Here is a 526826-nt window from a genome sequence, read left to right as displayed (position 1 = left end):
ATGTGGATTTACCTATATATATCAACAATTTCACGTTCGCATGCAGAGGGATATGGGTTTGTTGGTGTAAATCGTCCAATTGTAAAAATCGTCGTTTCTGGCGGTAAAAACACGATTTTGCTATAAACGTTAATAAAATCTCTATATTCCAACCGATTGTGCTAATTCTTTCACAGAGTGTTTAGTATACATGATTGAACTATATTATATCACTGGTTTCGATTTTCCCCACTAAAAAAAATCCTTCAAAATATTTTGTTTTGCGAGATTTTTAACTATATAAATATCTATTAAATCAACAAGTTCCGTGGGATTTGTCTGATTTCTTAAAAAAATGTTAAATTCATGTGGTTTCACCTATATATAACAACAATTTCACGTTCGCATGCAGAGGAATATGGGTTTGTTGGTGTAAATCGTCCAATTGTAAAAATCGTCGTTTCTTGCGGTAAAAACACGATTTTGCTATAAACGTTAATAAAATCTCTATATTCCAACCGATTGTGCTAATTCTTTCACAGAAAGTTTAATATACATAAAAAATCTTTCAAAATATTTCGTTTTTGCGAAATTTTCATCTATATAAATATGAATAAAATCTACAAATTCCGTGGGATTTGTCTAATTTCTTAAAAAAATGTTAAATTCATGTGTATTCACCTATATATAACAACAATTTCACGTTCGCATGCAGAGGAATATGGGTTTGTTTGTGTAAATGGTCCAATTGTAAAAATCGTCGTTTCTTGCGGTAAAAACACGATTTTGCTATAAACGTTAATAAAACCTCCATATTCCAACCGATTGTGCTAATTCTTTCACAGAGTGTTTAATATGTATGATTGAACAGTATTATATCACTGGTTTCGATTTTCCCCACAAACCAAAATCTTTCAAAAATGTTGTTTTTGCGAGATTTTTATCTATATAAATATCAATAAAATCTACAAATTCCGTGGGATTTGTCTAATTTCTTAAAAATATGTAAAATTTATATGGAGTTACCTATATATAACAACAATTTCACGTTCGCATGCAGAGGAATATGGGTTTGTTTGTGTAAATCGTCCAATTGTAAAAATCGTCGTTTCTGGCGGTAAAAACACGATTTTGCTATAAACGTTAATAAAATCTCTATATTCCAACCGATTGTGCTAATTCTTTGACAGAGTGTTTAGTATACATGATTGAAATGTATTATATCACTGGTTTCGATTTTCCCCAAGAAAAAAAATCCTTAAAAAAATTTCGTTTTTGCGAGATTTTTAACTATATAAATATCAATAAAATCTACAAATTCCGTGGGATTTGTCTAATTTCTTAAAAAATATGTTAAATTCATGTGGAGTTACCTATATATAACAACAATTTCACGTTCGCATGCAGAGGAATATGGGTTTGTTTGTGTAAATCGTCCAATTGTAAAAATCGTCGTTTCTTGCGGTAAAAACACGATTTTGCTGTAAACGTTAATAAAATTTCTATATTCCACACGATTGTGCTAATTCTTTGACAGAGTGTGTAGTATACTAGATTGAACTGTATTATATCACTGGTTTCGATTTTCCCACAAAAAAAATCCTTCAAAAAATTTCGTTCTTGCGAGATTTTTAACTAGATAAATATCTATAAAATCAACAAGTTCCGTGGGATTTGTCTAATTTCTTAAAAGATTGTTAAATTCATCTGGATTCACCTATATATAACAACAATTTCACGTTCGCATGCAGAGGAATATGGGTTTGTTTATGTAAATCGTCCAATTGTAAAAATTTTCGTTTCTTGCTGTAAAAACACGATTTTGCTATAAACGTTAATAAAACCTCTATATTTCAACCGATTGTGCTAATTCTTTCACAGTGTGTTTCATATACATGATACAACTGTATTATATCACTGGTTTCGATTTTCCCCTGAAACCAAAATCTTTCAAAAAATTTCGTTTTTGCGAAATTTTCATCTATATAAATATGAATAAAATCTACAAATTCCGTGGGATTTGTCTAATTTCTTAAAAAATTTTAAATTCATGTGTATTCACCTATATATAACAACAATTTCACGTTCGCATGCAGAGGAATATGGGTTTGTTTGTGTAAATGGTCCAATTGTAAAAATCGTCGTTTCTTGCGGTAAAAACACGATTTTGCTATGAACGTTAATAAAACCTACATATTCCAACCGATTGTGCTAATTCTTTCACAGAGTGTTTAATATGTATGATTGAACAGTATTATATCACTGGTTTCGATTTTCCCCACAAACCAAAATCTTTCAAAAAATGTTGTTTTTGCGAGATTTTTATCTATATAAATATCAATAAAATCTACAAATTCCGTGGGATTTGTCTAATTTCTTAAAAATATGTTAAATTCATGTGGATTCACCTATATATAACAACAATTTCACGTTCGCATGCAGAGGAATATGGGTTTGTTTGTGTAAATCGTCCAATTGTAAAAATCGTCGTTTCTGGCGGTAAAAACACGATTTTGCTATAAACGTTAATAAAATCTCTATATTCCAACAGATTGTGCTAATTCTTTCACAGAGTGTTTCATATATATGATAGAACTGTATTATATCACTGGTTTCGATTTTCCCCTGAAAGCAAAATCTTTCAAAAAATTTCGTTTTTGCGAAATTTTCATCTATATAAATATGAATAAAATCTACAAATTCCGTGGCATTTGTCTAATTTCTAAAAAAAATATTACATTCCTGTGGATTCACCTATATATAACAACAATTTCACGTTCGCATGCAGATGAATATGGGTTTGTTTGTGTAAATCGTCCAATTATAAAAATCGTCGTTTCTTGCGGTAAAAACACGATTTTGCTATAAACGATAATAAAACCTCTATATTTCAACCGATTGTGCTAATTCTGTCACAGAGTGTTTAATATATATTATTGAACAGTATTATATCACTGGTTTCGATTTTCCCCACAAACCAAAATCCTTCAAAAAATGTTGTTTTTGCGAGATTATTAACTATATAAATATGAATAAAATCTACAAATTACGTGGGATTTGTCTAATTTCTTAAACAAATGTTAAATTCATGTGCATTCACCTATATATAACAACAATTTCACGTTCGCATGCAGAGGAATATGGGTTTGTTTGTATAAATCGTCCAATTGTAAAAATCGTCGTTTCTTGCGGTAAAAACACGATTTTGTTATAAACGTTAATAGAACCTCTATATTCCAACCGATTGTGCTAATTCTTTCACAGAGTGTTTAATATACATGATTGAACAGTATTATATCACTGTTTTCGACTTTCCCCACAAACCAAAATGTTTCAAAACATGTAGTTTTTGCGAGATTATTAACTAAATAAATATTAATAAAATCTACAAATTCCGTGGGATTTGTCTAATTTCTTAAAAGATTGTTAAATTCATGTGGATTCACCTATATATAACAACAATTTCACGTTCGCATGCAGAGGAATATGGGTTTGTTTATGTAAATCGTCCAATTGTAAAAATTTTCGTTTCTTGCTGTAAAAACACGATTTTGCTATAAACGTTAATAAAACCTCTATATTTCAACCGATTGTGCTAATTCTTTCACAGTGTGTTTCATATACATGATAGAACTGTATTATATCACTGGTTTCGATTTTCCCCTGAAACCAAAATCTTTCAAAAAATTTCGATTTTGCGAAATTTTCATCTATATGAATATGAATAAAATCTACAAATTCCGTGGGATTTGTCTAATTTCTTAGAAAAATGTTAAAATCATGTGTATTCACCTATATATAACAACAATTTCACGTTCGCATGCTGAGGAATATGGGTTTGTTTGTGTAAATGGTCCAATTGTAAAAATCGTCGTTTCTTGCGGTAAAAACACGATTTTGATATAAACGTAAATAAAACCTCCATATTCCAACCGATTGTGCTAATTCTTTCACAGAGTTTTTAATATGTATGTTTGAACAGTATTATATCACTGGTTTCGATTTTCCCCACAAACCAAAATCTTTCAAAAAATGTTGTTTTTGCGATAATTTTAACTATATAAATATGAATAAAATCTACAAATTCCGTGGCATTTGTCTAATTTCTAAAAAAAATATTACATTCATGTGGATTCACCTATATATAACAACAATTTCACGTTCGCATGCAGATGAATATGGGTTTGTTTGGGTAAATCGTCCAATTGTAAAAATCGTCGTTTCTTGCGGTAAAAACACGATTTTGCTATAAACGATAATAAAACCTTTATATTCCAACCGATTGTGCTAATTCTGTCACAGAGTGTTTAATATATATTATTGAACAGTATTATATCACTGGTTTCGATTTTCCCCACAAACCAAAATTTTTCAAAACATGTTCTTTTTGCGAGATTTTTAACTATATAAATATGAATAAAATTTACAAATTCCGTGGGATTTGTCTAATTTCTTAAACAAATGTTAAATTCATGTGCATTCACCTATATATATAAACAATTTCACGTTCGCATGCACAGGAATATGGGTTTGTTTGTATAAATCGTCCAATTGTAAAAATCGTCGTTTCTTGCGGTAAAAACTCGATTTTGCTATAAACGTTAATAGAACCTCTATATTCCGACCGATTGTGCTAATTTATTTCACAGAGTGTTTAATATACATGATTGAACAGTATTATATCACTGTTTTCGACTTTCCCCACTAACCAAAATGTTTCAAAAAATGTTGTTTTTGCGAGATTTTTAACTATATAAATATCAATAAAATCTACAAATTCCGTGGGATTTGTCTAATTTCTTAAAAGAATGTTAAATTCATGTGGTTTCAAATATATATAACAACAATTTCACGTTCGTATGCAGAGGAATATGGGTTTGTTTGTGTAAATGATCCAATTGTAAAAATCGTCGTTTCTTGCGGTAAAGACACGATTTTGCTATAAACGATAATAAAACCTCTATATTCCAACCGATTGTGCTAATTCTTTCACAGAGTGTTTCATATATATGATAGAACTGTATTATATCACTGGTTTCGATTTTCCCCTGAAAGCAAAATCTTTCAAAAAATTTCGTTTTTGCGAAATTTTCATCTATATAAATATGAATAAAATCTACAAATACCGTGGGATTTGTCTAATTTCTTAAAAAAATGTTAAATTCATGTGGATTAACCTATATATAACAACAATTTCACGTTCGCATGCAGAGGAATATGGGTTTGTTTGTGTAAATCGTCCAATTGTAAAAATCGTCGTTTCTTGCGGTAAAAACACGATTTTGCTATAAACGTTTATAAAACCTCTAAATTCCAACCGATTGTGCTAATTCTTTCACAGAGTGTTTAATATACATGATTGAGCAGTATTATATCACTGGTTTCGATTTTCCCCACAAACCAAAATGTTTCAAAAAATGTTGTTTTTGAGAGATTTTTAACTATATAAATATCAATAAAATCTACAAATTCCGTGCGATTTGTCTAATTTCTTAAAAAAATGTTAAATTCATGTGGATTCACCTATATATAACAACAATTTCACGTTCGCATGCAGATGAATATGGGTTTGTTTGTATAAATCGTCCAATTGTAAAAATCGTCGTTTCTTGCGGTAAAAACACGATTTTGCTATAAACGTTAATAGAACCTCTATATTCCAACCGATTGTGCTAATTCTTTCACAGAGTGTTTAATATATATGATTGAACAGTATTATCTCACTGGTTTTGATTTCCCCCACAAACCAAAATCTTTCAAAACATGTTGTTTTTTTGAGATTTTAACTATATAAATATCAATAAAATCTACAAATTCCGTGGGATCTGTCTAATTTCTTAAAAGATTGTTAAATTCATGTAGATTCACCTATATATTACAACAATTTCACGTTCGCATGCAGAGGAATATGGGTTTGTTTGTGTTAATCGTCCAATTGTAAAAATCGTCGTTTCTTGCGGTAAAAACACGATTTTGCTATAAACGTTAATAAAACCTCTATATTCCAACCGATTGTGCTAATTCTTTCACAGAGTGTTTAATATACATCAATGAATTGTAATATATCACTGGTTTCGATTTTCCCCTGAAACCAAAATCTTTCAAAAAATTCGATTTTGCGAAATTTTCATCTATATAAATATGAATAAAATCTACAAATTCCGTGGGATTTGTCTAATTTCTTTAAAAAATTTTAAATTCCTGTGGATTCACCTATATATAACAACAATTTCACTTTCGCATGCAGATGAATATGGGTTTGTTTGTGTAAATCGTCCAATTCTAAAAATCGTCGTTTCTTGCGATAAAAACACGATTTTGCTATAAACGTTAATAATAGCTCTATATTCCAACCGATTGTGCTAATTCTTTCACAGAGTGTTTAATATACATAATTGAACAGTATTATATCACTGTTTTCGATTTTCCTATCAAACCAAAATGTTTCAAAAATGTTGTTTTGCGAGATTTTTAACTATATAAATATCAATAAAATCTACAAATTCCGTGGGATTTGTCTAATTTCTTAAAAGAATGTTAAATTCATGAGGATTCACCTATATATAACAACAATTATACGTTCGCATGCAGAGGAATATGGGTTTGTTTGTGTAAATCGTCCAATTGTAAAAATCGTCGTTTCTTGCGGTAAAAACACGATTTTGTTATAAACGTTAATAGAACTTCTATATTCCAACCGATTGTGCTAATTCTTTCACAGAGTGTTTAATATACATGGTTGAACAGTATTATCTCACTGGTTTTGATTTCCCCCACAAACCAAAATCTTTCAAAACATGTTGTTTTTTTGAGATTTTAACTATATAAATATCAATACAATCTACAAATTCCGTGGGATTTGTCTAATTCCTTAAAAGATTGTTAAATTCATGTAGATTCACCTATATATTACAACAATTTCACGTTCGCATGCAGAGAAATATGGGTTTGTTTGTGTTAATCGTCCAATTGTAAAAATCGTCGTTTCTTGCGGTAAAAACACGATTTTGCTATAAACGTTCATAAAACCTCTATATTCCAACCGATTCTGCTAATTCTTTCACAGAGTGTTTAATATACATCAATGAATTGTAATATATCACTGGTTTCGATTTTCCCCTTAAAACCAAAATCTTTCAAAAAATTTCGATTATGCGAAATTTTCATCTATATAAATATGAATAAAATCTACAAATACCGTGGGATTTGTCTAATTTCTTTAAAAATGTTAAATTCATGTGGATTCACCTATATATAACAACAATTCCTCTTTCGCATGCAGAGGAATATGGGTTTGTTTGTGTAAATCGTCCAATTGTAAAAATCGTCGTTTCTTGCGGTAAAAACACGATTTTGCTATAAACGTTAATAATACCTATATGTTCCAACCGATTGTGCTAATTCTTTCACAGAGTGTTTAATATACATAATTGAACAGTATTATATCACTGTTTTCGATTTTGCCCTCAAACCAAAATGTTTCAAAAAATGTTGTTTTGCGAGATTTTTAACTATATAAATATCAATAAAATCTACAAATTCCGTGGGATTTGTCTAATTTCTTAAAGAATGTTAAATTCATGTGGATTCACCTATATATAACAACAATTTCACGTTCGCATGCAGAGGAATGTGGGTTTGTTTGTGTAAATCGTCCAATTGTAAAAATCGTCGTTTCTTGCGGTAAAAACACGATTTTGCTATAAACGATAATAAAACCTCTATATTCCAACCGATTTTGCTTATTCTTTCACAGAGTGTTTCATATACATGATAGAACTGTATTATATCACTGGTTTCGATTTTCCCCTGTAAGCAAAATCTTTCAAAAAATTTCGTTTTTGCGAAATTTTCATCTATGTAAATATGAATAAAATCTACAAATTCCGTGGGATTTGTCTAATTTCTTAAAAAAATGTTAAATTCATGTGGATTCACCTATATATAACAACAATTTCACGTTCGCATGCAGAGGAATATGGGTTTGTTTGTGTAAATCGTTCAATTGTAAAAATCGTCGTTTCTTGCGGTAAAAACACGATTTTGCTATAAACGTTAATAAAACCTCTATATTCCAACCGATTGTGCTAATTCTTTCACAGAGTGTTTAATATACATGATTGAGCAGTATTATATCACTGGTTTCGATTTTCCCCACAAACCAAAATGTTTCAAAAAATGTTGTTTTTGCGAGATTTTTAACTATATAAATATCAATAAAATCTACAAATTCCGTGGGATTTGTCTAATTTCTTAAAAAAATGTTAAATTCATGTGGATTCACGTATATATAACAACAATTTCACGTTCGCGTGCTGATGAATATGGGTTTGTTTGTATAAATCGTCCAATTGTAAAAATCGTCGTTTCTTGCGGTAAAAACACGATTTTGCTATAAACGTTAATAGAACCTCTATGTTCCAACCGATTGTGCTAATTCTTTCACAGAGTGTTTAATATAGATGATTCCACAGAATTATCTCACTGGTTTTGATTTCCCCCACAAACCAAAATCTTTCAAAACATGTTGTTTTTTTGAGATTTTAACTATATAAATATCAATAAAATCTACAAATTCAGTGGGATTTGTCTAATTTCTTAAAAGATTGTTAAATTCATGTAGATTCACCTATATATTACAACAATTTCACGTTCGCATGCAGAGGAATATGGGTTTGTTTGTGTAAATCGTCCAATTGTAAAAATCGTCGTTTCTTGCGGTAAAAACACGATTTTGCTATAAACGTTAATAAAACCTCTATATGCCAACCGATTGTGCTAATTCTTTCACAGAGTGTTTAATATAGATGATTCCACAGAATTATCTCACTGGTTTTGATTTCCCCCACAAACCAAAATCTTTCAAAACATGTTGTTTTTTTGAGATTTTAACTATATAAATATCAATAAAATCTACAAATTCAGTGGGATTTGTCTAATTTCTTAAAAGATTGTTAAATTCATGTAGATTCACCTATATATTACAACAATTTCACGTTCGCATGCAGAGGAATATGGGTTTGTTTGTGTAAATCGTCCAATTGTAAAAATCGTCGTTTCTTGCGGTAAAAACACGATTTTGCTATAAACGATAATAAAACCTCTATATTCCAACCGATTTTGCTTATTCTTTCACAGAGTGTTTCATATACATGATAGAACTGTATTATATCACTGGTTTCGATTTTCCCCTGTAAGCAAAATCTTTCAAAAAATTTCGTTTTTGCGAAATTTTCATCTATGTAAATATGAATAAAATCTACAAATTCCGTGGGATTTGTCTAATTTCTTAAAAAAATGTTAAATTCATGTGGATTCACCTATATATAACAACAATTTCACGTTCGCATGCAGAGGAATATGGGTTTGTTTGTGTATATCGTCCAATTGTAAAAATCGTCGTTTCTTGCGGTAAAAACACGATTTTGCTATAAACGTTAATAAAACCTCTATATTCCAACCGATTGTGCTAATTCTTTCACAGAGTGTTTAATATACATGATTGAGCAGTATTATATCACTGGTTTCGATTTTCCCCACAAACCAAAATGTTTCAAAAAATGTTGTTTTTGCGAGATTTTTAACTATATAAATATCAATAAAATCTACAAATTCCGTGGGATTTGTCTAATTTCTTAAAAAAATGTTAAATTCATGTGGATTCACGTATATATAACAACAATTTCACGTTCGCGTGCAGATGAATATGGGTTTGTTTGTATAAATCGTCCAATTGTAAAAATCGTCGTTTCTTGCGGTAAAAACACGATTTTGCTATAAACGTTAATAGAACCTCTATATTCCAACCGATTGTGCTAATTCTTTCACAGAGTGTTTAATATAGATGATTCCACAGAATTATCTCACTGGTTTTGATTTCCCCCACAAACCAAAATCTTTCAAAACATGTTGTTTTTTTGAGATTTTAACTATATAAATATCAATAAAATCTACAAATTCAGAGGGATTTGTCTAATTTCTTAAAAGATTGTTAAATTCATGTAGATTCACCTATATATTACAACAATTTCACGTTCGCATGCAGAGGAATATGGGTTTGTTTGTGTAAATCGTCCAATTGTAAAAATCGTCGTTTCTTGCGGTAAAAACACGATTTTGCTATAAACGTTAATAAAACCTCTATATTCCAACCGATTGTGCTAATTCTTTCACAGAGTGTTTAACATACATCAATGAATTGTAATATATCACTGGTTTCGATTTTCCCCTCAAACCAAAATCTTTCAAAATATTTCGTTTATACGAGATTTTCAACTATATAAATATGAATAAAATCTACAAATTCCGTGGGATTTGTCTAATTTCTTTAAAAAATTTTAAATTCCTGTGGATTCACCTATATATAACAACAATTTCACTTTCGCATGCAGAGGAATATGGGTTTGTTTGTGTAAATCGTCCAATTGTAAAAATCGTCGTTTCTTGCGGTAAAAACACGATTTTGCTATAAACGTTAATAATAGCTCTATATTCCAACCGATTGTGCTAATTCTTTCACAGAGTGTTTAATATACATAATTGAACAGTATTATATCACTGTTTTCGATTTTCCCATCAAACCAAAATGTTTCAAAAAATGTTGTTTTCCGAGATTTTTAACTATAAAAATATCAATAAAAACTACAAATTCCGTGGGATTTTTTCTAATTTCTTAAAAGAATGTTAAATTCATGTGGATTCACCTATATATAACAACAATTTCACGTTCGCATGCAGAGGAATATGGGTTTGTTTGTGTAAATCGTCCAATTGTAAAAATCGTCGTTTCTTGCGGTAAAAACACGATTTTGCTATAAACGTTAATAGAACCTCTATATTCCAACCGATTGTGCTAATTCTTTCACAGAGTGTTTAATATACATGGTTGAACAGTATTTCTCACTGGTTTTGATTTCCCCCACAAACCAAAATCTTTCAAAACATGTTGTTTTTTTGAGATTTTAACTATATAAATATCAATAAAATCTACAAATTCCGTGGGATTTGTCTAATTCCTTAAAAGATTGTTAAATTCATGTAGATTCACTTATATATTACAACAATTTCAAGTTATAATGCAGAGGAATATGGGTTTGTTTGTGTAAATCGTCCAATTGTAAAAATCGTCGTTTCTTGCGGTAAAAAAACGATTTTGCTATAAACGTTAATAAAAACCTCTATAATCCAACCGATTGTGCTAATTCTTTCACAGAGTGTTTAATATACATGATTGAACAGTATTATATCACTGGTTTCGATTTTCCCCACAAAGCAAAATGTTTCAAAAAATGTTGTTTTTGCGAGATTTTTAACTATATCAATATCAATAAAATCTACAAATTCCGTGGGATTTGTCTAATTTCTAAAAAAAAATTTACATTCATGTGGATTTACCTATATATAACAACAATTTCACATTCGCATGCAGATGAATATGGGTTTGTTTGTGTAAATCGTCCAATTGTAAAAATCGTCGTTTCTTGCGGTAAAAACACGATTTTGCTATAAACGATAATAAAACCTCTATATTCCAACCGATTGTGCTAATTCTTTCACAGAGTGTTTAATATATATGATTGAACAGTATTATCTCACTGGTTTCGATTTTCCCCACAAACCAAGATCTTTAAAAAAATGTTGTTTTTGCGAGATTTTTAATTATATAAATATGAATAAAATCTACAAATACCGTGGGATTTGTCTAATGTTCTTTAAAAAATGTTAAATTCATGTGGATTCACCTATATATAAAACAACAATTTCACGTTCGCATGCAGATGAATATGGGTTTGTTTGTATAAATCGTCCAATTGTAAAAATCGTCGTTTCTTGCGGTAAAAACGCGATTTTGCTATAAACGTTAATAGAACCTCTATATTCCAACCGATTGTGCTAATTCTTTCAATGAGTGTTTAATATACATGATTGAACAGTATTATCTCACTGGTTTCGATTTTCCCCACAAACCTAAATCTTTCAAAAAATGTTGTTTTTTCGAGATTTTCAACTATATAAATATGAATAATATCTACAAATTCCGTGGGATTTGTCTAATTTCTTAAAAAAATCTTATGTTCATGTGGATTCACCTATATATAACAATTTCACGTTCGCATGCAGAGGAATATGGGTTTGTTTGTGTAAATGGTCCAATTGTAAAAATCGTCGTTTCTTGCGGTAAAAACACGATTTTGCTATAAACGATAATAAAACCTCTATATTCCAACCGATTTTTCTTATTCTTTCACAGAGTGTTTCATATACATGATAGAACTGTATTATATCACTGGTTTCGATTTTCCCCTGAAAGCAAATTCTTTCAAAAAATTTCGTTTTTGCGAAATTTTCATCTATATAAATATGAATAAAATCTACAAATTCCGTGGGATTTGTCTAATTTCTTAAAAAAATGTTAAATTCATGTGGATTCACCTATATATAACAACATTTTCACGTTCGCATGAGAGGAATATGGGTTTGTTTGTGTAAATCGTCCAATTGTAAAAATCGTCGTTTCTTGCGGTAAAAACACGATTTTGCTATAAACGTTAATAAAACCTCTATATTCCAACCGATTGTGCTAATTCTTTCACAGAGTGTTTAATATACATGATTGAGCAGTATTATATCACTGGTTTCGATTTTCCCACAAACCAAAATGTTTCAAAAAATGTTGTTTTTGCGAGATTTTTAACTATATAAATATCAATAAAATCTACAAATTCCGTGGGATTTGTCTAATTTCTTAACAAAATGTTAAATTCATGTGGATTCACGTATATATAACAACAATTTCACGTTCGCGTGCAGATGAATATGGGTTTGTTTGTATAAATCGTCCAATTGTAAAAATCGTCGTTTCTTGCGGTAAAAACACGATTTTGCTATAAACGTTAATAGAACCTCTATATTCCAACCGATTGTGCTGATTCTTTCACAGACTGTTTAATATACATGATTCCACAGTATTATCTCACTGGTTTTGATTTCCCCCACAAACCAAAATCTTTCAAAACATGTTGTTTTTTTAGATTTTAACTATATAAATATCAATAAAACCTACAAATTCAGTGGGATTTGTCTAATTTCTTAAAAGATTGTTAAATTCATGTAGATTCTCCTATATATTACAACAATATCACGTTCGCATGCAGAGGAATATGGGTTTGTTTGTGTAAATCGTCCAATTGTAAAAATCGCCGTTTCTTGCGGTAAAAACATGATTTTGCTATAAACGTTAATAAAACCTCTATATTCCAACCGATTGTGCTAATTCTTTCACAGAGTGTTTAACATACATCAATGAATTGTAATATATCACTGGTTTTGATTTTCCCCTCTAACCAAAATCTTTTCAAAAAATTTCGTTTTTGCGAGATTTTCAACTATATAAATATGAATAAAATCTACAAATTCCGTGGGATTTGTCTAATTTCTTTAAAAAATTTTAAATTCATGTGGATTCACCTATATATAACAACAATTTCACTTTCGCATGCAGAGGAATATGGGTTTGTTTGTGTAAATCGTCCAATTGTAAAAATCGTCGTTTCTTGCGGTAAAAACACGATTTTGCTATAAACGTTAATAATAGCTCTATATTCCAACCGATTGTGCTAATTCTTTCACAGAGTGTTTAATATACATAATTGAACAGTATTATATCACTGTTTTCGATTTTCCCAACAAACCAAAATGTTTCAAAAAATGTTGTTTTGCGAGATTTTTAACTATATAAATATCAATAAAATCTACAAATTCCGTGGGATTTGTCTAATTTCTTAAAAGAATGTTAAATTCATGTGGATTCACTTATATATATATAACAACAATTTCACGTTCGCATGCAGAGGAATATGGGTTTGTTTGTGTAAATCGTCCAATTGTAAAAAATCGTCGTTTCTTGCGGTAAAAACACGATTTTGCTATAAACGTTAATAAAAACCTCTATATTCCAACCGATTGTGCTAATTCTTTCACAGAGTGTTTAATATACATGATTGAACAGTATTATATCACTGGTTTCGATTTTCCCCACAAACCAAAATGTTTCAAAAAATGTTGTTTTTGCGAGATTTTTAACTATATAAATATCAATAAAATCTACAAATTCCGTGGGATTTGTCTAATTTCTAAAAAAAATTTTACATTCATGTGGATTCACCTATATATAACAACAATTTCACATTCGCATGCAGATGAATATGGGTTTGTTTGTGTAAATCGTCCAATTGTAAAAATCGTCGTTTCTTGCGGTAAAAACACGATTTTTCTATAAACGATAATAAAACCTCTATATTCCAACCGATTGTGCTAATTCTTTCACAGAGTGTTTAATATATATGATTGAACAGTATTATCTCACTGGTTTCGATATTCCCCACAAACCAAAATCTTAAAAAAAAATGTGTTTTTTTCGAGATCTTAACTATATAAATATCAATAAAATCTACAAATTCAGTGGGATTTGTCTAATTTCTTAAAAGATTGTTAAATTCATGTGGATTCAGCTATATATAACAACAATTTCACGTTCGCATGCAGAGCAATGTGGGTTTGTTTATGTAAATCGTCCAATTGTAAAAATCGTCGTTTCTTGCGGTAAAAACACGATTTTGCTATAAACGTTAATAAAACCTCTATATTCCAACCGATTGTGCTAATTCTTTCACAGAGTGTTTCATATACATGATAGAACTGTATTATATCTCTGGTTTCGATTTTCCCCTGAAACCAAAATCTTTCAAAAAATTTCGTTTTTGCGAAATTTTCATCTATATAAATATGAATAAAATCTACAAATTCCGTGGGATTTGTCTAATTTCTTAAAAAAATGTTAAATTCATGTGGATTCACCTATATATAGCAACAATTTCACGTTCGCATGCAGAGGAATATGGGTTTGTTTGTGTAAATCGTCCAATTGTAAAAAATCGTCGTTTCTTGCGGTAGAAACACGATTTTGCTATAAACTTTAATAATACCTCTATATTCCAACCGATTGTGCTAATTCTTTCACAGAGTGTTTAATATACATGATTGAACAGTATTATATCACTGTTTTCGACTTTCCCCACAAAACAAAATGTTTCAAAAAATGTTGGTTTTGCGAGATTTTTAACTATATAAATATGAATAAAATCTACAAATTCCGTGGGATTTGTCTAATTTCTTAAAAATATGTTAAATTCATGTGGATTCACCTATATATAACAACAATTTCAAGTTCCAATGCAGAGGAATATGGGTTTGTTTGTGTAAATCGTCCAATTGTAAAAAATCGTCGTTTCTTGCGGTAAAAACACGATTTTGCTATAAACGTTAATAAAAACCTCTATATTCCAACCGATTGTGCTAATTCTTTCACAGAGTGTTTAATATACATGATTGAACAGTATTATATCACTGGTTTCGATTTTCCCCACAAACCAAAATGTTTCAAAAAATGTTGTTTTTGCGAGATTTTTAACTATATAAATATCAATAAAATCTACAAATTCCGTGGGATTTGTCTAATTTCTAAAAAAAATTTTACATTCATGTGGATTCACCTATATATAACAACAATTTCACATTCGCATGCAGATGAATATGGGTTTGTTTGTGTAAATCGTCCAATTGTAAAAATCGTCGTTTCTTGCGGTAAAATCACGATTTTTCTATAAACGATAATAAAACCTCTATATTCCAACCGATTGTGCTAATTCTTTCACAGAGTGTTTAATATATATGATTGAACAGTATTATCTCACTGGTTTCGATTTTCCCCACAAACCAAGATCTTTAAAAAAATGTTGTTTTTGCGAGATTTTTAACTATATAAATATGAATAAAATCTACAAATTCCGTGGAATTTGTCTAATTTCTTAAAAGAATGTAAATTCATGTGGATTCACTTATATATATATATAACAACAATTTCACGTTCGCATGCAGAGGAATATGGGTTTGTTTGTGTAAATCGTCCAATTGTAAAAATCGTCGTTTCTTGCGGTAAAAACACGATTTTGCTATAAACGATAATAAAACCTCCATAATCCAACCGATTGTGCTAATTCTTTCACAGAGTGTTTAATATATATGATTGAACAGTATTATATCACTGGTTTCGATTTTCCCCACAAACCAAAATCTTTCAAAAAATGTTGTTTTTGCGAGATTTTTAACTATATAAATATGAATAAAATCTACAAATTCCGTGGGATTTGTCTAATTTCTTAAAAATATGTTAAATTCATGTGGATTCACCTATATATAACAACAATTTCAAGTTCCAATGCAGAGGAATATGGGTTTGTTTGTGTAAATCGTCCAATTGTAAAAATCGTCGTTTCTTGCGGTAAAAACACGATTTTGCTATAAACGATAATAAAACCTCTATATTCCAACCGATTGTGCTAATTCTTTCACAGAGTGTTTAATACATATGGTTGAACAGTATTATCTCACAGGTTTCGATTTTCCCCACAAACCAAGATCTTTAAAAAAATGTTGTTTTTGCGAGATTTTTAACTATATAAATATGAATAAAATCTACAAATTCCGTGGTATTTGTCTAATTTCTTAAAAAAATGTTAATTTCATGTGGATTCACCTATATATAACAACAATTTCACGTTCGCATGCTGAGGAATATGGGTTTGTTTGTATAAATCGTCCAATTCTAAAAATCGTCGTTTCTTGCGGTAAAAACGCGATTTTGCTATAAACGTTAATAGAACCTCTATATTCCAACCGATTGTGCTAATTCTTTCACAGAGTGTTTAATATACATGATTGAACAGTATTATCTCACTGGTTTCGATTTTCCCCACAAACCTAAATCTTTCAAAAAATGTTGTTTTTTCGAGATTTTAACTATATAAATATCAATAAAATCTACAAATTTTTTGGGATTTGTCTAATTTCTTAAAAGATTGTTAAATTCATGTGGATTCTCCTGTATATAACAATTTCACGTTCGCATGCAGAGGAATATGGGTTTGCTTGTGTAAATCGTCCAATTGTAAAAATCGTCGTTTCTTGCGGTAAAAACACGATTTTGCTATAAACGTTAATAAAACCTCTATATTCCAACCGATTGTGCTAATTCTTTCACAGAGTGTTTAATATACATGATTGAACAGTATTATCTCACTGGTTTCGATATTCCCCACAAACCAAAATCTTTAAAAAAAAATGTGTTTTTTTCGAGATTTTAACTATATAAATATCAATAAAATCTACAAATTTTTTGGGATTTGTCTAATTTCTTAAAAAAATGTTAATTTCATGTGGATTCACCTATATATAACAACAATTTCACGTTCGCATGCTGAGGAATATGGGTTTGTTTGTATAAATCGTCCAATTCTAAAAATCGTCGTTTCTTGCGGTAAAAACGCGATTTTGCTATAAACGTTAATAGAACCTCTATATTCCAACCGATTGTGCTAATTCTTTCACAGAGTGTTTCATATACATGATAGAACTGTATTATATCTCTGGTTTCTATTTTCCCCTGAAACCAAAATCTTTCAAAAAATTTCGTTTTTGCGAAATTTTCATCTATATAAATATGAATAAAATCTACAAATTCCGTGGGATTTGTCTAATTTCTTAAAAAAATGTTAAATTCATGTGGATTCACCTATATATAACAACAATTTCACGTTCGCATGCAGAGGAATATGGGTTTGTTTGTGTAAATCGTCCAATTGTAAAAATCGTCGTTTCTTGCGGTAAAAACACGATTTTGCTATAAACGTTAATAATACCTCTATATTCCAACCGATTGTGCTAATTGTTTCACAGAGTGTTTAATATGCATGATTGAACAGTATTATATCACTGTTTTCGACTCTCCCCACAAACCAAAATGTTTCAAAAAATGTTGTTTTTGCGAGATTTTTAACTATATAAATATCAATAAAATCTACAAATTCCTTGGGATTTGTCTAATTTCTTAAAAGAATGTTAAATTCATGTGGATTCAGCTATATATAACAACAATTTCACGTTCGCATGCAGAGGAATATGGGTTTGTTTGTGTAAATGGTCCAATTGTAAAAATCGTCGTTTCTTGCGGTAAAAACACGATTTTGCTATAAACGATAATAAAACCTCTATATTCCAACCGATTGTGCTAATTCTTTGACAGAGTGTTTCATATACATGATAGAACTGTATTATATCACTGTTTTCGATTTTCCCCTGAAAGCAAAATCTTTCAAAAAATTTCGTTTTTGCGAAATTTTCATCTATATAAATATGAATAAAATCTACAAATTCCGTAGGATTTGTCTAATTTCTTAAAAAAATGTTAAATTCATGTGGATTCACCTATATATAGCAACAATTTCACGTTCGCATGCAGAGGAATATGGGTTTGTTTGTGTAAATCGTCCAATTGTAAAAAATCGTCGTTTCTTGCGGTAGAAACACGATTTTGCTATAAACTTTAATAATACCTCTATATTCCAACCGATTGTGCTAATTCTTTCACAGAGTGTTTAATATACATGATTGAACAGTATTATATCACTGTTTTCGATTTTCCCCACAAACCAAAATGTTTCAAAAAATGTTGTTTTTGCGAGATTTTTAACTATATAAATATCAATAAAATCTACAAATTCCGTGGGATTTGTCTAATTTCTAAAAAAAATTTTACATTCATGTGGATTCACCTATATATAACAACAATTTCACATTCGCATGCAGATGAATATGGGTTTGTTTGTGTAAATCGTCCAATTGTAAAAATCGTCGTTTCTTGCGGTAAAATCACGATTTTTCTATAAACGATAATAAAACCTCTATATTCCAACCGATTGTGCTAATTCTTTCACAGAGTGTTTAATATATATGATTGAACAGTATTATCTCACTGGTTTCGATTTTCCCCACAAACCAAGATCTTTAAAAAAATGTTGTTTTTGCGAGATTTTTAACTATATAAATATGAATAAAATCTACAAATTCCGTGGGATTTGTCTAATTTCTTAAAAGAATGTAAATTCATGTGGATTCACTTATATATATATATAACAACAATTTCACGTTCGCATGCAGAGGAATATGGGTTTGTTTGTGTAAATCGTCCAATTGTAAAAATCGTCGTTTCTTGCGGTAAAAACACGATTTTGCTATAAACGATAATAAAACCTCCATAATCCAACCGATTGTGCTAATTCTTTCACAGAGTGTTTAATATATATGATTGAACAGTATTATATCACTGGTTTCGATTTTCCCCACAAACCAAAATCTTTCAAAAAATGTTGTTTTTGCGAGATTTTTAACTATATAAATATGAATAAAATCTACAAATTCCGTGGGATTTGTCTAATTTCTTAAAAATATGTTAAATTCATGTGGATTCACCTATATATAACAACAATTTCAAGTTCCAATGCAGAGGAATATGGGTTTGTTTGTGTAAATCGTCCAATTGTAAAAATCGTCGTTTCTTGCGGTAAAAACACGATTTTGCTATAAACGATAATAAAACCTCTATATTCCAACCGATTGTGCTAATTCTTTCACAGAGTGTTTAATACATATGGTTGAACAGTATTATCTCACAGGTTTCGATTTTCCCCACAAACCAAGATCTTTAAAAAAATGTTGTTTTTGCGAGATTTTTAACTATATAAATATGAATAAAATCTACAAATTCCGTGGTATTTGTCTAATTTCTTAAAAAAATGTTAATTTCATGTGGATTCACCTATATATAACAACAATTTCACGTTCGCATGCTGAGGAATATGGGTTTGTTTGTATAAATCGTCCAATTCTAAAAATCGTCGTTTCTTGCGGTAAAAACGCGATTTTGCTATAAACGTTAATAGAACCTCTATATTCCAACCGATTGTGCTAATTCTTTCACAGAGTGTTTAATATACATGATTGAACAGTATTATCTCACTGGTTTCGATTTTCCCCACAAACCTAAATCTTTCAAAAAATGTTGTTTTTTCGATATTTTAACTATATAAATATCAATAAAATCTACAAATTTTTTGGGATTTGTCTAATTTCTTAAAAGATTGTTAAATTCATGTGGATTCTCCTGTATATAACAATTTCACGTTCGCATGCAGAGGAATATGGGTTTGCTTGTGTAAATCGTCCAATTGTAAAAATCGTCGTTTCTTGCGGTAAAAACACGATTTTGCTATAAACGTTAATAAAACCTCTATATTCCAACCGATTGTGCTAATTCTTTCACAGAGTGTTTAATATACATGATTGAACAGTATTATCTCACTGGTTTCGATATTCCCCACAAACCAAAATCTTTAAAAAAAAATGTGTTTTTTTCGAGATTTTAACTATATAAATATCAATAAAATCTACAAATTTTTTGGGATTTGTCTAATTTCTTAAAAAAATGTTAATTTCATGTGGATTCACCTATATATAACAACAATTTCACGTTCGCATGCTGAGGAATATGGGTTTGTTTGTATAAATCGTCCAATTCTAAAAATCGTCGTTTCTTGCGGTAAAAACGCGATTTTGCTATAAACGTTAATAGAACCTCTATATTCCAACCGATTGTGCTAATTCTTTCACAGAGTGTTTCATATACATGATAGAACTGTATTATATCTCTGGTTTCTATTTTCCCCTGAAACCAAAATCTTTCAAAAAATTTCGTTTTTGCGAAATTTTCATCTATATAAATATGAATAAAATCTACAAATTCCGTGGGATTTGTCTAATTTCTTAAAAAAATGTTAAATTCATGTGGATTCACCTATATATAACAACAATTTCACGTTCGCATGCAGAGGAATATGGGTTTGTTTGTGTAAATCGTCCAATTGTAAAAATCGTCGTTTCTTGCGGTAAAAACACGATTTTGCTATAAACGTTAATAATACCTCTATATTCCAACCGATTGTGCTAATTGTTTCACAGAGTGTTTAATATGCATGATTGAACAGTATTATATCACTGTTTTCGACTCTCCCCACAAACCAAAATGTTTCAAAAAATGTTGTTTTTGCGAGATTTTTAACTATATAAATATCAATAAAATCTACAAATTCCTTGGGATTTGTCTAATTTCTTAAAAGAATGTTAAATTCATGTGGATTCAGCTATATATAACAACAATTTCACGTTCGCATGCAGAGGAATATGGGTTTGTTTGTGTAAATGGTCCAATTGTAAAAATCGTCGTTTCTTGCGGTAAAAACACGATTTTGCTATAAACGATAATAAAACCTCTATATTCCAACCGATTGTGCTAATTCTTTGACAGAGTGTTTCATATACATGATAGAACTGTATTATATCACTGTTTTCGATTTTCCCCTGAAAGCAAAATCTTTCAAAAAATTTCGTTTTTGCGAAATTTTCATCTATATAAATATGAATAAAATCTACAAATTCCGTGGGATTTGTCTAATTTCTTAAAAAAATGTTAAATTCATGTGGATTCACCTATATATAGCAACAATTTCACGTTCGCATGCAGAGGAATATGGGTTTGTTTGTGTAAATCGTCCAATTGTAAAAAATCGTCGTTTCTTGCGGTAGAAACACGATTTTGCTATAAACTTTAATAATACCTCTATATTCCAACCGATTGTGCTAATTCTTTCACAGAGTGTTTAATATACATGATTGAACAGTATTATATCACTGTTTTCGACTTTCCCCACAAACCAAAATGTTTCAAAAAATGTTGTTTTTGCGAGATGTTTAACTATATAAATATCAATAAAATCTACAAATTCCTTGGGATTTGTCTAATTTCTTAAAAGAATGTTAAATTCATGTGGATTCACCTATATATAACAACAATTTCACGTTCGCATGCTGAGGAATATGGGTTTGTTTGTGTAAATGGTCCAAATGTAAAAATCGTCGTTTCTTGCGGTAAAAACACGATTTTGCTATAAACGATAATAAAACCTCTATATTCCAACCGATTGTGCTAATTCTTTCACAGAGTGTTTCATATACATGATATAACTGTATTATATCACTGTTTTCGATTTTCCCCTGAAAGCAAAATCTTTCAAAAATTTCGTTTTTGCGAAATTTTCATCTATATAAATATGAATAAAATCTACAAATTCCGTGGGATTTGACTAATTTCTTAAAAAAATATTAAATTCATGTGGATTCACCTATATATAACAACAATTTCACGTTCGTATGCAGAGGATTATGGGTTTGTTTGTGTAAATCGTCCAATTGTAAAAATCGTCGTTTCTTGCGGTAAAAACACGATTTTGCTATAAACTTTAATAAAAACCTCTATATTCCAACCGATTGTGCTAATTCTTTCACAGAGTGTTTAATATACATGATTGAACAGTATTATATCACTGGTTTCGATTTTGCCCACAACCCAAAATGTTTCAAAAAATGTTGTTTTTGCGAGATTTTTAACTATATAAATATCAATAAAATCTACAAATTCCGTGGGATTTGTCTAATTTCTAAAAAAAATTTTACATTCATGTGGATTCATCTATATATAACAACAATTTCACATTCGCATGCAGATGAATATGGGTTTGTTTGTGTAAATCGTCCAATTGTAAAAATCGTCGTTTCTTGCGGTAAAAAAAAAATTTTGCTATAAACGATAATAAAACCTCTATATTCCAACCGATTGTGCTAATTCTTTCACAGAGTGTTTAATATATATGATTGAACAGTATTATCTCACTGGTTTCGATTTTCCCCACAAACCAAGATCTTTAAAAAAATGTTGTTTTTGCGAGATTTTTAACTATATAAATATGAATAAAATCTACAAATTCCGTGGTATTTGTCTAATTTCTTAAAAAAATATTAAATTCATGTGGATTCACCTATATATAACAACAATTTCACGTTCGCATGCAGAGAAATATGGGTTTGTTTGTATAAATCGTCCAATTGTAAAAATCGTCGTTTCTTGCGGTAAAAACGCGATTTTGCTATAAACGTTAATAGAACCTCTAAATTCCAACCGATTGTGCTAATTCTTTCACAGAGTGTTTAATATACATGATTGAACAGTATTATCTCACTGGTTTCGATTTTCCCCACAAACCTAAATCTTTCAAAAAATGTTGTTTTTTCGAGATTTTAACTATATAAATATCAATAAAATCTACAAATTCCTTGGGATTTGTCTAATTTCTTAAAAGATTGTTAAATTCATGTGGATTCTCCTGTATATAACAATTTCACGTTCGCATGCAGAGGAATATGGGTTTGTTTGTGTAAATCGTCCAATTGTAAAAATCGTCGTTTCTTGCGTTAAAGACACGATTTTGCTATAAACGTTAATAAAACCTCTATATTCCAACTGATTGTGCTAATTCTCTCACAGAGTGTTGAATATACATCAATGAACTGTATTATATCACTAGTTTCGATTTTCCCCTCAAACCAAAATCTTTCAAAAAATTTCGTTTTTGCGAGATTTTCAACTATATAAATATGAATAATATCTACAAATTCCGTGGGATTTGTCTAATTTCTTAAAACAATCTTAAATTCATGTGGATTCACCTATATATAACAATTTCACGTTCGCATGCAGAGGAATATGAGTTTGTTTGTGGAAGTCGTCCAATTGTAAAAATCGTCGTTTCTTGCGGTAAAAACACGATTTTGCTATAAACGTTAATAGAACCTCTATATTCCAACCGATTGTGCTAATTCTTTCACAGAGTGTTTAATATACATGATTGAACAGTATTATCTCACTGGTTTCGATATTCCCCACAAACCAAAATCTTTAAAAAAAAATGTGTTTTTTTCGAGATTTTAACTATATAAATATCAATAAAATCTACAAATTCAGTGGGATTTGTCTAATTTCTTAAAAGATTCTTAAATTCATGTGGATTCAGCTATATATAACAACAATTTCACGTTCGCATGCAGAGGAATGTGGGTTTGTTTATGTAAATCGTCCAATTGTAAAAATCTTCGTTTCTTGCGGTAAAAACACGATTTTGCTATAAACGTTAATAAAACCTCTATATTCCAACCGATTGTGCTAATTCTTTCACAGAGTGTTTCATATACATGATAGAACTGTATTATATCTCTGGTTTCTATTTTCCCCTGAAACCAAAATCTTTCAAAAAATTTCGTTTTTGCGAAATTTTCATCTATATAAATATGAATAAAATCTACAAATTCCGTGGGATTTGTCTAATTTCTTAAAAAAATGTTAAATTCATGTGGATTCACCTATATATAACAACAATTTCACGTTCGCATGCAGAGGAATATGGGTTTGTTTGTGTAAATCGTCCAATTGTAAAAATCGTCGTTTCTTGCGGTAAAAACACGATTTTGCTATAAACGTTAATAATACCTCTATATTCCAACCGATTGTGCTAATTGTTTCACAGAGTGTTTAATATGCATGATTGAACAGTATTATATCACTGTTTTCGACTCTCCCCACAAACCAAAATGTTTCAAAAAATGTTGTTTTTGCGAGATTTTTAACTATATAAATATCAATAAAATCTACAAATTCCTTGGGATTTGTCTAATTTCTTAAAAGAATGTTAAATTCATGTGGATTCAGCTATATATAACAACAATTTCACGTTCGCATGCAGAGGAATATGGGTTTGTTTGTGTAAATGGTCCAATTGTAAAAATCGTCGTTTCTTGCGGTAAAAACACGATTTTGCTATAAACGATAATAAAACCTCTATATTCCAACCGATTGTGCTAATTCTTTGACAGAGTGTTTCATATACATGATAGAACTGTATTATATCACTGTTTTCGATTTTCCCCTGAAAGCAAAATCTTTCAAAAAATTTCGTTTTTGCGAAATTTTCATCTATATAAATATGAATAAAATCTACAAATTCCGTGGGATTTGTCTAATTTCTTAAAAAAATGTTAAATTCATGTGGATTCACCTATATGTAACAACAATTTCACGTTCGTATGCAGAGGAATATGGGTTTGTTTGTGTAAATCGTCCAATTGTAAAAATCGTCGTTTCTTGCGGTAAAAACACGATTTTGCTATAAACGTTAATAAAACCTCTATTTTCCAACCGATTGTGCTAATTCTTTCACAGAGTATTTAATATACATGATTGAGCAGTATTATATCACTGGTTTCGATTTTCCCCACAAACCAAAATGTTTCAAAAAATGTTGTTTTTGCGAGATTTTTAACTATATAATTATCAATAAAATCTACAAATTCCGTGGGATTTGTCTAATTTCTTAAAAGAATGTTAAATTCATGTGGATTCACCTATATATAACAACAATTTCACGTTCGCATGCAGAGGAATATGGGTTTGTTTTTTGTAAATGGTCCAATTGTAAAAATCGTCGTTTCTTGCGTTAAAAACACGATTTTGCTATAAACGATAATAAAACCTCCATATTCCAACCGATTGTGCTAATTCTTTCACAGAGTGTTTAATATATATGATTGAACAGTATTATATCACTGGTTTCGATTTTCCCCACAAACCAAAATCTTTCAAAAAATGTCGTTTTTGCGAGATTTTTAACTATATAAATATGAATAAAATCTACAAATTCCGTGACATTTGTCTAATTTCTAAAAAAAATGTTACATTCATGTGGATTCACCTATATATAACAACAATTTCACGTTCGCATGCAGATGAATTTGGGTTTGTTTGTGTAAATCGTCCAATTGTAAAAATCGTCGTTTCTTGCGGTAAAAACACGATTTTGATATAAACGATAATAAAACCTCTATATTCCAACCGATTGTGCTAATTCTGTCACAGAGTGTTTAATATATATGATTGAACAGTATTATATCACTGGTTTCGATTTTCCCCTCAAACCAAAATCTTTCAAAAAATTTCGTTTTTGCGAGATTTTTAACTATATAGGCCTACGCAGAGCTCTGTGTTTACAAAATGCATGTGTGCACATTCGACTGCTTGTACAGTCCGCTCCGTATGAATGAACTCTTAATAGAATTTACATTTGCAGGATTACTTGTGTTTCAAATTGATTAACTTGGAACAAATATCAAATGTACATAAAAGCATAATTATTATCAATTAAGTTAAACTCATTTTCCCATGTCCTGAATTTAGTCGTTTTATTATCGTTCTTTCTTGGATTTTTGTTTCTGCGTTCTGATACAACCTGACGTCACTTAAGCAGGTCTATTATTGAGAAGTACCATCATTTCCCATAATTATGCTCCAAGGACCCAACTATGATCCAAAAAGCATTATGTACTACTTAGTCCCCCAAGTGTTCGGTGTTTGCCATTTCAGGCGCCACTGTGATGGAATTATGTTCCCCATAGATGTGTCCATCTACCATTACACGTGGCAATGATATGGATGTTAACAAGATCAGTGTGCATCGTTCTATTGAATGTGTGAAGACGCAAAATCATTCAGTTTGTGTTTGTCTGTTTTTATTAATCTCTCCTCTGTAAAATTGGTAAGTTATAGATGTATGATTGTTGTACAATTAAACTTGGCTACATAGTGTTTACTTTCACGTAATAATTAGACTGGCAGAGGATAAGCACTCTGCGTGAAAAATGTTTAACCTCAAGGCTAGAAGTCAGTCCTCAACTATGTACCACAATTTTTCGTGGACCATAGTTGTATTTTATTTTGAAATATTTGTGTTAATAATATGTGATCAATGTGATTATTTACTTCTGCAAATACGGTATCTCAGTATATTCTAAAACACCATTTAACATTATAGTCCAGTAAATAAAGAAACAGGCATCAATAGTACTAGCACGGATGATGGTCCGATAAAACGAAAACTTCAGGGTAGAAGGAAAACAACCGTCCCTGTAAGTGACTATGAGAGCGATGAAATGAATTGGATACATATTATGATGTGTGTTCTTTCCCATATTTACAGACAGTGAGTCAGATGTGGAAAAGAAGACGAAATCTGTTAAATTAATGCTAAAGGCACATAGTTATATGGTAGTTACTTATGAGGAGGAATTGTGGCCAGGGAAAGTTTTGGAAGCGACGAACAATAGAGCTGTTGTTTCATGTATAGTAAGAAGCGGCAATTACTGATGTGACGAGAAATGAAAGACATTTTATTCTATAGGAAGGAAAACATAATAAGACAAATTGAAGACCCCAAATGCGTCTAGAAAAAGAGACATCTGTTTTCAATTTCAGAATTACAAGAGAAGTGGAGATTCAAAGGATCGAAATAAGCCTACTGAATGTAGTTCTCAGTATAGTATATAAACAATATCAGTGAATTTATTTGCATAATATTTTGCGAAGAATTTGTTAGTTTATTTTGATACCGTACTTTTGTTCTTTAATATACACTCACCGGCAAAAAAAAAAAAAAAAAAAAAAACGGGTCAACTACATTTTCTTTAAAATTTTTGAAACTTGTAGGATTTCTTTAATAATTGTAGGTGTGCTGAGGTTCATTTAGTTATTCATTTATTTTGTGATACGTAACAATGTAATACTGAATAAGTAATAGCCAAGAATGATCCGAAAAGAAGAACAAGTCACACATAGTTTGTGTGCACTCGATGTGGGTCTCTGGCGCTTCGGCAGCCCACGCGAGTTGTGTGGATATAAAGGGAAAAGTTGAGACGGTGTCGGGTGGAGTTCCCGGGTAGCTCAGTTGGCAGAGCGCTGGTACGTTCAACCAGAGGTCCCAGGATCGATACCCGGCCCCGGAACAATTTTTCCCTTGAAATTATACAAATCTGCTTTACAGGAAGCCTAGATTTGCATAATATATGCGTCACTGTGTACGTTAACAGAAAACCACAATTCCAAGTCACACAGAGTTTGTGTGCACTCGATGTGGGTCTCTGGCACTTCGTCAGCCCACGCGAGTCGTGTGGATATAAAGGGAAAAGTTGAGACGGTGTCGGATGGAGTTCCCGAATAGCTCAGTTGGCAGAGGTCCCGGGATCGATACCCGGCCCCGGAACAATTTTTCCCTTGAAATTATTCAAATATGCTTTACAGGGAGCCTTACCTGAAAGATTAGATTTGCATAATACATTTCTCGCTTTGAGGTTAGGGCATCACTTTTCCCTTTTGGATGTTGGACGTGATGTCCCGTATCTTGGAGCAGAGATTCCAGCGAAACGGGACTCGAAACGACTTCAGAATACCGCGTAAGTAGTGTCGCTATTGCATTATTAAATTATTTATTTTTGGTGTAGGAAACTTCTTTATTAAGTGAGAGTATTTATTAAATACAGTCTTCGTAGGCCTATATAAATACTTACGCGGTATTCTGAAGTATAGCACGGGACTCATTCGAAACCTTTCATTAAAATTATACCATGATACGAACGTGTTATTAATTCTTGCCCGGAGAATTTTACGTATACGTCTTCGTTTGATTAGGCCTAAATTCATATCTTCGTCTGAGTCATTAGAACTCCTTAATAACATCAAAACTACTTTAGTTTAATTCTTAATATTATCCAGTTACTCAAAAAATAATTTAATAAGTATTTCTTTATTGTACTTATTCATAATTGTTGCAATATCAAACTTTACAAATCTCAGAGATATTGTAGAAAATGTGCTGATTTTACAAGTAAAATTTACACGTTTGTAAAATTACTCTTTATTGTGAAACAGAATACTTCTAAAGTGAGCAAAATTTAATTTTTAAAGATTTGATTTCCTTTGTAAAGTTCAACATTACAAACAAAGATTGTCAAACAGAAGTTTACAATTTACAAGCAAAGTTTACAATTTACGAAGATTGTAAACATTGTGAAACAGGTCCCAGAAGATCCTTCCAAAAAATAAGACAAGTTAAGGTGAGTGAGAGAACTGTAAGAAGACGTATGGGTGATTGTGGGCTGATTTCCAGAAGACCAACTAAAGGCCCAGAATTGCTCCAGCAACATCATGTTGAACGATTATGTTTTGCTCACAATCATGCTAATTGGAACCTGGGGGAGTGGCGACGAGTGCTCTTCACAGATGAATCGAGATTTAGTTTACAGATGGACATGAAGGAGTATGGAGAAGAGAAGGAGAACCTTTTTCTTCATGTAGCTTCAGTTCGCGTGTCAGTTTCCAAGGTGGGTCAGTAATGGTATGGGATGGCATTTCCTATGAAGCTCACACAGAACTTGTTTTCATTAATGGAGGTGCTTTGACTGCTCCAAGATACATCGAAGAAGGTCTAATTTAACATGTGGTACCATATGCCCACTTATTGGTGAAAAGTTCCTGTTAATGCATGACAATGCTCGCCCTCATGCTACAAGAATCGTGTATGAGTTCCTTCACAACGTTGGATTGAATAGGATGGCATGGCCAGCAAGAAGTCCTGATATAAACCCTATTGAACATGTGTGGGTGATGTTAGGGAAGCGAGTTAGAAGTCGTCTAACTCCTCACAGGAACTTACAGCAGCTCAGAAATGTTCTAAGTAAAGAATGGAATAGAATCGACCAGACTGACATCCACAATCTGATCGAAGGGATGAATCGGCGAATAGTAACAGTCATACAGTCACGGGGAGGCAATATCCACTATTAGCAACATCTTGGTGGCCACAAAATCAGTTGAACATTTGGAAGAAAGTTGATACAATTTGTAAGTTTTTACACTTTTTAATTATATCAATTGCTTGGCATTGAAAATAATAGCGCAAGAGATAATAAAAAGATTTTTTTTTCTGGAAAGCAATGTTTTCTTCATTTCATAATGCGTTTTCTGATTCTCACCTCATAAAAGAATTGAGAAACTTTAGGTGGCCCGGTTCTTTTGCCGGTGAGTGTAGTTGTTCATTGTTGCAGGAAAATGACTTTCAGATTTCCCTTGTTTATTGTGTGTTTATGCAATGTGTATCAATAAAAGGAATCCATGAACTTTGCATTTATTTTTAATATTTCTGTGCTAGCTTATGTTTCTACCCTTAAATTAGAAACTCAATGTATTGATTTACGAATAATTACAGCTTCAGCTATAGTCCTCTCATGCTTTCAAGCTTTATACCATGATATATTTTCCTCCTAAGCTGAAAAATAATCATATCCGGACTGTTTTACAAACATAGACAAAGTTATAGATTTCATTTTCGACATTTTAATGTAAACTAACTTCACAAAATTTACCTTCATTAGACCACAACTGAACTCCTGACGAAAAGTTTACTTTGGAAACAGAAAATAGGCGTGCTGTATCGAAATAACCTATTAGAATTCAGTAAACAATACAAAATCCGCACCCATTGAACTCCGAATGAACACAGCTCCCTTCACGTGACATCTTTCATTTTGCATATGAACCCGAAGGTACATCAGTAAAATAAACAGCTAACATCATCCTATATCCTATGTTCCTTCAGGTTGCGGATCTGTGAAAATTCTAAATTCTACATTTTTTTCACCAATTAGTTTACGTGTAATAAATTTTTGTTGTTTTTTTAATATTGAATTATAATTGTCCCAATTTTCAAAGTTTGCATAAATTTTCTTTAAATTTACATTCAATTTATTCCTGATAGATGTATGCAAAATGTGACACATGCTTTTCATAATCAACTTACTTTATCAAAAAGAAATATTTACACTTTTAGTTGTTAAATTTTCTTTTTTTTTTTTTTATAACTTATCACATCCTCAAGACACAGTGATTTTAATACTTTACACAGTAGGAGAAAACAATGTGGAAGTTTACTTCACGTGCTTTTGTGCCAAATTTCACTGAGATTGGAGAATAACTGCATTCATTAGAGCATTTCGAATGTTACAAAATGTTGAAGTTGGAAAATCGAGAAAACTAGTATCAAAGTACATACATAATGCATATTATATGTTATACTATCGATATTCTTCATTGCTATACAGGTCTACCACACGCATTTTCTTCCCACATAACAGCGCGAAATATTACCTGAATTAAAAGTAAAATTAGCTACAATAAAGAACAAAGCCTGTTAGAATGACAGGCGAGTGACAGTTTAAAGGGTTGGAGCTTCATGCACGCGATCTCTTTAAATTCGTCCTGAGGGGCTTTAAATTGTCATAGGGCCAAATAAGCACAGATTTAAAACCGAAACATTATTATTTTTAGAGTTTAAAAATTTCCATCATTTAATGTTTTTTTACCATTTTCATCGATCCATAGCCTTAAACCTGTAGCCGCCACTAAATAATGTTTTGGTTTTTAAACTTCGTTCCCTTTTATCATGCCATTCGTCTGAGAAACTGGACCTGGCTCCTGGCTAGGCAAGATGGACCACCTTTCAGAATCAAGTTCATGAATGCCACCCAAGTCACGGACTTGGACAATCATCGTCTACATATAGCGCGCAATGGCCAATACATAACTAACTAAGCATAAGAAACCCGTCCCTCGAAATGTCAAGACTTAGCAAGACTGTATTGTAGTCGTCATAACCAGAGGAGCTATTGTATCTCTCACGATGAAGCAGACAATAACCAGGTTGATGTGCAGTGTGTGACTCGAATTTTAAGAGGCCTTTCGCCTGCAGGCAATGCTGCAGCACAAAGGACAAGATGTAACGGGTATGTAGAATGAGGGACCCTGGAACCTAGATATGGACCACACCACATTCAACTGCGAAGGCGGGGAGACTGTCGTTATAGTCGCCACAGTGACGGGTACGAGCGAAATTTAAAGTTGTAATTATATAAAAACTGAATACAGTATTATTTTGTTCTTGTCTAAATTAATACATTTTTTCTACCCAATCTTCTAACATTTTAAAATATCCTCTTTTATATTTTTAGTTACTATTAAATTACCATGCAAAATTATTATTTGCATTAAATATTCAACACTGTACAATTACTATGAAAAGACTACTTACATGAACATCTTAACTAGTACACCTAAGATATTGCTTTCATAAAATATGTCAGTGCTTACATTCACATCTGGCACCAGTTTAAAGCAGGTGAGTATCGGGTAAGTAAGTAGAACGGATAGTACCATGTGATTGTTTCCTCGTCCGACTTACTGTGCAGCGGGGCATCCTACACCATACAGAGATCAGATCGCACTGAATACTGACACACACGCACACACATTTCACGTTCATGTATTAGATGTTATAGGGCTAAGTAGATAGTCTAAGTTATACAGTGAAAACACACAATTTTCACATTTCACTAAGATACTTATTTGCTTTAGTATTGAATTGTTATGATCCCTAGCTCCTCCGCGTAAACCGAGCCCTAACTACGAACTGATAACTGGACTAGGATACTACAAACTTCACACAGAGGCAAAACCTTGGCACGATGCTCGTCAAATCTGCGCACAGGAGGGTGCCCACCTCGCCATCATCAATTCTGAAGAAGAGGCGGAAGAGCTAAAGGCGATTCTCGCTAGATATCCAAAAATCCTCTCCGATTGGAGGAACGAGTACGCGTACATCGGCATAAGCGACATTCGCAGAGAGGGAGACTGGATCACCATCTTCGGTGAGATTGGAGTATTATTCGAGGGACTAGATTGCATGCATATTGATTTTTATGTCGTGGTTACTGTGCTTATTTGTTTGCAATACCTATCTACCAGTTATTATATTCATTTTATCAATGGAACAGTTCATATATTAAACTAATGTATGAATTCGTAGTCTTTTTGCCATTAAACCCAAAAGTATTGATTTCATATAAACAAATATTATATAAGCTAATCAATATATTCTCCTGCATTGTTCATGATTGGCTCCGGAAGTCCTGATAATTTTTCGTTTCCATATCTGAAGAAATCCGGTTATTTGAAGTTGAAATAGTTCCTTATTAAAGGATATTCCCCCCATATTGTTGTATGGTGGAAGAGATGAATATCTGATGAAGCAAGTTCAGGAGAATGAACTTGATGCGGAATAACTTCCTAACAGACCTCTTTATAACAGATTTTGTAATGTTAGCAGTAATCGGAAGAGAATTATTATGCTGCAAAATATTTTTATGAAGTCGTCGCTGTCGTTTTTCTTAAATTGCGGCCTCAGAGCGACTAAGCTGTTGACAATAAGTCTCAGCAGTAATGGTTACATTTCTCGGAAGTCATTCATAATAAATTACGAGTTTTTAGCCTTAACACATGCACAACATTAGTTTTCTTGTTAGGGTTCAGCCACTTAGTAGTCTGCGAAAAAGCACGCTAGCACAGAGCTATCGGCATGCTTGCAATGAACTGTCATAATTGGGGTTGTACCACAGTCTACTATATACAGTCACGAAGTTCAATACGTAGGGAATATGCATCCATAGATAGTTGCTAACCACTAGGATCGCTACTATCGCCTCATCACAGACAATGCGAAACATTATCGGCACAGTCTATTGTTCCAAGTACCCTCAACAACTCAAGCTTTCTGACCGTATATACGAGACTGTGGTTGTACTGTCTCTTATTTCTTTAGGCATTAATTTGATCTGATTTTCTGATTAATTTCTTGTTCTTATATTAGTTGTGAAATGCCTTCTTGTAATACCATTAAAAAATACTGGGCTGAAAACTCCTATTAAATCGTTGTGATGTAAATCGTGCTCTGCAAAGAGCTTCAAAAGTCGGGCCTTTTTTATTTTTATACTGTTCTGTTTTAAAATATGTTCAAAATATTCCCTACTTCACATCCTATAATGTTTGTATAAATAGTTTCTTCATAAAATAAAAAAAAAAAAAATAGAAAAGCTACAGTTCTCTTTCAAACTTCTACTCATCTTGTAGAATGGAAAATAAATCCAAACTAAACTAAAAACATATACATACACATATACACGTTCATTCATTCAAAGTGATCTGCTTAAAGGCAGCATTCTGTAGTCTTACCTATTTTCTGCCTTCCTATTAGTCTCCGAATATGATCAATATATCTTCATCTCATCTATCTCATTCTTCTCCCCTTCACCATTCATTCACGTGCAACTTCAGTAGACAGATTCTTCTGAGCCAGTGACCCGCCAATAGCTTTTACTCTTTCTGATCAGTTTCAGCATCATTCTATTAAAAGCGCCCCAAGTATCTGAAGTTGTCCACTTGATTTACTACCTCATTTACAACTCGAAAGTTTACCATCATTTCTTTTCTTCCTATGTGCATGGTCTTCGTCTAGTTTGCATTTACCTTCATCCTATACTATTCACAGCCGTCATTTAGCTCAAGTAGCATATCCCTTAGTATCATCTCCTCTTCTGCTACAACGGCATATTATCAGTAAATCTTATGCATATTATTCTTCTTCCTCCTACTATCACTCCTCTCATGTTCTGAAAATAGTTAAATAAATCCTGCAAGTAGTAGTTGTATAGTGTATGTAAAAAAGACATTCTTGACGTACTCCTTTCCCTATTTCACTTCCTTCTGACTCTTCTCCTATTCTCACTTGGATTCGTTTCATATGAAGATTACTGAACAGTCTTCTCTCTTTCCGATCCACATCAATTTTCTTTAGTATTCTCATCAGTTTTTCCAATATATATACACACACACGCGCACGAACGCACACACACATTATATGTATACATATTAAATGTACATCTTAGTCACAAAATATTCAAAATTGCGAATTACATATAGAATACAGATACAGATATTAATTCATATTCGACATCGTAGCTTTAAAATATCAGAATGACAATGAGAAATATAGGCCTATCTCATGTGAGAGCAGAAGAGTCATTCAATTCTCATTTAATTCAATATAATATTGTATAAACTATCAAGTAATTATGACTTTGCATAATAATTGTAAAGTGTTCCGAGTGTATGAATGTAATAAATATTTTATTTGTCACTTATAGGTCAGCCTCTGAACACTACAAGGTACATGAAGTGGGTCCCGAACCAACCTAATAACGGCAGGGAGGGTAACTGTGGCGTTATAGAGCGCACTGGAAGTCTACACGATGTACCTTGTGCGCTTGCATTTCCTACCTTTTGTGAAAGAGAGTTGTAAATATGGCGGTAATTTTTGTTTTTAACTTTGATTATTCACTTTCTAAAGCACCGCCTTCACTCACGACGTGAAAAACGTTATCCTTGCCAATGGAACCCCTTAGCTCTCCACGGTTGTCACACAACCATACTCTTCGAACGTCGACCCTAGACTGCACCGCGTCAGGCGTCCCTCTCAGGAGAAACGACGCTAATTAATAATTAATGTGAATAGGGTCAATGAAAATCTAAAGCCCATGTCACGTGATAACTTAAATTCGCTCCTTATACGTGAGAAGTAAGGGACCATGAATGGCGGAAAGAAAACAAGCTATCTATAAAGGAAGAAAGAGACGTAAAATGGCGGAATAGAAAGCCATCTATGAGAAGTAAGGGTAACTAACAACAAGAAAAATGACATAAATAAGAAAGAAAAAAGAAAGGAAAGAAAGAAACACAAAGTGCCGAAACTAAAACTGCACAATTTTACTAGCAATCTCAAATTAATTATAATTGATTGGATTAAATTAGCTCATAAATTAAGTTGTTACTTTATCTTATAGGTTTATCTAAATTTAAATAAAGGTACTAGTCGTTAAAACTTAACTGAAGAATATTGCTGGAGAATCTTTTAAGTGTAGTGTAAATATTCGTAATTTAAATATGTATTGTATTCTTTAAGGCTGGTTCAGTGGAAGAGAAGGCCTTACGGCCTTAACTCTGCCAGCGAAAATAAAACATTCATTCATTCATTCATTCATTCATTCATTCATTCATTCATTCATTCAGTCATATGTCATAAGCTCACGTCCCCACGATTTTGCATTGTTTCGAAAGCGTATGTTTATATTGATTAAAAGCGCCTTTTTAGAGACCGATTTTAATTCCACATATTGGCATAGCAACACACATTTTTAACAGCTTCCAAATGTTACCATTTCAATTCAGCCACAACTGGCACAGGAAATTTTCTAAATTGGGGTAGGCCTATCTCGTTTATGAAAAAAAATTTTTCCGACAGTATATTGATGAAGCAATGTTTTGGACTTCACTTCTTGAATCGTGCCGCAGTTGGAAACTCATTTAATGAATTAATGCCAGACGCCCCGCATAACCACTTAATAATGAATTTTCTGATTATATTCTAAATAACTATTTAGAAAAAGATACTGTATTTCCGCCGGTATTGTGGATAGGCACATCATATACATCATATCTCGTAGGTACTACTGACGGCGTCGAAAGTTTCCATCGTTGTTTGAAACAAATTTCTACGTATCAAAACTATACATTCATTTTATAATTAGTCCTCTTCCAAGTTAAGCAGGAAAAGGTACGTACAAGGGCAATCAATAAGTTTCCGAACTGCCCTAAATGCAGGCAACACACAGGACATAGGAAACGTACAAGTTAATTAGAAGTAGGGAAACGCCTGGAATCTATACTAAATGCATCACTTGAGGGACAGAGAAGAAGACTAACCGTAAGGCGTATATGGAGAGTATTCTGGAAAAATCGCAATAGGGCCTTGACATGTTTGAACAAAATCACATGTAGAACCTAATTTTTAAGAACAATTTGACACTCAACAGGTATGGAAGCAATGATCTTCAGTGACACGCGCATATACTGTATGTAGGCTACAACAAATAGAAGTGCAGTTCGGAAATATATTGATTGCACCTTATATTACGTTGCATGTATTTTACAGGTGACTATGTCCGTAGTAGCCGAACAACGGACGTTCTGCCGTACAAGAAAAGGAATTCCTAGCAGTTGAACCAGATATCTTTCATTTCTACATTGACGTCATAAAAGAAAAAATAACATTCGTTTCGCAGACAATGATTGTTAATAATTCAATTATAATACGGCTGATGTAGGCACAGATATTAATTTACATTGCTGTTTATTTACTTCGGATCAATATTATTTTATTCATGGAAAATGAATATGCCTTTACAAAAGAATTTCCCTAAGAATCCATCTTGAGATACCAATAACATAATATTTAAATATGTAAGTATTCTGTTTGGAAAATTCTGTCCATTGGTCTGCCTAGAAAGTGCGCTCCGTAGTGTATTTTAAACGATGTGCGCACGTTGAAATCTGAGCGTCAAGTGACCTATCAATGTGGCAACTGTGTTTTGCCTCTACATTCCTCTACATTCCATCCCGACATCCCCACTCGCAGACTTGACTTAGGCAAGCTGTAGACTGTGGTTAAAGTTTACAAGGTAATTTCCTAGTACCCGGTACTCGTTACATAGGTCGTTTCTATGTTTAACATAATAGTATAACTTGTTGCTTGTGAGCCATCCCAAACCCCGACCTCCACACTAAGAGCGCAAGTCCTTATATACCCGTCAGTCAAGGCCTTCTGACAAATACAAGCAATTGACAATAGATATCTCAGTCGTGACAACTTCATAAAATATCCTATCAATTGAATAATCGATCTTGCTACGTACAACATAATTATATTATTGCCCATTTCAGCGAGTACTGACGACCACTGCAAAATGCGACAATTTAGTCCAGGGAGCATTCTCTTTTGGCACAAGGGTGATTTATGTAACATGTTTCTAATTTAGCCTTTTAAATACCGGTACATTCTTTAATAAATCACTGAAAAAGAAATGTGAATATAGGAAATGGAGTGAGTACGAAAATATTATTATTTTTTGGCGCATTATTTTTACGTAAATAACGAAAAATAAAAAGGGATTATTAGCAAGTACGTACACTGCGTTTGTCAAATGCGCATCACCATGCTTTCCAAAAGGTACTTTTCAGTGCCCGACACCCCGACTTATATTTTATGATGTGTTCTTTCTTGCTTTAGGGGGCTCCGCCCCCTAAAACCCCTCTTGGGGACTTGGCCCCCAAACCTTCATGCAATTAATTTATAGTAATTAACCGGTCCATCACATTTGAGTTGAAGGTAGGAGTTACATTTTATAATGTGTTCTTCCTTGTTTTAGGGGGCTCCGCCCCCTAAAAACCCCTGTTGGGGACTTAGTCCCCAAACCCTCATAATTTATAGTAGCCTAATAAACCGGTCCATCACCTTTGGGTTGAAGATACGAGTTATATTTTATGATGTGTTCTTTCTTGCTTTAAGGGGCTCCGCCCCCTAAAACCCCTCTTGGGGACTTGGCCACCGAACCTTGTGCAATTTATTTATAGTATTTAACCGTTCCATCACCTTTGGGTTGAAGGTACGAGTGACATTTTATAATGTGTTCTTTCTTGTTTTAGGGAGCTCCGCCCCCTAAAACCCCTGTTGGGGACTTAGTCCCTAAACCTTCGTACAATTAATTTATAGTAATTAACCGGTCCTTCACCTTTGGGTTGAAGGTACGACTTATATTTTATAATGTGTTCTTTCTTGCTTTAGGGGGCTCCGCCCCCTAAAAACCCCTATTGGGGACTTAGTCCCCAAATCTTCGTGCAATTAGTTTATAGTAATTCACCGGTCCATCACCTTTGGGTTGAAGGTACGACTTATATTTTATGAAGTGTTCTTTCTTGCTTTGCTCCTCTTGGGGACTTGGTCTCCAAACCTTCATGCAAGTAATTTATAATAATAATTAACCTGTCCATCACACTTGAGTTGAAGGTACCTGTACATTCTTTAATAAATCACTGGAAAACAAATGTGAATATAGAGAATGTGGAGTGTGTACGAAATTATTATTATTTTTGGCGCATCATTTTTACGTAAATAACGACAAATAAAAACTAGCATGCCACATAACATTATTTTAAGAAATACAGGAAACAAGCATGAATAATATTCACCATTCTTAATGATCGTGGGATAGAAAAAAAGTATGGAATAGAAATTACATACAAATGTGCGTGTAATAAACAGTAAGCAAACCATCTTCGATTAATCATTTCAAAACAACGTGAATATAGCATGGATTGTGTAGGAAAATAATTTCTTATATGTTGCTCCCAATGTGCATCATTGTTAACTTATGAAAACAAATTAAATTTAACATGGCATATAGGCCTAAACACTATGAAGAAAGATAGGAGATATTAAGGAGTTGCACAGGGGGCTCCACTCTCACCAATTCTATTCAATGTTGCCATTGACTTCGTGATGAAGGAATTAAGCGAAAGTAATATCTCTGGAGAATATGGATACAATATATCACCTCAATTAAATAATCTTTCCATTCTTGCATTTGCGGATGATCTAGTATTATTGTGTAAAAATAAATCTGCCGCTCAATATTCAACATCGCTGACTATGAATTCCTTAGCTAGAATTGGTCTTGAAGTAAACCCGCATAAAAGTAATGTTATACACCTACGTAAAGGATGTCTCTGCTCTGATTCCCTCACCTTGATCGATGGACAAGAAATATCTTGCATCAAATCGGATGAAGTTATAAGATATCTTGGCATTACTTTTAATGATGAAATAAAATTTAATGCGGCGCAACTAATTGAAAAACTGACAAAAAATCTTAATCAGCTGGTCACTTCACCCTTACTCATGCCTGACCAAAAGAAAAATATATTAAATCAATATATCTGGCATCAGTTGGTTTACCTCTTCCAATGTGCTCCTTTAAAAGATCTTAAAGTGAAATTTCTATCTGATATTGACAAATTAATTAACAGCGCTGTTAAGGAAATAATTAACATTCCTACTGACGCCCCGGATGCTATGTTGTATGCACCAAGAAGATTGCGAGGTTTAGGAGTATTTAAAGCCCAGTGGGAAGCTTACATTCAGCACTTAAATATTTGTCAAAGACTTTTACACGTTGACAACCCTCATGTAGCAGCCACTCGAAATCCTCCAAACGAAATTGAACATTGCATCAAACAATTACCAATTACCTTCGATTGCTCTGAACGTATTTCTTCTCAAAAACTAAGAAAAGCATTGCGTGAAGATTCTTTTCATCAATGGAGCAAATTGAAAAGTAAAGGTTTGGGAGTTGTTTTCTATTCTCACTGGAAGAAAGGTAATTCGTGGATCTCAACCAAAAAGGGACTTTCGAGCAGTCAGTGGACGCAAGCCATTAAGATGAACTGTAATACAATACCTGTACGTACTCTCCCTGGTAGAACTCTTGACTCAAGCCGTTGCAGAAGATGCGACGAGCAAGAAACGCTTCCTCACGTCTTGGGTTTCTGCCGTCATGGAGAATTGCTCCGAATCAACAGACATAATACGGTTCGTTCTCTCATCGCAGCTTCAATCCGTCAGAATGCTTCCTATGAGATTTATGAGGAGGTTGGTTGCGTCTCTTCTGATGGCTCTACTAGACGGGCTGATATCATCATAATTGATCGGCAGAAGGATAAGGGTGTCATTCTTGATCCCACAATCCGTTTTGAGATGCATGAGCAACAGCCACAAGAGGTGTGTCGTGAAAAACAAGTCATATATGAGCCTTGTTGTCAGCATCTTGGAGCACAATACCACATTACACATTGGACAGTTTTTGGGATCATGTTCGGTGCCCGTGGCACGATCCCACGTGAAACTTTAAATCAACTTAAACAATATAAAATTTCTGATGCAACGATTGATGCCATAGGATCTCAGGTGTTAAAATCATCCTTAGCTATAATTAGTAATCATTTGTACCCAACAAAATTTTTATTGTAAATGATTTCCTACGTTTTCTTATCTTAATGTTTTTTTCTTTTTCTTTCCAAATGTCACAAAATTATTTTGTTTACTTATTATTCGTTATGAATTGATTAGTAGGCCGATCTATCGAACCCTTATTTAGGCGGCTTTTGTTTAAACTAATTATCATCGTTCTTAATGATCTTCGGATGGAAAATAACAATGAAATATGTATAAAATAGAAATTACATACAGGCGAGCATATAAAAAAGAGTAAGTAGAATCATTTATTTGATTAATATGCTTAAATTACTCCATGTTTAGTGTAAGAGTGGTCTATGTGACGAGTACCGGGTACTACGAAAATATAAAAAAGAGTAAGTTTAGCGGTCCCTGCTTAGGTCGTTCTTGCACGCATGAAAATAACAATGGAATTTACACTCTTTGGACAGGAAGTACTATGTGACTCAAAAGGATGACGGAAATAACAGAAGGCTAACGGTTTCATTTATGGAATTATGGACGTAGTTTACGAAGGCTACACCAGAGTCGCATTCGCGGTATATGTCTGCAGTTTGAACCCAGTGAGGGCAATATTTGCTCGATCCCCACATGAAATTATTATTTTAGGGTACAGCAGAGTCGCATTCGCATTGAAAATAATACATATTTGATAATATACACAACATTCGCGGAGTATGTCTGCAGTTTGAACCCAGTGAGGACAATATTTTCTCGATCCCCGACATGAAATTATTATTTTTGGGTACAGCAGAGTCGCATTCGCATTGAAAATAATACATACCGTATTTGATAATATACACAATTAGAACTAAAAACGAGATATGATAGTATATTACCAAAAATTATACCGTATATTTTCATTACTGTTACAGTACCTAATATTGTAATTAAATGAAATGAAGCATGCTTCATTACGAAATTCTTGCACATTCATTTATGCATGAATCAATAATTTTCAGTTGCATCGTACGTATATTTTGATGTTTTAAAATTATAGGTTATGTTTACTCTATCACTACTTTATTTCTACATTCACAATTATGCAATTATAATTAAGCATAACGTTACAAAGGCAATTTGTCTACACATCAATTGCATTTATTCGTTTCATACAGTACTTTAATCTGAAGTCTGATTAGTTAAATATGTTACTGGGACTAAACTAGCGCACATATTCTTTGCATATACGAATTAGTTTGGTTAATTTAGACTTTTATTATGCCTTGTTTATATGATCAAATGCATTTCCACAAAAATAAATTGAACGGTTTTCACTTCCGAAATCACAAGAACTACCTCAGCGCTAGTAGTCAGTGACGTATGCAGTGGAAGGGAACAGGAACTGGCCACCCTACCCCCATTATTTCTTGGCTTAGTTGCTTTATGAGTGATGCTTTATTGGTCTTCGGACACTTGACTATATGACAGCTGTATTGCAATAAGGCAACCTCAAAGCAACCAGATTTACAAAGTTATGTTGTCATGTCGAATGTGAATGTGATAGCAAAATTATTCAAATTACAGACCACTGTATTAATATATGTATAAATATATTGCTGAATATTTTTTTACAGCGAAAGAAAGCATTTGTGTTGAGAAATCTTCACATATAGGCTACTAGTTATGGACACTGATAAAGCATTTCCGGAAAATATCAGGAATGCTTAATGTACTCAGTTCAAATTAAGAACCAGTTATATAATATAACCATTTCTGTCTAATTTTGATGTTATTCAATGCCCCGTCATTCCATAACTACGTTATGATACCATATACGAATTATAGGTTATGTTTACTGTATTTACCTCATATTTCTATATCCGCAATTATACATCATAATTAAGCATAATGTCACGTATGATACTCCGCACTTTCAATTGTATTTTAATTAACTTATTTATTATGATACTGAGTTGTATTGAATTGTATTTATCGACTATCTACGAAGGGAAATAATATATGTAGGATACATTTCACAGGAGAGACTGTGGTGAATTTTCTACCTACAAATAAGGATGGTAATCGTGTTCTGAAGTCTACCCTAAATATATTCTTCTTTATTAAATCTCAAAATAGCCTTCATTCTCAACTTAAAATGTTAATGCAAACAGGTTATTTTATTTTATTGGGTTATTTTACGACGCTGTATCAACATCTAGGTTATTTAGCGTCTGAATGAAATGAAGGTGATAATGCTGGTGAAATGAGTCCGGGGTCCAGCACCGAAAGTTACCCAGCATTTGCTCGTATTGGGTTGAGGGAAAACCCCGAAAAAAACCTCAACCAGGTAACTTGCCCCCACCGGGATTCGAACCCGGGCCACCTGGTTTCGCGGTCAGACGCGCTGACCGTTACTCCACAGGTGTGGACCAAACAGGTTATGTTAACATGCAGATTTCTCTTCACATTAAAATTAACACAGTTTTATAATTATACCTGCAACATATTATGCAACAAATAAATGGAACTTATGCACACTTTACACTAAATAAACATTTTAATTTTATTATTTATTAATTTCTTACTATACTGGGTTGTATTGAATTATATTTATCTACTAGCTACCAGAGAACGTAAACTAATATCATAGAAGGGACTGTGGTGAATTTTCTACCTACAATTAAAGAAGGTAAATGTACTAAATTAAAATAAACTCTCACTTTGAGAAAGGAACATAGGTTAAGCGTGTTTGAGAATAAGGTTCTTAGGAAAATATTTGGGGCCAAGAGGGATGAAGTTACAGGAGAATGGAGAAAGTTACACAACGCAGAACTGCATGCATTGTATTCTTCACCTCACATAATTAGAGACATTAAATCCAGACGTTTGAGATGGGCAGGGCATGTAGCACGTATGGGCGAATCCAGAAATGCATATAGAGTGTAAGTTGGGAGACCGGAGGGGAAACAACTTTTGGGGAGGCCGAGATGTAGATGGGAGGATAATATTAAAATGCTTTTGAGGGAGGTAGGATATGATGATAGAAACTGGATTAATCTTGCACAGGATAGGGACCAATGGCGGGCTTATGTGTGGCAGCAATGAACCTGCGGGTTCCTTAAGAGTAATTTGTATTGTTATTTGAGGTTATAAGGCTAAGTTGTTCCTGTTTTGGTTTTGATTTCTCTTTTCGGCTGAAATGCCATCAATTTAAAGTAAATCAACTATAGTGAATATGATTAATGAATCAAAGGATATTTTATTCGGTGCTTTTTAAAGCATATTAGCAAAAATGGTAAAGTAAACCAATGAACAAAAATGTTTGTAATGTTTGAGGCTATGGAACTGATACCTCAGAACAAAGATTATGCATACGTTAAGAAAGCATCTTTGACAAGTACAAATTCAAGTTCACAGTTAGTATAATAATATGAACATATTATGTAGCCAGTGGGTCTACTGCCAACATGAATGCCACTTAATATGACTTGATGAAAAATTCGCTATTTTTTTTTTCAGCTTTACATTTGATCTATTCATAAACTAGTGTAGCTTTATATTTAATTTGTAGGCTAAAGTTGACAGTGTCAGAAGAAGTTGCAGTGGAGGAGGGAAGCCAGCAAAAATTACTGCAGTTGATGAATTGGTATTAGATTATTAAGAAAAAATTCTGCAAGTGTTGCTGGTCTAGGACAGAAAGACCTGATGGCATTGGAAAATATGCCAAATAATCAACATTTCAATTTGTAGAGCAACTTGTATTTGAAGCTTTCCTCATAATGCATTACTTCTATTTGCTTGTCTTGTTATGGCAGGTCCCACTATATTTAACAACTCTTCAAGTTTTTCAGCACTTTACCTAATCTGTTCATTATATTTAAACAGTGCTCCCATAACGGAATAATTGTTCTTTCTGGATATAGTTTTAGCTCTTCTCACAACAACTTCATCACTTGAATCGCAACCAGTAAACCACATATTAAAAAAATAACTACAATATTTTCTTTTGATTATCTGAGAAAGGTTGTCACTGGTAACTGATAATATAGAAATCATCCAATCTTTAGAGTCTTGTAGCAATATTCCTGTTGAATATTAGTATAATCAACTAAATCAGCATTTTAAGAAACAGAATCACTTATGAACTGGTGAAATCGAACAATATTACTAGTCTGTGAACTGGTAACTACTACTTTACCCTTGTAGTTTCTAGAAACACAGACCTTGTAAAAATTTTATTTAATAAATTAATATTACTACTGTGCAGACTAATATTATTACGGTAGTCCATGAGTTTCGAGAAACAGGCCCCTGGTCTGGATCGAGAAGGCATTGATATCAGTCTTCAGTTTGAACCCAGTCAGGGCTATATTTGCCAAGTTCGATCTCCGACATTTAATTATTATTTTTGGCTACACCAGAGTCACATTCGCTTCCATCGAATATCAGTCTTCAGTTTGAACCCAGTCAGGGCTATATTTCCCTAGTTCGATCCCCGACATTTAATTATTATTTGAAGGGCTCACAACCAGAGTTGACCAAGTCCACCCGTGATCAGTTTGTGGAGTAATACAATCTCGGATGAGGAAAACTTAGATTTATCCATTGCTATAACAAACAAAGACCATAACTCATTTGTTACTCCACAGATGACAGCATTTCCTAAAGAAGGTGAATGAAGACTCAATATCTCAGAACTATTCGAGATGAACTTGGTCCACTCTGGTTGTGAACCCCTATGTAGGTATAATGAAATCGCTGGAAAAATCTAAAAACATGTATAGAAAATGAACCTCTCACTTTATATGTCAGTCCACAGTTGGAACTCACTGACGGCTATATTTCCTCAGTTCGAGTCCCGAAATTTAATTATCCTTTATTCTAGGTATAATACAATTGCTTGAAAAATAAGTATGCACAATTACCCTCTCACTTTAAACGTGTCCACAGTTTGAACCCAGTGACGGCTGTATTTCTTTGAGTTCGAGCACCGAAAATTAATTATTGTTTTATTATAGATATAATACAATTGCTGGAAAAGCCTAAAGAAAAAGTATACAAAATTACTCTCTCACTTTAGACATCAGTCTACAGTTTCTACCGAGGGCGGTTATATATTCTCAGTTCGAGACCCGAAATTTAATTAAATTTATTACATTACTAATTTTGACAACAGCTTTGCTTATTAATTTAAAATGGCTGTGTTATTACATTATTGTGTATTATTCATTGTGTATACAAGTTTTTAGATTTTTACAGCAATTGAATTATACCCCCAATAAAAGTAATTAATTTTCGGTGCCCGAACTCAGAAAATATAGCCGTCACTTGGTTCAAACTGTAAACTGAGATTTAAAGGGAGAAGTTCATTCTGTATACACTTTATTTAGATTTTTAGAGTAATTGTATTATATCTATAATAAAGAATAATTTAATTTCGGGGTTCGAACCGTCGACTGACATTTAAAAGAGAGGTTAAAGTGACAGACGTTCATTGTGTAAATATATTCATAGACAACATAATTGCGCTTTTTATATACCTATAATAAAGAATAATTTAATTTCGGGGTTCGAACCGTCGACTGACATTTAAAAGAGAGGTTAAACCGTCGACTGACATTTAAAAGAGAGGTTAAAGTGACAGACGTTCATTGTGTAAATATATTCATAGACAATTAATATAATTGCGATTTTTATGTACCTATAATAAAGAATAATTTAATTTCGGGGTTCGAACCGTCGACTGACATTTAAAAGAGAGGTTAAAGTGACAGACGTTCATTGTGTAAATATATTCATAGACAATTAATATAATTGCGCTTTTTATATACCTATAATAAAGAATAATTTCATTTCGGGGTTCGAACCGTCGACTGACATTTAAAGGAGAGGTTAAAGTGACATACGTTCATTATGTAAATATAATCATAGACAAATTAATATAATTGCGCTTTTTACGCCACTCTAGTGTCGGCTTCGTAAACTACGCCGTCAATTGCATACATAAAACCGTCAGACTTATTTTATTATGGCAGTGCTTTTGAATCCCGTTGTACTTGCATGCGTGCAATAACGACCTATGCAGGGACCGCTAAACTTTACCATTACCGTAGAATAATTTATTTGATTAATAAGCATAAATTACTCCATGTTTAGTGTAAGATTGGTCTATGTAACGAGTACCGGGTACTACGAAAATCATCATCATCATCCTTCATGCATTAGGAAATTGATTCCTGTAGCAGCTACTGAAATTGGTCCATCCATCTTTTCGCTGGTCTTCCAATATCTCTTCTTCCCCGAGGTTTATATTTCCAAAACTTATATGGTATCCTGTCCTCCTGCATCCTTGAAATGTGAGACATCCATGAATTTCTATATTCTTCTATTTTGTTGTTTAATTCATATATCTCAAGTTCTTCTCTTATTTCTTCGTTTCTTTTATGTTTACAATTACAAACGGATAATTTCAGAATTATATGTGGGTATTTTAGAGCAAAGTCGGGTAATTTCAGGATTATATGTGGGTAATTTCATTAACAAGCATTGGCATCACTGTCAGCGGGTCAAATAATACAGTTGAGCCGAGGTTATTTTGCTTTCAGTGTAATAATGAGTGAAATTACTAGGCATAATTTTGAAGAAAAATACAATGAAGTAGTTGAACATTTGAAAAATGCGACGGTGATTGCAGTGGACACAGAATTTACTGGTTTACTTTCTGATCCAGAGTATAAGCCGAGGTATGTAATGTCGACGTTTCTCAATCCCTTCCTCCTACAATAATATGAGAATTGCGTACTTGTACGAGAAGGATGTCACTGTTCACTAGCCTATTCGGGAACGCGAAATTATACCAAATGTGAGGAATGTTACTACAGGTGTGTAGTAAGCCTATTATGTGACAGGTTAGGTTCGATTAGGTGTGTATTGTGTGACAGGTTAGGTTAGGTTTGGTTACATGGGTAGTATTATGATGTTAGATTAGGTGTGTTGTATTATTACTATGTTGGCGAAACTGAAATCACTGTTACATTAAGGTTACTTATGTCCCGCTCACTATAGAGACATAGGCCAATTTTACAAATATTTAGTATAACTTGTTGCTTCTTTGACAGGTTAGGTTAGTTTAAGTTTTTGTTATAGCCTACCTTACATATACGATTATAGCGCAACATTGGCAGTTATAAAAGTGAAATATTCGTTCAGTGGGCGTTGGATACTCTACATTCACCAAGAATTGAAATGTGTTGTGGTTGTGATAAGTATTGAAAGTTGGTTTATAACGCCACATTGGCAATGATAAAAGTGTGCAGTATTCTTTCAGTGGCTGGTGGATACTCTATATTGACCGTTCTGCCCATGGCTTGTACCTTCACTTATTGTATGAAGTCTAACAAAGAAAGCGCTGTATTTTGATGCTGATGTCATTTTTGTAAATCTTTACAATAGTGCTACCGAAGGATTGCGGATAGCAAGGACCTCCCAAATAAACTACGGGACATCGTGGAAGAGAGGGGTTTGAATGGGGTACTGACATTCTTAGGCAATAATGAATATATGCGAGGCATACCAAAATGCTAAACTAACCTAACCTATCACTGATTCGACCTTACGAAAACTTACATTTTGTCTGTGATTAGTAAGAAAACGCACGGATATGAGCTGTATGTGCTGCCCCTGCCTGCCACCTACCTCTTCTACCTCGACGGAGTGATCTTGCCTGCCCGCATCTCTCTGCCAGACACCACTTTCTTCCCAACTTTTCACCCTTATTTCGGCGCGAAATTGGTGTCTTCACTCAATTTGTCTTTTGTTTAAGATACATTTGAGTCGACTAGAAGCCAAGTACGTTATGTAAATACATTTGTATTTTAACTTAGTAACACAACTAGAAGCCAAGTACAGTACGTAATAGTAATATGCGTTACAAGAGCGGTATGTTGACGTTTTCATGTTCGAGGAAAAGATTGAAAAAGCGAAACGTAGTTGAGCTTTTTTAATTTCCGAGAACATGAAAACAAACATACCGCTCGTGTATCGTACATTATTTTGTGCGAACATCGTTTATTACATACCTGAAAGAGGAATTTCTAATTAGTTGCAATGAAATCTCCATCTTGGTTTCTGTTCAATGACGGCAACTTTGGAAAACAAATATATCTATCTTCAACATGGTTCCTATAAAATGTTTTCTGTGTTTACTATACTCCAGCAGGCCGTGATATACGTCTGTCCTTTTTTTCCCCCCAGTCTATAAATGCGAACTTGAAACAAACGGTAAGTTATGTAATGATTTATTTTTCATTTTAATATTTTAACAATATTATTTATATAACATATTGCAGTAATAACATTGGCATCTGGAATCTTGTTGATTTTTTCACGGCTTCCTTAATGTTACTTGCATTACAAATGCAGTAACTTTTGTGGTGTTGTAGAGTTTACTTAATTTTTGCAAATATTTAAAAACAATAATTAACAGTGCAATTTAGGTGAGTGGTAAGTTTCCAATTTATAATTAATTATTACATTACTATGTTAAACGTCTCTAAAAATAATATGTTAAAAGCCTAAAGCAGTAAAATGAATATGGCGCTTAAGCGGTAAGAAGAGGGAAATTGTTATGTGTGTTTGGTTGGGAATACTGAATGTGGTATTTCACACTTACCGCGTATTGGTTTTGTGCGGAAAACAAGCAAATACGCACAATCTCGCACAAATACATTTGTCGGGTCATTCGATAGTAAGGGTTATGTTAGTCACAAGACATTCAGAATATTATGTATCTAAAACTAATAAAATATTCATGTCCAGTTTGTTTAGTTTTATAGATCTCGAAACCTGCTACTAATTTCACATTAATTCAATGGAATATTATTATTTTTAACAAAATAAAACTTTATTGAGTCTGTATTGTACTGTATTACAATATTATTATTTTTGTAATTATGAACAATATATAATAAGTAGGTACCAGTAGTTTATTGTATAAGAACCTCCTGAATTTACAGGTTGCCGAAAAAGACAAGGTAAACAAAAATATATACACTTACTTACTTACTTACTTACTTTTAAGGAACCCAGAGGTTCATTGCCGCCCTCACATAAGCCCGCCATTGGTCCCTATCCTGAGCAAGATCAATCCAGTCTCTACCATCATATCCCACCTCCCTCAAATCCATTTTAATATTATCTTCCCATCTACGTCTCGGCCTCCCTAAAGGTCTTTTCTCCTCTGGCCTCCCAACTAACACTCTATATGTGCATTTCTGGATTCGCCCATATGTCCTTCATGCCCTGCCCATCTCAAACGTCTGGATTTAATGTTCCTAATTATGTCAGGTGAAGGATGCAATGCGTGCAGCTCTGCGTTGTGTAACTTTCTCCATTCTCCTGTAACTTCATCCCTCTTAGCCCGAAATATTTTCCTAAGAACCTTATTCTCAAACACCCTCAATCTCTGTTCCTATCTCAAAGTGAGAGTCCAAGTTTCACAGTAACAAAAAATATATATATATATATGCGCGCACGCACACACACACACACACACACACACACGTACGTCTATGGGTAGGTATTTCACTGCAAACCCAGCATTCTCCAATCTTTCCTATTTTCTGCCTTCCTATTAGTCTCTGCATATAATCCACATATCTTAATGTCGTCTATTAGCTTTTCTTGGGAAGGATAATTGTGGTAGCTTCTGCTTTGCTGTCTGCATACCACTCTCTCTTCCGCATCTCAAAAGATCTCAGAGGGGCCCAGCATGGAGGTGAGGAGAGTGGATTTGATTAATGAGCCCTCCGGACTTCATCGAAATTCACTGCAAAGGTTAAATGTCAGTTCTATGAGGGCTTTTGACCTGATCAGTGATTGGGAAATCCCAATTAGCCTTTGCCGCATCCCCCTCCCCCCCCAAAAATACTTTCCTATTAATTGAGCCTAAATGTCATACAAGTGCAGCACTTAATTATGATGCTAGTTTCGGCCAAAGACTTTATAAAAAAATTGCAAACCATTTTCCAAATTTGAAATAGGCTATTTTAAAATTGAACCTTTTAAAAAAGATATGTATAAAATTATTCATGATATATAATATTAACAAATGTGTGTTTTTTTACCTTTTTATTCCTACATAAAGATTAATGGCAGTTGACTTAATATAAAAATGTCAACATACATGCCGAACTTGAAGTCAAGCCACAAAGGGAAAAACACTGGAGGAGAGGGATTCGATCCGGTGCTGTGGATTGAAGTTCGGCGTAGCTCAATGGTTAGAACATTTGGTGTAGAATCAAGGACCTGGGTTCGATTCCCGGTGCTGGAGCGAATTTTTCTCCTCTAATATCAATTGTTACTATTTATTTCTGTCGACTATATTCATGTTTTTATTGAATGTCACTGCTTCTGTCTGGTTGTCAATTTATATTAAATGTGTTTTTTCTTTCTTTTTCTCTTTGTTCTTTTCTTTTGCTCTTGTGTGTTATCAGTTTGAATTAAGTTAGTGTATTTAATAAACTGTCCTTGTAAATTTTATGTTGTATTATTGGCTAAGACCACACTGTACATGATTCTGGATCTTACGGTAGTGGCTAGAAACATTTTTGTTGTATAATTTAAATTTGTACCACTTTGTCTACCAGTTAAATAAATAAATTAAAAAAAAGTATGCATACAATAAATGTTAAACAAATACTAAATTAAGCCTAACATGAAATTTGAGATCAATATAACATTTCAGTGTTACCTCTAAAAATTATTATATAAATGATTTTTTAAATATGTTTCCACTGAGTTAGCTCTATGGTAACACGTCTGCCTCCAGACTAGCCGACCCGGGTTCGATTCCTGTTGGGGTCCGAAATTTTCATGTGAAATTTCTACCTTGGGACTAGGAGAGATGGTGGTACACAACTTCTAATCACTAAATTGTGCATCAATATGTCTGAGTTAAATCCCAAATCTCTCTGCAGTACATATGAAGAGAAGGCATATCTATGTCACTGTTGATAGTGATATATGTCAGATGGCGACCCCTTTGGTGGTATTTGACAGGATTAAGCTATGTGCCAGCACCGGGTTTCTCCTTCTACTTTCCTCACCTTCATCATCATTATCCTCACCCATTTCCTACACGAACACTTACACATACACTCACCCAAGCGCTTTCTAGTACACGACATAACTCTTCTCAGATACACCTCATGCATAACGGGCCCGCCAAAGTGGTGTGCAACTTGAAAATGGGTCACAGTCATGCCATCTATCCACAGTATGCAGAACCCAAATTACACAAGTAAAGTGGGTAGGCATTAGACACCACTATCACCAACACCACCACCACTGATTTTTTAATATACTTATGCAAGGACTCTCTAATTACAATGATAACAGTGCTTTTAATTTTGTTAATGGATAGTCCGAGACTTTCCAAATTTCCGCAAAATAGCATGGTATAATGCTGTGTCCTTCCACTATCAATCCGAAAACCTGTTCTCAGCTTATGTTTGACTGTATAGTAGGCCTAATCCAACGTAAGCTCATAAATGCTTCTCTTCTCGTTGTTCACTTCCTGAGGCTGACCTTTGTGATGTTCAAATCTGACGGTAGGATCGAGGATTTATCCTTTAGAACACTGGGATTTTTTTTTTTTTTTTCAATATTAAACTTGGCTCTGATTGACTGGATGGTGTGACTTTTGGTGTTCCAAATATGTACTTTAGTACGCGATTTTGGGCATCTCTCAATGCAGTCCCTACCCAGAGATCCGATTGAGGGACTATTTTACCTCCGGAAAATTTTACACTCAGGCACTCCATGAATCATAAGCAGTGAAAAATATAGTGGGACTGCGTTGGTGTTAATGCAGCTTCTGTGGGTACCTCTTTGTTACTTGTTAGCATAAACAACAAGTTTAAACCCCTCACCACGACAAGGTGAGTGCCCATGAGAGGGTAGAACACTGGGATAAATACACAGAAAACAAAATATAGTATTCTATATTCTTTTATTAAGACAAGAATAAAACAACTTCATTGCCCAGTCATGCATAATTTTCTTTACTTTGGGATTTTTGGAATCATGTTTCTGTCCTCTCAGTTCGTTTTATTACAACAAATAACACTTTATCAACACATTGATGAATTTATCTGGAACATTGTCTGTTTTAATGCTGCTGTCATTAACACTGTCTACTTTCTTCCTTTTACATGGACTAGCTCTGCTTGTTGGTGCTGATTGTGAGGTGTAATTAGGCTATTACTTGGCAGAATCTGGGAATGGAACTGCTAGGTTTTTAGTCTAAAAATGCCAGAAGTAATGAAGTCATATTTGGGTCATTCCATTGTAACGGGTGTTACATCCACAAAGCTAAAAACTGAACACTTTGAATGCAGCCTTAATAGAATCAAAATTTATTTATTAAAACTATTTCCCCTATATTTTCTGAACATTTTGATATAATATATAATCCTAAGTTTATTTTAACGAAGTTGAATAACAAGTAAAAAACACGGTGTAACGGGTGTTACAGAATTTAGCCATGCAGCCTTAATAGAATCAAAATTTATTTATTAAAACTATTTCCCCTATATTTTCTGAACATTTTGATATAATATATAATCCTAAGTTTATTTTAACGAAGTTGAATAACAAGTAAAAAACACGGTGTAACGGGTGTTACAGAATTTAGACATGAACTTTTGCATAGTTATTGAAAGATGTAAAATTCTGTGAGTTTAATGCACACAAATTAACATCCTTTTATATGGATATATATTAAACATTGACAAAATCAAATATGTTCTCAGTTTTCCTTTCTGCTTAAAAGATTTAATTTTTTTCAAGAAAAGCTTCTGTAACGGGTGTTACATGACTTGTAACGGGTGTTACACTGTGCAAATATTTCTACTTTACTTAAATGATTAATGACACTCTTTCTGTTTCATTAAAACAACGCTATTAAAATTTAATATAACGAAATTTCTGTGTAATAACAATTTCATTTTATGTAAATAATTAAATTATCTTTTTAAAAATTCTCAGAGCACAGTCTATTTATTAAATAGCCTGGAATGGAACAAATAGATTAATTGAGGAACATTCAAATTATGGTTGTTTTACAGATATTTTGGTGCATGTGTAATTAATTTTAAACATCTTTTTTCATCTACACTGTCACTGAATTCATAATACAGTCTGTTTCCTTGAGACTTGACATCAGGTGTTGGTAACTTCCTGACCAGTTGACTAAATTTTACAAAATAAATATCATTTTCATCAGATTTGAAGATTTTTTTGCTCTGCCCAGAAACTTTCAGGAACATAATTTTAATGTCCTCTTCATTATCAGCTTGGTTCTGGCATATTCCAATGTATCGGAACTTTTTTTCACCCTTTGATGACCCGGGTTTCTTGTTTTCACTTAAAAACTCTACCAAAACAAACATGCCAGACTTAACTTCAGATCTATCAATGCTGTACACTGGCATGGGAATCACTTGTGTTTCACTTGTCAGTATCCCATGTTCAGAATCCCAAAACCTGTGGAATCATCATCTTATGGTGCTAAAGGAAGTCCAGACTGCATACTTGTTCTGTGATAAATCACTACTTATTATGGCATAGGATTTCACTGTATCATTAGAACCCAAATGCAACATGTTTTTTTCATCCGATTGTTTACAGGAGCCATTTCTTGAAATAAGCACATTCAAGTGCATTAGATCGTGGTAGAGCAAACACATATTTTATACAGAATGGACTCTTTGCAGCTTTAACTACTTAAGAGATAGTTACAAGCTATTTTTTTATTGTAATAGGTTACAGCAGGCAAGTACAACATTTTGTAACTGGTATTACATCAATACTGTAACACCCGTTACTTAAAGAGTTGTAACACCCGTTACACCTTTTCTGGGTAAAATAAATTAAATATTAATTAAAAAATGTTATGATCTCAACAAGCAACCTTATAATCTCACTTTCACTGCAGGATATTGTGAACAAATATTTCATAAGATCATAATTAAAACTTATTGCATATTTTGTGTAACGGGTGTTACATGCTACAGCAATTTTTAATATGCTGTAATTAATTACTGAATTTGATCTTACCTTGAATTGTAATATATGCTTGAACTTGGAAAGCTTCATACATTTCCCTCCAAAAGTGCGAGATCAACAACATGGTGTTTTATGACAACAGCAGGATCTTAAACTTAAGCATGCGAAATAACATATTTACTATTCAAAGAACCTACCAACAAACATAAACAAAACTGCAAAAATATTACATACAAGCCAAGTTTTCTTTAAGGGTAGTGTAATTCATACTTTTAACAGTTGATATATCATAGTACCATACACTTTATTAATAAATGAAAAAATCACTCAGAGGCTCAGTTGGCATGGAATGACCCATTATAATAATTATTATAATATGACTTCATTATAATTTTCCTTACAGAACAATTTATAAGCTGCCATAAAAATTACGTAGCCTGCTAGACTCTTAAACTTATAATTTTTCTTCATTATAATAAAACCACAATTCTGGAAGCAAATGCAATACTTACAGTTTTTATCTCTCGGGAAAAAAGAAAAAAAAGTATCACGAGTTATTTTCAGTCTCATAATTTCTGCACCTAAAAATTGCACAAACTTTTCCAGACATGTCTGTTCAATTAATCTGGAGTCATAGAGAGTCTGAAGTGAAAAAGTAATTGCGAATACTCTGGAGTTAGAAGTAGAAAATACTGTACTTACAATATTAGGCCGGGAATACACGGACGCGCTGCGGCAGTAATTGGCATTACATGTAATGTGCGGACTAAATTGTGCACTCTCGAACAAGTGGTGCGCACGATACAAATCATCTGAGCAGTGCGCAAGCCTTGAACACCTTTTTAGTTCCATTCTATCTCGCACGATGCACGACCATGGAAAACGAGGAAGCTTTGCTAACAGCTATTTGTTCTTTCGTAGTAGTAGGATACAGTTTCAACAGAAAGAGACGTAGACCTATGGAGTTGTACAAGAAACGGCTAGGGAGTAGTTTTTTAAGTGCTATAAACTTTCAAGACATCAGCAGCCAGTATAAAAACCTTAGGACTACTAGCCAGCGCCATCTTTCGAGTGCATCCCAAAGATCATATCGAGACAAACGTTAGGTTGGTAACAGTGCTCAGTTTCCAAAGTCCATAGCCTGAGAAGACAAATCGACTCCACGATTCGACAGTACAAAGAACACAAAAGGTCAATCATGCCTGGACCTACCGATGCTAGTGGCACCCACACTGGTAGAAAAAAACAACTAGACGAAAACAGGAAGTACAAATGCAACAAATGCAAAGAAACACTAGAAAATGAGAAGGCAGTTGCAATGGCTGGTTTCATGCTAAGTGCACTGGAATGACACAAGGCGACATGAAAGCTATAGAAAAACCTTCAACATGTCTTATGTGGATCTGCGAACTATGTCGCAATGAGAAAGGGATACTAGAAGAACTCGTAAGATCTGTAAAGACACTTACAATCCAATTTGAAAATCTCAGGGGAGAAATAAGAGAGACGGTATCAGAAGGAGTTAAAGAGGCTCTAAATCATGTAACAGAGAGCACAATACGAGGCAGGGAGGGAAACCTAAAGGAAATTATCAAAATGACGGTGGCCGAAGAAATAAGAAAGACGGATCCCAGAATAGGAAGAGAAAGTTCGACGGGCATCTCCCAAATGGAGCGTAACCGAGAGGACCAAAAAGAGTCAGCTCCAACATCGGAGCCATCGGCAACATATCACAACACCAAGCATAACCAGGAGATCACAACCACAAGAAATGAGGAAACCCCAATGCCCCAAAACGAAATACTACCCATGTCAAACAACGACACAACTACCGAAAACTCCACAGATACGACAGATCAACACACCGTAAACATATGTAATGCATACACAGAGGCGGTGAAAAGAAATGGAGTAAACAATTTAAAAATAAAGACCCCAACTATCGTAGGCACAAAACAGAGCAACACTTAAAAAAGGAGCGGAGAAAACCGAAAACAAACTACAAGGCAGGACTCATGGAGCGTGGCTATATATCGGAAGACTACACCAGACTACAACACAAGAGAAAATCAAGAGACACCTGACCAAGCTGAATATAACGAACATAGTGGAATACGAGGAGCTACAAATAAAAGGAACGCTTAAAGCCTACAAGGTAGGCATACCCCTCAACGACTTATCAAAAATCGACGCCCCAGAGTGTTGGCCAGAGGGAGTTATAGTTAGACGATACCGATTCTTTTGCCTCCAAAGAACCGGCGCAAGACACGAAAATTAACTTCCTCCTATGGAACGTAGAAGGGCTGAAGAGCATTCTAGAGCTAGCCCCTAACGAGCTTCTAGCTAAACAAGACGTACTTATTCTAACCGAGACTTTTATGACTGACAACATAGACATCCCTGGATTCTACGCAACGCACGTCAACGCAACACAAGGACCGAGAGGAAGACCTATACGGGGAATCTCCTGTTACTACAAACCGTCAATCGGGAAAATACTAAACACTTACTAAGACGAGGACACGATAGTAATCAATTCTGAAAACCTAACCCTGATTGGTCACTATTTCGAACCCCGAACTCCAATAGAAGACATCATATCGACAATCATGGCGGCATTGGCTCAAGCAAACCCAGGTCGCAACATAATAGTCGCAGGAGACATGAACTGCAGGATAGACCTCGCTGACCACAGAAGCGACGAATTACTAAATCTGATGAAAGAGGAAGGATTCAAGCTCCTCAACAAAAGAGACAACAAAACATACTTCGCGCACAATGGCAGCAGTACCATAGACCTCATCTTCTACAAAGGCCCTGAACTCAACCTTACAGAACACAGGGTGTGTTACAACACAGCAGGAACACCGCTAAAAAAGCACTGCCCAATAATAGCAAGCTTCTCTATTCACGGTCAGACAAAGCCCACAAACCATCCCATTCCGGAGACACCCTCTTCAAGGAAACTAGACGAGAACGCGCTTAATAGAAACACGGATAAACTGGACGAAATTAACAAACTGATAAAAGAACACAACCTAGACACTGCCGCAATAACCCTAGAAGAGCTCATCAAAGATGCCACCGTGCCCAGGTCAAAAAGAAGAGCCCAAAAATGGTTCGACGGTGAATGCTACCATGAGAGGAGAAAAGTTTTAGAGAAGTTGCACATCGCAAAAACCACAGATAACCAAGTGAACCTAAGAAACTACTGCAAATCCAGAAGAAAATACAAAACCCTACAGAAACAGAAATGGAAGGACTTTATCGAATCCGAAGCAGTTAGGATGGTGGAGGAAGCCAAGAGAGACCCCCACGTGGCTTTGAAGCCCAGAAAATCTCAAACCATAGGACAACTAGACATGACCACCTGGGAGGAGCACTTCGCTAACATACTTAATCAAGGGAAGAATGCAGCTGCATACACACCGAAGACTATAGACAGAGACCATATTAACACACACCCTTTTACAACAGACGAAGTACAGGACACTATAAGGAACCTAAAGAACAACAAGGCGGTCGGCCCGGACGGGATTTTCAACGAGCACATCAAAACATCAGCCAGTCTACTTCTCCAAGCCATCACAGATCTTTTAAACCTCTGCCTAAGAATGAGCAACATACCAACTGGATGGAGATCGTCGACCTTGAAGGTGCTACACAAAGGAAAAGGCGATCCAGGCGACCCGAACCAATACAGAGGAATAGCCTTGGAAAACAACATCTTCAAAATCCTGACCAACCTAATAACAAAACGTCTCACAAGAGAAACAGACCACAAAATTCCTGACGAACAATTCGGTTTCAGAGCAGGACGAAACACACTACAAGCAGTTCGAAATCTGATCGGAGACATAGAAGATGCTCTACGATTTCCCCGTGGCAAATTCCACACAGTCTTTATTGACTATACCAAAGCCTTTGACACACTCAATAGGAACGTCATCTCATCAAAACTCGAGGCAATGACAGGAGAGAATAAAGAACTAATAACACTGAGTCAGAATATACTAAGGAATAACACGGTCCGAGTCTCTGACAACATCAGCATATCAGAAGAAATTACCCAGACCAACGGAGTGTTGCAGGGAGATCCACTCAGTCCCCTGTTGTTCAACATTGCCACATATGATTCAGTCAGCAGAATACGACAGGAAGCGGAGGAAGTGAAAATATACATCTATGCCGACGACATGGTCATTGGATCACGTGACGCAAACGAACTGCAAAAAGCAACTAAGGCACTGGAGAAATGGGCTGAGGAAAACGAACTACAGATCAACCTAGAGAAAACCATGCAGATGACTTTCCGAAAAGGCGGACGAATATCAACTAATGACAGAATACTGCTGAAGAACGAACCAATACACATGACAAATTCATTCAACTACCTCGGCATGACCCTGCAGACAACAATGACGTCTTTCAGAATACACGTCAAATCTAGAGCGGCAGCAGCTACAAAGGCTATATTCGATATCAGATCACTGAGCAGACTCTCCCTAAGTTCAGCTATGGCACTCTTCAGGACGAAAATAGTCCCCATCTTCGCCTACGGGATCGAGATAATATGAGAAAAACTGAATAAGACCAACCTTCGTACCTTAGAAGCAGTGAAAGCACGATTCCTGAAAGCCGCACTAGGCGTGTCTAAATACACACACTCCAGACTAGTCTACAAGCTCGCAAAAGAGACGTTTCTGATAGAAGACCTGCGTCTAAAGTTCTCCCTGCCTGCCACAAACTGTTGGACAAAATTATTGGAAGAAAGGGAAGAGAAACGAAATGAGATATGGCTTGAGTTTTACTCAACGGAAGCAATAGTAAACCGATCATGGATGGACACGGATCAAGAACTTCGCCACTTTGTAACCTCCATGGCAGTACATGGCTACCACCACAAGCTCTGCAAATCAAACATTTACCACGACCCCAATCCAGAGTGTATATGTGAACTGTGCGACCTAACCTGCGATCGATACCACATCACCCAGTGCAAGAAGCTTGACAAACCAATAATCGAATACGGCAAGAACTAAAGTGGAATCCACTAACACACTCCTGCACAGTTTGTGCGCATTTCATATTTCAAAAATCAATAATACTTCGAAGTCGCATTGTAATAAAGAAACACGTACAATAAAACTACAAACATTTTCTTTTTCGAGTAATCAAAGTTTGATTGCTAAATGATATTTTTAATTTAAGTGTACAGTCAAAACAAGTATTTTAAATCAACCAAAGAAAATTATTTTAAAATAAAACATAGGAATGCAAAATATATACAACATATACTACAAAAATTGTTATTCAATTAATTAAAAATAATAAGAAGAAAAAAAACAGAAGATATTAAACGTGCTTTGCCTATCGGAGTGGCCTATGTGATGAACATTCTGGGGACGGAGTTTTTGTTGGATGATGTTGAAGAGTGCCAAGAGAGTTTGATTCAAATCCGGAAGTGACAGAGTGTAGTGTAGTGTAGCATAGTGTAGTGTAGTGTAGTGTAGTGTAGTAAGTCATTCAAAGGTCGGCTTGAGAAGACTCTTGAGTAGGAGGACGTTGTGGTAGTTTGGGAGTTGAACCATAAGGAAGTTGAGGGAGTAATTGGTTGAGTAGGTTGTCTAAGATAACCCCATTTGAGAAGAAGAAATCAAATGAAGGTGCAGATGAATGAAAACGTTGTTGTCCACAGTAAATTGGCATTTCAAAGAAGTTTCGTTTTGCTTTCACCTGAATGTCATAAATAGCTTATTGAATCCCTTTCCTAGTAGTCGCACGATATGCTATCATTTTCGATGGAAGGAAAGCACAAAATGATTTGACTTCTCATTGTTCAACAGTGATGTTTAACCTCCCAAAAGCCATTGGCGTAGTTCAGGCAGTAGCGCGTTTGCCTGCTGATCCAGAATTGCGCTCAAGCATAGGTTCGATTCCCACTTGGGCTGATTACCTGATTGTGTTTTTCCGAGATTTTCCTCAACCGTAAGACGAATGTCAGGTTAATCTATGGCGAATCCTCGGCTTCATCTTGTCAATTGCTAACTCGCTATCACAAATTCCATCGACACTAAATAAACTAGTAGTTGATAGAGCGTCGTAAAAATAACCAATTAAAAAAATTAACGTCCCAGCAGTGGCTTGCCTAATTCCAATGGTGGTTGCCAGTAATTCTGTACCTATCATCCTGCTTTTTCGCTCGTTTTGGAGCCCTCTCTCATCTTGCATGTTAACTGGCAGGTTCCGTTGTTTTTATTATAATAGTCAATATCACCAGGATTCCACAAGTTTGGACATAATTTATGAGGTCCAATCTACTTCAGACCACTCCATGCTTGAGGTGTGCGCACTTCACGAGACAAACGGCAACGAAACTGTCCACACTGCGGCAATGAATCCCTTTGTGTTCGCGAGAAAAACCGACAAGGAATATATCGCTGCAGGGCATTTGAGGTGTGCGCACTCTTGCCGCAGCACGTGCTTGAAATCGCATACAAACGAGCGAACAAAGCCTCGAATACTGTTCGACCCTTGTTGCATTACTGCCGGCGGTGCATCCGTGTATTCCCGGCCTTACAATATACATGTGCTTAGTTGTTATATTCTCCACACCAGGTTGAACCACCATGTGCATTCTAGTTATCCTGCAATATATCAAAGAGATTGCTGTGTTCTCCTTAAACGTCTTTAATATTTGTTACAGGACATATTTGTCCACCAATGTAAATGAAGCCATTCAAATGATCTGTATACGTTTATTTATTAAATGAAAATGACAACATAGGGCTAATTATTTAATTTGTCACATCCAGTTAAACATTCAGATTTATAGTGGCCATAGTTATCTTGGATGGGGACAGGTACTTTCTTAATAACTGTGTCTACATCAACCACAACACTGTCTTCATACTCTGGAAGACAGAATATTTGTTTAGTATTTGGTCTGTCACTCTGTAGCAAATAACTTCAAGTTACCCCTCTTGTATCACATTTTTGTGATTTGGCCAAGATATACCTTTATGCCCCATTGTACTAAAACAAAACCCCCTATTGCATAAGTTCCCTTGCATTCTGATTCATTTGCAAGGTGGTGGTCTGCTTCCATATTACCTGTCACCATTAACCCTCCAGTATTCGCACAGCATACATTTGTAATCCATTGCTGTTTATTATGCCATCACATCTCCTCTTTCAATACTGATGCGTGAAATTTTCAGTACCTTCCTGTTACAATTTAGGCCTGTTGTCATGAGTGTTTTCTGTGTAGTAATGTAGGCCTATATGTTTTTAGAGTGGATTACAATTGGAATCTGCGCAAGTGCTAACGCTAGTGTTTTTAACAGGAGAGAATAGAAGAGCATATTTTCGACTTCCTTATTTGTAGGCTAATTTGATTTAGCCTATTCCTATAAGTCGTTCATAAGCATTTTTACACATTTTCTATTGTTGCAGTGGTTATTTTATCCTGTAATAAAATGATTACATGGACATATTTTATAATACAGAACAATAATTTCTCATATGAAACAAACATGAAACCAATATATTGTTTGGATCCTAATAACGCTCATATTTTATTGATATCGGTGTGAATTTAACATTGTGGTTTAATTTAATTGAGTCTTATTGTTATTCTATTTGGAGGATTTGGTGAAGAATGGTTTCCAGAACATGGGAGGAGTAAAAGTATGAGGAAGAAGAACAAAATGCATAAGTTTTGGTGATATGGCGTTAGCAGAAGAGGAGATGATACTAAGGGATATGTTATTGGAGCTGTGAGCAGTATGGGATGAAGATAAATGCAAACAAGACGAAGACCATGGTTGTCGCAAGAAAAATAAAGAAGGTAAACTTGCGAATTCTGAGACAGTAGAGCAAGTGAACAGCTTCAAATAGATACTTGGGATTTACTATAAGCAATAACATGAGCTCCAGCCAGAAAGTCAAAAGGAGGATAGCAGTGGCAAAGGAAGCTTTTAATAGAAAAAGGAGCATCTTCTGCAGGCCTCTGGAAAAGAGCTAAGGAAGAGACTAGTGAATTGCTTTGTGTGGAGTGTGACATTGTATGGGGCAGAAACATAGACATTACGAAGAATTGAAGAGAAACAAATACAAGCATTTGAAATGTGGATATGAAAAAGAATGGAGCGTGTGAAGTGGACAAACAGAATAAGAAAAGAAGTTGTGTTGGAAAGAGTGGGTGAAGAAAGAATGATGTTGAAACTGATCAGAAAGAGAAAAAGGAATTGGTTGGATCACTGGCTGAGAAGAAACTGTCTACTGAAGGATGCACTGGAAGGAATGGTGAATGGGAGAAGAATTCAGGGCAGAAGAAGATATCAGATGATAGATGGCATTAAGATATGTGGATCATATATAGAGACTAAGAAGAAGGCAAAAAATGGGAAAGATTGGAGAAAGCTGGATTTGCAGTGAATGACCTGCCCATGGGCAGAAAACTTGTATGTGTGTGTGTGTGTGTGTGTGCGCGCGCGTGCGTGCGTGTTTTTTTATTCTAGAAATCATGAATCATTAGTTAGTTAGAAGAGGAATCAAACAATGATCAGCACTCTATATCAGCTCCAATTTCTGACTTAGATGGAGATACTGAATACAGCAAACATGATACAGCTTGGTAGCAGTCAGATGAAAGTGATACTGACATGTTGAAAGAGAATGTTGGAGCTGAAAGGCGAAGAACAGTAAATGCCATTTATAGTGGCACTAGTTGTATTAAGCCTATGTTTTGTTTATTGGATGATAATGATGTTTTATAAATAACAATTTTGAGTGCAGAGTTATGATACTTGTTTATTTGTATATTCAATAAAATGAAAAATATTAATAATATAACACAATTAAAAGAAAAAAGAAGTAATACATTATAAATTTTATGATTTATAAAAAAAATTGTCAGGTGTTAGATTCCATCTAACAATGCGAGTGATCGTGTTACACAACAAAGCGCAAGTAATGGCGGGTTAATTGCGAAAATTCACAATTTTTTTTTTTTTTTTTTTTTCCATTTTGCCACACCTTCAAATACCATGAAACGTCTATGGAAAAATCATGAACTCATAAGGTTCTAACAGGAGAAAAATTGTTTTGGAGAAACAATGAGTAGTATTGGAATAACTTGTTTTCAGTAGAAGGAAAAATGTTAGTTGCTATCATCATAGTTTCTTGTCAGTTATCATTCATTCTCTTTAGGTAAATGTGAAGATCATTTAAGCAGTTGGCAGGACAGCCACTTTCGCTCTGATATTTGTATACAAGCCAAGCAGTTGGCAGGATTACCAATTTATCTCTCATATTGTTTAGAAGCCAAGATATCAGATGTTGGGTGTAAATACAGTATATGAAGTGAAAATTTAATGTAACACATTGTAAATATATATTATATCTCTATAAACCTATGTTTTACAACATATAACAATACATGGTTATTCTGTCAGTAAAAAGAGAATCACAACTCAATTGAACAGATTACAGATTTGTTTGTTTATTCACTTGTAGGTAAATAACATGGAAGGTAGCAGTTGCCCTTGCACTCTGGGAAGCTTTCTTGGGGAAGAATGTAATGTTGGTTTGAAGGTATTGAATACATTGACACACGAAGAACAGGAACTAATACTCTAGTGATATCCAGTCCATACCTCTAAATGACTCTGCTATTTGTTCAAAACACATAGACAGATATCTATGCCAGTTCGCAATCCATCAGAGGTTATGCTGTGACATTTTCAACATTTACAAGTGTCCAATTAGATCAACCTACGTGAAATAATGTTGGAAGAAGCAAAGGAATTAAGAGACAGTGAACTAACTGTGACTCCTAGGGAGAAGCGCTGTCCAACGTGTAGGAAATGCATGTGTGAAGTTCATAGCACACAACTCAAAACACATCGTCTTCTTCTGGTGAAGAAGTTACTGAGTCTACAGTTTTGAATCAAGAATCACCAAGTAGACTGAACATCAGTTTACTTCAATTAGACATATTCCCTATACAAGTGCACTCAGTTCCTAGGCATAGTTGATTGGTTGTAGCTAAGCAAAAGTTTTAATCAGCAGCACAAGCACTTCAAATTAAAATAAATAAAATTTATGATACTGAATTAGCAACTGAACCAGAACTTGAGACAACAGAAGAGAACGTGCAGAGAAAGCACAACATTTTGATAAGTTAATGGGGAAAATTAAAGATGAAATTAAACATGTCAACATCTGTGAAGGAATCCAACTACTTACACTGATACCACTGTCGTGGCCTAGAAATAAAGTTAGTGAAATGTTTGACATTCCTGAGTAGGCATGTGATATACCAGACACGTGCACTTGTGACTGAGAAAGGTATTCTAGCATTGCCCGAACCAAGGAAAGGGAAGAAGCTATCAGAAGAGACAACCAAGAAAGTGATTGATTTTTACTTGGATGATGACAGTTCAAGAATAATGCCCAGAATAAAAGACAAAGTAAGCATAAGTACGTTAAACGTGTTTATAAATAAAAACGGTTTGTTTTAAGCAGTCTGTCAGAGCTGCATTCTTTGTTCAAGGAAACATTCACTCACAACAAGATAGGTTTATCTAAATTTGCAATCCTCATACCTGAAGAGTGTGTGCTTGCAGAATCCTCAGATACACATGCTGCCTGTGTGTGTACAATCCACCAGAATGTTCAGTTGCTTCTGGAAAGTATTCGTATGAAAGGAACTTAACCATGATCTGATTAAACTAATAATTTGTGACATACATAACAGAACTTGCATGTTACGTCTTTGTGAAAAGTGCCCTAGCAATCTTGTCCTAAAAACATATCCAACAACAATTCCCAGGTAATTAATCCTGATGAACCATTCCAGTACAGATAATGAGTAGCAACATAGAGGTAACTATGATTGTTGAAGTAAGCACTTCCTCTGAATTTTGTGATTTACTAACACAGAAAAGTGAGAAACTCATTCCACATTCATTTATAGCAAAAGCACAGTCTTCTTACTTGAAAATGTTAAAAGAGAACCTGAATAATGAAGCAGCTATCATTTTTATTGGATTTCAGTGAAAACAACAGGTTTGTAATTCATGATGAGGCCCAACTATACACTTCATGCTGCAGTGGTATATTACAAGAAAGGTGAAAGACTTTATTCAAAGTGCTTGTGCCTAATTTCTGATGACATGAATCATGTTGTATCTTTCGTTTACCAAACTCAAAAGATCATAATCAATTTCTTGAAAACAGAGCTCTCTCTTTCACTGTAGAATACGTCTCAGATGGTTGTGTTGCTCAGCACAAGAACTGCAAGACTGTCATTAATATATGTAATCATGAAACAGACTTTGGTATGAAATGTAAATGGTCAATTTTTGCTACTAGCCATGCAAAATCTCCTTGTGATGGAATTGGGGATACTTTGAAAAGTATGGTTACCAAAGCCAGTTTACAAAGGCCATTTAGGCCTAATGAACAAATAACCACTGCATCACAAGTGTTCAACTTTTGTAAAGAGAATCTTAAGAAGATTACAGTGTTTTTGTAACAAAAGAGGGAATAGTTCAAGTCTGAAATGATCTCACTGAACGGTTTGAAAAAGCAAAAACTATTCCTGGGACATGCTGCTTGCATCAATTTGTGCCTTTGCCTACATATAAAATTGGAGCAAAGTGATTAAGTTCTGATATGGACTGCAGTGTGTTATTTGACGCATTTAAAGCTGCTGTGAATCCAAATTTCAAGACAAATCCTTATGTTGCTTTTGTGTATGAATCTTTGTGGTATGTGGGTTTTGTTGAAAAAGTTGATTATGAAGAAGGTGATGCTACAATAAAATTCATACATCCACATGGGCCCTTTCCATCATTTTATTGGCCTGACAACTGTGAAGTTCCATTTTCAAACATCTTGTGTGAAATTGATGTCAGCACAGCCACAGGAAGGATCTATACTTTAAACCAAGATTCTTACGAGAGAATTGAAGCCAAACTGTCTCAGTTGTAAAAAATTACATTTTGAGAAATGTTGTGCCTTACACTTCTATATTGCTCTGCCAAAAAGTAAATTGTTATCATTTCCCCATTATAATTTTTTGTCTACAGATATATCACTGTGTTCTCATTACTATACATAATTTTCAGCATTTTCTAAGGTGCGGCACTTTGGAAAACAATTAATTTCAAATGCAAAAAAAAAAAAAAATCCTAAAAATGGTAAGTGTCATAGTAATTCAAATGTATCTATATATATATATAATTTGAACTGGTAATGGAAATGACGGCAAAACGGCTGAACGGATTTTAATAAATGACCCCTCATTTTGAAGCTTGGAACCCAAAGTTTTTCAGAAAAATAGTAGTTTTCAGTGAAATGTCAATTTTCCTACATCATTTTCGTATTTTCCAAAATCCATCTGTCATCAGTTTTAAGAAATACATAATGGGTTTTCGTAATAAAACAAAACACAAACACACTAAAATAAACAATATCACACAAAGGCTACGACCTGCAGGATTACTGACATATTTAAAGTTCAGATGGCTCAGATTCTCTGACATCATAATTCCAATATGTCGAGCTTCATTTGAGTAACTTTTTCAGAACGTTTCTGTAATATTGGTTATTAAATACTTCATGAATTTACAGGTCAGATTCTCTAGTGTGTAATTTTTTCAGTACAGCTATCTGTGTATTGGATATTGAAAACTACAAAACTTAAGAATGTTTGATATTATTACCATTAAAAATAAAATATTATTATAGTGAATGCCATGATGTATTTGCCACTAATCACCCAGATTAATGCTTTATTGATGACATGAAAGTGAAACCTTTTGGGTTTATATACGTAGGCATAGAGAATATTTTAAATTAGACCTTCATTTCTATAATATTAACTGAGTGACGGTCATACAATAGTAGGCCTAAGATAACAATATTGTTATTAAAAATGAAATATTTTTATAGTTATGAATCAAGTGGTATGGGTCTTTTCGATATGATATTTAATGGTGGTGTAGTGTAGATATTTAAAGCTGAAAGTTAGAGTTTATAAAACCGTTATGCTACTGGTTGTTCTTTATGGTTGTGAAACTTGGACTCTCACTTTGAGAGAGGAAGAGAGATTAAGGGTGTTGGAAAAAGGATTCTTAGGAAAATATTTGGGGCTAAGAGGAATGAAGTTATAGGAGAACGGAGAAAGTTACACAATGCAGAACTACACACATTGTATTCTTCACCTAACATAATTAGGAACATTAAATTCAGATGTTTGAGATGGCAGCGCATATAGTATGTATGGGTTAATCTAGAAATGCATATAGAGTGTTGGTTGGAAGACCTGAAGGGAAAAGACCTTAAGGGAGGCAGACGTAAATGGGAGGATAATATTAAAATGGATTTGAGGGAGGTGGGATATGATGGTAGAGACTGGATTAATCTTGCTAGGATAGGGACCGATATTGGGCTTATATGAGGGCGTCAATGAACCTCTGAGTTTCTTAAAAGCCATTTGTAACTCAGTGATATAGATATTTATATATGTGATTCTCTTCAGTATTGTCTGGAGGAAGCGCCTAAGGGAAGACCAAAAGGTATTACTTACTGATAAAATAAGAGGCCTACAAAATGTTGTAGTGTCCCGATTACTTTAGCAGGATCTCTTAGCAGGATAAAATGATTCTACCCTCTAATTTGAAGATAGTTCACGAAACATGCAGCAGCTATACCAAGATGCTTTGTCTATTGTTGGAAATCATGGCAAATGTGATATTTTTATAACTCTAACCCAAAATCCGCAATGACCTGAAGTAGCTTTTCCTTCACTCCCACATGTTTGTAGAACCGACTGATCGTCCTGACATAGTTACTTGCGTTTTCGCATCGAAACTCAAGAACTGAAGATGTATAAGTTCAATAAAAAGTATTTAGGATGAAGAAAACCATTCAGAGGAGTATGTTTCATTATTATGGAAGCAAATATCTTCCAAAATGTCTGGTATTCTTCATTGGAAGTAAATTTGAAAAATTTTAATTTGAACTTCTAATGAACTTAGCAGCATTTGCTGCACAAGCCACTAGTAATTATTATAATCTCCTATATAAATTTCAGTTACAAAGGAAGTTTAATAAAAATCCAATGATTACATTGGAAACTGTGACATTATTTGTAATTTTTTTAACTGCTGACATGCGACTACATTCATAACAATATTACTATTTTCTGCTTCAACGACTTCACGGATTTCAATACAATTTTAATATGCAAAGTATCAGCAAAATTTAAAACACTACTAAGTGACATGGTCTGGATGAATTGACATGGAATGACCCAGATGTGAGATGGAACTCACTTGTGAACTGTCTCACTACATACATTAAAAAATTGGCATATATTCATGAAAATTTGTGAAGAGAACAAAGATAAAATTCACAGCTCGATTTCGGAAAAGTGAGTGAGTTTCAAATTAAGCATAATGCAGAAGATTTGTTAAATATGTTGAAACCTGTATCAGTAGCACACGATATTTGTCAGAAAAATTATTGCACAATTGACCAAGCTGTCAAACAATGGAAAGTTCTGAAAGATAACTTGGAAAGATTAAATATAATACATGAAGACCAAAAACATCTCACAACAGAGATATTTTAAAAGTGCTACAATCAAGCACTTACACCATCACATTTTTTGGCTCTTTTTTTTGTTGATGCTAAGCTTCAACATTGCTCCAAATATAAACTAACTGTAGAAGAACGTGAATCTGCACTTCAGTTTGCTCAAACTAACTATAGTGGATCCTCATTCTTACCTACAATAGTGAAATATGAAACAAAATCTTGCCCATTTAAAAAAATTACTGTATGTACACAGATGAGTTTAAAGGAGGTGTGTCTGCACTACACTGGTGGAAATCACAAGAATCTATCATTTAGTAATGGCAAAAACGTTATGAATGTAATTAGCTGCAAACTGCAAGGGCATCGTCTGCTGGTGTAGAACGTGTTTTCCCTACATTTTATATTGTGCATTTTAAGTTAAGCAACAGCCTTGGTACAGACAGAGCATCAAAACTTGTGTTCCTATAAAAACTTTTGAATAAGCAGACACCATTAAACACAATCCAAGATGAAGAAACTATTTGAAAATAATTTGCTGAGTTTTCATCTATTTGTGGTTGTGGTGTGTTGTCTTTTAACATATGTTCTAAAATTTTTATTGCTTCACGTATGGGTATGTTAGTGAGTGTATAGATTGGTGATGTCAAACGATGTCCTTGATGTGGTTGACTAGGTCTGTGTTCTTGACTGCAGTGTGATTGGTGAATTGCAGTGATGGTGCACCCATAAGGGCTGCTGGGCTGCAGCTCTACAGCCATTATTGAAAGATATGTCTATGTATTGAACATATCTTGTCTTCGGCTTCAGCAAAATGCCAGTAGATACTTTTGTTCAAGGTATATGTAGTGCACTGCTGACAAATACTTTTGTCGAGCTATAAGTAGTAGCTTGGGCTGTGCCACATATGCGCTTGTAGGCTGACTACTGTTTGAAAGCTATGGATTGGAGGTATTGGTGTTGTGAATATGAACAGCTTCAGACTGCAGCCAATGCAGGTAGCGATTTCACATTTTTTCGTGGTGTGTTTTATTTTTTTTATTGTGCCAAAATCCTTACTTTTCAGTGAATGTGCTGTTATATTATTACATTTTTAAGACTGTGCATTGTGCTTATTTAAACTGTTTCATTTTTAAGACGAACATGAATAAGAACATTGTTAAATATCTGCAAAATATTAGTTTTTCATCACTGTCGTTTGTAGATCATGGCACTCCTCACTTAGTTATTTGTCAGTTATTAAGCGGAAATCAGACTTACTCTAGAAAATTTAATTCTTCTATATTTAGTATAAGCATAAATGGTTGTGTGGCTGTCCTAAAAATGCGCAAATTTGCTTTCCATGTTTGTTGTTTGAAGGTGATGCGACTTGGACAAAAACAGGGGTAAACATTAGACTGAGAAAGCTAAAAAACACGAAAATTCTGTAAAACATATTGAGTATGTCATTGATTTGGCTATGTTAGGAAAAGTAAACATCACAGATCAACTAAGTGACACTAACAGACAGCAAACAAACAAACATAATAAGAAAGTGAGACAAAATCGAGAAATTCTCCCGTAAATTATAGTCTGTGTATAGTTTTGCGGGAAATTTGAACTTACATTACGTGGCCATGACAAAACCTTACAGTCATCGAATTCTGGTGTATTTCGAGGATTATTGAAGTTTGCTGGAAAGTTAGATGAGTCTCTCAAAAACCTTTTTTTGAACTCAGAGGTGTTTACAGTAACTTCCAAGACAATCCAGAATGAACTTGTTAACTCTATTCTGGAGGTGAAATGTCTGCTTAAATACAACAATCTAAATTTTTATCAGTCATGTCAGATGATACAACTGATGTATCAGGACATATGCAACAGGTTATTTTTTCCTGTTATGAATTGGGCAGTGCTGTACATGAAAGATTGTGGAGGTTGTTTAACCCAAAATCCCAAAATGCTGAAGTATTAGCGGAATGCATTTTAAGCAGTTGAATACAGTTCTGAATTGTGACTGTGACAAACTTGTCTCCCAGAGCTATGACGGAGTAGCCATAATGAGTGGAGACACGGCAGATGTACAAACAGCCCTCTAAATATGCACATTTTGTGCATTGCTAAGCACATCAGCTGAATCTAATCATAGAAAAGACTGCATCACAGAATTAACAAGCTCGTATTTTTTTCAATAGTCTCGCCGCTATACCTGCATTTTTTCTGAGTCACCCTCATGATTAGCTGTGCTGGATAGTGTTTCTAGACGAATACCTGAAGGGTCAAACACACGATGGAATTTTCATAGCCACTTGGTTAATATTGTTTTTGAAAATAAGGAGAATTTAATAAAAAAATGCTTTGAGAAACTTGAAATTGAAAGAAATCATTCTACTGTATAAGGAGCTTCAGGGATTCTTTGTATGTTGAATGATCAGGACTTCAACTTTTGGCTAGAATTTTTTCATCATATCATACCTCATGTTGGATATTTTGTATAACCAGCTGCAGCATTGTAATGCGCACTCCACCAGTATCTACAGTGCAGTAAATTCATTTCTTGAGGCAATCATGAAACAAAGAAACAAACTTCCTTCTGTTACTCATCAACAAGAAGAAACTCCTCCCATGAAAGGAAGGAAAAATAAGTCACAAACTCTTATCTCTGCAAAATAGAAGTGTAATATCATTTCTTGTCAGGTAAAAGAGAGATTTGCTTTCAGTAAGCATTTGTTGGCAGCAAAATTGTTAAATTTCTCTCTTTTCAAAGAGAATTTAAATTACATACAATTTTCTTCAGCTGAACTTGATGAAATCATTGACGCTTATCTTTTCTTATATAAAGAATGTCTGAAAACTGAACTACGTGTTTTGTGGGAGAGGCAAGAATTCCGTAATATTTCTGGACGAAATCATGCTGGATACAGGAATCGGTGATTCCTGCACAGAAATGTTAACTCATCTCAAAATAATTCTTATACTCCCATGACTACTACTCAGCCTGAGAGGTGTTTTTCTATGCTGAAAAGAGTGAAGATTTTTCTAAGAAGTAAAATGATAAAGACTGTCTTGCTGCTTTGGCAATGTTAAGCATAGTAAAAGTGATGATTGAAAATATTTTTAATTTCAGTGATAAAGTAATTAATAAATTTTCTAGCCACAAAGAAATAAGGCTAGATTTCGTGTGCAAATAAAATTGTGAATCAAACAGTAAAATGTTATCTTCAATAAAATTAATAACACAAACCAATACATTATTTTTAAATTAAATTTCATATTATATAGTGTTTCAAAACTTTAAACTTTAATTATAAACAAACATAAATATCAATGACAAGAGCAAACCAAAGAACTGGATCAGTCAATACAGGTAAAATTTATTAATAGTAATAATTAAAATTTTTGCTGTGGTACATACGACATAATGCTGTAGCCTATTTTGAAAATTTTAATGCAGCCCTACCAAGCTAAAATCTCGCTAGCCACCACTGGTGAATTGTATGTTCTTTCTCGTGATATTTTCCATGTGTTTAGCTAGCTTGTGTTCCGCGCCGTGGTGTCAGGGTCTAAGGCATCCTGCCTAGGAACCATGTTAAGGAATGTGCACTGGTTCGAGTCCTCATGAGAGAAGAAATTTTTTCATGAAATTTCGGCCAGTGTATGGGACTGGTGCCCACCCAGCATCGTGATGCACTTGGGGAGCTACAATTGGTAGCGAAAATCCAGTTTCACAAACCAGCTATAACAGCTGGGAGGATACCTCCATTCTGGTTGGATAATCGTCCATCTCTGCTTCGGCTGTAGCACCATGGATTTACTTTACTTTTAGCTAGCTTGTATGCTGGTGCAGAAATTTAATGAACTAGGGATCTGATTCTTATAGTAGGCTTGTGTATTTTAGATTGAGCTTCTGGTTTTATTTGTTTCAAGTATGTTTTTTTTAACTTAAAACTGGAAAAAGTGTAACTCCTGTTTGGTCATTGGTGTGATTTGTTATTAACAATATCTTGTTAACATCAGTCAATCCAATCAACTTAAAGAAATACATTTAAAATATTAAAAAAAATCACTGATTTTGATTTCAATAAAAAAATCATGATTTGTTTCCACCTGTTATTAAGTCATACAACTTGAAAAGACATGAAACAAAACAAAAACTTCCACAGTAAAAGGCCTTCTATGCCCAAGGTGCGGGTTCGATCCCGGGCCAGGTCGATGGCATTTAAGTGTGCTTAAATGTGACAGGCTCATGTCAGTAGATTTACTGGCTTGTAAAATAACTCCTGCGGGACAAAATTCTGGCACAACTGGCGACACTGATATAACCTCTGCAGTTGCGAGCGTCGTTAAATAAAACATAACTTTAACTTTTCCACAGTAAATTTCCACCTGGGACTTCATTAAAGCCAAGTAAAATTAACAATATGCAATTACAGGCTTCCCACAGACCTTGAAAATCAGTGAAAGTCAGTGAGGGAAATTAAAATTTTTGAGGGAAAGTCAGGAAATTTGTTTTTATAATGTCTTGAGTCAGTGAATTTTTGTCATTTCTCTAAGAGTCAGTAAAAAATATAAATATTGGATGATCGTCCCAATAAAGGTTAACTGAGAGATAATACTTTCCTTTTTTAAAACACAGTTAGCCTAATCTGAATGTGAGCCTTGCTTGAGGAAATATCAAACCTCAAATCCAGTTGCTCCTTATTTATTCTCAGACTTACAAAATCTGATCAAGAATGTAATGGAACGATTTGTAAAACCAAATGCAATCTCTACCATAGTTGAGAAGCACCTTCATCTTGATTTAAATGATGTAGAAAATCTGTGTGCATTAAAAAATGTTGATATTGGATTTCAAACTAAGAAACTTCTTAGAGAGGTGGTTGCATCTGAAGCTGAAATCCTTCAATTCAAAATGAAGTGTCAGCAGATATTAAGAAGAATGACAGGAAAGATACTTGAGCAATGCTCCTTAAAATATAAACCTGTTCAGTCGACCTGGTTGGCAAGTTGGTATAGCGCTGGCCTTCTATGCCCAAGGTTGCGGGTTCGATCCCGGGCCAGGTCGATGGCATTTAAGTGTGCTTAAATGCGACAGGCTCATGTCAGTAGATTTACTGGCATGTAAAAGAACTCCTGCGGGACAAAATTCCAGCACATCCGGCGACGCTGATATAACCTCTGCAGTTGCGAGCGTCGTTAAATAAAAAACATAACATAAACCTGTTCAAGGGTTGTTCTCCTTGGACCCAATTATTATTTACATACATCCAGATCAGGGAAAAGTAAGATTTAACCTTTTATTAGTATTCTCTATGTTAAAAACAGAGTTACGGAAGATGTTGCACAGAAAACAAAGGCTCATTATTCTTTCATGTGTAACTGAAGTATATTGTGTTTTAGAAGAAAAGTTCAAAGATTTCTTGGAAAAGTTTCCAGACATATCTCAACGACCTGATGATTTTTTGTTTCTTCAATTCTTGGTAGTCAAAAATATCAAGAGCTGTGGCACATCGTGAATTGTGTCTGATATTTTCACATGGTAATGCAACAGTTGAGAATGGTTTCTCATTTAATAAAAGTCTTCTTGTTGAAAATCTATATAAGGAAGTACAGTGGAAGTTCTTAAGTTCGACATCCTATAGTTCAACTGCTTATGTAGGAGAATTAGACATGCCTCTATATGGGCACTAAGAAACGGGTTTGCCATTTGAATGGGAATTTGTTCTGTGTCTTGTACTGATACTTTTGTTGAAGGAAAACAGAATATTTTATTGAATAGGACATCCATATTTATAGTCGCGACGCTGTTATTTCTAGTATGACTCCACCTCTTTGCTTACATCTTAGGAAGTGAAGGCTCTATAAAGTCTAGGTAGGTAGTATCGTTCGCCATTTTTGTTCTTTCGCTCCCGAGCTACCATACGAGGAATCTATTTGCCACACCGTTAAACATTATCATGTTGTAGTTCCTATGATAATAAATCAAACGCACTGTAATTCAGCAAATAATTGAGCGGCAAATAACGTCTTCATGTGCTTTCTGTGAACGCCAACGAAAGAGCCAAAATGGCGGGCGATTATATTAAGTATTTATCGAGTCTCAAGAAATGAATAACGTCTTCGTAAGCGAATCACAAGACGCACACGTTTAAATGTAGCCGAACTGCAACGCGATTGGCTGCTGGAAATTAGAGTGACGGGACCATAATTACTGGTTTTAAATTAATGAACTCTTCTTTTTCTATTTGAGAATTGTGCCATTTGTGAAACGGAACTGTCGTAACCCACTGTGTGAAGCACATACACAAGTCTCGGGGCGGGCAGGAAATCCAAATACAGTACTGTATTCGTTGATGGATAACCAATAAGAATTTGTATTCATTTCACCTGCCACACCCACTACCCTTACTGGACTGAACTTTCAATTCTGTTCAGTCGAACTTAGGAGAGTTCACTGTATTGTTTGACAGAGGAAAGTATATGATAGATACTATGGATCTATGCAGAAGGTCTACATAACACAGAGTTGACCTATGTAAGGAATTCTCGAATACGCTATGAAGAGTATCTTCAAAGAACTAGACAAAATCAGCTTGAAGAAGATAAATAAGAGCTCAAAAACGAAGTACAACAAGAACTAAAGATATTGGAGGAGAAAAGGAAAATTATCAGATTTGAGAAGTAGTAGGAAGAAGAAGCTATTGCACCTCATATTAATTTAGTGCAGAGGAAAACAAGAGACTAGAAAGTGAACAAAGCTAATGCTAATATTAGTTATAAAATATATGGCTTATGTAATTATATATTATTATTATTATTTTTTTTTAATTTATTGTCATTAGTCATTACTCATGTTTTTCGAAGTATCTTACTGGTTATAGCTTGTATAGTTTCATAGTTTTTCTTAATTTAATTTATTACACTAGTCAACAACCTTTTTTGTGCTGTCAAACAGAATGCTGATTATTACCAAGTCCGATGCGCTGATTACGAATATGTAATCAGCAGGGAAAGGATTTATATGTAAATACATATTTACTTATAAAGCTAATATAATTTATATTTTGCATTATCTTTATGTTTCACAATGTGTAGGGTTGAAAAATCCTACTTTTATTTTCCATATTTTTCCATATTTTAGAGTTTAGTACATATTTTCGTTAATTTCCATATATTTTCCATATTTCATATAAAACAGTCCATATTATATTAGGTTTAACAATAAAACAAAACAAAATTCCATTAACTTTTAAAAATACATTTCAACAATAGAGATTTAAACACATGTTCAGTAATCCCTTTAACATCAGAGTTATTTGAAAATTAGCAGTCCTATCAACAATGGGAAAGTAAGTTACAAAACTGTATTAATTTAATTTAAAATTTTTAACAGACTTCAGTTGTGCAGCTCAACAGTTAAATGCCAGTCAGAGTACACATAGGTTCAGTTTTGTAAATCATACTATAAAGACGGTAAATATGCCAAAAGTACGTCATTCAGTCAATTTAAAATCAAAACTAACAAGTTACATTTCAGAATTTAAAGAAGATGGTTTATCAACTGACAATAAAATATTATTTTGTAATTTGTGTCAGTGTGCAGTATCATCTACACAAAAGTTCCTGGTGCAACAACACATTACAACTAGTAAACATCAGGCCAACAAACAACTAAATTCCAAGCAGAGACAATTGTTTTTAACACAACCAACAACATCGAATGTAAGATCTGAGTTTAACATCGACCTGTGCCGTTCTCTCATCTCTGCTGATATTCCTCTCTACAAACTAAAGAATAAGGTCTTCAGGGAATTCCTTGAAAAATATACTCAACATACAATCCCGGATGAGTCAACACTTAGGAAGACGTATGCTCCATCCATCTACGATGAGACAATACAGAAGATAAGAGATGAAATTAAAGATAGTTCAATTTGGGTTTCCATTGATGAGACTCCCGACAAAGAAGGTAGACTTGTTGGTAATGTAGTTATCGGTTTGTTAAGTGAACAATATTCTGAACGAATTCTTTTACATTGTGATGTTCTAGAAAAGTGCAATAACAAAACTATAGTTAAACTGTTCAACGAAGCTATGGGTATCCTGTGGCCAAAGGGTATTATGTACGATAATGTGTTATTCTTTATTAGCGATGCTGCCCCTTATATGGTCAAAGCTGGACAAGCATTATCTGTTGTATATCCTAAATTGACTCATTTTACTTGTGTGGCGCATGCATTTCATCGTGTGGCAGAAGTGGTCAGAGACAATTTCCCTAAAGTAGATTTGTTGATTTCATCAGTGAAAAAAGTATTTCTCAAAGCTCCCAGTAGAGTTAACGTGTTGAAAGAAATGTACCCTGAAATTCCATTGCCACCAAAGCCAATTTTAACTAGATGGGGTACATGGCTAGAAGCAGTTGAATATTATGCCGAACATATAGACTCTATTAACAATGTTCTCCTTGCATTGGACTCTGAAGATGCAGTCTCAATTGATACTGCGAAAACAGTTACCTGTGACATAAGTGTGAAGAATGACTTAGCTCACATTCAGCATACATTTTCATGCATCATAAAAACGCTCAAAAGTCTCCAAAATAGGCACCTTTCACTATCTGAAAGTTTTGAAATTATAAATAGTACTGTGGAACAACTGAATCGTGGTAGAGGTAAAGTTGCAGATGCAGTAAGAGCTAAGGTGGACACTGTACTTTCAAAAAACCCTGGATATGAAGAACTACAAAAGGTTGTTGCTGTGATGAGTGGTGAATCAACAGTGAAGATTAACTTGGACTTATCCCCAGCAGACATTGTGAAATTGAATTATGTACCAGTTACTTCTTGTGACGTCGAACGCTCTTTTAGTCAGTATAAATCTATCCTCAGAGACAATAGAAGAAGATTCACTTTTCAGCACTTGAAAGAAATGTTTGTAACCTATTGTTATGGTAACAGACAATAAAAATTGTGTTTTGTTGAAACTACATTGGAAGATAAGGTACGTCCATTATATTTTTTGTTTAGTTTGATTAAAATGTACCAATATTTAACGTACATAGTCATTTTTTTATAATTTTAAGTCCATATTTAATTCCATATTTTGGTAAAAATCCATATTTAATTCCATATTTTGGTAAAAATAACTACATATATATTTACATATTTCATATATTTTTAGTCCATATAAATCCGTTCCCTGGTAATCAGATTTTTTTCTATCACGTCAGGTTTCTGAGCACTGCAACAATGTTATATTTTATGAATAGTCATAAATACAGTGCGGGCGGGAAGTTACTAGGTATTATTAATTGGCTGTAGAATTTTTAATATCAATGGAACCATAATGAAAATTGTGTCTACATATATATCATTAATTAGAGTTTGAACTTTTGCGCGTCCATTGTATAGATGATGACCATGAGGGGCAGTTCGTGCAACAATAACAGAGATGGTCAATCACCTGTTTATTCGCGAGCGAATACAGATTGTTGCACGCTGTGAAGTGTGGAATTCTGTTGTTCTCGTTCAGAGATGGTGGCATACGGAGAAAGGAAGGAATGCTACAATCCGTCCAGAGACAATGAAGAATTGGAAGGACGGATTCGGGGGCATTATCACCAATGCCCCATGCCACTTCCTCCCAGAATACTTTGGATTCCATTACCGGCAGCTTGAGGAAATTGGTGGAAGCTACAGGTGCCTACATTTAATTTTGATGTATGCATACATATTCTCATTTAACAAGATACTCATGAAATAAATTTCAATAATTTAGCATTATAAATATAGAATTTATACACATTTTTCAATACCTAGTACTGTATACATGTTGGTTTCTATCCATTATATCAAGCCTCTCTTCACTTGACACATCTGAATCATGGTTTGTTGATACTTGAAAGATAAGATAGACTTACAGGGTGCCTTGTAATGAAAACAGAGACAACCAATCTGTACTTTGTTTAGTTCGGTTGTAGAGGTTTTGTTAGTAGTGTGAGCTTTTCTGTGTGAAATGAAATTAAGAAACAAAGGTGTAGTTTTAAAAAAATGTCCGAACCAATGGCATGGCGTGAACAAAAAAAACCATGAAGATGACTGTTATTTCTACTTAATCAATAGATGTTTTTAAAAAAATAAGAGACTCATTCAGTATCCTAATCTCACATCAGCTATAAGACCAATATCTTATGGAGAAAATTTACCTGTTCCCATTCCACCTTCTATAAGGCAAGAAGAATCGGAATCTAACATAACGTCATCTGATGTTGTTCAGTCCTCTACATCAAGGGATGATGTCTACATTCCAGCTGAAGAGAGAGAAGAAAAGTCACATTTAATAACATAGGTGGAACTCAACGATTTGGTATGTGATTTGAACTTAACTAAACAGCTTACTGAGCTTCTAGAATCTCGTCTTCAGGAATGGAAGGTGCTGGATAAAGATACTAATTTTCAGTATTTAGAAACATAAATAAGGATCTATTACCATTTTTCATAGTTACAGATTCTGGAATTTGTGCATACAGCAATGTAAATGGACTGATTAAAACTATACTTATTACACATAATGCTGAAGAGTGGCGCTTATTTATAGATGCTTCTAAAATTAGTCTGAAAGCCGTTTTGTTACACAATGGCAATACATTTCCTATATAGCCTATCTGTAGCATACAGTGCAACAGTGAAAGAAACACACGAAAACATGTGTCGTATTCTTTAAGCCATTAAAATATGAAAACCAGTGTTGGCATATTTGCGGGATCTTAAAGTCTTCTACTTGGAATGCAGAGTGGATTTACTAAATATCCTTTTTCTGTGCCTTTGGGTCAGCTGAGATACTCAGCATCACTATATAGTCGAGGAATGGCCAAGAAAAGAAGATTTCACTCCTGGGAAACAATGTAAAATTTAAACCTTTATTTGACCCACAAAAAATATATCTCCCTCCTTTACACATTAAATTAGGGCTCATGAAGAACTTTGTGAAAGATATGGACACAACAGGCAAAGGTTTCAAATATCTACGAAGAATGTTCCCTGGCTTGAGTGATGCAAATTTAAAAGAAGGAATATTCATTGGATATCAGATTAAAAAAGTGATGGGTGACCAATTTCTTTTTAGAAAAATTAACTCCAAACGAACTTGCAGCATGGAAGTCATTTAAAATTGTTGTGAATAGGTTCCTCGGCAACAAGAAGGAAGAAAATAATGACGAAACTAGTTCAGAGGCTCCTTCAAAATTATAAGAATTTAGGATGCAGGATGTCTCTCAAAATTCACTTCCTGCATTCTCATTTAGATTTTTCCTAAAACCTTGGGTGCAGTGAGTGACGAACAAGGGGAATGCTTTTACCAAGACATTTTATAGATGGAACAGCATTATAAAGGGAGATGGGTTCCATCTAAGATGAATGATTACTGCTGGTTCATACAAAAAGAGAATACAACACACACACAAAAAAAGTGTTTTGAAGCGACACCTGCCTTCCATTACGTAAATGTAAGCAGTCATTTACATTATTATAACATGAAGGATACTTTATTTTTAGTACTAACACCACTATAATAATGGAAGATTATGTTTATACATTCTGCATTAGATATTAAAAATGTGGAACCGCTTAGTTAGTGTCGAACTTTTCAGAAGTGTAATAAGGGGTAATAACTGAAAATTTGAGGGTGCTGCTGAAAAATAGGTTCTATTTTTGGGTTCAGCATGGCAAATATGTAGATAGTAACAATGTTTCATTTCGGCACAATTTTCAAAGTTAATATTTGTTGACTAGTGTTATCATTAACAATGTATGTTTTCAGTGTAGCTTACTGATGATAAAATTACATCAACATTAATTACATTAACTTTTCCCGTAAGTAGAAAAATTTTTATTCCATGTTTTGTATTTAAAAGTAAATAAAAACTACAAAAAAGTAAAGTCAAAGATAAGAATAAAGAAGAGAGCTAGATGGCTGTGGGGAAGGTGGAGGCTGTTTAATTTCTTTTAGTAGGACAAAGTTGTAAAGATGTAAATTTATGTGCAGTGGTCAGGGAAATGTTGGAAAATAATTAGTCTTGAAAAAAGTGAGGGAAATTAATTTCCTTATTTCTGTGGGAACTCTGAATTAGTGTATACCCAAGCAAGTTCAATGATGTGTGGAGGGGCACAGTTCAAGAAAAAGCTATAGAAGCCTCTTTTAGAGTTTCTTGAATTGTATGCCAGAAGATGATACCTTGTACTCGTATTGATATCACCAAAGACTTCATTATTGAAACAGTGGAAGGTGAAGAAGTGGCAAACAAATACAAGATAATTCTACTTTCTAATGACACCGTTGCACTTCGATGTCAAGAACTTTGCAATAACGTCAGTAATGAACTTGTCCCTGAACTTTCACAGGGTCGTTGTTTTTCTTTAGATGGTAATGTGTCCACTGATATAACAGATATGGCACAATTGCTAGTATTCGTTAAAATTTTTTATGGAGAGGTTTATGGACTTGTACATCTTCAAGGAAGAACAATAGGGGAAATCATGTTTAATAAGGTTTCAGAAGTTCCTAAGTCGGAAGGTCTTAGCATTCCTTGGAGGACTAATTGTATGAGCTATGTAAGTTGCTGAAGTACACCATATCTGTGAATGATTTTAGAGATTTGGTTGGTGAGACAATGGTTCTTGGAAGAGATTCTCAAATTTCGAAATCAATAAAAGCCAATAGCAGGCCGAAACATGGTAACAGGTAATAAAATTTAACACGTGAAAGACACATTTTATGTTTTCCGAAGTGATATAATATTAAAGATGTATAAAAAGTGGCAAGAAAAATACGGTAATGAAAATTGGAGACTGTGAGTTTTACAAAGCAGACAGAAGATTCTCTTTAAAGAATGACATTGGAACAGAAAATACATTGTCTGCTTGTTAAAAACATTTTGCATCTCTTAAATTCATGATTATGAAGCTTATTAGGAATGCAATATGATACCTTTTATAAAGTCTTGGTTATCATACAGCTACTTATGTGTTCGTGTCAAGAAAAAGGGGAGTACAGAGTATTCACAATACACCATGGTGTTGGTATATACACCAAGTGAATGTGAATGGTGTTGTGAATACACCAAGAATTCGGTAATAGTATGTTACGTTGCAATTTTCCTTTGTTTGTAGCCGCTTTTCATTACCTTACTATATTAATATTTTTGACATTAAAATTATGAAATTTGATGTTATTAATGGAGAGAACTGGTTGTTAAAAGTTAGAACGACACCAGAGTAGTAATCACTAGAGGACAGTTGCCAGACTTTCTTATGTCATTGTCATGTGCCAGTCTCCGTTGACGTCCCTCTTGTCATGTCGTCAGGCAGGAGAGAGAGGAAATGGGAGTGATGGGACAAAAGGGCCGAAGCTTAAAGGGGGTAGTGTGTTATTATAGTGAAAAAATGAAAGATTGTCTAAGAATATTTGTTTATTAAGAAAAAAAATTAGTTGTTTTTCCCAGATTCTGGGGTAGGGGAAACAGGATAGTCGCAGTAGAAATTTGTCCTGAGATGTCGATGTGTGAAGAGTTACAATAATGTGGTAGAATTTGTATGTAAGGGAGTGCCTTAGTAGGAGAGTGTTAGGCTTGCCCAGAGGTATGGGGGTAGGAGAACAAGAGAGAGATGGAACTGGGTTGAGATTAGTTCTCACAATCGAGGGATTGAGCTAGCCTAGCTGAGCAACTTTGCGACAGTGAGAACAAGCTCCATGGGCATTGATGGATTGAATGAGCCTAGCTTCACGACTTTTCGACACCAGAAGCAGGGAAACAGGTGACACTCTACTCTCGAGAGATTGTCCGTGTCTTGTTTCATGACTTTTCGACAACAGAGAGGGTTCAAAGGAGGAACTGGGGTCAAGCAAGTGGGCTGAACATGGGTGAGGGGAGGAGGGAAACAAAGTCAGGATTTCTACAACAAAGGTGGAAGGTAGAGAGTAAAGGCTAACATTGGAAGGAGATGTGAGCCCTTCCAGATTGTGGAACACACTGACACACAGTCAGGAGCTATATTTATAATCCTGGGCCCCCCTCCCCCCACATGACTAATGATGTCACGTCAGGCAGTGAAGTGGAAGAAAGCTTAAGCACTCCCTTACGTGTTAAAGCGGGAACAACTGACTCAGTATGAGGATGACACTGCAAGGTGATATGATTTGACAGGGAAATTGTAGCCAGATGCGATTTGACAGGAAAAGTGTAGCCAGTCATTGCAAAACTTGATGACAAGGGCTGCATAGCCACATTCTCAAGTATAGAGGGCAGAGAATGGGATACTATTGGCCACTCTACACTTGAACCAAATAAAGTTTACAAAATTCGAAGTAGATTCCACAAGGAGCACAAATGGAAGAAACATAACATCAAATAATGTTATATGTTAATCTTATATTTAATTTGTAAGAACACCATCGTTTTATTGAAAACAGCAAAGGGAAAAATCATTTGTTATAACTTTCTCTTTCTTTCACCATCTCTAGCAACCTAAACAATGACTTTATTCACAGCAGTGAATTAAAATATTTTCCATGACAACCAATAGCAACAGTAACATCCATACTGTCATTCCTTTCTAATCTCTTCACAAACAACACATTACAAAGAAAGACGTACAATATATTTACTTACTTACAATTGGCTTTTAAGGAACCCGAAGGTTCATTGCCGCCCTCACATAAGCCCTCCATCGGTCCCTATCCTGTACAAGATTAATCCAGTCTCTATCATCATATCCCACCTCCCTCAAGTCCATTTTTAATATTATCCTCCCATCTACGTCTCGGCCTCCCCAAAGGTCTTTTTCCTTCCGGTCTCCCAACTAACACACTATATGCATTTCTGGATTCGCCCATACGTGCTACATGCCCTGCCCATCTCAAACATCTGGATTTAATGTTCCTAATTATGTCAGGTGAAGAATACAATACTTGCAGTTCTGCGTTGTGTAACTTTCTCCATTCTCCTGTAACTTCATCCCGCTTAGCCCCAAATATTTTCCTAAGCACCTTATTCTCAAACACCCTTAACCTATGTTCCTCTCTCATAGTGAGAGTCCAAGTTTCACAACCATACAGAACAACCGGTAATATAATTGTTTTATAAATTCTAACTTTCATATTTTTTGACAGCAGACTGGATGATAAAAGCTTCTCAACGGAATAATAACACACATTTCCCATATTTATTCTGCGTTTAATTTCCTCTCGAATGTCATTTATATTTGTTACTGTTGCTCCAAGATGAATTTTTCAACCTCTTCGAAGGATAAATCTCCAATTTTTATATTTCCATTTCATACAATATTCTGGTCACGAGATATAATCATATACTTTGTCTTTTCGGAATTTACTTCCAAACCGATTGCTTTACTTGCTTCAAGTAAAATTTCCGTGTTTTCCATGATCGTTTGTGGATTTTCTCCTAACATATTCACGTCATCTGCATAGACAAGAAGCTGATGTAACCCATTCAATTCCAAACCCTGCCTGTTATCCTGAACTTTCCTAATGGCATATTCTAAAGCAAAGTTAAAAAGTAAAGGTGATAGTGCATCTCCCTGCTTTAGCCCGCAGTGAATTGGAAAAGCACCAAATAGAAACTGACCTATATGGACTCTGCTGTATGTTTCACTGAGACACATTTTAATTAATCCAACTAGTTTCTTGGGAATACCAAATTCAATAAGAATATCATATAATACTTCCCTCTTAACAATATATTTATAATTAAATTTAGATACCAGTTATGGATAAAATAATAGCACATGAGAGTAAACAGATTTCATATGCTCGTGAAAATTATCACCCTCGGCTTCACCTCGAACACTAAACTTTCCACTTGAGCATAAAATGTATTCTGAGAAAAGTATTTAAAATCAGCATTGTCATTTCCAACATTTCAGAACTACATACAAGTTCCGTCATTAGGGCAAAATGTTAGACCAGGGAGGTCGCACTCTTTGTTGGGCTCCTTACACCAGGCTAATCCGGATGACTGAGACAAGTTCCACGACACAGTGGAATACCCAAAAGTCTAATTCTGATTATATTCACTATGGAAACCTAAAAACTCGCATACACTTGAGCAATATTGTTAAATTCCATTTGGTTCCTACTGAAGGTATGATAAGATATTTTGTCAATGAATGACTTGAATTGGTTCACAGAACTGACACAGAAGCCTCACAATTGACACACATGATAATCAGCTGATTATTACCCCCCAAAAGTTATTCGCCAATGTATTATTAGTCTGATGAAATAGTATTTTCATGTTGTTATCTGTATGTAGTAAGGAACTATGCATTTGTTTGAACCATAAAAAAGTAAAACAGTTTATTTAGATGAAAACAATAATTTATACAATGAAAATATTTTATATTTTCTAACTGAAGATTTTACTCAACTAATACCACTCCTGTAACAACAGCAATTAATTCATTTATGTTTCAGCAGTGTTATGGTTCCGACACCTTAATTGAGGTTAATATTTTATTCGTGTTCAGAGCTTTAAATGAACCACTAATTTTATAGTTTGTAGATTAAAGATTATTTCAAAGGAGAGAGTAGCTACATTTTGTGAAAGATTGAAGAATAATTAAGTAAAACATGAAGAATGTACCTTGAAAAAAAAGAGGGAAAGAAACAGAAAGAGGGTCAAAGAACAAAGGAAACAAAGATCTTTAAAGAAAATTAAAGTTCTGATAAAAATTGTTCATAATTCTCCATATAGAGCAGGATATAAAAAGCCTCAATCATTAGGAAAAGCTACGAAGAAGTCAAAAAGAGCAATTCCATAGAGTCCACATAAACGAAGGAGAGTGATGAAATTGATTTATTAAGAATTTCCTGGTGAGGCAAAACAAATACTTTCGAAAAGAAAGAAATGAAGAAAAGCAACATAAGAGAAATAGAAAATAAAATGGAAACAATGACTGTTTTTAATGTTGAATATCCTTCAATCAAAATAAAGACATGAAAGATTTTCTCATTAAAGCCTGTTTCTAACATGCGGCATAATGCTTATATTAAATGAAGGATACACGGGAAAAACGAACAATGTCACATTTCCATTAAGAGTGAGATAATGATCTATTTCAGTATATTACTGCAAATGAAGGAAATGATGAGTGTATCCGTGGTTTTAATTCTTCTTTACCATTTTTGGTAAAATATCACTAAAGTTTGTAGTAATACAGTGAATTAGATAATGACACCACCCTTAAAGGAATTGTGACATTGTTCGTTTTTTCCGTGTACCCTTCTTTGTCAGTATGATGCCAATATGAGCTTCTGTCTTTAAGGAGTTTGTAGGTTTTTTCCCATTAGAAATGACTTGCCCAAAAGTGGAAGTGAACTTCCACAAGCTCTAACTTGTGAAAATAGTAACTGTATGCATAAGGTAAGTGAAAACTGCAGTGAGATGAAAACAGAGAAACATTTCTAGCCTATTTCAGAGAAGAGGAGTTGATTAAGCCTACTATATTAAGACAGTGAGAAAATTGTGATGCTTTTTTGTATGTCTGTGAAAGAACTGTGACAGTGAAGGAACTGGTTTCGAAACTTAATGATAATTTTAAGAGACATGTATGTGTAAAGCATGTTCACCCATCTTATTTTGAAAAGTGGAAAATGAAGCTGTAGGCTATTGCCAATAGACTTCGTTAGAAGCTACTCAATCACTTCAAAAGATAAAATTCAGCAGCCCATTTGGACCATGGGCAAATAACATTGTTCACAGCTGTTGCTTGGCTCCATAATGCGAATAGATCATTTGTGATAGTGCAATGTGGATCATAGCAAGTTTGCTGTGTGGATGTTCCTCCAAGCATTACAGTAATAACAAAATTCAGAAGACTGAAGTAGCCTATTTTCTTATGGTTCAACGAACTGTAGATGTTCAGTAGAATTTTTCAACATCAAGTCATGGGAAAAAATCAGTGAATGGTATTGGAGGGAAGGCAAAGCACAGTGTTTAGATAGCTGTGAAGAGACGACATTACTCCATAAATCATCCTGAGCAATTTTATGAATGTGCCAAAATGTTAATGTCAGTAGTGAGGGTAATTTAAGTGACTTCATGTGAAATAGAAACAAGTTACAACTGCTGAGAGAAGATGGTCTGGCATTCTTCCTATCCTAAACCAGCAAAATTTCTATCATTTTACACCAGATAGAAATAAGGGATTACTCTTTCAGACCAGTATTTCGCCACAACTCATTCTTTGTGAAAAGAAACTGCATGCCTTCAAATTAAGGTTGGCAATTTTGTTCTTGTCAAGCTGAAAAGTTTAAAGACATCACCACTAGAAAAGATATGTTATGCTGATGTACTTGATATTATCAAAGACGAGTATAGATTCAACTACAAGTCTATGCTTCCCAGTGGTAGTTCTATCTGGATTTGGCCACAATAAAGAACATTTCTTTAGGGGAAACTTCAGTAATTTTTTGTATAGTTAAAGTGCTACTGTGACCAATAATCGTGGACAATTTGTTTTTAATTAAATGTTACTTGATATTCGTATACAATGTTTATATTATACTCTTCATATGTGGCAATTTATCAATTTTATAAATCATGTATTTTTAAGTTTCTCGGTTTGTTTTGTGAGTATTCATAGTTCATTAATTTTGTAAACTATTTGTTGCATAATAATTGTAGTTTCTCAATTTTTAAAGTAGGTATTAGAAGCTTGTTAATGATATTAACTTGGGTAAATCACACAGTGTCTGAACCATAACAGCAAATGTCTGGACTGTAACAAATTTTGTAAATTCACTGTGGGTTAATTATTGAAAATTTAAGAGTGAGCATTGTTGTCAAGTTATCCTTTAACATTTATGCACAAGGAAAAAAAAAAAAAAAAAGATACATTGTAAAATAGTGACAACTCGCCGAGTTTTGCATGGTTTCAAAGTGAAATATATAGCCTTTTGTGTGAGTCTGAACCATAATAGGATAATTTGTCTTTATTTCTTGTATGCTGAATGTTGACATGAGATTTAAAATATATAAAAGACCAGTACTGTTTAAAGATTATCAGTACACATAACTTAACACTTTCAAAAATGTTTCTTAACAATAAATTTGGGGACTCTTAAAGTGTGTAAATGTTTGAACTGTAACAATGGAATGGCTGCACAACAAAGACAACAAACAAAAGGATCACAACAAAGAAAAAAAGTGGACCACGACAAGAACCATGATAAGAATCATAATGAGGCCCACGACATGGACCACGATAGTGACCAAAAGCACCAAAGCAATGATAAGGACCATGACATATGACAAGAACAGTGATAAGGACTATGACAAAGACAAGGATAATGATAAGGATCATGATAAAGACAAAAAGGAGCACTATATGAACAGAGACAAAGACAAGGACCACGAGGAGGATCACAAGATGGTCCATGATATGGTCATGGCAGAGACCACAAAAGGACCATGATAGGGATCTATACCATGATAAGAACAGTGACAGAGGTAACAAATACCACAATGAGGACTATGACAATTGCAACCAGAAGATCGATAAGGGCCATGACAAAGAGACTAAGGACCACTTTTAAGACAAAGACAAGGATCACGATAAGGACTATAATATGGATCATGATAGGCATCTCAGTAAGGAGCACTATAAGGACTGCCACAGATAGAAAGATCAATGATAAGGACCACAACAAATAACGAAACAAAATCATAGACCAAGGTGAGGATCACGACATTGGCCTAGACAAGCAACACTGTAATGATCACGACAAGAATTACGACAATGACTACAATTAGGACCACGATTAAATTCACGACAAGCATCAAGGCCACGATAAGGACCATGACAAAGTTAAGGACCACAATAAATGACCACAGCAAAGACAACAAGAATTACAATAATAACAAAAATATGTAGGACCACAAAAAGGACCATGACAATGATCACGATAACGACATGTACTATTTTAGGGACCAAGATCACGATAAGGACAATGACAAGGACAACAGTACCACTATAAAGACCATGACAAAAACAAGAAAAATTATATGTACCATTACAGTAACAAGGACTGGGACAAAGACAACGATCACGATAAAGAACATGACATAGACAACGAGGATTCCAATAAGGATCTCCATAAAGACAAGAAGGATCACAACAAAGAAAATGACAATAACAAGAAGGACCACTATGAGGACAATCGCTGTAGACAAAGACAGATGATGAGGACCATGAAAAGATCACAATAAGGATCACATTAAGGACCATGAGGAGGACCGCAACAAATGACAAAACAAAAACAAGGACCACAATAAGAAACACGACAAAGATAACGACCATTATGATGACGATGAAAGATGACAAGAACCACCATTAGGATTACCTATGACATATAATAACGATGTGGATCACTATAAGAATAGCTACAAACAGCAAGGTCATAATGATCATGAGAGATAACAACGACCGTGATAAGAACTATGACATAAACAAGGATCACAATAAAGAGGATGACAAAAACGACAAGACTACTCTAAGGATCGGGACAAAGACAAGGGTCACATCAAGCAATAGGATGTCTATCACAAGGAGATCCATCTCATGGACTATGATAAGGATCACGACTAGGACTACGAAATGACCACAATAAGAATATTGATAAGGACCATGTTAAGGACAAGAAGGCGAGGACAAAAAAAGGATCACAAGGAACATGACAAAGAGACAATTAGGACCATGGCAAAGACAACAAAGAAAACAATAAAGGATCATGTAAGAGAGAAGGACAACTGTCATGACCACGGCCTGGACAAAGACCAGGACCACGACATTGACCACGATAAGCTTTATGACAAGGATCACAATGAGGACCACGACATGAGACACAAAAAGACCACGATAATGACCATGATAAGAACCACGACAAAGACTAAAAAGGGCAATGATAAGGACCACAACAAATGCCGATAAGGATCACGACATGGAGCACAGCAAGCACCCCATAAAAATTCACGATAGAAATGACATACATCATGATAAGGGTCAAGACAAGGATCACAATGACTATGAAAGACCGTGATAAGCGTAGAAATCACGATAAGGGCAGTGGCAGAGAAAACATTACTGCTATAAGGACTGGGAGAAACTTGGATCAGGACAAAAACAAGAGTCACGATAAAGAACATGACAAAGACAAAAAGCATCACAACAAGGACACTATAAGGACCATGACTAGGACAAAGACCACAAGGATCACAACATGTACAATGATTAAGATCACAGTAAGGAGCGCGAAAGAACCATGAGAAAGAGTGCACCAAATGACAAATGAAAGACAAGGAAAACAATGAGGACCAAGATAAAGATTAAGACATGGGCCACCTATGAAAATGACAGCAAAGACCACGAGAAAGATAAAACAACCATAATGAGGATTACGACAAAGATGACAGGGACCACAATTAGAATCACCACTTAGACCACAAGAATGAGTATGAGGATGGCAATTACAATCGCAACAAGCACGAGGGCTACAATAAGGACCATGACAAAGACCACGAGGACTGTGGTAAGTAGGGAGCGGATTTTTATGAGCTAAAAAATTTAAATATATTTATTTTTTATGTGCTAAAAAGTACAAAAATATTTGCTAAAAATAAAAAAAATATATATATATATATATATATATATATATATATATATTTAAATATGACAAAAATACCTTACTTAGCTTGGAAAAAAAAAATGTTACTAGGTACTCACCAACCACACTTGAGTGCTAGTAATTGGCCGAGAATTGCAGTGAACAACAAAGGTCGACTCCAAATTCTCCATCACAAATGCATGCCGATTATCTCTGAGCAACAATTTATACTGTGAAAACAATCTTTCCACATCAGAGGACGTCAGACATGCATATTTAAAGAGAGGAATGTCACAAACACAAACACCGTCAATTTCACCTACAGGCACATCCTCCAATACTTGAGCAACTTTACACATTTTTTTATATCCACTGTTTTTCCCAAACACATTCTGGAATTTGTCCCTTAGTACTTGTACTTCTGAACCTGGTAGCGAGTCTAGTTTAATTTTCACGGCACACACCTCCCACAACAGATTTTTGGATGTTTCTTGTTTTTTTTATGGAGTCACGCAAAAAGCTTAGATTTGCTAATAGGAAAGTCAAATCGTTTTTTAAACAACCATCTTTCAGTATATCTTGAAAAATATTGATTGATGAAGCCCGATAACAGGGACTCACAACAAGACGTATTGCCTTACTTGATGGACATGAGCGAGAGCGAGAGATTTGTTTAAATTAAATAATGTTCATACCCGAGCTCTTATCTGTTGTGTTTCACAAACAAAGCATGGAATGAAATCATCTTCAGCAACAATAAACATTCCTAATTATGTGTTGCAAAATCTCTCCTCCTTGTCCATGTTAATTTATTCTCTAATAATAACACTGATATGCTGTCTAGCAGTTCTCAGACCTTGAGGCGATACTGTTACAAAAATGGATCACGGATACACCACACAGTGCTTAGAAACACGAAGCAACCAAGAATTCTTAAAAAGATAACATGCTTCTGAGTGACATAATTGATTTAGTTTTTAAGGGCCGTATTCATAGATATTTTTAGCGCGGGCTTTCGGTGGATTATCAGTGTTTTTCGTATTCATAAACCAGTGTTAGTGATAGGATATGATTTGAATTCTGTACTAGTAACCAGTGGATAGCCGGGGCTAGCTTAGTACGCTCGCAGCGCGTGCTGCGAAATGTCTATGAATACCACCCAAAATGTTTAGACGTTCTTGTAAAAATTATTTAAGTAGAAAAACTCCAAGATTTATGTTTATAATAGATTTCCTGAAAATATGTATTTACATAATTTTTTGTGAAAATATGTGTTTTTATGTGAAATAAAATTCGGGTTTTAAACTTGAAACTTCATGTTCGGAATTTTTAACTTTGTTAATTGTGTTTTATCACACGCAAAAATAATATTTAATTACGTAGGAATCTGCTCCTTAGTGATAAGGACGACTACAAAGACAAGGAACACGATAAGGAGGATGACAAAGAAAAGGATCACTAATAGAATCAGGACAAGGACCAAGATAAGGAAAGGGCGCAAATAACAGAATAGCCGACGTGCCCTTTTTAAACCTCACTAATTAACTAACCAAGATAAGGATCATGACTAGGACCACGAAAGGACCAGGAAAAGGATAATGATAAATACTACAATACGGACCATGATGAAGACAACAAGGATAACGATAAGGATCATTACAATGACAACAAGGACCAGGGCAAAGACAGCAAGGATCACAAGGAACATGACAGAGACAGCAAGGACAATGATAAGAACCACGACAAAGAAAGCAATCATGATAAGAACCACGATGAAGATAACGATCACCATAAGAGCCTTGAAGAAGACAAGGACGACTGTAACGACTATCGTCCTGAGTCCTGAGACATTTGTTGTTTTATTTTTAAAGTTCAGAGTACTTCTGCACTTCAAAAGAAAGTCACTGACATGAGGAAAAATGCTGAAAAAATTCTGCAGAATACAGTTAGGGCATATGAAGGTAGGCTATATTATACTATAGTACTTCGGGTCCCTTTACATCTTACATCATAATCATGTATGAAGTATGGTGTAATATACTATATTCTCAGGACTTACGAGGCTGTGAGAAGAACAAAGACAAGGACCACGCCCTGGACAAAACAAGGACTACAATATGGACCAGGTAAGCATCACGACAAGGACCATGACATGGACTACAATAATGACCACGACTAAAAACACAATAAGGGCCATGACAAAGACAGAGACAAGGAAAATGACAATGACCATGATAAGGCTATGATGAGGATCATGATAAGGACCACGACAAAGATAACAGTGATCGCGATAAGGACCATGACAGGCACAGACCACAAGAGACACAAGGATCATGACAAAGACAACAAGGACCAGAGCAATGTCAAGTCCAATGACAGCATCATGATAAGGACCAAGCCATGAACCATGACAAGCACTATTGTTCTTGTACTCCTTGTTATGGGATTTTCGTGGTCCTTGTCATGATCCCTGTTTTGGTCCTTATGACCCTTATCATGATCCCTATCTTGATCCTTATGATCATTATTGTGGTCCTTGTTGTTTTGTCTAGGTTCTTATCGTGGTCCTTGCTTACTTTATCAAATATCTTAATATGGTAATTGTGGATATTGCCTTTGTTGTGATACTTATTCTGTTCCTTTTTGTAGTCCTGATTGTGATCCTAGTTGTATTTGCTGTTACTTATGATTCTTTTGCCTTTGTCATGGTCCCTATTGTAGCCGTGGTCTTTGTCGTGATCCTTATCATGATCCTACTCGTGATACATGTTATGGTCCTTATCTATATCCATGTTGTGATTCTTATTGTCCATGTTGTCACTCTTATCATGGTCATTGTTGTCATCATGGTCATTGTATTTGCTATGGTACCTGTGGTCCTTGTTGCCTTTGTCATTGTTCTTACCGTGGCTGTGATCCTTAGCATGGTCCTTGTCACTGTCCTTGTCCTTGTCCTAGTTATAGTTATCATGGTCATTTTTGTTGTGGTTCGTATTGTCTTTGTCATTACAAAATACGGGGTGTACACAAAAGAATATTGGAATTCCAAGTTCTTTGTGTGGATATGTAAGCAACAATAGACATTTGTATCCCACATTTGTAATGAAAGAGCAGCTGTGAAATTTTTTAATTCTATGTGCAAAAAGTTGTTACCCTACCCTATCTCATGGCTTTACAACTGTTAAAGATCACGATTACTTTTGAGCTGCAGGATGCATTACAGAACATCACTTGACTGCAAGATGGTGCACCCCCTCGTTTTCTTAATGCAGTGCGGGAATGGCTGAAGGAAGTTTTTACCCACCGCTGGATTGGTCATCTTGATCAGAACATGGCTCTACTCAGGTGGCCTTCAAAGTCCTCCAATTTAACCTCATGTGGCTTCTGTCTCTGGGGGTGTCAGAGATCACATTATGTGCACCACTTTCTGTCGCACTACCTGGTTTGGGATGCAGGATTGTTCCAGTTGCTGCAGCTATTGCAACAGACATACTGATCAGAGTGTAGGAAGAACTCGATACTGGTTGGATGTGTGCTGTGTAACAAGGGATGCCACATTGAGAATTTATAGTGTGTGTTGTGAAATCTCACCCTATGGATGGTTTATTATTTTATAACACAGAAGAAAGAAATTATACAACTGTAAAACTCTGATATTCATTTATGTACACCCAGTATTATTGTGGCTTGTGTTTTTATGTGAAATAAAATTTAAAATATATACCCAGGTGACCTTTTTCAAAACTGAAACACAATTACAAGTTTCTATTACAATGCAAATAAAATATTTTATTACCTAAGAATTCGACCTCTAATAATGATAAATAGGGAGCGGATTTTTATGTGCTAAATAATTTAAATATGTTTATTTTTATGTGCTAAAAAGTACGAAAATATTTGCTAAAAATAAAAAAAATAAATATTTTTTTAAATATGACAAAAATTCCTTACTTAGCTTGGAAAAAAAAAATGTTACTAGGTACTCACCAACCACACTTGAGTGCTAGTAATTGGCCGAGAATTGCAGTGAACAACAAAGGTCGACTCCAAATTCTCCATCACAAATGCATGCCGATTATCTGTGAAAATGATCTTTCCACATCACAGGACCTCAGATGTGCCTATTTAAAGAGAGGAATGTCACAAACACAAACACCGTCAATTTCACCTACAGGCACATCCTCCAATACATGAGCAACTTTACACATTTTTTATATCCACTGTTTTTCCCAAACACATTCTGGAATTTGTTCCTTAGCACTTGTACTTCTGAACCTGGTAGCGAGTCTAGTTTAATTTTCACGGCACACACCTCCCACAAAAGTTTTTGGATGTTTCTTGTTTTTTTTATGGAGTCACGCAAAAAGCTTAGATTTGCTAATAGGAAAGTCAAATCGTTTTTTAAACAACCATCTTTCACTATATCTTGAAGGATATCGATTGACGAAGCCCGATAACAGGGACTCACAACAAGACGTATTGCCTTACTTGATGGACATGAGCGAGAGTGAGAGATTTGTTTAAATTAAATAATGTTCATACCCGAGCTCTTATCTGTTGTGTTTCACAAACAAAGCATGAAATGAAATCATCTTCAGCAACAGTAAACATTCCTAATTATGTGTTGCAAAATCTCTCCTCCTTGTCCATGTTAATTTATTCTCTAATAATAACACTGATATGCTGCCTAGCAGTTCTCAGACCTTGAGGCAATACTATTACAAAAATGAATCACGGATACACCACACAGCGCTTAGAAACACGAAGCAACCAAGAATTCTTAAAAAGATAACATGCTTCTGAGTGACATAATTGATTTAGTTTTTAAGGGCTGTATTCATAGACATTTTTAGCGCGGGCTTTCTGTGGATTATCAGCGTTTTTCGTATTCATAAACCAGTGTTAGTGATAGGATATGATTTGAATTCTGTACTAGTAACCAGTGGATAGCCTGGGCTAGCTTAGTACGCTCGTAGCGTGTGCTGCGAAATGTATATGAATACCACCCAAAATGTTTAAAAATTCTTGTAAAAAATTTTTTAAGTAGAAAAACTCCAAGATTAATGTGTTTATAATAGATTTCCTGAAAATATGTATTTACATAATTTTTTGTGAAAATATGTGTTTTTATGTGAAATAAAATTCGGGTTTTAAACTTGAAACTTCATGTTCGGAATTTTTAACTTTGTTAATTGTGTTTTATCACACGCAAAAATAATATTTAATTACGTAGGAATCCGCTCCTTAATGATAAAGTATGTGGCAAGTTCATGAAACCAATTTTTCTATATTCATCATAATAATATCAAAATATTATAATCTTTCTGCATTTTAAAAACAATGCAGGTTTTTCATCATCAACACACCTAATTTTGTAACATAATGGTACATACTAGTGTCCTGCAATGTTCGAATATGAGAGAGGCAACCAGGGCATGACAAACTTCGTCTTATATTTCATATGAAAAATTAATCGCAAGATCCGTCCTGAAATCCTTAAGTGTTTAAAACATGAAGGGGTGGGAATGGAGGACAGTGAATATTTTTATAACAAGGTGGATAAAGCACAATAGACCTTCTTATGCAGAGTAAACATCGGTGAATATCAAACTTCACCATACTTGACGAACCTGAACCGAACTTAACACCTGTAATGCATGACGCTAGTACATAATTTACTATATTATTCAAGTTTCATATAATTCAGGTAAACAAAATTAGTACTGATATAAAGGAAAACTCACAGATTTTTTTCAAATACATTACAAATGTTCAATATTTGCTTCACACATAATCAATGTTATTGCAAGCAGTGGTACAAAAACATAATTCTTGATGAAATCTCACAAGAAGAAATCATATGGGGTGAAATCTGGGAAACATGATAGCCAACACATCAGTTCCTGATCCCCTGCAGCTGCAGGGCCAGTCCATTTTTGTGGCAATCGATCATTGAAATGAAGGAGGGTACAGTCCTGTTAAAAGATGAAATCAGCACTGTTTTCTTCCAGCTCAGAAAGAAACAATTATTGTAGCATATCTCGTTATGCAGCTTCTGTCATAATGATTTCACTGGAGAAGAAAGGCCTGTAAATCTTTCGATAAGAAATTGCACAGAAGACTATGAGCTTTGGGAATCATGTTCATGTTCCAAGAATGCATGTGGTCTATCAGTATCCGAAATATATATGCCATGTCTGTTCATTTTTCCTGAAATGTGGAATTTTCCTTCATTATTAAAAACAGACTTTTCAGGGAAACTATCTTTCATTAGCCCAAGAAGATTGGCACAGAAAGATGCTTGTAGGTGGAAGTCAGTGTTCTTTATAACGTGAAGCAACTGCAGATGTTAGGATCTCATTTGCAAATGTTTTTGCAGAACTCGCCATGCAGTTTTCTGTGGGATTCCGAATTCTTGACGTTTCAAGTAAGTAGAATTTTGAGAACTCCTTACAGAACTTGTATGGACACTCTCCACTGCTTCTTCCCCTTTCAACTGTCATCCAGTCGAGTTTTATCTTGCAAATGTAGTCTGTGTCTTGAAATTGTACATACAACTTCTGAGGGTGGATCTATCCCAAATTGTCCGAAAATGCTGCTGAACACAGTTTTGTTTATATAAAATCAGGGACACAGAACACTGTCCATTCATTACTATTTTCCTTAGTTGTCCTGTCTTGATGGATGACAATGAAATTTATGTGGGGAAATTAAACTTTGAGAGTTCATCTTGCAAAGGATACATCTCAACAATATATAATGAGTAGAATTTGAATACAAAGTTAATGAAATCGGGAACATTATTTTGACTTGCTCTGTATTTGCTCGTTGAATGTAATTATCATTTCATTGAAAGTTGAATTAATAGATTGATTGAAAGTCAGAAATGATAAATTCATTACCATCTATATTGTATAAGAATAGAAATTTAATAACTATTATACTATAACTAGTTTTCATCTGAAAAAGAAAATAGGAAAGCATAATCTTTGAATGTAGGCTTTCACAGCCGGCGTCATTGGGATCGGTGTTATCCGGGCTAAAGGGCTATGGTCTTGTTACTATATGTTTCGTCTATACTCTGGCAGACAACATCAGTGGTGTAGCACAAAGATCTCCTTAGGGTGCTGGGAATGACTGGGACTGGGACTGGTTGCATTACAGTATTTAAAGTCTGGATGGATCATGGCTTGGTGTTGTTGCCGCAGTCCGCACTGGTGGTTGAAATGTTTTGATTGGCTACTGTCATGTTCAGCTGTTGGATGCATGTATTTCTCAGGGCCAGATACCATACTTGGTTGACTTTAAGGCTTTCTTCCTTTCGATTGAAGTTGGTCTTCTGCTTATAGATTTCAATGGCCTCATGATGTAATCTGGTGTAGTGGTATGCCTTCTATGCCAGATTACATCGTGAGGCCACTGAAATCTATAAGCACAAGAACAACTTCAATCGAAAGGAAGAAGGCCTTAAAGTCAACCAAGCATGGTACTTGGCCCTGAGAAATACACACATCCAACAGCTGAACATGATGGTAGCCAATCAAAACACTTCGATCACCGGTGCAGACTGCAGCGACAACGCCAAGGCACGATCCATCCAGACCTTAAATACCTAATGCAACCAGTCATTCCCAGCACTCTAAGGAGATCTTTGCGCTGCTGTGTGCCACACCACTGATGTCTGCCAGAGTAGTAAACGAAACATATGGTAACAAGAATTCCAACAGACCACAGCCCTTTATCCCGGATAACACCAATGCCAATAGGAAAAGTAGTTGAAGTTTTGTAAGATCATAGCTTTGTAACCAATTCTGGAAGTTGTGTAGATTTTAGTCTAAGGGTGGGTGGCTAGAGAAAAAGTGTGTATAAAAATATAAGTCAAAGATTGTACAGAAATGGATAAAATAAGAATTAATCATACAAAAGAGTTTGCAAATATTTCCCTTAAAAATAAAAAAGAAGAAGTGGTTAAAGCACCTGAATAAAATGAGCAATGTAAAACTACCGAAACAAGTTATCTTATATATTAATAAGAATGAGATATGTTAGTTTTCATGTCAGAGATGATGAGTTGATGTTACAGTAGATTCTCCTAACCTTTGAAATAGTTACTATAGTGGTTTTATGATAATAGTTACTATAGTGTTTCTGATTACAACAGTGATAACATTTGTTAAAATTAACATTATGTCTCTAAGACACTTCAACAATGAAAGTACACTTGCATAATTATGTAAAATTCATCTCATCATATGTAAATAATAGTGAACAAATATACATTATGTCTCTATTGTAACTTAAATTTCGATGTTTCATCTTTCAAGAAATTGTGTTACAGTGAAATTTGAAGTTATTCTGTAAAATGACTGTTTCATCAGATGGTCGCTTAATTGATGTTAAGGTGTTCAGTGAATCAGCATGAAAATTCTGAATTTGAATGACATTTTAGTACTCTATGAGTACAACAATCTTGCATAGTAATCGATTCTATATTGATAAGACCAAATATGCTTACAACTATAGTACAATATTACATTCACTCATTTTGCAATTCACATTGTGAAGTTCGTTTTATGGACATTGTATGATAGAGAAGTCTTTAAATGTTAACTGTTTTAGATTTTTATATTTTCTTTTCACTGCACAGTTCTCTGAAGTGTCCAACAATTCACTCCATGATTCCATTTCATTCATTTTAAAGTCAATTGTTTCACACTGAGATTTTATGTTTTGGAGAGCATGAATGCCCTAATTAAGACCAAATCTTTTGTGTCATCAGCTTTTTTTTTTTTTGGTATCGCTTCCATCTTCCATCTTTCTTAGGTATAGGGATGCCTACGAAAGATTGTGAGGAATTCTATCTGTATAATATTTGTCTCCTTCCACATTTTAATATTTCTGCAATTTTTGTCAAAGATGTTCCTGTCTCATTTTTTTTAATCACTTTTTGTCTCATCTCTAAATTTATCACCACTGTAGATTTATTATTAAACATGATTACTCTCTCAAACTAACTTCACAGTTCCTCTGAATGTACTGAATGAAGGGAAGAAAAATTTCGTAAAACATTGGTCCAGACGAAGAAAGATAGAAAGAGGAGGGGAAAAAATCAACACAGTACAGTAGAATGGTTAATTCACCTAAAATGTACTGTAACATTTTCGATAGAAAAAGTCGGTATTTCATTTCTTTGAAAACTACAGTATAACCCTGTTAATGTGCTCGTCATGGGACTGTGGCCTTCCAAGTGTAATGAATGGGATGGTGATATAGACAGGAAATGATTTATGAAATTAGGAAAACAACTTAGACACCACTTCATAGGAAACATACAGTATTTTATTATGCATTAATTACATTGCAAAATGCAAATCGGAACTCATTTAATATGAAAAAATCTTTGATTGTTGTTTACCATGTGTTTGTAATGAATGATAACATTTTCTATGCAGTTCAAGGAACTACAAATAACTTCGCTTGATACACCGCTACGATTAGAAGCAACACTAATGTATTTCTGAAGCACATTTACTGCTCCAAGGGCTTCGTTTGGTGTAGGACATTTTCCTCTGCAGATTCAATTTTCTCATCATTATCATTTTGGATGGTAGTGGCAGCATGATCCACAATCATATTGATAACACCGCAGATTTCTGAGGTTACTAGGTTATTGTCAACTGACAATCCTCCATGTTATCTTCCCGCAACTTCTGTATAGGAGCCTAATCCTCATCGTCATCCATTTCACAGGTTGTTATGACATTACACTTTACAGAATTCAAAGAATGACTAAATTTTACAGAAATGACAGGCATGTATTGAAAGGGAGACTTTGAGTGTTAAAATCCTTTTGTACAAATGAAAGTACCAGTAAGTGCAACTTCTGACAGTGCCCACCGGAGAGTTTTTTCTGGTAGAAGGTGAAATTTCTTTCTTGCACTTGTGTGCAATGACCCCTCAGTACAGTCACAGCAACATATTTTTTCACAGTGCTTTTAAAACATTATATACAGTATGTCTCAATTTATACGGAATTTTTTGCTCATTTCTGATTCAACAAAAGCAGTACAAGCGGGATTTGGAAGTGTTACAAGAGGGTAAAATTGTTGTTGTTTTCTAATGCCAGGTGTTTGACAATAAAGTCATTTGACCTCTTGCACTCCAATATTTTTCAAAGATATTATCATGACCATCCACTGAAGCACAGATTTTGAGGTGTTCCGAATCCATTTCTTGGTTTCAGTTGCACAATGGGCAGTTAGGGGACTGATATATTCCAATTCTATGCAGGTGTTTGGCCAAACAATCATGGTCTGTTGCCAATCTAAATGTAGCTACAGACGATTTTCGTGGTAAATCGGGAATTAACTGTGGATTTTGATGCAGAGAGTTCCATTTTTTCCCTTGAGATTGTGTTATCAAATTTTGTTTGTTGAAGTCTAAGTATGTAGATTTAATAAATCTTTTCACAGAGTAATACGTAGATTTAGTAACAGGTCTGTAAGTAGCAGTGCTGCCCTTCTTTGCTAAAGCATCCACATTCTCGTTTCCCAAGATTCCACAATGGGATGGTATCCATATGAATACAATTCTTTTATTGAGTGATATTAATTGAGAGAGCATTTTAGTTATTTCTGCTGTTTGAGATGAAGGTGTGTGTTTAGAGACTATTGATAGAATAGCTGCTTTGGAGTCTGACAATATAACTGCATTTTTAAATTTATTGTTGTGGCATAGAAGTTTCCTGAGACTTTCACTTATTGCAATGATTTCTCCATCAAAATTGTACAAGACTAATGTCCAGGGACCATATAAAAAGAGTGAATGTATGGAATAGTGTTATGAGTGGGAACCTATTAATTAAGTTTTACTGTAGTAAGAATTTACATTTGCACAAGGTCAGAGTGGAAAGTGACAAAAAAGGCCATAAACAATACCAACTAGTCTGAACAAATGGAGGGTGTAAGTTAGCTATTGTCTTTGTGATATTGCATCCTACAGTATTCTCTAACCATCGAAAAAATAGGTCATACAGTATCAATGAAAAGATTTTATGTTTGACAGTGACCATTAGAATCAGGTTCCAATCCAAATAGAATGTGGTCACTTGCCAGTACATGAGGTAGTCACTAAATAAAGAGAAAATTTGGATTATGCTTATGGAAAATTCAGTTGATTCCAGAGAAAATTGACCTTTCAGCCAGGTGGCTATTTAACTGAAGTGACCACAAAGTCATGTTTCATTGTATTTACCTTCCTGTTGCATATACGTAAAGAAACTTGTTTTAATTATTGTCTTATTCTTTTTAGCCTGTTTGACACTGGAAATGAACGGTATAAAAAGTTACGCTTAAGTATAGAGCAGTTTCTTGTTATGGAAGTTGGCATAACCACTTTCAGATGTATTGAAGATGAATACAAGTTTGAAGCCAACAGATACACTTTCTATATATTTCCAAGATCATTTGCATCTGTGGATAATAAATTTATGTGCCAAGCATCTTCCTTGGAATTTCTGTGTCAAAATAATTTTGACTTTAACAAGGTAAAAGATTTTTTAATTTTTTTTAATTTGAAGTACGAGGGTTGTTTGAAAAGTTCATAGCCTGACAGAAATTAAACTAGGATTATTCTAAAACAACCTTTATTTCAATTCATCCTGAGATTTATGCACTTCATCCACCAATGCTGCAATGCTACTATGCTCTTATTGTACGAGATCTGCAAAAAAGCCATCTGCTGGAATAACCTCTTCATTTGACGAAACTTTCTTCCCAGCTAAGTGAATTTTGAGCTTTGAGGAAAGAAAGAAGTCTGAGGATACAAGATCTGATGAGTACGAGGGGTGTGGCAACAATTCAAACTGTAGTTTTTGTAGTTTAGTAACTGTGATTGCAGACTGTGAGCAGGTGCATTGTCGTGATGAAATTGGCCATACCTGGCCTCTTCTCGCGAATTTTCTCTTTCACTTGCTGCAGAAGATTTAAATAATATTCTACGATTATTGTTCTTCCCTTTGCTAAATAGTCAATCATGATAATCCCCTTAGAATTCCAGAACATGGATGCCATGACTTTCTCAGCCAATTGAATAGCTTTTGCTTTCTCCAGAAGTGGAGAAACACTGTGCTTCTATTGTTTCGATTGCTGTTTTGTCTCTGGTATGTAGTAGTGGGTCCAGGCTTCATCAATGGTCACAAACCACCTAAAAAAATCAGGTGTATTTTATCCATATTTTCCAATGTGTTCAGCACACTAATTTCAAAATTAAATTACACAAAATGTATTTAACATAAAGTTATGATTTTTCGTGTTTGAACTAATATAAAATGGTCGCAAACAGTGACAGCATTGTTGACACGTTTTCAATGCCATCTGTATGTCAGGTCACGAACTTTTCAGACACACCTCATAGATATATTAAATGTAGACTAGCCAGAAGTGGTGGATGGACAGTGGGAAGTAGTTCTACATTTGTGCCTCTCTCTCTTTTTTCATCTTATCACCAATGAAATCTATATCTCACCTGACCATTAGCATATGTTGTTGCCATAAAGGAATTTCTCAACAGACAGCCACATGGACAGGGTCATTTACATTACTTTCTGAAGCAGAAGTGTGCTCTGTAATTCTCTGATGTAGCAACAAATGACCAAATCACGATGATGCCTAGAACACAATCCATATATAGCCTTATTAGTTTGTGTGGGAATCAGAGGCATGGGAAGAGATCCCTTCGTCTGCCACTTTTGTGTAGCCCTGCAATAAATGTGGATATTGTTATTGTTTACCAAACATATACTATGTAAGGCTATATGGGTCATTATAAGAAAATACATGAATGTGGTAACAGAAAGGAAAAATGTATGACATGTATGGAAAATGCAATTTTAATATTCTAAATTAAAGCTACATACATATAAATGGCAGGAAGAATAATGGTCACGCTGATTTAAAAAAAGAAAATCTAAGTTATTTTTCAATTACAAAACAAATGTGCATGTTGCGTCAATGATATTGTCTGTTGCACCAATGTTACTCCCTGTTGCACCAGTGACTGATGTTGAATTAATTACTTTCAATGTTATTGACGAAAATAATAATACTTTACCAGATGACTTATGTACAGTATATCTCATCATCATCATCATAATTATATTGGTATATGCACATGGCTTAAATTATAGGAACATGAAAGAAAGAAACAGTTTTCTTAGAGATGGATTCATGGGCTATCAGCCGAGTTAAAGTTGTAGCTTTCGGCTACTGACTCTGTAGCCATCTTCAGGGAACTGATGATGCTGTTTTCATAGAATCCTCCTTCACAGTGTTTTACCGAAATTCCAGAGTAAAACAAAAATATTTTGTCCAGAACTAGATGAGAAAAATACAGAAAAATATTGAAAGTATTTAGAGTATTTAAAAGTTACATTACTGTGAAGCAATAGCCAGCAAAGACTGAGGAATCTCTGTATGAGCAGATTGGAGTCTGTTTGGTTCTGGCATTAAGGAAACCACATCACTAGGATCACATCAGATCAACTTTTTTTTGGTCAAAAGAATTTGTTCTCGTTCAAGTAGCCTCGAGAATCATGCATGCAGTTAACTACAATGTGCAGTTCATCAATATCTTGTACCTTTCCAGGGTAATAATTGTCCACTTGTCAATGAGTGCATTAATTAAACCTTCAATTGATTCGAGGAGTCCACTTTCTACCTGCTCAGAACTGTGAGGTATTTTAGTATGACAAGCAAATACAACATCTTTCAAAATACAACATCTTTCATTTGAAAATAAGAATATGTTTGCTGACATCTATAACAATTAAGTTCTTTATATTGAATAGCAAATTTCTGGACACTGACAATTCGATAAATCTTCATTGTTTGTGGAATTGATGCAAGACTTGGAACATCAGCAAAAGCACTGTTGATGGTCTGGTCAGGTATGAAAAAAAGTTTGATGCTTGTACGTTTACTTAGTTCTTTATACAATGTTTTAGCTGTCGTAATATCTGTGTATCAACTGCTCTTTTTATTGTGCTACCAATACCATCAGGAGCTCCAGTCATACCCTGCCTCTCAGAAATTCCGGAAAACTTTGTTAAACCCTTTGTATTGTATTGTATTGTATTTATTAACATTCCATGGTATTCATACATTGCTTTACAGCTAGAATATGGAACAAGTAAAAAAACTTAATACTATTATAAAGTCTTAATTTATAGTCACAGTCTAGATGAAATATATATACAGACGAGATTTACAATATAGTCTACTAGTACAACACATAGTTTTAGTATCAATTTCATGAAGTGTTATTGAATGTCATGAATTCACCTACAGAATAGAAGGCGTGAGAAATTAGGTACTTCTTTAATTTGGCCCTAAATAATCCTGTGTTTTGAGTTTCATTTTTTATATTGATAGGGAGGCTATTAAAAATTTTTACTGCCATATAATGCACTCCTTTTTGATACCACGATAGACTTGCCGATGGAGTATGAAAGTCATTTTTTTGACGTGTATTTATGCTATGAACTGTTGAATTAGTTACAACGTTTCCACGATTACATACGAGGAAGACTATTAATGAAAAGATATATTGACAAGCCATGGGCATTATGTGTAGTTTTTTTTAAATAGTCCTACAAGATTCCCTAGATTTGGCACCTACTATTATTCTAATTACTCTTTTTTGTAATAGAAATATACTGTTACTATCTGTGGAATTTCCCCAGAATATTATTCCAAAACTCATTACCGAGTGGAAGTATGCAAAGTATATTGTTTTTAAGGTATTGATATTTACATCTTTTGCATAGATCTAATAGCAAAACAAGCTGAATTTAGTTTGGAGGGTAATTTCTTTAATATGATTTTTCCAATTTAACACATTATCGATTTTTAAGCCAAGAAATTTGGTTATTGTTGTTTCTAATAGGGATCTGTTGTTAATTATTGTGCTAGAAATTTGCGAGGTTGAATTTGCACAGGATTTAAATTGAATTATGTTAGTTTTGTTACAATTTAATACCAATTTATTGACTGAGAACCAGTCACATATTTTGAAGAGAATTTCCTCTGTTGAAGATTGGAATGTGTTGGAGTTATTGGCTCTAATTACTATACTTGTGTCACCTGCAAATAATATGGGATGACCTACATCTTTTATTAGGGGAGCAAGATCATTTATAAATACTAGAAAAAGTAGGGGACCTAATATTGATCCTTGAGGAATTCCATTATTAATAGTTCCCCATGTCGATGCAGATTTCATAGTTGTATTGATTTCAACTTTCTGTTTCCTGTCTGTGAGATATGAGTGAAACCATTGGTGTGCAAAACCTTTAATTCCATAATAATCTAATTTATCTAGCAGCATTTTATGATTTATACAGTCAAATGCTTTGGATAAATCACAGAAAATTCCTCCAACTTGTAATTTTTTATTAACTGCCTCCAGAATTTTGTCAGTTAAACTAAATGTTGCATTTTCTGTGCCTTTATTTTTCCTAAATCCAAATTGTTCTGGGACTAAAATGTTGTATCTTTCTAGATGATGATATAATCTTTTATACATTACTTTTTCAAAGATTTTGGAGATGACTGATAGAAGTGATATGGGTCTGTAATTTTCTTGTCGTATGGGTGCAGTAGTTCTGATTGATGGAGCAGGATTGCTGGAAATGGAGCTGCCTGAAGCAGCTGACTGAGATACCTGTGCTCCATCACGATTTTTGTCTTTGCCTGTATGTTGCACTATTTTCTCTCCACAGCCATTGTTGGTGCCTTTTGTCCCTCTCAGAACGTTCAGGTATTGGCTTCTTTTTCTTTTTATACATTTCGCGCTGTCTTTGCAGATTATTCCTCTCTCTTCACAGGATCAACATCTCTCCACTGTCTACTGAGGTGTGACCTCTCAGTCCTGTTCAACCCTTTGTCCTTTTTTGGCGGCATCGTTCTTGTAAATTCAAAGATACTGAAATTTTGTTATTATGTAACTAATTTTGCCAAGTTGTTATCAAACATGACATCATTAAAATCTCAGTCAATCATTGGTGCAGCAGCGGTGTTAGATAGGAATAATTGTTGCACCAATTACTTTCCTGTGATTAGTTTCCATTTTTAAAGCCATACAGCACATGGTCTTGCTGGCTATGTACTTTGTTTCTCTAGTTCTAAGTGGGGAATTGTATACTGGAATGTCTGGATTTGTAAGTCAAACCTGTCTCTATTCCCAGCCTGTTGCACCAATGATATGAATTTTGCTACTCACCATCTGTCAGACAGAATACACATCACTTTCACTTTACATACAGACACATTAGATCAGCTGTTTAGCCATTTTGGAAGCTCTTTACATCATGACGAAACTGATGGTGACTATGGGTATTACATAACAAGTGTGGGACTTTTGAATGCTATGAACATTGTTGCACCAATGACACATATATGTGTGGGACACTTTTCATTTAATTTTTTACAATGCTAAATGTAATGTTTTTATAGTAACAGTATATATTGGACTTACAGAGCACTCTTTTATTCACAATTTGGTGTGTGTGTGTGTATGTATATATATATATATATATATATGTATATATATATATATATATATATATATATAGCTGGCTACGGACTGGAAGGTCCGGGGTTCGATCCCGAGTGGTGACGGGATTTTCTCGTTGCCAAACTTCCAGAACAGCCCCGAGGTTCACTCAGCCTCCTATAAAATTGAGTACCGGGTCTTTCTCAGGGATAAAAGGTGGTCAGTGCGTGGTGCCGACCACACTAGTGCCAAGGTCATGGAAAGCATGGGGCTCTACCTCCATGCCCCCCAGGTGCCTTCATGGCATGTGACGGGCATACCTTCACCTTTATATATATAAAAAACATAAAAACCAGAATAAAATATCTGTTATGACAATACACATACCTAAAGGTCTAATCTGGGACATGAGAAGTTTCTTACTGTTTGCCGGTATCTCACTTTTGTACTTTTATAAAAATGTTAGTTTTTGTATTTAATTTACATGTATACTATTCTTGAGCATAAGTATACCAATCTTGAATCATTTTTAGTTAAACACAAGACCCCAAATTTGTACCCAAGGCGATGGACACTGTTGTCCCAGTTTTTCTTAGAATGAGCCATATATGTTTTTTTTTTTTTTTTTTTTTTTTTTTTTTCCTAGTTTGTGTATGATGGTATCCCATACCTGAACAAGCAACAAGAAGTACACATACGCAAAGAACTGAATGAGGGATCGTTGTTTCGCAATGTGGAACGTACTTTTTCGATGGAGGATGAGAAGTGCGTGCAGGCTTTGTGCTCTCGGGTGGCTGAGTGGTGTGCCAGTGCTGTGCTCGGTGATGTTTTGCACCCAGAGGATGTGGTCCTCTGTCAAGGAGATGAAAGGCTAAGTTATGTCATGCATAAAGAACTTCGACAGAGATTCCCAAATATTTGGACTTACCCAGAGAAAGGACGAGTAAGTAACACATTTGAAAGAAAAAGAACTTATCATCTAGTTGTTTATTAATGGTTTGAGTAGTTAACCTACGTTATTTTTCTTATTTCAGAAGAATACAGTTGAGTAGTTTCTTTATTCCTTTTCATATTTGACATAGTCGAGATTTTTTTGCAAGTCAGGTGATAATAGTCTCCTTACAATGTCTCACATATGATAAATTTATGCAGATATTCAGCCAGATAACCCTTGTCTGTTATTATTCTGAACATTGAACTCTGTCATCTTTTTTTTTTTTATAAATGTATACCATTATGTGATTTGTTTCCAGTGCCTTCAAATATTATCAGCTGATACTTTTCTAGTATGTTGCTATTCTGCCAGAATTGAATTCCATTTCAGAAGTGGGTAATATACATAACTAAGAGATTTTTATATCTTTACTACTTGTACAGTCTTAGAAAAAAGTTTTGTCCCACAAATACTAAATAAGTCTCAGAAAGGAGGCAGTATGCATGATCACTGATCAGACATACAACGAAACAAAACTAATTTTATTACCTCAACTAGTCCTTCTCTTGTGAACCAGATCGCATGTCCTTTGATCATTTGCACTGCTTCTGTGCGACAAAACCTTTTTCTAAGACTGTACATAGCAGAGTGCATAATCAGGATAGGAAGGTTGATGAGGTAAGAGCTGTTGAGGATTTCTTATAACATTAACATATGAATAGTCATAGGCTCCTTAGAAAATATGTATATATGTTACAAAGTTAGTATCATGTAGGAATCCCAGCTTCCCCCCCCCCCCTGTTATTTTTTTCCCTCAGAAGAAGCAATCGGTGTAGCTCAATTGGCAGAGGCTCTTGCCTGCTGATCCAGAGCTGTCCCACTTGGACTTATTACTTGGTTAGGTTATTTCCCGAGGTTTTCTCCATCCATAAGATGAATGTGAGGTAATCTATGGCGAATCCTAAGCCTCATTGGCCGAAAACCATCTTGCTCTCACTAATTTCATTGGCACTAAATGACCTAGTATTTGATTCAGCACCTTAAAAAATTCTTAGAAGAAACAATATTGTTTTGTCCAAAAAATGCATTGCCTTCGTCTGGATTTGAAACCCACAACACGTCTTGCCCAGACACAGTCAGTAGTAGACTAATGAGGAGGACACTTTGTGTTAGTTTTTGTAGTTTTCTTTTTTTTTTTTTGTTTTCATTCCTTTTCGCTCTTAATTTTTTCTAAAATTCTTTGTTTGCAGTGCTTTGACCTTTTTAAAATCTGTTTTATGTAACCTTGAATTTGCTTTGATCTATTAGCTTTTATTGTAAATTCCTGTGTCTTGTTCTTGGTTTCAATACCTATTATAAACCAGTCAGGAATCTAGTTCAAACTTGATTAGTTTTGGCTTCAACATAGCTATTCAAAAGCCTCTTTTCATCGTCTCCTTTTTGATTGAATTAGTATCTAGTTCGGAAAAGATATTCTGTGTATTTTTGCGCTTATGATAAATCGTAATTTGCTATTGTTTATGCGACTTGTTTGTTAATGTATTTATTCACACTGCAAATGGGTAAATACTCTGTGGCAGTGGTACTAATTACACTCAATAATGACAATTGATAATAAATACAATTAATAATAATGCTAATAATAATAATAATAATAATAATAATAATAATTAATGCTAATAAATATTAATAATTAATAATAATAATAATAATAATAATAATAATAATAATAATAATGATTGTATTCTTCACCTGACATGATTAGGAACATTAAATCCAGATGTTTGAAATGGGCAGGGCATGTAGCACGTATGGGCGAATCCAGAAATACATATAGAGTGTTAGTTGGGAGGCCAGAGGGAAAAAGACCTTTGGGGAGGCCGAGACATAGATGGGAAGATAATATTAAAATGGATTTGAGGGAGGTGGGGTATGATGATAGAGACTGGATTAATCTTGCACAGGATAGGAACTAATGGAGGGGTTATGTGAGGGTGGCAATGAACCCATTTGTAAGTAATAATAATAATAATAATAATAATAATAATAATAGTAATAATAATAATAATAATAACAAGGAGCATGATCACTTAAAATAACATTTAAAGTAACTAATTTGTGTCTTAACCTTAACTTCGAACTAAAGCCCATGAGTGTGATATGTTCATATATGCACAAGTACTGTTAAGCACTACACTCATTTCTCTGTCAACTCACTCACTGCACTGGAACTACGACATATTTCACTGATACTATCCTCATTTCACTAACACTTCAAAAACATTTCATGTTCAAATACTTTGCACTTACTTCCAAATGGCTTTTAAGGAACTCACAGGTTCATTGCCGCCCTTACATAAGCCCGCCATCGGTCCCTATCCTGTGCGAGATTAATCCAGTCTCTATCATCATATCCCACCTCCCTCAAATCCATTTTAATATTATCCTCCCATCTACGTCTCGGCCTCTTCAAAGGTCTTTTTTCCTTCCGGCCTTCCAACTAACACTCTATATGCATTTCTGGATTCGCCCATACGTGCTACATGCCCTGCACATCTCAAACGTCTGGATTTAATGTTCCTATTTATGTCAGTTGAATACATTGCGTGCAGTTCTGCATTGTGTAACTTTCTCCATTCTCCTGTAATTTCATCCCTCTTAGCCCCAAATATTTTTCTAAGAACGTAATTCTCAAACATCCTTAATCTCTGTTCCTCTCTCAAAGTGAGAACGACCAGTAATATAACTGTTTTATAAATTCTAACTTTCAGATTTTTTTTGACAGCAGACTGGATGATAAAAGCTTCTCAACTGAACATTAACAGGCATTTCCCATATTTATTCTGTGTTTAATTTCCTCCCGAGTATCATTTATATTTGTTACTGTTGCTCCCAGGTATTTGAATTTCTCCACTTCTTCGAAGGATAAATCTCCAATTTTTATATTTCCATTTTGTACAGCATTCTGGTCACGAGACATTATCATATACTTCGTCTTTTCGGAGTTTACTTCCAAACCTATTGCTTTACTTGCTTCAAGTAAAATTTCCGTGTTTTTTCTAATTGTTTCTTGGTTTTCTCTTAACATATTCACGTCATCTGCATAGACAAGAAGCTGATGTAACCCGTTCAATTCCAAACACCCTCTGTTACCTTGAACTTTCCTAATGGCATATCCTAGAGTGAAATTAAAAAGTAAAGGTGACAGTGCATCTCATTGCTTTAGTCCACAGTGAATTGGAAAAGCATCAGACAGAAGCTGGCCTATATGGTCTCTGCTGTAAGTTTCATTGAGACACATTTTAATTAATCGAACTAGTTTCTTGGGAATACCAAATTCAATAAGAATATCATATAAAACTTCTCTCTTAACCGAGTCATATGCCATTTTGAAATCTATGAATAACTGATGTACTGTACCTTATACTCCCATTTTGTCAATGCCTGTCGAATACAAAAAATCTGATCAATAGTCGATCTATTACGCCTAAAACTACACTGATGATCTGGCAAAGAAATGTTTATCATTCACAAGTGATAACTGCAACACGATGATTGGAGAGATACGATAGGATTCAGAAGGAAGAAATATTTTTGCGAAGTTGAAGAAAGAGTTACTGCTACACAACAAAACTTTAATTGGTGTGGGATATCCAGCACACATTTTGAATAACTGTGTTAATCAAGCAGCAGACACTCTGGATTTGATGTTGAAAGTTTTATTTTGAAGATACACCGGTACTTTCACATCTATACAGTGCGAACGGAGCAGTTAAAACAATATTGCTAATTTGTAGACATTGATTACTAAAACCTGATATCTCATCGCAAGATAAGGTGGTTATCATTATTTCCAGGCATCTCTCGACTCATTCACATGTTTTCAGCTCTCAGGGCATTGTTTCTGTCACTCAACAAGCCACCAACTGTTTTAAAAAAGTACTTTGAAGACGAATTATATGTATATGTATATGTATATCATTTGGAGTCTCTTGTGAGTATGTTTCACTCGTATATTTCAGAACTTGAAAGGGAAAATAATTCAGTTGTGGAGATTCTGAAAATTCTCATTCGGGTTCAGGACATGCTCACAACTTTATGTCTCTCAAAGTTAAGAGTCTTCTAGAGGAAAAGCGTAAGGAACGTCTTGGTGCCAATTGTCACAAATTCTGTGCTGAAATAGGTGACATATATGACTGTTGTATAGAATATCTTGAAAATTGGTTGGAGCCCATGAAAGAGATGTCGTACTTCATTTGGATGTCTCTTAATGAATCACTTGCTGGGACAAGGTACAATCTCCCATCAGATTTCTTCTGGACAGGGATGTCTCCATAGATGATGTGAAGTGCTTTGATCAATTCTGAAACCTCAAGAAATTTGTGAATCAACGCAAAGATGAGTTCGTTAATCTTCAGGCACATCAGAAGTGGACCAAGTATTTTGAGTCCTCTAACATTGTGTGCCACTCAAAAGTTTTGAAGATTGCACAGTTTGTTTCCGCTATTGCATCACATAATGCAAATGTGGAATGCATTTTATCTTTCATGCAAAGTCAGTGAAGCAAAGAAAGAGGAAACTTATCTGTGGAATCAGTGCGAAGTATATTGCTAGTTCATTATAATTGTAAGCATGTTACTTGCAAAGAATTTCAGAACTATCTTTTAAGTAATAAACAATTATTGAACAAAATCAGATCTACAGAGAAATATGCTTGGGCCAGTCAGTGTGAGAAAGATGGACAAAGTGCATCTCAAAGTGACAGATCATAAGGTAACTTTTTGTAGCAATATAGGATACCGAAGTATTGAAATTGTGTATTATTTTTTTTATTTATTTATTTTTTTCTTGTGATTTATAATAATTAGACTCATGGTTATAAAGATTAAATTATAACCAATTCACTAGTTTGTATTATTATTTTGTTATTTAAGGTTAAGAAAATTACTGCTAGCAATATTTCTCAGCGTCACTAGTCTACATACTATACATATATTAATAATGTATAGGATATATGATAGCCATCTGTTCAGATGTAAGTGTCGATAAAGTGTCCTCTTTTTTGTTTTTCAAAATATGGCAACTCTATATTAAAGCCAAAATTGTTTTACAGAATTATTTAAGGTGTAAAGAAAATTCACTTTGTTTTGAACAAGAAATCATCACTTACATTCAAACAGAAAATTAGGAAAGCCCTAGTGATCAGTTAATATTGTTGAGTAGTAGGCCTATAGGATGTAATGTAAACAGGAGGACATTTGAAGTAAAAGAAAAAAAAATGGTAACTAAGTATGCACTGTAATGTCTATTTCAGTATAACTTTCAAGGCCTAACAAAAATAGCTATAAATACAACAAAAAAACACGGTCGTGCAAAAAAGTAATTTCCATAACATTACATATTTCTTGGCTGGCCTAAGTGAACAATAATTTCATCATGGATTCTGGTGATCATAATAACGTCATCTGTAAACAAACATCCGAAAAATAAGTGAAATTACAATAAATGGTAATGAAAGAGATCCATTTAGTTAAATGTAGCTTGTGTAGAATAATTGTAATATTTCGTTATCTCTTAGCTATAAACACATATAGGTACGTTATAACTTTTCCTCAGTTTAGACTACAGAATAAATATGACATATATTAAAACTCCGATGAATGTGGATTAAGTATATTTACAAACTATGTGCTTCATTTTCTGGGCGAGAGTGATTTGTTTGTCTCTGTTTCAGAATAATCATTTTAGAAAATATGAGACACATTATTTTCTTCTGGCTGTAATTATCTATAGTAAAGATAATGTATCTTGATGGGATGTCATTTTTGGCACAAACCACTTATCTGAATAAATTGTACTTTAGGGAAGATGAGATCCAAGTGTACTTGTAATCATAACATATTGGTTACAGATGTACTGTTTGGTGGTCTGCTTGAAACTATACACATTGATAATTGTTTGTTTCTTTTTGACTGTACATATGTTTGTATCTATTTTCGTCTTTGTCTGTTTTATTTAGGTAAGAATTGAGAAGGTTTCTGAAAATCAGCGAAAGATTCTTGAAGAAAATATGAACAGTGATAAAAGTTTAGAAGAGGATATAATGGATTCGCTTCTGGGTTTCTCGCGTTTATTTAAACTGCTGACAGAACTTAAAAAACCGATTGTTGGACATAACTTACTTGTAGACCTCATGATAATGTATAATCAGTTCCATGAACATCTACCCAGTAAGTATTGGTAGTTCTACTTTTGGAATTTACTTTCTGCAACAATGACATAATAAGTAAAATGTTAATTGAAATAGAAAAATCATATTCCTCAAAAGATTTTGCTTCTTGTTCATTATACATAATGACCATATTTTTTTTTATAATAGCCATATGTGCTAAATTTTTCACAAATTTCTCGCGTTTATTTAAACTGCTGACAGAACTTAAAAAACCGATTGTTGGACATAACTTACTTGAAGACCTCATGATAATGTATAATCAGTTCCATGAACATCTACCCAGTAAGTATTGGTAGTTCTACTTTTGGAATTTACTTTCTGCAACAATGACATAATAAGTAAAATGTTAATTGAAATAGAAAAATCATATTCCTCAAAAGATTTTGCTTCTTGTTCATTATACATAATGACCATATTTTTTTTTTATAATAGCCATATGTGCTAAATTTTTCACAAATTACTCGCGTTTATTTAAACTGCTGACAGAACTTAAAAAACCGATTGTTGGACATAACTTACTTGAAGACCTCATGATAATGTATAATCAGTTCCATGAACATCTACCCAGTAAGTATTGGTAGTTCTACTTTTGGAATTTACTTTCTGCAACAATGACATAATAAGTAAAATGTTAATTGAAATAGAAAAATCATATTCCTCAAAAGATTTTGCTTCTTGTTCGTTATACATAATGACCATATTTTTTTTATAATAGCCATATGTGCGAAGTTTTTCACAAATTACTTTCTTAGTTACATTTACCTTTCTAGGTTACCTAAAATATCATAATTAAGCAAAACAAATACGAGAAATAACGTCAAATTTCGATCATTGCGCGAAATATGTGAATAAACACGAAATGTAGTCTTTCTATCTAAAAAAAAAAAGCTATTAAATATGCACCAAAATATTACTCAATATTGTTAAAAAAACGTGTTTGTGACTTTTATTTTACTCAATTTGTCAATCGCTTTTTAATGCCAATATACCTTTCTTTTCTCATGGATATTGTGCATACCTGCTTTTACTGTCTATGGCAGTGGCTGGCAGATGCTGCAGTTGTGACGTAAGAGCCAGTCAGACCGCAAGAGCTTAGGAGAGTGAGCAGTTGAGTCGTATTAATGTTAGCACACACCAGCGCAGAGGCATCAGTGCAGCAGTAGAACAGGACTATTAAGTTGAGCCGTGATAGTATATTGAAGTGCGTGTAGTAATGAAAGACTATCAACTCCCACAGCTTTCATATCGCTATGGGAAAACTTGTTCTTATTTATGGAGTATGGGGGAATGGCGAAGTGTTTGATTTGTGGCAAGCTGCTTCAGCATGTAAAGATGTTCAATATGATATGATATGATATGATATATTTCGTCACAGCACTTCTTTACATGTATTGGTGTACCTCACATTTCTGTATCCGGTGCCACCATTAACATATTATTACAATAACACATTATTTGCAGTACACGTCTACTCCCAATTACACTATGTACCTTTTTTGTTACTTGGTCAATCTCCCCCTCATTATTTCTCCTACATTTCATTTGCTATTCTCTATTTGTTCATCAATACTACTATATATAATATTATATACTCTTTCAAACCCCCTTTTTCCTCTAACTACTATTCACTAAAATCTCAGTTTCAATTTTTCTCTATAAATTATCATATTGAATTATTTGTCCTATTTGTTCTTTGATCTTTTCTCCTATATTTCTCTTATATTCGTTTACTGTTCCAACGTTCAAATGTTAGTACTAATTTTATGCTGTCACTTGTTCACTACTCTTAACCCTTTCTCACTATTTTCACTCATTCCTATTTGCACTCACTTTCACTTTCTCACTATTCTGCTTACACCTAATCCTTTGTCACTATTCTCACTTCCTATAAATACTTATATTTTATTCTACACATCTGCTTATACACTTCCTCTCTCCCCTATACTTCTCGATCCTTTCCAGTTTCACTTTACTCGCACTTTTTGATCACATCCCCACATTTTTTAATCATAATATCTAATACCTCTGCTATATCCTCAGCTGTCGCAGGTTCTAGATGTTCAATATACAACGCCATTATTCTGTATACCACGCAAAGGATTATGGCAAATATGGGGGAGAAGATCGACAAGTGCTAGTGCAGCAATTGAAAGATAAATTAAGTGAAGCTGGGGAGCACACTGTCAGTGAATCAGTGCTAAGCTTAAGCTATAGGATTTCACTCGCAATTGCAAATAACATGCGTCCCTTTAATGATGGGGAATTTGCCAAGAATGTTGCCATCATGACAGCAGAGGAGTTATTCCCTAGCAAAGTACAGGAATGTGAATCCATCAGTTTATCTCCAAGAACTGTATAATAATAATAATAATAATAATAATAATAATAATAATAATAATAATAATAATACTCTTTCTGCGCTACAACAGAGAAACTGGACAATCCATTTTGGCTGGGTTAAGGCCCATGCTGGCACAGACATCTTGAGCACGACGACACACTTCTTCCCCCGTCTACATAGAGAAGCGATAGAAATCTATAAACATGACAACTTTAATCGCAAGGAAGAAGGCGTAAAGCTAAACAAGTGTTGGTACCCGGTCCTAAACAGAACAGATAAGAAGCCACTACACCAAAAGGACGGAACCCACAACAGGAGCAGCGAACAAAGCGGCACAGACTGCAGCGACAACAGGCCTCGGCCCGCTAGTTGCATTATAAATACACCCGCACAACCAGCCACAGGATCAGTTGCCTCAGGTACGCCGAGAAGAGCTTTGCGACCTTGGATACTACTCCACTGAAGATGTCTGCCACAGTTGCAGACGAAACGTCTGGTAGAAAACCAACCAACAGACCACGGCCTCTCAGCCCGGAAAATGAATCTAGATCAATAATATACATTGACAATAATATTGTAAGCTGCAGCAAATAATACTGTGAAATGAAAACTATAGCATGTAGTATTGCACTCTAAAGCAATGGAGCACACACACACATACAGAATGACACTCTTATGGATCCTGAGGAAGGAGCTGGAACAGGTGTTACTTGTGAATCCTTTTCCTTCTATAAGAATGTGGGGAAAAATACCACAAATTTTGATGGAGAAGTTGAAGTTATTTATACATCCATTCAAAATTTATTTCTCTGGATTCTTCATTACAAGAATATAGTCATATTAAGTGATTGTAGAGCCACAATACAATCAATATTATCAGCAAATCAATAAAAAATGTAAAACTATTGCCTTTTAGCTGAATTTATGTGAAGACCTATGCTCAATTATTAATTACCGAGGTATCATTAGGAAGTTTACGTTACTCCTACTTATTCCAAGTTTAGATACCAGCAAATACTTGGCTAGGTGAAATCAGAAGAAAAAAGAAAGGTTTCTGTTATAATAGACTAAAGCAGTTGCTGTTTGCTTTCGTTCATAGAAAAGACAAAGGAATTAAAGAAGAAATTCCTATAAGAAAAAAATTTTTATACCCCCTAATGACATGTACAGTCATAACAATATCATTATAGGCTTACTCATATATCCCCGTCTAGTAGTAATTGCTGAAGCCATAGAGTAGTTCACTATCTTACACATAGACCCCATACATGATGAGAGGAAGTACCTTCAATGCATGAAGAATAGGGATGCTGCTGCTGATGGTTATTGTTATCATTATTATTATTGTTATTATTATTATTATTATTATTATTATTATTATATTAATGATAATAATGAAGTGATAATGGAATAAAGAAATAAAACAGTAACCTGGAAAATGTATTGCATCAGTAGCCATTTTTAATAGGTGAGTACAGTAGAATTTTATTCCTCGTATCCGGAAACTGTGGGGCAAAGCCAGTTTAGGGTAACTGATTTTGCTGGGTAATTGGAAAATACGTTTATAGGCTATGTAAAGACACACTGTACTGTGCAAACATTTTTTTCCATGTTGAAATTTAGTAATTTTCATGTAGATATTTAAAAATAAAGTTTTGAAATACGTACAATGTTTATTTTTAGTACTTAATATGGTAATGGTAATGTACATTGATCGGCTCATAATTATTTTAATACAGTACTACATAATGACGTAAAAAATACTAAAAGTTTTCGTAACCTTATGACAATTGTAAATGGTGGTCATTTGAGTCATGTGACGTGAAGAGCAGTAACGCAGAATGATTTGAGCATAAGAATATTTTGCTTGCGTTTCATGCAATCCATTGTGCTTAGCGGTAATAGCCATGATACTACCTATCACTCGAACGAAATTTTTGCGCGTTGTAAGAACAGAGAATTTTACACTTTCCTATTTAGACTTATCCAATACCCCATCGAATCAGGCGAATTCAAGTGGTAAATTTAAAGATATCATATCTGCACATTGTTTGCAAGGTCCAAGTGACAGCTTACCGATGCTACCCCATCTACTCCAGGGACATAACGGGTTTTTTTGTCTGTGTTTTCATGCTTGAACAATGTGAAGAGTAAACATAATATTCGGTATGTACGATTCATGAAAACCACTCACGTCTTCGTCCGACTCATCCCTTTCGCATGAAAAACAAAAGTCTAAACTAACCTAACCTAACCCAACCTGTAGTAACAGATTCGTATATGCATAGCATAGTGTGAGTGTACACTAGCATGAAACTTTCATCATGTCACCGAAGTTACATTGGTATGACCAAGGAGAGAGCTCTAAACACTTAAATGTGTATAAACGAAGTACAAGGAAGTAATTCGGCACTAGTTTAACTGAGTTTTATAATCATTTAGCTCCAGTAATATTTCTAGAATTTTTAAAAGACATTTCTCGTGTCTATTCATGTCCTGGAAAAATGGAGATTAAACCATTTGGGGAAGATTAAAAATTACCTACATTACTTACATACAACAGATATCATAAACATACAGTATCATAGTACGTAATTAAATTATGTTCTGCATTGTCTTAAGTAAAGTAGATAATGTAATAATATCAAAGTATGTAAATAAATAATTTCCTTGTTTTATTTATAGTAATAGGACTGTTTTTCCATAAAGATCGCGAATAGAATAAAAGTGCTGCCATGACTGATACAAAACAAAAGATGTAATCAATTGATAGTAAAATGTACGAGTAAAGCATGTAATATAAACATATTAAAGTCTGTATTGTAATTAAGTAACTTTCTTGTTTTATTTGTGGTAAACCTTTTCTTTTCGGGAGCTGTCACCCCCAATATGTCCACTTTTTCATGCATCTCAAATAGAATAAAAAAGTGCAGCCATGATTTATACAAAACAACGATAGTAAAATGTACGAGTAAATGAGTGCAAGGAGGACATAAGTAACGATTACCAGGTGCCCGTAAACTACCCTTTTTTTCCTTGTAATACTAATTTATTCTTAAATTGTGGCCAAACTCTTTGCCTCCTATATATGACACTTATATTTCTGGATCACCGAAGAGCAGTGTACTTGTATTTTCAATTCTCTAGTGGGGAGCCATAAGTTGATATGTGCATATTTGCAATTTTACATGAAAAGATTTTAAAAGTTCGGCCAACTACCAAAAATCAGTTAATGCTCATAGTAATTTGAAAATTTATTTTGTGTTTGTAAAACTGTTTTTAAACAAAACACAAGTAATATTACATTATTATTATCATTAATATATTTTGTTTTGGAAAATAGTAATGTATCAAGTTTTGACTAGCATTGTATTTTGAAACATATAGTTAAACCTCCCTCGTCCATCAGGCTGAACATTGCATTGTTACTAGCTATCTTTTTCGCAATTATGTTAACTTTACCCCTTGTGAATCCAAATCTGAGCAGCTTTGTTTATTGATAGAGTTACAGTAGATGTAAGTTGTGTTACTGGTTTTGATTTACTAGCAAGAGTCTGGCATGTTTTCTTGCTTTTGTGTCTCTTTGGAGGTGTTTCATTTTCATTGCTGCTTGTTACATGTTCTGAGCTGTCTTATATTCCAGCAAGCCAGTTCATTGTTGGATAGGTATATTATGAGGAACATTCTCTCCATCTAGGAAGTTATTAAATGCCTGTTTTCCAAATTAGAAATTGACATAATTACTTACTTACTTACTGGCTTTTAAGAAACCCAGAGATTCATTGCCACCCTCACATAACCCCACCATTGGTCCCTATCCTGAGCAAGATTAATCCAGTCTCTATCATCATACCCCACCTCCCTCAAATCCATTTTAATATTATCTTCCCATCTACATCTCGGCCTCCCCAAAGGTCTTTTTCTCTCCAGCCTCCCAACTAACACTCTATATGCATTTCTGGATTCGCCCATACGTGCTACATGCCCTGCACATCTCAAACGTCTGGATTTAATGTTCCTAATCATGTTGTTGTTGTCTAGTGCCTTGCATTTGGCAATGAAGCCATTAGCATTCGTGCTTTCCAATACTTTTGAACTGTAGTTTCTTCTGATCTTAATGCTTCACAGGTCTTCAAGTGGTCTTCATTCATTTCTGCTGGATTGTTACACAGGACACATATGGGTGAAGCTGAGATACCTATTCTGTAGAGATGACTTGCTAGACATTCATGATTTGTCAGTAGTCTGAAGGCTGCAGCTGCTGTTTTCCTTGGTCTCTGGGGGGATTATATCTGGGTTGGAAAATAGTGTAATCCATTTTTTGTCTTTAGCATTTGATTCTATTTCTTATAGGTATGAATGAGAAAATTTTGTAGTGAACAAGCGTTTTATTGAGGAATATGAGAAATTAAATTTAGATTTTTGTTTTATTGTTGTGCCTTTCTTGGCAAGTGTATCTGCGGTTTCATTCCCCATAACTCCACAGTGTGCTGGAATCCATTGGAGACGGACAATCTTATTAACTTTTTGGAGTTGTGTTAACATTTTGTAGCATTCTCTTGTTTTTGTTGACTTCTTTGTGGCATTTGAACATATTCCCTGAATTGCAGATTTAGAATCTGAAAGAATTACTGTCTTGTTATATTTATTTAAGGGAAGATTTAATAATTGTCAGAGAGCAATGTGTATAGCCTCTATTTCACCATCATAATTTGTTGTGTCTCTGCCAACAGAATGATAAAAGGAAAAATGTGTACATGTAACTCCAGCTCCAGTAAGGTTTTCTGTGGTTGATCCATCAGTATATATGTGTAGCCATTCTTCTGTAGGGTATCTAGTATTGATCGTTTCCAGTGCTAGAAGTTTTTGTATTTCTTTTGGTGTGTTTGATTTACTTATTTCCTCTGTTAATTCCAAACTGAAGGTAGGTTGCAATAATTCCAGTGGATTTTCTCCTATAAGTAAATTTTCTCTTGTGTTAGGAATGCTCAATTTGGATTTAATCTGTGTTACCTTTTCTAGGAAACTACTATGAGTTTTAAGGATTGAAGAAGGGAGGTTCTTTTCTGTCCATTTAGAGTTTGGCAGTCGTAACATTTTCTCATGTTGGAGCAGTGCTTGTTCTTCTATTTTTGTTGTTATTGATGGGATCCGTGTTAAGGCAAGCATGGCATCAACAGGTGTGGATTTAACTACTCCAGTGATTAGACGAAGAGCCTGATTTTGTATTTGTTCAAGTTTATTGATGTTTAGCGTTTGCTGCTGTTATTAAAGCTTCAGAACAGTACAAGAGGTTTGGTTTAATATACATTTTGTATGTTGTATTAAGGACTCTCCTTGAGCAGCCCCATTTACCACCAGCTAACCTTTTCAGGATTTGCAGTTTCTTTTCAACCTTTTCTGAGATGTTTGTTATATGTTTTTTCCAACTAAGTTTTCTGTCGAAAGTGATGCCCAAGTATTTGGCATCGTCAACTGCTTTGAGTGGTTTATCATTATAATTTATGTTAATATTCACTGATTTATATTTTAGTGTAAATAATTCATAAGTTGTTTTTTTCTACATTAATACTCATGAGGTTTTTGGAGCTCTATTCATATACTTTGTTTAGGGCTGTTTCTATTCTGTCTTTAATTAATTTAGGTTTTTTTGGAGAGCCTGGAGTCCAAATGACTACGTCGTCAGCAAATAAAGCAATTTTGGTTTCTGAAGTTTGTATTATTGATGGAAGGTCGTTTATATAAATATTAAAGAGTGTTGTACTCAGAACAGCACCTTGTGGAAGTCCTCAGTGTGTTTGTTTATATTTGGAAATGTATGTATTATAATTTCGAGGGAAAAATTGTTCCGGAGCCGGGTATCGAACCCGGGACCTTTGGTTTAACGTACCAACGCTCTACCACTGAGCTACCCGGGAACTCTAACCGACACCGATCCAATTTTTCCCTCTATATCCACAGATCTCAAAGTGGGCTGACAACCATCAAGCAACCAACTTCGAGTGCACACTAACTCCGTGTGACTTAAATTGTGGTTTTCTGTTAACGAACAGTGACGTGTATTATGCAAATCAAGATTTCAGGTATAACTCCCTGTAAAGTTGATTTGAATAATTTCGAGGGAAAAATTGTTCCGGAGCCGGGTATCGAACCCGGGACCTTTGGTTTAACGTACCAACGCTCTACCACTGAGCTACCCGAGAACTCTAACCGACACCGATCCAATTTTTCCCTCTATATCCACAGATCTCAAAGTGGGCTGACAACCGTCAAGCAACCAACTTCGAGTGCACACCCGGAGCCGGGTTCGATACCCGGCTCCGGAACAATTTTTGTTCTGTAATTGTTCTATTGCTAGATCCAGTTCTGTGTCGTTAAAATCTTGATTGAAAATATCATTTTGTATATCTTTTGGCTTGTTAGTTTCTCTGATAGTTTTTTGGATAGTTTTATCTTCTTTCTTGTGTGCTTGGGGTATTCTTTGAGACTGAGCATAAAATTTGTTAAGGGATTCTGCTATTTCCCTATCTGTAGTTAAGCTTTTGTTATTATATTGTAATGGTTCTGTTGTATTTTTTGATAATTTTGTTTTATTAAGAAATTTGTAGATTTTCCTATAGTCCATATGTTCTACAAAATTTGTGAAACTAGTCTTCTTTGCTGTAATTAATTCTTTCTTAAAAGCGGCTGCTTTTCTTCTCCAGTTTTGTACATCTTCTGGACACTTGGTTCTTTCGGCTTTGACTCTTGCTATATTTCTTTCGTGTTTTAACTTAGATAGAGATGGAGACCAAAAGTAGCTATATTTCTTTAACTTTCCTTTGGGAATATGTTTTTTGGCTGCTGTCAATAATATTTCACAAATTTTTTTATTCATTTCATCTGTTGACTTGAACTCTGATTCTAGCAGTATATTACACCTCCCTTCTATCTCATTTTGGAAATTGAATCAATCTGCTTTTTTAAAATTCCAAGAAGTTTTTATTTTTGGTTTATTACTTTTATTTATTAGACCTGTTATGGAGTTTATGGTGATTCTGTGGCCTGAACCTGGGTCTTCTGTTATTTCTCTTTTTGTATTGTCAACTATATCAAATGACACCATCAGAAGATCAGGATTTGTACCAGAACCATTATAATGAAGGTAAGTGGGTGGATCATTTGGATTAAATATTAATTCCATTGTTTATGAGTTTATTAGATCTTCTATGATTCTTCCTGCTGAATTTATATCTCTGTAGCCCCATCTAGGGGAGTGTGCATTAAAATCACCTATTAAAATACTTTTGGGTTCTATGGGGATAGAATTTAGGTATAGTTTATTGTCTGGAGGATTGTAGATACTGTAAATTCTGTACTGGTAGTTGCTTTTCCATACTTCAATTTTAACTATTTCTGACTTATATCTTGTTCTTCCATTGTTTTTTTGATTTGGATAATAGCTTTTATATTTCTTTTAATTCCTGTAAGAATACCACTTGCTATTTGACGAGCCTTTGGAAGTATGTGTGTAGTGTACTGATCCATTTCAAAGTATATTTCCTGTTCTGATAGATTGGCTTCTTGTACTGTGAAGACATCTATATCCTGATCTTCTAATATTTTCATTAGCTCTTGCTTTTTAGACTGTGACATTCCTCCTGCATTCCACTGTAGAATTCTTAAAGTATTGGAATTGGTATGGTGAGATTTGCCTAAAGATGTCCCCACCCGGAGATCCGATTGGGGGACAGTTTTAACTCCGGAATATTTATCTTTAGGACTCATACTCATGTATGTTGTGGCTTTCATGTAACTGTTTTCTTAACGGGCACCAGTTTTTACAATGTGGCAGTTACCCGACATAAACCCCCATTATGCAAGGGGGACCGCATCTGTCATTGGTCAACGGGTCCTTCGGACCTAGCCAGGAGGACTAAATAGATGTTCTTTAGATCCACCGACCTTTCCCTCATGTGCTGCTGAGGGACGCTGTTGTGCTGTGATAGGCCAGCACATATGTAAATGGCATTTCCTCCATTTTAGTTGAAACAGTTATACCGCTGTGACTCGGTCCCCAGATCCTCATCTGTTAAAAGCAGGATGTACCACAGGCAGGTTGAGGTTGGGAATTGGGTAGGAGAGGCTATAGGAGGCACATCACTACCCCTTACACCCCTTCCTAATTATGTCAAGTGAAGAATACAATGCGTGCAGTTCTGTGTTGTGTAACTTTCTCCATTCTCATGTAACTTCATCCCTCTTAGCCCCAAATATTTTCCTAAGCACTTTATTCTCAAACACCCTTAATCTATGTTCCTCTCTCAAAGTGAGAATCCAAGTTTTACAACCATAAAGAACATTCGGTAATATAACTCATCATCATCACCATACAAGGATTAAGCCATAGGCTCGTTCCGGTTTCATGAAAGCTAGAATTGTTAAAATTGTTCAGACCATCTTCTGTGTGGGCGTCCAATATTTCTCTTTCCATAAGGTCTATAATTTAACAACAGTTTTGGAAATCTTTCTTCTGGCATTCTATCAATATGTTGTTTCCAGGTATTCCTATAATTAACTATTCAATCAGTGAGTTTGAAAATATTTAATTCTTTTCTTATATATATATATATATATATATATATTTACTTACAAATGGCTTTTAAGGAACCCGAAGGTTCATTGCCGCCCTCACATAAGCCCGCCAGCGGTCCCTATCCTGTGCAAGATTAATCCAGTCTCTATCATCATACCCCACCTCCCTCAAATCCATTTTAATATTATCCTCCCATCTACGTTTCGGCCTCCCTAAAGGTCTTTTTCCCTCCAGTCTCCCAACTAACACTATATGCATTTCTGGATTCGACCATACGTACTACATGCCCTGCCCATCTCAAACGTCTGGATTTAATGTTCCTAATTATGTCAGGTGAAGAATACAATGCGTGCAGTTCTGTGTTGTGTAACTTTCTCCATTCTCCTGCAACTTCATCCCGCTTAGCCCCAAATATTATATATATATTTATTAGGGTGGCCCTTATTTTTCAACTTTCTAAAAGTTTAGCTCCCACCCCTCTATCTTGTTCCAATCAACAAAAAAACGATCTGTGCAAATTTTCAGCTCAATTGGACAACTCCAAGGTAACCCTCATCGACTATGAAGTTTTGAAATTATTTTAGCCCAGAAAATATTTTCTTCTAATATTATTAGATCTGGAAACCATTACTGCATCATTAGTAAGTGAAGTAGAACAAATGTCAAAGGAAGATGTCATAGTGATCTGGGGTGGAACTAATGACATTAGCAAGAACAGTATTGATTATGGACAAAGACACCTACAAGCCTTTGTAGAAAATAACAAACAAACCAATATCATCATAATGTCTGCCCCCCACAGGTATGATCTCAACGAAGCTTCATGTGTAAATAACGAAGTGACAAATTTCAACAGGAAACTTAAAAAGAGGATGAAAATGTATGGTCATGTTAACATTATACAGCCGGATTTAATTAGAGATCATTTTACAAGACATGGTTTACATATGAACAACAATGGGAAAGAAGCTGCAGCAAAGGAAATAGCAATGGTCATTAAGGAGAAACTGAGTCAACGAAGAAATTGCATCACACTCCCTTGGAAATGCAGTGAATCTCCACAAGAAAAGGACCATAAGCAGAGACAACCAAGTGATGCGTCATCAGAGAGAACTTCACGAGTGATTAAGGCACCAAGTCATCTCCAAGATTTTTTATGCATCAGCGACACCTGGAGAAGAAAGCACAGGAACCTATCAGGGTAAGTAACTCTAGAACAACTACATCCAATATGCATAGGATCCATAGTAAAGCAAATAAAGTTAATTCACTGTCAATAATGCATCAGAATTTTCAATGTCTTAGAAATAAAATTTTTAAACTAGGAATATTACTTGTTGAATTGCTGGAATTGGACATTTTGGCCTGCACAGAACATTGGTTAAGTCAAGAAGAAATAAATTCCCATCATATCCAAAATTTTAATCTTTCAGCTCATTTCTGTCGCACAAACTATAAAAACGGAGGTACAGCAATATTTGTAAAGAATCACTTACTACATGAAGAAAAAACTCAGACATACTATCTCAACCAAGAAAAACATTTCGAACATGTTGTATCTGTAATAAAAGGTAAAAATTTTAGCTTTGCAGTAGTTTGTATAGTAGATGGTTGCCTGAAAACATTCTTTGAAAACCTTGAAATTCTTCTAAACACCTTGAAAAATAAAAAGAAACCAATAATTGTGTGCAGTGATTTCAATGTAAACTTTTTAGCTAATGACAAAACAGTATCTGAATTTAAATCACTAATAAACTCGTATGATTTAATTGAGACTATAGATACACCAACTCGCATAACTCCTACATCCAAAACTTGTCTGGATCAAATAATTATTAACAGAGACCGCTTTCCATACACAGCAGAGAACTTAAACATAGGGATCTCAGACCACAATGCTGTTTTACTTCATATGCAAGTAGACGTAAATCCGGAATTTAAAAGTAATAAAACGGTAAGCTATAAAAGGACATTTAATGAGGAGAATATAGAATATTTTAAACAAATGCTCGAGAAGGAAAACTGGTTTGATGTAATCAATAAATCGCATATTGACATGAAATCTGTAGAATTCATATCCACCATAACACATTATTTCAACATAGCATTTCCAGTCAAAAAAATTTCCACTGTATACAATAAACCCAAACAATGGATAACAAAAGGAATCATTACATCTTGCAAAAGGAAAAGGGAACTGTATAGACTTTGTCAAACTTCAAGCAATGATAACATAAAGCAATACTACAAATCATACACCAATATACTAAAGAAAGTTATCTATGAAGCAAAGTTAAAATTCAATAGGGACTCTATTGCAAATGCCCAAAACAAAGGTAAAGCTATATGGGAAGTGGTAAAAAGAGAGACAGGAAGAAACTTAGACAACAAAAACAATCAAATTACATTACTACACAATGATCAGACAATTAAAAATCCCTACAATGTTGCTGAATTATTCAACACATATTTTGCGAACTTAGCAAAAACAGAAACATCACAAAGACATAGTCACAATCGACAATCACCACCAAACAATTTAAGAAACAATGATACTATCTTTCTAACTCCAGTATCTCAGGAAGAAATACTCAAAATAATGAAGAGTCTGAAAAATAGTCTGGCTTGTGGAATTGATGAATTACCAGATGTTATAAAAAGTTGTGCCTCTCTCTTGATAACTCCATTGGTTGATATATGTAACTCATCATTGACATCAGGTAAATTCCCTGAAAATTTTGAAGTAGCGAAAGTCTGCCCAGTCTTCAAAAAGGGTAAAAAAAACAATCCATTGAAAACTACAGACCTATTGCTCTGTTATCGGTGTTTTCCAAAATCCTTGAAAAAGTGATGTACAACAGACTAGTACTCTTTCTGGAACGTAGTAACTTATTTTGTTCCTCACAATTTGGCTTCCGCAAAGGTAAAGGAATTAATAATGCCATTCAGAACTTTACAGAATCCATTCTGAATGCTAGAGACAACAAAGAGCAAGTAGTAGGGCTTTTCTTGGATCTTAGTAAAGTGTTTGATATAGTTAATCATAAAATACTAATTAGGAAACTACGGAATTTTGGTGTAAGAGGATTGGCAGGGGAATGGTTTACATCATACCTAAATAACAAGAAGCAAATTGTAGAAATCGAATCAGTCAAATCAGGCATTACTTCAGTAGAACATGGTGTACCTCAAGGATCTATTCTTGGTCCAGTATTATTTCTTCTGTACATAAACGACCTTCCATTAACCATACACCCAGCCAAAACAGTATTATTTGCAGATGACACAAACATTGTACTACATGACTACAGGAATACTGACTTGCAACAAAAAATTAACGAAACTTCCAAAACACTTGAGCAATGGTTAACAGATAATAAGCTCAAATTAAATGCAAATAAAACAGTATTTATGAATTTCAATCAACAATGGTTGCAAGACCCTGTACAGATTACACTTAATGGCACCAAAATTAAGGAAGTTAAAAACACAACATTTCTAGGTATCTGGGTTGATACAGACCTGACATGGGAAAGCCACATTCAGTTCTTAACAGAAAAAACATCTCGACTATGCTATGTATTCCGAGTCCTTTCAAAAATATCACCCATTGAGCTACTATTGTCAGTTTATTTTGGCTATGTACATTCAGTCATATCATATGGTATCATATTCTGGGGATCATCATCAAAATCTTCTCTTATACTTAAACTACAAAAACGAATAGTTAAAATTATGAAGCAAGTATCCATCCGCACAGAAAGTAAAGGACTTTTCAAGGAACTTAAAATTTTACCGGTACCCTGTGTTTATATCCTAGAAACGGTATGCTTTATTCATAAAAATTTAAATTCTTTTAAAACAAATTCAGAATACCACGAGCACAATACTAGGACATTTGAATTATCAGAGACTTGCCAAAACTCTCAATACCCCTACACATACTGGCAGTAATTTATATAATAAACTTCCCCCACATGTCAAGGCACATAACAATAGTATGTTTAAGAAATCTGTTAAAAATATATTACTGACACACATGCCAATGTGCACAAAGGAATATTTAAATATAAAGTTTTAAATCTTAACCATTTATTCTTGTGAGTACTGCCCTTCTGTTTTCTCTTGTTTCATGTGCCTGGAGACCCTACTGGAAGAGAGGCAGCATCAAGACTCAGAAGAAAGAAAATCTAGTGAGCTAGTGTGTGATTACAAAATAATTAATTATGTATCTCTTAAAATAAATTCAACATCTTATTTACAAGTAACTATTCTAGTGTGTTATGCATTACTGACTGAATTAGTAGTATTAGTAGTACGTTATTTGCTTAGTAATTAAATACATTATATTCTAAGTAACTAGTATTCTATTAAATAAGCACGTGACATGTTACCATAGATTAAGATGACTGTAATATTTATTGTATCAATGTTAGATTAATGTACATTGACAATGCCATGAATAATTGTATTCCAACGGTTAATAAAATATCTATCTATCTATCTATCTATCTATCTATCTATCTATCTATCTATCTATCTATCTATCTATCTATCTATCTATCTATCTATCTACCTACCTACCTATCTACCTACCTACCTACCTACCTACCTAATCTGTCTGTCTGTCAGTCATTATTGTGTTGTTGTTGTTGTTTGCTTTATTCACTTATTTTGTAACCAAACATGATCTTGTCTTTAATGAATAATTTTTCACTTACTGATTCAGAACTGTCTGTGCTGACCTGCTGACTGCTCGTGTAAAGTGACTTTCAAGACTTTTTTTTTCCTAGAGTTGTAAAATGGCATCAACCTCTTCAGGTAGTTCGTCACACAAGTTAAGACAATACTTTCATGTCTCTCGTGTTGGCTATATCTTCAATCAAATCACTGGAGCCAAACTACCTTGAAACCGGCAAGTTTTAAGCATTTTCTTCTACAATGTACAAGTTGTAAATCTTACAACAAAGGAAATTGTAGCATTGGTGATTCAAGAAGTTTTCATTTTTTGGCAGAAAGCACGAATCCCTAATAGAAGAAGTGACCACTGTGTTCATAAGTTATTCAAACTCTATGATAAATTAAAGGGTTCATAGAAATATTTGAGTAGAACTGCAGGCAAGGAAAAAAAAAAAAGAGATATTTTTGTGGAAATTATGAACGATCTCTCTGACATAGCTCATTCGGATGCTTTGGTACAGATGAAAAATGAAGAGGATACGAATTTTTAACGATTATTTTTCTTGGCAGCATTCCAAAGAACGGGATATCGTTTCATATACTAAGAGCTGGAAGTCATGCTAGGTGAATGACAAAAGCAATTTTTGCATTCAATATATACTTGTTTCAAGATCAATTTCAGTTACCTCATAAGGAGAAGAACTCTTTAAGAAGAATATGTATTTTTCTTGCGAGTGTAGGCTATGTCAAATAAGTCAAAGGGCTGCCTGAGATTAGAGAATAAGTCAATCCATATTTCACTTTAATAATAAACTTCCTTCACGAAGAAACCATGCTTGCTTCTAATGTCGGTAACAAATAAGATTAAAACAACATGAAGAGTATATCGGATATAGTAGTTAAAAAAAAACAAACAAACAAAACAAAAAAAAAAAACAGAAGCAATGCAGGTAGACTTTTTCAGAGTTCTATTAGTGGCATATTCTATTTTGTAATCACAAGTGACAATTTTAAGGTTATTGTTTTGTAATAATTTTTTCGCTCTCAGGCTATAACATCACTTAGTTATTATGATTACATTTATAAGAGTCACATTTGTAATATTTATTTTATATAGGAGTTTCATTTTAAAAGACGGGAAGCAAATCATACACTTAGTAATAAAGAGGGAGATTACTTGAAGGAAAAACTGAATGAGGTAGAAACAAATAGTAAAAATAAAAACATTAGAGATTTATATAAGGGCATAAAGGAATTCAAGAATGGATATCAGGCAAAGGTAAACGTGATCAAGGATGAGAATGGTGACTTGCTTGCAGACGCTCATTCAATCCTGAACAGATGAAAAAACTATTTTGGACAACTACTAAATATACATAGGCCAAATAGAAATGTGACACTGTTGACTAAACAACAGCATTAAGTGAAAATTCTTGGTGTCTTTTCCTGCCATGTATTTATGTGAGAAAGAATTTAGCTGTTTCGACAACCAAAACAAATTATTACAGGAGTGAGTTACAAGTTTATTCTGCAATAAGCCTGGAAAAAAATATTGCATCCACAAATTGAGAAGATCACTGTGAAGGAGCAACAGCTGACTTGATGTTGATCTATCAGTCATCATAAAATGTGTGTGTGTACACGCGTGTGATTTAACAATGAAGTTATCTTCCTTCTTGCTTCCCAATATTTCGATGTGAAGTTTACAAGTCTCAAGAGATTCGCAATTTACCAGGCTCCATATCCTCTTCCTTCATGCATAATAAGCAATAATGAGAAGTCAATAAGCTGATTAAATGAAGATGTTTACTGAGGCAATTGTGACCAGTAACAGTCTGTACATAGCTACAATGGATTTTTAAGTAGATGAGGAATTAAGTTTAAATCTTTTACTGAATTTTTCCATCTTGAATTTTGGTGTTTCACTACTGAATTGTTCTGATTGTGAGAATTAACTCATCTTTTATAATCCTTTTAACAGATTCAGATTAAAACAACTGTTGTTCCATTTTCACTAAGGTCCAGTGGTCTTCAATCTCCTCAATCTTCCTTTAGGCTCAAAATTCATCATTCAGATTGTTCTTCTCAAAATTGTGAATGTCCCATATTAACCTAATCCTCAGAAGTTAAGGCATTACAATCGACCAACACTTATGATGGAACAAACATATTACATATTTATGCAATAAATTACGTAAAACAATTTATATCTTTGTTATACTTCGGTCATATTTACCAATTAATATTTTACGTCTCATTTATTTAGCTTTATTTCAATCCATTCTCCAGTATGGAATTTTAGGGTGGGGAAATGCTTGTAATTCTAACCTCACTCCACTAATACTTATTCGGAAAAGAATTATTAAAATATGCCTTAATAAACCAATTGATTACTCATCTGAGCTTTTGTTTACTGATTTTAATGTTTTGAAAATTAAACAGATTTATTATATTGCCTTATTAATCTTCTTACATAAAAACCGTAATAAATTCAAATTGTATCATCATAAATATGGAACTAAAAGATCCGATTTTATACGACTAGAGGAACTAAAGTGTTTCACAAGCACAGCTCTGAGCCATGATACCTACTTTGGTCCAAGGTTATACAATAAAATAATTGATAAATACCCAAATTTAGAAAATTTTAGTATCAGGAATTTCAAAAATAGCGTTAGGAATTTAATTTTTAAAGAATATATATTGATTTAATATGTATATGTATTTGTATGACTTAAATTGTTAAAATTGAAATTGTATTTTTAAATTTAATTTATTCCTGTAATTTTTTTTTTCTTGGCCCAGTTTGTGTCAAAAAATTATCTTTGTGTTTAGATATCTCCCTGAGCACGAGTTTTTTCAGGGAAGAACTAAGATTGTATTTTTGTCAATGTTATTTTATTAACAATAAACAACAATATGGAAATTTGTAGCTTGTTTTTCTGTTGATTTTAGTTACTTTCTTGGCTAACATATCAGCTTTCTCATTACCGTATAGCTCACAGTGGGCAGGAATCCATTGGAAAACCACATTGTTATTTAAATTTTGAATTTGTTTTACCATGCAATGGATTTCTTTAATTTTTTCGCTTTTAGGGGATGTAGTTGAACTGAAGGCCTAGATTACAGCTTTAGGATTGGATAGGAAAGTTATGTTTTTTTGCATTTGTGTAACCAAAAAAATATATTTTGGAGTGATGTGTAAATGGCTATAACTTCGCCATCAAAATTTGTTGTATATCTGCCAACATTATACAGGCAAGTAGCTCCTGCCCCAGCTCCATCTTGATCCATGAGAGAGCCATCTGTATAAATGTGCAGCCGATCTTTATGTGTATAATTTCTGTTAATTGTTTCTAGAGCAATAGCTTTTGCTTCTTCAGGATTTTTATCTTTTTTGTTCAAGATTTCATGAAGATCAAGGCAACAGTTCACTTTGAAATTAATAATCGGATTATATAGAGGAATCAAGTTTTCTGTTTCAATTGGTATTTTTTATATTTTTTCTAAGCTTTACTACCACTTGTATGAATCCTTTGTGTGTCTTTAGTGTAACTGTAGTGTCTTCGAGTCTACACCGTTTATCGGAATTTGAAAACAGTTTTCCGTAAGTCAGAAGGGCTTGTGTTTCAAGATTATCATAATTGGCCTATTGGAAGTGATTACTTGCATGGCTTCAATCAGAGTAGTTTTGATTGCACCAGTGATGAGATGTAAAGCTTGGTTTTGTGTACGTTCCAGTATCTGCTTGTTAGTAGTTGATGAAGTTATTAGTATTTGATCACAATATTTTAAAATAGGCTTTATGTACTTATTGTAGGTTATGTTTAGTGTACTCTTTGATCTGCCCCATTTTGTTTCTACAAGTCTTTTTAATAGTTTAAATCTATTGGTTGCTTTTACACTAACATGTTCAGTGTGTTTTCTCCTTGTAAGCTTAGTATTAAAATGTACAGCCAGATATCGTGCATTCTTCGTTCTTTGTATCTTAGCATCTTCATAGTTTAGCTTTTACGATTTCTTTCGTAATGAGAAAAATTGGAAATAAGTCTTCTGTGTATTTACTAACATATTATTTGAACACCAAGTTTTAAGTGCTGTTATTGATGACTGGATAATAGCTTGCATTTTTGCAGCTGTGGTTGATTTTTGTGAAGTTCAAGTAACCAAGTCATCAGCAAAAAGTGCTTTTAGCGTCAAATTATTCCAGCTGCTGTAGTAAATCATTGATATATATGAAATAATGTCGTGTTTAATATGGCACCTTAAGGTAAACCTAAATGGGTTTGTTTATATTTAGAGAATGCTCTGAATGAACTCAGATATCCATCTTAACATACTGACTTTAATGTATAATTGCTGTAGTGTCTTGATGAGATTACACCTCCAAACATTATCATATGCTGATTTAAGATCAATAAACACAGCCAATCTGTCTCCCTTTTTATTAAATGCATCCTTAATGCCTTGATTTAATAAGATCACCTGTTCATTTGTTAAATGGTCTGTCCTAAATTCAGCTTGCCATGGTAATAGAACCTGTTTAGCTTGTCTATACCATTCTTTTCATAATTTTTGCCAAATACCTGGTTAATGGTGTAAAATGCTAACCAATTAAATACAGAAAAAAATCGTGGCATTTTTTATCCATGCTTTCTGGTCTGCAGAATATTTTCATAACTTTTGCTAGTACTGACAGCATAAGAAAGTTGAGAATCAGACAGAACTATATCTTTTCCTTTGTCATTAATCGTAAGTCAAGAACAAAATCACCTGAATTGATTTGAAATACCATATCATTTGTGTGGACTTAGTCGTATATGGAATATAAATAAAATGCGAAGATAGTTTATGAGAAGTCACACTACACCAAGGGACAAATAGTCATCATATCAGAAACCACTTTTTATTTATCAGAAATTCTAAGTCTGGAAATCAATTTGTGGTAGCATTACATTTTCTCCTTACAGATCATGTAATGGTAGAGAAACTAAAAAGCTTTACTCATTTTATGGAGTAATAGCAAACTTAGAAACAAAAATTGATGATATGTTTATTGTACTGTATATTTCACAACATAATCTCCTCCACTTTAGCCATTTACATGGCTGATGTACAGTTTCCCTGGAAAAGGATGAGACGATTGAATATTCCTAAGTCTCAGATGTAAGACACTGCGCATGATCGGAGACCAGAGCACTGATACACAAGATAACGAATATTGAGTTACTTAAATGCAGGCTATTTGGTTTGTTACTACCATCGTTCCGAAATTCACTTCAAATACTGCAAAAAATATGATAATCAGGGAACGGATTTATATGGACTAAAAATATATGAAATATGTAAATATATATGTAGTTATTTTTACCAAAATATGGAATTAAATATGGATTTTTACCAAAATATGGAATTAAATATGGACTTAAAATTATAAAAAAATGACTATGTACGTTAAATATTGGTACATTTTAATCAAACTAAACAAAAAATATAATGGACGTACCTTATCTTCCAATGTAGTTTCAACAAAACACAATTTTTATTGTCTGTTACCATAACAATAGGTTACAAACATTTCTTTCAAGTGCTGAAAAGTGAATCTTCTTCTATTGTCTCTGAGGATAGATTTATACTGACTAAAAGAGCGTTCGACGTCACAAGAAGTAACTGGTACATAATTCAATTTCACAATGTCTGCTGGGGATAAGTCCAAGTTAATCTTCACTGTTGATTCACCACTCATCACAGCAACAACCTTTTGTAGTTCTTCATATCCAGGGTTTTTTGAAAGTACAGTGTCCACCTTAGCTCTTACTGCATCTGCAACTTTACCTCTACCACGATTCAGTTGTTCCACAGTACTATTTATAATTTCAAAACTTTCAGATAGTGAAAGGTGCCTATTTTGGAGACTTTTGAGCGTTTTTATGATGCATGAAAATGTATGCTGAATGTGAGCTAAGTCATTCTTCACACTTATGTCACAGGTAACTGTTTTCGCAGTATCAATTGAGACTGCATCTTCAGAGTCCAATGCAAGGAGAACATTGTTAATAGAGTCTATATGTTCGGCATAATATTCAACTGCTTCTAGCCATGTACCCCATCTAGTTAAAATTGGCTTTGGTGGCAATGGAATTTCAGGGTACATTTCTTTCAACACGTTAACTCTACTGGGAGCTTTGAGAAATACTTTTTTCACTGATGAAATCAACAAATCTACTTTAGGGAAATTGTCTCTGACCACTTCTGCCACACGATGAAATGCATGCGCCACACAAGTAAAATGAGTCAATTTAGGATATACAACAGATAATGCTTGTCCAGCTTTGACCATATAAGGGGCAGCATCGCTAATAAAGAATAACACATTATCGTACATAATACCCTTTGGCCACAGGATACCCATAGCTTCGTTGAACAGTTTAACTATAGTTTTGTTATTGCACTTTTCTAGAACATCACAATGTAAAAGAATTCGTTCAGAATATTGTTCACTTAACAAACCGATAACTACATTACCAACAAGTCTACCTTCTTTGTCGGGAGTCTCATCAATGGAAACCCAAATTGAACTATCTTTAATTTCATCTCTTATCTTCTGTATTGTCTCATCGTAGATGGATGGAGCATACGTCTTCCTAAGTGTTGACTCATCCGGGATTGTATGTTGAGTATATTTTTCAAGGAATTCCCTGAAGACCTTATTCTTTAGTTTGTAGAGAGGAATATCAGCAGAGATGAGAGAATGGCACAGGTCGATGTTAAACTCAGATCTTACATTCGATGTTGTTGGTTGTGTTAAAAACAATTGTCTCTGCTTGGAATTTAGTTGTTTGTTGGCCTGATGTTTACTAGTTGTAATGTGTTGTTGCACCAGGAACTTTTGTGTAGATGATACTGCACACTGACACAAATTACAAAATAATATTTTATTGTCAGTTGATAAACCATCTTCTTTAAATTCTGAAATGTAACTTGTTAGTTTTGATTTTAAATTGACTGAATGACGTACTTTTGGCATATTTACCGTCTTTATAGTATGATTTACAAAACTGAACCTATGTGTACTCTGACTGGCATTTAACTGTTGAGCTGCACAACTGAAGTCTGTTAAAAATTTTAAATTAAATTAATACAGTTTTGTAACTTACTTTCCCATTGTTGATAGGACTGCTAATTTTCAAATAACTCTGATGTTAAAGGGATTACTGAACATGTGTTTAAATCTCTATTGTTGAAATGTATTTTTAAAAGTTAATGGAATTTTGTTTTGTTTTATTGTTAAACCTAATATAATATGGACTGTTTTATATGAAATATGGAAAATATATGGAAATTAACGAAAATATGTACTAAACTCTAAAATATGGAAAAATATGGAAAATAAAAGTAGGATTTTTCAACCCTACACATTGTGAAACATAAAGATAATGCAAAATATAAATTATATTAGCTTTATAAGTAAATATGTATTTACATATAAATCCTTTCCCTGATGATAATATTACTTAAATAAAATATAAATATATACGTAAATCGTGTAGTTAACTCGACAATGGACCTTCATGACTAGATTGACACTCTGCACAGAAAGGAAAGCTTTCGTGTCGTTTCAATAGCTCAGACGCTAAGACTTCTGCCTGTTGTGTAGAAGAGAGCGAGTTCGATTCTTAGTCTATATCAACGATTTTTTTTGTCTAAATGTTGAAATAGGTAAGTAACGTTGAAATAAAGTTTTACAAAGTCCTGAGATTAAGACGTGTTAATGATCACAGACAACACAAAATTACAAGTTATAATATTATAAATGTTAATCTAGTGAATGCATTTATACACACACACACACACACACACACACACACATATATACAATGTAAATGCATATATATTAAAAACTAACAATTAAAATGAAATTAAAAAATATTCCTAAGCCACACAGACAATCTTTTACAAAGGTTTGGAGTCCTTAGGCTATGTCATTTGCTAACTAATTATTACAATATTTTATTAGTAGCTTTCCCATATGTGTAAGAAATGCACTCGCACAAAACAATTTTTGTTAAAAGTGCGGCTTTGGATTATTTCATTCTCAACCCTTCAGCTGATTTTAACTATTTTATCTACGTGTTTCCAATAGTGTTTAATTTAATGTGCATTCAATTTTATTCATGTTATGATTGAATGAAAAAGCAATGTTGCAGTTATTGATTAATTACATATATTAATACTAATTATTAAATGCAACTGTTAAGTAACCAATTGCAGTATCTTTTGCAAAATCTTTAATGTTTAAGTTGTCAATAATATTTCTGTACCATATACTATAAGACGTTAAAAGAATTTGCAAGAGATTTGGGATCCTCTACTTTATAATCACTTGTTTTAGTGGAAAAATATTTTCTTTCTTAGAATATCTACAAGTTTAACTTTAATAATATTCCGAATAGCTTTAATTGCATTATCTTAATTTTGTACTTTTCTATTCAAATGTATTCTATTTCCCTCTTTCGTAATTTTTTATAAATTACACTGTACTTCTTGTAGTATTTAAGAGCATGAGGATCATTACATTGCAGCTCATTACATAGAGATTCTTCATTTTAATACATGAGGTTTTTAGGTCCCTGCGTTATCTACATTTTTTTACTTTTGAATTTTTTCACAAAATTGAATGGAGAACATCCACTGAAGTGATTCTGAAATTAAGTGAAGATACAATACATTTACTCTTAATATCTTTCATTTTTTTCAGTAGTTTATTTTACGATGCTTTATCAACAGCTTAGGTTATTTAGCATCTGAATGAGATGAAGGTGATAATGCCAGTGAAATGAGTCCGGGGTCCAGCACCGAAAGTTACCCAGCATTTGCTCATATTGGGTTGAGGGAAAACCCCGGAAAAAACCTCAACCAGGTGACTTGCCCCGACCAGGAATCGAACCTGGGCCACCTGGTTTCGCGGCCAGAAGTGCTAACCGTTACTCCACAGGTGTGGACCTCTTAATATCAGTAGTACCAGTATCATATACGTTTTTCCAAGATTCATTTTGTAGACATAAATGTAAATAATCACTAGATACAGCATTTACGACCCTTTTTTAGTTTTTAAATTAATATTTTGAAATTGTTCAGTGACATTGGAAACACTTAGGATATGTTTATCATGTTCAGACAAGCCATTGATTATAGATTCTGTCGAATAGAAATTCAGTCTAATTCTGTGTACAAAACTTTTATCAATGGACGTGCTACTTCAGCTTGTATGTTGGTGGGAAAATTACGCTACGACTAAGGTTGTCAGTTTCAAGGAGTGAATTTAATTTACTTTTACGGAAAAGTTCCGAGAGATAATCTATGTTTATGTCACTACAGAATAGCCACCTATGCCCACCGACGCCCTCAAAATCGAGACGAATTGTGGAATCAAGTTGTTGACACCTGGGAAGATCTCGCTGGGGATCAGAACCTATTCCACAATCTCGTGACATCCATGCCGGATTGACTTAGAGCTGTAATAGAAGCTGATGGCATGTGGACAAGATTATAATTTAACAGGTCTCTTTTTGTTTCTTATGATTATTGTTTGATGAAGAATACTTTTAACTTCCAAGTAAGATTTTTTTGACGAGGTTCAGCCCACTTGTTAGACCCAGAAATTGGGCATAAATTATTCCATATTTTTCGAAAAATTAGACAGTCGAGGAACTCTGAAAAAATTAATTACACCTCGATAAAAAAAGTTTTACCTGGGATCGAACACAAGACGTTTCGGTTATAGAGTGGAACCGACACGCTACTATATGAGCTACCGAGACAAGACAGTGACAGCAGCAGTCCAGAATGTAGATCCCATAGCAGGCATTTGCCATTCGGTACAGAGAAGCAATGATATTTTGTGACTCGAGCTATGTTGTGAAATCGTGGTCTTAAATGTCTATCTTCTTCGTGATTCTTATTCTGGTCCTTGTAACAATTCTTGTTGTATATGTCATGCTAATTGTTGTTACGTCGATATCGAGTGAACCGAGCTGTAGAACTTTAACTTCCGACGACCAAGAGTCGTCTCATTCCTTAAGGGTAACTGTACATGATCAGACACATCTTGCATTTGAAGGAAAACACTGTAGAAGTGGATAGAAAGGTTAGTGGGAATTAAAAAAAAAAACACTGTTAATTTATTTTTGTATTAACCTCGATGAATAACTATTACAAATTTCTGTTCATGAAACCAACCCATTGAGAATAGGTAAGCTTTTCTAATGAACTCTGCATTATTACTGTCCTTTTGATTTTGGGATACCTGAATGAAATTTGGTGGAAATGAAGGACACTTTAATTTATTGTTAATAAATAAACATCATTAATAAAATTTGTTACTGGTACCAGTACCTATTTAAGTTTCTCTTGTTAATATTCAGCAAATGCAGGTGGTAATACTAGAAATAACTGAAATGCTCATGAAATTATCAAGAGCATCCATATCAATATGCTTAAGAACAGGCATTATCTAGTCCTAAATAGTTGATGATGATGATGATGATGATGATGATGATTATGATTTTTATGATGGTGGTGGTGGTGGTGGTGGTGATGGTGATGGTGATGGTGGTGGTGGTGGTGGTGGTGATGGTGATGGCGATGGCGATGACGATGACGATGACGATGATGATGATGATGATGATGGGGAAAACTTTCTTCGTATTTCCATGTATATTATAAATAATCAAGTTAATTATTTACAGTATGTAAAACTGAATGATATATGCTTCTATATACTAATGTATTTATTTATTTATATATTTATTTATTTATTTATTTGTTTACGTGTTTAGTTATTTACTTATTACCCATCCAAGGCAAGTGAGGGCCTGGAAGATGAGCACACCACTTGTTCTGTTTACGAACGATGCTGTCCTGCAGGCAATACAGTCAGACTACAGAGCAGTGGTACTCACTATGTGGCGTGGGCCGCATGCGACTGTCAAAGACATTTATTGTGACTCTTGAACTAATATTATTACTGTTACTATCTTTTTTTGAAAATTATGTTTAATTTCTGTAATAATGTGTAACTGGATAAAATTTTGGTTACTCTGCATCATTACTGTCAGCGAAGGAGTTCAACAATGGCACTTATTTGTTATCTTTAAAAAAGGTAGTGTCATGTCTCATATGTTTATTATTTTTTGATGTAATAATGGGTTATATACGTTCTTATCTTAATAGACATTACGGTATTGTGCAATTAAGTTTTGTTGATAAGTAGCCTATCCAAAATATTCTCAGTCAAGGATAGAAAAACTGAAAATGTTCTATTACACCTGAACAGAAAGTAATAATGCATTCCACTGTACATGAAAATGAGTCGACAACAAAAACATCGTACCACATAGAAAAAATTAGGCTGTTTACAGATGCTGAGTTTAAGGAGTGCCTTCTAACTGTATGTAATACTTTATTTTCTAAATTTCCAAATTCGAAACGAATTACAGGTCACATAAAACAACAAATCTACCTGCTCCTATTGGCATGATTTTGCAGAAGATAAGCAGACTTCGCCCTTCAACTTCAGTCGAGACTATAAAAACTAAAAATGTTCAAAATGTCCGTAATATCTGAACAGAAAGTAATGTATTCCACTGTAATACGTGAAAACGAATTGACAACAAAAGCATCATACCACGTAGCAAAAATTAGGTCGTTTACAGATGCTGGTTTGTTAAGAAGTACCTTTTAGCTGGTTGTAACACTTCACTTTCTAAATTTCCAAATTCGAAACAGATTACAGGTCAACTAAAACAAAAAATCTGCCTGCTCGTATTGATATAATTTTGCAGAAGAGTAACAGAATCCGCTCTTCAACTTCAGTCAAGGATAGAAAAACTAAAAATATTCAAAATGTCCATAATATCTGAACAGAAAGTAATGTATTGCATTGTAATACATGAAAACGAATTGTCAACCTACAAAACTTATAAAGTCTCCCCAACATATCTAGTCACCCCGTTTTATATGCTGGGAGACTTGATACGTTTTACAGTACCAGTAATATGTGTTAGTTTGTTACTTTATTTTAAAATAATAATGATAATGATAATACTAATAGGCCACATAATTTAATAATTAAGAATCGTTAAGCATTGTGGCTCTCAGCAAGTTACTATTTCTCATGTTTGACTCTCCTCTAAATTCTAGTACCACTGCTATAGAGGCAACTGAAGCACCAGATACTAACACAGTGTCATATGATGCAACCACGCAGCGTATTTGGATTCCATGGCATCAGTTTTGCTTGAACATAAGAAAAATCTTATATCATTACTTACTTACTTACAAATGGCTTTTAAGGAACCCGAAGGTTCATTGCCGCCCTCACATAAGCCCGCCATCGGTCCCTATCCTGTGCAAGATTAATCCAGTCTCTATCATCATATCCCACCTTCCTCAAATCCATTTTAATATTATCCTCCCATCTACGTCTCGGCCTCCCTAAAGGTCTTTTTCCCTCCGGTCTCCCAACTAACACTCTATATGCATTTCTGGATTCGCCCATACGTGCTACATGCCCTGCCCATCTCAAACGTCTGGATTTAATGTTCCTAATTATGTCAGGTGAACAATACAATGCATGCAGTTCTGCGTTGTGTAACTTTCTCCATTCTCCTGTAACTTCATCCCGCTTAGCCCCAAATATTTTCCTAAGCACCTTATTCTCAAACACCCTTAACCTATGTTCCTCTCTCAGAGTGAGAGTCCAAGTTTCACAACCATACAGAAGAACCGGTAATATAACTGTTTTATAAATTGTAACTTTCAGATTTTTGGACAGCAGACTGGATGATAAGAGCTTCTCAACCGAATAATAACACGCATTTCCCGTATTTATTCTGCGTTTAATTTCCTCCTGAGTGTCATTTATATTCGTTACTGTTGCTCCAAGATATTTGAATTTTTTCACCTCTTCGAAGGATAAATCTCCAATTTTTATATTTCCATTTCGTACAATATTCTGGTCACGAGACATAATTATATACTTTGTCTTTTTGGAATTTACTTCCAAACCGATTGCTTTACTTGCTTCAAGTAAAATTTCCGTGTTTTCCCTAATCGTTTGTGTATTTTCTCCTATCATTACATAAATAAATTAAATTTAAAAAGTTAATAATTATTAGTGATATACTTAGTTACACATAATTTTAATTGTTATAAATAATATGTTTCACTAAACAAAATATAGTGTTCCACCAATGCATTTATAATCATAAAACAAAAAGAGTATAACTGTCATTATCAGTATTATACAGTAATTATACTTTGAACATAATTCACTGCAGTAATGTTTAATGTTTTTATATAGGCACAATAGTTTCTGTTTGAAGAAAATTTTATTGCAGTAGACAAAAAATAATCCATACAGAACCAGTTGTATGTAGTAAATAATAATATCAGTCACTAAAATCATGATTTTAATTTGATTCTGATCTATAGAGTGAGTCATTTTGCCTATTTTATATTAAAGATAGAAATACTGACAGAAAATATTCCTATTAAAAACATTTACCTATTTTTATTGCTTTTGTACGAGAAAAACCATTTTCTTGTACTATAGAACATCTTGACAACACTTTCAGTAACTCGTTAATGCTATTCTTTCATATTCTAGAATGTAACAACAGTGGAAATATAAATCTTACGAGCTTCCTCATTAATACAGTGTTGGCACCTGTTAGTTTAATTACAGACACATAAAGATCTTAAGTAGTCAACATAATATTTTTCCAGTACATCATGTAGTGATGATACTAAGGGCATATGTCGGCATAAACCATTAATTGTAAAAAAGAAATGACTTGAGCCCTATTGACCATGCACCGAGGAATTATGAAAATAAAAAAATAAATACATATTTTACTCAGGTAGACCTATATGATAATCTTTAGACCTCCTGCGGCTCGGTGAAAAATGTAATCAGAGACCTAGGGCCGAATTCATAGTCAACACTTACCGTAAGGAAACACTTAAGCAGTTACTTATAATAATTTCCAATTCATAAATCCCACTAAAGTGAACACTTATTCAAATAAGGTAGCTTGTCAGTTTACTCAAGTGTTTCCTCATGTGCATTGTAATCAGCTGATTCGGTATACAATAGATGACGATTATGATTTAATTTAATTTATTGAGTTCTGTAATTAAAATGAAAATGAGTTTCGGCAAGTAAAAGATATATCAGAGATATGGAAAACCCTTTAGAGATGTATAATGATCAACAATTTAAGAGGAGATACCGTTTCGACAAGAACACTGTTATGAATATTCTCGTGTCTCTCATTGAAATTCACAGTACAACCATGAGGCTTACCGATTTCGCTACTGCTGAAAGTACTGGTTGCTTTTTTATTTTATGATGCAGCAGCATTTCAGGTAGATTGAAGTGGCTTTTTTTTCCTAAAAGTATTCACGTCCTAACAAAGTGTCATTTGCATTTTTGTTTGTATTCTATCCTAGGAATAAGCTGTTAAAATTTGCGTAATTATATCACTTCCACTTTGTTTAGCATAAAAATAACTGAAAAATAAATTAAAATGATTTACTTACAGGAATATTTCCGGGGTTTGCATTAAACTCAACTGCAATTTTGTCCCATGTCAATTTCTTCTTTTGGAGAGAACAATTATCAATTTTTTTTACTTTCGACGATATCTCCATATTTCATAACTAGTTCTCTTAGCTCACTTCTTTCTTTTCTGTAAAATGCTTTCTGGACATCTTGTATAATTTTTAGCTGTATAATATTTACTTCTGTATTTGTGTATGACAATAATGCCGACTTAACAATTTGAAGGCGCTGGAAAACAATTGAATGTAGGAAAGCGCTCACGTCTAGCCATGTTGCCATATTTCTTTCGATGTCAAGGGAATGCTCAGGGTATATGAATGATTAGCGTCTCTGCAATACGATCTGAAATAAGTGCTAAGGAAATGCTCATTACTTAAGTGTTTCCTCATTTTATAAGTGACGACTATGAATTCGACCCCTAGTTTTTTTACTGGTTATAGGAGGGACTGCAAGATAAATTTGTACGCCCTTACATTTTGAATTTCGGATTTTTTTTCCGATATGTATTAGTGTACAGGTCGACTGAGGGGGAACTTGAATATACTCACAGCCACAGCAGATAAACAGTCTAGTTCACAGAACCAGATCTTCATTCGCCTTGGACAGATAATATTTATTTATTTATTTAGTTACTTATCTATTTACATATTTATCTATTTATTTTCAGCTCACCTAACACATTTCAAGAAGAAGATACACAGCTTGTTTCCTGTTATTTATGATACGAAGTTCCTCAGTTTTGAGTTGAAGAAACTATTGAAAAAAGAAGGTATGTTCCAATTCCATCATTGCTGTATAACCCCACAGTTGATACAACGTCGTTAAAAAACTGATTAAAAATGTTCTATTCTGTGAAGTGCATTGGCTCCAAATCAACAATATTCAATGAAACATTTTCAGCACTGGATTCTTGATAATATCCGTGGATGATGTTACATAGCATTAGTTTAATTTCCTGTTTCATTCTGTGCTGGACTAGAAATTTTAGTGACTTATGGAGAAATGGTAAAATAAGACAAACAGAAGCATTTAAAACTAACCCCAACACCTATCTTCTTTGTTTGCTACGCATTTTATTTAGTTTCATTGAGATTTGCATACAGATCTTGTGTATAGAATCAAGGCTTTTCTGGTAATATAATATGCATATGGTGGTATAAAAATATAGTGGAAGGTCAATACTTTATTGTTTCAAGATTGCAAACTCATGTTAGTTGAAAGACATTGTAATAAATGCAAATGATATTCAGAAGGTAATTTATCAATCATTTGTAATTAAGTGTTAAAAGTAGTGTACGCAAAATTCAAGATGGAGGTAATTTTAGTTTAACTCAGAAATAGCATTACCAAAGTAGGTTCGGCTTTCTTCCTTACGCATTGTAGTCTTATTTTGTGCAGAAACAATTCAGATTACATCATTTTACAATATTGTTTACCCTTCCGAACTAATTTTATCCAGAGGATTACACAGAGCATTGACTGGGTGGCACAACCGACACGAAGGGCTTGCAACACACAACAAACCATCTCCCACATACTTGGCAGTTTTATTATTTATAGTAAGGAAAATTATATTACAATTTCAGTGAACAACTTATCAGATTGGAGCAAAGGCAAGTTTTGTTACAATAATCACATCATAATTCTTAGTTGTATCCAGGAATATTTTCGATTTTATAGAAAATCATCATCAGATGGAAAAGCAATAAATTAGACAGTTGAACACAAGTGAAATATAAAATGCATACATAATGAATAAAGCAATTTAGGAACATTATCATATATCGGAAATATTAAAACAACCTATAAAATTTAATGAAAACATGTATTTAAGAGGTGATACACATACTTATATGTCTTTTGGATTTTAATGATTACAAAATATAAATGTAAGATATGTGTATGTTAAAAGTTAAAAATTAATGATGCCATATTTTGAAGGTGGTTGAAAACTGGAGTTCTATGGAATATTTTGTCACTCGGGTCGATGAGGTGATTAAGACACCTGAAATTAATTAATAGATTATTTTAAGAGCGATAGTTAGAAAACTGTTAATTGTGAAGCAACAATAGTGCTTTTCTGTTAATACTTACGATGTTGAAAGTGGAAGAACGGAGTCAGATGCAGAAGTCAACTCATTGACACGTTACATGGCTTGTGACTGACTGTATATACTAGGGTGCTGCATTGGAGTTAAATCGCTCGCTTGAACTCGGTCGAGTGTCGCACCCTCGAGTGAGATACAATCGGTCGTGATACACTCGTAATAAATAGAAGCACAGTACAAGGTCATCTCACCGACATGTCTTATCTTGTATGGAAGGCGACAGATAAGATACATGTTTTGCTCACACTGTAAAAATAAGGCTTTATTTTCTGCATTTATGACAAACGTTTAATGGAACAGTCAATGGAATGTACCAAAAAGGAACATGAAGTTATAAATAAAATAGTATGAAAAACTTCGATGTACAGTTATTATTGCTAATTAATAATTATTCAATATTTGATTTACCACATATATAATATGATAGGTCCATACATAGTGTTCCGCCTGTATACTGCGACAATGTAGAAACGTTTTACAAAATATTATTGATATAGCAGTAGATTAATAACAATATTAGTACAGAGATAACGTCACAGAAAATATAATAAAACGAATAATCATGCTGCACAACTCTTACAGACGCAAAGATTGATACACTAATTATTAGAGATTATTATTATTATTATTATTATTATTATTATTATTAATATTATTATTATTAATATTATTATTACTACTAGAAAACTTGATACAGTTCTTGCATTATCGTGATTGTGTTCTCTGTTTATAATAATTACATTTACATCCAATAACATCTATCAGATGTGGCAAAAACAAAATCACTCCTGTATGAAAAAAAAAAAAAAAAAAGAAACATTTACCTACAACATTTATATTACATTTTAAAGCAAGTTTTGTAGTTGTACTAAGGAGAGATTAGTTAAACACTGCAAAGTTTTGAAATGATAAACATCTATGATGTTACTGCACAGTTCATCACTGTAACAAGAACGAATGTCTAATGCTCGGCTTATACCGTTTGAGGATTTATCGCTCGTGACAATTTTACCTATCATGCATGTGTGCTACCTATCGGATTATGCTATGAACTACTTGGCGCTTGAGCGAAAACATCCGATGCAGACCTCTGGTATATACTATGTAGAAAGTGGATGGGAAGGGGAGGGGAGGGGAGTCTTATTGAGACCAGGTGAAACAACTCGATAAATAGTTAAACAGTGATATGATATAGAAGATTTTGGGGGTTTGGAACTTGTTAATTTAACAATTGTGTGCTTACATTACAATTTTTGGCAGTGAAAAATTTTTCAGCTGAATTGATTAGATATGGATCATTTATTGTTTTTAAGATCTGTAATATATTATGAATACTATTTAGTTCATGGCCAGTGTTGATTAAGTGTGATGCAAATTAAGGTTTATTTCTGTTGTTAATAAAGTGAGATTTATGTTCTGTATACCTAGTATGAAAGTTCCTTTTTGTTTGACCAATATATTTCATATTACAATTAGTACAGTTTAATTGATAAACTCCACAATGTGAATATTTGTTAGTGTTTCTAATTTTGTTAGGGATTATGCTATTTAATTTATTGTTGGTTTTGTAGGTAATATGAAAAAAGTGGGAAGTTGAGTACTGGTATTAATTTTACCAATATAAGTCATCGAGTTCCAGGTTTTGATTTTTTGTTGGTTCTGAAGATTGTAAAGTAGTAGGGACTGTCTTATTTTTTAATATTCGAGTTCTATTGTGAATGAAATTCTGAATCATCTTCTTAATGAAGCCGTTTACGGTAGCTAGTTGTGTGATATATTTGTATTCTTTTGGGTAAGCTTGCTTATTGAGAGGAATGTTGATCAAACAATCAACTAAAAACCTAAATTTGCTAATTTTGTAGGAATATGGGTGATTAGAAGTTTGATGTATAATATAATTAATAGAAGTGGGTTTCTGAAGAAATTGTAGACAAATTTGAATTTTTTAATTCTTATGTTCAGATCAAGAAAATTAATGCTCCTGTTGTGTTCTATTTCATGGATAATGGTAATTTCGGGATGTAAGTTATTGAAAGAATTAACTATGTGTTCTGGTTGTGAAGTGCTATTATATATTATAAACGTATCATCAACGTACCGAAAGTATGTCTTAATGTTATGCTGCAACTACAAGTTAGAAATATATTGATTTTCAAGATATTGAAGGAAAACTTCAACTATGAAGCCAGATAAGGGGTCTTCCATAGCTAAGCCTTTTGATTGTTTATATCGTGAGCTTACAAGGAAAAGGTATTAAGTCCAAGAAGATGGTATTGAGATAAATCAGCTTGAAAGTTTGAATGTTTATGAAAAATCTGGTTTTGCATTTAAACTCATTTACTCCTTCTTGTTAAATAATACATGTATCAAGCTACATATTAGCATATTTTGCAAATTAAATTATAGTTTTAACACAGCTAGGGCTGAATTGAATGAAACTATATATTCACAGATTTTGAACTTCATGATATAAAGAGTGTGTTAAAATGTTCGATCTTTTTTAGAGGCTAAATCACAAGCTTCTTAAAAGTCATCTTCAGAATCATCACTTATCATTTTCACTGTCATCCACAGCAGGTACTGAAATCTTGTCAACTGCAATGTCACATGTTGGCAGAGTGTTGCACCAGCCACGCATCTCTTCAGGAATTATACTTGCTCGACAGACTTTTAGAAGATTATTCTTCTTTGCTGAGCTTATTGGCAACGAATTTGAGTATTCTGCCAGTGGTTGTTTTGGACAAACAAATGGTCGTGCCTCTCCACGAATTTTGATTGGTCTATATTCATCAGTATAGCCACACTTACATTGCAGAACCCAAGATGTTTCTTTCATGTAATTAAAAGACTTTACTTTGAGCCAATTAACGACATCACCATTCTCATTTTTGGATTTCTTTTTCACCAACATTTTTGCCACCTGCTGTAGATTGAAGTATTTCTTTCAGAGAGAAGGTTCAAAGTTTACAAATATTTTTTTTCTGAAAATACTGTATACCAGTAGCAAGGCAATTCTGATGTCTTCCAAACGCAAAGGAGGAGGAATCGTAAAAACAGTGGCCCTCGTCAAGAATCTTATGAGTCCTCCTCCTTCCTGGAGTGCTGCTGATGACTCAACAGAGAATGAAGTCTTTCTGCCTTCCAATAGCTTGAACAAACCTCCTTTCGCCGCTCTTCAGAAATGTTTTCATTGCACGTCAGTCCACACAAGTTACAATTTAGAGGTTTTAGGAATTTCAGCATCTTGTGATTTTTTATTTCGTGTCATGCCATCCCTACATTAATTTTTTTCACATTGCGTTTCCATTTGCTTGGATTCCTTTTCTCCATCTACTTCCACTTTCTTGAGTTGGTTCCCCAGGTGTCTTCTGAATACTCAGAGTTAGTATGATAATGAGAATCTAAATCTGCAAAATCATTTCCGAAAGAATTATCAATTTTCTCCAGCACATCTCGTTCACTTATGACTGATGAGGTTTCTGCTGGTAAATGATAATTTTGTTTATTGCATCCTGAAGAATAATTCTTGTTATGAGAAATTAAATCATCATGTTTGTTCTAGATTTATATATTATTTAATTTATTTCGCCTATCTCCAGTTCCAGTCATTCAAGACAAGTAATTCTATACTTTTGGTTACACCCTTCTCACAGTTCTATTGTCAGATCATATGGAATTTAATTTATTAATCGAACATTTTTAATAAGAAATGCAATATCCGCAGTAAAATGTTTAATATTTACTACCTTGTTGTCATTAGGTGGTCTACGTTTAGAATTTATTGTTTTGGTATTGTTTTTAATATTATAATAATGAATATTTAATAATGAACCTGCTGGATCCCAAAACAAGATTTAAAAAATGATGAGATATAGCATAAAAATAGCAACTTCACCTCAAAATGTTAAAGTAATTACAGTGTTTATTTGTTTTTGATATCATATATATTTTAAGAAAAGTCACTTACTAGCAATCACTTCAGTATTTTTTCTGCAAACCTAGCTGCAATAATTTCGTTCCTCTATCATATAATTGTTCATGTTTATGAAAACATATGCAATCAATGTTAATCATTAGCATAGATCACTATGTATCTGATCAGATTATGAGCTAAAATCATTCTGCCTGTACAGTTGTCAAAAAAAAAAAGTGGCCGCACTCGTGAAGAGCGAATATTTTCAAAGTCCACTTTGGGTCGCAGCGATGTTACACGATGCATGTGCTTGTACAAGCAGTTCCAGAACTATGAAAGTGTTACATATCTGCGCCTCGTAGACCAGCGGTAGAGTGCTTGTTTAATGATTCAAAGGTCGTGGGTTCGGGCCTTCTTCAAGTTTTCATTTTATTTTTTAATCGTTCTTTAGCAATGTAAATGATATTCAAATTATTATTTATATCCAGTTATCGTTCTTTATGGATATCACGTTATTTATATTTTGTTATCGTTCTTTAGAGATATGAATAAAATTCAGGTCATCATTTGTATACTGTTATCGTATTATAACGATATGAATAATAATTATTATTGTATCTCCAATGGGGGTTAGCCCTATTTTACATATGTATGTTAGGGCTATAGTTTTATACACAAAAAAGATAAGCATAAAGAGAAATGGAAAAGAAAATTAAATTAGCTTACGCGATGTAAACAAAACATAAACAATCCGTAAATTAGGCATTGCGATTGCAAAACAAATATCAGGTATCAATTTGAAACATACAAAAACATTAACAACACACATACGTAACACTTCTATAACACAAATATGCAGCTTTCCGTACCATACATCATAAATTAATACACAATAGTCACACAAACACAATCAAACTATAATTACGACATTGCGACGACATCAAGCATCCCATAACTGACTCACATACATAACAAATCAAGCATCCATTACAACACATACACTTCAACATAGTAACCACACTTTTAAAAGTTACAAATTTGGCTCCAAGAAGAATAAATAGGACACTGTTACTAATTACTATTCTTCTACAATTTCTTAAATACATCTGTAATAAATCTGTGAAAATCCGATATGAATAATATTCACGTCTTTATATTGTTACCATTCTTTAGCGATGTAAATAATATTCAAGTTATCATTTATATTCTGTTTTCCTTCATTAGCATTATAAAACAATATTCAAGTTATTTATATTGTTATTGTTCTTTCGCAATATATTAATTAAACAAACCGATATTTATCATTTATATTCTGTTATCGTTCTTTAGTGATACTGTATAAATAATATTCAAGTTATTTATATTGTAATCGTTCTTTAGCGATATAAATAACATAAATTTAATATTAGGTTTGGAAAAATCCAATTGGATAATACTGGTATTAGTTTTTCTTTTTGTATTATTACATTATACTATCTTGAACCACAATAAAATGAAAAGGAGTAACGAGGAATTGAACCTGAGACGTTGACATCTAAATTCCGACGTTCGTCCGCTGAGCTACGAGAGCAAAAGTGTGGAAACATTTTCAGAAAAATTGGCCCAATCACACTCTAAGATTTTCTGATAATTCGTAGAAGCTAGTCCAGGATGCGGGGGGCAAAGGCTAATTGAGATTTCCCGGTCTCTGACCGGGTCAAACATCCTGATAGAATTAATATTTAACCCTTGCTGTGACTTTCGGTGAAGTCCGGAGGGCCCAATTAGTCAAATCCACTCTCCTCATCTCCACGCTTGGGCCCCCTGGAATTTAATAAGATGCGAAAGAGATAGTGGTGTGCGGAAAGCAACGGGATGTTACCCCATTTAGGCCTATCCTCCACAAGAAAAACTGCAAACATGAACAAAGGAAGCTTTTAATAGAAGAAGAAGGATCTTCTGCGGACCTCTGGAAAAAGAACTAAGGAAGAGACTAGTGAAGTGCTTTGTGTGGAGTGTGGCATTGTATGGGGAAAGAACGTGGACATTACGATGAAATGAAGAGAAACGAATTGAAGCATTTGAAATGTGGATGTGGAGAAGAACGGTGCGTGTAAAGTGGACAGACAGAATAAGAAATAAAATTGTGTTTGAAAAAGTGAGTGAAGAAAGAATGATGCTGAAACTGATTAGAAAGAGAAAAAGGAATTGGTTGGGTCTCTGGTTGAAAAGAATAATAGACGACATTAGGATATGTGGATCATATGCGGAGACTAAGAGGAAGGCAGAAAATAGGAAAGATTGGAGATTGCTGGGTTTGCAATGAAAGACCTGCCCATGGACAGAACATTTATGTGTGTATGTTCAGAATGCCTGGAATATCGTGTCTAAGAACAGTCGCTATTTGCAAAGACTAGTCGATTCCATGCCCACTCGACTGCAAGATGATCGAGATAAGAGGAAGATAGACTAAATATTGAATTGTGGCTTTTTGTTTTGTTTTTTGAACGCTTAATTGTTTGAATGTTTTAAGGCCGACGCCAGTAAATTTGTTATGTTTATGCCATGAAAGATATTTTATTGAGAATAAAATCTTTTTTCTTTCCATTTGCAGCCACAATATCATAATGATAATGATAAAGTCATGGCATAATATATTAATGAACCTGATGTTAATTACTAAAATAATCATAAAAGAGAAAGGAGCCATTATGTCTAGTTTGTCTCTCTCAAAAACAGAATAAAAAAGGACATAAAAAGCACGAGGTTGTAGTCGAACGCAGGACCTCATGAATAAGAGGCCTGAACGCTACCATTATGCTATCGAATAACACACAATATACTTCAATTATAACTGTAGATATCAGGCAACGTGGTCCAACAACATGTAACATCGCCTGTCTCCGAATTGTAGCGAAGATACCTGAAGGGAACTTTGTTTCAGGAGAGCGGCCACTTTTTCTTTTGACAGCTGTACAGATATTCTGAAAGTGATATTGAGGTGTACATGCAAAAGGTATTAAGTGCACTTAATACTCTTTCCTGTCAACATTTTGTTTGCAATGGACTTAATGATTTGTGAATGTTTCGTTACTAATGAACTATAAGAGTTAAAGCTTAATTCATTTTCCCAGTAGACAAAGCATAATTTATTGTATTTAGTATCATTAATAACTCATTTTTCGCATTTTTGGACTTAATACCTTTTCCTTGTAAGCCCACGATATATTTTATTGTCAAATGTGAAGTAATTTTGATAGAATGAAATGTGTAATATATTTTCAATTTGTTTTATTAGGTTGGGGTTAAAATTTAACTCTTGCAATTTTGTCACTATTATTTGAATAGTTTCTTCAATAGGGATGTTCATATAAAGGTTTTCTATGTATAAAGAAATCATTTTATCATGTTTATTAATTTTTAGCCTACCAAATTGTTGGATCAGTTGTTGTAAATTCAAAAGAGTAGCCTATATTTATTTTCTATTGACAGTGGTTTTCTTCTTCTTCTTCTTCTTCTTCTTCTTCTTCTTCAAGAATTGTAAGAAGGATATATTAATTTTGTAATTTGGAGCCTGCATGCTATTAACAATGGGTCTCATAGTTAAATTTGCTTTATGGATTGTAGGCAAAGTTTTCAAATTAGGGATAGTGGGATTTTGATTAATATATCTATAGGATTTTGAGGTAGGAATAAGGACGACTGCTGATTTTATAGCCTGTTTTATATGTTTTTGATTGCAACTCAAACCAAGAAATGGATTCGGAACGCCTTAAAATCTGTGCTTCAGTGGCTGGCCATGATAATATCTTTGAAAAATATTGGAGTGCAAGAGGTCAAATGACTTTATTGCCAAACGCCTGGCATTAGAAAACAACAACAACATATGTTTTTGATAGAGTTCAATAGAGTCCGTTTTGAATTCTGTTATATGATTTTTTGTGATGAAGTCCAATGTTTTGTTTATATAATCCTCTTTTTTCATCAAGACAATAGAATCAGATTTATCTGCTTTAATATGAATAATATTATTGCGACGAAGTTTTTTCCCCAGTTTGATAACCTTTTTATGTTCAGATTTAGCTTTTTGTATTTGGTGTTTGGTTTTAGGATCTTTAAAATACTGTGAGATTATTTTTGAAGCTTGATATCTAAGGTGTTCTTTATTTTCATGTGAACTATTTTGAATAATATGTTCAGTTTCTATGATTAAGTTATCAATAGTTTTGTTTTCATCATTATGTTTGTAGCCTTTGTTAATGATCTCTAGTTCTGGTGGCAAAAGGGAGATGTCTGTTAAATTGGTTAAGCGATTTGTTGAATTCGGAATATGTTGTGGTGTAGATGGTTGTGATTTTGAGGTGAGTAGGGTGTTTAATTTCTTATCAAGGGTCTCATATTTGGTTTTCATTAATTGATTTACTTTTCTTGGCTTATTTGTTGTATGCTATCCCAGTATATGCCGGTTAATTTTGCTGTATGGAGGTGCAATGAATATAATTTGTTGCGGAGTATTTCTTTTTTCTTGTGCTGAAATTTAATTTCATTTTTAAGCGAACAAAATTGGGTTTGTTGCTTGGTTTTCTTGGCAGCTATGGAAGAGTTGTTGATTTTGATAGTTGCATATTTAGGTATCACTTTATTTTGGATGCATTGTTTGTTGAACCATAAATTGGCTTTGGTATTGTGTAATTTCACTTTGTTGTTCAATTATGCATAAGCAATTTTTTTTGCCTGACTGCCTTCGATAAATTTAAAAGTCATGTTGAAGTTAAAGTCCAGATAAGTTGAATAATATAAGTAAGGAAAATTAAATTACAATTTCAGTCAACACCGTATCAGATTGGTACAAAAGCAAGTTTTGTTACAATAATCACATCATAATTCTTAGTTGTATCCACGAATATTTTCCTTACATAAAACATTGCCTGGATTCAGGTGAACAGATGGAAATACGATTCATGAAGGGATCCAGAGACAACACAACCCAGTTTGCTGTGCTCAGAGTAACTCCAACGATCTATCATGCAATGAGGAACGGAGGAAAGGTATACATTGGCTACAGTCGTTGTCCAGTGAAAGACCATATACCTGTTACACGCTGCTATACATGCTGTGGATACGGCCATATAAGCAAGGATTGTACGTTCGAGAGGCATTGTAGGCGATGCGCAGAAGATCACAGTTTTGATATCTGTCCACAGGAAAAGACTGTATGTATCAACTGCTTGAAATTTAACACTAAAATGTCCAGTAGGAAAAATACTGAAATGTGCGCCACTAATCATGATGCTACTGACACTAACTGCCCTGCATACAAGAAAATTGTGGAAATTATAACTTCTAAAATTAATTATGGCTAGGCTAACCATCTTCAATCAGAACGTGCACAAATCATTAGTTTCAACGCACGATTCAATAACTACCTCAGACTTTCATTCACCGGTTATCGATACTGACATTAAAATGCTTTGTGTACAGGAACCTAATGTTACGCAAAACCGTGTGGCAGGCTTTGGTCCTGGCTGCAATTTGTACATCGGTACAGGGATAAGAAGTGACACTAACAATGAAAGACCTAGAGCAGCTATAATTACAAAATACTCACACGTACTACACTTACCTCAATATTGTACACCCGATTTGGTTTTAGTTTGTGTGAACTGGTGTGGAATTGAAATTTACATTTGTGGTGTTTACTGCGAACCAGGGCGTGATCTGACTGTTGAACTTAACGATCTTCAGCGTGTATGTGAGAAATTAAAGGGAAAACCTCTGTTTATCACAGGGGACATAAATTCAAAACACTGTGCATGGGGCAGTCCAGTGGATGATGCTCGGAGTAAAATGTTCTATGATCTTTTCCATGCTCACAATTTAGTTATTCTTAACAATGGGATTATTCCAACATATAGGTATAGCAATTCCAGCAGCTTTTTAGATGTTAGTGTTTGTATCACCAACCATCCAGCCAGTTCTTTTGAGTGTCCCCAATACGAGAAAATAGTCATCACAATATCCAAAATCAACTATGGGTGAACTTACCATTTACCAACAAAACCTGCACAAATCACTTACGCCTACTCAAGAACTGGTTCATAACGCAGATTTTTCATCCAGTACAATAGACAACAAAATTAAATTACTTTGTGTTCAAGAACCCAATACCAAACGAAACCGTGCTTCTGGATTTGGCTCTAATACCTTCATATTCGAACATAATAATAATGAAACTGCAAATAATCAGGGCAATAACATAAGGGCAGCAACAATAACAAGACACAATAATGTTATTAATCTTATTCAGTACTGCACCCCTGACAGAGTAGTGGTATGTGTTGATCTTTTCGGTCAGGATATATATGTCTGTAATATCTATTGCGACCCGGACTGTGACTTCACGCAGATACTGAATGAGTTGGAGGCTATTTGCTCTGATCTTAAGGGAAAACATCTGTTAATTGTAGGGGACATCAACGCCAAACATCATGCTTGGAATAGTCCTGTTAGCGATTATAAAGGAAAGCAATTCTTTGATTTCTGTTGCTCACACAATTTAGCTATCCTGAACACTGGCAACAAACCTACCTTCAGACGCAACAACTCCACGAGTTTCATCGACGTGAGTGTATGTAGTCATTCTCTAACACCGTTCATCGTAGAATGGAAAGTTAGTGACTTTCACACAATGTCTGATCATGAATTAATCATAATCGACATAAAACTACAACCAAAGTTATATACTAATGCAGGAAGTGCACGCATTTACAAAACCAACAACGTCAAATGGTCGCGATTCCAAAGGGCAGCACGACTCAAACTGCGTCGAACATCCATAAACATTAATAATAGCAACACGCCGGAATCACTTAACTCAGCTATAGAACAACTGACTAGAAACATAACAGAACTATGTGAAGCTCATCTGCCAAAGAAATCTCAAACCGCGATCAAAAACTACTGGTGGACCGCAGAGTTAAACATAATGAGAAAACGAGTGTTAGCCAGCCACAGACGATACAAACGATGTAAATGTGAAACGCTTCGAATTAAATACGAGCAATTTTACAACAACATTAAAACTGATTACAAAAACAAAATTTTGCAGGCTAAAACTAAGGCATGGAAGGAGTTCTGCTCATCGCAAAGTCCACAAAACCCATGGGGGATAATTTATAAAATGTGTCGAAAACCCGAGAACTTCAACAGATCTCTCAATACTATCCAAACCGACAACGGGTTTACCTCTAATACATACGAAACAGCTAGTGTCCTAATCAATAAATTCTTTCCTGATGATTCTATAGACACGGATGTGCACAAGCGTACCAGACTTGAATCCGAGCTGTCACCTGACACGGAAGATGAACCACAATTCACAGCAGAAGAGGTAGAGAGGGCAATAAAAAAATTGAATGATAAAAAAGCACCAGGGATTGATGCAATCTCTGCCAATATAATTAAAAATGTACATACGAGCTGTGCCGATCTCTTTGTGAGTATTTTCAATAAATGTATGTCATTGCAAGTCTTTCCTGACTGCTGGAAAATCGCAAATGTTAAAATAATACCAAAACCGCACTGTCATAACCGAACAGCAAACGCCTATCGGCCTATCTGTCTGCTACCTGTTATGGGAAAACTCTTGGAGAAACTTATTATAGATAGAATTATGTATAACTTGTATAATACAAATATGTTAAAAGGGAATCAATATGGGTTCACACCGCAAAAATCCACAGAAGATGCAGTGCTTCATGTTGTGAACTGGGCAAATCAAACTCTAAGACGTCGGCAGTTCGGATTACTCATATCACTGGACATTTCGGGGGCATTTGACAACGCTTGGTGGCCTAAAATTATGTCTCAACTGAAGAAAAAAGGTTGTCCTAGAAACCTATATAACCTAGTCAAAAATTACTTTAGCAATCGCAAAGTACAACTCACGATAGGAACTACTACTCTAATGAAAGACGTTAATAAAGGATGTCCCCAGGGTTCCTGCTGTAGTCCAGGGCTTTGGAATATCTTATATGACGACCTGCTACAGATGGATCTGCCAAATGATTGTCAATTAATAGCATATGCTGATGACGCTCTCGTCCTAATAACAGCTGACAATATAAACTGTATTGAAAACAAAGCCAATGAAACGCTGACTTCCATATCCAAGTGGGGAAAAGACAACAAACTACAGTTCAACCCTCTTAAGACAAAAGCCTTGCTGATTACAAGGAAAAGAAATTACGACCTACCACACATACAGATGGACATGAAGGATATCGACATAGTAGAGACACTCTTGTATTTAGGCGTCACTCTCGACAAACGTATGTCTTTTAAGGCACATATTGATTCACTAGTCACTAAATCACACCAGTTTCAATCTGCTTTGCATAGGGCCACCAGACCAACCTGGGGTCTTAGTCCTGATATATTGCGAACAATATATCATGGCGCTTTCGAACCATTGATATTATACTGTGTCTCGGCATTTCAAAATATACTTCACAAAAAGTGGGTTCAAAATAAATTGATACAAATCCAGCGTGGATTCATTCTACGAATCACGAAGGCTTACAGAACCACATCGACAGACGCAGCCCTAGTGATCGCGGGTATACCACCATTGTTTTTAAATGCCATGGCTAAAGCTGAAATCTCTAACGTGAAAAGAAACGGGATATTTATAGAACAAGAATCATATCTTGAGGTGGAAAAAAGATCACATTTTCAATTAACTGGTCATCCGAAAGATTTTCACCGTGCATCAAATACATGTACAGATCGACATGAATACAACATCTATACTGACGGCTCTCGGTTGCAAAAGGAGAACGACGTCACCTTGGTGGGCTGTGCTTTTGTTACCTACTACAACACTACTGAAGTCCACTCTGCCACGTTCCGCCTGGCGCCCATGTGCTCCGTGTTCCAAGCAGAACTCTTTGCCATCTTGCAAGCAGTGAAATGGAGCATTACCAACGGGATTGACTCATGTATTCACAGCGACTCTCAATCTGCCTTACAAACCATTGACGATAAATACAACTTGCATTCTATAGCCGTCGAAATTAGATCCCTAATACTTAAATTTGAAGGTCGTATTTGCTTAATGTGGGTGCGCGGCCACACAGGTACTGAAGGAAACGAAAGAGCGGATACATTAGCGAAGCAAGCGGCCTCAACCAACTCAGAATATAAATATTCCACCTGTCCTATTTCGTACATCAAGCAGAAGATCAAGCACACAACTACACTCAAGTGGAATACATACTGGAACTCTAGTGTTAAAGGCTCTGTGACCAAGAAATTATTCTTTCCCAATGTACAAGACAGACTATGTTGCAGTCAGTTCTCAACCGACTTCTTTTACACCAAATTTATGACCGGCCATGGAAAATTCGGTTCCTACTTCGAAAGATTTAGGATCAAAAGTGCAGAAGAATCTCTGTGCATATGCAAAGAGAATCAGACTGTTGAACATTTGATTTTTCACAGTCCAGTGTTCGAAAGGAAAAGACACTTTTTAAGATATCATATCTCGGATTGCAATTTAAATTACTCCACACCCCTTTACCATTTTCTTAGAAAAAAATGTTGTTACAAACAATTCACAGAGTTTATACACCACATCCACGCAAGACTGTAGCTGTTAATTGTATATAAATTAATGATGTTATAAAATCCTAATGCACTATGTAAAACAAGGTGTCTATCTTTGGGACATAATAATAGTAATGACAACAATAACTATGTTTGTATTATAGATTTTACTATTGTTGAGTATTTGATGACAGGTATATAGTTTGTAACCATAAGTAATTTTGTTTTTATTTTTTCTTTCCTATCGCAAACCAACTATATAATAGGTATTTTATTTGTAACTACGCCAATTATGTGCATTACCTCATTAATATTGCTTAAAATTGTGTATAAGATCACAAATTAATGTAATAATCTTGCAATTTCTCTACACCTTCGATTATAATTTCTAATTTTATTTCATTTTGTTTTAACTGAAAGTAATTATTGCATAACGTATTAGTATTGTTTACTGTCTCTTAATTAGTATATTTATATTGTAACTATGATTCACACCTACTATTAATTCTTTAAAATTGTGTATTATCACTACATATTGTATTTCACATGTAACAAACTACAACCCTAATATACCAAAGGTAAAATAGGGTTTCAATATTTGGATAACAATAATAATAATAATAATAATAATAATAATATTTTCGATTTTACAGAAAATCATCATCAGGTGGAAAAGCAATAAGTTAGACAATTGAACACAAGTAAAATATAAAATATAAAATTCATACATAATGAATAAAACAATATAGGAACATTATCATATATCGGAAAAATTAAAACAACTTATAAAATTCAATGAAAACATGTATTCAAGAGGTGATACGCATACATATATGTCTTTTGGATTTTAATGATTACAAAATATAAATGTAAGACATGTGTATGTTAAAAGTTAAAATTTAAAGGGGAACTGAACAAAAAATTACATGTTTGTTTCATTTAAAAATGAGTAAGAGGTCTGATTGTGCATTATAATGGCGAAAACTAGAACTCGATCCGACTTACCGTTTGCGAGTTGTAGCGTATTGTAGCAGAGAGAGCTCCAAGGTCGTGACATCACACGGCTACTGCAAGCAGAAGTTGGAGTACAGCTGTTTCACTTGAGATCAGGAACATGTATGCATTGTTGTAATTACACTCCACTGCTACCGCAACTTAACTCAACACAAGACTTTAGTTTTACTGTTGCACTCTTTATTCACATAGTTAATCCAATCCGAGAAAAGTACCTGTCTCTCATTTCCGCTTTTGTGGATTTGGCTTTGTGGAGTGAACCCATATTGCAGGGTATGTCATTCTGATCACTAACATCTGGTATTACATACTTCAGAGATCTGTGTTCATTAACGTCATTCACTATTTGCTTTACAAGATTTTGTCTCCACTCAAATGTTTTCTTCTCGTACTTTTTCTCATAAACCCAATCTCCAGATGATTTAGAAAATTGCACTGAACCGCTCACAACTTCTTTGCCTTGGTGGAAGTTGTGGTCAAGAGCTGCTATCATTGATTAAATACATGCCTTCAAATGAAAAATGGGTTCTTTTGGCACATATTTAAGACATTCGTTATGATAAGATTCAAGACTTCCTGTGTGACAGAAATGACTGAGGTGCATAATGTCATTTAAAAATGTGGTATTCATAATGATGTTATGTAAGTCATGGTAGTTTTTGGAATGCTTAGTGAGCCAATTGGTTGCTTTAATTTGTTCAGTACTTAGCACGTTGTGAGCACATGAATGGAATTTCTCATTACCTTCCCAATTGTGAATGTTAACAAGTGATTCAGAATTGAGATAAATTTCTCCTTTAGCAGTACACTGTTATTCTCACACGTAAACGATGCCCACCATAAATGATTATATATTGTTTCCATTCATGAAAGATAGTGGATTTCGGAACATTGTTAATCCTTTTCATTAGAAATTTAGCAAGGTGCCAAACATCAAATTCGTGGTGTATGTGTGGAAATTTGTTTTTCAATAAAGCTCTAATCCCAGTGTGCCTGTCTGTTAGGAACAATTTAATAGGTAATTTCTCATCCATAGTGCTTAATACTTTTTCACAAGCAGCTCTTTTAATGTCACCAGCTACAGTTCCTCTTTGTACAAAGCTTTCTGGAATGTAGACCTATAGACATATGGGTCATTTTTCGGGAAATCATTTTAAGTGATCCGCCATATTGTATAGAATATTCCCTCCAAGTTTAGTTTCATACTTTGGCCATTTGAGTGAATGGCAGCACTTATCGTGTCTGATGTGCAGTTGTCTGGAGCCTGTGCTGTGCACTAGATCTGTTGATATTAGTTTATGTAAATTTGTTTTTACATAAAACGAAGTGAAATGGAACCTAATGGAAGGAAAAGGAAAATGATTTACTGCAGCACCAGTTTGAGGAAGAGAGATGCTAAAAGAAAGAGGTCAAGTGGTGATACATATGTAAACAGTACCGGAGTTGAGGTTAAGAATAAGGAGTTTGTGCCAGTGAACGAATGTTGCCAGAAAAAGTGCCATAAATCCAGCAGAAGGAATTATATGAATTATTTTATAATGGACAAAGTAAGGAACTGCAAGGTTCCTATTTAGCACGCGCCACGGAACTACAAGGTAAGAAACCAAATAGAAAGAAAACCGAAAATCCAAAGACCTTTCGAAACAACACATGGGAGCATATGTTATTTATAGCAGGATCTAAGATTAAAATTTGCCGTCCAGCTCTCTGTAAGCTTTTCCAAGTGTCAGTAAGGAGACTGAGGGTCATACAAAAAAAGGTATTACATAATGAAACCTTTGAAGAAAGAAGGGGCAGTCATGACAACCGTCCACATAAATTGGAATCATATGTCTGGGTTAAATTAGAGGGACATTTAAGCATGATTCCAAGTGAAAAGAGCCATTATTATGGCAGTAAAACAAATTTAAATTACTTTCAGAATCCAAACTTAAATGTCAAGACATTATTTGAAATGTTTTCCAAAAACTTTTTTGAACAAACTGGTAAAAAGCTTACTATGAAATATGTAACTTATTTCAAGTTTTTAAAAGAACATTCTAACTATGCCTTCAAGCAGCCGAAGACAGACATTTGTGACTTTTGCTCACAATGTCAGAACACTTTGAGAAGTGATCCAACAGATGTTTGTAAAGTAGAGTACGCACTGCACCAGAGGAAGGCAGAGAGATACCTATCCATGAAGGGAGATTTTATCCTTAAGACCAAAACAGACCCTTCTTATCTTGTTGTTGAGTTCGACTATTCTCAAAATCTACCAGTTCTGAAGTTGAATGTAACCAGCCAATTTTATAAAAGGCTTCTATGGTTGTATGCATTTAATGTTCACATACAAAATGACAGTTCCTCGTTTATGTACTGTTTTATGGAAATGGAGGCGAAAAAAGATTCAAATTCAGTTGCCTCATTTCTAAACCATGCTTTAAGAAAGAAACTTAGTGAATTCCATAATGTGAAAAAAGTGATTTTGCTTTCTGATGCCTACGGAGGGCAAAATAAAAATTTAGTTACGACTTCATTTTGTTCATGGTTAGCCAGAGTCTGTCAAGTGGAAGTTACACACCTATTTCCTGTCCGGGGACATTCTTTCGGACATTGCGACAGGAACTTCGGACTGATGAAATCAAAATTGAAGAAAGTGGAGACAATCCCAACTGCATTACCATATCTTTCAGCTATGGTAGAGTGTAGAACCTATCCTTCGCCATTTGAAGTTTGCATGGACAGAACACTAATAAAGGACTGGAGAAGTGGTCTCAACGAATATTGTCTCCTCCCTAAATCCATTGCAAAAGGGAGTGTATTCAAGATACAATCATACACACAACTGAAATATACAACTAATGGAACTATACTGTGCTCACCAACTTACTTCAGTACATTTACCCCGTTTCGTCTATGGAAACAGAAATATAGTACCCAACAGCTAAAAGATATTGAACTTTCAACTGTAATCAAGCACCAGTAAAATCTGTGAAAGAAGATGATGTTCGTGGCTTGTATAAATACATGGATGAAGAAAGTTGTATTTGGTTGGATAGGGTGTTTGATGAAGCAAAGTATAAAATGTAAGAGTCAGTAACAAATAATAAAATATAATAATTGTTAATTGTATTTTATTATATTATTATATTTAATTATTATTATTACTACATCTGAAATTAAACATATTACAGCAATACTAATGGCCGGTTTGTCCAAGTATTGTTAGAACACTTAACGACTGTTAAACCTTCAACAGTTTGTTAAATACAGTTTTTCCATTTGTTCAACACCAATTTGGCTTAACAGATTCTTAACCGATTGTTAACTTTAAATGTAGGATTTCAGGCCATTAACTCATTTAACAAACAGTTAAACATGGCGGATAACACCACAGCTGTTCTGACAAAAGTTGTGAAAATAATATGTTATGTTTCTCTTTGAGGAATGTTTAGAGTAAGGGTGGTTTCACCAAGCTTCAGTAAATCAGTCCAAATGAAACATTAACTAGTACTGAACATTAAAATATTTACACGAGTACATTTATATGTGCGCTGTCTCCGTAGACTTCAAGCCGAGCAGCTATATGTGCCTCGTTGTGCTGGTTTCGTCATTCCTCTTCGATGGAGCAGTCAGTAGCGAGTTGGCTTGCCATTCCTGGGGGTCCGTGTTCGATTCTCGACGATAACTTTTTTTTGTATTAACGTAACTAATTTTTATACATGTTACCTTTCTTCATCTTTTTAATTTTATGTAGTGGAACGAATTATTTTGCAACTCTGGCTCCACTAGGAGAATTTAAAAAACTCTTGGGAGATCAATTTTCTTCCCGAATTAAAACTAAAATAAACAAACAAATTAAAGAAAAATAAAAGAAATACACATGTGGCTCTAATACTTTGTACACATGCCACTGCCTGGCATTTTCGGGGCATTGAGTCCACCAGATCGCGGAAATAGTTCTGGTCCTCAGCGAAATCTTCCCAGGTAGCCAGAACTTGATCCCAGAACTGCCTAGATTTTGAGTTGGGATGTCTCGATATTTGTCAATCCTTCTCTTTTTCATGCTTTTCCGTGAACTGTCTTTGAACGTTTATGGCGGTGTGTGTGGAGTGATTATCCTGCTAGAAAATTAAATTTCCATCAGAAAGAAAACGATTATAAATTCCAAGAATCCAGCTCTTTCACTTCTGTTTTAAAGCCAGTGCAAACATATCTTATCGCTAGCTATAATATAATTCTAATATATGAAAGTTAATATACCAATTAAGTTTTGTTATGTTTGAATGCACATTATGTATTAATTTACTAATATTTCTTAAGTACCGGTATGTAGTTATAATAATCGCTTTCATGTCTTAAAATAAAACTCAGTTGTATGTTACCTAGTTGACTAATTTCAGCTTTGTCTCAGCCGTTTTTATGATATTCTAACCTATGATCAGTTTCTTCTAAAATTTTGAGTACCGATACCACGATCTTCGTGACGCAGTATCTTTTGTGAATTTTTGTGTCATTCAAATTTTCAAAATGATCGGTTTTTAAATGGTTAACATTATTATCTCCATTTGGCTCTTAATTTTCGAGCAGTTCCAGATATAACAATTCTGCGCCGAAACGTTCCGCATTTTATATTGCAACTAATGAATAATTAAAAATTTAAAGACGGAAATGTCTATCATTAAATTTAATGATAGTTTTACTGGTTCGTTAGGCTAAAGATGCTTGGTGAGAGATAAAAATGATTTAATGAACCAGTAAATCAATTAATGAATTATTAAAACCTTAATGAAGCTTTGTGAAACTGGCCAAAAGACTGGTAATATATAATTTAAAAGATATTTTGGAATATTAATATATGGAAGATAATCTTTATAAGTCAACTGATTATTATACTGACGCTTATTTCGATGCTGAGCTATTATTCATTTAATATTGAGAAAATGTGCGATCTCAACGTGGCAAGAAATTGAAGTCAGATTTGAATATCCTACAAACAGAATTAGGCCACTTGTTCCAATTCACCAGCTACTATTAACTCTAGTTTCTATGTTACTGGCTCTTCAACTATAATCGATGTCAATTATACTTCAAAATATGGAGTGAGTAAATAATAAAATGTTTCAGCAGCAATTGCTTCTTTAGGACGAAATTACATATAATTTATACATGGACCTGAATTAGAGAATTTTATATGATACGGAATTCTCCTCGGGGTTTTGTGTACAGTTGACTACACATTCATTCGTGTAATTATTGTCATCAGATGGTCATAATGCTGAGATTTTTCTAAACAGAAATTTATATTTAGCATTATAAAATATAACCATACTTATAATAATTATTATTATTCAATAGTAGTCAATGCAACTTTCATTTATCAACTCTCTGTACTGTATGAATCATGGCTACTGTAACAGGTTATGATTTTATACATGTATCATGACTTACTCTACAGTACAGAATTTAAATAATAATATCAGCCAATAAGAAGTTGGGGTAATTTTTAATACCTATAATGATGAATTATATATTTTCGGGGCTCGAATTCGGCCTTAATTGGTTCCTATGTTGGCGGTTCCATAGATGAACCGTTCCTACCTACTACAAACATAATCTTTGTAATAAGACAGCAGTATTTTACACTCTTTGCGCGTCTTGTACTCTCTGCTCGACCTGCATTAGGTTTTATCGAGAGGAAGATTGGCATAAGTAACAATTTTCGTTACAGTGGAGGCAGATGAGTTAAGGTTGGTAGCACAAAAAGCGCTAGAAATATGTTGGCACTCCTTCAGATGTTACAGCATAGCAGGACAAATACTGCAGTAGAGCCAGAAGTTGTCTTATATATGCAGAGTCATTACCAACTGCTGTTGAGTAGTTAGAATAGTATTAACGACAGTTAAAGTTAAGTGTTGGTTATTTTAAACAAAATTATGTTGAAAAAATGGAAAACATCTTAACAAAACGTTAAAAATAAACCAGCTGTTAATTTAACATTTGTTAAGCCAAATTAAATATTACTTGGAAAACTTGCCATTACTCTTATAAAATTCATTTACTGTCGATTTATGGAAAAAGGACCCATACACAAGTTCACTATTATGGTTTTATTTTCAAAGCTGTGGTACCTTTAATTTTCAAAATAACATATTTCTTCTTACGAAATGCAAAATTTGTTAAAAAGTTGACTTGCATATATATTACATGTAGTTTTTATTAAGTTACACATTCTAAAATTCTTTGATTGCAAATATCTCAATTCGCCATATTGCCTTATGGGTCCTTCTTCCAGAAACCTCCTCAATTACAAAATCTAATGTTTTATTCGTTGCTAAATTCATTATGGAATACGTGACATACTTGGCAGAAAAACCAGGAGAGTCATACTGTCCATCTCCACATGAACGTAAATTTAAATCGCTTATAGCATCTATGTAATTAGCCTCTTTTTCTTTTAACCAAGTTTTGTGTACAGAAGGTGATACAAATTTCTTTACAATCCTATAGAAGTACGATTCAGAAAAAAATGCTGATAAATAATTAAATGTTAATCCAAAAGATACATTCCTGAGGCTATGCACACATTACTTTTTAAACTTCCACTTTCGCTTCCAGAAGACCACTCGGATTAATGCATAATGTAACTCCTCTCGTCTTACATTTGTTTTCAGTAACTGGAGCACCACATGTATGACACATGCTGAACAGTGTAAGAAGGGCACTTACACAGACAAACACAAAAGAATATTTTTCGGACTTGTTAATATTTTCAATGCCATCTTTTTCTCCTTCATTAATGATTTCATCGGGGTCGGGGTCATAATCTTCTTCCTTCTTAGCCGAGGATTCATCCTCATCACTCGAACTGTAGTTCATATACTGCCCATGTCTCACATCCTGGAGCTCGCTAGTGCTTAAAACCACGCCTCTTAGGTCTGCTCGGACCGGCACAGCAGCTGCAGCTTGCGGCACGACAGCATATTACATGTTATGAAAACATTATCCTATGCCAGTGCAGGGTTTTTTGCTCTTTATAATACTGGATACTCTAATCGTGGTTACCGCTATCGCTATTATCTCTTATGGCGATTTCCTAAAAATGTATGTGCATACTAGGCCACTCTTTGTTCAGTTTGGACAATTGCTGAATTACCACAGAGCAGCGTTTCTCAAAGTATGTTCCGGGGTTCCATGATCCCTATGAGATTTTAAATTTTATTCCATACATTTTTTACTTGGTTATTTAACAACATTGTATCAACTACTATATTATTTTGCATCGATGGGATTGATGATAGCGAAATGGTATTTGGCGAGATGAGGTCAGGGATTCGCCAAACATTACATGACATTGGGGAAAACCTCGGGAAGAAATCCAACTAGGTAATCAGCCCAAGCGGAAATCGAACCCGTGCCCGAGCGCAACTCTGGATCAATAGACAAGCGCCTTAGCCAAGTGTGCTGCTCCGGTGGCTATTTTATACTTAGTGGTTAATATAAAAACATATAAATATTACGAAAATATGAATCAATAATATCATGAAACCATCGATAATAATAATAATAATAATAATAATAATAATAATAATAATAATAATAATAATAATATTGCAATAATATGCGTAATGAAAATATGTTTGATGAACATCTAAACGGAAAATACCCATAATACTTACACTTTCATCATTGGATTCTCTGCGTATGTGCTCACTAAAACAAAATACTGAAAAGACAAAATGCAGAAGTACAGTAGAAATGAGACTACAACTTTCCGCCATAAAACCAGATTGCAGGCTTAAAAAGCAAATACATTCGTCCCACTGAACAATTGTTGAGATACTAGCTTCCACTTGTCTGTTAACTATTAAATACTAATAAAATATTACAGGGGTTCCGCAATTACACTTTAGATTAACCTATTAATGCCCAGATAAAAAAAAGAAATCATAATCATATAATTTTATAATATTATAGAGTACAAATACACAAAAAATTACAATTTTGTTTCTTCCGGTATAGTACAGTAGATATGACCTGTATGATATAACATATGCTGGGCAGTTACAGTGTCATTTTAATAGAAATACTTAATACTGTCCTACAATGTAAGAAAGTAATTTTGAACTAATATTTGAACAATATATCCATGTCTAATCGCTTTAATTACTATTTTAAATACTTCAACAACATTTTTTTCTGTTTTCTTCATTTTATATAAAATGTATTTCATTGAGAACTTAGTTTCTCCCTTTAGGTGTTACAGTCTTAGAAATGCCCATTAGTGGTGTTGCAAGCAATGACTTTACAATTTGTCTTGTGAATTCCAGCAAAGATATTGCATTCTGATATTGTCTGTAGAGCATCCACAAGTTGACTACTGATCTGTTGATATAAAATCTGATAAGTGGGCAGTACCATTTCTTGGACCATAGTCTAAGTCGATAGAGTCCTCTCAATTTACCAAACATGTCCAGACCACCCATACACGCATATACATTTTTATAACTCTCGGTTGTTGAACAATGAATTTTCTCTTATCCTTAGTACCCCACCATGAGCATGAGCCTAACGAAACTACATCTAGTGTTGCTGCATTTGTTTGCTATAGTGACCTGAGCATTGTCATTCCATTGTCAGATTATTAGGTGTGTCTTTGATGGCATGGCAAGTATCTCTAACGGATTTTTTTTTTCAGATCCTTTGGAGGTGCCTTTTCAATTCCATCAGCTATTATAATTCCAAAGCACGTGATATTTACTGCTGAAAATTTTTACAATAACCCAAAGGAAGTGAAATAATTTTCTATAAACAGTTTACTATCATCAGGTAGCAATCCAACACAAAGCATCTATGCAATAGCATTTCCTAGAGTCACCCCTGGTGCTCGTTCGACTCTCCCTGTATATGGTTCGAACTTTATAAGGTACCCTGCAGGCGTCATCAAGTACGAAGGCTTATACCCAAATCTGATTGTTTTTCATCCTATGAATTGCTTGATACTATGATGACAAAAATATGGTTCCATTGCTTCGTCAACTGAATATGAATTTGAAACAATGTTAACCATGTTCTGGAACATTTCATTTAGACGATTGAAGAGGGGCCTTTGTATATTTTATCATTCTTGTCAATTGTGTTATTGTGATTGAAATGAAGGAAATGATGAACTGTTTCAAATTTGTTTCTGGTGATACAATTTTCAATTGCAATGTTATGGCTATCAGGACGAATCTCCCAGTACATTCTTCACGAAGGCAATTAGAGATATACAGACAAAAGCAAAATGCCAAGGTATTGATACATGTCTTCCATAGATCCTATGATATATGGATAATCTTTCATTACGGCATATTTTACAGTTTCTCGAATTGTGTGAGTAATAAACAACAGTAAGCTAAATGCCACCATTGTCTCGAGTAGCCTACTCACTCACCCTGCGCGGAAGGGGTAATACGTCAGTATTCCGTAGTATACCCCTTTCACCTCTTTCCAGGGGTTGGAGTTAAAACTCCACTTTTGAATACCTCTGCTCTAGGCTTATAGTTTGTAGATTTTTTGCCGTCCATTTCATACCTGCTCCAAGGAGAATTCATCTAACGGAATATATAGAAATTGATATCGTTACTGCTCAGCGTATGATATATCATACCATATTTAGAAACTGACATTGCTATGCTTCTATACAAAGATTCATGTACGCCAAATGGCCTGAATTATTCACGAATACCTAGCAAGTAATATTAGCACTAGTTTTATAATTCATGATATAATTTATATTGAAAATAAGTACCTTTATTCTAATCAATCTTTTCTTTTCCTTAAGATCCAAACTCGAAACCCCATACCAACAAGAGAAACGATCACAGAGCATTCAACAAAATCTGAATCTTAAACCACATCCATGTACTGCCTACGATAAAAATATTGTTAACTTGAAGTCAAAGGGAAATGAATGAAAAAATATTTCTCACCCTGTATTTTTAATCATACGCTTGGCATTAATGGGTTAAAAGGGGTTTCGCGGTGGAAAACATTTGAGAAACACTGCCATAGAGAAAAGAGTTTGCAGATGTGTACATGTGATAACCATAATCGCGATTAGGTCGATAATCTCAAGTAGATACTGTAGTCTACCACTGGTATTAGTATTTAGTTACAGGAATTGATGAAAAGGACATAATTTGTTTTGTGAGGGGACAGCCTATATATTCACTTGCCCATGGCTGATCTTTCTCCATAACTGACGAAAGAAATCCTGAAAAGGCTGATGTGTTGAACGTAGGGTAGTAGGCACATGCGGTACCCAGGACCTCCCACTCTCCCCCGCTGCGTCTTGCCCTGCAAAGAAACAGCTCAGGAAGTGAGGCACAGGCAGTAGTCACCATTTGCAGCTCTATAAATTTCTGTGCCTATCTCGCACTGTATTTCTGCATCAATCTTCAACTCCACATGCATACATTCAGAAACTTGTGTAGCTTCTCTTTCTTGTTCCTGTTTCTTGTTCGAAATCAATTATTGAATTATCAATTAATTCCAATACTTCTTTCCTTAAGGAAATTAGACTTCCTTTTTCTGGGAGAAGGAATTTCTTCCCTTCCTCCTAAGAACTTTGAAGGTATTGCAGTGTCTTTTAGTCTAGGGCTCCTGAATTTTTCATCCTTCATTATTCTGCTTTTTAAAATATCCGATTCATTAAAATCACTATCTTTGAAATGAGTTCCACAAACTCTAGAATTTTTTTGTTGGCACAAAATTTTTGCGCTTCATGCAAGCAACCCATTTGTTGTACAAACTTCTGTTCTTGTCCTTATCAGGGAATATATAGTAACAAACACTTCTATGTACACCAAAATTATTTGAACAACCGTAAGCACTGCAAGCAGACATCTTCACTTACACTACACAATAAACAATACAAGGGAATATAAGACAAACTGTCATACCTCACACAGTTGCTTTGTGATATAACAATATCGCACGACTGACATGCGTGACTGAGAAGCAAGCCGAGCTGAAACTGTTAGATGCGTGGTGCACGGTAGCTGCGTGACGTCACAGCCTATCAACATTCAACTTTAAATTGCTCACAGAAAGAGAACGGGTGGACATAAAGACATTCGGTTTTCAACACTGCATTCAGTGTGAACCATATTTCATTTCAAGATAAAGTAAAAAATTTCGTTCAGTTCCACTATGTATATTTTTATTTTATGAGGTAAATTTTTATGTAACTACCTCTTTTGATCTCATTATGTACCTAAATTGTATCAGTATGTAATTATTTAATTCTGATCCAGTTTTATGTTCAACTATGTAAGCAAGTTTTAATCCTGGTTGAGTGTAAGAGAAGGTGTTACGGCCTTAACTCTGCCAGGTTAAATAAAGCCATTATTATTATTATTATTATTATTATTATTATTATTATTATTATTATTATTATTATTATTGTTATTATTATTATTATTATTATTATTATTATTATTATTATTATTATTATTATTATTATTATTATTTAATGATGCCATATTTTGAAGGTGGTTGAAAACTAGAGTTCTATGGTATATTTTGACACTCAGGTTGATGAGGTGATTAAGACATCTGAAATTAATTAATAGATGATTTTAAGAGCGACAGTTAAAAAGAGTTAATTGCGAAGCAACAATAGTGCTTTTCTGTTAATTCTTACGATGTTGAAGGTGGAAGAACGGAGTCAGATGCTGAAGTCAACTCATCGACACATTACATGGCATGGCATGACCGTATATACTATGTAGAAAGTGGATGGGAAGGGGGAGGGGAGTCTTATTGAGACCAGGCGAAACAACTCGATAAATAGTTAAATGGTAATATGATATAGAGGATTTTGAAGGTTTGGAACTTGTCAATTTAACAATTGTGTGTTTAGATTATAATTTTTGGCAATGAAAAATTCTCAAAAAACCAAAATTGTATTAGGAAATAAACAATGGAACAGGTTAATAAGTTCAACTACTTTGACTGCATTATCTCTTATAGCGAGGCAAATGACATTGAAAATAAATTACATAAATTTCAAGAACTAGTAGGTTCAATAAAGAAAACTTGAATAAGAAAAGTAAGACCAAACATAATAATAAAATCTTATAAAACCTTGGCCATTCCAACACTGACATATGGATTAGAAACCTGGACTCTCAAATATCAACAGTTACAGGGATAAACACTACAGAAATGAAATTATTACGACCTCTAATAGGATATAACCTACTAGATGCAGTGAAGACATAAGAAAAGAACTTAATATTCAAAAAGCAGAGAATACAGAGAAAGATGGCAAGAACATTTACTGTGTGTGGAATAACACAGACTACCTAGATGACTATACAATTACAGAGAAAAAGGAAAAAAGAAGAATTGGAAGTCCAACAAAACGTTGGAAGGACCAATTTTGAAATATGTGGAGTCAGAACACCTTAAGACCTAAACCGAATAGTTTATGATGGTGGTGGTGGTGGTGGTGGTGGTGGTGGTGGTGGTGGCAGCAGCGATGGTGGCGGTGGCAGTGGAAACAAATGATAGCGACAACTACTAATTCCACTGTTGGGATATCTGGCCGACATACGGCTGAGCACTAGAATCCAGAATATAAAGTAAAGGTTATCTTAAAAATAAAGTACAATTTGATTTGCGGAGATAATACAAAACGGTGATAAACTTAAAAATGAAGTGTAATTTTATTTGTGGAGAAACATGACATGAAAGTACTATGAAAAATAATTGAAATGAAGTAAATAATATTTTTGCATAATCATATTTTTTTGTTGCATTTACAGATATTGTTGTTAGCTTTGAAAGTTAGAATTCTCACACAGAAACTTGTTGCTAGGGAAACCATTCTTCATAACATAAAACTATACTGAAATGGACCCTTTACAGTGCACTTATTGTTACTTAATTACCATTACAAATATATATATATATATATATATATATATATATATATATATATATATATATATATATATATATATATTACAAGACTTTGGAATAATATTGCTCTAAATTTTCAATGCAAAATATATTGTATTTGCAATCTTAAAAATATGATCATGCAAAAAAATGTTGTACAATACATGTTTGTGAAGTGCATTACAAAATCTTGGAAATTGAAAAACGAGCAGAGTGAGTTTTGCAAACTTTTCCTCGATATTATAAAAAGTACTTCCCAACCTTTTACAAGTGATTGCGTAAAATGGACAACAAATGTCTCAATACCATTAGACAAATTTTGTTAGTGTCCTCAGAAAATTTAAGAGAAAGAAGAATGGTTTTGGTTAACTTAAATGAAGTTCCCCTGGCGCCAAAAATAAGTCCTTATTTTACTTCTCATGTATTAATATTAATACACTAAAGTGAGAATACGTGGATTGTAAATAAACTTCTTATTGTCGTTAACGTTATTAGCTTGTTGATTATCCTTCTCAAACTGGGCAATTGGGTCAAGAATGAGGCTTCTTTGATTCCGCTAATTGATGGCTGTAATGTCTGCTCTTCCAGTTGACCCATCCTTGGCCAAGCAGTGCACTTCTTCATAAATCTCCCACTTTGGCTTCCGAAGATTGGTTGCAATGAAGCTTTTCACTTTATGGTGGCGATTGTTTCTTAGTAACTTCCCTTTAGGGCAATAACCCAAAACATGCCCAAGGATTTTTACTTCATTGCATCCCAGAAGGAACGACCTGGTACAGATTGTATTGCTGCGATGTTTGTGGACATTTTTATGTCATTGGTCCACTGAGGATAATATCCCTCTTCTATTACTAATCCAAGAGTTGTTTTTTGGATCTTCATTGTAAGTCACCATCTTTTTGAGGAAGATGACACCAGTTATCAAATGATCTCCACTGTAACTCAGATCTTAAAATTCGTCCTGTCATCGAATGTGCTTCTGCATTATTTTGATTGTTTAATTGTGAAAGAGTTTCTTGTTTTCAGTTTCAAGATTCATGGCCTTCTTTATTTTAATAGATATAACCTAGAATATGTTTGGAAAACTTAATTTTTTTCACTGTTTCATTTCGGACTAAAGATTTTTTTTTTAATTCAGTTTAAAAATGAAAATAACCATAATGCCTTATTGGAGTAGAAAGTCTGCTCTTTTCAATGGTATCTATATTTTAAAGAAATAATACATACTTTTGGAAATACAAGCTTTCAAATTTTGTACTTTTTCTTTTTTTGGCCCACTGTGTATTTATGCTTCCTATATATGCTATTTCGCCACATACTGTATTGCTCCTGAAACCTTTCAGGTTTTCACACTCCTAACCTAAACCATGTAAAACCAATTCTAGCATTTCTATCTCATATATTGTTACACTGAAATGGGCAGACAGAATAAGAAATGAAGCTGTGTTAGAAGGAGTGGGTGAAGAAAGTATAAGTATGATGCTGAAACTGATCAGGAAGACAAAAAGGAATTAGCTGGGTTACTGGCTGAGAAGAAACTGCCTACTGAAGGATGCAGTGGAAGGAATGGTGAATGGGAGAAGAGTTCAGGACAGAAGATATCAGATGATAAGACAACATTAAGATATATGAATCATATGCGGAGACAAAGTGGAAGGCAGAAAATAGGAAAGATTGGAGAAGCTTGGTTAGCATTGAAAGACCTGCCCTTGGACAGAACACTATGAATGAATGTCGTTATATATAGTTCTTGGCTCCATACAGTTTTAACTTTTATGTAATTTTGTATTGAAGATTTCGTTATTCATACTAAACATTTGTTTTCACTTTCGTGATTTTTCTCGCCACAGTCCAATTTTATCCAATTCATTTTTTTATTGCCATTCATTACCAAATATCTGTAACAAATCTTAAATATCTCGTTCGTTATCTTTTATTCTTGAAATTCTAAACCATAATTTTGCTACTCTTGCCATAATTTCTCCAGTATTGCTACATCTACCATGATCCAACATTACTGTTTTCTTGATGCCTAATTAGGGAGCTGCAAGTGAAACTCGTTCAAATATATCCTGTATTACGTCAATTTTCTCCGAACTATTATTAAAATGTCCCTATACCTCAACTTCATAAAACATTCTGTTTTCCACCATTGAACTGTAAAATGTTATTAAGAGTTTTTATGCCAGTGTTTGGTGTTGTAGTTATGTTAATAACCAGGGAACGGATTTATATGGACTAAAAATATATGAAATATGTAAATATATATGTAGTTATTTTTACCAAAATATGGAATTAAATATGGACTTAAAATTATAAAAAAATGACTATGTACGTTAAATATTGGTACATTTTAATCAAACTAAACAAAAAATATAATGGACGTACCTTATCTTCCAATGTAGTTTCAACAAAACACAATTTTTATTGTCTGTTACCATAACAATAGGTTACAAACATTTCTTTCAAGTGCTGAAAAGTGAATCTTCTTCTATTGTCTCTGAGGATAGATTTATACTGACTAAAAGAGCGTTCGACGTCACAAGAAGTAACTGGTACATAATTCAATTTCACAATGTCTGCTGGGGATAAGTCCAAGTTAATCTTCACTGTTGATTCACCACTCATCACAGCAACAACCTTTTGTAGTTCTTCATATCCAGGGTTTTTTTAAAGTACAGTGTCCACCTTAGCTCTTACTGCATCTGCAACTTTACCTCTACCACGATTCAGTTGTTCCACAGTACTATTTATAATTTCAAAACTTTCAGATAGTGAAAGGTGCCTATTTTGGAGACTTTTGAGCGTTTTTATGATGCATGAAAATGTATGCTGAATGTGAGCTAAGTCATTCTTCACACTTATGTCACAGGTAACTGTTTTCGCAGTATCAATTGAGACTGCATCTTCAGAGTCCAATGCAAGGAGAACATTGTTAATAGAGTCTATATGTTCGGCATAATATTCAACTGCTTCTAGCCATGTACCCCATCTAGTTAAAATTGGCTTTGGTGGCAATGGAATTTCAGGGTACATTTCTTTCAACACGTTAACTCTACTGGGAGTTTTGAGAAATACTTTTTTCACTGATGAAATCAACAAATCTACTTTAGGGAAATTGTCTCTGACCACTTCTGCCACACGATGAAATGCATGCGCCACACAAGTAAAATGAGTCAATTTAGGATATACAACAGATAATGCTTGTCCAGCTTTGACCATATAAGGGGCAGCATCGCTAATAAAGAATAACACATTATCGTACATAATACCCTTTGGCCACAGGATACCCATAGCTTCGTTGAACAGTTTAACTATAGTTTTGTTATTGCACTTTTCTAGAACATCACAATGTAAAAGAATTCGTTCAGAATATTGTTCACTTAACAAACCGATAACTACATTACCAACAAGTCTACCTTCTTTGTCGGGAGTCTCATCAATGGAAACCCAAATTGAACTATCTTTAATTTCATCTCTTATCTTCTGTATTGTCTCATCGTAGATGGATGGAGCATACGTCTTCCTAAGTGTTGACTCATCCGGGATTGTATGTTGAGTATATTTTTCAAGGAATTCCCTGAAGACCTTATTCTTTAGTTTGTAGAGAGGAATATCAGCAGAGATGAGAGAACGACACAGGTCGATGTTAAACTCAGATCTTACATTCGATGTTGTTGGTTGTGTTAAAAACAATTGTCTCTGCTTGGAATTTAGTTGTTTGTTGGCCTGATGTTTACTAGTTGTAATGTGTTGTTGCACCAGGAACTTTTGTGTAGATGATACTGCACACTGACACAAATTACAAAATAATATTTTATTGTCAGTTGATAAACCATCTTCTTTAAATTCTGAAATGTAACTTGTTAGTTTTGATTTTAAATTGACTGAATGACGTACTTTTGGCATATTTACCGTCTTTATAGTATGATTTACAAAACTGAACCTATGTGTACTCTGACTGGCATTTAACTGTTGAGCTGCACAACTGAAGTCTGTTAAAAATTTTAAATTAAATTAATACAGTTTTGTAACTTACTTTCCCATTGTTGATAGGACTGCTAATTTTCAAATAACTCTGATGTTAAAGGGATTACTGAACATGTGTTTAAATCTCTATTGTTGAAATGTATTTTTAAAAGTTAATGGAATTTTGTTTTGTTTTATTGTTAAACCTAATATAATATGGACTGTTTTATATGAAATATGGAAAATATATGGAAATTAACGAAAATATGTACTAAACTCTAAAATATGGAAAAATATGGAAAATAAAAGTAGGATTTTTCAACCCTACACATTGTGAAACATAAAGATAATGCAAAATATAAATTATATTAGCTTTATAAGTAAATATGTATTTACATATAAATCCTTTCCCTGTTAATAACATATCTTTGTTTACAGATACATGGGATTCAAACGTGTTAAGTAATCTGTATCTTTTCTTCAAATATGGCCGTGGGAGACATATTGTATTGATGTCTCCTCTAATACAATTACAGAACGAAAATGATCAAGGTGAGTAATGTAGTGACACAGTTATGTTTTCTAATTTCGTATGCAATACTTCAGTTTGCAAAGATATTGCATTGTGGTTTTTAAGATTAAGATCTGAATAACATTATACTTTTAAAATTTTATCTTAACTATGCATGTCATCTTTTCTGATTGGTTAATTTTTTTAATGCCAATCACTTAGCTGTAATAAGCCATTGGCTCTTCCTGAATGTTGTCGGCTTAAAATAATCCATTTTTAGTTTGTATGTATTATAGTACAAACCGAGAGTCTAGGACAAAAACTTTCGAAAAGGTTTAGTAACTGAGTCAGTAATGCATTTATTGCAATGCCATTTGGAACAAATGACAGATAGTATCAATAAATCTCTACATTGATTGTAATTGATTCTCAATAGCATGCTGATAGTTAACTTGTATCATGCAGGAATGTCATTTGGTTTTATCTTCTGCACCAACAGAATTTTGTATGCACTAAGGCATAACCTTTTGTGAACAACATTACGAATGGTCGACTTAGGAATTCCTAGTTCCCTGCTGATACATTGAACAGACTTAGTTGGACTGCTCTGGAATGCTTCTCGAACTGTTTCGATTTGTTACTCAGGGGCTCTCTTACCACATACTTGTTTATAAGAGAGCCAGTTTCAAGCAGTGTTCATGCCACTCTATTATTATGTGTCTCTCTGGTGGTTGTGGTTGTATTTTTGTCAAAATCTTTTCTGCATTGTCACAGGAAACTTAATTAACTTAATTCTGCAAGCCAGTAGAAAAACTCAACTTCCTGTCGCACCATAAATGCCATTTTGACTGTCAATTGTGTCCAAACAAATTCTTCAAAAGATATTCATTCAGTAATTGTACTATGGTCTGATGAAAATGGAAAGAAAATTAATTAATCCAAAACTTTTATTATTTCTTTCTCATGTGAAACTATTTCCTTAAAATATAATTATTGTCTTAATAATGTCATAATTATTAGGAAAGACTGTATTAGAGATCTTGTGTCCTACTTGATTCTAAATTGTATTTTCATGGTCATGTTCAGTATATTTTTAATCATTCAATAAGAATGCTTGATCTAATTAGGTCTATAAATTACCTTATTCTTTTTCTATTCCTATGTCTCTATTAATTTTATACTATACATTGGTTAGATCTAAACTTGAATATGCATCTATTGTCTGGAATTACATTACTTCCACCGACTCAGTTAAATTGGAAAATATTCAAAGAAAATTTATTTCTTTGTGTACTTTTCGATTTTTACCCAATTCCTGTGTTTATAATTATGAAATTAACTGCAAATATTTAAATTGTTGTAGTCTATATGCCAGGCACCAAGATCTCGATTATTTACTTTTTTTTAATGTCATTAAGGGTGAACTTGATTGCAAATCTCTCTTAGGTAATATCAGTCTTCGAATTGCTACAAAAGGATTAAGATTTCAAAAAAAAAAAAATTGCACTAGAAATTCAAAATCTCTTTCTCCGGTCTTTATTTAATTATCCTCTTTATCATTTATATTCATTGCATTTTATAATAATTTAATATTTTCTATTTTTTGTATTTTTGTCTTTTTGTGTTGTATTGTGCTGAACTTTAATCGGCCTCTGGCTGTTGTTCAGGACATAAATATTAATAATAAGTTGTTAATAATAATAATAATAATAATAATAATAATAATTTTTTTCTCTTGGTCATCAGTTGCCAGTCTCATATCCTACATATAAAAAATATCACGAGTTGCCACTGAAGTACAGTGTTCTTATTTAAAGGGACAGGAGCAGAATATGAACAAAATAATAAAAAGGCAACAAAGTTTTCCACTTATATCCAAATCTTTTCACTCAATACCAAGTACAATGTTCTACATAGTATCATCCCCTGACTCTGAGATCAGCCATTGTTTGTAATAGAATAACCACGCAAGTCACTGTAGTATGTTAATGCATGTTCATTTGCAAGGTATTTGCACAACTTATCTTAGCATGTTTAACAGGTAGGTCTTGATAATGGACAGGAACTTATCTGATGGCTGTTAAGCTACGGTTTGGCTACGATGATCTTCGTCAAACGAACATCGCTGACACTTGAAATCGCCAGCGGTCATCGTCAGACAGTGGTTTCTTTATTGGCGAACTTCGTAGGTGGATAGTAAATTGTTTTGTATAGTTGACCATGTCTGATCAGCTGATAAGTGGATGACAATATGATAACGTTATAATATAAGTTTTGCCTTGAAAAACAAGTACGGATCTTTAAAGTAGTTAATGTCATGTTTAGAAATAGATATACAGAGGAGTCTTTTAATTCATTGATATTAAGACATCTTGAAAATGAACCCACCAATTTTAAGAAATATTTCAGACTTTCTCCCGAACAATTTCATTTTGTTTCAAGTTCAATTGAAAATGATACTGTAAAATTACCCACAAAATTTATTCACAAACCAATAAGCCCAGCTGAAAGATAAGCATAACTTTAAGGTAAAAACCAATGGTATAAACACTTTATTTTTACTTTTTACAATGCTATTTTTTTTCATTTAGGAGCATTTATTTAGGAAATAATGTTACAAATAAAAAAAATGTGAGAAGGAGATTGTTGCACTTCTCTCCTTTGCTCGGAATTCCACTTCACTTACTATTTCACACTGAAACTTTTGCTTCAGTAGCTAAATCTGCCGTATCGTGTGTGTGTCCTTCAATTATGAATCACTTTACTCAATTGTATTAACAGTTCTGGTTGTTGCAAAATATAGATTTGTTATTGTTTACGTTGGTTCTTTTTTTGGCTCATGTCGAACAGGGATTTGTGTTTAATCAATTAATATCTCGTCTTGATTAGTGGAGAAATTGCAGAAAGATTTCTGTTTTACCGTCATTATGGTACGTATGATGTATAAATCACATGTTATTAAATGATTTAATTCATGACCTACTGTAATTTTACAATTGGTTTCTTGGCAATGATCGCCAGGTTTTTGCCTCCAAGGCAAACGCCGACGATGTTTGTCGAGCCCAGCGATGTTCGTTGACGTTCATCGCCGTAAAGAAACTATGCACATTCAAATTAACGGGACAGAATCCCAGCGAAGATCGCCGTAGCAAAACCGTAGCTTTAGACTTAATGAGCCTGACTTCGTGCAACTCTATGCCAAAAATAGTTTTGTAGGCTCTCACAGTTTATAAGTATTGGTTACTAAAACTAAACTTCTTATACCAATTGTATGATTAGAATCTTCAATATACCATTTCTTGAAGGAACAACCCAAAATCCCCAAAGAAGTCCTTCAACATTTGCCTATTTACTTCCTGGTCTCTCTCTCTCTTGACTTAATCTTACATTGCTGCTTCTTCTTCTTTTTCAATATTTCCAAAATGTTGATCGCATGGAACAAAGCCCAATTACAGTAATAGGGCCTTTCTTTGACAAATTAATTGAAGTTTATTTAGGCAATTTTATTTCTCTTTCTCTCAGATAATTAAACTTTTTTTGCCATCTCATACATTTTCAAACATACTTATCAGATTTTAAAACATATTTCGAGTTAAAAAAATGCTTAGTTAATGAATGATATTTCATGTGATTTTATACATCTTATTGCAATAATTGAAGGAAAGAGTAACACCTTATTACTTACATATGTTTTTTTGATTGGACAAGATATCCAGTATCATTTTCTCACTTTCACAGTGGAGCCTTTGGTTCCTCCTTATCACCAACAGTTGTTCCACCCAACAGGGAATTATAATGTATTAAAAAGTGAAAATGACTATTAATGTTACATGTGCTCTTCTCCAACTGAGCGCTTCACTGTATCAAATAAATATTGTCGATTTTTTAACAAGATCCTAAGATCCTTGTTTGAACTAGAGAGATGTGCAATCACTGATTCTGTAGGATGCTTCACATTTGTCCACTTCTCCATTTGTGATCACTTCTATGGTCATCAGTTGTAAGTTGAATGTCATCACCTGCAATAATACCAGCTGCGCTAACACTTACACTATTATCCGTAGTATTAGCAGGTCCTTCATTATTACTAATATGTTTACTTTTATTTTGTTCTGTACTTTTAAAAAAGGAATGGATATCTCGTGAACTCATTGTCACATGATGTGAATTGAATGAACACTTTTTAGAAAATGTTCCAGGCTTGTTCCAGTTCTTTCTTACCCATACCAAAAAAAAAGATAAATTGTATAATGAATGCATTTATTACTTAGAAACATAATATTTACGTAAACGTTGATTTTTGTACTAATTTTCAGAATTATGCTTTCTTCATGTCTAATGCTAGAGAGAGACAGTAGCCTATATCACTCAGATCTGCCCTCCCCCCTTATGCCCCCCTTATATCTCCGCCTATACTGTGCATGCTGTTGTATTAACAGTGAGGAATCGTGTGACGAGCATAAGTGTAAGCCGTTCTTCATATGTTTCCTTCCTGTAACTTTAATTTCTTTGTATGCTGACATCAGCTGTTAAAGCGGTGCATTATGTTGATTTGTGTAAAGAATTAGTGTTTTGCTATGCAGTTATTACTAGTCTGTTGAGTGTGTATTGCTAAATATTCAATAATAATTGATAGAAGTTTGTCGAATTCAAATAAAATACTGTTTTTATTGTATATTTTTTTTATTTATTATTGTTACATGGCATAGAGTCATAAAGACTTTTGACATAGTCAACAGTAAACTGGTAAAACAATAAATACAATCCTTTAAATTTGCTCCAAAAAAGAATTATCAAAATTTGTCTATATAAACCTTTTGATTATCCAACAAACTTAATTTTTCAGGAATTTGGTGTATCAAATCTAGAACAAATTTATAAACAAACATTGCTGATTTACTTCCATAAAAACCACAATAAATATAAATTTGATCCTCTCGAATACCATACGAGACAAAACTACAGTTTCTTTATAAATACTCCCAAATGCCATACAACTGCTGGATTAAAACACAGCAGAAATTTTGGACCCAAAATATCTAATTAATTAATTAATTAGAGCTTACCCTGAGCTAAGTACACTTCACACACATAGATTTAAGAAACAAATCAGATTAATTATTTAAGCTAATTGAGTTAAAAATTGATACTCTAATATTTATGTACTTTTGTATTTTCTATTTGTATATAGACTCTAATATTACATGCTGTATTATTTTACCATTTATTAATGTTATTGTGCTCAATGAACTCTCTTAATTTTGTGATATATTTTATATAACTGATCTGAACTGCTCCCAAGCACGAGCTTCTGCTCTTTCAGGCTGCAATGCCTAATGTAGCTCAAGTGTAAAGTATTAAATAAATAAATAAAAATAAATGAATAACAGTTTAAAATACAGTATTGTTCAAATCTAAAAATTCATTAATATTGTAAAAAGCTTTCTGGATCAGTCAACCAGAGACAAGCCGTTCTAAGATATTCTTTTCAAGATAAAAATTTCTCTAGGCAGCATATTCTAAGAGCACTGATAGTGTAATCTTTCATTGTCTTTGACAGTACATTTAGGAATGTCAAAAGTAATCTTTCCTAAAACCATAAGAGTGTGAACAACTTGTGACCTCATTAGAATTTCTCATTTCGTAGCCATATGTAATTACTTCAAGAATATATAATCCAATTGCAGTCATGATTTCCTCTTTCAGAAATAATGGTTTACTGTGAGTCATTCAAGACGAACCAGTTATGGCTCTTATTGCCCTTTTTTGAACTAAAAATATCTTCTTGATGTGGCAACTTGTTTTAGTTTTATTTCATTATACAACATGTCCAATTACACAGCGTAATACTACATGCCATGGTTTTCTTATTAGGATTTTATAAATATTTTTCTTATTTATATACTATCCAGTAATAATAGTTAATGTTCGGAAAGTTTGGACAGTTTTATAGTTCATATTCATAAATAATATTGTTGTAGTCAAGAAAATAAATATAAACACATCCGTTACCTTATCATTTGATAAACACATCCATTATTTTATCATTTGATAGCTCCAACTTATACACTACCAGTACTTCCAAATTACATTAAACTAAATGCTTAAAAAAAAAGGCCATTTGTAAATAGTACCAGCATATATACACGCTGACCACTTATAAGGAAATAGCAGATATTATAGGAGTAGTCACTAAACAAATCTATTTACCATACAATAGCGATTGTACAATCTACATACTTAGACTTCAACAAACAAAATTTGATAACACAATCCCAAGGGAAAATATGTAACTCTCAGCATCAAAATCCACAGTTAATTCCCGATTTACCACGAAAATCGTCTGTAGCTGCATTTAGATTGGCAACAGGCCATGATTGTTTGGCCAAACACCTGCATAGAATTGGAATATATCAGACCCCTAACTGCCCATTGTGCAACTCAAACCAAGAAATGGATTCGGAACACCTCAAAATCTGTGCTTCAGTGGCTGGTCACAATAATATCTTTGAAAAATATTGGAGTGCAAGAGGTCAAATGCCTGGCATTAGAAAACAACAATAGCGATTTGCCTTTCATGGGCTGTAGCACCATGGATTTACTTTTACTTTTTACTTTTTAGCAAATACTATATCCAAACTGAATGATTAAAGATCACCAATATTCACTATAGCTATAAGCAGAATTATTCCAACTAAGATCGTGTGCACACATTAAATTAAATTAAATAATGAAGAAGATAAATATGTGACAAAATTACAAATTGATACAGATAATATGTCGATTACGTTTTAAAATAGGCCTAATTCAGTTAGATAGAAAATACTCCATCACTACATGAATAATATAGGCCTACATTCCCTATTAAAATATATATGGCCCTTATTAGAAATATAAATTAACAAAAGCTGATAATTAAGAACAAGCAATAAACACACACAGTATATATATAATACATACTACATACACATATATACATTTATCATTTATGTATACTTAAGCACACACATTGATGGTGTTCAGTTAAAGGGAGACAAGTCATAAAATGAGTTTTGAGATAAATTAAAATTAAACTTCGGTCCCTTATTGCAAATAATTTTCTTCACAAACAAAACATATCAAATGCTGGTATTATTTTGTTTTCCTCACACACACTTGTAGAATTTAACTTAATGTGTTCACAAAAAATGACAACTCTCTATACCCAAACCACATCAGTACATACATGCATACATACATACATACTCACACATGTACATAGGTATTACATGAGGGGGGAAAAAAAAAACATAAAAAAACAGCAAACAAACACGAAGAGAGAATAAAGTTTTTACAAATGTATCACTATAATCAACAATAGCCCATACTTACAAAAAAAAAAAAAAAACTACAAACATACAAAATACAAACATACTACTACACATAGACAATATTATCATGGCTGGTCATGATAATATTTTTGAAAAATATTGGAGTGCAAGAGGTCAAATGACTTTATTGTCAAACGCCTGACATTAGAAAATAACAACACATAGACAATGCATACTTAATTCACCATTAAGCTTCAATTCATATGTCACCACCTCCTCTTCCACTCACTTCTACCCTCATTCATCTTCGCCCATAGAAGACACTGATGCGCAACAAACCAGATAGAAGCCTCATGACCACTTGCAATGAAGCATCTCTCTTCAAAATGGTCGTATAGATTGCTTAAAATGTAATAGTTTTTAACATATTTTGACACTTAACATTATAACACATCCGTTATCTTATCATTTGATAGCTCCAACCTATACACTACCGGTACTTCCAAATTACATTAAACTAAATGCTTAAAAAAATTAAATTGTTATTAATTAATTAATTATTAAATTATAAATTCTCTAAATAAATAGCTTTAATAAATTTTCGATAGTCATTCATGAACTTTCCTATTAGTTGCGTTTTATTTGCAGGCCATGTTATTCTCTTTTGAATTATATTTCTTTTTAGTTTCTTTCTGTCCTCGTCGAGTTTGTTACATTCATATAAGATGTGATTAAGGTATATGTAACCTTTACATACAAAAAACTTTGTTTTGCATAATTTTGCTTTGTAAAATTTTTATAGAATTGAGAATGGTACAAGAAAGAGAATGAAGTGAACAGATCCCGTGAAATAATTTCTAAATTGTATATAAAAATTACTTTGTCTATAATTTTGACATACAACTTGAAACATGATAGCTCATGCAGTTTTTAAGATAGAGCCACAGTTTTTTCACTGTTTTGTAGCTAAAACTATTGTTTAGTGCCTGACATAGAGCTATTTTTTATTTTTATTTACATTAATTAAATATTACCATATATGTAACTTATACTAATATTTTATGTTGCATAAATCATGTAAAAAATCCATAGATAATTATTAACTATATTAATGTTATTTTACTCATTTTAAGGCACTGGGGGACATTTCAAGCTTCAAAATGACACCAATATCTTCTTGGTATCACCACATTTGGCTGAGATATCATGTTTAAAAGAATTAAATATTCTAAAATTACTATTTGGAGGAAATGAACCACAAACTTTCAGAGTCTACAAGACTTCATCATCATATGTCACCCCTTAAGCAGTTTCATGTCGGTCCAGTTTCAGCTTCTTTCTGCCTCTCAAATACCTCCTCCTTGTTTTAACTTCAGGTGTTGAATGTATTTTTTGGCATTTTTGTCCCTATTTTCCATTGATGAAACAAATCCTGCGATGGTGTTTGTCCCAGGGTTTTTACCCATCCTCCTCAGAATTTTAATTTCTACTTTTGGACTCTTATTAAAATGACGTACATCACTGACACACAAATTTACAGTTTTATGACTAACAGTAAAAGATTATAAATTACTTCATTGTGTAAAAAAGTGTTTTCAATCTAATGATCATGACCTGATATCTATGCATCTATTTTGGGACTAGAAAGAAGTTTATTTTACAAGCAATGCTGGACGAGGGGATTGACTGCTACGAGGATCAGTCCAAAAGTAATCCACAATATTTATTTAAAAATTACATTTTTATCCTACAGCTTTGCTATTTTCATAAAATGTAGATACATCCTTCAGGAACAATACGTCACTTTTCCACATAATCCCCGCACCTTTCAACTGCCTTACACCACCTTGGAATGAGGGCCTGTATACCTGCATGATAAAAGTCTGGACCAACACGTCTGAGCCACTCTTTAGTAGCATGCACGAGGGAGTCATCATCTTCAAACCTCGTTTCTTCAGTTTACCAAAGCGATGGTAATCTCATGGTGCCAGATCAGGACTGTAAAGCGGATGTTTCAATGTTGTCCATCCAAGTTTTCTGATCTGGTCTGTGGTCTTGTGACTGACATGTTGCCATGCGTTGTCGTGCAATAGCAGAACATTCTGCTTCTCCCGATGTGGTCGAACACAACTCAGTTGAGCTTAAAGTTTCTTGAGAGTTGTAACATATGCATCAGAATTAATGGTGGTTCCATGTGGCATAATGTCCACAAGCAAGAGTCTTTCTGAATCGAAAAACATAGTAGCCATAACATTTCCTGTCAAAGGCACAGTTTTGAATTTCTTTTCTTCGGTGAATTTGCATGATGTCACTCTATTGTCTGCCTCTTTATCACCGATCAAAATTGTGGAGCCATGTTTCATCTCCTGCCACAATTCTTGCAAGAAATTCATCTCCACCATTCTCATACTGGTCCAGAAGTTTGGTGCACACTGTTTTTCTGGTTTCTTTGTGGGCTTCTGTTAACATCCTCGGAACCCACCTGGCACAAACCTTTTTTAACCCCAACTGTTTCAATACTCTGCATACAATTGCTTCTTCTATTCCAAATTGGAGTGAAAATTCTTTCACTGTTACACATTTGTCAGCCACACCTATGTTATTAAAGCGCCGCACATTGTCAGGTCTTCGTGCAGTGCAGGGTTTTCCACTGCAAGGAGTATCCCGAATATTGGCGTGGCCTCTTTAAGAAGATAATCTGCTTGCCCTCTGACTAACCGTACTATGATCGACAGCTGCATCTCCATACACCTTTTTTCAAACTCTTGTGAATGTTTCCCACTGTCTCGTTCTCACAGCACAGGAACTCGATAACAGCACGTTGCTTCTGACAAATGTCAAGTACAGCAGCCATCTTGAAAAAGTGCCAGCATGGTGCCACTCACGGGAACGACTTAAATTAAATTAGAATTCAAGGGGAAAGGATGTATCTTTGACCTCCATAAATTGCAAAGGTTTAGAATAAAAAATAAGTTTTAAAAAATGTTGTGCATTACTTTTGGAGTGATATTCTTAGAAGTGACCGTGGCTGATGACACAGAATTTTGGAAAATGGGACTTATCTGAAAAACCACGGGGCATAAATCGAAAATTCTTATATCAAATTAAAGGGGAGAAAATTCTCTATTAAAATAGTTATCATCATCATCATCATCCATCACGAATTAGGCCTCTGTAGACCTGTTTCGGCCACATCTAGCAGTCTTCTAAAAGGTCTTCCTGGTCGACGATGTCCTCTAGGTTTATACTGCATCATAATTTTTGGGATTCTTGAATTTTCCATTCTTCTTACATGATCTAGCCAATTGAATTTGTATCTGCTGATTTTTTCTTCTACTGACTCTACTTCTAATTGTTCTAAAATTTCTTCATTCCTTTTTCGGTCTAAAAGAGTATAGCCTGCTGTCCTGAAAAATTTCATTTCTGTTGCTTTGATTCTGTTCATGTCTTTTTTCTTTAACGTCCAAATCTTGCTTCCGTATAAAAGGGAGGGTAATGCTAGTGTATTATATATTTTTATTCTTGTAGATTTGTGTACTAATTTAGCTTTTAATGTATTGTTTATTATTCCTAGAATTTGTGTAAATTTGGTAATTTTCTTGTTCACATCTTTTTCATTTTGATAAGATATTTCACAACCCAGATAATTAAAATTTTGTACTTGTTCGAGGCATTGGTTATTGTGTATTATCTTACTTCTGACTGGGTCTTGTCCTAAAAATGCCATTACTTTTGATTTTTGTGCTGAAATTTCCATCCCAAAATCTTTTAATATTTTATTTAATGTATATAATCCTCTTTGTAAATTGTCCTCTGAATTGGAAATTATGACTTATCATCAGCTAGAGTAAGGTATTTAATGTTAGAGCACTGGTTATTTTGATTCCTGATGTGTAGATTTGGTTCCATTTTAAAATAATTTCATTTATATAAATATTAAATAAAGTTGGTGATAGTGGACAACCTTGTCAAATAGTTATATTTTGAAAATTCTAATTTTTCATCATTTTTTGCGTTTTGTGGGTGTACATATACCTTAATTGTTTGCTCCCCTTCCCTACAGGGACAGGTTGAGTCTTCAGTGATGTGGAATTGTTGGTAGTATGCTCTTAGTCTTCCATGTCCTGTTAACATTGTAGTGAGGTTTGGTGTCAGTTTTATCCTTAGTTTAAGGCTTTTTGCGACTGTAGGAAAGTATTGTCTGGTTTCTTCTCCTTGCATAGTGTTTTTCCATTCATTTTCCCATTTTGCTATACTTTCCTCTCGCAATATTTTCTGGATGGTACTTTTTGGAACCTTTTTGTAGCACTCCAACTCTTGTAGTACTGTTGCCCTTTTTGCCAGTTTGTCGGCCATTTCATTCCCTTGTATCCCTATGTGAGCCTTAACCCATTCTATATCTATTGTGTAGTTTTGTTTACTTAGTATTCGCAATTTCTCCCTAATTGCTTCTATTAATTGATTATGGTTTTTAGTATTCCGTAGTGAATCTAGTGTGACTTTACTGTCTGTGTATATTGCTACATTTTTAGGGCTGTTCAACATTAGATCTATTGTCTCAATTTTTTCCCTTGCCTTGAAGATTGCTAGCTGCTCTGCCTCATTGTTAGAACAACGTTTGTCTAATTTGTACTGTAGCTGGTGTACTATTTCATTGTTGATGAATATTGCTATTCCAGAGCCTACCCCTTGTTCTGTTCTGCTTCCTTCCGTATATACTTCAATAGTATCTTCTTTAGGTTTGCCTCCTGTATTGTAGGAAAGTCCACTGGGTGAGGCCATTTCTTGTAATTTATTAGAATATCTATTTGCCATTCTGAACTTTGTTTTATTATTTTGTACTCGTCAGCGATTTCTCGTAGTTTGTAAATGATGGGTGTCAGTCCTGTCAATACGCAGAGAGCTTCAGTGGAAGTGGTGCCAAATGCTTTAGCTATTTTTATATTTATTATTTTTTGCACTCTTATGTACTTCGTGCAGTTATATTTCCTATTAATAATAATAATAATAATAATAATAATAATAATAATAATAATAATAATAATAATAATGGCTTTATTTGACCTGGCACAGTTAAGGGTATAAGGATCGGAATTAAGTAATTACATACTGATACAATTTAGGTACATAATGAGATCAAAAGAGGTAGTTACATAAAAATTTACCTCATAAAATGAAAATAAACATAGTGGAATACATATTAATGTTGTTGGAATCAAATACGAATCACATAAAAACAGAAGCCGATAATTCAATAAAAAACATGTACACAGTAAAAATAAAAATAAACACATTAGTATACATACTAGTATTAGATTACAATTAAGTGGGATTTACATAATTAGCTAAACCAGAAACCGACAATTGAATAAAATGTACACAAAAAAATAGATTAATAATAAAAAAAACAACACAGTGGGATACATATTGGCATTAAGTGATAAATGAACATGATTTACATTATTACACAATAAAAATAAGAAACAAAAAATAAAATAAAAATAATTACAGTGGAACACATTCCATTAAATATTTGGAATATTAAGTGCTATTAAGTGCTTCTATCCATACCAGTGCTGCATAGGATATCAATGGTAGGATTGCACCTTTCTATATCGTTTTTAGAGCTTGATGTTGAAGACCCCAGCTCAGCTTCGCTGATTTGGATAATGCATGTATTAATTTAGTAGTTTTCTCCGTAACGTACTGTATGTGGTCATTGAAGTTGAAGTTCTGATCAATAATTATTCCTAAATATTTTATTCTTTCCACTTGCTCTATTGCTTTGTTGTTAAGGTAAATATTTATGTTTCTTCTGTCTTTGCATTTTCGGTTGATCAGCAGAGCTTTCGTCTTTTATTCATTGAACCTGATTTTGTTGTTCTTGACCCAGTACTCGATTTTTTTTAGTTCCACATTAGCATAATTTTCTCCCTCCAAAGTGTTTGTACCTTTTGTTATTACTAGTAGATAATCGGCAAATGCTACCACTTTTGTGTGTCTTGTGTAATTTAAATTGAGTGGCGAATTATACTGTAAATTCCAAAATCCAGGTCCACTGCAGAATCCTTGGGGGCAGCCCTTGCTTACATTTCTCTCAATTTTAATGTTGTTTAACTGCCAAGACTCCAGTTCTCTGACTGAAATAGTTGCTTGTAAGATTATACAAATTGCTTGGGCAGTTGAATAAAATTCTCTCAGGCTTTTCAGTATACTAGGCCACCAGGCTGCATCAAAGGTTCCCTGTACATCAAGACTTATCAACACCACACTCTGGCCGCTTCTTAAGTTTTCTTCAACGTAGCCTTTGACTGCCATTGTTGCATCTGTAGTACTTTTTTGTGGTGTAAAGCCATATTGACTATCGTTAACTAAAATTTTTGTGTACACATCATGTGATATTCTGCTGATTAAAAGTGGCATTTTCCCTTCTGTTTTCACCATAGGTTTTAATGTGGCTCTCTTCCATTGCTTAAGGAAATTACCAATTCTTAGACAGCTGTTATAAATGGCAGTCATATATTTCAGAAAGCTTTCGAAGACTTTAAGTAAGACCCGACTAGTGATTCCATCTTCTCCCTGTGTGAATTCTCGGTCGTTCTGAGTTGCTATATAACTGATGTTTTCTGTTCTTACAATTTTGTGATATTCATTGTCCTCAATTTTCTTGTCTTCTGGAACGAAGTAATCCAACATGTAGTTCATTGTCTCTTTCAAATCTTGTGTAGCTGTGCCATCTGGTTTCATTAGAGAGGGGGTGTGTGTGTGTGTGTGTGTGTGTGTGTGTGTGTGTGTGTGTGTGTGTGTGTGTGTGTGTGTGTGTGTGTGTGCGCGTGCGTGCGTGCGTGCGCGTGCGCGTGTGTGTGTGTTTTTTTTTCTCTCTCTCATTATTTAGATGTCAGTTTCACAAAAGTCTTAAAAAATTCGCAATTTGCCAAGTGTTGTCTGTTCATATCCTTTTCCTTTCTGAGTAACAAACATTTAGGGGAAGTCAATAAACCGATCTGATGAAGATGTTTACTGAAGCAATCGTGACCAGTAACCAATTTCCACATGGCCACATCAGATTTTCGAGGTAGATCATGAGTTAATTTTAAATCTTTTGACGAATTTTTACATGTTGAATATTGGTGTTCTGCTATTTAATTGCTGTGAAAGAACGAAGCAAATATTATATTTTGAAGTGATGTGTAAATGGCTTCAACCTCGCCATCAAAATTCGTTGGATATTTGTCAACATTTTCATAGACGATAAAGTGTGGGCAAGTAGCTCCTACTCCAGCTGTTTCATCTTGATCCATTAGAGAGCCCTCTGCGTAGATGTACACTAGTACAGACTGTCTTTTTGTGAATATCTGCAGTTACTTAATTCTTTCTAGAGTAATAACTTTTTTCTATCTCAGGATTTATAGGACTTATTTCTCATTTGTTGAAGATTTCAACATGATCAAGACAACAGTTCACTTTGAAATTATTAATTGTACTACGAGATGGCATTGAAAACATGTCAATGCCACCGTTTTTAGCGGCCATTTTACATTAATTCAAGCACGAAAAATAATAATTTTCTTTTGAATACTTTTGTGTCCATGTATTGTGGGTCCCTATCACCATGGCATGGCGTGTCCTCAGGTTGCGGATAGAGGAGACGGCCTCCAGATATGGAGGGTAGCTGTGAATATATTGAATAAGCAGTCGTGGACAGCCGATAAGGGGTGGTCCTCCAGCTTGGGGTTGGGCGAAGGGCTAACAACCCATCACCGTAAAAAAAACCGCTTGTTACGAATCCCTACAATAAGCCTCAGAATAGGACTGATTCTCTGGCATGACCACAGCAAAGGAATAAGGTTTTGAGATTTGGCACTTGGATAGATGAAATTATTGGGAATCATCAGTGCAGTTTTCGGCGTAATAGATCGACTATTGATCAGATTTTTTGTATTCGACCGTTAATGGAGAAAAAATGGGCGTATAAGGCTACAGTACATCAGTTATTCGTAGACTTCGAAAAGGCATATGACTCGGTTAAGAGGGAAGTATTATATGATATTCTTATTGAATTTGGTATTCCCAAGAAACTAGTTCGATTAATTAAAATGTGTCTCAGTGAAACATACAGCAGAGTCCGTATAGGTCAGTTTCTATCTGATGCTTTTCCAATTCACTACGGGCTAAAGCAGGGAGATGCACTATCATCTTTACTTTTTAACTTCGCTTTAGAATATGCCATTAGGAAAGTCCAGGATAACAGGCAGGGTTTGGAATTGAACGGGTTACATCAGCTGCTTGTCTATGCGGATGACGTGAATATGTTAGGAGAAAATACACAAACGATTAGGGAAAACACGGAAATTTTACTTGAAACAAGTAAAGCGATTGGTTTGGAAGTAAATCCCGAAAAGACAAAGTATATGATTATGTCTCGTGACCAGAATATTGTACGAAATGGAAATATAAAAATTGGAGATTTATCCTTCGAAGAGGTGGAAAAATTCAAATATCTTGGAGCAACAGTAACAAATATAAATGACACTCGGGAGGAAATTAAACTCAGAATAAATATGGGAAATGCGTGTTATTATTCGGTTGAGAAGCTCTTATCATCCAGTCTGCTGTCCAAAAATCTGAAAGTTAGAATTTATAAAACAGTTATATTTCCGGTTCTTCTGTATGGTTGTGAAACTTGGACTCTCACTCTGAGAGAGGAACATAGGTTAAGGGTGTTTGAGAATAAGGTGCTTAGGAAAATATTTGGGGCTAAGCGGGATGAAGTTACAGGAAAATGGAGAAAGTTACACAACGCAGAACTGCATGCATTGTATTCTTCACCTGACATAATTAGGAACATTAAATCCAGACGTTTGAGATGGGCAGGGCATGTAGCATGTAGCATGTATGGGCGAATCCAGAAATGCATATAGAGTGTTAGTTGGGAGACCGGAGGGAAATAGACCTTTAGGGAAGCCGAGACGTAGATGGGAGGATAATATTAAAATGGATTTGAGGGAGGTGGGATATGATGATAGAGACTGGATTAATCTTGCACAGGATAGGGACCAATGGCGGGCTTATGTGAGGGCGGCAATGAACCTTCGGGTTCCTTAAAAGCCATTTGTAAGTAAGTAAGTAAGTAAGTATACTTTTGTGTGCTTTAATTTTAAAGTTAGTGCATGGAACAGTTTGGAAAAAACGAAAAATATCGGGCTTTGTGCTGTCATTAAATCTTTCGTAAAAAAGGGAATGAGTCCAACAGAAATTAAAGCACATATGGATGCTACAAGGAGGAAAGGAACTGGCCATACTACCCTGTTATCTCCTAGCTTAATTGCCTTATAAGTGGTACCCTATTGGTATCATTTGTGAGATTCAGTTCTGTCTTTAGACATTGGACTAAATAACAACATGGATGCTACACGCGGGAATCCACTCCAGCATTTTCAACTGTGAAAAAATGAGTAGCATTATTTAAACATGGTCAAGAGAGCATGGAAGACGACCCCAGCCCTGGACGTCCAGTAACAGCAACAAGTGAAGAAATCGTAGAAAAATCCATGTTATGGTGTTAAGTGACCGTCAACTGAAAGTGAGGGAAATTAGTGAGGTTATGCGTATCTCAACTGAATAGGTGTGCCACATCTTAGTCAATGTCTTGGGCATGTCCAAGATCTCTGAATTCCACGTTTGTTAACACTGGAACAAACGCACATCCAGTGTCAAATTTCGAGGGATTGTCTAGTTCAATTTGAGAAAAATATGCCTGATTTTTTTAGGCAGTTTGTGACCACTGATGAAACCTGGATGCACTACTACATACCAGACAAAACAGCAGTCGAAACAATGGAAGAACAGTGATTCTCCACCTCCAAAGAAAGCAAGAGCTGTTCAATCTGCTGGAAAAGTCATGGTATCATTGTTCTGAGATTCTAAGGGGATAATCATGATTGACTATCTAGCAAAGGGGAGAACAATACCGGAGAATACTATTCAAATCTCCCGTTGCAACTGAAAAGGAAAATTCGCGAGAAGAGGTGGGTATGACCAAGAAGAAAGTGTTTGTTCCATTACGATATTGCATCTGCTCACATGTCTGCAGTCACGGTAACTACACGAACTACAGTTCGAATTGTTAGGGATCTTACTTACCAGATCTCGCACCCTCAGTCTTTCTTCTTTTCCCAAAGCTCAAAACTCACTTGACTGGGCAGAAATTTTCGTCAAATGAAGAGGTTATCACAGCAGCTGAAGGCGGTTTTGCAGACCTCAAAGAATCTGTGTATAAGGAGGTATAGCAGCATTGCAGCACTGATGAACCAAGTGTGTGAATGTCAGGGGGGATTATGTTGAGAATTAAAGATTGTTTCAGAATAATCGTAGTTTAACTTCAATGTCAGGCTATGATCCTTTGAAACAACGCTTGTACATCGAGATACCAAGTTTTTCTTTCTTGGTATTTCTTGATTTTTGCCAAGCTTTGCTATGTCTTGCAGGAATCCATTTTGAGTCTGTAGTCTTTGTATCTATAACATTTATCGAAATTTGAAAACCTTTTTAATTTCTCATAAGTCAAAAGGGCTTGTGTTTCAAGAACTACCATAATTTCTTTCTAAAATGATTATTTGCATGACTTCAATAGTAGTAGTTTTGATTGCACCATTGACAACACATAGAGTTTGGCTTTATGTATGTTCTAGTATCTAAGTAGTAGTTAATGAGATTGTTACTTAGTCACAATATTTTAGAATAGGGTTTAGGCCTATGTATGTAGTGTAGTTTATGTTTAGTGTACTCCGTGAACTGTCCCATTTTATTCCTGCGAGTCTTAATAGTTTAAGCATACAATAAGTTTAATTTCCATTTTTATGTACTTGAATTTTCACGTTTGCTTACCCAAATGAACCCTATGAACAGCTGTTCCGTTATACATGTGCAATTAATTTTCCAGGACAGCTTTAACAAGAGTTGGACATGTTCCAAAAAGAAATTTATTAGGTGTTTTGCATTGAAAAATTCCCAAAATGGCTCTTGCACATTACCATTCAACTCGTGCTGAAATATCAATAGGCCTACATATTGTGGTATTCAGTACATATTTTCTGTTATGATAATAATGATTATTAGAGGAAAAAAATCTGCTCTGGTGCCAGGGATCGAATCCGGGTCCTTGGTTCTACATACCAAGCACTCTAACCACTGAGCTACGCCAAAGTTCAATCCTCAGCACTGGATCGAATCTCTCTCCTCTAGTATTTTTTCTCTTTTGTGGCCTTACTCCATGCTCGACATAATATTGTCGCCTGAATGCAAGAACTAGGTAACTCGAAATTTGCGTTTTTTAGTTACCTCTTTTATAGCATAGCAAAAGTCGCACAAAATGTAATCCAGGATCTAGGTAACTGATCGAACAATACCAGCGACATCTATTTTCCAATATAACAAATAGTTAAAAGAAAACGAGGCATATTTCTTAGTGCAATAAATAAGTAAATAGGCGATGTCACAAATTATGAAAAATCAAGGTACCTAGTTCTTGCATTCAGGTGACGATATTATGTTAACATATATTAAGACAACTGCCATTATACAAGGAGTGCACTCAATTGTATGACTTGGTGGCTAGGATTCCACAGTATATGCATTGTTTGGCGAAGAATCTACGTAAAGATTAATTTTTGGTCCTACAGAATTTATCTGTAATGGTAACAATGATTAAGAGGAGAAAAATTCGCTTTGGCACTGGGGATCGAATCTGGGTCCTTGGTTCTACGTACCAAGCAATCTAACCACTGAGCTATGCCGAAGTTCAATCCACAGCACCAGATCGAATCTCCTCTAATAAATCATTGTTACCATAATATATAAATTCTGTAGGACCAAAAATTAATCTTTACGTAGATTCTTCACCCAACAGTGCATATACTGTGGAATCTCGGACACCAAGTCATTCAATTGAGTGCGCTCCTTGTATAATGGCAGTTGACTTAATTTATGTCAACATTTATGTCGAACATGGAGTAAGGCCACAAAAGGGTAAAACACTAGAGGAAAGAAATTTGATCCAGTGTTGTGGATTGAACTTTGGCATAGCTCAGTGGTTAGAGCGCTTGGTACATAGAACCAAGGACCCGGGTTCGATCCCCGGCACCGGAGCGAATTTTTCTCCTCTAATAATCATTGTTACCATAACAGATAAATTCTGTATGACCAAAAATTAATCTTTAAGTACTTATTTTCTATCGTCGGTCATGCAGGTGAGGAAAGACGACTGGCTAATAAATTCCTTACATACTTGTAGCATGCATCGTAGTAATTCATTTTATAATATAGTCTTGGATGTGCCTTTGTAAACTTCTGCAATTTCAAAATAACTCTGTAGAACTGGACTAAGTTTTTTGCACAATACTTCCAAGAAAATGCCCTTGAATGAGTTAAGTCTTTCATCATGTTCATATAAAGGCAGGTTGCACCACCACAAACACCACATGATTTTAGATCAATTGTTGAAAACTACATGACGATTCTTTTGTACTATTTCATTGTGAATGTGAATAGATTCTTCTGCCATTGCTTAAACTCAAAGCAATTTTCACTCGACCAAGAAAGTGAAAACTCACAGCATTAATTTTATGTTTTGCAGATACTTCATGTCTTTTTATTTTCTCGTATATGTATTTTAAATTACATACACCTCCTTTGGTTCATGGATCATTATCACCAAACAATAGGACATACAAAGCAAATTAAAGCATTATTTTTTTCGCACCCACATAACCACAACATTTTATCGTATATAAAGTTATCAAATTAGCGTGTAATGCAGCTCGGTTTTTACAATTTGGTTGATTGTGGACTATAACTAATGAATGAAGGTTCCAGACATCTACTAATTGTTATATTTATTTTCTCCTGTAAACTGAGATAACAAAAACAACTTTGTTTTAGTTTCAAAATCTTTATTTTAATCACCAACAGTTTTTCTCTACCCACACTCACCATAGCTGTGGCTTGTAAATACCAGTACCATAATTTGTACCAGTGCTGGCAGATCAATGTGGTTATGAACAATGGTATGCATTTTAATTTCAGTGCCAGCAGCAATTTACTAGTGAGGTGTGGAAGGAAGGGGGTTTACGCATTGTCATGACAACACTACATTTTCTAACAATGTTAGAAATAAAATGCTAACAACTTTCAACTAGAATGATGAGCCTCAGTCTTCTGCATATCAATGTCAGTAGGCCTTTAGTTTTGTCATGTGACCAGCTCTTTGTGTGGAATTGCTGGAATGTAAGTTTCATCTTCAGAGACGATACGATGACCTTCATCCTTGTTTTCTTTTTTTTAGTTGGTTATTTAACGACGCTTTATCAACTACTCAGTTATTTAGCGTTGATGGGATTGATGGTAGATGATATTTGGCGAGGGTTAGATTCGCCATAGATTACTTGACATTCGCCTTATGGTTGGAAAAAACTTAGGAAAAAAAACAACCTGTAATCAGCCCAAGCAGGAATCGAACCCACCCCGAGCGCAACTCTGAATTGGCAGACAAGTGCCTAAACCGACTGAGCTATGTCAGTGGCTTTCATCCTTCTTGTTTGAAAATGCCAGAAATGCTAAGTCCTCATTTTTCTGATATATACTTCTTATTTAATACTGACCTGTTGATCTTAATTTTCTTTCATTTGAAGTCATTGCCCTTAATAATAGTTAGTATACTTGTGCTGTCCCTTTTATAACCAATGTTATTCTTTAGGAATTGTTAGAACCGTACCTTCTTGGACTTAAGTTATGAGTGTTACATCTAATAGCGACTTTATGGAAATTGTCCAAGGCAGTAATTTTTTTTGGGATGTAACTTATTCCTTTTCTGAGGTATGGAAGAATGTTCCTTCAGCATCATATTTCTTTCATTCACAAAGAATCCTTTATGTAGTTCTTTCGGGAATACTAGTATTTTGTACCATTGAAGACTGTATTTTATTGAGTTCTTTTATGCATTCTGAAGCTACATATTCATTTCACATTTCACATTTCACATTGATTTTTAAAATAAGCACATTTACACATTAGAAACAATTTCTTGAAGCCTGGCTGTGCAAAGTGTTTGCTACACAGCTTTGATTTCAGAGATGTAATAAATATTACAACTAAGAATAAAGTATGACTGTTTAATAAACGATATACTAATAAATAATAATTAATTGATAATATAGTGTAAGAAACAAATATATGACTACAGCTCGCACAAATAAAATAGAACTATTTTCTTTTCCCATCTCCTGACTGTACATACGACACTTGTTCTGTAAGAAATTGCATGTCACAATCTCAATTCTTAAATTGAAAGACAGCGTAAACAAGGGTTTACTGACCATTCTGGCCCCTGTGTATGCTAACGTTTTGCTGGCCAGTATGTTTTGGGGGCCTTATACATGCCCAGTAGTGAATGGATAATATGAGATATCTTTGTGTTCATTCAGGAAGTCATCTGCATGCTTGTCCAAATCCCAGATGATGTCTAAAAAGGGGTTCTTTTGCTGTTGTGTTAGTCATTCATCTGTAGCTAATATACATTCTTTTAAAGCACTCTTGAAAAGTCTAAACACATGATAATTGCACTGCAAGAAATCTTAGTTTGTACATCGGAAGCTGTAAACCTTCATAGTACATTAGCTGCATAGTCTCATCTCTCAACATGTCTCAACACATGGATGTGTATTTTCATGCAACAAGACATTGTTTTTTGTCAGATTTCCTGAGATTTTGTTCTTGATCACTGAATAGATGTTAAAGATATTTTGCTTGTGAATTTACATATGCTGACAGTTTTGACCACTGAAGAATTGATTTTCCACTCATTGGTTTATTTTTATCATAAATGCAACCTTCACGTATATTATCTCACAAGCAGTCTTCCATAACAGCTGCTTTGCTTTTTTATGATCAAAGTGAGAATATGAAACTAAGAAAAAGAAACCGTGGTTTGATGAAGATTGTTGCATGGCAGTAGAAAGATCAAAATTGAAGTTCTTACAGGATCCAGTTGAGGCGAATAGAGATAATTATTTCAATAAAAGATGGGAAGCAAATCATACGCTTAGGAATAAAAAGAGAGATTACTTGAAGGAAAAACTGAATGAGGTAGAAACAAATAGTAAAAATAAAAATATTAGAGATTTATATAAGGGCATAAAGGAATTCAAGAATGGATATTAGGCAAGGGTAAACGTGATCAAGGATGAGAATGGTGACTTGCTTGCAGACGCTCATTCAATCCTGAACAGATGGAAAAATTATTTTGGACAACTACTAAATATACATAGGCCAAATAGGAATGATCGGGACGAAATTGAAATATAAACTGCTGAGCCATATATACCCGAACCCACACTTTCTGAAGTCGAAATTGCGATAGAAAATCTGAAAAATTATAAGTCTCCAGGTATCGATCAAATTCCAGCAGAATTAATACAAGAGGGTGGAAGCGCATTATCTAACGAAATTTATAAGCTTGTACTTGCTATTTGGGAAAAGGAAATTGTACCAGATCAATGGAAGGAGTCCATAATCGTACCTATCTTTAAGAAGGGGGACAAGACTAACTGTAGTAACTTTCGAGGAATATCACTTTTGTTGACATCGTACAAAATTTTGTCCAATATTCTTTTGAGAAGGTTAACTCCATATGTAGATGAAATTATCGGGGATCATCAGTGTGGTTTTAGGCGTAATAGATCACCTATTGACCACATATTTTGTATTTGACAGATAATGGAGAAAAAATGGGAGTATAAGGGTACAGTGTATCAGTTATTCATAGATTTCAAAAGGTCATATGACTCGGTTAAGAGAGAAGTTTTATATGATATTCTTATTGAATTTGGTATTCCCAAGAAACTAGTTTGATTAATTAAAATGTGTCTCAGTGAAACGTACAGCAGAGTTCGTATCGGTCAGTTTCTGTCAGATGTGTTTCCAATTCACTGTGGGCTGAAGCAAGGAGAAGCACTATCTCCTTTACTTTTTAACTTTGCTCTAGAGTATGCCATTAGGAAAGTCCAAGATAACAGAGAGGGTTTGGAATTGAACGGGTTACATCAGCTGCTTGTCTATGCGGATGACGTGAATATGTTAGGAGAAAATCCACAAACGATTAGGGAAAACATGGAAATTTTACTTGAAGCAAGTAAAGCGATAGGTTTGGAAGTAAATCCCGAAAAGACAAAGTATATGATTATGTCTCGTGACGAGAATATTGTACGAAATGGAAATATAAAAATTGGAGATTTATCTTTTGAAGAAGTGGAGAAATTCAAATATCTGGGAGCAGCAGTAACAAATATAAATGATACTCAGGAAGAAATTAAACACAGAATAAATATGGGAAATGCCTGTTATTATTCGGTTGAGAAACTTTTATCATCCAGTCTGCTGTCAAAAAATCTGAAAGTTAGAATTTATAAGACAGTTATATTACCGGTTCTTCTGTATGGTTGTGAAACTTGGACTCTCACTTTGAGAGAGGTTAAGGGTGTTTGAGAATAAGGTGCTTAGGAAAATATTTGGGGCTAAGAGGGATGAAGTTACAGGCGAATGGAGAAAGTTACACAACTCAGAACTTCACGCATTGTATTCTTTACCTGACATAATTAGGAACATTAAATCCAGACGTTTGAGATGGGCAGGGCATGTAGCACATATGGGCGAATCCAGAAATGCATATAGAGTGTTAGTTGGGCGGCCGGAGGGAAAAAGACCTTTAGGGAGGCCGAGACGTAGATGGGAAGATAATATTAAAATGGATTTGAGGGAGGTGAGATATGATGATAGAGACTGGATTAATCTTGCACAGGATAGGGACCGATGGCGGGCTTATGTGAGGGCGGCAATGAACCTCCGGGTTCCTTAAAAGCCAGTAAGTATGTAAGTAAGTGAGAAAATACAAGAAATATGTGTGCAGGCCAGTTTGAACCCAGTATTACTCGTTCAAACACAAAAAAAAAATAAACTAACTTCATTTGGTCATTGTCTGTATACTTATGTTGATAATATTAGGTACAATTTCAGTATTTTTTAGTACTAAGCCAAATCTTTTTGTGTTTTCAGACACACAGCTGAAGGTTCCTAAATGTAGTGCAACTGGCGCAGAAAATTATGATCCATCTCAAGAACTCGATGTTAAATTTCATGAAGCAGGATGGGATTCATATTGTACAGGTTATTGCTTTATTCGGATGGCTCACATATTTGCCCACGTAACTCTAGGCAGGTATGTATGAAGTAATTATTGTAATTGAAATTAAATAATGTTAGTGTAGCAAAGCCTTGGACACAAGCAAATTGTTTCTGCATGAGATGACACTGACTCACTCTATCTGTAACTACTGTGTTAAATAATTCAGTTTTGAATTACTGTTGCTGACTGGTTGGTATCTAATCTTGAGCAGTTGACGATGATGCCATTTGTTCTCTTGCACTCCAGTATTCATATATAACTTCTCCTACTCATTTCTCATCTACACCTTCACGTGGTGCAATCTGTTATAAACAAACGAAGTTCAGGAGACAAAGTCAAAGCAATATACATATACTATGCTGTGTAGAGGAAATGCTACACTAAATAAGGGTATAAGCCCTGTATTTAGGTAGCGCTACACCCATGAGCCTGAAAAAAAATGTGTGTGTGTAGTCTAATGCTCAATATTTAACAGTGAAGTCATTCTCCTTCTTGCTTCCCAATATTTAGATGTAAGGTTCATAAAATTTTCCAGAGATTCACAGATTTTTAGATGTTCCATGTCCATGGCATCTTCTTTATTGCACAACAAACATTTAGTAGAGTCCAATAAGCTGATTCGGTGTAGATGTTTTGTAAGAAAATCATGGCCAGTAAACAGTCTGAACATGGCCACAGCAGATTTTCGTGGTAGATCAGGAATGGATTTTAAATCTTGTAGTAAATTGTTCTATCTTGAATTTTGATGTTCACTGGAGAATCAGTGTGGTAATTGGTGTTAATTTTCGTTTTGATAACTCGTTTTATGGACTCGTATGAAAAACTGTAGTTCTTCTTTACATTTATTCTAGTTCCTTTCTTGGCCAACATATCAGCTTTCTCATTACCATATATTCCACAATGGGCTGGGATCCATTGGAGAACTAAGGTCTTATTTAAATTTTGAATCTGCTTTAACATACAATGGATTTCCTTAATTTTTTCTGATTTAGCAAAAGTAGTTGTACTAACTCCCAGGATTGCAGCTTTGGAATCAGATAATAGAACTATACTTTTGCATTTCTGTAACCAAGGAAAAACATTTTGGAGAGCTGCATAGATAGCTTCAAGTTCACCATCAAAATCTGTTGTACATTTGCCAGCATTTTTATAAAATAGAAAATATTGACAAGTAGCACCTGCTCCAGCTCCTTTATCTGGATTCATGAGTGAGCCATATGTGTAAATATGTAACCAAGCATCCTGTAGATATCTTGTGTTAATAGTGTGAAGAGTAATGGATTTTGCAATTTCTGGGTAAGTATCTCTTTTGTGGAAAATTTCATCTAGATCGAGATGGTAATTCACTCTGAAATTATTTATTGGATTATACTGAAGTATTATATTTTCTTTTCCAATTGGTATTTTTAGATTTTTCCTAATCTTTACGACTTCCTGTTTGAATCTGTTTTGGGTCTTTAGTGTAGATGTGGAATTATATCTGTTCCATTTGTCAGATTTGGGATTTTGATGCAGAGAGTTCCATTTTTTCCCTTGAGATTGTTTTATCAAATTTTGTTTGTTAAAGTCTAAGTATGTAGATTTAATAAATCTTTTCACAGAGTAATACGTAGACTTAGTAACAGGTCTGTAAGTAGCAGTGCTGCTCTTCTTTGTTAAAGCATCCGAATTCTCGTTTCCCAGAATTCCACAATGGGATGGTATCCATTGGAATACAATTCTTTTATTGAGTGATATTAATTGAGAGAGCATTTTAGCTATTTCTGCTGTTTGAGATGAAGGTGTGTGTTTAGAGACTATTGATAGAATAGCTGCTTTGGAGTCTGACAATATAACTACATTCATGTGGCATAGAAGATTCCTGAGACTTTCACTTATTGCAATGATTTCACCATCAAAACTTGTTGTTCCATATCCAAGAGATCTATAAAGTGAGAAGAGACAGCACGTAACACCTGCACCGGCACCTTGTTCTCTGGAGATCAAGGATCCGTCGGTGTATAAATGAAGCCAGTTTTGTGGAGGGTACCTAATATTAATTGTGTCTAAAGACAATTGTTATTTCAGTATTCAGTATTTCAATGTTTACTTCTGATTCCAGTATTTCTTCTGTTAAATTTAGATTATATTCTATATTTAATATAGTTAAAGGGTTTGGTTTAATTTTTAAGTTTTCTTTTAAATTCGGGATATTGATTTTCTGTTTTAATTCTTGAACAATCGATATGAAACTTTTTTGAGTTTTCAATCTACATAGAGGACTGTATGAATGCCAATTGTTTCCTGGTAATCTGGTAAGTTTTCCATATTGAATCAGTGCTTTTTCTTCTATTGTCATTTTGATGCTGTTAATATTAGTGAGGAATCTCATAGAATCTATTGGAGTTGTTTTGATTCCACCAGTAATGAGTCTGAGAGCTTGGTTTTGAACATATTTTATGTCGTTTATGAAAGGTGAAGTAATTAAAATTTCTCCGCAGTATGTCAGCACTGGCTGTATAAACATTTTGTATGTAGTGTTCAAAGTATTCCTAGAGCATCCCCATTTCTTTCCTGCTAGTCTTTTTAGAAGGGAGAATCTTTTACGAGCTTTTTCAGAAATGTATTTCAGATGGTTGCTCCATGTTAACTTACTATCGAAAATAACTCCTAGATATTTGGATTCATAAGTCCTAGGAAGGCATTGGCCATTGTATTGGATATTGAATTCTCTTTCTTTTTTACCAAGTGAAAATATTTGGTAGTTACTTTTGCTTAAATTGAGTGTCATCAAATTTGATGTATTCCATTCATGTAGTTGATTTAGAGCTTTAAGAGCAGAATTTTGAATTTTGTCTCTATGTCTGTAAGATCTGGAAGTCCACAAAACTATATCATCTGCAAATAGTGCTGTTTTCATGTTTGATTCCTCTAATAGGGAGGGTTAAGTCATTTATATAAATATTGAATAAAGTTGTGCTGAGGACAGCGCCCTGGGGTAGACCTCGATATGTTTGTCTGTAACTAGAAAGTGAGTTATTGAATTTAGTGGCAATGAATCTTTGACTAAGGAATTCTGATATCCATTGGAACATATTGCTGGAGATACCTAATTTTTGGAGTTTTAGTAATAATTTATTTCTCCAAACAGAGTCATATGCTAACTGAAAGTCAATAAATATTGCCAAGGTATCTTCTTTCTTGTTAAAACTGTCTTTTATTTCTTGGCCGAGGTGTACGACTTGTTCATTGGTAGAGTGTACTATCAAAATGTACTCCTAGGTAACAAGCACTGTCTGTTCCTTGTAACTTAGCATCACTGTAGTTAAGATTTACTTCAACAGATTTCGTTCGTAATGAGAAGAGTTGGAATTTTGTTTTTGCTGTATTTACTGACATTATTTGAACACCAAATTTTAAGTTCATCTAGAGATGATTTCTTGGAGTTTTTCAAATTTTTTTTTGTTTTTTGCGAAGTCCAAATGACCAAGTCATCAGCAAAAAGTGCTTTTTATAGGTCTTGCAAGTACGGATTACTGACGGAAGGAATGCGAATCAAACACAGCGATAAGGAAGAGCGGACGAGAGGAAAGGTCACGAGATAACTTGAATGATATTCAAGAGTACAGTCGGAAGAGAAATGACATCGATAGAATCAGTCTTGCGTTGTGATAGTTACATTACGACTTTAGTTTGTTCCATTGCATGTGAATACGTGTCTTGTATCGCACGGTATTATTATTTCATTCGTAAACATATGTTGCGCGTTTAATTACCTTCGAATTTTTCTCTTCCTACGTTCTTTATTTTCACAGCGATGTCCTCATTTGTTCATCTTCTTGGAAGAGACAGTACTTCCATCGGCTCGCACCTCTCCCCCCTCGGCGTGCCTACATACACACGTCAAAACAGACAGCAACGGTAGTCATTTCTTGCGTGAGCTATAGCACTAGATTTTCCCAGTTGTTGTGGTAGGTCATACTGTATATATTAAACAATACTATGCTTAATACAGCACCTTGCGGTAAGCCAAGATGTGTTTGCTTATATTTGGAAATTGCCTCTCCATAGGTTGTAGAGCAATATCTTAGAGTAATGAACTCGGATATCCATCTTAACATATTGGCTTTAATGCCTAATTGCTGAAGTTTCATGATGAGTTTGTATCTCCAAACATTATCATATGCCGATTTAAGGTCAACACATATAGCTAATGTATCCTTTTTCTTGTTAAATCCGTCCTTAATATCCTGACTTAATAAAATTGTTTGTTTATATGTTGAATGGTTTCTCCAGAACCCTGCTTGCTGTGGTGATAGAAGGTTATTTGTTTCTAAAAACCAGTTTAACCTATTAGATATCATTTTCTCCATTACCTTTGCCACATAGCTAATTAATGATATAGGTCTCTGAGAACCAATTTTGTCCGCAGGCTTACGGGGTTTCAATATTGGGATAATTTTACTCTTTTTCCAATTTGTAGGAACTGAAGTTTTCCAGACATAGTTACAGAAATTAAGGAGAGCACTCTTAGCTTTAAAGCCTAGGTTCTTGAGAAATTCAGAACTCTTGCTTGTCGCTGTTTTCATGTTGCGAAATGTTTCATCACTTGATCATGTCATTTTGGATTTTTTTTTCCAGTTGCAGCAACAGTTCTTTCTCGATTGACGTAAGTGCAAGAGAAGATAGCGTGTCTTGACAGGTACTATTTCTACAATAAGTTTTTATTTTCTTCAGTGCTGAGAAGCTTCTTTCAGCATTTGCTGTAGACACTGGTATCATCGCAAATCATTCTAATATGTACTGTATATATTAGGAAGACATTTGCAAATGTTGTCCTTAACAAAGTACACTAGTAACTCTTGAAGTATTGTACGTTCTGCTGTAGATCACGACTGTTGTAAAACACTATCAGTTCATTTTTAAGACTCTCACTGTCGAAGTGATCAGAGAAATAGTTCACTAGTGATGAAAATGCAACAGCAGGGAAGTTCTTAGAAAAACATTCAAATTTTTTAGCATCGAGTAATTTTAGAAAATATAATTTCTTTAGGTCATCGAATCTCACTTGCATTTATCTTGTCAGTGGATCAAAATATTAAAGTGCAGCATCTTCTCTTGATTTTGGGAAGAGTGTCTCCAGTTTCATTAGCAGCTGATTTAAAATGTCTCTCGTATGCTGCATCACTTCTTGATTTTTTCAGAAATTCAGTCTTTTCACAGTGCAGAAATCGGTATCACTAGTTTTCGTATGGAGAATGTCGAAGAAAATACTAGTTTTCAAAAACACTTCACTGAAAACCGAAAGCAAGAAATTAAATTCAAAGTCTTCTAATAGATGAATAAATCCATTAGCTTCCCTAATTGTCGTATCATCTCACTTCCTTGAATCGCCTTCAAAAATTCCAGTAAACATTACTATAGGGTTAACAACTGGGAAAGCTCCGTTGTAGGAGGTTACTAAACCTTACCGCTGCGCTGGAGGTGGAGTCAGAGTTTCTCTGCTTTAATCTGAACCACTATCGCTACTGATTGACGTCATCTGATGCATCACTGCTATCAGTTAAACATTCGTCTAACGAAAAATTATTGTGTGAGTTTTACTGTCTATTACATTAGCCCTAGAAAAATATTGTTCTTTGTTATTTTTAACGTGTTCAACACATTTCTTCCACTTGTCTTTTCCATGGTCTGTGAAAAGGTGGTGACACAGTCGTTCCTTTACATTAAGTGGAGAACCCAATTTCTGTTACAAAAATCCAATTGAAAAGACTGGAGACAACTGACTAAACATTTTAGTCTGTCCCTTTAAGTAAATAAAACCAATGAAAACAATAAATACTTATTTTTAAAGCATGGTTAGGTTTTGAAGATAAATAATGTTTATGTACTCGCTACTTGATGGACCACGAGCAGTCAGACATAAACTTAATAAGTGATGAAATCTTGTTAACTTATTCTATTAACATGGGGTTTTTTTCACCATAAAGTAGAATCTATTTAGACAATTTCATACACTCCAGCTACCCACTTATCTCTTCAAGAAAGTTTATCGCTGATCGATTTTCTACTTTAAAAACATATTTTCCCAAACTACATTAGTATAAAACAAACCTCAATTAAGAAATCTTACATTTGTTATATTGCGGAGACTCAAACATCTTAAAGATCTGCAAACAATACTCTTCAACATACTTCTTTCCTTATTAGAATCTATTACTTTTTGAGTTATTATTAAGTATAAAAATGCGAAAATATTCTGCTTCATTGGAAGCCTTCTTCCGTTATTGGTTGACAATTAGGAAGGAGGAGGTGAATAATATATTGTGTCACTCTTTTAGATTGACACATGCACAGACCAACGGAGTTTTCTAAGTTGTTCCCGTATAGAGGATTTTCCTTAAGCAATTTTACAGATTCAACCAAACGAGATTTGACATTCCATCGAGTTTGGGCATCTTTTGGTAATCTGAGTTTGGTCACATTGGTAAGTGCCTCCATACGTTTTGAAGACTGGTGAAAAAACGAAGGAAACCACCGATACTGACAAAGAAAACCCTACATCCCGCTATGCTACTGCAGCTCTTAGACAACACTAGGTTTAGTCTGTGTGCATGTCAGTGCACAAATAATGCCTGGTTAGCTTTCTGCTTGATCTTCGCCTGTAGACCATTTAATTCTCCCGCCATAAGTGCTGCACCATCGTAAGCTTGCGCAACAAGTTTTCCCTTGTAATTCAATGACTGCAGTTGTTCGTCCAGTAAATTGTACAGGGCAGTGGCTGTTCTATCGGCAGTGACAATGTGGAAACCAAAAATGCGTTCTTCAATATAACCACATGGATCTACATATCTCAAAATTATGGAGCACTGTTCAGTGAGAGAGACATCTGAAGTTTCATCAGCTTCCACAGCAAAGAAGTCAGATTTCTGAATTTTGTCCTCTATTTCTTTTCTTAGAAGACAGGCAACTGATTCAATTAAATCATTTTGTATTGTTTTTGACAAATCAACAAATGCTTTAGAATTGTTTAAATGCATTTGCAGTACTTCATCGTGCTTCATTTGTAGTTTGAAAAGCTCGCGATAATTTCCTTGGTTTGACGATGTTTCACTTTCGTCATGTCCCCTGAAAGCGAGTTCTTGCCTTCCTAATAGACACACAGTGTCCACTAAACTGGATAAAACATGTCGATTTTGTTTCACCTGTTCATCATGTTTCGCACGAGAAACTCTGGCTGCTTCACTTAATGCTAGATCAATGTGATATTCCTTTTTACCGAAGAATGTTAATTTTAGTGAGTCGCCGAGATGCTCCCATGATTTTTCTTGCCTTTGAATCCCGTGGCCTAGATTCTTAATGTCATTGAATCCACTAAAGGATCAAACATCCTTGGAATTTGAAAACAAAACACACGAAAAACAGAAAAGAATTTGTCTTTGTTCACAACCATGGTACCATGTTGTGGAAAATTGCAGTTTCCTGTCTTTGCTGGTTCCACATGTAAGACCAGGTAGTGGTGGAGTTGGCCTTCCCTTTCGTATGAAGAATTAAGAATTAGCCACGAAATCCCGTGAAGGGCAAGGGCCTCCTGACTATGCAGAGTGGCTTGTCAATCAGTTTCCGGTTAGCCACTCTGGGAATGATGGTCACTTTTGTAATGTAATAGTTTAGGATGCTGTCTGGGTTAACACTGAAGGGTCCACTGTTCGCCAGTCACTGTTTGGGTTGCAAGACACTTTGTGATTAGTTTGCATTGTTGTCGGTCTTTCACTGTTCTTGACCATAGATGGCCGAATCTTGATCTAAATTCGTCTGTCCACCTTGTCTTCTGTCTTCCAGCGTTGCGTTTGCCAATCCTTGGGTCCCATGTTGTAAGGATGTGTGTCCACTGGTTCTCGCTGAGTCGCATCACGTGTCCTGCCCATTTCTTCTTCAGCTTGTTGGTCGTTTCTGCTGCGTCTTTGAGATGTGTTTGTCTCCTTATGTCTTCGTTACGTAGTCTGTGTCTGAGTGTGATGTTCAGCATCTTTCTCTCCATTTTCCTTTGGCACTTTCTCAGCATGTCCCGCTCTCTTTCCGTTAGAGACCATGTCTGTGCTCCGAATAGGAGAACTGGAAGGATGCAGCTGTTCATGACTCCGCTTCTTAATTTAAAATTGTAAGTCTTGTCTGTCAGAATGAAACTGAGGCTCCAAAATCTCTTCCATGCGTTTCCGATTCTTCTTTGAATCTCGTTCTGTCGTCTGTTGTGAAAGGACATTAGTTGGGCGAGGTAGATGTATTCTGTCACGTAGTCTAGTTGTTTGCTTCCTATTGTGATTGGTATTTTGAAGTTGTTAGTCATAACTTTTGTTTTCTGTGGGAGCTCTACTTCCGTGCTGAGGTTCTGTAGCTGCACTATCATTGCTTCTAGTTTTTTGGCTGACGTGGCTAAGAGTACAATGTCGTCTGCAAATCGTATATTAGAGAGTTTCTTCCCGTCAATAATTATAACATCATTGAGCTTTCTCTTTCTGAACACTTCTTTGTGAAGGCTGTTGAACATTTTAGGGGACATAGGGTCTCCCTGTCTGACTCCTCTTTCAAGTCTGAATTTTTTTTCCTTCCTTGTCTAGTCTGATTTTTGCTGCGCTGTTGGCGTAGATTTTTGTTAATATTCTTATGTATTTCGTTTCCACACCATGTCGTTTCAATGCTGTCATGATGGATATATGTTCAACTGAGTCGAATGCCTTTGAGTAGCCAATGAAGGCTAGGTACAGGCTGAGGTTAAATTCTTCTGCTTTTTCGATCAATTGCGAGAGTGCTTGGAGATGGTCCGTTGTAGAATAACCAGAACGGAAACCTGCTTGCTCGACTGGTTGGTTTTCTTCCAGAGTTAGAGTTATTCTGCATAAGAGGATTGTTGAGAAAAGTTTGTAGAGTGTGGACATCAAACTAATGGGTTGGTAATTGTTCATATCGTCTCTAGGACCTTTATTGTGGTTCAGGATTATTGTGTTTTTGCTCCATTATTCTGGTATTTCTTCGGTGTTCAGTATTTTATTGAAGAGGTTCGTTAAGTAGATTGCTAGAGTCGATGCCAATTTGGAAGGCGGTTGTCTGCTAGTGTTTGCGTCGAGAGAGACAGATAGCAAGAGCAAGGCAGCGTACAACATTGCCACATCGTACTTCACGAGCATGTGCAATACAAATAGCGCAGGAGGGAATTTAAATTATCAAAAGACAATAATGACCTTAGCCATTGATTACTGTAAGCAAGACACCAAACAAACCCTCTTTCCTTCACTAACAATATTCTTTACACGGTTCTCAATCCCACACCACATGCTTCTGCAGTCGTTTCTTGCATGTTGGCAACATTGCTGCCAGCATCAAGATGGCTGGCAGCGTTCTGCTCGTTAACGTTTTTAAAATAAATTATACACCTTAAACACTATTTTCCGCGCCTGCTTGTGTAATACTTGTCTTTTTACAGTCTCTTCTTCCATTTATTTACCTTACATATACACAGTAAATTTAGTTTTACGTATTCAATGTATTGAAACACTCGCATATGAACAAACGAACTCGGGAAGTGCTTGTTATAGACTGATTCTGATTGGTTCTATTGTACAAGCTTGTGACGTACATACCAGAAATGCTACAGTGCATATAGAAGCTAACCGCCTTCTGAAATGCCGCCTAGTCTAGCTCGTTTGGTCCGAGTTTTAGGTATTCGTTGAGAATTCCTTCATCTCCTGGTGATATTTCGGATTTTAGTCTCTTCACAGCTGTTTCGACTTCACTTTTTAGTATTGGGAGGACTGGGGAGTTGTCGTTTTCCAGGGATGAGATAAATGTTGATAACTTGCTGGCTGTATTCGGGATCATGCTGCTATATAATTTGCTGTAGAAGTCAGTTGCAATTTCTGTTCTGTCCTTGATTATTTTTCATTTGTTTGATCCAAAGTTTTCCTTTGCTCAGTTCTTGTTTGATTCTTTTGATAGATTTCCTATTTCTCAATTCTTTTTCAATTACTTCTATTTTGTGTTTGTGAATGTCTCTTCTTATTGTTCGCTTGGTGAGTCTGTTTGCCATTTCATAGCTATCTTGTGTGGCAAAATTTTCGTCCCTTAATCTTCTGAGTTCTTCTCTATTTTCTAAGAGCTGAAGGGTTTCCTGACTTAATTTGGTGTTCTTTCTGCTTGAGGGATCTTTCGAGAGTGAGTGTCTGGCTGTGTCTTTTATGGTTTTTACTAGGTTGGCATATGTTGTCGGTATGTCGTCCGTTGTACTTGGTTTGTTGAGATTTTCAGCGAGTAGCCTGTTGTATTCAGTTTGGTCCAATGAGTTTGGTTTCGGGGAAGGGTGTTGATGCAATTTCCTCCTTATGGATTTCTTCTTAATGTTGATTGAAGCGTGGACCACTATGTGGTCAGTATCTATTTTTATATTCTTGTCTATGTCTACATCATGAACTAGTTGTATGTAGCAATAATCTATTCTTGTAAACTGAGTTTTCTAAATTGTCCAAAATATAATATGTTTTCACTTTCATTAATTGTTGAATAATTGCACAAATTAACAATTACGAGAAAATTCACAACCTCGCAGCATTTTTCGAGCACACTACAGCATCACATGTGTTGGAAGAGACTAGCTACTAACATGGAACCGGAACTGTTTTACTGAACTGGGAAATAATCTGTTATAAAAGTGAGAACACTGCACCCACCAACGTGGTCTGTGTTGACAAATGTACATTTTAAGATATGTTTTTGAAGACTGTAAGTTGTTGTCAAGTCATATTAGTCATACTACCATTATTGTTAAAATATAGTTTCAGCATTTGAGGTTTAAGTGAGCTGCTGGTGGCTGATTAATTTCTTTTTGTTTATATTAAAAATAGAGCACTTTCAATTTCAAATATATTTGTACAAAACTGACAACTTGGCTGTCGTCCTGTCTATAGTAATGTAGAACTGCTTTCACTTTCTTTTATGTAAAACCGACTTTTAACTTTCAGATATCCTCGAAAGTTTCAAACCATGAATAATAGCCTATATAAAGTGCAATGAATAATATTTTATCTATAATTAAAAAAAAAAGCTTATATGGTGTTTTTCATAGCTTTGTATTAAAACTGTTTTTATTGTGGCTCCTATGGTGTTATAATCTGGTTGAATGCAACATTGCTAGATGGCAGCAGTAGCAAGCTTGTTACACGACCATTCGGTCTCTGTCTGCTACACTATTTACCACACATGCGAAGAATCAGAGAAGGATCTCCTCCCTACCTGTTCATTCACTTGCTTTAAAACTCTGATTCTTTCTCTGGCTGCTAGTGCACTGTTGTCTATGTGTATTAACTGCAGTAGAGGAGGAAAGGATTGACTTTCGTCCTCATAAACAATCTTGCATCCTTCTCACAGTTTTCGCGCAGCATATGAGCACATGTCGTTTAAAACTAGTTCAACTAGATTTTCTTATAGCTGTGAACTTAAAAATTATCGAATCTTTCTCGAATTTCAAGGCACATATTTTATTTGGTATTTACTTTCAAAAGTTGTGATACTCACGGTTTCCAAGGCAGGACTACAAGCAATAAGATCACTACACCCTGAAAATTCTAAAATAAGAGAAATACACACCCTTGAAGAATTATAATTCAAGCATTACATAAGGAAATTGTAATCCAATGGATACCAGCACATTGCCAAATTGCAGGAAATGAAGCAGCTGACCTTTTTGCGAAAAAAGGAACAACCATTAAACAAACTACTAATTCTAAATTATCCTTCCAGAATGCTAAAATCTAGATTAAACACAAAGTCTGTCAAGCCTGCAGGACAAGACATTCTGAAGATAGCGAGAACAAATCCTTGAGCATACTGTTGAAGGATAAATCTATCATTCCTGATCTACCTCAGAAGAAATCTGTGGTATTGTTTTGCTCACTGCTGGTCATGACTGCTTGGCCTCACACCTGCATAGGATCAGTATATTCCCTTCGCCACACTATACTCTCTGCTTGGACGTGAATTCCATAATGAATAAAGACCACTTACTGCAGTGTCCAGCGATTAAAGTTCCATAAGCATTGGCAGCAACAACAACAACAACAATTTTCAAAAGAAGAAAAATGTGAAGAGGATGTTCCTTCCTTCCCTCCCCGAAGAATCGCCACTGACTGTGATTAATCGTGTAGGGAAAAGATACCACATAAAAACAGAAGATTTTATAAAATTAGAAAATACCCTAGTGCCTAACATTTTATCAGCCTTTAATTGCATTAATAATAACAAGCGAGGAAAGTGTGTTAAAGAATTACCTTAATAAAGTGAAACATTGCACAGATATAGAAGATCTTGTAAATTAATTCACATATTGCCTTACAAGAAATTGTGACACAGTGTTCAGGGTATTGAGAGACGGGAAATGTGGTACCGTAGAAAAATCAGTACCATGGTGGACATGTGAGCTCACAGTATTGTGGAAAAAGACACTCGCACTTAGGAGGAGGTATCAAACAACGAGGAACAATGAAATCTTGAGGCATGAGAGGAAACTTCGCTATTACAAAGGAAAAAGGACCTACCAAGCAAAATTGCAAGAAGAGAAAATTAAATTCTGGAAAAAAATTCCGCTCTCGAACATATGAATCCGACCCTTGGAATGCAGTCTACAAATTGGCAACTGGGAAATTACAAAATAAAACTACACTAACAATTCTTCAATTCAAATAGAACCTACACTACAGACTTGGACAGCACAATCGAACACATGATACAACACTTTATACCAGTGGATAGTGAGAGCACTGATAGTCAATACCATTCATATATTAGAAAGCAAGTAACAGAACATATTAATTCACCAGATGATGAGGAATTCTCACAAGAAGAAATATTGGCAGTTCTAGAAAAGTTCGACCCAAGCAAGGCACCAGGGGAAGATGGTTTGACCTGCAAAATACTTTTAAAGACATTCTAGTTTTTTCCTACATTCGTTACAGAAATTTATAACAAATGTCTCAGAGAGGGATGTTTTCCAAAACAATGGAAACACTTGACCATAATCCCCATAGTCAAACCTGGAAAAGAACAGAGCACAGAAGCAACTAAATACCGACCAATTAGCTTATTAAACGTAGGTGAAAAACTCCTCAAGAAACCTGATTGATAGGATAAACCATCATATCTATTCTACAAACACACTGAACACTAATCAGTATGGTTTTATTCCACAGAAGAGTACAGTTAATGCAGTGCGACCAAAAACTAAGGCCATGTTGATAATAAGAAGAAGAAACATAGATACTGATAACATCAACATATATCTGAACAATAGAAAACTGGAAATAGCAAATGAAATTAAATACCATACTTAGAAATCCATGTTGACAGCAAGCTAACATTCGACAAACACATAGACGCCATATCGAAAAAAATGCATCTCACTTATACATATGCTGGGAAGATTGGCAAAACAACAATGGATTCTGGGCCACAGATCATTTAAGATCATCTATGAAGAAGCACTGATCTCACTACTTACATACAGGTCACCAGTCTGGGAAGTGGCTTTACAGAAACAAACAAATCTCCGAAAGCTGCAAAGAGTACAAAGACTCATAAATATTAAAAAGCAAAGGCCTACAGAACCATCTCATATGAAGCTTCTTGTGTAATGGCTGGTGTACCACCTATAGCAATTGTAATAGAGGAGAGGGTATATCTTTACAAAGCTAGGCACAATTTAGCAGAATATGATCACCAGTGTGATGTGTCACTACCATTTAAGGAATGGCCCCATCCAGCAAGACAGGAAATGTAAAGTATAAAGGATGTAAACCACACAACACCATATGCAGTGGAAATCTTCACAGATGGCAGCAAGATGGGTGAAAAGGTTGGAGCAGGAGTAGCTATATATGCACAAGGAACCTTGTACAAACGAAGGAAATACAAATTAGGCAATACCTGTTCAAACAACCAAGCCGAACAAGTAGCAGTTCTTAAGAGTCTAGAAGAACTGATAGCTGACACAAACCTCACAAACAATAGCAGAACAGCAACCAACTACAACGACAGCAAAGTTACAATAGCTTCTCTGAAAAACCACTCTATACATAGCCACATAATAGAACAAATAAGAAATAAAATTCAGCAACTCATAAAGCAAAATTGGTCCATACATTTCGGTTGGGTCAAGGCACATATTGGTATCCAGGGCAACGAATTGGCTGACAAATTTGCCAAAGAGGCAGCAGTGATCAAGCAGTGAGCATAGTATAGGCTCTACAATACAATACCACTATCTACAGTCTCCACTCAGCAGAAGCAGAAAAGACTAACAAAATGACAAACACACTGGCAGAATGCCGAAAAAGGGGCTTTCTGCAGATCTTTGTTCCCAACAATAGAACAAAGATTAAAATTGAGGATAACAATAACACCGAAGTTTACAGCAATTGTCACTGGTCATAGTAAAACGAAGTCATAGGCCTGTCTGCAAAGATTCAAATTGTCAGAAAATTCCATATGTCCCTGCAACGAGGGAGATCAAACATCTGAACATTTAATTTATACATGCAAAATATTGGAAGCCCAAAGGACGATTCTAAGAAAACAAATTATAACTAGCAGAGGACATTGGCCAATTCTAACAGCAACATCATAGATAAGCATTGGCACTCATTTTTAAACTTTATTAGATCAATTGACTTCACGAAGCTCCAGTAGCAATAACATAACTAACTCACATGTATATACCTAATAATACTATTAACATTGATATATATATATATATATATATATATCAATGTTAACAGTATTAAAAAATTGTTGTTAAAATATGGCCATAAGTCATTTAAATATGCGCTCCTGCATATATGACTTATATGTCTAAAATGCAGGTAGTAGGCCATTGACGATACAATGAGGAGAGTTCGGTCGGCACCGTAGATTGTGTCCTGGCATGGCTCAGTTGGAAAGAGCGCTCAGAATGCAGAGCTGAGAGGTCCTGGGTTCGATTCCCGGTGCCAGAACGAATTTTTCTCAAATTATTAGGTATAAAAATGTTGACTACTAACACAAAATAGTAGTCGTGATTTTTCAATGAGGATGGCGAGACCTCAATATGAATATAGGTATATAACTCACATGTAGATAGAACATCCTTAAAATACAATACTCATACATTAAGATTTTGTAAATAGATGAAGTAGTAAACAAGTTCTTAGATTTAAGTTCATAATGTACATAGGAAACAAAACTTCAAATATGTTATTGTCAGATTGAAATTCTTAATGCTTCAGGACATAAAACGTATTGTAAGATGATAAACAAGCCTTAATGACGTAATCTTATAATATCAATATTCTTAAAGAGAGGATAGACCAAACATGCAACGACTAGATGGAAATATTTTATAATTTTTCCAACTTATAAATTGTATGTTCATTATTGTAGTCAAGTAAGATTCTGAGGTTTGCTAAATAGCTGATGTAATTGTAAATAAGTTATTCTTACATTTTAGTTGATAATGCGCATATAAACAATGTAAATAGTAGATAAAACTATAAATATTCTTTATTTAAGTTCACAATGCACCGACACATAAAAATTATTATAAAAGGGCAGACAAGTCTTAATAATGTAATTTTATAGTACCAATATTCTTAAAGGAAGAACACACGAATCATGCAAAAACTAGATGCAAATATATTTATATACTGTATATAAAATTTGAACTGGTAATGGAAATTACGGGAAAATGGCTGAATGGATTTTAATTAATGACCCCTCGTTTAGAAGCTTCACATCCAAGGATATGTGGAAAAATAGTAGTTTTCAGTGAAATATTAATTTTCCTACATAATTTTCCTGTTTTCCAAAATTCTTTCTATTTCTGTTATGACAGTTGTTTTTGTGGGCATTTGATTGAGAAGTTGATCTAATTCTAAATCTTTAAAGCCAATATACTTTGAACAAGTTTAAGTATGTATTCATTTTTCCATTTCTTTCATGTCTGTATGATTTGCTGAGTCGTCATTATTTGTATCCATCTGAATTTTTCTCTTTGAAGACTTGAAAGCAAGGTGAATGTTCTACCAATTGATTGCTAGTTGAGAAGTAGTAAATTCATTGGTAGGGTTACTACCTTTATCCTCAGGACAGGCCTTCAAATGTGTTAGCATTTCTTCCAATCCTGATGGATCAGCTATACCACCGTTACTCAGTCCACAGAGCCTCATTTGTTCAGTAACGAGTTATATCACGTGAAGGTGGGGATGGTATTTAGGTAGGACAGGTTACAGATAGTGCACTTCACTACCTTTTTTCACTTCCGAAATTATTTATTTTCAAATGAAATACATGAAATCAGAAAAAAATTAAACATCTCGAGTTCATGGTATGTGGTAAATGCAGATGTGCTTTGTGAATAAAATTAAATTTTGCGTTTACTCGTGAGAATATGGCCTAACATCATTAAACACACACCAAAAACCCCTTTTCTGCACATAAACATATTTCGCGTTTTCGTGATGCACCATAAAATCGTGTCCCAACTATTAAGTATTTTCAATTGCAGGATACTGGGCCACGAAATGCCGTTTTTTATTTCGTGTTTCCGAAAGTGCTTGTTTTTGTTTTTGCCAGTTATGCATATCATATTATAACGTTTTATACAAAACAATAATGAAATTTTATTGTTTCAACAATAGTCACTTTATAATTTAGTTTAAATACTCCCGTCAACAATGGGATTTCCACTCCACACAGTAATACAGTATTCGTTATTGCACTCTACAGACGACAATGACAATTTACTTGAATTATTGAAAACAACAATGTACTGTTAATCTTAACTAATGTTCACAAAGCACTATTTACAAATCTGAACTGTCAGTTCTCAGTTCACAGGTCGTTTGCCTTGTCTATTTCTTCTAGCTCAGTCACTCGAGTTCACAGTATCTCGAACCCCAGACCTTCAGAGACAGTCCACTGAACTTCGAACTCAGGTCCCCCAACTGCGTTCCACTGCACTCGAACTCAGGACTTTGGACGCTCACACAGCTGCAGACACATTCAAGTCGAACTCCAGTCTCGAAACTGGCTCCACTGCTACACAAGACTGGCTGGCTTGCTCTGCCCTGCTAAGCAAAAGTGCCGTATCTGCAGGAAAATTGAAAAATGGGGTTTTCACACTTTATAGGGTTTTGTACTCTTAGAAATTCATTGGACTAGGTAAAAATGCGGTATCTTCAATGACAAATGTAATATAAGCTTTTTATTTTGCCGTATCTGCACAAAATCGCTAGATAAACTAAGCAAGACTGCAGTATGTGTCTTATGCTACGCAAAAGTGCGGTATGTGAGTTGCAGATACTGCATTGTTGCTTAGTACCAAGCATATACCGCGGTCTTTCTTAGCATTGTCACACTATTTTTATCCACATGCCGCTTTCTGCTTCAGTATGCACCTGTCAGTGTTATATTAAACATCAATCTGTGTTAAAAGCAATTATAATTATGTCTTCTTCTTCTAGACGTAAACAATTAGTAAAATTAGCTTTGGAAAAATGTTCTTTATCCAACATGATAGAAAATGAAAATTTTAATTCAAGTGTTGCAAGTCAACTTACGAATTCTACCTTATGAGACATTCGCTTCAGTGGGAAAGAAATCTAAATTGAAACCTTTTGCATTTGTTTGGAATGAAGCTATTACAGGACGAAATAAGGAAGGTATTATAGGTACGTTTTACATGCTCCTGAAAGACACAGAGATGTCAAAATATGGTAATTTGGGTAGATAATTGTTCAAGCCAGAACAAGAACTGCTGTCTGTATTCTTTCTTGGTCTTTGTGGTGAATTCCAAGGAAATAGCTGACCAAGAAATCAACCTTTTCTGTTTTGAACCAGGACACACATTAAATTCTGCTTACAGTATTCATCACCAAGTTCAAAATATCTCTCAAAAAGCAGAAAAGAACATACGACTTTGACGATTTTGTAGACGCTTGTCAAGATGAAAATAATGGAAAAATGGAACTAATAAAGATAGATCACACAAACTTCCACAAAGGAAAGATTGCACTGCCCATCAGAAAAAAATTGCAAAACAACTACCTTACTTCAAGGGTATCGTTCATGTGAAATCAGTGAGAGGTAACTATGTATTGGAGTACAAAACAACATATAATGAAACTGAAAGTTACAAAACTTTAGATTTCCTGCAAAAGAAAGCACAGAAAAGACATGGCATGCAATTGCCTGAACATCTGTTATGTTTTTTTTTATTTAACGACGCTCGCAACTGCAGAGGTTATATCAGCGTCGCTGGATGTGCCGGAATTTTGTCCCGCAGGAGTTCTTTTACATGCCAGTAAATCTACTGACATGAGCCTGTCACATTTAAGCACACTTAAATGCCATCGACCTGGCCCGGGATCGAACCCGCAACCTTGGGCATAGAAGGCCAGCCTGAACATCTGGATAAGCCCTGTGGATTTGATCTTAAGAAGAGAGATAGAATTGAGAACACCTTGAAAGAAGGCATTCCAGAAAATTGACTTAAATTCTGGCGAGATTTACTAATACAGTAAATATTTTGTGCATACTTATGTTTAAAGATTGATTACTTATTACATTGTTAATACTATAATTTTGTTCGCGACTTAAATTGTCATTTTTTTTGTCTCTTATAATGTCATGTTATGAAATAATTAGAAAGGATTTATCATATGTATTCAATTTTTGTTACTAATGAGTTTCTGCATTTGCTATTGCATATTATTTATGTAGCATTATTAATTAAAATAGAGAATCGTCAATTTCAGAACTTAAACACAAGAGATACCTAGAATCATAAGGGTCTAAAGCACATTGTGGTGAATTTGTATATTTTAGCATATATGCATGTTCAGATATATTTTAATAGATATTGTGGGATGTATAAAATTGTACCATGAACAAATCAAAACCTAACATATTAGAAATCTGAATAATAATTTGAATATCATAAATTAATGTGAATTTTTCGATTCCGTACTTTGGGCCCTTATGGTTCTGGATGCCTGTTCTTTCATCTCTTAATTTTATCCAGATACCTCACTTCCCCTTAGCAGGGCGGCAACATACGGCATTTTGTAGTTAAGGCAGATATTTATATATTAAGTCATGCTGTATTAAAGAGCGGTATCTGCAGTTTCTATTAAGTGGCTGAATTAATATATTTTTTGTTTGTTTCAGTAATTTTGTAATGTCATATATAGCTGGAAACCACATAAATTATGTAATCATACGTAAAAATCGAAAGAGGCTGTACAGAAAACTTTAAACTCGTTTTTCTCGATACTTTGCTTTTTGTAGATACGGCACTTAGCCTTAGCAGGGCAGTGCTGTCCAATGACTAACAACAACAACTGCTCCCAGCTCACTTGCGTCTCTTCTTTTATAACCAAACCATAGTTTCGGGAAAGTACGATGCTCGAAATTTCTACTTCTACAGACTTCTGTTCTCGCTGCTTCTTCCTGGACGATTCTGTTCGGGAGGGTTCGTCCCCCCCTTTTGCCTCACGCCGCAGTGCATCTTCCCTTGCCCTCTCGGCATGCAGACGTTCCCCTTACATCCACCACACCGAAGCGACCAACGTTTCGTCTCCCGCACGCCCTGTCAGACACACGTTCGAATCCCGATGCAGCTGTCACAATACTTTAATACTGTGTACTTATGACCACTAGCTTTATTTCCAAGAATTTTGGACATTTAATCACATGTTCGAAATATGTTTTCTGTATTTGAAAAGAACCAATCATGATAGCACATTTTGAAAAAAACTAATCATGATACAGTAACTCACTATTGATTTAAATTTTTTAAAATAAGATGTAAGTGCATCAGACATGTTGAAAATGGGATGCGCACATTATTTTGTGGGTATTTTTTCCTAATTTTACTTGGAGAAATTGTGATGCGTACATTATGCAGTGTTGTCAATTATGAAAGTAACTGCTGTAATTCACAAACATATTTTGTAAGCTAGTTCGAACCAGGTAATATTAGTTCAAATGCAATGCTAAATAAACTGATTCTATTTTGTCATATTATATGAAAATTAATTCATGAGCCAAAAAGTTTTTTTTTTCCTTCATATGTTTTTTATTTCAGTATGGGTAACGTGGCAAGTGAGCACTGAATAACAAAGCAATATGAAAAAAATTGTTACTATATTTTTATTAGTTTTATTTTACACACAAATTACATTAGCAGTAACACACCATTTTCCATTTCAAAATCAATTTAATTTATTTACTTCAAAGTTTCTACCTAACACTATATAATCACAGTCTGTCAGATTGATAGAGGATATCTTACAGTATATGTGTATAATTTTTATGTGTGATAATTTCAAATTTTTTTTTAAATAGGCTTATTGATGGCAGACTATTATCAGGCAGGGAGCTTCTCATTGGTGTTACATCAAAAAAGAACTGTGTCAACGTTATTCGAGGGAGTGTTTCTCATATGGTAAGATTTCTGTTAAATTATATTTTATAGTAACAGAACAGTTCGTTTTTACATTGTAGGAAAGTTTCTAGAAATGTAAAATGTGTTTTGAAATTTTGGCATATGTGTAATACTACTAAAATTCATGTTGAATCTTTCGTGCACTACTTTTAACACTTGAATATAAATTATTGATTCAATGGCGATCTTACTCATGTTAATTATGTAAGCATGTGTGGCTTACAGCTGTTTCGGTGTTACTTGACACCATCCTCAGAGCCTACTAGATCTCGGCTCTATCTCAACTTCTCTACCTGTTGTGTGGGTGTGTTCGTGTGATGAAGAGTTGTGTCAAATAGTGTGTGTGTTCTGAAATTGATCTGTGTGTTGAGAATTTGATTAAGGCGTGTTTTAGTGTGTCTGTATATTTCATATTGTTCTAGTGTGTTGAGTTTTTGGTTTTTGGGTTGTAGCCTATGTGTAGGATTTCCATGTCTGTATTTATGTTGTTGTGTGTGTGGTTAGCATATGCCGAACACATAACTAATGCTAACCACACATACAACAACATAAATACAGACATGGAAATTCTACACATACTACAACCCATACATTTATGTTGTTGTGTGTGTGGTTAGCATATGCTGAACACATAACTAATGCTAATCACACATGCAACAACATAAATACAGACATGGAAATCCTACACATACAACCCAAAAACCAAAAACTCAACACACTAGAACAATATGAAATATACAGACACACTAAAACACACCCTAATCAAATTCTCAACACACAGATCAATTTCAGAATACACACACTATTTGACACAACTCTTCACCACATGAATGCACCCACACAACAGGCAGCGAAGTTGAGATAGTGCCGAGATCTAGTAGGCTCTGAGGATGGTGTCAAGTAACACTGCAACAGCTGTAAGCCACACATGCTTACATAATTAACACGAGTAAGATCGCCATTTAATCAATTATTTCTACTAAAATTAATTAATGCAACAAGTTTTAACTTTTATACTACATTTAAACAAGAGAATACAAAATGTTATACTTCATACATAAACTTCAAACTCTCTATTTCACATAAAATAGCATTTCATGCTCATTTACAAAAAAAAAAAAAAAAAAAAAAAAAAAACCAATGGTAATGAATCTTGACACAGCATAAAACAAAGTGAGAAATCCCTTCCTTCAACCTAATAATCGATATAGTCAAGCTCTCTACATCGAACCTCACCTCATATGCCTACCAAGAGCATGAATGATACTTTGGCATCTATGGGAGCATGTTCGCACAAGCTTTCAAATGTTCTGTTGAGATATATTTCTCCATTCTTCATTCAGTATAATATTTGCAAGTTCTTGGAGTTCTGTGGGACCTAATGGCATTTAAGATAAATCTTTCTAGCATGTCTCAAATTGTGTTCTCTGAAAACATTACTGACTGTTTGGTCATTAATTGTTACTTCAGGTATCATCCTGAGATCGTTTTAGAAGCAGTGGAAGTTTGCTGACATAGAGCAGAATGAACCAGAAATCTGTCCTAACTTTTAGATGTCCTTCATTTTTATTATTACCTTGACCATGTCTCCTCTTGTACTGGTCTGTCTGAATTGTTTGACAACTCTGTATATAACTGACACAGAGATGGCAGTCTTCAGTGACATGGTGATAAGTCCATCCTGTTCATTGAGAGTAACAGCTCTTGAAACTTTAACTCCGTTCATATCAACCATTTTGTAGTGCCTTTGGAATAACATCTGATTAGTACTACAAGAATGATCAATGCTTGAAATATGTCTGAAAAAAATCATTGTGAGTCATGAAGATCATCACAAAATAGCTATATCTTTATACTAAGAATACAGAGAGCAACCCAAATCTGTTCCACCAACTTTTTGAGCCATCTATTTCTAATATAGCCTACATATCACTTAATGCAGACTTCTGTACAAGTATGAGGTAGATTATAACAGTGATCTTTATATTAGCTAACAGTGAAGAGAAAATGTTACGAAGACGAGATGAAATTATGGCTCCAACAACTCAGTCTTCAGCTAGAATAAAAATTTCGTGTTTGCAGTGCATGAAGCATCATTCTGGATAATCCTTGATAAGAATATGTTACCTTTGCTACTTGTGACCTACGTGGAAATACACTGGTCAAAAAAAGTTTTGCAAATTACAGAATTTTTTATTTCTGGATCAGATGTGTCACAGATTTCTCTGCATTTCTACTACATGTCAAGTGCTTAAAGAAAACACAAAATAAAATTGTAAACTTTTTACACACACACACACACAACAATAAAAAAAAAAATCTGTCTTAATTAGCAACAAAAATCCATATCTCATTGATTTGACAAAACAAAACAAAAACACATCTTGAGTCAATTAAATAATGTGTGTGGTCTCCATGAACTCGTACACATCTCTGGACATTATGTGTCATGCTGGAATCCAAGTTACCTAATTCATTTTGAGAAAGATTGCCCTATTCATGTATGGCAGCTGGTATCAGATCCCTTATGGTTTCTGGAAGGTGTGGACGATTGGCTATTGCTCTTTTCAGAATGTACCATTCATGTTCTACACAATTCATATCTGGAGAGGCTGCTGGTCATTTCATCCTATGAATTTCATGTCTCTGCACCAGCACCAGCACGGTGGGGATGGGCATTATCATCCATGAATGTGAATCTTGCTCCAATATCCTGTGGAAATTCAGTAACAATGTGTCAAAGAACATTGTCCTCGTATTTCTGTGCATCCATGTTGTCCTGTATGTGAACTAATGGTATACGATGTCCCTACATGACTCCTACTGCTGGTAGTGTTCAACCATATACAATTCATTGCAACATTGACCATTGGATCTCCACACACCAATGCTGTTGTTATCTGGATGGAGGCCAATTCTTACTTCATCTATAAACTATGTTTGCTTCCATTGTTCCTGAGTCCAGTTTACATGGTCTCTGGCCCATGTTACACACTGTGCTCTGTGTTGTGGAGTGAGTCGAGGAACCTTCAGAGGTCTTTGGGAACGTAACCCTACATCATGCAGTCGATTTTGTACTGTTTGAGTTGATATGGTGTCCCCTATAGCCCTGTGAAGGTCCCTCTGTAACTGAGTTGCAGTGGATGTAGGGCATCACCGCGCAGAAATACAGAAATATTGGTCTTCTCCAGCCATTGTTTTATGTGGTCATTCTGCTCCATGTCGTCTGCTATGGAATTAGTTTCCTGGAATTTCTTCCATACTCTAGAAACATCACTTTGATTATAACCTATGATTCCTGCTATTTCCATTTGTGTCATACCTTGTTGTCTTAAAGTGACTATTCTAATGCAATCTACTGGTAATAGTGTGTGTCGTGGCATTATTGTAATGTAAACACAAAGAAACAGCAACCTCTCTGACCATTCTCATATCAGCCTTTTTTATCGAAAACTATATGATACTGGTTGTTCATAAAAAATTTTGGTAACCAAAACCTATGTAAGGAATCGATTGGTGGTAGTACCATTTCCTGTAACAAACTGGAAATAGGGGTACCTGTGGTCAACTTCGAAATTTCAAATGAGAACATGGGTCATTGAAGGTACCATTGGAAACTACTTTTAAAAAGAAACAACTTTTACTGAAACTTTTTTTATCTAACTTTTATTGCTTACTCACAAAGCAACAAAAATGTTATCTTCTGAGAAATGCTGTATGTTGTTTATGTACGTACACTCTCCATAGTAAGTGTTCAAAATGTACGCCACCCTGTGCTTAAACAGTTTTCTGATCACCTCCTAACATCCAAGATTGCACTTCAGCACAGCTAAGAGACCCACGGGCTTTTCTAATTCTTTGTTTCATGTCTTTTCTGGTTATTGGGAGCACCTGGTAGACCATGTTTTTAATTCTCCCCCACAAGAAGGCTTACCATTTGACACAGGATTGCACCATAATACAGTGTTTAAAATTCTGAAAGACAACAGCTTTCATTCGTACCATATTCATCTCCATCAGGAACTTGGGGGACATGTTTTCCAGACTTGTGTTGATTTCTGCAACTGGTTTCTAAACAACGACTGTGATTTCGAGCTCAGAATTCTGTGGACTGATGAGACAACTTTCAAAAATAATGGTCAGGTGAATATCTACAATGCCCATTACTGGTCTCTGGTTAATCCACACTGTCTATGTGAAGTGGATTACCAGCACATGTGGAACCTCAATACATGGTATGGCCTCCTCAGACACCGAATCATAGGACCATACCTTTTTGAGGAGAACTTGAATGGTAGAATGCACGCTTACTCTGAAACATTATGCACCAGTTGCTTCATGATGTTCCCCTTGTACTTCGGTTAATGATGTGGCTTCAGCAGGATGACTGTATGGCTCACTTTTCACATAGGCTCGACGAGTTATTAATCAGTTATTTCCCCTACGTTGGATTGTATGAGGAGGACCAGTAGCTTGGCCAGCCTGATCTCCTGACTTCGCTCCAAATGAGTTCTTCTTGTAGGAGAGAATTAAAGACATGTTCTACCAGGTGCGTCCAACAACTAGAGAAGACATGAAACAAACAATTAGAGAAGTCTGTGGGTCTCTCAGCTATGCTGAAGTGCAATCATGGATGTTAGGAGGTGATCAAAACATTGTTTAGCACAGGGTGGCGTACATTTTGGACACTTACTATGAAAAGTGTATGTACATAAACAACATACAGCATTTCTCAGAAGATACCATTTTTGTTGCTTTGTGAGTAAACAATAAAAGTTAGAAAAAAAAAAGTTTCAGTGAAAGTTTCCAATGGTACCTTCAATGACCCATGTTCTCATTTGAAATTTCGAAGTTGACCACAAGTACCCCTACTTCCGGTTTGTTATGGGAAATGGTACTACGACCAATCAATTCTTTACATAGGTCTTGGTTATCAAAATTTTTTTTATGAACAACAAGTATCACATAGTTTTCGAGGAAAAAGGCTGATACGGGTGGTCTGAAACATCTGGTATATTATATGGGACTTATTTTACCTTAACCTGTACTCAACAGAAACCTGTGCACAATAGAAAAAAAATGTGGTACCATGTGATTCCATTATGGATAGGTTTCACTGTAGTGAGATTTATAAATTTTTGAATAAAAGAAGCAATTATTAGTAAATTGAAGAATCTTAGAGAAAAATTATTTAAATTGAGAACAAATTGAGCTTCAAAATGAGAAAGAGAAGAAAATTGTTGTTACCATTCTTATTAGCAGCAAGAAGGAATGGGCACTTTGCAATAATGAGAAAGGCAAACTGAAAGTAAATGGGGAAATGTACGACTTGGAAAGTTGCCAAGAGAATATGGATCCCCATGAGTTTGGGACAAAATGCAGTCAAGGGGTATGCACACAAAGGAAGCATGCAAACGCTGGTAACCTGCTCGCTGGCTGCCAGTGCCGATTGCCTGCGCCTGTCGACGCTGAGTGGTGGACACAGAGAATGCGTGTTAAAGTGGTAAAACCTGCCAGTTGCTTTCACGATGACTAGCTCGTCTGATGAAGACTTTCTTCTATATTTTGATAGTCTCATATAGATTTATTAAGAGAGACAAGAAAAGCAATTTGCATTCATCAATAAATCTTTGTAAAAAAATGGTGTTGTGAATAATATCACTTCTTTAATGAGCTGAATGCAGACGAAGATACATTTCTTCAGTATACCAGAATCACTTTGGACACATTTTATTACATTTTTAATGCAATGGAACATCTTTTAACCAAAAACTGGTGTAATTGATATCTATGGTAGTAGGTTTTTTTTAAAAAGTGTAGATGTTCATCTCCTCACGTTCTTGATCACGTTTTCTACTGCCACCAGCGTGGCTCAGTCGGTTAAGGCACTTGTCTGCCGGTCTGAAGTTGCGCTCGGGCGCGGGTTCGATCCCCGCTTGGGCTGATTACCTGGTTGGGTTTTTCCGAGGTTTTCCCCAACCATAAGGTGAATGCCAGGTAATCTATGGCGAATCCTCGGCCCCATCTCGCCAAATACCATCTCGCTATCACCAATCTCATCGACACTAAATAACCTCGTAGTTGATACAGCGTCGTTAAATAACCAACCAAAAAAACCGTTTTCTACTTGTTTTCTTTTGTAAATATTGAAGCTTCTGCCTTTCAATATGTAGCAAGAATCATTTAATACATCTATTGGCCTACGTCTTTTTTTTCTGTAACAGATACACAAGAGGATTCCAAAAACGTTGTAGTAGGCCTAATATCAGGGGCTCTGACACAGTAGGCCGTGGGTTATCGTTAGATCTCGGATTTTAGGTTAAATACCTATTTTTATTTGTAGAGATAAATCAAAACTAGTTAAATATCTTCATATTTTATATACGATATGAATATTTGAAAGTGGTTTTATGGTTCTTAAAAATGCCTATTTTTAATGTTTTAGAGCGTAAAATTTTCCATTTCTCTTTGTTACGTAGGCCTATATATTTTTAAATTTTCGTGTAGCATGAAAGAGAAAGTTTTGAATGTCATGGGGTGCGTATGGTACAAGTATCCTATAACAGTTTGGTTGTAGGAAAGAAGAAATTCCTGGAAGGACTGGTTTTGTTGAGCACTTGAACAGACAGTAGAAATGTGAAGAATAGGAAGGGTGTACGTAGTTCTCCCTAAAGAAATCAGCATGGTAAATATTGCTAGATTTAAATAGGTATCCATTGCTTCAGTATCATTGAGAAGCATTTTTTCCATTATAAAATGGCTCTGTATAAGAAAAGGCAAAGATCGACGATAGAAAATTAGAGAAAAACGTAGTTATGTATTGAAATGCCAATTATGAATAATGTGTTAACTGTAAATTCATTGGTAAATTAATTAATTTAATTGTAATATAAACACTTATGTATTAGCAGCCTTAGAGCACTGAGGCGTCCACACCTGTGGAGTAACGGTTAGCACGTCTGGCCGCGAAACCAGGTGGCCCAGGTTCGATTCCCGGTCGGGGCAAGTTACCTGGTTGAGGTTTTTTCCGGGGTTTTCCCTCAACCCAATATGAGCAAATGCTGGGTAACTTTCGGTGTTGGACCCCAGATTCATTTCACCAGCATTATCACCTTCATCTCATTCAGATGCTAAATAACCTGAGATGTTGATAAAGCGTCGTAAAATAACCTACTAAAAAAAAAAAAAAAAAGCACTGAGGCCGATGAATTATTTAAAAACTATGTACCGGTATTCAGAATTTAAGACTTAACAGAAATGAAGTTTCTAACCACAATATTTTTCTTACTGTTTTGTCACTGTATACCGTAATATTCAATACTCACTAATTAATTGCATTTTTATAGTTAATGTAGTTCGTGTGGCTAGAAATTACATTTTAGTTGCATAAAATAGTAATTTTAGCTGCATAAAAATAGTAATTTTAACTACTTGAAATTGTATTTTTAGTTGCCTAAATCCATGTTTTTAGTGCCTAATTTGATAAATTCAGGACCTATTTTAGGTGCCTAAAAGTCAGTTTTTAAATGCCTAAAAATCCGAGGTCTAGTCATCATTCTGTGGGAAAAATTAGGGCTTAATGTCACTAATATCCTCTTTATTTGGTGAGGGTGAAGATGGTGTTGCACTACGATGGTTGTCGAATTCAGTCGCTGCCGAGAATTGTGTCTTGTCTGGATTACCAGGAGCTACAGACACTTTGCTCAAATTCCCTGGGCTTCACTACATGTTAAGGAACTTCATAGCTTCAAAAATGTGATCATTTTACTGTGTGATTGCTGCAGTTACCAGGATCTCCACATCGAGAAGGTGGAATTTTCCCACGTTTGACAGCAAATTGTTTATTGTTTAGTTAACTGTCCGAAGACAGATATAAACCTCATTAAGTAACACCAATAAGGTATCACTCATGAGGCAACTAAGCTAGACGATAAAGGGGTAGGGTGGACAGTTCATTTTCCCATCCTTTGCATACATCGCTGACTAGAAACATATTGCACTAATGGACTGCAAACTAATCTCTTATAGTAGCCTATACTTCCACATCACCCTCAGCTTTGTTTCTAAGAAGAGTACTATAAGTGAGAATTAATTAGCTCTTATGTAGAGTTTCGTAAGCAATCAAATCAACAACTGAAGTGTTGAAAGATAAAAGTTATCAAATTAATCGATAAGATTTTTCAGAAAACGTTTAAAAAATGTAATCTCATCTTACCTATAGAAAAAAAATGTTTGTAAAATATTTTTAAGAAATTCCCCATTTAAAGGTTTCTAATAGTCTGCTTAATCTAATTTCCCCATTAGGATCATATAAACCTTTTAAAAATAAATTTTTGTGACGTGATGTTTAATCTAGAAACCCCTCAATTATTGTGAAACATTTTCTATTCTTATCTTGAGATATTTTACTTACCGTCCTGCTTCATTTCTGCACTTATCCCTTTCCAACAACTTTATTCTTCACTAATCGACGATGTATGCAATGGAGAGGGAAAGGAACTGGCTACCCTACCCCATTATCTCCTGGCCTAGTTTCCTCATAAATTATGCTTTTTGTATCAATTGTGAGGTTCAGACCTGTCTTCGGACAGTTGATTAAACAATTACTACATTCCTTTTGCTATGATACTGTCTTGTCTTATTTTATCCCATACCGCAGGTTTGTTATAAACAGCAGCAATTAATGCATCACTATTCATTTTACTTTCTACTGTGCACCGATAATACAGAATACAGGCGTCAACAACCAGCGAGCAGGAATTAAAGATTCATTCCGGTAAACTTGTAGGCGCTTGTTGCATGCGTTGACAAGTACGAACCTGTATCCTTTCTGTTCGGATCTCATTAGTTAACATGCAGAACTTCTTGGTGTGGGTAAGCGCGTGTCGGCGCCGGCAACCTGAAAGCGGGAAACCAGCGTTCTTTGTATGCATACCATTCCGGAAACTTGTGGGCGCTTGTTGCACGCATTGACAAGTACGAACCTGCTTCCTTTCTGTTCAGACCTCATTAGCTAACACGTAATACTTCTTGTCGCTGGTAAGCGCGTGCCGGCGCCGGCAACCTGAAAGCAGGAAACCTGCTTCCTTTGTGTGCGTACCCAAGGAGAAGAAGAGTAATATCAATGGGGACTATGTAAGAAAGTTGAATGAAGAAAGTGGCTCAGATAGAAGTCGTTGAAGGAGGAAGCCAATTGCAGCAAGGTCAGTTTATGGAAAGAGTATGTAAGAATGGACACTGGATTGCAGAAGACATGATTGAGTAGTTTTGAAAAAAGTTCAGAAAATAACGCAAAGAATGTAAGGAATAATGAAGAAATGCATAGCAAGCAGTCTGAAGCAGGAGATGGCTGTAATGTTATGAGGGAGTTAGAGAGGTTAGAGAACGACATAAGGGCATGAGTAAAGTTTGAGATGAATAAGCTAATAAATAAAATGTGAGGAAATGAAGGGGCATTGGGGGATGAAGTAAGAGAGGAAGATAGAATAAAGGACGCACCCATGAAATCAAGCATAGGGATTGGTAATACTCACGGAACAGGAAAAGAATCTGGAGGAATTAACACTGACGAGAAGTAGACTGTTTTACAGAAGGGAGAAAAATGTTGCCAAACATAATTATTATAATTTTAGGAATTGGTGTACGCAAGGTCTGAATTAGAGTATTAGGTGTGGAAATTGAAAACATTATCGGGATAGATTTTCTTAGTACTGGTGTTGTTTCATTGAAGTAATGGATGACCAAACTTATTATGAAGAGGCATTAAATTATTGACGACGAAAGTATAATTATGAAGAGGAGATAAATGAGTGAAGATTGAAAATAATCTAGATTCCAAGGACCTAGTTGATAGGAGCAAGATGCAGTTTTTCTCATGTGCAAGCATTCCTTCAAAATGTAAAAGTATAGTCGTACTTGTATGTACTAATACTGTCTTTCGGTCTAACTCCCTAATCTTAGGCGCCGATCCATCTCGAGTAATGTGGAAACAGCTTGCAGCTTTTCTTCACAACTGGGGCATATATGCATCATGTTTTGTCGTATCTTGTTGAATGCTTTTACCTACCTTGCCACTGTTCCACAAAGCAATGGAGATTCCCTGAAGCCTCTTGATGACTTTGATGACACTATCGTGCTATACAACCTCTGACACATTCACTCTTTATCCAACTGCGCTGTTTCTGATTCGAAAACATCGTGACAACACTACATTAGACTGCCAGCTAACATGACATTCTGTTCATTTCATCACTGTGCAAGCACATAAAATGAGTAAGGTACGTATGTAACTAACATGTGGTTCTTTTGCATGGCATCTTCACAGCAGAGTTGCCACAATTAAAGTTGCAGCACTCGTAGTATGGTGTGACATAAATTCGTAAATGTGGAGACACATAACTTGTACCGGTATTGTGATTATTGACATTAAAATAATATTAGTGGAGAGGAATAGAGACAGTGTCTGAATCTCGTGTTCACTACAAACTTTGTTTGATTCGTAGAAATCCTAATGATGTATTTGAAGCGAGAAGATGACACTTCATTTCCAGACATTCTTTTACTGTGGGGAATTAGAAAGGAAATCAGAAAAAATTACTGGTAGTAAAGTTCAAAAAAAAAATGTGACAGACTTCTTTAAAATAACAAGAAAATGAGGTAAGAACAAGCAGAACAGATCATCCATCTTTTTCGATTAACTGTTCTTTCCCTCCCCTTCATTATGAAGCTGTATCAACTACTAGGTTATTTAGCGTTGATGAGATTGATAATAGCTAAATGGTATTGGGTGAGATGATGCTGAGGATTCGCTATAGATTATCTGACATTCGCCTTATGGTTGGGGAAAATCTCGGAAAAAACCCACCCAGGTAATCAGCCCAAGCAGGAATCGAACCCATGCCTGAGCGCAACTCCGGATTGGCAGACAAGCTCCTTGGCCAACTGAGCTATGCTGGTGCCTTATCTCATGTTCTCTATGTGCTTGCCTGACAAAAGAACATTTCCGTAAATGGTAGTATGTTCACAGTCAATTCCTGATGTGCATTTTTTATGTGCAATTTTTGTCCATATGTAAAAAACATACTTCATTTCTGCTTTGTATATTTTTGACACATAAGAGGGGGGGGGGAAGAGAAGGGAAAGAGATATGGGAGATGAGAAACAATATTGTGACAGCCACGTGAGATTCGATCTCACGACCGGCAGAAGAAGGGCTAGGTCAGCCGTGGTTCGGTGCAAGTTGCGCGCGCATCTGCTTCCTGGGGCATGTGCTGTGGCGTAGAGAGGAGAGGAGAGAGAGCAACCGCGGCAGAGAGGAGAGAAATCCAGAGAATTCGAGAGTGCCATCTCTGGACATCCGTGGAAATCTCTAGCATCGAACATTCTCGTAGCTATGGTTTGGTTTAAATTACGACACGCGAGTGAACTAGAGTCAGTTGTTGTTGTAGTCGTTGGACAGCAAGCCAGTCTTGTGTAGCAGTGAAGCCAGCTTCGAGACCGGAGTTCGACTTGAGTGTGTCCGCAGCTGTGTTAGCATCTGAAGCCCTGAGTTCGAGTGCAGTGGACCGCAGTTGGGGGACCTGAGTCCGAAGTTCAGCGAATTGTCCCTGAAGGTCTGGGGTTCGAGATACTGTGAACTTGAGTGACTGAGCTAGAAGAGCTAGTCAAGGCAAACGAACTGAGAACTGACAGTTCTGTTTTGTAAATAGTGCTTTGTGAACATTAGCTAAGATTAACAGTTCATTGTTGTTCTCGATAATCCAAGTAAATTGTCATTGTCGTCGGTGGAGTTCAATAACGAATGCTGTGTTACTGTGTGGAGTGGAAATCCCATTGTTGACGGGAGTGTTTACATTCAAATTGTAGAAAAGAGTTATTGTTGTAAGAATAAAACTACATTATTGTTTTGAATTTTAAAGTTACAATATGTAGGCCTACATGTGAGTTATGTCTATTGCGTTTTGGGACTGACTAATACAGAATCAGTACAATTTTGCGACTTCAGTAGCACTGAGAGTGAATTTCTTGTGAGAGATGCATGATTCTGTAACTTTGTAAGTGCTGTGGCAGTGAATATAATAATACTTACTTACTTAGAAATGGCTTTTATGGAATCAGGAGATTCATTGCCGGCCTCACTTAAGTCCACCATCAGTTCCTATCTGAGCAAGGTTAATCCAATCTCTGCCATGATATCCCACCTCCCTCAAATAATATTATCCTCTCATCTACGCCTTGGCCACCCCAAAGGTCTTTTCTCCTCAAGTTTCCAATGAACACACTATATGCATTTCTAGATTCACTCATATATGCTACATGCCCTGCTCATCTCTAACATCTGGATTTAATGTTCCTATTATATTAGGTGAAGAATACAATGCGTGCATTGTGTAACTTTCTCCATACTCCTGTAACTTCATCCCTGTAACTTTTCCTAGGCACCTTATTCTCGAACTCCTTAACCTCTGTGATTCTCTCAAAGTGAGAGTCCAGGTTTCACAACCATACAACAATCGGTAATATAACTGTTTTATAAATTCTAACTTTCAGCTTTTTTCAAGAGCAGACTGGATGATAAAAGATTCTCAATCAAATAATAACAGATATATCCCATATTTATTCTGCATTTAATTTCCTCCTGAGTGTCATTTATATTTGTTACTGTTGCTCCAAAATACTTGAATTTTTCCACCTTTTCAAAGGATAAATTTCAAATTGTTGTATTTCCATTTCGTACAATGTTCCAGTCATGAGACATAATGATATACCGGTACTTTCTTTCTTTCATATTGGAGCGGTTAAATGGCAAGTTGTAGCCGATTTAAGTGAACACCATATTTTAACATTTTGGTGGCTACTTCATTCACACACAACCCCCAGAATGTCTGGAGGACCACACCTGCTGTTGGCCGACGGGTCCATTGGACCTAGCTGGGAGATCTTGTTGATCACCAGCTTTCCCTCCTTAAGCCACTGGAGGACGATTTTAGTGCCATAGCAGGTCAGCACTAGGAAAAGAAAAGTAGAAAGAGGAGGAAGGAAAGGGAAATGAACCCCTAGGCCTCGAATCCTCTAAGGCCGTCGGGATCGAAGAAAGTAAGAGTGCAGTCAGAGGACTGGATAGGAAAGGGTAAAGAGGGAATTAGGTATTGGATAGAGGAAAATTATACCAAATTCAGTCATTAACTCATCAAGCTGACCAGTGCTAATGGATGAGTAGCCCCTCCCTTTAGTTCAGCTCGTAAAATTATGCTTACTAACAGCTGCACCACGGGAAGGTAGGGATGGGACATTGGGTATTTGGCCAGGTTGGTTCCTTAAAGCCTTCAATGGGAAGGATTAATGGCTCTCCCCCCTGTATCGGGCAGATACCCTTTTGCAGCCAGAAGAAAAAGCACTGATTCAATATGAAAAACTTATCAGATTACCAGGAAACAATTGGCATTCATACAGTCCTCTCTGTAGATTGAAAACTCAAAAAAGTTTCATATCCATTGTTCAAGAATTAAAACAGAAAATCATTATTCCGAATTTAAAAGAAAACTTACAAATTAAACCGGACCCTTTAACTCTATTAAATATAGAATATAATCTAAATTTAACAGAAGAAATATTAAAATCAGAAGTAAACACTGAAATACTGAAACAATTGTCTTTAGAGACAATTAATATTAGGTACCCTCCACAAAACTGGCTTCATTTATACACTGACGGATCCATGATCTCCAGAGAACAGGGTGCCGGTGCAGGTGTTACATGCTGTCTCTTCTCACTTTATAGATCACTTGGATATGGAACAACAAGTTTTGATGGTGAAATCATTGCAATAAGTGAATGTCTCAGGAATCTTCTATGCCACATCAATAAATTTAGGAATGCAGTTATATTGTCAGACTCCAAAGCAGCTATTCTATCAATCATCTCTAAACACACACCTTCATCTCAAACAGCAGAAATAACTAAAATGCTCTCTCAATTAATATCACTCAATAAAAGAATTGTATTCCAATGGATACCATCCCATTGTGGAATCCTGGGAAACGAGAATGCGGATGCTTTAGCAAAGGGCAGCACTGCTACTTGCAGACCTGTTACTAAATCTACGTATTACTCTGTGAAGAGATTTATTAAATCTACATACTTAGACTTCAAGAAACAAAATTTGATAACACAATCCCAAGGGAAAAAATGGAACTCTCTGCATCAAAATCCACAGTTAATTCCCGATTTACCATGAAAATCGTCTGTAGCTGCATTTAGATTGGCAACAGGCCATGATTGTTTGGCTAAACACCTGCATAGAATTGGAATATATCAGTCCCCTAACTGCCCATTGTGCAACTCAAACCAAGAAATGGATTCGGAATACCTCAAAACCTGTGCTTCATTGGCTGGTCATGATAATATCTTTGAAAAATATTGGAGTGCAAGAGGTCAAATGACTTTATTGTCAAATGCCTGGCATTAGAAAACAACAACAAACAACAACAACAACTTTCTTTCTTTGTGGTTTACCTCCAAACCTCTCTCCTTACTCGCTTCAAGTAAAATTTATATTTTTTTCCCTAATCGTTTGTGTATTTTCTCCTAACATATTCACATCATCTGTGTAAACAAGTAGTAGATGTAACCCGTTCAATTCCAAACCCTCCCTGTTTTCCTGGCCTTTCCTAATGGCATATTCTAGAGCTAAGATAAAAAGTAAAAGTGATAGTGCATCTCTTTGCTTTAATTCACAGTAAATTGTAAAAGTGTCAGACAGAAGCTGGCCTATACGGACTCTTCTGTAGGTTTCACTGACACCTTTGACCTCGAACGATCGAAACTGCACGAAAACATGCTTAGAATAACAATCGATCATAAACAAAACAGTGGTGTGTGTCATTTCCATGCAAAATGTTGCATTCTACCTCAGGTGACATTTTAATAGAGAGAAACAAAGTAACAAGATATCAATACCATCCATAGGAGGGAAATTATATGTAATTGAATGACTTCAATGTCACATTACATTTTCAATCAAAGTGCCAAAAACTCTCTGCTTAAAAAAGTATTTATAATAGCGCAAAACATACATATACAGCAGTAGCACACACCTGATAGTGCTTATATTAGTCCTCAAAGTGCAGATGTGGGATTTCGATGAAGTGGTTGAAACAAAGTGGAAGAGAACAATGTACACTCCTCACAAAAGCCATGTTATCACATTCCAAATCACTTTCGCATTCACGCAGACCAATATCAAAAGCCACACTAATTACATTTTCAAATGATGATGTTGGTATGTCAATGTCATAACCTGGCTTTCGCCAAGCATATTGCAATATAGGTTCATACGTAGGTGCAGCAAATTGATTGTAAATCACAGAGTGAAGTTTCATGATGAAATAACGATCATGTATCTTCACTTGTGGTTTGGCACATTGTAGTCTTACAAAATCAGTAATCCTGCTGATATAGAGCTTATATTGCCGAAAGAAGTAAACATCAAGGTGTTGGCAATATTTTGTTGTTTTCAGTGGCAATACCTTCAGCATAACATCTTTGTTTGAAAAACTTGCATCTAGAAGGGTACGATCTGTATGACCTGACCAGGAATCACACAACAATAGGCTCTTTTCACTTATTACATGTTCGCCAAGGACTGAAATTAGAAAATGTTTCATGTGTTCTTTAGTCATTTTTCCACTTTTACTTGCCTCCACATGAACGTTTCGGGGACAGGTTGTTTCATGTTTCTTTGAAATATTTGGGCCGAAAGTGCCTTGTGTCTCTTGAAAACAGATGTACAACTTGTTTGCTAGTCTGCCTGTCATTGATAAAGCCACATCAATTGTGTAGCTGTGAGTAGAGCTATGTACAGACTGCAACACACTAGCTGTAGTTCTCTCTCCTCTGTGGGACAGTGTTGATGCTGAAGACATTTCATACTGGAATTGACTCTGGTCACTTTCCAAACATTACCTTTCTCCACGCCCTCCTCTGTTATAAACATGTTCACTTCCTCCACAAACTGTTGTGCCTTATGACATATACTATTATCGTCTTCTGTGTTCTTACGTGTGACAAATGTAGTAATATGCCTGGATGAAAGGCCATATTCATGCTTGAGATGGTCGATAAAGGAAATGGAAGCTTTGAAATTGTCCAAGCCAACCATTTTAGCTGCTTCCAGTGCCCACATCTGCAGATGCCAATAGTGCACTGTAGATCCATACCTCCTTTCACTATCAAATTGCGTTATTACATGCTCTTTTATAGTTTGTAATTGCGATAGTCTGTTTCCTTTGAAACGAGCTCCTGCTCGCCATTTGTTAGACACATAATTTAGAATTAATGAGCAATTTGATTTACTTTTAATGCACTTATAGCACTTCATTAGTTTGCTATAGAAATTGAAGTCACGATTGTAATAGTCTTCATAAATGTTCTCTAGTACGCTGTCATCAATATCTTCTAATATACTGGACCTCGACTTTTTGGGTGGAGAGAGTTCGTACTCACTTTGACTTGACTGTTCCTGTTGCTCTGGAGATGAATGTCGTGTACTGCTTGAAAAGCCACCTTCAGGTTCAGGTTCCTCCTCTCCTTCAAAATTAATATATCTATCCAGCGTAATGTCATGTATTTCTGTTTCATCCACATTATATTTCTGAATTATTATGTTATATATTATATCCGCGAACTCCATATCCTCAGCCCCGATGTCATTTCCACATTCAGCACGTCGCAACTTTGTCCCTAATGTTTGGACTACATTCGTAAGATTCTCTTCGTGATATCACTGCACTGTACACAGTTTACACAGTAACCCGCTTTCGAACACTCCAAGAGACATACGTACTGCAGCGATACCATTTACACAACTGGAGCACTGGTTAGTGCAGCTACAATATGCCACCTTCTAATGGCACTAGCAGACAAGTGCTGAGTTTTGCATGGAAGTGACACACACCACTGTTTTGTTTATGATCGATTGTTATTCTAAGCATGTTTTTGTGCGGTTCCATTCGTTCGAGGTCAAAGGTGTTCCTTGTGAGACATATTTTAATTAATCAAATTAGTTTCTTGTGAATACCAATTCAGTAATTGTATAAAACTTCTCTCTTAACCGAGTAAAATGGCTTTTTCAATTCTATGAATAACTGATGTACTGTACCCTTACACTCCCATTTTTTCTCCAATATGTATAGAATACAAAAAATCTGATCAATATTCGATCTATTACGCCTAAAACCACATTGATGATCCCCAATAATTTCATCTACATAAGGTGTTAATCTTCTCAAAATAATATTGGAAAAAATTTTGTATAATGTCAGTAAAAGTGATATTCCTCGAAAGTTACTACAATTAGTCTTTTCCTCCTCCTTAAAGGTAGATACAATATTATGAACTCCTTGCATTGGTCGGTTACAATTTCTTTTTCCCAAATAGCATATACTGTATAAGCTTAAATAATTTGCTGATGATATGGCATTGTTAGCAGAAGAGGAGACGATACTAAGAGATATGCTACTGAAATAAATGACAGCTGTGAGCAGTGTGGGATGAAGATTAATGCAAACAAGACGAAGACCATGGTTGTTGGAAGAAAAATAAAGAAGGTAAACTTGCGGATTCTAAATGAGGTGGTAGAGCAAGTGCACAGCTTGAAATACTTGGGATGTACTATAACAATAATATGAGCTGCTGCCAAGAAGTCAAAAGGATGATAGCAATGGCCAACGAAGCTTTTAATAGAAAAAGGAGTATCTTCTGCGGACTTCTGGAAATATAAGGAAGAGACTAGTGAAGTGCTTTGTGAGGAATGTGGCATTATATGGGGCAGAAACATGGGCATTACAATGAAGTGAGGGAAGCGAATAGAAACATTTGAAATGTGGATATGGAGAAGTGTGGAGCTTTTGAAATGGACAGACTGAATAAGAAATGAAGATGTGTTGGAAAAAGTGAATGAAGAAAGAATGATGCTGAAACTGATCAGAAAGAGAAAAAGGAATTGGTTAGATCACTGGCTGAGAAGAAACTGCCTACGGAAGGATGCACTGGAAGGAATGAGTTCGAGGCAGAAGAAAATATCAGATGATAGACGACATTAATTTATATGGATCATTTGCAGAGACTAAGAGGAAGGCAGAAATAAGAAAGATTGTGGAATGCTGGGTTTGCATTGTGAGCCGTGCCCACGACCACAGCCGTTCACCTAGTACGTCACTTCATCCGTCAGAGCGCTCTCAGATGTCACTGTATAGATAGCGCTATCAATCCCTTCATTTGTTCTTTCCCAAATAACCCTATTGGCCGTTCATTACGTCTCACGAGGATAGAGGGGGAGAGAGTTTACCTGTTTTAATGGAGATACACGGAGCGACACTCGGGTTCCGGTACGCGGCAGATACACTTAACAAGACTTTGGCTCTCGTACACGGGAGATATACGGAAACAGTTGGCTCAGATTCAAGCTCTCGTACACAGAAGAAACATTTAACAAGACTTAGAATTTTGGTACGCGGCAGATATAGACAACGTGACTCGGGCTTTGTACGTGTTGGGGATAGATCAGTGGAGTAGTTATATTGCGTTGTGTGTGTTTGGGATTTTAGTGGATCGTAGTTCGAAACATCGCTTGCTTGTGATACGTCTTGGGGGCAAGTTTTAGTATTTGCATCGAGTAACATATTTGTGAGATATATGTGTTTGAGGTAAATTGTATTTGGGAATTATGTAATGAGATTTGATTTGAAACGTGAGTTCATGTTCCGAGACGGTTAGAGTGATAAAGCAGCGGTTACGGTCTCACATTTTGTTTTAGTGTATTCCCTGCTCCATTTGATTATTGGTTTCCTTCGCCGCTATTTTGTTATCATATGCGTCGAGTTTTGTTGCTATTTAAACGATCCTTGAGATTGGAATTATCGTCCGTTACTTATTACGTGTATCTGTCTCCATCCCTCTCTCTCTCTCCGTTGGGTGTTCATTTTGTAAAGTGCAGAGATTTGTGTTAGTGCAATTTGCACAGAGTATGTGAGCAATATGTGCAATGGGTAATGTATAGTGATCACTCATGTAATGCCTTATGCTGGGTAGAGTTTCTCTCTTATTGAGTGTACGTGTATTTATAGTTTGGTTAGTTAGACTGAGTGGTATCTATGGTCGAATGGATCATGTATTAAGTGAATGTGCCGGCTGGGTGTTGTGTTCAGATTCATACTCAGATAGTTAATATATATATATATTTTTTTAAAGAGTGGTTCATGAACATATGGCTAATAGGTTAGTCACTGATTGTCGAGAGACGGCCATATTAGATTGTTTAATCACTTATAAGTGTGTTGGCCTCAGCCTTGTGATACTTACATGATTTACATATCTTGGGGATATCATTTCAGATTAGTTTGTCCTATTTTCACTCACCCATTTCATATTTATTGTTATTTCATTTTTTCATTTATGTACATTGTTACTTATTATTGTTAATTATATTTGTTTTACAAATTCACACTATTCATTTCTAAAAGTCTTCCACTGCGCACATCCAATCCTTCCAATGTGCCCTCCACCTGGCGAAAGCAGCCAATATAAGAAAGATAAAGAGGAGGAGTGGATGATCGTACCGCCGCCGCCCTCCACTCCACCACAATTGAAAGACCTGCCCTTGGGCAAGACATATATGTATGTAAGCTTAAATATTTCAATTGTAATGCGTTTCCACCCTCTTGTATTAATTCTGCTGGAACTTTATCGATACCTGAAGATTTGTACTTTTTCAGATCTTCTATCACAATTTCTACTACAGAAAGTGTGAGTTCGGATATAAATGGCTCAGCAGTTTGTATTGAATTTCGTCCTGATGATTTCTGTTTGACCTGTGCACATTAAGTAGTTGCCCAAAATTGGTTTTTCCATCTGTTCAGGATGGAATGAGTCTGCAAGCATGTCACCTTTCTCATCCTTGATCACGTTTACCCTTGCCTGATATACTTTCTTACAGTCTATACAAAACTAGAAAGGTATTGACAGTTGTCTTTCACACACGCGGGAAGGGAGCAACATTATGAAGTTGTGTGGTAGTGCAGTGCGGCTCTTTGCGCCGCCTATCTGCCGTATCAGAACTGTGCAGCTGACACGAAATCGTAAACTATAAATTTGTATCATATGGTAGTTTTTGACTAGACTAATAATAATAATAATAATAATAATAATAATAATAATAAACGTATGAATGAATGCGAATATGGTACATAGTGTGTAAGCGATAAGTTGTCTCCATTAATACTGTACGACCTTAGATATTTTATATATTTGAAACCTCATTTCTTTAAGACAATGTGCAGAAGAAACATTGCCGTGAAAAAGTTCCATATCTTGAAGCGAAGTTTGCAGCTTTTTTAAAGTAGCATGCTCCTCCGTCGGTAATATAAATATACATGCTGCCGGATTGCATCCTCCTGAAATGTATTTAAATTTGTCACCGCTTTTCCACTCTACTTTTCTTTTCCGGGATTTCAAGTTTGGAAGGTCCATCCTCTTGCTCATTCAATTTGAATGTCTCCTTTCCTATTTTAACGATGGTGTTCTTTCCTATTTTGAGAGCCTCTGCAGTACTATTTACACCTGTTGTACAGGAATAAGAGGCCTGCCATTGTCTCTCCTTTCTCGAAATAATCCCGCACATTACAAACCATTTCTCTCACCTGACTTGTAAGAGGAGCACCTTTTTCGTCACTTCTAGACTTCTTGCTGTCCCTTGTAGCACTCCTTTCTCCCATTGAGCCCGTGGTTCGTTTTGTGCTGCTAACTGCAGGAGTGATGCCTTGCAACATTGTATAAGTGAAACACACGGACACTATAAATCGCGTTATAAATACACTCACAACTAAATTAAATCATCATCATCATCATCCTTCATGCATTAGGAAATTGATTCCTGTAGCAGCTACTGAAATTGGTCCATCCATCTTTTGGCTGGTCTTCCAATATCTCTTCTTCCCCGAGGTTTATATTTCCAAAACTTATATGGTATCCTGTCCTCCTGCATCCTTGAAATGTGAGACATCCATGTATTTCTATATTCTTCTATTTTGTTGTTTAATTCATATATCTCAAGTTCTTCTCTTATTTCTTCGTTTCTTTTATGTTCTATTTTCCTGTAACCTGCTACGCTTCTCAAAAATTTCATCTCATTTGTTTGTAATCTAGAGGCATCTCTCTTTTTCATAACCCATGTTTCGCTTCCATATAGTAAACTGGGCACTGACATCACCTTATAAAATTTTAACAATGTATCTTTTCTAGCTTTTGATTTCAGGCTTCTTCTTATTGTTCCATTTATGTAATTAAATTTTTCTATTTTTTCTTTTTGATCATAGTCTCCTTTATAAGATAAGGTAACACCCAAAAATTTAAATTTATTTACCTGTTCTATGATATTGTTTCCTATTACTATTTTAGATCTTACAGGAGATTTGCCACAAAATGCCATAGTTTTAGTCTTATGTACAGATATCTCCATATTATAGTTCTTATTTATGTTCCATAACTCATGTACTGCTCTCTGTAGGTTATTTTCATTATTTGCTATTACTACCTGATCGTCAGCGAATAGCATCGTCATTATGAAATTATCTTCATTAAAATTCTGTGTATAGTTCTTTATTTTTATTTTCCATTTTCTTAATATTTCGTCCATATATATATTGAATAGAATCGGCGACATACTGCATACTGCTAAATTAAATTTAAAACTAAATTTAAACTTATTCTACCTTCATCAACAGCAAAATATCTACGAAAACAATAGCCACGACAGAACACAGTAACGAAGATTCAACACTTCCCAGCAAAGCAACTGGCTACCATGTGCTCTCTGCAAAACAGTCGGCAACATCAGCCTGTTGGCATGGTCTCTGATTGGCTAGTTTGAGCTGTTGCCATGGTGACGCTTTGAAGCTGCTGAACTGTCAATACCTTTCTAGTTTTGTATAGACTGTAAGTTCCTTTATGCCTTTATAACGTGTTTCTCATGTGTGATGCAACTCGAGGTCTCCAGCATTGCTCGGAAAGCATTAGCCTGTCAGGAAGGCAGCAGTCACCGATTGTGCAGCTGGTGGCCTGCCCCATTTCTCGTAATAAGTTTAGTCTTGCAGGCGCCCTAGCTGTAAACAGTGCGTATTACTCAGTCTTGTTCAGTTTCGTTTTCTTTGTGATTGAGTACACGTTTGTTCATTCTTATTGTGTGTAGTTTTGTTAACTATGTTATACACTAGGGAGCAATGAGTCTTTATTCTGTTAAACTATGCAAGAACAGAGTCGTATGTGGAATGTGAGCTTGTTTTTATACAGAAATTTCCCGGTGTACATGTTCCCAATAAATCGACAATATGCAGATTACTAGAAAAATTTAAAGAGACTGGATCCGTGTTAAACATAAAGAAAACTAGGAAATCAAACGTTCTAACCAAGGAAAAATTAGACGAGATAGGAGCAGCCTTAGAAAGAGGTCCGAGAAGATCGTTGCCTCAATTAGCATTTCAGTGTTTGGGATTTCAACAATTTTGGCAGCCAAAATTCGTCATGTGCTTAATAACGTGTTCAAAAGGTGGCAGGCTTCTCTAGCAGCAGAGGGACGTCATTTTGAGCATCATCTGTAAATAAAAGTAAGCTTAATCTAGTCGCATTACTACTTAATTTACACACAACTGAGAGGAGACAAGCAGGGCTGTGACATGGCTACTGTGCTAAGCGTATGTGATAGACATGCCATGGGAGATGTGGGCAGGCGATTGCATCATACATGATAAACCCTGTATAAATCTCTAGTGTTTTTATTTTTGGTATTTATTTCTACCTCATTGAGTTTTACCTTCCAATAATCTCTCTTTTTGTTTCTAAGTGTGCAACTTGCTTCCTGTCTTTCATTGAAATAATTATCTCTATTCGCCTCAACTGGATCCTGTAAGAATTTCAGTTTTGTCTGTTTCCTTCTTTCTACTACCATGCAACAATCTTCATCAAACCATGGTTTCTTTTTCTTAGTTTCATAATAGCCTATGCTCTACTCAGCTGCAATTTTGATATTAGCTCTGATATTTTCCCACATGCTATTAATATCTAATTCCTCCTCAACTTCGTCGGAACTTCCTAAAGTAGCAACTTATTTTAAATTTCTACCTGATAATGTTGCTTAGTTTCCTTATCTTTTAATTTTGGAATATGGAATCTCCTAATATTAACTTGTTGCTCTACTCGCTTGGCTACTTGTAGTCTTTCTCTTAATTCTCCAATTACCAAATTATGGTCAGAATCACAGTCTGCTCCTCTGAAGGATCGAATGTCTATTATACTAGTATGTCTTCGTTTATCTATCAAGATGTGACCTATTTGTATGTCAATTTATCTGGAGAAGTCCAAGTATATTTATACATATATTCTTATGTGGGAATGTTGTACTAATTTTTTGATGTGGCAGAGTTGATTATCCTAACTCCGTTATCATTACTAGTTACGTGTAAGCTCTCTTTTCCAATAGTCTGTTTAAAAATATCCTCCTGTCCTACTTTAGCATTGAAATCTCCCAATAAAATTATCATATGATATCTAGATAACTGGTCAAAAGTGTGTTGCAAAGTGAATATAATAATAATAATAATAATAATAATAATAATAATAATAATAATAATAATATTAATAATAATAATTGGAGTAGTAGTAGTGGGGGTGATGGTGACAGCAGCAGCGACAGTAGCATTTTTATTGTCATCAATACCCGTTATTTATGCCAGATATGGTGTACCACTACATTTCTGTAAATGGTTTCACTATAGCTTCTATTACATTTTCCTACAGTTAGTACAAAATCCCGACAGTCTGATCCCACTATTACCTTAACTCCAATCAGTCATTTTCTCCTTACTGATCTTAAATATCCACCATCTGTTAGTTTAATTCACAGATCACACTTTACTCACATTCCTTACTGAATTCAATTCTTATTAACATAAATGTATATATAATTACGGTTTTTCTACATTCCATCTTACTCGTCCTACTTTAGCCTTCTACAGTTTATACTTTTCAAGTCATTGCAACACTATCCTATTTTTCATACCATTATATTCTTTTGATCATTATTACTCTTTCAAAATATTCTTAAATTTTAACTGTCAATCCCTATTTAAAAATGCTATACTAACCAGCGGCAGAGATAAGATGTAAATACTGGGTAGGCTGAAAAAATCTCCTTATCTTATATTTTTGTACAGCAGGTAGGCGTGATTCTTCTTGGTTGCAAAAGTATCATTTACTCGTCCTTGAAACTCTGATCAATTGCAAGTTGTTTAACCAGTTTCTTTTCAATGGCAATTGTACTGAGAGAACTTAATCTTTCATTATTCATTGAATTATGAAGATAATTTTTAAACCCTTTTCAATGTGCTCATACTTCTTTCAGAGGAAGCTGTAGTAATGGTGAATGCCAAGATCAGCTAGTTAAATCATGTTACCTCTTTATAGATGGCTTGAAGACCATTGCTAATTATGAATTTCAGGAGGTCTGCAGGGAGTAAATGCTTTTCTTCATCTACATAATAGTTCCTTAATTCATTTTCTAATCGTTCTTTGTTGAAAAATGGATGTGGGCAGAAGGTTTAATTTCTTCACAGGAAAATTTAGCTTATATCTCACAAAGCTATTTTGATGTAGCAATTTAACACATTTTTTCAGCATCTCTAAAACACATTTCCAATTGTACAGTCATTTGCTCTTGACATACCTTTAAAGCCAGAAGAGCACTGGAAATGATCACGTATAAACTGTTCTTGTCTGGAGAGATGTTCCAATAATAATTCAAGATAATTCCCTTTGTTGTCGGAACTTTCATCTTCATGTTCTTGCTTACCTCAGAAGCAACAACTTCTATAAGTCTCTCAATTACATCTGTTTTGTTTCACAATTTTATTGTGCTTGATGGCTTGAAGCTTGGCTCCTTCAAAAATTGCATGTTCAATTCTTCCACATCATAAGAGAAAACGCTCTTCATTCTGAAGATGTCTTCAACTCTGAGGTTTCTTGGCTTTTCTATAAAACTTTTTTTGTGACAGAACCCATAAGAAGGTGATGACCACTCATTTTCACTCCCAAACAGAATACAGGTATAACAATATAACATTTTTCTCAGAGCATACTGTTATCTAAGGATATTTCTCATACCATGAGAATTGAAATTTTCTAATTTGTTTTCCTTCATACGCAATTTTAATTTGTTAATGTGTTGTTGATCTCCTATCTTTGTAAACACATTTTCGTTTCATATGTCCAACTTGAAAATGGTTTGTCTTTCAATTCAACAAATAATGACTTCAGTGTTCTCTCAGTATGAGCAATTTTTCACAAAATTAGTATGTAACACACACACTCTCTCTCCCTCCCTCCCTCTCCCCTCCCCTTCCTTCCCCCCCACCCTACTCCTCGACTCTCTCCTTCCCTCACTCCTTCCTTCCACCGCCTCCCCCTCCCCTCCATACCCCTCACTCTCCCTCTCCTCCCCTCAACTCCCACCCCTCCTCCCCTCCCCTTTCGTCTTCCCCTCCCAGCCCCCAGATCTCTCTCCTTCCCTCCCTCCCCCTCCCTCCAATACTGTTACCAGGTATAGTAACTCAGATTTTTTGGGTAGCCTTAACTTCACAAGAGCTTCGCCACTGATACTAATATTTCCTATTTAACACTTAACACGATTTTACTCTTTGGGATTCTCTTCTTCCTAATACACATCATTATAATAATCTTGCTAAATTTTGACATGAGTATTAAGTTCACTTTAGTTTGATCATCCATTCCTTAACCTCAAGCAACACTCATAATAAACTGTCTAAAAATTGTAATTACCTTCACTAATATCTTTCAGAACTTCCCTAGACCATTTTCTGAAATTTACTTCATTATCATAAACTTCTACCGATATTTATATTAATTAAGTAGCCAATGTTTTAAATTTCCCAATATCTGTTTCAATTCTATAGCTTCCTAACGGACCTCTATATCCAATTTCTCCTAAGCACACGTTCATTACACTAAACACGATATACCAAAATTACATCACTAAACTACTATATTCCAATATGTTAATTTGAAGTGTCATTTTCCTCTCGGACATTTTTATTATTTTATGCACCATCTTCTCAGATTGTAACTTTTTTGGTCCTTAATTCTATCCGTCAGTGATAAAAGACTGCACAGTGGTGACAAAAGCATGATCTCTTCTCTCCTCATCCTTGTTGAATCCTGATGTCTTCTCAGAAAGCTAACTGCATCTTCCCTTGATTTTTCGTAAAGTTCACTTGTTTCTGTTTCTTGGCTTCTGCTTCCTGCTGACTCATGTTGTCTCTTTGAACATATATTGCTGTGTTGTCTTGCTCGGTCGACTATTCCACTTGACTCAACAGATTCCTGACTGGGTCCTGCTTGGTCGTCACATTTGTCCATCAGCTGTCTGGTCTCCAATGTGGGCTTTCATCTCGTCCATACTTCATTCCGCTGACTTGACCGTTCCTTGTCTTCGCAAACCAAATCATCTATAAGCTCTTTCGGATATTCAGTAATCAATATAATATTGGACGAAATATGTACAGAATTATTCTTCTCTCTCGTTGGATAATTTCTACCTCGGATACCTGGGATTTCTGTGAACCGAAGTTCCTCTGACAATATTCTAAGTCATACATGTTTCCATTTATCTTTATTTTATCCTTTACCAAGATCGCAAACTGACCTCTTGATCTCGCCTCTTTCATAAATGGTAGTAACATCTGTCTTTTACTCCTTGTTTCCACACTGTAGTCTTACTCAAATTTTAAGTTCGTTCCTCTCAGCATGTTCATGTTCAAATGAATCAAGATAAATATTTTTGTATGTATGTGTATTTGTTCACACTGCAAATGGGTAATATCCAGTAGGAGTGGTAACTAATTACCAGGGAACGGATTTATATGGACTAAAAATATATGAAATATGTAAATATATATGTAGTTATTTTTACCAAAATATGGAATTAAATATGGATTTTTACCAAAATATGGAATTAAATATGGACTTAAAATTATAAAAAAATGACTATGTACGTTAAATATTGGTACATTTTAATCAAACTAAACAAAAAATATAATGGACGTACCTTATCTTCCAATGTAGTTTCAACAAAACACAATTTTTATTGTCTGTTACCATAACAATAGGTTACAAACATTTCTTTCAAGTGCTGAAAAGTGAATCTTCTTCTATTGTCTCTGAGGATAGATTTATACTGACTAAAAGAGCGTTCGACGTCACAAGAAGTAACTGGTACATAATTCAATTTCACAATGTCTGCTGGGGATAAGTCCAAGTTAATCTTCACTGTTGATTCACCACTCATCACAGCAACAACCTTTTGTAGTTCTTCATATCCAGGGTTTTTTTAAAGTACAGTGTCCACCTTAGCTCTTACTGCATCTGCAACTTTACCTCTACCACGATTCAGTTGTTCCACAGTACTATTTATAATTTCAAAACTTTCAGATAGTGAAAGGTGCCTATTTTGGAGACTTTTGAGCGTTTTTATGATGCATGAAAATGTATGCTGAATGTGAGCTAAGTCATTCTTCACACTTATGTCACAGGTAACTGTTTTCGCAGTATCAATTGAGACTGCATCTTCAGAGTCCAATGCAAGGAGAACATTGTTAATAGAGTCTATATGTTCGGCATAATATTCAACTGCTTCTAGCCATGTACCCCATCTAGTTAAAATTGGCTTTGGTGGCAATGGAATTTCAGGGTACATTTCTTTCAACACGTTAACTCTACTGGGAGTTTTGAGAAATACTTTTTTCACTGATGAAATCAACAAATCTACTTTAGGGAAATTGTCTCTGACCACTTCTGCCACACGATGAAATGCATGCGCCACACAAGTAAAATGAGTCAATTTAGGATATACAACAGATAATGCTTGTCCAGCTTTGACCATATAAGGGGCAGCATCGCTAATAAAGAATAACACATTATCGTACATAATACCCTTTGGCCACAGGATACCCATAGCTTCGTTGAACAGTTTAACTATAGTTTTGTTATTGCACTTTTCTAGAACATCACAATGTAAAAGAATTCGTTCAGAATATTGTTCACTTAACAAACCGATAACTACATTACCAACAAGTCTACCTTCTTTGTCGGGAGTCTCATCAATGGAAACCCAAATTGAACTATCTTTAATTTCATCTCTTATCTTCTGTATTGTCTCATCGTAGATGGATGGAGCATACGTCTTCCTAAGTGTTGACTCATCCGGGATTGTATGTTGAGTATATTTTTCAAGGAATTCCCTGAAGACCTTATTCTTTAGTTTGTAGAGAGGAATATCAGCAGAGATGAGAGAACGGCACAGGTCGATGTTAAACTCAGATCTTACATTCGATGTTGTTGGTTGTGTTAAAAACAATTGTCTCTGCTTGGAATTTAGTTGTTTGTTGGCCTGATGTTTACTAGTTGTAATGTGTTGTTGCACCAGGAACTTTTGTGTAGATGATACTGCACACTGACACAAATTACAAAATAATATTTTATTGTCAGTTGATAAACCATCTTCTTTAAATTCTGAAATGTAACTTGTTAGTTTTGATTTTAAATTGACTGAATGACGTACTTTTGGCATATTTACCGTCTTTATAGTATGATTTACAAAACTGAACCTATGTGTACTCTGACTGGCATTTAACTGTTGAGCTGCACAACTGAAGTCTGTTAAAAATTTTAAATTAAATTAATACAGTTTTGTAACTTACTTTCCCATTGTTGATAGGACTGCTAATTTTCAAATAACTCTGATGTTAAAGGGATTACTGAACATGTGTTTAAATCTCTATTGTTGAAATGTATTTTTAAAAGTTAATGGAATTTTGTTTTGTTTTATTGTTAAACCTAATATAATATGGACTGTTTTATATGAAATATGGAAAATATATGGAAATTAACGAAAATATGTACTAAACTCTAAAATATGGAAAAATATGGAAAATAAAAGTAGGATTTTTCAACCCTACACATTGTGAAACATAAAGATAATGCAAAATATAAATTATATTAGCTTTATAAGTAAATATGTATTTACATATAAATCCTTTCCCTGCTAATTACACTCAATAATACTTTGCACTACCACTATAAACTATAAAACTTCACTGATACAACACTCAGTGCTGTAGTTGGGCCGGTATGCCATACTGTCTAAAATAAAAACTCGCTGTTACCGTACTGGAAATAAATATAGACTTGAAAATATATTAATTATGTTTAAATAGCCTTTAATTGACTTAGAAATGAAGGAAATTTTTAGAAATTTTGGTTTATTTAACGATACTCGCATCTGCCAAGGTTATATCCGCATCACCAGTGTGCTGGAATTTTGTCCTGCAGGAGTTCTTTTACATGCCAGTAAATTTACTGACATGAGACTGTCGCATTTAAGCACACTTAAAGCCCGCGCTATACCAACTGCGCTACTGAGGCTGACACTTCAGAAGTAGTTCTGTGGTTTGATTTGTTAATTTCAAGCTTGCATAGAGCTGTGGTATTTCTATAAGAACGAGTAATTGGGTTTAGGTGTTTTTGTTACACTTTTTTTTGACATAGGTATGTTTCATCATACTTCACACTTTCATCACATTGTCTTTTGTTACAGGCCTACGATGTCACACATTAGTTTCTGACACACATAATTTTAAGTTTCTTTACTTGAACTGTAATTGCAATAATTAGTAGCCTAATAATTAATTACGATATATTGTTATACGTTCCCAAGGTTATGGAATAAATTTTTTAGGTGATAATCAAAATTTTTCATGTATGCAATACACGTTAACGTGGGGAGTGGCTTCTGGTCGTGTTAACTCTTACAGAAAGAAAATCAAGGAGATCTTATGAACTTACAGTATTTTTAATACGCTTAAAGAGGAGGTAAATAGATTACAAAAACAGTTGTTGCCGCACTTTATATCGACTGATTACGAGGCAACCGTAATGGCCGTAATTTCAAATACATTTCCACAAGCGAAGCTGGCCTGTTGTTTACTTCGTCTCGGGCAATGTTTTGCCACCACGCAAAAAGAAAAAATATACAGATCTCGATACAAGATTATCACGAATTGTAGAAAAATATCAGGAATATAAATCCGATGAGAATGTCCTAGGTTACCTTCGAGCAATTGAACATGGTGTCACTTTGGTTAAATAACTTATTTTGAATATGTGCACTAACTTTGGGAAAAAATGTGTATAAAAATTGATGAGTATTCAATAAATAATAGTGAAAGTAATATTGTGACGAAACATATCCACTGTGGCACAAAGGTACGTATGACGAAATACAATCTGTGACAAAACATGTCCATATGACGAAAAAGTCCGTGATGGAATAGCCGTGACAGAACATACTGTTGACGAAAGCACTGGTTACAAATATGCCGGATCCCTGAGTAATTAACATTAAGTCTATGGCATGGTGCCTAAAGAAATCTACATTGATTTGCTAATTTCAAACCCTGCCCTCAGATGTCTTCGCATAATACTAATTTTATGATGTGACGCTTCAATAATTCTGCTTCACTGATTTACTAGCTTTAAAACTTGCTCAGATATAATGCTAGCAGTTTGCTAGAGGAGGGGAAATATTGTTACTTTTCGTGCGTTCATGAATCTTGAGTCCAGTTACATATTATAGATTCTATTACAGTTTCAACTAAAGAATGACTATTACTGCAATGAACGATACCTGCACCAAGAAAAGAAATACTCTTCCAATAAAAGAGTTCCTAGGCTTTAGTTCCTAAAAAGTGTTGGGTCACTAATGTCAGCATATAATTTCTTGCCTTATATGCAGTTGTGGGGTCAGTACGTCTAAGGATTTGAAGTCTTATGAGAGAAGGTCTAATTTTGTAAGTCTAATGTCATTTTGTCTTTGGAACCAAGTCTAATACAACCTAGTCCAATTTACAAAAATGTCTTAATACTACATAGTCTAACTTGCAATGACGTCTAGTACTAACTTACTGGCTTTTAAGGAACCCAGAGGTTCATTGCTGCCCTCACATAAGCCCGCCATTGGTCCCTATCCTGAGCAAGATTAATCCAGTCTCTATCATCATATCCCACGTCCCTAAAATCCATTTTAATATTATCTTCCCATCGACGTCTCGGCCTCCCCAAAGGTCTTTTTCCCTCCGGCCTCCCAACTAACACTCTATATGCATTTCTGGATTCGCCCATACATGCTACATGCCCTGCCCATCTCAAACGTCTGGATTTAATGTTCCTAATTATGTCAGATGAAGAATACAATGCGTGCAGTTCCATGTTATATAACTTTCTCCATTCTCCTGTAACTTCATCCCTCTTAGCCCCAAATATTTTTCTAAGCACCTTATTCTCAAACACCCTTAACCTATGTTCCTCTCTCAAAGTGAGAGTCCAAGTTTCACAACCATAAAGAACAACTGGTAATATAACTGTTTTATAAATTCTAATTTTCAGATTTTTTGACAGCAGACTGGATCATAAAACTTCTCAACCGAATAATAACAGGCATTTCTCATATTTATTCTGTGTTTAGTTTCCTCCCGAGTATCATTTATATTTGCTACTGTTGGTCCCAGGTATTTGAATTTTTCCACCTCTTCAAAAGATAAATTTCCAATTTTTATATTTCCATTTCGTACAATATTCTCGTCACGAGACATCATATACTTTGTTTTTTCGGGATTTACTTCCAAACCTATCACTTTACTTGCTTCAAGTAAAATTCCCGTGTTTTCCCTAATCGTTTGTGGATTTTCTCCTAATATATTCACGTCATCCACATAGACAAGCAGCTGATGTAACCCGTTCAATTCCAAATCCTCTCTGTTATCCTGGACTTTCCTAATGGCATACTCTAGAGCAAAGTTAAAAAGTAAAGTTGATAGTGCATCTCCTTGCTTTAGCCCACAGTGAATTGGAAACACATCTGACAGAAACTGACCTATACGGACTCTGCTGTACATTTCACTGAGACACATTTAAATTAATCGAACTAGTTTCTTGGGAATACCAAATTCAATAAGAATATCATATAAAAGTCCTCTCTTAACCGAGTCACATGCCTTTTTGAAATCTATGAATAACTGATGCACTGTACCCTTATACTCCCATTTTTTCTCCATTATCTGTCGAATACAAAATATCTTATCAGTAGTTGATCTATTACACCTGAAATCACACTGATGATCCCGAATAATTTCATCTACATATGGAGTTAATCTTCTCAAAAGAATATTCGACAAAATTTTGTATGACGTCAACAAAAGTGATATTCCTCGACAGTTACTACAGTTAGTCTAGTCCTCCTTCTTAAAGATAGGTACGATTATGGACTCCTTCCATTGATCTGGTACAATTTCTTTTTCCCAAATAGCAAGTACAAGCTTATAAATTTCGTTAGATAATGCGCTTCCACCTTCTTGTATTAATTCTGCTGGAATTTTATCAATACTTGGAGACTTATAATTTTTCAGATTTTCTATCGCGATTTTGACTTCCGAAAGTGCGGGTTCGGGTATAAATGGCTCATCAGTTTGTATTTCAATTTCGTCCCGATCATTTCTATTTGGCCTATGTATATTTAGTAGTTGCCCAAAATAGTTTATCCATATGTTCAGGATTGAATGAGAGTCTGCAAGCAAGTCACCATTTTCATCCTTGATCATGTTTACCCTTGCCTAATATCCATTCTTGAATTCCTTTATACCCTTATATAAATCTCTAATGTTTTTATTTTTGCTATTTGTTTCTACCTCACTCAGTTTTTCCTTCAAGTAATCTCTCTTTTTATTCCTACCTCTCAGCTGTGCGTGCTGAGTGCTCTTTCCATCAGAGCCATACTGGGACACAATCCACTGGGCCGGCCGAACTCCTCTCATTGTATTGTATTATCATTGGAGTTCTGTTTGTTTTCCTTCATCAATGCCTTGAGTCCCTTCTTCATCTCTTCATGGATTGATAATAAAAGTGAAGTATCTTTTCCATTTGTTGGCCCCGGATTTAACTCAGCACCTCCAATTATTATCAGTAATATTGTCAATACTATTCATATTGCTCGAAGTAGTTAGTCATAGTCCAAGGGGGTCTGACCTCCAAACACTTCACCCACTTTTGTCCAGAATCTTCCTATTCTTGCTGGATACACACATAACTCAACTCCCATCTTACTTTCACAATTCACTTTCGTCGTATTCGAAATTAACTTAGTGATTAGTAATAAAAATACACTATTACCCACTATATTTGTTGCACTCTGAGCTATAACCTTACATTGCTGTGTCAGCATCTGCACTCTACAGAGTTCAGTTAAACACGATTGTCTTCGCTCCTGTTGATTGATGATAATAATAATAATAATAATAATAATAATAATAATAATAATAATAATAATACTGGTGGTGGTGGTGGTGGTGGTCTCTAGATTTGTGTACATATGCAGTAGTGGTGGTTGTGGTGGAGAAATTAATATTCTCTAGATTTGTGTACATATTGCAGTGGTGGTGGTGGTGGTGGTGGCGGCGGCGGTGGAGAAATTAATTTTCTCTAGATTTGTCTACATTTTGCAGTAATTGTATTGATGATTATTTGCTCTATGAACTGTTTGTTTTGAGTTCTATTAATTATTAATTTATTTCAGTGTTTGGATGGTCCTGATCCAATTTCTCAGAGGCCAAGATGGCTTCATGTAAAAAGCAAAGATTTCCGAATGATTGACGTCTCTCAGGTAAGATATTTATGAACTTACGGGTATATTGAACAGAAACACTGTCATTTCATAGTTGTTGTCGCAGGTGGCCTCGTGGTAACCATATTGGCCACTTGACCCAAGGTTCACTAGTTCAAATTCTGCCAAGGATAATGGATTTTAAAGAGTGATGAAATGTTAAGCATGGTTTCCTCCGAGAGAGATGTGAAGCTGTGTTGTAGGTTTATGTCATGTAAAAGAACCCTGTCCATGATGGAAGGCTGCAGCACAAATTTTTGGGCTATTTCTTACCCGTGTAAAATGAGGAGCATTTTTGCTAAACTCGATACATGCACAAAATTAATTTTCTCAGAAAACGAGTTTTATTGTATACAGTAGCGTGCAAATTAATCCGAACATGACATATTTTTACATTTTCTATCATTGTTGGCCTCACAGCTGCTCATACCGCTTTAATTGACATCTGTAGTACGTGTAATTCCATTGTTGAAGGTCTGTCATTATTTTTTTATAATATGTGACTTTTGCCTGTCGTTTTGTACTTATAAGCATTTCAGTTGTGTTGAAGACTTAATACTGCAATCCTGTGTACATTCTGTCGTCTTCACAAATGGATACAACTCCACGAAAACTGTCTAAAATTATAACATTAGCAGAGCATTCTTCCATGGCACAGAGGCAAATTGCTGCATAATGTCACATTGGTTTGGCTACTGTTAATTCGATCATAAAACGATACAGGGAGACTGGATCCATCACATCCCAGAAAAAAGGAAACTGTGGCCGGAAAATGAAGACTTCACCTGCAGATGATCGTTTAATTGTCAGGAAAAGTAAATTAAATCCTAGACTAACTGCTGTCGACTTAACCCGCGAGTTAATGGCTACCACTGGGGCGAATATTCACGTCACAACAGTGCGGCATAGGCTTTTGGAAGCTGGACAAAGGGCTCGTAAGCCTATTAAGAAGCAACTGCTAACCCCTGTTATGTGCAAAAAACGCTTAATGTGGGCAAAATTACACCAACACTGGACTGGAAGAATGTACTTTTTTCCGATGAGTCTCATTTCGAGGTCCACGGCCACCGTGTTTCTTATGTACGGAAAGGATCCGAAAAAGTAACAGCAGCTCATCTCCAACAAGCACCCAAATACCCCCCTAAAGTAATGTTTTGGGGTTGTTTTACACATGAAGGGCCTGGAGCATTAATACCTATCAAGGGAATGATGAATTCTGACAAATATATTCACTTATTGGAAACCAGAATCGAACCCCAGCTGCAAAAATCATTTCCGGATGGCAGAGGTGTGTTCCAACAAGACCTGGCACCATGACATACGTCTCGAAAAACTACAGAATTCTTCAACAAGAAGAATATTCAGGTACTCCCCTGGCCAGGCAACTCACCCGACATCAACCCCATTGAGAACTTGTGGTCAATTTGCAAAAGAAGAATGCAAAAAATGGATTGTTCTACAAAGGAGAAGATGATTTCTGCCCTCATTGGTGTATGGTTTCGTGATGAAGAAATGAAGAATATTTGTGGGAAATTAGTGGAACCCATGCCAAATCGTCTCAGAGCTGTTATTAGGAACAAGGGAGGCCACATAGATTTCTGAGGTATATCTTTAGATCCCTTTTTTATTCCGTTTGAGTGTTTTTGCATAAGTAATTACGTTGTTTGGATTAATTTGCACACTACTGTACATAGTTCATGTTGTGGGAAGGAGATATTTCTAATCATCCTCTACACATGGTATGAATCGAATTATGCAAAATCTGGGAGCATAAGGTGATCAATCAATCTTCTAATGTATCCAGCTGTTTGCTGACAACATATAGTCCACTATATTCCACTGTAGTCTATCTGCATAAGGTGATACAGAAGCTAAACGTCATATGATTGTGATATATAACTCATTTTCGCAAAATTTTGCATCTATCGAATTTAGCAAAAACTCTCCTCAAATTTCGAGCCTGAATAACCTTGAAGTTGATACTTTATTACCAGGGAAAGGAAGTTCATGCCCTAAAAACATGAAGAATATGTATGTATTTGTGCCGTAAAAATAGATAAATACGAGGGGTAGTCATAAAGTTTTAATTATCACCTCGAAAAAATGAAGCTGCGACCATGAAACTTGGTGATGGTGTTAGTCCTTTTCTACATATTCACCCTTCAATGCGACACATTTTTCCCAACGATGGATGACTTGATGGAGGCCTTGGTTGTAGAAGTCTGCATTTTGGCTGTTCAGGAAACGTTCCACCTCAAAAATCACCTCTTCGTCATTCTGGAAATGCCTGCCACACAATGGTTTTTTCATCCGAGGAAAGAGGAAGGAGCCACTGGGTGCCATATCAGAAGAATAAGGGGGTTGAGGCAAAATTTGACAGCCTAAAGAAGCAGCATGTGTGACTGTGTCCTGTGCAGAATGAACTGGGGTGTTGTCATGAAGCAAAAGGACCTCCTTGGACAGCTTCCTGCGACGCTTCGTCTTGATAGCCTCCCGTAACCCCATCAGGAGATTTCGGTAGTATGCTCCTGTGATGGTTTGCCCCTTCTGAGCATAATCTGTCAGCACCACACCTTGGATGTCCCAAAAAACACTCAGCTTCACCTTGCCCGATCATGGTTGGGTCTTCACATTTTTCGGTGGTATTCTCCTGATATGGCACTCAGTGAATTCTTCCTCTTTCCTCGGATGAAGAAATCATTGCGTGGCAGGCATTTCCAGAATGACGACGAGGTGATTTTCGAGGTGGAACGTTTCCTGAACAGCTAAAATGCAGACTTCTACAACCAAAGGCCTCCGTCAAGTCATCCATCGTTGGGAAAAATATGTCGCATTGAAGGGTGAATATGTAGAAAAGGACTAACACCATCACCAAGTTTCATGGTCGCAGCTTCATTTTTCGAGGTGATAATTAAAACTTTATGACTACCCCTCGTATGCTACAAGATATTATGCATTATCAGTCTGAGATTATTTTAACAGAATAATAAGGTATAGGCTTAGTCTGTGGATTTTGAAGTGGTTGCCTCATTGCTGAATGCTCTATTTATACTGTTGTAGTTCACAACTAAGTAGTGACATATGTTTTCTGTTGTCATTCTTCGCTTGTTGTCTCTCAGCATAGCTTTGTAGCACGAAAAACTTCGTTCTACGTCATAAGAAGTAAGAGGGGCTTGCGCAAAAGCTCTGAGCTGTTCCATAGAAAATTTTGTTGGTTTTTGGGGTGTTTTTCCTTCGAGAATATCTTGAATTTCTTTAAGTTGATAATAGCCAGGGTTTTTGGAAAGAATATTTGCTGTTTTCTCGTTCACTTTATCTTCTACATTTCCTGGCACTGATGTTAAACTGGATATTGTTCTATCGAAATTTATTAAAGACTGCAGTGAAGGAATACCAATTGCTAACTTGAGAATCTCCCTATGAGGACGTTATCGTTAGTTCAAAATTCATAAACATAAATTAGTCATGTTTATGAGGTTACACACTTTTAAAAATGAGGGAAAGACAAACATACATAATATGCAGTTTCCCTGCATAAATGTTAAAATATGATGCTTTTATAAATAAAGGCAAAATATGCACTTGTATTCAGAAATTTGTGATGCATGTGGATAAACTTTCAGCATATTCACACAACGATAGAGAATAAATATGCAAATGCATGACCTTCCTTTCCCTATTTATTACCTACCACTACCTACAACTAGGTCATGGGTGTCGGAAGTTTGATGTCATATCTAAACTTGAAACATGCAAGTGGCTGAAGACATTAAGCAACATTTTTATTTAATTCTGGTAGCAGTGACAGCAAGACATATACCGTATTTCATATTGAACTCGAATTTCATATTATTTAAAAATGTGTATCTTCATCCAGAAATCCACACCTGTGGAGTAACAGTTAGCATGTCTGGCCGCGAAACCAGGTGGCCCAGGTTCAATTCCTGGTTGAGATTTTTTCCGGGGTTTTCCCACAAACCAATATGAGCAAATGCTGGGTAACTTTTGACGCTGGACTCCAGACTCATTTCATCAGCATTACCACCTTCATCTCATTCAGATGCTAAATAACCTAAGCTGTTGATAAAGCGTCGTAAAATAATACTAAAATAAAAAAAATACTAAATTCATTCAGAAATGACTAACATCTTAGACTGACAGAGAGTAAAACCTAACCATTTTCGCCCTATTACTACATATTATATGATGCTGAAATGATCAGGAAGAGGAAAAGGAATTGGCTGAGTCACTGGTTGAGCAGAAACTGCCTTTTGAAGGATGCACTGGAAGGAATGGTGAACGAGAGAAGAGGTCAGGGGAGAAGAAGGTATCAGATGATAGACGATATTAAGACATATGGATCATATGAGGAGAAAAAGAGGAAGGCAGAAAATAGGAAAGACTGGAGAATGCTGAGTTTGGAGTGAAAGACCTGCCCTCGGGCAAAACACAATGAATCAACTACATATGTGGATTATTGTGATTTCCTAGTTGCCATGTTGAATTTTCTTTTGCCAACTTTGTTTCGAATTTTGATATTGAGAAATACTACAGTTGGCAGTTACTTTCTGTTATATTGACTGCATCATTTGATTAAAGATTAATTTTTTGGTCCTACAGAATTTATTTATGGTACCTAACAATAAATTATTTCGGAATATGTAGGGTAAGTACTTTCTTGTGTTAAATTTTTAACGTACCTTTTTAACATGTTTCGACCTAATTTCGATCATCTTCGGATTCCGAAGATGACCGAAAATAGGTCGAAACATGTTAACAAGGGACGACATATATAGCTATGTTGACATATAATTATGTCAACTGCCATTATACAAGGAGCACACTCAATCGAGTGACTTGGTGGCTGGGGTTCCACAGTATATGCACCGTTAGGCGAATAATCTACTTACTTACTTACAAATGGCTTTTAAGGAACCCGAAGGTTCATTGCCGCCCTCACATAAGCCCGCCAGCGGTCCCTATCCTGTGCAAGATTAATCCAGTCTCTATCATCATACCCCACCTCCCTCAAATCCATTTTAATATTATCCTCCCATCTACGTCTCGGCCTCCCTAAAGGTCTTTTTCCCTCCGGTCTCCCAACTAACACTCTATATGCATTTCTGGATTCGCCCATATGTGCTACATGCCCTGCCCATCTCAAACGTCTGGATTTAATGTTCCTAATTATGTCAGGTGAAGAATACAATGCGTGCAGTTCTGTGTTGTGTAACTTTCTCCATTCTCCTGTAACTTCATCCCGCTTAGCCCCAAATATTTTCCTTAGCACCTTATTCTCAAACACCCTGAACCTATGTTCCTCTCTCAGAGTGTGAGAGTCCAAGTTTCACAACCATACAGAAGAACCGGTAATATAACTGTTTTATAAATTCTATCTTTCAGATTTTTCGACAGCAGACTGGATGATAAGAGCTTCTCAACCGAATAATAACACGCATTTCCCATATTTATTCTGCGTTTAATTTCCTCCCGAGTGTCATATAAAGATTAATTTTTTGGTCCTACAGAATTTATCTGTTATTGTTATTAGAGGAGAAAAATTCGCTGTGAATTGAACTTCAGGTTAGGTCAGTGGTTAGAGTGCTTGGTACTTAGAACCAAGGATCCGGGTTCCATCCCCAGTGCCAGAGCGAATTTTTGTCCTCTAATAAACATTGTTACCATAACAGATAAATTCTGTACGACTAAAAAATTAATCTTTACATAGGTTCTTCGCCCAACAGTGCATATACTGTGGAATTCCGGTCACCAAGTCACTCAATTGAGTGCGCTCCTTGTATAATGGTGGTTGACTTAATATATGTCAACATATATGTCGAAAATGGAGTAAGGCCACAAGGGGAAAAACACTAGAGGAGAGGGATTCAATCTGATGCTGTGGATTGAACTTCGGTCTAGCTCATTGGTTAGAGCTCTTGGTACGTAGAACCAAGGGTCCTCGGTGCCGGAGTGAATTTTTCTCCTCTAATAACAATTTGAAGAAGCTGCCAACGTACATGAAATGATAGTTACCTGTGAGTGTTATTTGTAATGTGAACGTAATTATGATGAAAGACTTAATAAAAATGAATCTGCCCTTTAATGAAGGTGACCATAAGGGTCCAGAAGAATGATACCGGTAACTGCACTTTTACAAATTTGACGACAGTTAACACTAGGAGGACTAGAGTTACTTTCTACCTACAAGGACCGGACTTGTCATTTTGATGGGTGCAGGTTTATTAGGGTTTCATTCTGGATATTTAACAGTTTTGGGTAGGAATGTTTGTTTAGATAATTTTTAAATTCTTTTAAGGAATATGTATCATTTTTCTCTATTATATGAGATTATTAAGGCTTTAATAACTATTGAGTTCATATTAAGAAATATAAGTAGAAATGAAAGGAATAATTTTCACATTTAAATATTATAGTTTACATTATAAACAAGAATAAAATTATCAACAGGAAACACAAAAATAGGAATCCTTTCATTTACTGTTTATTGAAAGCCACTGGCTGAATCATAAAACCTTACACAGGTACACTCAGAACTTGCTAAGCAAGGTTCACATACTCTTTGCGCATTGATTTTTCCTTCTGTTCTTCCCTCTGTATCCTTCAATCTGACATGTCTTGCGAACGTTGTTCTGGGGAGGAATTCTTTCAGGAAGAGGGGCTATTTGTCTAGTGGTTACATATCTAGCTGCGAATTCTTCCCCCATCTTTAATGTGAACTGGCACCAGGAAATTTTGTCACCTGTTACTTTCTTGTACAGAATGTATGCATTGATTGCGGCCAGGTCAAGCACATTGAAAAGAAAAAAATTATACGAGTACATAGGCCATCTACGACACCAATATTTCACAGTGTAAAGTCGAGCCATATGATCTATGTCAACACCACACTTAGTTTCATTATAGAACATCACTGTTTCAGATAGCTTTTTTTGATGCTGGTCCTTGATGTTAACTGTGTTGTGTATTGGGCTCAATAGGAGCACATTCTTGTTATTTTTACAATGATAGGAGGTTAGGGTCATGTCACCTGACTTGTAAATAGTGGTACTGTGCAAGGACAATGTAGGCACTTGTGTTTCAAATTTTCTCCATGACATTTTGCCATGAAAAATGTGTCGCATGTAATATTTCTTCCCTTAGAAAGGTAGGGCGCTGCCAGACACATTATAACATGCTTTGCTAGCATCTACATCTCTTCCAAGGTAAGGAAAACCGTTCACCAAGTATTTAGAGTATATATCAACAGCCAGCCAAAACTTTATTCCAAACTTGTCTTGTTTGCTGTCCAAGTACTGTATGAATGGGCAGCGAGCCTTTCAAGGGAACAACTGTTCATCCACAGTGATGTTTTCACTTGGTTTGTAACATAGCAAGCAATGAAGGAATTCCATATAGGAGTAGCAGCTGCAAAGCGGTCTGTTTGTAATCTTTAAAACCGTGTGGCATTCTCGTCAAATCGGAGAAATCTCAAAATTTCACTAAACTGATTTCTACTCATGGTGTTGCGAAAAAATGCTGGTCCCCAAACCTGCGAGCATAATAATTTTCGGGGAAAATATTTTGCCCCATATACTCTTCTCACATACATAAGAGTAATATTAGCTTCCAATGCTTCAATACTAATGGTCCAGCTGTCGTCTTATAATTCCTGACGTGCTCTGTTTTCAGTACATCTTTTATATTCAGAAGCATGCTGTCATCAATTAAGAGTTTCCATGCGCTCGATGGCCTGTAGGTCCGGGGGCTTCTGTCGCGATATTCTGTCGTGCTCTTCTTCCAGGTGCAGCTTGTGGAGGAATAAGTCTTGTGTCCCATCAGCAGCAATCTCAACACTTCCTAGGACAGGATTGTTTGTGATCTGAGGATAATGTCGTCCTCGTCCTCTGTCACGGCCACCTCTAGTAGTTGGCATGTTAGGAGCCAGTGGTAATAAAGCAACTGAAAACATAAATTCATTAATTAAATGCTTTTGTATTAGAGACATAATTCCATCCAGAAAATAGTGTTACAGAGATTTTTTCATATTGCTGCTGTGATAATTCGAATTAAAGAAACATACTGTTTACAAAAAATATCGTGATGAAAATAATAATAATAATAATAATAATAATAATAATAATAATAATAATAGTAATAATAATAATAATAATTATTATTATTATTATTATTATTATTATTATTATTACTATTATTTTCATCACGATATTTTTGTAAATAGTATGTTTCTTCAATTCGAATTATCACAGCAGCAATATGAAAAAAAAAAACTTGGACTCTCACTTTGAGAGAAGAACATTGGTTAAGGGTGTTTGAGAATTAGGTGCTTAGGAAAATATTTGGGGCTAAGAGGGATGAAGTTACAGGAGAATGGAGAAAGTTACACAACACAGAACTGCACGCATTGTATTCTTAACCTGACATAATTAGGAACGTTAAATCCAGATGTTTGAGATGGGCAGGGATGTAACATGTATGGGCGAATCCAGAAATGCATATAGTGTGTTAGTTGGGAGGCCGGAGGGAAACAGACCTTTAGGGAGACCGAGACGTAGATGGGAGGATAATATTAAAATGGATTTGAGGGAGGTGGGATATGATGATAGAGAATGGATTAATCTTGCTCAGGCTAGGAACCAATGGCGGGCTTATGTGAGGGCGGCAATGAACCTCCGGGTTCCTTAAAAGCCAGAAAGTAAGTAAATAAGTAATAATAATAATAATAATAATAGCAGCAATAATAAGTAAGAAAAATAATAATAATAATAATAATAATAATAATAATAAAACAATGAAACCTGTCTAAAGCGGCCATCTGAAGTTACCTTGTAAAATGGCCGTTTTATCAGGTGGCCGCTTGATTAAGGTTGCGGTTTTTTATGAATCAGCATGAAAATACTACATTTCATTGATTTTTTAATACTGTGCCTGTACGACAATCATGCATATTAATGTTAGTCTCTTCCATTTTTGCAACTAGCCTTTCCTAAACTCGCTTGCAGTACCTCAGTTGAAATTACTGAATAATACCTTGATCAAGGGGCTGGAGGTGTGATGTCGTATTTGGGGAAGAAACATCAATTTCCCGGATCACATTGCGATTTTGTCATTTAATCTTGGAATTGAAATCGCATAGCTAATTCTCAAACAATGATGATGTCATCCAAGCTTTATTGTTGGCAGTCCGCTTCACCCCCAATAAACCCATGTCAGCATTTTTCAAACATCTCGGTTTCAATGATTTTCCTATCATTAAGAGTGGTTCTTTTTCTCCTGCAGCATTACAACAAAAGAGCAGGGTTATTCTGTGTTTTGCCCATTTTCCCCCTTTACACTCTTTTTTTCTTAAAACTTAAAGTTTTGTTAGGGAGGGCCCTGAAAAGAAAACCAGTTTCGTGAACATTGTAAATGTCTCTGAGTTCATATTCCGCAAGAATTGAAGGCAGTCTATTTTTTCCATTCTTCAATAACATTGGTTGCAATGTCACCTTCTTCACCAGACACAGAACGAAATGCAATGTTATGCCGTTTTCTAAAGCACTTTAATCACCCATTACTAGCAACAAAATTGCTTACATTGAGTTCTTTGGCAATTTCAGGAACTTTTTCTTGAATCATAGGCCCATTTACTGGCAATTTCTTCGCCCTCGCAAACTTGAACCATTCGTAAACGAAATCATTCACATTACTAAACATAGATTCTCTCTTCCTTTTTTGGCCACCACACATATTTTTCTCCCATTCTTGTAATATTTCATCTTTATTCTTAATTATACTGTTTATTTGTGTCCTTCCACATTTGAATGTTTCTGCAATTTTTCTCACAGATGTTCCCTTCTCACTTTCTTCAATCATTTTTCGTCTCACCTCTAAACTTAACACCACTCTAGATTTATTGTTAGACATGATTTCTCTGTCAAACTAACTTCACAGTTACTCTGAATCAACTGAATGAAAAGAAGAAAAATTCGTAAAAGCTGGTCCAAATAGAGAAAGATACAAAGAGGAGAAAAAAAATAATCGAATGCTTAACTACTGACCTAAAACATGCTATGACATTTTCGATAGAAAAGGTCCGTGTTTCAATCCTTTAAAAACTAGTAAGAATTTATAGCTGTGCAAGGTCGGAGTGGAAAGTGACAAAAGAGTCATAAAACAGTAACCAACTAACCCCAAGATATGGAGGGTGTACTGTTGTACACTTAGCTATTGTCCTCGAGATATTGCTTCCCATCCTCTAACCATTGAAAAAATAGGTCAGACAGTATCCTTGAAAAGATTTTTTGTTGGACAGTGACTGTTATAGACAGGTTCCAATCCAAATAGACCCCGGTCGCTGGCCGGCTCATGAAGTGGCCGCTAAATAAAGAGAGAATTTGTATTGATCTTATGGAAAATCCAATTGGTTCCAGAAAAAAATGGCCTTTTGGCCAGGTGGCCATTTAAAATGAAGTGACCGCAAAGGCAGGTTTCACTGCAATAATAATAATAATAATAATAATAATAATAATAATAATAAATTATGTAGCTTACCTCTTGTAGATGAAGTATGAGCTGACTGTTCTGGTTACTCGTATCTTGCCTCACATTATCCGATGAATCACCTGAAGAGTCACCTCTGCTAGGAACGTAATCTGCATCTTTATCAGCGACGTCTGTACCTATATTTTCACATAATTTGTCGATTTTGTCAATTTCACACAGATTACGGGGATCTTCACATTCTAATTCGTTATCAGACATAGTAATCAAATAGTCAAATAACGTTTGTCTCCAGAGGCTGCCATTGGGAAACTGAATTTTCGTCGACGAAAACAGCGCGCACATGTCAAAACAACACAATGAGAGAGCAATATTTTATTTTTAGATACTGACAAAGGACTGCCAAAGAGTCATAAACCTCTCGCAGAGGTCGAAATGAAGTGAGGAGCTCCAAAACAAAACCCGTTAAGTCCACAAATAATAAATTTTCAGAAAAGACGAAAAACTTCTACCGCTTAAACTTGTGCATAAAAAAATTAAAAGAAACCACTGTTGTGAAAAGGACTGTTTCTTGATAACAAAATGACTAGCGCTGAAAATCAGTTGCATCTAAATTATGAATAATCGCAACTTTAAAAAAAAATGATCGGACTTAACTTGTTTTGTTCCATACAGGTGGACAAAATGGTTTTTGAAACGGAAGCTAACGAAATACAAGTAGGAAATCAAGTTTACTAAAGCAAAATTAACTCTTACCAGTACATGTTACAGTGATTGTTAATGAACTAATGGTCCAAGATTTATGACTATTATGTTTTATTCATCTTCACAAGTAAATCAAAACACAAAAGAAATTGCTATATTATTCCAAAATCTTCTTCCTTATCAAGACAATCACATCTTCCATTTTCCTCTTCATTCTGTGTCATTTTTCTGATAATCAACAATGTTTGCATAAAACTGTTGTTTTCGCATGTTCCTCCACTCATCTCTAAACCTTTGTTTCAACAAACAGTCCATAACAGCCTTCTTTGCAGTTTTTACATTACCTGGGCAAAATGGTATGTTCAAGGGCTGAGTTATATCTTTCACGTGACAACCTCTCTTTAACAATGATTTCGAACATCTAGAATGATAATGTCGATATGATACATTCATTGCTACATTTACATTCGTTTTTACCTGCCTTATTGTCTTCGTCAGACGTATTGTTTTCATAGTACTGATCCCTTCCAACTTATAAACTTTGGAGATAAATGCCTTGAAGTCTTGAAGTCCCCAGAGCGGAAACTTTGTCCACATTACGACAGAAATTGTGGTAGTCTTTAGACATAAATATTTCAGAGTCACTTCGCAATGCTTTTTCTATTATGCCAAACGCCCTACCTGTTGGGAGGACCTCGACTAAGAAAAGTCATACATATGAACATATGTCTTTCACAGATTGCGGTGATTTTGCAGAAGCCACCACTAGAGAGCATGTACAAGAATGGAATTTCGATTTTGGCCTTCACACTCGTCTGGAACTAGCCTTTTAGTGGAGACAGCTTCATCAAAATTCTGTTTGCTAAGAAAATTTGTAAGAGCTGAAACTACTTCTTTTGCTTCTCGGCTTCCCTGATTTTCAGTTCAGCAGTAAAAGTTAGGGGATTTGTTCTCAACATGTGTAATACAGAATGCGCAGAAACTAATCTGTCTAACATACTTATTGGTAGTTTCGGCCACAACTGAACCTGTTGTAAATCGAAACAAAGTGTGTCAAAATTTTGTGGATTTTCTTTCAAAATTTTGTAGAATTTCTTTGCTCTGATTTTGTGGGCGATGAGTGCAGCACGAATTTCTTCCTTTTCTTACCACTGACGGATGATTGCACTTCATGATTCATTCTTGCACAATATCTACCTGTGTCGGTAGCAGGTGTACCAAACTCCAAGTTGAATTCAGTGGAAAAGATGTTGTAAAAGAACAACCATTTTACTTTGAAAGAGTCTGACACACTGGAATTATAAATTTTGTGTAGTTTGCTTATACTGAGATTTGAAAGAAGGTACAATGTCCTACTTATTCCGCGAGAGTAGTGGCTTTCGCATGTTTTCAAGTTTGACATAAATGTAATAACAGATCGTCTCTTTTTGAGACCGTTTTGACCTACGATCGTCACCCATTCTTTCCTTAGTGGGCTTTCCAGCCAGTATGTTGGATGCTATAATGTTAATAATAATAATAAAATAATAATAATAATAATAATAATAATAATAATAATAATAATTTTTTTATCTGGTTATAGTCACTGTAACAACTTGGTTATATCGCGACATAACCACTTTTAACGTTGAATTGAGTGTCTTTAGGGTAATATCTTTGATGTGCTGTGGATTTCAGAAACTTAAAATCCACCACTTGGGCTGGGTTTGACCACGCACCCTTGAGTTCAGTGGCGGGCACGCTACCAATGTGCTACCCAGATCGGAAATAATATTTTTGAGATGCTTACAAATGCATAAATTATTATGTACGCTATCATGAACATGATTACTACATTCAAAAACCCTCTTACCATATATTTTACAACAAGACTGTTCAATTTTTCGAAATAGTGTTTTCGTTGATGTCGCCTCTTCGTGGATGAAACAGACATCAATGAAGCAAGAAGCCTGTCTTATTTCACTTTGTTGTAATGTACATAAACCCTTTTTCTGGACTTTATAAAACTATATGCGGGGATCGAACAGCATTTGAAGCACTCTTCCTTGTGACTACTGGGAGGTTCAAATTCCATGATACCATAATCCTTGTCATTATAATATCTAGAATAAAATTATGGAGTCGTATATTCATGACATTTTTACCAACATTTTAACTCAGGACCACATTGTTTTCATTTAATTTACAGTGGAGATTTAATTAAATATTGTACCTGGCTTCATATTCTTTCTTTCGCCTTGTCTCCGACATTCTTTTCCTCTTTCTGGACCTTGAAGATCCCTCTAAGACAGACACACTTCCCTCCATGGCACCTACTACTAGAACACTATTGCGAGACTGCATTATTTTCTACTGCTTAAAAATATACGTTTTATACACCAACAATGATGCCATTACAGTAACATTGATATGCCTCCAGCAAAATTGTGACCCAAAGAAGACCTGCTTAAAAATATTCACTCTTCTGAAAATACCAGTAATTTACATAGTAGAGAAGTAGAATGAATATTTCAGTGTGTAAACAAAATGAGTACTACTTTATTTCTTTAAATTGTGTAAAAACAATACACGTGAATGGTAAACTAACATAAATCTCTGTTCTGGTTATTATTTATTAATAATAAAAAAAACTCGTTCCAGCACACAGTGTGCAATTTTCCTAATCAGGTGGACAAAAATAAAATTTCGAATTGTTTAGTTAAGCATAGATGAATATGAATCCATGTTCTTTAACATTTGGAGAATGTTGTGAGAAATCACTGTTTTATCAACAGAAAGCTACTGTATTTTTAGAAGAGTATGAACATGAGTTCTCTCTGAAACTTCTCGCTCGTGTTCAGTCATAGACAGAGAGGCTTACTATGTGGGTGAAAAAGAGCCGATTGTTAGCGATTTATTATGTTGTGGGATATGGAATCTGTTCAGATAGGTACATTCTTACTAAAATAACCTCAGTTTCAAATTTATGAAGTATTTAAGTTCTCCGAATATAATGTGAGTTTTAGTATAGCTGGTCACGTCCGGTTACAACAGTTCTTTTATCATTTAATACAGCAGAATTTATAGTGTTAAATCCTTGTTCTAAAGTTTGCGCGTTTCTGTGCATTTATCAGTTATTTTATTAATTGTTTCCAGTGGTGGCAACTATTCCATGTTTAGCTTAAAAGCAGAAAAGAATAATGGAATAAGGAAGTTTTTAATCACTGTCTGAGTGTCTTAGGCTTGCAGAATTATTCACATGACATTGAACATCAGGTTAAAAATACATTGGACACATTTTTATCTAACCTTAGCAAATGCACCATGGATCAGAACGCAAATCTAGTAGCAGGACAAAATTAAAAACTTCTCTGCATTCTAATGGATTGTTATGAAACTTTGTACAGGCCTTACAGGTGGTACATATTTTTTGTGTATAAATTCTGATAATGTTTCCATAAGAAAATCTACCCCTTTATAGCGGGTACATTTAGACAGATTTATTAATAACATCTTGTCTATCTAAGAGATTTTTATGAAACATTGCATGGAAGTTACGATAGCATATATTTTGTGTGTACAAATTATATTTACGGTTCCATAAGAGGAACTATTCCTTTGTAGGTGTACATTTAAACAAAATTAATAACTTCCCTCCTATCTAATAGATTTTATGAAACTTTATACAGAAGTTACAAGTCGAATATATTTTTCGTCTACAAAGTCTGATTATGTTTCTATAAGAGGACTGCATCTTTATAGTGATGCATTTAGACAAAATTAATAACTTCTCGCCTATGTATTATATTTTTATGAAACTTTCTACAATTAGGCTTACAGGTAGCATACTGATGTTTTCAGAGTTTGTACACAAAAGTATATGCTACCTGTAGGCCTAACTTCCGTACAGTGTTTAATTAAAATCCGTTAGACAGGCGAGAAATTATTAATTTTGTCTAAAACCACCCCTATGAGAGGCAGTTCCTCTTACACAAACGTAATCAGAATTTGTACAGAAAAAATATATGCTACCTATAAGATCTGTACGTTTCATAACAAACCGTTAGAATTCAGAGAAGTTATTCATTTTGTCCAGCTAGATTTACGTTTTTGCAGACTGTGACGGCTTCGGGTTCGAACTCAGGACCTCCAGTTCTATGCACTGGGCACTCTACTACTGAGCTATGACGAAGTTCAATCCACAGCACCGGATCGAATTCTTCTCCTTTGGTATTTTTCCCTTTTTGACCTACTCCATGTTAGACATTACGTCATCATATAGAAGCGCACTCATTTGATTGATTTGGATGGCCGGGAACCAACAGTTATGTACAATTGGATGAATATCTGTGTGATGATATTATTAATTTTTGATCCCACAGAATTAAAGGGAAAAAACAAAAGGAGAAGAGTTCGATCCAGTGCTGTGAATTGGACCTCAGAGTATTTCACTGGTAGACTGCCCAGTGCATAGAACTGGGGGTCCTGGGTTCGAACCCCAGCGCCGGAGCGAACACGCATTCTGGTTGCAACAGTCACCTTCACAACATGTGTTTTCTGCGTATTTTCACTGGAATAAACAGATATGGTACATTCTGTGAATATGAGGAGTTAATTGAATAAGTTAGGAAGTATACATGCTTGTGGAACAAAGCCCTAGATCATATTTGTATGCTTTTATTGCATATAAATCCCCATAACAATACGTAAATATATTTTTAGCTTTCATCTGAGCCCAAGACTAACTAATATGAATTATTATAACTGGAGATAGTTTGATCGAAGAAAGTGGTGCTCGCGATTTTTCGAAAATTTTGTAATTTAATATCTGCGGAATTATTGATTCTTATAGAGATGAATATAAATATAGACGGGTTACATTTATTTTAGTGTTAAACATGCCCTACAATTTAAAAAAAAATCAGAATTAGCAATGTCAAATCTTGATCTTTTGGCATGAAATGGCTCTTCTGCTAAAACAAGAAAATAAAATAGAATAGCTTCACTCCATTATATAATAATAATAATAATAATAATAATAATAATAATAATAATAAATTTAAACACCACTATGATATTCTTTTCATTCATCTGACTTTCAAAGTAAGTCAGTAGTGTTCAATCGGCATGGATGTTATTTATGTAATATAAATATATTAATCAAATTCCTAAACTCACGATTTACTCAAAAACCTTAAGCGATGGAAATATTTTGTAAACACATTTGAAATTAACTCAAAGATTTCACATGAAAATCCGCTGTTAACAGACGAAAGTTTGTCACTCTGCATGCAGAATATTGTTCTCCAAGCAAAAACACTCGTTTAACTCACTGTAAATCGGTAACCAGTAAAGATTTTGAGTTGCGACAATGTTAAAAAGTAATTTCCATTTGTTTTCAACATTTTGCTCACTTTGACGCCCCCATATGAAGTGAAAAATAAAAAATTTTGCCGCTGACCAACTTTTGAAGATGTAAATGTCTATTTTGAAGTTAGTATTTTTTCCCCTGACTTAAAAAAAATATATATATATTTTGATTTTGAATTCTTTTATCTGCTTTCATTACACACTAACCTATCAATCATACAAATTACTGTGCGATTGACTATCATAAACACTATGACATGAAATGTTTTAATGAAGTTGGAAATATTGTTTTTTTGTCTCTTTGCTGCAACCGGTAGACAGAAGAGTTTCGTAAAACCATAGCTTTCTGTGTGGCCACTGGATGTAGCGAACATAGCGAACAAAACAAACAAAGCAAACATCGCGTACATAGCTTAGCGCTCTGTGTGGCCTCAGGATAACAGGTACAGTGAGCCATCTAATGAGGTTAACTGGGCCATTATTAACTACATGACATAAGATATAAGTAAGAAGGTTTAGGATATTATCAGAAATGACAAAGAACACTATACAAATCAGGCTTTCAGGTAGTAGCTCCCTGTAAAGCAGGTTTGAATAATTTCAAGAAAAAATTGTTCTGGAGCCGGGTATCGATCCCGGGACCCTTCACTTAGCGCGCGAACGCTCTACCGACTGAGCTACCCCAGAAAGGAAAAATTGTGATGGTGTCGTGTATAGTTCCTGGGGTAGCTCAGTCGGTAAAGCGTTTGCGCGCTAAGCGAAGGGCCCCGGGATCGATACCCGGCTCCGGAACAATTTTTCCTTGAAATTAGACAAAGAACACTGTTACTACAACATGTCAATAATAAAAATTGTCATAATGTCAAATTGTTAAAATCTTCAAAATAAATCTTTTAGTGACTGATATGCTTATTGAGTTTAACTTTAAAAAAATCTGAGGTTTATGCCTATGTGTAGCCTACATTGCCAATTAAGAAACAACTGTATTATAATTCACATTAAAATTCCTTTACCCTGGTCATTTTATAATCCAGAATGGTAGGCCTACATATGATTATTAAGTGAACAAAACTAATACAATGTAAAGTCACTTAGATCATAATTGAATGATAGCATATTTGCATAGTGAGCAGGATTTAAATGAACAGAATTGAGCAACTTCAAAACATCATCACTTCTTGGTACAAAACAAGTTTCATCTATTGGTTTAAACTTCATTGTTCTACTCAACCATTTAAAAAGTGTTACCTTAGCTCATCCTTTAGTACCTATATAAATAATTTAAAGTTGTACACTCTCACAACCATGAAGTTCCCAAGAGAATAAACCACATCATTGTTGAAGATGAATCATCATAGAGAAGAGATTCTGTTGATTCTTCAGATTCCTCAAAGTGAAGTAACTTTCTTGTTGTCTTTTCTCTTTTTTCACTTTTAGAATATTTCACTACAAGAGCACTGGATATCTTCTTTTTTCCTTTTCTGTTAATCGTGCTTCTTCATCTAGATGGTTTTTGACTGGTGTGTCGTCAGAATCTTTGATTTTGTTTTCTTATTCCGGTTTCTCTTTCGAATTGGAGCTTTGGGATGGGGTTATATGTCTTCTGGAGATGCGAACTGCACATCATTGTTACCCGAAACACAGCAATGCTTACTTGTTTCTAGATCTGTTCGCTGCTGCTCTTCACAACTGTTCTGCATCATCAGCAATAGAAGTAGAAGATAAATTTGTTATGGTATCAGGAGCAGTAGAAGTGGAAGGTAAATCTACTATAACATCAGGTCTAGTGGACATAATTCGATCGATCAGATACACTAGAAAAAAGTCTTCAGGTCCAAAAATACTGTATCTCTATTTAACCTTCCAGTTGTTGTGTGTAGACTGTTGCTCCACTGATAATTATTAATATGGTTTTTCGAGTACTTGTCCTTCACAGTTTCTTACCAATTTTCATGGTTTTCAACAATCGACATTTCATTATTGATACAAATTTTAAACTCTGCACTCGCATTTGTTTTTATATATATATATATATATATATAATCTCTCCCATGTGTTGCTGTGACAAAGACGAAACTCGTGCAAAAATATTTTGGCTACAGGGAATATTGTCTCTTATCTTTCACATAATTATGATAGTAATGGTTGGATGATTTCGCACATAATTTTTTTGAAGATATAACTTTTTCATGATTGTAAATAAATTTAAGCCCCTTTATTTGCTTGCAAAAGCGACTACTTGGTGGCAGTAACTTACAGCGACTACTATAGGGTACTGATTCAATACCACTTGCTCTAAAAACATTACAGATATTTCTTGTAGTAAAGCCAAAGGGGAATGATCTACCAACCAGTCCGGCAAATTGTGATTGATTTCCCAATGCTTGCCATAAGGTCACAACCTGCTGTATTGTAGAATTTCTTGAAAGGAGCAAAAACTCCCAAATGAAGAGGTTGAACTATGTGGCTGCAGTGAGGGGGGAAGAGTAAGCAAAATGATTTTATTATTTTCTGCATAAGATATCGCAGATATGCTTGTGTGGCTTTCGTGGTTATCTAAAATCATGAGTTCTGAATATTTTGTTCGTCTTTCATGTTCAACAAAGTGTTGCAGAACAGGTAAAAATAATTCACTGTTCATCCACCTTGAAATTATGGCTCTACCGCCAGAGCCAAGTGGGGCATTAAACAGCATATGATCTTTAAAGTGTAGGTCTACCCTTGGGAACACAAGAAATGGAGGCACTGCTTTTCCTGTGACACTAATTATTGCAACCATTGTGAGCAGAGTACTTCTTTCAGAAGAGGTAGCTTGACTGACAGCCCTAGAACCAGTTTGGGCTAATGCTTTTGGTGGTTTCTGTACAGTGATAACAGTGGTATCATCTAAATTGTATATGTCCTGTGCTTCAAACTTGTATTAATTTTCTTTAACGGAAATCTAATTTTCACATTCGCCTCTCTAAAACATGTAGCCTATGCTAAGCTTATCTGTTTGGGGGCGTAATGATAGTCTATTTCGTTTCATTAATGCCCTAAGGCATTTCAACCCAGCCATGTTTTCCACTTCCCAGTTTATCGGTACAGATTTACCACTTCTGTTTTCACATTCCAAACATCGTGCTCTTATAGTGGTTACACCATAATGTATGTTTTATGCAGTAGTAATAGCTGGCAAGTTATTTGTCTTCAATCTCTGTGAAAATTTTTAAATGTTCATTTGATGATCATTAACACTATCAATGCCCAACTTCAGTGCCTTTTCAACATGTCATTCAAGGCTGCTCTTGGAATATCTTGTGTTTTTTTTTTTTTTAATTTATGTAATTTCGTCATGCAGATGTAGATAGACTGCGTTTTTCAACAATTCTTATGATAATCTCGGTGATTTGTGGTCCGTGTTCTTATTCTTGGCATAATGAATCCTACAAATGAAATAATAACAATAATTGTAGTTTACATAGCTTATACTGTAAATGTAAAACTCATTTTGAATGAAGTTAAGTGGGCCACCAAATATGTGGCTCACTTAACTCCAGATGTATCTTTGAAATATATTTGGTCGTAAGACAACCTTCAACAATTGAACAAAATGTAATGGAGAGCTTAAATGATACTGTTTTCAACAACTTAACGATCATATTATAGCGGCAGTCCGAACATTCCAGTCGTGTCTAGGCCGTGTCGAGGAGTTTCACGCGTGTCTGGGGAGAAAGGAGGCATGCGGGTAAGAAGGTGGGGGCTTGGGCTTTGGCGGATGATGAAGCAGGGCACGGCAAGGGAAGCTATGGGCCCGGCGCAGAGTGAAGGGGACGGACGTAAAGAGAAACGTCCAGAAACAGATTGTTCCCGAAGATCGAAGGTATGAGAACGTGTGATGTAGTAAATAAAAGTGCGAGCAGCCTTCGAGTTGAGTTCTGTCAGTCGGCTGCGAGAGAGCCAGTCAGTTTGTGAATCAGCAGCGAGTGAGCAAGGAAGCCAGCCTTCGAGACAGGGGTTCGACGTGCAGTGAACTTGAGTAACTGTGGCAGCATCCAGGTGGAAGCAATGCTTCCGGAAGTCTTGGATTCGACGTGCAGTGAACTTGAGTAACTGTGGCAGCATCCAGGCGGAAGCAACGCGTCCGAAAGTCTTGGGTTCGACGTGCAGTGAACTTTATCTGAAAGTCTTGGGTTCGACATACCATGAACTTAAGTGAGTGAGCTAGAAGAATTAGCCAGGGCGAACGAACTGTGAACTGAGAACTGACAGTTTTGTTTTGTAAATAGTGCTTTGTGAACATTAGTTGAGATTAGGAGTACATTGTTGTTCATCTCAATAATACACGTGAATTGTCATTGTCGTTCGGTGGAGTGCAATAACGACTACTGAGTTGCTGTGTTGAGTGAAATACCCATTGTTGACGGTTGTGAGATTCAAGTTTGAAGTAAACCTCACATTGTTGTTGAAAATAAAAAAATTACAATATATAATTGACACCTCTAAACTAATAATAGAGCATAAATAAAAGACGACAAAAAATACCTTCATCCAAAGTATTTAAGAAATAACTAATAACTCGGTAATTACCTGCATCAACCGTCAAAAAATAACTGAGCAAATATTGTGTTGCCAACTTAAGATAGCTAAATCCTTCCAGATTCAAATTTACCTCCCTTGTTTATTTTAGTGGCATGGTTCACCTAACCTTAATGACGAGTTAACTTAATTCTACCCTATTTGGTTACATAATAAAGAATTATACTTTATGAAACAGAATGTGTATCTAATGATGTGTCATCTTCGTGACACCATTTATTTTGTAAGTTCTGGAAAAAATGGAAGTAGAGGGGGGGGGGGGGGACAAAGCGGAAGAGAATACAAAGATGAACAATGATAAAAGATGGAGTAGATGCAGGTGAAGCAGAAGAGCCAAATAGCTTCTAGTGTAGTCTTGGGGGAAGAAGTTTAGTGAGACTTGTGATGCCAATTGCACTTGGGCTTGGGTTCAAATCCCTCTTGGGCCGTTCACATGGTTGTTTTTTGCCTGTAGTTTTCCTCAGCTGTAAGGCGAATACTAGATAATTGCAATGATTAATACTCAGATTCATCTTGGAAAATATTATCTTGCCATTATCATATATTATATATTCTCTGTTCTGTTCCACTCTTCCATTGCCATTACCAGTTCCATCAACACTAGATAACCTAATATGTAATATAGCATTGTTAACGATTCAAAAAGAGGGGCAAAATTGGGTAAATAAGATTGGAGGGAACTAGGAAAAGGGGAAGAGGAGAAGGAGCAGGAAAAAAGAGCAGTAGCAAGAGGAGCAGGATGGAGAGAAAAGAGAACATGCACCTAAGTTGAAAAGTTGTTTAAGATTTTTTGCAGTCTCAGAATAATGAATAATTCAAGTAGTGACGAAGTACAGTTTGAAATATTTCGTTATGGATTCCTTTACTGTTTATTTCAGGTAGCTGAACTGTTCGCTAAGTTTGGTGCTGTGGACGTGAAGCCCTTTTCTAGATACAGAGCACTTGTAGCAGTGGGAAACCATGGGAGGTAAGTGAAAATTATATTTTCTCCTAAGCTGCATTATTTCCATACTTTAAAGGAATAGTCTGCATTCTTCATTACTTACAAAATAGCTTATTGTGTAATGGAGCATTAATAAAGAGATTAGACTGATCCACGTAAGCATTTCATTTATTAAGTCTGTCATGTGTTAAATAATGAAGCATCATTTTAATCATATGGTATATTCAGTAGTTTCACAAATATTCAGAAATAAAAACTTTCATATTTCGCTTTTGAAATTATTGATAGTTACAAACATTAATGTTTCGTGGCAGAAACTATGGGCTATGCTTAAATGGTTGATGTGAAATATCTCCATATAATATGGTCCATTCTCTCCTAGAACATACTAGTCTCCCAGTAATTCCATTTCCGAAGTGGGGAAATGTGCAAGCCCGAATTCTCTACTGCTGATAGCAAACTGATGGTTCAAAAAGATAACTAGCGAAGTTTAGCTTTGCATACATACAGTAAGAAATGGCACATGAATGTTTTCCACAATCCTCTCACTGAGAGTCAGAGTTCTTTTATGTGTTGTAAATGTATGTACAGTTACGGAAGAAAAAACTGGCCGATGAACAGCAAAACTCGTAATGTTACTTATGCCGGTTTTGTTGTGAGTATCGCAGTACAGAGTGTCTAAGAGGAATACTGTTTACTTCCCCTCGAAATTGCTGTACTAGGAGAGAAAGGCTTTCCTACTGTTTCTGTTCACATTCTATAAAGTTGAAACTCTCGTGTTTTTGTCGATGTTCAGAAATTTGTTATTTAATTGTTTTTACCGTTGCAGGTATGAGGAATGTTACCGATTTCATTATCAACTCCTCTGTTCGTCTCTCTTTACTCTATAGACATACGGTACTTCGTTTATTTATGGTTTATTATTACTTTAATCTCTTCCTGGCAAAACATACGACGAAGAGTAAACAAAACTGAGATAAATACAATGCATACGAACTTAGTGGTAAGATGATATAGACGTGAACAGTTAGATAAAGTAGAATAAATATAAATTGATTAAGGTAACCCAATACAAATTATATAAGTGAACATTCAGTTAAATTGAAATAAATAAATACCTATAAATTACTTTCGGTAAACAATTAGTAATAATGAGGGAAGAGAAACACAAATAGATTTGTTAGTTAGAAATAATTTTTGTGCAATTTAGGAAAACGTTTGATTATATAAGTGATTCTAGTGTTTACTAGAACCTATTTATTTATTCTATTATTAAACCAACAGTGTTTATTTTTGTTCTAAAAAAAGAAAAGAAAAATATACATTCCTGAAGTAAAATAATTAATACTGAATGTTCTTTATATCACAAATTAAAATGTTCTTCTACCTATGTAATTCTAGTTTCTTCTGGACTTAATAGCCTGTCCATAAACCATTGACATTGATCACTGCATTCATTCTTCTACTTACAGAATTAACACTGCTTTGGATATAGGCCTACTGTATCTATCTGACAATGCAACATCATCTCAAACATCTGCAACGAGATTCCACAATTCGTCTGCAATCCTAGGATACCGACTCTGTAGTTAACACCGCGTTACACTTCCGTACACACATTTTCTATGGAATTTAAATCAGGACTTCTTGGCACCCATGGAACCTCTCAACATCGTCCCTGTGAATGTTGAACCATCGCTGCACGGCAACGCATGTGTGTACCGAAGACAAGTCATGTTGGAATTTTATTTTGTTTTCGGGCTTAAACACTAGGTAGCATCACATTTTCCAGTATATTGGTGTACTGATACTCATTCATATGCCCATGAATCCTCCATAGTGCACCGCTACCATAACCAGAAATTCATACAACACCGACATGGACAAACAACCACTGCATTGTCTCTGGACCACATATTCAGGGTCAAATCTCTTGGATTGTTTCGGTCGATATACGTGCACTGGCCTGCTATAGTTCATAAACACATCATCCAAAAATATGACCTTTTTCCATTGATAGTTGTATGAATTTGACAAAATGTGACACGTTCAATCCGATGGTCTTCAGTCAGAACTTCCTTCACTGCTGTTCTTCTCAGCACAACAATGGCACTATTGGCCTTTTACTATCGCTCTGTTGGAAGCAGGAAATTCCCTGTCGGCCACAAATATTTTAGAAGTATAAAATGAAAGCACCTCGAACGTTCTATTAACATAAGATCTTGTTGTGGTGTTGATGCCTTGGATCTTCCGCTACCAGGTTTACGAGTTATGTAACCTCGCTCTTGATACTGCGCCCACCACCTGGACGCTGTTCTAGTCGCAATTCCATAGCGTTCTCCAGCTCGAGCCATGCTAAATCGGCCTTCCTCGATCAGTGCAATTACTTTGGCTTTGATGCCCATATCTATGGAACTGAAATACTAATGATGATTTTCGAAGTGGTTGTGGCTATTTATAGACAAAATCTGTTAGTAGGGCTGGAAAGGGTCACGTGCCTAGGACTCTAGAAAGTACACGAAATATACATTAGTCATAAACCATAAACATAGTATGCCTGTAGAGTGAAGAGAGACGAACAGAGGGGATGAAAATAACATTAACAACATTCCTCATACCTGCAATGGCAAAACCAATGGCAAAACAACTTTCTGTATGTTGACTGAAACACAACAAACGTTGCAAATATACACATAGGCTCAGTGCCAGATTCAGGCCTAGGTAACTTAGACATTTGCCTAGGGCGGCAATTTCCAGGGGGTGGCATTTTCTCTCTCTCTTTCTCTCCCTTTTTGATTTTTATTTTACAATGAAATTTATTTTTAAAACACATGTTGGTAAATCTTTTCTGAAGTTTCTTCTTAAACACCTTGTGGAAGTCAGATATTGTTTTGTTATCACATTGTCGCGGTCGTGGCAAGAGTGAAAGGAAAGTGTGCAGCTGCATAGTTATATTGTAATGCCGGTATCACATTATTATACTATGAAACTACTTAAATTTAATTGCTTGTATGAACAAGAATGCAGTGTTGAAAATCAAATTGCATATTGTTGTTTATTAGCTATTTATCGCTATGAATAGTAACCACAACTCTCAGTTACATTCACAATATAATAGTCTATATCAGCGTTTCTCAAACTATGGTCCTTGGACCACCTGTGTCCCCGAGGTCTGCCCTTGTGGTTCTTCAAAAAAGGACAGAAGAAAAAATCAAATTCAAACGAATTGCGTATCACACTATCTGAAAATCTCAGAGTTTGGAAATGACACATGACAGTCACCTTTTACTTTTACTCCCAGTACTGACATTTTATGAAATTTATTACCTACCTGTCTACCGAATTCCCACTCTACTCTCAGCAAAAAAAGAGGGATTTAAAGCACTATGAACATAGTGTTTCTCGCCATCTTTTCCCTGCACATCAGCTGACGACATGTGTCTAAGTACATTGGCATATCTTCCAGATATATTCTCAAAACTAAACAAACTAAAAAATCTCTCTCTGCAAGGTAATTCTTTGATTGTATGAGAAAAAAGTGTTCGGGAGGAAACTTGGTTTGTGGGTCAGATCCGTAAAACAGAGGATTTTTTTCATTATTTTCAACCCTACAGTCTTCTTTGATTGAAAATGATTTCGTTATTGGAAAAAAAATTATGCAATGACATTCGTTCGCATCTGGAAACTCTGAGGTCACAATTTGAAACTTATTTACCATATAAATATGACGAATTTTCATGGGTTCGTGATCCCTTGATATTGAAAATAACAAACTTTCATTGAGTGAAAGAGAACAGTTAATTGAACTCTCGACTTAAAATGAAATTCCAAGCGGAAGGTATGGTTAATTTGTGGACCTCAACACAAGTGAAAAGAGAATGGGTAGTAAGAATAAAGCTTAAGTACTTTCTCAAGGTTTATACTTTTGAGTATGAGCACTTCCTGTGATTATATACTCGTAACCACTAGAACATACTCATATTTGTAAGAATAAAGACATTCTACCTAGCGTGAATATATACTCATCTCTACAGCCTTCTTGATCATTTAAAAGTTAGTATGTACTCATGTTATCTATCCTCTTTGACCACATTGCACCGTGATGCTCAGTTTTTTTTTTTCTTTTTTTATTTTTATAGACTTTCACATGCTATCCGCATGCTGTAGTGGTTTGTGTTTTGCTTTTTATAAATAAATAAGTAAGTAAACAAATAAACAAATAAATAAGTAAATAAATAAATGAATAAATAAATAAACATGAAAAAGAGAGTGAATCAGATAAGTGACGTTAATAAACAGGAAACAAGAAAATAGTACTGGGAAATCGTCATTACGGGATGTTGGATAGCGATTACAATCCATTTCTAGAATTCCAGTTATGCTAATTCTATTTTTTATTATAGAGAGTTATAATTATAATTTAAAGTTACAAGTAATTGCATTTTGCAATTCAAATTTTACAAAATAAACTGTAGGCTAATTGTTAATTATATTTAACAATACAATCTAACCTTATAATTTGATAGCCATTCATATTTTTTAGGTTATGTTTTTTTATGAAGACCAAATACGTGTTTAACCAATTTCACATTCACTTTTGTGAAGCGATAAAGGCTTCTGGAGTTCACGTCTTTTTCTATATTTTTCCATGAGGTACTACATCGTTCATAAATTCTGCCATTTTTTTTTATTTAACTTTAAACTGAACACAAATCAACAAATACTCAGAATTGAGCCTGCTACAAACCATACTCAGAATAACATGAGAACGAACTTATAAATGTGAGAATATACTAGCTTTTATTCTTATCAAGCTTGAGTATATATTCTGTACAAGATGGACACTTGAGTGTATTCTACTATGCTTCCATGTTATGAGTATGTAATCAAAAATGAGTAGGTACTCAAATGTTTTTATTCTTACTAACAAGAGTATATACTAAAAAAAAAAAAAGTCCAGTATATACTATATACTCATGTTTATTCTTACCACGGAATATAGTGAACTGTACACTGGTGCTTTACAGTTTATAATTCAGTTTGCTTTTACGTATCTGTATGAGAAAGGGTTTTCATCACTAACTCTAATAAAAACAAAGTACCGAAATCGACTCATATGTAACGATCTCTGCTTGCTTGCTTGAGCTTGCTTGCTTGCTTGAGCTTGCTTGCTTGCTTGAGCTTGCTTGCTTGCTTGAGCTTGCTTGCTTGCTTAAGCTTGCTTGCTTGCTTAAGCTTGCTTGCTTGCTTGCTTGCTTAAGCTTGCTTGCTTGCTTGCTTAAGCTTGCTTGCTTGCTTAAGCTTGCTTGCTTGCTTGCTTGCTTGCTTGCTTAAGCTTGCTTGCTTGCTTGCTTGCTTGCTTGCTTGCTCGCTTGCTCGCTCGCTCGCTCGCTTGCAAACTCTAATACCTTGATTTATTAAAAATCGAAAATGAATTTTTTTCTATTAACATTAACTTAATTCATTAATACTAATATAGAGTTAAACGAATTAAATTGATTTTAATAATTAATTCAGTTTTAAAATATACTGGTATTAAAATATGCTACAAAAATTAAAAATTTGCTTTCAAAGGGAACAAGAGTAAGGTGGTCCTCGGAACTGTTCTGACTTAAAAAAGTGGTCCTCACTTCAAAAAAGTTTGAGAAACACTGGCTTATATCATCAACAATACTATTTAATCACTTTTCAGTATGTTCACTATATAATTCGATTTGAAAGGTTTATTCTGTAAAGAGTTGGAGTTTATTTTTCAATTTATTTTATACTCCTGTCGAAGTAATAATTATACACCAACAGAAACAATGCTTAAAAATAAACCACAGCCTGCCTTTCAAAAATCAGTTTTGTTTCAACAGTGAATAAGTTTGAGTATTATGTTTCTTTGCTTCGAGTCTGATATGGTTCGTCAGATCGATTTTGATAATACCATCATTGCTTTCTCTGTGAAGAAAGTCCGAAGGAAGTCTTTATAATTCACAAGTAAGATGCTTGTATTTTGATTCCAGTAATTTATCTGTTTTCTGAATTGTAACATTTCATTTAAAAATAACTTTAACTGAACGTCACCTGTATAATAGCTGTCCATAAACTGTTTGTGGGATTTGGGGACGGCAAAATCTAGCACTGCCTAGGAGCGGCACTATACCTAACTAAGGCCCTGCATAACCTACAGAATACTGTAGAACAGTGATCATCAATTCGCGTCTGAATGGGCACGGGCAGTGCTTGGCTCCTGCGTGCTTACTGTACCGGGCAAAGGACCGGTTTGTAATGTTGCGTTGTAGTGAAAAGAGGCGGTTCTTGCCCTTCATTCAAACAAGAGATGTGAGGAGCAGAAAACACTTCAAAACGTAGCCCACACTCAAGAAATACAATTTACAGATGCATTATACAACTCACAGTAACGAATGTGGCAGATACGAAGAGAAGAGAGTGTAGCATTAATTCAACAATTGAAGGAAAATGAGCTAGAAATTGTTTAAGATCACAATGTTAGTAAATCGGCTGTGCGGCTCAGTTATAAAATTTCACTTGTAATAGTACGATATTAGAAACCTTTTAAAGATTGAAAATTTGAAGACTGTTTAATTACAACTGAAGAACTTTTCTCAAGTGTAGGAGTTTGAATCTATCAGTTTGTCTCCTTCCACCATGATGCATCCCATCCAAGGTCTAGCAGAGGACATTCAGGTGCAACTAGTAATTATTTGTCGGTCTGTCATTTGTTGTTCATTGGCAGTAGATGAAAATATTTATGTAAGTGATAATCCCCAACTAGTGATTTTTGTAAGAGGCGATATTGAAAACCTTCAGTTTAAGGAGAGCTCTTATATATTGTTCTCATAAAGGATATTACTACTGGTTCCGATATTTTCATGTAGAGGCTGTAGAAATTATTTTGGACTTCCTTGGAATAAACTTATATCCTTGGCAACCAATGGTGCTCCTTCCATAGTCGGAAGTAAAACGGGTGTAATAAGGAATCTAAGGGACGAAGTGAAAAGCGTTAATGTATCCCATGAAGTTATTTCTATTCACTGCATTATACACCAACAGAATTCATGTGCAAAACAAATCAAAATGTTGTTATAGAAGTAGTCGAGTTGGAAAAACCACCAACACAATTATATCGAAAAGTCTGGCTCATTGTCAATTTAAGTTTTTCTTGATGAATGCAATAGCGAGTATGTCGATCTGTGATATTATAGTAAAGTACGGTGACTAAGTCGTGGCAAATTATTGAATAGGTTCTTTGAACTGAGGGAGGAAACATCATCGTTCACGGAGAAAGAAGAAAAGTCTGTATCATAAGTGAAAAATGAAAAAATGGATTTGTGAACTTGCCTTCTTAATGGAATTATCTGAATGCTTTAAATTGTTGTCTACAAGGTAACAACAAGATTATTACACAGTTATGACAGAGTGAAGACGTTTAATATAAACCATCTCTAATTATGGAACATTAGCTTAACTAAAAGGATAAGTTACAGCACATTTTTCAATATTAACAACGATATAGGCATACTAGTTTCTTAAGACTTTGGATTTCGAAGAATATATTCACACATCATGACGATCTGCGCCAGGAATTTGATTCGAGATTTAAAGACTAGGAAAATTTTCAATTTGATTTTCGATTAGTATTTGTAATTAGAACATATTGATTTACTTTACGATAGTGAATTGAAGGATAAATATCAAAACAAAAGAAGTTATCTGACTTTTATATGAAATTTTCATGTCTTAGATTTCCCCGATTGTACAGACATCCATTTTCGGATTCACGTATCTGTGCGAACAGTAATTTTTTTCCTATGATGAAGATAAACAAGCCATGTCATGGAAGCCAATTATCAGATGACAACTTAAAATGTGCTGTCACATTATGCACTATACAAACAATAGTTCCAATCGTTGAGAAATTGCTGAGGGAAAAGAGAACTAAACAAATCCCGAAAAATCAGTGCTAATGCCAGTGTTGAGTGGACTGAATGGAGTTAAATTTCTGCATTACTATTCCTAGGATTTTTATGTGTTCTGTTCAACATTTTCCTTAATAGAAGCAGTTTACACATTTACAGTAATTGTCATGCATTACCTGAATAATTGACATGAAATGTGTATTACATTTCTAAAAGTAATTATAAATTTATTAACTTCTAACTTTGTTGAAAATAGGCTACAATGTTTTTTTTTTTGTTTTGTTTTGTTTTGTTTTTTTTTTTTTTCAAATTGCTTAAGATAGTTTATTTAGTTATTTCTATTCAGCCTGTATCTTTTTTCATCACAGAACAATCATAAACCTATGCAGTAAATTCATATTGTGGTCCCGCCACTGAACGTCTTACCTGCCCTGTTACGACTTTCCGCGGGCGAGCGGGCAAGGCTTGATGACGACACAGTGCTCTGAGTTGGGGTCCACTGCTCTATACTGTGAAAATCACAACAAAACCGGCATAAGTAACATTACGAGTTTTGCTGCACATCGGCCAGTTTTTTCTTCCATGACTGTACATAAGCCATATTTAAAACTCCTATGTCCCTTAAAAATCCATTGTCCTCGACAGTTTAGAATCCATAAATGTCGGAAGTAATTGGTAGCGAATGGACTATCAGGGCTGGCACAGTGCTGAAATAAAGATATAAAGTATTTAGCTGAAATTTGGTAATGTAGTAGGCTATCGTTTGCACTGTGAAGGAACTTATAATTTCCTGGAGCTGTAGATTTGTTAAACTGGAAGTAAGTGGAAATTATGTTTTTCTGCTAAGCTGCATTATTTACATTCTTTAGAGAAATACTCTGCATTCTTCATTACTTACAAAATAGCTTATTGTGTTATGGAGCATTAATAGAAAGATTAGGCTGATCCACGGGAAAGTTCATATTTTATGTTAATCTGGTTGGTGTTAAAAATTAGATATTAAGCCTGCCACAATCGCACAGTCCTGTTTATGAATTCATTTGTGCAGTCTTTTGTTGTAATGGGTGGGTGGATGGATGGATGGGTACGGTATTCTGTATTGTCAGTAGACTTGTAACATAAGTGTCTGACATTGTCCGTGGAATAAACTACAGTACATACAACAGAACTAAGTACAAATTAAGTACAATACACAGTTATAAATCATCCAAATTATATAGACATTTTCTAATCAAATACGTTTTTAATTCTGCTTTAAATTTAGAGCTTCTATATTGTTTAATATCAACTGGTAGTCTATTATACAACAGTAGACCCTGTACATACAGGCTATACTTTTATCAGATGTTTTTTACTAAAACCTTCTATGAAATAATCATTATTGTGTATAGTGTAATCTTGGTGAATGTTGTTTTTTTTATACTTTCATTTTTTATTCGAAGAAGAATAGCTTTATATGCATACAGTGAATATAATGTAACTCTTTTATTATTTACAAATGTTGTTTTGCATGTTTCCGCAGGTTTCAGCGTAAATATAATCCTTATACATTTTTTTTTTTTGCAAGCTAAATTATCTGATGGTGTGAATTTTTTATGCAGTTCCCCATATTTCTGTATCATCTCATATGATAAGTATGAATATATCACTCTATAATATACTTGGATCAACAAGTTTAGATCACTGAAGCTTTTTAAATAATTTAGCATAGTGGTTCGCAAAGTGTACTCTGTGAATCCCTGGAGATCCGCTAACACTTATCAGAGGATCCATGGTTGTTGATATATATTTTGAAATAAATAACATATTATAATACTACTGTTTTTCTCGACGCGATTCTTCAGTACTGTACTGGACTGTACTTCTGAAAGTTGTATATCAGCAAGGGAGGTGACCAGATCTCACTCTTGCGTGAGCTGGCCTTCGAGCTGTTGTAAAAATAGGACTATCTCTTTCAGTTAAGATAGTCAGTTCTATTGAAAAATTTTGTCTGCTTGGCGAAGGTGACGAGTTATTAGTTAGTTCTTATCTGCTTGGTGTGTGTGAATGTTTGCAGTTTTTTTCTCTCTAGACCAACACTGTAAGAGTAAGTATTTGTAAATGTGATCGGAGACTGAATGTTTTAATTTTATTGTAACATAAATTGGATTTGCAATAGAATAACTCTTCTTGGGTTCTCAGCCAGGTGAGTTGGATATTTGCTTCCAAGCTTTCGATGCCTAGCTCTGTCATCTTCTTCAGGAAATGAAGTGACGTGGGACCATGTCTAGCAGTATATATGTATACGTCAGTAGGGTTTCCTGCTGCGGGCCAATCAGCAGCTAGTTCCTAGTCCCGACCACCTGCCACATTCTGGTTGGTCGAAGAGGTGGCCAATCAGGAGTTAGTTTCTGATCCCGACTGCCTGCCGTGTGCTGGTGGTCGAAACATGTTGATGGCAGGTTTCCATGCTGTACTCAGCTGTAGGCCCCGTCTCATTTGAAATTATTGCCATCTAGCTGGATTTCGATGGCATTGTGCAATAGTGTAACACAGTCTGGAAATGAGCCACAAGATAGATTTCGGCACCACCACCATCTTGAACAAGACATCAGATTATTGGGACCTGGTCATCGAGAAAGCAAGTTTTGAGATTAGCAAATATGGTCTACTGTCAGAATTTTTTGTACATACGCATGTAAGATCATTAGTTATTTTAAATCTAAAAAAGTATTCACCAAACTTGCTATGGACCGTTCTAATAACAGTGATGTTAAGGTTTAAAAATCAATTTAGTGTTTAATCTACTTTTCACACTATGAAAATAAGATTGTTAGATTTTCATTCATAGTACTTTCCCACTCCCTCTCCCACAGGTGAAGACTTAGTTCCCGCTTTATAGTGCTCATAGGTGTTCTAGTACTTAATGATGCTGCATGTGGAATTCAAGAAGTTAGGTCCTTTTATGATATTATAACTTTTATTTTCAACAACAATGTGAGTTTTATTCAAACTTGAATCTCACACCCGTCAACAATGGGTATTCCACTCAACACAGCAACACAGTAGTCGTTATTGCACTCCACAGCCGACAATTACAATTCATGAGATTATTGAGAAGAACAATGTACTCATATATTGGTACGTTTAACCTAAGGTCCCGGGTTCGATGCCCGGCCCCGGAACAATTTTTTCCTCGAAATTATTCAATGTACTCCTAATTTCAACTAATGTTCACAAAGCACTATGTACAAAACAAAACTGTCAGTTCCCAGTTCGTTCGCCTTGGCTAGTTCTTCTCGCTCACTCACTCAAGTTCATTGTATGTCTAACCCAAGACTTCCATATAGTTCACTGCACTTCGAACCGAAGACTTCTGGATACGCTGCACTCGCCTGGACGCTGCCACAGTTGCGGTCCTCCTTACGTCGAACTCTGGTCTCGAAGGCTGGCTTCCTTGCTCGCTCGCTGCTGATTCACTCACTCAACTAAACTGACACACACCAAGGCTGCTCGCTCCTTTTATTTATTTAATAACACGTTCTCGATCATTCTGTTCGCGAACTTTCTGGGCCTCCACATGTTTCCTTACTCCTATCTCCTCCGCTCCCCACAGGCTCCCTTTGCCACGCTGCGCTTCATCATCTGCTGAAGCCCGAGCCCCCGCCTTCCTGCCCGCTCGTCTTCTTTCTCCCCAGACGCGCGCGAAACTCCCGACGCGACCAAACACGACTAGAATGTTCGGCCTGCCGCCACAATATAGTGGAAGTGTATCTTTTCTTCAGTCATAGTATTGAAAGAAGGGAACATTGATATCTTTTTATACCTTAAAAAAAACTTTACCCAATACGTTGGTCTTCGAGATACCAGTCTGTTAAAGCCTGCGTTATGCTTTTGTCGATGTACTTAAGGCTCTGTCAAAATTAATATTGATATCTAAAAACAAGGAAGAAAAATAACAAGCTGTTGCTTTGAAAACCCAATTATAGAAATTTCAATTCATTTTTCAGATAGTGTTCAATCAAAGATTCTAAAATGTATTAATTTAGTATCACAAATTATGCAGTCGGAAAATGTAGAGCTTGATAAAGCGTGTTCTCTTATTCAGAATGCAGCTGATAATTTATCTTGCTACCGAAATAATTTTGAAGAAGCAATGACATCAGCTACATCTTTGGCAAAGAGCTGGTGCATTCCACCACAATTTGAAAATAAAAGATTTCGAAAAGTGAAAAAAAAAAAAAAACATTTTGATGAATTGTGTCAGGACGGGCAGATAATAGATCCAAAGATATATTTGAGAACCACTGTTTTTTAATGGCTGTTTGTACGTTATTGTAGCCCAATTAAAAACAGATTTGAGGGTATGCATAATGTTAACCATTTCTTCAAAATTATTTCCCCAAAATTTCTAAATTATGCTTCCGGCGAAGAGATTCACAATGCAGCAGTGGTTCTTCAAAATTAATATGAGGAAGATTTATCCAGTGAATTCCCAGACCGGGTAATAGGTTTCAGAAATGATCTAAAAAAAAAGAAATAGCCTCATTAACTTCTGTAGCTGACTTAACAAATCTATTAGTACTAGAAAATTGAATCGTAGTTGCTAGCGTTCCAGACTTATGCACGGGATTTTACCTATTTCTAACTATTCCAGTTACTGTTTCTTTTGCCGAACGATTTGAGGGTAGGTATGCATAAAGATTATAGGCCTAAAGAACTATCTGCGTAATTCTATGATCCAAGACAGACTTAGTGAACTCAGCCTCCTCAGTATCGAATGTGAAAGGGCTAGATCCATTGATCTCAGTGAAATCATCAATACCTTCGCATCACAGAAAGCATGCTGCATGGTCCAGTTTCACTAGAGTTCAATGTGAATAGAGTGAAGTTTTATAAGTACATAAAACAGCAGATAGAAGTAGACTATACCTATGCTTATTGATAGGCTACCCACCTACTTAATTTCAATCACTATAGTATCCATTATGTACACTGCCGAGCAAAAAAAAACGCAACGCTTGAATAAATTTGAAATATCAATCCGTAATACAAATTATAACATTTCTGTGTGCTTCTATGGACCTGTTTGTGTTAGGCAAGTGTTAATTCATGTTTTGGGAAGAAAAGTATACCCATTGGGTCGTTTGTGACACCCTCTTTGCCACTTTCTGTCCTGTACTGTATATTTATTGCTGTGCCATTAAAATTTACAACTCTAAACCCAAGTAGCTAAAACGAAGTTACAACACTATAGTTTTCTTTTTTTGCTTATAATGGAATTCTGTGACACTGAACTCAGTTTTAAACAACATTTAAGAGAGTTAAGATACCGTTAACCCCCGAGAATGCCGCTAGAGTAGTCATGTTGGAAAAAGATGACCACAGCTAACGTTATGTGGCTCAGGTGTCGCATACATGGTTCTGTAGCTCTTGAAGAGTATCTGGAGCATGGTGACGGACATTTCTTCCTAAAATGTCCCACAGATGATCAATTGGGTTAAGATCCGGACTGCATGACGGCTGTTGCATGAGTTGTATCCCTACTTCATTGAGGTTCTGGAGGACGTATCGTGCCACGCAAGAACGTTTATTGTCCTGCATGAGCACGAAATTATCTCTAAGAAATGATGCAAAAGGAAGAACATGTTGCCCAAGAATTTCTTCAATGTAGCGATGGGCAGTAAGAAACCCATCTTCCACAAAACAAGATTCGTTCGTGCAGTCAAACTGACGTCTGTCCACACCATCACTGAACCGTCCTGAAATGCTGTCCTTGATGAAAAGTTGCATGGAGAATACCTTTCTCCAGTCCTCCACACTCTTTCTCTTCCATCTTGGGATCTGAGGCAGAATCGGGACTCATCTGAGGACAAAACTGTTCCCCACTGTTTGTCAGCCCATTCCTGATGTTCCCTTGAAAATTGTAAGCGAGCTTGACGATGTTATCTTGTAAGTTCTGGGCCAAGGGCAGATCTTCTGGAGATCAGGCCAGCATCATGTAACCTCCTCCTCACAGTCCACTCGCTGACATTCACATCTCTCTCACTTAGTCTAGTCGATTTCTGGCTTCGACCGCAGTGGTGTGGCGGTTACGCAGCACTTTAAGGCACAAGAACAGGTCATCTATAGCAAGAAGTTGACCTTTTCCTACCATATCTCGGTTTTCGAGAATATGAACCAAGTTCCTTGTATCTTTGCACTGTACGTGAAAACGTCGACAGAGTTGTATGCAACACCTGAGCCACATAACGTAAACTGAGATCATCCTCTACCAACGCGACTGCTCTAGCGGCGTTCATGGGGCTTAACGTCATCTTAACTTTCTTACATGTTGTTGAAAACTGAGTTCAATATCACAGAATTCCATTGTAACCAAAAAAAAAAAAAAAAGAACACTATAGTGTAGTAACTTTGTTTTAGCTGCTTGGGTTTAGGGTTGTAAATTTTAATGGCACAGCAATAAATATACAGTACCCACAGAAAGTGGCAAAGAGGGTGTCACAAACGACCCAATGGGTATACTTTTCTTCCCAAAACATGAATTAACACTTGCATAACACAAATAGGTCCATAGAAGCATACAGAAATGTTATAATTTGTATTACAGATTGATATTTCAAATTTATTCAAGTGTTGCGTTTTTTTTTTTTTTTTTTTTTTTTTGCTCGGTAGTATATTTTGTTTTTTTAATAAAATTTATTAATGATTGTTATTATTTTAATAATCTTCCAGTATCCTTTTGTTCTTATAACATGGAAATATATTGTATGTATGTGTGTATGTATTTATTCACACTGTAAATGGTTTTATACCCGGTGGCAGTGGTAACTAATTATAACCTGTTCCACTTCACGTTACCTCTCGGAGTGATGTCGCTACCGTCTCTGTTTACATCAGAACTATGGTGACTGCGGGCAGCAAGCGGAGTTGCAGGGGTAGGAAACATGGTACAGTACGTGTTGCAATGTTATAGACAGTATGTAGGTTCTCGCATACCATGCAACAGTAGAATGGAAGCGATCATAGTATAACAGGATTCCTTGACGTCTGTAGTACCTGACAATGAGCAGTATTACATTAGGTTAATGTTATAGAGTTAATAATTATAATAGTTCATAAATTATTTAGGTTCGACCTATATAAGGTACTGTATTATAAATTACAATATTGTTTTTGTGTCTATGGTATATGGTAATTGAATGCACAGTGTATTCAATGATACTACAACTAAATAAATCACTACTATAAATAAATAAATAAATGTATTAGAATGCGTCAACGGCACGTAAACACGAAACGTTTCATTCAATACACAGCATATTAAAAGATATTACAACTAAATGAATCACTAATGCAGTATTAAAATACTTCAGTGGAGTATAAATATGTACCGTTCGATTCAATGCACAGTATATTCAATGATAATACAACTAAATAATTCACTAATGCAGTATTAAAATGCTTCAACGGATTGTAGACACGTCCCTCACGCTCCTCTAGTCTAGACTGATAGACTAATATTCTCTCGCGACTGTACAGTGTATGACGTAACGGATGGTTCACGAAGACGTCGCAGGTAACGTGAGCTGAAACGGGTTGTACACTCAATAATGACAATAATAATAATAATAATAATAATAATAATAATAATAATAATAATGGGGAGCATCCTAAATTAAATGAAGCACGATCACTTAAAATAACATTTAAAGTAAATCTAATTTGTATCTTAACCCTAAGTTCGAACTAAAACCCACGAGTATGATATGTTCATACCTGCACAAGTACCTTTCAGCACTACACTCATTTCGCTGACAACTCACTCACTGCACTGGAACTACGACACATTTCACTGATTCTATCCTGATTTCACTAACACTTCAAAAACATTTCACTGTTCAAATACTTTGCACTCCCACTGTAAACTATAAAGCTTCACTGTCAGAAACACACTTCACTGATACAACACTTCAATAACAAATATCAATTACACCCTTTAAATAGTGTGTATAATATACTACCGTTTACTAGTAAAGTCTTTAAGCCTATTTTTAAATATATTTTTGGTTATTGGTAAAGCCTTAGTAAGTCTGCAGGTAAAGCATTCCAGTCCCTGATAGTATGATTGAGAAAAGAAAATTTTCCAGTGTCCGTCCTCTGTCTTCTTTTCCTCAATTTATATGAGTGGTCTTTCCTTGAAGAGTAATTTGGCGGCTGCAACCTATTTTTATTTCTCTCCAGGCAGGCTCACCTCGGTATGTTTTGAACATTGCGCATAATCGAATTCGCGTTCTCCTGTCCATGAGTGTGTCCCATTTTAATGGTGAATTATTACGACAACACTTGAGAGCCCGTTTTTTAATCTTCTCCAATGTCTTAATATGTTCTAATCTGTAAGGATCCCGACATGCAGCACCATATTCCATTACTGGACGTAGTAGTGATTTATATGCAATCTCTTTGGATTTATCAGAGCCTTTTCTTAGTACCCTCATCACAAAGTGTAATGCTCTCCATGCTTTTCCCGCTGTGTCAGTAACATGTTCCCCCCAGCCGAGATCGCTGCTAAATGTTATTCCTAGGAATTTACATTTGTTAACTTCTGGAATGGTTTAACCCCCTAATGTATACAATGTGATTATTTTATTTCTTTTTCTTGTAAAGCTGATGGCTTTGCTCTTTAGAGAATTTATTTTCATTTTGTTGGCTATTGCCCAATCATTTATTCTATTGAGGTCATTTTGAAGAAGAGTAGTGTCTTCATAACTTTTTATTTCCCTATATATGATACAATCATCCGTGAATAAGCGAACCCTGGACAAGATGTTAACTGGCAGATCATTTACAAAAGTCAGAAATAGAAGAGGCTCCAAGATACTCCTCTGTGGGACTCAGGAAGTAATTTCTATTGGGTTCGATAATTCCTCCCCCATCCTTACTCTCTGAGTACGGCAAGTTAAAAATTCCTTGATGCACTGGAGTACTCTGAAGTCAACCCCCGTTGATTGTAGTTTAACCAACAATATATCTTGTGGGACTACATCGAATGCGCGTGAAAAGTCAATAATCACTGCATCTACTTGGCTATTTGAATCTATTCCATCTGCTAAATCCTGACATACAGTTACTAATTGGCTCTCACATAAGTAGCCCCCCCCCCTCCCGAAATCCATGCTGACAGTTACGTAACCAATTTGAATCATTCCAATGCTGCCTTAGATAAGCTGAAATCAAGTCGTCCCCCTCTGGCAAACTAGCGAAAGTGACAAATTAGCGAATCTTCACTTAAGGTCTACGTTGTACAATCTATATAAGAACTACACTCTGGCAAAGTATCGTATTTGCAGCTCCTTCTTTATGGCTACAATAAGCTGTGCTTTTTTCACCGAACTACGAAGCTAGTATATTAGACTATGCAGAAGTAGCGAATCTGCACTGTTGTTAGTTTACCATAGTCATTATTGTGGAAGTCGTCAACGTTCACTACGGCAAATTAACGAAAGTGTCGGATCAGCTGTGTGATTGTTAGAATTTTCCCGCGGTTTTTGTTTGTCGCAAGTTTTTTCTGGATACATTAAATATCTCCGAAGGTTTAGTCAGGGGAGCACTACGTAAAGTCACTGAACAAGGAATTTTACTTCCTGAGATGAGAGGGACACATGAACCAAAGGACAAGCTTAATACAGAACATGAAGCATTCATTAGGGAACACATACTGTCTTTCCCGAGTGTAGATTCACACTATTCCGGAGGAAAAGTTAATACAGATATCTGGAACCCAATCTAAACATTACAAAAATGTTTGAACTGTACGAAAAGAAATGTCGTGACTCAGAAACAAGATATTGTGCAAGTATTGAAAGTACAGGAGAATTTTCCGTGAATGCAAAATTACCTTCCATGTTCCTAAGAAGGATCACTGCAAAACTTGTTCAATATATATATTTCTTTACTAGGTTATTTTACGACGCTTTATCAACATCTTAGGTTATTTAGCGTCTGAATGAGATGAAGGCGATAATGCCGGTGAAGTGAGTCCGAAAGTTACCCAGCATTTACTCGTATAGAGTTGAGGGAAAACCCCGGAAAATACCTCAACCAGATAACTTGCCCCGACCAGGAATCGAACCCAGGCCACCTGGTTTCACGGCTGTAGAAAGAAAGAAAACAGGGGAATTAACTGAAAATGAAAAAGAATCGTACAAATAACATGTGGAGAGGAAAGAAGCTGCCCGTAATTTGAAAGACGTTGGTAAAGAGAAAGCAAAGAATTACAAAACAATGTTGGCATTTGAATTCGATTTGCAGGCTGTTTTAAGTATCCCAAAAGGACCTCAGGGTCCATTTTTCTATGTAAGGAAGCTGGCTGTGTGTAATTTAACAGTTTACAATTTAGGTGATGCTTCAGTAGAATGTTTTCTATGGGATGAGACTGAAGGAAAGAGAGGAAGCGTGGAAATTTCAACTTGCATTTACTCTTACCTCATGAAATACCCTAATGCTGAGACTGTAATGATGATGTCAGACAGCTGCGGAGGACAGCAAAAAAAAAACACGAATTTTGTATGTATGTGTCTAGAAGCAGTAAAAAACCATCCAAAAATTCAGCAGATTGATCGTATTTATTTTTAGTCAGGACATAGTTCAATGGAGTGCGACTCTATACATCGAAACATATTTATGTCTGCAAAACAACTCCCAGTGTACTCTACAGAAGGGTGGGTTCAACAGATAAGGAATGCACGTAAGAATCCATCACCCTACAATGTTTCTTCATTGGTACATGCTGACTTCCTTGACTTCAACCAAAACAGGAATAATTTTACAGCTGAGGAAGAGAATACTTCTTTGCCCTTCCGACAAACGGTGTGGTTTCGTTACACAAAGGATGCACCATGTACGGTTCAGATAAAGATTTGGTATGAAGATAGCTACTTCAAAAGGTTCACTTTCAAGCAGCCCATTAAAGTCTGAACCAATGAAACCTTACTCTGCAAGATTATGTATATCTGATGCCAAACTGAAGGATCTGCAAAAACTTTGTGATGACCTGCAAATCCCGAAGGCATATTATGGACTTTATGAAAGCCTTCCATCATCAGCAACTGTGAGAGATGCTTTAGCAGAGCCAAATATTTCAGAGGAGTCAGACCAAGAATAGATTGGAAAAGTATTATTAAATAAAACAAAACAGTCTTTTTTTTTTAATTATTACTGGACCAAAAAAAGTTGTTTCATTAGTTCTTCAATCTGCCCTCAACTCGTAAATTAAATGTTCTAATAAAATATTATATACACTTCTTATTTCCTTTCAATCCCTTTAATTTCTAAGTACAAATGTATCTACTTAAATCATAATCAGTAGTAAAACAATAACAGTTGTAGTGCAGATTCAACACTTTGCACCATGATGACAGATGGGATGTGTAATAACATCACTCAGGCAAAGTAACGAAACTGCCATTTCTGCCCTTAAAACAAAGAAAAGCAAACAAACCGAAACTAATCTCAGACAAGTTGGTAAACTAGTTTTTTAACACATGAAACAAATCATGTAAGAATAATACTTGATTTTACGTGAGCAATGAAAGTTTGTTTTAGTTCTCCTGAAAAATTAACAATTTGCACTTTCGCTAGTTTGCCAGAGGAGGGACGAAGTGTTCCATCTGTTTGCAAGTCACAGAGGTGAGGCTGACTGGTCTGTAATTTTTTTTATCTGAGCGAAACCCTGACTTAGAAATTGACACCACTATTGCATCTTTTCAATCTCGCGGGACAGAACCATTGTTTATTGATATTTAAAATATACGCACTAGAATTGCGTTAAAGTTGAATTTCTACCTGCTGTAATTATATTTATGTTATTGTTAGTTATTGGTGGGTTATACACTTTATTTTAGGAGACCAGAAATTTTATTTTTGCAGGTGGGCCTGTATGACATTCGTTACGTTCCTGGCACTGGCATTATATGAGGGTCACTCCAAAAGTAATGCACTACACTTTTAAATTTATTTTTTATTCTACACCTTTGCAATTTATGGAGGCCATAGATACATTCTTTCTGCTTGTATTAAATTTTAAATTAAGTTGTTCCCGTGAGTGGCGCCATGATAGACTCCTTCAAGATGGCTGCTGTACTTGACATTTGTCAGAAGCAACATGCTGTTATTGAGTTCCTGTGCTATGATAACGAAACAGTGGGAAACATTTACAAGAGATTGAAAAGGGTGTATGGAGATGCAGCTATCGATCGCAGTACGATTAGTTTGCGGGCAAACAGATTATCTGATGAAAGAGGGCACGCCAGTATTCGGGATACTTCTCGCAGTGGCACACCCTGCACTGCACGAAGTCTGGCAATGTGCAGCGCGTTAGCAACATGGTTGTGTCTGACAAACGCGTAACAGTGAAACAATTGTCACTCCAAGTTGGAATAAGAGAAGCAAATGTGTGCATAACATTGAAACTGTTAAAAAAGCTTTGTGTCAGGTGGGTTCCGAGGATGTTGACAGAAGTTCACAAAGAAACTCGAAAAATAGTGTGCAGCGAACTTTTGGACCAGTATGAGAATAGTGAAGATGACTTACTTATAAGAATAATGTGACAGGAGATGAAACATGGCTCCACCATTTTGAACCGGGGACAAAGAGGCGGACAATAGAATGGCATCATGCAAATTCACCAAAGAAATAGAAATTCAAAACTACGCCTTCGGCAGAAAAAGTTATGGCTACTGTGTTTTTCGACTGAGAAGGACTCTTGCTTGTGGACATAATGCCACACGGAACCACCATTAATTCTGAAGCGTATGTGGCAACTCTTAAGAAACTTCAAGCTCGACTGAGTCGTGTTCGACCGCATTGGGAGAAGCAGGATGTTCTGCTATTGGACGAAAACGCATGGCCACATGACCACAGACCAGATCAAAAACTTGGATAGACGACACTGAAACATCCTCCTTACAGTCCTGATCTGGAACCATGCATTACCATCTCTTTGGTAAAATGAAGGATCCCTTCGTGGAATGAGGTTAGAAGATGACGACTTCCTCGTGCACGCTTCTAAAGAGTGGCTCAGACGTGTTGGTCGAGACTTTTACCGTGCTGGTCTACAAGCCCTCATTCCTAGGTGGCGTAAGGCATTTGAAAGGGACAGGGATTATGTGGTAAAGTTACATTTTGTTCCTGAAGGATGTATCTACATTCTGTGAAAATAGCAAAGCTGTAGAATAAAAATTTAATTTTTAAATAGATGTTGTGCATTACTTTTGGAGTGAGCCTCGTAATATATAGTAAAGTCCGTAATAAAAGTATTCACTCTTTCAGGGCAAAGAAGATCCTTTTTCAATCTCAATTTATATTTTGATTTCATTATTATTATGTGTTGATATGTATTTCTTTGTTTTCTTGCTATGAATATTAGCCTGATTTATTATGTTTGAAGTCTTGTAACAATAAATGATAGTTTCATTTGACTTCGATGAAATTTTTTCACAATTCTTCTACTTCTCACGAAATTATCAATGTAATACCACGAAATTACCAAGATTATCACGAATTAACCAACCTACTAGCTTAAGTTATAAAAGTGGTTTTTGGCAATTATTCAAGAACATATCCAATCTTTTATGTCTCCAAATTTGTACAGCAAATTATCGTCTCTTAGATGGAAAAATCGGAATAAGGAAATATTTACACATTTGCATTTTAAATTAATTTTCATGAAATTACCAATGTTTACCCTATTACCAGTTGTTCTGTATGGTTGTGAAACTTGGACTCTCACTTTCAGAGAGGAAGAGAGATGAAGAGGCTCTTAGAAAAATATTTGTGGCAAAGAGGGATGAAGTGATAGGAGAATGGAGAAAGTTACACAACGCAGAACTGCATGTATTGTATTCTTCATCTGACATAATTAGAAATATTAAATCCAGACGTTTGCGATGGGTAGGGCATGTAGCACGTATGGGCGAACCCAGAAATGCATATACTGGCCGTGTCTCACGTCCTGAACCGAGAGTTCCCTAGTGCTTATAACTACGCCTCTTAGGTCTGCTCGGATCGGCACGTCAGCTGCAGCGTGGCGGCACGGCAGCATATTACATGTTCTGAAAACATTATCCTATACCAGTGCAGGGGTTTTTACTGTTTATAATACTGGATACTGTAATCGTGGCTACCACTATCGCTATTATCTCTGATGGCGATTTCCTAAAATGTATGTACACACTAGGCCATTCTTCATTGAGTCTGGACAACTGCTGAATTACCATAGAGAAGCATTTCTCAAAGTATGTTCCGGGGTTCCATGAGCCCTATGTGATTTTAAATTTTATTTTATACTTTTTTACTTGGTTATTTAACGACGTTGTATCAACTACTAGGTTATTTTGCACCGATGGGATTTATGATAGCGAAATAGTATTTGGCGAGATAAGGTCGGGGATTCGCCAAAGATTACCTGACATTCGCCTTACGGTTGGGGAAAACCTCGGGGAAAAAATTCAACCAGATAATCAGCCCAAGCGGGAATCGAACCCGCGCTCGAGCGCAACTCAGGATCGATAGGCAAGCGCCTTAGCCGACTGGGCTGCTTCGGTGGCTATTTTATACTTAGTGGATACTATAAAAATATATAAATGTTACGAAAATATGAATCAATAATAACATGAAATCACAGATGATAATGATAATGATAATAATAATAATAATAATAATAATAAACCAAGAATATGCGTAATAATAATATGTTTAATGAACATCTAAAACGGAAAATACCCATAATACTTATCACTTTCATCACTGGATTCTCTGCGTATGTGTTCACTAAAACAAAATATCGAAAAGACAAAATGCAGAAGTGCAGTAGAAATGAGACTACAACTTTCCGCCATAAAACCAGATTGCAGGCTTAAAAAGCAAATACATTCGTTCTACTGAATAGAATTATTGAGATACTAGCTTTCACTAGTCTCTTAATTATTAAATACTAATAAAATATTACAAGGATTCCGCAGTTACACTTTAGATTAAAAGGGGTTTCGCGGTGGAAAAAGTTCGAGAAACACTGCCATTGAAGAAAGAGTTTACGGATGTGTACACATGACAACCATAATCGCGATTAGGTAGATAATCTCGAGTAGAGACTGTAGTCTACCACTGGCATTAGTGTTTAGTTACAGGAATTGATGAGGACATAATTTGTTTTGTGAGGGATAGCCTATACATTCGCTTGTCCATGGCTGATCTTGCTCCATAGCTGACGAAAGGAATCCTGAAAAGGCCGATGTGTTGAACGTAGGGTAGTAGGCACATGCGGTACCTAGGACCTCCTACTCCCCCCCTCTGCATCTCGCCCCGCAAAGAAAGAGCTCAGGAAGTGAGGCATGGGCAGTAGATATAGAGTGTGAGTTGATAGGCCGGAGAGAAAAAAGCCTTTGGGGAGGTCGATACATAAATGGGAGTATAATATTAAAATGGATTTGAAAGAGGTGGGATATGATGATAGAGAGTGGATTAATCTTGCACAGAAAGACTGATGGCGGGCTTATGTGAGGGCGGCAATGAACCTCTAGGGTCCTTAAAAGCCATAAGTAAGTAAGTGTTTATATGTTCCTTTTTATCTCTTCTATGAGTGTGTTGTGCCTATAGTTGTTCTTTAGGAGATTCAAGGTTATTTAGCTGTAGATATGTATTCCTGCGTATTTTCCTGATATGTTGTCTAGTGTGTGCAATTTCTCTAGGGCCTTCAGTATTGCAACTTGCTCCGCTTGATTAATTATTTGAGCATCTGTTGTCTAATCTGTAACGGAGTTGGTGGACTAGATCTGTTGGATACAGATTCCGGCTGCAACCCATTTCACATTTGCTGTCATTTGTAAATATTTGGTCAGCATACAACTCATCTTTATTCTTGGGTTGTATTATGTTTTTGGCAGGGTGAGGTCATGTTCTGTAGTTCTTAGCTATGTCAAGTTCTGTTGTTTGTTTTATATGTTTTGATCTTCCTTTTATTATAACGTGTGGGAGAGAAGTCGGTTTACAAATGGGAAACATTACTCTAATTGAAAATACAATTGTATACGCTATGTTCATTACCGCAAATATTCAAAATGTGCTCCATTTACTTGAAGACAGTGCTTTACTCGATCCTGACATTCTTTTGTCACGCTCAAAAGTGTTGCAGGTGGGATGTGCTTGATAACATGGATTATCCTTTGTGTGAAGTCATCTATAGATGTAGACTCTGTCTGAAAAGCGTGCTGTTTCACAAATACTCATAGAAAGAAATCAAGGGTTGTGAAGACTGGTGACCATGGAGGCCATGACTGAGGTCCACCTCGTACAGCCCAGTGCACACCGAACATCTCATTTAGTTCCTGGAGAACTGTTAAAGCATAATATGGCCGTGGCCCCTTCTTGTTGAAACCACATTCTTATCCATTTGTTCAGTGGCAAATAATACAGGAACTTCATTACAGTGCTGCAGCAATTCCCCATATGTGTGTTGGTTTACATTTCCATCAAATAAATACGGTCCCACAACCATATCACCTAGTATTCCACACCACACCATAACTTTTTGATCACCAAGGTTGTTAACTTCACGCGTCCATCTGGAGTTTTCTTTGGACCAGTATAGTGCATTTTATGTAGAGCATGTCTATCCAGAAAGAATAAGCATTCGTCACTGAACAACATGCTGAAGGAAGGATAGATCAGTACGCAAACGCTGTGTGATCCAGTTGCAATATGTCTGCCTCTTGAGTGGATCCTCTTCTTGCATTTTATATAAATGCTGTAATTTGTAGGAATGAAAACATACAGATTTCAGTATTCTGCGAACAGATTCTCTATTGATACCACTTTGTCGAGCCACATAGCACACTGACCTTTTAAGTTTGACCATTATGTTTGCAATCACGTTTGTTGACTGCTGTTCGTCAGTAGCAGATTTGTACGAAAGGTGGAGAATTCTAGCGGTACAAATGAGTCATTCCATGTCAAATCGAACACCTACGAAACATGACAACTTAGTATTTGCTCCAATATTTTTTTATATATTCTATTGATTAAATTAGATAACCCATGTGTAATTTTTTCGGGCTGGCACAATTATTTAGTCATTTACTAAATGTTACTTTTTCCCTAAATTAGGGTGCAACATATTAGGAAAATGGTTATACTGAAGATTCTATAAATCGTAGAAATTCCATATTTATATCATTTTAAAGTGCAACATTTCTAGTATTATACACTAATTTTTAGTGTTCAATCAAAACATAAAATCGGCCCCTTTTAGGGGGTTATATTTTTAAAATACGTTTTTATATATCAGGGGCCTACTTCTAAAAAGGGGAAAAAAAATATCATTATATTCTTTGAAATGTTATACGTAGAACTGCGTTGGTATTAGAATGCTATTCGAATAAGAAGTCGCTATCCAAATAATTTATTGATGGTGTGTTCGGGTCAGAAGGCTCGGATTGAGTGAGACCGCAGGCCGGACCATGCAGCTGCGATAGCCGCAGCAAGAGGAAGTAATACATTATCAGTGGTGCGGTGTTACTATACGTAAATAAACAGATAATCTCTCATTCTAAAAGCACGTAATGTCCATTCAACACTTAGTAGTTTCCCTTTAATTTTTCTAACAATAATTCCTCAGTCTTTCGGAGTAGGTATCGTGTTGTGTTGTGTGCATGTGAGTCATTCCACTTCAAATCAATCGCCTGTATACAAAACGTGACCATTTAGTATTTGCTTAAACCTTCTAAAATATGTTCTGCAGATCAAAATAAGAGATCTGTAATTTTTTCTGGGGTCATACTTTAATATTTTACTATTTTTACTCTTTTAATTATATGACAAATTCATATGCAACGCAGTATGAAAATGCCCAATGTTAAGATTCTATGCATCATAGACGTTGAGTGTTGGTGTCGTTTGAAATGGGAACAAATGGAATATTATATTGATTTATTGATGGGGTTGTTTTAGAGGGTCACTATTTAAACAATTATTTTTTTATAACAGCTTACTTTAAAAATGCAAAAAAATAATTATAATTTATTATATTTTACATAGAACTACGCTGATTTCAGATTGCTTTCGAGTAAGAAATAACTTTAAAAATAATATATTGAAGATGTGTGAGAGCTTAGTGATGATTGAGAGTCGCCAATAAAAAAGACAAAATGATCTAAAAAGATATCCAAAACAAAAAATGCAGAAAGTTACAGATAGGGGAGACAGTTGTACCTTTGAACAATTTTGTTTATTTTAAATACAAATCATTTATATTTATTTCTTTCAACATATAATAAGACATAAAGCATATTCTTTATCAAACCATGTCCCTAATGTGCATGTTAGACAACATATTTTCAACTTTCAAAGAAAAACAAAACTTTGAAAATTTGTTCAGAGGTACATGACGATCATGTACCATTGAACACACCGTCGTATACCTTTGAACACATCGTTACATGAGTGAATTTTTAAGAACACTTAGAGAAAAATTGTTCATTACAAGTTTATATTAATGGAAAAGTTCTAGAAAGCGTCAGTCTCTTTATATTCATGATAATTTAATTTGAAAAATTAAATTTAAAAAAAATAATATCTGCAGTGTCATATAATCACTTTACATTAAATTCAGGACTGTTGCAGAAATCAACTTCAAAAACAAGTTGCTCATTCTGCTATACCATAAATATCAAAAGTTTTTCCAGTATTACTGGGCTGCCATGTGTTTAATGCCTGATAGAATGTCTTAAAGGGACCAAAAACTGAGTGATCAAGTGGTTACAATTTGTTTGGTGTGTGCGGAGAGAGTGTTACCATAACTATTCCAACTTCTCTGGCCATTCAATAGTTGCTAAACTTATATGTGACTCATGATTGTCGAACACTCGCAAGATGGGTTCTTCTTTGGAAGGTTTTTTGTAATTAATGAAGTGCTCCAAGTATTGCAAGAAGTATTTTTCATTATTCCAGCCCGTAGGATTTACTACTCCAATTGATCCAGTTGGCGCACCCTTAAGTATGAATTGTTTTAAATTTACTCTGGGAAAAATTAGCATTGGAGGAATGTGATTCCCAATTGAATTTATTGAACTTACCATGGTCACTGTTTCTCCACGTTCTGCAGAGGTAGTTGCGCCTACTTGCTTAAGATCTTTTGGAACAAGAGCACGTGAAGGAACGTGCATTGTAGATATACCTGTTTCATCCAAGTTGTAGATTCTTTGTGGTGGTATTGCCCCAAAGCAACGGTGTGCATGCATAATTTTTTTTAAAAAGAGATCAACTTTCGTATGGTTGAAGCTCGTAACTCTTGAGACACCTGTTGCCTCTGGTTTTCTTAAAGAGATTTTGTTTTTGTGTCACTTCATGAAAAACGCATCCACTCCGCTCCTGCTATCTCATTAACATCCCACTGACATGGATACTTCTTTTTATTTGTAACAGCGTGTTTTTATGCCAATTATCTAACAGATTTTTTATTCAAACCAAAATTCATTTTATCACAGGTTTTTAAATATCAACCAATGCTTCCTCCGCCTCTTCAGAGAAAACTTTCTTTGTATCGTAGCGAATATTATATGAATGTGGATTACTTGACTCTGAGTTTTTTGTAATTTTTCACAAGTTTATGAAGATAAAAATGTTATGAACTTTGCATGCTTCGCACAATGATATTCATTTGCTTGGTGATGCAGTAACTGCAGCAACTGCAGGATTCATTGCATCTGCATCAATATGATCCCTCGTTTTGCCAGTTTTACTTCTTGGCATTGTTGACTGAAACACACAATAATAAAAATAACTTAATAGCTGGTAAAAATTCAAGTGATGAATAATTACACATATTACTTTTCCAGTTAAGAACTTATTATTATAGGGAGGTACGGTCTATATAATTATTTATTAATATCTTGTACCTATGAACAGTGTTCAAAGGTACATTACGTAATAGTGTTCAAAGGTACAAGACTATGCCTGCTTTAGGAAAAAAACATACTGCTAGGTTTAGGTTATGTTCAACAAGAATATTTATTACCAGGGAACGGATTTATATGGACTAAAAATATATGAAATATGTAAATATATATGTAGTTATTTTTACCAAAATATGGAATTAAATATGGATTTTTACCAAAATATGGAATTAAATATGGACTTAAAATTATAAAAAAATGACTATGTACGTTAAATATTGGTACATTTTAATCAAACTAAACAAAAAATATAATGGACGTACCTTATCTTCCAATGTAGTTTCAACAAAACACAATTTTTATTGTCTGTTACCATAACAATAGGTTACAAACATTTCTTTCAAGTGCTGAAAAGTGAATCTTCTTCTATTGTCTCTGAGGATAGATTTATACTGACTAAAAGAGCGTTCGACGTCACAAGAAGTAACTGGTACATAATTCAATTTCACAATGTCTGCTGGGGATAAGTCCAAGTTAATCTTCACTGTTGATTCACCACTCATCACAGCAACAACCTTTTGTAGTTCTTCATATCCAGGGTTTTTTTAAAGTACAGTGTCCACCTTAGCTCTTACTGCATCTGCAACTTTACCTCTACCACGATTCAGTTGTTCCACAGTACTATTTATAATTTCAAAACTTTCAGATAGTGAAAGGTGCCTATTTTGGAGACTTTTGAGCGTTTTTATGATGCATGAAAATGTATGCTGAATGTGAGCTAAGTCATTCTTCACACTTATGTCACAGGTAACTGTTTTCGCAGTATCAATTGAGACTGCATCTTCAGAGTCCAATGCAAGGAGAACATTGTTAATAGAGTCTATATGTTCGGCATAATATTCAACTGCTTCTAGCCATGTACCCCATCTAGTTAAAATTGGCTTTGGTGGCAATGGAATTTCAGGGTACATTTCTTTCAACACGTTAACTCTACTGGGAGTTTTGAGAAATACTTTTTTCACTGATGAAATCAACAAATCTACTTTAGGGAAATTGTCTCTGACCACTTCTGCCACACGATGAAATGCATGCGCCACACAAGTAAAATGAGTCAATTTAGGATATACAACAGATAATGCTTGTCCAGCTTTGACCATATAAGGGGCAGCATCGCTAATAAAGAATAACACATTATCGTACATAATACCCTTTGGCCACAGGATACCCATAGCTTCGTTGAACAGTTTAACTATAGTTTTGTTATTGCACTTTTCTAGAACATCACAATGTAAAAGAATTCGTTCAGAATATTGTTCACTTAACAAACCGATAACTACATTACCAACAAGTCTACCTTCTTTGTCGGGAGTCTCATCAATGGAAACCCAAATTGAACTATCTTTAATTTCATCTCTTATCTTCTGTATTGTCTCATCGTAGATGGATGGAGCATACGTCTTCCTAAGTGTTGACTCATCCGGGATTGTATGTTGAGTATATTTTTCAAGGAATTCCCTGAAGACCTTATTCTTTAGTTTGTAGAGAGGAATATCAGCAGAGATGAGAGAACGGCACAGGTCGATGTTAAACTCAGATCTTACATTCGATGTTGTTGGTTGTGTTAAAAACAATTGTCTCTGCTTGGAATTTAGTTGTTTGTTGGCCTGATGTTTACTAGTTGTAATGTGTTGTTGCACCAGGAACTTTTGTGTAGATGATACTGCACACTGACACAAATTACAAAATAATATTTTATTGTCAGTTGATAAACCATCTTCTTTAAATTCTGAAATGTAACTTGTTAGTTTTGATTTTAAATTGACTGAATGACGTACTTTTGGCATATTTACCGTCTTTATAGTATGATTTACAAAATTGAACCTATGTGTACTCAGACTGGCATTTAACTGTTGAGCTGCACAACTGAAGTCTGTTAAAAATTTTAAATTAAATTAATACAGTTTTGTAACTTACTTTCCCATTGTTGATAGGACTGCTAATTTTCAAATAACTCTGATGTTAAAGGGATTACTGAACATGTGTTTAAATCTCTATTGTTGAAATGTATTTTTAAAAGTTAATGGAATTTTGTTTTGTTTTATTGTTAAACCTAATATAATATGGACTGTTTTATATGAAATATGGAAAATATATGGAAATTAACGAAAATATGTACTAAACTCTAAAATATGGAAAAATATGGAAAATAAAAGCAGGATTTTTCAACCCTACACATTGTGAAACATAAAGATAATGCAAAATATAAATTATATTAGCTTTATAAGTAAATATGTATTTACATATAAATCCTTTCCCTGTTTATTACAATGTAATGCTCACAATATTGTAGACAACCAAGCTGTGCTATCAATTTGAAGTTAAACAAAGGATGAACACAAATAAATAAAAACTGAGACAACAAAATGTTCGTTTTCAGTGCCCAAAGCTTAAACTTGATCATGAAGACAAAATGGCTGTGAGAAAAAACCTTTAACTACAACACTAGTGCACTCTGGCATTTACTTGACAAACTAGTCTCAACGGCAACCACAGGATGACATTGTTAGTACCAAAACATTTCACGTGCTCAAAGGTACACTATGTACAACAATCTCCCCTACACTTAAACATAAAATATTTCATATCACAGAAGACTAAACTTCAGCTGAAAATTCAAATAATTCCGATATAATGCAGAAACTGATAGACTTCTTTCATGAAACATACGACAGAAATCTCAAAATATAAATATTAACAATTTTTTTAAGTTGGTCCTACAGTAAAATTCAACAACATTTTAATATCACCACTCACATGATACGAATTTCTAAATAAGCAAGAGCAGAAAAGGGAATTTTGGCTACTCCTAATCCTAAATCCGGAAAAAGTTTGGGAACATTTATAGTAGAGAAGGTTGTTCAGTTTTATAATTCTAATGATGTGAGGAGGATTATGGCTGACAAAAAGAATTGTGTTTGAGTTAAAGAAGATGGAAAGAGAGTTCACAAACAGAAAAGATTAATACTATGTAATCTTAAGAAAACTTACCAGTGTTTCAAAGAGCAATATCCGTATATCAAAATAGGGTTATCAAAAATGTTCAAACACAGACCAAAGGAATGTGTACTCCCTGGAACACGTGGCACACACTCAGTTTGTGTCTATGTTTATCATGAAAATGTTAAATTAATGCTTGATGGAATTAATAATATTATTGATAATATTCCTTTTAAATTTTGACCATTAGTGAATACAAATATAACCAAATTTTCTACCCAAGGTACAACAAGCAAAAGTGGTACGAGGTATCTTACAACTTCATTCTTTTGTTCCACTGACAAAATCTCAGGCCATAATAAAGAACTATTCACTTCAAAGTGAGAGTAAAGTGGTGGGCATTAAATAGAATTGGTTGTAGGTGATTAGTTTAAAAAGTGTAGTGTTGTGTAAACTGTAGGTATCATTCTTATAAGTGAATATTTTACGAAAACAATATTTAAATGCAGTACTATATTACATAAATTACGTGAAAGAGTGATATTCTAATCGTAGAATGATATAAAGTGGTCACACGACTCTCATCCAGAGCTGCACCTGCACATCATCTTGCAACAGTACTTATACAGCCCGCAAACTCAAAACGCACAGCTTGGTAGGTCATTTAATTATTCTTCAACGGCTCAGAATAGCATTCTGATTTTTTAAGGGTGATTAAAATAATTTCAAGGTATTTAAGGATTTTTTCTGTGATTTTAAAGTAAGCCGATGCCATTAAAACATATTTTTATGTGTTTAAATGTTTTTAAAATAAAATTAACATACATATATTTTTATATTCTTATGCGAAGAACAAAGTATGTACTGTCACCTTCAAATGGAGACAAAGAGCAAATCTCTGTGGTGATTATTAATGGAGATAATCATGTTTAACAATAATGATGCGCTCTTTCACAATCTATCTTTGACAACACACATCTACTACAATAATCGACATAGACAACAATAATAAAACACGTATTCATTTTTTCAATCCATAGAATGTGTAATTTTTTTTATCTAATCAGAGACATGAAAATCAATTCGAGTTTAAATTTGTGCGATTTGACGTGGAATGGCACAAATACGGAATATGTACTGCCAACCTAACAGTACAAATGAAAAAGGTCACTCAGATTACGGACATCTTGGAGGGAACATGTCATTATGTCACTTTGTGCAATGATTATTTCAGTTTTACAATTAGTAATGTCAACTGACTTCTGTGTCACACAGAATTATAGTAATTGGCATTCTCCAGAGTTCGATGTTAATTGGAGTACTTTAGTTCCAGCTTTATGTGATGTTGTTGTGTAGGTTTTCGTGATTTTTATGTTTACTATAATTTATATCCCTTTTGGTCTTTTAGCATTGCAAGTTATTTTTAATTCATCTATCCAAATGGAATTTCCTTAGAATAAGAGAGAGGGGGGAAATATTTTTATTTTTTTAAGGAACTTTATTATGCAACATGTTCCATGACAGTTTGTAATACTACATGTTCTGGTTTACATCAATATTGCATGGAATGCATATTACTTTAGTTGAATTTCAGTTTTGTTATGTTGCTTATGGATCAGCTATACCTGATTGTTGACTATTTACAATATAACCTAGTATTATATCGCTATTTGTTTGGAATACCTAAGTTTAGTAATGTTTATACTCTGTACAATTTAGATTTTACTTCTTAATAATTCGTATTCTGTCTTACCTAAATCTATGTTTATGTATTTACACTATGTACAGATATGTGCTTATTACTGTTTTGTATTCTATTCTACTTTAAATGGTTGTAAGGTCAATTGTATTAGGGGAGAGTCGGGTAGTATCGGACATCGGGTAGTATCGGACAGTGCGTTTTTTTCATCTACCACCATATGGTAGTACCTGAATGACATGGTTACGTTTCTCTATGCGACGTCACAGAAACGTAACCATGTCAATCAGGTACTATCATCGTGTGGTAGATGAAAGAAACTGTCCGATATTACCCGATGTCCGATACTACCCGACTTTCCCCTAACATATTTACAAGAGAAGTCTTTTAAGAACCCTTTCATTAAATTTCTTCTATCTGGCGTCCAAACTCCTTCCTTGGTTATTATGCTTCTCCGTAGTTTTTTGTCTTTCCAGGTGTATTTGGGGCACACAAGCAGAAAATGTTCGACGGTTCGGTCTCCTTTGCAGGAGCAAGTTGCATCTGGTATAATACTGAATCTATAGAAGTAGGCTCATCTTTGTTTCGGCTCCGGTATTTGTAGCTTGTCAATGTCTTTACCAACTACTCATGCTCTCTTCTCGTAGTGTCTTCGGTCTTTGGCATCTTATTGAAGAATACCAACTCGTAGCTTCTGGCAGCTGTTTGACAAGATGGTCTGCTAATTCGTTGCCATATAGGGTAAAATCGGATGAATAGGGTCATTTTTAGAAATTTCCTCTTTATTGCCAAATAAGAAGCACGTAAGGAAGTTCTGCCATTTATCGTCAATCATGAGAATTTAATCTACAAGTTGAAAACGGCAAGGCATCGGAAGTCGTGTTTGTTGTTGTGTTATTATTAGTTGAAGACTGTGCTTTTGAGGTAAAGTATGCAAATATTTTATTTTTTTAAATACTATAATGTATAATATTATATATTATATTATATATAATATAGGGTGTAATTCGTTTTGTAATTTATTGAGCATGAAGTAAGATTAAGGCATTGCCCGCGCTCTATTGTCCTCTTGTATTAGTACCAACCCACTAAAATGAAATGTTGCATTAAGGGCAAATAGGGTCAGTAAAAAACCGTGAAACGGGTCAAAATTTTTCCATTTTAGTTCATGGCTCGTGTTATGATTACAAATGGTGAAGTATAAAAGAAAAACGACTACTTTGTGGACAGAGGACAATATGCAGAAAGCGATTAAAGCTTTCCGGGAGGGTAGAAGCTAGCATCATGCAGCAGAATTATTTGGCGTTTCTCATTCCTGTCTTCAGAAAATATTCAAAAGTGGAAAAGATCCTCCAGAAAAATTTAAGGGTAGCCAAACTGTATTTAATAAAGCCAGGGAAAATAATTTGTTTCTAGAATATTGAGACTCTCTGCCTGTGGTTTTCTATTGGACTCAAATGATGTGCGTAAAACTGCCTATGAATTCGCGGAATCCAAAATAATACAGCATAACTTCTCTGAAGCAAAGCAAATAGCTGGTAAAGCGTGGCTAATAAAATTCATGGAAAGAAACCCCAATATTTCTTTGAGAAAAGCGGAAGGACTTTCTTCAGTTCGCTGCAGTGGTCTTAATAGAGAAGATGTGATGGAGTATTTTTCATTGTTGAGGAAGACCATTGAAGAATTTGAATTAATGGACAAATCGCAAATGATTTACAGTGCAGATGAATCTGGTTGTCCGTTACACAACACCATCAAGGAAGGTATTCGCCAAGAAAGGAAGCAGAACAGTATATGCCCAGACATGTGTAGAAAAAGGAGATTTGTTACCATCTTAGCTTGCGCTAATGCCATAGGAAATTTCATCCCTCTTATGGCCATTTTTAAAGGTAAGAAGCATCTACCTGAATTCGGAGATGGTTGGCCGAATGGGTCTCTGGTAACAATGACAGAATCAGGGTGGATTAACAAGGAAAATTTCCTGATGTGCTCAAACATTTTTACACTAACCAGGTTCCTGGATCCTGCACCTTACTTTTGAATGGCCATCTGTCACACAAATCATTTCAAGCACTCCAGTGCTGTCAAGAAAACAATATTAATCTGATCTGTCTACCAAGCCATAGCACCCACTGTTTACAGCCGTTAGACAGACCATTTTTAAGTCATTTGAGTCGTACTATGACAATGAGTGCATGGGCTTCATAAGAGAGGAAAAGAAGATAAATAAACTTATGTTTGGAGATATTTTCAAATCTTCATGGTTGAAAGTGGCAACACCAGCGATAGCAGAGAGTGGTTTTCTTTCTACAGTTGTTTATCCATTTAACGAAAACCCTGTGTCTCAGCGTGAGTTTTTGCCTGGTGGTTCTTCAGCACAACATGAAAATTTACCAGAAATCCAGACTCTGGCACTATCTGCTAGTCCAGTTGACAACAACGATGAATCACCAAATTCTTCGGCCTTATTCCATGATTTGATACCATCTCCACACAAGTCAACGCCAAAATCTTCAGCCAATAAGTAAAAAGCAGTTCTGCTTACTTCGCCAGAGATCATTGAAGAAACTAAGAACAGATTAGAAAGAAGAAGAAAACAGCTTTTCCCACAGAGTTCTGCAAAAGGAAAGACCAACAAGCGAATTCAGAATCAATCCACATCATCGTCATCACCATGTGAGTCATCAGAATCCAGCGAAGAAGAAGATAATAATACATCATGTGGACTATGCAAGATAAAATACAGTGATGCTTTATCTGTTCGTCTTGGTGACTGGATTCAGTGCCAAGTAAAAGGAAGGGAATGGTATCATGAGAAATGCGTTGGGGCAGAGGGAAGGAAGAAATTTGTTTGTGGAAGATGCGTTGTTCTTAAGTGATATGTGTACTTTTCAACTGACCCTATTCAACCACTACTTTGACCTGATTCACCCAACTGGAAAAAGGCTAATAGGGTCATGCAGAGCTTTTCTAAAATGCAGTTTAAAAGATTCTAAATAGTATTTGTTCAGTTTTAACTAGTGATACGTATAGGTTAAAGTGCATAGTTCGTAACTGATACAATAAAAAAAGTTTGTATGAACATGTCTTTTATAATTAAGAGATTTTTCTTTTCTGACCCGATTCATCCGACTTTACCCTACTTGTATACCGATGTGAGCCTTGACTCACAAGAATGCTACTGTTATGCCTTCCTTGTCTACTGTTTCATAACTACAACCGATGGATTTGAGCTAAGGCTTCACTTACGTTTTTACCTCCATTATACCCCAATTATGCTCAATTTTACACTATCAGGATTCTGACACCACTATCGTAAACAATAGAACTATTAAGAATGAGATGAGGATTCCCTACTTGGAAGTATAGTGGAGGTATTCGTAACTTCGAAGTTTTCACATCAGTAACCGAAGTCATATTCATAGCAAGCACTATTTATTAAATTCATAAGTATAACAATAATGGCCGGTTTCACCAACCTTCGTTATCATTATAACGTCTCGTTAAATAATTTAATGATACGTTAGTCTGTTTTTGTGTTTCACCAAGTATCATTATTGCTAACGCATCTTTAAATTCATCGTTAATTTATTAGGACCTATTCGTCGCGTTAAAACAGTAACGATGCGTTAAGAAGTCAACAACATGGCGGATGTAATTATTCGATGATGAAGTTCTTTATTTAGAGCTTAAACATAACGACGAACTTATATGTTGTAATAACACTCGGAATAATCATTTTGAAGATTTAAGTGATAAAGAATTCCACGAAAGCTACACATTAAGGAAATAAGTAGTAAGAATGATTCTAGAAGAAACTGAATACCGGTATACAGTATAGGTTAGAATACGACAGATAGAAATCACCCACTTAACGCCTCTTCAACAGATTCTTCTCGTTTTAAAATAACGTTGCGGGAAGTTTTGAAATAGTAATTGATGATATGAACGGGGTATCAAAAGCTGCATTGTCTAGATATGTGAATAAATTATCAGACGTACTATCAACATTACAATAGTCATTATTTCTATAGGCCTAATAAGCTTATAGCTAAATTTTATGTTGTCATAGACAACATAGATTGTGTACATGTTCCAATCGTATATCCTGGCAGTAATATAGCCAAAAGATTCTGCAATAGAAGATCCTATTTTACCTTCAATATTCAAACAATTTCATAGGCCTATGTAAAGCTCCGCATAGAAAAAATTGTGGCTAAACTAGCGCTGAGGTAGTTTCCTTCGTACTCTGCTTATACACCTTGCACATACGAATCTGTGACAGGTTACGTTTGATTAGTTTAGGTTTTTGTTATGCCTTGCATATACGATCAACTGCATTACCACAAAAAAATCCCCTATAAGTTCAACGATTTTCACTTCTACCTCAGAACTACCTCAGCGCTAGTTTATTGAAATTGTAATAGGTTAGAATACGACAGATAGGAATCACCCACTTAACGCCTCTCCAACAGATTCTTCTCGGTTTAAGATAATGTTACGGTCTACACGGATAGCACAACATTCCAAAGGAGGATGCCTTTTAAATGAAAAGGGTGCAAAGAGATTTTCTTTTAGGAGACAATGGATACCCCTTAAAATCCAATTTAATGACACCTCTCCTGAATCCTGCCACACAAGCATGGCAAAATTGTTACAGGGTACTAATAAATCTGCATGAAATACAGTGGAAAAGTAGTATGCAATTTATGGAAAAGGCGATTTCCCGTCCTAAATTTAGGCCTAATATAACTGCTTAGAATGCTTTGTATAGAATTAATGTTGCATCAATTTTTAAGCTGTCGACCTTCTCAGATTTCCTTTAGAAGCTACAATTTAACTGCTCTACATTCCTATTATTTACATTTGGAAGCAGCTGTCTTATTTTTTTTAATTGCGGTATGACAACATAGGCCTACCGTATTTAGGAAGATGTTCTTAAAATTACTGCCTCTTACCCGTTTGCCTATGATTGTTTCCTCATGCCAAACAAAGTCAGCCATGATCATATGTAACCAATGAAATTCGCGATTTCGAAGCCATGGTCGTATGAAAAACAAAACATGCAAGATACATGTACAAAATCCCCTCGTTAGTAAACGCCTGTTAATTTTAAAGATACGAGGCTTGGTGAAACAGTCAACTTTTAAAGATTCCGTTAAAATTAAACGATCCATTTGCTGACAAGTCGTTAGTGCTGATTTAAAGAAGCTTGGTGAAACCGGCCATAGGTGTGACTTTAATTACAAAGTATTGTTGGCTTGAGGCCTCTGCCATTGGGCGGCGGGAACTATCCTCCTGATGCCATGGCTAGAGTTCTTCTTGACAGGACTTCAAGGCTCGCAAGTCTCTCCCTCTAAAAACCCGCACACCAACTGACTGTCGAGACATCCCGGTCTCTCTCTCTCTCCAACCGAAAACCGCTCCCCAGTGCCTACTTGGGCGCTCTCCAGTGCCTACTTGGGGTATGTGCAACTTTTGCCCGCTACTAAGGTACTTCCATCAGTGATATACAATGAGAACTTTTGGTGGTCTTTTGAGTGGAAAGAACGTCTTAAGAGTCCTAAACGAGTTACAACCACGTGATCAATGACGTAAATCTTAATTTTGGCACGGTAACACCTTCTGAGTGTTGCTTGTGAGAAATGATTAGTAAACCTTCCTGGGTGAGGCTTCGGAGTCACACGCTGTTTTATGATTGTTGACACAGGTTCATGTGGAGGGAAGAGATTTCCACATGCTGCTCACATGGTAAAATGCTGACAGAGGGGAATATACGGCTTGAGTTCGGGAGCAGACACTATCTCCGGTAACTCGTGTAACATGCCTCATCCGGTCAGTCACTGTCGATATGAAAGACTACGGGTAACTTTCGTAGCCAACAAATACGAATATAATTAGATCAATAAATTAATAAAATAATTATTTCCTAATCATATTCGATAATCAAATAAATGTTTACAAAGATCATTGCCCATGCCTTTCTTTTCCTGTGCCGACTATGAGCTGGGATCACAACAGTATCCCCTTCTTTTTAAAAAGACGATGCCTATTGACACGTGCTTTTGTTAAGGTTTCGCCCTTTTTGTCTGAGAAAAGAGAAAGGTTCTCAATACATACATTCAATAGGATTTTTAATTTATGTAGGGGGTAATCTCAAGCCAGGAACTAAAAGAATTTTCTTTTCATCCGGGCTTATAGGGTGTTAGCCCATGTCTATTGGCGTACATTGAATATTCGTAGGTGTTTAAACCGGGTGATTTCTTGGTACTCTTTCTTACGTTTGGAACATTAATTTTTGTGATCTGCATGGTAAGATATTATTGCGGTGTTCTATTACGTAAAATTACTAATCAAGACATTTTGAATCGGATCTAGCTTTCACCACACTGCTCCATTACTTAAGGCTTAGTTCATGACTTACTTTATGGTTTATTATTTGTAGGTTTCTTCATTGCCTCATGTGAGGAGTTTCCGCTTGAAACATCATAACCAGAAAAAAAAAAAATACAACATTATATTACGGAGATATATTTAAAAATCAATGATATTTAGTATTATTTATTTATTTAATCTGACAGGATTGAGGCCATTAGATCTTCTCTTCTAGCCTACCAGATAGCACATATAAATACAAAAAAAAAAAATACAAGCATTGATGAAAATAAAGGCCTATAGAGGGCCAAAAGAACACTATAGACCTCTCATCGAGCTGACATAAAAAAGAAAGAAAAACAGAGATAGTAATGATGATAGTGATAACTGATAATCTTCTTCTTCTTCTTCCCTTCAAGTATTAGGCCAAATGGCCTGTTACGATCAAACAGTTGAATTTTCAATCCAGCACTTCTTTGGACGACCGAGAGATCTCTTCCCGTTTGGACGATAGTGGAGCATGACTTTTGGGATTCTATCTCTACGCATGCGATGCACATTATTTATCCAGTTGTTCTGATAATGTTTTAGTGATTAATTACAGGTTCTAGTTGTAATTCTTCCATTACATCTTCATTGCGTTTGTGATCCCATTTCGTATATCCCGCTGTATATCTCATAAATTTCATTTCATTAGCCATTATTCTGCTTTCGTCTTTCTTCCTCAATGTCCATGCCTCACTGCCGTAACAAAGTACAGGCCTCGCCAAGGTCTTGTAAAGACGAATTCGAGTACGCCTTTGTACTAGGGAAGGTTTCATAATATGAGGGCCCTGAATGTCACCAATCGGGACAAGGAGGTGCCTAGTGGGACTGTACTAGGTAGCGTCGAGCCGGTGGTGTCTGTGACATCTCTGGCAGATAACGAGGAATGTCACCGACCACGTCCAGATCTAGACCCATCACTGAAAGAGCTGGCTCGAGAATTGGCGGAGAACCTAAGCAAAGGAGAAAGAAGACAAGTCCACGATCTACTGACAGAATTTCAAGACGTGTTCAGTCTGTCCGAAAACGACTACGGGAGAACGGAGAAAGTTCAGCACCGCATCGACACCGGAAATGCTCGCCCAATCAGACAACCTCCTCGACGCGTCCCTCTAGCTAAACAGAGGGAGATTGGCAGCCAACTGGAGGGGATGAAAGCAAGAGGGGTCATCGAGGAATCCGACAGCCCTTGGTCATCACCTGTAGTGCTGGTGAAGAAGAAGAATGGGGACCTGCGCTTCTGCGTGGACTACAGAAGGCTGAATGACGTCACCAAGGAGGACTGCTTTCCCCTTCCACGAATTGACGACACCTTGGACACCCTGGCCGGAGCAGAGTGGTTCTCGACGTTGGATTTCAGGTCAGGATACTGGCAGGTGGCGCTACATCCGGAGGACAAGGAGAAAACGGCATTCTCTACAGGCCAGGGACTATGGCAGTTCACCGTTATGCCGTTCGGCATCTGCAACGCCCCGGCTACATTCTAGAGACTAATGGAATCCGTAATGAGAGGCCTGACATACGACATTGTTTGCTGTACCTTGATGACGTCATCGTGGTCGGCAAGACTTTCGGCGAACAGCTGTTGAACCTGAGGAAAGTGTTCGAGAGACTGCGACAAGCCAGGCTGAAGTTGAACCCGAAGAAATGTCATCTATTCCAGAAGAAGGTCAGCTACCTGGGGCACGTAGTAGGGACCAACGGAGTGGCCACGGACCCGGAGAAGCAACAAGCCGTCAGAGGATGGCCGAGACCGAGGAACAAGCAGGAGCTGCGCCGCTTTCTCGGCCTCTGCACTTATTACAGAAGGTTCGTAGCTGGGTACGCCAACATCGCTAAGCCTCTAAGCCAGCTGACCGAGGAGAAACGACAATTCCAGTGGACGGACGAGGCGGAGTCATCCTTCCAGTCACTGAAAGAGGCGCTCTGCACTGCTCCTGTACTGGGATATCCCATCCCTGGAAGGAAGTTTACGCTCGACACGGACGCTAGCAACGTAGGCATCGGCGGAGTACTCTCTCAGGAACAGGACGGGCAAGAGAGGGTGATTGCCTACTTCAGTCGAACACTATCCAAGGCTGAGAGAAACTACTGTGTGACGCGTAGAGAACTTCTTGCCATTGTGGAAGCCCTGAAGCACTTCCACAAATATTTGTATGGCCAGGAATTCCATCTGAGGACAGACCATTCTGCACTCACCTGGCTATTGGGCTTCAAGAATCTGGAAGGGCAGACCGCCCGTTGGGTTCAACGTCTGCAGGAGTACAACTTCACCTCTGAACACCGCCAGGGGAAGAAACATTCCAACGCTGATGCCTTATCACGACGCCCGTGCCCGGATGGCTGCAAACACTGCCTGAAAGTAGAAGAGCGGGATGGCGCCCAAGCAGCCAGAGCAATTGCCGCCCAGCCGAGCCCAGGATGGGATAACGCCGCCTTAAGGAGGGAGCAGCTGAAGGACCCAAACATTGGGCAGCTACTGCGTGATGTGGAGTCCGGCCAGAGATCAGTGTGGGCCGATATCGCAAACCGTAGCACCACTTACAAGAGCTACTGGGCCCAGTTGGAATCCTTCACTGTCAAGGACGGTATCCTGAAGAGGATTTGGGAGTCGGCCGATGGAAGGACCCGCATAGAACAACTTGTCCTACCCAGGAGCTAGGTGAAGGAAGTGCTGGAGGAGACTCATGCTGGAGTGACTGGAGGACACCTGGGAGCCAACAAGACGCTGGACAAGTTAAGACAGAGGTTCTACTGGCTACATCAGAGAACCGACACGGAACAATGGTGCCGAAGATGCGACACCTGTGCAGCCAGTCGCGGACCAAGGACACGCAGCAGGGGAGCCATGCAGCAGTACAACGTGGCAGCTCCTTTTGAGAGGATCGCCATCGACGTTGCTGGACCGTTCCCGGTCACGGATCGCGGGAACCGCTACCTGCTAGTCGCCATGGATTACTTCACAAAATGGCCAGAGATGTACGCGATTCCCAACCAAGAGGCTTCGACGGTGGCCGACGCGCTGCTTGACAACTTCATCTGCCGATTCGGGGTGCCCCAGGAATTGCATAGCGATCAGGGGCGCAACTTCGAATCCAACCTGATAGGCGAATTTCTCGAGCGTCTGGGGGTGCATAAAACTAGGACCACTCCCCTCCACCCACAGTCCGACGGCATGGTGGAACGATACATCAAAACCGTGGAAGAGCACCTGCGGAAGGTGGTGTCCAACCATCAACGAGACTGGGATGCCAGAGTCCCACTGTTCCTCTTGGCCTACAGAGCTTCGGTCCACGATACAACAGGGATGACACCGGCAAACATGGTCTTCGGGAGAGAGCTGCGCCTGCCCTGTGATCTGCTGTTTGGCACGCCACCCAGCGCCGACCAGCCAGCAACTGACTATGTGGCAGAACTCACCGAGAAGTTGAATGGAGTTCACCAACTGGCCAGAGAGCACCTCAAGATGGCCAGCGACAGGATGAAAGTGCGCTACGACAGATTAGCCAACTCTGCAGGATTCCAGGAGGGCAACCTGGTGTGGCTGTATCGACCTACCAGGACCAAAGGAAAATCACCAAAGCTGCAGCGTGCCTGGGATGGACCATACCGCGTGGTGACCCGGATCAACGACGTGGTGTACCGCATCCAGCGACAACCCCGAGGGAAGATGATGGTGGTGCATCTGGACCGATTAGCAGCCTACCAAGGGACTGCCCGGGATCGAGCAGCCCTAAGGTGGGAGCAATGTGACAGCGACGTGAGATTCGAACTCACGACCAGCGTTCCGCAAGAGAGCAGATTGCGCGTGAGCCGACACGGCTCCACGGAGCACTGTGGGACGGCGCGCGGCGGAGAGAAGAGAGAGGAAAGGGCCTACGCGCGAGGGGAGGCTGCGGCCGCAGCTGCTGCTTACGGAGTGAAGGAGGAACGGACCTTCCCGACTCTTCCAGAAGCCCGTCGAAGTGGAAAAATCGCGAATTCGAAGTTTCTCGGTTACGTTGCTGTGGTTATAAATTACGGACGCGAAGGAGTGTGTGTGTCATGAATGATTAGTTCAGTCAGTAAGCCAGTGAACAGAGCAAGCCAGTCTTGTGTACCGGAGTTCGGCTCGAGTGTGCGTCCGCAACTGTATCAGCATCCGAAGGCCTGAGTTCGAGTGCAGTGGACCGCAGTTGGAGGGACCTGAGTTCGAGTATAGTGAATTGTCTCTGAAGATCTGTGGTTCGAGATACTATGAACTCGAGTGACTGAGCTAGAAGAACTGTGAACTGAGAACTAACAGTTCTGATTTGTAAATAGTGCTTTGTAAATATTAGTTAAGATTAACAGTTCATTGTTGTTCGTAATAGTCCAAGTAAATTGTCATTGCCGTCAGTGGAGTGCTATAACGAATACTGTGTTGAGTGAAAATTCCTATTGTTGACGAGAGCGTTTAAGGCGAATTGTAGAAAGGAATTATTGTTGGAAGAATAAAATCCTATTGTTGAGTTGAAATAAAATTCACAATATGTAGGTCACTTGACTTTGATAATTTAAATTTTAATCTAAATATACTGCTAAGTTTTTTTTTTACTGTCTTACTGTATGTAATTGTGGTATTATTTATTTTTGTGTTTGATACAGTGGCTAGATCTGTTTTGTTTAATGCTCGTTGGTGGCCCATTATTATGACTTCTGATTTGTCTGGATTTAATCTGAGTTCAAATTTTTGCGCCCATTGAGCTACAGATGCTAGATCTTCATTCATTCTGATCACAGAGTCATTGATTGTACAAGTTCGGGAATGAATGTAAAGTTGTAAGACACCAGCGTAGGCTATATGTGGTTAGAATATTTTAAGATCTTTGTTACGTCATTTATGTAAAAAGTAAAGACCCAAGAACCGAGCCCTGAGGGATTCCGGCGTTTAAGGTACGTCAATTGGAAGAATAACTACCGACTGATACACACTGTTGGCGTTCACGAAGGTAGGAATCGAACCAAGCTACGGCACTGTTAGAAAAATTATAGTTTTTGAGATTACATAAAAGGAGGTCCGTGTCAACTGTGCGAAAGCTTTGCTGAAGTCTAGTAGTGACAGTAGCGTTAGTTCTCCTCTGTCACTGGCTTCTCGAGTGTCTTCAGTCACCTTTAAGAGGGCAGTAGTAGTATTATTTGCTGTTCGGAAACCAGACTGGTAGTCATGAAGTAACCAATGCTCATTGAGGTAGTCAGTCAGTTGCTTATGTATTACGCGCTCCAGTGCTTTTGACAGAGCTTGTAAGATATTAATTGGTGCATAGTCGTTTGGGGAATCAGGAATTATATTTTTCGGGATAGGTCTAATGAGGGCTTGTTTCCAAAGTCTAGGATATGTAGAGGTTATGAAAGAGGCGTTAAAATGTGGGTAAAAATTGGTAGTATTACGTCAATAATTTTCTGGAGCAGTTTTATTCCAATCCGATCTAATTCTTCAGCTTTGGTCAAAATACGCTTCACTGCCTTCTTTACGTCATCATGTGAGAGGTACAGAAAGTGAAACATTACCCTCTCTGGTAGTTCGTCAATTCTGCAGTGCCTGGAAAAAGTGACATAAGTTAGTTTCCACAAACATAAGTATTTCTCCCATTACAATAATTCATACAAAAAAAAATAAGATCGACATAAACCCGTGTAAGTTGTCAATAAATTATAAAAAAAAGGTTTGTGGAAACTGACTTATGTCACTTTTCCCAGGCACTGCAGAATTGTATGTTGTTTCGTTCACTCCCGTTGTTTATGTCAATACAAAGTGGTCATTCAGTGCGTTGTGAATGGTGTCCCGTCTACTGAGTCTTGCTGCGCCCTAAGCCTATTGTTCGTAAGTTTCTCCACAGGTCGGCTGAATCTGAGTCCGGTGTTACAAGTTCATGCAAAAACCTCAGTTTTGCATTTATTATTGCCCGAGTCATCTTCTTTCGTAACTGTCTATAATGTTAAATATTTGCGTCAGTTTTATCATGTCTGTACTTACGATGTGCCACGTCTCTAGAAGTCATTAGGGTCTTGATTTCAGAATTCATCCAGGCACAGGAGCTCTCTTAACTCGTGATTGTCTAATAACGATAATATATATTCATTAAGTCGGTCAATTTTTTCGTCTACTGTCCGTAATATTCTGATAGTATGCCACGGTACTTTCAGCACGTTTGCAGCAGTGGCGGCTAATTGACTGAGGCAAGTGAGGCCGGGCCTCAGTCACTTGGCTTAACTGAAATCAAATTTTGTGTTTTTATATAATTTATTAGTTATTTGAATGAAACATATCGCTGTAGAAGTATTTGAAAAACTTTATAGTGTATATAGACCTGTTTTGCAGTAAAATTTGTTCCTGAGGCCAGGATCGCTCGTGCCGGGTCTGGCTGGTTTCTGCATTCCGTGTATCTTCGCGGGCTTTGATGTTGGGCTTCAAAAGCTGTAGCTGAGGCACAATTTCTCTGGCCTCGTGTCCTGGTCAGGTTTCACTCCTCCCATTCATGGGCCGGTAGAAGGGTGGGAATAGCGATTGTGACTTGTCTTTCTAAATAGGCCATAAATAACATAAACATTCCCCCTCTTTGTAAGGCAGAGACCCATACTATTCTCTCTCCTTATGTCTCAGTTTATGATTTAAGCGAGGGTGTTGTACTATTGTACTTCGTAGTACAGTAGTGAGTGTGGTTCAATGTTATTATGTGTTTCGGGAAAATATAAACACATATGCGAGAAATAATGATGATATAGTTAATTCATTGTTATAGTGTCCTTTTTTGAGAAGAAACAATATTGAAAGGAAGGAAGTTTTAAATAAAGAGGTAGCTTACTGAGATATCTACGACATGGCTGACAATTTTTCTGACAGATAATCTTAAACGCGAGTTTCTATTGCATCTTGGTTTGGGGAATATAAATGGTTAAGTGGTAATGTGGTGCAAAAGAAACTTTTCTGTTGTTCTTGTTTGTTGCTGTCAAATGAAAAAAAAAAAAATTAAAAAAGAAGAAAGGGGAATTTCAACACATATTTTTCAGCTGAGCATAATATGTGTTGCGTCATCACACTCAATCACTGGAACAAACTCACAGCATAACTTATTTGGTGAATGACATTATTTTGCATTAATAATAGGCTAATAATAACTAATAATAATACAATAATAATGATATTAATAATATAACAATAATAATTAATATCATGAATAAACATTTTCTATCGGAGGCACTTAAACTATGTAGTTGCATCTGGCTTCACCGAGAACTTCGATCACCGGCCGCTACTGGTTTGCAGTTAATGCTGTATCGTCAACTCGTTTTAAGTCACGGAATGTTACAGTTTTGTGCGCTGGCTTGGGACACTTGAGAGAATATGTGAGATAGATTATATCGTGACCTGATATGCCTGAAGCTGCACACTGACCGTGATTTAATACAGTCAGGATTACTTGTAGTTATAAGGTCAAGTAGTGTTTCACTATGCTGAGTGTAATGTGTCGGTTTGAGGGAAAGTACAGTCATTTTACACGATTGGAAAGCTGTCAGTAGTTGTCTAGTAGAATAGTCTTCAGTTGCAATGAGATTTGTATTGAGGTCTCACATCATTACGTGTTCATAATTAGGAAGAACATTGACTAAAGCTGCTTCAATAGAAGCGGTGTCGTTTATGCTGGGCGATTGATAGATAACACAGATAAGACATTTAGAGAAATATAAATTGATTTCTACGAATAACATTTCAGCATGAGCAGTAGGTTCGCTAGGAGAAGCATAAATAGTTTTGGGGTTTAGGTTTGATCTAACATATGCTGCAATGCCGTATACCCATTCAGATGAACAATAGCATTAGTTAATAACGGTTTTAACCATGATTCAGATATTAATATAACATGAGTATTCAAAGGTGTAAATATTGCGAAACTAACTTTGAGTAGACTATTAACGTGAGCAATTTTAAGAGAATGAGGATATTCAAAGAAAGCTGTTTTTATGACATACAGAGCTTCGGGTGTGCACTTTGGCTCTATGATGGAGAGCGGTATAGGGTCATTGCCTTCTTCCTTGTGAGAGTCTGTCGAATTTATATTGTAAAGTGCTAATGTTGCCAACTTAACGACTATTCACTTGTCTCAATGGTGAAGTTTACAGACGTAAATTCTAGAAGTTCGAAATTATAACTATGATTATATGACTAAACCAGATACCGGTAAAGTAGGTGTAATAGGACGACATATAAACTGTTAAGAGCTAAGAGAAAATAATTACAAAGATAAAATAAGTTGTATTAAGAATGCCTCTGTTTCAAAGTTTATGTGGCACTGACTCACGCTTTAAATTATATCACCGACACGAGTAATGCGTCGCTTAGAACCTTCATCTTTAACGTGTGTAACACCGTCCAAAGTTCACACATTGGTAAGACCATACTTGGTGATACGCTGTTGCAGCAGATTGTATCTCATCCGCGTCAGATCTTCACGGATCGTCGTAGAACTGCCCTACGTTGTTTCTGAAGACCTGACTTCGCTTCCTGTAGCTAACGAACTTGACTATGACAGGACGCGTATCTCCCTCAATTCTCCTGCCTACCATGTGGCTCCTGTCTATGTCCTCTAGCTTCAGTTCGACACCATTTTTTTTTTCGCTGTATCTATAACTATCTTGTCTGTGTCCTCGTCGTTTTCCTTGAGCACACCAAAAATTCGCAGACACTGACGCCTTTGGTACTGCTCGAGGTCGTCTGTTTTTTCCAGAACATGTGCTTCCAGTTTTGCTATTTTGTCGTCCTTTGAGCGACTGTTCTAACTGCTTTATCACCTCTGTGTTTTTGTCTAACGTCGCCCTAAGCTCACTCACTACGATAACACTTATGTTGGCAATACCTTCCAACATGGCTTGTTCCTGTAGAGCGTCTTTCAACACACGCGTCACACAATCTTCCATATTCTCTTCAATCACTTTATCTGTCTTAGGACCCATGATTCATTCTAAAGGCTTATTTACAACTGTAATGCAATTAAGACACTTCGCACTGTGGAACTCCTACTTTAAGCGTTTTCGTGGAGAGCCTAACTTTGCTTACAGAGCACTGGTAGCCATGACACTTAGACAGTTACAATGGATTATAATCCATTACCAGCTCTATCTTCATTCATTGAACATATTTAAATGGGCTTCGATTTTTCTGCTCTCTGTTCCGTCTGCTAGCGACGCACACTAGTTGCGCGGGACAAAATTCGTCCCTGAAAAACTGGACGAGGAGGTCACACTGCCGCAAGGATGTTCCTCTCGCATGTACATCCTGCGGTAGGTCCAGGTCGGCCATCTCTAGCGGCGCCGGGCCTCCTTGGTTGGTGCTGGTGGATGCAGTACTCAGTACATCCATTGGCTGACAGTTCTCCGTTTGGTCCCGGACGGGGAAACAGGGTCTGCCGGGTACACCTCGACATCTCTGGTGTCCCAGTAAAAGGTATAATACGCTTAAAACAATGAAAAACACGATTACACGCACATTCCATCTGGTTAAACCTTCCTCTACAATGAATCCTTTCATTTTTAATTTTGCTTCTTTTATCTTTAGTGTTACCTCATGCAAAGTAATTTCTCTCTCTGCAAGTCTTTCATTTCTGACATAAAATTCTCTTCAAAATGTTTGTTTCATTTTGACGTACCCTAGACTAACTGAAAAACTTCATGAGTAACATCAAGGACTAATACGTTATTAGGTTCATACATTGGATATAGATTACCATATACATGGGGAAGTAATTTGAACTCCTCCGAGAATTGATAACAATTAGCGGAAGCATTTAAGATTCCTGTGCCCTTCAATACCACAGTGATTAGCACTTTAAGAGATTTGCTTACAGTAATTCTACAACTCTGGATAACTTTTATACTAGTCGGGAGACTTTAAATCCGTGCAATCAGTTTGAAGAAACCATTCTGGTACTCGTAAAACTCGGTGCCCTGCGATGCAAGGAACTGTCGCACAGCCTGCTCCACCTCATCATTGTTTTGGAAGTGGCGTCCCGAAAGTGCGGCTTTCAATGCAGGGAACAGGTGAAAGTCCGATGGAGCATGATCGGGGCTGTAGGCCGGGTGATCCAATTTCTCCCATCCGAAGCGACAAATGTGATCTTGTGTGAGCCTTGCTGTGTGTGGTCTTGCGTTGTCGTCCAAGAGCACAACACCTTCACTCACGAGCCCTGGTCTCTTCCGTCGAATGGCGGACCTGAGTTTGGTGAGGGTGTTGCAGTAGCGTGCCGCATTGATGGTCCCTTCATGGAGGAAATGCAGGAGAATGACACTTTTTGCGACCCAGAACACTGTGGCCATAATCTTTCCTGCGGAGGATGTCACTTTGAATTTTTTCTTCACTGGTGAAGTGGGATGCTTCCACGTCTTTGAGGCGGCTTTAGTTTCTGGGGTAAAATGGTGCACACATATCTCATCGCCTGTGACGACTCTGAACATGAACTCATTTCCCTCTCGCGCATACCGCATCGTGTGATCAAGGCTGATTCCCATTCTTGCACTCTTGTGATCCGGGGTCAGGTTTCTCGGCACTCATCTTGCAGAGACTTTTCGGTTACTCAACGCATCATGGAGCATGTCATGGGCTGAGCACGACCAATATGCAATGTGGACGCCACCTCTGATACCGTTACGCGCCTGTCCACTAACACCATGTCCTGTACTCTGGCAATGTTTTCATTTGTGGATGTGGAGGGACCCCCACTTCGACCTTCATCCCCACACTCTGCCTTCCTTCACTGAACATGCAACACCAGCGACCAACCATTTGACGAGACATGACCTTTTCACCATACACGGTCTGTAGGCGTTCATGGATGACGGACACACTACTCCCATGTGCCCATTCATACCGGATAACAGCACGCACTTCCATTGGCGACCATGTTGTCAACACATGTCTGTCTGCCATCGTGATTTTTACTCGAATAAACTTGGGCACGCCGTTCAACTGCTGCGCTCTCTTTATCGGCGATCTGCGCATGCGTCATTCCCCCTCCGCTCATGGAATATTCCGTCGTTGAACCAGCAACATGTGTAGTTTCTTATGGCTATTGTTTGTTTCACCTGCTGTACCATCTTCACATTTAAAAAAAATTACGAAACTTACTTTCGGAACACCCCTCGTAGAAAACGAATCCGTGAAAACGAAATTACCTAGGAGTATATTTAAATTCTAAACTTTCTTGGGGAGAGCTTGTTGATAATTTTACGGGTAATGCATGGTGGGCACTTCACTTTATTATGAGAATCTTGAAAAAGGCTAGCCCCAAATCGATGAAAATAGCATATCTAACGTTAGTGCGACCGTTAATGGAGTACGGAACTACATATTAGGTCCCCTATAGAATATATCAGATAAATTCCTCGAAAAGAATCCAATATATGGCAGCTAAATTTGTTAAAGGTAAAAGAGAAGACGGAAATGATACGATAAAAGAACTTAAATGGGAAACATTGGAAAACAGACGTAGAAAAACAAGAATGACATCGTTGTATTGAACGCATCTAGGTCAAAAAGCATGGGTAGACATAACGGCTCGGTTATAGAAGCCAACGTACTATGGTAGGAACTATCATGATTTTAAAATCAAATGTAGGAAACAGAAAATGGATGTAGGTAAATTCTCATTTTTAAATCGAACAATAAGTGATTGGAATGACCTACTTGCAGCGGTCTTTGAGGGCTGTCCTTCCTCAGGGATATACAAGAATAACTTAAAAAGTTGTGTATAAAGTGTAAATTAAAATTATGGTGACATGTATTTACTTAGCCAGACGAGTTATTCCCTTCGTTTCAATTGTAAATTGAAGCAGTGCGAGCTAAACGTTGTTATGTCCAAAAATGACAGTTTTCAGAAGAAGCATTTGAAAGGTACAGAACCCCATAAATGTTTGTTTATACATATCAGATTTATATTTTCACCGTATAATTGTTTCATATGTCAGTATCATTTGACGTAGTTATGCATTTTTGTGATGCATAGAGGCCCAGAAAATAATGTTTTAATATTTCGGACTTATCAACATTTTACATGGAAACCGGGGTACATGAGAATTTTTGACACAAAATGTTGTTACAATAATTTATTCTCCAGCATATTTGCACAATATCACTCCTTCTGAAAAAATGACTCAAATGGCTCCTCCTCTGCTGCATATAAAGTATCTTAGATTGCAACCATGTCTGAAATGGCAGTATGCTGTATGTGGTGTCGTATGTCCCGGAGCTTCTCATTCTTTATTACACGGAATGCAGTATCCAACTTGGTGAGATTTCGCATTAGATGAAGGAAGATGCTAGATTTTTGTACTTTATTGAGCACTGTACATGTGTACATCATCTCCCGCACTTTTGGAAGTGTCCCACGATGAAAGATGTCTCAACCGTGCTATGTTGGGAATTGGACATATGATAGGGTCGAAAGCATCTTTGAAGTTATATAGACGTCTACCACACAACAAGCAAGCTAGAAACTTCATTTAGACCTTTGGCACTGTAATGCTCACTATTTACGGCTATGGTAGCTTTTTTGGTTTTGAAGTTCATTACTCCGAAATTGTACTGCCATAACTGGCGTTTGTAATATTCCTGTGTCCACTGCTGTGGCGTAACGGTTAGCATGCCTGACCGTGGACGAGGGGACTGAGGTTCAAATCCTGGTTGGGACAAATTACCTGATTGAGATTTTTCTGGGCTTTTCCCTCAACCAATGAGCAAATGCTGGGTAACTTTCGGCTCTGGAACCTGGATTTATTTCGCCGGCAATATCACCTTCATGTCACTAAGACGCAAGTTGAACTCATTCTGGAATATGTTCCGGAAGAACCAACATGTGGCAGTGGCTTTGCTCTCCGGATGCAGTTCCAAGAACTATCTGTGTAGTTTGCAAACGTTTAGGTAAGACGCAAGACTTGAAACAGTGTGACTCTTTCTTCTAATCTACTGTAACGAATTTCACGTTTGATACAGTTTGTCAAATAATTCCTCACTTTCTGACGATGTCATTGCGTATTTTATTGGTCTGCGTATGATGATCCCGTACATCGGTAACAGAATGATGTGCAGTTTTTATCTTTCGTTGCATGCAGCCAAATTTAATGCCAATCAAAAGATGAAAGACTTTCTTACAGACGCGAATGTTTCCCTTGCTTTTGACTGGATATTGTGCCGGAATGTGGCTTCACCTACCTGGCCACCTTTAATATTCCGTGTTTGCTGCTAGTGATTGTCGATGTATTTGTATCTCAAAAAGAGCTCTTCTTTCTCCTCTGTCAGTTTAGAGGCTCAGTTACAACGACATTGGTAATCCCTCTGTTGCTTCCGTACTGATTGGATCTGCCTTTTACTATTCTTATTAGCAACACCTATTTTTCAACACAAATGACCATACCTAGCGTTACAAAACTGGCTGCGAACAATAAATAAATAACGTAGCTCCATTTACCCGTAAAGGTTACTAACACTGTCCGTCTAAACCTGTGTACATCCACATAACACTGTATTACATACTAATATTTAAACATATCTGTAGATCGAGCACGCTTGTGTATAGTACTCCTCTGCTATTTTTCTGTATGAGAATTCCGTAGACCTCTCCGATCTCTAGCCCTCATTGGATTCCCCTATAACTAAAAGCCAGGTTATGAACCGACTAAACAGGAAGTAGTTGGCAGGGCGAGAGGAAAGTGCGGGTTAGAGGGGTAGCCTCTGCAGCGATGACACGTTGAGTGTGTGGGGTGGAGGGGGAAAGGAGTACGGAGCTTTTCATTGGACCTCACGTGAAAATGTCGTCTGCTAACGAAAATCTGGCAACGGAATCACGGAGACAATGTAGCCAAACTTCCCAGCCCATTTGCAGTACCACTTGCATTACGAGTCGCATTTCGTACCAGCGTCATTAGCTCGTGCTTTCTTAAAAACAGTAATTTTAATTACTAATATTGTTGATAGTGTTATCGAGAATTATATACAGTAATTATTTTAAACATATCAGTGACAAACGCTGAATATGCTTTGCATCTCGCGCCACTATGTGGCAACAGAGCTTATAAGGAGAGCACAACAAGCTAGACGTATCGTTGGGAGAGCAACAGAACGTCGCTTCCGGTTTAGTCGGTTCATAACCTGGCTTTTAGTATAGTTGTATATTCTAAATACTGCAGATTGCGTAACTGCGCATGTGTTTCACGGGTAGATCAAAGTTCCTGTTCTTTCAAAGCAATCACTGCCAACTTAAAGAAAGTCTAATTTACAATTCATGTTGGGAATAGCCAGCTAAGCCTCGTGTTAATAACATATATCAAAATATAATTAATTATCTATTCCGTCTTATGGCTTAAGCATTGAAAGGAAAACATTGATGTGTTACATCATATTTGGTCTTAATACTAGCGTTTTCGCCCTTTGTAAATATGACATAGTAACAATATTAATCATCCACAGCAACATTAAAATATCCTGTCAAAATATTAAACCAAATTTAAAACGATGTGAATTTGCATAGCTATGAAGTAAAACTGAATACGTGATGTTGGCATACAAAGTAGATCTCCATACATGGTGTCCTAAATATATTTGTGTTGTTGCCAATAACTTGTTGAAAGTAAATAGAGAAGCATACAGAAAGTGGATCAATGTGGTGATCACAATAAACTCAATGAAATCCTAGAAATATAAAAACCTGATATTATTAAATGTGGAGTCATGAAAGCGTATATAACTAATTTCTGTGCTCTCGTATCTGAAAAACAAACTTATATCTATGATAGGTGAAATAGAGAAAATTTAGAAATGCCATGTGAAGGTATGAAATTACTTATAACATCTTGCGAGTCTAATCACCGTACACGGGTTGTTGAACTGTGGGGATGTGTTTTCTGTACACGTAATCAGTGTAATGAAATATACTGCAATCCGGTGACAAATTGTCGAGTATTCATTCTGATCTGCAACAGACGTTTTTATATTATAAAATGATTTTTTTTTTTTGACAAAGGGTCAAAAAGGATATCTAAAGTTTACTTACGTACAGAGAGGAACTGTATGTAGTTGTAGGCTTGGGTGTTTACTTTCAACTCGAAATCGAAAAATCAAAGGAGAATTGGGAGGAAAATTTAAAAGGTACGCAAAACGCGTCCTTGCAAGTGGGTTGGGGGCTGTACAAAACTAAATATGTGACCTCCAAGCCTGTTGGCCACTAGTCTCACTCCGGGTTACGCTGCTCCCCTGAAGGAGCTCTAGAAAATTTTGAAGGGGAAGCCGAAATTGGACGTAACCTCTTAGGTACCACATACGCGAGGGGGCTGACATTGATCAATTGATCACGGAACGGGGCGAGGAGGAGTTGGCTGGTGTTTGCCGTTAGAGTGGCAAGACGCCGTCATCTGTTGTTCGATGACAAAGCATGTGAAGGCCGTCGGAAGAAGCGCCGTGAAATCTAATCTGCAATTTGAGAGGTCCCTGTCCTTTCAATTTGCGACTTATTAAGTGACCTCGTATATTTAATAGACTATTTATATTATCTGAACTAGGGCATACATCGTTTATAATAAGGGTGGAATATGTATGGGGAAGGGCATATAGGTCCGTGGCCCATTTCGTATAGGGCTCATCCCGACATTTGTCTTACGCCTGAGCAAACCACGGAATACCTTAGGCGAGATGAGTTGTCTCATGTATAAGAGACTAGCAACTGACCAAGTGTAACGTGTTATGTTGGTTCGTGTATCCGCGGAGTAATCTGAAGGGATGGAAGAGGGAACTATGTTTTTAAAGGGTGTTCAAAGGATTGTAATTGTGAATCAGATTTTCATTGATTATAGTGCCTTGTTGTAATTTTTATTTGGTAATGTAAAATTCTTCCGCACTATTTACTAATTTGACGTCGGAGCATGTATTTAAAATTTTGAAGGTGTCTTTTCTAAACCCTAATTCATGTCCAGTATCCATTAAGTGGACGGCATATTTAGATTTTCTACGGTTGTTCTTAAAGTCTGACACATGTTCACTGTACAAAAAACACATCCCCACAGTTCAACAACCCGTGTACGGTGATTAGACTCGCAAGATGTTATAAGTAATTTCATACCTTCACATGGCATTTCTAAATATTCTCTATTTCACCTATCATAGATATAAGGTTGTTTTTCAGATACGAGAGCACAGAACACTTAACAAGGATTTTACTCGCTCCATGAAATTAGTTATATACGCTTTTATGACTCCACATTTAATAATATCAGGTTTTTATATTTCTAGCATTTCATTGAGTTTATTGTGATCACCACATTGATCCACTTTCTGTATGCTTCTCTATTTACTTTCAACAAGTTATTGGCAACAACACAAATATATTTTGGACACTATGTATGGAGATCTACTTTAGTATTTAGTAGTATTTATTTATTTAACCTGGTAGAGATAAGGCCGTCAGGCCTTCTCTGCCCCTCTACCAGGAGATTACAACTACAATATCAACAATAAAATTACAATTAGTATTAAATTTACAATTACAATTACAAATAATATTACAGTTAGTATTAAATTTACAATTACAATAAAATCAAAGTACGAAAAGATTACCTGAATAATTAAAGCTAGATAATTTATCATAGAGAAACAATGAATATTTTATATTTACTGAATTACAAATTAAATCTAGAATAACAAAATTGTATAGTGATGAAATTACTGAATATTGAAATATTTTGTCATAGATTAAAGAAGCTATTTACAAGTAATCAATTACTGACCAACTGCCTAGTAAGTTTTCGTTTGAATTCAATTTTATTTCGACAGTCCCTGATGCTAGCAGGTAGCGAATTCCAGAGTCTTGGCAGGGCTATTGTGAAAGAAGATGAGTATGAGAAGGTGCGATGGGATGGTAAATCGGGGCGTCTGATAGAAAACATTATCTCAGTTGTAAAATTTCTTTACATTGTTAACAATTTCCTCTGTAATTGCTTTGACACTCTTCGTTTTGGTCTCAAATTTTTAAGGATTTCAGGTGAAACATGTTCGGCTATTTCTTTTAGAATTGCTTTGCACTTTGTAGGACTCAATGGAAAATTTCTCTTTACCCTCGCAACTGCCTTGTCTAAAGATGCAGGACTCTTATGCTTTTCTTGGAGTTGATAATTAAAGGTGGGACATCTAGGACTGCAGGACGAAATCAAGTTAACTGTATTGCGATGTTTGTCGAAGGTAAATAGTCTGAAGGGGTGGGAGAGTGGTTGCGTACTGTCATGCGGTAGGTAAACAGTACACATTTACGTTGTGTAGTGAACAGACCTGCAGAGTTTATTACCTAACGTAGTGTATAATATTTATAATGGCTGAATCATAAAATATATCAGTAAACAAGTTGTTCGAGGAATTAGGCATACATTATTTCGCAGCAAGTGAGGTAAATATCGTATGCAAATTATGTAGGACAGAAATTAAAGGTACGAAACGTAAATTCGTAACATAACATTGTAATACGAAAAAACATAAAGCACGGTAACAGTTTCAACTGAGGAAGAAGGACAAGAGTCACATGTAAGTTCCAATTCAATGTGTACCACACAGAAAGATTTTTTTTTTTTTTCACGATTTATGTAAAATGATGGTATGTGCCAATATACCATTAAATTAGATTGAAAATCCATACTTTAAAAGCTTCATGCAAAAATACGTGAAAAGGAAACTCCACAGTCAATCAAATTTACGAAAATACTATGTAGGCCTACCGAAATACTATGATGATGTTACATCTCGCATACGATAGAGTGTAGGAGATAGTAAAATATGGATTTCCATCGGTGATAGCACAGACGCTGCTGGAAGATTTGTTGCAAACGTCGTTGTGGGCATTCTTTCACCAGACAAACCCAATGAAACTTTTTTATTAACCTCTGAAATTCTTGAGAAAATGGATCATTTAAATATAATCAAAGTTTTTTCAAACGACTATGACCCTCTTATGGCCAGACGAAATAAAAAATGATAATGTAGTTCCTTTCATCACGGATGCTGCATCCTACATGTTAAAGGTAGCTAAGGAACTTCAGTTATTTTACCCGAAAATTATTCATTTAACTTGCCTTGCCCATAGAATACATCGAATAGCCGAAGAAGTTCGCTCCTGCTACAATGATGTTAACTGTTTCATATCGAAAGTCAAAAACATATTTTTGAAAGCACAAAGTCGGTTACGAAATTCAGAGAAATGACCCATGGTGCCCCTCTTCCGTCGCAACGAGAGGGGGGACACGGCTGGATGCTGCAGTCTGTTATGCTACACATTATAAGGATTGTAGACGTAATTAATAATATTGTAATTGTAGTGAAGATTGTTCTGCTGTACGTTGTACAGAAATTGTAGTTTCGAACGATCTGTTTGCACAGTTGCTATTTGTTAAAAACAATTTTGTATATCAGAAACAATAAAGACGCGAGAATTGAAAAGAAAAACATTCAACTGCCTGATACCCTCACACTTTTAGAAGTGTGTATCAAAATCAACAACGCAGCTCCTGGACCAATTACAAATAAAATACAGTGCAAACTGAAAATTGTTTTCGAAAAGAAATCCTGGATATAACCTACTGCAACGGTAAATTTAAACAATAGTTTGCAGGGTGTTCATTAAGGACCATCTCGTTCACACTATAATTTAGGCCTACAACATTGTACTATGTTTGCGCCCGTGACGTCATGCCACGTTGAAAGCAGCTCCCCAGAATATAAACATTTTTGTAAGTGACAGAAAGAGAAGTTTCATTTTCGACAAGTTCAATAGTTGTTTACTGTAATAGACTCTACAATTCAGTAGATAACGACGTGACCTGAGCTCCAGTTTATTTGTCATGTACAGAGTCTGTACACTGACCTTCCCTATGACTCTATTTGCTATACTTTAGTTTCGGTGCACGTAACTTAACGGCAACGTCCTAGATGTCCCATCTTTAATGATCTCTCTGTTTTCTCTTTCTTTCGGCTGCTGATTTAGCCATAATTCCAAAAAGTCTTATCTATAAATAATTAAACCAATTAGTTACCAAAAAAAGTTTCATATACATAATTCTGACTTACACGACAGTGTTTGAAACTCATGTAATTAATAATGTGGTAGTGTAGTATAAACCAAATTTTCTCTACTTGTTACTCACTTTCTTTATGGATATAACCACCAGGCAAAATAACTTACTTGATTACTTACTTACTTACTCACTTACTTACTTACTTACTTACTTACTTACTTACTTACTTACTTACTTACTGGCTTTTAAGAAAGCCTGAGATTCATTGCTACCCTCACATAAGCCCGCCATTGATCCCTATCCTGAGCAAGATTAATCCAGTGTCTATTATCATATCCCACCTCCCTCAAATCCATTTTAATATTATCTTCCCATCTACATCTCGGTCTCCCCAAAGGTCTTTTTCCCTCCGGCCTCCCAAGTAATACTCTATATGCATTTCTGGTTTCGCCCATACGTGCTGCCCATCTCAAACGTCTGGATTTAATGTTCCTAATTATGTCAGGTGAAGAATACAATGCGTGCTGTTCTGTGTTGTGTAACTTTCTCCATTCTCTAGTAACTTCATCCCTCTTAGCCCTAAATATTTTCCGAAGCACCTTATTCTCAAACACCCTTAACCTATGTTCCTCTCTCAAAGTGAGAGTCCAAGTTTCACAACCATAAAGAACAACAGGTATTATAACTGTTTTATAAATTCTAACTTTCAGATTTTTTGACAGTACTGTAGACTGGCTGATAAAAGCTTCTCAACGGAATATTAACAGGCATTTCCCATATTTATTCTGTTTAATTTCCTCCGAGTACTGTACCCTTATAATCCCATTTTTTCTCCATTATCTGTCGAATACAAAATATCTGATCAATAGTTGATCTATTACACCTAAAACCACACTGATGATCCCCAATAATTTCATTTACATATGGAAGGCAAAATAACTAAAAGAAAAATATTGTGACTTACACTACAGCTTTTTACTGTTGCTCCCAGGTATTTGAATTTTTCCACCTCTTCAAAGGATAAATTTCAAATTTTTATATTTCCATTTCGTACAATATTCTCGTCGCGAGACATAATCATATACTTTGACTTTTCGGGATATACTTCCAAACCTATCTCTTTACTTGCTTCAAGTAAAATTCCCGTATTTTCCCTAATTGTTTGTGGATTTTCTCCTAACATATTCACGTCATCTGCATAGAGAAGCAGCTGATGTAAACCGTTCAATTTCAAACCCTCTCTGTTATCCTGGACTTTCCTAATGGCATACTCTAGCGTATGAATTTCAATCGCCAGAAAGCCTTCCAAGTTTGAGCTTCTTTAATTCTTTATCCATTCTGTGGTTAAATGATACAAGCTGACCCAGATAGACACATTCATCCACGTACTGCAGCTTTGTACCATCTACTTCAATTGGTCATGGTGGCTTATTTGGCGTTAGTTTGGTTTTGTTGTGGTTCGTAGAGAAGCCAACATCTTTGCTATGCTTACTATGCTGGACATACACACAAACTTCATTCAGCAGAAAATATCCATATCGTTGATAAGGGAATAAAAAGAGTAGAGGAATTGATAGAGGCATTTTATCAACATGACAAACAAGTTGTATCAGTGAAGAAGTGTGTTGTGTCAGTGAAGTGTGAAGTGTGTTGTGTAAGTGAAGTGTGTTTGTGTCAGTGAAGTTTTATAGTTTATAGGGGTAGTGCAAAGTATTTGAACAGCGAAATGTTTTTGAAGTGTTAGTGAAATCAGATAGTATCAGTGAAATGTGTCGCAGTTCCAGTGCAGTGAGTGAGTTCACAGCGAAATGAGTGTAGTGCTGAAACGTACTTGTATGAACATATCATACTCGTGGGTTTTAGTTCATACTTACGGTTAAGGTACAAATATTAGATTTACTTTAAATGTTATTTTAAGTGATCGTGCTTCATTTAATTTGGGATGCTCATTATTATTATTATTATTATTATTATTATTATTATTAATTGTATTTTTTATTAATTGTGTTTATTATTAATTGTCATTATTGGGTGTAATTAGTTACCACTGCCACCACTACCACCCATTTGCAGTGTGAATAAATATATACATACAATGTTAATTCTTAAAGCATTTGTGTCGTTTGTAGGATGATCTGGAAAGTAACACTACATCATCTGTGAATCTTAAATTAGGTAATCTCTTTTCACATGTGTTTTTCCTATACGTATCCCATTTTAATTTCCTAAACACGTCTTCTAGTACGCAAGTGAAGAGTCTGGGGGAGATTGGGTCTCCAACTTTATCCAGTAGCTTGTAAGAAATAACATGAAGATAATGTGGTCTTCTAAAAAAAAAAATGATCTGTGTAGTAGTCTACTGTATTATTACGTTCATTAATAAAATTTTGTTTATATAAGCATTTATTTGTAAATTTACATAGTGGCTCGCAAGATGGTTCTCCAAGTCAGAAAATTTTGAACGCATTTTTAAATAATCCTTTTCTGTAGCTATTCACACATTTATGTTCCCCCCTCCCCTTAATAATCATGTTTCGACTGTACATGTTAATGTGCTTTTACAGCTGGATTATTTTTCAATTTCGTTTCGTGCTGAATAAATTGTAGATTTATTTAAATTCGGATTACTCCTTTTGTTTTATTATTTATTTTTAATTTACGTACCAGTAGAACCATTTCTTAAACTGCTTATTCCAGATATTTAACATAATTATTAACTTATTATTGTTCTGTCACTTGTATGGCCATTGTACACGGAATTAAAATTTTAAATATAGGAACGAATTAGTCGTATTTCATTGAGTCATGTAGTTCAGCTTTGTTTCTTCCATTAATTGAAGTTCTGGGGCTTTTGTGACCATCATCGTCATTATTATTATTATTATTATTATTATTAGTATTATTATTATTGTATCATCATCATCATTATCATTACATAAAGCAATATCGGTTTAAAACTGTAATGATTGTGAAGTGAAATGCCGGCAATGATTTGCATTCTGTTGCTACTCCCCTTAATTGATGTTATGTTTGTCCAATGGTTGAGGGAAACAATGTTATCAGTCTGCTTGCAGACAGTTATGTCACGATTGTGGCGATTCAAATAATGTGCACTGGCCCATACCGATTGCTGAAACATAATGTTCGATCTATGTGCTGTCTTGTCATAGCCTACGCGTGGTAATGTCAAATTGTCGTTAGGGGATAGACATTCATATAAATATGCAATTACGAATACAGCCTTTTGTTTCATCTAAATTATCTCAGTTTTCCATATTATTAGGACGTGTGTTAGATGATACTCCCCTTTTCGACTTTGTTAATTAATTTCGTTCCTTCACCGTTCATTATGCCAGTGTAATACGATCATAGAGATGCAAGTCGTGTATGCTTGTGGTTTATTGGTTATGAGTCACACAGATGTGTTGTAGTCCTCATGGTTAAATGGGACTACCTCTTTCCACCCTTCACTATTTACTCGTATATACTGCCTTCAGGGGAGTCTGTACTTCCATATCTTACAATGTTAAATTCCTCAATTTTTGGTGAAATTATAAAAGATACAAATGTAGAAAAAATAGGGTATGTGTAACTTACCTGTATGTATACAATTGGTCAAATACATTTAAAATTTTACTAAGCGGATGGCAAAAAAATTCATTAATAACATTTTTTTGCATTAAGAATTACAACACATTATTTTTTATTTTTGCTGAAAATGAAATAATCGTAGTTTTTTAACATACTGTGTAAAATGCCATCACATTGATATTGTATATTAATTTCAGCCTTCTGAGTACAATACTTCCTGAGAAAAGTGCACCAATGTCACAAAAATAAGTGCAGAAAAATGGTGTCAAAGTTTCCATATCTTGCAATGTTAAATTTCGTTAATTTTTGGGAGCATTTTTCTCAGAAGCGATAAAAGGTACAAATGTAGAAAAAAATATGGCATATATAACATACTTTTATGTATAGAATTGACTAAATAAATTTAAAATTTCACTTAGCGGTTGGCAAAAAAAAAAAAAAAATCAGTGGTAACATTTTTTGCATTAAGAATTACTACAATATTTTTGCTGAAGATAGGGCTAAATACTGACAATTATAAGAAATAAAATCACGTCATTTTACACATATTAAACTACCGAAAACTATAAACACCAGAATTTCATTGTTTTGTCAAAATTCGGTGTACTGACTCCTCTTAAGAATACACGCTGCTGCATGACTCCTCACGGCGCAAGGGTGAAAATAGATGCGATATCTTAATATATAAAATTGAATGTGGGTATGTATACAGGGTATATCAAAAATACGTGTACAAACTTCAGGCATGGGTTCCTTACACCAAAAGAAGGAAAAAAGTCCATATGAACATATGTCCCATAATCCTTTGTTTCCCTGTTAAGAACTGTTCAACACATTGGTACACTCATAATATGCCAACACACAAAACCCATAACCAATCCTCGAAATGTCCTCCTCTTGCTTCTAGACATGCATGCACTCGTCGAATCATGGACTGTCGCACCCTTTCAAATACTCCGGGATGATGTCGAATGGTTTCGCAGGCTTCCATGACACGTCGATGAAGAATTTCTTGATCCGGGATGTCTGCTCCATGAACCAATTGTTTAAGGTGCCCCCAAAGATAAAATCCAAAGGATTGAGGTCGGGAGAACGTGCTGGCCATTGAACTGGTCCTCCTCTGCCTATCCATCTGTCATGGTAGACACCAGTCAGTGTATCTCGAACAAGGCGACTAAAATGTGCTGGAGCCCCATCATGCATGAACTACATGTTTTGTCTTATGTTCAGAGGCACATCTTCGTGCAGTAATTCTGGAAGAGTGTTTTGGATAAAGTCCCTGTAGATAGCACCTGTAAGACGTGCTGGTAGAACGTATGGACCTACCAGACAGTCACCTACAATTCCACCCCACACATTAATCCTAAATTGTTGCTGATGTCTAGCCTGAAATACAGCACGAGGATTACGATCTGCCCATACGTGTTCATTGTGGAAATTGGTATTTCCATCTCTCCCAAACGTTGCCTCGTCTGTAAACAAAACTGATGAGACAAACAATGGATTGGCTATTTGTGCAAAAGTTCTCCCGTGTTGGATAATCGGCAGGCGAAAGGCCCTGCACACGTTGCATATGATACGGATACAAGAGCTGCTCGTGAAGTACCCTCCATGCTGTACTGTGTGATGTTCCAGTTGCCACAGCCAATTGTCTTGTACTGATACCTGGATCGTCTTCGACACAGTGTAAAATGTCTTCTTCGAGGTTCGGCGTATGAACAACCCTTGGTCTTCCTCGATCACCAGTCTGTGGCGCAACGGTTCCTGTCTCAGCAACGCGACGATACACAGCAACAAAGGTTTGATGATTCGGTTGTCTTCTGTTTGGAAACGCCATCTGATGCAGCCGTACAGCCTCGCGTCCATTACCATTCTCGCGACCATACATAAAAATGATGTCAGCCTTCACGAAATGAATATCGTCCTGCCATGGTTGAACGATACACGTTAACTCACTCCACGTTCACAAATGCAACGTTGAAGACAGACTAATGACAAATGACACATGTAAAGAAGTCTCCATGACAACACTTCGCCATCTGCAGTCCATTTCTGATACAACGAGTCACAGCCTTCTATGAATAAGTGCATAAAGAAATGAAGTTCTTTTGGTGTAAGGAACCCATGCCTGAAGTTTGTACACGTAATTGATACACCCTGTATATGTATGTATGTGTGTATGTTCTCTATATAAATCTATACGCTTTGACCGATATGTGCCAAAGTTTGCACATTTAACCTTCATAACCAAGAGAAGAACATAGGCTACATTAAAATTGTGCAAATGGACCATAAATTAATTAAAAAATAAAAAATAGAAATAAATACGATTAAACATTAATATATAATATTAAAATGCATCTTCTATAGTCAATTGTTTTTTATTATTGTCTGTTGTATTCAATATCGACTTTCATGAGGCCATCACAAAATTAAATAACATTGTTGATACGTCATGAAGGCCAGAATCTACACAATTCATAGGCCTACAATAAGTATATTTGCACAGTTCAGGACCGTATTATGAATTTCTCGATGCAGTTGTAGATAGTGAGCAAGCTGTGTTCTATAACTGAATTCTTAAATTCTTTGGAACCACAAGAATTGCTACTACATAACTGAATACTTAATATTGAATCACCAACAGTACTATTACGAAATATTGACCAAAATTATGTAATGGGACAAGAATTGATGTGATAAAACTCATGCAAATCGTAATAGATATACCAATATTAACTGGAAAAACGAAAGATGATGTTTTTATCCCACTCATTCCTACGATACACAACATGTCTTTTGATTTTAAGTAACTTCAATTTCAGTGTCACTAGCATTTGTAATGGTCATATTAAAATGAATCTCAAAAACAGTTGCTCAAAGTTGCAGACATTAACTTAAAAACTGCGTATTTTTCACATTCTGAACTATATTTTATACAAAGCAATGGAAAAATAAAAGAAGATTTTACACATAGGCCTATCAAAAAGCAATTCAATGATACTTTTGTCATGTTGCTAACATAATATGTAAATGTACGAAAGCCGACTGAAAATAACACTGAATTAATTCTAAAATATACGTTTCTCAAAATACAGGCTGTATTTATATATGTGCCCTGTATTGAAGTTTATGTCCGAAAATGTGTTACTGCGAAATTCTATCTGTATAATCATGTTGTCAATGTAGTATGTTATGCGTTGTGGAAATAATTATTCAATTTCTGAAATACCGGTATACGTCTCTCAGAATATTAGTCTTTATGTAAAAAATGACTTACTGCGAGTTTATATTACATATGTATTCTGTATATAAAATAAGAATTAATATACTGTAATTAATATGATCTATTTGTGAGATAATTATAATTTCTCAAGTCATATAAAAAACTATGTATGATATAAACAGGCGTACAGCGGTCAAGGGGTAAAAAATCTTCCAATATAAATTAAATTATATGTGTATATATTGATTCTTTGGTACAACCGATAGAGAGATAAATTTTGGCTCACGATGACATCCCAACAAGTTCAGACTGGGAACAAGGGAATTTTCTGTTTATCGTCAGCTCTCTCTGAAATTCAAGTCAAAGCACATATAGACATGAAATTACGTGAAATGCACAGCTTCATATCAATGTACAGATCTTATAATTATTTTATCTCTGCCTCTGTGCAACGTCACATTTGCGATGACACCCCGACGGGTTCAGACTGAGAACAAGGAAATTTTCTGTTTATCGTCAGATCTGTCTGAAATTCAAGTCAAAAGCGCACATAAACATGAAATTACGCGAAATGCACAGCTTCAGATGAATGTACAGATCTTATAATTATTTTATTTCTGCCTCTGTGCAGATGGGGAAGAAAGAGGCGGCAGAAAGATTGTAATGCTTTTTAATACGCTGACTAACACGACTGAGATAAGTCACTTTAAATTTAACAGTCGCTGACCGGCAGAAATAAAATGTAAGATCTGTAGAACTTTGAGACAATGCTAAGTGGGCGATTAGGAACCTAAGGGTGTTTTTTGTTTTCCTGAACTTCAAGGCAATGCTAGCTCATTTGAAGTTTGTGTGACTATAACCTATATATATTTTCGTTTGTTTTTATTTTATTTATAATTTCATTTTTATATTATTTTATTTTTATTTCTGATGATGTGGAAGCGAAGGCCTGATGGCCTTAACTACGCCAAAATAAATAAACAATTAAATAAATAAATAAATACAAATAAAAGAATTGAAAGTAAGGCACGTGATAAAATATTTTCCTTCGTTGCCTGATGTACAGTTGTTTTAAATTGAGTTAATACTTTCCGGCATTGGCTAAGAAGTTCATTAATTCATGTAAGTGACGCTATGTAAAGATTCATCTTTATGGACGAGGGAAGCTTATTAAAGACAATTCGTTTTGGTTGTCTATAGTTGAGTTTCTGAGATTTCCGAAAAGTCTAAGAATCAGTTTAAATAAAAAAGAAGCAAAAAGCACAACCGGGCAACGCCGGGTACTTTCAGCTAGTCTTATATATAACGTCAATGTGGCTATGTATGTATGTATGTACTCTATACAAATCTAGACGCTTTGACCGATGTGTGTCAAAGTTTCCACATTTAATCTTCATAACCAGGAGAATAATATAGGCTACATTAAAATCGGACAAGTGGACATTAAATTAATTAAAACATAAAAGATAAAATTATATACGATCAAACATTCATGTATAATATTAAATGCAATATTCTACAGTCAATTGTTTTTTATTATTGTCTGTTGTATTCAACATCGACTTTCACGAGGCCGTGGAAGAAAGATCACGAAACCATTGTTGATACATCATGAAGGCCAACATTTAGACAATTCATGCAATAAGTATCTTTCCGCAGTCCAGGACCGTAGTAAGAGTTTCTCGATACAGTTGTAGATAGTGAGCAGGCTGTATTTTATCCAACTGAATTCTTTGAAACAACATAATTTAATACCGTACTTAATTTTATATACATATTTAATTTATGCAAGGAAGGAGAAAACAAAGCATTTTACACATACCAAAAAGCAATTCAGTGATATTTTTGTTATGATATTAATGTTAGTATGTGAATGTACGTAAGCCCACTGAAAATAACACTGTATTAATTCTAAATTATACGTCTCTCAAAATATTGTTCAAGTCCGAAAATGTGTTACTCCGAGATTCTATCTGTATAATCACATTGTCAATCAGTTAAGCATTGCGGGAAGAATAATATCTTAATTTCTAAAATATACGTATCCCAAAATATTATTTTTCTTATTGCTGTTTGTTATTTTTGACTTATTGCGAATTTATATAATGTATGTTTATTTTGTATACAAAATAAGATATATAATTAATATGTCCTTAATTTCTGAGATATAATTTCTCAAGTCATATTTAAAATAACTGGGTGCGATATAAACTGGCGTACAGCGGTCAAGGGGTATAAAATCTTCGAATATAAATTAAATTACATGACTTATATATTTATTCTTTGGTATGACCGACAGAGAGATAATTTTTCTGACGATGACACCCCAACGGGTTAAGACTGTTAACAAGGGAATTCCCTACTTATCTTCAGCTCTCTCTGAAGTTCAAATGAAAGCACACATAGTCATGAAATTACGTGAGATGTGTGTCAGAACAGCTTCACATCATCTTATATCATTTTATCTCTGCCTCTGTGTAACGTCACATTTGCGGTGGGGAGGAAAAGAGATGGGTGAAAGGTTGTAATGCCCACGAATAAGCTAAGCCATTGAAATTTAACAGTCATTGACCACCAGAGAAGAAATGTAAGATCTGTAGAACACTGGGTCAACGCTAAGTAGATGTACAGGGACATCATTTTATTTTTACTTCAATTTTTATTGTACCTGAGTTTTTTAATGTACTTCCCTCACACCCGTTCTCACACAGAACCAAGGCCGCATATGCAGTCAGAGACGTTCGGTCATAATAGGCCTAAACAGTACTGAGTGAGTGAGTAGAGTACGTTCCAGAAATATGGTCGCATTTTCCAGTGAAGAAAGAGCATTCATTATTCAATCATGGGTATTTTCGCACAGGTACTGTTACGTCGTTTGGTTACGTCGCATCCCGATTTCCCTCACCCATTTCTACTGGCCTCTCTGTAATATTATACAAAAATATTTAAAATAATTTAAATAAAAGGGCCTTGTTAAGCAAATGTCACGTGATTTTCTCCCTTTCTATGATCCTGCGACGTAACCACTTGGACGGACAATAGATAGCATATCTGAGTAAATTTATCTGTGCGGATCATGCAGAAGTGAAGATTGAATTTACAGTACGTAAGGTACTCTGTTATTGAGTAGGTAGAGAACTATTTCAACATGAGTAGGATTATGGCTCCCCATGTCGCCTGATATGAGTGCTATTCATTATTTCTTTTGGGGTTATTGTAAAACAGTTCTGTTTTCTAAACATCCTACAACAACAGAAGAATTAAAGAATTATTATATTCAAGAAACAATGCATTCAATTTCCAAATATATGCTTAAAAACGTCTTCGATAATAATATGCACAAAAGAATTGAAGCCTGTATCGAAATGAACAATCACCATTTTCAGCAGTTTGTTTAAATATCCAGATTTTGATTATTTTTCAATTTAAATGTACTCTGCATTTTGTATGTTAATGTGCTGTACACTGTTTACTATATATTTCGTAATGAATACGTCCGCCTGGATATTTCAGTTAGTGAATAAAAAAACAGTTATTGTTAATACTGTACTATATATAGAGTAAATAGAAACCGAACGAAAATTACAAAAATCAAAATCGTAATATTTACTAGTTTACGTAAATAGATGTGCTACTTTTCTTCCCTCCTATACTTAGTAAAGTGATTTGTTTGTGTTTTACGCCAGTGTCATCAAACTCCGATCGTGGAAGGAGTAAAAAACAGTGTTTTCGATCCTCGACCGTTAATTCAAAGGTATAGCCAGGTTCATATTAGAAATATTAGTAAAAATAAAATGATGTCCCTGTATAAGTACTGTTGTCACGCCAGGAGAAGGCGGCTGAAGTACTTAGACGGGGCGGAGGGGAAACAGTCGCGCATGCGCACCGCGCTGTTCACTGCAATATTCCTGTTTCACAAACATCTACTGCACGTGTCTATGAATATTTGCGACTTTGTGAAAATAATAGTGGGGTTTTTACTGTAGTGTTTTATTAGTTTCAATAAGACAATTGTTTTCAGTATACCACAAATCTTGTATTGCTTTAGTTATCCTTTGCTTTTCGTGTTAATAGTGTTGAAAATAATATAGTTAATAGAATTTATGTTATTGCATATTGTTATTTAGGTTTATAGCAGTTTTTTGTTTATTGTAAATATTTCGACAAAGAGGAAACAAGGATTGACAATCTATAGCGAAGAAAGAAATATTATTAGAAGTGCAAAATAATTCTGTGATGAAGAAAAAGAACAACAGTGCCTTTGCATTCCTCTTACGAAACCTACAGCAAAGGTAGAAAAGTACTCTAATCTATCCGCAAGAACAATACAGCGTATAAGGAATGAAATGAAAGACTGCACAGAAGGAAGTGCGTTGTCGACACCTGAGGGAGAAAAAAAAATGTAAACGTCCAGACTACCGAAACGCAAATGTAGATGACTTCGACGGAGATTGACAAAAAAGATATAATTGAGAATTTTTATTTGAAAAAGAAAGAAGGCCACCGGCGTATCTCAGGAGGTAGTGCGTTTGCCTGCTGATCTGCAGTTGTGCTCGGGAGTGAGTTCGATTCCCGTTTGCGCTGACTACCTGGTTGGGTTTTTTCCGAGGTATTCCCAAGCGGAAGGCGAATGTCATGTAATCTATGGCGAATCCTTGGTTTCATTTCGCCAAATACCATCTCGCCATCATCAATTCAATCGACACTGAAGAAGCTAGTAGTTATTACAGTGTAGTTAAATAACAAGTAAAAAAATAGTACCAAGCTGCAACAAACGTCTACCCTTTTACAAGAGAAAATTGATTTGAAATGAAAGACAACATTAAGACGAATACTGAAGAAAAACGATTTCAGGTGGAAGAAGTGTGCAGCAAAAAAAATTGAGGAAAACACTGTAAATTAGAATACGTGAAAATATCTACAGCAAATAAGAAAGCTTAGGAAAGTGGAAAAACCGATTTTGTATCTGGACGAAATGCGGATAGATAGGCCTACCAATTTAACGTGTCCCAAGTTCTGGCACGATAAAAATGTTACGGGAGTTTTGACTACCGTAAATGTGTCCAGAACACTCATTGTTGTTCATCAGGATGGGGGCGGTGGGGCTAATGGCTTTGTTGAGAGATTCGAATTAATATACACGGCTGGAACATAACAGACGATTATCATGGACAGATCATACTCCAGAAATTTAAAAAAAATGTGATAATGATAGTCATAGCGACAGCACCGAAGATGCGGAATCTTTTATGTCTGACTCCGTTCCCGTGTAGCCATGTAAGTGGACGAAGTTTTCAGGTCAGAGTGTAGCGTAAAGTTCCCCCGTCCCGCCTATCTACTCCCCCCGCCAACTCGTAGCGCGAAGACAGTACAAGAGGTGTGTTTTGCTGAACTTCAGGACAATGCTAACTCATTTAAAGTTCGTGTAACTGTAGCCTGTTTATACGTATTTTCGTTGGTTTTACTTTGTTTATAGTTTGATTTTTTCTATTATTTTATTTTATTTCTGGTGATGTAGAAGAGATGATCTAGTGGCCTTAACTACACCAGGTTAAATAAATAAAAAAGTAAAACAAATTATATAATATATAATTAAATTTAAAAAACAGTTAAACGCAAGACTCGTGATGCAAAGTTTTCTTCTCGGTGCCTGATCTACAACAGCTGTATTAAATTGAGTTAACCCTGTTAGGCATTAATTAATTCATGTCAGTGACGCTATGTAAAGAATCATGAACGAGATTACCTACAGTTGAGTTTCCGAGATTTCAGAAAAGTCTAGCAACCAGTTTAATTAAAAATAAAAGCAAAAATGAAAACCCGGTCAATCCCGGGTCTTCCCACCTAGTTTTAAATATACAGTAGGCCTACATACAGTCAATACATATGAAGTACGTACTGTAAAAGGGATCTGAGTGTCCTTTACAAAGGTCTCAGGAATATGAATAAAAGTGATTTTCAAGAAAATCGTTAGGATGATACAAATAATATTTCTTTCAACAGCACATGCTGACATTTTACTCTTTCATGAGACTTAGATTTTTCTAGATTTTTTCTTTGGATTTGGGTCTCTTTTCACAATAGATAGGATATGGAATATGTTTTTCGGCTGTAATTTCTCAATAAGTTTACATATCTATTTTGTTTCATAAAGTTATTGATAATCGAAGTAATATTACAGTGTAATTCTAAGGAAAAGATACTACACTTCTTTCCGTAGAAAAATAAACAATAATAAAATTGGTCGTCATCCTCATCCTCAAAAGCAATGCTTCTTTTATCATAGTCTATGTCAGTGATGTCAAAGCAAGCGCATTTTTCTGACCTTGACGTCGTGCGCGGGCAGCAAGCGCTAAGTATGGAAAGAGGAAGTGTTGTGTATATGAATAAGCAACCTGTTGGATTAAGAAAACAGTGGTGCACAAACTTCAAACGGAACGTGAAATTTTATGTCGTTATTTTTATATGGCTTCTTTCTGTTTAATATTATGTCTATTGTCTGTAAAACAAAAGTACTAACACTGATTTCTTAATATTGCACTTGTGTTTTAAATCTTAATAACATAATAGAGAGTTAAGAAGGAATATTCACTTAAATTCCATAGTAGTATAATGGTATACTATATTAAGTGGATGAAACACATCATTCATAAAGAAAGTGATATTCCAAAGAAAGAGACTGAGTATGACATGATAAGTTGGAATTTATATTGATGGTATCTTTAGCCTTACAAAAGTAATCAATAAACTAATCAAAACAATATTACAGTACAAAGCAAAGTTACCTAGGTACTGTATCTGTTTTAAGTGTAACTAAAATTACATAACAAAACTCTTATCGCATTATGCTTTTAAGGTGATATTTGTGAGCAACTTCCTATCATCAGAATATTAAATCATTTTCTCGAAACCTGCTGAAGCTATAGAGCTGACATTTTTACAACACATGGGCACGTATCTTTTGCTTATGATGTAACAGTAGTTGCTTTGTAAATTCATTTCCTTACAAACAATCTCCATGCGAATATTTTCAAAATTTTCAATACACTATCTTCAGTAATACGTATATACGATTTACGAAAACATTCTGTAAGGCTACTAAATAAATAGACCTATACCTGAAAATTTCACTTTTCTATACGAAAAGTTGAGAAAATATTTCTTTTGAATAAAAAAATCAAACTTGTGAAAAATGAGCATTAAAATTAAAACTTACATTCTTATAATGCACTTATACTTCTCAGGCAAATCTAAAAATTAACATGGATACAGTTTTAATAAGTTCTCTTCCCTTTATCTATTGAATCAGTGCTGGCCATCCCTGAATATAGCTCGACCAAGCGACATATACCACCTCTTTCGTCTATCTCTTTCTTTTCCGCTGTAAAGCGCTCAGGCTCTCCTGGGCTCTAAAGCGCGCGCTTGCTCCTGTGGGCATCAATTGACATGCCTGGTCTATATGAACTGCAACAACTATTGGCCAATAAATGAACTTATTGCATAAATCAATGCAATCCTCAGGTACACAACAGCAAACCAAGCGTTCTCTGGTTCAGAGGAAGTACAAGGAAGCCGCACATAGGAGTTTTTCGGACAACGCTCATTCTTCCAGACATATGGCTACCTATAGTCGAACAGGACATCAAGAAAATTCAAGAAAAATGCACGAAGTAACATCACTAGAAAGCAGTAGTAGTTTGTTTCTGGCACCACTAGATGGCAATAGCAGGTTTTTTTTTTAGATGTTTTTATTAAAAGTACCAGGTCTCTTGGACCCTTGCCTTTTACAAAAATATGATTTTATAAATTGAAATGTAAATAGGTTTTGTTAAGGAAAATTGATTACTAAGACCGTCAAAGACGGAAGTATTGTTTGAATATAGCAGGTTAATTGATCCCACTTAGCTATTACTCTCTTCCACCACTAGATGGCAGTAGTAGTTTGTTTCCCCGCTCATTAATTTATTTCCTATTGTTTCATCATTTCACTCTTTCCACTCTTGATTGTTAGTGCCTATTATTCCTTGGCTTTGGTGTTATTCTATATATTAGTTTAGTTACAATCACAGAATTCTTTTTATTCTTCCTTTCATTGTCTATATTTCATGTTACAACAGCTTATGACATCGTGTGTTCCTTCTTTATACTTCGCACCGACCTTATGGTCGTCGATAAATCAGCCAGGCTAGCTGTTTGTAACGATCCCTACAGTAGGTTTTGCACCTGACGACAAAGAAAGATCCAGTCTTTGAAACGTTGAGCTATAATTTTTTTTTAAATTAGCAATGGAAAAAGTCCAACTCAACCATTGAACTATTCACCGTTGCTCCCACCTCCCCCCCCCCTTCATCCAGATCAATACAACAGCATATATTTTTCAAGTTTACATTTTTTTATGGACACTCTTCGACATCAGATTTTTTTCCCCAATACAAACGTATGAGAAATCAGACCACCTGTCATTGATTGACTTTCACAATACCTTTCTTCTACAAAGAATACTCAGAGTGATGGTTTTTGGAGATATTGAAGGCCTACCCACTTCAGGATCATATTTCCTGATTACCAATGACGTTACACTTGTAGTGCAATGGTAAACAGTTTCTGAAATCTAAAATTAATAGACTGCTAATTAATAGACATCGGATCCCATACACCTTTAAAGAGCTACACAAGTAAGTCTATCTTACAGTTAGTGCAAGTGTATTTTGGTATATTGTATCTGTATTATTATGTCGTCTGGGCATTAATTAATTTACTGTAGTTAAAAAGTGCAATGCCGAAATTAAAACATTCGGTTCGATTTGAATTGAAAAGGTTAGAAGAGAAATATGAAAGTGACGGTGTTACAATAAACGAAACATTTTATGCAAGGTATGCAAAATAGAACTAAAATCAAGAAAGATCGGGAATATTGAAAATAATCGCAGTAGCAAATCGCATAAAAAACATACCGAACTTAAATGAAGACGTCCCTAAAACAACTAAATGTTCGTCACAATCAGATGTGGAATAAAATTTCAACAAAGAATTGTGTGATATGATCGTGAGAACTAATATAAACTCAATCCACATATTCAAGGATTTCTTTAAAAATACACAAACCACAATAACCCGGATGAGTCCATTCTCTGTAAAAATTATTGGCCCTTTGTTATAAAAAATCTGTAAACAAAATTAGACAACATGTAAAGGCTAATAAAATGTGAGAGTCGATTAGTATAATTACTGAAACAAGTGGCAGATATGTGACTAATGTGATTGTAAGTATTGTCACTTACAAATGCAGGGCAGGAATTTTTATTAACGAATGAAGTTTTACAAGAGGTGGACCATTCAACTATTGACACACTCTTTGAACATCTTTGTTCCTTTTATGGTTTCTTGGTATTCAGTATGATAATGTGTTGTTTTTTGTAAAAGATGTTGCTTCATAACATCGTTAAAGCAGCCAAAAAATGCAAATGCGTTACACGAAAATTTTCAATGTAACCTGCCTTGTTTATGGGCTTCGTAGAATGGCTAACGCTATTCGAGTTTCATATAATGAAGTTGACAGTTTGAAAAAAAAAAATTCTGAAAGCGCCTTCCAGAATAATTAAGTTCAGATAAATGACACCTGACATTCCCTTGCCTCCAAGTCCGGTACTCGCAAGATGATCTACGTAAAGATTAATTTTATGGTAACAATGATTATTAGAGGAGAAAAATTCGCCCCGGCGACGGGGATCGAACCCGGGTTCTTGGTTCTACTTACCAAGTGCTCTAACCACTGAGCTACACCGAAGTTCAATCCTCAGCACCCTCTCCTCTAGTGCTTTTCCCTTTGTGTCCTGACTCCAAGTTCGACATGTATGTTGACATTTATATTAAGTCAACTGCCATTATACAAGAAGCGCACTCAATTGAGTGACTTGGTGCCGAGATTCCACAGTAGCTCGTGGTTAGAGCACTTGGTACGTAGAACCAAGGACCCGGGTTCGATCCCCGGCGCCGGAGCGAATTTTTCTCCTCTAATAATCATTGTTACCATAACAGATATATTCTGTAGGACATAAAATTAATCTTTACGTAGATCAGGCATGTCAATTGATGCCCACAGGAGCAAGCACGCGCTTTAGAGCCCAGGAGAGCCTGAGCGCTTTACAGCGGAAAGGAAAGAGACAGACGAAAGAGGTGGTATATGCCGCTTGGTCGAGCTATATTCAGGGATGGCCAGCACTGATTCAATAGATAAAGGGAAGAGAACTTATTAAAACTGTATCCATGTTAATTTTTAGATTTGCCTGAGAAGTATAAGTGCATTATAAGAATGTAAGTTTTAATTTTAATGCTCATTTTTCACAAGTTTGATTTTTTTTATTCAAAAGAAATATTTTCTCAACTTTTCATATAGAAAAGTGAAATTTTCAGGTATAGGTCTATTTATTTAGTAGCCTTACAGAATGTTTTCGTAAATCGTATATAGGTATTACTGAAGATAGTATATTGAAAATTTTGAAAATATTCGCATGCAGATTGTTTGTAAGGAAATGAATTTACAAAGCAACTACTGTTACATCATAAGCAAAAGATACGTGCCCATGTGTTGTAAAAATGTCAGCTCTATAGCTTCAGCAGGTTTCGAGAAAATGATTTAATATTCTGATGATAGGAAGTTGCTCACAAATATCACCTTAAAAGCATAATGCGATAAGAGTTTTGTTATGTAATTTTAGTTACACTTAAAACAGATACAGTACCTAGGTAACTTTGCTTTGTACTGTAATATTGTTTTGATTAGTTTATTGATTACTTTTGTAAGGCTAAAGATACCATCAATATAAATTCCAACTTATCATGTCATACTCAGTCTCTTTCTTTGGAATATCACTTTCTTTATGAATGATGTGTTTCATCCACTTAATATAGTATAACATTATACTACTATGGAATTTAAGTGAATATTCCTTCTTAACTCTCTATTATGTTATTAAGATTTAAAACACAAGTGCAATATTAAGAAATCAGTGTTAGTACTTTTGTTTTACAGACAATAGACATAATATTAAACAGAAAGAAGCCATATAAAAATAACGACATAAAATTTCACGTTCCGTTTGAAGTTTGTGCACCACTGTTTTCTTAATCCAACAGGTTGCTTATTCATATACACAACACTTCCTCTTTCCATACTTAGCGCTTGCTGCCCGCGCACGACGTCAAGGTCAGAAAAATGCGCTTGCTTTGACATCACTGACGTAGATTCTTCGCCCAGCAGTGCATATTACTGTGGAGTTACACCAAGTCACTCTATTGAGTGCGCTCTTTGTATGATGGCAGTTCACTTAATATAATATGTCAACATATATGTCGAACTTGGAATTAGGCCACAAAGACAAAACACTAGAGGAGAGGAATTCGATCCGGTGCTGTGGATTGAACTTCGGCGTAGCTCAGTGGTTAGAGCACTTGGTATGTAGAACCAAGGAGTCGGGTTCGATCCCCGGCGCCGGAGCGAATTTTTCTCCTCTAATAATCATCGCGAGATGGTGTTTTTTGTGTTAAATGCTGTCTCATATTACGTAAAAGTATTATAATAAAGTAACAAATATTCTTCATTCTGTAAATAGTGAAGAGGCTTCTTCGGTTGCAGTAGCTGGAGAGTCTGCATTTTATTAGCAACAATTTTGGGATGTTATCAACACCTTTACGCAATTTGAAGGATGTAATTTAGATATGTCTAAAAGTATGTATAAACATAATCGAGGACGTGTTCGAAAAAATTAACGAGACACATACTGGACCAGCTGTCGAACAGGCAAAAAAAGAAAGTGTACGGTATTTTCCAAGAAAATTTGTGGGTTTTAAGTGGCGTGACGTGAAAAGTAAACTCATTGCACTAGAATAAATAACTGAACATGAATCATATTACTCATATGCACCATTAACGTCCTATGATGTCGAAAGAACTTTTCTCTAGTATAAAACTGTTTAAGCGACAATCGTAGAAAATTCACATTCGAAAATTTACGAATGTACACGGATGTTCACTCTAATTCTCGCAACGAAAGCAACGAGGAGGATGATACTTGGTAAGGTATGTAACAATTTTCATCAGTGCCAGACTGTACAAACACAGCGCTTCGACATCGTTGTTTACATCTGAAGTTTGTTGGTATGACTCTTTAAGGAATAAAATTGTATAATACTGTACATGGTTGCTAAAGTGTATGGGATCCGATGCCTACTCATTAAGCAGAGTGACAATGTTAGGTGACTTGTTGGATGACTTCACAGATCTCCTTTACTGTATATTTTTGGTCACATCTAATAGGGTGCCTTATTGTGCTGAACTTCCTATCGTAAGAGAGATGTATGAGTGTCCAATTACTGGAGAAAGCTGTTCCGCATCTAATGTACTCATGTTTAACTGGCTGAATAGCAAATGCAAACATTTAATTGCTGTTTAATTACTATTCAAGTAAATGACATATTTTAATATCTATGCATATTTTTATAAATTTGGGCCTCCTTTATAAAACGAGTATTATGCTATAGGCCCCGAATAGCTTAATTCGCAATTTCCTAGCTCCAGGAAAATCATTCACCGTCACTGCCATCAAAATGAACATGTTTTTAAACGTATTAATAGAAAGACAGTAATACACAAATATTATTTTTAAGTTTTATGTATGATAACTATAGACTAATTTTTAACTCTACCATCTATTAGATAAATTTATCTAGCTATAATTAAGGAAATCCATATTGATGAGAAATATGCGCAACATTACAATATGAAATGTTGCTTCTTCAATGAAGTAATGGTGAAACCCGCATAATTTAAATAGTTTAATATTATAGGCCTAAAGGTAAATAATTTCGTTATTTGAAGAGAGAATTGAAATCTGATCGCATTTTTAGCCAATTGGTCCTTATATACAATCCCTAAATACACCGATGTAACGTGGATTTGCCTCTACTATAACTTTCGAGGGCAACAAGTTAAGTATTTTTCTCAGCCAATGTTAGTCGAATTATTAAACAATTCAAAACGTTAAACTGTCTACTCATTAAGCTCTATTTGCCTATACTTCTATGTTGATTCTTAAGATTTAAATTAAATAAATCTTAAAACTATAGCCCGACCACTGACATTAAAACCTGCGCCACAAACCAGTGTTCGTTGGTGCGCAGGTTGTCATAGTGGGGGATCTGTTGTATTGTATTGTATTGTATTGTATTGTATTGTATTTATTAACATTTCATGGTATTCAAAAATGCTTACAGCTAGAATATGGAACAAGTCAAAAAACTTAATACTATTATAAAATCTTAATTTGTACTCACAGTCTAGATTAAATATATACAGACGAGATTTACAGTATAGTCTACTAGTACAACACATAGTTTTAGTATCAATTTCATGAAGTGTTATGGAATGTCATGAATTCACCTACAGAATAGAAGGCTTGAGAAATTAGGTACTTCTTTAATTTGGCCCTAAATAATTTTATGTTTTGAGTTTCATTTTTATATCGATAGGGAGGCTATTAAAAATTTTACTGTCATATAACGCACTCCTTTTTGATAGCACGATAGACTTGCCGATGGAGTATGAAAGTCATTTTTTGACGTGTATTTATGCTATGAACTGTGAATTAGTTACAAAGTTTTCACGATTACATACGAGGAAGATTATTAATGAAAAGATATACTGACAAGCCATGGGCATTATTTGTGTTGTAGATGCGCTCCCTGATCGACGTCTCGCAGCGAGTACGTTCTAAACTATTCGAAACAGCACTCGTGTCCGCGTCCAATCTTTCACTTTTCAATCAATTATTAATATTCCATTTCGACTTATTGTGTATAGTTAAAACAGATCGTAATTTATAATAATGGAAGGGAAACCAAATGTGCGCGGCAAGCTTTTGAAAAGTGACGCGCGTAAAATTATTTATAACGTTGCAAAGTATTTAAAAGAGAAAAAAAAATAATTAAGTTGAAATATAATGCTGTCACATCAGCAAGGAAGCTACGGGAGTTTCGGCCGGCTTGATAAAAAATCGTTTTGAAGGAAGGGGCAGTGTCACTGTTTACTACGGGCCAGAACAAGTTTTCAACTCCGAATGTGAAGAAGAAAGAGAGAAAAAAGATAGTGAAAACTGAGAGTTTACTGAGGGTGTTGTTAGAAAGAAAATACATGAATAATACATTCTCAAAAAACTTGTTCCAAGAGTGCGAATTAAAATTTCTGATGCGGGGGGGATAGAATCCTAGATAGGGAATACCATACATAAAGTATTATTATTCTCATTCGATATGGCTCAGCGCTTGGTCGCATTGAGTTTGTCTTGCATCGTGATCATAATAATAATTACATCTATGAGCAGGCTTAAGATAAGATGTGTAATTCCTAAGTTATTGATTGTTGTCAGCTTGTCGGTGATGATAATACATCAATATTATTTTCTTTGCTTACTTTATACTGTACTTTATGAAGTATACTTGTATTAAAACAATTATATTTTGTGAGGGGGGATATAAGTTATCGCTGGCAGGAATGTTAATATGAATTTATGAGGGGGGATAACTTTCCAACAGGGGGAAATCCCTCCCGTTAATTCGTATCCTGCTTGTTCCAACAATAAAGAAACTGAATGCTGAATTGAACAGTACCGGGACTTTAAAGTGCGGCAAGGAATATCTGAGGACACTCATGTAACGACTAGGGTTCAGATGGAAGAAATGTGTGTCTAGAAGAAAATGTCTAATTTAAAAGCCCGAAATCGCATCCTGGCGTGCTAAACACCTAAGCTCAATAAATTCGCAGATATCGTGAACAGAAAAGAAATATTGTTTATTTGGATGAAACATACGTAAATGCTTCCCACATTATCAATTCTTGTTGGCAATGTGACAATGAAGTGGGATCAACAAAGCTTTCATTACAAGTCCGGGAGATGGCTCAGAAAGCTCCGCTAGACACAGCTTCTGAATCGGATTCACAATTGGAGTCCGACTAGTGTAACTCGGCCTAGTGAGCTGCTCGTATAGTGATGACGGCTCCCCCTCCATGGCCAAGTGAGTATTGGAAAAGTCGAAGGTCTTTTTGTGGTTGGTCGAGCTATAACACAAAGGTCAACACTTAAAACTTAATTGTGAAATTCGCTATAATTGTGAAATTCGCTAGTTATAGGAAGAGAAGCGAGGTCTTCCGAAACAAAAGAAAATTAAAAAATTCTGGTTGGACAATTCGGGAAGACTTGACGAAAACTCGCCACAACATCTTACGCGAAGCGATTACCAAATTTGGACAAACCAACGTGTGGACTCAAGACGGCGTCATCATTGTAAAAAGCGGCGACACGAAAAGAAGGATCACCCGTATGGCTGAGATACATAATTAGTAAGTCAAGGCAACTCCTCATAAGTTGTTTGTTATATTAAGAAAGTAATAGTTTAATAATTTAATACTAATTATTTAATTATTGTAGTAATACTATATTTAGTTGCATTACATTACCTCAATAAATTTAGTCTATTTTTAGTTAGGTTGGCACTATTGCCTATATCGTCCCGCTTTCTGTGGCATGCCCTCAGGCTGATGGCTCGTCTAGCCTCCCCGACCCTCCTCACTGTCGACAACCTGTTCCCACAACTCTATCCACTTGTCTGTCATCCTCCCCAACCCCTCTATTGTCTACCTCTCAGCTGTTAAAGCAGTCTTTCTCACCTGACCCCAAATCTTTGAAAATAGCACATTTAAATTGTCAAAGCATTACTCCTCACTTCCAGGAATTCTCTTCTATTTTCACTAATATAGATGTCCAATGTATTCTTGTTAGCGAGACGTGGCTAAAACCCTCGTTGTCTTCCTCACTCGTTCACTTAAACGGCTATACGTTATGTAGAAATGACAGATTATACAAACGAGGGGGTGGAGTTTGCGCATATATTAGGAATGATCTGCACCCTAAAATTATTCTAAAATCACAAGGCGATGCATTACGATCCGAATATTTGTTCGTAGAAATAGAAGCAAGTCTTCATAAATGTCTCTTAGCAGTTATTTATAAGCCTCCCAAAGCTGAACATCTATCCGATTTAGAAAGCCGTTAGCCGATCTTTTACCGCGATATGAACATATCTTACTTATGGGAGATTTCAATATTAATCTTCTGGCTGTCAGATCAAATGGGACTAATCAACTGCGTAATTTGTTCGAAACTTTCAATCCAACAATTCTTCCACTCAATCCTACCCACCACACACCTACTTCTGATACTTTAATTGACCTAATCATTACGAATAATTCTGATAGAATTCTAACCTCAGGACAGTTACCAGTTCCGGGAATATCTGGTCATGATCTTATTTTTGCCGAGTACTCTCTTCAGTGCCCAAAAAATGCAGCTAAGGTAATTACTTACAGAGATCTAAAAGGCATTGATAACGACCAACTAATTTCTGACGCCCTACAAATGCCATGGCATACTATTTTTAATTTAATCACAGTTGACGAAAAAGTTGCCACCTTTAATGACATGGTAATACAATTATTCGACAAACATGCACCTTTAAAGAAGAGACGTGTCACTCACCGACCTGCCCCATGGCTGAATGACAGTATTCGTAATCTTATGACGTCACGTGACGCTGCTTTCCGGAAGTACAGACACAACAAATCTGCCGAAAACTTTAACAACTACAAAAAACTTAGAAACAAAACCACACAAAGCATTAGGAATGCTAAACGCCGTCACGCCCTGAGTCTCGTCGACCCGTCCATTCCCCCTCGGTGTCTTTGGAATAACTTACGTGATATGGGAGTAGGGAAGAAAGCATCAGAAGCTGAAGTTATAAACATACCGCTTGTTAAACTCAATGAATACTTTACCTCACCTCCCACTATACGACCTGAAAAACAGTCAAAACGAAATACAATTAATACTCTCCTAGCTAATCCTCCACCTTCTCGCGAAAAATTTTTCTTCTCGCACATTACTGATTCTGAAGTAAGAAGGGCTCTTAAAAGCATTAAATCTAAAGCACAAGGCACTGATAACATAAGCATAGTCTTTAACAATAAGTTTGTCGATGTCGTGCTTCCCGTAATAACTCATATTTTCAATTCTTCAATTATCACGTCTGTTTATCCGCAACTCTGGAAAACAGCCTTGGTACGCCCACTTCCTAAAGTAAATTCACCTACTTCTGCAAAAGACTATAGGCCAATCTCCATTCTTCCCGTTTTATCTAAAGCTCTGGAACGCTTCATTCATAAGCAGTTGTCAGACTACCTAATAGAATTTAATCTTTTAGACCCTTTACAATCAGGATTCAGAAATGGCCATAGCACTTCTACTGCTTTGTTGAATGTTACTGAGGACATACGCGCAGCCATGGATAAACGACAGGCTACTGTACTAGTTTTATTGGACTATAGCAAAGCCTTTGATTCTGTTGACTTCGATCTACTATTGACTAAACTACAAACGCTACACCTTTCTGATAGTGCTATCACCTGGATGTACTCCTACCTTACTGGCCGCCAGCAGCGTGTCATATCTAATAATCGTTTCTCATCCTGGCGTACTGTAGACACAGGAGTTCCTCAGGGATCAGTATTAGGCCCCTTGCTCTTCTCTATTTATATAAATGGAATTTCCAACTCATTTAAGCACTGCAGATATCAAATATATGCAGACGACGTTCAATTGTATATTTCAGCCCGTCCCGATGCACTAAACGATAGTATTAATAGTCTGAATGAAGATCTTGATTCCATCTCTTCCTGGTCTCAACAATTTGGGCTTAACCTAAACGCATGTAAATCACAGGCTATTCTGTTCGCGAACCGTAGATGAATTCCTGAAGTCAACGACCTGAATATTCCACCTGTGAAACTGAATAAAACAATCATCCCGTTTAGCTCTACCGTAAAAAATCTCGGAGTACATTTCGAATCTAATCTCAATTGGGATACGCATGTTAAATATACATGTAAGAAGGCATTCTCTATTCTCCATTCACTAAAAAGATTGTATCATTATCCATCTAAATTAAAACAGACGCTGGTACAGACACTCATTCTACCTCACTTCGATTATTGCGACGTTTTGTTCAGTGATCTCAGGATTGATTCCGCTCAGAAACTACAGCGTGTTCATAACGCGTGCGTCCGCTTCATTTGTAATGTTCGATACTATGATCATATCTCACCTTCTTTCAAGAAGTTATCATGGCTTAGGTTACATGAGAGGAGAAATCTGCACTCACTTTCTCTCTTATATCGAATTATGCACTCTTCATTCCCCTATTATTTATTCGCTCGATTTCATACTCTCTCTCGCTATCATAATATTAATACTCGATCACAACGCGATAACACGCTAGAAATTCCACTTCACGCATCGTCTCTGTATTCCTCATCCTTCACTGTTGCTACCTCTCGTCACTGGAACTCTCTGCCGCCTGAAGTCAAGGGCTGCCGAACATTGAATTCTTTCAAATCCAAGTTAGAAAATTATCTTATGACGAGTTGCCAAACTAACTTACTATTATGACAAGTGTTGTATTGCATGTTTCCACGTATTCACATTTTTTTTTTATGTTCTAATGATATTCAACTTATTTTATATTTTTGTTTTCATATTTTCCGATAATGTTATATCTCTAATGTGATAAGTTGAGCTATATATAATCTTAATTTTCCTTATTGTGTGTACTTAGAAATATTGTATTCACTGTATACTTTGTACTGCACTATTTTATTACTACTATTAGTATTATTATTATTATTATTATTATCATTATTACTATTCTTCTTTATTATTATTATTATTATTATTATTATTATTATTATTATTATTATGAATAATTGTTTTTTTTGTATGCCTCATTTATTTTGACCTGCTGTTCACATATTATTATGCTTTTTTCTTTCTTTCTATATGTTATATATTATGTCTGATTTCTTCTTATTTGTTGTTTATTTTTTATTATTATTATTATTATCTTATTCAGTTTTGAGTGTAAAATTGTAGTGTAATTTGTAAATTTGTAGTGTTTTTGTAACGCAGTCTTTACTCCTGGTTGAGTGTTAGAGAAGGCCGTATGGCCTTAACTCTGCCAGGTTAAATAAATCATCATTATTATTATTATTATTATTATTATTATTATTATTATTATTATTAAAACTTTAAAATGATGGACTCTTTCTTTACATTACAAATCAAGTTGTTTTGCCAATAAAATTAAAATTACGTAACACCGAATATATATTCTGAAACTCATTTATCAAAATCAATAGTTTGATTGACATTGCTGAATTTCCAATCTCGTTCTTTTGCTTATTATTCTTATTTCTATTAATGCAACTGAAATGCAGTGGGCCTACTTTTCTGTACTTCCGCACATATTTCTCTCGAACATCTTGTAATCTTTATGCATTTTTAGGTAATCATTGTCATCAGTATTCGAGTTCCTTCCTACTAGGGGAAATTTTAAATTCGGCCATTTAATAGCTAAATATATGTTTTTTTTTTTTTTCCGGAATATAAAGTTTATATTGCTTTCACGTGTTAAATACTAGGTTACGGTACCTTGTTGAGTAGTTTCAGTCTGTGGGCTATCCTCAGAACTGGATGGTCTTTGCACCTTTGATCGTGTTTCCTGTGGGGGTGTGTTTGTGTAGTGTAATTTGGAGTCAAAAAGTGTGTGTTCTGAAATTGAGTTGTGTGTTGAGGATTTGGTGTGGGTGTGTTTTTGTGTGTCTGTACATTTCGTATCGTTCTAGTGTGTTTAGTTTCTGGTTTTTCGGTTGGAGATGTAGATTTACATGTCTGTGTTTATGTTGCTGTAGGTTTGGTTGGCATTTGTGATGTGTTCTGCGTATGTAGAAGTGTTTTGTGATTTGGTTATGACTGTGATATGTTCTTTCTAACGTGTTTGAAATGATCTGCCTGTTTGTCCTATGTAGTAGTTGTTGCAGGTATTGCATTTGAGTTTATCTGTGTGGTTGTATTTGTTTGTTTGTGTTGTTGAGATGCTTTTGTAGAGTGTTTTGTGTGCTGTATGCGATGTTGTAATTTAATTTCTTGAATGAGGTTGCAATCTTCTGTGTATTTTTGTTTTTGTATGTTACTGTGATGTATTTTTTGCGTTCTTGTGTTTGTGTTGTATTCCTATGTTTTTTGTAATTCTATTTTGTTTTTCTTATTATGTTGTCTGTTATGTTAGGGTTGTATCCGTTTTCTTGTGCTATGAATTTGATTATGTTTAACCCTTCTTTGTATTCTTGTTTGTTCAATGGTATGCTGAGTAGTCTGTGTACCATTGCTCGAAATGCAGCTTGTTTGTGTTGTGTTGGGTGATTGTATGTGTTGGGTATGTGTGTTATTATTGTTTTCTGTAGATTTTTAATTTGTGTTTGTTGTCAACTATCGTTATTGTGATATCTAGGAAATTTATGGGTTTGTTGCTTTCAATTTCTAATGTATAGTGTAGCTTTGAGTGTATTTTATGTGTTGATGTAAGTTTTGAATCTGTCTTTTGTTTCCTTTGTGTAGTATTAGTATGTCGTCTACGTATGTGCCAATATATGATGTTGTCTGCGTATTTATTGTTGTCTTTGTTTAGTATGTATATCTGTTCTATGTTCTGTAAGAATATTTCTGCTAGTATTCTGGAAATGGGTGATCTCATGGGTAAGCCTTCGGCATGAGTATAATAATTGTATGTGAAATAGTTTTGTTTTTTATGGTGTCCGTAATGTGAATGATTTCTTAAATTTATTCTTGACTCCAAATTACACTACACAAACATACCCTACAGGAAAAACAATCAGAAGGTGCGAAGACCACCCAGTTCTGAGGATAGCCCACACGCTAAAACTGGTCAACAAGGTACCGTAACCAGTATTTAACACGTGAAAGCAATATTAACTTTGTAATCAGAAGTGATATACTGTTAAAATTGTGTAATCAAGATGTATAAATATTTTTAATACCACAATAATCAAGTTTACTAATATCTTGACATGTGCCGGACTTTTCGTCATGCCCAAGACTTTTTTTGTTGAATATTTTCATAATTTTTCCACCGCCACATGAAATTGAAATGGAAGTTAATTATTGTGCTGCAGGCTCCTTTGATTTTTCTAGTATACACAGCAATTAAATAAAAGTTAATTTTGTAATTCATTCCTTTGCATTTTTGCAGAAAATTAGCTAATGCAGACTGTTGCGAAAACGCAACACTAGGCAGATATGGGTTAATTTAGGCATATTGAACACTTACAACTTACAACTTACAATGACACAACAGATCAAAATCGCCGTCTAAACTGAAGGAAGAAAGTTACAATGACAGAACAGAACAAAATCATCCTCGAAACTGAAGGGGAAAAATGGCGCTGAGATTATAACGGGGGGAAAAAAAAAACTCTCACTTGAAATCTATTTACAGTAGGTATAAATCTATGGTTCATCTGTTTTTTTTTATTTATGTATATATTTCTGTTTATTTATTTATTCTGGTGTAGTTAAGACCATCAGGCCTTCTCTTCCACACCACCAGAAATAGAAATAAAAAAATCCGACTATAAACAAAGTGAAACCAAACGAAAATATATACAGGCTACATTCACACAAAACTTCAAATGCGTTAGTATTGTCTTGAACTTCAGCAAAACAAAGCACATCCATCAATCCCTATACGCACACTTAGCGTTGATTCAATGTTTTTATATTTTATCTCTGCCTGTCAGTGACCGTTAAATATCAAGTAGCTTATCTTAGTCGTAGGCGTCAGCGTATTAAAAAGCATTATAACGTTTCTGCCGTCTCCTTTCCTTCACACCCCAAATGCGACTTTGCACATAGGCAGAGATATAAAAAATTATAAGATCTGTGCATTGATCTGAAGCTGTGCTACATACATTTCACGTAATTTTATGTCTATGTGTGTTTTCATTTGAACTTCAGAAACAGCTGACGATAAACGGAATTCCCTTGTTCCAAGCCTGAACCCTTTGTGGTATCATCGTGAGCCGAAATTTATCACTCTATCGGTCGTACCAATGAATCAGTATATACATATATACCGTAATTTAATTTATATTGGAAGACTTTTTATCCCTTGACCACTGTACGCCCTCATTTATCATACTCCAGTTTTTTTATGGTATAACTTGTAAATTATTTCTCACAAATTAAGAACATGTTAATTATATGTTTTTGATATACAGAATACAGGTACAGTATTTCGCAAGAAGTTATTGTTTAAGATAAAGAGTAATATTCTGAGAGTCATCTTAATATATGAAAGTGTATGTATGTTAAATGTTCAATGTTATGTTTTATTTAACGACGCTCGCAACTGCAAAGGTTATATCAGTGTCGCCGGATGTGCCGGAATTTTGTCCCGCAGGAGTTCTTTTACATACCAGTAAATCTGCTGACATGAGCCTGTCGCATTTAAGCACACTTAAATGCCATCGACCTGGCACGGGATCGAACCCGCAACCTTGGGCATAGAAGACCAGCGCTATACCAACTCGCCAACCAGGTCGACGTATGTATGTATGTATGTTCTCTGTACAAATCTACACGTTTTGACCGATATCTGAAGAGTGCACTGCAAGAATGATGGATGTCATTTTGAATACATTTTGGAGGAAAAGCAATTGAAAGTTTGAAATGCTTAGCGCTCAAAGCTTAACTGAGATTTTCCGATCATTACTGGACAATGACTATCAGTGTTAATGCCATATAACTCTCTATGTACATTCTATATGTCTTAAGCTATGCATTGACAGCCTTGGTTCATTTTCGACAAGGAAGTGACATCAATCATTCTTGCAGTGGACTCTTCATATGTCAAAGTTTGCACATTTAACCTTCATAACCATGAGAAAAACATAGGCTACATTAAAATTGTGCAAATGGACGTTAAATTAATTTAAAAAAATAAAAATAAATACGATCAAGTATTCATGTATAATATTAAAATGCAATCTTCTTTAGTAAATTCTTTATTATTGTCTCTTGTATTCAACATCGACTTTCACGAGGCCATGGAAATTATAACACGAAATTAAATAACATTGTTGATACACATCATGAAGGCTAAAACTAGATCATTCATGCAATAATATCTTTACGCTGTCCAGGACCATATTATGACTTTCTCGATCCAGTTGTAGATAATAATTCAGGGGAGCAGACTGTAATTCTGACCATTATTTGGTAATTGGAGAATTAAGAGAAAGACTATCAGTAGCCAAGCTGGTAGAGCAACAAATTAATGTTAGTAAATTCAATATTCTGAAATTAAAGGACGAGGAAGCTAAGCAACATTATCAAGTCGAAATTTCGAATAGGTTTGCCACTTTAGAAAGTTCCGACGAAGTTGAGAAAGAGTTAGGTGTTAATAGCGTGTGGAAAAATATCAGAAATAGTATCAAAATTGCAGCTGAGCAGAGCATAAGTTATTATGAAACTAAGAAAAAGAAACAGTGGTTTGATGATTGTTGCATGGTAGTAGAAAGAAGGAAACAGGCAAAATTGAAATTCTTACAGGACCAATTGAGGAGAATGAGATAATTATTTCAATGAAATACGGGAAGCACGTCGTACACTTAGGTATAAAAATTTATGTTACTTGGAGGAAAAACTCAATGAGGTAGAAACAAATAGTAAGAAAAAAAACATTCGAGATTTATATAACGGTATAAAGGAATTTAAGAACAGATATCAGGCAAGGGTAAACGTGATCAAGGATGAGAATGGTGACAAGCTTGCAGACTCTCATTCAATCCTGAAGAGATGGAAAAACTATTTTGGGCAACTACTAAATATACAGTTCCCCAAGAAAAGAATGAGACGATTGATTGTAAGCCACTGCACATGATCGGAGACCAGAGCACTGATAAACAAGATAACGAATGTTGAATTACTTAAATTCAGGCTATTTGGTTTGTTACTAGCATCGTTCCGAAATTCACTTCAAACACTGCAAAGAATATGGTAATATGTCGTAAATAATAGATAAATATATACATAAATCGTTAGTTAAATTGACATTGGACCATATTGGACCTTAATGACTAGATCGACACTCCGCACAGAAAGCAAAGCTTTCGTCTCGTTTCAACAGGTCAGACGCTAAGACTTCTACGTGTTGTCTAAACAGAGCAGATTCGATTCTTAATCTATACAAATTATTTTTTTGCCTAAATAACGTTGAAATAGCTAAATAATGTTGAAATAGAGTTTTAAAAAGTCGTGAGATTAAGTGTTAATGATCACAGGCAATACAAAATAAAAAAATTATAATAATTACATTAATCTAATGATGCATACATACAGTGTAAATATATGTATGAATGTATGTATGTATGTATGTATGTATTCACACTGCAAATGGGTATATAACCGGTGGCAGCGGTAACTAATTACGCTCAATAATGACAATAATAAACACAACTAATAAAAAACAATAATTAATAATAATAATAATAATAATAATAATAATACTTACAAATGGCTTTTAAGGAACCCGATGGTTCATTGCCGCCCTCATATAAGCCCGCCATCGGTCCCTATCCTGTGCAAGATTAATCCAGTCTCTATCATCATATCCCACCTCCCTCAAATCCATTTTAATATTATCCTCCCATCTACGTCTCGCCCTCCTCAAAGGTCTTTTTCCCTCCGGTCTCCCAACTAACACTCTATATGCATTTCTGGATTCGCCCATACGTGATACATACCCTGCCCATCGCAAACGTTTGGATTTAATGTTCCTAATTATGTCAGGTAAAGAATACAATGCGTGCAGTTCTGCGTTGTGTAACTTTCTCCATTCTCCTGTAACTTCATCCCTCTTAGCCCCAAATATTTTCCTAAGCACCTTATTCTCAAACACCCTTAACCTATGTTCCTCTCTCAGAGTGAGAGTCCAAGTTTCACAACCATACAGAACAACCGGTAATATAACTGTTTTATAAATTCTAACTTTCAGATTTTTTGACAGCAGACTAGTTGATAAAAGCTTCTCAACCGAAAAATAACACGCATTTCCCATATTTATTCTGCGTTTAATTTCTCCCCGAGTGTCATTTATATTTATTACTGTTGTTCCAAGATATTTGAATTTTTCAACTCCTTCGAAGGATAAATCTCCAATTTTTATATTTCCATTTCGTACAATATTCTGGTCACGAGACATAATCATATACTTTGACTTTTCGGGATTTACTTCCAAACTGATCGCTTTACTTGTTTCAAGTAAAATTTCCGTGTTTTCCCTAATCGTTTGTGGATTTTCTCCTAACATATTCACGTCATCCGCATAGACAAGAAGCTGATGTAACCCGTTGAATTCCAAACCCTGCCTGTTATCCTGAACTTTCCTAATGGCATGTTCCTAAAGCGAAGTTAAAAAGTAAAGGTGATAGTGCATTTCTTTGCTTTAGCCCGCAGTGAATTGGAAAAGCATCAGATAGAAACTGACCTATACGGACTCTGCTGTATGTTTCACTGAGACACATTTTAATTAATCGAACTAGTTTCTTGGGAATACCAAATTCAATAAGAATATCATATAATTCTTCCCTTTTAACGGAGTCATATGCCTTTTTGAAATGTATGAATAACTGATGTACTGTACCCTTATACTCCCATTTTTTCTCCGTTATCTGTCGAGTACAAAAATCTGATCAATAGTCGATCCATTACGCCTAAAACCACACTGATGATCCCCAATAATTTCATCTACGTACGCAGTTAATCTTCTCAAAAGAATATTGGACAAAATTTTGTACGACGCCAACAAAAGTGATATTCCTCGAAAGTTAGTACAGTTGGTTTTGTTCGCCTTCTTAAAAATATGCACAATTATGGACTCCTTCCATTGTTGTGATACAATTTCCTTTTCCCAAATAGCAAGTACAAGTTTATGAATTTCGCTATATAATGCACTTCCACCCTATTGTATTAATTCTGCTGGAATTTGATCGATACCTGGGGACTTGTACTTACTAATAATAATAATAATAATAATAATAATAATAATAATAATAATAATAAAATAACAATAATAACAAGGAGCATCCTAAATTAAGTGAAGCATGGTCACTTAAAATAACATTTAAAGTAAATCTAATTTGTGATTTAACCCTAAATTCGAACTACGACCTTCGAGTGTGACAGGTTCATACCTGCACAAGTACCTTTCAGCACTACACTTATTTCGCTGTCAACTCACTCACTGCACTGATTCTACCTGATTTCACTAACACTTCTAACCATTTCACTGTTCAAATACTTTGCACAGCCACTTCACTTACACCAACACACTTCACTTACACAATAGACTTCACTGACACTACACACTTCACTGACACAACACACTTCCTCACTGATAGAACACTTCAAATAAACAAGATATCAGTTACACCCTTTAAGTAGTGTGTATAATATACTACCGTCTATTAGTGAAGTTCTTAAGCCTATTTTAAATACATTTTTGGTTATTGGTAACGCCTTTAGTAAGTCTGTAGGTAAAGCATTCCAGTCCCTGATAGTACGATTGAGAAAAGAAAACTTTCCAGTGTCTTCTTTGTCTTCTTTCCCTCAATTTATATGAGTGGTCGTTCCTTGAGGAGAAATTTGACGGCTGCAACCTATTTTTTATTTCTCTCCAGGCAGGCCCACCTCTGTATGTTTTGAACATTGCGCATAATCGAATTCACGTTCTCCGGTCCGTGAGTGTGTTCCATTTTAATGGTGAATTATTACGACAACACTTGAGAGCCCGTTTTTTAATCTTTTCCAGTGTCTTTATATGTTATAATCTGTAAGGATCCCAACATGCAGCACCATATTCCATTACTGGACGAACTAGTGATTTATATGCAATCTCTTTGGATTTATCAGAACCTTTCCTTAGTACCCTCATCACAAAGTGTAACGCCCTCCATGCCTTTCCCGCTGTGTCAGTAACGTGTTTCCCCCAGCCGAGATCGCTGCTAAATGTTATTCCTAGGTATTTACAAATTAACTTCCAGAATGGTTTCACCCCCTAACATATACGATGTGATTATTTTATTTCTTTTTCTTGTAAAGCCAATGGCTTTGCTCTTTAGAGAATTTATTTTCATTTTGTTGGCCAATGCCCAATCGTTTATTTATTGAGGTCATTTTGAAGATGACTTTTTATTTCCCTATATACGATACATTCATCCGCGAATAATCGAACCCTGGACAAGATGTTAACTGGCAGATCATTTATAAAAGCAAGGAATATAAGGTGCCCCAAGACACTCCCCTGCGGGACCCGGAAGTAATTACTATTGGGCTCGATAATTCCTCCCCCACCCGTACTCTCTGAGTGCGATAAGTTAAAAATTCCTTGATCCATTGGAGTACTTTGAAGTCAACCCCCGTTGATTGTGTTTAACTAACAATTAGAATGAAATTAAAAAATATTCCTAATATTGACAAAGGTTTAGAGAACTGTGTCATTTGTTGAGTAATTATTACAACATTTTATTAGTAGCTTTCCCATATGTGCAAGAAATACACTCGCACAAATCAATTTTTGTTAAAAGTGTGGCTTTGGACTATTTGCTTCTCACACCTTCAGTTGATTTATCTACGTATTTGCAATACTGTTTGATTTAATGTGCATTCGATTTTATTAATGTTATGATTGAATGGAAAAACATTGTTGCAGTTATTGACTAATTAGATATATTAATACTTATTATTAAAATCATCTGTTAAGGAAACAATTGCAGTATCTTTTGCAAAATCTTGAATGTTTAAGTTGTCAATAATATTTATGTACTGTATACCATAAGATGTTAAAAGAATTTGCAATAGATTTGGGATCCTCTACTTTATATTTACTGGTTTTAATGAAAAATATTTTCTTTCTTAGAATATCTACAAGTTTAACTTTAATTATATTCCGAATAGCTTTAATTGGATTATCTGAATTTTGTATTGTTCTATTCGAGTGTATTCTTTTTGCCTCTTTTATAACTTTTGATAAAATTACACAGTACTTCTTGTAGTATTTCAGAACATGAGGATCATTACATTGCTACTCATGGCATATAGATTCTTCTTTTCAATACATGAGATTTTTAAGTCCCTGCGTTATCTACGTTTTTACTTTTGAATTTTTTTTACAACATTGAGTGGAGAACATTCGCTGAAGTGAAGTGAAAAATACATTACATTTACTCTTAATATCAATAATACCAGTGTCATATACGTTTTTCCAAGATTCATTTTGTAGACATAAATGTAAATAATCACTAGATTCAGTATTTATGACCCTCTTTTAGTTTTTAAATTAATATTTTGAAATTGTTCAGTGACAATGGAAACACTGAGGATTTGTTTATCATGTTCAGACAAGCCATTGATTATAGGTTGTGTCGAATAGGAATTCAGTCTAATTCTGCGTATAAAACTTTTATCAACGGTTGTACTACTTCCAGGTTGTATGCTGGTTGGGAAAATTACTCAACGACTAAGGTTTTCAGTTTGAAGGAGTGAATTTAATGTACTTTTATGGAAAAGTTCCTAAAATTTTTTCATTATAAATTCAATTGTGGATATAAATATTAATAAATAATGTAACAAATATGAATGATTGCAGTTAGAAGTTTGATTTACATTATAAAAAGCAAAAAGTTACATTCATCGGCAAGATTCAAACTTTCGATGTTTGTCGTCCAACGCATAAGCACGGACCTATTCAATGCTACCTACAATTTAGCTGTAGCAAGTGGTGTCAACTTCGGGTTTGTTTACTTAATGTAATTAGTTTTAATTTGATTAGTTTCGCAACAATTGGACTTTCTCTTATTTAAATATTAGTTTAGGGTTGATTTATTAACTCTTACTGTGCAAGATGCCCCTTATTTCAATAATTGTATATCACGTTAAATAGTCATTGTCTACACTAAAGTATTATCGTCATCCCTCATTTCTCATCATAATGGCCAACCGACGTGACATGAGACAGCGAGTTATAGCTATAGTTGAGGCTGGATATGGGTCCAGATCTGCTGGCCGTTTGATCGGTGTTCCTGGCAGTGCAGCTGTTCAGCGTTACCAAAATTCAGGGGAGGTCGAAAGTCGCCCTATTCCTGGGCCTCCGCGGATTTCTTCATTGGAAGAGGATGCTTCCTTATTCGAGACAGTTTGACAGGTCCTCTTTCGGACTGCTAACAAAATAAGAGCAGCATCTAACTTTCACGGTTGTTCACAGACTGTGATCAACAGGTTGAGGAACCGCGGTATTAGGAGCCGGAGGGCTCCGCAAATGGAAATATTGGGGGAAGCTCAAGCTGTCGACCGTCTTGCCTTCGCAACCAACGGAGTGGATTTCGATTGGGGAAATGTAATTTTCTCCGACCATCTCGAGTGATTACGAAGGTCCTGTCCATGTCTATCGTGAGGAAGGCCTCCGACATAATCAGCGCTATGTGCACCGACGTGAACGATGGAGGCGCTTTAACATATCGTGTTGGGGTGGATGTCTTATGATGGGTCTGGCGTTATAGAACGCATCGATGGCCGGTTTAATGCGGGATCTTACGAGCACATTCTGGAAAATATATTCCTTCCTTCCTTCCTTCCGCCCCAGAACGTTTTCCCGAAGGAACATTGCCATCCCGTACAATATACCGCAAGAATTCAAAGATGGTTTCAAAGGAGACCCGAGATCGAAATCATTAATTGGCCTCCGAAGTCACCTGATTTTAATGTCATCGAAAATTTATGGGCGGAATTGAAAAAGAGAAGGAAAGCCACCTCTGCTCACCGGCGCCCTCCAAATCGAGACGAATTGTGGGTTCAAGTTTTTGACACCTGGGAAGATCTCGCAGAGGATCAGAACTTATTCCACAATCTCGTGACATCCATGTTGGATCGACTTAGAGCTGTAATAGAAGCTGATGACATGTGGACAAGATTTTAAGTTTACAGGTCTCTTTTTGTTTCTTATGTTTTTTATTTGAGGAAGAATACTTTTTACTTCCACTTAAGATTTATTTTTTAGACGAGGTTCAGCCCACTTGTAAGACCCAGATATTGGGCATAAATTACTCCATAGTTTTCGACAAATTGGACAGTCGAGAGACTCTGAACAAATTAATTACACCTCAATAAAAAAAAAAGTTTTACCTGCAATCGAAAACGAGACGTTTCAGTTATACAGTGGAACCGACATGCCACTGTATGAGCTCCCGAGACAAGACAGTGACATTAGCAGCAGTTTAGAATTTAGTTCCCACAGTAGGCATTTGCCATTCGAAACAGAGAAGTAATGATATTTTGTGACCTGAGCTATGTTGTGAAATCGTGGTCTTAAGTGTCTTCTTCGTGATCTTTATTCTGGCCCTTGTCGTTGTTGTGGTTCTTGTAAGAATTCTTGTTGTATTTGTCATGGTACTTATCGTGGTTTTGGTCCTTATCGCGGTTCTTTCGTATTCCTAGTCGTGACCCATATCGTAGTCGTTATGGTAATCCTTGTCTTTCTCGTGATTCTTATCGTCATCTTGTTGCTCTTGTTGTGGTCCTGATCATGGTTCTTGTCTTTGTCATGGTTCTAATCGTGGCCTTGGTGCTTGTCGTAATGCTTGTCATGGTCCTTTTCTCCATGTCGTAGTCCTGATTGTTATCCGTATCGCGATGCACGTCCTGATCCTTAATTCGGTCGATGTTATTCTTGTCTTTGCGTGCGTTCGTGTCCTGGTCCTAAAATGGTCGTTGTTTCTTTGTCGTAATACTTATCGTGGTCGTTATTGTTGTCCAAGCCATAGTGTTTTATTGCGATCATTATCGTGGTGCATGCCATGATATTTATCGTGATCCATGGCATATTTATCGTGGTCCATGTCATGATATTTATCGTGGTCCTGTCCTTATCGAGGTCCTTATAGTGGTCCTTGATAGCTTTGCCATGGTCTTTATAGCGGTCATTGTTATCATTATTCTCTGCCTTGTTGGGGTCCTTATCACAGTGCTTGTTGCCATTGTAATGACCTTTTTCGATCTTGCTTTTGTCATGGTCCCTATCGTGACCTTGGTCCTTATCGTGGTCCAGACCTGTCTTCGGACTAAACAACAATACCGGAAAGTCACAAAAGACAAGACAATAAAAAAAAAGGAAATTGTTTCCAATATTAGAAACAGTAATAATAACGCGGAATCATTATTTTATTTGATTCAAATGACGCATATAGGGCGAAATAAGGGGCGCAAAATATTAATTTTTCTCTGCCTTGAGGCGCCAAATAGCTGAATCGAAGCAATGACTGTGGGTCCCATATACAATTTAAGTCAGGCCTGCAGAATCCGTAAGTAGGGGAAATATGACGTCAGCCTCACTCCACTTCTATTGGGGATGGTCGACTTCTGCATAGATTTGTTTACATTCTTTGCGCATTGAGAAGTCCATCAGTGGCGGCACTGCAATTTTCAAAAATTATTGTAGTCCACACCTGTGGAGTAACGGTTAGCGCGTCTAGCAGCGAAACCAGTGTGCTCTAGGTTCGATTCCCTGTCGGGACAAGTTACCTGGTTGAGTTTTTTTCCGGGGTTTTCCCTCAACCCAATATGAGCAAATGCTGGGTAACTTTCGGTACTGGACCCCGGACTCATTTCAACTTCATTTCACTCAGACGCTAAATATCCTGAGATGTTGATAAAGCGTCGTAGAATAACATACTTAAAAAAATAAGAAAGATTATAATAAAGTCATTGTATTTATAATGCGTTATCTCGTTTCAATGTTTACAATTATGCTACATTTCCTGTCGGTAATTTCTTTGAGATTTTGCATCTACCCTGCTTTAGATTTTCGGAAACTTTTCTCCTATCATCACTTACGGAAACATAAATTGTGAAGCATTTAAGTAATGAACCTTGAAAGTTACTATTCATTTTAATACAAAATGAACACAACAAGTGATGTCCTTAATTTAACAGTATATAAATAAATAATCATTACACAGTTCCTAATAATGAACTTACCCGATAGTTCGTTTATTCCATAATTCTTATTATGGGATTTGTTGAAATCTAGTTTAATGTTGAAATGACGAGTAGAAATAAATAGGATGGGATACAGTAAACAAGCAATTCTTTCGTCTTCTTCAACAACAAAATAATCATATTACCATTTCCTTTGGAAATAGTGTTTCTTCACGGGTTTAGATTTTGCCATGTTCCAGTTCTCTTCAAACTGCAGTACGCATATTGTGTATTTATTTATTTATTTATTCATTCATTCATTTATTTATTTGGCTGCAGTGCGTTACAATGTTGGATGACAGCATTGACCTTCGGTCATATAGCTACCACTCACTTATGGACATTCAATTTATATATCGTCCTGTTACTAGTAAAAACCAGTTAAGTTCAGTAATGCAAGTTTTGTAAAAAAAAAAAAAAAAACAAGAACTAAAACTTTATTGATGCACGAAAAATCATAATAAATTCTTTAAATAAAGTAATTGGTTTGTTGCCTACAACATTTCGGACTAATTCTATTTTACTAATCTACAGTACAGAGCACGGAAAGACAAGTCGGGGACTGTACTTAACTTATTTTACACAAAAGTGGACTTAATCGGTTTTAGTAGTAATAGGACGATATATACTTAGGTAGACTTTCTTACATTATATGCACACATGCATTTTAAAATTTATTTTACATGTCTTTTAAATTATTTATTTCCCTCGCTCGTTTTTCTCTTACTTTCCAAAGATATGTTCCTAAGGATTTTATTATCTGTTCATTTGTAATTCTTGATAGCGTATTGTGTACCTGCGGCTGCGAGAATGAATGTTGATACAGCTGAGTATAACTAGAACGCTACGACCACACTAGTAGAAAAGGTGGGTGGGATAGAAGGGATACGAAGGCAGTGGCTCTGAGGAGCTACAGTTCTGCAGGTCTGATTTAAGTCATTGGTACGCTGTGACCTGTTTCTTCAATATTTGTAGTGGCATTTCCTTTTTCGCAAAATAATAAGAATAGCACAAACTTTTACAATAATCCATCATAAGGTTGATAGGAAATATAACTTATGTTTGTTTATTTTGCCTTTCAGTGCGCAAGATATCTTGAGACAGTTTCGGAGGCACAAAGACTTCGCTGTGAGCTATTATCATCCATTGCGCCATTCATTTGTCGCGCAGGCATTTCTCTGGTATGTATTATTAGGGAATATGAAATTTCAAATAATGAAGCAATCCTTTCATGAATAACATTAAGTGTAACTGCTTTTATGAATAATACTAAGTGTAACAAGTTTAATTTCTGAAAGCAGTGTCATCCCGCATCCCTGCATGTTAGCCTTTATGGATTGACATAGTGTGTTAGAAAATTCAGAATTAATTTTTATACGGTAGATCTGAACCGAAAGTTTTGTTGTAGATGGCAAACGAATGAATGTAAATTAGCATAGGCGCCGACTACGGGTATGCTCGGTCGCTCAAGCAAACCCCAAAATTTGAGTGGGTATGCACAGCATACCTCATTGAAAATTGTATTTTTTCTTTACGTTACTATTCTGTAAAAAAAAATATAAACGTTTTCATCGTACCCAACCGGCACTATAAAGGTATGCTTCTTAACCGTAATTAAAATCGACTCACTCATCGCATTGATGGGCGGTTGGCTTTTGTAATACACCGCTGTAAAAAGGTTATCTTATAACAAACGGCTAATTCAATTCGTAGTAATTAAAATCCACGTTGACACATAAGTGAAGTGACCGTTTTCTAAATAGTCCGAATATTAAGGGAATGCCGCTTGTTAAGTCAATAATATAAACTGAAGGCGGTAACCTTTAATTATTGTATTAAATAACTAGAAATGAAGCCGGTTGGGTACGATACAATGAAAACGTTTATACTACGAATATAATTAGCGGTTTCTTTTAGGAAACCTTTTGACACAACCACATACGTTATACCAGTGAGCCGACATACCTGCTGCGAAGAATGCCCCATCCCTCCAATTAAAACATTCAGTAAATGGACAGTACTTACAACAACTTGGCGAAGTTCTTTGTGCTTTAATTGGCAGCTCTGCAACAGTCACGAAACGCAACAGCCAGCGAGAGATTTTTTCTTGTGAAATCATGTTGGATATAGTGTAACTTATACTGAATTTGAATACTGAATTAGAATTTCCAGACTTCAACAATTGAACGAAGTAGTCAGAAGTCAGAACGTGTAGACCGCTAGACGTTAGTTTGTGTTCAGTATTACCTGTGTAACTAATGCTTGAAATTATATTATGTCTTCATGTCTTGCGTGTCAAAATCGTTAAAATGGATAAGTATATAGTGAAATACACAAGGACTTCGACTGATAATCGTGATGGTGATGGTGATATCGAATCAACAGCGTGTAGCAATAAAAGTGATCCATCTTCGGCAGCTTGTGACAATGAAATCCCTGTTACTATTTCTGGTAATTCCACGAAAAATGATAACGGTACTGAAAGTGGCAGCCGCAGGGGCAGGACTTCTCAAAAACATTGGGTAAAACATACACATGAATTCAGTATGACGAAAAAGATGACAGAGTTTATTGTTTTTTGTGTAGGTCTATGTGTGAAAAAAAAAGATTGCCTCCAAAAACTGTTACTGTGAACAAGGATTCCTATAATGCATTCGTTAAATACGGCTTTAAGAACTGATCAGTTGCTCTAAAACGATTCAAATCTCATGAAAAAAGTAATTTGTATATGTGTTCAGAAAAGTAATTTGTATATGTGTTCAGTTAGTAGGGGAGAGTTGGGTAGTATCGGACATCGGGTAATATCGGGCAGTGAGTTTCTTTCATCTTCCACCAGATGATAGTACCTGAATGACATGGTTACGCTTCTGTGATGTCGCATACAGAAACGTAACCATGCCATTCAGGTACTGCCATATGGTGGTAGATGAAAGAAACGGACTGTCTGATATTACCCGATGTCCGATACTACCCAACTCTCCCCTACAAATAATTCTATGAAAAAAAGGAACAAATATTCTGTCATCAATTAGTCATTCTAAAGCAAACGAAATGCAGGTCGCTACTGTTTGTTTAAGGCAAATTTTTACTTCAATATTGTTTTTGGTTTGTCAAGGATTGGCCTTACGTGGTCATGTTGATGAGTCTTCTAATTTTGTCAATCTTCTGAAATTACGTTCCGAGGATGTACCCGAACTGAAACTATGGCTTAATCAGACTAGTTACAGGTGGATGTCTCATGACATAATTAATGAAATTATAACATTGATAAGCATGTCTCATCATAGAATTTTGATTCAACAAATGTGCGTTTGTTTTCGCACTGAAGATGTCCGTTTGTTTTCGCACTGTAGACCAAAATGTTGCTGTTCATGAATTGTTCTGTGGTATTTATGAGCTCCCATTAACTGATTCAGATATCCTGTTTAAATCTGTGAAGGATATATTATTAAGATATTCTATTTCTGTGAACAATTGTCGTGGGCAATGCTATGATGGCGCAAAAAACGTTAGCGGTTGTCTGCAAGGATTACAGTCACGGATAAAAGAAATTGAACCCAGGGCTATTTGAAGAGTCCACTGCAAGAATGATGGATGTCACTTTCTTGTCGAAAATGAACCAAGACTGTCAATGCATAGCTTAAGACATATAGAATGTACATAGAGAGTTGTATGGCATTAACACTGATAGTCATTGTCCAGTAATGATAGGAAAATCACAGTTAAGCTTTGAGCGCTAAGCATTTGAAACTTTCAATTGCTACTCCTGAAAAATGTATTCAAAAGACATCCATCATTCTTGCAGAGGACTCTTCATTTACATTCACTGCTTGGCTCATTCCCTAAATTTAGTTGTTCAAGACTCATTTAATAACATTCCAGTATTAAGAGATATTCTGTCAATTCTCAAAGATTTGATTTCATTTATTCGTGGTTCACCCAAGAGGCTAGGAGAATTCGGAAATCTTAAACAATTGCTTTCAGATTCTCATGACATTGAAGCAGGTCAAAGTTTAAGACCGTTCTGTCCAACGAGATGGTACATGCGTGTTGTGTTTCTGTTGTGCATAGATAATAATTATGAAGCTCTTTTGCAATTTCATAATGATACGCAAGATGAAAGAAATTATGCTGGTGCAAAAGCTAAAGAATTTCTAAAATGTCTGCAAAATTTGAAACTCTGTTTCATATCAAGATGCTAATTTTTGTATTCCAAAGAATAGAAAAACTTAATGCAGTACTTCAAAAAGTTTCATTGAATTTTCGCCTTGGTCATAATTCTGTAGATGCTGTTTTGTCTTCAATGGAAGGAGCCAGAAATACAGATACATTTTTATCACTTTGGGAACATGCTAAAGAAAAGTGTGATGCATTGCAATTAAGTCTCCCCACTGTTTCACGCCCTAGAAAATTGCCATTAAAATTAGGAGGTGATGACAAACATAATTCATAAGATACCTATTCAAGAAAAGTTGCAAATTATATTTTTAGGTAGTGGATCAAACAGTAAGCAGCTTTAGAACAGATTTCCGCCCGAAACAATGTCACACCTTGTCAAAATAGAACAGTTTTTATTAGGCAAAGAAGATAGTAGTTACGTTACTTCTTTTTACGTTGACGATTTCGACTGTGTAAGACTGACTCTTCATAGAGATATTTTGTTGGATGGGATAAAACAACATAATGTTACACTAGATAGCTTTTAAAGTGTAATGCAACACTTGAGTAGAACAGAGGATGACAATTGTGTAGCTCTCAAGAACATGATACCAGAATATGTAAAATTATTGCGACTTCTTTTTAACGATACATGTATTCAAGTGTACTGCAGAACGTTCGTTTTCTGCACTTCGAAGACTGAAAACTTACACCAGAGCCACCATGAACCAAGAGTGGTTAAATCATATAGTATTATTGAACATCCATTCCGATCTCGCAAGGAAACTGAACCTGGAACCTCTAACCAACGAATTAATCAGTAAAACAACTGTCAGTAGGAGCACGTTCCAGTCTCTTCCTATTTAGGTGAGTGATAATGTATTTTAAGTTAATTTTGTAGAATTTACATTTACTATAATTATGTAGGGGGTAATTATCAGTTTTAAAGTGTAACATGATGAGCATACCCCAAGATTTCCAAAGTAAATTAGAAGATTTTCAGCAAATGCTGGAAATGGCTACCGTTGTCTGCCAGGGACATGTCTACGCAGCGCTTCGTGTTTTAACGCTTCTTAGTGTTGCACCATCAGTGTTTATAATGATCTTATTCCTAATCCTTCTCTAAGTCATCCGTAGTATTGCACTTCTTACATACATTACACAATTTCTTTAAGGTAATCCCACAAAAAAAAAATGTCCGGGATATGATGAGTTTGGGCGATATGGTCGACACATTCTTATAAATATCACGTTAAAAGAAATACTCCACATTTCCGTCATTGACTCACGTTGTGTATGACATGTTGCACCATATTACTTAAAATAACACTGTGGTCGTTCCGTATAATCAGTTATTCGATTGTAAAAATGCATTTCATATGAATCAGTACATACTGACAATGAGCGTTTTTCTCAAGATAAATGGGTTCTAATCCGGAATTTTCTGAGCTAACGTACTCAGATAAATGAAACCACACTTAATTTTTAAATCACGTGATATCGATTATTCCAGGGGACTTGCGTACCAACCCATAAACCACAAACATTATTGTACGCTCCTCTGATCTGTTCCAGCAGTTGTATGGCCGATTCGTTGTTGTCCTCTGACATGCTGATTAAGAGTCTGTCTCCTATGAAAGCTGTCAGGAGAATTTTCAGGCAACTGTAGCAGTCTAGCACAAACACACTTTACCGTAGCTTCTGGTATTGACAGGCGATGTTTGCCTCGTTGTTTGAGAACATATCACATATTTTCTAGTTTCTAGCTCTAGTTCAAAATCTTGTATTGTTGACTGAACGGGACTATACAGTAGAACCTCGATTAACCGATCATCATATTATCCGATGGTCCCTTAATCGCGTGTTTCACTACAAACTGCACTTGAATAAGCAGAAATCCTCATGACGTTTTTAGTGCAATAAAATATACTTCATTCCCGGATATTGTTTTACTTCGGAGAAGTTGCTATGATGTTATTTAACTTCGATGGAATTGGTGATAGCGAGATGAGATCGAGAATTCGCCATATATTACACTGGCCAGCTCACATTTTGGTGCCTCCAATGTTAGACCTGTTCGACTCGCTGATTCCAAAAATGGCACCAGTTTTTCCCTATCAGCTCTTGTTCTTGAGATACAGCATACTCTAAATGCACATACCTCTATTCACTCTGTCGTCGTCAAAATTCAAGGTAGTTTATGTTACTGTTTTAATTAATCTCTTTGTAGCATGAAAGAAACACATTAAAAATTACAATAAATGTGAAATACACTAAATTTACTTATTTCAAACGAAAAACACGAGTTTATGATACAAATATTCACTATCATTCGACACAAAAGAGGCTCCTTTTGTAATAAGACTTCAGAGTGTGGGATGTGACAGGACAATCCCGCAAAATGTTCCAAAAGTAATCTGTCATCATGTGTGCATTCCATCTTCCTTGTTATCTGCATTCAATTGTTTTTATATATTGGTGAACTCTTTCTCTTCAACTATCTCAGTGAATGTGCAGAAAATTGACTTTAATACTCATTTTACATCCAAGCCTGTTGAAATGAAAAAGTATATCCTTTACTAATTTACTATAGTTACCTACCTTCTTGTTGCCAAGGAAGTTTTCACAAGAAGAGCAAATGAAGATCACGCACAAGATTAGATTTCATTAATTACACTAGTCTGCGATGAAATTCCTGCCTCCAAAGTTTTAATGTTTTTAGGGTATTTTTAGCATGCTGAAATGAAATTCAAAGCCAAAAAGTTCCTATCACGTACCATTTTTTGTTATTTTAATTTTCTTATAATATATTACGACAATTTATAGCGTAATTATTTAAACTGTAATGCTTTAACATATGTAGGTTTAGTATGTTAGGATATGAAAACCGAATGTATTCAACATATTTTTAAGATGTTTATATTGAAAACCAAGGACACTGTATGTTTCTTAGCAGATAGGGGGTGCTTGCACATAAGGAAGTTAGGGCGAAATAACGTGCAGCCTTGTCATTATTTTTATTTGTGAAAGATAGAAATGTCAGCCACTCCTTGGTGAGAGACTGAACTCAACTCATCTAGTTTCTCTCACATTTCATTAGTCTGCGTTTCATCTGGAAACGAAACGAAATCAGTTTGAAGCTTTATTGTGGAGTAGAATGTTGAAAGTTTTTAGTTCAGTAAGAAAGTATTTACCATGTTGCATCGAGGATGTCTAAATAATCCAGACCACTTTTGTTATATAACTTATGTAGGATATACACACTGCCTAAGCAGAGGTGTAATATTACAGATTTTGTGAAAAAGTCATACCATGCCTATTTTGGAATCAAACTTGGAGCCCAAAGTAAAGCTTGGGCACCACACAAAGTATGTAGAGTATGCACTGAAGAACTTCCGTCATTTGATCAATTGGAGAAGACCGTTGCTATCTTTTGGAGTACCTATGGTTTGGGGAGAGCAGTCGAACCATAGTAATGACTGCTACTTCTGTTCGTGTGATGTGAGGGGGACGATTCTAAACATAAAAATCAAATCGTGTATTCAGTTGTTCGGTCAGCCATTTTACCTGTGCCTAATGTACCAATCCCTGTGCGACCAGAAAATATTAAACAAAATCATTCTATTGGTACTGACAACGTGAAATAGGTTTTAAATACTTTTTCTTCGAAGTGGTAATCTTGTATATTGCAGTAAGGTAAAAGCACCAGTCTTTGACTGTGACCCAGTCATTGACACTTACGTAAACTTCACGAAATATTAAGAGAAATTATTTTATTTTCTCCTCTGTGAATATGGGTAAATTAAGTTTAGTTCATGTGGCAGTAATGGTGAATAGTTCAAGCTCAACTCTCAATTGGTTTGGCGGGAAAATTTTTGCGAAATTGTTGCAGCATAAGTTCCTAAGATTTTCGTAATTTTCCTTGCTACAACCTTTAAGATAAGATATTATTTTGTATGTTATTAACAACAATTATATATTCTAATCGATAAATATTATTATGAAGGGCTGGCCTATGATGATAAAGGAATGGATATGTTTGGTCAAACTTAATCCTAACCTTAATCAATGATTTATGGTAGTGGTGTCAATTATTGGTACATTAAATTATGTGATGTACCAGTTTTAGACACACCCCTGTCAATGATTGGTACAAAGATTATTAGCTTGATTGTCATTAATTATTCCTAAATTGAACAGAATGAAAATGTTTTGGACGTGTATCTTGAAAATATTACTATACAACCAATTTTACCAATCTTCGACATGGTGTCAATCACTGGAACACCAACTGTCAATATTTGGAACATCATGTTTCAGGTATGGCTTGTAAGTGAAACTATACCTCTGATCAAATGGCTAAGGCCATAGAAGCTGTGGAGGAAGGCATGCCTACAGCTACTGCAGCCAAAAAGTTTGGTGTGCCTAGGGTTACACTATGTTATAAAACGAGCGGGAAGAGTCCAAAAGTTTGTAGATTTGGACCTGCCACTGTTTTGAGTGATGATGAGGAGAAGATTTTAGTCCAGTGGCTTTTGTCAACAGCATGTCTACAGTATCCAGTAACAAAAGAAATTTTGTTGGATAGTGTTGAATAAATTTTGAAACAAATGAAAAGAGCAAATCCATTCACCGATGGAAGGCCAGGCAGGAAATGGTACACATCATTTTTAAAAAGACATCCTGAATTAAGTGAGCGTGTGGCACAAAATTTGACGACTGCTAGAGCAAATTTGACAGAAGAACAAGTTCGCAATTGGTTTTCAGAAGTTCATAAATATCTTAGGGACAAAAGCATCTTGGACATTACAAATGATCCAAATAGGGTATTTAATGCAGATGAAAGTGCATTTTTCCTGCAGCCTAAGGGGGAAAAAGTGATTACGAAAAAAAGGGAGTAAAGTTGTCTACAGTATTGGGAATGATGAGAAAGAAAATCTTACAGTTCTCATGACTGCTAATGCTGCTGGCAAGCTTGCTCCTCCTATGATAGTCTTTTCATATGCCAAAATACCCAGCTTAATAGCAAATAGTATACCTACAACGTGGGGGATTGGACGATCTGAAAGTGGATGGATGTGTGGACCTACTTTCTATGAATATATGACTAATGTCTTCTATCCATGGTTAATTCAGGAAGAAATCCAGAGACCCATAATATTTTTCATTGATGGCCATGTGTCTCATATGACACTCAATTTGTCTCAGTTTTGTTCTGAGAATGGAATTGAATTAATTGCACTATTTCCAAATTCGACACATTTACTGCAGCCAATGGACGTAGCAGTATTTGGCCCACTGAAAAAGAAATGGAAGGTATCTGTTAAGAAATGGCGTCTAGCAAATTCCGGAAATAAACTAAAGAAAGAAAATTTTGGACCTGTCATGTCTGAAGCAATACAATGCATTACCGAGCAATCCATTCAGAATGGCTTCAAAAGTTGTGGGCTCTGTCCTTTTAGTGTTGCAAATGTAAATTTCAACAAAATTGCACCCAAAGATTGTGAAGTTTCAGTGCCTGTAGTTTCATCAGTTGCCTGCAGAAGTGAATTTAATCTAAAAGATTGGCTGTCATTTTTGGAAAGTAACATATCCGAAGATAAAATGGCTGAGTTCAGAAACAGTTATGACAAACATGATTGGACTGGACATATTGAAGATACTTCACTTTTCCTATTCTGGAAAACTATGACATAACAATTAGACAGTGACAATCAAACAAACAGTCAGGTCATAACACAACAAAATGAATCTGAATCATTGCCGTCTGCACCAAATAAGTTCACAAACACCACGCCTCACAAATCTTCCTCATCAAATGTATCTGTAAGTCCTCATCCAACACTTTCAAACTCAACACAGTCTGATTTGGCTGTTCCCATGTCACCACCAAGTAGACCTACATCCTCAAAACAACCTACCCTGATGTCAAATGTTCCTTCACCATTTAAAAAGGTATTGTTTTGGCCTCAGCCAACAACCACTAAAAAACGAAAGAATAAGGAAAAAATACCTTCTGTAGTAACTTCTGAGGCTTGGCAGAAATATCACATGAGGAAAGAAGAAGAGAAAGTAAGGAAACAGCTAGAGAAGGAAGAAAGGTCGAAAGCAAGATTAGAAAAGAGGGAACTAAAGGTGAAATCATTGAAGAAAGCAAAATTTGAGCCCAGCAGTTCAGAAAGTTCAGAAGAGTGGATTGAGACTGAGGACAGCTTAGATGATATTGAACTAGTAGAAGAGTCGGAGGAAGAACCATGTGACATTATAACCTGCAAGAAACCTAATGTTGGCGATTATGTATTGGTCAAGTTTTGTGGTGGCAAACGGAATTCTACTTTGTATCGATATGCATGTGTGGTGCAGGAGATATATCCCAATGACAATGAAGTGGAAGTAATGTCAATGAAATGTATCAGTGATGACAAAAGAATCTTTAAGATGGATGAAGAAAATGTGTCTGTAGTAAAAATGACATCGGTCATTGGAAAACTATCTTCACCAATTCTCTTGCGCACTGGAGCAAGATTAAAATATGAATTTTCTAAGCCTGTGAACATTTTCGAAAAAGCCTAAACACAAGTTTTATGTATGTATTTCAGTGTAGGGTAACTATGTGTAATGTCAGCCAGCCCCTCAGTAATAAGTCTTCATATTTTCATGTTTATCCTATGACTATAAAAAGAAAGAATGTGTGTAGAAGTATTTATATTTTTGTTTGTGTTAAGTTGATGATTATTGTAGTTGTTTATTATTGATTTTTCATACTGACTGTCTATTGGCGCATTTCCATATGTTTATTTTTCAATTTGCACCTTGAATGAAAGTGAAGTCAGTCACCAACGAAGGTATAAAGTACAAAATTAAGTGTTAAACAATTCTGTTAATTAACATTTTATCATTATATCACCTTCTTCTAAGTTTAATAGATTATAAAGTGATTTAACATAAATGTCAATGACTGGTACATGGACACTGTCAAAGACTGGTACATGCTAAAATCTTGAGTGTCTATGACTGGTACAATAAACATGTGTTACAAAAAAATATTGCTTCATTAATAAAGATTGTTAATAATTAAAACTACCATATGGCACTCATAAAGCCTGAAACAATTAGTGTGTAATGATACTGTTTAGTTTAATTATTTCGTTTTATAACTATACGCAAAATAAAGAAATTTCATCACTAAAGTGTCAAAGACTGGTGCTTTTTGAAAGAATTTATGCTAAAACTTGGACTTCCAAACTGTGACCTAAGTGAATGGAGACTGTTCATGAATGCTTCCAAGCGAAGTTTAAAGGATTTCTTCCTTCATAACGGAAACATTTTTGGTTCGATGCCCGTTGCCTATTCAGTGATCCTCAAAAAATAATACACAAATTTGCAACTGCTGTTATTGCGACTAGACTATAAGGAACACAACTGGCAAGTTTGTGATGATTTCAATTCTTACTATGTTGCTGGGTCAACAATCTGGTTTTACCAAATTCCCATGCATTCTTTGCCTGTGGGATAGTAGGACACGAGTTGACCACTGGACTATGAAAGACTGGCCACCTCAACAAAATTTGGAAGTCGGTTGTAAGAATGTTGTGCGCCAAAGCCATGTGAGTTCTTCTAAAGTTGTGCTGCCATCTCTCCATATCAAGCTTGGCTTAATGAAACAGCTTGTAAAAGCTTTAAACAAGGAAGGAGGCTGTTTTAAGTACATATGTGAGAAATTTCCACTACTATCTGAAGCAAATTGAAAGAAGATATATATTTAATGGTCCTGACATAAGAAAACATATCTGGTGCAGCATTTAAAAACAGTATGGATGCAAAGGAGAAATCAGCATGGATGTTGTTTTGTGAAGTTGTTTTAAAATTTCTTGGCAACAAGGATCCTAACTACCGAAACACTGTGGCTAACATGCTTGAAGCATACACGGAATTTGGTTGTAACAAGAGTATCAACATTTTCTGTTTTCTCAGCTAGATTATTTCGCCGAAAATCTAGGATTTTTCAGCTAAGACTAAGATGAACGATTTCACAAGGATCTGCAGGAGTTCGAAAGAAGGTACCAGGGACGGGGGAGCATCAGTATGCTTGGTGATTATTTTTGTATGTTAAAGCGTAAAATACCTGAAGAGAAACATAAAAGAAAGAGGAACAGGAGGACTTTCTCAACTAAGAAGCAAGTGGTGTAATTTTTTGTGTGATATATTGTACTAATTTATACATCCAATAGTGAAGTAAACAAGACAAAACAAAGCAAAAACACTCTAGTGACATATATGAACAACCATACACATAATTTCAGCAAGTTGTGTCTTTTAAATATTGTTTTTGAATTTGAAATAAAAAAGTGAAATGAAAAAGTTTGTGATGAAATCCACTTAATTATAAAATATATTTAAAGTAATTTTGCAAACAAACCTGACGTGATAGAAGCAAACGGATTGAAAATTCGAATTCAGCACATCGACATTATATAAAATCACATTACTTAGTTTAGGCAACAAACACAAAGTTGAAATTCGCAGGCTAGTGTTATTGATTCTATGAAATGTGGGTCATTTATGACCTGCCTGATCGTGGACCATCGAAACTTTCTGCTTTTAGTTTTCCCGTGGTAAGTCCAGGAAATCTATGCGCTATGTATTAAAAACACGAACCATTTTTATTCACAGTCTTTAATTTATATTTTATGTGTAATGGTGACAGAATGATTCTGTCTCGCGCTATCAAAGATGCATTTATTACATTGTGTTCTCCAACCACAATATCTTTCCTTGGAAGCCTATCCTTTCTTATTCAGTGCACATGTTTAGCTTTGCTATCCCAAAAGCATAGAAAGTAAGGATATTCTGTCTAGCCACTTTGTTGATTAAGAAGAAAATTAACCATCTTCAAGTCTACACAGATGCTCCTGGTATTTTATCTTTTCCAACACTAAAGAAAAGGCGTTGTACTCTTCTTTCATCGTGATGGAGTGACCGATTGGAATGTAGACGTATTTGTTGCCATTGTTTAAAAGAATACATTTCAAACTACGTTTTGAACTATTAAAAGGAGCCATTCACTTGGTGTATATTCTGATACATCCATTTTCTTCAGAAGACCTCCGAAGTTCTGTAGAATACTATGCTTTTGTCTTTAGTAAAAAAGAAATGGCAGAAAATCTCTTTCTCTCCTTCGATAAAATATAATTTTTATTCCAGGCCGAAGTACATTCTTTTCCTTTAGTCTATAGGCGAGCAATTCAGAAGACTCCTTAGAAAGATTTAGTCCCTAATCAGGTCACTCAACTCGTTCTGGTCAAAGCGTTCATATGTGAATATGTTTAAAAATCACTGTCGTTGTCGCCACTTTTTTTTACCTTGTGCTATATCAAACACAAGACCCATACTCTGAGAGCTGTGTTAACTCATGGAAGTGTGGAATAGTAAAAGATGCGCGTACGGCACAGATCTCATAGCTAAAGGTAGATCAGGATATGACTGTTTTAATTTATTTCTGTGACATTAGCAATAAAAAAATGAGCCATCAAAATTATTTTTTGGTTCCATGAAAACCATCCAGACATTATTACAGATAATTTTGTAACAAAACTGAATTATATTATACGTATAATTATTATATAAATTCAACAATATCTAAGAAAGTACAGCTGATACGGTCTAGCCAATGTCATTTTGTGAATCACCGCATCGAATAACCCCAAGAACAGGTCTAAAAACCAAGGCACCAATAAAAAAGTTTTTTTTTTTTGTTGGCCTGTGTTATCTGACATTTACCTTACCGTTAAAAAAAAAAACCCTCGGAAAAACCCAACCAGGCAATCAAGCTCAAGCGCCTTAGTCAACTGAGCTACGCCGGTGTCTAAAATAACTATTAAAGCAACTGAAATTAGTGAAAGTTCTTTGATCATAATTCTTAAGGAGAAACGTAAAAATTCCACACAAAACGGCTACGGGATTGTTCTAAAAGAATTAGAGATAATTTCAACATCCATACGTTGAGAATGATTATTTTAAATCTGTATGAATAAAGTTTCATTTCAAGCTTGGATGACATAACCTATTAAAAATTGTCAAAGAGAGTTAATTTATGTTTCTCTGCGTTTCGATCATCTCTCTGGCGGATGAGAAAGATTGGGTTCCGCTATAACAGGCCTGGGAAGTAATAACTCAATCGAGTCGCTGCAGATTTTTCCTTAACTCCCCACTCCGCCTTCTCTGACTAAGACGTAAGTAGACAGGAAGATAAGCATAGGATTGTATAAACAGGGATCATAGCTTTTACGAACTTTCGGCTCTTGCTGGTTCCCAGAAATCCATCATTGATAAGCAGTGTGTACTGTGTGTTTCTTTATAAGGACGTGGGCGGAAGTTTCAGAAAAAAAAAAACCTCAGTATAATTTTACCGCTGAATGGAAAATGAAAATTGTCAAACCAACTTCCCACTTATAAACTGCAGAAATTACTTGTGTTGTAGCCGGTCCTACCTGTCAACAGTTATGTTATGTTTAAGTTCTGACACCAAAATTATTGTGGCTCTACTTATTAAAACACACAGTATATCAGGATAATCAGGAAGGTAATGGTCGAGCTATTATCTTAGATCGGTACTGCTTTTACAAGAACAGGATCATAGGCTAGAACTTTGAAATACACACAGTTCACTGAGCTTTAAGTACTGATATTTCCCTGTTATAATCTAAGTAGTGAATTACTGTGACACTTAGTAGCAATCTGAAAAATAATAGAATATTGTGACTTATAAGACGAAAGTAGTAGTATAGACGGTCGCGGACGTCATGCCTCCGGCTTCCCTTCGTCGACTTCTAACTAGTCATCAAACTTGTAACAACTGAACTGACTGAACTGAACTTATGTCTACGGAAATCTTCGGTTTTTTATAAGACTGGTAGCGTCATGACGCTATCCATGTCGCGTTAAAAAGCATGGCTACTACCGTCAGTGGTGCCAGTCTTACTCTCGACATATACGCTAGATTTGCGTTATTTTAACATACCTCTGCTATTAGCATGGTCTTTCTGTAGCCCTCGAAGCAAGAGAGGGCTACGAAGAGGGCTATAACACGTGCCCTTTGGTTCGTGAGAGATAAAGGTAAGGGAAGCTGTCGTTGCACTTTTCTCTGTATGCAACGAGCCTGGCGACGTAAGTCTGCTCTTGGGCGGATGTTAGGGTCATCTTACTTGCTGGCGAGTTGCAATCTGTCGTGAACTTTTATATACATGATGCTGTTCGTAAAACTTGCTATGAAACTTACGACAATTGTTATGTATGACCACCTTAATTTGTCCCATAAATTAGCAAGGCACCACACTTGTATTTTGACGCGAAAATCTGATATGGTGGCTTACATAAAATATATCAATTGAAGAAATTGTTTTAATTTTGGACAAACTGCTAATAATTATTTGAAATCTCTATGAAATTTAGAAATCTTCTCACCATTCGTGAGTTGCCACAAGGGACAAATAGTACTTAACCATATAAATGTTTATAAGTTCATTGAACCATTGATTTTGTTTTGACAAAACTCTTACAAGTACAGAGTTGCAAATACATTTTTGGATTAGTGGAAATATACCTAGTTTTAGAGAGAGAGAGAGGTAAGTATTGCGAAAAAGTAAAGAGTGCTAGTGAACTTAGTTTCAATTCGAATACCATGTGATGCAATGATCCTTTCAATGCAGCTAAGGTTATAATCGGAATAATAAATGTAGGTATTCCAAGCCTCTTAAACTCATTTTTCATGACGAGAGTAGCGGTACTTCTTGCTTCAACCAGAAGTCCGGTTACTTCAAACTCTTTTAGCCGGTGGTTTTGGAGGTAACAGGGAATGGAGAGATTGTAGATATTCCTTTTTACCTTATCCACTTCTGCTGGCTGTTCCTCATTCGTTTCGAAACGTACTGTGTGATCAATTATGAATCCAGATCTTGTAGATTCCATGAAAGCTATTATACCTATGCGCCTTGTACTGCCAGTGACGGAGTGACCATGTACTTCTTCAAAAGTGTTGTAATTGTTATCTTCAAGGCAGTGGCTATAATTGATCGTACTTGGTGGTGTCTAGCGTTTCGCAGAGCTTTGCCGTGCGGATAGGATCCCAGAACGTGTGCAGGAGTTTCAACCTCGTTGTGGCAATACCTACAACAGTTGTTCTGAGATCTTCCAAGCATATCACGTACTGCAGCAACATTTCAAACCATTTAATGCCATCGCGCCATTCACTGTTGGAGAGTCTTTCGTATTTCGTAACTATTTATAAAAGTGAATTATTTTAATATTACAAGTATAGTTCTCGGATTTTTAGTAGTACTAGTGAACTTCTTAAATCTTAATCTCGAGCGGGGATATAATGCATCCCTGCTTCCCCTAAATGACGCCTCTGCTTGTTTTTTTTTTTACGACACTGTATCAACTACTAGGTTATGTAGCGTTGATGGGATTGGTGATAGTGAGATGGTAATCAGCCCAAGCGGGGATCGAACCCGTGTCCGAGCGCAACTGCGGATCGGCAGACAAGCGTCTTAGCCGACTGAACTACACCAGTGGCCTCTGCTAGTTACGAACTAGCATTGGAGGACCCAATTACACAGGCAAACACAAGTTGTCATAATAGCAGACCCAGTTGGGTTTCTAACCGTCTCGCTCATGCGCAGAAAGCAGTTCTATTCGCTTGTCGCTCTCTTACCATTTTGAGGGAGCGTTAAGTTTTTGCCAGCGAATTGGTTAGCGAATAAAAACTCTTGTTCAAAGCGAACAAAACCAGCGTCGTGTAAATCACGCTTTAGCGAGCATGCTCCAAGGCTGGGCTCTGGTGAGCGTTCGGATCCCGATTGGTTGGATTTTTGAGTACAGAATTTTCCCCAACTGTAAGGCTAAATTCATGGATGATACTCAGACTCATCTTGCTATCAACAATAATTCTGCCTATGCTAGAAAACCGTGCTGTATATAGATCATCGTTAAATAACCGATAGAAAACAACGCATTTCGATAGTTTGATCTATATTCGTCTCTCATCAGGTTATGTGGAAAATAGTATTTCGACTGGGCTCACAACACAAACTTTTACTCAACTTCTTACATGAACTCTTTCTAACAAATTGTGTTAGCTAACATTTTCCTTGATTTATTAACAGAGTAATTTGTTTATTGTCGTGTTCATGAACAAATTTTTGTTATAGTTAAATTGAATACGCCCAGTTAACGTGGAAATATATTAAATAGAATTAATAATGATGTATTCACCATTTTGACGAACTCTAGTTAGCGATGTCTAAGGTTTGGATGCTACAGTCTCGCACCATTCCCAAAGATAACGACCATAAAAAAGTCCACACTGGCATAATGTCCATACGTAAATGTCTACATACGAAATGGTTGTACATTTAATGCTCTACAGTAGTTTAGTTACCTCTGATTGAGGTTCCGGCTGATATGTACAGTCCCACAAAAAAGGAGGCGCTGGAATATTCTGAGTGTGATTGTAGACGCAGAGCACAGATACGGAAGATAACGTATATTTGAGTTCTTTAAATTCACTGTTTGGTTTGGTGCTTTTTCTTTTAAACTACAAAAAAAAAAAATAGTTAATGTGATGTAATTAATATATCATTCATTCATAGTGTTCTGCCCAAGGGCAGGTCTTTCACTGTAAAACCAGATTTCTCCAGTCTTTCCTATATTCTGCTTTCCTCTTTGTCTCATCGTATGGTCCATGTATCTTAATGTCGTCTGATATCTGATATCTTCTTCTGCCCCGAACTCTTCTTCCTTTCATCATAATGGATATAAATCGTGCAGTAATAGCTAGGTACCGGATTTTTATGTAATATCAAGGTGTGAAATATGTACATATTTGTGTAAGAAAAATAAGCTGAATATGTACCAAAATACGTAAAATCATGAAAATATTTAATATCAATATCTCGCAGATATTGGATAGGTAAGACTCTCCAGTTGTGATTTCATAGAGCACCCGACATTTTTACCGCACACTTGACATATTACTATTTTTCCATCAGTAGTGAAAGCTTCGTCCATCGCAATACATGATTTTATTTTTGTCGTTAGGGTTGAAGATACAGGGGCCATTTTAGTTAATTAAAAGCAGTAGATAAACTCACTTGCACTTTATACTGTAAGTATTAAAACGAGTGAAATAATGACACAACAGTACTGCAAGCAATGTTTCGCTTTACTGGATTAGGAGAAAATAAAAGGAGATGTGGGACACATGCATTTCAGTTGCTCCCTGTAAGAAACAAAGTACCTACTAAAATCTCAAACTGTAGGTATTTACAAACTGTTGTTTGAAAAGTGACATTCCTGTCTCATTCAGAAGAGTGGAATTATTCAGCCGAGAACCATACTTTCTGATTGCTCGGAAAATCCCATTTCCGTGTAGGTGTACTAAATTTAAAGTAAGGAGGTCAAGCAATAACCTGAAAAGTTATTTATTTTAATCTTTCAACATCTTTCCAGTTTGTTCCTTTACTCCAGTTTCTTTTCAAAAGTCGGCTACTCATGTCAGACTTGACACGGGTTTTCCATGGAAGGATTAGGAAGAGGGTAAGTAAGGTTGCAAATTGCATGGGAACGGCTTATTAAGAAGTGTGCAGAATAATTATAGTTCGAGACAAATCATGTCGTCCTCGTCCAACTCCACCGCATGAAGGCAACGTTACTTTCTGAGTGATTTTTAAATACAAGGTAGTTGTATGAGAAAGATGCCTTTTGGTCACTCATATTTACAGTGGGTGGTATGGGATGAGTGCCTCTATTACTTCCTGGAACTAAGAATGTTATGTTTCGTCCCGAAATATATCCTTTCTTGGGGAGGTAAAAAGACTTTTTAAATCTGTGTATTTCAAATTGTAAACTTCCCCAGCAGAAGTTTTTTTTTTCTTCCTTTCAGAGAAGTAAAAATGAATGAACCCCCTAAATATGTAGATTTATGTAATACCAAGCCATAATATGTAATGTGGGGTAAATACGTAAAAATAAGTAGTATCAAATTTTAATATATTAATGGTAATTACAAGATTCGCAAAGATTTGTTATTTATATACGGTTAGGTTGAAAGGAATATAATATGTAATTACATAAAAATCTGGTCCCTAGTAATAGCCATACGTAATTTAAACCCATACTATAAGATCGACACTCCGCGCAGAAGCGGCGTCTTTAGTCTCGTCTCAGTAGGTCCGACGGCTTTGACATATCTGTGTGGTGAGGTAGATCGCAGGTTCGAGCCATATTCCTACGACTTTTCCTTTTCCACTGAATAAGGTTGAAATTGAGTCTTACAGAGTCCTAGGATTAAGTGTTAATGGTCATAGATAATAATAATATAGCAAATTATAATGCTGATTAGTCAATTGTCTGAAGATAGGTTTGAACCTCGTAAGTGACATCATTCATGAGGAAACTAAGCCAGGAGATAATGGGGGTTCGTTGCCTGATCTGCAGTTGTTTTAAATTGAGTTAATCCTTTCAGGCATTTGGCTAAGAGGTTCATTAATTCATGTAAGCGACGCTATATCTTTATGGACGAGGAAAGCTTATTAAAGACAATGCGTTTTGGTTGTCTATAGTTAGTTTCTGAGATTTCCGAAAAGTCTAACAACTTTACTTACTTACAAATGTCTTTTAAGGAACTCGAAGATTCATTGCCGCCCTCACATAGCCCGCCATCGGTCCCTATCCTGTGCAAGATGAATCAATTCTCTATCATATCCCACCTCCCTCAAATCCGTTTCAATATTATCCTCCCATCTACGTCTCGGCCTCCCGAAAGATCTATTTCCCTCTGGTCTCCCAACTAACAATCTATATGCATTTCTGGATTCGCCCATACATGCTACATGCGCTGGCCATCTCAAACGCCTGGATTTAATGTTCCTAATTATGTCAGGTGAAGAATACAATGCGTGCAGTTCTGCGTTGTGTATTTTTCTCCATTCTCCTGTAACTTCATCCCTCTTAGTCTCAAATATTTTCCTAAGAACTTTATTCTCAAACACCATTAATCTCTGTTCCTCTCTCAAAGTGGGAGTCCAAGTTTCACAATCATACAGAACAACCGGTAATTTAACTGTTTTATAAATTCTAACTTTCAGATTTTTTGACAGCAGACTAGATGACAAAAGCTTCTCAATCGAACAGTAACAGACATTTCCCATATTTATTCTGGGTTTAATTTCCTTCCGAGTGTCATTTATATTTGTTACTGTTGCTCCAAGATATTTCAATTTTTCCACCTCTTCGAAGGATAAATCTCCAATTTTTATAGTTCCATTTCGTACAATATTCTGGTTACGAGACATGATCATATACTTTGTCTTTTCGGGATTTACTTCCAAACCTATCTCTTTACTTGCTTCAAGTAAAATTTCCGTGATTTCCCTAATCGTTTGTGGAGTTTCTCTTAACATCACATCATCCGCATAGACAAGAAGCTGATGTAATCCGTTCAGTGCCAAACCCTGTATGTTATCCTGAACTTTTCTAATGGCATATTTTAGAGCGAAGTTAAGAAGTAAAGGTGATAGTGCGTCTCCTTCCTTTAGCTCGCAGTGAATAGGAAAAGAATCAGCTAGAAACTGGCCCATACGGACTCTGCTGTACGTTTCACTGAGACACATTGTGATTAATCGAACTAGTTTCTTGGCAATACCAAATTCAATAAGAATATTATCATATAATACTCCACTCTTAACCGAGTCATATGCCTTTTTGAAATCCATGAATAACTGATGTACTGTATCCTTATACTCCCATTTTTTCTCCAATATCTGTCGAATACATAAAATCTGATCAATAGTCGATCTATTACGCCTAAAACCGCACTGATAATCCCCAATAATTTCATCTACGTACGCAGTTAATCTTCTCAAAAGAATATTGGACAAAATTTTGTACGACGTCAACAAAAGTAATATTCCTCGAAAGTTACCATAGTTAGTCTTGTCCCCCTTCTTAAAAAATAGGTACAATTATGGACTCCTTCCATTGTTCTGGTACAATTTCCTTTTCCCAAATAGCAAGTACAATCTTATAAATTTCGCTAGGTAATTCGATTCCAACCTCTTGTATCAATTCTGCTGGAATTTGATCGATACCTGGAGACTTGTACTTTTTCAGATTTTCAATCGCAATTTCTTAAATTGTGGGTTCGAGTATAAATGGCTCATCAGTTTGTATTTGAATTTCAGCCCGATCATTTCTATTTGGCCCATGTACATTTAGTAGTTGCCCAAAATAGTTTTTCCATCTGTTCAGGATTGAATGAGAGTCTGCAACCAAGTCACCATTCTCATCCCTGATCACGTTTACCCTTACCTAATATCCGTTCTTAAATTCCTTTATACCCTTGTATAAACCTCGAATGTTTTTATTCTTACTATTTGTTTCTACCTCATTCAGTTTTTCCTTCAAGTAACCTTTCTTTTTATTCCTAAGTGTACGACTTGCTTCCCGTCTTTCATTGAAATAATTATCTCTATTCTCCTCAACTGGATATTGTAAGAATTTCAATTTTGCCTGTTTCCTTCTTTCTACTACCATGCAACAATCTTCATCAAACCACTGTTTCTTTTTCTTTGTTTCATAATAACCTATGCTCTGCTCAGCTTCAATTTTGATACTATCTCTGATATTTTCCCACACATTATTGACATCTAACTCTTTCTTAACTTCGTCGGAACTTCTTAAAGTGGCAAAGCTATTCGAAATTTCGACCTGATAATGTTGCTTAGTTTCCTTGTCCTTTAATTTCAAAATATTTAATTTACTAATATTAACTTGTTGCTCTACTCGCTTTCTCTTAATTCTCCAATTACCAAATAATGGTCAGAATTACATTCTGCCCCCCTGAAAGTTCTAATGTCTGCTATACTAGTATGTCTCCGTTTATCTATCAAGATGTGATCTTGTGTGTCAATCCATTTGGAGAAGTCCAAGTATATTTATGTACCGGTATATCCTTTATGGGGAAATGTTGTACTTTTGACAATTAAATTTTTTGGTGCCGCAAAGTTGACTATCCTAACTCCATTGTCATTACTAGTTAGATTTAGGCTCTCTTTTCCAATAGGTAGTTTTAAAATATCCTCCCTTTCCTACTTTAGCGTTGAAATCCCCAATAAAATTTTCATGTGATATCTAGATAACTGATCAAAATTATGTTCCAATTCCTCATAGAAGCTATCCTTTATATGGTCGTCTTTCTCATCATCCTTAAGTACTAAATATGATACCTGTCACTGATAAATTCGACCTTTTTTATTGCTGATTTTATTCTTTTATGAACAAAGAATCCTGTTCCTAATTGGTGATTATTGTTTCCTTCCCCATAATACAACAAGTAATCTCCTATTTGTGATATGTCATTCCTATCTAACCTAACCTCTTGTACTCCCACGAAGTCTATTCTAAATGTAGCTAGTTCTTTTGCTACTACTGGTACCCCTCCTCTTCTATAAAGACTAGTTACTTTCCAAGTGCCAAATCTAATAATCTTATTCCTTTGCTGTGGTCGTGCCAGAGAATCAGTCCCATTCCGAGGCTTATTGCAGGGATTCGTAACAAACTGTTTTTTTACGGTGATGGGTTGTTAGCCCTTCGCCCAACCCCCAAGCTGGAGGACCAAACCTTACCAGCTGTCCACGTCTCCTTATTCAATATATTTGCAGCTACCCTCCATATCTGGAGGCCGTCTTCTCTATCCACAACCTGAGGACGCTCCATGTCGTGGTAATAGGGACCCACAATACATGGGTCTAACAACCAGTTTAATGAAAAAAGAAGCAAAACGGACAATCCGAGCAACGTCAGGTGCTGTCAGCTAGTTATATAATTACTGTGTAATTATTTAAAATCGTCACAAAAGCGGCAAGATACTTAGGCTACTGTATCTAAGTTGGATAATCCTCTGGCTTATGCATATTTTTTTCTGTTTCGATCATATCTTAGGTATACCTTTAACTTACTGTTGTACTAACATTATATTATCATGTATTTCCTTTTTATCCTCTGGTTGAGTGGAAGAGAAGGCCTCACGGCCTTAACTTTCCCAGAAAAAATAAAGCATTATTATTATTATTATTATTATTATTATTATTATTATTATTATTACTGTGGCTTGTTCTCCAGAAATCGAAAGAAAGATCGGGAATCCTTTTGTGTTTCCTTATTATTGCAACCAATGATGTTATAGTTACTTGTAATCATATACTGCATAATACTTTCCAGACGCACTTGGAGTCTTCTTTGTACACACCACATTACTACCCTACCATAAACACTACGAATAAATTGAAATTAATTACAGAGTAGTGGCACATGCAGAGCACACAGCTGATTCTCCGCAAAGTCAAGCCGGTAGAGGCAATATTTCGCAAAGATGTCCGTCTTGTTAGTATAAAATCTTTGGTTTCAGCAAGACGGCACTAAAGCTCATACAGCTCGGACTTCTTTGGTGAGATAGTGATAAGTGAAGGGTTGTGGCCTGCTCGAGCTCCAGACTTAATGCTGAATGATTTTCATTTTTGAGGTAGTTTAAGAGACAGAATCTATAAATAAAATCCGCTAACATTAGATGAACTGCAAAACAAAATAGCAGAAGAAATAGCTAATATTTCGAAAGCAGAGTTTCAGCGTGTGAATCAAAGTATGTTAAAACGCTACAACTTATAGATGGACATTTTCAGCATCATATTTTAGAAGCTAAGCATTTTTATGCATGTTCACAGTTATAATAACATGTAAAAAAAAAATATTCTATTAATTGAGCTCTGTTCCTTCATCCATTAATGCTATGATTTGTCACGTGTTCTTGATTCATAAGAATGTTGTGCATACCTGTTCTGTTTTTTCGCCTTGCAGTAGGCCGATGCGTTGCGTTGTGTAATGCCGCCTTCACTCTTCTTTCCCGAGCAGCGCCAAACATTTGGATGGCTCTGAAAGTCCATAACTGTAACATGAAAGAGTTATGGTCAATACTTAGCAATACGATATAACATATCTTTGCTCAAAATAGAGTACATTAACAAAATTAAAGTACACATATTGACGGCACTCTGGATAATTAAAGAATGGAACAATATATTAAATTTATATAAACCACATACCCATATTCACCCAGAGTTACGATGGACAGATGTGGAACCTCCAATAACTGGAGACAAAGTCGATTACAAATTCATGACGGATCGAAAGTGTATAAAGAATAGTAGGGAGAAGGAATAAGATAAAGCGAAGTTGGTAAGGAGGGCATGAAAATTCAACGCACGAAAAGATTACAAAGAAAAGGCCTTGCCGTAATTGAAGTATGAATTTTATTGTATATTGACTCAGTTGAATTAAATTAGAAACCACATGTAGATGATTGGCGAAACTATATAATATGTATAGCCAGGCAACATTCAAAACATAGCGTTTACGTTCTAGATTCGCGCATGACGTCATTGTTCTACATTACTTAATTCTTCTCCAGTGTGACCGGTTTCTGCGCACTTTCAAATGTATTATTTCTTCAGCCATGCAAGGTTTCTATGACTTGTAAGGCTTATATCAACATCACATCGATATCAATAAGTGATTGACACCACCACTACTAGTACTGCTTCTAATAATTTTAATGATAATAGCAACAATATTCATGTTATTAGACTACCGGTATATGACAAATGCGAAGTAATAAAAGTACTGTAAAGCACGAATGTTTAATTATTTTGGGACTGGGAAATAAACGTATACAAAGAATTGCCAATCTGTCCAGAGATAATTCTCTTTAAAAGTAGGGAGTAAGATCCTAACATTGTTAGTATAACAATACTATTTTCTAAGACTTCATTGTAGCATACACATTTGTAAACTTAATAAATATTTTAAATTGTCTCACAATGGGAGTCCACAGTGTTTTGGACAGCGATTGTTGAACTTTCAACTTTCATCAGTTAAGTCTACATAGATGTAAAAACAATGCCCATCCAGAAATCCTGTCGAATGAACCTTCATTTTCATGAAATAACAAATTTACCTCATCAAAGTTCAACAAAATTAGTGCTCAGAACGCTGTGGACTCCTCTTGTCAGTAAAAACATTCAATTATGAAAAATTTATAAATACATGTTCATCAGATAAAAACTTGAACTATGGGACAGTTCCACACCTCTTGTCCAGTAATTGCATAGACATTTCGGTGGCCGGACAATAGTGGTAGCACAAAAGCCGCAATAATCTTATTTTATAAAATATCTGTGTATTTCAACTACTAACTTAATCTGACCCTTAAGAACTTTCTGATATTTGAACTTTGATATTACATTGTGATACTTTCAGGAGCGGAGTAGTTGTGTCGAGTGGGATTTGTATCTATTTGCTATACAAAGCATTCAGCAAAGCTGAAACTCCTATGGGACCAAGCCAGTAAAAAGCAGCACTGGAAAATGTGGGATCATTGGAAGAAAAGTAACTTGGAAAGTGAATATGAGAAGTAAGCAAATTCAACATATTGTATGTTAGCTTACAGATATTAGTTGCAATGGATGTTTTGAGATGTTTAGCATGTGTGTATATTTATGAAATATGTCTGATTTTGATTTGTTTTACAGCATAAGTGTATGGTGTATCATGCGTACAGAGCTCAAACTACAAGGTGAATCATGTCAGCGAGGACTCCAGTGCGACAACTTTGGTTATTAGCAGGCGCACGGGTGTATGCCGATTATTGAGACAGTGCATTATGGCTGATTTTACACACTACATGCTATTATTGTAAATTATAATTAAAATAATTATTTATTTTGACTTTTAATGTGCAAGAAACAGAGTTCTGGGATCTGTTTCTCTAATACAAGTATATAATTTTGATTTAATTAAGTTCTCACTGCATAATCCTTTATACTTAGGTATTTCACAATGAATTTACATGTTGTTCACTAGAAATAACAGTAACTTCGCTACTATTGTATCATCAGATAGCTTTCGATGAAAATAAATGATAAGTTGATAAAATCAATACTGCTGGGAAATGTATGCATACGTAAATAAAATGCTTTGTATTCATAAATTCATTATTTAAATTATACAGGGTGCGGCATTTAACGTTTCATACTTTCAAACCCCCATAACTTATTTAGTTTACAAGTAAATTACAAGAAATTAATCAGTTTAAAACCATTATAATCTTGGAATTGCAGTACATCTTATGTTTTGAAAATAATGTCTTTAAGATGTCCTCCATTGGCGTCAATGCATTGTTGCAATCTTCCATGCACACCGGCCATTACTCGCCGCAATGTTTCAGATGTGACATCAGCAATTTTTTCACGAATCGCGGTTTTAAGGTCCTCGATGTCATGAAGGATATGACCGTAGAACTTACTCTTAAGATACCCCCACAAAAAGAAGTCTGGTGCAGTGAGATCAGGGGAAACAGAGGACCACTGAATGTCACCTAATCTGGAGAAAAGTCGCCCAGGGAAAGCAGCACGAAGTGTGTTCATTGAAACACGTGCTGTATGGGATGTGGCTCCATCCTGTTGAAACCACAGGCGCTGAATGTTCCAGTTACGGCGTCTCAACTCAGGCAGGAAAAAAGTTGTCAACATTATGTTGTAACGCTCAGAGTTCACAGTCACCGCAGCACCATTATCGTCCTCGAAAAAGTAAGGACCAATGATACCCTCTGCTGCAACTGCACACCAGACTACGAGCTTAGGACTGTGTAGTGGTCGTTCAAAGATTTCACGTGGATTTTGTGGGGCCCAATAACGAAAGTTCTGCTTGTTTACATAATCATTGAGACAGAAATTTGCTTCGTCACTCATTATCAGGCAGCTGTGAAAGTCATTGTGAGTGTTAAACAATTGCAGCATTCTCTGACAACATGGGACGCGCAGGGCTTTGTTTACTACTGTTAATTTTTGTGCGACCTGGAGTTTATATGGATGGAAGTGCAAATCATTGTGTAATATTCTTCGCACACTTCTGTCCGACAAATTCATGATCCGGGAATGACGCCGCACGGAACGATACGAACTTCTCTACAGAGCCGTTCTCACACGTTCGACATTATCAGGAGTCCGCGCCGTTTTCTGACGAACTCGAGCTTTGTTTTGAACCGATCCCGTTTCACGCCACTGACGCACCCACACGCTGATTATTTTTCGTAATGGTGCAACTCCACGTTGATTATCATCAAAAATCCGCCTAAACTCGCGCTGGACAGCAACAATTCACATGGTTGAAACAAACTGTTCAACACAGAAAATGCGCTGTTGCACCGGCCAACGTTCCATGGTTAACTAAAGGCTTTGCTACACCGAATCCCTGTGTTGGGATGTGATTAACTAAATCCAAGGCTTTGCTACACCGAATCCCTGTGTTTGCAAACATGTTTTACCAACAATGTGAACAGAATCGCCAACTTAAAATGGGAAACGTTAAATGCCGCACCCTGTATATGAATGAATGTATTAAGTGACATATTGTGAAAAAACTACGAGTATATATGCAACGAACTATTCACAATACCTTATACAAAACAGTGGCGGTTACTGGGTATGCGCATAATCGCATTTGCACACCTAGAAAATTTTTTTCTTTTTATTTCTGAGTCATTCCACGTCAAATCGCACAAAATTATACAAATTTTGACCTTCATATTTCTGATTGCGTTTATATTTTTTTTTACCAACTCTATGGGTCCAATAAACCAACAAGTGTACTTTTATTTCCTCCTAAGTCGACATGTTTTTAAAATATTGCATGTTAAAATTCGTTAAAAATGTCGCACAATCCAACATTTAAAGCGTCATATTTCCGAGGATATTTATATTAAAATTTTTTTGAAAAATGCATTTAAAAGCTTAAAGTACTGTCTTTTGTTAAATATTTACTAACTAATTTTAATATAGGGGGAAAGGTACAATTATTGGCAGGGTTAAGGATGATTTTTTAATCAATTAAAAATTGCGTAGGTATTTTAAGTTCAATCGTAAAAATGAAACTTCTATGGGACAAAGGGATATTTTTTACATATATTCACATATATCAAGTTACATTTTAAATTTAAATAATAATATTTTTTCATGTGAAAAGAATAAGTTCTGAAAAATACAATTCTTGGCAGGGTTGTTACAATATTTGGCAGGTATTGATACAGTTCTTGGCATACTCGTTTTATCAACAGTTTATAACAAAATTGAAATCAACACACGTCCCACTGATTCATTATCACTTTCAGTATTTAAAAATAAGTCTTCACTATCACTTTCATCAAGATTATAGCACACATGACAAAGGAAATCATCGCAGTCTGTATTGTCGGGAATATGTTGTTGATGATTTTTAGGTACACATTTCTCGTGGAATAACTTATTGCACAGTGAACATTGCAGGCGTCCATTTTCAGTTTTAATATTACGAACACAAACATAACACATGCCTTGTTTGAAAGATGACATTTCAGTTACATCAGTACCCTTACCCACGTTAGTAATTCGTTCTTTCTTTTTCTTAGGCATCTGTTTTGTATTTAGAGTTCTTTCTTCTCTCTTTCTCTTCCTTTGTTCTTTCTTCTCTTGTTCTACCTGTTTTCTGTGTTCTTTATCTGCCTGAATCTTTTTCCAAATTTTGCTTGTTGTCTATCGTTTTATAGTCTGAAATGATTGGCTTAATTATAGAATTAAAACAGTGCTTTGTCTTTTCATTACCTTTGGTTGTACACCTTTACGAAACACTTCGTTCGACATCCTGAAGAGAATATACAATTCATTATTGTGATCTACTTCAGTCTCACTCTTAATGTCTATGAACTTTTCTATTAATTCTTCATCCAACACTAATTTAAAATGTTCATAATCTAATTTTGGCAATAGTTCACTGTATGACTGAGCTGATGTCTCATTTATTACTTTGCTTCTAAGACATTTTGAGTAATGAATGGAATCAGGATTCCAAGGAAATAGCCCATATGCTCAGAAACCACTTCGGAGCATTTTAACTTTAGTGTACTTCTCTAGGGCTGCTTCTAAGACGGGACAGAAATGTTCATTTTTCAGGTCTTCATGAGGGTGATCTTTGTGCGCCAATTAAGCACTCCTTTCCTCCGGCCTTCTTTTATGGGTCTAAATGCTGCTACGTCAGCTGGTTGAAGAATTCGCGTTGCGTTGGAATACAACGCGATTAATACAATGCCAAGTTCTGTGCAGAGTTGAATAATATGGCATAATATGTGGCTTTTATGCTTATCTTTAAATAGAATTACGGGTGTTTAGATGTTTTTCTCTTTTAGAAATGACACAAAAACATTTCCAACATACTCATAGAAGACTTCAGTTTTCATCCAGCCTCTATCGCTGCGACCAATTCCTCAGGAATCTGGAACTGAGCTCCCAATTTCTGCTGGAATCCTCTTGTACGGAAAAACTACCATCGGTGGTACCACCAAGCCACTAGCTAAAAAGATTAACATTAAAGTTATAGAGGTTTTGGCATTTCCTTGATTCACCTCATAAATATTTCTAGCTGCTTTTGGGCCTAAAACTTTTCAATTTACAGCATTCAACATGAAACTTGTCTCGTCAGCATTGAATATCCTGTCAGGTTGATTAAGAACATCAATGTTCTGTTCTTTCGTTAGACTTCAGATATTTTGACAAACTAGTTTCGAATGTCTTTTTTGCTGACGCAGCTGTTTGCTGAAGTGACAGCTCCACTAGTCCGAGTCGCAGTATCTGGATGTCTTTTCAGAAAAGCCTTATACCAACCTATACTTGGTGTATTGTCTATGAATTGATTTGGCCGTTTGTGGAGAAATTCTTCGACACTTGCAATCACATCTGCCTTACGACGAGGGAATCCTTTTCTACAACTATCAATGATCCATTTTTTCATCAGTCAAAATTGTGTTGGAGTCAGGGCGACTTTTAACAAAATCTTGCTTTAAATGTAAACTCAATTGCTGCCCAAGGAACGTTATGTTTCTTCGCAACTGCATTTTTTGGAAGTCCACTTTTGATATCATTAATAGCAGCTTCTAAATCCTCAGATGTGTATCTTTACTTTTTTGACGACATTTCTGACACCCTGTGTAGGGGGAAAAGTTTTCCATAATATCGCAATACTGCCAACAACTATCACACTTTTTCGTTTCAAAATTACAGTTTATTGGCACCCCTGCCAAGAACTGTAACCAAGTATCAGAAGTGAGTCGAAAATATACCTAATTGAACTACATTACAAGGCGATTCAAAATCTGTACTTATATCACTAATACACAATAATATAGTTGTTGGCAGGGGGTGCCAATAATTATAATATGTAGAAAAAAATGATACAGATGTTGGCACTCAAATTATTTTAAGTAAAATTAGGTTATGAGATTGAATGAATTTAATTACATAACCAGCAGAACATACAGATCAAGTATAACTGCATTTTAAATATGTAATATACAACATAGACAGGTACTCACAGAATATGTCACTCCTATGTTCTTATTTTTTTCTTTATAATTCAACACTAGATATGCAGTTCAGAACATTTACACACAGCATGAAGACTCAAAGAAAAATGGAGAGAAAACATTCACATAATAATGTGACCAACATTATGAGCTATATTTTTCCCTAAGTAGATTTGTCTGTGGGAAAAAATTAAACTTATTATTATTAACTATATTCAACACCTGCCAAGAACTGTCACACTGCCAACAATTGTACCGTACACCCTAATTATTACAAATATTTTTTTATGATTCAATTTTTAAAAGTTAGATATCAATGTGAAATAGTCATATTAAAAATCTAAAAAAATGCCTACTAGGTGCACTGAAGTAATCTTAATAATTCCAGAAAAAATCAGAATGGGATCTCCAATAGTTTAATGGAAATTTAATTACTTACGACGCAATGTGTAGCGGTCGGTGCAGCAGCAGTGGACGGGAAGCGTTGAAGCGCGCTGGGAGGTTTATCGGCGCTGGATGATCGACTGAACGTTGCAAGATTACACACAGTAGAGATCAAGTCACTCGAGAAAACACTCCTAATTTACTTATTATGATATCCTCAAATATTTGTACAGCTGTCAAAAGAAAAAGTGGCCGCTCTCCTGAAACAAAGTTCCCTTCGGGTATCTTCGCTACAATTCGGAAACAGGCGATGTTACATGTTGTTGGACCACGTTGCCTGATATCTACAGTTATAATTGAAGTATTCTGTGTGTTATCGATAGCATAATGGTAGCGTTCAGGCCTCTTATTCATGAGGTCCTGCGTTCGACTACAACCACGTGCTTTTTATGTTCTTTTTTGTTCTGTTTTTGAGAGAGACAAACTATACATAATGGCTCCTTTCTCTTTTACGATTATTTTAGTAATTAACATCAGGTTCATTAATACATTATGCCATGACTTTATCATTATGATATTGTGGCTGCAAATGGAAAGAAAGAAGATTTTATTCTCAATAAAAATATCTTTCGTGGCATAAACAAAACAAATATACTGGCGTCGGCCTTAAAACATTCAAACAATTAAGCGTTCAAAAAACAAAACAAAAAGCCACAATTCAATATTTAGTCTATCTTCCTCTTATCTCGATCATCTTGCAGTCGAGTGGGCATGGAATTGACTAGTCTTTGCAAATTGCGACTGTTTTTAGACACGATATTCCAGGCATTCTGAACATACATACATAAGTGTTCTGTCCATGGGCAGGTCTTTCATTGCAAACCCAGAAATCTCCAATCTTTCCTATTTTCTGCCTTCCTCTTAGTCTCCGCATATGATCCACATATCCTAATGTCGTCTATTATTCTTTTCAACCAGAGACCCAACCAATTACTTTTTCTCTTTCTAATCAGTTTCAGCATCATTCTTTCTTCACTCACTTTTTCAAACACAATTTTATTTCTTATTCTATCTGTCCACTTCACACGCACCGTTCTTCTCCACATCCACATTTCAAATGCTTCAATTCGTTTCTCTTCATTTCGTCGTAATGTCCATGTTCCTTCCCCATACAATGCCACACTCCACACAAAGCACTTCACTAGTCTCTTCCTTAGTTCTTTTTCCAGAGGTCCGCAGAAGATCCTTCTTCTTCTATTAAAAGCTTCCTTTGTTCATGTTTGCAGTTTTTCTTGGGAAGGATAGGCCTAAATGCGGTAACATCCCGTTGCTTTCCGCACACCACTATCTCTTTCGCATCTTATTAAATTCCAGGGGGCCCAAGCGTGGAGATGAGGAGAGTGGATTTGACTAATTGGGCCCTCCGGACTTCACCGAAAGTCACGGCAAGGGTTCAATATTAATTCTATCAGGATGTTTGACCCTATCAGAGATCGGGAAATCTCAATTAGCCTTTGCCCCCGCATCCTGGACTAGCTTCTACGAATCATCAGAAAATCTTGGAGTGTGATTGGGCCAATTTTTCCGAAAATGTTTCCACACTTTTGCCCTCGTAGCTCAGCGGACGAACGTCGGAATTTAGATGTCAACGTCTCAGGTTCAATTCCTCGTTACTCCTTTTCATTTTATTGTGGTTCAAGATAGTATAATGTAATAATACAAAAAGAAAAACTAATAGCAGTATTATGCAACTGGGTTTTTCCAAACCTAATATTAAATTTATGTTATTTATATCGCTAAAGAACGATTACAATATAAATAACTTGAATATTATTTATACAGTATCACTAAAGAACGATAACACAATATAAATGGTAAATATCGGTTTGTTTAATTAATATAAGATATTATATAATACGTATTTAATTATCTAAATAAAATAACCTATTTTACAAAGAAAGATGTTTATTTGTGTTATAATAATTACTTACATAAAATACAGATTATTTATATTGCGAAAGAAGAATAACAATATAAATAACTTGAATATTATTTTATAATGCTAATGAAGGAAAACAATATAAATGATAATTTTAATATTATTTATATCGCTAAAGAACGATAACAATATAAAAAACGTGAATATTATTCATATCGGAATTTCACAGATTTATTACAGATGTATTTAAGAAATTGTAGAAGAATAGTAATTAGTAACAGTGTCCTATTTATTCTTCTTGGAGCCAAATTTGTAACTTTTAAAAGTGTGGTTACTATGTTGAAGTGTATGTGTTGCAACGGATGCTTGATTTGTTATGTATGTGAGTCAGTTATGGGATGCTTGATGTCGTCGCAATGTCGTAATTATAGTTTGATTGTGTTTGTGTGACTATTGTGTATTCTATTAATTTATGATGTATGGTACGGAAAGCTGCATATTTGTGTTATAGAAGTGTTACGTATGTGTGTTGTTAATGTTTTTGTATGTTTCAAATTGATACCTGATATTTGTTTTGCAATCGCAATGCCTAATTTACGGATTTTTTATGTTTTGTTTACATCGCGTAAGCTAATTTAATTTTCTTTTCCATTTCCCTTTATGCTTATCTTTTTTGTGTATAAAACTATAGCCCTAACATACATATGTAAAACAGGGCTAACCCCCATTGGAGATACTGTAGCTACAATAGTAATAATTATTATTCATATCGTTATAAAACGGTAACAGAATACAAATGATGACTTTAATTTTATTCATATCACTAAAGAACGATAACAAAATATAAATAACGTGATATCCATCAAGAACGATAACTGGATATAAATGATAATTTGAATATCATTTACATCGCTAAAGATCGATTAAAAAATAAAATGAAAACTTGAAGCAGGCGCGAACCCAGAACCTTTGAATCATTAAACAAGCACTTTACCGCAGGTCTGCGAGGAGCAGATATGGAACACTTTCATAGTTCCGGAACTACTTGTACAAGCACATGCATCGTGTAACATCGCCGCGACCCGAAGTGGACTTTGAAAATATTCGCCGTTCACGAGTGCGGCCACTTTTTTTTTGATAGCTGTACATTATCGCCACGCCATGTCACTTCACACTAAACTTACAATCTGTTCAGTCGCTATTTTATTCAGTAGCTTTCTGTAGCAGAGATGGAAGGTGAATGGGTTAGTAGTTCCAGTAGTTCTTCAGAGTTTGAGGAAGACATCGAAAATGCTCTGGTTGATGCGGATTATAAATTTATTACAATTGATGTAGGCTCTTACGGCAGAAACAGTGATGGGTGTGCTTTTGCTAATTCACGCTTTGGGAAAAACTGGAATCTAATACTTTAAATGTGCCACAAAATGCTCCATTAGTTGAAAATAGGGAGCCACAACCACACATAATTGTTGGGGATGAAGCATTTCCACTAAAAAAATATCTTCTGCGTCCAAATGGCAGGCAGCATTTAGATGGAGACGAAACAAAAAAGATTTTCAACTATAGACTTTTCCGAGCGAGAAATGTGGTCGAGAATGCATTCGGAATTTTGACTGCTCGTTGGAGAATTTTTCGAAGATATATGGAGGTACAACCGAACATGGTCGATAGAATTGTACTTGCGTCATGCTGTCTGCATAATTATGCTATTTAAAGACTATGTTTGAGCCTGATGTGCAAGCACTTTCACTACCAACCTGTCCCCTAAGAAACCTAGACCACTTGAGAAGAAACAGTACACGCGAGTCTTTTCAAGTGCGAGAAAACTTCAAGGAATATTTTAATTCTCTAGGCTCAGTGCCTTGGCAATTAAATGTTGTTCGTCGAGGTAGATCGCAAAATTAAGATTAATGTCTACAGTACATCTGTTGTAGTCACAGTACAGCTGTTGTAGTCATTGTTAATATGCACTTTTATGTGTATGGTCGCATCTACACTGATGTACCTCCTAAAATAATAATAATAATAATAATAATAATAATAAAATAGTAGTAATAATGAGGATGATTTACTTATGGGCTATTCCATATGAAATCGATCAGTAAAAATCTTCGCATTTTTTATACTCATTGTATCACTGTTCTCTATGTACAAAAAAAGTTTCATTGTATTTAGAAATTTTAAGGTCAATTTTCTCTATATTTCGGTCGATTTGAGATGGAATAGCTCTTGGAAATAAGTTAACATACAGTCCTCACCGCTTATATTCATCTCTCTTCCTATTTCCTCCCAAGCTTCTTTTCTCATGTTTAAGTCTCTATAATTGGATGACTTAAAATTATACATAAATTCATATTGCCTTATTTTTTCAATGATATATTCCTCCATAATGAACCTGCACGTGCTCTCCACCGTCCAACAATGTCCGGTGCGACAGAAAATCTAAACGTGATGGCACGAGTGCTACACAGGAGAGGACGTGGCGTCCGTGGCGTGGGAACAGTGTGATTCTAAGCAACGTAAATAAATGGAGAAAACGAATACCACACATTGAATGCAGAACGTGACAGCACAGGAAATCACATTTCGTGCCGTGCCGTGGCAATAATGTGTTTCTACCTTTACATCTGTATTACGAGAAGAAAGCGGCGATGTTGCCAGAGTGCTGAAACTTCCAACTTAATTTTTTTAATTAGACGTGCATTTAATCAGAAAACGTAGTAGGCCTATAGGTATTCTATTCATTTTAAGTACCATAACATCACTTTCAATCTGCAGGATTATTCACTCCACTCTGCATATACAAGAAACATAACACTAAGGACAGCCAGTAAACTACTGTACAACACAATGGAAACAAAGTACGAGTAGTATAGGGTATTTCAAATGTCAGTTCAAACATTAAACCGCTATAAATATTATATTTGAGATAGGGCACAAACAAAAACATCACAATGTTGGGCAAATAACCGGGTTTACAAAACATTAGGAAGATGTCCGCCGTTTTCGTGTTCAACGGTCCACACCTGTGGAGTAACGGCTAGCGCATCTGACCGCGAAACCAGGTGACCCGGGTTCGATTCCCGGTCGGTGCAAGTTACTTTGTTGAGGTTTTTCCGGGGTTTTCCCTCAACCCAATATGAGCAAGTGCTGGGTAACTTTCGGTGCTGGACCCCGGACTCATTTCACCGACATCACGTTCATCTCATTCAGACGCTAAATAACCTAAGATGTTAATAGAGTGTCGTAAAATAACCTACTACTACTACTACTACTACTACTACTACTGCTACTACTCTCTCTCTCTCTCGTGTTCAACGTACAGCATTCTGTCTGCGACACCATGCACAGCATTTTGCAGATAATGTCTTGGAATATTGGCAATTTCTTGCGAAATGGCATCTTTCAGTTGCAGTAGGGTTGTTGGATGTGTCAGCAAAACTCTTTCTTTAAGGTGCCCTACAACCAAAAGTCGGCCGGATTGAAATCTGGAGATCGCAGAGGCCACATTGTTGGAAAGTGCCTACTGATGACACGATCGCCAAACATATCCACAGTTAATTGTTTTTCAGGGATAAAGATGTGAGGTGGAGCGCCATCTTGCATGGCGATTTTGTTTTCCATATCGTGATTCCTCAGTCTAGGGATGACGAAGTTCTGTAACATGCTGTAGTAGCGCTCCCCGTTTACTGTAACAATCTGTCTTATTCCATTATTGCTCACACCTGTGGAGTAACGGTTAGTGCGTCTGGCCGGGAAACCAGGTGACCCAGGTTCGATTTCCGGTCGGGGCAAGTAACCTGGTTGAGGTTTTTTCCGGGGTTTTCCCTCAACCGAATATGAGTAAATGCTGGGTAACTTTTAGTGCTGGACCCCGGACTCATTTGACCGGCATTATCACCTTCATCTCATTCAGACGCTAAATAACCTACTAAAAATAATGGTCGAGTTAACACGCGTCATTGAGGTTCTTTTTCCGACCAAAGTCATCAGTAGCCACTTGCCAACAATGTGGCCTCCGCGATCTCCAGATTTCAATCCGGCCGACTTTTGGTTGCGGGATTACCTTATAGAACGAGTTTTCCTGACATATCCAAGAACCTTACTGCAACTGAAAGATGCCATCTCGCAAGAAATTGCCAATATTCCAAGATATTATCTGCAAAATGCTGTGCATAGTGTCGCAAACAGAATTATGTACGTTGAACAAGAGAACGGCGAACATCTTCCCAATGTTTTGTAAACCCCGTTGTTTGCCCAACACTGTGATATTTTTGTTTTTTTTTTTTTTTTTTTTTCCTATCTCAAATATTATAATATTTGAACTTACTTTTGAAATAATAAGAAGTGCGCACAAATATGCATTAGTTTTGAGCTCTGCTGTGTTCCACTCACTGAAGTGGTATCTTGCAAATGGTTTTTCACACAATTCGCACACGCATTCCGGTGATGGTTCCTGATAGTTTGACCTTCTGCAGAGTTTGTGGTGATACCCATGCACTGCCAGTCTTGTCACTGCACTGTGGATCTTGTTGTTTGGTCCAGTCCAGCTCCGATCGGTCATCGCGTCTGTTGCGTAGAAGTCGTTCGATACTTCGTTTCTCTTCTGTTGTCTTTCCTCTTTCTGTGCTGCTTCTTGTTTGGTAGCTGGTAGTAGAAACTTGGTGCGTAGATCTTCTACAAGGAAAGTTTCGCGTGCTAACTCATATGCTAGTCTAGATGGTGCGAATTTTGAGATCCCTATTGCGGCTTTTAGGAATCTTGCTTTCACTTTTTGTAAAGCGTTCAGATCTCTGTAGCTAAGGCTAGTCCATGTGATATGTATTCCATATGTTAAGATGGGGAGCACTTTTGCTTCAAACAATTTCATGGCTGTTTCAAGCGACAGTTGTGTGATATTCTGTATGTCATGGATAGCTATTAGTGCTGCTGCCGCTCTTTCTTTCGTGTGTATTCTAAAGGATCTTGCTGTTGTTTGGAGTGTTACTCCAAGGTATTTGTAGGCGTTTTTAACTTGAACGTTGTTCTGGAGTTGGATGCGGTCACCTTCAGCCTGTCGACAAGCCTTTCTGAATTCCATCTGCATAGTTTTTGATAGGTTGATATCGAAACCATTTTTGTTGGCCCATGATGCGAGGTTGTGTATTGACCCTTGTAGCTCTTCCCTATCCGTTGACCCATGCACCATGTCATCAGCGTAGATACATTTTTATTGATGGGCGACATATCTGGATCATGTCTGCTGTCATCACGTTGAATAGGAGGGGGCTGAAAGGGTCCCTCTGAAGAACTCCTCTAGTTTGAATGATTTCTTTTGATTTCTGTACCGAGTCATTTATCGTCATGACATTTTGAGATAGTATGTTGTGCATGAGTGTTAGGGTGTGTCCGTCCAGTTCTTCCATGTTTCCTGGCTTTTCAATCATTTGCTTCCTGTTTACACGATCAAAAGCTTTACTGTAGTCCACGAAAATGGCATAGAACTTCTGTTTACGTTTTATCAGGGTTTCGTGTATGTCTTTGAGTAAGTTTTCCACTGCTTGCAGGGTAGAGCGAACTTTTCTGAAACCAAATTGCTGTTCGGGTATTTTCCAGTCTATTGCCCTTGTTAGTCTTGCATTTAAGATGTTCGTCAGTAGTTTGAAGGGGTTGTTTTCTAGGGCTATTCCTTGGTACGAGTTTGGGTCGTTTGTGGGCCTTTTCCTTTGTATAGAACCTTTAACGTGGCCTGTTTCCATGCATTCGGGATTTCACCTAGCTGTAGACATTTGTTCAGTAGCTCTACCCATGTCGTTGTTAGTTCTGAGGTTGATTCCTTGAGGAACTCGTTGTAGATCCCATCAGGTCCTGTCGCTTTGCCTTTCTTGAGCTTCCTTATCGTGCTAAGAACTTCTTGCTTCGTGATTGGTTGTGGTATTTTGTCTGAGGGTGGATTTATTTTGTCGTAGGCTTGGTCTTTATTTCCTGGGTTCAGAGTCGACTGGAAGTGTTTGAGCTAGGATTCCATTTGTATGTTTGGAGTATGTGTTGTTTTCCTTCTTTTGAGAGCCACAAAAGGGTCTCTCTTTGCCATCTCTGCTGTCTCTATCCCTACGTTTTCGGTGAATTGGTTTTGTTTTTGCTTTAGGAGCAGTTTATATTTTTTTCCTGGAAACCGCATATAGTTCCAGGTCCTTGCTCTATTTTGTTAACTTTTCTTGGTGTAATGCGGTGAGAGTTTCGGTCCTTTGCCTGTAGCATGCTGCATCAAAGCAGGGTTTTGCCTTTCTCTGGGTCCGTTTTATTGTTGCTGCTCTGATTAGGTGTTCGATTTTTTCAGTTGCTTCTGTTATCTTGTATTCTCTGATGAGTTCCCTTATTGATTGGGTTTCCTGTCCTATTTCTTTCAATTTCTGTATATTTAATTTCCTTGATACATTGGTACTCTGTTGTGTTATCTTATTTTTTGTTAGTTTTTCTGTTTCGATACTAGTTACTATCGGGTAATTTTTTCTGAGGGTTGTTACTTCTGATGTCATGAGGGCGTAATGACTTGTCACTCTGGTGTTATTTCCTTTTATAAAGACCAGGTCTATTTTACTGCTGCCATTTTTGGCGTAGTATGTCTTCTGGTCTGAATCGTTTAGTAGCCTGAAACCTTCCTCCAGATTGTCGATTAGGATTCTGGCTCTTTGGTTGTTCTTGTCCAACCTGCAGTTGAAGTCCCCAGCTAGAATAATTGTTTCTTCTGGGTTCGTATGTTTAATGGCGCTTATCGTGGAGTCCATCACTTCTACGATGTCTGTCTTCGGGTTGAAGTATAGTCCGATTATGGTGACGATATTGGTTTTCACGATTACCATGTTCTTCTCTGTGTGTTCAAAGTTTTTCTGTCCTATGCTTGGGCTGTAGTAGCACGGTACTCCTCCTGAGGGTCTTCCTGCTTCTTCTTGCATTGCTGGTGCATGTGAGGCGTATTTCCCTGGTACCTCTATCGGTTTGGTTGCTAAGATTTCTGTGAGAATGACAATGCCATATTCCTGTAGTACTGTTTCTGTTACTATGTTCATTACATTCTTTTGTCCTTCTATATTCCATTGGATCGTTTTCCATTCCATTTTGGTTGGGTCTGATGAGGTTTCTAGTGAGGTAAGGTATTTACATGTGCGAGGTGGGTGGGTCTGAGGTTGGGAGGTCGACTCCTGTCGTTCTTCTGCCGTGCGGAAAACGAAAAGGCCGTATTACTACTTTCTTTGGCCAGAACTCTGGGTTTTCGGTGTCCGCCCGGTGTTGGAACGTTATTTCGATTTTGAACGCCTTGTTGTTTTCCAATATTCTCAGTTCTTCGCACATAATGCGTTCGCGTGGAATGCCCTTCTTGTTTAGGAAGGTTTTGATCTTGTCTTCTGTCGTCTGTTGCGAGAGACACCCTGCATATATCCAGGCATTTCTCTCTCCCGCCGTCAATTCTGGGTCCATTGCCGTTCCGGTACCGATGATCTGCTTTACTCTATGTCTTCTATTCTGCACTAAGGTGTAGCCCCCTTCTTCTACGGTGTTCTTTGTCCCATTTGTCTAACGAGTGGTAGCGATCTCCTCAGATTGGGTTAGTGTGTTCTGTTTTATAGCCCAAGGGTCCTGTATTTGAGGAGCCGCGATTTTTATTTCCTCTTTAACCATCTTATTTACTGTACTTTAAAAGTTTTCCATCATTATCTAAATCTTTTCTGATATTTTATCTGCGATTTTTCTTTCCATGTCATACGGTGTCGTTTCGTGTAGGTCCTCTTCTGCCTCTTCGTGGTTGGCGCTGCTACTTTGCTCTTGGTCCGTTGTCTGGCCGCTTGGTGTCGGTAGTTGTAGGTTTCTGTTTCCAGCTTCTTGCGCCGGGTCAATAGATGGCGCCACCTGTCTCTCCGAACTGTTGTCTTCTCTCTGCTTGTCTTCCTTGTTGGCTGTGGTAACCTCATTTTGAGGCTTTTTCTTTTCGTTTTGCTCATTTTCTGCACTTGTTTTCCATGCTATGAAACATTTTCTGATGACACTCACCGCTTCTGCTATCTTCTCTTTTGTCTCCTTCTTCATGTATCCGCCTGTTTACGCGATGTTTTCAAGCTTTTTAAGTGTACTCTCAAGACGTACTTCTGCTTCGTCCGCCATCTTACATCTTACTTTTGAAATACTCTATAGACTAAACGAAAGAACTGGTCTCAACTATTAATATTTTAGCTTGTTTTAATAGTGTTCTTAGTTTCGTTATCCTTATAATTCTTCAGTACCGCAAGTGACCTAAGATGTCGTCTGTTCTTATAATCTTCATCTTCCTGAAAATCGTTGATCAGTCATTGTATGTAATGATCCAAATGAGTAGGCTTCTTTCTCACCTGATGACGAAGGTAGAACCAATCTTCGAAACTTTGTGAAAATTATATTTGATATTTTTATCACTAGCGCTGGAAAAAGTCCACTCTACTTCATTGCCAAAAATCAATCCAGCGTTGCTCTCCCCATCATTCAAATGTACATAAGAGTAGGAGATATCTTTCTAGAATGGAAGTGCTGTCTCAGAAAACTTTATAAAATATCGGGTAACTCAAAGAGACAACTTGGAAACAATTGAGACTTGTATAGGCCCAGAAAAGATGAAGTAATTTAGTTCTGGAAACAAAAGGCTAATGCTATCCTAAATCAATGGAGAAGAACGAGAAGAAGAAAACTGTAGTTAAAGAACGGTCCTTGCGCAAAGTTGATGTCGTGAAGGCGATGTTGTTACCGGATTAATAATGATCGGCGAATGATGATAATGATGGCTGTAAGAAGACGGTCGTTGATCCTTGACGGAGTGCTGTCACGCACGCTGTCTGTCAGAGTGCGTCGACTCCTCCAGATCGGCCACAGCTCCTCGTTCCTATCTGCACAACAGCTCCACATACTACGTAATTAGTAATTCATGTAGCTTTGTTTTTCGTAGTTTATAAAGGCGTTTACATGAACGAGTTCTTTTCGTATTCTGTTCAGTTTTTAAGTAATGGTTGGAATCTGTACAAAAAAATATATATAATCTAAACAAACAAATGTTCTTGTGGAATCATAATTTAATCATGCAAATACAATATAATTGCAGTGGCGGTTCCTCCATGGAACAGAGGGAACAGGCTGTTCCCTTCCTCCTTGCCCCCTTAACTGAGATTGTGAGATATACTTCATTCTAAAAAATAGGCTACTTGCAGTTTTCAAAAAGCGAAAACAGCTATCGTTAGCAGGTTTATTGCAGTGAAGTGAAAACGACTCGAGCCCTTCTCGTCTGCTGTGCGTGATGATGTGAGTGGGAGTCTCAAGCAATGTTTCCTCCGAAGCAGGCTCGAGCGGACACGAACTTACCCGAGTATCGCTGGAAGCTGTAGAGTTACCTCTTCCCTCGCAGAGTATTGAGTAGTGTGGAATATACTATTTCATCAAGCTAGTTTATATATATAGTGATAATTCGGAAAACAATTAAGTTCGAAGAGTTTTTCGTGTGACATAATATTGTGTGTGAAATTATACAACAGTTCATAAAAAATCGGCACGATTTACGCATTCACGGCCTGAATTAAATCTGACGAAATAATGGCAATGGAACAGGTGACTCCTGACTGTTCCAACTTCAACGAGACCGAGCACAAGCGCCCTGATGCAAACCAAGACAGCGAGTGTTGTGTTGTCGATCAGCTGAAGTCGAGAGCGTTTAGTTCGATCAATGTTGCTGAGAAAAGCGCGGTTATTTTGAATGGCAAACCTACTCCTCTCCTTACATAACTTAAAACTAAAACAAAATCTTATACAAGACATTTTCAAAGTAGTTACTATAACTCTGTGAAATGGTTAACTGGGTGCTCGTCAAGCGGTAACTGGTATCATTAATTTGTTTCATATTAACATATTCTTTTTCTGATTAAGTTGTAAATGAAGTAAAAAAAAAGAATTGGTAATGTTGCTAAATTATTATTATTATTATTATTATTATTATACTTACAAATGGCTTTTAAGGAACCCGCAGGTTCATTGCCGCCCTCACATAAGCCCGCCATCGGTCCCTATCCTGTGCAAGATTAATCCAGTCTCTATCATCATATCTCATCTCCCTCAAATCCATTTTAATATTATCCTTCCTATACGTCTCGGCCTCCCCAAAGACCTTTTTCCCTCCGGCCTCCCAACTAACACTCTATATGCATTAACAGATTATTATTATTATTATTATTATTATTATTATTATTATTATTATTATTATTATTATTATTAGTGTTGTTTCTGACCTGTTCCCCATCGAGAAATAGCACCGCACGCCACTGTATAATTGTAACTAAAATTAAGAGAAATAAAGGTTAAACACAATAACATACTGTTATTATTAAACTTTACCGTTGCACACTTCCACATATTCGTGTGGTCTTTACTACGTCGTGTATGCCTTCTCTTTTAAAAAAGTATTCGATGTGCTAGCAATTGGTCTAGTATGTGAATAAATATTTTTTTCCCACAGTACGTAAAGCTGCATTTTACCCACTGTTATCGTTGCGTAAAGTGAGCCTTTAAAACACTAGTGCGTAATAGTAATATACGTTACGAGAGCGGTATGTTGACGTTTTCATGTTCGAGGAAAAGATTGAAAAAGCGAAACGTAGTTAATTTCCGGCAACTTCGGAGAACAAAAATATCTTTCTTCAACATTGTTGCTATAAAATGTTTTCTGTGTTTACTATACTCCAGCAGGCCGTGATATAAGTCTGTCTTTTTCTCCCCCAGTCTATAAATGCGAACTTAAAACAAACGGTAGGGTTATGTAATGATTTATTTTTCATTTTAATACTTTAAGAAAATTATTTATACAACATATTGCAGCAATAACATCGGCATCTGGAATCTTGTTGATTTTTTCAGGGCTTCCTTAATGTTACTTGTATTAGGAATGCAATAAGTTTCGTGGAGTAGTAGACTTTACTTAATGTTTGCAAATATTTAAAAACAATAATTAACATTGCAATTTAGGTGAAATTGCAGTGGTAAGTTTCCAATTTATAATTATTACTATGTTAAACGTCTCTAAAAATAATGTGTTAAAAGCCTAAAGCAGGAAAATGAATGTCGCACTTAAGCGGTAAGAAGAGGGAAATTGGTATGTGTGTTACGTTGGGAATACTGAATGTGGTATTTCACACTTACCGCGTATTGGTTCTGTGCGGAAAACAAGCAAATACGCACGATCTCGCACAAAAAAATATATAAGTCATCACTGGGGCCGTGACATCGGTATATTTGTATTAGTCTGAAGTGAACATACGACGCCACGGACAGAATGTAGTCGACGTATTTCAAGTACAGGCAGCGGAAGCGAATTTGACACACGCCTAAGCAAGCACGTTCCGTTCCGTAAAATGCTTCGACTTTTTTTTTCGATTTATATATTACAATTTCTTCATGAAGAGCCTGGACGTTTTCCTGACTTCAAACGTCTGCTGATGTAAATTAGATGTTTTCTTTCATGGTGAATAAGACAAAATATTGTTGTATTAATAATACAAAAAATCTGAACAGGAGGGTAAAAAGTTAACTCGGATAAAGTGTATGTGGCTAATAAGTAGAATAATATCATATTGTTTTGTTTTCCGGTCACAGTCCCTGTCTGCACTGTCATTCACTACTTTATCTCACGAGATACCCACAGCACCCAGTGGCGAACGGTGGGTTTGAATGTTGAGGAGGCTAAGACATGACTGATGAGAGGTTATATTTTATATATTAAAAAATATGTGATCTGTCATGGGTTCCATGTCACTTTACTTAATATAAAAATATACAAAAATTGCATATGGACATTTGACGTACTCCATTTTAGCATACTTATTGAGTTACTCTTACATACTGGCACAACAATTCATTCGACGAATCTCTTCCTTCGCAAACCGATAAATTAGGTCATAACAGTACTGAATAACTACTACTAGAAGAGAGTAGAGGAATCCATAAATGCATATAGAGTGTTAGTTGGGAGACCGGAAGGGAAAAAGACCTTTGGGGAGGCCGAGACGTAGATGGGAGGATAATATTAAAATGGATTTGAGGGAGGTGGGATATGATGATAGAGACTGGATTAATCTTGCACAGGATAGGGACCGATGGCGGGCTTATGTGAGGGCGGCAATGAACCTTCGGGTTCCTTAAAAGCCATTTGTAAGTAAGTAAGTAAGTAAGAAGAGAGTAGAGAGAAATCTGCATTTGTTTCGAAACTATCAATATATAATATACTGTATACATAACTATATCTCGTAACATAAACAAATAACAGGAACACCCGGAACAAGAGAAAAGATCTAACATAAAATAAAACTTTTACGCAGGGAGAGAAAATTAACAATATATGACGTGATTAAAAAACAAAAAGAAGGAAGGAAGAAACAATGAAAGAGGGAGAGAGAGATAGAGAACTTGGCAATACAGCCAAACATAGCCGAAAGCAGCCGAGACTACCGTTACACTTGTCAGTGGCTAGCCACAAATTGAGTAGGTGTTCTCCAAATGTGCCTCCTCTCACGGGTTAGAACCCGTCAACTTTAAGTACTCCGCTAAACACCTATTTTATTGGTTGAACTGTTGCTTCCATGGTTACCGGAAAGGAGAGTCATATAGTTGCCTCCGCTGTCCCGGTCTCTCATTTCTGGTAAAACGACGTAAATGCCCTGGTTCAGCATCTATAAAGTACCCGTTACATGGGCGAGATTATTCGTCTTTAGTCGCATTCCGAAAGGACAGAGACCTTTCAATTTGTAGATTAGAATTAGCGGCTTTCTTCCGACGGCCTTCACTTGTCTTAGTCATCGAATAGCAAACACATGAGTCTTCTCGACTCTACCTGCACTGCGAAATGATAAAGTTTCTTTCAATGTGCATACTTACACCTTCCGCCATTTCTTCTTCGTCCTGTCCTGTGATCAGTTTGATCACATTTCCCTCCCCTAAGAGGTTACGTCCATTTTCGGATTTCCCCCTATGAAATTTTCTAGAGCTCCTTCAGTGGAGAAGCGTAACCCGGAGTGAGACAAGTGGCCAACAAGCTTGGAGCTCACATATTCAGTTTCTTTCTGCCCCGAACCCTTTGCGAGGATGCATTTTGCGTATCTTTTAAATTTCTCCTCCCACTTTTCCTCTCTCTCACAGATACTTCTGGCAGCTCGATGTCGATTATTATTCATGTTACAGCGCTATCTGTATTTTCGTTTCGAATTGTTTGTACTATTTACAGCGAGCGGACATTAGCAACTGGATGTGGTCGGCTTAACTCAATATGAAAAGAAAAATGTCCGTCATTTGCTACAACTTGTCTATGATTTTAATTCAGCTGGAATATTGTAATATTGAATTCTGGTGAAATGCTATTAGAAAAGACACGGCCTCCATTACCTCTCCTGAAAATCCGTCGCTGACAACACACCTATCTCTTTGATTGTGTTACGCAGGTTGGATTTGTATTACGTCACAACATCGTTGCGTTTGACAATCACTGCTACCTAATCGAGGTAGTAACGTCATCATCACCGATATTGGTATCATTATCATCATAATAAAAATTAGTTATTTTGACTCGTTCCTTTAAGAAATTTAAATGACAAGATTCTGCGGTCTAGTGTGAACATTCACAAGTATCCGTTAACTTTATTCGTGTGATTGGTATGGTGCTAGACCACTACTTAAGTCAACACAAAGTAATCACGAGTAATTATTTATTCATTTCTTAGTATTCAGGAAGCTTACAACATGGACACCATCCCTTGCCTATTCCCCAACCAAGGCGCATTCCCAATACAGATGAATTAACTGTGCAAAAACTCGGTGTCTAGTCGGGTTGCGAGTAAGCAGCCACAATATTTTTAATTGGCTATTTTATGATGCTTTATCAAATTCTATGGTTATTTAGCGTCACAATGAAATGAAGGCGATAATGCCAGCGAAATGATACAGGGTCCAGCGCCGAAGGTTACCCAGCATTTGCTCTTAAATGGTTAAGTAGAAGTTCCGGAAAAAACCTCAATCAGGTAGCTTGACCAGACCAGGATTTGAACCTGGACACGCTCGTTTCACAGTCAGGCATGCTAAGCGTCCATAGCGGTGGACTAACCAGTCTTGCTCCAGCCAGCTTCCTCTGCACTTCTTCAGCAGCAATAATATGGAGTTCTTCACTAAATTATATAGATAACTAACATGAAGAAACAGAAGAACCCCGAGAAACACGGCAACTGCAACCTTGTTCGTCACAAATGCCAATATAGATTTTTCCGAGGCCTAATATGGGTTTGGAATTCGGACCGTCTGCATGATTGGGTGAAGTTCTGACCACTCAGCCAATGAATGGGAACAAGAAGCAAATCGGTATACCGTGTTATTAGGGAAGAATTTAGAATTTAGAATGTAATTTTACTTAAAACTCTATAGAAATTTGTTCAACTGCGTCGCTTTATGCCAGTAAAACTATTGAGAACAATATTTTTAGCCCTAGTTTAGTCTATAATAGAGTATGGAATTATAGGATGGGGTGGATTATCATAGAGTACCATTCGCCCATTAATATTACTACATAAAAGAATTATTAAAATATGTTTAAGGAGAAAACTTGATTATCCAACTCATCTCATATATAAAGAATTTAATGTTTCAAATATTAAGCAAATTTATACATATACTATTTCGAATCACTACCATAAATATCAAGCTAAATTCATATCATCTGATCATGGCCACAACACAAAAAGATACAATATTTCGCTCCCCCTCATTGAACCAAAATGTAAGACTGAAGCAGGTCTAAGGCACAGTTCTAATTACGGTCCAAGATTATATAATGATTTTATAAAGAGGAATCCTAAATTAAAATTATTAAACAATACATTATTCAAAAAAACAAGTGCTTGAACTGTTTCTAAAATTACGAGTATAATCATGTAAATTCTTATTCTTTTTTTTTTTCTGTCACTTTAACAATGTTGTATTCTTAACTTAATATGTTTATGTATAGGCTATGGTACCGTTTTGTTTGTTTGTTTTTTTTTTCTTATTCTTTTTAAACTTAACAATAATAATAATAATAATTATTATGATTATTATTATTATTATTACTATTATTATTTTATTTATTATTATTATTTTTTTTTTCTTCCATCCAGTTTTCATTATTGGTTACACCCGACCTCAAGCATCTTGCTTTTTTGGGTGTGGCCCAGTTACCTTGTATTTATACAATAATTTGTAATATGTACACTATTTGACTATGAGATTTGCAATCAATTTCGAATTTTGAAGAATATTCACATACGAGTATTACAATAGTATTCTAAAATCTTTGTTATTTTATGTAATTTTTGCTTGCAATAAAAATCTTGTAATCTTGTAAGAAAAAAATAAATACAAATTATATTGAATTATAATTTTCGTACAAATATTTTTGTTTGATTAAATGTTTTTTTATTAATTTTGCATTTTAATTTTTTTATTTCTAAGCAATCTGACAGAAATCGAAGTACAATCAAAGAAGAAAACTCAATTCAGATATTAAATACATGTAACTTTAATAATACTACAGACAAGATTATACTATTAGAAATAGAAGACTTAATAAATATGCACCAAAGTATTCTAAGTTAATATTGACGACCTTTTTCTTTTTTTGCTTTCAGAATCAAAGCTGACTAAAATAAAAATAATACGAATATTTAAGTAGGCTAGGAATAGACCTAAATCTAGAGACATACCCACTGAGCCAAGGACATAGAACTTCCTGTGTTTATTGAATCTTGTTTCATGCATTCTCTTTTTCCTAACTTAAGCCCCTCGAAGTTCTAGACAACCGTATAAACAGGCTTGCCACAAGCCATCCATCTTCCTTTGGGCGGCGGCACCAGACACTTGATTTACTTTTACCAGAGCGAACAGAGTTACGTAATGTCAGCTCCGGGCCGTGACACTAACCCAGGAATTTGACTCATTCTACCCAGGCCCAGACCCTCTTATATCAAAAGCTTCGCCGCACAGTAGTCGGAATGGCTAAAATGTTGGACAAAAATGATTTTTCGAACTTCATGTTAAAAAAACACAATTATCTTAACAATAGTCCTTTGTAGTCATTCTGATATGATTGTTTTCCGAAGAATACTCAAATGGTTCTGGTCAATATTTAGAAGCAAAAGTTAAACGATTTGTTATAGATCAATTGTGCAACTTGTGCACTTAAGAATAGAAAATAAAATGCTGAGTAGCCTGTATTTGGAAATTTTCTATGAATTGATTAGAATATGCTCAACGAACCCTTAAGAGAACATATTAGTGCCGTTAAATTAATAAATTAATACATAACGTATTTGACTCTAATTTTCCGTTTTTCTATTATTATATATTAATGTAGACTAGGTGTCTAATACTCCCCTCGTTAATATATTTTTATTTGTATAATGATGATGAATTTTTCTATGTTGGGCCCAAGATACAAAGCAAAACACTACCAGATATTACTAATATTTTTAGGAAAATAATAATACTTTGAATGTACCTATAGTTAGCGTAGATCAACTAAAATGCGGAGCATTAATAAATTCTAATCTTGAGGTCAACCAATTGACATGCAATGAAACAATACGCGAAGCCTTGCAGAATAATTTACTCTGCAAGGTTGAAATGATTTAATAATTGTGCAGATTGAAAAGGACAATAGAATATATTAAAACGAAATAAAATAATTTTATGCGTTTTATAATTAAGTACATGATCAATGAGAAAATTAGGCTGAAAGTCTGCTAGTCGGCTCACCTACGAATACACATACGAAACCAGATCTGAAGTGCAGCATTCCGTTCCTTTGTCTCTGGGGTAAGATTGCGAGACTTTCTAATAACAATACGTGTTAATATTTTTAATACATTTTCAAGAAAAACACTGAGTTTATTGAAAATCTACAAAGGGATAAATTATTCCTTATCAGTTTCTCTAATGATAAGAGTAAATATCAGAATCGTAGGAATAGCATATATCCAATAAATCAATGTTAATATCTAGGGGACAATTATTTCATTCTGAGAAAAGTATTAATTTTCAATTCAGGAATCCACCCCTGAGCACGAGTTCTACTCTTTGAGGGGCGAGCTAAAGTTTTTTCTGTATATATTAGGCTATATTTTATGTTGCAATTATTAGCAAAATAAATAAATAACTAAGTAAGTAAGTGAGTGAGTGAGTGAGTAAGTGAGTAAGTGAGTGAGTAAGTGAGTAAGTGAGTAGATGAGTAAATGAGTAAATGAATGAATGAATAAATAAATAAATAAATAAATTTCGGACTGATATGTTGTACTCCATCCAAGCAATAAGCTATTAAAACCTAGACAATTATAGTCGTATTATTTCCAATCTGTATATATTCAGTACATAACTAAAGTAAAATTTATACTGAATAACTTTATGATATCTTTACTGTGTTAAATTTTGCAATTTACCTGGCTGACTAGTTTCGAAGTAGTATTCTTTCATTTTCCGAAGCCTGTGTGATGATTCTGTGCTCCTTCTGGTTTCCTGTTGTGGTGAGGTGTGTTCATGATTGTGTCGAAAATGATGTGTTTTGAAATTCAGTTGAATGTTCAGGATGTGATGCGCGTGTGTTTTTGTGTGTTTATAAATTTCATATTTTTCTAGGGTCTTAAGTTTCTGGTTTTTGGTTGGATGTGTAGTACTATCATGTCAGTGTCTATGTTGCTGTAGCTGTGATTGGAGTTTGTGCTATGCTCTGCGTAGGTTGAATTGTTGTGTTGTTTGGTTATGGCTCTGATATGTTCCTTATGGCGTGTTTGAAATGATCTTCCACTCTGTTCAACGTAGAAGTCGTTGCAACTATTGCATGATAGTCTGTATACGCCTGTTAAGCTGTATTTGTTTGTGTCTCTTGTCTGTTTCTTAAGATGTTTTTTTAGTGTGTTCTGTGTTCTATGTTTAGTTTGGGTGTAGAAGTTGTTGTATGTGAAGTAATTTTCTTTAGTGATAGTGTCTGTAATTTGGAGAATTTCTTTAATGTGTTCTTGTGATTGTTGTTATTGTCGAGCATTTGTTTTAATATATGTAGAGTTTCATTTACTGGTATGTTTGTGCATATGTTGGTTATGATGTCGAATGTTGCTAGTGTTGCACTGTGTGGGATGTGTATGTTCTTGGTTTGTTGACTAAATCTATATTCTTCTTTACTGTTGTGGAGTTTATAAATGTTACTCTTTTTCGTATGATTTTGTCCATGTGTGTTGCTAGTTTGTGTACTGGTGCATTTTGATAGTGTTCTGATTAGTATGTTGTCTTTGTGTTTTGGGTAGTGCGTTTAATTTTGGTATACTATAGCCTATATACACAACGTGTCCAGCTTATAGGTTTAACATTAAGAAATTTTATAATGTTCAATGTAGGCTATCAGATTGCGATAAAGATTATTTCATATATGATTCGTAGGTCTCTTGAAATTTATGAAATTTATGCTTAAACAATAACAAAAATGATTACATGATTAGAAGGTGTAAAGATGGCGATGTGGATACCACAACAAAAAGTTTTCTGTGTTCTTGGACTGGGTGAAACGAAGTCTGTGAAGCGTATAAAACGAAAATATTTTCGCAGTGAATTTAACATTGGGGGTACAATGATGTTCCCTCCTATGTGAATATTGTGAAATGAGACTGACAGTTACGAGAAACTCGTAGTCTTTTGTCTACTCTTGTGAAGCATAGTAAATGGAATGTGTCTGGGGAAAATGTGTAAATGATTCGAACGTCCTTCGTAAGAAGTCCGAAGAATTCAATTGGACGCGCCAGTGTAGAGTTCAGCATTCCACGGTCCACGGTTCATGATGTAGTCCACAAAAGATTACGTCTACGAGCCTACAAGATTCAGTTACATCAGCGAATCTATCCTGATGACAAACGTAAACGACAAACGTTTCCTGTAGACGTTTTGAATAAAATTTAAAAGTACATACTTTTCTGGATAAAGTGTGCTTCTTTGATGAAGCAACTTTTCACGTGTGTGGGAAAGTTAACAGACTTAATTGTCGTATATGGAGTAGTGAAAATACTCCTGAGATTCGTGAGGTCGAAAGAAACTCACCGAAATTAAATGTGTCATATGCACTAATGAAAATTAGGATAATAGGCCCGTTTTTCTTTGCTGGAAAAACAATGACAAGAACAAATTATTTCGATAGGTTGCAAAATTTCGCTGTGCCTCAATTATCTAATGGAACCATTTTAAGCAAGATAGGGCCACACCCCACTTTATGGTCCAGGTGCGATGATGTTTGGGAGAGGAATTCCTCGGTCGATGGATTGTAAGAGGTCCTGAACCACTCGCTTGGCCTCCACGCTCTCCAGATATGACCCAATTGGGCTTTTTCCTATAGGATTTTGTGAAGGACAAAGTATACAGAACTTCGTGGAGAACTTAGGTCATTTGCGACGAAATATTTATCAAGCCATCTCCAACGTCACACTCCAAATGTTGCTGAATACCTGGATGCAAGTGGAGTTTAGGTGGGACATCTGCCGAACTACTGCGGGTGCACAGGTTGAAATTACTTGAAATGTACCGTAAAATGGCATGACTATCTCTAACGGACAATATCAGTTTTTCATTAAGTGTGGCTTAAATAAAAATATATGCTCTTTTAAAATGTTAAACCTATACGCCGGACACGGTATATATTATATTATCAATTGAAGCCGAAAGCATATAGGCCTATAACTTTACAGTTCTATTATTTATCTATTTTGATGTTGTAGGTTAATAAAAAGGCTGAATGAGTTAAGAGTAGAATCGACCTAGAAACTAATGCTGTACAATTTCAATGCTACAAGGAAAGTAGTGGCACGTCTATTTTAGTCTTCATGGGGAAGAAATTTTGTTATAACATTTCGTTCAGTGTATGAGACCTGTGTCCATCCAGCATCGTGGCTACAGTGAGTAGCGAATTTGGTTTCGCAAGCCAGCTTATATGTCTGTGGAATCATCGTGCTAAATATGCGTTATCTCCGTACTGATTAAATGATCATTTGCCTCTTCTGAGGCATCTGGACGTGACGCCAGCTGTCGGCTGGTAGACTTTGGTCTTCCATGGGCTATTGCACAACGATCTTGTTACTTGTTTAAAAATAGTAGCGACCGGGATAAGAATCCGGCAAGAAAGTGAAGAGTAACTTACCTTCCTAAGGAAATGAGTGTGTTCTTGTGTGTTATTTGTCTCATGTTATTTTTCGATACTTGATAACACATAGGGATTCTGTTGCTTGAAAATACCTAATGTTGAAAAAAAAAAATCAAATCAAGAGTAAATGTGGGCTAGAAAAAGGACCAAGTCATCAAGTAGATTAAAATGGCGAAGAGTTAGACAATGCAGTATAATTATTAATTTCATGCCGCTCTAGTACTTTAAAAGAGGAATGACAAATTCTTTTAAGAAAATTATTTTCTTAACTAATTCGAAGAGTGATCTACTTTGGTTTATTCGCATCTGTTCATCTTTAAAAAAAATTAATCCCTTGAGTTTATAAGTTTAACTCTTTGTTTCCTTTGAACAGGTGGAAAATACTTACTCGTTTGGTCTGTTATTGACACATATTGCATTTGAAAACTACCGTTCAGAATTATGGATTATAAAGAATAATGAATGGGGAATATGGAAAAGGATTTAAACCAGGAGGCATCCTATCGAGGAATGTTAATTCAGGTAATTGAAATATATAATTGAGCTCCAATGCTGTAGGTCACGTATCTCATTTCAGAATTCGTTTTCTCGTTAGAAGAACTTGAATTTTCAGAGTACAGTAGAACTCCGTGTATCTGAAATAAAGGGGGGCGGTGTCATTTTTTGGATAACGTGATTTTTCGGATAGTTAATGAGAAATATTTTCGACCAAAGTAGGAAGGAAAACATCGTTAAACATGTAAATTATAAACAAAAATTCAATGAACTTGATATTGTAATTGTACACGAATTTTACGTCCAATAATCCGTTATCATCTTCTCTCATCTTCGAGCTGCAATATCACGCCAGCGTTTGATGAGAAAATATATGAGTTTTATTTTACTCGACATCGCATTCGCGTAACTAAACAAATAAGATGTAGATCTATCGATAACGCGATAGCTGCAACACAACTAAACTGAATGAGAAATTAGAAATTGACCTCGAATGATACACCATAGTCCGGGTAGGTGAAAGGAGACGGGGGGGAGCGAAAAGAATGTCTCACTTATGCCCGTGTGCACCATTCTCGATTAAAATTTGACCATGGTTAAGTCGGCACTTGACCATCTTCAACGCCAGTTTGCGGAGTATCAATCTTGATCAAAGTTAAACAAGCCAGTTGATGATGATCAAATTTGATCACGGGTGTGGGACCGATTATCTTGAATTAAACATGGTCAAGTCGAGAAAACCAAAATGGCGGCACGATTTGACGTACTTGTTGGAATTGAAGATGAAATGATGTATCTTGAACACGCAAATCATTGCGGAAATAACAGAATTGGTGTTATTGTAGAAAGAGTAGGCCTAAGTTTGTAGATGAATAATAAAAATGTTTTTTTTATCAAAATAGGCTAATGTTTTATATATGTTTCTGCTTTGGAAGATCGGGACTTTACTTGAGGACAAAATATTATTTAGGCCTAATTGTCCAATTTTGTTAGCATAATAATAAAGCAGTTATTCTATGCCGGTAATAATATAGCAAAACTAAATGACCATTTTGTAGAATGCGAGATTATCACTTATTAGCTATAGATTTGCCGTTTGAAACTATTAAGACCTACATGACGTTTTGGACAGTTAAGCTATTTACGATTGAATTAAGAGAAATTACACGGTACCTTCCTTTCCCTCTTACTCCAAAATTCCAACCTTGTGAACACAAAATAAATGGATAAATTTCAGAACAAGGATACTTTCCTTTCCCTCTTGCTCCAAAATTCCAACCTTGTGCACACAAAATAAATTGGCACTAAAAACTTCCTTTTCGTATGCATGATGGTGCGTATTCGACATACCCAGACGAATTGCTTTTTTTTTTTTTTTTTTTTTTTTTTAAGTAATTGTTAGCGAGGTATCCGTATACTGAAATTTTCCGAAATAAATTATTGGCACTTAAATGTGCCTTTTTCGTAAGCAAGATGATGAGCATTCGACAAACACAAATCTGCTCTTTTTAGTATCCTATTTCAAGATAATTGTCAGTGAGGTATCCGTATACTGAATTGTTCCCAATTATTATCAATAATATGAAATAACCACTGTATAAATTACGTTACAAATTATGTGGAATTATGTAAAGACGTATAACTCATGTGAATTGTGAGGTTACATCCAACCAGGAAGCCTGCTTTTCTCTTAGAGAACTTCCGTCTACTTTTATTCTGTAATATGGATGCATAATTGCTGACGAGTTCTAAAGGAATTCCCACTTCGAACTGTGAGAAGTTCGGTGCTCTTTTCTTTTTTTTCTTCCATGATTATTGAAACTTGTTATTTGAAAACTGCGAGGATGTTTGAAAGCAGTCCGACAAACAAAAACGAAGCGATAATTGACAGAGTGCGTTCGTTCGCTGTTTTATAGGCAGTAACCTAGCGCTCAGATGATTCTTCTCAAGCGAGCGTACCGTCAGCTGACGGTACTGAGTTGATCGAGGGAAAATGTTGGTGCACCGCATCTGTAACTTGATCATTGTCAAGAATTAACCATGTTTCCGTGATTGCTGATAAACGGGCTAGATGATCGAGAATGGTGCACACGGCCATTAACGGGACTGGTAGCGCCCGGTTACTATACAAAACAAATAATGTTTGGGGGATGGAGGTTGAAAACAGATGTAGCATCGTTGTGAGGACATTGACAATTAAATTTGTAGCCATGTTATAGGGGATGAACAAAGCATTGGCTGTCTTTTTTATGCGACGTTGTTTCGGACAAGTCGGATTTCGATTAACCGAAATTCGGTTAAGAGGGATTTTAGTGTAAAATTAGAAAAAAATGTATGGTACGTAATACTTTAGACATATAAGGAGAAGGCAAAAATGTCATAAAAGAAATACAACTAATCCACTATGTAGAGTTTCCCAAGTCCAAAGTCTATGCCACCCCTCGATTTTCGTTACGTAGCATCACGTCTCACAGTTATTGAAATTATTGGATTGGTAAATAAGTTCGTAGCGTTTTTCTGTACTTTCATTCACTTAATAATACTATTAGTGGCTTGTAGCAGCAACTGCTGGTTGATAGAGATTGAAAATCATAATAAAATTCCTATACACAAAGTCCCACATTACTGATATTATTCATGACCATCAAAAAATCTAACACAGCTGTATTAATAAACTCAAATGAAGATGAAGTACATTACGTGAACCACGGCCCTCTGCAGAACACTACGAAATAAACTGCAAGATGTCCTACGATATACGTTTTTGCTGCGATGGACGCGCATCGTAATATGTAATACTGTCTTCATGCATAATTTCACTTCTTCAAACTTTACAAACATCATTTTCTACATAGTCGTTATGAGTTCTTAATGCAGTTACATTTCTAAACGTTCTACCACATTTTCTTGGTCGACCAGCTACACTCATAATAATGAACTAATAAAGAAGAACTAAATTCACAACATAAGAACACTTATTACTTTTTCAGTAATGCCACATAAAAAACACACGTACTACATTGAAGCACGAAAAAAATACGTAACAGTTGAAAGATGAACAATAGTAATATACGTTACAAGAGCGGTATGTTTACGTTTTCATGTTCGAGGAAAAGATTGAAAAAGCGCCACCTGTCTCTCCGAACTGTTGTCTTCTCTCTGCTTGTCTTCCTTGTTGGCTGTGGTAACCTCATTTTGAGGCTTTTTCTTTTCGTTTTGCTCATTTTCTGCACTTGTTTTCCATGCTATGAAACATTTTCTGATGACACTCACCGCTTCTGCTATCTTCTCTTTTGTCTCCTTCTTCATGTATCCGCCTGTTTACGCGATGTTTTCAAGCTTTTTAAGTGTACTCTCAAGACGTACTTCTGCTTCGTCCGCTATCTTACATCTTACTTTTGAAATACTCTATAGACTAAACGAAAGAACTGGTCTCAACTATTATTATTTTAGCTTGTTTCAATAGTGTTCTTAGTTTCGTTATCCTTATAATTCTTCAGTTCCGCAAGTGACCTAAGATGTCGTCTGTTCTTATAATCTTCATCTTCCTGAAAATCGTTGATCAGTCATTATATGTAACGATCCAAATGAGTAGGCTTCTTTCTCACCTGATGACGAAGGTAGAACCAATCTTCGAAACTTTGTGAAAATTATATTTGATATTTTTATCACTAGCGCTGGAAAAAGTCCACTCTACTTAATTGCCAAAAATCAATCCACCGTTGCTCTCCCCATCATTCAAATGTACATAAGAGTAGGAGATATCTTTCTAGAATGGAAGTGCTGTCCCAGAAAACTTTATAAAATATCGGGTAACTCAAAGAGACAACTTGGAAACAATTGAGACTTGTATAGGCCCAGAAAAGATGAAGTAATTTAGTTCTGGAAACAAAAGGCTAATGCTATCCTAAATCAATGGAGAAGAACGAGAAGAAGAAAACTGTAGTTAAAGAACGGTCCTTGCGCAAAGTTGATGTCGTGAAGGCGATGTTGTTACCGGATTAATAATGATCGGCGAATGATGATAATGATGGCTGTAAGAAGACGGTCGTTGATCCTTGACGGAGTGCTGTCACGCACGCTGTCTGTCAGAGTGCGTCGACTCCTCCAGATCGGCCACAGCTCCTCGTTCCTATCTGCACAACAGCTCCACATACTACGTAATTAGTAATTCATGTAGCTTTGTTTTTCGTAGTTTATAAAGGCGTTTACATGAACGAGTTCTTTTCGTATTCTGTTCAGTTTTTAAGTAATGGTTGGAATCTGTACAAAAAAATATATATAATCTAAACAAACAAATGTTCTTGTGGAATCATAATTTAATCATGCAAATACAATATAATTGCAGTGGCGGTTCCTCCATGGAACAGAGGGAACAGGCTGTTCCCTTCCTCCTTGCCCCCTTAACTGAGATTGTGAGATATACTTCATTCTAAAAAATAGGCTACTTGCAGTTTTCAAAAAGCGAAAACAGCTATCGTTAGCAGGTTTATTGCAGTGAAGTGAAAACGACTCGAGCCCTTCTCGTCTGCTGTGCGTGATGATGTGAGTGGGAGTCTCAAGCAATGTTTCCTCCGAAGCAGGCTCGAGCGGACACGAACTTACCCGAGTATCGCTGGAAGCTGTAGAGTTACCTCTTCCCTCGCAGAGTATTGAGTAGTGTGGAATATACTATTTCATCAAGCTAGTTTATATATATAGTGATAATTCGGAAAACAATTAAGTTCGAAGAGTTTTTCGTGTGACATAATATTGTGTGTGAAATTATACAACAGTTCTTAAAAAATCGGCACGATTTACGCATTCACGGCCTGAGTTAAATCTGACGAAATAATGGCAATGGAACAGGTGACTCCTGACTGTTCCAACTTCAATGAGACCGAGCGCAAGCGCCCTGATGCAAACCAAAACAGCGAGTGTTGTGTTATCGATCAGCTGAAGTCGAGAGCGTTTAGTTCGATCAATGTTGCTGAGAAAAGCGCGGTTCTTTTGAATGGCAAACCTACTCCTCTCCTTACATAACTTAAAACTAAAACAAAATCTTATACAAGACATTTTCAAAGTAGTTACTATAACTCTGTGAAATGGTTAACTGGGTGCTCGTCAAGCGGTAACTGGTATCATTAATTTGTTTCATATTAACATATTCTTTTTCTGATTAAGTTGTAAATGAAGTAAAAAAAAAGAATTGGTAATGTTGCTAAATTATTATTATTATTATTATTATTATTATTATTATTATTATACTTACAAATGGCTTTTAAGGAACCCGCAGTTTCATTGCCGCCCTCACATAAGCCCGCCATCGGTCCCTATCCTGTGCAAGATTAATCCAGTCTCTATCATCATATCTCATCTCCCTCAAATCCATTTTAATATTATCCTTCCTATACGTCTCGGCCTCCCCAAAGACCTTTTTCCCTCCGGCCTCCCAACTAACACTCTATATGCATTAACAGATTATTATTATTATTATTATTATTATTATTATTATTATTATTATTACTATTATTATTAGTGTTGTTTCTGACCTGTTCCCCATCGAGAAATAGCACCGCACGCCACTGTATAATTGTAACTAAAATTAAGAGAAATAAAAGTTAAACACAATAAAATACTGTTATTATTAAACTTTACCGTTGCACAATTCCACATATTCGTGTGGTCTTTACTATGTTGTGTATGCCTTCTCTTTTAAAAAAGTATTCGATGTGCTAGCAATTGGTCTAGTATGTGAATAAATATTTTTTTCCCACAGTACGTAAAGCTGCATTTTACCCACTGTTATCGGTGCGTAAAGTGAGCCTTTAAAACACAAGTGCGTAATAGTAATATACGTTACAAGAGCGGTATGTTGACGTTTTCATGTTCGAGGAAAAGATTGAAAAAGCGAAACGTAGTTGAGCTTTTTTTAATTTCCGAGAACATGAAAACAAACATACCGCTCCTGTATCGTACATTATTTTGTGCGAAGATCGTTTATTACATACCTGAAAGACGAATTTCTAATTAGTTGCAATGAAATCTCCATGTTGGTTTCTGTTTAATGACGGCAACTTCGGAGAACAAAAATATCTTTCTTCAACATTGTTGCTATAAAATGTTTTCTGTGTTTACTATACTCCAGCAGGCCGTGATATAAGTCTGTCTTTTTCTCCCCCAGTCTATAAATGCGAACTTAAAACAAACGGTAAGGTTATGTAATGATTTATTTTTCATTTTAATACTTTAAGAAAATTATTTATACAACATATTGCAGCAATAACATCGGCATCTGGAATCTTGTTGATTTTTTCACGGCTTCCTTAATGTTACTTGTATTAGGAATGCAATAAGTTTCGTGGAGTAGTAGACTTTACTTAATGTTTGCAAATATTTAAAAACAATAATTAACATTGCAATTTAGGTGAAATTGCAGTGGTAAGTTTCCAATTTATAATTATTACTATGTTAAACGTCTCTAAAAATAATGTGTTAAAAGCATAAAGCAGGAAAATGAATGTCGCGCTTAAGCGGTAAGAAGAGGGAAATTGTTATGTGTGTTACGTTGGGAATACTGAATGTGGTATTTCACACTTACCGCGTATTGGTTCTGTGCGGAAAACAAGCAACTACGCACGATCTCGCACGAAAAATCATAGGAGCATGAAGCTATAGAAGTCGTTAGTTCATGACGTTATATAGCATATATAGCAATTATGACTGATAAATTATTACTGTAATATTACTCTCGTTTCTTCGATAGCATTGTCGTTCCACCCTAGTTACAAATGTTTTTTTCACGTAGCCTATAAAATACTTGAATATTCTGGAGGATTTATCTACATTTAGAACAATGCCTCATTAAATCAAATTGTATATTACTCAATTTTTCTTTGTACATTTTTCGGAAGTGATAACGAGGTTCTTATGTATGTCCAAGCAGCTTTAAATTACGTATTAGTAAGCCCCCGGCCTGTACAGATATAATAAATAAGTAGCGCCATGTGTAGCTTATGATTAATCCCCTCGAACAGCTGGTGTTGGCCAGGGAGAGGGGTTATATTTGGGTCCGCAGCTCTTGGTCCAGCTTCTCTCGCACTGCTCCACTTGGCTCTGATCTAGCAAACTCCGCTCGGTCTATTTTTAAAACGGTGTTTCACTTTTAGTATTTTTGTAATTATTCTTGTATAAAGTGAAATTTGATTGCAAAATACCAATTGAAAAACTGTATTGAGTAGCTGTTGTCATACTCGTTAAAACTGCTTTGAATACAAAAAGCCAAGTTGAAAACACACGGAATTGCAAGAGCCTCATCTACATACAGTCCTATTTCCAAACGATTCTGAGTAACTGGCTAAGCCATACATCAAGAAATTTCGTGCTATTGCAATAATCGACGGAATATTTGTGAAAGCCTGCGCAACTTCTTGAAGCTTGGACATCCACAAGCAGAACATTGAGGTCTGTGGACACATCATTTGTTAAGAGGAACCCGGATAATTAGCCACAATGAGCCTAAAGAGCACAAGAAAATATAAGATTAAGAAGACCTAAAAACAGATGGCATAAAAGAGAAAGAGGTCACTCGGTAAAATTTCCCTCCCAGAAAGACAACGACGAATAATGGCCACTTTACGTTAATACATTATATTCAAGGAGTAAATAAGGCGACGCAGAATGGTGACATATGACTAACTGTGGGAAGTGGCAGGGCCGAAAAAGTTCAATCTTGAAATCAAAATACGTAAATATGAATTTGATTGGTCACACACTCCCTAAGAGTGATTATTAACTCCTCGAGATTGTGTTGCAATAAAATTCACAAGATCAGATAGGAAAAAGAGACCTAGGACGATAAGAAGATCTTGAAGGAGATTGAACGCCGAAGTTGAAGCGACTTAATCTCATTGCGAATGAACATTTATATTGCAGATGAAATAGCCAGTTCAACCACTTGAACATTAGTAAATGACTTCGGCCATCCGATTTTATAGATTTGATGTTCTACATATCGATAGCTACATTTGCAGCTATCCGTTCATCTTAAATGTTTATTGAAATATGTGCAATATTCTGCGACCTTCTTGGCTCACAAATTTTTTAACCAGTTTTTCATTTCATTTATTATACTCCATAGATCTTACATTACCAATGAAGCTTTAAGATGTGGAACAAGTCAAAATGTTACAAAATTACAATTACAATTTTTACAAAATTTACAATATTTGACAATTTTTACAGTTTTACAATTTTGTAATTTTCTACAATTTTTTACAATATTTTGGCGAGATGTAGTGAGATGAGGTGAGGCCGACAGTTTACCTGGCATTTGTCTTATGGTTGGGGAAAACCTCGGAAAAACTCAACCAGTTTATCAGATCAAAGGGAGTGAAATTAAGTGAGACCGAGGACACGCCATAGACCGTCCGGCTCCAGTTCCACGGCTGGGGAAAACCTCGGAAGATACCATTCAATGAGACCAAACGGGGCATCCAAACCAAGCCCGACAGCAGCTCCGGATCAGTAGGCCAGCGAGTCTGCCGTCTGAGCTACATCGATGGCTCTACTAAAAATATACAGTACATAGCAAATCAGATTATTAAATTTACAAAGGCAAACGATTATTCATCAGTTGAGCTATAACATATAATACAAAACAAGTAAGTTAATTAAATTTAAGACATAAACAATTCAATCTGATGAGATATACATAAACTGATAATACATATCATGCAAATTATTTCAAATTACAAACATTAACAATTCATCAATAGAGCTACAGATTACTATTCAATTTAAAGCATATACAATTCTTCAGCCAAACTATTCGTATACAAACATATACAATACAAAGTAAACAGATAAATTCAATTTACAAGCATAATTTCATTAAGCTATAAAAAATTTGTATAATTCATATCAAGTAGATTAATTCAAATTATAATCAGAAACAATTCATTAGTTCAGCTATACAGACTACTGTACAATTTACAGCATATATAATACATCAATTGAGCTATACAGACTACTATTCAATTTACAGTGTATACAATTAATTAGTAGAGCTATACAGACTACTAGTCATTTTAAATGCATATAGAATTCATCAGCCAAACTATACAAACATATACAATACATAGTAAAGATTTAATTCAATTTACAAACCTATTTTCGTTAAGCTATACAAAATTGTACAATTCATATGTAGTAGATTAATTCAATTTATAAGCTTAAACAATTCATCAGTTGAGCTATACAGTATACTATTCAATTTACAGCACATAAAATTCATCAGTTATGCTAAACAAAAATATATAATGCATAGTAAACAGATTAAGTTCATACAGAAACATATTTTAGTTGAGATATATAAAATTGTACATTTCGTTTTAAGTAGAATAATTCAATTCACAAGCATAAACAATTCATCAATTGTGTAGAAGGTATGCGTATGTAGAAATTTGGTTAATTCTTTTCTAAACCTTTTCTCATGGTTCTTCAAATATGTAAGATAATTAGGCAGTGGATTGAAGACTGTAATACGTGAATAGCGAACTCTTTTTTATAACAGCTTAGAATAACAGAGTTTAGGTGAAGATCTAATTTATGACTTTATTAAAATGATGAATGTCTTGATTAGTACAGAATTTATCTTGGTTTTTGATATACAGCATCATTAGGGAAAGAATGTATTCGCAAGGTAAGGTTAAGATTTCTAAATTTTGGAAAGTGAATAGAAATCGGTTATTTAACGACGCTGCATCAATAAGAGGTTATTCAGCGACGATGGGAATAGTGATAGCAAAATGGTATTTGTCGAAATGAAGTCAAGGATTCACCATATCATACATGATATTCGTTTGCGGTTGGTAGTGTTAGATACTTCCATTCTGGCATGTGATACGTGGATAGCAGCCGGATGGTTGGTCTGGACGTTTAAAAAGTTGCAGTACTATGAATTATTATGATTATTTTTATTGTTATTATTATTATTATTATTATTATTATTATTATTATTATATGGCTCGGTAAATCCTTGGAAAAACTCAACCTGACAAAGAGGTAAGCGGGAATCGAACCAAAGCACGAGTGTGTCTCCGGATCTGCAGGCAAAATTGCTTATAGAATAAAAAAATCAGAAGATAAGAAAAGTTCATTCTCACTTAGAAAAGATTATAAGGTCTGGAAGGCAGAAAACTTATTACTTTTGGCATACGTTGACAAAAGACAGATTTTTTCTGGAATGTCTTGACCTTATTATAAGCGACAAATTGAGTTCATTTAGTTTGAAAAATACGTCTGCCATATAAGTCAATGTGGCCAGCCAATTCACAACTGAAAAAAAAAGCCACATACTCATTCTTAGTTTTAATGGTGTCCGACCAAAAGATATACTCAAATAACAGCATACAATTCGAAAACTAATATGTAACGTAAAGTTCAACCGTTAGAAAATCTCATCAATATTTGATTTGTTCTCTTATACGTGCAAGATAATTGTTACCTCACTTGCTGCGCAAGCGCAGAAACGGAATGAGGACAGGTTATGCATCACTCGTTTCATTGTTAGTCGAGATGTCGAGGCTTCCAGACAAGTAGAAGCTTCAAAAGGAGTGCAAAACGTTACGTTATAATCACATCGACGTGTTTCTAAGTACAGAAAAGCGTATCTAAGCTCGCAAGAAATCAAAATGGCTCAAGAAATGCACTAACCACATTTCTCTCGTGTCGAAGCACTTTCTGTAATAATAAAAGCAAATTTAACAAGACATCAATAGGTGGCTGCATAATTCCGTAGCGATTTTTTTATAAGTTTATTAAAAATATCAGAGACACATAAGAGAGAAGTTAATCAAAAGCAATATACTCTCCTCCACTATTTACAACAGTCTGCCAACGCTGGAGTAGTTTTTAGATTCCACGTCTGTAGAAATAGTGTGGTTTTGAGTTAAAGAAGTCGTCAAGCAATGTTCGGAGCGCATTTTCATCCGTAAGGGAAGTTCCTTGAAGATTGTTCGATAGAGACCGGGAAAGGTGAAAATCTGAGGGTAAAAAATCAGGTGAATAAGGTGGTTGCGGAATGACTTTCCAACTCAACTCCTGGATAGTGTTTTGTGTCAGGTTAGCAGAGTGCGGACAGCGTTATCGTGGAGTAGCATCGCTTCACGCAGTCTTGTTGGTCGCTTTTCTTGGATTACGTGTGCAAGACGTCTCAGTTGATGGCAATAAATGTCGGCTTCCTCTGTTTCTGGCTATGCAATGCGTTTTATTCTTTTTAAATTAGAAAATATAGGAGGCGTATTGTAAAATTATTAGGAACGAAATTCATTTACGGCACTCCTATGAATCGGATTGTACTATGGTGCGTTAAGAAGAAAGCATTTTAAAATATTCATAATCGTACTAAATATCGGAGAAACCAATTTTCCCTGCACAAATTGCACCAATTGAAAAATACAATTACCATTCACAATAAATTCATAGTACTGAATCTGCCATATTGAATTCGCACAAATTTTATTACTCGTAATTTTCGTATCGAAAACCCCCTCAGATATAAAATTTCATTTCTCACCCATTTTTGTCCCACTCCACCACTTTAGTGACAAAGTCGGACAAAATATACCTTATTCGTAATATATGATAGCAAAAATTTCCAAGTATCGACTTTCGTCGAGATCGGATGACATGAGACTTCTCACTCCTTTCTGCCTTTTCACCAGTACTTTAGGAGATGGTATTTAAGAAATCTAAGAATATTTAACCAAAATTGTAGAGAGTTACCTTAATTTTAAGTATCCAGTTAAATAAACTTTAGCAAATTTTTAAAACCCTCAACACCTTTCTCTCTCGTCTCTCCTCCGTTAGGAAGTAAAAAAACCTCTAATTTTATTTGAAAGAAGTACATAAAATTGAATTTTTTACATTCCTTAGACATTTTAGAAACAATTCTGAGAGAAGAGATGAAGAGCGTAACCCAATTTTATGAGAGAGCCTTTGTTTTAAATTTAAAGGCTGCATGTCTGCTGGTTAAAAAAGTAAATCTGTATATTTTGCTCATTACTGCCTCCCATTTTCCATCCCTTAATGTTCGTATTTTGTAAAAGTCTGAGGTATCTTTTGACTAGGGATTAACAGAAACCTACACTAAGGGCCATATTCATAGACATTCTTAGCGCGGGATTCCGGTGGATGATCAGCGAACTAACGTTTTTCGTATTCATAAACCAGTGTTAGCGATATAATATGATATGAATCCTGTATACGTAATCAGTCGATAGCCGGGGCTAGTTTAGTACGCTCGTAGCGCGGGCTAGCGAAACGTCTATGAATTGCACCCATAGAGTTTAAGGAGATGGAAGGTGACGAGCCAGCCAATCTGTTGGTTTTAGAATAATTTTTTATTACGAGTATATAGATTTGTTTTTATATTTATAGTAACGTGGAATAGACTATACTGCGGCAACTGGAGTTATCTCGAAAAATGTGTGCCGGGAACTGTCCCTTTTCATAACTTATACATGCACACATAATGGGTAGACTGGGCTACTGTAGTTATTTAGTTTAGCTATATGTGCATAGTTTCTGGACATGACTGTCCATCCAAGTCCACTCGGATTTCGGGCCTGTAGGCTATGTTTGCCCTTATGTCCTATCCATTCCAGCTTCAATTTGTTTGTGATAGAGATATCAGACAACCTTGCATCGTAACTCGTTCTGGAGTTCAGATTAACAAAGTCCGTCTGCCAAAATCGCTGGCTCCCACTATAGACTTTTTGGATGAAGGATCTTTCAACAATATGTCACTAATAACAACTTGAGGAATTGATGGCACAGACACCACCGGGTACACAAGCAGAATTTGGAGGAAGATGATGATAGCGAGACTTCCATATTTATTACGTATTTAGAGTCATTACAATTTTATGAAGTTGAACTTCCAGAGAAGCGAATTAAAAAAAATAATTTGACAGAATCTTCGTCCTTCATCAACTCGGTACTACAGGCCATTGTGATTTATGTTTTTAATAAAAGATTGTAGATAATAATATTAGGTGAAAAGAAACGAACTGAGGAAATATAAAAATCCTAAAACCAACAGATATTGAATTTAAAGGCCCTAAGTGTGATGTTTAACACTACTTATTACTTGCCATGATAGATGGAAAAGTATATAATGCGGTAACCGAAATTACATACACACAGCGATGTTACATATATCTACGGACTAATAACCAAACATATTAATGATTTAGAGAAGAATATGTCCAGGTCGTTTAAAGAAGAAAACCTGGAATTTGGTCTTTCCATATAATGATACATGGCTGGATTAGATTTGTGGAGTACCTGCTTCACTTAACATACTCGCAGAAACTTCTACTAAAAATGATGAGTTCAGAAGGAAGAAATACATATTGTACCGAAAAAAAATCGCAAAATAATTCTAAAGATGAACTGTGCTTTGTTTAGATAAACCAAAACAAGGGAGCGGGACCATCAATGATGGCATTATGGCAAGGCTCTTCTTTGATAATTGAAACATTTCTGCCGGATTAAGTGAAATCGATGAGATAATTGTAACATGATTTCACAGTGTGCTACGAATTATTTCGTGCGGTCTAGTGATTGCAGTAAATCGGTTGACTTAGTGCTTGGTTCTCTCACTGTTTCGTTTGAGTCCCCTGTTTTTTTTCCCCAGTTCATCTACAATTAGGGAGCATATAATTCTCGAACAAATTGCTTCTTTCCTTCCTACCTCTAATACAGAAATATATACATAAAAGTTTTACAATATACTAGTACAACACAAGGGGATAGTATCGATACTTTTAATACAAGATAGAAATATTCAGGCAGTGTTGTTCAATGTCATAAATTAACCTACAGAATAGAAGACGTGAGAAATAATGTACTTCTTTAATTTGGCCCTAAATAATCTTATATTTTGAATTTAAATTTTTCTGTATCCGTAGGAAGGCTATTAAAATTTTTTACTGTCACATAACGGACTCCTTTTTGTTAGCACGATAGATCTGCCGATGAATTATGAAAGTCATTTTTTACTAGTACAGTATTTATGCTACGAACTGTTGAATGAGTTACAAAGTTTTCAAGATTACATACGAGGAAATTTATTAATGAAAACAAATATTGACAAGTCATGGGCATTATTTGCAGTTCTCTGAAAATGGTCCTACACGATTCCCTAGATTTGGCACTTATTATTATTCTAATCATTCTTTCTTGTGGTACGAATATGCTGTTACTACCTGTAGAATTTCCCCAGAATATTATTTCAAAACTCATTGCCGACTGGAAATATGCAAAATATTGATTGTTTTTAAGGTATTGATATTTACTACCGCTTGTATAGATCTTGTAACAAAACATGCTGAAATTAGTTTTGGGGTATTTTTTTTTTAATATGATTGTTTCATTAACTCGATTTCGAAAAAAAAATTACTTACTTTGTTTATCCCCTCACCCTTCATATGAATTAAGAACTTAGAAAATGCATTCTGCTTTGTATGCGTGGATAGGTTTTCACAGAAAATATAATCTTCATTCACGGTGCCCTATTCATTGAGGTTTTACAGGAGTTTTCCCTTAATCTAATATGAGGAAATGCTGTGTAACTATCGGTGCTGGACCCGTAGTCATTTCACCGTCAGTATCACCTTCATTCCATTCAGAAGCTAAATAGCCTGCGATGTTGATACAGTGTCGTAAAATAGCTCACTATATATATATGTGTGTGTATGTATATATGTAACCTGGTCTTGTTATTTCCGAAGTGGCAATTTTTTCTGGCAGTCATAACTAAATATCGAAGAATATCGTAACATTCTTGAGGTCTTAATTTATGAACTCATAAATTTGTCATACTATTAAGTTGTTCATCAGAAACCTTGCACTTTTTAATAATGTTTTTAATAACAGGCATTTGGAGCATACATTACTTGTTGGACTACCAAATTCAATATTATTATCTGTGCAGAAGTAACATCTGAAATTAAGTCGCAATTCAGTTGGTACTGACTGATTGTACTTCTAATAATAATAATAATAATAATAATAATAATAATATATATATATATATATATATATTGTTTATGGCCAGAAAAACACAGTGTAAATAAATTGTAAAGTAACAAAATTCTAGCTCTCCCCTGAAAGAGAATGTTCTCGTGCTCAGGAGAGGATTCGATACATAATAAATTTACATTTATTTATTTATTTATTTATTTATTTATTTATTTATTTATTTATTTATTTATTCTCCATAGTTCACTTATGTTCAAATCACTTACTAAATATATTGACGACATTTCATCTGGCTCCTACAATAGTGTAATTCACTAACAATATGAAGTTTCTCTATATATCATCTTATTGCAGTCCGTTTGGTTTCATAATGTTTGTTACGTGTGTATCCCCACACGTTTATCACTGAGTGGAAGACCAGTATCTAGATGTCGGTTACATGCGAGTCTCATGTCTCATGCTGTCTTTTGATACTTGCAAAATTCCAAGAAAAGTTACTCTGCATACTGGTATAACGTAATTTTTACCAGGCTGATTTGTTGCCCTCATCACAAAATATTTTTTTGATATGTTTTATTTCTAGTTTTGTCATCACTCACAGTTTTTTTTTTTTTTTTTTTTTGTGAGCTGCCGCTGTATACTTAAGAATGGATGCTTTCTTAAGATGTTTCTTTGGTGTGAAGTAAAATATACTATGGAAATGTTTGATGTCCCTAGTTGTTAAAGTCTGGCATTGAAATTTTCCTTTCGAGTGCCTGCATGTTGGTGCTCTGGGCAGCTGCGAAGCACATTATGTGAAACAGATACTTTAAAATATGTCTCAATATCTTGTAGAAACATAAAGCCATAATAAGAAGTCACACATTTATTGCATTATTGAACAGAATATAGATACCAGTCATCTAGAACATAAGCTTACCTCTCCCTCTTTTTCTTGTACTTGTTCCAATTTTCGGAGCCACGAAAAAGTTTCCTGTCTCGACCAGGTGCTGCAGGTGATACAGTTAATGTATAATCCATTTAAATAAAATTTTCAAGGAAAAGTCAACAGGAAATTTATTTTATTATTCGCTTAATATGTACACTTGAAGGGTTTATTAGAAAAAAGCCCTTCTTCATTTTTGCAATTTTTTCAGGAGACAAGAAAAACTTCCTAGCAACTAACAGTATTAAGTTTCTGAATATGTTAGACATTGTACCTCAACTATACTACTAAAGATTTAATACAAATATTCAGTTTGTTTATAATTATTTGATATATTAAGTATATAAATAGTATTAAGTAGGATATTCAGGGACATGAATTTTGTTTTTGCAGAAAAGTTGTAAGACAATTGCAGTTTCTACGAGGAATATAATGAAGAACAAGGTATAAGTTTTCATACTTATTCTCTGTACTTCATACATAAAGTAACACTACATGCAAAAACAAAATAAAGTACGAAACAAAATTAATCAAGACTACGGCTTTTCACATGACATTTGCTTCATCGTGTTTCCTCACCACCCCTATTATCAGAGCCATCTGTGATACTGCCATTTCCATAATTGAAGGGTACACAACCATAGTGGGCCAAGCGCCATTTACTAAAACCGTAGAAAATAAGGTTAAAATGAAGTTATTAACCATAATTAAATGGAAACATATAGCAAGTAATATAAAGTATACACATTCAAACAAAATGATATGTCAATCTTCATTAAACTATGGTATTCACTTAACTTTAACCCTTGCTTTCTTCATTTTTAATAAATGGCTCTTGGCTCACTATGACTCTGAACCCTTCAATTATTATCGTCTTGTTCAGGGAAGTCAAAAAAATTATATCCTTCCTCTGTCATTATAGGGTATAAACGTTTCAAATTCTGCATTTTTGCTTCTTTATTAGATAGGGGTATTGAATACAGCTTAGGCAAGCACAGTTGCAAAGGCAAATTGTTCTTATTTCGGATAATAAATGACCTCCAACAACCTTTATAGGAATCTCGTACCTCCACAAACTCATTTTCTTTGAATACGATGTTTTTTAACATCCTTCAACTTGAGTAGAGATTTTGCAATTTTCATGAAATAGGTATTGTAAGCTTCCTTTACATCATAAATATTTTGTAGCACAACTTTTACTACTTGAAAGGGCTTGGGGTTTTACGACATTTTGCAATTATTTCATTCCACTTGTCTGGAGTTTCTATTGTTTCAACAGTTTTTCGTTTTGAGATTATTAGAAAGACAAGAATGTCTCCGTTCTGGAAAAATGTGCATGATACAGCTAAACATTCTCAAAGAGTACACCAAGAGTTAGGTCTACATAAATTTAATCATGACATAGTTTTTGTTTTGGCCAGGGCATCCATCGAATAACAACTCCAGGTCTCCTTTCTGTTTTTGAAGTTCTGAAGGTAATGAAAAAGATGTGATGTTACTTCATTTTGATCTCTTTTTCCGGTGCCTTCGTGATACACATATAGAGATGCTCTGTCATCATGAAAATTGTGGATACCAAAAACAAAATACCATAATTGGCGAGACAAAATATTTGCTTTGTGTGTCGATGAGGAACAGAAAGAAAATCAAGCTTTCAGGTATAACTCCCTGTAAAGTTGATTTGAATAATTTCGAGAGAAAAATTGTTCCGGTGTCGGGCATCGAACACGCGACCTTTGGTTATACGCACCAACGTTCTACCAACTGAGCTAACCGGGAAATATGACACACCGATCCAATTTTTCCCTCTATATCCACAGACCTCAAAGTTGATCCGTGCCTGGCAGAGTTCCCAGTTGGTAGAGCGTTGATACGTTTAACCAAAGGTCCCGGGTTCGATGCTCTGCCCCGGAACAATTTATACCTGAAAGTTTGATTTGCATAATACACGTCACTGTTCGTTAGTAGAAAAGCACAATTTAAGTCACACAGAGTTAGTGTGCACTCAATGTTGGTTGCTTGACGGTTGTCAGCCCACTTTGAGGTCTGTAGATATAGAGGGAAAAATTGGATCGGTGTCTGGCAGAGTTCCCGGGTAGCTCAATTGGTAGAGCGTTGGTACGTTTAACCAAATGTCCCGGGTTCTATGCCCGGCCCTGGAAAAATTTTTCTCTCGAAATTATTCAGGAACAGAAATATTTTGCATGTAGTCAAAATATATTACGGAACACTTTTCTTTGCAAGCACTCTGTTTCCTTTTTCTTTTCACCTCATGAAAGGCCTCTGCTTTTCGGAGATGTAACTCTTTTTCTGTCTCTAATGATGCCTTTTCCTCGTCAGATGCCTGAATTAATTTGACCTCTAGTGTATCGCAGAGATTATATGTATCAGATTTGGGTACAGCAAAACTGATTTTAAGCTTTTCTGTAAGTACAGATCAGTAGTCCCTCCTTTTTGCAACGAAACGATTGGGATCTCAGCTCCAGTTGCACTGTAACTTACTATCAGGTGCTCGTAATCACAATGTTCTTACACTGAAAGGTCGGACATATTTTTCAACGTATGAAACAAGCAAAACATTAATTTCATCAAAAAGTGGAGTCACCTCTTTTTGCAGGAAGCCATTCAATTATGTTTAGAGCTTCATATTGCGGTAAAAGTCCGTACTCAACAATTTTATAGAATGCTGACTGGACCGTGGAGTCGTAAGAACAGCAGGATATAAGCATTTAAGAATAGTTCCAACTCTCCGTGTTTAGACTCTTCCAGCCTGAAGCATATCGCTCTACCGACAGAATTAAGTCGACTAACATAATTCATTAGGTAATGAATACAAAGAGTTAAAACATTCTTAACTTATATACCACTTCCATACTGTAATTCGGGCAGCAAAAATGTTGGGTTTGCATGCTGGGTTGATAACCTAGTGAGTCTAAGTAGAATTTGTAGCAGGCAAGAATAAGTTTAAGTAAACTTCCCAGCAATACTCCAGTTTAATTTCTTATAATAATCTCATTGAATATGATATTTTCAAGTGGATGAAAAGGACACATTTAATTTAATGTGGATGAAATCACTCTCATAAGCTAATATCTCTACCCTGGATTTCTGATACCGAACAATATCTATGTATCTCTAAGACTAAATTAATCAAATTCATATACTGAAAACTATGAGTCTTTTTCTCCTGCGTAATAAAGATTCATCTTCATTCGTTTAATAATATTTACCAGAATTTTCCTTGCTTTTCTATAGAAAGATCCGTGAAATTTTATACATATCTTCTGTAGAACTTCTGAATAAAATATTTTTATATCCTTCTGATTTACAATATCTTAATTTTCCAAAGGAGTGAGTTTCTAAAGACACTTTGGATGCAATACCTTCATTTGCAATCACTCCTGTCAATAATTACTTATACAGGACTGTAGGCTATAACAAATCTTCTGTCATCAATCTGCGAAACGCTCATCCAGATTACGCAATTGGATTCAAGTTCTTGAGAACTGAGTGAATCACTGCGATTCGACAGCCAGGATGATCAGAATACGTCACACAGGCTTCGTGACGTATCTGGGATAGCATTTATAGACCTCGGCACGACTTCAGGGCCGTTATGAGTTATTTTCTGCTGGTCTCAAAGCAGAACAATCACGGGCAACACATGTGTGACCCGTACTGCCTAATTGTGTGCAGACAATTTGCCTCGTTCTTAAAGCTAAGTTTCACATCTATAATTCTAGAAGTGAATAAATCACAACTTGCAGAAATGTATTTCAATGTGACAAACTTAGGTATTTGGCAAGAGAGAGGTTTCTTTCATCACTCAGTGGAGCAAATGGAAGTGGTTTAGTGGATGAGGAGTATTTATTTCTAGAATAAGATACGTTACATCACTATTCGTGCCGTCGCGACTAACTTAACCTAATTTGTTACATTTACTGTATTTTTCTATACAGAGGGTTGCCAATTCACAACTTACATGCTTTGATAAAATATTATTTCAGGATAACATTTATTAACTTATCACAAGCACCATCATTGCCATCATTATCATGATCAGCAGCAGCATTATCATTCTCGCAGTTACCACCACTAATAATAATAATAATAATAATAATAATAATAATAATAACAATAACAATAATGCTTTTATATAATTACTTTACAACCTACACCAAGTTGCCAATAACATTTGTATTATGAGTAGTATTTGTTAAACGATGTTTATACTGCAGATGTTGCTCAGTCGAATTTGGACGTAGACGAAAAGTAGTGACAAGTTTTGTCTTCTGCTTCTATCAGGGATGGAGTTCCTTTATGTACAGAATAGCGGAATAGGACCCCAAACTTTATTTCTCCAGCAGGAAACCATGCTAAAGACTTTATCGCCTTTTAAAATCCATCCTTCTATGCATGGTTTGCATTTGCGAATATCGGATCCAACATCAGAGCATGGCAAAGAAATATAAAAGCATCGTATAGTAACAATATTAATGCGACGCTAAAGTAGGTACTATACAAATTAATAATCTCAATGCATGTGGATAACAGGAAGGGGATATACAATATCCGTTATACAAAAAAATATGTCATACCGTATTATATTATCCGCAAGGATCTTGAATAGGAAGCGGCAACATATTGACGTACAGATAGGAACGATGAACTCTGATCCCTGGAAAAATAAATTTTTGAGTCACTGTTCTTGCATTCAGTGTGCAAGGATCTGTAGGAACTTAAGAACGTAATTTTGTGTAAAGTATTGTACTTTCTGATCCCTCCTATTTAGTTGTAACAATTCCAAACTGAAGGTGCATATTATACTTTCGTTCTCAGAAATACAAGGCTTAGTATTCGAAGTAAATAGGGTGTAGAAAGGAATAAATTATGACCTATTGGGCCCAATATTCTGATTGCATGGTTATACATTAAATAAATAATTTAGTATTAAAGAATACGCCCTTCGCCGTGACATCGTATCTGGACTCGCATCTCGGAATGAACGCTGTTTAGAATCCTCGTGGGAAAGGAATTTTTTCATGAAATGTTTGCCAGTGTATAGGACCGATTCTCACCTAGCATCGTGATAAATTTGGGGAGATAAGACAGGTTTCATAACTCGGTTTCGAAAAGCAGCTACAACGCTGGAGGAGTTCATCGTAAATAACCACATGCTAAACTCATACTGGTTGGATGATCGTTCACCTCTGCTGAGGCATGCGGAGGTGAGGTCAGCAGTCGGTTATTCAGCCTTGGTTTCTCATGGGTTGTGGCACTGCGGATTACTTTACGTGCTCTCAAAGAATACGTCAAGATACTTGACTTAATATCTACTGTTACCTGGGTCTGGGTTTAAAATAAAATTTAATTGGAGGAAAGCAGTGACAGACATAGGATAATATTTGTTTCGTAAACATTTAATTTCTTATCATTCTCATCAGACCAAACTTATCGCTGTAGATATTGATACTATTATTCGAATGATTTGTACATCTCCAGGGAATATTACACAGACAGAACATTTTATTGTACAAAATACACATCATGAGCATTAAAAAGAGGAGGGGCTATAATGCTGAGCCCTATAGCACACCACTATATAAATTAAATTAATAGTCTTACACATAATTCTGTGAGCCACTAAATTCCTAAGCCAGTTAAAGTTGCTTGTAAACAGACCAATTTTTCACAACTTGTGAAGAAAAATGTTATGCTCAAATCAGAATAGGCTTATATCTAATCTCCTTGGTACTTGCTTCGATTATAGGTGTTGTTTTATTATAGGTCACCAACCAAGTTGGTGACCATATTTTGGATTTAGTAAAATAATGCTCAAATGGTTACAGTGTATTCTTATATAGGCCCTATATTGAAATGTACTTGTGGATAATTGTTTCGTTTCATTTTTAGAAATGATTGAAAATAGAAACATTTTAACAACATGCCTTTGGGTCATTTCATGAGAACTCAATCAATTTGAAAAAAGAAATATTGTTACATGGCTGTCATCAAAATTAACTTTTTTTCGTGAAGAGGTCGTAATATGACATCCATAATTCTCAAAGGAAAATCCTGTTTGTGCGCCAGAGTTGTTCAAAATTTTGAAAATCATCACTGGAATAAAAAAAAACGTACTGTTGAATATATATTATTAAAATCAAATGACTAACGATAAATATTTTACAAATATATAATTTGAAAGAGTTTTTACTACATTGCAAACTAGGCAAACAGTTATGTCCCAAAACTTCAAGGATTGTCGACAGGAGTGTCACACAATATAACGAAAAATTGTAGAAGTTTGATATTTTAAAATATATTTTTTTCAATATTTAAGATAGAGACTTGTTCTTTTCAGGATAGTTACCTCTCATGTACATCTATTAATGGATATATGAGTTTGCAAAATAATGAGTAAAGGAAAGAAATATTCAGGTGTTAATTTTGGTCAAATTTTTTTTCAAGTCTTCACGACAATATTTTGCGATGTCTGGGAGCGATTTCATATTTCATACTTCCTTCTTATATTCAGTACATTATTAATAGTTTGTGTCGTAAATTACATTTTACAACTTTGGCTGGTTCATTTTTTTATATATTTTTAAGAATTAAACTCTTTTTCAATTTCAAGAAAAATTCTAATATCAAATAAGAGCATAATAACTGCATAACCTTTTTATATACTTTATAATATTGGCTCAAAAGATTAAAATCATAGTAACAGCAGACGGAGTAGTAGGCCTACTTGAGGATACTTCTCATGATAATATACGGTACATTCTATTACCATTCTTGAAATAAAAAATTACTAGTAGTAATCGAGAAGTTATACTCTGATTGAGATTTTGGCTGTTATGTACTGTACATCTATTATCAAGCAGTATATCTCACTTGACAATATGTATCAAAGGAAGAACAATATTGTTTGTATGCATCTGAAATCTGACTAGTGTAATATGTAGCTACTCAGCGATATATGCAATGGAGGGGGAAAGGAAATGGCCACACTACCTCATTATCTCCTGGCGTAATTGCGTCATAAGTGGTGCCTTCTTGGTATCATTTGTGAGGTTCAGACCTGGCTTCGGACAGTTGACTAAACAACAAAAAATCTGAAATTTATACTCTGAGATTTTGGCTGAAATGTACTGAACAGCTGTCAAAAATAAAAGTGGCCGCATTCGTGAACAGCGAATATTTTCTAAATCCTCTGCGAATCTTGGCAATGTTACACGATGCAATGCACTTGTAGAAGCAGTTCCCGAAACAATGAATTGTTCTATATCTGCGTATTGTAGACTAGCGGTAGAGTGCTCGCTTAACTGTTGGAAGGTTGTGTATTCGCGGCTTGTGCAAGTTTCCATTTCATTTTTTAATTGCTCTGTAGCGATATAAATAATATTCAAGTTATCATTTATATTCTGTCATCGTTCTTTATAGATATAAATAATATTCAAGTTATTTATATTTTGTTATCGTTCTTTTAGCAATATAAATAATATTCAAGTTATAATGTTTTATATCCTTTTTTTTTTTTTGCAATTCATTTTGGTAGTTTTTTCAGATAATTCTTAAAGAGATCTAGTTGAATAAACATAGTGTTTGTTTTTCAGTTAATGACTTATCGTATAATATTTAAGGATTTATTATTTTATATTACATTTAATGTTTTATGAACTTTTTCGTCGCCCACCGACATCATCAGAATAAAACTTTATGAATCGGCAATAATTCAACATCAAATTTGTCCAGACATATGCATAGAGCATCAATTATCACTAAATAAAATAGATAAAACAATAAAATAAGAATAATGCGTTGATTTAAAATCTAAATAAAATATGTGTGTGTGTATTTATTTACACTGCAAGTGGGCAAGCACCCGGTGGCAGTGGTATATACAATATTAACAATACACAGTTAAAATGATCAGCAATACACAATAAAATTTACAATACATAATACAATTTACAACACATATACAATTTTATACACAATACAATAAGAATACACAATACAATTTAACACAATAATAATAAAACATAAAATAAAACACCTAATTTTACAACACAACCTACATAATTATGTATAGGTCCTACATAAGTTTCAGTAGTCTTTCACTTTACTCTCATCTCATTCCCTGTAGTGGCACTATGACGCATTTCACTGACACTTTAGCACATTTCACTGACACTCTGTAACACATTTCACTGACACTATAGAACACATTTCATTGACGCTATAAATTATCACTGATCGGAACTGTTCACTGCACTGTAAAACCATAACTTCACTGACTCACCTCGCTTCACTGATACAACAGTTCAAATAAGTCAAATAATTGTATTCTTATGCATACTTATAAACAGAACTACATTTAAACTAAACATTTCTAGTCTAAGGCCCTCTTACACGCTATTTTTAAATAATTTACAATTCAAACCAAGGAAGTAAACTCGTCAGGCTAGATAAATACATGTCACCTTAAAAAATTAAATGTTGAATGTCACCTTAATTTTAATTTTCACTTTATACACAACTCTTTAAATTATCCTTGAATCTCCTTAAGGAAGGACAGCCCTCAAAGACCGCTGCAGGTAGGTCATTCCAAAAATACAAATACGAATACAAATAATATTTACAAAATATAGGCCTATTACGGGGTTTCACTTACATTGTAAAAAATTTCCGCATAATTGGTCTTATTAAATTACATTGGTTAGTGTAAGTGAACGCTCGCTTACAATGTGACCCATTATATTTGAAATGTTTAATATTTACATTCGTTCTTTACCCTGAGTAAAATTGTGGCATATTATTCTAAATAGAAGAAATCAACTGATCTCTGTTTGCATTGGATAACATATACAACTTCAGTGTACAATTTATGTTCAATTATGGTTATTAAAATGATTTTGTAATTTTAAAAAATAAATGGTAATTAAATTTATAATATATTATATGTGTTCTGGTGTTAGTATTATAGGGGATATCGAGATATTTTGTGGTTGAAATATATTAAACTACAACATATTGTTTGTGAAGTAATATGCAGATAGATGTATATAATTCATTCATAATTCAAGATTCTTCTACTAATAAGAATGGAGCGTGTGAAGTGGACATCCAGATTAAGAAATGTAGTTGTTTTGGAAAAAGTTGTTGAAGGAAGAATGTTGCTGAAATTGATTAGAAAGAGAAAAAGGAATTGGTGGGTCACTGGTTGAGAAGAAACTTTCTACTGAAGGATGCACTGGAAGAAATAGTGAACGGGAAAAGAGTTTGGGGCAGAAGACATCAAATAATAGACAACATTAAGATATGTGGGGAATATGCGGAGACTAAGAGGAAGGCAGAAAATAGAAAAATTGGTGAATGCTGGATTTGCAGTGAAAGACCTGCCCATGGACAGAACACTTATGTATGTCCAGGATGCCTGGAATGTCATGGCTGAGAACAGTCACTATTTGAAAAGACTAGTCGATTCCTTGTCCATTCGACTGCAAGATGTGATTGAGATGTGTGTTAGATAGACTAAATATTGAATCGTGGCTTTTTGTTTTGTTTCTTGAACGCTTAATTGTTTGAATGTTGTAATGCAGACGCCAGTAAGTTTGTTTTGTTTATGCCGCGAAGGACATTTTTGTTGAGAATAAAATATTTTTTTCTATCCATTTGCAGCCATAATATCATAATACATATGATAAAGTCATGGCATAATACATTCTTGAACCTGATGTTAATTACTAAAATGATCATAAAAGAAACAGAAGCAATAATGTATATTTTGTTTCTCTCTGTTAAAAACAAACAAAAATGAACATAAAAAGCACTAGGTTGTGTTCGAACGCAGGATCTCACGAATTCCAGGCCGAAGCGCTACCATTACGCTATAAAGTAACACACAGAACACTTTAATTATAACTGTAGATATCAGGCAACGTGGTCCAATAACATGTAACATCGTCTGTCTTCGAATTGTAGCGAAGATACCAGAAGGGAACTTTGCTTCTAGAGAGCGGCCACTTTTTCTTTTGACAACTGTACATCTAAGTATTATCACGTAGTATATTGCACTTGACAATATGTGTCAGAGGAACAACAATATTGTTTGTATGCATCTGAAGTCTGACTATTGTAATATGTAGTAAGTCAGAGATTTATGCAATGGAGGAGGAAAGGAAATGGCCACACTACCCCATTATCTCCTGGCGTAGTTGCGTCATAAGTGGTGCCTTCATTTGTGAAGTTCAGACCTGTCTTCGGACAGTTGACTAAACAACAAAAAATCTGGAAGTTTGTCTCACTACAATTCAAATCTTTTCGTAGTGCAAAACAACTTCTTCAAATGATGATGTGTGGTGACTGATGACAACTCTGAAGACTGCATGCTGGGGACTCTATCAATTGTTTACGGATTGAAGCTGTGTTGATGATGTTAGAAAACTTTGGAGAATTATGAGTTAGATCAAATAGTGTATGAACAGTGGAAAAGTACAGATAGATCTTTATTTGTGACATGTGTGGACTCGTATGACGAATTTATTGAAAAATTAGCTGACAAACTCTGCCACCTCCGTAACCACCATTACATTTCCAAACAACAATCCAGTTTTTAGGAGATTTTTCTGAGAGCTTGCCCAACATGCTGTTCGAGATTTTCATTGGGTTAATGATCACTCGACGTGCACTCATTCGAGGCTTACATTGGATATAGTCGTCCCGAATTTTTAGGTATGATTATGAAACATAGCATTGTAACTATCCATTACTTTCAACAAGTTCTAGTATCTTAGGGGAAGCATTCTCATCTACAAAGGATGCTTTATTTTTTCTGATGTTGCTACTAGTACAAAAACATTAAGAATTTCACAAGTATGCTGATCCATAAAAAGAGACTTCCTTAATATAGGCGCTAAATGATATTTCTCTGGACCAGTTCATGGCAAGAGTGCATATGATGGAAGTGGTGCAGTCAAACGACTTGCAGCTAAAGCCAGTTTAAACGAGCATGAATTTTTTTTTAATTTGCATATGAATATATAATAGGCATACAGTATTCCTAAAGGAGAAAACATAATGTATCATATGTGTATGACAGCAAATGGTATTTTGGTTTGGTCCTTGAAAAATCGAAAAGTCGCACTCAGGATATTTTTCCATCGAAAGACTTCAGCTGCTTCTTACTTCTGGCCCACCATTGTAGATACATGCTGGATTTAACAAAAATATATCAATATATCCTCTCTACAGTACCAGAACTAAATGGTGGTACCTGACAGAAAGATATTATGAAGATTATTCTAATGTTGTTTGCGAGCCAACATCATCTCTATTAAATGTCACTAGGATATATAACTTAGGGATATTTTTATCAATTATAATTTCTAATATACTCTATGTCCTTTTCCCATCATCAATAATGTAATTTATAGAGTTTTAAAACATTTAGAAATTGAAGTTCTGAAGTTAGTTACTTATAGTACATTAAAACACTGTCAGTAAAAGAAATTGTAGCAAGTAGTCTACCTCTATTACTTCAGATCCAAGGTGAAACTTTGTACACAGAGTGTCATAAGTATGAGAATTGTGTGAAAAATAAAATGACATTCGTGGAAGGTACCAGACATTCTATTTTTTAATTGCTGAAAATGTCATTTTAACGTTTCTTTTATTTTTGCCAACTTCTGAGCTGTCTTAAGACAGATTTTTCCATGTAATACATGTATATATGTAGATTCCATTGCACTGGAAATAAAAACTAGACTTCATATTCGTACATAGAAAACAAATTTCTAAAATTCAATATATTCACAAAATTTTCTAAATGTTTCTTGCCTATCGTATATCTAATAACCAGTGTAAGAAACAAGTTTTTTCAGTACTGAAACTTAGCGATAAAATGTATAAAAATAAAGGCAATGTTTGATGACTCAATTGTTGATAAAAAAATATTATCTATTAGTCGAAAAATGTAGGTTTTAGAAGTGTGAACAGTCCTGTTTCCTAACCCAATTGCAATGAATGCTTTTCCTACGGGGTTTACAAGTTCTTTAATGTGGACTAACTTTTTGAAAAGAAAAAAAAAGGTAATTTGGTGGTGTTGATGCAACACTCTTTGGTTGAGTTGACATGGAATGACTCCTTTCTCACTTTCAAATATGAGAATAACCGCAGATTATTTTTATAATTTTGGAAACATAAACTGTTTGATATTGGTGTTAAATATATTGGATACTGAGAAATGAGAATATCACAAGTTTTCACTTTAAACATTTCATTGTTGTCAATTACAATAATATTTATTGGGTTTAATTTTGTAATTGCTTTCCATACTTCATGCCTCTGTATTCATTGGAGTTTTTTCACAAACACAGTTTTGAGAAATGCGAGCATATTAAAAAATTAGTGAAAGTATTTACTATTTAATTTTAATTATTAGATATTTACCATCGACGTTTAATTTAGTTGGCTTTGGCTGTTACTAATGTTTCAAAATTATTAAACGAAGTTAGGCGTACAGAATTTTTAGGTTCTATTTCTTAGCTCATTATCAACATTTTGTTGTTTTGAAATTTTACGAGATTTGATGTAACAAACTTTCTTTAATCAAATAATAATAATAATAATAATAATAATAATAATAATAATAATAATAATAATAATAATAATGTCAGTTTCTGTCAGATACGTTTCAAATTCACTGTGGGCTAAAGCAAGGAGATGCACTATCACCTTTACTTTTTAACTTTGCTCTAGAGTATGCCATTAGGAAAGTCCAGGATAACAGAGAGGGTTTGGAATTGAACGGGTTACATCAGCTGCTTTTCTATGCGGATGACGTGAATATGTTAGGAGAAAATCCACAAACGATTAGGGAAAATACGGGAATTTTACTTGAAACAAGTAAAGAGATAGGTTTGGAAGTAAATCCCGAAAAGACAAAGTATATGATTATGTGTCGTGACGAGAATATTGTACGAAATGAAAATATAAAAATTGTAAACTTATCCTTTGAAGAGGTGGAAAAATTCAAATACCTGGGAGCAACAGTAACAAATATTAATGATACTCGGGAGGAAATTAAACACAGAATAAATATGGGAAATGCCTGTTATTATCTGGTTGAGAAGCTTTTATCATCCTGTCTGTTGTCAAAAAATCTGAAAGTAAGAATTTATAAAACAGTTATATTTCTTTATGGTTGTGAAACTTGGACTCTCACTTTGAGAGAGGAACATAGGTTAAAGGTATTTGAGAATAAGGTGCTTAGGAAAATATTTGGGGCTAAGAGGGATGAAGTTACAGGAGAATGGAGAAAGTGACAACACAGAACTGCACATATTGTATTCTTCACCTGACATAATTAGGAGCATTAAATCTAGACGTTTGAGATGGGCAGAGCATGTAGCACGTATGGCCGAATCCAGAAATGCATATAGAGTGTTAGTTGGGAGGCCGGAGAGAAAAAGACCTTAGGGGAGGCCGAGATGTAGGCTACATGGGAAGATAATATTAAAATGGATTTGAGGGAGGTGGGATATGATGGTAGAGACTGGATTAATCTTGCTCAGGACAGGGACCAATGGCGGGCTTATGTGAGGGCGGCAATTAACCTTCGGGTTCCTTAAAAGCCAGAAAGTAATAATAATAATAATAATAATAATAATAATAATAATAATAATAATAATAATAATAACAATAATAATAATAATAATGCTCTCAGTGCAGTGAATGTGTCAGTGAACAGAGCTCTAGCAGCAGGCAGATCACAGGTGTACTGAACAAGCTGTCCCAGTGAATTATATGCAATGCATATGAATATATTCAAAATTCTCTGCCAAAAAAGGGACCAATAAATAAATGAAACAGCAAAGGCAGTAGGACTGAGTAGACAAAGTGTCAGTGAACTAATAAGAAGAGGTCGTAAAACACCTAAGAAGAAGCGCAACAAAATGCAGAAATTTAGAAAAATCGAGAATTTTACTTGCGATATAGTTCTTAGGGAAATTTACACTTTGTTTAAGAAATGACAATCGCCAACTGTGGCTGAATTACTAACCCAGTTACAAAAAAATGCCAATTTCCATGCAAAGAAACCAGTCTTCGGGAAATTTTACGAAATCTTGTTTTCCGTTTCCGCATGCTCAATAAAAAGCGTAAAATTATGGAGTCTTTCAAAATAGTACCATGGCGATACCTATATTTGTGTAATCTGAATAGTTTAAGGTCTTCTGGATACCAAATAGTTTTCTTAGACGAAACTTGGTATGGCATAAACGATGTGGTAAGAAAGGGTTGGGACGATGGGAGTTGTCCGTGTTGTCTTCAGAGCCCGTGTCTCGGGTAAGAGAATTATGTTACTTCTTGCTGAAAGTAAGGATGGATGGGTTCCTCATTGCTTGTATCTATCATCTAAAAACATTGGTGACTTTTTAGCTGATTCACGTGATGAAATGAATTCAGCAATATTTGAGAACTTGTTTCAGAATAAATTACTCCCGAATCTGTCTGGCAGAAATTGTGTTATTGTTTTAGACAATCCGAGCTATAATAGCAGATTAAAGTATAGAGTCCCTACCATGTCTACTAGAAAAGATGATATACTAAGATTTATGAATGATCATAACTTGGATATCCTGAATCCAATCCTCATAAAAACAGTATTATTAGAGTTTTTAAGGACAGCAACATAAAGAAGGAATTTGTTATTGATGACATTGCACGTGCCCATGGTCATGAAGTACTCAGATTGCCCACTTACCATTGTACTGGAAAAAACAGTTAGAAAAAATAATGTGACCCCCGTCCAGGAGTGATACTGTGTGTACAGCTTTGTAGGAAGAATGTGTTAATAAAACAATAGAAATTGAAAGAGATATATGATGAGGGATACTGAATTGACAGCAGTAGATTCGTCATACAAGTGGGCGAAACTGACGAAAGTGCCGAGGACGAACATTAAGGTACGTGATTAAAAATTACTATTAAATTGTTAAGAATGTCAGTGTACTCGTATATAAAACAACAACAATAATAATAATAATAATAATAATAATAATAATAATAATAATAATAAAAGCCATTTAACAATATAAAAAACTAGTGCCTATTCTTATCGAGGAAGTAGACGTGACAATGTGACGCTTAAAGTGAAACCTACAGAGCAACAATCGGACGGTAAAATTATGTTTTAAAATATACTTTTATGATGCCGGCATGTTTAATATGAGGCCGCGGCGATAACATAAAATGAAACACCTCATGAACGATCACGAGTAACTGATTCACTTCTGCAGGACTGTTTCCATGTACGTACAAGCGACTTCTCTTTCGAAATCACTGAAATTCTGATTAACATTCAAGCTCAAGGATCTCATTAACCTGACGAGTCTTTCAAAAATTTATGTACCTATTTATTTATAAACTAGTCAAACCGTACCCTTCGCTGCATATCTTGTTATAAATAAATATCATTGACTTAAATCTATTATATTTCCAAATACAGCTCTGTTATTATTAATTATTAATAGGCCTAATTAGTTTATTATAAGTTATAAGTCGTTTGATCCTGAATTATTTTCAAAGTTGTGTTTAGAAGTATGAATGTAACTGTTATTTACTATGCAATACACTCTGTAGTTGTTCAATTAATTCTACTTTCAAGCTTGGTATTACATTAGACCTAACAGTTTCCGAAACAGAATATATTTCTAAGAAATTGAGGATTGTTCTCTCAGCTGGAATAAGGCTTTGTCACCAAACGGCATCACTTCGAATAGGTGTTGCACTGTCTTATGTTACGTAACTCATTTTCTATCATTCTCCCTTTTTTTTTTTTTTTTTTTGGGACTTTCATATTTTATTTGTTCTACACAAGATGAACAACAATGGGCATACATTTTGTGATTATATTGGTAGTACTGAATATTATTAAAGAGAGCGGAACAGTTTTTGGATTGTTGATTGCCCTTATGTATTGTAGGAATAATTGATTAGCAGATGTTTATCTTAAACCTTAAGTAGGCGCGCTAATTTTTGTGACACTTGTAGGCGCGTGGGGTTCCCACAGTATCCCATATTAAAATTGCATTTTATTGAGGTACGTTAAAGATATTTCGCAGTTTTTATATAATAACTTTGCTTATATATTTAAAAATTAGTTTGTTTCAGTTTTGATGAAAAGAAACAACAATGTGTTATATAGTCACCTTGGTTTATTGATGCACATTTTAATCGTTGTTTGTTTTAATAATGCAGGCTCTCGCTTAATAGAATATTACAACTGCATAAACATATACAGGTACTTTTTAATGCAATTTTCTGTAAGGTACAATATGTATCAGCACTACTACGTAAAAAAAAGTTTAGAGAAATGTCCTACGGCTTGGTTTATAAGCAGTACTTCTGGTCAATTTTAATACAATTTTAGAATATTCCAGACAAATAGCCTATAGACATTACTTTCAAAGCAATACAAACTTTACTATGGTTGTAAGTCATTATTATGAACAAAAATGTGTACGATGTTCAACCAAGAAGTAAGTTCCAATGGTCGATAAAGAAACAACATCAATAAGGAAGAAATTTAATATTTATTGCGCTATTTATAGAGATTCACTGGTTACTTTTCAACATAGTCACCACCGTTATTGAGGCATTTATCGTATTGGTCCTCACAGGTGAACCACTATGCCGCCAATGCATGAACTGTTGTTTTGTTTCTGATGTGGCATACGACACTCATGTTTCATCACCAGTGATAAAATTGTCGAGAAACTCGTCACCTTTCTATGCGTACCTCTGGAGGAATGTCAATGCTGCGACCAGACATTTCGTTTTGTGTTCATCTGTCAGCTGCTATGGCACGCATCTTGACCAGAGTTCCGAAATTGTGAAGCGCCGGTTCTGCAAAACTGCTTGCCTTACACTTTCCATCAGTTCTGGTGTCACCAGGGACGATCGACCGCTACGGTTTTCGTCGTGCACATTGGTTCGGCCTTGAGTGAATTGCCTACACCATCGTCTGACCATACTGTCGCTCATAATGTCGGGTCAAGAGGAGTATTCTACTCCTCTTGTGTCGGGTCCATACACATTGCACAATTGGCGGTGGATCTCTGCTGGAAATTGCTTCTGAGCGTGCAGAAATCGGATAACTGCAAGAATCTCGCAGTTGGCGGGAATAATATCAGTGAAGCCATTTTCTCCTAGCGCTGTGCAATATCTACTGCCGCTATAAGACTGAACAGCGCTGCCAACCTGTAAGGAACAAATTTCGGGAGACGAGGGAGAAAATATCGGTAGATAGGAAGGAAAATCGGTATTTTGTAATGTCAAAATTAAAAGCAAGCTCATGTCACAAGTGATGCTATGAAATTTGTATTTTTTATTTTAAAAATCTCTATTGTATTTGGTACCATAGTAAGTAATAATAAATATAACTTCTCTTTAATTAATACTCAAATCGACGTGTCATTGCTACAAATAACACAATATTGTTATCAACATATTATTTTGTTCTGAATTCGTTCAAATCAATTGCTTTCAACATCACTGTCCTCTTTCTTTGAACCATACCGATATAATTAATCAGTGTTTTGCTTACTTTGAAATTGAAACAGTCGCTTTTGCCTATATACCTCTTAGTAGGGAGAAGTCCAATTAATGATTCTGTGTTCAGACAGTTTCTCACATTAGTTTTCAATAAGTTGACTGCTACATTTGCATATGAGTGGAGAAGATAGAGTAAATCACAAATAAATTTCCCTAAAATTGGAAACATTACAGAACCATCACCATATTTGAGTTTTCTTACACTCTGCCAGGAAGGTTCCACACTGTTATCAAACTTTTTACATCATCTAAATTTCTTAAGATTCTCCACTCAGTATCCAACTGTTGCAACTCTGTATCCTTTACTAGATTTGGAAAAATGCCTGCAATACTTACTATGGATGCTACAGTGCCAGACTTTACAATTTGTGGATTCATGAAGTCTAAATATTTGATATTGTTGTTTTTTAAGTGGGAATCTTTTAACAATCTGACAGCAGCCTTCAATGTAAAAATCTAAGCACCTGACTCTAAAAAGCTGCAATTAAGACTTTGTTACGGTTTCATCTATGAGAGTTTTGGCGACTGCATTACCGAAGTATATATCCTCTACTTTAAGAAAAATGTTTTGGATTTCTGAAATCAATATTTTCAATTGCAGTGCTATTTAGATAAGCCATATCCAAGAAACAATCAAATAAATTTCTGAGGAGAAGACCTACTTTATTGTAGAGATCGTTTATTTTGGGAATCTCGGCCTGCATCTCCTTGTTCATATTATTGAAAAATGGGAGAACAAAATCTAGAAACTGCAAACAGAGTTTTGAAAGTGGATCATTTAAATTCAGAAGTATGTTGTCTGCAGCTAGTACATCATTATTACTCACAGCATCAATTAACTACAATTTCAGAGCCCCATATTGCTCTAAAACCCTTTTAACTACCATATGAACTGAGAGCCATCTTGTTTGGGCTGGATGCAAAATTCTGTGGATTTTAAAATCACACAATGTTTGAAATTTAGCACAATTCTCTTTTCGTTTAGGGCTACCATTAAAATAATTAAAAATATCCCTAGTTACATCCTCCACAAATTTGGGCAATTTCTGGCATGCATATGATGCGCACAAGTGGAAAGAATGACAGATACATTTCATCATGAAAAGTGAAGGAATACCATTTAACAATAATAACTTCAAGGAATGATGATCCCCCATCATAACATTCGCTCCATCCGAAGCGATGGCAATTAAATTGGTCCTATACGGAATATCGTGAGCGTTAAAGAGACTGACAATATACTCATATAATGCTGACGCGTCTGCAGCAACCAACTTAGTTAATCTTTGAAAGTTATCTCTTACATTCCCTGATGCATCATTATATCTTACTACTAAACATAGATGTTTTTTTTTTTTTTGTTGATCTGTCAGTTGATTCATTAACAATCAGCGAAAATTTAGTTCTTCAAGTCACTACACAGATTTGAAAAACTTTCCCGTCCTATAACATTTGTCACAATGGCTCTGGATTTTGTTCTTCCACACGTCATCTTCTTTGCTATTTCGGAATCTGGACATATGGTCTTTACCAGTTGGCTTAGATGGTCCATTGTTAGGAATGCTATATCATGTTCTGCTGCAAATGCCGCCAAACGAATTTCAGCTGAAATAAGAAAAAAATATACCTAATCAAAATTACGGTACCCTATATAAAATATCCGCCTATAGCAGATGCGAATTCTGTAAACAGGCAACAAGTATCGAAAATATGTCCATGAGTTGCAGACATACAGGAGCAGCATACACAACCGTCACGTCACGCTTCGCTGCTGACCTGTAACTAATTATTATATATATTATGTTTCATTCCATATTATATTAAATTTTATGCAGCCTATTTCTGTATATCGTTTAACTGTTATTTTGGTCTTTATTTTAACCGAACACATAAAAATAGAATAATTAAGTTATTCCTTTATTTAAAAATGATTTACCTTCTTTAGCGCTCTCTTCTAACTCCTTGTTTCTGTCCACGTTCGGGCACATTGATGTGATTGTTGGTTGTCGAGCTATGGACTTCTACAATTTCTGATGAGTTTTTGATGCACTGTGTTTCATAAGGGCATCTTTACCGGAATCTATTTTAATGTCTTTATCACAACATTTGCAATAGCCATAATATTTCCTCTTTCTGCTTGGCTTTAACCACTCCTTAAAATCAGGAATATTTTTTTAATTCTCCTTTATAGGACTGAACATACTTTAATTTCTTTCGCGAACTATTTGGCCTAGCTGATGCTTGGGAAAAATCACTATCCGAGTCACTGTCACCCATTCCGATTTGCACTTCCTTCGCCTGACCTGAAATTCTTAAGAGTCGACGGCAATTGGGAAGGCGGTAGTCTGCTAGCGTTTGCGTCGAGAGAGACAGAGGCAGCATACAACATTGCCACATCGTACTTCACGCGCACGTGTAATACAAATTGCGCAGGAGAGAATTTAAATTATCAAAAGACAATAATGACCTTAGCCGTTGATTACAGCTGTAAGCATGACATCAAACATAAACTCTTTCCTTCACTAACAATATTCTTTGCACGGTTCTCAATCCCACACCACATGCTTCTGCAGTCGTTTCTTGCGCATTGGCAACGTTGCAGCCAGCATCAAGATGGCAGGCAGCGTCCTGCTCGTCAAGGTTTTTAAAACTTAAACACTACTTTCCGCGCCTGCCTGTGCAATACTTGTCTTTTCACAGTCTCTTCTTCCATTTATTTATCTTACAAACACACAGTAAATGTTAGTTTTACTTATTGAATGTATTGAAATAATCACATGTGAAAAAACTCTGGAAGTACTTGTTATAGACTGATTCTGATTGGTTCTACTGTACAAGCTTGTGACGTCACATATCAGAAATGCTACGGCGCATGTAGGAGCCGACCGCCTTCCGATCTGCCGTCTAGACTAGTACCTAATATGATGTGATTAGAGATGGCCGATATTTCACAAACCGATATTTTGTCACAGGCATTTTTTTGTCACAGATGAACCTGTGACTGATGACGCGAAATATCTGTGACAAAATATCGCTATCGAAATCTGCTCCGTATTCAGTACTTTATGACCGTTGCAACGTCTGTGACTGATATTTTCTCCTCTACGTCGTGAGTTTGCGCATGCGCATGATACAATAACAGCAATCAGGCGGTGGTATTTGATTATTTTTTCGTGACATTTTGTTCAATATTATTTTTTTCAAAGTGATGACGTGTTGCAAAGTTATTAGCGGCATTATAGTAATATAATCATGAATCTAAATTTTGTTTGCATATTTAGTCTGTATATATGCTTTATAAATATTTTATGTATTCCCCGAGATCTTCACATTTTCATATTACTGTGAATTTTTATTAATGTGTAAGTATTTTCCACCCAATTTTTACGCAGTAACAATGTATTTTTTTGTTATACTATTAATTACAAACAGAATAGGCTAGTCACAGGAGCCTACATTATTTTAATAACTTTACCGTCCTGTACTTCTCTCATTTATGTATGATCCAGTTTTAATGTATAGCTCCAACACGAACCGTGCAGGGTAGTATTAATTAAAATAAAATTATTTTTGTAATAAGTTCTTTACCGGTATGTTGTTTATGGTTATTAACTCTTATGAAATCGCACAGTGCTTCCTAACATTGGTACTTGTGTGGGGTGTTATTTCACCCCAATTAATAGGCCTAATCAATGCTCTAAACTTGATATTTAGTGACTTTTATCTTGATATTGTTAAAATAATCAACTTGCAAGTAATTTTCAACTATTAAATATAATACTATGAGGTAGTTAGCAAAAATTGTCAATTTTATAAATTCCAAATAGATTGACATCTAGCAGACACTGCTCCATCAAATCGTTCTCATTGCCCTTGCACACTTTTAAAATAGGCCTACACTTACACATAAATGGGATAATTAATTACATTTGAAAATAAGGGGCATCAAACGTAAATCATGTTAATTCACTCCGTGTCCCTGAACATTATGTTCTTCCGAACTTTCGAAGCATTTCACACAAGCCGACAACAGTATCTATATAATTAAAACCGAACGAGACAAAACTGGCTGATATGATGGGCAACTTATTTCGCTAAACTAACTTTGAGATAGTTTCCTTCGTATTCCCCTCATACACCTTGCATATACGAATCTGTGACAGGTCAGGTTTGGCTGGTTTAAGCTTTTATTATGCCTAGACATATACGATCAACGACTAAACTAGCGTTGAGGTAGTTCCCTTCGTACTACGCATATACACCTTGCATATACGAATCTGTGACAGGTTAGCTTTGGTTAGTTTAGTATTTGTTATGCCTTGGATATACGATCAATTGCATCTCCACAAAAAATCAAAGTCGACGGCTTTCACTTCCGAAATCACCGAAACTACCTCAGCGCTAGTTTAACCCAAGCAACTGTCTCTCCAAAAAAAAAAAAAAAAAAAAAAAAAAAAAAAAAAAAAAAAAAAAAAAAAAAAAACCTTACAAATGCAACGATTTTCACATCCGAAATCGCCGAAACTACTTCAACGCTAGTTTCACCATCTTATTATGAATGATATAGTGATTACACGATTAAATAATAATACCATTGGTTACCAATACTTTATCTTGTGTAAAATTCTGTCTGAACAACCGTTTTGTTTTGTAATTATTTTCCATTGTTTTTCCGAATACTTATGTTTCGTTAATTTTTATTATGCCTCAGTGTTATGATGTTAATGCACGACTTAAAATAATTTATCCATTATATTATATACAATAAAAAGGATCAATTTTTAAAACGATTAGGATAGTCACATAACCTCAATTTCTCCATACCCAACTGCATTAAAAAATTATCAATTGATTCTATATCTACAATCAATTACGATATAACGTCTTGGTATATGAGGTTAACTTTTTACATGTTAATTTTCAGTTAGATTAGTATTTATTTGTTAATGGTACATGTACATAAGTTATTTGTTGGATTTTCCCATAAAAACCACTGATGTGTGGAGTGTATAGAGAAATCGTATTCACATTGCACTGCTCTTCAATATTTCCTGTTAATTTTTATCGGTGTGACAAAATATCGGTGTAATTCATGCATATTGTGCTTACTTATCGATATAAAATATCGGTGTGACAAAATCACAGGTAAAAGTCACAGATATTTAATTGTCACAGTCACAGTTGTCACAGATACTTGAAAATATCGTTTAAGCTCAACTCTAGATGTGATTATGAATTGCTGAATGAAAAGGACTATTGGACTACAGAAACAGAAGGTTGGCTTATCTGCATTTTAAAATAACAGTTGTTCATTGTTGATGAGGAGCGAGAAAGGGAAATATCGAAGAGTCGAAAACATAGATTTATATTTCCATTGTTGGCAGTTAATTAAAGAAACTTGTCACTTTCGCATTAGCTTAATTTTTACTGTACTCATTGTTGACTGTGCTTTGTCGATGTTATGTATAGTATACTTTCTAATCGATCATATCTGACGTTGGCTCTGTAATAAAGATTAAAATTAAGAAAGTTGGAAAATAATAGACAGAAATTAAAATTTTTCGGTAGTCGGTAGATAATATGTGATTTCGGTAGATCTACCGAAAAATCGGTAGGATTGGCAGCATTGAGACTGAAACTCCACTGCATTATTCCCACATACCCATTCTCTACTGCTACGCATGCGCATTCCAGTCCAACTAGTCATGCCATCTCTGGACGCGATTGGAACTTACTTCCTGAATGAACCTCATAATTTGTTTTGATCATTCAAATTCAGAGTTGGTGTATTTACGTATTTCTGTATCATGTTCTGATTCACTCAGATGATCCTCTTCGTCATGATCGGATTCTCCATTTTCATCATCATTGTCTCTACTTAGTCCATTAGCTTTCTAATACGTGCTGTTTCTTCTTCAAAACTATACATTTTATTGTTAGCCACTTTACTGCCTTTACCAACAATGTAATCTAAAACAAGAAGAATGTTGTATATAATACTGCTACATTAGTAGTCACGTGGGGCCTGAGAAACTCCCAACGTCTTCGAGCCGATCTACAATGCAAACTAACAGCCCAAAAATAGATACAAACACTTCGTAATTCCGAAGATGATATTTTAGGAAGGTACTAAAGCGCCGGGCAGTGTAGCTAACAAAGAAATAATTATACATAAACATTCATAACCTTGGGGCCTACCAAACCCCAACGCGACTACGTACGGGTTAATTTTTGTTGTTTTTATTTGCAGTGAGAAAATTACATTTACAAATGCGTTATAGTAATTTCAACTGTGTCAGAATCATTATTTACATTTATACGAAGTACAGTACTATAATGCAACACTTAGCTCATTTTAACTCATAGGTAATTATTATATATGTTTGTCTATAACGTGCCATTTTTGGGACAGTGGCATAATACACTTGCAGTTTCAGGTAATTGGTAATTGTTAATTGGTAAACATAAACACTCTGTTCATAGTTTGTTTAATCAGTAATTATTTCATTATTAACAACACTACCATTTTTTATGAGGATTAATAAAATCTTAACATGTTGTACCACAGAAGAGTGGCCCCTTTGCGAATTACGTTTTCATAGCAATTGTCTGTCTGCAAATTTCATTTATAATGATGAACTTATTTCCTATTTCATCCAAATCTAAATGCAGACTTTCTTCTCTGTGAGAATAAATGATTGCTACATCATTCATTCGCTGTTGACCCATGGTGGATATACTGTAAGATTTATGTCTACGGAGAAAGGAGAATGATCGTCAGCATTAGAGGTAGACACTGGTATCTTAAAAATTAGTCTCATGAACTTAACAAGTTCTGGTAGCATGTCACGAAGAAAAGCTTCTTTCCGAAGGAGATCAAAAACAGTCTGAAAATGTGTGATGATTGTGGTGCAGTTTTGACCTTGCAATGTGTAGTAACATGCCCCTGTGTAAAAGCAGTCTCTCCTTATCCAAGTCATCTTCATATAATGGAAGAATTTCTTCCAGTTCCTTATCATTACAGGGCGGAAAAATGTGCGTTGCCACGCGATACAGGTTAGTTTGGTCTGAAGTATGGATGACGTCAGAGGTACAAGCGCAATAACGTAAATGCAGTACGAGAGGGCGGCAGTGCAATTAGGAACCAACAAATAACCTTCAGTGTCAACTTCTAGTTGTATGGAAAAGAAAGCCAGGTGTTTACAATACTGTTTATTATCTTTGTTCAGGTGATAGTGTTGTGTAAAAGTGATTTAAAATGCCTAAGCCGAAGGGTTTGGAATTAAACAGTCTAGGAAATAAATACGGAAGAGAGATTTTGATTTCGTTAGGGGAAAATATTTTCTGTGCCGTGTGCAAATGTGAAATTAAAATACGTAGGAAATATTACATAGAGCAGCATTATAACAGCAAGAAACATACCGAAAACGTACAAAGTTCTTTGACATCAAATAATGAAACAGATACACGGTCTGAATTTAATGTGGATTTATGTATGATAATATGATGATTTCTGCAAATATTCTGTTCAAGAAACTTGATAATCCACATTTTATAGGTGAAAAGGTGAAAGAAAAATTCCAAAAATTTTGCAAAAAATATCCGTTATAGGCCTAAAGTTATGTATAACATTTTGAGTGGAAGGAAAAACTACGATACTACGGCGCTTTTTTTCATTTGCACTCCTAACATCTTGTGACAGGGAAAGTAGCTTTTCGATGTTGAAAAACTGTTGGAGTGAGAGACGTCGAACTTTCTCTTTCGATAATTTATGAATGTATATTGTGGTTCAATATAATGCATCCTTTAATCATCAGGCGGTGACAGGGAACATTTGAGGTAAGTTTTTAAATCATCATAACTATATTTCAACTTCATTCCCGTATTTATAGATCGATTGAATGGAGTGATGAGATTCTCATTACCAGACTGTATTCTTTTCCCGCTGTTTACGTGAGTGAATGACAACAGTATAGTCCGTTGTACTGAACTTAAGGCATAACGCACATCTTTCCGCCCTTTACTTATCATCATCATTATTCAAACTACCAATTACAAAATTCTCAATCTTAGAAAATTTGCAGTAAAAGTGTCAGTGCAATCATCCAAATAAATCACAATACTGTCAACAACTTCGTAAAACTCTTCAAGATACAAATCTTAAGGCGATTAATGGATATGAGGCATGGATCCAGTGTCCAAACGTCGAGGTTGCTCCGGTTACGTGGGAGGTCTGGCTGTTGTTGATTTATAAATGTCACTTCACTCTAGAACTGTGAACTCTAGAACCTAAGAAAATTGCGTTGTGGAAGACAGGCATTGTAAAATACACACAGCTTTCTTGAAAGACAAGGTTAGGTTTTGCAAAGCAGTATCGGCAGCATCAACATAGCTAAATACTTTCACAAGTAGGCTTAAGCTTAGGTGATAAAAAAATTAACGAATAGAATTGTACTAAAAAGCCGTTTGCTTTTGCACCAGCATCTGATCTGTCACTTTGTGATATTGAAGCCATAAATACAATCACCTTATCGTAATTGTTCATTTCTGAATTTACTGATATGTCATAGCTCGTAGAATGGACTCTCTCTTTGTATCATTAGTTTGGATAATTGTGGGAACAGGTAAATCTGTATTAGGCCTATAAATAATACTGAGGATGCTCAGCACACCCAGTAATTATTTTGGGGGAGCTAAAAATGTAAAGTACCCCCGAAGTCGGTGACTATGTTTGTAGGCCACCCCAAGCCGCGAACTCCACTCCTCTGAGCGCGAGATCTTATATAATCGGTCTGTTAGGACCTAATGTTATAAAAAAATTAACAATAGATATCTCAGTAATAACGTCATACGTACAATACTAGATGTAACTATGAAGTGGCTATATAATTGAAATACGACTATATGGTCCACGGAGCATCCGTGTTTGGTGCAAGATTAATTTCTGTAACATGTTTCGAAGTTAGTCTTGAATACATTCCTTAACAAATCATGCCAATCCAATATGAATATAGCGTGGATTGTGTGTGAACGTAATTTTTTGTGTTGGCCTCATTGCGCATCTTTGTTTACGTAAATAAAAACACATTACAATTAACATGGTACATAAATATTATTTTAAGAACCACGAGAAACAAATATGAGTATATGATGAGCAAAAGAACGCCATTTCATGGCAGTTTGTAAAATGACTCGGATAATCCAGAAAATTAACAGCTCCAGTGAGCTCCAGGGTAAAATACTAATTGTTACTCAGTTTCTCTTTATTTTGGTCCAGGTGAAATAGGCCTACTTGTCTTTTACGACAAAATTCATAAAAATACGATTACATTTCATTGAACAAAAGATATAACATTTAGTAGAAATTAATATTTACGTGGACCAAATAAAATTTAAATATACATTGCCGTAGCTCATCCAAATACGTAATTAAGCAATAAAATATGTACCGTTATCTTACTGAATAATGCATGCGATGGTCTGCACTCGATGCACAAACCAAACCGGTTCTATTGGTTTCCATTCGACGTGTTAATGCAGTGACGCATGCAGCAGTTGCTCGCGATCATCGCATGCGACCATAGCATGAACGAAACTTCACCTTTAGATCGCTAGCTCTGTGCGCGCGCATATCTGTTCTGGCAAAAAAGTGGCGAAGTTTCCTTACTGTATGAATAGAGGTCTACCTACACTGTGGTTTTACAAGGTTTAAGAGATAATTAAAATTTCTCAACATTTTCCCTCATCTTTGCTGCCTGCAAGGACCACGTGTAGCGCTATCATCGACATTCAATCGAAAGTATATATAATGTCGATTTTCCACACGGGCTTCGTGCATCAGTATTTAGCACCGCGCAATTTAGTTGTACGGATGAAATTCCCTAATAAATCTTGTTAATAATATTATTAGCTGTCCATTGATGCAGAATATGTTTATGTTGCCCTGACATAGTGGTAATGAATAATATACCGCGAAAAATATTATCGACTAAAGATTTTAGAGAAAGATATTGTGGGCAATCACAATATTGCCTGATGCTCATGCAATTCGTTCCCTGCTTTGCAATAGTGTTGGAAAGCGTTTTTGTTGTATTTTCCTTAATTGAATTATTATACTGCATTATATTGTTCCATACTGTATAATATTATCTTATATGTTATTAAGTACTTCGTTAAATGTTCAGCACATTTTCGCCACTTCGTAGCAACGCCATATTGTAATTTTGGTCCAGAGAAAAATTCTCCTCTTTTACAAAAACAGAAATGTTTTCGTAAAAGACGAGAATTTTCCCTGGATCAAAAATACGTATGCCATTGCCACGAAGAGATGGTGATGTGCATAAGTATTAATAAAGTTCTTTAATGTAAAATGCGTGGAAGAAGCAAGAGAATCTAAAGAGCTCAAGTGTGAACTTTTGCCACTTGGTAAATGATGTAACAACATTTGTTCAATCTATTATTTTGTTGCCATAAAATATGCTATAGTTTAGTGATCTGCAACCCGATCTCTTTGTGCAAGAGCGCTCTCCGCTGCACACGAGCAGTTTGCGAGAGCGGATTCAAAGACATTCGAGATAAAGATAGACTACTGTGGCCAAGCATTGAAGCACCTCTGTCATCATTCCTTCACTAAGAGGCTGCATACTCAATTCTGTACCGAGTGAAAATGCCATCTAAGTTTTATATTTACTAACCTTTTTTGGTTGTAGAAATAAAACAACAGTATGGAATCTAAAATTAGATGTATGAAATATATGTTTTAATGAATTGAGAAACAGTTATGACATATAATTACTCATTTTTTTGCAGATACTAATGTCTAGCCTATGGTATGATTTTAATTACGTCACATATTATACACAGTTCTATTACCTGGAGTAGTATATTCGTACTAAATAATTTTCCATTGAAAGTTAAAAATGCTGTTTCATAAGTTTTCATAGAGTTTCTCTACAACCAAATGTTCAATACAGTATGAATTCTGGAATTTTCGCCTGTGTTTTTTCTATTAAAGATCTAGGTTTAATCCTTACACACAATTTAAATTCTGGAAACTAAATTATGAGATCATAGATGAAGTATATGGACAAGCAGGATTTATTTTTCGTAATTCAAGAAATATTTTGAGGATGAACGTGTTTTAAAATGAATTCATAATAGTTTAATATATAGAAAATTTAAATATGCTTAAATTATATTGTTACCTTTATATAAAAATAATTATTAATTAACGTATATAAAACAAATTCAAAAGCGTTTCCTTCGATATGTGTATTAAAAAAAATATGGTAGTAATTAATAACAATCCTTACTCGTATAATACATTATTAAAGGAATTTGATTATGTAGACCTAGCTTCAATAACCTATTGGTAGAAACAGTGGCGGTTATAGATGCTTAAAACTGGGGAGGGATACGGATTGGAACAGAAAGTTTCGGTAACAGAATTCAAATGAAATGTGATCGTGGTTATGAAAATACAATGGGCAACATTAGCACAACCATTTTTATGGAAATGTGTTCGGTTACACACATATAATACAGTTTTTAAATATAATGTAACGCATTAATAACTAACCATGACCTGGTAATTGGAAGATAGTTGCCATAGTGCCGAAGTCAAACAACAGTGATGATACCATTCATATTATAACTACTGTATAATATGTACATTACGAGGTAACGTTGAACAATAATATTGTCTACACTGCAACTAGCCTTTAATTCCTAACACATCTAAGTACTAAAACAGAATAATATAGGGAGTCAAGATTTAAAAAAACGCGACTTTTAGTGCTGAAAAAAAACATTTCTTATTTTCTCAATAGACCTTAAATAGTATAAAATGTGATTTAAAACATTCTCAACTCACAATAAAATTTTCAAGCTGCTAGACAAAATAATCCTCCATTTCCAACACTTCTGGAACGTAAGATCTTGTAGCTGATCAATAGATTTTAAGCAAGTCTGGTCATTGCCATGAAACTAATCCACTGTTGTTACTATTTAGAGATTTACCATAATTTAAAGCACATATATTTACATAGCAATAAAAAACTATCAAAATGTCTTTGGTAAAGAAAGAAACTTTCACAGTCTCAGACATTTATTCTTCTGTTTCCTCTCTGAGGAAACTGGTTCACTATATTAGATGGATCCTGAAGTAATTTTCCACTTAATTTTCATTCAATTGAAAGAAGTGCAAGATTGGAAAGCCTCTTTGTTGTCATTGTTGCTCTTAAATAGGACTTCACTCGTTTCATGACAGAGAAACTCTGCTCAGCAGAAGCAGATGATATAATAAGAGCCAGCATAAATTTGAAAAATAAGAACAGCTGTGGCAAAATAACTTCCATTTTCTGAAGCTCAGAAAAAATAATGGAAAAAGTGTTTGGATATTTGCCTGTAAACACATTCTTGGCTGAGCTGACTTCAGTCTGTAGCACCTTACTGTCTGTAAAAATTAGGTTAGGATATATTTTTCACAGAATGTCAGATTATATTGTATGAAAAGTTCTGTAACATAACTATTAAGGTTTACAATATATATAAAAAGGAGAGCTATTATGATATTAATACCTAACAAAAAAGATGACATTTTACCTTTTAAAACTTTAAGCACCAAGGTAAACAGACCTATAATTGTTTAAGACCTATTTTGCATACTTAATAATTTACATTTCTCATTTATTTTGGCATGAAAAAGGTCTTATGTTTAAATAATTCCTTCTACTCAGTTTGGGTTCTAGTCTTAAAAGGGCTTAAGTGCGGCTATTTTTCGAAATAATCAAGAAAAATTGTTAAATGAGCAACATTACCTATTTTAGAAGAAAGCATTTCCTTAAACTTTTAATAATCATGTGTATGTGATATATTCTCATGTTAAACTCTCCTAGGGTTATATGTGTTATTTTTACTAAAATCGGTTAATTTTTAATTATATTTATTTACTAAATCTCTTTTTTTAACAGTAACCTCGAAAAATTACATTCGTAATAATACTACAATGAACAGGTCATTTAAAGACGATTCAAGGGCTTTGAATTGAAATACATTTTTGGAACAGATTAGAAGTTTTAATAGTTGACACTGACGTTGTGAACATATCATATGAAACTATTTTTTTTTAAATGTTATTTTAGAACAGTATCGTTCATGAAACAGTTACAGTCGAAACTGTTTCTTAAAATGAACTGTTTATCCCATCTCTAATGCGAAATAACATTCTCAGCATCGTGTAAATGTTTTAAAAGATAATCCCAGACCAAGCCGTTGAATATTCAGCGATTATGAATGTCGTAATAATAATAATAATAATAATAATAATAATTCTTTATTTATACTGGCACAGTTAAGGCCATTGGGCCTTCTCTTACACTCTACCAGGTCACAAAGTATACAAGCAGTTAAAATTTAACAAAAAGTTAAAGAACAGAATACTAACATATTACAAATAATAATAATAATAATAATAATAATAATAATAATAATAATAATAATAGCATAATAAAATCGACACTAAACAACATGAAAAAAATACGATAATAGAAAAAAGAAAGTAAAATACATTGGAATATAGCAAAAGCAACTCATTTAGTACAAATGTTTAATATGGAAAACGTAAGGAAGAATATAAAAAAAATCACAATAAAGGCTATGATAATAAATTCATCAGCTGATAAAGAGAACAAAAAGGGGAAAGGAAGGAAAATAAATAAATAGCCTATATTTTTACAAAGCTATCGCAGAGAAAAGGGCTTATAACTGAAAGGAATCTGAATTGAAAAAGTGCAATTTTAATTTATTTTTGAAACTAGACAATGTCCGACAGTCTCTGACATGTTGTGGTAGAGAGTTCCAGAGATGAGCTGCAGAGACGGTGAAAGATGAAGAGTAGAAGGATGTTCTGTGTTTAGGAATGGAGAGTGTGATATGGTGTTGTGAGCGAGTATCTATTTCGTGATATGAGGACAAATGTTGCAAATGAGAAGCTAAGTGGCTAGGGTTAGAGTTTTGAAGAATATTGAAGAGTAAAGTGAGAGAGTGAATAGTTCTTCGCTCTTTGAGACGGACCCAGGACAGCATGTATAGTGAAGGTGTGATACGTTCAGATCTACGGACGTTGCAAATAAACCGAACAGCCGGCCCGGATGGCTCAAGCGGTAGGGCACGGCATGTCCCTATCGCTTGGTCCGAAGGGTTGTGGGTTCGAGTCCCGTCTCGGGCATGGGTGTTGTGTTTGTATTAGTGTAAGTAAAACAAAGGAAACAAATGAAAACGAAAACAGAAAACAAAGATAACTTTGGTAAACGGCCACTGGCCGGTCTAAATAAAAAAAAAAACACATGCATTATGAACACGCTGTAAGGTTAGCATAGTGATAGCCGTGGTTATTTATCACACTGAAAGTGTGAGCCACTGTGGTGTGGACTAACGTGAAGTGTGTGAATATCGCTCTCAGATTATAAAATTTGTTTCACAACTATTAGACATTAAAAATTATATCATGAATATCAGATTATTTAATGGTTTGTAGATTATTTCAATTATTAACGGCAATTAACTTAAGATTATTATACAGCAGTTAGTTTGGTAATCGACTTGAATGTTGTAGGCCTATTTTTAATATAATGTACGATTCTCTTAACACTACAATTTAGTCCGTAATGGATCAATAGCGGAAAGATGACAGGACATATAAAAATATTCAGAGAAAACTACCATGTAATTCTTTTTGTCCCTTGCATGACTGTATTACGGGGCCAGCGAGGTAAAGTCTCGGTCCCTTGATTGAACCATCGTCAGCTGACTCAAAACTCAGTGAACTGGTTGACGGTCTGTGTCTGGGGTTGCTAGTCTTAAAACTAATCTGTCCCGGTTCAATACAAAAGTTTATTTAAGTGTCCTCTCGTTTCTTTCAATATTTATTATCCATCTTTACCCTTTTCATCCCTCATCCGCGATAATTAAGATTACGCCGGGGTGAAGTCTTGGGAATAGTGCGGGCCTCAGAAGATTTAAGGACGGGGTTATTCAGGTTCTCGTCTGGGAATAGAACATGACTGTCAGGGCTGAGGCTGGATGTCCCGCCGTCAGTTTCGTATTCAAAAATGTCCCAGACCGCCAGTCGGGCTTACACAATAATCGGAAATATAAAGCGCATAATGTGCCAATAAGTGGTTAGGTGCATGGACACGTCCCGGTTCTGTCTCTCCAAAGACCAAGCCAAGCCAAGCTGGCTGACAATATTTTTCAATAATGATAATGAAGAGAGTGGTAGGAGTAGTGGGTCAGATTAAGAAACATACACGTGACTCGAGTTCTGTAAAAATACTTTAGAATTGGTTGAATAGCAGTATGAGTTCAAAGACCGTGGTTAACTTGTTTCACTTCGGCGACTACCATGCAAATATAACAGAAACTTTATAATTAATAATGTTGATCGATGCTTCCAGGAAGATACATTCATTGATACCATGTCCATATCACCAATTCCACTTACATTTATATCAGACTTGATATTTATTAACTTTTATTTATGTCCACATATTTTAGTCCTTGTGATCTATGTCCATGTCCATGTCCGTTTGTGTCCATTTTTATTCAGTAACTCCATTTCCGTTTATGTCCATTTTTATTTATTTCCACTTTGTATAATATGTCCATTTTTATAGGATATATTCCTTCATGGCATGTGAAATGCATATATCAACATTTATTTATTTGGACAGAGTTACTGCCGGAAGACACTGTTTCATTGTTTGTGCGACAAGCTCCGCGTATTGTTGTTCAGTCAACTGTCCGAGGACAGGTTTGGATCTCATAAGACACAACTCTATATAAGGAACCCGCAGGTTCATTGCCGCCCTCACATAAGCCCGCCATCGGTTCCTAACCTGTGCAAGATTAATCCAGTCTCTAACATCATATCCCACCTCCCTCAAATCCATATTAATATTATTCTCCCATTTACGTCTCGGCCTCCCCAAAGGTCTTTTTCCCTCCGGTCTCCCAACTAACACTCTATATGCATTTCTGGATTCGCCCATACGTGCTACATGCCCTGCCCATCTCAAACGTCTGGATTTTAATGTTCCTAATTATGTCAGGTGAAGAATACAACGCTTGTAGTTCTGCGTTATGTAACTTTCTCCATTCTCCTGTAACTACATTCCTCTTAGCCTCAAATATTTTCTTAAGAACCTTATTCTCAAACACCTTTAGTCTCTATTCCTATCTAAAAGTGATAGTCCAAGTTTCACAACCATCAAGAATAAGTCGTAATATAACTGTTTTATAAATTCTAACTTTCAGACTTTTTGACAGCAGACTAAATGACAAAAGCAACAGGCAACATAATATTTGGGGCTAAGAGTGATGAAGTTACACTCGAATGGAGAAAGTTACACAACGCAGAACTGCACGCATTGTATTCTTCACCTGACATAATTAGGAACATTAAATCCAGACGTTTGAGTTAGGCAGGGCATGTAGCACGTATGGGCGAATCAAGAAATGCATATAGAGTGTTAGTTGGGAGGCCGGAGGGAATAAGACCTTTGGGGAGGCGGAGACGTAGATGGGAAGATAATATTAAAATGGATTTCAGGGAAGTGGCATATGATGCAAGGAACTGGATCAATCTTGATCAGAACAGGGACCGATGGCGTGGTTATGTGAGGGCGGAATGAACCACTGGGTTCCTTAAAAGCCATTAGTAAGTAGCTATTTTCCATATTTATTTTGTGTTTAATTTCCTCCCGATTGTCATTCATGTTTGTTACTGTTGCTCCAAAGTATTTAAATTTTTCCACATCTTCGAAGGATAAATTTCCAATTTTTATATTTCCATTTCGTGCAATATTCTGGTCACGAGACATAGTCATATACTTTGTCTTTTCGAGATTTACTTCCAAACCTATCGCTTTACTTGCTTAAACTAAAATTTCCGTATTTTCCCTATTCGTTTGTGGATTTTCTCCTAACATATTCACGTCATCCTCATGGACAAGAAGCTGATGTAACCCGCTCAATTCAAAACCCTATTTGATATCCTGAACTTTCCTAATGGCATATTCTAGAGCGAAGTTAAAAGGTAAAGGTGATTGTGCATCTCCTTGCTTAAATTTCCGTATTTTCCCTATTCGTTTGTGGATTTTCTCCTAACATATTCACGTCATCCTCATGGACAAGAAGCTGATGTAACCCGCTCAATTCAAAACCCTATTTGATATCCTGAACTTTCCTAATGGCATATTCTAGAGCGAAGTTAAAAAGGTAAAGGTGATAGTGCATCTCCTTGCTTTAGCCCACAGTGAATTGGAAAAGCATCAGATAGAAACTGGCCTGTACGGGCTCTACTGTAAGTTTCACTAAGACTCATTTTAATTAATCGAACTAGTTTCTTGGGAATACCAAATTCAATAAGAATTGTATTATATAAAACTTCTCTCTCAACCGAGTCATATGCCTTTTCGAAATCTATGAGCTCAGTTGGTAAAGCAGCTGGCTACGGACTGGAAGATCCGGGGTTCGATCCCAGGTGGTGACATGATTTTTTTCGTTTCCTAACTTTCAGAACGGCCCCGAGGTTCACTGAGCCTCCTATAAAATTGAGTACCGGGTCTTTCCCGGGGGTTGAAGGCGGTCAGAGCGTGATGCCGACCACACCACCTCATTCTAGTGCCGAGGTCATGGAAAGCATGGGGCTCTACCTTCATGCCCCCGAAGTGCCTTCATGGCATGTTACGGCGATACCTTTACTTTTTTACCTTTTTATGAATTACTGATGTACTGTACTTTATACTCCCATTTTTTCTCCTATTTCTGTCGAATACGAAAAATCTGATCGATAGTCGAACTATTACGCCTAAAACTGCACTGATGATCCCCAATAATTTTATCAATTTACGGAGTTAATCTTCTCAAAACAATATTGGACAAAATTTTGTACGTCAACAAAAGTGATATTCCTCGATAGTTATCACAGTTAGTCTCGTCCCCCTTCTTAAAAATAGGTACAATTATGGACTCCTTCCATTGTTCTGGTACAATTTCCTTTTCTAAAATAGCAAGTACAAATTCATAAATTTCGCTAGATAAAGCGCTTCCACCCTCTTGTATTAATTCTGCTGGAATTTGATCGATAACTGCAGACTTGTACTTTTTCAGATTTTGTATCGCAATTTCGATTTCAGAGAGTGTGGGCTGTGGTATAAATGGCTCAGCAATTTGTAATTGAATTTCGTCCCAATCTTTTCTATTTGACCTATGTACATTTAGTAGTTGCCCAAAATAGTTTTTAAATCTGTCCAGGATTGAATGGGAGTCTGCAAGCAATAAGGAATGGAATTCGACAAATAATGGCAATTACTTTTGTGCCATTGGCAGATATTTAGGTTGGTTTCGATAGTCTTATAAATAATAGTGTGTCTTAAATGCTAGATTTAGTGTTACACATAGAAAGAACTTACATAAAATTAACATCTGCTCAAAGAAGGAAGATTCCCATCTGAAATATGAAACACTTATAATAAGGTTTGGACAGGACAACATCGAACTAATGTAGTTGATGTGTGGCAGAATAATCACACATCACGCATCGATCTGAATATTCATGGAATTTATTAAGAAGGACCAAAAGAAGAAGGAAATAGTTATAACCCAATTGCTTGGCGGGAGTCAGAATTTGCGATATCCAATTAAACCGTCGTGCTTGATAAATTTAAGACAGATTTTTCAAAATTGAAACCACTACAAGGAAGTTGGTAACATCACTACTTAACTTAAAGCTATTAGTTATTGTATATGAAAATGAAGGGACAGAAGACGACGAGTAGCTAATTGGTTATGTGAAGTGCACATAAAAATTTGAGATGGTTGAGATGGACATCATGTATTGGACATTAATGTAGTTGACGCAAAAAAGTGGACATAAAATTTAGTTTTTGGACTAAATAATACATTTTACATATATTAAATAGTCATAATTATGAGTAGTATTCCCGGTCGGGGCAAGTTACCTGGTTGAGGTTTTTTTCCGGGGTTTTCCCTCAACCCAATATGAGCTGGGTAACTTTCGGTGTTGGACCCCGGACTCATTTCACCGGCATTATCACCTTTATCTCATTCAGACGCTAAATAACATAAGGTGTTGATAAAGCGTCGTAAAATAACCCACTAAAATAAAAAAAAATGAGTAGTAAACTTTTATGTAATGAGCATAAGAAAATATACATTACATTTTGGACATTAAAAACTGAACCTTGAGTCTGTGATTGTGATCGTTATTTAGGCTGGAGATGAGTTGGACCATAAAGTATTCAATACCTTTCTCGGTTAAGTAAACTGAATACCGCCATCCTCAAAGGCTACCTTAAGTTGAGTTCGTGATGAAAATCTAAGATCATACTCAGATTAACAGAAGTCTTCGTGTGTATGGTTATGCTAATATACCTTTACCCAACTGAAACACTTTACCTTGCATAATATAAATTGACTTGTTTTAGTTAGGTTTTGCCAATGGATCAGATTTATAATGTCAAATAAATGCGCAAATTATACTTATAAATCTTACAATAGTAGGTAGAGTCACTATTTACTGATCAGATCACTACATAGTCTTTCCGAGAAGAACACCCAATTTTCCGCTTATTTTTTAGATATGGCAGACCCATCTTACAGACTATGTTTTCCAAAGGAAAGGAGTCAGCTACATAACTTTTTCTTTTTATGGGACAGACAAAGGTTATAATGCTTGGCAAACGGGGGACACTGCTTAGATACTTAAGCGAGCGAAGAATTTACGGAATAGCCTGTTTTTCAAATAGGTGACTTAGTTGACAAATGTTGCAAGCGGGAGGCTCAGTTTACAATTGAGGCACTGGGTGCAATAACAGCTTAACTCTACTTAATTTGTTATTCCGGCGATGGTATTTTCATAATCTTCCATGTCTTCCCTATCGACTGTAAAAGTTGTATTTCATTTCGTTCACTCTAAATGGCAAGAGAGTTCATTATGTGAAGTGCTATGCTAAGTGGAAAGGTTCAAAATTCCCAATACAAACATATGTTACGCTCATGTTTTATACGAGTACATCAGGGTCTTTGACAGTATCTATACTTACAATACCCTTTTTCAGCCATTAAAATTTGCAGTAGAACAAAATGTACCATCAAAGGAAGAACTTAACCTAAAAAAAATCCCCCTCGTCCTGGCTTAAAATTATCAAAGGAATATTATATTATTTCACTATTGAAATGCTTAAATCCAGAAAATGCATGTTTTCATGTTGGATTCTGAACCAGTGCTGGATGAAAATCTTTCTGAAAGTAAAATCAGTGGTAAAGAATAAGAATATTTTACACTGTAGTAGAGGAGTTTTCTTCTTTAGTATAGTTTCAGATTTGATTTTCTTAATACATCTTCTGTTTCTCTTACTATAAATTTAAAACAAACATTTTGTTTGTGCAGAATATTTCCATAAAAATGTAAGGGATTATCGGCTAAAATTCGTATTGTGTTTTATTTTGAAAGTTTAAGTCTTAATGTACTGTTATGTCTTATTATTAATCCAATAACGTTCGTATCTGTTAGTGAAATAACACTTTTCTGTTGGTTTTAATGCCTAGGTACTCTAATTTAATAAGTCCCAGACTTTCTATGCAATAACGACTTAATTACAAATATTAAAAATGGGTTATGTTTAAATTATGACCGACATTGAACTTGAATAATTTTACACTGTCTAAAACATAATACAAAACAAACGATACGAGTATATGTACTATTAAAATTTCTACTGTGACATTGTTTTTCTCAAAACATTAAGCTGTTATTGCATACAGTGCCTCAACTTTACATACTGAACCTCTCATTATTGAAGCCTGTTTAGCAAATCCGCCAGATCTCTCCCGAAAATTCCTGCGAGGTCTGAAAGTTGAGAATGGATTAAGTGGGTGAGAGTAAAGCTACTAGTCACTAAAATGGATCCATTTTCCCCGCCGCCTCGCCTTGCGCTGTCTCTTCTTGATGGCAGCCGCAACATTCACCCAAACGGATATTTATAACACTACGCAGAGAGCAGGCACGCGAAGACCAGCTGAGAGCTCGCAAGAACCCGGCAGCTTATGCAATGTTCACACCATCACTATTTTTATACTTTTAGATTTTAAGAAAAATAAGTGTAAGAATAAATGTAAATGTAATGTGACTGGACAGGACAATTCTGGCTCACCAAAAGAGATACATAAAAATATGAGTTCATTTGTTGAACATCCAAATAAAAAGTGAAGTATTACATACAGAAGGCAGTTACTTTAATGAAAAAAACGTATGTTGGCTCCATAGCTGACTTAAATTATGCGGTAGATTGTATAATATTGGTAGATGTACCTCTGAAATTATTTAGATAAATATTCATCTAATATATGCCGACTCATTTATTGCCATCACTTACAGTAATTGATTGTGTTATTTACTAAATTCAGCATTTAATTTGATAAGAAATGAAAAGGAAAGGGAATTACTCTGTTATAACGGGATTCACTTGCATGCAATCAAGCAAGAATCGGTTCATGTGCATGAATACAAAAACGATCAACTGACTATAAAGTGTAGATAACATTTTAGTATGAAAAGCGACATAATCGCCGATTTGCATCGTTCTATGGCGGTTTTTGGTATTTCATTCCCATCTATCACGGTCTTCCCAGTCACTATTAATTGAAGATTTCTGTCTGACATGGTTCTTTGATTTCTTCTATCCAACATTCTTTTGGTCTTCCACGTCTTCTTTCCGAGGGATGCCAATTCAAAACTTGTTTTGGAAGACGAACTTCATCTGACATTCATTGGATATACCCAAAACAGGAAAGTTGTTAAACAAGTTATGGTTTATTTAATGACGCTCGCAACTGCAGAGGTTATATCAGCGTCGCCGATGTGCCGGAATTTTGTTCCACAGAAGTTCTTTTACATGCCAATAAATCTACTGATATTATCCTGTCGCATTAAAGCACACTTAAATGCCATCAACCTGGGCCGGGATCGAACCCGCAACCTCGAGCACAGAAGGCCAGCACTATACCGATTGCGCTACCCAGGCCGACCAAAGTTGTTTACCCCTTACATTATCCAGTATATTTTATCTTACCCTTTCATTATTCTCTTTTTTCTTTTTCGGAACTATGTCTGAAAGAGATTATACCAGCAGATCGTCACCAGAAATCTATTTCTGCAGCTAGTAGTTTCTTTTATTTTAGCTTTGATAAGGTGCAAGCATCTCACCAGAATGAGATTGAGCATATTCATGATTCTCCTTGCTTTGATAAATTTTCCTCCAACATCCTTTTCGCTTGAGCCATTTTCGGCCAAAAGCACACCTAAATATAAGTAATCATCACAATACTTGATGGCGTTTCGACGTGATCTTTTTCCTTCAAATCTCATCTAGATTTCTTCGATACAAAGGGAGATAAATGGTCAACTAGCTTGAAGAACACATAGAACCCTTCCTACTATCACTAATTCTCTGCGCTGTCTCGTACCTTTTTAATTTGTTTTCCTCCTCTATCCTCACGATTTGAATCAATTTGGTGATCGTGTTGTCATTCTTAGCCTTAAAATCATACATTCTTTTGTTAAAGAAGAAATTCTGACCGTTTATTTTGTAATTTGTACATAAAAGTTAACATTTGATCTTTACATATTCCTATAATAGTAGTGCTTACGTTAACTTCAAACAGTGATCAGTGTATATAGTCTAGATTTAGAATCCTAACATTTTTTATTAAACAAGTTGATATTTTAATTCCAGGCATAATTCTGTGGACGATAGTTTTAGAAAATGTATTTTTTTTTTTTTTGGTAGCGGTTATTATTAGGTTAATTCTGCAAAGCAATTCCGGTAACTATCTTTATAATATATTTGTTTTTTGTATCCTCTGAAAATAGCATAAATTATAATCATGTGCAGAGCCTACTGCAAAAAAGAGGGAATGTAGAATTTATTTCATTTTGCAGAAAATGAAATTTAAACTTTGAAACCCTATTACAGGACATCGAGCAAATATAACCCGTGTATTTATTTTTACACAACTCAACACATTTTACAGAAATGATATACATAACTTAAGTGGTAAACTGTGGCTCTTGCTGACCAATCCTTGTTACTAGAATAATTTTTCATCAATAATGTAAAATCTGAAAAAGTACAAGTCTGCAGGTATTGATCAAATTCCAGCAGAATTAATACAAGAGGGTGGAAGGCCATTATCTTGCGAAATTTATAAACTTGTAGTTGCAATTTGGGAAAAGGAAATTGTACCAGAACAATTGAAGGAGTCCATAATCGTACCTATTTTTAAGAAGGGGGACAAGACTAACTGCAGTAACTTTCGAGGAATATCACTTTTGTTGACGTCGTACAAAATTTTGACGAATATCCTTTTGAGAAGATTAACTCCATATGTAGATGAAATTATTGGGGATCATCAGTGTGGTTTTAGGCGTAATAGATCGACTGTTGATAAGATTTTTTGTATTCGACAGATATTTGAGAAAAAATGGGAGTATAAGGGTACAGTAAAAGGTAAAAAGGTAAAGGTATCCCCGTAACATGCCATGAAGGCACTTGGGGGCATGGAGGTAGAGCCCCATGCTTTCCATGACCTCGGCACTAGAATGGGTACTGCACATCAGTTATTCATAGATTTCAAAAAGGCGTATGACTCGGTTAAGAGAGAAGTTTTATATAATATTCTTATTGAATTTGGTATTCCCAAGAAACTAGTTCGATTAATTAAAATGTGTCTTAGTGAAACTTACAGCAGAGTCCGTATAGGCCAGTCTCTACCTGATGCTTTTCCAATTCACTGCGGGCTAAAGCAGGGAGATGCACTATCACATTTACTTGTTAACTTCGCTCTAGAATATGTCATTAGGAAAGTTCAGAATAGCACAGAGGGTTTGGAATTGAACGGATTACATCAGCTTCTTGTCTATGCGGATGACGTGAATATGTTAGGAGAAAATCCACAAACGATTATGGGAAACGCGGAAATTCTAGTTGAAGCAAGTAAAGCGATTGGGTTGGAAGTAAATCCCGAAAAGACTAAGTATATGATTATGTCCCGTGACCAGAATATAGTACGAAATGGAACTATAAAAATAGGATTTTTTATTTTATTGGGTTATCTTACGACGCTGTATCAACATCTAGGTTATTTAGGTCTGAATGATATGAAGGTGATATTGCCGATGAAATGAGTCCGGGGTCTAGCACCGAAAGTTACCCAGCATTTGCTCGTATTGGGTTGAGGGAAAAACCCGGAAAAAACCTCAACCAGGCAACTTGCCCCGACTGGGATTCGAACCCGGGCCACCTGGTTTCGAGGCCAGACGCGCTGACCGTTACTCCACAGATGTGGACTAAAAATTGGAGATTTATCCTTCGGAGAGGTGGAAAAATTCAAATATCTTGGAGCAACAGTAACAAACATAAATGACACTCGGGAGGAAATTAAACGCTGAATAAATATGGGAAGTGCCTGTTATTATTCTTTTGAGTAGCTTTTGTCATCTAGTCTTCTGTCAAAAAATCTGAAAGTTAGAATTTATAAAACAGTTATATTACCGGTTGTTCTGTATGGTTGTGAAACTTGGACTCTCACTTTGAGAGAGGAACAGAGATTAAGGGTTTTTGAGAATAAGGTTCTTAGGAAAATATTTGGGGCTAAGAGGGGTGAAGTTACAGGAGAATGGAGAAAGTTACACAACGCAGAGCTGCACGCATTGTATACTTCACCTGACATAATTAGGACCATAAAATCCAGACGTTTGAGATGGACAGGACATGTAGCACGTATGGGCGAATCCAGAATTGCATATAGAGTGTTAGTTGGGAGGCCGGAGGGAAAAAGACCTTTGGGGAGGCCGAGACGTAGATGGGAAGATAATATTAAAATGGATTTGAGGGAGGTGGGATGTGATGGTATATACTGGATTAATCTTGCTCAGGATAGGGACCAATGGCGGGCTTATGTGAGGGCGGCAATGAACCTCCGGGTTCCTTAAAAGCCAGTAAGTAAGTAAGTAATGTGACAAATAAATTACGAAAAGGAGGAATGTCAACCATTAATACAAGGAATAAATAAAAAAGGAGGAATGTTAGTAATCTTACAAAGGTTTGTTTACTCTACTGTATGTTAGTTCACATTGAAGAACATTTGTGATGGAGTTTATTGTAAGATTATCTTGTATCTGCACAACAAAACTGCTTGGGGTGTTGCAAATATTTGAATTTATTCCATGAAATTAGTAACACATAAAATAAATAAAAGGAACTGTTATTGGTATCACTACTTATCAGCTTTTAGAAAAGTTTAAAAGTGAAAGTTACATTTATTGCCTTGATAAAGCTTCTCAGGCAGGAGGAACTCTCCACTATGTAACTGAGTATCCTTTATTTGTGTAAGTAAGCCATTTGTTGGAACCATGATTGCAGCTTCCCATATTCCATTATATGTGGATCTGTGCTCTGCTAGACGAGGATGCTTAATCGAAAAAACAGTTTCAGTGATAGGTCTTGTCGCAATCCGGCAGGTCTTCCTAAACTATGGTGTCAAGTACAGTGCCCAGTTTCTCAGCATAGCTTGGTCAACATGAACAGCATGGTAAGCAGATGGCGTTATGCAAGCACTCTAAAATATTTCTATCCAATGTTCTGGTAATTCTGCTGGACATTTCTGTTTTATGAGAGCCATGTTTCGGTCGCATTGTAAATAAGAATGGCCTCGAACGGAAAATGTTACTTTAATGCAATCCAATCTCCGAACAGCCTGTACCACATAATGGAAAAACCGGAAAACAGTATAGTTTTTGTCTTCACCTCCACATCCATCATAAAACAGCTGAAGATTCTTCACTTTGGGGTCCAAAATATTAAAAATAAAATGATGCAGAAATAAGGTCATCTCATCAGAACCTTTTTTCCCTACCGTTTCTGGATATCAGTAGAAAACTGAATATCCCGTGGACAAAATGTGGATTTTAAGGGAATAGAATGATATTTGATGTCTGTAATATACGTCGTTCTTTGGAAAGTTAGGTATACATAGGTTTTTCTGAAAATCAAAAGCAATGGCTTCGTGCATTCCACTCTTCATGCTGTTCTTTCTTGCTTTTCGTTTTCTGTCATAAAATACTTCGGCTTTACGCTTATGAATTTCCTTTTCCACTTGTGCTGTCTTCATCTGATTCTCAATGTTGTGTTTTCATCTCCTGATAAAATCGGATATCTTCTGTTGAAGCGCCTTTGTATTAGCCTGGTACTTATCACAGGCACTACATGTATCGCAGCGTGGATAGCCAAGCGATGTTAAATCTTGTATTGAAGAACTTTCTGTAATATTCATATGATGAAACAGGTGGCAGTTTTTCTTCTTTGTACATTTCATACATTTTATTAATATTTAGTGCATCTGACAGATAAACTCTCTCACTTTTCATCCTACTGTAATGACTCTGCGTCCCTTGAATGAGTTGATATGTTTGACCACACTGTCTGCGAGATATTTTGGTTTTCTGCAATGTTTCTGGTCATATTTGCCTCGCCGATCTTTCAGTGGTGTCCCAGTAGTTTTTAGAGCTTTTTATATATTCTGAATTAGTTTCTTTGTAATGCCATGTAAAGACATGAATGCCGTACAGCGTACAACAATTCCTTTGATATCATCTTCTTCGATGATTTTCACTCTGTTTGAATAAGACTTATCATGGAATAAAACATTTTCTTCTGGGTTTCGCGGTCTACGATTCTGAATCGATTCATCCACACACATATGCGTTTAGTTCATCCACAGATCCCAATGCATTAAAGTCTTTAATAATGGGTTTAATTTCTTATTACGGAATGACCTCAAAACACCGATAACGTTTGCACGTGCAGTTTGGTCCAGTTTCATACGTTGATAAGCTCAAGGTTTTCATTACGTCACTACTTCTACCGTACTTTCACGTTTCCTTGTACCTGTATTTAATTTCTTCAGACTGGTGCACTCACCTTCACTGTCTTCAGAAGATGCCATAATTGGACGTAATTTTAAAGTTAAAAAAAATAGCAATAAATCACACAGCAGAAAATGGCTAAACATCACTACGAACAAATAATTATCGTAAACTCCTTAGTCGTATAATATAGTGATGCCATGACATTTCCCTTTTTTATACTGTTTCGCTCTGACATTCTCCTTTTTTGTATTGTATATGAATTCGTCAACACGATGTAAATCCGAAAATATCATCTTTCTTGCAGTGCAACAAAGTGTGTTGTATTCTACTTTCTTTGATCTATAGTACTGAACCTTCATCTCATTTTTCACAAATTTACGATATTCACCCTTTTTGCAGTGGACTCTTCCTGTGTATAATAATTTCTCGGAAAGATGAGGGAAGTGTACTTACTGCACACTTTTATTCGTCTAGCCTATTTATCTTTGTAACTTCGAAATAATTTCAAACGACTCTGTTTCCTATTTTTAATAAAATCCTTCTGAGAGTAAAACGTATCATATTCCGTACATAGTCATCATTCTCCGTTGAACTGACTCGTAGACACTGAAGATGAACGTATCTCGTGCAAGGGATTAAGAGAAATCGCTATATCCAGATGTACGGACAGACGAGCGGCATGAAAATAACTTTTTTCTGCATGGGAATGTGAGGCAATTAAAAATGTGTATTTCTGCAAAATCTCAAAATTAAATTTTTACGTCTCTACGGTAGTTTATTTTTGTACCTACTTCGTACATTAAGAAAGTAAAAGGGAAAAGAGAAAGATGTATCTATTTCTTTCGAGTTCTTGCGTCTAAATTATACAAAGAGATGACTTTCTCAAATAATGAACTATTTCTCATTCTGGAAATTCTGCTTCAAATCTATTAGAGTTTATGTAGAATTTGTAATATGTTTAAGAAAGATTTTCGTGTGAAGTAATCACGTTTTCCTTACAAGTATTCAATCATTTTTCATTAATCATCATCATTTGGTGCAATGAAAATCCACTTCCATAGGGTAACGGTTGAGATGCAAAGTAATTTAAATTTTCCGTATATTACTACTAGAGGTGTACGCTTAAGAAAAATAATTAGAAGTCAATATACTTGCCTTTCTAATAAATTCTATCCTTACATAACATGAAATACTAGCCTACCTAACCAACCAAGGAGCCTTCAGAAATACTAATAGGCTAATAGTTATATACACAATTATTATTACTGAGATTGTAAACTTCTTGGGATTTGAGACTCTAATGATTGCTGGATTATACTGTACGGTACTGGAATGTTTCAAAGTTGTGGAATTATTGCATTAAAGTTTGTTATCTTCTGAACGATTTCCTATTCCAGTGTCCTGTAGCTCAAACTAGCCAGGAGCCGACACATAAGAGCGATTTTTCATTCAGTGTAATATTTTGATACTCTATTATGCGATAGCGTAGGAAGGTCGCGGGTTCGATTCCCGATAGGGTCATAGATTTTCTCCATTGGTCCAACTATTCCGGCAGCATTACAGTCCTGGAGTTTACTCATTCTCTAACAGAAACAAGTACAGGGGTATTTCCTTTAAAGGCTGGCATCAGTACTGTCATTAATGCCGATTGTCTGTAAAGCTGAAAATTTTAATCTCCCGCCACCTTTGGGCCGATTTAAACTCCAATAATGTCGGCTTTACCTTTTGCTACATACATTGTATCATCTTCTATGAGATTCTTGGTGAATTTTCGGAAAGTACCGTACGACACCGACAGTAAAATATAGTTCCTTTCTTATACATCCTTATGGAATTAAATATGGTAATTTAATACATTCTGGAAAGTTATTCCTTCTAGAATATTTTCATAATCGAACACACTTGCAACCACTTGGTACCTGACAAAAGTTATGTCGAAGATTTCCACCGAGTACTCAGGATTCCTTCATTATTCTCATTGTCTTATACTGACATAAATATTGTCTATTTATTAAATGCAATAGTGTTCTTTCTTTTTGTTAACTCCCTTGTTTCAAGCTTATTTAATACATTTTTCAGTAACTTCTAACTTCAATTCCCTTACAAAAAAACGTCGATAGGGTGTGTCAAAACATGTGGGAAAGTTCTGAGAAATTGATAGAGATCCTGAAGCAAGCGAAAAATTTCATAGCCAATAATCATATGGTCAATTTCGCTCAGTGTTTTAGTTACATTCATTGTTTGTGGTGTACAAAATATGTGATGATAAAGTTTAATTCACAACTTACAATAAGTTACTTTTTATACAGAAACTTCTAAATTCTACAGAAAGTGCTCAAAATAACCAACATAAGCTCTAATACAGGCTTCTGAGCGCCGCGTCATCGACTGCCTTACTTCTGCTATATTCCAGGCGTTTGCCGTATCTGCTGACGAAGACGTTCCACGTTAGGAATAGGTCTGGAATATACAATGGCCTTTAAATGACCCCATAAGTAGAAATCCAGTGGATTGAGGTGGGGAGAACCAGCAGGGCAGGATGTCGGTCCGTCACGACCTATCCATTTATTAGAAAATCGCTGATTTAACATTCTCCTAGCAGCAAGAGCAAAATGAGGCCTGCCTCGTCATGCATGAACCACATGCACTGAATTAAGTAAGCGAGAGAGTAAGATAATCGATGATGCGGCGCTCAGAATCTTATAAACATTGGAGCTCATGGTGGCTGTTTTGAGCACTTTCTGTAGAAGTAAGAAATTTCTGTATAAAAAAATTATTGTAAGTTGTAAATCAAACTTTATCATCACATATATTAGGGCCTATGTACACCACAAACTATGACTGTAACTAAAAAAAAACTAAGCGAAATTGACCATATGTTTATATGAGCTATTTTGCTTGTTTTCAGGTCTTCTATCAATTCCGAGACGCTTTCTCACATGTTTTGATAATTCCCTCTAAGATTACATTTTTGTATTTTTTTTTATTTTAGTAGATTATTTTACGACGCTTTATCAACATCTTAGGTTATTTAGCGTCTGAATGAAATGAAGGTGATAATGCCGGTGAAATGAGTCCGGGGTCCAGCACCGAAAGTTACCCAGCATTTGCTCATATTGGGTTGAGGGAAAACCCCGGAAAAAACCTCAACCAGGTAATGTGTCCCGATCATTTTTGTATTTCAAAAGCAATAAAATAAACAATTAACAATTACAATAGAAGCAGAATTCCTGAATGAAAAACATAATTCAATTTTTAATACAGTAATATTAAATTTTTGTGACTCCATTAATAATTTGAATTATACTTAGTGTTTATTATAGTAGCTTTAACTAGGCCTACAAGGTCATTTGGCGACTGTCGACATTAGCGTTGATATATTGGATTGCTGCCATTTAACGGCCACACAAAGAATCACTATGCCATCTAGTGACTATACCTGCAGACATGTCTGCTCTATTTACAATGAGTGGGGGTTGAGGTCTGAACAACAATAAAAATTACAACATTTCAAAAGTACTTTACGACAAATAAATATACAACTAGTAATTAACTAGTAATTTAATATCATACATTTTGCACATCTAAGAGAGAAGCTAGGACCTAATTAAAATTGCAATGAGCCTTATCATTTTTCATAGTGGACTGAGCCGGGGGGGGGGGGGAGGAAAAACTGACTTCCAACGATAAAGCCTCTTTCATTGTCCAGTCTTAAATAATCTCGTTCGTATGGGAAGATCGATACTTGCACCATCTCTCGGCTTAAATTGTTGCAGTTATTCATGGAAAATTACGACTTTCATCTCAAAGTGAAAGACTATGTTTAAATATTGCCAAATAGGGCCTACATGATAAAGTATTAAACTTATCATTAATTCTGATAAATATAATTCGGACAAATATTGCAGGGATGATAATGAACCGTTTCTTGCATCCTGAAATACCAATTTATTACCAAAGGATGGATATAACCTAATTTAAGGAATAGCTTCTAAGACAAACAGCTGTTCCAGCGCTATAATAAAATAATAATAATAATAATAATAATAATAATAATAATAATAATAATAATAATAATGCTTTATTTATTTTGCCAGAGTTAAGACCGTGAGTTATAACTAAAAAGGGAAGGCTTTAGACCTTCCGACAGGCCTGTTAGTACGCTAACGAATACTCTATGTGGAATACGTGCAGCTTTGCAAAATGGCTTGTGACCCTCTTACTCGTGCTGCACTTACTGGTGAATGTGGTGATGCAGAATTACCAAGCTGGCAATAGGGCTCCAACGTACACCGACAGGCGAATTGCACGGGAGTTCTATTCCCTATTGGAACAACGTGTTAGTGGTGATGTAATGATGGAAGGACGGCCATTGTGTTGTGATAATGATGGAACTTCGGACATTTTATCTGAAGATAGTGATACGCCGGGTTCTCCAGCACATAATATGACAACCAGTTCCAGTTCCTATAAACAATCACCCCTCCCCAAAGTGAAACGGAACAGTTTTTTTGGAAAAAGAATCTAAATTATCTAAGATAGTGTCAAGATTTCAAATAAAACCGTTGCAGCAACTGCCTGGAAATTCAAGGTATCACCGAGAGAGGTGGTACGATGGAACACAGAACTGCTCGAATTCGTAAGCATATTCACACCAAATTCCGGAATGCGCGTGACATGAAACATGTAATTCACTATTGGCGTTTAAAGAAGTAAGCGAAAGAAGCAATAATCTTGATGGACATTCCCAATAATAAAATTTATCAGCCGACAAATATTTTCTGGACCAATTCAAATGCCACTATAAAATAGCACCACGCAAGATCACAAGATTCGTTACTAGGCGGGACGTTACTCTTAACACCGTCGCGTCCTGAGGACCAGAACATTGGAGTTTGTACGAGTAGTTACGGACTACATTACAGATAACGAAACGATATATAATAATAATAATAATAATAATAATAATAATAATCCGTAGCGCTACAGCCCGTGAAGGGCCTAGACCGACCAGCCGGCTTCTGGCCTCACGCCCACATGCCGAAGCAGAGGTGGACGGTCATCCAACCAGAATGGAGGTATCGTGTGGTTAGCACGATGATCCTCCCAGCCGTTATAGCTGGTATTCGCAACCGGATTTCGCTACCTATCGTAGCTCCCCAAGTGCATCACGATGCTGGGTGGGCACCGGTCCCATACACTGGCCGAATTTTCATGAGAAAATTTCTTTCCCCATGAGGACTCGAACCAGCGCGCATTCCGTAACGCGAGTCCTAGGCGGGATGACTTAGACCGCGACGCCACGGCGCGGGACTAACGAAACGATGCCGACATATAATTATTTACACTATCATGAAGAATGTAGGCTTACACTGATCAAACATTATTTAGACTATTATGTACAGTGTTGTGTAATGTAATGCAAAGCATTTTATTTCATAATACTATAACCTACTGTAGTGTATAACGTAAATATTTTTTTTTCGATCTAAGGCTACATTCTTTATAATGTCAATAGTAAAAACAGTGAATTTCAGTGTATATTGTTTAAAGGAGCTGTCAGACACTGATTACTTCCAAAACTCGATTGTCAAAAAACTGGTTTTCGTCTCTAGAATATGATCTTTCTTCAAATATTACTTTTATAGAATATGATTTTTGATATATCGTCGCTTTTCCGGAATTTGTTGTAACTCAAAAAAAGTGAAAATTGAGATTTTCATGTGAATGGGTCCAAAAAAAATTCAATGCTGTATGTGGAATAGAGATGTATCTCCGCATTTATACCGATTGCCGCTATTAATGGGAAGAAAATGATGATGTGGGAAAATTAAAACACGCTCTTCTGTATGAAACTGGTTTTTTGCGTTGCACAAATATTACGAAAAAGCGACGATATTTAAATTTCCCTTCTTTATGTTAATCATTCCTTTGGGCCAAATTATCTTCTTTAACACTAAATTGTAATTGTTTATTCATAAGCTACGGATTGTTTATGGCGACCATCGCCGGACGCCCGTCGCCGACGATTATAAACGCCGACGATGATAGCGAGAAAGTGGTTTCTTTATCAGCGTACATCTCTGTCACTTCTCAGTTGTTTCATTCATTCATTCATTCATTCATTCATTCATTCATTCATTCATTCATTCATTCATTCATTCATTCATTCATTCATTCATTCATTCATTCATTCACTATTCTGCCCAAGGACAAGCCTTTCACTATAAAATCAGCTTTCTGCAGTCTTTCCTATTTTCTGCCTTCCTCTCTGTCTCCTCATATGATCCATTATATCTTAATGTCGTCTATTATCTGATATCTTCTTCTGCTCCGAACTCTTCCTCCATTCACATTCCTTCCAGTGCATACTTCAGTAGGCAGTTTCTTCTCAACCAGCGAACCAACTAATTCCTTTTCCTCTTTCTGATCAGTTTCAGCATCATTCTTTCTTCATCCACTATTTCCAACACAGCTTCATTTCTTATTCTGTCTATCCACTTCGCACGTATAATTCTTCTCCATATCACCTTTTCAAATGCTTCTATTCGATTATCTTTACTTCGTCGTAATGTCCAGGTTTCTGCCCCATACAAGCTATACTCCATACAAAGCACTCCACTAGTCACATCCTCAGTTCTTTTTGTAGAGGTCCGCAGAAAATACTCCTTTTTTCGATTAAAAGTGTCCTTTGCCATTGCTATCCTCTCTTTGACTTCCTGGCAGCAGATCATGTTACTGCTTATAGTACGAGTACATCCCAAGTATTTGAAACTGTCCACTAGCTCTGCTGCCTCATTTAGAAGTCACAAGTTTATCTTCTTTATTTTTCTTCCTATGACCATGATATTCGTCTTATTTGCATTTATCTTCATCCCATACTGTCCACAGTTGTCATCTGGTATATCCCTTATTATCATCTCCTTCTCTAACAACGCCATATTTTTTTAATAGTCTATCATCAGCAAATCTTATGCACTTTATTCGTCTTCCTATCCACTACATATGGTCATGTAAAATAGTTACATAGGTCAAGGACTATACAGGAAAAATGAATAGGAATAAATCCAAGATACAGAAGATACAAGAAGAGGAAGAAGGCGACGATATTTGTATTAAGCTTGCCTATTATAAAGAGAAGAATCTGTAAGCTAGCCAAATCTCCCGTAAAAAACGACAAAGTCCCCTTCCTTGGCCTAGGTGTCCGGGTCTCCGTAATTTTTGTCGGGACGCACAAAAATTTCAAAATGTATTCGAACTTTATTTCATAATGTAAAAATCAATCATTTCTCTAGCTGATTTTTACTTCATGAATTAGTGTTGAAATTATTGTTTTGATTTGTATAAATGTTTAGAAAGTGCAAAGTACCGTCAAGAGACGAAAATAAATAAGTGCCATGAACAAATATTTTTAAAGGCAATAGTGTTCTATTTTTGTTAATTCCTTATACATTTTTAGTAACTTCTAAATTAAATTTCCTTACAAAAACGTCGATGAAAATTAAAGTGTCCCGTATTTTCGTGAGATATTTATGACAGGCTTAACTGCTACAGACTGAAAATGTATTGATTTGTCTTACTGCCATAACTCGTGATTCAATATTTCTACAAGGCCTACTCTAAATATCGATTATTGAACACGTAAGGAATTTAAATTGTAAGAAAGATAATCGTAGTATCATTCTTTATCACTAGAATGCATTATGAATTGTTTGCGAAATCTAGTTTTGAGTCATGAATAGAACGTCAACAAGATGCAAATGTTTCTAATAGTACCTGTGTCGCGCGCGAAATACGACGTTACGTCAATATAGTTTGTGAACAACTAACTGTATCTCCGTACGCGCTGAGACAGAACTTCGTTCCTTGGTTCCTTTTGGAAGCTAGTACAAAGTTTAAATTGAGTTTATTGAAATTGAAATTATCTCAGTGCTGTGGGCGAATCTATATTGGTACCCTTACCATCCATTGTTGACTATTGTGACTGTTGTTGGTTATTAGTCACTACCAGCTGGATCGCATCCAATGGCTGCTTAAACTGCCTGCTCAAACAAAGTTATTTTGCCACTAGGTGGCAAATAGTGCACACCACTATTAACATTAACCCTAAAATACACGCATTCAACGGGAATTTCGAAGTGAATGCAGAGTGCGCAATGTTCCAACCAGGCCAACAATTGTATCGATGGTAAGAAAGCTTGAGACAACTGACTCGCTCCTCAGCGAGAGTGGAAAACATAGACCTGCAACGAGTCAAGATTGTGATGATGATGTTCGAGGACGTTTAGTGAACTCACCAAAGAAATCATTGACAGAAGGCTACATCTAATGATTCCATGAAAATTATAGTCCGCTTCTTCGGTAATCGTCCACTTCAAAAAAAAATCTGTGTCCCCCCAGATCACCTGTCCTAACCTCTCCGGACTATCTTAAGGACAGAGTATATAACAATAAACAGCGGTCACTTGCTGAACTCCGTAAGGCTAGTAGGAATGAAATCAGCAACATTGACGAGGATAGGCCTACACTTCGGAGAACATCACGGAATATGGTGCGAAGAGTACAGTTGTGTATGGATGAAGGTGGAAGACATTTTCAACTTTTAGTGTAACGAATCTCCCACAGTTACTCTGTAATTGAGAACAGATTACTTTTAAAAAGGACTACACTCAGCGTAACAAGTACTGTGAATTCCTTCCGAGTCCAGGCTTAGCAGTAACAGCGCCGCGTTGTGGCGGATCCGTGTAAACTCACAGAGTGCGTACACTATTTCTTCTATTCGTCATGATAATAATAATACTACTAATAATAATAATAATAATAATAATAATAATAATAATAATAATAATAATAATAATAATAGTAATAATAACACTAATAATAATCATCATGAAATATTCATTATAATTGTAATAATAATGACGATGATGATGTTTATGCCGGTTTGCCTGTAACAGTTGTCCTTGATGGTTTAGTTACTATGGATACCAGTTGGAACCTAGGGTTTCATGTTTAAGTCCTGTCGACAGATTAGTTTGACCAATTCCGTATATAACTGCAATAGAAAACTTTTTCAGAAAGAAATGCGTTTGGAAATATCTTTATATACTTTTTTCCTTTTAAATTAAAACAAATATTAGTCCAGACACTTACAATGTCACAGTTCCATTACTGCGAAGTTCTATTAAGTCATCTCAGTTATGACCTGACATACAAATTATAGCCTGTGTTCGGTTTATATGCGTTATTCATCTCTATGATCATATTTCACCGTCTTTTAATGAATTGTCTTGATTCTGGCTGGCTGAAAGATAGAGTTTGCATTGCCTTTCTATTCTCTGTCAGATTTTGCATACATCAACCACTGAATACCTTGCATCATGATTTAATCATCTATTCGCTCATCATAATCTGTACACCCGGTCACAACACATTACTCTAACGTCAGTCCCTCTTTAGAACAGCCACGTATTCTTCGTTTTTTACAATGGACACACTTCGTTCTTGGAATCCATTACCTGGAGATGTTAGGGGCTGTCAGACCTTAAACACTTTCAGGTTCAATGTAGGCCTAACTAGTTTATTAAGTAATCATGCAATTTAATTTGTCAACTAGTAAAGTACAGAGCGATCCATATAAACTTTCACAATTTTCATGGCTTATAACTAGAGTTCTGCATTTGATTATAGTCTAGATCAGCTTACTTAATATTCTAAGGGTGAAACCTAACCATTTTCCCCTATTATTACATATGCTAGTGGATTATGATGATTTTCTAGTTTGAAGGTTGAATTTTTCTTTACCAATTTCGTTTCGAATTTCGATACTGAGAAATACTACAACTGGTAGTGATTTTCTTACTGTTATGTTGGCATCAGGAACAACTGTTGTCGGCGGTGCAATTTGAGTAACAAGAAGGAATTAATTAAAAATTATCGTAATTGAAAAGAACTGGCATATGTGATACGCAAATTGTATTAGGATCGAAACGAAAATCTTACAACTCTGTGAATCGAGTGAGAGGAAAGCATTCGATGTCGTCAGAAGAGATGACAGAACCAATTTTATTAGAGTTGCTGTTTCGGAATATTGAGAATTGTAGTCAATCTTTGGAAAAGGGAAACAGAAACGGTGAAAAATTAAATAGCAACGTAAATTAATGGAATACTCGCGGAACTCTAAAAGAAATAGACGAAATATGACGATGAAATGGACTGAATGAAATTTAATAAGCAGTCTTACAAATAGCATACAGACGCAAGTGAATATGTCCAAGAGACGCAGACTGAAAAATTTAATGAAGACTAATCGTGATATTCTTGAAAGTGACGATGACAATGGTAGCGATGGTGGTAATGAAGATGTTATGTTGGTAATGATGGATACGGTGACAGTGATCTTTACAGTGGTGATAATAATGATTGTAATGATGATTTCTTACTTTATGTCCAGTTCAAGACTCCGGTTTATGTAAGCTAAGTTTAATGAATTAACTGTAATAAGGTAGAGTGCGTACAATTCTCTTTGCCGTTTTATTAGCATCTATGTGTCGAAATGGTTTACAGTTTGTGACATAACTTGAGAGCGCTGCGGAAGCAGAAACTGTTCCGGTCCTGTTTGATGGCTCCTTATGGATCCCACGCATAGGCCGATCCTACACACAATGCCAGCTGCCAGTGTTATTTTTGTGAAGCAGCCATCCGTCCATCCACTGGTCTCCCTATTCCAAAGCTCAGAATTAGCCTGTAACGAGTTATTGGCTAACCTGCCTGGTCCACTTTAACAGTCCCCAGCAGCCGGGCTAAGATCACGATACCAGAGACAAAGCAGCTCTGTCGCGCGGCATACCTCATCTCATTATATCAAATAGACTCTTTCAGGATACTCCCGTTTTTCTCAATTTATATTGGAGCAACTTATTTCCTTTCTGTTTCAGCGAGTGGCCAGATCTGAAAACCCATAAGAATTTTTGTACTTGTCCTTTTATTTAGAGGCACTGGCTATTCCGAATGCCTGGTGAATCTGATCTCTGCTCATGTGTGATTTCCATACCAGCTCGGAATAAATTATCTGGTTGGGTTATTTCTTTGAGATTTTCAGCGTTTATAAGACAAATCACAAGTGAACATTTGGATAATCAATGGCATAAATGCACGAAATACAAACTCAGGTAAATATAAGGAGAATTAACGGCCTAAACCCACCAAATACAATCCCAGGTAAACATATGGAAAATCATGATCTTCAATACCAATAAAATCTCAGGTAAAAATATGAAGAATCATCGCCATCAACATACAAAAATAGAATCTCAGGTAAACATATGGAGAAACATCGGCCTCGACCCATCAAATAAAATCTCAGGTATAAGTATAGAGAATCAACGGCATCAACCCACCAAATAAAATCTCAGGTAAACATATGGAGAAACATCGGCTTCAATCCACCAAATAAAATCTCGAGAAAATATATGGATAGTGATAGGACTCAACCCACCAAATGACTCCTCTAGATTCAAAACCCTCAAAAGACCATTCTATTCATAATTGAGTTATGCCTACATATTGCTTGCTAAGAATGAATTCTAATGATTTATATAGTTTGAATTCAAAAAGCCACTAAATTTAAAGCAAAAGATTCATTAAAGGTCACTGTTAGATTGAAAATTCCCTCTCTAATAGGAACCAGTTACTGTCAAAATACTTCAATTTGTGAAAGTAGGTATAGAGGATTTTGAATCTAAAGCATTCAAATTCAAACTCAGGTAAACATTTATGGAGAATCATTGGCTTCAACTCAGCATGTACAATCTCATGTAAACATATCTAGAATCACTGGTCTCAAATCACCAAATTAAAATCACGTAGACATATATAATCTCAAGTAAACATATGGACAGTCATTGGCCTCAACTCACCAAACACAATTTCTGGTAAACCTGTGCAGAAGCATCAGTTTGAAAGCATCAAACACAATTTAAGGTAAACATAAGGAGAATCATGTGCCACAACCCACGAAATACTTTCTCAGGTAAACATACGGAGAATCACAATCCTAACCCACCAAATAAAATCTCATGTGAGCATATGGAGAATAACATTGGTTTCGACCCACCAAATACAATCTCAGGTAAAAAAGGAGAATCATTGTTTTCACCTAATAAATACAATCTCAGATGAACATATGGAGAATCGTGGGCCCCAGGTTATCACATGAAAACTCAGAAAAATATATAAAGAATCAGCGGCCTCAATCCTCCAAATACAATCTAAGGTAAGCTTATAGAGAATCATCGGCCTCAACCTACCAAATTGAATCTCAGGTAAACATATTGAGATTGATCTGCCTCAATCTACCAAATACAATCTCAGGATTTTATATGGAGAATTACAGGCCACAATCCACCAAATATAATCTCAGGCATGTTTGGAGAATAATTGACCTCAACCCACCAAATATAATCTGAGATAAAAATGTGGACAGAATCACTGTCTTCATCCCACCAAATACAATTCAGGTAAACAATTCAGAAACATCGGCGTCTAACTCCAAATGGAATCTCACGCAAAGATATTGAGATTCATCTGTCTCAATCTACGAAATCTCTGGAAGTCATATGGAGAATCACAGACACCACCTACGAATTACAATCTCATGTAAACAAATGAAGGATCATTGACCTTAACCCACCAAATATAGTCTCAGAAAAAAACGTGCACAATCATTGATCTCATCCTCCAAAAACAATCACAAGCAAACATATGAGAAGTGATGGGTTCCATCACACCAAATACAATCCTGGATCTCTCTCTCTCTCTCTCTCTCTCTCTATATATATATATATATATATATATATATATATATATATATATATATATATATATATAATCATCTGCCTCAATCCAACAAATGCAATCTCCAGGTGAACATATGGAGCATTACAGACCTCAATCCACACATATAATATCAGGTTAACATATGGAGAATCATAGGCCTCAACTCACCAAATCAAATCTCAGGTAAGCTTATGGAGAATTATCGACCTCAGACCACCAAATACTATCTCTGGCAAATATGTGAAGAATAATTGACCTCAGCCCACCAAATATAATTTCATCAAACATATGGAGAATCATTAGCCACAACTTACAAAATACAATCCCATGCAAACATATTATGGAGATTCATTGGCCTCAACCCACCAAATATAATCTCAGGTAAACTGGCGTTGAATGATTGGCTACAGCACACCAAATATAACCCCAGATAACTATATGAAGATTCATAACCTCAACCCACAAAATACACTCTAGGGTAAACATATGGAGAAGCATTGTCCGCATAGCAACAAATATAATTTCAGGTAGACGTATTGATAATTATCAGCCTCAACCTATTAAATATAATCTGAGAAAAACTTCTGGAAAATCATTGCCCTTAAACGCCAAATACAATCTCAGGTAAACATATGGAGAATAATTGATCTCTTCCTACTAATACAATCTTATACAATCTTAGGTAAACATATTTATTGAGAAGCAATGTCTTCATCCCCCAAATACAATGTCATGTAAGCCTATGGAGAATCATTACTTGAACGCACCAAATATAATCTCAGGCAAACATATGGGGAACCATTGGTCTCAACCCACAAAATACAATCTCAGGTTAACATATTGAGAATCACGGGGGGCAACTCACAAATTAAAATCTCAGGTAAATATATGGAGAATCATTGTCCTCCTCACACCAAAAATAAACTCAAGTAAACATATTGAGAATCATCACCTCCAATCTACCAAATACAATGGCAGATAAGGATATAAAGAATTATCGCCCTCAACCCACCAATATAATCTCAGGAAAAGTTATGGAGAATAACAGATCTCAGCCCACCAAATAGTATCTCTGGTAAAAATATAGAAAATACTTGTCCTTAACCCACCGAATGTCAGAAAAAAACTATGAAAAATCAAGCCACCAAATACAATCTCAATTATAAATATGGAAAATCAACATTTCAACTCACGAATACAGCCTGTGGAAAATATGTGGTGAATCACAGGGCTCAACTTACCAAATAAAATGTCAGGTAAACACATGGAAAATCATCGGCTTTAAACAATCAATTTAATCTTAGGAAAACTTATGAATAAACACAGACTTTAACGCATGAAATATCATCTCAGGCAAACATGGGAAATCATCGGTTTCAAACCATCAAATACAATCAAAAGAAAACATAGAGAATCACATACCTCAATCGATCAATTAAAATATCAGGAAAACGTATGGAGAATCACAGGCCTCAAGCCATCAAATACAATCTCAGGTAATCATATGCAGAATCACAGGCAGCAATCCATCAAATAGGATCTCAGAAAAAAATATACGGAGAATCATCGATGTCAACACTCCAATGTAATATCGGGAAAACATATTGAGGACCACAGGGCTCAACACATGAAATAAAATATCAGGCAAACATATGGAGAATCATCGGCTTCAATCCACCAAATACAATCTCATATACATATGCAGAATCATCGGCGTCAACCCACCAATATATTTTCAGTAAAACTTATGGAGAATCATTGGCCTCAACACACCAAATATAATCTCAGGTAAACATACGGACGATCATCTGCCTCAATCAACTAAATACAATCAAGAAAACATGGAGTATCACAGGCTTCAACCCACCAAATGCAATCTCAGGTAAACATATTATTGCTATTAATGTTTCAGGTACGATCGAACTAAAAAATAATATTTCAATTGTTGGCACCATATGCACAATCATCGGCCGCAGCCCACGATATACAATCTGAGTTAACACAATATGGTCCATATGGAGTATCACAAGCCTCAACCCACAAATTATAATCTGAGGTAAGCGTATGGAGAATCATCGGCTGCAACCCACCGAACAGAATCTAAAGAAAACCTAAGAGGCATTGGGCATAGGACATCAAATGGAACAGGCGTGTGACCTTGATATATGGAATCAGTTCGACAATTTGTGTATGTGTTTAGGGGGTTAAAAATGAACGCTGTAGGCTATATATTAATTTCAAACATTTTTAATACGTATAAATCAAAATTTAATAAGTTACCAATGACGTGCATTGATAGAAATAAGTGTTTATAACTTTGTTTCTGTGTATCGCAGAGAACTCGTCTAATTCTTAATTGGAAGTTGAAGGATATATTGTGGTTTTATTTCGCATCACTACTGTTTTTTTATAATTTATTGTACATATGTACAACACTAATTCATTTGAATCGGTTTGAGCTGAAAGGCATTAAGTAATTTTTTTTTTAATTTTTTATACATTATGAACTATTGAAGCAAGATCTATCGATCGGCGCAAGAAAGAATTAAGTCTGCCTTCTCCTTGTACAAGAAACTGTTGCTACTGATAACGTGAACGGACGAGGAAAGAAAGTCATTGACTTTCTGCCTTCCAGCGACGTATCATTCGAGGTTGACCATGCAGCCGAGCTGCTACTTTCCAATTCCTGCCAATCCCGTCGCCTTGTAATATCAGTGTTTCAGTGTAATAGGAGTCATAAGTGACTTTGTGTTTTTTACCCTACTTTACTCTACTTAGCTTGTATTTTACTTTATCATAAGAGATGTTGTAATTTATTGCATTCTGTTCATTTAATATTGCAATGGCCAGCAATAAAATCTGAAGAGGAATCCTTGTAAGTTCAGTTGCCATAAGTGACTTCGTATATTTTACCCTACTGTCCTCTATTTAGCTTGTCTTTTGCTATATCATAAGTATTTAATAGCATTCTGTTCATTCAATTTTGAATTTTCAACACGTTAGCGAGAATAAAAAAAATTAATAAGAAATAATTTTATTCTCCGTTTAATTCTCTCGCTGTGTATGTAATTTGAAGACGGAACTGCACAAAACGGAACTGTAAAAAAATATTTTAGAAAGTGCATCGCTGCCTGTACTCGCAGAATGCAATGCTCCCCTAAGCGATAAGGATTTGACGGGAGATATATTTTGACCGTCATAAAAGAATTCATCAATGCTGTTGAACGAATACTTCTTTGCGTAAAATTACACTAATCCTTATTCTATAGGCACAGTTGTCAAAGAAAAGTGGCCGCACTCGTGAACAGCGAATATTTTCTAAGTCCACTTCGGGTCACGGCGATGTTACACGATGCATGTGCTTGTAGAAGCAGTTCCGGAATTATGAAATTATTCCATATTTCCGTCTCGTAGGCCAGTGGTAGAGTGCTCGCTTAATGATTCGAAGGTTGTGACTTCGGTCCATGTTTAAGTTTTCATTTTATTTTTCAATCTTTTTTAGCGATATAAATAATATTCAAATTATAATTTATATTCTGTTATCGTTCTTTAGCGTTATAAATCGTCGCCTGAATGCAAGAACTAGGTAACTTGATTTTTCATATGTTGTGACATTGCCTACTTACTTACTTATTGCACTAAGGAATATGTCTCGTTTTCTTTTACCTATTTGTTATATTGAAAAATAGATGTCGCTGGTATCGTTTGATCAGTTACCTAGATCCTGGATTATATTTTGTGCGATTTTTGCTATGCTATAAAAGAGGTAACTAAAAAACGCAAATTTCGAGTTACCTGGTTCTTGCATTCAGGCGACGAAGTAATATTTAAGTTACCATTTATATTCTGTTATCCTTCTTTATCGATATAAACACAGAAATATTCAAGTTACTTATTTTGTTATCTTTTTTTAGCCATATAAATAATATCGAAGTTATTTTTTTTTATATTCTGGTATCGTCCTTTAACGATATGAATAATATCACGTTATTTACATTCTGTTATCGTTCTTTTGTGATATAAATAATATTCAAGTTATTATTTGTATTCTGCTATCGTTCTCTAGCAATATAAATAATATTCAATCTATCATTGATATTCTGTTATCTTCTTTAGCGATATAAATAATATTCAAGTTATCATTTGTAATCTGTTTTCGTTCTTTAGCGTTATAAATAATATTCAAGTTATTTATATTCTCTTATTGTTCTTTCGCGATATAAATACTCTGTACTTTATATAAATAATTATTATAATATAAATAACCATTTTGCTTTCTAAAATAAGTTATTTTACTTAAATAATTACTTATATATTATAAAATATCTTATATTAATTAAACAAACCGATATTTATCATTTATATTCTTTTATCGTCCTTTAGCGATATAAATAATATACAAGTTATTTATATTCTGTTATCGTTCTTTAGCGACATAAATAACATAAATTTAATTTGAACAATAGAGTTGCGTAACGCTAGTGTTAGTTTTTTCTTTTATATTATTACATTATACTATCTTGAAACACAATAAAATGAAAAAGAGTGACGAGGAATTGAACCTGAGATGTTAACATCTAAATTCCGACGTTCTTCCGACTGAACTACAAGGGCACAAGTACAGAAATATTTGCGGAAAAATTGGCCCAATACCCCTCTAAGATTTTCTGATTATTTGTAGAAGCTCGTCCAGGATGCGGGGGCCAAAGGCTAATTGGGATTTCCGGGTATCTGATCGGGCCAAAAATCCTTATAGAAATGATATTTAACCCTTGCGGTGAATTTCGGTGAAGTCCGGAGGACCCAAATCCACTCTCCTCATATCCACTCTTGGCCCCCCTGGGATCTATTAAGGTTCGAAAGAGACAGTGGTGTGCGGAAAGCAACGGGAAGTTACCGCATTTATCCTTTCCAAGAAAAACTGCAAACATGAGCAAAGGAAGCTTTTAATAGAAAAAGGAGCATCTTCTGCGGACCTCTGGAAAAAGAACTAAGGAAGAGACTAGTGAAGTGCTTTGTGTGGAGTGGGGCACTATACAGTGAAGAAACATGGACATTACGACGAAATGAAGAGAAACGAATATAAGCATTTGAAATGTGGATGTGGAGAAGAATGGAGTGTGTGAAGTGGACAGACAGAATGAGAAATGAAGTTGTGTTGGAAAAAGTGGATGAAGAAAGAATGATGCTGAAATTGATTTGAAAGAGAAAAAGGAATTGGTTGGGTCACTGATTGAGAAGAAACTGCCTACTGAAGGATGCACTGGAAGGAATGGTAAACGGGAGAAGACTTCGGAGCAGAAGAAGATACCAAATAATAGATGAAAGTAAGATATGTGGACCATGTGCGGAGACTAAGAGGAAGGCAGAAAATAGGAAAGATTGGAGAATACTGGATTTGCAGTGAAAGATCTACCCATGGGCAGTACACTTACGTAGGCCTATGTCTAGGATGCTTGGAATGTCGTGGCTGAGAACAGTCGCTATTTGAAAAGACTCTAGTCAATTCCATGCCCACTCGACTGCAAGTTGTGATCGAGATGTGGGGAAGAGAGAATAAATATTGAATCTTGGCTTTTTGCTTTGTTTTTTGGACGCTTCAAATTGTTTGCATGTTGTAAGGCAGACGCCATAAGTTTATTTTGTTTATGGCATGAGAGATATATTTGTTGAGAATATATTTTTCTTTCCATTTGCAGCCATAATGTCATAATAAATAATGATAAAGTCATGGCATAATGCATTCATGAACCTGATGTTAATTACTAAAATAATCATGAAAGAAAAAGGAGCAATTATGTATATTTTGTCTCTCTCTCTCTTAAAAAGGAAACAAAAAAGAACATAAAAAGCACTAGGTTGTAATCGAACACAGGACCTCACAAATACCAGGCCGTAACGCTACCATTACACCATCCAGTATCACACAGAATACTTTAATTATAACTGTAGATGTCTGGAAATGTATCCGAATTGTAGCGAAGATAACCGAAGGGAATTTTGTTTCTAGGGAGCGGCCACTTTTTCTTTTGATAACTATACACTTTTCCAATCCTCCATGGTGGAATGTCAGTGCTCCTTTGTTCAAAATAGACGTTTCTTCATCATTGCATCCATCAGAAAATGTTTTTAGTAGGCATGCAGCATTTTTAACCTTGCTCGTACAGTCTGCTGCGCACAGTTCTTTAAAAAATACAATTTCTTCACATTCCAGCTTATGATATATGCTCTTTTTTCCATTTTCCTTGCATATCTTGAGAATTTTCATGTTAACTTTTGGTCATGCTTTTCTTCTTGAACGACATTTTCCTACACCATGAGAAGATACATTTTCTCTCGTTTCTAGTGTCTTCTAATGCGGTTGATAAGAGTTCTGAGAAATACGAAGTTTCCTCGAAATGTCTCTTTTTGAAAAAAAAATTGTGTTCTAGATTGAAGCTGCAATCTCATATTTCTTTCGAGTCGTTAGATGCTAATTCGTTTATATAACAAACACTTAAAAAACACTCCACAAGGCACAATGAGCAATATGTAATGAATTAAAAACAGTAGCACATTTTATTACTGCAAACCAATCCAATATCTCACTGTGACTTTGCGAACGATAATGGAAAGTAATATGAACACTCATACAGCCTTAATAAATAATATCCTTGAAATGAAAGACATACAGTAGTGGGTGCAGTTACTCCCTGCATCAATGTGTAAATATCCAGTCACAGTAGGACACAAAATAGTTTACAGATATACGTATAATACAATTATACAATAGGCCTACATTGCATTTCTATATAGAAAATAATTGCCTAACATTACATGTTTCAGTTTACATTATATTATAATTTACATATATTTTAACAATACAAAATAATCATTTTCTCTGTGTGAGAAGAAAAGAAAAAAATATACAGTAACGTACATAATATACAAACATATACATGTATAGTATTTTGCCCAAGGGCAGGTCTTTCACTGTAAATCCAGCATATACAATCTTTCCCATTTTCTGCCTTTTCTTAGTCACCACATATGAACCATATTATCTTAATGTCGTATATCATCTGATATAATATTATTCTGCCCCGAACTCTTGTTTCGGTCACCATTCCTTCCAGTGCATCCTTCAGCAGGCAGTTCCTTCTCAGCCAGTGACTCAATCAATTCCTTTTTGTGTTTCTGATCAGTTCCAGCACTATTCTTCCTTCACACACTCTTTCCAACACATCTTCAGTTTTTATTTTCTGATTATACAGCAGTGTTGTTCGATTGTTACAATGTACTTAAGAATTAATAATGATAATAATAATAATAATAATAATAATAATAATAATAATAATTTATTTATTTAATCTGGCAGAGCTAAAGCCAGTAGGCCTTCTCTTCCGCCCAGCCAGAGTCTAATTCTAATTGAATACAATTGCTTACATAGTTATTACATTAATATCTAGACCATAAAACAACATGAAAGTAAATAATGAAAGTTGGATTACTAATGTTAGTGTGACAATAATAAACATTGGTAAGAAATAGTTATAATAATAATAATAATAATAATAATAATAATAATAATAATAATAATAATAATGAGATAATTTAAATATTTGTTTGTGATATATATAACTATTAAACATTGAGAAACCTGAAACTGCTATTATTGTTAACAAGAATTGTTAGAAAAATATTTCGTTAGCCTATTCTTAAATTGGTTTGATGTCTGACAGTCCCTGACATTACTCGGTAGGGAATTCCAAAGTCGAGAAACAGCCACAGTGAAAGAAGATGAAAATGAGGATGTTCGATGGGAGGGAATGGATAATATTGAGGAGTGTTGTGATCGTGTGTCTAGGTTATGATGGGTGGATAAATTTTGAAAACGAGACGCAAGATAGACAGGAGTGGAGAAATGCAATATGTGAAAGAGAAGGGAAAGACAGTGGATTTTCTTACGATCTTCTAGACGGAGTAGGGACATCATTTCGAGGGATGGTGTTACGTGATCAGCCCGGCGAATATTGCAGACGAAACGGACGCACATATTATGAACACGTTGTAGTCTCTGCGCCGAAGTAACGCTTTAGTTCAGTAAGCAGAATATCACAGTAATCGAAGTGGGGCATCGAGTGTTTGCACTAACATTTTTTTTTTTTTTTCATGGAAAAGGGTAGAAAATTCTTCAATCGCCTAAACGAGTGGATTACTGAGAATACTTTTTTGCAGGTTTCTGCAACTTGAATGTTCCAATTTAAACTTTTATCCATATAAATACCTAAATTCTTTACTGATTCACTGAATGGAATTTCGGTGCCGTATATTTTAATCGGGGACAAATTTGGTATGGTAATAGTGCTTAACAAACGTGAATGGCCCACAATGATTGACTGTGATTTTTCTGGATTTAGTTTAAGTCGGAATATCCGTGTCCATGTCCAGATTGAGTCCAGATCGTCATTAAGTTTAGTTATTGCATAATTTATTTCGTCAGTGTGGAATTTTATGTATATTTGAATGTCGTCTGCATAGAGATGGTGTCGGCAGTACTTTAGAGATTCTGATATGTCGTTGATATAAATTGTAAACAGTAAAGGGCCAAGAACTGATCCCTGTGGGATCCCTGACCTCACGGCCTGCCAAGAGGAAGAACGATTTCCAGCTATCACACTTTGTTGGCGGCCATAAAAGTAAGAGGCAAACCACAGGACAACGTGCTCTTCTAGGTGTAGTCTTCTGAGTTTACATATTAACAAGTCAATGTCTACAGAATCGAAGGCTTTGCTGAAGTCAAGTAAAGTCATTATTGTCAATTTTCGTTCGTCCCGGGCCTCGCGTAGGTCTTCCGTGATTTTAAGTAATTCTGTACTTGTGTTATGTCCGGCTCTGAAACCTGATTGATAAGAGTCGAGAAGTTTGTGTTTGTTTAAGTATTCTGTCAGTTGCTTCTGTACAATGCGTTCCAATGCTTTGAATAGGGCAGGTAGGATGCTGATAGGTCTATAGTCGTTACAAAATGTCGGTGTTTTGGTCTTGGGAATTGGGTGGACAAAAGCGAGTTTCCATTGCTGTGGGTAAGTCGAAGTCATAATTGAGACATTGAAAATGTGGGTCACATTCGGTAGTATTACGTCTATGATTTTGTTTAATAATGAAATATTGACGTGGTCTGGTCCTTCTGCTTTAGTTGTGATTCGTTTCAGGGCTTTCTTTACGTCAGATTGCGTAATATACCAAAAGTGAAATTTTTCCCTTGAGGGGATGGTCCGTAGGTTTAAGAGTTCAGCGATTGTCTGTTGTTTGTCAATGGGGCTAAGGGTTGTAGTGTGAGTTTTCGTAAAGTGGTCATTGAGCCGTTCCAGTGAGATTGAATTGCCGTCTACCTGGGTAGACTTCAAATGATGGAAAATTTGGCATCACAATACGATACAAAGAAATAATGTATGACTTACTGTAGATATTTGTAAATAAAAATTAGTAATATCAAATATTTGAAAATTTACTGGAAATGGGATGTGCCCTTATTCCATTCAGGAATTAAATTCCAATATGCTATATTGGATGTCTTACGTAGTGTTGTAAATGCAATTTTCTAGAGTAATTAATATTTATTAAAAAAATTAGTTAATGTGTTGAAGTTCAAACCAATTGTATAGTATTTATTGATATAAAATTCCTAAGGAATTGATTTTGACAGAAGTTCTGATTTTTATAATAAATTATTACTTTTTTCACTTATTTAATGCAGAGGTACATCCTCCTGGCACGTACCACCTAAAAAAATAATAAAATTATATATTGGAATCAAATTGCAATTTATCAATTTTGCTTAGAATTAAACGGCACTTTATCCATACCTTGAAAGCAAAGTGACCTTTCTCCTAACAAAAATCGCTTAAAGTGTTTCCCTACATCAAAGAAATCGGAATTTTTTCACTTTAAGTATAATGTTGAAGTTTACACTTTAAATTGGATATATTTGTTTCTTCCAATAACTTTCAGAGAAGATAGAATTACCTTTTTGTCTTTCTTGAAAAATCAGATTTTTTGATAAAGTGCAGTTTGATTCTAAGCAACTAACGTTGTCACCTAATTACACAGGTAAGAAATTTTTCTTAATATCTGAAGAAGTAAATAAAGTTAACCACCTAAGTACTGAAAACTTTTTAGAATAAGCGTTGACTCTTTATGGTAAAATGATACCTTGTGGGAAAATATAGACTACTTTTTATAATGGATGGTGCATTTAATATACTGAAGACAGCTAAAACTACAGTATTCAGAAGTGATGTTCTAAACTTATTCACATAATTTGCTTGACAAACGGCCTATATACGAGATGCGTTTGGAAAGTTCGTGGCTTGACAGATGGCATTGAAAACGCGTCAGCAATGCCGCCATTGTTAGCAGCCATTCATTTTACGCTAGTTAAACACAAGAAATCATAATTTTCTGTTGATTAGATTTAATCTTGAAGTTAACAACAATAATAATAATAATAATAATAATAATAATAATAATAATAATGATTTATTTAACCTGGCAGAGTTAAGGCCATACGGCCTTCTCTAAAACTCAACCAGGAGTAAAGACTGCGTTACAAAAACACTACAAATTTACAAATTACACTACAATTTTACACACAAAACTGAATAAGATAATAATAATAATAATAATAATAATAATAAATATAAACAACAAATAAGAAGAAATCAGACATAATATATAACATACAGAAAGAAAGAAAAAAGCATAATAATATGTGAACAGCAGGTCAAAATAAATGAGGCATACAAAAAAATACAATTATTCATAATAATAATAATAATAATAATAATAATAATAATAATAATAAATAAGAATAGTAATAATGATAATAATAATAATACTAATAGTAGTAATAAAATAGTGCAGTACAAAGTATACAGTGAATACAATATTTCTAAGTACACACAATAAGAAAAATTAAGATTATATATAGCTCAACTTATCACATTAGCGATATAACATTATCGGAAAATATGAAAACAAAAATATAAAATAAGTTGAATATCATTAGAACATAAAAAAATGTGAATACGTGGAAACATGCAATACAACACTTGTCATAATAGTAAGTTAGTTTGGCAACTCGTCATAAGATAATTTTCTAACTTGGATTTGAAAGAATTCAATGTTCGGCAGCCCTTGACTTCAGGCGGCAGAGAGTTCCAGTGACGAGAGGTAGCAACAGTGAAGGATGAGGAATACAGAGACGATGCGTGAAGTGGAATTTCTAGCGTGTTATCGCGTTGTGATCGAGTATTAATATTATGATAGCGAGAGAGTGTATGAAATCGAGCGAATAAATAATAGGGGAATGAAGAGTGCATAATTCGATATAAGAGAGTAAGTGAGTGCAGATTTCTCCTCTCATGTAACCTAAGCCATGATAACTTCTCGAAAGAAGGTGAGATATGATCATAGTATCGAACATTACAAATGAAGCGGACGCACGCGTTATGAACACGCTGTAGTTTCTGAGCGGAATCAATCCTGAGATCACTGAACAAAACGTCGCAATAATCGAAGTGAGGTAGAATGAGTGTCTGTACCAGCGTCTGTTTTAATTTAGATGGATAATGATACAATCTTTTTAGTGAATGGAGAATAGAGAATGCCTTCTTACATGTATATTTAACATGCGTATCCCAATTGAGATTAGATTCGAAATGTACTCCGAGATTTTTTACGGTAGAGCTAAACGGGATGATTGTTTTATTCAGTTTCACAGGTGGAATATTCAGGTCGTTGACTTCAGGAATTAATCTACGGTTCGCGAACAGAATAGCCTGTGATTTACATGCGTTTAGGTTAAGCCCAAATTGTTGAGACCAGGAAGAGATGGAATCAAGATCTTCATTCAGACTATTAATGCAATCGTTTAGTGCGTCGGGACGGGCTGAAATATACAATTGAACGTCGTCTGCATATATTTGATATCTGCAGTGCTTAAATGAGTTGGAAATTCCATTTATATAATTAGAGAAGAGCAAGGGGCCTAATACTGATCCCTGAGGAACTCCTGTGTCTACAGTACGCCAGGATGAGAAACGATTATTAGATATGACACGCTGCTGGCGACCAGTAAGGTAGGAGTACATCCAGGTGATAGCACTATCAGAAAGGTGTAGCGTTTGTAGTTTAGTCAATAGTAGATCGAAGTCAACAGAATCAAAGGCTTTGCTATAGTCCAATAAAACTAGTACAGTAGCCTGTCGTTTATCCATGGCTGCGCGTATGTCCTCAGTAACATTCAACAGAGCAGTAGAAGTGCTATGGCCATTTCTGAATCCTGATTGTAAAGGGTCTAAAAGATTAAATTCTATTAGGTAGTCTGACAACTGCTTATGAATGAAGCGTTCCAGAGCTTTAGATAAAACGGGAAGAATGGAGATTGGCCTATAGTCTTTTGCAGAAGTAGGTGAATTTACTTTAGGAAGTGGGCGTACCAAGGCTGTTTTCCAGAGTTGCGGATAAACAGACGTGATAATTGAAGAATTGAAAATATGAGTTATTACGGGAAGCACGACATCGACTAACTTATTGATAAAGACTGTGCTTATGTTATCAGTGCCTTGTGCTTTAGATTTAATGCTTTTAAGAGCCCTTCTTACTTCAGAATCAGTAATGTGCGAGAAGAAAAATTTTTCGCGAGAAGGTGGAGGATTAGCTAGGAGAGTATTAATTGTATTTCGTTTTGACTGTTTTTCAGGTCTTATAGTGGGAGGTGAGGTAAAGTATTCATTGAGTTTATCAAGCGATATGTTTATAACTTCAGCTTCTGATGCTTTCTTCCCTACTCCCATATCACGTAAGTTATTCCAAAGACACCGAGGGGGAATGGACGGGTCGACGAGACTCAGGGCGTGACGGCGTTTAGCATTCCTAATGCTTTGTGTGGTTTTGTTTCTAAGTTTTTTGTAGTTGTTAAAGTTTTCGGCAGATTTGTTGTGTCTGTACTTCCGGAAAGCAGCGTCACGTGACGTCATAAGATTACGAATACTGTCATTCAGCCATGGGGCAGGTCGGTGAGTGACACGTCTCTTCTTTAAAGGTGCATGTTTGTCGAATAATTGTATTACCATGTCATTAAAGGTGGCAACTTTTTCGTCAACTGTGATTAAATTAAAAATAGTATGCCGTGGCATTTGTAGGGCGTCAGAAATTAGTTGGTCGGTGTCAATGCCTTTTAGATCTCTGTAAGTAATTACCTTAGCTGCATTTTTTGGGCACTGAAGAGAGTACTCGGCAAAAATAAGATCATGACCAGATATTCCCGGAACTGGTAACTGTCCTGAGGTTAGAATTCTATCAGAATTATTCGTAATGATTAGGTCAATTAAAGTATCAGAAGTAGGTGTGTGGTGGGTAGGATTGACTGGAAGAATTGTTAGATTAAAAGTTTCGAACAAATTACGCAGTTGATTAGTCCCATTTGATCTGACAGCCAGAAGATTAATATTGAAATCCCCCATAACTAAAATATGTTCATATTGCGGTAAAAGATCGGCTAACGGGCTTTCTAAATCGGATAAATGTCCAGCTTTGGGAGGCTTATAAATAACTTCTAAGAGACATTTATGAAGACTTGCTTGTATTTCTACGAACAAATATTCGGGTCGTAATGCATCGCCTTGTGATTTTAGAATAATTTTAGGGTGCAGATCATTCCTAATATATGCGCAAACTCCACCCCCTCGTTTGTATAGTCTGTCATTTCTACATAACGTATAGCCGTTTAAGTGAACGAGTGAGGAAGACAATGAGGGTTTTAGCCACGTCTCGCTAACAAGAATACATTGGACATCTATGTTAGTGAAAACAGAAGAGAATTCCTGGAAGTGAGGAGTAATGCTTTGACAATTTAAATGTGCTATTTTCAAAGATTTGGGGTCAGGTGAGAAAGACTGCTTTAACAGCTGAGAGGTAGGTAATAGAGGGGTTGGGGAGGATGACAGACAAGCGGATAATGCCCTGAACAGATTGGCAAAAATGGAAAATGTCGAGTTTCGTGCTGTTATTTAATATTGAAAAAGGGAATGAGTCCAACAGAAATTGAAGCAGACATGAATGCTACACTGGGAAAATTTTTTTGACTGTGAAAAAATGAGCTGCACTATTTGAACATGGTCGAGAGAGAGTGTGGAAGACGACTCTCACAGTGGACGTCCAGTAACAGCAACAAGTGAAGAAAAATAGAAAAAATCCACGATATGGTGTTGAATGACCGTCGACTGAAAGTGCGGAAAATTCGTGAGGTTATGCCTATCTCAACTGAACGGATGCGCCACATCTGAGTCAATGTCTTGGATATGACCAAGATCTCAGCAAGGTGTGTTCCGTGTTTGTTAACACCTGAACAAAAACACGACAGATGTCAAATTTCTAGGGATATTCTAGTTCGATTCGAGAAAAATGCGTCCGATTTTTAGACGTTTTGTGATCACTGATGAATCCTGAATCCACTAGTACATACCAGAGACAAAACAGCAGTAGAAATAATGAAAGCAAACTAATTCTCCGGCTCCAAAGAAAATAAAAGCTATTCAATCGGTTTGGAAAGTCATGGCGTCCGTGTTCTGGGATTCTAAGGGGATATTATCATGATTGATTATCTAGCGAAGGGATAACAGTAACCGGAGAATATTATTTAAATGTCCTGCAGCAACTGAAAGGGAAATTTCGCGAGAAGAATCTTGGTATAGTCAAGAAAAAAGTGTTGTTTTATCACGTCAATTTGCTCACACATCTGCAACAATCGTGGTTGCTAAACCAGGCGAACTACAGTTTGAATTGTTACCGCACTCCTATTCACGAGACCTCGCTTCCTCAGACGTCTCTATTTTCCAAAACTCATAACTCCCATGGTTGGAAGAAATTTTTCGTCAAATGAAGAGATTAACGCAGCAGACCTCGAGAAATCTGTGTACAAGGAGAATATAGGAGCATTGCAGCACCGATGGACCAAGTGTGTGAATCTAAGGAGGGATTATGTAGAAATGTAAATATTGTTTAAGAGTAATCCTAGTTTAATTTCTATGTAAAGCTATGAACTTTACAAACAGCTCTGGTAGTGTGGCTGAGGACGTTTAGATTTCCCATTGCAACGTGGATCGTTTCACGGATGTGAAAGTGATATTTCTGTGGTGTTTGGTCAGAATATAACTTCAAAAATGGCCTTTTTTAGCTGAAAGCGCAGACCTGTGTAAAAAAAACTGTTTTCTTTCCTTTGGTATAGCTGTGATAACTCCATCTATGATTTGTATAGGAAAAGTGAAAATAAAAATACTTGTATCTCAAAAGAGGTTTCTTGGAGTTATCATATTTTGACTAAACACCAAAGATTTGTGAAAACTCCTTTAAGAACGCTTAAATTTACCATACTTCCGCAGCCCGTTTTGACCCGCTACGAGAGCTTGTTAGATGCTGCTAGTTACTATGCCAGTAATTTTCTATCATACTGATTGAGTCGGAGAGAAGTGCGAATAGCCTTGGCCTTAACTATTCCAGTTAAAATATAATAATAATAATAATAATAATAATAATAATATTATTATTATTATTATTATTATTATTACTATTATAACAAAATATTTGAAGTTATCAAGATAGCCTATTACAAAGCGAAGATAATTCAGTAATCAAAATTGCAAAACCTCTGATATCAAAAGGATTAACAAATTCTCTTGTGTTTATAGACAATTATTTTCATATCTGTCTGAAGTTACAAATTTGCTAGAGTCGTCAAATATAGAAATTCCCTAGGCACTTCAACTATTGAGCCAAGTAATTCAGGTTCTGCTATTATAACATAGAGACAACGATTCGAAAATATTTTGGAGAAAAATGTTGTCTAAGCAACTCTGTGCGGCAAAGGAGAAATGTTGGATTCCCAAAGTGAGCAAATTTGAAAGAGTAAATACCTGCGACATTCCTTACCTATACTAAGAATAAATCAGTAGCCGAAATTTTTCTGGTAATTTTCGATTTTCCAAAAATAATTGATCCTAACATATATAATTAACCACCCTGAAACCGAAAATCGCATTTTTGAAATTTTTGTTTGTATGTCTGTCTGTATGTTTGTTACCTTTTCACGCGATAATGGCTGAACCGATTTATATGAAAATTGGAATATAAATTAAGTTCGTTGTAACTTAGATTTTAGGCTATATGGCATTCAAAATATTTTATTTAAAAGGGGGGTTATAAGGCGGCCTGAATTAAATAAATCGAAATATCTTGCTTATTATTGATTTTTGTGAACAATGTTACATAACAAAAGTTTCTTTAAAACTGATTTCCGATAAGTTTTATTCTTTACAAAAGTTTGATAGGACTGATATTTAATTAGATAAATGAGTTTTAAAATTAAAATAACGCCATCTAAGACGGTGCAATGAAATAACAAATGACTTCGTCTATAAGGGGCCTTGGCACTGCCATCGTGATCTAATACAGGCCGTAAGGCAGACCACGTGACTCGCTTAACAGCTGATCGCGAAGGGCGGTCTTTCAACCATATGAATAAGTTGCAGTGCATGAAGAATAACATATATTTCTCTGAAATGCAATGTAATTGCGTCAGTAAAATTTTAAACAGTGATTGTGAGACACTTGAGACACAATTCACTTGCAATTTAAGGTGTAATATAATTTTTGGTGTGAAAATTACGTTGTTGCGGGCAAAGTTCGTATGTGTAATACCTGCCTTTATTTCAATTAAATATTGCGCCCTTGTGTGGTGAAGTGAATTTTTGGTCTTATAAACAGTAGGCTAAATATGTGTAATAATATATACGTGAAAGTGAAACATTGACTGGCATGTAAAGTAAGTTATGATTAGGCCTAAGTGCAGCGTTATCGATGTTACTCTTGTCTAATCCATTATTGTTAGTTTACCGTATTTGTCTTATTAAATTTAAATTATTGCGCCCTTTTTATTTGTGAATAACCTACATTATACGAGTAAATAATACGACGTTTGATAATATTTTATACACAATTTGAACTAAAAACGTATAGTATATTACGAAAAATTATACCCTATAGTTTTCATTACTGTTACAGTATCTAGAATTGTAATTAGTTGAAATAAAGCACTCATGCTTCATTACGAAATTCTTGCAGATTCATTTATGCACGTTTCAACAAATTTCAATTGCATCGCACGCATATTTTAATGTGTTGAAGTTATAGGTTATGTTTATTCTATCAGTACTTGCCTTATTTCCATATTCGCAATTATGCATTATAATTAAGCATAACGCTACGTATAACTTATAAATGCAATTTGTCTACACTTAAATTGTATTTATTCGTTTCAGACGGTACCCCAGTCTGAAGTCTGATTAGTTTAATATGTTACTAGGGCTAAACTAGCGCTGAGGTAGTTCCCTTCGTATTCATACATCTTGCATACGTGGTGTGTCTAAAAAGTTCGGTGATTGGTGTCATATCTGAATGGCAACTTGGCGCATGTGCTTGCGCATGCGCATGGTTCTTCAGGGACTTCGGGAGAATCGATACACAGCATGCAATGCATGTGACTGGCAGTGTAAACAGACTGCGACCAGTTGAACGTAGTCAGTGTGAGAGGAAGTATCACAGCGCAATAGAGCAACGTGTAAACATCAAGTTTGCTACTGCAACGGAGACACATGGAATGTTGGTGCAGGTGTACGGGAGGGAAGCCGTGAGCAGAAAATGTGTTTACGAATGGTTTAAACGCTTCCGTGAAGGGAAGGAAACAATTGAGGATGAGCCACGTTCAGGTCGGCCGTCGACGAGCAGAATCCCAGAAATGATCGAGAAAGTGCGACAAATGCTGGCACAAGATCGGCGGCTGACTCTAAGATTGATTGCGGAGGAATTTGGACATTAGCAAGGACACCATCGTCCGCGATGATTTGGGTAAGCGGAAGATCTGCTCCCGATTTGTGCCGCACAAGCTCATAGACGAGCAGAAAGCAAAACGGAATGGAAACTTCTGGTGATTTCATTTCCATGTGTGACCAGGTTCCATTGCTTCTGAAAACCATCGTCACGGGAGATGAGACCTGGTGCTACCAGTTCGATCCGGAATCAAAACGGCAATCGATGTCATGGTGTTCACCGACTTCCCCGCGACCAAAAAAAAAGCCGTCCGCAAAAATCCAAGGTGAAAACACTGTTGAGCGCCTTCTTCGACAACAACGGCATTATCCACAAGGAATTTGTTCCTGCAGCTCAAACCATTAATGTTGCATTTTACCAGTCCGTTTTGAACCGATTGCTACAGCGTATCCGGCGGGTTCGGCCAGAGTTGCAGAGGACTGCATGACAATGCCCCTGCACACTGTGCGATCCGTGTGCGCCAATTTTTGGCTGAGAAGATGGTAACTGTTCTTGAACACCCTCCGTACTCCCCTGATCTGGCTCCTGCGGACTTCTTCCTGTTTCCCCGCTTGAAGGCGGCCATGAAAGGTGAACGTTTTGCAGACGTGAATGCCATCAAAGATCGTGTGACAGCCGTTCTGCGATCGATTCCACAGGAGAAATTTGCTGATAGTTTCCAGAAGCTGTACAAACGTTGTCAAAGCGTGTTGTAGCGGATGGCGACTATTTTGAAGGGCAATAAAGAACATTTGTTTGTTTCTTTGTTTTGTTTGTTTTCTGATAGCATTCACCGAACTTTTCCAATTCCTGGCTCAGAAGATGGTAACTGTTCTTGAACACTCTCCGTACTCCCCTGATCTGGATCCTGCGGACTTCTTCCTGTTTCCCCGCTTGAAGGCAGCCAGATCAGGGGAGTACGGAGGGTGTTCAAGAACAGTTAACCATCTTCTCAGCCAAAAATTGGCGCACACGGATCGTACAGTGTGCAGGGGCATTGTCATGGAGCAGCATCCATTTTCCAGTCCTCTGCAACTCTGGCCGAACCCGCCAGATACGCTGTAGCAATCGGTTCAAAACGGACTGGTAAAATGCAGCATTAATGGTTTGAGCTGCAGGAACAAATTCCTTGTGGATAATGCCGTTGTTGTCGAAGAAGGCGATCAACAGTGTTTTCACCTTGGATTTTTGCGGACGGCTTTTTTTTGGTCGCGGGGAAGTCGGTGAACACCATGACATCGATTGCCGTTTTGATTCCGGATCGAACTGGTAGCACCAGGTCTCATCTCCCGTGACGATGGTTTTCAGAAGCAATGGATCCTGGTCACACATGGAAATGAAATCACCAGAAGTTTCCATCCGTTTTGCTTTCTGCTCGTCTATAAGCTTGTGCGGCACAAATCGGGAGCAGATCTTCCGCTTACCCAAATCATCGCGGACGATGGTGTCCTTGCTAATGTCCAAATTCCTCCGCAATCAATCTTAGAGTCAGCCGCCGATCTTGTGCCAGCATTTGTCGCACTTTCTCGATCATTTCTGGGGTTCTGCTCGTCGACGGCCGACCTGAACGTGGCTCATCCTCAATTGTTTCCTTCCCTTCACGGAAGCGTTTAAACCATTCGTAAACACATTTTCTGCTCACGGCTTCCCTCCCGTACACCTGCACCAACATTCCATGTGTCTCCGTTGCAGTAGCAGAACTAGATGTTTACACGTTGCTCTATTGCGCTGTGATACTTCCTCTCACACTGACTACGTTCAACTGGTCGCAGTCTGTTTACACTGCCAGTCACATGCATTGCATGCTGTGTATCGATTCTCCCGAAGTCTCTGAAGAACCATGCGCATGCGCAAGCACATGCGCCAAGTTGCCATTCAGATATGACACCAATCACCGAAGTTTTTAGACACACCACGTATACAAATTAGTTCGGTTCGTTCAGGATTTTAATATGCCTTGCTTATAGGATCAAATGCATCTCCACAAAATATAAATTCAACTGTTTTCAGTTCAGAAATTACCGGAACTATACCTCAGCGTTACTAAGTAATATAACGTATGTACATTTCATAGGAGGGACTGTGGTGAATTTTCTACCTACAAGTAAGGACGGTAACCGTGTTCTGAAGTTTATCCTAAAAATATATTCTTCTTTATTAAATCTCAAAACAGTTTTCGTTCTCAACTTAAGCCTAAAATGTTGACGCAGATAGGTTATGTTAACATGGTAAATTCTCTTCACATAAAAATAACACAGTTTTATTTATTATTCCTGCCACATTATGCAACACATAAATGGAACTTATGCACATATTACATTGAATAAAAATTTAATTGTACTATTTATTTGTTCCCTACTATACTGGGTTGTAATGAATTGTATTTATCTAACCTACCAGTTTAACACACAACTGTACATGCAATAATTTCATAGGAGGGAGTGTGGTAAATTTTGTACCTACAAGTAAGGAAGGTAGATGTGCTAAATTAAAATCACAATATAAATAATTCTTCTTTATTAAATCTCAAAAAGCTTCCATTCCAAACTTAAAATGTTGATGCAACCAGGTTATGTTAACATGTAAAACTCCGTTCACATTAAAATAACACAGTTTTGTAATTATTTCTGCGACATATTATGCAATAAGAAGTGAACGGGTCTTATACACACATTACACTAAATAAAATTGAGCGCCGACACGCTATAAAGTAATATATTTCACTCAGCTCCGTATACTCAAATAGAAAAGCCCGACTCATCGATTGACGTCACACAACCTGCATTACGGCCTGGTCTAGATCACGATGGCAGTGGCCTTGGACAACAACAATCGAAACAGGAGCCTTGGACATCAACGATCGAAAGCTATTAAACATAGCCTACAGACAATGTTTCTGTGTTTGTAAGAAGTAATATCGGAAGCTAAATTAACCGATTTGTATAATTAATTATTATTTCACCATTGGAAAGTGTAGTTTCTCTAGATGGACATAATGCTATAATGTTATTACAGTAATGTCTGAGTGACTTGAGGACAGGTAAGATTAAAATAGCTTCTTATGCACAGAAAACTTGATAGGCTATTCTGTACATTCGTTTCATGTATTTCCTAAAATAATTTTTATGTATACATTCATTTTTATCTCAGAGAATTAACGAACAACGAGAGTGTATTGATATTTAGTATGCAGTAATAGTACGTTAGCTTAGCAATCCATTATTTCATAATTCAAATTTTAACTATGCTCAATTGAATCGTGTTAAAATACATAAAATATATATGCAATAAATGCAATGAAAAAAAATTGGGTAATGAGCGAAGCAGATTATCTTGCGCTGCTGTAAAAGTTGTTCCCTGGATCAAATGTCCTATTTTAATTATGTAATTACTTTATATTTATTTCTAAAAGGTGCAGCGGAGCGCACGGGTACGGCTAGTTAAATAAATAGATAAATAAATAAATAAATAAATAAATAAATAAATAAATAAATAAATAAAGTAAATTTTACGATATGCACCTGTCACGTCTTGTGACGTAGAGGGAAGTTTTTCTCAATACAGAATTTAAGTGATAATAGGATCAATTTTTTTCTACATTACAACAATATATTTTAACTCACTGTAACGATACCTCCGCTCCGTTCTGATTAGATGATCGTCCACCTCTGCTTCTGCATATGGACGTGAGTCGACAAGTCATCTGGTTGGTCTGGGCCCTTAAAAGGACTGTAGCTCCATGGATTATTTTATTTATTTAATGAATATTAAGTGAATCAGTTTTAAGGGAGCATTATTTTATTTTCATTTATTACTTTATACTAAACACGTTTAAGAGCCTGAAACGTTTTTTTCGGGTGTTTGCTGTTAAACGTAAAAAATTATTAAAAATGTTTGTCACTTAAACAATACTGTATAACACTTTAATGTAAAAATACTTTTCAATCTTACTTCTCTCACCTGATTGTTCCTTTGGCTGACCGTTCCATTGCATCTCCTCTACTGTCGAGGTACGCAGAACAGACTGCAGCTAGTCGGGTATGTCTCAACTTATATTTTGCAACCGCTGCCGAAGCATACTTATAACCAGAGCAAAGAATTTAGAGCACCATAAAGTAATGATGAAACATAGTAGGCCTATACATAGCCAAAGGTGTAGTGAACTTGAACTGAGCTACTAACCTGGTCAAGCAGGAATACAGTTCAGTCAATGAAAATTACAAGCAACTTCTAGCAAAATTATTTTAGAACAAATGAATGTATTACGTAAGAAAGAAATATCTGGCGTACATACGTAATATCATTCATTTTGAACTAAACATTACTTTTTCAGCATCCTAAAAGTTATAGATTTTCCTCATTAAGTTACCTTCTAAATTCGATTATGTGCTGGTGACACTGATTACAGGCAACCTCCATATGCAAAGAACACCGAACCTGCACAGTACTTGCTCTGTCAGAATATAAACAAGTAAACAATGCAGTTGTGTTGATGTGTGACAGTCAACAGTTCGTACACATTTCTTGCAGAAATAGCCTATGCCAAAAAAATAAAAATAAAATAATAATAATAATAAAACAAGTACGATGCATTCAAAATTATTCATAGTTTTCTGTCCACGGGCAGGCCTTTGACTGTAAATCCAGCTTTCTCCAATCTTTTTTATTTTCCACCTTCCTCTTAGTCACCTCATAGGAAACAGTATACAAAATTAAGTGCACGTATTTCAGAATTTGATGGTGTTTATTAATAACAAACTATTCCGTAAATTTTGTAAACTTTATGTGTCAGGTTCTAGGAGTTCCAACGTAAAGTGACATGTAAGTAGTATTCAACAGAAACGTATTTATGATGACAAATTCAATTCTTAGATTCGAGTTACACTGCCTCAGATGCCGTGCTACCTGCTAATTCATGCTTCAAATTCCCCCCTCCTGCGTATCACAATATGGCGTCACCCGCTACAACTCTAGATTATGATGGATACATGAACCTTCATCTGTCGATCGCTGTTTACTTGATTTGAATATGTAGTGCAGTTTAGAAATTATAGGCATGTCAAAACTCGCTTGAAAATGTGTCGATCGACTTTTCGGGACAGCATCCTATTACTTACTTATAGATTTTAGAGAACCCGCAAGTTTCATTGCCGCCCTCACATAGCCCGCCATCGGTTTCCATCTTGAGCAAGATTAAACCAGTCTCTACCATCATATCC

General features: G+C 35.5%; 1 protein-coding gene and 1 non-coding gene across 5 annotated transcripts; one reads left to right on the top strand and one right to left on the bottom strand.

The window, feature by feature from the left end:
- Positions 1–46993: 46993 nt before the first annotated feature.
- On the top strand, positions 46994–402836 carry LOC138691298 (pre-piRNA 3'-exonuclease trimmer-like). Of its 4 annotated transcripts, XM_069813140.1 has the most exons (13): positions 46994–47176; positions 102078–102312; positions 107965–108261; positions 114272–114482; positions 145374–145475; positions 178667–178780; positions 203156–203318; positions 223689–223788; positions 257534–257620; positions 279631–279719; positions 377662–377760; positions 402107–402260; positions 402379–402836. In XM_069813140.1, exons 1-12 carry the CDS (start codon positions 47046–47048, stop codon positions 402195–402197), a joined length of 1719 nt encoding a protein of 572 aa, XP_069669241.1. In that variant the 5' UTR covers positions 46994–47045; the 3' UTR covers positions 402198–402260; positions 402379–402836. The 4 variants fall into 4 exon arrangements, with proteins under 4 accessions (XP_069669241.1, XP_069669243.1, XP_069669242.1 ...); XM_069813142.1 differs by lacking the exon at positions 107965–108261; XM_069813141.1 differs by lacking the exons at positions 402107–402260; positions 402379–402836 and adding an exon at positions 366951–367102.
- Positions 274789–274861, bottom strand: TRNAS-GCU (transfer RNA serine (anticodon GCU)). Its single transcript has one exon. It is a non-coding gene; the product is annotated as a tRNA-Ser (tRNA).
- Positions 402837–526826: the final 123990 nt, after the last annotated feature.

This window comes from Periplaneta americana, chromosome 16 (genome assembly GCF_040183065.1).
Source record: "Periplaneta americana isolate PAMFEO1 chromosome 16, P.americana_PAMFEO1_priV1, whole genome shotgun sequence".
NCBI classification, from domain to species: Eukaryota; Metazoa; Arthropoda; class Insecta; order Blattodea; family Blattidae; genus Periplaneta; species Periplaneta americana.
Note: the sequence above shows the minus strand (reverse complement) of the source record. Positions and strands in the feature narration are given on the sequence as shown.

Bases quoted from the DNA above. Each gene is read 5' to 3' on its own strand.
- LOC138691298 (XM_069813140.1), top strand. From the start codon at position 47,046: ATGAGTGAAATTACTAGGCATAATTTTGAAGAAAAATACAATGAAGTA. The intron at 114,483-145,373 runs GTAAGTATTGGT...ATTTATTTTCAG, and splicing joins GTTCCATGAACATCTACCCA to CTCACCTAACACATTTCAAG. The intron at 257,621-279,630 runs GTAAGATATTTA...TGTTTATTTCAG, and splicing joins GAATGATTGACGTCTCTCAG to GTAGCTGAACTGTTCGCTAA.